Source organism: Galleria mellonella, unplaced genomic scaffold (genome assembly GCF_026898425.1).
Source record: "Galleria mellonella isolate WM207_F2 unplaced genomic scaffold, CSIRO_AGI_GalMel_v1 utg312, whole genome shotgun sequence".
Lineage (NCBI taxonomy): Eukaryota > Metazoa > Arthropoda > Insecta > Lepidoptera > Pyralidae > Galleria > Galleria mellonella.
Window position 1 is genome coordinate 8,274,213 of NW_026442074.1, and position 453,858 is coordinate 8,728,070.

Here is a 453,858-nt window from a genome sequence, read left to right on the forward strand (position 1 = left end):
GTAAGTTTTTCAATTATTTACTGTACTGATAATACCTATCGAAAACAACGCTACGGTTATCAAAGACGGATATTACCGAATAAAATAAAAGTACTGTTAGGAATATATTATAGAACTTGCGGTATATATGAGTTACTTATGTAATGTCATTTGACAAGTAAATTACCTATCGTCATCATCATATCAAGCCATGACTGTGTGGTCCCGGTGTAAAATGGACCACCCCTTCCTTTCCCGTGGGTGTCATAAAAGGCGATTTAATAGTATTTCGTGATGACTCAAGTGTTATTCCTCTGTACCCTGTAAATTCACGCCATATCCCACCCTTCAAACCGAAACACAGCCATGCAAACACAACTGCTTTATGGTTGAAACACGAATAGGACAGAGGTACCCAAGCAATGACTTTTGTACAAAGTCTCCCTCTGGTGAAGAGGGAAACTGGAGAAATAGAGAGTAGCAGCGTCCCTCTTAAAACATCTCTAAAAGCCTAATTGTGGTTGCCAATCCGCCTGCCAAGCGTGGCAACTACTGGCAAAACTCCCCTTATGGGGAAGGCTTATGTTCAGCAGCGCACAGTTAACAGCTTAAATGATGATCATTCATTATTTTTATTAGTAACCGTCGGTTAGTTTTGGTGAAGTTTTAAGATGGACGCTGCTGCTGATCCATTGACCATTTAGTTCCCTTTAGTCGATTTTTACGACAGCCACGGTAAAACAATGGGTGGCTCATTCTATGCCGGGCTCACGTGGCAAAAATTGCCTATACCCACCATAAAAATTACCAAAATAATCAATGGCCAATTTGATAGACGCTCTGAATTTTTTCGATTGAGTAATCCTCAATCGTAAAATTCAGGCCTGCGTGTTGAGCACATTTTTAATGGGATGAAACTGAAATTGTAACGCTACGGGTATATGTCGGTGGGCACTAGTGAGTGGTGATAGGTGATTAAATTAACCAAGAATTAACTACTATAGTTTCTGAAAGGACCACTTGTTGCAGAACCTAATAGGATAGTAATATGATGTAGATTACAATTTTCAATCGATTTCTTAGTTTATTTATGTTTGTTACGTCATAACTCCGTCAATTACAAATGGATTTAGAAGATCTTTTCTATTTAGAAGGATATACTTACAGAATGGTCCCATAAATATTTTATCCAAATTGGTTCAATTAATTTAGTATATTAATAATTTTAATTGATGTTGCCATAATTAAAGTCGGTTTTATTTGTGGCAAGTTCATTAAATTTATTAATAGAAAATAATAAAATTCCGTTGTAAGTATTACTTGTTCGGTTTAATTAATATTCAATTGCTTATAGTGTTTCGGCTCGATATATCCTTTAAACTGACGCTTTATAAATCCAATATAGGAAATAGCTCTTTTATTGATACCGAGTCTTGCTCTTACTGGGTCATTACCATCTCTAAACCTTAATAAAAATGTTATCTCTTAGTTATCTGGGTATCATGGCACTGTCAGTTATCACAAATATATTTATTTGTTTTGGAAGGGTTTATAATTAATTATTATTGTGACGTTAGTGATGAATAAGACAAACACATGAAGATTTTATTGTAGCTTCAAATAAGTAACATAAAAAATGTATGAAACAAAAACTGCATTATACAATTTTAATAATCTTGTTTCATATTTTAATGTTAAAAGAGAATTTTAATATATACATAATTAAAGATTGTGCCACACAAAAAAAAAAGACCGACTTTAATTGTGATAGTATTGGTCTACAAACTAAATTCTATAGTACCAATCTTTAAGTTAATTCTTTCAGATAAGAATTCTCCAAATCGGTTTAGAAATAACACTCATATTAAAAATCTCCGAAACAGTCGATTTTAATGAAATTTTGTAAATGTGTGTTGTTTGCTCTAACTTGAAAAATGAGATTTTCCCGATAGGTCGACTTGATAGAATACATTGTTAACAATGGGGTTGATAACCCCATTACTAACAATTCCTTCTCCCCTTTATGAAAGGAATTAGGTAGAAACCTATTTAACCGATTTTATTTAAGAATGTCTATTCTTATAGTAGTTATAACGCATAACGCTATTTTAAGTCGGTTAAGTTCTATATATTTTTTTATTTTTCTATTAATTGTTTACAATATTTACCTAACTACTTATATCGGCAATAGTATTTTTGTTTCTTCTATTTTATGCTTATAGTAAATGTAGTTCTATTGTGAATCAAAGATCAAAGAATTATGTTATTTATCCACCGTTAATCGTTGTAGATAGAATGGAAAATCAAAATGATTATCTAGAAATAACATACCTAACAATATCTACAATCGTATCTGGAAATCTTCCTTTAAATTATATGTCTTAACAGATAAATTGTATTCGCTTAATACATTTAATCTTTAGCTATAAGTATTATGTTATTGCTTCAATAAAATTAAATTCTATACTTAAATTTATCTAATAACATTGTTTGTCTAATAACATCTCTCGTATTAAGTATCTAGATACGATTATGTGTTAAATGCTTTAATATCAATTACGTATCTAGGTATTTATTGTAGTGAAGGATTTAATGAATCAATCAGTATACTTTATTTCCAATATACAATATCGGGAACAGGGGGCAGGATTGTTAGTTACACGGAGTACCAGTCTTATTGCTAGCAGTATATCTTGGCAGGTCGAAATCTACGTGGTCTCCCCTAGAAACCATCGTGCTGAATTCCAGGTGAATTCATCATGATGGGCTAACTGATCTGCTGTTTCATCCTCACCTATCATACCTTACTGGTGCCCCACCAGCGCATACCGTTAGCGCAGGCGGGGTTACTATTCCATAATCAACCATTAAAAAAATAAAGGGAATTAGTAGGACAACAAATGTAACGATACAGTTGTATAAGTATAGTAAGGAGGTCTTATTGCTGAAAACGATCATTTCAAAACAACCTTAGGGTAATGGACTAATTGTTGTACAAGTAAGTATGATAATATTTTATAATTAAGCAAGTTTGGAATAATAGATTTAATCGTCTAGATATAAAAAAAAAATACAAACTAACATAAGTTGAAAAAACACACAAATTAACATAAATTGAAAAACAAAATACATTTAATTATATATTTTTTTTATTTAATTATGTTTTTCTTTTTACAATTTAAATCTAAAAACATATTACACGAGTATTACGTATGTGTGTCTAACAATAAAAATTGATTATACGTGCGTATAAATTTTTACACATACTAGTAGTTAATTCTCTACTATAATTATTTTTTTATTGTATTTATTACACGTGTTGTTAAAAATATAGATACAATATCATTTTATTTTTCTAGAACAATATAATATAGCATATACTAGTTGACTCGGCAAACGTTGTTTTACCACATACATTATTTTGAGAACTATACATGAAAATTACTCGTATTACAATTATTATTTTTGACCGCCATCTTGCAACCCTTTTTCGGAATATCAAAATCACTATTAAAAAACAGTGGTTGATCGTAAAAGGGTAAAAATTTGAAGCTGGATGTATTTTTCGATGCTTAGTAATAATAAAATAAAAATAAAAAAAATATCAAAAAAATGAAAATAAAATATTTAGGGATGGGGCACCCTTATCATTGAGGGGTATGAAAAATAGATGTTGGCCGATTCTCAGACCTACCGAATATGCACACAAAATTTCATGAAAATCGGTAAAGCCGTTTCGGAGGAGTTTGGTAACAAACACCGTGACACGAGAATTTTATATATTAGATATTAAATATACTATAGCGGGTTATCAGTGGAGAATAAAAATATGAGGAAAAATTCAAGAGATCATCATATCAGCCTTTAATTGTCCACTACTGGACATATGTCTCTCCCTTGCGGGGTTTTGCCAGTAGTTGCCACACTTGGTAGGCGGATTGGCAACCGCAGTTAAACTTTGGAGATAAAGATTAAGAGGGACGCTGCTGACCATCCTTCGTCCTCACTTAGTCGCCTCTGACGACACCCACAGGAAAGAAAGGGGTGGCCTATTCTATGCCGGGACCACACGGTTTTTAATTCAATAGATATTCTGGTGTTATTGTATTTATTCACGGCAGTGCCGGCCCTAGCCCGTGATCAGGGTAGAGGGAGATTGTCTTTTGCGCCCTATATTTGATACTTTGACTTCAAGTAAATTTTGTTCCGGTTTGATGTTAAATAATAGGTAATTTTTAAATTTTCAAACATCAACTTCTATTGTAAATAGTGCTAATATTCCCGCGCCTTTGAAAAGGCGCCATCGCATTTGGCTTATTGGCGCTCATTGCCATCTAGCGCCTAGAGCAATGTGTTTCGCGCTCTACCACAAGATCTTCTAAGATATAGTAGATTTTATACCGTCAATAATGGAGTTTTTTTTTAACATAAGTAAATTTATTCTCAGATATATCTTTATCAGGCTTTACTCTTCACTAAAAGCTGTTACGTTATTATGTACAGGCTGACAACTACTAAGCCCACCTGATTTAACTATAAATAAATTATTATAAATAGCATTATGTAGGAACATCACGGCGTTTCATTCCTGGAGACTAGGATGTTTGACAAATACACTTCCATATTCCTACTCTTTAAACTGAAACAGTTTTGCAAACAAAATTGCTTGACTGTAAAAACATAATATTCAACAAAATAGATTTTTTTAATGAAATATAATGAAATGGTAACCCTGTCTGCGCTAACGATATATACTGGCGTGATACCAGTGAGGGATATTTTTTAATAAATGATAAAGGAGCGGTAATCTCGCCTATGCTAATGGTATACACTGGGGGAGCACCAGTGAATGATGATAGGTGAGATGAAAAGGCAGATCAGTTAGCCCATCTCAAGTTTCCAGGGGAGACTACGTGGAGGTCGACCTAATCAGTTACTACCAGTCCTTTTTTCCCCCGACAAAACTAGGTTAGTTGATATGTTTTATAGTTAACTTCTATTTTATACAATGTTACAGGTAAAAAATATTCAACGAATGAAAGCTTCAATGCTCGAATATATTTGTGAGTTTAACTAATATAAGCAAAAATGCTAATGCACATGAACAATGCATTAGATAGAAAAATAATCAGCAAAATAGTTACAAGTCAATTTAAAATAACTGCGAATAATTAAACCAAATACCGAAAGTTAATGAACGAAATAAAGTTTATTACACAAATAAAATTATAAGACAATGATTTATTTCTTTCTTGATTCTATAAATAAAGGTATATTATAAACTTCGTAGATGGTTTAGCGACTTGATCAATTACGAGTAGTCTCGTATGTTATTTGCTATATGTAAGACAAAGAAACCTAATTTTTCTATCTTAAAAATAGTACAATTTCCTGCAGAGATAATGGAGAAGGGGCCGATTCTTGAGGGGCCATTTCTCTCAATCTATCTTTGATGTCATAGCGAAATCTTTATTCATAGAATCAATATGGAGTAAATTTATAATTAATTGATTAGAGTCAAAATGATTATAAATTTAGTTTATTGTGATCCATAAAGCAGTAACTTCGCTAAACTATCAAATTGAAATAAGTATTTGGTTAAGAGATGAGTTTAGAGAAATGGTGCCTCAGAATCGACTCTACTTTAAGACGTTTACTTTTTTTTTTAGTACGTTTGTTCCGTTGTGGAACAGGCTAAGGTCGGAGACCATGCTGCCTTTAAGACGTTTACTTGCAAACAGTCAATTTAAAATGTCATTTGTCAATGTCAATATTAAAAAGATGACAGTTGAGTAAAATTCCAGACAAATTATCTTTTTGAAGACTAGGCAGCATGGTCTCCGACCTTAGCCTGTTCCAAACGGAACAAACGTACTAAAAAAAAAAAAAAAAGATGACAGTTGAGTAAACAGATTTTTGTTTACGTTATTATTTGATGATTAATAGGAATCAATCATCCATAAGAGGATCTGTCACTTGAAGGTGTTAGTGAATACACGTTTTTTGTTGGAATCTTTATTATTTAGTGTTATATTGTGTTGAGAATCCTTATATTTATTTCATTTTGTCCTGTGTTTGTCCTATTTTCTTAGTGGTGTGTGGTAAGTAGTTTCTTATGTGTATATTCGCTCCACCTCCGTAATTATGGAGGTGAGCGGTGATGAGGATCCTCCCGATATAGGAGGTATACCTATAGAACCTATCGATGATGGCTTGGAGCCCTCTCAATCCCTGGTAGGTAATACAAGGAAAAGACGAGCGTCTTTGGATCTTGACAATAGGGATGGGAAAAAAACTAATCCACCCTCAGAATCAATACAATTTGTTTACACCAGACCAGGTTTTGAGAGTGACTCAAAAGCAAAGTATAATCCCCAGGATGCGGCTCCTTATTCCGTACATATAACAAGAATAGAACCCGATGTTTCAACTGGATTATCAATAAAACTATTAAGATTTGCGCAGTTCTTACACAAAAATAAAATCACAGGAATCAAGAAGGGGGGTATCAAAGCATTAGGTCGTAATAGGATATCTGTTGAATTTAAAAATCATTTAGAAGCCAACAATTTTGTTGAAAATCCACTCCTTACAGATAATAAATACTCTGCTAGCATCCCAAGATTCCAAATCTCCCGAATGGGGGTTGTTCGTAATATACCTAATGACTGGTCCCTTGAGGAACTGGTCCAAAATATCGATACTCCTCCTAATTGTGGACAAGTGATAAGAGCTAGACGATTAAATGTCAAATCTCATAAACCGGACAACTCAGTCACTTGGATACCCTCATCTTCAGTTGTATTGACTTTTGAAGGGCAGGTTCTTCCAGAAAAAGTTTATTGTTTTGATACCTCTCTCCCGGTTCTGCTATATAGGTTACCTCTTATTCAATGCAGAAATTGCTGTAGGTTTGGCCATATTCGCACTCAGTGTCGATCTAAACCTAGATGTTATTATTGTGGTGCTCAACATGCAGGTGATGCATGCGATAAAAGTAAGGAACAACCACATTGCATACTCTGTGACAGTGATAATCATGCAGCTACAGAGTCGGTGTGTCCCGAACATGCAAGACAAAAAAGTATAAAAATTGTAATGGCTGAAGAAAATATAAGCCACATGGAGGCATCTGTCCGATTTCCTTCTGTAAAGCGGTCATATGCTGATGTAACATCGACTCAACAAAATTTATACCAACCTCAAACCTCTCATCCTCTAAACTATCAATTCTCAGTTACATCATCTCCATCCTCATCACCCAGAAAATCATATCGTGAAACAGTCCTTTTAACTCCCCGACCTCGTCCCCCCATGGGTAAATCGTATGACATATCTGCACATAATAATATTACTCAGACACCCAAATCCTCTCAACCTAATGGTTGTGCTGCTATAGGCCAACAAAAATATGAGGAAACAACTCCTCTCCCTACCCCAAATGACAATCTTGTGGAACTTCTTGTTTGTACCCTCATTAACATTATATCAAAATTTTCAGATGCATTACCGAACAATGTCCAACAATTACTGCAGCTCCTCCTCTCCTCCTTCTTAAAAAATGACCCTAAACCTCCTACAATGGAATACTAGGAGTATCTTAAATAAAAAACATGATCTTATATATTTACTCAATAAATTTAAACCAGTGGCATTTGCCATCTCGGAGACATGGTTAAGACCTGGCACTACATTCAGAGTGCCTGGCTACTCATGCCTCCGGGATGACAGAGCCGACGGATGGGCGGGTTCCGCTCTTCTGGTTACAAAATCTACTACATTCTCCCAAATCCCCATCCCCTCACACAGTCCAGAATTTCAAATAGTAGCAGTCAAAACCTTTGGTATTACCTTAGTCTCTATTTATATCCCTCATCCAAATCAATCCATACTCTCTGAACTTCAGTCACTCCTATCGACTCTCTGTCCTCCTTTTATTATCATGGGAGATTTTAACTGCCATCACACATTATGGGGCTCACAATCCACTGACACAGTTTCTACATACTTGTTAGATCTACTCGACGACATTGACCTCTGCGTGCTGAATGATGGATCTAGTACCCGTAGAGTATCCCCTCTTCAAAACCCCAGCTGTCCTGATTTAACACTTGCATCCCCTACCCTAGTCACTAAACTTACATGGCAAGTCCTACCTAATTCATATGGTAGTGACCATATTCCTATCTTAATTACATTCTATAATACTTATTCCAAACCTACGTCTGTCCCCAGTCCACTTCTAAAATATAAAACAGATAAAGCTGATTGGCATAAATTCTCCAGTCTTTTAGAAAATAAATTTTGTTCCCTCCCTGCCATAAGTATAAATAATTTTCATGAAACCTACAATAATTTTGTTACTTTTTTAACATCAGCAGCTAATGATTCGATCCCCCTTAAAAATTCTACTCTTAACAAAATCCCTTCCCCCCCTTGGTGGGACTCTGAGTGTACAAATAGTGTCAAGCTGCGAAAAGAGGCTGAAAGAACTTATTTATCAAACTTGACGATGGATAATTACCTCTCCTATCGTAAGATAGCTGCTCGCACAAAGAGACTACTCTCCAAGAAAAAATCTTCAGGATGGCATAGGTTTTGTGAATCCTTATCTCCAAGAGCCTCCCCCTCTCTTGTATGGAATAAAATCAATTCATTTCGCAATGGAACTATTAATCATAATTTAACATCGAATGATCCCTCGTTATGGGTAGATGCTTTTTTTGATAGGCTTGCTCCACCTTTTGTCCCCTCAGAAGATTCCCTTCCTTATGCAACTCCTCCAACTTCTAGTGGTGACAGAATGGATGAACCATTCTCGTTACCAGAATTGATTTGTGCCCTTGATCATCTCCATGACTCCTCTCCAGGAATTGACGGCATCCCATATTCTTTTATATGTAATCTACCCATGTCAGGTAAAAAATACTTTCTGGATATTATTAATTGTGTCTTCTTATCTGGAATAGTACCTGAATCTTGGAAATCCCAAATTATAGTTCCCATCTTAAAACCCCAAAAAGATCCTAACGATCCAAATTCTTACAGACCGATTGCCCTACCTTCGGCCTTGGCAAAAATTCTAGAAATTCTCATTAAACATAGACTTGAATGGATTTTAGAAAGTAAAGGTTTATTATCCAAATTACAATTTGGATTTAGACGTGGCATGGGTACTACAGATAGCCTTAGTGTCCTTATTTCGGAAATACGCCTTGCTTTCTCCTGCAATGAACACCTCATAGGAATTTTCCTTGATATCTCGTCTGCGTATGACAATGTCCAGCTTCCAATACTCAGGCAAAAGCTGCAAAATCTGAGTATTCCTGTGAGACTGACTACTATCATATGTAATCTCTTAATGGCTAGATCGATTTCCTTGCGTGTTAATGGCTCTCTTTTTCCTTCAAGACTGGTCTGGAAAGGTCTCCCACAGGGCTCTGTCCTTAGTCCCCTTTTATATAATATCTATACATCTGACCTTGAATCCTCTGTTACTTGTTTCTGCAAAATCCTACAATATGCGGATGACATTGCTATGTATATCGCCTCAGATTCCTTTTCTGACTCCTCTTCCCGCCTAAATTCCGCGTTATATTACCTCAATCAGTGGCTAGATGATCATGGGCTAACACTTTCTATACCAAAGTGCTCAGCGGTCGTTTTTAGCCGCAAGAGACAAATCCCCGTTATTGAACTCTCTCTAAATAATGAACCTATCTTAGTACAAGATAAAGTAAAATTTTTGGGTGTTATCCTGGACTCAAAATTAACAGGCCTGCATCATTTAAGCTACGTAGTAAATAAATGCGAAAGTAGTATTAATATCTTAAAAGCCCTTTCTGGTGTACGTTGGGGTTCTCATCCATATAGCCAAAAACTCTTATATAATGCTATTATCCGAAGTCACTTAGACTATGGCTCATTTCTGTTAGAACCTTGCAACAAAATTGCTCTAGCTAAATTTGACAGAGTTCAAAGTAGGTGCTTACGTATAATTATTGGTGCAATGAAGTCATCTCCAGCAAACGCTCTGCAAGTCGAATGTCTAGATCCCCCTCTCCATCTACGTAGACAATATCTCTCAGACCGCTTTTACCTCAATATTGCCCAATATAACTCCCATCCTCTCCTTCCTATCTTAGAGTCTCTCTCAGAACAAATAAGCCTATCAAGTTACTGGACCCATAAAGAACCCCCTCCCATCCTTAAGAGCTTTACCAAGTACAAAAACCCGATCTCACTTATTAAAAAAATAGACCGTAACCCTCTTTTCGAATTTGATTATGATTCTCTAATTTATCGTCCTAATGTAATTCTAGATTTTGGATTAGTAAAACATTCACCTTTTGCTAATCAAAAGTTTAACGCTATTGTCGCGGAAACATGGCACGACTGGCTTCTGATGTTTACAGATGCTTCTAAAACTGACAAATCAGATCATGTTGGAGCCGCTGTATGGATCCCAAAATATAACGTTGTCCTCAACTTCAAATGTTCTCCTTCATCCTCAACATTTACTGGTGAATCCATAGCTATTATGGAAGCAGTGTCCTATGTAGAAACACATAAATTAAACAAAACCCTCATTCTTTCGGACTCCCTAAGCTGTTTACAAGATATTTTAAAACTACCTTTTAAATCCAAAGAAAACTTTTACATAACTTTGCAAACTAAACAAATTTTACATAGGTGCTATAAGTCCGGTATTAATGTTACCATTGCGTGGATTCCTAGTCATTCAGGAATTATAGGGAATGAAACAGTAGACTCTTGGGCCAAAAATGCTATCCAACATGGTAATAATTACAATTTTTATTTCACTCGAGATCTACGTTGTCAGGCTAAACCACACATGTTAGAGGCTTGGGATAACTTGTGGCAAAAAACTAGACAATCTAAAGGCAAGTATTATGGTAATATCCAGCCCTTCATCCCTATAAAACCATGGTTTGCTACTCAACGAAACTTAGATAAGTGGGTTACATCAGTTATATGCCGCCTACGTTTGGGACATGTCTGCACACCCGTATTTTTATACAAAATCCGAATCCAAGATCACTCTCTGTGCGAATGTGGCTTAGCGGAAGGAACGTTAGAGCACCTATTTTTTGAATGCCCCAAATTGACCCTTCCCCTCTATGACCTGTTGCCTCGTACCTTTCCACGTCCTGTAAATATTCCATTCCTTCTTACCTTAGTCCACTCTCCTTTGGTTAAGGTACTGGCCAAATTTATATGTACTAATAATATAAAAATTTAAAATATAAGTATATGTCACTCTTTACACTTCTCGTCTTTTCATTCCTTCCGCGTATTGTCTTTGCTATAATACACTCATACACACATATCATATTAAATTTATTTTTCCTTTGCATGTATATAACATATTTTGTGTTGTCCTCCTTTCCAGAGAACTCAACTGAACGATCATTACTGAAAAATGTCATAATATAAAATTCACGGAGTCTTCTCTAACCCTGACATTGGCAGAAAATCACCGTTGCTTCTACGGTGGAAGCCATATTTTAAAAAAGAAGAAGAAGAAGATGATTAATAATTTTTCTTTATTTAACTTATTAATTTAAAACCTTGACACAGTTATTGTGATAAAGTGAATACTAAATACAATAAGAAATAAATATTTACCATGGAAAATTTGAAAAACATATGGAAACCAGAATGTATGTACGATGAGTGGTTTCCGTTTTTGAATTTTGGTATTCCATGAATTTAATTACTCATAATCTTTCAGTGTATCGAATTCAATTGGAAGCTCCTTTACCGAAAAGGATAATATGCGAAAATTGTCCTGACAGGCCAGAGTTCTATGGGAAAGAATATCACGGAATTGTAGGTCACAAAGAGGCTACTTTAATTTTAGAAAATGAGCCCAATGGTGCATATCTTATTAGGAAAGGAAATCAATTAAATGATTTTTATACACTCACATGGAGGTAATCATTCTGTACATATTTTAAATATTAATAATAAAATAATAATATTTACTTAATAAATATTTTCAGAGCTGTCTTTATAATATTGGTCTACTTTACCATTAGACAAAATCCGATACTGCATTTATTTTTACTGTAAATTTTGAAAAGATAATATTTTTAAATAGTTATGCATAGTTTTAATGTAACATTGCTTGAAAAACCTATTTATACAGAGTACAAGAGGTAAAAATAAATAATAAGAAGTTTGTATTTTAATATTTGTTCAGCTCCTTGTTGGTCGCTGGTTTTATTATAGTTAAATTTAGCAGTGAACTTTAAATCAGAAGAATAAAAGTAGATAAAAATAAAAACACTGTGTATAGGCTGTAATTAATAATAAGACAAAAAAAAAACATTCCATAAAAACAAAAGAAAAACCAAAAAAGTATTTTATAATTATGAAATAGTTTATATTACAATATTTTTGTTCATATTGAACAATATTTAAATATAAATTTTGTACCAAATTTGAAATTGTATTATATTACTTTAAAACATTATTTTAATATAAATAAGCAGCACCACCATACTTTGATTCCTCTTTTTGAAACTGTTAAATATCATTGTTATTAAACAATTATAACTAAAAATAGAGACTAACAAATTTGCAACACATGTATGATAACACACATCAGATAACACAGTGGACGAAGGTTTACAATGAAAATAATCGTTAACTTTTAAACTTACTTAATATAAATATTAATTTCAGGTTCAATAACAAAATCCACCATTATAAACTGTATTATGATGGGACATATTACATAAAGGATAAGCGATATGAGACCGTCCATGATCTAGTTGCCGACGGTCTCATCACTTGTCACATGGAGCTGAAGGCCCACCATATCTTGGAGATGATCAATTCGGAACAGCATCGAGCTAAATATACTGACAGTCCTTATGTCACACTCAATAAGCGAAAATTGAACACATTGTCACAAATGAAACAGTAATATTATTTCTTTATTTGTTATTAATATTTTATAAAAAAAAAAAGATATTGAATGGAAAGCATAATATTATGTAGCATTCCCTGCCAAGTAACCTTTGGGAACTCATATATATAATTTTATCTTATATTTTTGCTAAAAGGGTTTTTTGTCATTATTTTTATTGTTTATTCCATTTGTTAAAGTGTTTATCATTACACTTTCTCATTTCTGATTCTGAAAATTTTTAGTGTCAATCAAATTCAAAATTAACACTGGGTCTTATGCACTGGATATAAAGCAAAATTTTATTGTGTCAAAAGCAAATTTTGGTTCTTATAATTCATTGTTTACATAGTTATTTCTTGTTTTCTTATACATATGATGCTATAACCGCATAAGTAATTACTACAGATATAGAAGGGAATAGATGTTGCAAGTACCTGAATTTAGGTATTTAAAAATTGTTCATGTTTGCATCTTACATGAAAAAGCTTTTTTTTTTTCATAAAATTTTCCATAGAAATTACAAATTAAAATTTAGCTGAGACAATCACATCTAATTCAAGTTAAGTAAATTTTTAAATTACATTGCAACATCTATTAAAAATTAATATCTGTGATAGATATTATATGCAAATTCATTTAATTTTATATTTTCTTTTTCAGAAACTCAAACAAATCAAGTCCTGTAACAATTAAGACTGAACACCAGAATCTAGGATTGGACATAGAACCTAAGAAACCAACATTTGATCTTACACCAACTCTAGAAGATAATCCACTGTTAATAAAATACTCTAAATGTCATAGTTTTAAAGTACATACATTTAAGGGATTGAATTGGTGTGAACTTTGTGCCAATTTCTTATGGGGATTTACTGCACAGGGTGTAAAATGTGAAGGTAGTTATATATTTTTTATTTTGATGTAATCTCATCAAAAAGATTTCTGCTTCTAGAGACTTAGTTATGAAGTACAATTTTGTGTGATTTACATTTCTGCTAAATGTATTTTCAGTATCTACATTACTATATTTTATTTAGCGTCATATTTGATATCTGGTTTCTCACATACCTTTAAAATATCGATTCTAGCTGGAAAGTTAAGTAATTTATATAATTCTCGTATCTCGAGAATGCTCACAAGTGATTTATTAAGAAATTTATAACTTTTTATAATTTGTTACCTATCTCTTAATCTTACATAATAATTTCGAATTAATTTGATTTTTTTTCTACAACGTAGAATGGCAAACAAGCCGACTGCCCACCTGATGGTAGTAACTGTCGCCTATAGACATGAGCAGTACCATGGATATAACAGAGTATACTGTTTCGCCCATGCGTTGCCATTCCTGAGTACTCGGGTGTTATTCCTCTGTACCCTGTAAATTCTCTGCCATATCCCAGCCTTCAAATCGAAACACATGCAAACACAACTGCTTCACGGTAGAAACATGAATGGGACAGAGGTGCCCAAGCAAACGACTTTTGTACAAAATCTCCCTCTAGTAAGAAATTTAATTCCTATTGATCCTTAGAATAAACATTTTGCTGTGATACAAAAATGAAATTTTAATTTTAGAGATGTGACAATTATATAAGAATAAGTCGTTAATAATAATTGTCACATTTTGCGTTTTCACAGATTGCGGTTTTATAGCACATTCCAAATGTTCGGAGCGAGTGCCTAATCATTGCGTTCCTGATTTAAAAAAACTTCGAGGAGTATTTGGCATAGATCTTACAACATTATTAAATGCTCACGCCAGCATGCTTCCGTTTGTCGTGAGGAAGTGCGTACTCGAGATAGAGGCCAGGGGAATGGACTCTGAGGGTATATATCGGGTGTCGGGATTTGCAGACGAGATTGAAGCCTTGAAGATGGCATTTGATAAAGGTATATATAGTCAACTGACACAATCTATAATATTTATCAATATTTTTTAAAAAATGTTTTCATTATAATCTAAACATAAATTTCCCAATTATTCTTTACATTAAAAAATAGCTAAATTAGTCCTGTCATTCTCAAGTGATGCGGTTATCAATTTAAAAGCATTTAATTTACATATACGAGTGTGTCATAGTCGGTTGAATATTTGAAAAAAATCTTCATTTACCAGATGGCGAAGCAACAGATCTCAGTGTGTACAGCAATATAAACGTGGTAGCTGGAACACTCAAATTATATTTGCGATTGCTGCCGGTCCCCCTGATTACTTTCGAAGTGCATCCGAAGTTGGTGGAGGCAATACGTACGTATAATAATTAGATGTAAATAAAATTCCTAGTAATCCGTAGTAATAGTCTTAAATCAGCCTTTACAGGATGGGAAAAGTGGTTTTTAAGAATGGAAACATGGTCTTATTAATTGTAATTTGCCTGCGCTATCGGTATATGCTGGTGGAGCAGTGAGAGATGATACGTGAGGACGAAAGCTGGTTAATTAGCTCATCGTGATGAATTCGACAAAAATTAACCACTATGGCTTTCAGGGCGAACCGCGCGGAAGTCAACCTGAAAGTGTAAATCGCTAGCTATGGGGCTATTAAACTCCATTAGGTACTAATAATCCCTTTCCCTCTCTACAGGGTATATTGTACCCTGTAAGATTAGAGCCATCACGTATTCGACCTCCACGCGGTACCTTATGAGAATCATTAACTGTTAGTTATTGGTGACTTCGTCACGGTACTCCATTACTGTCCTCTGTCTCTGGTACAGAGTACTAGCGTATACAGACAGCGCAAGCGGAGTTACCGTTATATTAAAATGACGATTTAAAAGTGCTTGTAAATTAGTCTATTGAATAAAAATGATCAGAATTAAATATAGAGGAGGGCAGCTGGTTACTATTTTGGTCCAAAATGAAAACATTTGGATCGCAAATTACTTGTCTATGAAACCGCCTGCATTAGAACTTGCTATTAAGCAAGTTATATGTATACTTGCTTGACACTGTCGAGGTATTGGAAAAAATATATGAAAATTTTTATGTTTTATTACAGAATTAAAAACGACCGCTGCACAAATAGCGATGTTGCGAGAATGCTTAGACATGTTACCGCCAGCCCATTTCAATTGCCTTCAGTATATGGTACAACATTTATATAGGTGAATATTATAATTTTACTCTTAACGCAGGGCCAGACTTAGCCTATCACCTGCTTTTGACGGCGCCCCCTGACGACGCGAAAAAAAAGCATTCACCATGCCTTTACCGAGGTTTATAGTCACCGGACTGTCTGTGTCACCCCTCCCTTGTTCGGCCGTTGCACGCTAGTTAAAGGGTAGAAAGTGAGAATCGAGTACGTTTAATCTGTATTCTTACATTACACACATTTTTTGCTACTAAAATTCACCAGACACAGTCCATCTATAATGCACAGTGACTGATGAAGATCACATAGCGGGCAAAGCAAATAAGCTCAGAAATAGTCTAGTAAGATTGTCTAACTGTACCTAATCAAGCATTCAGCATATGTCAACCTGTTCGATTTTTGATTACTTTGAAATGATTTTATTTGCATTTAGGTAGGCAAATGTCCAAGAAATAACATATACATTTGTCTCCAGGGTCGCTCAACAATCAGAAGTGAATAAGATGAGCCCTCACAATCTGAGCACCGTGTTCGCGCCAACTCTCGTCGCAACCCCTCCAGCTATTACAGACTTGGCCTTCGAAATCCGCGCATTGCAAGCACTCATAGAGTACTGTCCACAAATCTACTATGGTAATAAGTAAGATTTTACAGTTCTCGGCAATTTTGAATAAAACCATAGACAATGAAGTCTGTGCAAAAAACGCTTTTGCATGTAAAATTGTTACTGCGCAATTGACGCAGTACAAAAGTTGTTTAATCTGTAATACTTAATAGTCTGAGCGAGAGCCGTAAATCAGAATCATATTTCGCTCTTTCATTCTACTATGTGTAATATATGGGATATTACAAACATGGGACATATTCTATAAGATATTCGGAAAATTTTAACTTTTTTTATTCATAATAGTATGAATATAAAAGACCAGATAAATGAGATAAATTTTATTTGATCATTTGAACTAAACTAAGACATGATCTCGAACTAGAACAAAATTTAAAAACAAAATTATAATATTTTTGGTCTGGTTGTCCTGAAAATAACTCAAATAATTATAAATATATCCACATTATCAATTATTTATCCTGTTTTTTTATCAGAATTTTCTGATTATATGATTATAAGTATATATACATACAAGTACGATCGATATCACGTTTTCAGGTACAATTTCACCATACATACTAGTTGCTTATTGTTTTTAATATAATAACATTATTAAGTATTCACATTAGGTTTCTTGGAAGGAATATCTTGAGACAAGCTTTATTAAGCTAGGTTTTTCCGAGTCCGAATACGGTCTAGTAACAATTTTTACGCAAAAAACAATAGGGCCATTTCTGAGGTGTTATTTCTCTAATCTCTTAACCTTACATTTTAATTTAACATTATATAAAATTACTGTTTTATAGGTCATCATACATAGATAGATAGATACTCTTTATTGTTTTTTCTGTAAGATTACATCAGTAAACTTATTATAACTACAAACAATTACAAGAAAATATTGCACTGAGAAAAGAATGGGCGGCATTATCGCTAAGAGAAATGTCTTCCAGGCAACCTTTGGAAAAAGAAAAGTAATTATAAATCAAAATTACAAAATATTGACTTAAATTTATTTGGAATAGAGTTCATATTGATTCTTATATGTAATAAAGATTTTGTTATGATATCAAATTAAAATTTATCGATAGAGAACCGTAACCGACATTAGTAAATCTAGCCTTGGAAATGGCACAATTTTATACTTTAGATCTTTGAACTAATTGGACTTAAAAACCTTTTAAAGGTGCTATTACATAACGTTTACACCAAAATTCGTAGATAAGTTCCTAATTTTATATTTTATTTTAAGAACTAAATATGACTGATTTTATATTTGCATTTTTATTCAGTTTATTAATAATTAGATTTTTATTTACATCTATTCTTATATTAGTTAATTTTAATAAGTTATTGTGAATCGACTGTGGTAATTTTTTTACACTGACTGGAATACACATAACTTATTTCTTTGTTTCACGCTGAAACTAAAACACGATTAATTCAATCTTGATTCATCTCAGTAAATGATAGATAATGGTAGATTTGAAAGTATAATGTAAGATTTTTCGGGCTGTCTGAAATGAATATTCCACTGGACATATAATAATTCCATAGGTGTCATATTCCACAAATAAATATAGATCGGTAGGTTTAAAATTAATCATTCCTGGGATTAATCAAGATCCATAACAAAATTGTTCATACAGATGTTATATCTTTAAAAATCTGTTTAACATATAAGTAAACTTAATCTCAACCATTGTCTTATATCGATTTATTAAGGTTAGTATATATATATTTTTTAAAAGTGTAAGTTAGAATAATAAAATCTCACAAAATGTATAATATTATTTTACACAATACTTTTTAGAACATAAAAATATCAATTTGTGATATTGTAATTAATTTGATCTTTCAAAAAGATTCTGTAAACCATTCCAGGTTGTATTCTTAAGTATATTTTATTTATTACAAAATTTATTAGTGCTTTCTGTTAATTTAAGAATAAGATATTTTATACTTTTGTATCAAATCAAAGAACATATTATTTTGAAAAATACATATAATCAAATTTACAACTATCACTCTGTTTTTTTTATTTTTTTCTCTTCTTCTTTAGCTGACTTTCACAGGATTCATTGCCATTATTTTGTTGGAATTTCTTCAAATCTGCACAAAATAGTACCTGTAGATTACATACAAAACAGTATGATATAACCTGAGTGTTACTGCAATGTTTACTGTTAAAATTAAAGTAGGTATATATAACTAGCTTTGACCCACAATTTCATCCGTGTGACCGGGATATGATAATTGACCTACTGAAAAAGTAGTCTATATTATTTTCCAGCCCATTTACCAAATTTCAAAGTGATTGGTTAAGCCATTAATGTGCTATAAAGTAATAAACAAACTCACTTTCATATTTATAATATTAGTAAGGATGACACTATGTATAATAATAGTATTTCTAAGTATGTTACCACAACTCTAGTCCAAAGTTGTAATTTCAATACTCTTATGTGATTGGGTGTGTTTATACTTGGACATTGATACAAGTATAATTTTCATGTTCAATACTATTCATATAATTGTTTTATTTTACCACACACTTTGAATAAAATTTTTTCATAAAAATTTAGGTATGTGGGGCATTAACTACAACAATATGCAGTTTTCTCTGCTTTTTATAAAATGCAACTTGCCTGTGAAAACTCTTAATACTTACTGTATGAGCCCATCCTGCCATATCTCCATATAATTTCCTAAAATGGTCCCCAATCTCAACATACATCTTTTCACTAATATTTTTCTTTCCTCTGAGATGAGGCAAATAATTTTGTGCAGCTATTTGATACACATGTGTGTCAACTGGAAGTGCTTCTAAATGATTAAGTGACATCAGGCATATGCAATCTGCAACCTGCAAATATTTAATTCTAAATAATAGGCAAACATGAAATGGTTCCAGTAACCATTTGATACTCAGTTGCCTAACCTGGGAGAAACTTGGTATGAAGATAAAAAAGTTTTAGGAATGTCCCTGTACAAATAAACAGTGACTCACAATCAATGAAATAATGTCTTAAAAAATGTTACAAAAAGACCTTAAGTCACTTTTTTTTCAGATAATTTTGTTTATAATACTTAGAATGGCAAACAAGCTACTGGCAGAAACATAAGTGGGACAGAGATACCCATAGAACTTTTGTACTGTCTTATTCTGGTCATAGTATAAAAATGATAATAAACCATTTTTTATGATAAGATCCTCTGCTATCTTTATAGTTTAGCTATTTATTTTTTCTTCTATACCTTGGGTCCTATTCCATATAATTTCATCAATTCTTGTCTGGCTTCTTTATATTTCATATCTTTCAAAGTTTTGAACCATTCTTCTCCACCCCATTCAACAATCTGTGTTGCCGCCTTATGTATAAATTTTGCTCTATAGCCAAAACCCAGTTTTCTTAAATTACATTCTACCTATAAAGATAAATAGAAACTATTAATTTTGTCTTATGCAATTATTAGTAAATTTTGAGTCCATTTAGGATTACATTATGTAAAATTTAACAAGTTTATATAAAGTTTTACCTCTGCTTGAGCAAGTTTTTCAACAACTGGGAAGGAATAATATGTGATTTCATTATGTGTACATATTTCTTCACCATAATGCGTACAAAGCTTTTCAACCAATGATGAAATTCTGGAAAATGTGAGGCTAACATGTTTGATAACAAGTAACAATTATAAATATCAAATTGACATTAATTACTACATTGATAGGACAATGTTAGATTTCAATTGAAAACACAATCTATATTTAATTATTTTTGCTATATGTTTAAATTTATTTTAATACTTATCATTTTAAAGAGCCAATTTTAGGTCTGTGGATACCCTTTTTTCTGTTACTTAAAACATTAAGATTCATTTCTTCTGAAGCCACTTTTAATTCAAATATGTTTCACATTTGAATTTTTAATAAAAATATGATATTTGCTTACCTCGATATATGATTGTTTTGACTACAAATAAATGAAAATAAGTTTTCTACTGGTTCTTGATTTAAAATTCTTATCCCAAAGAATTGTACACATGCCGATTTAAACAGTTCATCTTTTGAAGACCATTCTTGATAGTATTTGGCTAGGTTCAAATCAAGGCGAAAATATTTTTCTAGAAGCTCCCCAAAATTTACATTATCAATTTTTGCGTTTGCTGCCGACGGATGTAAGGTTCCAATTATTTGATAATTTAAATAATCGTCTTGTTGTTTTAATTTCCATACCGTTTTTGCAAAAACACCAATCCATTCATTGTTACTTTCGTCGTGTGTCCACCTAAGATTTAAAACACTATATAGTATATGTAAGAGTATAAAAATACAATACTAAATTAATGACATTATTGTGTACCTAAAACTTTGACCACCATTTAATGTACCAATTAATTGGAGCTCTCTAAAACTGCATGGTAATTTATGCCACTTAGACATGATTTATTTTAATAAATTCATATATTTTTATAAATATTGACCCTAAATTAACAAACTAATAAAAAAATTTACAAAACCCGCGAAACTACAAGTGACTTCAGTGACAGTTGTGGTTTATCATGATTTCATAATGACATATAACAAGTGATTGTCATAGTTTACGTAGATTAGGGATTATAGGTATGTGTAACCCTAAATAGATATATATTAAAAATTATATTTATATAAGATTTGTAATGTAAAAAATATAAAATACAGTAATACTATATTTCACTCGCGACTTCGTCCATGTGATCAAGATATGTTCATTAGCCGGGCGGCTAGAACCCTCTCTGGGGTCGCATCTATCTTTATACGATTCAGCAGTTTAGCCGTAAAAGCGTAACAAACAAACAAATTCGCTTTTACTTTTATTACTTAAGGATGTATATTAGAGCGAGATAAACAAACGAGGTTGTTCTTGTTCATGTAAACATATACGCTCGAAAGTTTCGAGTCTAAATGGATTTTGGTGAAAAAAATATTCTATGATCATAAAGTAGCTCAGTTTAGTGTCGGTGTTACATTAGTGTTACGTTAGGATTTTAGTGATTTTAGGATACTAGATTCTTAAATGATAATTAGACAATAAATAAAAAAAAACGGGTTTTATTTAATTTATATTATAATTTAAATACATGTACCTAACATTTGTATAAAAGTACCTACATTATATATAAATTGAAATGGCAGGTGGCATTGCAATTCAAGATGCCCAACGTGCTAAGATTCACAAGATTTCAATCAATATCATCAAAATTCAAGAAGAACATTCAGTACTTAATAATTGGTCTAGAAATATTATTGATTTTTTATTACTGCACTTCACTTACTTTATGCTGTAGTAATATATTGCTTCCTTATTTGAATAAAGTAGTGGTCACGTCGTAAACCTCTATTGGTAAATAAAAGGTTTCTTAAATGTCGTTGTATAGTAATAATATAAATAATATAATATAATATTTACATATTTTTTAAATGACTATTATTAAGGGTGTTTAAGAAAGAGACAGAATTTGTTTTATTTCCACCACATACGTTTGATTAAAATAATGGATTGTAAAACATTATTATGATGAAAATAAAAAACTTATTATTCACCAGAACATTTCAACGTTGCGTTCTTAGCAGGATGGGCCCTTAACACACAATTCTTAAATCGAATAATACTAATAACAATATGCCGTTATTTTGCCATAACGTTCTTTATCCATTTGAGGTATTGAGCGGCGTCGGTAAAAACAATATATTCGTTCAGGTTGCACGTATTGTCGCCGTTTTCAGGTCGCAGAGACAAGGAGACTATACCGCGGACACGCCACCGTCCACTGTCTAGAAGGTAGAGGCCACCGCCCGAGTCTCCTAAGCATGGGCCAGCACCGTTGCGGTCTCCTAAGAAAGAAAGTAATTACGAATGAATTAGTAGGTATTTAGAAAAAATGCATGACTTTTATATATACTTTTTGCATAGGAATAAATAAAGGAATAATAACTGTTTATTTGTTACGCTTGCCTTTCATAGTTCACCCACCTTAGTTTATTAATTCATTATTGGCATGTAATGATCACGCGGTTTAAGAGGCGTTTTCTTTCTCAAATACTTAGGATAGTGGAATGGGCTAAAGATGCTGATAGATAGTAGACTTACTCTAAAAAATAGATCAAGGATAGTATCTACACTCTAGAAAATACACCAATATTTTCTTAAAAAAATATTATTGTGTTTTGAGGAACTCTTCAAAATGGTATAATAAGATTTTTTAAATGTCAGCAATAAGCACATGACTTTTCTCGTAGCTTCTATAATCGTAGGTATACCATTAGACGGGCCGTAAGTTTGTTTGCTACATTTGTAGGAATAACTAATATTATAAATAGGAAAATGAGTTTGTTTATTTGTTACTTCTTATTTTTACAGTCCACTGTTTTGTCATTTTATCGTTCAACCCTACTCTTATCCTCTTTTACTGGTAAAAGGCTTTTACTCAAAGCCTAACAAGTTGGTACTTTATGCCGAATCTCCCTGTGCAGAGTATAAAACATAGTTTACCTACCCGCACATAAAGTGTTCGCCGATGTAAGTTTATGGAAATCCGGTTTGCTGGCACGGCAAGTAGCAGTGCTCACAATAGGAATCCTCACCATACGAGGTTCGCCGTGTCCACCTGGACCCAATTCGTTTGTTCCCCAGCCTGCAACCTTCGAACAAGTTTAACCAGCTAATTAGAATAGAATACCACGATTAAATAAAGGAAAATCAACTTTGATCAGTAGTGAGATGCAAAAAAGATTTAAAAGTTTTAAATTTACTTTTTTTTCATGAGTTTTAAATATTTTCATGACGTCCTCTCTTCGTCCACGAATGAGACTCGTGTTCCTGCCACAAAACAGCTGCACTTGCATGGTTGTATTTCATTTTGATGGGTGAGATATGGCAATTAAATTTCAGGGCATGAAGCACCTGTCCTAAGGAATGACAATGATCAATAACGCATAAATATTATTTTGCTCATGCCCAAGTGATTACTTGCTCTGTGCTGATGTCTATAACAGCCACTGATTTGCATCAAGTGGGCCGTAGGCTTGTTTATCATTCCAAGTTGTATAAAAACATTACTGGTAGAATCTTAACGAAATTTGAATAACAATGAATTAGAATCTGCATCAACGGACAGAATAAATTTTTATGTATAATATTCATTTAGAAAATGAATAAATTCGACATAAAAACGTTTGTGAAGAGTGTTGAGCTTGCATAAAAAGCTTATTTGGCAAAGATCATATTTAGCAAAGATTACTTACAACTCCCGAAGCTCCAACGACACGACTGAGGTCCGTATTGCCACTCCACAAGCACGCCGGCCTAATGTACGTACTGAATTCGACATTTCTTTCGAGCGTGAATACAGATATGTCATCTGTAAATCAAATACTTAATAACTACCACTACATACAAACCGAGCTTATAAAGGGGTAGAGGACAGAAGGGGAAAAATGTTGGGACGCTTGATACGACACGACGAACTTATGAACATTATAATAGAAGGTAAGATAGAAGGAAGGAGGGGGAGAGGGAGATCGAGACATAGTTACATCAGGCAGATCAAGGAAGGAGTTGGTGTCGTGTCGTATCAAGAGGTGAAGAGACTCGCTGAAAATTGTAGTGAGTGACAAGAGCTCCACTGACAAGAGCGCTGCTCTTAAATAGGATAGATAGATAGATAGAGCATACCACATCAAGCCAAAACTCAACAACAGATTTAAAAAATTTGAACAACTTTCCTCACGAAATAGCGTCAAAATCGATAATATCTTTTGAATTATTTTTTCTAATTATGCGATCATTTATTTAGTTCAAAATGTTTAAAAATTATTTTGATTTTATTTGATTGGCTTGGATGAATTTAGTAATAGAATTTAGTAAACCTAATTATACCTCAAAATTGAAAACAGGAGAAAAAAGTAAGCTAAGGATATTTCCTCTTCCATTCATTTAATTCATTTATTAATCGTTAGGGAAAGTTAAAGTAAGTTAGGGAAAGTCTTTTTTTTGTCAATTGTGAAAGTTGTTTTTGTTTCGTTTGATATTTTACTAAATCTCTAATGATTTGTATTTATAGCGTTATATTCCACTTACTGGCTAGAGTAGATACATTGTAAGACTCATGGATGTATGCAGCTTCAAGGGTTCGGGTGACGGTCACGTCATCACCCCAGTCCTCCAAATTGTAAACGCCTACTTTAACCACAATATCTTTGATTGAAGTGTAACTGTTCTTCTGGTGCATACAATGAGCAGCTGTAAGAGAAATTATTATTTTAAAAAGAAATTACCAAATAGTGGAGAACAAGCAATATAACTGCTTGTTTGAAAGCAAGCAATATTTAGAATGTGAATCTGCGAAACTAGTTATTTTAGAGTATATTGTTAAACATAGGTGCGTTTATGATTGAAGTTTCTTTTTTGTTTTTTTTTTGGTTATGGAGTTGTAGGTATATACTTGTTTGTGAAATAATATAATGATGTATTTTTACTTGTTTAAGATAAAAGATTTTTAAAAGTTAATTTTCATATCATATTAATAGTATTGTCTAATGAAAAACATCTAATTAGAACAATGATGAATTAAAGAAATTCCGAAAAAAATCGTATTTACCAGAAATAACATGTCGATCGGACACCAAAGTCCCCGAGCATATAAACGTGAGGCTGCCATCCTTCCTCCTGTATATAGCTACAAGCCAGGGCCAGTCACCGCGGGAGTAACTCTGCCCGTTATATATAAGGGGTAACCGCTCATTGCCACCAGCAATCTTTCCGCATTCCACTTGCGTAAATGTATTGCTGCTTGGTACTGGTATCCTTTCCGGTATTGATGGGCTGGAATAAGTTAAAAAAAAAGAAATGAGACTATAGTTTAGAGGAGATGTTGTTTATAATTAGTGAGTTATTGCTTCACGAAACATGGAGTTATAGAGAGTTTAGCTGAAATTTAAATCGTTGTTTTAAAAATTTTATTAAAAAAAAAGATTCTAACCATATTATTATTAATGACTTATGGTATGAGCTTTAGTTTTTTTTTTACACTGTAGTGCTTATATTGATTATCACTATTTAAATGAGTTGACATTTTTAAAATTAATTAAATACATATCACATATTAATATCATGACACGGCATTTGACGAATTCAGCACAGTAGGCATCTAAGAACTGTTTTTTTATAAACCACTCTTTTTCATTCTTCTTCGGAATAAGATATATTGAAAGATTCCGTTTTAGTCATTTGATTACGAGAAATAATTCCTAATAGGTAAAATTTTCTGGTACAAATTTTTTTTTTGAAAAATTAGTACATAAATGGTAAAATGAACCTTCGGAAAATTTTTAAAGCTACAACTTACAAAACGGGCGTTGGCTGTGGTGGGCGTGGTAACCTCGTGGGCTGGGTTACTTCAGGATAGTAGACATTGTAGTTCGTTTCTGGACGGATTGTTGGTGGGGTTTGTACCGGCGGTGGGTTTTGCTCATATTGTGGTAGTGGTGGCGGTGGCGCCGGCTCGTACTGTGGTCGAGATGGTGGCGGGGTCTGCTCAAATTGTAGTTGAGGTGGTGGTGGGGTTTGTTCGTATTGTGGCCGAAGATGTGGTGGGGTCTGCTCAAATTGTGGCCGAGGTGGCGGAGTCTGCTCATATTGTGGCCGATGTGGCGGAGTCTGCTCAAATAGTGGCGGAGGAGGCTCGGTCAGCTCATACAGTGGTCTTGTATTGTTTGGCATAAAACTTGCATTAATCACTGTAAAATGAAACAAAATATTATAAATAAATTATTAATAATATAAAAGCAATGCTCTTTACATATATAATACCTACCTAACTACTTTCATACTCATATTTCTTACTTTGTCTTGTAAGGGGTTTTATTGAGATAAATCTGTTTTATTCAAGACTAAAAATTGTAAAACAATTAAATTCCATTTGTAATTAAAATAATGGTGACCTTATATAAAGATTTATATGCGACCATTTATATACGACTCTAGCTGCTTGCAGCAGCTTTGTCTGTCCAAAATTAGTTATCTGGAATTTATTTATCATATTCTTCTCTTGAGAAATTCGAGAAATCCTTTTTCCATTTACCTGTGTATTTATAGATAAATCAGTACGTTTGTTACCTCTTGGCCCCTTAACAGATCGACCATTAATGTTTGGTATACACATATTTTTATTAGGTATTCCAGTCACGCGAATGAAGTCACGGGTAAAATGTAATTTAAATAAAAACTAACAGGTTTTTTTTTATAATAATTACGTTGCGGATTTCCCAAAGTGGTTTTCGTTCATTTGAATTCGTTTTAAAATTCCAGGAAAGCCTTTATTCATCTGGTCTTTAAGAGATTGAACCAAACTAAGTAAGTAAAAAACTTTATGATTAACTTTATTATTTATTTACTATAATAAAAAATCGGTGAATTTTTTTCTTTAACAGTGGACGCACAAGACGTAGTGAGCAAAGGAAATCAAATCAGTCGCCATTAAAACGGTTCCATTGTCATGTCATCATAAGAAAAAGTTTGAAAATAACCTACTCTCTGATTAAGCGAATTAATAAGTCAGATTAAAAACTTTTGGGCCTACAACGAACACATAACTATATAATACATAATAGCAATTACATACATAAAAAAGCAACAAATGCATATTGCTCATTTCTTTTCAGCTGAAACTGCAATTTAGGGCTGATTGAATCTTGGATTCGATTTTTTTTTTTAATTTAAGCGTGTTTATTTTCCTTACCAGAAGTCCAAGTTCCTCGGCGATCATCGTTTTCGTCGAATGCAATTATTGGATCAGCTCCCACTTCAGGGGAACTGGAAAATTCATATACTGAATTCGGTTTTGACCCTGGATCGAATTGGTATATGAAGTTGCCAGAATTTGGCCTTTGGAATATTATGTGCTGGAGACTGATTGTGCTTATGTACCGGTTGGGAACAACGACATCTGTAACCGAAATAGAAATAAATGTAAACGAAGAGATATAAGAATGCTGAGTCATCGTTTTATGAAAAATGACTTTTCTTATTTGAATCTATTTTTAAATAATGACTATTATGAATCGTACTGTATTAGTTTTTTTTTTTTAAATAAAGTAGCAGGTATATAGGTACTATTTATAGTCTCAAGGATGCATAGTCTTTAGAAATACTCTGAACTTGCTTTTTGTGAATTCTGCACACAAATATACATATATATCTCCATCTACGATTCTACAGTAGATATCTATCAATTAAATTTAATTAAATGGAATAAAAAATATGCTTTTTCGGAGAACTTGTTCAGGTAAGTATCTACTGCGAATTATTCTGCGAAATTGAACAAGAGATTCTTAATTTGATTGATTGTAGTTACTGTAAATTAGTGATACCTACTAATAGAACTCTATCTAACACATTTGCTGCTGCGAGAAAAATAGTATTTGTTGCCTTTTTTAATAATCTCCTTTTATTTTGATGCCCCTCATTCTTGCCACTTTAGGTATTTGCTTGGATTAATCCCCTATCCCTCTCTAATTACAATAGGATTAAAATACACTTCTAGAGTTTCAGTATCATAATAATAATAACAGTTCATTTAGTAAACATTGTTATACATACAAAAAAGGTTAATACAGAGGAAAATAATAATAAATACTGTAATGTTTACTGAAATGGTTCTTGCTCAGTGTTATGCCGCAGCCAAGGAGCTAAACGTTGATTTTCAGTGGGTCCCCTTAGGGTAGGCAATAATTTTACCTCAGTACGTAACAATTTTTTAATAGATAAAGATGAAGTGAAGCCCTCGTCTATCCAAATGTTACATAATGGCAGAGCACTAATGAAAGATTAATCAGAAATTAAGAAATTAACTACTACTACGGTTAGGTGCTCATCGACTAGTCGAAAATTCTGGCATCTACCCGTTAGTGGTGATGAAATTCAAAATTTTATTTATTTAAAAATACAATATTTTCTTTTATTTATTTTTTTATATTAAACATCTTATTACCTAATTCACAAGTACATTATTCTATAATTATTGTCTTTACAAAGTATCTATTAGTCATAATATAGTTCAACATTACTTTCGCAATTCTAATTTGTCTTTTAAAAATATCAAATATTTTCAAAATCTATTTCAATATATTAAAAATTATCTCTAATTTAGTTACAATTAGACAGTGATAGAAATATTCATTGGCCTACCTCCTGGTCCGTAACACAATAAGTTGCCATTGACTTGCAGCGAAGTGAGTCGCGGCAGTGGTGACGTCACTGGGAAGTGAATCCTGTACATGATGGGCGCGCCCCGGTTGTAATTTTGCAATATTTGACTGCTACCAATAGGCTCCAGCTTGCCCACGTAGGTCTGGAAACAATTGTATTATTTATCATTATTCATCATAATTGATATGATTTTGAGAGTGTAAATTTTAAATCAGAAGATCTGGTGTTAAAAATGAGTTTCTCGAGTCAGAATTCCGATTAGATTTCCTTTTATTTTTAAATTTATATAATAGACTTCGTTTATATTTATACGTGTTACTATTTGTATTTGAAAAGGTATAGAACCTATCTTTTTTTTTATTTTAAACTATATAATAACTACTTATATTGTGTTTATATTTAAACACCACCATCAAACTACATGGACGATGCAAAACAGATGATCAGAGGGGTTGCACCTTTCTTTTTTCATAAAACGAATAAATGAATTCAATTTTATTAAAATTGATTTCTCCATGATTTGTTAATGATTTTATAATTGAAAAGTAAGCGACTCTGTATAACCTTCTTATATGTAATTAATATAAACAAGAAAGAAAACTGGAAAACGTGATAGATACCTATCTCTAATATATTCTATATATTCTTTTTAATGGTTGATGGAATGGTAAGTCCGCCTGCGCTATTGGTGCACCAGAGAAAGATGATAGGTGACAATGAAAGTAGGTCAGTTAGCCTATCGTGACAAATTCTACTAGAATTAACCTCGATGGTTTCCAGGGGGAACCGCGTGGAGGTCGACCTGACAGGGTGGATTGCTAGCAATAGGTCAGTTAGACCCTATTACCAACAATCCTTTTCTCCCCTATTCTATATTATTATATTTTCATATATATTTTGACGGCGAGGGTCTTATTTTAAACTTAGCGTCGAACGACAGATTCTAAAATAGAATTTTGAGTGCAACAAGAAATATATATAAAAAAAATAGTAAACATTAAAAATATCTAATGACATAATAGTTGATACAAATTCCTTAATTGAATATCTACTTAGTTAGATGGATGTCATAAATATTTGTTATATTTATAATTTACTACAGGAACTTGTTTTTGTATCATTAAATAGGTCTAACTATTTAAGTATTTAGATTTACGACATGAAGATACGAGTACGTATGAGTATCAAATTTTTGAGTATACAGAAATATTTACTTAGGATTTTTGAATAATAAATACGTTTTCCAGTCGGTTGTACAACAACATTTAAAAGTATTATTTATTTAGCGGAACGCACGGTAACATTTACAACTGCAGTGTATAATAATTATTTTTAGTATGTAATAAATAAATAATAAATGTGAAAGTGAGTTTCTTTGTTTGTTTCCTTTTAAAGGCAAATTAGAGGATTAAACTAGTTCCTTATAATGAAATAAAATTGCACTCTATCACGTAGTCCCGAGGATATTGTAGGTACCGTCCCGAATTTAAATATTTATGTGGTACCGCATATTCCAAATAATGGACATTTCTGTTAAAAAAAGTCATTATCATTATTATATCAGCCATTAACTGTCCACTGCTGAACATAGGCCTCCCCCTATTGGGGCGTTTTTGCCAGTAGTTGCCACGCTTAGTAAGCTGGTTGGCAACAGCAGTTACATAAGGCTTTGGTGATGTTTAAAGAGGGACGCTGCTGCTCATCCCTCGACTCTTACGAGACCCACAGCAAAGGAAAGGAGGACCCATTCTACGCCAGCACTATATGACGGTAGGTAGAGCAAGTACTTCATAAACATTCCAGGAAAGCAAATACCTCTTAAAAAAATAATAAATTTGAAAATATCGCTCTTTTGAACTCAGTATAACCAATACTGAATAACTATTTACATAGTTTCAGGTTTATAGCCTAATGTACCACCAAAAAGCTTCCTTACTTATTTGTTTGGTCTTTAAAGATCCATGGTTTTACCGTTTAAGATGCGAAGTAACGGTATTAATGCACGTATAAGGAAAACATTAACTCCACATAAAGAAAGTACTGGGAAAAGCCCGTTGTGTTGTAGCATATGATTTATTACAATCCTTAGCTTGTTTGAAGACATTATAACTTTTTAAATTACCTGCCTATGTATGTAGGTCTTGGTATACCGTATTCATCATCATCATATCATATCAGCCTTCAACCGTCCACTGCTGAACATAAGCCTCCTCCTGGAGGGGGGGAGGTTGCCACTAGTTGCTATGCTTGGCAGGCGGATTGACAACCACAGTTAGGTTTTGGAAATGTTTTAAGACAGACGCTTTTGCCTATCCTTTGCCCTCCCTTAGTCGTCTCTTACGACAATCACTAGTGACTTATTCTATGCCAGGATCATACGGGATTAATATGTTACTATACCATATTAGAGAAACCTAATATATTATTATTGGGGGGAAAGGGATTGTTTGGTAATGGGGTCTAACGGACCCATTCCCAGAAATGCATCCTATCAGGTCGACCACCACACGGTTCCCTCTGGAAACCATCGTGCTGAATTCCATGTGTATTTATCACGATTTAATTCATTATAAAAATTGAGACACGGACAAGCATTTTATTAGGTCAAGAGCTGCTTAGCTTTAAGCGCAAACACTCTCTTTCATATTTATAAGTAAGGATGTAGCATACAAAAAACACAAATTAGACTTGTTAGCAAGCTCTTCTAAATTATCATTTTTCGTGATTCTACTGCTGAATTCGGAATGTTGTAGTATGCTGAGAAGAACACGAAACCCGTAGGCATATAGGCTTTAGTAGAAGTATACTCTACAGAATAGATATACCTAATCTATTTATGTACTTGACATATTAACTTATTTTAATATTTTAACTGCAAATTAAATATGCATTCCTATGACCCGCATGTTAGTAATCGTTTACTGTGTTTATGAAACCTTGATATAGTATGTTCTTTAATAAAACCTTTATAAATAAAAAACAGTACTGTTACCTATTTATTTTATATTATCATGTAATATAACAAAATGTGGATTTTATGTATTTGCGCAATTACAGGGAAGCTTTAGTGATAAATTAATTTATTCTCATAATATAAAGAGAAATATAAAACCAATTTCTTAAATGCCATCAATAAATGCCTCATCACATAGCACCATCCAGAGCAAAATAAAGCAAAGCTTTACCATGGGAACTGTAGAGGATTTATATACACAATAATTAATGTAAAAAATTGACAAATATAATGTAAAAAATATAAGGGCGATTCTAGATTACGTAAAAAAGTTAATATTTTTAATTTTATATCACAGATTATTCTTTGGACTGTATAGTAGGTTCGCAAGGAGTTTTAAGGAATTATATATTACTTATATGAAGAGTGACAGTTGTTATTCTGGCATTTTTAAAACATAAAATACTTCCATATCAATATAGAAGATGCTTAGACCAATATTAGTCCGATGACCGCAGAATGTTTGTGTTCAGAAATTTAGGCTCTAAAGTTATTTCTATTTAATATAAATCTCTTTAATATTATGTGTATTCCTTTACTGATGCTTTCCTGGGTGAGCATATTGGGAGACTGAAAAGCTTATCCAGTTAATGAAATAAATAAATATATTAATAAATCCAAATGTATGCAATTTACAAGATTCAAATCCGCAACAATTTAATTATGAGACAGCATGTTAAATTTTTACACCACCAAGACTGTACATAAAAATCACTTCAAGATTATGATAATAAAATGTCAATATATAATTCCTGTTTTATGTACACAGTGAGTAATACATAATGGAAGCTACATTATACCTATATTTATATACATGTGAAAAACTCACTTGCACTTTGTAAAGTACGAATAATTATAAGTAGATACATGAAAACAAAGATCTTAATGTGTTGGTTTGTTACAAAAATGTTGTATTCCGTTTCATAGTTGCGATATATTTCAGGCTTTTTCTGTGTGAATTAAGATAAAAAATATTCTATTATTCCTTCAGTGAAAGCTTGATTGAATACAAACCTCTGTTACCAATTTTTTTTTAAATCCGTTTTATCTAAGCAAGATAGAAAGTTAGCCTAGAAGGGCAAAAATGAGGTGTGGCATATTTTCCCGAAACTACGGAATAATAAAAATTATCCATTACGATGTACGATTTATATGACCAGGGAGTGAGATAAATCGTAAATATTTACTGTCTGACGAGATCAAGAGTTCAGAACCGAAGTACATGTATGTACTTAATTATTATAAAACGAACACCGAGGAAAACAAAATAATCATCACAATTTTAAAGTTCTAGCGATCACAGGACATATCAAATAAATAAAAAAAAAAAGGTAAATTGAGAACTTTTTTTAATGTCACTAAAAAAATTATGAAGTAAGAAAATCTTCGCGCATGGGACATAGAAGATATGTGTAAAGACAATAGACAAACAGATACGTATTTATGAATGTAGTTAACTTGGAAAAATCTTATTTAAATGCGGAAAATGATCTTACTAATAGTAAAGTACCTACTTAGTTGTGTAAATAAAACACATTTATAGTTACGTGACAAATGGATTGTATTTTGTTATCGATAATAGGTACTTAAGTACTCAGGTACTTCCTCGGGTCTCTGATTATCAAACTTGGATTATTTTTTTTTAAATGTCAAACAATTTGTAAAGTGGTAAACTGTTGCCTCTAAAGATAAACAGCAACATGGGCATTCCTACCCTTTATTCTCACCCTTAAACTTAATTGAATAATATGAATATACTATGATGTCACACCTAAGAGTGGAATTCGTTCCATGTCAACTCTATTACAATTTAGTTTGAATATAAAATTGCTTGTTCTAAGCAGAAAAATATTTAAACCTTAGATTAGTGCGTAGTACGTTATACTAAGTCTGGAAATACGTATATATTATACATAAATATAGTGTCGGGGAAGGGATTGTCAGTAATGAGAAAATTTGTCCCCATTTTTAATAATATACATGGCCAGTTCAACCTCTACGCTGTCCTACCTGGAAACTATCGTAACTACTAAGGAGTTTTTACCAGATATCAAAAAAGCACACAAAATTTTAAAAGCAGTAAGGATAGACAATACAATTACTCATCTATTAACTGGACACGGGGAAAATAGATCGTATTTGTATAGATTTAAACTAATTGATTCTTCAAATTGTACCTGTGATGGTGAAACTCCGCAAACTATTATGTATCTCTTTACAGAATGTACAAAATTTTCAAATAAAAGATTTAACTTTGAATTTAGCACAAACATTAATATAACAATATAACTTAAAGAATATATTTGAAGATGATTCCAGCAGCTTGCATTTAATAAAATTCGCTAAAATGATATTTAAAGTAATAGGAAAGGAGAATGGCACTAAATACATGGATTGATTACATAACATGGACTTTACTATAGTTAATGTACATAATGTAATATAATAAAAAAAAACTCAGTTACAATTTCACAGATATAAATACAAAAAGATTGGAAAGTTGTCGCCTCAAAGATAGCGACAGAAATTACTTATTTAAAAAAAAAAAAACTATCGTAACTAATTCCTGGTGAATTCTTCACGATAGGCCAATTGGCTTACATCCTCACCTATTATCCCTCAGTGGTGCCTCACTAGTGTATACCGTTAATTCAGGCAGGGCAACCGTTTCATTACCATCCATTAAAAAAAAAACCTAGTGTCTATTTAAACTTCAAATAAGCGTTTTATTAGTTTTATACAAATAAAAATAAAAAAGTAGTTTTTTGTGGAGCAAACATAAGGTACTTCTTGTTTAGAATAAATACACGAATATATATTTAGGTATGCGATATTTTTGCGACTGCATTCTTGGCGTAAATAATTTTGTACGTTGTTCTTGCGTTGTACTTTCAGTATAACCCCAAATGTGTAAGGAATATGCTACGAGTATTAATAATTACATATTTTTTAATAGGTGAAAATGGAAATAGATAATAATGGAATGGTTATCCCGGCTGCGCTATCGGATACGCAGGGACACCAGTGTGGAAATGATAGGTGATCGTGACAAATTCGACCAATTTCCTGAGAGAACTGCGTGGAGGACGACCTAATAGGGTTATTGCGGGGGGTGGGGGGGGGGGGGGAAGAATTGCTAGTAATGCAGATTGCCAGTTCCATGGTTTTTTTATGGGTGATAATGGCATGGTAACCCCGCATGCGCTCACGGTATACGCTGAACGAGTTCTATGGTTAGTATTTACCCTGTCAGGTCGACCTCCCCACGTTCCCCCCTGGAAACCATCGTGCTGAATTCCAGGTGTATTTATCACGATAGGCTAACTGACGTGCCTTTTCATTTACACTTATCGTCTCTCACTGGTACCCCGCCAGCGTATACGATTAGCGCAGGCGGGGTGACCATTCCATTATCATCTATTCATCCGTTAAAAAAATAGGGTTTTTTTTATGGGTGAAAATGGCATGGTAAGCCCGCCTGCGATAACGGAATACGCTGGCGGAGCACCAGTGAAGGGTGATAGATGAGAATGAAAACAGGCCAGTTAGCCCATCATGATGAATTCATCAGGAATTAACCATGATAGTTTCCAGGGAGAACCGCGAGGAGGTCGACCTGGTTGGGTATATTGCTAGCAATAGGATTCTCAGTCTCCATTACTAACAATCCCTTTCCCCCCAAAAAAATAGGGTTATTGCTAGTAATAGGATTTTTGGACTCTATTATCAACAATCCTTTTCCCTCCAGTGAGAGATGATAGGTGAGAATGCAGCAGGTCAGTAGGACCTACTGACCTGTAATAAATTTAACAATAGATAACCATAATGGTTTCCAGGGGGAACCGTGTGAAGATCAATCTCATAAGGTATATTGTTAACAATGGGACATCTGTCCCCTATAATATGTAAATATATGTATATCCTAGACCCCGATAATGTACCTTTTGTGACCTTATTATTAGGGGGGAAAGACTATTTCTAACTCATTTCTAACATACCCTGATGGGACGTGGTGCCCCCTGGAAATCGTCGTAGTTGAATCTTAAATTTATCACGATGGACTAACTTGGTTTCATCGGGTGCACTGTTACTAATTGGGCTTAACAAACTCATTGCTAGCAATACGATGTCTATTAGGTCGACCTCCACGCGGTTCCCCTTGGAAACTATCGTGATTGATTGATTGTTGAATTCGTCAGGATAGGCCTATCTACTTCATTCTCACTAATGCTCCACCAGGGTATGCCTTTAGAGCGGGCGGGGTTACCATTCCATTGTCATGTATTAGACCCTTTAGGAAAATTTTTAACATAACCAGCTCATTATTAATAACCCAGTCGGTGAATCGATTACATAGTAATTAACATTATTAAATTCCTACTATTGTAACTAATAGTAGCCCACGAACTAATACGTACCAGAGGGAGACTTTGTACAAAAGTCGATTGCTTGGGTACCTCTGTCCCATTCGTGTTTCAACCGTGAAGCAGTTGTGTTTGTATGGCTGTGTTTCGGTTTGAAGGGTGGGATATGGCGTGAATTTACTGGGTACAGAGGAATAACACCTGAGTCCTCAGGAACGTATGGGGGGTATCATGGACGAAATAGTATACTCTGTTATGTCCATGGTACTGCTTATGATTATAGCCTACCCTTACCACTTGCCATCAGGTGGGCCATTAGCTGGTTTGCCATTCTAAGTTGTATAAAAAAAATTTGTTAGTGGACTCTAAGACCGATAAGGAATTACAAATTGTTGTGTCAATAATAACAACTATTAGATGTCTATGTCGTATTAAAAATACAATAGAGATATATTTATGTCATATATATTGTGCATACTGTACGGAACTCTCGGCGTGTGGGTTCAACTCGCACCTGACCACTTTTTTTTAAATATAAAAAATGATACCTGCTCGTACATATTCTTTATCGAGTTTACCTAATATTATCTTTATGACAATATTTCTATAAAAAATGTATACTTTAGTGCTAATATTAATTAGATTGCGGAATACAAGGACGATAAGGAAAAACTACAAAATAAAACCAAAACAATAAATATTTATATTTATATTTATATTTAAATAAATTAATAATAATTTTATTGGAATATTTTGGTCTATATTTCTTTTTGTGGATTCAGGTGGCTCAGGACCGTTCCTTATGGCCGTCTATGGGAGAGTCTGGTGTTCTGAATGTTCCATTTATTGTTTTGTATTTCATGGGTGAAAATGAAATAGTAATTTCGCCTGTCCTATCGGTATACACTGGCGAAGCACCAGTGAGAAATGATAAGTAAAAATAAAAGCAGGTCAGTTAGCCCATCGTGAAGAATTTCACGAGAATTAACCACGATGGTTTCCTGAGTGAATCGGCGTGGAGGTGGAACTGAAAAAGTTAATTGCTAGCATAGTGCTTCATAAATGGGGCTATTAGACCATTTTACTAACAATACCTTCTCCCAATTCATTGTTAGGGCAGTGCTTCATATTTTAAATTTTTATGCATATTCCTTTAACTTAACGGTAGCTACATACGATCATTAATAATTACTGGGAAAAATGTATTAACGCACCCTATATTATGTGGGTACAAGTATGACTATGTGGAGTTTAGGGGGTTGTTTGTAAAGGCCCATTGATCTACGAGGTCCCGCTTGGAAGCCATCGTGATTGATTCCTGGTGAACTGTCCAACTGGGGGATTGGCCAACTGATCTGAATTCATAAAGACCTCGCAATTGCCCTACATTATCATATACTAAACAAAATTTTAACAAAATAAGTTCATTATTAATAACTCGGTCAGTGAATCGATTACATAGTAATTAACATTATTGAATTACTACAATTAGTTATCTAATAGATACAAACTACTAATTAAAGCTAGGTATTTTATTCAGAGAGATAATCGAAGAAGACAACTAACTCTGAATTCATGAATACCTTGCAATGGAGACGATTTTTATTTTCATAATAAACAATTTCAAACAATAACACTCAGGTTGTAGAATGAGCTCCCTGCCGAGGTTTTTCCAAGAGACTACAGCATGGGGTTCTTCAAAAGGTGGGTAAAGAGGTTTCTTCAGGGTCGCCAACGCACGCGTAATACTTCTGGTATTGCAGGTGTTCATAGGCTACGGTAATCACTTACCATCAGGTGGGCCGTATGCTTGTTTGCCACCTCAGTGGTATAAAAAAATAATAATAATCTATGGATATTTTTTGGTACCTGGTTAACTTCATACATACCTTACATTAACAACCCAATAAGTCCATCTGCCTATTATGTCACGTAGCTATAAATCATTTTGTGTGGTTTACCATTTAATTTAACAAGATATTTTATTTTATTCAGTATGTAGTTAAAACAAGAATACCAATTTATACCACTCGGAATTTCCATAGTAACACTAGTAGGTGACACACCTATAGTTTTTTATACAAATTCAAGTGCCTACAAGTTATTTTTTATATAGGTACCTAGTGTATATGAACAATACAATCTTTTCGAAGTCAGGTAAATTGAAATGAGGCTTTACCGAAAGGTTTTTCTATTTTTCTAAAAAACTTAAATCTTAACAAAATTAGTGTGTGAACCAAAACGGGATGAACTGTCGATTTAATTTCTCAGTGCCTGTACTATTTGGCGTAACTGGTAATAACATTACACTATTAATAAATTTAAGGAAAACAGAAGTTTTTTTTAGTTTTGGGTGCGTCATCGTATGGTACCCCGTCCTCACTATTTAATATGTGTGACAAGATATTTTTTGGAGCGCATATTTCATTAGTAGATCCAATCTGAACTAAAGTCGGTACATGAGAGGAAGATAGATTGCCGGTGATTGCAAAATATGCTGAATACATTTTATAATGCTAAGAAACTTAAAATTTAAACATTTTAAAATTCAGCAGTAGTAATTTAGATGGTTACCTATCTCGAATTATAATTCTATAGTGTTTCTAGTGTTATGGAGTGATTTGTTGCATTAAAAATTTTAGATTTTGCTGCACAAAAAACTACACTTTTAATTGTGACACAACACAGAATTAATACAATGTAAATCCTGTCGATAACAAAATTAATTGTAAAATTAAAGCCAGAGCTGGTGAATTACCTTCATACACACACAAAAAAATACACGCAAACTGAGAACCCCCTTTGATATTCGAGTAAAATTAATACCTAGTACTGAAAAATTAACACTAGTCGTAGTTAGGGATTTTATAACACTTACAGATGGAAGCCGTGCTGCGATAGTGAAGTTAACTCTTGTGGTCACAGATGATACTGGTCCACTGGGAGGCACCATGATCACCCCGTATATAACACCACCTTCATTTCGGTAGTCAAATATACCCGGACAAGGCGATTGGCAATTCACTAAAAATTCAAATAGTCCTAAAACAACCACACAGCAGCATAACCGTTTCATTTTTGTTGTTCTTTATTCAAACTTGTTTCTCGACCGTGGCACATCTTGGCTGGGCCAGTCCGACCATGACGGCGGCCAATGAAGGACTGACTAGATGACTATAAACATATATTTGTTAGGCATTATGTGACCCATTCAGTCTTCAGAACGGAATCTTGCGGTTTGTCCACTTAATGACTTACTCTTTCTTTGGCTCGTGGAAAGACCGCCGTAGAGTCACAGGTTGTGAGATATTGTCCAAGAAGCTGTGCTATTCATAAAAATAGTTACCTACTCGCAAAGTGTATATTAATAGTTGATTAAATTTTAATTTAACAGCAATGTGACTACTTATTTTAGAATATCTCTACAGTTCTAGTTATTTTTAAAAGTATTCTGACGCGCATTGGTCTTTATTATAATAAGTATCAAAAAATAAGTATGAGAACAAACTAATAATAAACCTGTTTCATAAAAAATAAATTAATATAATAAAAATTGGTTCACAATCAGCAAAAATATCGCGTAACAAAGAAAAATAAAACAATACCTAATTGAGAGCTTGCTGTCCACTAAAATCTTTTAAAAACCTATTTCTATTCATATAGTTGCTACTCAGTGATTTATGGTTGTTCTTATTGACAATTTGTTCAAATATTTTAAACTCTTAAGTATTTTTTAAAGATTTTAAAACAAATATATATCGCTCCGCAAAAAAATCAACTTCAATCAATAATACACACCCAGCGACGACCACGAGATATTTCGTAGATCTTAATATTTACATAGAAAACATTAGGTATATTTCAATTTAAAATACGGAAATGTGTGTATATACCTAAGTAAATTTCCCTGCGCAATAAATAATTTTTTACACTGTAAAAAAAAAAAGAAAATTACTTCAATCACAAAATATTATAGAATTTATAGAAAAAAGTTTTGAATACTAAATTACATTCATAATATCAAAATCTATAATCATTAAATGTTTTAGTTTATTAAACTGCAAACAAAATGTCCTTTGCACGAGAAAAAATACAAATCGATGTGTCAAATCTTACATTAATTATATTTTTTTTTCAATACTGCAAACGACAGAAACGACTTTACACAAAGTCGTCTGAATGGACAAAATGAATAGATGTAAACAACAAAGGTCTCAATACTCATATTGGTTTAATATGAAAGTTACTTTGTATGCCCCTTAACCTCTTACAATGACAATCAGACGTCAGGCTTAACTATATACACGAAGTATCTATTTGTACTAAAATAATTTTAAATTGTGTTCCGCAAAAAAAATTCTTTAATTGTGGCATAATTAGTTCTTTTGATTTTAAAACTAAACTACCGAATACATTTTGATAACATCTCTATGGAACCAATCTGTATAACATAACCTATTATAATATATATAACGTAACCTTTCAAATAAAAAAAATAATAATTTTTCAAATCGGTTTATAACTGACGGAGTTATAAGGTAACAAATATAAAAATAAAATACAACCAATTTAAAGAGGGGGGAAAGGGATTGTTAGTATTGGGGTCTAATAGCTCTATTACTGGCAATATACCCTCTCAGGTTGACCTCCACGCGGTTACCCCTGGAAACCATCATGGTTAATTCTTGTCGAAATCATCATGGTGGGCCAACTAACCTGCATTCATTCTCACCTATCATCTTTCACTGGTGCCTCGTCGGTGTATACCAATAGCGCGGGCGGGGTAACCAATACATTTTCATCCATTAAAAAAAAACAATTTAAAAAAAAAATCTTTTTGATGTCGGTTTAAAATAATTTGTACCTATCTAATTATAGCATAGACTAAGTTACTATCTTATTAAAAAATAGTTATAAATTGTAATGACTAAACCGATTTGGCTACTGCAGTTTTAATTACTAATAATTTACATAAACTTAGTAAAAAGCGATTTACGAATCAAACAACAAACATCTGAGGGCATATCTCAGTACGAGTACACGTATGCGAGACAAGTCATTAAAAATCGCTTTTCAAATTGATTCGAACAGAAATTGAACCCGGAACTCTATTTACTCAGTAAGCAGGTATCGTGCCCTATGTATAAGTATTTATAGGATTTCATTAAATCTATATCATCATTTATGTAATCACAGAATGTCACATCATCATGTCATATCAGCCATTAACCGTCCACTGCTGAACATAAGCCTTCTACATAAGAGTTTTGCCAGTAGTTGCCACGCTTGGTAGGCGGGTTGACAATCGCAATTAGACTTTTAGTGATATTTTAAGCGGAACGCTGCTGCCCATCTCTCGACCATTAAGTTCCCTTAGTTGCCTTTTATAGAATGGAATGGATTCTATCTATGCCGGGACCAAATGGAATATCACATCACTGAGAATTAATTATAAAGATAAGAATGGGACAATATTTCTTCGTAACAGCTAATTTCAAGTTTAACTTGAAGTTTTTTCTTGTTTGCGCTATGGCGCAAAAAAAAACAATTTCCTATAGAATCTCTATAGATTCTATAGGAAATTGTTTTTTTTTTGCTCCTATTTGTTGCTCCTATGAGCAAAAATAGCGAATAGTTGTTTTCACAGGTAATATACTGATCTATCCCGGCAACGAAATGAGTGGTGATTGAGACATATTACTATTATTGAATTCTATGCATTATTGTACTGTATAACGTCCCATAACCCCATAAAGTAAGATAAATGAGCGCGTATTATGAATGATACAATACAAATCATAAAAAATTCAGTATTTAGGTATTACAGCTTTTAATATAACCTGTATTTTGCCATATACAAATAGATATATACAACGGTGACTTCTAAGAAATGACAAATGAAATAGCAAGTTGATCGAATCACCAACAAAACAAACACAACACAGATCATAAAATCTCGTTTCACAGATGTGTAGTGCTTTCGTATTTTTACGCGATAAATCAATTTAGACAACGGCATCTTATTCGTATTTGATGAAACAATTTGCACCTAATAAATAGGTCTTACAATATTTATATTTATTTTTTGTCAAACGTCCAGATTTCTAGATATTACAGATATATGGTATGTACAGTCTATGACAATGACAAAATCTTAAAAAATCAACAACCTAATAAGCAAAATATTTCATCATCATGTGTTTTGCTTTTTTACCAGAAAGATAAGCATTTAGATTTTAAAATAGAGACGGATATTTACATTGATCTCATAGCCTGCACAAGAGTTTACAATTAATTAGGGGCGACTGGGGACATTTTGGAATTTTCAAAATAATACAATTACAGTTTGTTATCATAATTTTTACATTGCTGTTCCTCCAAATTAAGTGAGGCAAAGCATGTTTTGGTTGCAACATGTAGCTTGTATGATTGATTTATTTGCGAAATATTGGTAGAAAAAATTATTGGTAAATAAATTGGTAATAAAAAGTATTGGTAGCTGTGTGTGTCTAGTAATCAGGTAATGATAATTGTATAAGTAGAATAATTTCTGATTAAAAAAGCATCAACAAAATATTAATATACCTACATTCTTACAAAATGCAAATACTTTCTTTTTTATGCAACAACTCGTACAAATAATGCAGTTGACAGTAAAAAGTTACATATCTGCATCGAAAAGAGATGCGATCGAAGACGCGTTATAGAGTTCTTGAATGAGGTTCTCAATTCATATATTTTTATAAGTAAACACGTTACATAATATCTTTACTAACTCTCTTTAAATTTTGATAATTCTTTAATTAATCGATAGTTCTTCCCATATTGAATCACATCACTGTTTTTTTCAACCGACATCAAAAAGGAGGAGACTTTTCATTTATTTATTTATTTCTTTCTTCATTTCTTTGTATTTGTCTATATTTGTTACCTCAAAACTCCGTAAATTTTAAACCTATTTGATTTTTTTTATCTATAAGGATATACTTACAGATTGGTCCCATAGAAATTTTATCAAAATCGGTTCAGTAATTTTAAGATCAAAATAACTGGTTTTGACAACACAAATGATCGGTATTTTTGTGGGTCACAATCTTTAATTATTTTCGGAGTATTTCAAATTGTTATACTCGTAATGTATTGATTGACCCCGATTCACATACTTATATCAAATTAAATCAAGATCCTGTTGTCTACTGTTCCATATATACTATTCAAATATAATGACGAAATAATATTTATCATTTATTTATTTTTAATGACATAATGTTCATATAAGTAATTCCAGTTAATGATTCACGTGCTAATGATCTCTAATATTATTGATAATTAACTTGTTGAACGTTGACCATTGACAAACGAGAGCAATATAGCACGAATAATTTATAATTATTTTTTTATTATTTAATATAATAATAATTATAAACTGCTGTTAATATTATTTAAAAATATAATTATCACTTTCTAGCTTGAGTTTTTCTAAATTCTTTCGCAACACGCAGCAGTGGTATCTGCGAACAGATGTGATAATGAAACCTTTAAGAAAACGCAAAGAGCACATTCCTTCTTAAAAGGCCGGCAATACCTATAACTCTTTTTGCATTGCAGGTGCTCATGGGTGGCGATATGCACACTAACCATCAGTCGAGCTTATAAAAATTGTTCCGTAAGCCATGTATCAGACGGATTCTGGCGATTGTCACGCCCTATCAAAAATAAAATAAACAAAAATTAATTAAGCCAATAGTTACAAAATAGTGGGTATTTTTTATTTTTCTAAAAATATTTCTACTGGGATTGCATATTTTATTATTATTTAATAAAATTGCGCATTCCACAGAATTCTTTTTATGTAAAGGTGAAAACACATAATGTAACTATCCGATGAAAATGTTTGTTTAGAATTTTCCTACGATTATTTTAAAAAATAACCTTTTTGTGAAAAATTTCAACTTGAATAATTTTTAGTATGAAGTTTGAGCAAAGTCTGTCTAAAAAAAATTTACTACACAAGCTATTATTTTTCAGTTTAAAAATAACGCATTAAATGGACGCTGCATTCAATATTAATTCCTTGCTAATATTAAAAAAAAAGCACTGCACAAACAGATAGGTATTAGCTATCCTTAATCTATTACTACTCATTTCCAATTAAGACAGTGATATTGTTATAAAATGCACTGAAATGTTCTTACTCTGGTTCTTTATTATTTAATATTTAAAAAAGATAAGTCTAAAACAGCATTTCACTATCACGGTAGGTATGTTTTTGACTCATAGAAAAATCACTATTTTGAATTTTTTATTCCTCTCATGTCTACGACAATTACTTAATCTATGTACTCGTATACTTCTTTATACCAATTTTAGATGTATCTTTTGTGTGATATTGTAAGTCTTGAGTATTTTTATGTATTTTTAACAGATTTATTCAGATTACAATGTATTATGTCATCGTGTTACGCCTAATAGGGACTGTCTTTTATAAATGTTCTATACGCAATAAAAAATGCGAACCAAGTTCGCGACTGCAGACATAATTTACATAGCAACTTAATATTTATGTTACACAGATGTCAACGGGTGATATTTTGTTTTGTTATTAATTTTATCATATTTAAAATATAATAAAACATCAATAAAATGTTGTCAAGCCGGTTCGAGTACAAAATGGATTAAAACGTGAATTTTAATAAACACGTCTACATATTTATTTCTCGTAATTATATATGTAACAAACTTTATATTGTACAAATAACTAATATGTAATGTAATAGTGATGCCGTGTGCTGTGTGGGCCGTGTAGTCCTGGCATAGAATAGACCACCCCTTCCTTTCCCGTGGGTGTCGTAAGAGATGACTAAGGGAACTTAATGGTAAAGGGATGGGCAGCAGCGTCCCTCTTAAAACATCTTTAAAAGTCTGTTGCTGTTGCCAAATTGCCTGCCAAGCGTGGCAACTATTGGCAAACTCCCCTTATGGGGAAGGTTTATGCTCAGCAGTGGACAATTAACGGCTGAAATGAAAAGTAGAAAGCGAAGAATAAATTATACTCGTATATACTTAGTATTAACAATGAAAATTGGTAACTGTATGTTTGTCAACTCGACTTCATATAAAAAAAAGCTTAACAATACGAATACAGGACCAAAACGAGAGCAACCCATCTGTTATATTTTATTGAGTAAAGGAAAAAATCATCAAAATCGTTATATGCTAATCTAAAGGCGCATAGGAAACGTTTTTACGTTTCACAGTCAATTGAAATTGATTGTTTTGGCCATTTTTCCATCAGGTGTGCAGCTTGTTTGCCATTCTAAGTTGCATAAAAAAAGCTGTTACTTTAATCCCTTGTGGTTAATTCTTAGCGAATTTGTCACGACAGTCTAACTGACCTAATTACATTTTCACCTATCGGATGATAATGAAGGATCACTGGAACCCTATAGTGAACCCCATAAACCGATAGTGCATGGGGTGGTAAATTTTATTTTATCAATAAAAAAAAACTTTCATTCAACCTTTAATCAGTCACGTTAGATCATTGAACTTACAACACACAGTTTCCAACCAAACCACGTTGAATGACTAACGGGTTTACAAGTGGGGAAAATAATAAATTTTGATGTTTGTAACAAAAAGAAAAAAAAAAATAACTAGATGGATATAAACTTTCCCATACATGGTCGCACCCATCTTTTTTTAATTGGATTTTGGTATCAATTCCATTTGTAATTTGTTATACTTTTGCTTTAAAAAATCCCGGTGATTTCCCTAAAACCTCATGTACACAGAATGTTCAACTATACTTTTTAATTTTTTTTAAATATCAAACATACTGACGGTCCATATGATGGTAAGTGCTAAATGTCGCCTGCAGACACAAAGTTCAATGTCATACATTGCCATTCTCTAAGGACTAGGGTGTTATAAATGAATGAATAGATATATGTTTATATGCATTTTTTAATGGATGACAATAGAGTGGTAACCCCGCCTATATTAACGGTATACGCTGACGGGGCACCAGTGAATGATGATAGGTGAAATGAAAAGGCAGGTCAGTTAGCCCATCGTGATGAATACACTAGGAATCCAGCACGAATTCATCTCGTCGAATGATACAGAGGATTCAGAATGCGTGCTGTCGCTTTTGCTTTGTTGTTTCACCTCGTAGTCACATTACACCATATTTGAATGAAGCATCTATGTTGAACATGGACTCACGTAGACGATTGCACCTTGCTGTACTTATGTTTGATCTTCTGAAATTTAAATCCCCTGAATATCTATATAAAAAACTCAAATTTCCGACTTTCAACAATTATTATGGATGTAATGTGTCTCGATCAACGCGGCCCCCGTTGGCGGTTCATAACCATAGGACAGTCGCTTTTACCGGATGTTTTCGCCACCAGGCGACTAAATGCTGGAATAACATACCCCCTCCAATGAGACTAGCTGCATCCAAATCAATTTTTAAAAAATTGATAAAGCAACATTTATTAAATAAGCAAAAATTTGGATTAGTCGCCTGGTAGCGACTGCTTTTAACATAATTACTGTGGCGAATTATTATTTATATATGTTAAATATTATGTTTAATTAATTAATGAAATATATTATATTATTTATGCATCATCTATATAAGTATGTATCTATATAATATAATTTTACCTTTTGCTATTAAATTGGTTACACAGGTTGCACTCTGGGTTTGTTGCACGCGTCCGTGTAGCCTTGCTTCAGGTTGCAGCTGAAAATCAGTGCTTTGCTTTTAAGCAAAAGTATCACTGAGCTGTAGCCTTTTTGGGTCACTGCGACACACTTGGTGAAAACATATCTCCAATATTATTTTATGTTTTATATGTTGTTTTATATTTGAAAAATGTAAATAATCAAATTGTATCATTTTATTCATTAATTTACGTGTGTTAAATGGCTCAAATAAAGTGTTTATCTATCTATCTATCTATCTATCTATCACGATGGATTCCAGGGGGGACCACATGGAGGTCGACCTGACAAGGTATACTGCTAGCAATGGGAATGGTAGTGTCATTAATAACAATCCCTCCCCCCCCTCCCGTTTATTTGTATTATAAGAAATAAAAAAACATAAGCAACAGATATTCTAATGGTGTTATGCCTATACTTGTATGTAGTCAATTACTGCGATATGAAACAAAATAAAAAATGCAAACACACTATCCATGCAGACAAATATCAATTGCATAGATAAGACAATGAAAAGGAATTAATAATAATATGATTTTTTTTATACAATTTAGAATGGCAAACAAGCTGACGGCCCACCTGATAGAAAGTGGTAACCGTTGCCTATAGACATAAGTAGTACCATGGACATAACAGACTTTTCGTCCATGATACCCCCATGCGTTGCCATTCCTGAGGACTCAGGTGTTATTCCTCTGTACCCTGTAAATTTACGCCATATTTTACGTCCTTCAAACCGAAACACAGCCATGCAAACAACTGCTTTACGGTTGAAACATGAGTGGGACAGAGGTATCCAAGCAATCGACTTTTGTACAAAGTCTCCCTCTGGTGAATATGATACTGTATTTATACGAAATTGATTTTTTTTAATACTATAGACAATTTTGAGGTACCTATTTAATAATTAAAATTACAATAAACTATAAGAACTAAAGTCTACTATATGTACGCAGCTTTACCAGGAAAATGAGTAACACGTTTTGGAAATACCAGTTTGCGACGCGGTGTCAAGCAGGCGTTGCGTGAGACCTCTCCAACTAGATGAGAATGAAATAGCAATAGATATAGAGGTAATATAGTATCAAGTAGTGTTGTGCTAGAGTGATTCGAGTACTCGTATGACTCGAATTTCTAATGATTACTCAGATAATCGAAACTCGAATACAAAATACGGATACATGGTATTTGAACATATGTTTCGAAAACATTCGACACTCGAATATTATTGGCGTGTTTAACATAAGTTTGTTTGTTTCTATTTCGATACTTTATTAATATTATCCTGCTTACTAAAGGGAAAATTATTAAGTTATTAAACATTTAATCTTAAGTATAGTAAAACTGTAAATGGACGATGTTCATCCATCCATCCATCGATGAAAGATGTTTTAGAAAAATGAATGTAAGAAATTTAAATAGGTGCAATAGAAGTTAAAACAATATTTTTTAGAAATGTTTGCTGCTGTCTGTATGTTTGTCTCCGTATCATGCAAAAACTACTGCACTAAATTGAACGCGATTTTCTCCGTTTTTTTTTATACTACTTAGAATGGCAAACAAGCTAACGGCCCACCTGATAGAAAGTGGTAATCGTCGCCTGTCGTCGTAACATGAGCAGATTCATGGACATAACAGTACACACATACTGTTTCGCCCATGATACCCCCCATGCGTTGCCATTCCTGAGGACTCAGGTGTTATTCCTCTATACCCTGTAAATTTACGCCATATCCCACCCTTCAAACCGAAACACAGCCATGCAAACACAACTGCTTCACGGTAGAAACATGAATAAAACAGAGGTACCCAAGCAATCGATTTTTGTACAAAGTCTCCCTCTGGTGAGTGTGTTCCTGAAGATTTAACTTAAAAACTATTGTATGTTCTCTCTATCTAAATATATTATTTAGAAGTCTATTTCATTGGCTTTCCTACTTCTAAAAACCATACGTACGTAGCAGCGGGCAAAAAGTTAGTATCCTTATAAAAATACACTTCAGAAATTTGTTCAAAAGAAGAAAAATGTACTTGAGTCTGATAAAGCACTCGAATAAAGTCTTGAGTACTTGTGCGAGTCATCAGACTTGAGTCAGGATTCAATTGCTTTTTAACGACTACCAAAATAAGTATACGAATGCAAAAATGACTGAATCAGCACATCACTAGTCATGAGTCATTCGGTAGTTGCTTAAATTAATTGACTTTTAACCGTTTTACTACAAAAAAGTTAAACTTACGAAAGATAGGTGTTTACTACATGTTTAAACGTCATACTACAAAATAGTGTCTAACATTCGTGTATGTATAAACAGGTTTAATTTCAACCATTATCCGTCCACTGCTGGACATAAGCCTTCCCCATAGACTTCCATAAAGAATGCCCTGATCCACCTGCATCTACTAACTCCTTGCAATGCATTACAGGTCGTCACTGCATCTAGTGGGAGGTTGTCCTACACTGCGTTTACCCGTACGCGGTCGCCACTCAAGAACCCTTCTTTCCCATCGGTAGTCGGTTCTTTAAGCTATGTGCCGCTTCAGCTTTCTTATCCTTCGGGCTATGTCGGTTATTTTGGTTCTTTTGCAGATATCTTCGTTTTATATTCTATCACGCGAAAAACCTTCAAGCATAGCCGTTTTCATAGCCCGCTGTGTAACTTGAAGCTTTTGCATACGGGCAATCGTGTGAAACCATGTTTCGGTTTTTTTTTATGGGTGTAAATGGTATGGTAACCCCGCCTGCGCTAACGGGATACGCTGGCGGAACACCAGTGAAGGGTGATAGATGAGAATGAAAACAGGCCAGATAGCCCATCATGATGAATTCATCAGGAATTAACCATGATAGTTACCAGGGGGAACCGCGAGGAGGTCGACCTGTTTGGGTATATTGGATATATTGGGTATATCATACTACTTTGTTTGGTAGTGGGATCACGTCAGACACCTACGAGCCTTTATAAAGATGATTTAAATCCTTATAGAAAAACCTCAAACATCGCAATAATCTAAAATTATAAACTAACACTAACTGATAGCACGTACTCAACCGTTGGATTCAAAAACATATTTTTTGAGCGATTACATTAGCTATTTATAGCTTTATAAAGGTATTCTTTATACACAGAAAAATTAATATATAAAATTAGATTTTTATTTTATTGACAAAGTCCTTATTCTATGGCTACATTATCACTAGCACCGTCTTAGCCAAGGAAAAAACATGTAATGAGTTACGATAAAAGGAGTGTCTATGAATTTCATGTGATTACGGTTATATTAGTCAACATGATATAAAATTCAATAACATACTTATAGTCGTAGTATTATATATAATTAATATATTAATGTATAATAAATATGGTTAAAAAGATTTTCCTTGATTTAACATAATGATCGTTGGTATAACATGGTGGTCGAAAAAGGCGGGAAACGTTAAACTTGGCGGTATTCTGAGGAATGAAACAAATTAAAATACTTGATTCTGCCACAAATAAACGTAAAAACAAAGACCAATTACCATTTAAGAAAAGAAACAAACGTCTAATGCAAAGATTTTTAATTCCTTGTTCTTAGGTCTAATATGTAGAACTTGTCTCTTTAATCTGTGGTGTAATCTGTAATATATTTTTTGGTTTGTCCAGTCTTACCACAGATTATAGTAAATATCAAAATCAAACATGGACGTCGTTGTATATACCGAGTAGATTTCGGCGTTTTGTTGAATTATTTTATCTATAATGTGTACTTATTCAGTCTTGAAATTATTTTTTTAACTTTTTGTGAAATAGAAAATGGTAACGATTGTTGACGATTTGGATTCATTAACTTTGCACGAGCAAATATTCAAAGATGTTAAATATTACTTGTCTGGCGATGTGTCCGAAAGGGTTTGTTTATATTATTTTGTTTTATTTTTATTTACGTGTTACTTTTGAAATAACGTGTTTATTCACTTTTGTTGATTGCAGATTATGCTACTTCTTCAGTCGGGTGGTGCTGAAAACACGAAATATTTTTCTGACTATGTTACACATCTAATTTGTGGTCAGAATGCCGCTGACACGGACCTGGATGATGCACAGGACATCTACCAGATCCCTGCTGTGACAGAAAATTGGGTCCTCGCTTGCGTTCGATTGAAAAAGTTGGCCAACCCTAAGCCATATAGTCCAGTCAGGAATAAGATATTCTCGAATGTTGTTGCTTGTGTGTCAAAAGTGAGTGCTGCTGACGCTAAATCGTTGTTTGCTCTAATTACGTATCATGGTGGAAAAGTAAAGTTGTATTTAGACAGTCAGTGCTCACATCTGATTTGTGGTTCGGCATCTGGGAAGAAATACAACAGCGCTCTTACATTTCCTACTTCTAAGATTAAAATAGTTACACCTGATTGGGTATTAGAAAGCTTAAGAGCTAGGTTACAAGCTGTAGCTGAAGTGTTTCATCCAAAATTGCTGATTATACCACAACCTCCTCCGAAGCCAATGGATCGGATTAGTGCTATTACTGGATTCGATTTTGAGGAAGGTATAGCCAAAAACGAAGTTCCCACACAAAATATGACGGAAAATAAAGATGATAGTACACAGGCTCTATTAGATAAACTAAAACAAAGGATGCCTTGGAATCATCCTCCATCTAGTGCAAACTCATCATCTATAGCTACTTCTACAGTTAGTTCATTGGGTTACACCAGCACTGCATTGCCTACATCAAGCATTATGAGCAAATCAATACCTCAGGGTGTTGTTACACAAAACTTACAAATACAGCAGCCGAGCAGCCAATCAAATGCTCAGTTAATGCAGAAATTTGGACAGAATACAATTGTCTCTCAGTCTGCAATTAGTGCCCAAAATCAACAGATTAGCTTACAGCAACAACAACAACAACAGTATACCCAGGGGCAACAACAGCCCCAACAACAACCACATGGTTTGACTGCAATACAAATCCAACAACAGAAAATGCTTCAACAACATCAGCTTAAGATGCAAATATTGCAACATCAGCAACAAAATAAAATTGGCAATCAGCCTAACCAACAGGGATTCCAACAACCTAATGTTTCTGTGTCTCAAATTAATCAGGGCTTATCTGGTCAAATACAGCATGTACAAGGTGGCCAACATCATATTCAACAGAGCATACAAACCCCTAACACCTCTATGAGTTCAGCACAACAACAAATTGAAAATATAAGCCAAATGCTCAGTCAAAGTGCAAATAATATACAACAACAACAGTTGAATCAACAAAATTTAGCAATGAAACAGAATTTGAGCCTAAGTCAACAAAGCGCATCTCAAGCTGTTCAAAATATTGCACAACAGTTGGCTCAGTCCACACAAAGCTTTCAAAATGCGAAATTAAATCAAAATATTGCACAAGGTCAGGTTATTACTCAGCAGTTAATAGGGTCAGGACAACAACTATCAAATCAAAATCAAAATTTAATACAACAACAGACTGTTCAGTCTCTAACAAACCAACAACAAAACATCAATATGGGTGTGGTCAGTCAACAGGGACATGTCACATCAACACAGGGTCAACAAGGACAAGGAGTTCAGCTCAATCAACTCGTTGGAAATTCTGGACAGCAGACTGTTATTGGACAACAAATACAATCTGTCCAACAAACCATTCAGGGCCAACAGAGCAGTAGTGTGCCAGTGCAAGGAGCATGGAGACAACAGAACATTCAGATGGTCCAGGGCCAACATCAAATTATCAGGAGTCCAATGGTTCAGTCCCGTAATCCACAAAATCAAGTTATACTTCAGCAACAAATCATGCAGACCCAGCAACAAGCTTTGATTAATAATCAGCAACCACAATTAAGTCCACAGCACACTATCCAACAAACTTCTCAGCAAATTCTCCAACAGTCCATTGGGTCTCAAGGTCAGTCTATAAATCAGACCCACCATCAAATATTGGTGCAAAAGCAACAACTACTAAATAACTCGGGGCAACAACAAATAGTTCAAGCTCCTCAGCAGGTGTTGATCAATCAACACACAGGGCAGCAACAAATATTGGTGCATGGTAACCAACAAGTAACTCTACAGAGTGGCCAACAGATTGTATCTCAAAGTCAGATAGTTCACCAAGGAGGTCAAATTGTAAACCAGGGTGGGCAGCAAATAATTACTCAGGGCAACCAACAAGTTTTGTCACAGGGTGCTCAACATGTAATAACCCAACAAGGACAACAGCATCAAGTAGTGATAGCTCAATCAGCCCAACAAATTGTAACTCAATCAGGCCAACAGATAATCAGTCAACAAGTTGGGCAAACTCAGCAGGTTTTGTCTCAACTCCCTCAGTCTCCTCAGACTGGCACACAGTTGACATCAGGTGGTGGTATTCAACAAATTATCACTCATGGTGGCGGCCAGCAGATAGTATCACCCGGAGGTCAGCAAATAGTGCAGGGTGGACAGAATGTCTCATGGCAACAGCAACAATATTTGCAACAGAGGCAACAGATTGCCCAGCCAGGTGGTGTGGGACCTAGGGTGAGTTTTTACAAATATTAAACTAATCTTTATTGTCGTTTTTGCTATATTTTTCATTTACTAAATTACAAATTTTCACTTTGGAAATTAAACATCTTATTCATAATAACTAAAATCTTCTACAAGCTAAATAAATAAATTAGTTATTTTACTATTGCATATTCATACACTGTAAGTGCAGTGGTGTACAACTCCAGTAGCCTCTTGTTTATAAAGCGTGTCCAAAACTCAAGCAAGCTTCTAGATTTTTAACCCTCTTGTTTTTGGAAAAGGGATTTTAGTAATATAATCAGAGATATAATGGCCCTATTACTAGCAATCAGTAAGTTAGGTCGACCTCACAGCCCCCCTAGAAATCATACTGTTTAGTTCTTCTATTTCTTAAAGTTATTGTGATGATCTTCATCTATCATCTCTCACTGGTATCCAGCCAACTTATAAGTATCGATAGTGCAAGCAGGGTTTTTTAATGGATGATAATAGAATAGTTGCTCCGCCTGCGCTAACGGTATATGCTAGCGGGGTACCATTGAGGGTTGATACGTGAGAATAAAAAGGCAGGCCAATTAGCCCATCGTGATAAATAAATCTGGAATTCTGCACGATGGTTTTTAGGGGGAACCACATGGAGGTCGACCTGATAGGGTATATTACTAGCAACAGGGTGGTCGGCATTATTGACAAACCCTTTTCCCTGCGCAGACCTGGTTACCATTTTATTATTATTTATTGATAAAGTCTGTTGAACATTGTTTGCAGGTGTCGTGGACGGCCGGCGGCGGCGGTAGACAGCTGATCCACCTGGACGCTCAGACTCATGCGCAATTACAGCAGATGGACCCAAAACAACGGGCCATGTTCGTCGCGCAACTGCAGAAGCGGCGACAGCTCTCCATGCAGCGAGCTGCGGCGCTAGCTCAACAACAGGTCTGTGTTTAAATTGATTTAAATTATAATATTATTATTTATTTAACTCTTTATTGCACCATAAATAAAAATATATAATGACAAGTGAATAATTCAAGTGAAATACAGTAACATAAATACAGTAATAAATAATAGTAATAATAAATAATATAATTTTATGATCTTGCTGTTTGTCTAGCGCTTTAACACCACCTCAAGGGGGGAAAGGGATTGTTAGTAATAAAGTCTAATAACCTCATTACTAGCAATATACTCTCTCAAGTCGACCTCCTCGCGGTTCCCCCTAGAAACCATCATGGTTAATTCTTGTCGAAATCATCATGGTGGGCCAAATGACCTCCATTCATTCTCACCTATCATCTTCCTCTGGTGCTCCGACGGTGTATACCGATAGCGCGGATGGGGTAACCATTCCATCTTCAGCCATTAAAAAAAACACCACCTCATGCAAGGTACATGATTATAGCGGGTCCGATCCCCGCACAATACAAACATTTATAAGTGGTATTTATTTAATGGTATAGTAAAATACTTTTTTAGTTTTTAAAAGTCTCCTAAAATAAGGAGGTTCTTATTTCGTTTAAACAGTTAACACGTTGAGCGCCACGCGTATTTCTACAGCAATCCCGTTCAGGCCACGCGCGCCGCTTCGAAGCGCTGGTACTGCAGGAGCTGGTGTTTCCTATCGTAGTAGAAGGTAGTTTACGTTTGGAACGTGATTCCTATAAATTTTAAATAAATTTTCTGTAATTCCGTAAAATAGTGTAAAATTTTATAGTTCTCATGTTACACGCTGTCAGACACCGATGGCTGACGCGGCCTAAACGGAAAGTCTAGTGTCAGCCACCGATGGCTGACATGGCGCTCAACGTGTTAAATAGATACGCGTGAACTGTTCTACAAGGAAGGCAGACAGTCATAGAAAATGTACTCTTGTATAGTTGAATAAAGTTATAACTACATTAGCAACACTGCCAATATAGTTTTAAATCTGTAATTTTGGGAAGGGTGAATCTTATGTATTTATTATCTCAACTAATTACAGCAACCCGGCGTAGTGACAGGCTCGCCGGGGGCTCCGTCGCCGGCCGGCGCCCCGCAGAGTGTCACCTTTATACGCAGTCAACTGCCTGCAGGACTCACACAGCAGCAACAGGTCTCATTCTTTATATTCTCTCCATTTCACAGCATTAAACTTTTTTTTTATTCGGAATGCAAAGAAAATGACTGATGGAAAGTGGTGGAAGTGATAACAACCAGATTAACTTGTATTTTAGTCAAGAATGCTCGACTAGTTTCGGGATCATCGGGGACCCTTAGTCAAGAATGGCATAATACAGGCGCGAGTCAAACTGTGCCTTTATTGTTGATTTTTAACATAAATTTTTTTGTGATAATGAAATGATCTAAACATTCCAGATCTGTTATATTTTTAATATTTATTGTATATTATATAAGTGTGTATAAAATTAACTACAATGGTTTACAGGGGGGATCAAACGGATATTAAGCGGGAGGGAAAGGGATTGTTAGTAATGGGATCTAACTGCCTCATTGCTAGCAATACACCTTATCGGGTCGACCTCCGCGTATTTCTCCCTAGAAACCATCGTGGTTAATTCTAGTGCAATTTATTACGATGGGCTAACTGACCTGTTTTCCTCGTCACCTATCATCCCTCACTGATGCCCTGCCAGCGGATACCGTTAGCGCAGGCGGGGTGACCATTTCATTATCACTGAAAAATGTATGGAAAAAAATGGTCATTAAGCTAGTTGAGTATATTTCTAGCAATGGGACTGTTAGATCCCATTACTAGTAATCGTTTTCTTCACTAATGTTTAGTTTGATGAATTCATTTTAAGGAATAAAGCAAATAGTAACCCAATTTGTTTCTAAAGGTACAATGGCTGCAGCAGCAGGGAGCACGAGCGGCTACTATACCGGCTCCGTCGCCTGCACAACCACCCCAGTCGCCTGGTAAGTCGTAGCAGTACTCGTTTCTTAACTGGTTTGTTTTTAATAATACTAAACCAACCAAATAAGGCACAACTTAAAAATATATCCTTATTAATAAAATTATTATTTTATTTATTTATTTAATCTACTTTTGAAATAAAGTAATCAAGTCTCGTTTTGTTTTTATATCTAATGAAAAATTAACTCAGTGCTGCTAATTCTGGAGCGATTATGATGAATATTTTTCTAATCGAAATTTTTCTGTATGGTGGGTGCTCCCATATTAATTTTGTGAAAGTTGTTTTTTTTTAATTTGTTTTTACCTTTCATTCTATTTTTAAAATTAAACGGCTATTGTGGCGGACACGAGATTTCTCTAGATAAAATAATTTTATTAATATTTTATTCAGAAAAAATACAAATCACTATAAATAAGATATATAAAGAAAGCGTAATAAAAAAAAAATCATGAACACTTTAAATTATTGAAAATGTCTGTCATCAGCAGCATTAAACTTTTGATAGAATTATACTTTTTATTTTATTAATTTTAAAGTTTTCTTTAAAAAAATATAAAATACCTCAATAGATGTTTAGAATGTATAATTAAACTAAATTAAATAAATTGGACTGTCAAAATAAGACTAAAATAATTTAAATTAAAAATTTAAACCTGGTAATTTAAAATTTAGATTAAATTATCAGGTTTAAAAATAAATTCGACACGAAAATACGATAACGAATCTGGTACAAATGTAATAAATTGTTACAAAGTTACTATCTAGATTCAAACAATGGTCGAATAAAATGGTAAGACCATTTTATTTGCGAAATTCCTCTAAATGGTACTTAGATCGCTCAGATCCATAAAGCATGCTAAATTTAGATGAGTTTACCCCGTAAATTTTATAAGTACTGACGATTTTGTTCTTGAATCTTATAAATGTTCGAATCTCGAAGTGTCCTTTTAGTGACAAATCAGCTGACTGTTTGCGTAATTTATATTGACAATAACAACGGTATTAAATTCTCGAGATTATGAAATTCGTCACATTTTAATTATTTAAAAAAAGCAATATTTATAAATTTTATACTTCTGTTTGAGAGAACGGACACCAACCATCACTTTTTATACCCAACCAGGTCGACCTCCTCGCGGTTCTCTCTGGAAACTGTCATGGTTAATTCCTGATGAATTCATCGTGATGGGGCTAACTGGCCTGTTTTCATTCTCATCTATCACCCTTCACTGGTGCTCCGCCAGCATATCCCGTTAGCACAGGCGGGGTTGCCATACCATTTTCACCCATCAAAAAAAAAACATCACTTTTTTTCTTTCTACCTCCAATGTTTGATTTTTTTACTGCATACAAGAATAAAATGTTTCTATTGACTATCAAAAGTGTTGCCATTCAGTTATTACGTTCAAAAAGAACATATAACTTGATTAATTGATTTTATAATCGTGATAGTATTATTGGTAAATTTGAACCATTATTCTTATGCTCGAACATTGTACTTTGCCTCAGTGAAATCGTATGTAAATAAGTCTAGTATATTCTGAGATAATCGCCACGTTTTCGCATCTAAGGCTCCATTCACACATCGTTGATTTCTAAAGAAATGTCAATAAAATTTTTACAATAGATATTTCATAAACTTTTATATGACGAAATATGAAAGTGTTCAAAGAATATGAATCTGTGACAACGAATTCTTTTCACTTCTCACTATGTAGTCTACCGTAACGCGTCACGATACGACTTTTTCTTTTTTTAGCTTCAAATTAAGAACGATACGATTTTATCGCCACAATATAACTAATATATAAAAAATGTGTGCACTGTAAAGTTTTATAAATATGCTTTTAATTTGCCGTCAACTGGCCGGAATTATGTTTATAATTTTTTTGTGCTGTCAATCAGTAGTTTTTTAAAAGGAGTTTTTGTACAAACATCGTCTGGTTGGGCATCTCCCATTTATGTTTCTACCGCTAATTATCTACGCTTGTATCGGTTTGTGTTTCGGTTTGAAGGTTTTGATATTGCAAATTATAGAGTACAGAAGCATAACACCGTAGCCCTCAGGAATTACTATACATTAAAGCTATCCTTAAGGGTGTCACAGTATATTCTGTTATTTATATAGTGCTATTCATATCTATAGGCGACGGTTACTACTTCCCATCAAGTAGATTAGCTATTCTGTGTTTTATGAGGGCAATACGTGGAACATGTCCTATTTCGTTTGTACTCGCACCTCTGTCATAATGGTTACATAATATGTTTAGAACATTTGGTATTCTAATCCCAACTCATACATATGATTGAGATGTGACGCTTTTTATCACATATTATAATTTCAAAGTGCTATCCACGTTTGTTCTAAACATCCAGTAACCCTTCTCGCTCTTGTAATGTAACAACTGAAAAGATTCTTTAGAATTACGCTGTGTTTTATTGAATTGCTACTATATGGATTTTAAAAGTAAGATTTTATATATTCCTTTTTGTCTTGTTTATAACCGTACATAGTATCAATTAAAATTTCTTCTCAAAGTGTCTATAGTAAATAGAGCAGGCTTTGAATGGTCTCTGTGGTTGATTATGTTTTTTTTTTTTTTTTATAATACTTTTTTATCTAATGTAGGCCTTTTGTCCATGTAGTAACTTAGTAAAAATACAAAGTCATACTTTTTCATTCCCGAGAATAGTCAACTAAGGAATACAAAATAATATAAGTGCAAGTATTAGCTATACCCAAATAAAATCTTAAGATTAAAGTATACATTGTTATTTCTTTTTGCGAACATTTTGAAGGAAGGCTAGAAATAATCGATCCAATAGCCACATTCAATTTTACGCTATTTCATCATTTTTTTTTTATTCTTGAATGGATTTCGCAGAAATTTTGTGATTTTCAAATGGGTGATTTTCAGCAAGTGCGATTGTGTCAAATTTCGATGAACTTTTTTGGTCTCGAGTCTTCATAAAAGTTAATGGTCCCCCAGAAAGCATTTTATAACTAATGATTTTCTTCTGTATTTGGTCTGTGTTAATTATTAATTGAATGGTCACGATAAAATAATAAATCCCCTACAGATAAAGTCAGTGTCAAAAGGTTATATTATTATTACAAATTAAATCGATCGTCACTTAATAGTGATTACCGGGTAATCCCGGATGAGGTTATGGGCACAGCTGGCTAAAATTGTAACTCACAAGATTCTAACTGCAACTTCGTCCACGTGGCCGGGATATACGAATATTGTTGTACCGGGATAAAAAGTACACTATTTTCCGTACCAAGTACTATATGTGTATAAATATCATGATGGAGGAGAGGGGGGGGGGGGTTTGGTAATGTGGGTTACCAGTCCCATTGCTATCAATATACCTTGTCAGGTCGAACTCCACGTGGCTCCCCCTGGAAACCATCGTGCTGAATTCCAGGCGTTTTCATCACGATGGGCTAACTGACCTAATTTTCATTTGTCACCTCATCCCTCACTGGTGCCCTACCAGCGTATACAGTTATCGCAAGCAGGACTACCATTCCATTATTATCCATTAAAAAAAATATTATGACCATTTAATGACAAATTTCGTAAAAAAAACATTCAGGAATGGCAACACATGAAGGGTGCTATGAGTATCGCAGTATACAACTAGTCATCAGGTGAACCGTCAGTTTGCCATTCTAAGTATAAATTATATAATATTAGTAAAGAGTCTAAAATAACCTGTGTGTTTTAACAATCATGATTTTTTTTTTTTTGATGGGTGAAAATGGTATGCTAACGGGATACGCTGGCGGAGCACCAGAGAAGGATGATAGATGAGAATGAAAACAGGCCAGTTAGCCCATCATGATGAATTTATCAGGAATTAACCATGATAGTTTCCAGGGAGAACCGCGAGGAGGTCGACCTGGTTGGGTATATTGCTAGCAATGGGATTCTCAGTCTCCATTACTAACAATCCCTTTCTCCCCTAACAATCATGATTACTTATGAAAAATATTGTACAGTAGGTGGTGCGGCAGTTGCAAGCCCAGTGGGCGCAGGCGCGGGCGCTGGTGTACAAGCGGGCGGGGCCGGAGGTGGAACGATGGACTCTCAAGTGCAACAGATGCAGCTGCACCGGCAGCAGCAGTATCGACTGCAGCAGCTGCAGGCGCAGCGAGAGCATGTCGCTCACCACCACGCCGCGGTTAAACAGGTTGGTATATATTAAATGGGGGAGGGGGAGAGACAGTGGGGAATTTGTAATGTGGGTGTACATGTGGAGGACGGAGAGGATAATAAGATGGAATACAATCTTATGTATGTGTATGTATATGTATGTATGTGTACAAGAGATGCAGCAGTACCGATGGTAAAAACTACAAGTATGACGGAAGTATATATTACCATAAAGTGCCTATTAAACAGGTTAGCAAATAAATAGTGACTGAACGTTTTTATAGTTTTACATAGCGATTAGTATTTGTCATAAATCCGATTTTTTATTTTATTGAATCGTTCAGATCTGAAATTTAAGAAAATATTTGTATCGCTTAATATATGGTTATGCATTTGTTTGCGTACGCGCAGGTGGGCGTGGGTGTAGGCGTGGGCGCGGGCCCGCAGCTGGTGGCCGCCGTGCTGCCCGAAGCGCCGCAAGATTCCTCGCCCGAGCTGCACCAGGGTATGCGGCCCAATACAGTAGTACCTCGACTTGCGCTACCACGTCACACACGAACCCGGAAACCCATAATTTTCAAATGTCGTGGATTCTTCTTTTTTTTTTTCGAACGCCACGCAACTTGTGTTACGCAACAACAACTCAGGAAATGATTAGCTTATTATCTTTAGTCTTCAGGCTCGATTAAAATAATTTGTATATAAATACATACAAATTAATTTAATTGAAACCAAGATTCGCTAGGCAATAACTATACAACCAATTTTAAAAATTCTTTCACTTATAAAAAGCTACAATATCAGCGACTAATATAAACTATATATTATTTTTCCAAAATTTTATCTACAGTAATAAGGTAAAGTTAAAGCAGATCGTAATTAAATAAAGAAGAAACTAAATACGATTATATGTAATGCAGGAGCGAACAGCGCTTTGGTGGTTAACCCTAAAACGAAGACAGCTCTGGCTAATATGTTGAACATCCGGCTGCAGGGCGGCACGCCCGCGCAAGAACATGAACCTTCCGCCGCTGGAACGCTCAGGTTAGTGCCTCTGCATACAATATAGTTTGTAAACTCTTTAAAAATAAATATTTTTCCTGTAATATAGAATCGCAAATGTAATGAAACATAGAATAATTTTATAGTACATTACTGCAGCGGCCAGCAACTGAGGCATTGATGGACGAACGTGCTAATATAGGCGGAGGCGTAGCCGAGGCACACATACGTGATCCATTCCATATCTGGCCGTAAAACACGACAGATATGGATTTTCATACAACTTTTGCCGGCCGCTGCTCGCATGTATCTGGCCAGTACGGCAATTTTGATTTATCTCGAAGAAGATTGTCAAAATAATGCTCACATTTCCAAGCATGTTTGAGAAAAATATATTTAAAGCAAAGATTTCGCGTGACATACGCATAGTAATCTAAAATTGCCATGCCAGTATAACTGCATAGCAGCAGACATACAAGTGGGACAAAGACACACAACTAAATAAATAATATATTTACATGAAATAGGTTGATGACCGCTGCCCACGCAGTGAGGGCGCCGGCGAGACTTCTGCTCGGTCCCCAACACCATCCGCATCAAGTAAGCGCAGTGTTTCTTATCTATTCGCCATTAAGGTCCACTATTGTACATGGAAATTCTATTAATATCATAAATGCAAAAGTTTGTAAGGATGAATGGATGTTTGTGGCTTATTCACGTAAAAATTTCTCAATAGACTTGAATGAACTTTGGCATATGGGTAAGTTATATCCTAACTTAGCAGCTAGGACTTTATATACTAAATCACGCGGGCAAAGCTACAGGAAATAGCTAGTATCTAAAAAAAAGTCTTTCTCAAAGCTGTTTTGTAAGTGCCAGTAATATAGTTCATATGGGAAGTGAACGCAAGTGAAGCAAGAGGCAACTGAGTGAACATAATATTGCATATTCGACTTTCAAATCGATTTTTTCGACTGGGGTGAAAAGTACCCATGTATGTATGCTCTATGATAGAACTGATGAGTGGCCGCTAAGTTAGTAGGTTACAAATACAAATGTTTATTATATTTATTCTGATTCGATACATATTGCACGATTCAAGTGTACACACAAATCTTACACAATGTGATGGCTTAACAACTAGAACATGCTTTTGTTTTGTGAAGAAGTGTATGTTTAAATCAGTATCTAATGTACAGCAGGCAGGCGGCGTGGGCGCGGGAGGGCCCGTGGGCGTTGGGGTGGGGGTGGGCGTAGGTGTGGGCGTGGGCGTGGTGGGCAACAAAGTATACGCTGGCGCCGTGAGACCACCGCCACCGCGTGCCCAGTTCTACGGACACAACCCTAACTTAAAGCTCCCGCCGGACCTTTTCCTGCTCGGATGCGTCTTCCATATCGTAAGTATTTTACAAGACAGTATCGATAGATTAACATTACATGCAATTGTCCCACCAATAGAGTTCCGCTCTTAAGAATGCTGGATAAGCAGGCGCATAGTCCTCGCAACAATGGCAGAGTGATTTGACATGGTATAAATATGCACAGAGATACATACGCTGTGACGCAACCCAGAATCTCTTTTATAATGGAAGAAGCAATAGCAATAAACAAGCAATTGTGATTGATTACTCTATCAGTAGCAATTGTGATGCCAATAAACAAGCAATTGTGATTGATTACTCTACGACGCATGCATGTCTATTTTTTTTTTTGTTTACCGAGATCTATGATTTGGCAGAATGAAATAAAAAAAAAAAAGTTTTATAAATTTGTTCTTTTTTCTATTCTTTTTAATTTTATCCATTATTCTTCAGCAGATATTGTATTGTTTGCATTAGTATGCCATTTATTTGTGTTGCAGCGTGTAATTGCAACCTATGTGCACGTTACCAAGTTCCGCCGTTTTGTTTTGTTTCTCTGCGTTGTGAGCGTCTGAGCATACGCCAAGCCTGATGCGCAACGTTGCCCGTTGCAGGTGGAGTACCAGCAGTCGTGGGGCCAGGAGCGCGTGTCGCGGTGGGCGGAGGCCATCCAGCGGCGCGGCGGCGAGGTGGAGGCCTCGTACTGCGCCCGCGTCACGCACGTGCTCTGCGAGACGCAGAAACACGGCGTCGTCATGCAGGTACACTTCGCTGTGCCACCTACTACAAACGTGCACCATCACCTACTGTAAAATTATCAACTCTTCACATGGGTGATACTTAGAACATGGGTTCTAAGTATCTTGACATATCTAACTACTCGAAAGTCAAAATTTGTTAAAGATTAGTATAAGCATTTTAGCTGTACAGTTAATCTTGTATTTTAGACTTTATGGTTTAAAAACTATGTTTAAAGAAATTATTCATTTTACACTGTTTACATTCACACATAAATGATTGTGTTTCGGTCCTATATACTCTACCGCGTAATGTCGAGTGCCTCGATTGTTAAGAAATTTTGGTGTTACTGTAATTTCTTCTATAGCAATGATCTCAGTACTGTCTGTAGTTTCCTAATCAATATTAGCGCGAAAGTTATGGCTACTCATGATTAAGGTACTGGATAATTTCAAAACAAGTCGAGCATTGTAGACAAAAATACCAGTTATGTTTACAATAAACTGAGGTGAACTTGCATCGCGACCGACAGGCGCTGCGCGACGCGAAGCGGTGCGTGACGGCGTACTGGCTGTCGGACGCGATGGTACGGCGCAACGTGGCGCCGCCGTGGCAGGCGCTGCACCTGCCGGCCATGTACGGCGCCCGCGAGCGGCCTGCACGCCACCACCGCGCCGCGCTGTCCGGCTGGCGCGGCGACGACCGCGTGCGGCTCGCCTGCTGCGTGCGCCACGTGGGCGCGCAGGTACGCCCGCTGCCTGCTGCCTGCTGCCTGCTGTAGGTACCGCAGCGCGGCGACGACCGCGTGCGGCTCGCCTGCTGCGTGCGCCACGTGGGCGCGCAGGTACGCCCGCTGCCTGCTGCCTGCTGCCTGCTGTAGGTACCGCAGCGCGGCGACGACCGCGTGCGGCTCGCCTGCTGCGTGCGCCACGTGGGCGCGCAGGTACGCCCGCTGCCTGCTGCCTGCTGCCTGCTGTAGGTACCGCAGCGCGGCGACGACCGCGTGCGGCTCGCCTGCTGCGTGCGCCACGTGGGCGCGCAGGTACGCCCGCTGCCTGCTGCCTGCTGCCTGCTGTAGGTACCGCAGCGCGGCGACGAACGCGTGCGGCTCGCCTGCTGCGTGCGCCACGTGGGCGCGCAGGTACGCCCGCTGCCTGCTGCCTGCTGCCTGCTGTAGGTACCGCAGCGTGGCGACGACCGCGTGCGGCTCGCCTGCTGGAAGGTGGATATACGTGCATCACACACTGCGTACATGAGTACAGGAACTGGGACCACGTGCAACGACACACTCGGGCGCTTTGTACAAGAGACGAAACTGATCTAATAATTACTTCTGCGATTTGAAACTATGATATATTTATAAGCAAGTTAAATCGTGTCGTGTATGACTTGTACAAGTAACATGCTAAGTAATTGGTTCGTGTTGCGCAGCTGACGCCGTACCTGACGCGCGACAACACGGTGCTGGTGTGCAAGCGTGCGGAGGGCGCCAAGTACAGACGCGCGCGCGAGTGGGGCGTGCCCGTGGTGACGGCCGCCTGGCTCACCGACCTGCTGCTCGGCAACATGAGCGCGCTGCCGCAGGTGCGATACTATACATTTTTTTTTCTTTTACTCTTAGTGTTGGGTAAAGCAAAGGACTTTGCTTGTACAGCTATCGCTGTATCGTTACAGAGGGAGACTTTGTACAAAAGTCAATTGCTTGGGTACCTCTGTCCCATTCGTGTTTCAACCGTGAAGCAGTTGTGTTTGCATAGTTGTGTTTCGGTTTGAAGGGTGGGATATGGTGTGAATTTACTGGGTACAGAGGAATGACATCTAAGTCCTTAGGAATGGCAACGCATGGGGGGTATCATGGGCGAAACAGTATACTCTGTTATGTCCATGGTACTTGTCATGTCTATAGGCGACGGTTACCACTTTCCATCAGGTGGGCCGTCAGCTTGTTTTCCATTCTAAATTGTATAAAAAAAAAACTTATAATTTTGATGCTATATATTTTGAAATATTTTCATTATTACATTAAAATATTTATGATTTATGACATTGACATATTCATATCACTTTAATTATAATTATGAACGATATTATTTTGCAGATCGAAAATGCAAGATATCAACAGTTCAACTTGTCCAGTCCATTTAGAATGGATTACAGCTTGGTGTCACATTTAATGAGTAAGTAGACATTGTTAGTTTTTTTGCTGGTCTGAAATAATAATAAATAAATAATATTTATTTAATTAGACTACATAAGGCCCATTTTGTTAGTTACAAATTGACTTAACCTATGTTAGTAAATGAGCGGTCATAACGCTCTTACATTGATAACCTGTCCCACCCAATATTTTAGAATGGGACAGTCCATTTTATCAGCAATTGTCTTCAGGACACTGTTTGAGCTAACACGCACCCTACCCAACAGCGAAACAATTCGTTTGCGTCGTATTGCGTAAAAATCATCTGTACGCTCCCGTGCAAACATGTGTGACGCACTACAGTGACTAGGTAGCCCCAACAGTGCCCTGAAGGCATTATTGTATTGGACTCGAAGAGCATTGTAAGTTTTTTGACTATAGTTGACCCACAAGCTACTTGTGTAGAACACCTGACAAAAAGCTTTAAACAGGGTTATTTTTACTTGTTTTGTACATCTAGTAAACCTGCGGGCCAACATGTTACTTCTAACTGCCAATGCTCTTCTTTCTCGTTCTATATCCAGGTCATTTTTTAAAGTATTTGCAATAATGTGACCGAGATATTTAAAATCAGTTACCACGTCAAGTACATTTCCATTAAGTGATATAGGAGGCACATACTTCGGTTTTTTATGTCCAGATACAAATGTCATAATTACACTTTTGCTAGAATTATATACCAGACCATGGTTTTTCGCGTATGCTTCACACACAGCTAGCATTTTTCTTAAAGCTCCAATTGAGGGGCTCAGCAGTACCATGTCGTCGGCATAGCTTATGTTATTGACGCTTACTCCATCAATATAACACCCAGCATGCATTCCGCTGAGCTCCTCAATTAGGCCATTTACATACATATTAAACAAGTTGGGTGAAGTCAGCCCACCCTGCCTTACTCCGCATTTTAATCGGTATGAGTCTGATAGAGTATCATTCCACCTCACCTGATTACTTTGATTATTGTACCAATACTCAAGAACTCTAACTAACTCTGTAGGAAGCGTAGTCTTATCAAGTTTACTCCATAAAAGATCATACGATACCATATCAAAGGCTTTACTTAAATCCAAGAAACATGCATAGACTGGAGTGGATCTGTCTGTGTTACAGATGGGCAAAGCACCGGGTTTAAACCCGGTGCTTTGGTAAAAACCCAATAAACACCCATAAACTCCCATAATCACCCAAAAAAATAGGTTTTTACGTATTTTTTTGAAAATATGTAAGTAATACCAATAAATTATTTTTATAAATTGTATTGATCAATTCTACAATATTAAATAAAACGTTAACTAATAATATTTCAGGAAATTTTAAAAATCTATATATAATAAAATGAAAGTAATTAATTTTCAGTGTTTTCATGTTGCAGTTGATCAACATGTTGGCCTTTTGCTTCCCGTAGATACTTTAAAATTTCTTCATAACACCTCGTTCGCACACATGGCCGTATATATTTAAATTCTTGAGCCACTAACAGTCCGAAATACTCATTTCTTTTATCCTCTTCTCCATAAATTAAGCATTTAGAACAGTTTGTTTCTTCTTTCAGTAAATTTTCTTTTACTTTATCCTCGTTTTTTTTCTTTGTTGCGACGACGCTGGGTAAATCATCTGGACACTGGGTCTCACTATCGCCAAATATATTTGGAGATCGGCTTCGGCTACGGCTTGGCAGACATTTTTTTCTTTCTACAATTTTAAATTAAATTTATTAGAATAAATGCTTCGAACACACGCGATCTAAGTACCTTTTGTGTTTATTATACCTTACCTACCTAGGTATAAAAAGAGTACTTACGTAGATTTTCTTTTATTAACTGTTTTATACGAAGATCTTGATCTCTCAAATTAGCATCCATTTTACTTCCAGTGATTATCAACTAAATTAATAATCCACAAAGTATTAAATAACGTTTTTATGAAATATTTAGCACAAAAACAATACCCTTTAAATATCGATCGTCAGTAACTGTGGCTGACTTACCTATATTCTAGCAAGCAGGACTGCCAGATGTGAAGGGGAAATCCCCAATAAATTGTTGCATGTGACTGATGATGTGAGCATGTTCGTTTCATAATAAAAATGTTGCCAGGTAACCAAAAAGTCGTATGTTTTTGTGCGAATTACGATCATAATCTTTACGATCGTACATTAAAAAATAGACAAATAATAGTATGAGTACGATTTAAATCGTATATCTGTCAACCCTGCTAGCAAGACAGCGACAAAATCACGTTGCATAACAATGTAGCCCAAGCTTATATCTTATGAAATATACGGAAGAGATACGGACTTAGAAAAAACAGAAATGTTGTTCTTTGTGGAAGTCATTGATGAAATTCTATGTATTTTAGCCCGCAAACTTTCTTCAAACAAAAACAGCGCCATCTAGTATCGAGTTCTGTAATTATCTCTTTGTTTATGGATTTGAAGTAAGACCGCCACGCATGCAATACATTATGACTGGGGATTCCCCTATTCGTCGACGCTGAATATGAGGCGACGACAATCACTGTCAAACGTGTTCACTATTACTCTGACTCTGGTAACGTGACTTCCTGGTAACGTGTTAGGTAGGAAAAGCAGTAAAAAAGTGCATATTAAGGGAGCAGATTTGAAATAATATTTATACTTAACAAGAAATAATTAAAGGTAAGTGGATTTTTGAATGATACAATTATATCATGATCACTTAACAATTTTAACTTAAAATTAGATGTATTATTACAAGCTTTTATTTAGCTTGCGTTATGTAAATAAAAGTATGTAGGTATGTTCGTATGTTGATGCAATTATCCTCAATCCTCAACCGACTGGGATAAAATTTTCCATACACGTTTATTTTGGATGATAGTGCATAGTTAGCTGAGAGTCGTCATTGGATAATAATGGTGGATAGCCTAAGATGTGTACTAGATATTTATTTTTAACATAATATGCGTAAGTACCTAATCGAATTAAAGAAGTTGCTGAGAAAAATACAGAACAATACGATAATAAACTAGCGTCTGCGTTTAATCCTCCGAGGAGATGTAATTTTACAAAGGTTTTTTGTATTTATTTTATTATTTTTTTAATAAATTTATTGTAAATAACAAGAAATAATCATTGTAAAAAAATAGGCACTCTATTGTTGAATTTTCGTCAGACCAACTAATCATCGTTCATTTTTTTAGGTTCAATGGGGAGACCTAAAGATTTACGCATATGGGAGCACTACCGTACTTTACCAAACAAGTCTGTTTCTTGCAAGCTTTGTAATAAGGTCTACAAATTCAGTAATGCTGCCAAAATGCTTCAACATCTTATCACTTGTCCAAAATCTCCAGAAACATTAAAAGACTCTATGAAACTTATAAAAGATAGCTCGTCCAAAACCAAAATGTCTGGACTGTCAGAGATAGAGACAAATGATTCTTTTATAAGCCCCTCGTCGTCTGCTAACACTACAATAAATGCTGAGTTTCAAGACACCGATGATCATATAAAAACAGAATTAGCGAGAGCTATATTTGTAACAGGGACGCCATTATCGATGGTGCAACATCCTTTATGGATACAATTTTTCGAAAAATTGCAACCAAAATTTAAAATACCTTCACGTAAAGCTTTAGCGACAAAATACTTAGATAAAATATATAGAGAAATGCGTTTTGAGTTAAATGAGGAACTAAATGCTTGTAGTTACTTACACCTTCAGTGCGATGGCTGGTCTAATTTAAGAAATGAAGGAATAATAAACTTTCTTATATCAAAACCTCAACCTGCATACGTTAAAAGTTTGAATACAGAAAGTAATCCTCACACTAGTGAATACCTTAGCCAAGAAGTTGAAAAAGTAATGAAAGTGTATGGAGCAAATAAGTTTCTTGTACTTATTGGCGATAACGCTAGAAATATACAACACATGTTGTTCCTCTCGGTTGCTGTGCACATATCCTTAACTTGTTGTGCCAAGATATTGTAAAGATACAAGAAGTAACTGTGTTTATTATGCAAGCCATAAATATAATAAAAACTGTTAAAAGGAGTCAACGATTAAGTTCCTTGTTGATAAAATCAAGGCAGGGTGAAGATTCTACACAAACACTAAAATTGCCTTGTGCTACAAGATGGGGAAGTCATGTTACTTCGTTAAAAAGTTTGAAAGCAAATAAGATAGCTTTGCAAATATTAACAGTTAGAGAAGATGTGGTAATTTCAAGAGATATTAAAGATTTAATTCTAAGTGATGATTTCTGGACGAAGACAGGGGAATGTATAAGTATTTTGGAACCAGTCACTGAAAGCATATTTTACTTAGAGAGCGACCAGAATCGTTTGCATCGCACATACATTACATTTAGAGATGTACAAGCTAAGATACGTTTTGCATTAAATGAGATTTCGACATTGAGCGAAGAAAGCAAACAGCAGATTCTAACATCAGTATCTTCAAGATGCAATATGGCAATGAGGCCAATACATTTTGCAGCATATATTCTAGACCCCAGGACTCTAGGAGTCGAACTTACTCAAGAGGAAGAACTTAAGGGTATGGAGTTTATCTACAATTTAAGCCAACACTTAAGTTTGTCAAATGTAATGGCAGATTTGGCGTGTTATAAAGCTAAAGAAAACTTTTGGGCCAGAGGATTTGTATGGAGCTCATTAGATAGCATTGAGCCCCTAATATGGTGGAAAGGTATTTGTGGTTCCACTGAGTTAAGCAAAGTAGCGATTCGTATTCTATCAGCTCCCTGTACTTCGGCAGCCACTGAGCGTTCCTTTAGTATCCAAGGCTACATACATAATAACAAAAGAAATCGACTTACAACTGAAAGAACTGAAAAAATTTCATTCATTTGTTATAACTGGAAGCATTCATTGAGCAAGTAAATGAACATAACAGTTTAGACGAAATAGAGCCTATCGAACCTATACAATTCATCGCTTGTAATAACTCTGAATCTGACAGTGATTGACTGTAGTTTTACATTTTACTTTCATCTCTTTCTTAATAAACTCAAAATCAAATTAAAAGTTTTTTATTCTGTAGGCTGCATAATAATATTGTCTATGTCCAGTATAGTGGACGTCTTGCGGCTGAGATGACGATGATGAAGTACAAAATCATAAACACCCAAAAATTTGGGTGTTTATGGGGTTTAAACCCAATAAACCCAAAACACCCGGTTTTTACCCACCAGACTTTAAACCCACCCAGGTGGATTGCCCATCTCTAGTCTGTGTAGTATCTGACCGTATGCTTGAGACACAGAATGGCCGATTCAGTCGACACCCCCTGCCTGAAGCCAAATTGAAGGTCATGCAAGTTTAGATGTCGTCTAAGTTGCGTATCAAGTAAACCGTCAAACACCTTGGCTGTTATTGTAGCCAGTGATATAGGCCTGTAATTACCGCTGTCCGATACATCTCCCGTCCTGTTCTTAAGTATTGGTACAACAATCGTTTTCAACATATCCTCTGGTAGGTATGTATGCCCAATACAAAACGTGTATAACATTGAGAGCACCCTGGGCAAATGGTCCCCAGCTGCCTGAAAATGCTCTATACTAAGGCCATCATGCCCAGGGGACTTTCCTCTTTTCATGTTCTTTATAATAAATTCAATATCTTTACATGTAAAATTATGCATTTGACCTACTATCTTTTTACTACAAGCATTTGTAGTCGACTGTAAGTTTTGTTGACCTAAAGGAGATGTTACTCTAAAATTATTTTTAAACATATTAGCTATTTGTTTAGGACAATTAATACCATTAATATTTACAGGAAAACTAATTTTACCGTTAAGACTATTTGTCGCTCTCCAAAACCCACTAAAGTCACTTCTGGAGCGGCAAAGAGCAATTATATCCATTTTTATTTGGTCTTGGTTATTTTGACACCATTTTAGTTTACTTTTAAATCTCTTACGACTCTCATACATTTCTTTATACATAATACCCTCAGTTGGTTTACCATATAATTCCCATATCGAAAACTTTATTCTAGCCTCATTATGTGCCTCCCTTACATATTTATTCCAACCAGTTACACATCTTCGCCGCCCAACAGGCCTGTCGTGACTTCGAGCTGCAGCTTCTGCTAATGTATTTACTATATTACTGTATAATTGGTTTATTATGGTCTTATGAATAGGATCACTGCACTCTCTATCACAACAATTAGCAAGCTCAGATGGGAACTCAATTTTACTTAACTTTTTATTACAATAATTATTATATAATTGTATCTGTTCATAGTCTCTAATTCCCCACAATATTTTATTACAATGTCTTCCATTTATTGCTATTTTTGATTGCAATATATTAATGTTACATTTTATTTGAATAGGGAAATGATCAGACCAATATATATCATAAAGTATATTTATCTCTGTAATAGACTTCCAAGAAGCTTGTGTTACTAAAATATGATCTAACCAACTTTTTGTCCCATGTGCATCGCTAATAAAAGTATAATTATCCGAATTCAAACCTAATTTCTCTATATCCGCACAAATCAGCTGTTGTTCTGTACAGAAATGTAAAAGCTCCTTACCGAATTGTCCATCTGGGTGCGCATTGTAATCACCAAGAATAAATACAGTCTGCGAGTCATTATTCTCAACAATTGCACAGATCTCGCCTAAGCAGTGAATGAATTCTGTTAAATTTTCACTATCGTCTGTGGGCATGTAAACACTCATAATAACCATTTGTTTATCACTAGTCTCTGCATTAATTGCTATTATTCGCGAACTTTCACATTTAATCACCGACACTGACCTGAAAACACTTTTCCGCCACAATATTGCGACACCACCAAACGGTCTACCGTGAAGAATGCCTACTGATGTGTCCACAGCAGACTTTCCAGAATATCCAAAATCATCATGAATGCTACCTAAAATATGTATATCATGAGGTAGAAGCCAAGTTTCCTGCAATGCGACTATATCCGCCCGTTCACATAAAGATTTTATACATTCTACCGATCTTTTCATTGATTTACAATTGAAGGATATCAAAGTTAGTGTTCTATTATGCATTGTTATTTTGTATTTAAAAACTTGTCATCATTACCAGATGTCTTTTTAAAAGTAACAAACCGACGAAACGAAATTCCATCAGGCCATAGACCTGCATCCATAAATATAGATAATTTACTTTGCGGTACAAATATTTTATACGCATCATATTCCTTCTGAAATTTCATGCAAATTTTTTCTAGCGCTACAGACACCTTAGTTTTTTGCAAAATATATGAAGATATGTCCTCTATGGAAGTATTTTTATCAACTTTATTTATAAAAAGCGGTATCTTTACATCTGCTGCTCGAAATTTTTCCTCCGGTTCTGTACTTGCTTGTCCTCTTTTCCCCATAAATCTATTTCTGAGTTTCTTTCTTTGTACAACTATCCAATCTTCTGACTTTTTTCCATTTTTCCATTTTCCACCAGAAGCAATATCAGCAAATGATTTTTCCACTACTAATGGATGGGAGACTGTGTTGTGACTATTGGCTATGTTCACACCGGTCGCACTCACTTGCGTGTCCGCTGCTATGTTTTGTTTGCATTGATGTACTGTATCTTCTACCCTCGCACTTACGTTTTCTAATGTACTATTTATCAAACAATTAGATTGCGTTTTCGATGGAATATTTATGTTGCACTCGCTATTTATATTTCCATTTTTCTCTTCCTGAGAAATATGAAGCAATCCAATGGGTCCACTGTCGTAATGAAAATTATCAATAACATTTGCACACCCTCTCTTCGTGTTTATATATTGTGAGGGTTCAAAGTTATTCACAATTGAGGCTGATTTTAAGTTTGCCAACTCATTCTTTATCAACTGTAATTCTTCCGTTGTAGCGCAGGTTTCCTTTACAGTTCGAACCTCCTGTTGCAACACGAGTATATCTTTTAATAATTTGGTTACATCTACGTGATCAAAACTTATGGGGGGTAGTTTCTGTAAGTTTCTTGCGACAAAAATCGGAATTTTTTCGGGATCTATTCCTTTCAATAGTGATAAAATATCTTCTATATCCCGCTTCTCTTTACCGTCCTTTTTCCGCATAATCTTTCGTATCTTCGTATTGACTGAGTCAAATAACAAAGTCTTCGCTTCCCTGATTTCTTCACTCGAAAATGAAGTCGTAACAATACGAATGAGACTTTCCTCGTCCATAACATCACATTTATTTTGGACAAAAGATAATAGTTCACTAATTACAATATTACAATTATTGCATTTCAATATATTTGTTGCCATTATGCTAAGCGATTTATAGACAGCGCCTTTGCACATCTGTACTCAATGAAACGTACGCAACGACTAATAATGACTTCATTACTTACACAAAAAATATAAATGAATTTATGTTGTTACAAATCTTTGAAGTTTGGTTTTCCTAATATAAAACGTAATCTGAACAATGCATGAACAATATCTAACAATTTTCATTTCAGATGGCTGGAAAATGCCGATCAATATAACCCAGGAGTCGAATGAACGCGCGAAACGTAGCGCGGCGGCAGCGAACTTGTCTCCGCGGCGAGCTAAGAAGCCACGTATTGAGCCGCCGTCGAGCACCGCGCCGGCGGCCGGCGCCGCGCCGCCGGCGGGCGCGCTGCCGCCGCCCACGCCGCCGCCGCTGCACCTGGCGCCGCGCGTTCTCTTTTCAGCCGTCAACCCCACCGACCAGGACCGGCTGGCAGCCATCGTCAGGTCAGTAAACAGTACTCGGTACACTACACCTACAAGGCCGTATACGTATCATATGAGCTGGAAAATCCAATTTTACTATATGCTCAATACAATAAAAACAAAGATAATTTAAAACTGTGATCCACATCAAAAACCGACTACATTTATAGGAAAACCAATTATTTTGATTAAAAAACTAGTGAATTTATTTTGATAAAATTTCTACGAAACAAATCCTTTAAGATAAAAAAGAATATTCCAAATTGGTTTCTAATTGATGGAGTTATGAGGTATTCAAATATATATACAACTAATATTATACAACCAAATTTAGAATAGAATACCCTTTTTTAGTCGATTGAAAATACTTCTTAAGTCGCTATATATATGACAAGACTTTTATTATATCGTCATAGTCGTAGAATACTGACGGATCTGACAAAGATTACATATAAAGATCCATCAGTATTCTACGACTATGATGATATCATTTAATGTCTAACAATAGTTGTGAATATAATTTACAACAGAGATAGACCGTATGGATTATGGCATAGGCTTATTAAGATAAACCTAATTCACTCGGGTAAAATCATGAGGTACAACTAGTACGAGAATAATTTATAACCTTTCTTATTAAATTTTAAAACTCTTTTAATACTTTGCTTAATTCGTTTAATTTGCTTAATTCCGCTATTTCTCCTATTTCTTTAATTTCAGCAATAAAACAACAGATACAGATGAAAATGCAAACTATGTTCAAGATAATGAAATGGCTTGAACCATTTTTTGTTTGTAATTTTTCCTTTACTATGTAGAAATACGAATATTAAAAATTTTGTAGAAAGTATGTTGTTTTTATGTCGCTTTGTGCTGTTCTAATTTATATATTTTGCAAGCTTAACAGACTAACAGTATGTCGTAGTGAAGGAATAATCTTAGTATAACAGGTATTAGATTGAATAGGGATTATGTATTTCATTTATATGGTAGATATGGCTATGGGATATCCAATAAACAGCATGTTTTTATTATATTTTGTATTTAATTATGTTAGTTATCATGGTATTGATTCAAAAATTAAACATCATAAGAGGTTGTAATTGAACTGCATGTATAAAGTTTTTTTTATTTATAATTTACAATTCAGTTTTATGTTTAGATATCAGTATGCTAGAAATGCTGTTTTTTGGGCATCCTGGCTCGTCTTTCACATAAATTATTACAGAATACAATGTGTTAATAATTGTGAATAATTGTTAAGCTCAAGCACCACAATAATAAACATTATGTACGCATGACGTTTAAAATTTTACTATTACTATGAAGCATTGGTTTCTACAAATGCGTTTGACTGCCTCTTTAGGGATTATAGTCGTAAGCATATTCTAAATTTATAATTAAAACAAAATATGTAACCTATATTTTTTTAATAATAAATATCAACACTTATTTGCAGGCAACTAGGCGGCTCCGTAGTCACATCACCAGCCGAAGCCACGCACTTGGTTATGGAGAAACTCGTTCGCACGTGCAAGCTAGTGAGCTGCCTCGTCACTGTCAAGCATCTGATCTCCACCGAGTGGGTCCTAGACAGTCAGAGGCTGAACAAGTTTGCCGACGAAGCGAAACACGAGTTGCGAGACGAGGCCTTTAACAAGATGTTCAAATGCGACATATCTGAGGTATTACTCTGCGGGGAACAAAGGAAAAGACTGTTTGAAGGAGTCACGTTCTTCTTGACCCCATGCGTGAAGCCGTCTAGATCGGCGCTGATAGAAATGATTGAGCTGTGCGGAGGCAAGGTTGAGAAGAACCGTCGTTCCTATGTCTCTATTCAAGAGATGCACAATCAGAAACCCTACAGTTACCTCGTGCTGACTGTGCCAAATGACTTACATCTAGTGTATTATCTGCTCCAATCGGAAAAGACATTAAATGTTGTGTGCAGCACCGAGGTCGTGCTCTCAGCTATAATGAGACAAAAACTGGAAATAGAAGAGTTTCTTGTTAAAATAGATTAGTTATTTACTATAATTGTATCCTATGTACCATTGTATTGTGTAGGTTACTTGGGAATGACCAAGATAGAAATACTGGTAATCATCAATTCATAAAATATGAGGACCAGTTCATGCCTTCCCCTTAAATCGTGTATATAAGTGCCTACCTAGTCGAAATTGAATGTCGGACACCAATATTGTGGGTATCATCTCGCGTTTGCGATGCAGTAGGTAATTCAATTTGAACAAATCAAAAGAACTATTTTAAACAAAGATGTGATTAGTCAGTTTGAATTTTCTATTGGATTCAATATAATTAGTATGTTATTCTTCTGTACAAATTAATTTTTTTTAATATCTATCCCCTATAGTATTATATACTTTAAGGATAACATTATTTGATGTGAAATAGTATAATTATATTAAATAAGAAGTGTACCTACAAGATCTTTTAATTCATGTAAGAGCAATTTGAGTTAAACCCACAGAGATAATTATATTTTTTGGTATATTTACTTTTCTACAAAAGGCAACCGTCGTTCATGTTACGACTAATTTAGGTTCTTTTTTAAATAAAAAAGAACCTAAATTAGTCGTTCTTAAATAAGAACATTTTATATTTTATGAAGTATGTATTTTAAAAAATGTATTGGCTCTTGGAATCTCTTACATTTCTACATAGCAATCGCATGATGCTATGATATTTTGAAAAATATCCAAAATTGTTGGTTTGTTTGTTAAAAATTTATGAGCAGTAAATAAAACCATACATATATTAATTTTAAGCGGAACATTTGGAATTTTCTTACCAATTTGTAAATATACATTCAACTTTTAGTAAAGATTACAATGTATAATAGTTGAGTTTAATATACGAACTGTTCCTAATGTACTTCTTTTTATTTTATTTCGATTAATAGAAACAGATTACCGTTTCTATTAATTGGCATTACTCGCCTGCTCTATTGATTTACGCTGATGGTACCAGTGACAAAGAATAAGTGAAAATGAAAGGAGGAATTGCTATGGTGGGGTATGGTGTTGGCAAAGGGGTGTTAACCCCTCTTTAGGACTTTGTGGGGGGGGGGAGGATACCAGTCCAATTGCTAGCAATATACCCTATTAGGTCAACCTACACCATGATCCCCCTGGAAACCTTCGTACTGAGTCCCAGTTGTATTCATCACGATGGGCTATCTGACCTGCTTTCATCGTCACCTATCATCCCTCACTGGTGCCCCACCAGCATATACCGATAGCGTAGGCGGAGTTATCATTCTATTCCACACATTAAAAAAATTCTTTAGGGCGAAAGTGATTATTAGTAAGGGGGTCAAATTTTCCCATAATTAGCAACCTCCACACGGTTCTCCCTGGAAACTGTCGTGGTTAATTCTAGTTGCATTCATCACGATAGGCTAACCGACCTGCTTTCATTCTCTCTGGTGCCCCGTCAGCGTACAGCGTACGTAGCGTAGACGTAGTTACTATTTCAATAAAAAACCCTTTAGTAGACATTACTTCCTCTCATATATATAACTTAACACCTAGCAGCTTTAATCAGTCGACTATGAGTAGTGCAGAAAATGTCATAATTATTGCCAGATGAGCGTCACAAACTCCTTAAACATCTCCAAATGCTAAAAATCTAGACAATGCTTTTAGATTTTAATTATTTATTTAAACAATTTAGATTTTTATTATTTCAAAATGCCCAGTTTTTTTTTTTTGCAAAAGAGCGTGTAGAGGAAGAGAATGACGTTAATGCTATTACATCTAGGATGAAATTTGAGGAGGCCATTAGCTAATAGAAGACTAAAGGGACGATAATAAATACAAGTTGTCACTAGTTGTAGTAACTCGCGTTTATCCCTCGTCCTTATTGCTTTTGGTATTGTGCGTGATATAAGATAAAAAATGAGAGAAAAAAAAAACTATATTTTAACATATTTTATTAGACGCCGTATATAGCACGAATTTAGTCTCCGAACAAAATTACAAATGCAACATTATTCTATAAACTACTCGAATTAATTTCATAAACATTCATACTTAACTATTGGAATTTACAGTCGTACAAAGTCTTGTTTAATACATCACTTATGTATAGGAATACTTTAATCTCTTAGACCAACATATACATATAAATAATAAATGAGATTACGATTTGATAATCGCTTCATAAGCTTGGAAAATGCAAGTAGCGACCTCTACGGTTCGGGACTTGAGACTGAGGGTCGCTTCGGGGTTGCCAGGTTGCAGTTTTAATTCTAGAAGCACCCAGATGTTGTTAGTGAGTTTCAGAGACTGGTATAACATATCCTGGCCTTCTACGTTCCTCTTCGCGATCGTAAAGATGTTGTTGAGTGTCATTTTCTGTGCGATAGAGTCTGCGGTGCCTATCACGTTGGAGAGCGTATGTTGAACCTCGTTGGCGGCTGGGATTTCCTTCCAAGTGGAGAGGAACACCCGCTTGTCGAGCTGGCCGTCTTCGGTGAATAGAATATGGACGGGAATTAGGCACGCGAAGTAGAATACATCTACGTTGTTCTTTATTGCCACCTGGGGAAAAAATTAATGTATTTAGTCAAGATCTCATGCGTTTCACTTTACCATTATCATATGTATGGCTAAGAATGGAACTAAATGTTTCCAACCTCATAATTAGGTCTAGGCTATTCGAGGGTCCACGAGATATATCTTCGACCTTATCATAGCTTCCCATTGGAGATTGTAGTCAGTAATGTGAGGGCTTGAAAAAGGTTTTTTTTTGATGGGTGAAAATGGTATGATAACTCCGCCTGCGCTAACGGGATACGACGGCGGAGCACCAGTGATAGATGAGAATGAAAACAGATCAGTTAGCCCATCATGATGAATTCATCAAGAATTAACCATAATAGTTTTCAGGGAGAACCATGAGGAGGTCGACCTGGTTGGGTATATTGCTAGCAATGGGATTCTCAGTCTCCATTACTAACAATCCCTTTCCCCCCTGAAAAAGAGGTAGAGAGGGTACCTGTAGGTTGTTGAGCGGCTCCATCCGCTGCACGGGTCCGCTGGTGGCGAGCGACAGCGGCGCCTCCGCAGCGCCGCCCGCGCCCAGCGCGCCCACCACCAGCCCGCCCGCCGGACACACGCCGAAACTGTCGACAAGCGTACATTGCTTACTAGGGCGAAAAGTGAGGGAGAAAATCGTTAGTCACGGAGTCTAGCCGCGACCCCATTACAGACAAATTTGATAACCGCCGTGATCAATTCTTGGTTAATTTGTCACGAATCGCGACGTGTTCATTAACCTGATTTCATCTTCATTAGTATCAGGCCAGCGTTATAACGCGGATGAAACGAATTAAAGTGACTAGGTATAGAACAAACGATATACACTCTTATGTACAATAAAGTATATATAAAATAATGTAACACAGGTCTTTTTAAAAGCTACTGCAGCCACCGGTCTCTCACAAAATTGATCTCACATATAATAGTACCTAAAATTGTTACTTTTTACTACCTTTTGTGAAGAGAAAATAAAACATTCATCCATTCAATGTTGGAAAGACGATATATAAGAAGCAATCATTTTTACATTGTATTTCTTGAAGCGTATATTTTGAGTTTTTGGTCATGAACATTGCCTTACGTCACATATGATACATTAAAAATGGCGAATTTAAAATAACTTATCTCACCTGTTCTTGTTGAGCTGTATGGCGAAACCGCTCATGGGCTGCATTGCTTTGTTGGTGAATGTCATCTCCATACGCGGTTGTCCATTTTGACGGCTGAATGTGCCCCAGATCTCTAGACCTAAAAAAAAAGTATTAAAGTTGTTAAAAAAAATTCTCTTATTTCCATAATATGTAATTAAATTGGTATAGAAAATTCCAGCATAATTGATGATTTTTAGCTATAATTATTTTGTGCTCTTTGTTAACGCATGATTAGTTCCACTGATTCTCATAAGACATTAGTTTTAAATTAGGGTAGATATATTAGGCTGACGACCTCATATCTATATAATACCTACCAATAAAGAATAACAAATAAGGATAGTTGCAAGACGACCTTCATGCCTGCCCTCCCTCCCTCCCAAAAGCATTGAAAATTCCTGATGAATTTGTCAGGAAGTGGTTGATCGTACCTATCAACACTTACTGGTACTTTGTCAGCGTATACCAATATCTCAGGCAGGATTACGATTCTAGATTTACTATTTAGGTGGCGGGTTACCTTTTACTTTTTAAATATGGTGCTATAATTTTTTTCTATGCCCACCTCACAAGGAATTTAGCGTAAAGATAGATATATATGATATACCTTTCCCCTTGTCCGCGGGCAGCCAGCACTGCCGCGGCGGCGTGTAGCAGGCGGGTGCCGCCGTCACGCCGAAGATGTCTCCCAGCAGTCCTGTGGTGGTGCTTCCACCGGCCGCCTCCGTGCCTCCGCCCAACTATCGCAATGCAATGGAGGCATATATAATTAATCGCAGCATTAATTTATTGTACAAATTTTATCGTCATGATATGAATGTATGTAATCCACCTAGATAAGTGATAAATGAGTCTGTCGATAGACATGTTCACCCTACATCGTTTTTGAGTAGAACGAGACGGCTACTTAATGTATGCTGACGAAAACATATGTATAGACAAATTCGTTCGTTTGAATAGGTACGTTTACAATATCGCCATGACCACAACACTTATGAATAAAAATAAATTTAAAGTAAATGGTAATGTTATTTTTACTCTTATTTTTATTCTATATCTATTTCTAGTACTCTTTTTACAAAAACCATTTTTCCTTTATTCCTTAAACAACATTTTTTTTTATTATAAAACATAGACAAATAATGCTGCCAGTACACTAACATATAAATGTAAATGAACCCGTACACTGTCAACAGTAACAAATTTTTAATTTTTAAATTATAGATACTCACAAGAACGTCGACTCCACTGGCCAGCAAGTCAAGGTTTGAAGCAGGTGTAGGAGCTGGAGGCCCGCCTATGTCCATGGACAGGAGATCACCTATCAGCGACTCCTGAAAATTCGAATAGATATAAAGTTATATATGCTAGCAATTAAGATTTTGCTTCAATCATGTTAACAAAAAATATGAGCAACCTTTTGAGTTCTCAAGTGCCAGACACTATAAATGGAGCGATGACCTCAAAATATATATTTACACAATATAGTTATAAATACAGATCTAAATATAAAAATTATCGTGAATCTATTGCAACAGTGAAATAAGTAGATATTTATTTATTTATATAGATATCATGATACATTATTACCAGTATTTCACTTTCTTATAGTAGATAACTGTTATTGTTTACTAGTATAACATTTTTATATTAAAAAGAGTTTTAACTTGCCAAGTACTCTCAGTACTCAAGTATACTCATTCATTTATTCATACTCTCAATTATGGCAAGCAAAAATATATCGAGCAAAGCTCGCTTTGCCATAATTCAGGGAATACTAGCAGAAAAAGTATGAAATCAGAGCAAATACTGTAGAGATAAGAACTCTGAGAAATATGTGTGGTATTACATTAAAAGAATTATTAAGCAATAATATTATTAGAGACATGTGTGGACTGAAAGACGATGTAATGACAAAGATTTAAAAGGGAATGTTGCGTTTGTTTGGCCATATGGAGAGGATGGATGAAAAAAGAATTACAAAAGAGATTGCAGCCGCCCTAGACGGATGTATTTTGACCAAATAGGCGTCGTACTAAAGAAGGGCCAAATTAAAATTACCCGTAACCAGCGAGCATTTATAAAAAGGTTGATGAATGTGGGGGAAGCGAAAGAGGTTTGTTGAATCAAAGCATTTGACGTTCCATTATTTCTGCCTACACCAATGGAACAGATGTGTATGTATGTATATATAATTAAATGTGAGCTGAGGTTCGATAACATTGCTCGCGTGGGGGGAAAGGGATTGTTAGTAATGGGGTCAAATAGCCTTATTACTAGCAATATACCCTGTCAGGTCGACCTCCACGTGGTTCCCCCTGGAAACCATCGTGACTAATTCTAGTTTAATTCGTCAGGATGGGCCAACTGACCTACTTTCATCTTCATCTGTCATCCCTCACTGGTGCCCCGCCAGTGTATACCAATAGCGCAGACGGGGTTACCATATCATTATCACCCATTAAAAAAAAAAAAACATTGCTCGCGTACCTGGTTGGGTATGACGGTGGCCTGCGGCACGTGAGGCTGCGAGTCGTCGGCGGCCGCGCCGCGCGCCGGCAGCGACTTGCGGACGCCCGCGCCGCGACCTGCCGCAAGCGTAAATGTACAGTACATCGCACCAAACATATCATAGCCTATTAATAAACTAAATATTACCTATTCTTGTCCTAAAGTATACCTTTATCATAATGGCAACAAATATACTTAAATATTGTGTCAATCAGCTATTTTGATATAAAAGAACTAAATTACTGAACCGATTTTGATAAAATTTCTATTGAACCAATCTGTAAGTATATCCGTTCCAAATCGGTTTAGAAGTGGCGAAGTTATGACGTAACAAACATAAAAATACAACGAAATTGAAACCTCCTTCTTTTTGAAGATCGGTTGATAAAACAATTCTCACCTTCAACAAACGCAGTAGGCGGCTTATGGTAGACAGAGGCGAGCGAGCTGATGTGGCAGATGAGCTCGTCCAGCAGAGTGGGCTCCAGGAGGTCGGTCTCCTCGGAGATGAGGGGCTTGTCGGCGAGCACCACCTCCTTGGCGGCCGCAGGGTCCGTGGACAACAACCGCCAGTAGATGAATCCGCGGTCCCTGGATTATATCGTGAAATTCCATTGTAAGTTAGAAGGAAGCAAGCTACAAAGTCTTATTCATTCATTATCTCTTGTTTCGTTCAAAATATTTTGTTAACAGTTACGCCACTAATATGCGCGTTTGGATGTCGAAATTTCATTGCAAAAGATTTAAATGTTTTTTTTCGTAATCTGAGTAAATTCACAGGAATTTCATTGTGTATTAAGTTATAAAATGTGATATTGGAAAGACACTGAAAGGACCCTAATCATTGACAATAGTACTGAAAAGTAAAAAAATTAATGTCAATTTTATTGTCTGTCTGTAATTTCTTAAGTATCAAATTAGGAATTTGATCCTATAATGATAGTTTTATGTTTGGGATATAAATAAATTAACGCACGGTTACTTCGGGTCTTCTTTAGTACCTGCCATGTCTGCCTGGCATTTTCACATTATATATTTATTCAATGTGTACATTTGACAGACACCGGGTCGTGTTTTCTACTAGTCAACCATCGGGCAAACAGAGAAATAGGTAATTCATTAATTAATTAAGGAAACATAAACTAATACTCACACATACTTTTTTATGCAACTTAAAATGGCAAACACGCTGGTGGCCCATCTGATGGAAAGTGGTAACCGTATAGACATGAGCAGTACCGTGGACATAAGAGTATACTGTTTCGCCCATGATACCCCCCATGCGTTGCCATTCCTGATGACTCGAGTGTTATTACTCTGTACCCTGTAAATTCACTGCCATATCACTGCTTCATGGTAGAAACACGAATAGAACAGTGGTACCCAAGCAAATGACTTTTGTACAAAGTCTCCCTCTGGTAAATACATATATATATATATATATATATATATATATATGTAAATTTTTTGTCTATATGATTATATATTCTCCTGCACGGAAATATAAAAAATTTTGAGTAAACATTGTCTTCATGGAGACAGATGTACACAATGCATAGTTTCTTCTAGTCATTAAAACATTTTCACATGTGTGTATACTTAATCTTGAATGACATTGCACATACACACCTGAGGTCAGGGTTATCAGAGTCCTGCGTGGCAAGACTGAGGACGTGTTGGACGAGCTCCTGCGTGTCGGCCGGCCGCTTCAAGAATAACTTCACCACGGCGGTCAGCAGTTGCAGTTGCACCTGTTAGGTATAGATTCGTTAACATCTACTGTCCTCATATTTAATAAAAAATTGTAATGAAACTGTATAAAATATAAACTATACACTACTATACTGTATAATGTATAACTGTATAATTGTGACAAAACCAATAAAAGTTATTTTAATTTAAAAACTAAACTACTGAACAGATTTTGACAACATTTTTATGGAACTAAACTGCAAGTGCATCCTTTCAGACAAAAAATATTTTTCCAAATCAATTCAGAACTGACGGAGTGACAGACTCCTTCTTTTTAAAGTTGATTAAAAAGAAATGTCTACAATGTTATAATAATACAAACGAATGAAGTCACAAGCACAACCGCCTGCAAACCAGTTCAATTTTGATTCGTTACGTTTCGTTTATTTATTTCGTTATTTGTTCGTCCCTTTCAGCTATAAGTCGGAAATTTAAATTGATAATTGATTGGTATAATTAAGTTAATTAGTACCTGGGCGTTTTCATCGTGGAACCCTTCGAGGAAAGAGTCCAGCAGCTCGTCGGCGTTGTCGATACGTTCTGCGTACTCGCCCACGATCCATACCTGAAAACAACGACTTTAGATTTAGTTAACTGCCATATTTTTTGTAATGCAATCAATTCAAATCACATCAATCTAGTCCAGTGTTTTTCAAAGTGTGCGTCGTGACCCCTTGGGGGGTTCCCGAGCCTCTATAAGGGGGTCGCGAAAGGTCGCAAAGCAGCTAAAAATCAACAGTTCCGTAAATACATCAATCAATCAATAATACATAATGAAGTATGTAAGTAACAGACATCGATTACATATCTGTTTTAAATACTTTATTATGTATTATTTATTTTATTTTATCGATAACTAAATGTGAATATAAATACAAATGTACGAATTTCATAATTGTACTATAATATAATTCAAACACATTGGAAACCGTGGAGGGTAGGGGTCGCAAGATATTTTTACATAATAAGGGGGTCGCATCATGAAAAAGATTGGAAAACACTGATCTAGTCAAATAACTATAAAATATAATTCCATATTTATTGGCTAGCTATATAGTGACGGAGTAGGTATGTTATTATAATGTGCCACCATTCATCTTCATCTTGACTAAGAGAACAAGCAAAAAATCGACAATGAATTTTTTTTTATTTTTTCATGTAGTTTTTTTAAACATAACTTTTAACTTTTTTTAATTCTTTCTCCTATATGTTATTCTTATAGCGCCTTCTTTAAATGAAATTTCAACATAGACAATTATATTTGAAGAGATACTAAGTCTGCTAAATGAACATATAATTTTACTGTGCATTAAAGTTTATATATATAAATAAATAAATACTATGGGCATTCCAGTATATTAGTCTAGGCTATTACCACTTTCCACTAGTCGGTCGTCAATTTGTTTGCCATTTTAAGCAAAAAAATCTACCAATAATTTATTCCATTATATAAAATGAAGTAACAATGAAACTCACCATAGACGCCCTGGCTTCGGGCTCGTCGAGCGTATCGAGGTTCTCGCATAGTGTGCTGATGATGCTCTCGTACTTGTTGGGGTACTTGCGGAAGATGTCCTTGATCACAACAATAGCCTCCTGCACCACATAGTTCACCTTCGTCTGGATGAGTTCCAGCAGTGTTGACACGCAGCGTTCCGCTGACGGCTCCACCTTTGGAGTAAACTCGAATAGTTTAGTGATCAAAGGCCAGAGTCGCAAGATCTATGCCGGAACAAACATACAGACAGTTTGAATTGTTATGGCACACGCACAAAAGGAAAAATTGTACTTAGCTGTATGTATTTTTTTATCATTTCTCTTATCTCATTTTTTATGTATATCTGTATCTGTTATAATTTGTGTGCTTTAAATAATGCAAATAAATTATCTATCTGAGATGAACTGAGATTTCTAAAAACTCATTGTTTTGCCTGCTACTGTTCTTAATAAAATAATTATCTCTTACATACAAATATATTATATTGTGTATGTGTTATATAATCTGTAAGCCTATCAATATGGATACGTCTGTAATTGTTGATATACGACACTTCCCAATTTTTCACCGAAAACTTTAGTTTCTGTTTTACCAAAGTTTGACTGGGAGAGAATACTATATAAGCATTAAGTCCACCTTTAATACTAAACATTGTTTTATAATGTGATCAAATAAAGAATAAATAAATAAATTATTTAATTACAATTTTATTATATTAGTAAGATAAGAATTTTTCTGCAAAAAAAAAAATACGGTAAATATCTCGTTCATAAAAAATGTAAAGCAGAGTAGTCAAGAATGGTGGTTAGATAAACTTGGTTACCTTAATGGCGCAGCGGCCTATAGCGCGGACGGCCTTCCTGACGAAGTCTACGTCCACCTCGGTGGCGTACTCCTTCAGCTCGCCCAGCACCTGCGCGATGTTCGCCTGCGACGCTAGCCGGATCATAATATCCAGCTTCTCCAGCTTCACGTAGATCGGGTCGTTGTACTTTACGAAGAACACCTGACGGGAAATGAAGTTCTTTTTATGACAATGAAATGCTAACCCGGATGGTAGGGAGGAAAGGGATTGTTAGTAATGGAGACTGAGAATCCCATTGCTAGCAATATACCCAAAAAAAATTCTTGTAAATAAATAAATAAACCAGGTCGGTCTCCTCGCGGTTCTCCCTGGAAAGTATCATGGTTAATTCCTGATGAGTTGTTCATCATAATGGGCTAACTGGCCTGTTTTCATTCTCATCAATCACTCTTAAAAAAAAAAAACCCGGATGGTATAACTATCGGTATACGCTGGCGTGGCACCTAGTGAGAGACAATGGGTAAGAATGAATGAGGGCAGTTGTCTTATCGTGACGAATTAATTAGAAGTAACCATAACTGTTTCTAGGCGCAACCGCATGGAGGTCGATTTAGATCGTGCACTTTTTAAAATAATCAATGAGAAAAATTAAAGGTTATTATTGCCCGCGTGATTCAGTATTATGAATTACCTAATTGATATAAGTTAGAATATAACCTACCTATATAGGAAATATTCAAATCAACTGATTTGAAACAGCTGAACTGACAACAACAAACAAAAGTTTGAGTGTGATTTAATAGCAAAAATATGAACAGCCAGATGTTTGTTTGCACAAACTTTCACATTTATAACAGGATTGTTTTTGTAAATTGTCTTCAATTATTTTTGTAAATAATCAAATAATTCCATGTGAAGTCGCCACACTTCGGTATGAACGTTCTTAACAAAGAGATCTCGTGTAACATTGAATGGAAACATACAAGTAACGATAAAGTACGTACTTTCATCTCGTGCTTGAGTATCTCGGGCCGCTTCTGCACGACGAGGTTGATGTTGCGCAGCGCGACGTACTGCACCTCGGGCTCGGCGCTGAGCAGCGTCACCAGCGGCGGCGCCAGCTTGCGGGACAGCGTGCTCACCAGCTCCGTGTCCTCCGACACCATCTCCATCAGCTTCATCAGCACCTGCATTCGAACAGGACAATCAATACATATTCGCAATTTCAAGGCGAAATCTAAATCCGTAGTAATCTTTTTAAGAAGAAGATAGCAGAAAAACAAAGTTAGACAAATTATTCTAGATGGCGCTGAAATTAAGACATGTGTTTTTTGTTATTTTGTAATTATGCAGAAATTCAAGCAAAATTTCTACATAATCATTTTTAATAAGAAATAAGTCGAAACATAACATTAATATGTTTAATTTCAGTGCTGTAACTTTTTAGTCTCCAAAATCTGTGCACCTTTTGCTTAAGAAAGACTCAGTCCTTTATACCTGCTCTATTAAGAGATCACAGAAACCAAATACAAATAATACATAATACAATGTATAGACAAAAATAAATACACAAATATACTCACGACTTTATTACAATAGAGATCAGCAGTAGATTTTTAAATATTAAGTGATATAATAAAAGTAACATTAAATATCAAAGAATGTATATATTGAAGGATAGTAAGAAAAGGGTACTATGGTGGTAGGGCACCTTGACGGCGGAGAGGACGACGGCGGCGTTAGCGTGCGCGAGACGCGGCGTGATACGCTCGCAGATCGAGTGTGCCTCACGCGCGTCCCTCGGGCAGTAGTTGGACAGTGCGTCCAGAATGAACACCTGCCCCCACTCCGTGCACTCGTTTAGAGCAGTCAACAGCTTGTTGATTGTTGACGCGTTCATTTCTATGTACAAACATAACCATACAGTGCGAAAACTATGTAGTACCTACCGCTCACAAGTGGTAACTGGGAGGCGGGTAATAAATCAACTAAGTTACATGTTAATCGATATATTTATTATTCACATGTATATTAAAAGGCCTGCATTGCATAAATGTAATTCCATGTACATTAGAAAATAAACTTTTATAAATCAGTTCTGAGCTCTGCTGTAGATCGTTTAATATTACTTTATTATGATTTAATATGACCACATTTCTGATTTCCGCAATCAACTCAAGTGGCTTCCAATTCGCCTTCGCAGGAACTGGCACATCCTATCTCTTCTTTACACTATTCTTTTTCATCCTTCAACTCCCGATTACCTCAAAATGTGCTTTGAGTTTCATGTCGATTCTCAGGGTCGTACATTGCGCAGCGCGAGATCCCTTCGTTTAGTAACTCCTATTCATTCTTCTAAATTCTATTCCTATTCTTTCACTATAAAAGCTATCCGTCTCTGGAACTCCTTACCTCTTTCTATTAGATCAGCGCAATCTCTTGCCTCGTTCAAGAGGCAGGTAAAATCTCATTTCCTATCTCTCTAATTTGCTTTGACGTTTACTATGTGTGATTTATCTTGATCTATTTAGTATATTTATGTTTATGTATTATTATTTATATTATATATATGTATGTTTATGTATTATTATTTATATTATATATGTATGTTTATGTATTATTATTTTTATTATATATGTATGTTTATTTAGGTTATGTAATCTTATTTTTATATTTAGAATTTTTTGCATTTTGTCTGATTCCTTTTATGCATTTACTGTGTCTGATTTGCGCCATCTACCTTTCTCTCTGTACTTATCCATTCTTTATGCCAGGTTGTCTGTAAGAGATTGCTTGTAGCGATAAGGCTGCCTTTTGTATATGCACGTTCTGTATAAATACTCCTTGTATACATCTTTACTGTGCGCAATAAAGAGTTTATTATTATTATTATTATTATGTTTTTATACACTCAGATATTGTCTGGTTTTTCCCAACATAACACATGGTTGGGATACCATTTTAGGGATTTTTTTTGATGGGTGAAAATAGTATGGTAACCTCGCCTGCGCTAACGGGATAAGCTGGCGGAGTACCAGTGAAAGGTGATAGATGAGAATAAAAACAGGCCAGTTAGACCATCATGATGAATTCATCAGGAATTAACCATGATAGTTTCCAGGGAGAACCGCGAGGAGGTCGACCTGGTTGGGTATATTGCTAGCAATAAGATTCTTAGTCTCCATTACTAACAATCCCTTTCCTCCCTAACCATTTTAGGAATTATACATTTAGCGATTATTCAATATAAAATATCATGAATACAGAAACATAATATAAGAAGAATAAGCATAGACCCAGCTTAGGTTAATTTTCTTATACAACTTAGAATGGGATACAAGCTGACAGTCTACTTGATGGAAAGTGATAATAGACATAACAGAGTATACTGTGTCGTCCACGATACCTATCTTGCGTTGCCATTCTTGAGGACTAAGGTGTTACACCCTGTAATTTCATTGCCATATCCCACTCTACTAAACGAAACAGTCATGCAAACAAAACTGCTTCACGGCAGAACCTATTCATTTTTGATCGTCATCAAAAAACAAAAAGTAAAGTATTTATAATAAAAAAAGACACCAAAACGAAAGCTCTTGAATCCCACCTCCCGTATTGAATGCTCTATAAGAAAAATATTTAAAAAATTAAGAGATGTTTTAAAAAATATTTTATAAATAACATACCGACTAAGGGCTGTCCAGAGACACTAGCTTCATTGATTTCAGATAGAGCGGCAACTGCATTCGCTACCACCATTGGGTTGGAATCGCTGAGTAAATCCTTCAGCTGATCTAGAAAACCCTAAAATAAAATTATTCATAATTATAATGAAAAATATAGAAAATAAATTAAGATACATGTATGTCATACATTACATTATAACAGCAGTTATAGCCTAAAGGGCGCTAGTGCAAATAGGACAATAAAATTATCAGCAGTAAAAGAAATCTATGATACTAGGTATATTTTAAACTGTGCTTTTAGAAAAAAGTAAAACAGACAAATTACAGTTATGAAACTAATCATTAACAAACAAATAATTACCTCCATTTGCTAAAGTGATAAAATAAGATCAATAAAATATTAAAACAAGTAAATATATCTAATTCAATATCAAACCTCTTCAATTCATTATTATTTTATTACACAAAACGCATCAATGAGCAAAATGCTCCATAAACATATTTGATTTATAATATTTGAATTTAGAATACAGAATTAAGTATGTGTGTACAAGTAAAGATTGAAAATAATGGCTATACAGAAAAAATTTTTTATTAAAACTTAATAAAAATATAACCAAGTTTTGTTGATATTACCACTATAAACTCTCTAAATGAAACTAGTAACAAGTCGAAAAATGGAATCAATTATGTAATAGATTTTTTATTTTGTACTACTGTTGGACATAAGCAAACTGTCTTATGGTCAAGTCAAAACTTGTTTGTTTACAGTTTCATTGAATTTTATCAAAAAATACTATATTCCAAATACACAATAAGCAGTATCAAATATAAAAAGAACTGGTGATGCAACATCAACATATAAAATAATAAAAAAATGCTTCAAAAATAAAAAAAAAAAAAATATATTACCTGGTCCTCAACCATACTGGACGATATGTCGTATAGCTTCGCAACACAGACCGCAGCTGTCTTCCTCACGTATGGATCCTCATCTTTGAGGCACTTTCTCAATGGCTCACAGAGGTATTCTGTGATCTTGTCCACTCGGATGCAGCCCATCGTCCGCACCGCCAGCGCCCTTATTAGCGGGTTCGAGTCCTCGCAGTCCTGCAGGCATTCAAGAATGTTTGCATTCAGTATAAAAGAAAAAGATAAAGGCAACACACCAATAATATTAAAGCAATTTACTATTAAGCAGATATAGTTTAACCAGGGAATCTACTATTGCGGCTGTAAAAATAAATAAAATTATATAAAAATTTTTTATATTTGGAAAATTATGTAAACAACTCGGCATGTTATAGAAAAATAAAGAAGTTTATTATTTTCCAATATATTTTTTTCTTGTTATAATTTTTAAGTATCCAATTTGTAAAGAAATACGTGCTAACAAAAATTTTCAATGCCAAGAATTAAAAAAAATATATAAATATTGACACTACATACTGCCGACTGCTATACAAGCCTTTCAAAGCATGAAGTGACAAACATTTTTTACCATCACAATATGAATGTGTCAATTATTAAAATCTAGACTAGATCTTGTTTATTTTAATAAATGGGATATCAGTAGATTAATCATAAATATCAGAGTGCTATTAGAAATCTCCTATGTAATCATAAATCTTTTAAAAAGCAGACAGGCAATATGTAGTGTTCATAATACTATTTATTAGATAGTAAAATTAAGATATAAATTAAATTTTTTCAGCATAACTATAGCAAGTTCTTTACTCCTGGCTAAGCTATAATAATAGCAATTGTAGAAACCCACTAGTCTGTTTCTAGTTTAAAATGTTGTGTGCCTTAAATATTAATATTTAATAATATAAATTATAATAAAATATAATAATTTTGTAATGTTATTTTACATACACATGTTGTTACATTATTCTAAAAACTCTTACGTTTTTCGAACTTAGGGATTAAATACTTTTAAATAAGAAATATCTTAACATATTCCAGGTTTAAATGCACAAAGCATAGAATAAAAATTATTATGAAATATGGATATCTATGTATAAACTCTAATATGATTAAAATACGGTTTAGAATGTAGTGTGAGGAGAGGCAGTCAGATTAGAGAGGTTCTACAGTATGATACTAATTATAAGAGTAGCAATGTGCTTCTATTATACTGAATGAGGCATGGATTTCATAGATATTTCATATTCAAATAAAATTTTATGTAGCATTTTTATTGGTATGTAGATTTACACATCTATGACTGTGCTAGTGTGACAATAGGATTTATTTTGTAATTCTCATGCAATATTCTAAGGGCCAATTACATTATAAAATATACATGATAGTGTCTAGATTGATTTATCAAATTATGAAGCTTTTATTAATATCAATAAAATGTACTTAGGTTGAAAAATATTATTGAAAAAAGAAAGAAATATTTGTTTAGTGCTTAACTCTACACTTAATAATAACAATAAAATAAAAGTAAACGATAAGAAAAGCAATAATAATATGTAATTCTATTTGAAATATAATAACAAGCCAAGCATTATAAAATGGTAGATGGCTCAATTGGTTGAGAAATTTGTCATTTGATAGTATTTCATACATTATGTAACTGGTAATACAGTCAATTGAAGGGAAAGGGATAGTTAGTAATGGAGTCAAATAGCCTCATTACTAGCAATATACCCTATCAGGTTGACCTCCATATAGTTCCTCATGGAAACCATCATGGTTTATTCCAGTTGAATTCATCAGGATGGGCTAACTGACCTGCTTTCATTCTGACCTGTCATCTTTCACTGGTGCCCCACCAGTGTATACCGATAGCACAGGCCGGGTTACCATTCCATTATCATCCATAAAAAAATACAGTCAATTGGGAGAGTAGAGATTCATTTATTTATGGCCCTCAGAAATCATTATAATAGATTCATTGTTGAATTCATCATGATAGGCTAATTGAACTACTTTATCCTCACCTATCATCCCTCACTGGTACCATGCCAATGTATACTGATAATGCAGGTGGAATAACCATTCCATTATCATTAATTAAAAAAATATACTCAAGTGATAGCTAAGTGATGTAGGTTCAAATTCAATTTGTCAGGAGAAAAAAATTTTTCAACCCAGTACATTTTAAAATTCTCAAATATCATCAGGGTTGTCAACCCTAAAAATTATTTTCAATTACCAGTACAATATTTTACAATATTTTGTTTTACTATTTAATATTTTTGTTTCTTCTATGTATTAATGGGCTCATATCATCATGTATATTTGATAAAGTAATAAACAATAATGTTCATGCAGGATAAATATTTAAAGTAATTGGGATGTAAATTAATAGTATGGGATCACTGTCATAAATGGGGATAAATGTACTCAAATGTGTAAATCTACAGATGAATGAGCTGAGGTTTTCTGGATCGTTTGTTTACCTTAACAAGCTGGTATGTTGGTAGATCCTTCCACCCATCATAATATGGTACAGTAGACATTAAAACGATAAAAAAGACAAGTCACACACACAAATAACTACACTACTCGTAGTTATTGATTTGAAAAAAAAAAATATTATTCTCAAATTTATAAGCCATAATTGTAATATTTTTATAATCCCCATGCTCACTTGAACCAATATTTTCTATTTTACCACAGAAATCCTACCCAAAATTGTTTTAGTTAATTTTCTTTCAACATGCATTAAACTGCAAAGTCACAAAGAAAAAACAATAAAATCTAATGTAAGGCTTTTCAGTATGTTAAAAAATTGTGCATTCCTTTTTACATATTATATAATGTTTTTATTGTATATTTATCATTGTTATACATTTGACAATCAAATATCTCATAATTTAAGATATAAAAATAATGACTAATTTCTAATAAATGAATTTCTAGAAAAAAGTAATACTAAATAAACAGATGTTACTGATATTTATTTCAATGATAAAAATAATTTTCTTTTAATACATTCCTGGCAAAACAGTCTAACAAAATGTGTTTTTTCTTTTTACTAGTAGATATAAATTTCTTGCTTACTATTAATAATAATTTAAATTCATTTTTAAAAGGAAAAAAAATCAATATTCTGTAAGGTTTGGTATTAAAATTAACGCACACAAGATGACATCATTACAAAATCTATGTTAATTCTTAATCTAGAATTAAGTTAGCTGCTGAATTAACATTACTTATGTAATAGATTAATAATTAACATTACTTGTACTGAATAGCCTTACAAAATCATATACAATCATTAGGTGACAGATGCATACCTTTACAAATGTGTTGACTGCCATAATTGCCATATCAGGCTGCGATTTGGCATAATTCATAAGATACAAGTATACCAATTTCTTCAGCTCTAAATTATCTGTTTGCATGCAGTTTACAACATCTGGGAATAATGCAGAGACATCTTTGCCCACTGTCATTGAAGCAATGACCTATAAAAAAAATATGTAATATAGACACAAAATACTATATTTTTTTAAATTATAAAACTCTAAATATGATCCATCTATAAGTATAAATTATCTATATATATATATATAAAATAAATTTTAAACTATATATATATATATATATATATATATATATATATATATATATATATATATATATATATATATATATATATATATATATATATATATATACATATATACTGATTGATAAATGTTTAAGCTTAAAAATAATTGAGTCTGTGCACAATTTGGTAAAAAAAAATTAATTGTATGTAAATACTCAAAATATAGTACAATTACGGTAGTTAAGAATAATTAATTCCATCAGATGAGTTTTTAGATTGTTTGCCATTCCAATTTGCATAAAAACATAGTAACGTAAAATTTAAGAAGATATGCTTATACAATTTAAGTAAGAATATATATTAATGGAAAAAAGAATTCCAATTTATTATATATCTTTATCTACCTTTTTTACTGCCTCTTTCTTCTTCTCTTTCTTGTCACTGTTCAATTCTGATTTTAGTTCGAAAATTTCTCCTTTCTTCGTAGTAGTGAAATATTTAGAGTCCGTCATTTTGCTGGTATTTCTACTTTTTGATAAACCCTTTTAGATATCGAACAATATTTTAATTTTTACGCCCTCTCTGAAAATCGATAAAGTTTGACAGTTTGTAAAAGTGTATTTTACTGTACCGTTAAGGAACCGAAATATTAAACGTAATGCATAATTATGCAAATGAAGCACTATTATAAATAAATAAATATTACAAACTTGGAATGTAATCTTAATGTCCTAAATTCTTAAATTTCTTAAAATAAACAGAAAACTTGAAGACGAGACACTTTTTGACAAGATTTGTAGGCGTAGTACTGGGTTGCCAACATTTTAAAATGTAATTCCCTTATTTCAGCGTTATCAAATGCAATTTTATTATTTTTTCTATATCTAACATTTCTATATCTAAAATATCTAATATTTTTTTAATTGATATATTTCCTGCACTCTTACCCAAATATACACATTTATTAATTTTTACTATGTTTTAGCAACTATACTACACAGACATGACATGCATTTCTCTTCAAAAATTCTTCAATTACTCATTTCCTTTTTTCTAAAATTTTGCTTCATTTTTAAATTTTGACTTTTATTATATGCAGAAATTAAAATAACATTAGGTAAATTTATTTTTTTTTAAGATTTTTTTTCATTTTTTAGTGGTGATACGGTAAAATTTATGGGTAATATAAGAATATTATGTCCAGTGTTGCCATTCTAATATTTTTAAGTTTTATTGGGGTGAATATATACCGACCCATTGGAGTACTCCCTGTTTATATAATCTTTGCATTGGAGAGGTCGTATACATGTAAAAAAATAATTAAAAAATGTAAAAAAATATTAAAATTAAAATTTTCGAATAAGACTCATATAAGGAATTGGAAACACCAATAAGAAACTTAATTAATCTAAGTAACGGCGGTAGGCTTGCTCTTTACCAAGTAGGATTTTTATACATTGGGCGAAAGGTGGACGGGTGTTGCGTTCATCACAGCGGTAAGTCTATAAACACTTCTAACTACCCGACTAGGGATTATAGTCGTGTGCATATAACATTAGTTTCATATATTGAATGTGTCGCCATCTGGTCTCTGCAAAGAATGCGCCATTTTCTGTGGGTGTTGTAAGAGGAATTTAATACTTGAGGGATGGGCAGTAGCGTTCTTCTTGAAACATGACCAAAGCAAACTGCGGTTGCCAACTCGCCTGCAAAACATGGCAATTACTGGCAAAATCCTCCAAGAAGAGACCTATATTTAGCAGTGGACAGTTAATGAATCATTTGATGATGATTTAATTTATTTATATTAAATTGTTTCTATAGAAAATTTTAATATATTTATTCTTGTCTTAAAGTTTACTGTATTACACTTCTATATTGACTATTTAACTGTCTTGATTTTGTCATAATTATATCTAAATTTCTGGATGAAGTCGAAATAATAAACATAATATAGTGAGTTTATTAAATTTCCTCTGTTTAGTTAATATAACTTCATATTTAGGTAACTACTAAAATAAAGAGTAAAGAAAGCCTGTAAAAGAATAAAACAAAACAATACATTTCTGTTACTTTATTAAATAATTTCATTTTACAACCAGTAGGTATGCAGTAACATTTCATCACATTATCATACATTACACATAGTAAAATTTTATACTTGTGGTTACAGACACATATATATGTATATAGTATAGATTGAATGATGATTTTTAAGTAATGGAGTTACAATTACAAGGAATATATTTTATAAAGATTACAATTCCAATAATGATGTTCAGTAAAGTTACAGTTAAACAAAAGTCGAAGGTATATTATTAATTAATAAAAAAATATTACCTAACAGATATGTATGATGATCTACTATAAAGCAACAATTCACTTGTAACAAATAAATCATAGTATAACAGTCTGATCACACAAATATTACAAATTAAATAATAAACTGTATATGCCATCTAGTTATGTACAAAAGTTAGCTAACTAAATAACAAAGAACCTAATATTATTTTGTAAGTCATGTCCGCCTCGGCCGTCGAAATACTGACTGGCACGCTGTACGCAGTACAACAAAACTAACTCGTCAAAAACTTTCTACCGTTTCTACACTCTAAATAAATTAATGTCAAAGCCTACAATAAATGGTGCTAGTGAACGTGACGAAAATTAGGACACGCTTTCTAGCGAAAATACCCTCCAAATGATTTGTATATAAATGGCGCGCCTGGTAACACGCGAGCCGAATGTTATTCGTGTATACTTTGGAATGCATTCTATCTTTATTACATTATAATAATGTTCGTATGAGTACATAATCGGCTACTAATGAATATCTGTTCTTAACTAACACTCGACAACACGTACATTTTGTGATTGTAAAAGCTTATAATATCAAATATTTGAAAATATTAAAATCCGTAGCATCTATTATAAATAATGCATGTAGATAAGATTATTGAGCAGTCTAATTTTAGGAGTCATTTTTTATTCTATATTGTTCTAAAGAAGTCTTTGCTGTTCGGTGATAAATTACTTCATTTACCATTTCTATCCTATCAAGCATTCCAATCGTAATCACTTCGATGGTTTGACGTCATAAAATTCGAAATTTAAATTTCGCGCCACCGACTGACAGATGTCACATGGACACCGTCAGTCTGACGTTTATTTTTTTTCGGAGCTCACTCGAGGACTACGTGCGCGGAGTCGTGACGCTGCCGCGAGCAGAACACAGCGCAGAGGACAGGCAGTGCGCTCGTGAGGAGCCCGGCAGCGGCGGCTGGCTGTTATGCGAACGACTCCTTGGTGGGACTCAGTTGTTTAGTGCCGGAGTTGGAACTGTTGCTTGTACGGCTCTGTCTGCCTTCTGGCGTCTGGGATCTATAATAAAGATATAAATGTATTTCATTTAGCAATATGCAATAAAAGATAAATCAGTCGAACAACGTCCGAGTCCCAGCCTAAAATATTTGCATTTTCTAAATTAATATTTAAATAATTTAAATGACTGTCATTTTATCCTTCGACATAAAAACTTCGGCATAAAAACGTAAACCTATAGGAAATGTCAGAGGCTTTTTAAAATCACAAATGTGGCTTAGAAACTGTTGATATTATAGGATGCTACCCTCACTCCAGTACTAATAATAAAAAGAAAGGAAGATATTCAATCCGCATGTGGAGTCGATATTAAAATATGCAAACTAATAATTCCAAAGTAACCAAATAATTATAAATAATGTATAAGTACTTACTTTTGTAAATCGAGTTGTATACTGTTTCGTGAGGGCGCCGAGGGGCTCAGTTTGTGATTTGCCAAGAAGGTTCCGATTGACTCATCGGAACTGTAGCTGTCATTATCGCTGTAATAGATTTTCATATGTCAGAAATTGGTAATAGTGAATTGTGTAAGTTATGTATAAAAAAAGTAGGTTTTTAATGTAGTTTACAATAAAAATTTATAATAGAAAACTCTGCTGTAATATTCAAAGAGTTCAAGTAATTTATTTAAATGTTTCTCTTGATATTTTTTTAACCTACCTAGTTTACAAGCATCTTATTTAAAAACTAACTTTTGTTCTTATAGCTTTGTGCAACATATTATCAATTATAGATGATAAAAACTTTAATATTCATATATTTTCTTTAATTTTCATCTCATAGATCTTATAGAAATTTTATTAAAATGGGTTTAGTAGTTTAGTTTTTAAATAAAAATAACAGGTTTTGCCGTGACTTGGTTTTTTGTTTTTGAAACACAATTTTAATTATAAGTCATATATAGCATTGAATTGAAGTAAAAATAAAAATGGCAATAACACAATCTTTGTACCTTTTTGATATGATACCTTAAAAATATTAAAGGCTAATTACAATCACTAAAAAGCTAATTGAATGCGTACATACCTATCAGTATCCCTGGAGTCCCCGGGGCTGGAGAGGTCGCCGGCGATAGCTTCTTGTAAAGCGGTGGCTCGCCGCGCCGCCAGGCGAGCCTCGTCCCGCGCCGCGGTCGCTTCAGCCGCGGCCGCAGCCGCCGCCGCTTCCGCTGCGGTCTTCGCGCGGGCCGTTTCGCTCAGTTTCACGTTCAGATTTGAGTTTTCTTCTTTCAGTTCACTGTAATAAAATTTAAATGATAGTATTGAATGCTCTTTGGACTGACCTAATTCAATAAACTACGATTGCGATTGTATCAGCTGTCCACTGCTGAGCATAGCTTCCCCCACAAGTTTGCCGGTAGTTGCCACTCTTGGCAGGCGGCTAGCAATCGCAGTTTGGCTTTTGTTGATGTTTTAAGGGGGGACGCTGCTGCCTATCTTTCAACTATAAGCTTCCCTAGTCACCTCTTACTACTTCTTACTTTACGAGATAACTATTTGTAAAAAAAACAGAATATTTTTAAGTTGGCAACTTTACCTCTTAAGGTGGTATCCAACATACAGAGTCCACAGAGCTATTATATATTCTAGTGTATAGTGTTGGTTCCCATTTTCTAGTATGTGGGTCGGCTTATTTGTTATTTGGATGTGAATATATAAACAGCGACAGAGGCGGCCACTGACCGGAATTGCCTGGCGAGCTTGCGCAGGTCGTCGGCGGCGGCGGCGTCGCGCGCGCGCGCGGCGGCCAGCTCGGCGGCCAGCTGGTCGTGCGCGTCGCGCAGGCGCGCCAGCTGCCCCTCCACGCGCGCGCGCGCCGTCGCCTCCAGCTCCAGGCTCGACTCCAGCTCCTGCGCATGCGCACCCACACTACACCACGTGGGCCTCGCGGGACCCATCGTGGTTCATTCATTGGGAATTCTCCACGATGGCCCGACTTTGTTCTTATCTATCATTAGTCACTGGTAAATTACCAGCGCTAGTTTTGACATACTTAGAAGAAGTAAACGTCACCAGCGTTAGTTTTGATATTTGAAATATCTTCTAAGTGTACTTAGAAGAAAAATACATACTATTGCGAATAGTCAATTAATCAATGCAAATATTGTAGTTTAGTGAGTGTAACCAATAATATAAGAAAATGACCAAGGCGGCGTTGTTGACCTTTTGTTGCTGGAAGATCGGCACATGAAGAACAGTACGAAGACCGAGCAAGAGCAACTGACAACAATCCATCAACACAATGGAACAGTTCCTACGTGTATCATCACATAAGAGTTATAACTATGGGCTGAAAAGCTTTTCTGCAAAAATACCAGTATTTTTTTTTATTTATACAACTTAGTATGTCAAACAAGCTGACGGTCCACCTGATGGAAAGTGGTAACCGTCGCCTATAGACACGAGCAGTACCATGGACATAACAGAGTATACTGTTTCACCCATGATACCCCCAATACGTTGCCATTCCTGAGGACACAGGTGTTATTCCTCTGTACCCAGTAAATTCACGCCATATCCCATTCTTCAAACCGAAACACAGCCATGCAAACACAGCTGCTTCACGGTTAAACACGAATGGGACAGAGGTACACAAGCAATCGACTTCTGTACAAAGTCTTCTTCTGGAAGTGAAGTGGAAGGGTAGGGCGAAATCAATAAGACTCGTAAGGAGTGGTAGCAGGTCGTGAGCCGCCGTAACAGTGGCGGCGCGGCGCACCTTGTTCCTGCACTCGAGGCGGCGCTCGGCCTCGTGGTGGCCGTGCTCGTGGCCGGCCTCCGCGCGCGCGAGCCGCGCGGCCAGCTCGGCGAGCCGCTCGCGAGCCTGGCGCGCCTCGTCGGCCGCCGCGTCCGCGCGCGCCGCCGCCTCGCGGGCCTGCGCCTGCGCCGCGCACAGCGCGCTCGTGCTCGACCGGTACTTCTTCAGCAGCTGCAACACGCCCGCGCACGCAAACTGATACCGACACGCACTCGCAGCGGATACACTTCTAATGCGATCATCACTCCAACATTTCATATTGGAGAAACAAATTTTTATTTAGTTATAATTTTTTTATTTTATTTTTAGGTTCCCCCTATGGGGTATACTTCCCCGGATGTCAAATTCCAGACTTGTTACTGTTTTACTAAATATTATTTATACAATACAAGCTGACCCGAAAGTGTCGTTTTAACCTACTGGGTGAAAACAAGACTTTGTTTGTTGTATCACCTATTGGGCGAATTGTTTCGAACACAATTTAGGTCACAATTACCAAATTTTATTAAAATCGGTTATACGATTTCAGAGTTTCGAATAAACGAACATTGTGACACGGATTTTTCTATATAAAGAAAATAATATTTATCTCAGTGTTTCATACCTCTGCAGCCTCTTCCTCGGTGTCGTCGAGTTGTGCGCGCGCCGCGGCCGCGTCGCGGGCGGCGGCGAGCGCGCGGTCGGCTGCTTCCGCGCGGGCCCGTGTGGCTTCCTCGAGCGCTGCACTTGTTTCCGCTGCTTCTGCTTCGGCTGTCTGCTTCGCTTTGGTCGCCGCGCGGACTGCCAGCTCTAGGTCCTCCACCTGAGTATCATTTTCAATCACAAAGCATAAATAGATTATACATTGTTACAAACATATTAAGTTATTCATCGTTATTATATAAATAATTTGATCCATCGAGCCGGATTGCCAGGAATTAATACTCAATTACGTACTTGATTTTTCAGTTGTCTGATCTGCGCCTTTCCGCCACCTTCCTTTTCCTTTTGTTCAAGCATTGTCTGAGCGTCGCGGAGTAATGCTCGGTATCTCTTTAAGTCTCTGTAATAAAAATAAATAATTGATTTTAGTTTTGTTTTGAAACAATAAACTGAATTAGTTTCAGAACGTATAATTTAGTCCATAGAAATTGCAATAAAATATGAGGAAATTGATGTCGTAATAGTGCGTGCTATCAGTTAGGGGGCGGCCAGGTGCCGCTCCAGCTTGTATCATTTGTAGAAAAGCAGCAATCGCCTATCGTTTTTAGTGCGTAGTGCAATGTAAGGCGTAATGTAAGACAGGTGCAGTGTAAGACAGTACGGCGGCCGACCTCTTGAGCCGCTGCACGAGCTGCGCCTGGTCGTGCGCGTCGGCGCGCGCCGCCTCTTCGAGCGCGGCCAGGCGCCGCTCCAGCTCGTGCCGCTCGCGCAGCAGCAGCGACCGCTCCGCGTGCTCGCTCTCCAGCTGGCTCTCCAGCACTGCGCACACAAGTACAATCTTTAATAGCTTGCTTTTTACTCGAAAAGGAGTTAGAGTTATTAAATTCGAAAGCTTTTTTCACCACTGCGCCGATTCATATGACTTTGTTTGCAATAGATAATATTTACTTGTGAGTTGGTCTCATACTAATTTTGTCACATTTGCAGATACTCTTTTTTGTGAAACAAATTCTTGAATGATTAGTGTTACGATATTACAGTGCCAAAATTTTGTCGCCAGAACTGGTAGGTACAGAATACAGTATGCATCTATATCTTAGTGCCGATAATCTCCGGTATACTTGCAACTGCAACTGGTGTTAAAAATTACAGTATGTAATTAGCTTATAGCCGAGGCTGACTGCGACTTTCGTCAGGATTTTACCGCCACAAAATAAGTATTATGTAAACGCGACTGTCAGTTCTTATCATATATTATTTGACGCAATTATATTCGAAATTTAAAAAGTTCGCTTAATAAGATGAATGTGCTGGCAGTTTAAAGACTAACTTTTAAGTTTCTTGGTGGCATTGGCTCTGGTCTCCTCCATCTCGTCATCGCGCGCGGCCGCCTCCAGCCGCGCTTCCTTGCGTTGTTGTTCCAGTAACATTTCGAGACGTAATTTCGAGCTCTCCAGCAACTGTCGATAATAATGTCAACATTAAAATTTTAGTCATAGTTTGATTATTTACATACTTTGATTCTTTCTAATGTTACTACAATTTTAAATTGCCGAGGGTCGTATATGTGCGTTTCCTTTGACAAATAGGGTACTAAAAATAGGGCCGAGGGTATTGTCTCAATATAACACTGTATAGAGTAGGATATATTATATATAAAAATGAAAATAGGAGCCGTTATTATTTGTAGGGAAACTGTAGATGTTTGAAACATCTCGTCGAAAATTTACAGGTGATAGTGATTGTACGGTGAGGTTAGATTTCCCCGGCTCTGGGTCATTAAAAGTCATCCCGTAATACCCTATCCCGTAACAACCATTGTGCTGAATTCCAGGTGTATTCATCACGATGGGCTGACTGACTTGTCTTTTCATTCTCGCCTATCATTCTTCACTGGTATCTCGCCAGCGTATCGATAGTACAGGCGGGATTTCATTACCCTCATTAAAAGTCATCCCGTAATCGCGCTGTATCTGGCGGCGAGGTCGTCGAGCTCCTCCTCCTGGTCGCGCACGCGGCGCTCGAGGTCTGCGCGTGCGCGGCGCAGCGCGGCGGCCTCGTCGCCGGCCACGCCGCCGCCGCCGCGCTCTTCCAGCTCGCGTGTCGCCGCCGCCAGCCGCTCCTCCTTCAGCTCTAGTTCTAGCCGAGCTTCCTGTTATAAAAAAAAATGGATTAATACAGAAGAATGGAATCGTGGAGGAAGGCTAAGGGCATGTTCATATGACAGGTGTTAGACGCGTAGCGAGCGGTTTACAATTGACACGTCTTGAATGTTCATATATCCTATTGCCATATTAGGCCGATCTTCGGCGATGGAACGTTAATACATCAAACTATATACGATTTGCTACTCTCAGTCACACTGCACGGAAGGTCGCTGCATTATGCTGATATAATTTCGCGGTTCGCAAGTGCCCGGCATATGTCTGATTGACGGAGCGCTGATCTTCAATAGACGAAGGATAGATAACGACTTTAGATTATATAGATAAAGCATTGAAGTCTAAAACGGTCAGTATTCAGCTAATTTAACATTCGATAGACTATATATAGATTTTTTTAAATCAAACAAAACGTATTTTTTGAGTGTTGCAAGTAATTGGAATAAAAATTACCCAGACCAGGTCGATTTTTTAAGTTTAAATTTTATTTGTTCTAATATAAATAACAACATAATAGCTCCACCGACAAGAGCGCAGCTCTTAAATAGGATAGATAATATAAATATAGGTACATACGCACGTATTTGTTACAAATGAATATACAATATGTATTAATTAAAATATTGCCATTTTCAATGATTTAAAAACGATAACATATTTCAATGAAAATTATTTATATAATTGTAAACATTTTGAACGGTTTTTATTTTTCAATTTAATCTCACTATACAATTTCTCCCATATTTATATTTGGTGAAGATTTGTATGGAGACATAATCTATATAATCTAAGGTAACAACGCACTGTACGTATTCTTACATGACGCGTCACACTCGGTGGACGGTCCATGTTGACTGCTCGCGTTAGTAGATATTTAAGCGACTAAAGATACGCTGAATGTGGCGCTAGCAGTTATGGATTTTTGTAATATTTTTTTAGTTTTATTGTTATTTTTAGTATAAAATAAAAGTATACTAACAGAGAGGCTCTGCTCGAGTACGTATTTATCGGCGTGCGCCTGGTCGCGCTCGCGTGACAGCCTCTCCTTGGCTGCTCGCTCGCGTTTCAGTTCTTCCTGTGCGCCGTGCAGTTCAGCGTCGAACTTGCGCTGACGCTTCTCCAGGAGGTTGTTGCGACATGTCTGTGGAAGAGAAAATTAAAAAAAAAAATCGAATTTATTTTATCTTTGTATATTTAAAGGCTACCTATTCAATTCTCTTACATTTAAAATATGGTATAAAAACAAAGATTGAATCAATACATATAATAAAATCGTAACTGGTCGTTGTCTGCCCATGAAAGATATATAATAAAAACTATTATAGAGAGGCTTTATGAACGCAGTAGAACCCAATATACTGATTTTTAGAATTTGCTAGTTACAAATATATCTAGAATACATGGGCACATAATACCCAAGAACAGGGAGCAAGGGTTTGCTCCCTCTTCCTGGGTATACCATTTGCTCCTCTGTTTCTGCTGTGAAGTAGTTGTGCATGGCTGTTTCGGTTTGAAGGGATATGGGAGTAAAATTACAGTGTACTAGGTATAAACATTATAGTTTACAAGCAATACATAAGGGGTAGTATGGGTATCACAGTATATACTGTGAAGTTCATGAGGCCGGTGGGCTGTCAGCTTTGTTTGCTATACTATATATCATAAAAGAAAAAAAAATTGGAAGAATAGTTATTAACGACGTTATGAGATTTTTTTTAATATTAATTGCAATTTGGAATCACAGCATGTAGTTACACTAAAAAAACCTTTACACGGTTAATTTGTAATATAGATTAAATAATAAATCGATACGATTGATTAATTATATACAAATTGTCATCATAGAATCACCTGTTCGTCAAGTAGGGACCGCAGGTCGGCCATGTCGTTGGTCATCTTCTGGAGCTTGCGTTTCCATTGCGCGGCCACAGCGCGCTGTTCCTCCACCTCCTCATATGCATCTTGCACCTGAAGGCAAAAATGTAACAAATAAATGACTGGATAAAAGTTATGAAGATGGTACCTCTGTTTCAATTGAGTTTCTGCTGTTTTAAGTTTAATTTGTAGTGTTAAAATTATTTCTGCTATGTTAAGTTTATTATTTATTTATTTATTTAAATTTTAATGCACAGTGAAACTATATACATATGGCGGTCTTAACACCGTACAGTGTCCTCTACCAGTCAACCATTAGGTAAACAAAATAAGTAAATATTGTAGTGGAAAAATTGTTTCTGCTATGTTAAATTTTATATTATAGTCAGAAAATTGTTTTTGGCTATTATTACTAAAAATTTTAGCCCTCCATTTTGTATGTATGGGTTTCAGAAGTAGAAAAACCAATAAAATATAATAAATTTTAGATTATTATTATATGCGTATTACGACATATCAATACAATATAACAATAAGGACACGACTGTGAACACCGCATCCAATTTGGTGCAGTAGTTTTAACGTGATGCCGAAATAAATTTCTATTTTTTTTATAATTATTAGCTTTACTGCTCCTATTAAGACTTCTCCTATTAATTTCCTATTTCAAATATCCCTCATATATAAACATCGTTTAGTTACAATTTTATTAAACTCTTAATTTTAATATTTTTAATGTTTTTAAAAGAAAAAAAACATACTAATCAAGTTAAAAAAATAAGTAAAAAAGTTTAGAAACCATTTATTTTGATTTCTGATGGCTGTATTAAATTAACAACTACCTATAAACGTGAACAGAATAATGGACATTGACTTTTTTGAGATAACACGAGGCGAGTCGAGTGAACGTTTGCAAAGTTTACATTGTTGGTATCTAATTTAAACTTTGATCTATGTATTTGGATTTGCTGATAATGACATTTCTTCATTACGGATTAGATATGCGACTAGTTATTACAAGAGTTGGAGTGTCAATTTTGTGTATTTCTTGCCAAGAGAAACATATATAAAAAAATATTCGACTGTAGCTATTTCTATTAACTTTTTCAGAACATTATTATAATAATAAACGCCAATTAGAAAAAAAAATCAATAGATTTACAATATTGGAAAGATTGCTTAGAAGGTCTGGAAGAGATTGCTTAGCAATAAGACCGCCTTTTGTACTACACTATACGTATTGAAAATTGTTCAACAAATCCTGTAATGCTGGTGCAATAAAGTGTTAAATAAATAAAATAAATAAATAAATATTCCTGTGTAATATTTAAAAAGTCTTCCAATAGAGAATTAAAACCTGTACACCCGCATTCTGCTATAATATGCAGAATATTGCATTCGTATATAATTTCTGCATTAATTGATTTAATAGTTTTCGGCTACTATTACTTTGACCTATTTACCCAGATTATATCTCCATTCAATCCAAATGCAATATCTAAAGCAAATATATAACTATTAAGTATGTCCTGGTAAAATCCTATTGCATTATGGAGGGGGAAAGGGATTGTTAGTAATGGAGACTGAGAATCCCATTGCTAGCAATATACCCAACCAGGTCGACCTCCTCGCGGTTCTCCCTGGAAATTATCATGGTTAATTCCTGATGAATTCATCATGATGGGCTAACTGGTCTGTTTTCATTCTCATCTATCACCCTTCACTGGTGCTCCGCCAGCGTATACCGTTAGCGCAGGTGGGGTTACCATACCATTTTCACCCATAAAAAAAATCCTATAGCATTGAATTTCATTTATTAACTATAATATTAATATTAGTTAAGAAACTACAGTTACGTTTTTATGAACTCTCACTTCATTTTATTTCATTCATAAATAGATAATTAAACATAAATAAACTAATTACCAATATTATCTACACTGCATTTACCCATACGAGGTCGCCACTTAAGAACCTTTCGTTCCTACTGGTTGTCAGTACTTTGATTATCAATCATCAATAAAATAAAAGTTTAATTAGGTATTACACATTTTAAATAGACACAGGTCGACTATCGGTTATGATTCAACGTTCAATGACCAACTGCACGAGAGAAGTATCTAAACATTTCATGTTTATCGAGACACGAGAAAATAATTGAAATATTTATTATCTATATTGTAAATGAATACACAGTAGGTACTTATTGTTGATTAATTACATACCTAAGTGAAGTTTTTGATTGCATATTATTTATTGGGATAGTGAGTAGGGATGGGTAATAATATGTATAGTAACATCTATATATATAATATATTTCTATTTATTTATTTATTTATTTATACTTTTGCACACATTGAAAAATTGTGCATTCTCTACCAGTCAACCGCCACGCCAAATAGAGAGAGAAAATGGCGATGCACAGATTTAAAAAAATAGTAAATTGAATAAATATTTTAAGAGAAAACAATTTATGATAAATAAACATACAAACATATAGAATAATATACTTACAAAAAACATACACACATAAATCACATACAATACATATATAAATAACCATACATAGTATATACTAATATAGAGTAAGAAATAGTGCGATTAGAAAGAAGTGTGGACTGCAAGACGATGTAGTGACAAAAATAGAAAAGGGAATGTTGCGCTGGTTTGGCCATTTGAAGAGGATGGATGATAGAAGAATTACGAAAGAGATTTATCGAGCAAGAATGAATGGAGATGTCGGTAGGGGTCACCCTAGATGGATGCATGTTGAACAAATAGGCGACGTGCTGAAGAAGGGCCGAATTAAAAGTACCCGTAACCGGCGAGCGTGTATGAAAAGATTGATGAATGTGGAAGAAGCGAAAGAAGTCTGTTTGAATATCCATTGTTTCTGCCTACCCTAATAGAAACCGTATCTATATATTTTAATTACAATAATATATATATTGGAGCAATACTGATATTACAATCAAAATTAATTTAAATATGCGATATCGAAATTGACAATACCAATATCCAGAGAAACATAATAATATATATACATATTGGAGCGATACTGGATATTACCTATGCTTAATATTGAGTATATTATACAGTATATATACCAAAGGGAGACTTTGTACAAGTCGTTTGCTTAGGCACTTCTGTCCCATTCGCATTTCTACCGTGAAGCAGTTGTGTTTGCAAGGCTGTGTTTTGGTTTGAAGAGTGGGACATGGCGTGAATTTACTGGGTACAGAGGAATAACACCTGAGTCCTCAGGAATGGCAAAGCATGGGGGGTATCATGGGCGAAACAGTATACTCTGTTATGTGCATGGTACTGCTCATGTCTATAGGCGGTTACCACTTTCCATCAGGTGGGTCGTCAGCTTGTTTGCCATTCTAAGTTGCATAAAAAAAAGGTTTAACTTTTCATATTATAACCGTAACATATCTAGAACTATATATAAAAGTTGTTAATTATTAAATCCATACAAATTTAAACTTGTATAAGTAAATTGTTTTTTATACCTGTTATAAGAAATAAACAGCTTTTGGTATTTGTTTCTATCGTAATAAGAACATATTGAAAGATTGTCCCTCAAAAAAAAAAAAACAGTCGACTACAATTGTGACAAAACCAGTTATTTCGATTTAAAATCTACTACTACTACTGTACTACTATATAATACTACTGTACCAATTTTGATAAAATTTCTATGGGAACAATCTGTAAGTATATCCTTTGACATAAAAAAAAAATCCAAATCGATTTAGAACTGGTGGAGTTATGAGGTAACAAACATAGAAAAAATACAATCGAATGGAAAACTACTTTCTTTTTGAAGTCGGTTGAAAATAAATGGCCAAAAAAGTTTTTTATATTATTTGGTTAAATATTATTATGGACTATTATGACATCTTTATTTATTTTAAAATTATTAAATAGATTGTTTATTATATTACATTGTGACAAATATAGAAAGACAACTTTAAGTACCTATATTTGTTATAAATCATAACAAATTACATGATAAAAACCTTGTAAGTAATGCAAGTATAACAATATGTATAATCTCTGATAGTACACAAGACACCCAACTCCTCTGTCCTTCGGAATAGCAACATATAAGTGTTATGGGCAGCACAATATAATATCCCGTTGTGTTTATGGCACCAATATATTTTTATTAGGTATCCACACCGCTCTTTGTCTAATCCCGGTTAAGTAAAAAAAAAATATAAAAAAAAAATACCATCTTGTCACTTCTGTTTCGAGATAGCATAGTCACACGCGTGTCTTATAAAAACCAAGTTTGCACCAATAGTTGTACTCGTATTACAAAAACTGTACGATTCCAATAAACAAGTGGGACAGTAATCTCACAATTTGGACTTACGCCAAATAAACAAGAGACCGCTACATTAATTCCGATTAATTTATCGTTTACAATTGTCTAGTTGACACAGTGCACTCACCTCTTCGTTTACTTCTTCCATAAATATTTAAATAGCTTTAAATATTATTACAATGCCATTAGTAAATTATCACATTGCACTGAAAATTACAATATTATCGTTCTTAATTTGTTATAATTTATATACAAATAATTTATTTTTGATAAGTTAATTTATTTATTTAAATTTTAATGCACAGTGTAATTGTTTGTATATTCGGCGAACTTAATTTAATGGTGTTCTCTATCAGTTAACAAGATAGTTTATGTTTTTCTTTTAAATTTTAACTCGCGAAAATGCTGTTCTTTTTTGATAGTTATATTATTAGTTACTAGATAAAAGAGATTAATTTTATAATTATTATTATTACGATAGAATTTATATTATGTTTATATAAATAAAATTTTTAATAAATAGTTTTAAAATACACACGTACGTTTGATACTTTCGCTCGCTCGAGTAAGAATAAGCAATGATAAGAAAGATTTGAAGTATTTTATCACAGATGCTATCACGTGTAGAGTAATCATATCAAATGATCCTTGATACCAAGAGTTTGGGAAACGTTAGATAAAATATTGTTTGCATTTGTGACCTAGATGTAAACAATAGTATCACGTTTTCATCACATTATTATTCACTAGCTCTTACCCGCGACTGCGTCCGCGCAACGAGAATAGAAAGTAGCCAGTGTATTTCATAAATAATTTTTTATCATGAAAATATATGTGCGCGTAATGAGTGAACTAATGTTACAAATAAGTAAGATGAGTGGAACAACGGGAAGTATGTGTCGTCTAGCTGGAGCACATTCTTTCCTTTTTCATAAAAATTAAAACCTTGTATAGACGTATTTTAACATTGTCATGTATTAATAATTTGCCTCTACAGAAAAATTCTAATCAGTTGAGAGCTAAATTTGGTTTTAATAAGACATTTATGAATAAAAGGATTACTATAAATCACTACCATTTACCATAATTAAATTGGTGCGGAAGGAATTTGCTTTTTTATAACTAGTTGCTAACTAGTTCGTACTGTACTGGGTACAGAGGAATAACATCTGAGTCCTCAGGAATGGCAACGCATGGGGGGTATCATGGGCGAAACCGTATACTCTGTTATGTCCATGGTACTGCTCATATCTATAGGCGACGGTTACCACTCAGCCGTCAGACCATCAGCTTGTTATACTGTTTCGCCCATGATACCCCCCCTGCGTTGCCATTCCTGAGGACTCAGGGTTATTCCTCTGTACCCAGTAAATTCACGCCATATCCCACTCTTCAAACCTACTATATCTGGCATTTAGTACTTTGCAATTATTTTGTTTACCCGCAGTATCGGAATAAATAGAGAATCATACTTATAATTATAATAAAATTTTTCTTAGTACAATTTTAAAAATGTAAAATGTTGGCAAAATGCCTAATATTTATAGTGCTCTGACTAACACGAGTAAGACCGACATATAACTTGTTATTATGTAAAGTTGATTCCACTATTTCGAAAGAATTCAAAAACTAAAATATATGTTTTAGTAAATAAGTCCTCTTCTACTCGTTTAAGAGTTTCCTCTTGTCTGGGCAACTAATTTATGCATTCTCTCTTCCAGTTAGCTCTATCTTTGACGTCCCTATACGACATGACGCCTGTTTTTTCTTTACCTGTCCCATGCAGTTATTTCACGGTCTTGCTCTTTTACCCTCTATTTTTCCTTCCAATATGCTCTTTAAAAAATAGTAGAATAGAATAGAAGTTAATAGAAGAAGATATTTAAGTTTATTTATAATATGAAATATTAATGAGAGATAACACATCTAGTTATGAATTTTAAATATTACGTTAAAATCAAAAGGAGTTATAGATAGCCTTTTTATAGTGTATCATAAAATGTACAGGTTATGAAATAGTGAGAGGGATAATAATATTAGTAGTGGGGGTTGTTAATAATGGAGACTAAAGGTCCCATTGCTAGCAATATAACCAACCAGGTCGACCTCCACATGGTGCCCTCTGGAAACCATCGTGCTGCATTCCGAGTGTATTCACTACGATAGGCTAACTGACCTGTCTTTTCATCCTCACCTTTTCATACTCACTGGTGCCCCGACAGTGTATACCGATAGCGCAGGTGGGGCTATTGATCCATCATCATCCATTAAAAAAAATTGTGGGGAAATTACATACCTTTTTCTCGAGCTGTTTCTTGACTGTGACGAGTTGTTCCAGGTCGTCCTCGTGCTGCCTTCGGAGCTGTGCTCTAAGGAGTTGCAGCTCTCGGTGGGCACTCTCATATCTGAAAAATATAACAATATTTTCATGAGTCAGTGTATTGAAAAAAAAATCAATCAGGTAAATTATTTATTATTTTTTAAATTAATTATTTGATTTAGGTACTAAAGTGTTTGTAAAAATCAATGAGTGTTGTGTAAAAAAGATTAGCTGCAATAGTTGAATTGGTAGTTAAACCAACGAGACCTTACCAACAAAGATGTAAATTAAACCAATTTATCTGATTTTTTAAACTAGCTTTAACTCGCGACTTCGTCCGTGTGACCGGGATATTTTCACTGACTGAGATAAAAAGTTACTTATGTCCTTCTTCAACCATTATATCAATAACTAATAAGCAAACTCATTTTTACACTTATAAATAAGGACGTAGGAAACTTAGAATGCCAAACGTTTTATTACTTATGTATTATTATAATAGTAAATAATTACTGCGTGGTCTCGATCGAATGGTTCGTAAGAGGCGATTAAGGAAACATAATGATCGAGGGATGGATAGCAGCGTCCTTCTTAGAACGTTACCAAAGCTTAACTGCAGTGGTAACTACTGGTTAAACCTCCTGTTATGAGAGAGGCCTATGTTCAGCGGTGGACAGATAACGGCTGATATTTTTTTATTTTTTTTTATACAACTTAGAATAGCAAACAAGCTGACGGCCCACCTGATGGAAAGTGGTAACCGTCGCCTATAGAAATGAGCAGTAGCATGGACATAACAGAGTATACTGTTTCGCCCATGATACCCCCTATGCGTTGCCATTCCTGAGAACTCAGGTGTTATTCCTCCGTACCCAGTAAATTCACGCCATATCCCACCCTTCAAACCGAAACACAGCCATGCAAACACAACTGCTTCACGGTAGAAACACGAATGGGACAGAGGTAGAGGTACACAAGCAATTGACTTGTACAAACTCTCCCTCTGATGATACATACACTGTATGCTATACATATATAGTGCGTATGTGTATGTAGATATACATAATATAAATATAATTACATAATATATACAACGTCTTCACGAATATATATAGTCTTACTTCGATGCAAAGATTAGGTACGTATGTTTATAAGATGTTTGCCAGTTAAACAAGTCGAAAACTTGTGTGTTGGGATTAGTCGCAATTCTTACGAATTTAAAGTGGATTTAAAAACATTGTTTACAAATTACAGATTCGACTATATATTTTTAAACCGTGATCAGACATTTTGGTTTGAATGTCATTTTAAGCTACTTTAAAAAAGGGGCGATTCTAATTTTTACATGTATTTTAACTAGTACTATACTAGCTTTTACCCCTGACTTTGTACGCGTAGATGTTGAACCAATAAATTGGCCACTTCTATATGACGTATTAATACATAAATCGGAGTTTAAAAGTTCGACCTTAAGGAACATAACTGTTAAAATTGCATTCAATTTGGAGGGGAAGTTTTTGCGTAATGCGGACACAAATGTACAGACAGGTAAAAATTCTTAAAATGATTAAAGCTAAATTAACTTAAAATTATCGATATTTATTGCACTTATTAAAACTCCTGATATCACTTTTTCTTGATTTTATTGTCCAGTGGTAGATATTTATTATTATTCATTACTAGCCTTATTTCACGGTTTTGCCTGTGCTCGTATTGTGATGTTGAATAGCCTATAACCTTTGTAAAGAAAAGCAAAAATGAAATTTCAATTTGACTGGTAGTTACAAAGATTAATGCGTTCAAACAAGTAATTCCGCGTTCATAACATTAGTATAGATTGTATTCCATTTTTCAAACCGTAACATTTTATTTTATATTTTACAATACATGAAGCCTGTTACATACCGTCGCTTGTATTTGTCGGCGTTGGCGCCAGCCTCGGCCTCCGAGCCCTCAGAGTCCGATGGTTCAGCACCACCACTGTCTGCTGACCGCCAGTGAAGGAGCTCTAATTCTAGACGCTCTGACGCCTGTTAATAATAATATAAGAATCACTTGTGTTTTCTTGATGATTGCCTTATGTTAATGTGTATACGTATGCATAAAGTACCTATATGGTGAAATCGAAAATATTAATATTCTTATAAAAGTGTGGTTTGCCAAAAAAACCGAATGAAGACACTTGTTGAGTTAAAAAAAAGGTATAAAAAACAATGTTGGTTTAGATTTTATAGCAACATATAGCAAAGATTTCAGCCCTTGTAAATTCCGCCAGAGAACAGGTAGAATGTGAATGTGAAAAAGACTATTTTCCGCGCTTAGCCTCCTATTTGGGTCGTTGTGCGTATGAGTCGCGGCTAGTACAGCCAACCTAGCTCCGCCCAGAAGCACAGAAGCTTCCTGGGTTCTTCACAGGCCTGACGGAGCGACCTCACCGTTCCGAGAATTTCTAAACGTTGATGGGCCACAGCCTCACATTCCAGGATTACGTGAGCAGCCGTTTCTTTGGCGTCGGAAACAGCCTCGACATAGAGGGCTGTCTGTGGCTCCTATTGTGTATAAATGTTTGTTCAATGGACAATGGCCCGTTATTGTCCCTATCATTATTTTGAGGTTTTTTCTATTTAGATGTAATAATAGAGAACAGGTAGACATCAGTACCTGTTTTTGAAATATTATTTAACGAAAGGCGTGCTCTAACGAAAGGTGCATGCTGTGATGAGTGCCATAATGAATGGTTTGTATGGTTAAAACAAATATCGACTGATCGACTTTCAGTGTACGTTAGATTTCACAATATTTTTTTCCAATTTTACGTAATAACTTGTATAGTAGAAATCCTTTATAAACTAAGCTTCACTAGTAGATCAGAAGAGGCAGAAATAAATGTTACTCCGGTCATTTCGTTTTTGTATGTATCAGCTTTTACGTGCTATTGGACCACACAAACAGAATTGTAAAAATTACTGTTCTGACTTATATTGCTCTTATTAAGACCCTTAATATATATATATATATTTCTCAAACATGCTTGGAAATGTGAGCATTATTTTGACGATCTTCTTCGAGATAAATTAAAATTGCCGTACTGGCCAGATACATGCGGGCAGCGGCCGGCAAAAGTTGTATGAAAATCCATATCTGTCGTGTTTTGCGGCCAGATAAATTACTATGTAAACTCATATCTGTCTTGTAATTTAATAAAAAATGGAATGACCTCTTAAATCGAAACATGGCTACCAAGGAGGTAACTAATAAAAGGTTTTATTTAAATTTCGAACTGGCTTGCAAATAGAAACCGGTTTATTGGAAAAAAAAAACAAAAGAACATTATGGCGCGTGAAAAATTATTATTGTTCATTATTCGTCATTGAACTTAAAAAGTAAAATTGTGTTTTTGATTTTCGCGCATTGTTTGAGAAAAGTACTAACGTATGTGTGCCTCGGCTACGCCTCAGCCCACATTTGCACGTTCGTCCATCAATGCCTCAATTGCTGGCCGCTGCAGTAATGTACTATTTTTAAACATTTCTGATTCCTCATGGAGTATTGCATTTTTTATGATCACACTGTCCTTTATCGATAGGAAATTCATCCTTATGGTCATGGTGAACCTAAATGGTCACGTATAGTGCAGTTTCAAAGGAGTTTTCTTCCGCTCAGACTTTTCCTAGATACTTCAGTATGAAGTTATTTAAAAAAGGTTAATTAAGGTTTCTTCAGGGTTGACAACGCGCACGTAACATCCCTAGTGTAACATGTGTCCATAGACTATAGTGATCGTACCATCATACGGACTATACTCGTATGCTTGTTTGCCACCTTAGTTGTATATAAAAAAGTCTTTTTTTATAATTGTATTATTAAACACTTAGTTACAATTTTATTATATGTGTACAGATTACTTACTTGCTGCAAGCGCTGGTTGTTCGCAAGCAAATCTCTATTGTCACGTTCGACGCGCAGCCTTTCAGCAGCTTCAGCGTCCGCGCGTTCTGTGGCGAGAGCTGCAGCGGCTCTTTCCTCAGCGAGCTCACCGCCAACTTCGGATAGCTGAAAGTAAAATAATAATAAGTAATGTGAGTGTTTTGGTATTTTTTTTAAGTATATGTGGACAGGCTGATATGATGACGATGGTAATGTATATGTTACAGTTGAAATTTTGGAACCGATCAAAGTACGTATTACAAGAAAAACGATCAAAAAGCAATGTTGACTAAAACTGACTTGACCTAATACCGTATTATTTTTAAATCGATCTCCAACAGATTCTGTTAATTCGCATGTATTTTTCGTGCATTGCGTGATATTTCCGCTAATTTTTGCAAAGGAAAATATCGAAATACGTTTATTATTTTGTTGTATTTTTAACTCTTTACTCTCGTGTTGGTTCTGTATTAAATATGTCAAAGTAAAAAGCGTTCTTAATCTAAAATTATTGCAGTCAGAAATAATTTTGACCGAAGCGTTCTGATTATAACTTGTGTTTACTTTTAATTATTATGAATGTGATGATTGAATAATCATCATCATCATCATGTCAGCCATTAATTGTCCACTGCTGAACATAGGCCTACCCCTTTTGGGGGGCTTTGCTAGTAGTTGCCACGCTTGGCAAGCGGATTGGCTTGAAGAATATTGTTGTTTATTTTATATAAATTTACATATAATAGTAATTTCACATAGACATATATACACAAAGGATTGCAGCCTATGATTAATTTAAGAATTAAATGCCTGTATCAAAAATATTGATATTTTTATGGAAGTATTTATGTTAAACATTGGAATTCAGAAAACACAGTCATAGGCACTACAAATGTTCGAATACGAATCAACAAGTTTAAAGTTTTGTTAGCCTAGACCGAATTTATAATCATTACGGAGCTTTGACTACGCAGTATTTTATTTTCGCAAGTAACCCGTAAAATACGGGGCATCTGGCATAGTCCAAGGCACTTACACATACGTATATGTGATTGTATCTATCATTATTTTCAAAGCGATATTCATTGATGTTCTATATTTATTATAGATAAGCAATATCATTGATATTCAACTGGATTATAATAAAAAGAAAATAGTAATAACTACTTGCAAAAGATTCATACATGTGTCTGAAAAATGATCACTTTTTTAGTAATCTAAATATGTGTCTATTTTCGATGTATGTATCTAAATAATAAGTAAAAAATTACAAGACAGCATTGTGTTTGTTATTTTAAATTAATTTCTCTACCAAAACTATAGTAAAGATATTAGTATCAACTAAAGTAATATCCTAGTAACTTTACATTATTTATAAATAATATTTATTATAAATAGATGTACCAAATTAATCTACATCTTTTTATGATATTAACATACATGATAGCAATAATTGAACAGAGCGGATAATTGATGGTTATTAGATCGCTTGCCATCGTCTGCCAAGTTATGATTGAAACATCAACTACGTGGTAATATTTCAGACATAACAAGTTAAAATTGGAACGTAATGACGTATGGAACTGGTCGCCGTCCGGTGGACAACAACTGTTTTATATATTCATGCAATACAAGAAACTTATGTTGACAAAATGTCATGTCCGTTGAAAGCTAGAGTTAAAGAAAACTCCAGAATAACAAACTCCTCCCTTGACTTGACTGACAATGAAATGTAGTGATGATGGACGGCCAAGAATTTCACACATTTCTTACATCAATTGTGAGAACTCAACAATGAAAAAAATCTTTTGGCAACAGTCACCGATACGCGGCGAGTAAGCGCCACCGGCGATGTAAGCGTGTATAACTCGAAGAATCAACTGTAATTTATAATTGGGTATTATAGAACGAAATGTTTTCATTCGTTTTGTACGCCTGGAAATAAAAATGGTTGAGCAACGATGATTCACCAACCTCCTCCAATTCAGAAACTGTTGTGCGATCCTCCGATATTCCTCTTGTTGATCTGCAGACGCTACTAGCTCTACTTCCGTTACGACTGAATAATGTGAATCCTTTAATCATAATATTGGTAGCTGACTTTGATCTGCCGATTCTTCTTTTCTTACCATCATAGTACATTTCTAAATCGGGCTCATCCTTATGGCCGAGCCTACGCCATTCATCCATTACATGATCTGTCCTTTTTAAAAAGTTATCTATCTTTGAGCTTAAGTAGTTGGAAGAGGTACCTTCTTCCAGATGTGCTGCAATTGGCTTAAATCTTTGTCTTAATGGCTGTTTATTACAGCCCAGCACAAACGACAAATTAGCATCGAATATAACTGGAGCTTGTTCTTTAGATTTAAGTTCTCGTAAGTCCATACTATTCACACTGGTTTGTGGGTACATTCTTCTCGGTGTGGGTGTTCTGTTGTATAAAGTCGAGTTCGTGCTCGACGAGCGAGACAGCGGAACAAAAGTACCATTACTACTACATGTTGAATATTGGCTGGCAGAGCTTCGTACACTGCTACAGGAGAATGGGCTTGGAGATCGTGAAATTAAAATGTTGTTATTTGGATTGTGACGTCTTGCAAGTTCTGCGATTGAACCTGTTTCCACAGAGGCAGATGAATTACTTCTTTTATAAGTAGGACTAGGCGAACGAGTCACTAGGCACTTGCTATCTGGAGAATTCTGTGGAATAGTGTGAATCTCTTTCAAAGTTTTTGTGACAAAAAGTTTTTTGCCATTTAGCAGAGTTGTTGGTGTTTTCGGTGGAATTGTCTCTTCAAAATGTATCGGCAGCGTTTTAGATTTTTTCATGGGCAATATAGGACGACTCGGTGGTGGTTTTGGTGGTTTCCTCTGAGACGTATCCGGAGTCGGCGGTGATAGTAGCCCATTTGATGTTGGTGATAATGCTCCATTAGTAGGAGAAAGTATCCCGTTGGTTCCATTGGTGCAGTTGCCATTAATAGTTTGTTCCGGTATATGCAACTTTAGTTGTGAAGTGGTTGCGTTGACGGTGTCAGAAGCGACACCGTTGGGCGCGTGCGGCATGTTGTTCTAAGCTGGTGTGCGCTTACGTTTCCTGTAGTAGCGGAAGCGTCTCCCGCGGTGAAAGTCCAGTGCCATTTCACTGTTGTCCGATGCAGTATTATTGTTGCGAGCGATTTGGGATGCGTCGGAACATCAGTTGGAAATAGAACCGGCGCGAGAGGGATCCGCGGACGCACTGCGGCGGCTATCTCGGTCGCCGGGCCGACGTCGTCGTCGCTAGACTATTTTGGTTTACTTAGATGTCGAAGTGCACGCGCGAGTGACACGCATTGGACCTTCAAAATTAGTGGACATTCACGACATCATCTTTGATTCGACCGTCCTTTTCAATATCATTGTGGAGGTCGATTTAAATGGATATGAAACTGCAATAAATTTGAATTGAAATAAACACTTCTTAAATCTTATTCGTAAAACATTTAGGGTGTTATAAATCTATCAATATATCACCACATGGCAATGTGTTGTTCTGAAGTTGTATTTACGAGTTAATCTAAAATTGTGTCAGTCGATAATCATGTCAATAGATCAGGCAGTAAATGTTGCCGGCGCAGGAGCATACGAACGGAAACCATGAAGGCCGCATTTTGGTTAGTGCTTGTTTATAATTAAATTGCAAGCATTAATTTACATATAAATATTATAATATATTCGCGCAAATATCTTTCGAAAAACGTAATGTTTAGTGTGTCCGGTATACACTGTTCATATTAGTTAAATACAAAAAGTTAAATAAGACAAGAAAATAAAATACACAACTAAGCGACACAAATAAGAGGCATATGAGATCAAAAATAAAATAATAATATAATCAAGGTGATATATAATCAAAAGATGTCGGTATAGGAAGATGCCACCCTAGACGGACGTATGTCGATCCAATAGGTGACGTGTTGTAGAAAGGTGAAATTAAAAGTACTCGTTACCAGCGAACGTGTATGAAGATGAATGTAGAGGAAGCGAAAGAGATCTGTTTGAATTGAAGCATTTGGCGTTCCATTGTTTCTGCTTATCCTATATAGGTTTATGGGAGCGAGGCGTGATAAATATATAAATGTATGTATGTAATTAAAATCTCAATAACTTTGAAAATTATTAGTAACAGTATTGTATATAAAATAATATAAAGCTGTGAATTAACAAAAAAATATAAATTGCCATATTTTATGTTTTCTAATTCGATATGTACGCAGACGATTATAAAATTTTAAGTAGCCAATTGTCAATTGGTCAGTAAGGGGGCAAGAGAAGACTCAACGGAATTAGAACTACGTGGAAGAGGTCGGTTACCAAAAAGGTGGCATCAACCAACATCATTTAGAAAGACCAAGAACTTAAATAAATCCCAGACATGACAGAGGCCAAAGAAGCGTCATAAATGAAAGTTCATTTAAAAAATCGCACGCCCCTGAGGAATAACAGGAAGATGTCATTAAAGCTCAAAACATAAAAAAAACCTGATATTTTGTTCGTAATGAACGTGTTATTTTAGCGATGAAATAAAATAACTATTAACGTAAGAGTTTTACAAATAAATATAAATAACGCCGTGTTTACTGTATAACGTCGGTATATTGGGTTATTTGCATCGTTTGGCAATAACATTTGCCAAGAATCTGTAGTTAGCGGATGGAAGTAATTGGGCGGGTTTGGTATAGTGTGCAAGTGGACCGTAGCTTATGATGCAAGAATAAAGTAGCCGGCATTTGTGATATTGCAATTTAGTGACAAAATATAGTGAAGAATGGATCAATTATAAGATTGGCTTAAATCTTTTATGCGATCCCAGCCATCAACCGTGTCTTGGCTCGTGTGATTTGGGATTAAAAGTATTCGTATTCTATGTGTTAATCCACTATATGATATCTGTGTACCAAATATCATCCAAATCTGTCCAAATTCTTAAGTATAATTGGGTAATTAACAAAGGTTTTTCACAAACTTACATTCTGATATGACTAGTAGTAACACGCAGATTTTTCTATGTAAATAAAGATAAAAGTATCCTTTATTGATTTAAAATATAATTTATCATCTATATGCCAAATTTCATTAATATTTATTCGCCCGTTTAAACGTGATTGAGGAACAAACATCCAAATAACTTTAAAACCTTTCACATTTCGGTATAACCAACAGAAACCTAGCACTTTGCCTCCGTGAATTAGGACAAACAGTAACTTATAATAATCTAGTCTAGGGTATAAATTATCAGTGCAGGTAACTGTTAAATTTAAAATTATGTTGTAAATTTAATTATATTAAATTTTTAAAAATTTAGAAAGTGGAATTGCACGAAGTAGATTTTGTTCTACAAAGTAAAATAGCAGCTTTAATAATCATGATAAAATTATTAGGGAACTAACATGGGAGATAACACTATATTGACTGTAAAAAGAATTCACAAAATACCTTTAACCTACAGGACCATAAAATTCGCTAAGATATCGCGTACTTTACACACACAATAAACAGATAGATTGAAAATTTTGTGTGTTAAATAAAACAAAATTGGTAACAACATCGTTATATATGTAACAATTTCATAATTCAAAATGGAGTGCGTTTGATGTTTATTGAACATCAGCTTTATTTTGGAGACCTACTTTTCAGAATGACGCGTCACAGTTCAGTATATAGTTCATTGAAATCTAGATTTAGCTAAACCTAAATTAATCTAATATATTAGCCCGTCTGTCACTCACATTTTGAGTTTGCTTTTATTCATGCCAGAGTAATAGTTCAATGACATCTATAGAGATATAGGTAAACTTATATTCTTTTTTAGTTTTTTTTTTTTATTTTAACTGTATTATTAATATTGATTATATTATAGTTGTTATAAAGAAATAGCTATTTCAAATTATTAATGAAAAATTATTAAAAAAAGTACCAATAAAAATATTAAAAAGTATTAAATTTCATACGATGGTGGTTTCTTCTTCAGTAGTTATTCGATAGGATAATTTAAGATTGTGTTCCATAAAAAACTGACTTTCCTATGGCAAAATCAGTTTTTTTTTTATTTCAAAAATATAGTTTCGAACTATACCGATTTTGTTAAAATTTCTATTCGACTAATCTGTAAGTATACTCTTTTAAATAAAAAAAAGAATTTTCGAAATCGATTTTTTTGATCGAGTTGTGAGGTAACAAGCATAAAAAAACAAAGTATACAGAGAAATTGAGAATCTCCTTATTTTTGAAATCGGTAAGATAGAGAATAACTGTGTCATCGAATCGTTTCTACAACATGTATCTCTTATTCACTATAATGTATTGAAATCATATTCGGTTCCATTTATTTTCCAGATAGTCGTATAATTTGTCGTCCACACTCGGAACTGGATTGGAAGTAGGTGAACTAGCAAGATGCATGTTTACAAATAAAACCAAGAAATACAAAAGCGGAAGTATTTTACTATAGGTACATACTTAATTAATATAGATGAGATTTATTTATTTTTCCACAAATTTTAGAGAAAATAAATAATCATAAGTACGACATAATGTATTCAATATGAATTATGTACAGTAAAGATTTTACAATACATTTATAAAAACAAAAGAACGTTACAAAATAAAAGAAAAAAATTTGAATATTTGAATTTAGAACATGAAAAAGCCTGTCTACGTATAGATTTTATTCCGCAACAAGCAATATTTGTTCCAAAAAATTATATTGTATGGCTTCTAACATGGGAATAAACCCAATTATTAACGGAAAAGGAATTATATATTTATTTAAATTTTTTTTTCTTCTATAATGTTACTAGGTTAAACCTATAGAATAATAAACTATTTTAAATAGTGCGCAGGCAATTATTATCGCCTGTTATAAATATAAATATACACAGTAGATAGAGGGGAGACTAAATGTTAGAATCGCAATCACAGCCGGTTCCAAATCGAGAGGACTAATCCCAGTGAGCCCAGCGGACGAGACACCTCGGAAGCCCGATTGTCCAATAAGAAATAAATAACCCGCCAACGTCTGCCAATGTGACGATGCTTGATGCAATACGTGTTGCATAGATAAATTACAAGCAGTAGTTCAATTGAATAAAGGCACTTCTTCTTGATTGACAGGGATAAAAATTATTTTATGACCTTTTTCATCCTTGCGATACGTGTAATAGATGTATGACAAATTTGATAATAATTGGTTGTGGTTTTAAGCACCGAGAAACAAAGTAAAACAAAACAGTATAAAAAAAATGCGACGTTTTTAAAAATGTGTATTTGGTGAGAGCACTGTGATACAACTGATCTTAAAAGATAAATATTACTCTATTTAAAAAATGGTATATATAATATAAAACAGCTGCCAAACATTTTCATTGAAGGTTTAACGGAAACAAACAAAAACTCATATATTCATATCTTTTGTATTTTAAAGTACTATACGATATGCTGCCTACAGGCATCTTTCACCATCGTACCGCTCGCCATTGGCAGGGAATCCATTCTCACACCTTAGAACCAGAATGGTTATGCACAGTGTAGTTTCATAGGAGCTTCCACCTGCGAATATTCAGGTTGTGGAAAGATCTTCCTGCCGAGACTTTCCTTTGAGACTACAGCACGAGGTTCTTCAAAAAGGGCGTATCAAGTTTTCTTTAGGGTCGGCAACACGCGCGTGACATACCTGGTGTTACAGGCGTTCATAGGCTACGGTAACACCGTTTAGTATCAGGCGGGCCGTATGCTAGTTTGCTACTATCGTAGCATAAAAAAAATTAGATGAGCAACAGAGTCTAAAAATCCATTGCTAGCAATATACCCTGTCAGGGCGACTTCCATGCAGTTCCCTTTTTGAAATTATTGTGGTATTATTTAATTAGTCACAATAGGCTAACTGACCTGTTTTCATCCTTTATCATCTCTCACTAGTGCCCGGCAGAGTATACCGATATGATACACATTGGAACAGTGTATACAGGCAGGGTTACCAGGGTTTAGTAAAGTGAGTCTGAAGAATTTGCCGTACAAACCATGTTTCATGGGAACTCATCGGATATCAGCTTTTTATACCTTTTCCTTTTATAGTTCATCTAGGAAAACTACACAGCTATACAATATACCTGTGTGTGCCTAGGACTACTGCTTGCATTTATTTTGCTATGTACATTCGGTCAAAGACGTATATTGAACGTGCACAATGTACTTATTACGCAATCGCAAATGGTTGGATCGAGTGGCGAAATTTTTTTGACAATTGGACACTGAAAGTGATTTATCGTCGGCATACTATGGGCATTTTGGTTGCGTTCTGTTGATAGGTTAACAAAAAACTATATTCTTTAAAAAATCTAATTACCATAAGCGTTATACATAACTCATGAATATCCCATTCTATATGGTTTAGTTTTGAATTTTTCTTCTTTTGCATTGATTTATTGTGCATTATATCCTAAGTTATAAGTTGCATTTTACTAGATCTTGGGGATGATAGATACCGGTGATAAGTTGTTTTCTTACTCTGTTACCACACGAAGATATTTATTTATTTAAAAAAATAATTAATTACTTAAAGTATAAGTAAATAAAAAGTTTGTTGTGGGATGAATTAATACAACGAGGTTGTAGCGACAACACTGTATATTTCCATCTGACAAAATCAAAAGATAAAAACGACATATATGGATATTCTAAATAACAAACTAAGAAAAATATTACGACGATAAAATAGTGCGACGACATTTACGTACGTGCAGTGTTAAATTAACACTTGCAAGTCTTTTATTAGGCAACCTATTTTCTTTCTATACTGCACGTAATAACATAAATATAATGTAATCCCTCACTGGTACCTCGCCAGCGTACACCCTTAGCGCAAGCGAGATTACCATTTCATTATCATCCATTAAAAAAAAAAAAAACGGGATATAATACTGGATAAGTAATCTATGTTCTTTTCAATCCCAAATACTATGTGTACTGAATTTCATGACGATTCGTTAAGTAATTAAGCCATTCTAAGGTTCCAGAGAAACTCACTTTCATAATTATAAGTAAACATTAATTTATATTTTACATACGTGTATAACATAACACTTAAAACTCGTGATCGCTGTCGTACAAACGGAATGTATAGGGATTTTATGTCGGGGATTTTCTATATGAGACGCTAATTCAAATATAGTGCACTTTAAAATATTATTGCGCGCGCACGGATTAAATATAGTTGGCCGTTTATTTGTGTAAAATGCATCTGCGTCAAAGAAAACGACTTTAGATTACTTTATGTAAACAAGAATTTGTCAAGTGCATCTTGTTCAATTGAAGTGTCCCAGAGACGAGTCTTAAAAATGAGGAGATTCTGAAATCGGATTTTTATTCGTATGTACATTATATGATATAATTAACAATTCTGAACCGATTTTGATTATTATTTTGCAGTGTTGCTTCCATATTAATATTTTGACGACTAACATCGCAATTTTTCTTTATAGAGCAAAATACGGCTCGCTGCTTAGAAAAATATACAAGAAAACACGATTCCAGGTTCTAAATTTAAATATGTACATTAAGTCCAATAAATCTATAAAGTATTTCGTTTAACGCATAACAGCTTCAATAGTAAACCCTATTATTTACAAGAAGAATTGGCAATGTTATTGTGTAATATTATAATGTATTGTAATGTAATTTAACCTATGTTCAAAATAGATTATAACAATGTAATGATTGTGTAATAAATATATAATACGAGTATAGTCGAAAAGAAAAACATTATAAGAGAACATCTTTTCTTTGGAAGGAATTTGAAAAAAAAACTAATATGCAGATACTTATAAATACGTGAAAGAAAAATTCTGAAGGTGTACTTATTAAGTCGATTGTTATAACGTAAATAAAATCGTGTCGTATCGTGCTACGATAAATTCTAAACTAATCTATTGTTTTTAGTTTTCAATAAGAGAAACGCAACGGTTTCAAGAACAGACGTATTATTTTGAATACAAGGAATATTTCTGGAGAAGTAAATCACTAAAATTAGGCCACTCCCGACTGCGTTGAATGCTACTTCAACTCGTATAACATTCCTGCCCAATCTGCGGCCCGCAGGTCACCAAAACAACGAAGTAAAATATTTATGCATTACAGTATGAAATCGAAATTATCAGCATCATTTGAAAACTTTTTACCAGAAAAACGAAACATTGTTGTCAAAAGAGAAGAAAAATATTAACATGATTATAATACTACCATTTTATTTAAAAGAATAATATCAGGGCACGTCTGGCTATTAAGTTAGTGTTACAACAGATAATATAATAATATACTAGGTATTACTTTGACGGTGGTATAATGAAAAGGTGTGGGGAGCTGAAACATTTGTTGTTTCACTTTTACGTAGGTATATAACTTTTTTTTCATATTTTGTTAGAATAAGTGATCTCTCTGGTGTTATATGCGTCTATAAGTTACGGTAACTCCGTTTACCATCAGACGGACTGAATGTTTGTTTGCCATCACAGCAATATAGTACTTTTTATAGAAAAAAAATATGGCATATCAAAGGACAAATAGGTACAATTTAAAAATATAATCAGCCTTATGATATAATAATGATAAAATAGCTTTATTTTGCATTTGTCTTCGCATGAATTAAAACAAATCCTGTGAGTTAATCTAATCTTTTATTTAAATTCGTTTAGCCATTTAAACGTTACTGAATAACAAACAGCCAAATATCTTTTCAAATTTTAATGTGTATTATATTCAAAATATAAAAAAAAATGTTAAATCGGCAGAAGGAATTGTAATTAACAGCTATAAGCGGTCTCATTGCTAGCAAATTACCTATCATCAATCACTAGTATTTTACCAGCGTAAAGATATAATATGGGCAGGGTTACCATTCCATAATCACCCATTAAAAAAACTGTATGTCCTAGCGACCAATACAAAGGAAAATTTAAGCAACACTGATTTTGTTGTAATCAAAAATTGACGTTTCGTTACGCCGACGTCAGGTACTGACCTACAAAATTTAGTTTTATGAAAATATTCTAAAGTTTAGATTTGAATTTATCATCTTGTTATTGTACTGAAAGTTTTGTTGACGTTATAAAATGCTTTGTTTTGATATGTTTTATATTGAATTCACTAGAATTTTATCATAAATTAAGGTATTGGGTCATGTAAAGATTATTCATTACTCTTTGTTAGTTTTTCCGGCGACTTCGTATGCGTGACCGGGATTTTATTGATTAACCGGGATAAAAATAACCTGTGTTCTTCTCCATCCCAAACAGTACGTGTCATCTTCATTTCAGCCATTATCCGTCCACTGCTGGACATAAGCCTCCCCCATAGACTATGATAAATAATGGTCCTGTGTCACCTGAAACCTTGCAATGCATATATATATATATATACTCTATCAAGTGACACAATATATATATATATATATATATATATATATATATATATATATATATATATATATATATATAATTGATATATTATTAGGCGAGGGATAGGCAGCAGCATCCCTCTTAAAACATCTTCAAAGCGTAACTGGGATTATCAATCCGTATGCTAAGCATGGCAACTACTGGCAAACCCCCCCCCCCCCCCCCCCCCCCCCGGTGGAAGCTTATGTTCAGCAGTGGACAGTTAAAGGCTGATATGATGATGATGATGATGATGAAGGTAAAATTTGTTATTTTCAAACGCTGTCATAAACGCATTATATTAGATTGATTATCTAGGTTCACGTAATTCGAAAGTTCATTAAAATGAAAGTTGTCGTCATCGTAAAATGAGTCATTTCATGGAAAAAGAATCGGGCGGCCAGTACGCTATTACATAAAGAGTTTGTCATATATTTTTTCTTCGGTCAAGCACCGCGTACGACGAAATGAATTATCTACAGCTTTTTTTAACTCTAGGTCAGGCATGCGTGAAACGTACTTGGCATTAGGAATGTCGTTTGATTTTTTTAAAGCATGATTGTGACGTAATGTTGTTACATAAATCAGTATATTTTGCTCCACAAAAAAAACATAGCCTTTAATACATTGTAGCAAAATACCGAAGAAAAACGCGATTTTTTGTTGACACATTACTTCAATTAAATGGTAGCTTCAATTCGCCACTAAGTTAATACGAAATCAACACGAAAGCAAATCTTATTGATAGCAAAAATAAATATCCAAATCTGTTCAGAATTTGGCCACACAATCGTACGTTATTGCCATAAAAAAAAAACACACACACACACACACACACACGAATTATGAAAAATAAACACCCTCTTTTTGGAAATTATTTGAAAATCATTATTATTTTTATAATCCAAACGATAAAATATTTATAAAATATGAGATAAAATACATTTATTAGTTAGCTACTTACGTACAAGCATTTTAATGAATCCGATCCAAATATAAAATTATATATATCATTTTAACGTTTTCATACATCAGCACTGGCATTTTAAGTCATAAACATGCAATTTTGGAGTAATGCCATAACATTTTTACTTTTTTAAACACTTTTTTATTTTTAATATTTTTTATTTTTTAATGACTGTACTGTGGCGAAGCTAAGACAGCACTGTGACGCTGGTTGAGCAAGGATCCTTCAGCTCAAGGATAGTTAGAACAAAACTAGATTGTAGGCTGGTCGTTCCCCACGAATGCACTAGGTTTATTTAACATAAATTTGTCATACATTTGCCCAGATTGTTTACAGCGATTAAAAATCGATTGACGATTTCGTTCTGCTAATTATGCTGCGAATAGAAAACGATAGTCGGCTTTTTTTTTTATATTTTCATGTAAATGAGATCTCACTAAGATCTGAAGACAAATTTCAGGTCCGTAAATATATGTGTTAGGTAGTGACGTATTTAACCTATCATAAAGTGGGGAAAGGGATTGTTAGTAATGGAGACTGAGAATCCCATTGCTAACAACATACCCAACTAGGTCGACCTCCTCGCGGTTCTCCCTGGAAACTATCATGGTTAATGCCTGATGAATTCATCATGGTGGGCTAACCTGGCCTGTTTTCATTCTCATCGATCACCATTCACTGGCGCTCCGCCAGCGTATCCCGTTAGCGCAGGCGGGGTTACCATACCATTTTCACCCATCAAATAAAAAAAACCTATCATAAAAATTAATAATCAAACTTAACCTACAAAAGTTATGTTTTGTGTGTATTCGTCAAATAGAGACGGGCAGATCGAGTTCAATCGAAAGCAATTGTTTATAATATGGATCCTATTAATATTATAAATGCGAATGTTTGTAACGATCAACGGATTGATGGATGTTGTTACTCTCACAGAAAAACTACTTAAATGAAATTTGGTAGACATGTAGGTTAAATTCTAATTTAATACAAATTAGACTTTATGTATTGATTCACGTAACCAAAGCCATGGAATATAAAATTGTAAATTTGATTTAATTATTTGAATTTGTAACGTGAAATCGTGTCTTACAGGTAGATTTTTCTGCATAAATAAAAGCGCTTGCATTTTGATTTTATTCAAATAGTAATAGGACATTTTCAGCAAATTATTTTTATACATAAATACTTAAAAACTTGTTGCTGTAGCAGACTTTAAAAATAAATTCGATTTTGAATATAAATATGCAGATAATACCTATTTACAGGATATGCTAATGAGGACAATCACCTTATGTCTCGTGTTCGCTGTACCACACTTAATTATCCAAACCGAAAAGGATTTTTTATTGTTGCGATTCTTCGCAACAGAAGGTCCGTGTATTTTTAATAAAGTTCTAAAAGGAGCAGTTTGTCTTTGAGAAGTAAGCTCCACTTGTAGACACGATCCATGTGTCTACAAAACATCTCGTCGACCATGTTTTTTTTATACAACTTAGAATTACAAACAAGCTGACGGACGGCCCACCTGATGGAAAGTGGTAACCGTTGCCTATAGACATGAGCAGTACCATGGACATAACAGATGCGTTATCATTCCTGAGGACTCAGATGTTATTCCTCTGTACCCTGTAAATTCACGCCATATCCCACCCTTCAAACCGAAACATAGCCATGCAAACATAAACTGCTTCACGGTTGAAACAGGAATGGGACAGAGGTACCCAAGCAATCGACTTTTGTACAAAGTCTCCCTCTGGTCTGGTCTCCATGTGTTTTGTCACAATTGTTCACATTCGATGTATTTCACAAAAAAACCGACTTCAGTTGTGGGAAAATGAGTTATTTTGATTTAAAAACTAATCTACTAAATTCATTTTAATAAAATATCTATATGGGTCCAATCTGTGAATATATCCTTTCAGATAAAAAAGACTTACAAATCGGTTTACAACTGCCGCAGTGACGAGGTAACGAACATAAAAAATATATAATCAAATTGAGAATTTCTCGTGTTTTTGAAGTCAGCTAAAAAACGGGTATATTACTCTTAAAAATGTATTTACCAAGGTTAGCTCGCTTCGTGGGGTGGGCACCAGACAATTCTTGGGTGGGCACGGCCTACCTGACTCCGTCTTAAAGACGCCTATAATTTTTCAAATTGTCATGGATCGTAACAAATCAATGTGGTATCCATACGGACTAAACTCAGTCAGTTGCAATGAGAAAAAATAAATGTATACGAATTGAGAACTTTCTTTTGTTCAAAGTCGCATGTAAATAATATAATTATTTTTTTAAATCGACACTTAATTCAGACGACTTCACATTTTCGTGTGAAGGGTCTCAACATTTTTACTATTTATTGTTTTAATTACTATTTTTTCCCGCTACTTCGTATGTGTGCATTTCAGAAGTAGGAAACATCACTTTTAGATGGCGTATCCAAATAAAATATACATGAGTTTTTAAGTTAGACTTATACAGTGAAAACTACATTTAATTTGGTGCAGTAGTTTTTGGGTAATGCTAAAAGAGGCATACAGACAAAATTTCTAAAAAATGTTTTGGCTTCTACTGTTACTATTAAAACCCCTATAAATATATATATATATATATATATATATATATATATATATATATATATATATATATATATATATATATATATATATATATTTAATCTCTTCGATTTTTTTTATACAACTTAGAAAGGCAATTAAGCTGACGGCCTACTTGATGGAAAGTGGTAATGATGTACAAACATTGCCCAATAACAATTTTATTTAGTACAGGACTTTTTGGTTCAATTTCGTTTTGTGAGTTTCCCATGATCCCCGTGACAGGAAATGATTCAGTAGTGCGCGGCGTCGTCTTGTCTATGGCAAATTGTTGAATCATCGTTTAAAAAACTGGGGGTCTACCATGAAATGAAATTCCGAATTTTCGGACTCAATTTCGTGTTTTTGTTCATACCGAAATCGACCCAGTAAATGGAGCTTAACGTTTCGTTTGTCATAAATCCTACCATAAAAGTCCAAAGGAACGATACTTTAGCATTTTTAATGTTTTTAAACGGTAAGTATTATGTAATTTTAACATCAAATTTGTGTTTCGTTCGGACCTGAAATTTCGGAAAACATTTCATGGTAGGCCTTCTGATGTCGAGATTCGGTTGACAGTTGACTTGTTGCGAGATATACTCCTATCTGTTCCACGAATGCTGTCAGTTACATTGCTTATGACATATATATAAACGGACCAACCACACATTTCATTGTGTTATATGCTGACAGAGGCACGAGAGCAGGGTTCCGTATTCGCAATCCTGACTAGTCTTTAATCCTTCTTAATATTATAAATTTACATATTTGATGCGAAATGTTTGTTATCTCTTAGTATTTTAACAGAAACAAATCCTTATGAAATTTGGTATACATGTTGTATTTCGGTGAAAGACATAGATTATTTTTTAGTCTATTCACATAACTCGGTCGCGAGGAAGAAACCTATATAAATAAATAAATATAAACATATGTTGTTTTATTCATTTGTTACCTATAACGCCTTAAGAGTATAATTTATGAAACTTATAAGTATTATGAAATTTAATATTTATGTAGTATTTGGAATGAAGAGGGAGATAGGTCACAAAGACATCTTCTTTTGCTACCGTGACGTTATCTATATAACGCGATTAGGTTATGTGGATGAAGTCGCAGGTAGGTATTATATATATAAATAATTTAAGATTGTATTCCAAAATAAAAAAAACAGCTATTTAAATTGTGAATATTTTTATATAGTCCTATCATGGGATTAAATTTCCACATAAAATAATCATGCAAATCGGTTAAGAATTAGTGATAATGTTAAGTAACAGACAGACAAAAAATCAAGCGAATAGAAAGGTTGCTTTTTTGGTAGTAGTTTTTTTAAATAAATATTTACATTTGATACGAATAAACGGATAACATTTGAATCTTCTTTTGTTTCAGTTTTCTTATGCAATAGTGAACTTACCTTAGTTTCTAATTTTTCAGTTTCGTTTTTGAAGTGTGTTCGTTCGCTCTCCACCTTTTCCAGTTTGGTTCGAAGTGACTCCAACTCCTCCTGTAGGTAAAAAGAGAATTTTATAAATAAAAATATAAGTTTCAAAGTTGGATGAACTTCATTTATTTACCAATGACTATCAGACAATTCAAGTAAAATATAGTAGCATAAAGTACAGGTCAAAATATATACAAAAATGCGCCACCTACCCACTTCTAATTGTTCTCTTTTAACCAAAGAGAGAGATTATTGTCTGTAAGAGATTGACATTGGTTAAAGGAGAACAGATAGAAGTGGGTGGGTGGCGCAAGAGTGTATTAATAATTTTTACATGTATAAAATACAAAACCTATATTCCAAAAAATATCAATATATATGTATATATTATTTACTAAACTGCATTTATAACTATAATACATAATAAAATGGTCATCCAAAATCACAATGAATTAAAATCTACTACTAAAATTAATTAAAATCTACTCTATTTATGTACTATATAATATGTAATGTACGTAATAAAAAATTGCAGTATTTATGTTTTTTTTTTGGTTTAAAGTGATATCTTTATATTTAATAAAATCTATAGTGGAGGGAAAGGCATTATTGGTAATAGGGTCTCACAGCCCTATTGCTAGCAATATGTTCTGTCAAGTCAACCTCTACACGGTTCCCCCCGCAAACCATCACGGTCAGTTATTGTTGAATTCGTCATGATGGGCCAAATGACCTGCTACGTCTTCAGCTATCATTCTTTATTAGTGCGCCGTCAAAGTACCAGAGGGAGATTTTGTACAAAAGTCGATTGCTGTGTTTCGTGTTTCAACCGTGAAGCAGTTGTGTTTGCATGGCTGTGTTTCGGTTTGAAGTGTGGGATATGGCGTGAATTTACTGGGTACAGAGGAATAACACCTGAGTCCTCAGGAATGGCAACGCATGGAGGGTATCATGGGCGAAACAGTATACTCTGTTACATCCATGGTACTGCTCATGTCTATAGGCGACGGTTACCACTTTCCATCAGGTGGGCCGTCAGCTTGTTTGCCATTCTAAGTTGTATAAAAAAAAAAAAAAGTATACCGATAGTGCGGGCGGGATCACAATTTTACATTCACTCTTTAAACCTTTAAAGTGTCTTGAAAGATACAAAACTGAATTTCATAAGATTCGATTCTCGATCGAGACAATTACACTCTGCAACAACAACTTACAACCTAATACACCCAGAATCTATCTAATATAAGTAAAGGACGTTTCTATATTGGGTAGGCTCTGGATGTATTGCGTATTTGTCGTGAGGGACGCCAACTATACAGCTTTGGTACCATTATCATCATAGTTCATGAGGACTAAGGTTCTGAGAATTGTGATTCGTACCAGAAATTACTTGATATGATATGACGGTATGTTATTGTAATATTTTGTGGCGTGGGGAAATAATGTTTGTATCGGCCGTTGCTGGCTTATATTTGTTTTTTTTTTTGATGGGTGATAATGGAATGGTAACCCCGCTTGTGCTAACGGGTTACGCTGGAGAAGCACCAGTGAAGGGTGATCGATGAGAATGAAAACAGGCCAGTTAGCCCATCATGATGAATTCATCAGGAATTAACCATGATAATTTCCAAGGGGAACCACGAGGAAGTCGACCTAGTTGGGTATATTGCTAGCAACAGGATTTTTGTCTCCATTACTAACAATCCTTTTCCCCCCGGCTTATATTTGTTAGGTCCATATGCACGCTTATCTCGAAAACATTGTGGTTAATTCCTGGTGAATTCGTCACGATATGGGGTTACTAACTTTATTTTCAGCCATTATCCCTCACTATCTTTACCTACAATAATTATCATCTCGCTTCTTAAAAAAAAATGATAATTATGGATGAATGTTTAAAATAAGTTATCCAAGCATGTCAATCACAATATATTTAGTATATATGTGTGTAGATGCCCATGTGTAAAAGTCATTGACCTATCTAATATAATTTGATCTCACACTTTACGATGTTTACAAAAAATAGTAGACCGAAACCAGTAGATTAACATAATCTATCGCTGTAATGGAGAAGTCTAGACTAAACTATCTTTTTTTAGTTTAAAGTGATATGGTAATATATTATTTGACTTTGGAAGGAAATTTATTACAGTTGATATAATAAACATTATATGGGCATAGACCTCTTGTAAAAAAGCTGTTTTATGCTGTAGAAAAATAGATATATATATATATCGGTTTAGTGAGAAGCAGACTTAAACGATGCGACCGGTTGATTATACTAATTGCTTACAAAATTGCTTTCTCGATTCGTGAGATAGTCGCAAACAAATAAATGAACGGAAATGTTTCAAATTATGAGAAAAGTTCTGGTTAATAATACGTAGGGTTTAAAGAAAGAATTTAACTCAAATTGGCATTCTTTATTTAGGTATTTATTTTGTCAATTTGTTTTTATTGTGCCTGTAATTATGTATTTTTGTTTTTAGTATTAGGTACATATATAATATATATGACAGTTTGTATACTTAGGGAAGTTTGAGATAACGATTTAAAAACATTAAAAAAATAATTACAAGTACCTCTATATTAGTTAATAATTAAAGCTTGTGACCCACAAAAAAATTAACTTCAATTGAGACAAAACCATTTAGTTATTTTAATCTAAAAACTAAACAACTGAACCGATTTTGATAAAATTTCTACGGTAATAATCTGTAAGTATATCCTTTTAGATAAAAAAAAATCTGTTTAGAACTGATGTAGTTATGAGGCAACAAACAGAAAAAAAAGACAACCGTATTTAGAAATCCTTTCTTTTTGAAGACTATTGACATGTTGTATGACAAAAATAACTACACTCAACTCTATCGATTGCAAGAAGGATCATTCAAATCAAAATTCATTATTGACGAAGGTATCGTGTAACAAAACAAAAAAAAAACATAAAGATCCGAATGAGAACCATTTCCTTTTTGAAGCTGTTTATAAAGGTGTAAATTATCTGCGACAGTCCGTAGTTAATTCACACCAGTTTTAAATTAACTACAGTGTGTTAAATTATAGCTATTCACATAACCATGTTAATTAACTCGACTTTCTACGAGATCGATATTGTTATCCAACTTTATTTTCTTTCATATTTACACAATGACACGAGATAATTGACTGGCGGTAGCGAAATCAGATTGAGAAATGTTTTAGTACCAAATTTGTTTAGGGCTGACAAAAACGTTTAAGAAAAACTGGGAATTGCAATGAAATGGTTTGAAAATTAAAAATTCGTTGTAATAAATTAAAACATGAAGTTATATTAAAAAGTGTCATATATTATTGTTTAAACAAATCGTTATATATTCGTTAAAAAAATCGATTCAAAAGGGGAACTGTTGAATTTCTTGCAGGCTCAACAGATAACAACTTTCCGAACCATGCATGCGATAGATTATAAAAAATGACGACGTAAACAAGTCTTTGAATAAAGATAATTTAAATTTGAATTTATTTCCTGTAAATTAATTATTAGATTGTCAGCAAATTATCAATTAGACATGTTTCTAAATTAAAGGATACTCTTGTATATAAATATTTTTTTATTTTTTAGTTTATTTGGTTAAATTATTTGAAATATTTATTGAATTTATGATTACGTAGAATATTTAGGGAGAAATGATCAACTTACACTTACTTCTTATGCTTTAGCATAAGAATGAACTTATAAATACTACTGTGACTGAAACTACTAACGAGTGAATGAAAAATATGTATTAATAGTATTAATGATATTGTAATGAAAAACAAAACAATAAGGGAAGTTCATGCGGATGGCAACCCTAAGTGTGGTAGCTAATGTTTATGATCGAGATACCCATCGGTGCGTGTCTATGGTCGCGTGTTGTTGGCGGGAAATTGAAGTATCGCAATGTTAGAAATAGGTATTAGTATTAGTTGACTTGTTATCTATTTAGTATCTGCCTGTTTACCTTGTTAAGTGAATTTTGTGATTAACACAACAAGTGAATATCAGGTTAGTTCATGAGCCATACCTGATTATTATCACTCCTGTTTCGGTAATTTGTTGTGTATGTTTTTGTATTTTATGTAAAATATATTTCTATCTGTTCTCCTTTAACCAAAGGTTGTTTGTAAGAGATTGCCCTAGCGATAAGACCGCCTTTGGTACCTTTATGTGTATATTTCAATTTGTATTTATGTTACTGTATTTCATTTTTATACTTGTCATTGTATATTTTTATTTATGGTGCAATGGTTAAATAAATAAATAAATAAATAACTTAATAAGCCATACGACCCACCTGATGGTAAGCAGTTGTGTATAGTCTGTGATGTGAACTTTTAATTGATTTTTTCTTGAAATTGTATTTAAGACTGTTAAGCTTATCTATGTATAAAATTATTAAATGGGCAAGATTTGATTCAATTAAAACAATTTAAACAATATATTATAAACTTACAATTATAATGACTTTTGTTGTTGAATAATTAAAAAATACGTGCCCCAATAAAAACTAACTTCAATCGTGACAAAACCAGTTAATTGGATTTAAAAACTGAACCGATTTTGATAAAACGTCTATGGGATTAATCTGAAAGTATATCATTTCTGATAAAAAAAAAAATCCAAATAGTTTTATAAATGACTAAGTTATGAGGTAACAAACACAAAAAAATATAACTGAATTGGGAACATTTTCCTTTTTTGAAATCGGTTGACAATTAATATAGATGCTTAGGTATCGTTTAAAGATAATTTGATGGTCAAAGAACCAATTTATTAGTTTTGTTTTATTTTATAACGAAAGTCAATTTTACTATTGTATGTTAATAAAATTTATTATCTGATGAAGTCCCATCTGTATTATATGTAACAACATTAAAATAGTGTGTCTAATTAAAAAAAAAAATAAACGACTGTTGTCTATGCTACTTGAATGACAAATGTGCATGATGTTAGTCGATAAAAATAATAACCATTTAATTTTAAAAATAGTACATTTAAATAAAACGTGAATTTATAATACATATGTGTTAATAGAGATTTAAAAGAGTAACTGTTAAGTTTCTTGTGGGTTCTTCTCAAGAGATAATAACCTTTCAAAGTAATGCAGAGTAGATTAAAAAAAGTGCTTGTAAAGAAATCTATTTGAATAAATAAATAATAAAATAAAATCATTAAATATATTAATGAAGTAGTAAATAAATTATACAATTTTATACATTTAATATAATTTAAATTTGAATATATAATAAGACACTTAGTTCTAAGCGCCATGATTGTATAATTACTTACACTATTTTGTGGAAACAATTGTTGGTAAACCTAAATAAGTAAATAAGATAAAATAATCAGAGGCATTAGTTACGCGTATTTGTTATGCAAAACACTTTTGTACCCTCATAACAAAGCTCGTCGAATTGATAAGTCAAATTGACATTAACAAGATCGTTGGAATTGCTAGACACTGACAAAGTACTAAAATGTTATTGAACGTAAAACGTACCTATTTTATCGCGGCAAAATCTCGAGAGAACACTTCGAGAATGTTCGATAGATATAAAGCGACATCCACTGTGAACATGTCTGTCTACTTTCCTACAGTTGCAATTAAATCGGACGTGCTGTATCGATGATGGATGCGGTGTACACGGAAGTGCAACGAGACACCAATGTACTCAAAAAGCGCATTAATAGTGTTAAATAGGGTTGTCACGCATTGAAAATGTGTTATGCATTTTATTTATATAATCACAGTGCTTTCGCTAGTGCACATTTTAATCCATACTATCCTTACTAATATTGTATATGTGAAAGTTGGTTTGTTTGTTTGTTACCTTAGAGCGTTTTAAAGGCTTAATTAATCAATGACATTTAGTATACACGTACTATATTAGATGGAGAAGGATATAATAGGGTACTTCATACTCGTCATCGTAAATGCCCATTTATATATGTATATATAAATGGACGTTTGTTACTTTTTCACGCAAAAACTACAGAAGGGATTTGAACGAAATTTGGTACACGGGTTATATTCAAACTTAAAAGATAGGAAAGCAAGCGCAAGCGGAGTCAGAAGATATTGTTTGTTTGGTACCACCTATTGGGTTTTTAACAGTTCACTTAATACTCTAAAACTTAGCACATTTATAATATTGAGGATGGAAAAGGATATAGGTTACTTTATTTGCTGGTTAACCGACATATCCTGGTTATATGGACGAAGTCACAGGTAATTACTAGTGATGTATATACAAGACTAGCTATATCGGTTAATAGCGGCTATGTTCGCGTGAAGTACCTATTTTATTAAATAATAATTGACATGAGCAATACTATAATTATTTATATCGGATTTATTCACGAATTAAATTCTTTCATGGCATTGTCGTGAACTGCCCTCATGAATAAGGTCCTCTATTGAGTTTGAAATTAGGCGAGCATCCTCGACTTTAAAACGTGGATAACTTAAAATATAGGATATAACCAATATTTGTACCAAATTTTATTCAAATTTATTCATTAGTTTTTCTCTACAAGTGATTGAGAAAGAAACCGACATATAACGCCACGTCAGTTTTTGCCGACACTTAGTTAATATGAACGTCGACAACCCTAATATTAGAATCACTGACGAGATTACAACTTGTTGGAAAATATGCGATGGTTACCTGCTTCGATGGCTGGCAATTACCGCATTCATAGCATTACTGTACTGAGGTGTTTCCGTATATTTTTTCGCACTTAGTGTCTAGAAATTGGGATCGGATATAGATGTGGATATAAGAAATGTCTCCCATCAAGTAACGATTCTTAATTTGAAACACAATTCTGATAAAGTTAATTTTACACTTTCGCGTTGTTTACACATATTTAAATACGAATACACAGTCAGGATTTAACGCAATGATACATCGTGTTAAATCCCTATAGTGTATTTAAATAAATTCTGATAAATTTGAAAATTATATTTTTTTTTAATTATCAAATTTGAATAAATTGCTCTTTCTTTATAGTCAAATGATTGGAATGATTTGGACGATGGCAGAGTAACCTAAAGCACGGATATTAGAGCATGTGACCTCATCAAATATATATATAACAAAAAAGTACCTATGACAAGATAAAAAAAAATCTAATGTAAATGAAGTCCTGAAGTCGTAAAAAAGACCGCAGGTATATTCTTTAATCTATGTACGTCTTTTCTTACTTCGAAAAAGGAGTGAGAAAATATTTAAAAAAAGTTAATTTAATGTATGTTTTTAATAATGCTGCCCTTCAGCGTAGCTATATTATTCGAGTATAGTGCGATTGACAGCTGATATTTTAGTTGTTTGTACTATCAAAGAAATATACTGAGTGAGATATTGGGAGTTAGCATCAATATAATAATTTTAATTGATACTTTCTTGCGATTACTGAATACGTAAGTAAGGTTTTAGTAATTTTTGCATGGATTTAATGACTTGTCACTCGTACTATGCTACAATGGACAGAGTATCATAATTGCCCTTACATAAGACGTCTAAAGTTTCACAAAACGACTATGTTTTTTTGCATAAGGCAAAAGATATACTACCTATTCCATCACACACGCTTGTGGCTAAGTTAACCACAAGAGCCATCCGGTTACTTACGGAATTTCTACTGTGTTGTTCTTTATATATTTATAATTATTATATTTCTATAATTATTGACAAATAAATACATAATATCTAAATAAACAATAAAAATAATTACTTGATGCCTATGACGAAATCTGATATAGATGGTCAACATATAAAATGTTAAATACTAGATGGAAACTCGATAAATAATGAATAATTACTAAACTTTTTCAATTTAATATTTAAGATATAGTACAGGGTAAATATCTTAAACACTTTTTATCATGTATGATTTTTTAAATGCACAAGTCGCACAAAAGTACAAAACATTAATAATAAAATATTCTTAAATTATGATGTGCTTTTTTTAAATTTAATATTTAAAATATAGTACGGGGTAAATATTTTTAACACTTTTTAATATAGTTACTGTATTAAATTTTTTAACTGCACAGATTACACGAAACTTTAAAACTTTATAAATAAATTATTAACTTAAGATGTGCTTTTTCAAATTTAATATTTAAGATACAGTACAGGGTAAATATTTTTAACACTTTTTAACATAGTTACTGTATTAATTTTTTTAACTGCACAGGTTGCACGAAATTTTAAAACATTATAAATAAATTATTAACTTAAGATGTGCTTTTTCAAATTTAATATTTAAGATACAGTACAGGGTAAATATTTTTAACACTTTTTAACATAGTTACTGTATTAAATTTTTTAAATGCACAAGTCGTACGTGAGTACGAATCATTTTAAATAAAATATTCTTAATTTTGTTGAGCTTTTTTCAATTTAATATTTAAAAACTGTATCTTAAATATTAGACCCTATAGAATAAATATTTTAATCAGTTTTTGTCATAAATACTGAATTTAATGTTTTCTTTTTAAATGCATTAGTCGCAAGAAAGTACGAAACTTTAAAGAAAATATTGTTTACGTAATGATGTGATTAAATACCATTCATTACGTTTCGTTTGGCGTGCATTGTAAAAAAGTGTGAATGTAACCGTACCATCGCAATCGATATTGACAGCTAGAAAGTATTGACAAACGGCTTTGTATAGATAATTACTTAATAGCATGATCTTAGAAAATCATGTTTATACCAGACTAAAACAATGTTATGTTGCCACGGAGCTACAATACGAGTATATATCACCATTCTTTTTCTAAAATTTGAATTCTTTTTATGCAACTTACAATATAAGTTGTAAAGTTAAATTTTACAACTGAGATTGTAAATTATAAAAAGTAAATATTTATTCAACTTAGATTGTCAAACACGCCGACAGCTTACCTGATTGAAAGTTGTAACCATCGCTTATAGATATGAACAGAAGCATGCACATAACAGAGTATAATACGTCGCCCATGATACCCCTCATGCGTTGCCATATCAATATTGGGATATCAAGATAAAAGGGTTTTTAATTACACTAGAATAGACTAGAATTGTACAATACGAGTAGATATCGCGTGATGTTGGAACAAATATACAGGGGAGATAGACAGAATTTATAAAAAAAAATATTGTTTTAGTTTTTATTGTTTATTTAGACCTCTCATATAAATCAATCAATCTTAAATTTCTTCTATGTGCAGACATTAACAAATCACAATTTTATTATATGAGTAAAATAACTATATTCAAGCGAATATTCGTTAATTTCGCAAGCAGTGAGCTCGCCAGTTATTGCTCTCTGCTCTTAGTTCACAGCACAGTTAGTCGACTCGGCACTGATCTAATTAACTGGATCTTTATATCCTTATTGCGGGTGTTTTGAACTCGACTTGTTCAGTGTCAATTCGCTTCGTAAGGAAGTACGTATAATCGAGACATTTGAAATCAGGCGAATCGGTTGTTAGAATCCTGTTTTTTTTTTCTAAGGCATAATCGTTTATAAGATCCGTTTTGGAATATTAACCTGTATGTGCAGAGTGTATGTTTATTTTTTCAACTACTCCCAATTATTTATGTTTGGTATAATATGTTTTTCTCTTCCTTTCATCTCTATCACAATCATTAACAGACTCACTGTCATTTTTGTTCATCTTTCACACAATCTATCACCATCATTTATGTCTTTTAGGTTTCCTGTAGCCATCATATATGTACTGAATACTTTTCTTAAATCAATATTTTCATCTCTGCGTGTCACATGGCTATACCAAGACAATTGGTTACTTCTTAACCAACCGTGAAGATGTAAATACATGGCTATGTATTAATACTATCATATGTACATTTTAAGAGGCTATCAAAAGAGGTGATTTGTATGTTTTTTTAGAGCAACGATTTTACGCGATCATAAAGCCAAACCTAAATCGATTTTGATAATTCTTTTTTAAATAAATTTACGTGTATGTACTGCCTGAAATTGTTGTTTTTCTTTACGAAGCAAACCATTTGATATTAAGTAAAATCTACTAGATAGACGATTATATAGGTATGTTCTAAATACAAATATTTTTAATCTAATGTCTACAATATCTGTCGTGCATGGTAATCACATCTGAAGTCTGTTTTCTATTATATGTTTATGAGTAAAGTTAATTTATAATTTTATAGTACTGGGCCCATAACCGATGAAAGCCTAACAGGAAAGTCACGCAGACCTGTCTGCGGTGAACTCCGGCTGTATCGGCACGCGCGCACAATCAGTGCGATCGTGCGGAAATCGCTGCGATCTACACGGCCGCGATAATAATTTAGTTGACAAGAGAGTTTGTCGACGAGATATGTGGCGTTTAATACATTATTAATTGATACAGGTAATATTGGATATCTATATATTGAGTTTTTCTGAACATAGATGAGCACCCAGTGCGATATTGCTCATACCAGTCGGACCTATATTCATTACGAGCAGGTTCTTGTTTTCGATATTAATTATCATTGGATAGTTAATATATCTGTCATTGGGCTAATATATGTATAGATATTGTAACTACAATATACATATAGATATTACTATTATATTACCCACCATTAATTACTAAGTATACAATAGATATATACATTGACAATTTATTAATACGTAACGATTATGTCTCGAGCAATCAAAATATTAGCGGTAATAGTTATGTATAAAATAAAAAGAATTTGTGTTTCGGTTTGAAGGGTGGGATATGGCGTGAATTTATTGGGTACAGAGGAATAACATCTGAGTCCTCAGGAATGGCAACGCATGGGCGATCATGGGTGAAACAGTATATTCTGTTATGCCTATGGTACTGCTCATGTCTATAGGCGACGGTTACCACTTTCTATCAGGTGGGTCGTCAGCTTGTTTGCCATTCTAAGTTGTATAAAAAAAAAAAAAATATAACAGATAAAAAAAGGTTAAGTTTTTAAATATTTTACCATTGACACAATAAAAAGAATCTACTTATATTTGTCGTAATTACCTACTACTGCATAAAAAACACTGTGGCTTATAAATGCGATTTTTATGTCATCGAAACCTGCTTGTGACCTTCTAAACCTCCTATTACCAGCAACATTAATTGTTTTTTTTTTTTTTTTTTCCTTTTTGTTGTTTTAATTTCTTAGTAATGGTAATAAATGTCATCTATCTATCTATCTATCTATCTAAACCGGACTTTCGATTGATTATTTCGCTGCAGACGAGGCGACAAGGAAAAATAATCATTACATATATCGATGTCATGTGAGAGAGAGATGTCGAGAGAGATGTCGAGAGAGAGAGAGAGAGAGAGAGAGAGAGAGAGAGAGAGAGCTCAAACCACTAAATTATTAAAAATGAGACAATGGTCCCAAAATAATTTTTGAACTTTGACAATGTCGTGGGTTTAGTTCTTTCTGCCTAAGTACATATAACTGTCGAAGGCCTTAATCTATTCTTGATGATTTTATAATATTCATTTTAAATCAATAGTCTGAATGGTAATTAAATAATTATAATTTTTATATCATCATATTTGTAAAACTTTGTATTTTCTCATGTCGAATTGTATTTCTTTGACAAAATAAATATCTTAAAGCACATTAAAAAAAAAAAAAAAAAAAAAAAAAAAAAAAAAAAAAAAAAAAAAAAAAAAAAAAAAAAAAAAAAAATTCATCATGAAGTAGTTATGTATTCTATCACAGATGATATAATATATTTTTACATTTATAATAAAATATTAGTAATATTATAAATGTGAAAATGAGTTTATTTGTTTGTTACCCATCACTATGACGCTTAAACCATTCAACTAATCCTCATGAAATTTAGTATACAATACTATTTAGGACGTAAAAAAAACAAGATTTTTACTTTTTTTATATGTTGATTTACTGCAGTCAATCAACATATTTCGGTAACGTGGACGAAGTCGTGGGTAAATGCTAATATTTATATAATTAAAAGTCCATAATATAACGCAGGTCTACTTCTTTGGCGGCCGCAACGTTACTCAAATTACACTGTATGACAATGATTAATTAACCATGACTGTGTTCACATGCAATTTCATGTTCCAAATTAAAACATTTTTAATCTACATGTTCTAAATTTAAATTAAAATATTTTCTATATGTGTGCTCTATATTCAAACATTTAAAAAAATTGTGACTAAACAATGTTGCCGTGTGGTCCCGACATGGAATGGGCCACCCCTTCTTTATCCGTGGGCCGTGGGTGTTGTAACAGGCGACTTAGGGAACTTAACCCTTTCCACTCCAAAATCAATGTCGAGTGTCAATCAATGTCGAGTGACACTCGACACTGATTTTGTACCATATCAAAAGGGATTATAAAGATTAGAATTAAGAATTATAATATAGTATCCTGTAATTACTCATAAAGTTTATCATAGAAGAAAAAATCAATTTTATTTACTATCATTATATTAATATAATTTAAGTCGACTTGTCAAGTCGAATTGTCGATCCAACATCCAATTTTATCACACTGTATCCAATACAATCATTACTAGATGTGAAAAAAAGATAACGTGAAATAAATAAATAAAAAAAAATCATATTGTTTTTAATGCGACGCGGGTGGTAATATTTTTTTTTAATTACATCATTTGGAACACATGCGTGGGAGTATTATAACGCCACCCATTAGCCTATGCGTACGCGCTCCCCTAATGGAAATTGAAGTAATCCAACGGCTCAAGTTTAATGATCTTGACGATATCTAATGATTTCAATATGGTTGCACAGAATCTATTCAATAATGTTTTTATTGAGTATGGTCGGAACACGTAGTATGTTCCAACCATACTTGTTAACTACTATATTAGAATTTATGTAATATTTATAACTGAATTTGGTTTTATAACAAAAAATATAGAGCATATTCGTTTTTAAAAGGCTGGCAGCACTTGACTTTGGCGACACGATGACTTTGGTGTCGCAGGTGATCATTGGCGGCGGTGGTCACTTGCCATTAGGTAAGCAGCATGCTCGTTTGCCCTCTGTGTTATAAAAAAAGATCAAGAGGATCGGCGGTGGACAGGTAAACCCTATGACAGCAAAAATAATTATAAAAATTCATTTAAAACTAATCTAAATTTTGTGTAAGATACACAAAATAATTGAATATCTCTTTCTCATTGGCAGTCGTTTACAACTAGAGAAGTATGAACAAGAATTCGTTCACTTGATTTAAAGTCACCTTAATATCTTTTTATCGGCCTATGATTTGGCGCTTCGACTTACTGATGGTAAGCGATGGCAAGAAAAAAAACCTTAATCTCTGTGTAGTACGACTGCTATTGGGATAAACATCTAATACCTTTGGATTGGAATAATCGACTTAGAAAGCGTTGTTACGTAGTGTGTCAACGAATAGTTGAATAGAATTGGTTTGAATTCGTAAATAAATTATCGAAATCACGACATTTAATAATTAATTCGTTGTCATTGTACCCAAGCGGTCAAAAAACAATTAAGCATGTATGAAATAAGATGAAGAGTATGTACTATACCAAATCAGGCATTAACTATCCTAAACATTGGCCTCCCTCATAAATGCAGTTTTGCTAGTAGGTGCCACGTTTGGCAGGCGGGTTAGCAAACGCAGTTAGGCTTTGGTGATCTTTTAATAGGGTCTCTGCTGTCTTTCTTTCCACCGTTAAGTTGCCTTAGTCACTTAGTGTTTTACGACACACACCGGGGCCAACGCAGTAAAAGTTTACGCAATAAAACAATCCATATATGAACTCATAAATTGGTTAGTTGTTAGTTTAATTAATTCTAAGTTCGCAAATGGTACGAAAATTCATTTCATAATCTTGAATATGGGAAGCGATTATTACTCGTATATTTCAATTTACGAAAAGACCTACGAAGATACTTGAAATTTTTCTTATGTAATTAGACATTTCTTAGGAAATGATTATTAGGCGACTTTAAAAATATGGAATGAAGATTAACATTCGTGTTAAATACGCGATGATATGTTTGTTCTTTTTGAACCAATTTTTGTTTATTCTTTTTGCAATCGATATAATTCATTCCCGTGTTTCAGCTTATTTTTCTGTTACGATTCGTTGTTTTTTTTTTTCTATGAACAAAAATCAGTGAAATTTAAGTCTGTTATCAAATATATACTTTGGACATGGACCGTTCGACATAAGTTCATGTTTCTCTTATATGATACATACAAAATATTGTAACAAATAGAGGTCGACAACCTATTTCACATCGCCTACGCAGCAGGAAGCAATCAAGTGGAGAGCTCCAGAGATAACCTGTGACCGCCTTGGGACAATCGCTTGCGACATCGCCTTTGTATGTTTAATGCTAGGAATGGCGACAAATTTCTTTATACATATATGTATATTATAGGTTGCATTCGGAGCGGTATGTAAAATTAATAAACTACACATGCAACAGAACATAATTAGACAGAAATTTCGTGAGACAAAAATTCAAAAAAGAATTGAGTCTAGATATCAATTCTTGTTTCTATTTTTTAGATGGTTCTTTGTATTTCAAGAAGTATTAAACTGAGCAGTGATAGTTATGTCGGAATACCCTAAACTCCCAGACTATAGAGTCCGGGAGTCCTACACAATTCACCTGTGAATTTTTCAAATTCATGTAAAAAAATCATTGTTACTTGCTTTGTAAAGTGATCACCTAGAGAGGCACGCCAGCGGAATTTCAGAATAGTTTTCATGTACAACGAAGAAACTATTGACATGAGAGGGCGCCACCCTCACATGAATAGTAGTATAAAATATCTTTTTAATTACAATGTAACACTCTCACCTGTGCTTGTTTAAGGCGATGCTCCGTCCGATGAACAGCCAACAGCGGCGTGACGCGTACAAGGAGCCGCCACCACGGCCAGTCGCGTACCGCGAGGAAAGCGCGGACGTTCCTTTGCACGCATCTCGCCGCCGTGTGCTGCGTGCGTAGTCGCTGAGCGCGCCGCCTGGCCAGCAGCCCGCGTGCGCGCGCCTGCAAGCGCACGAGCACGCGGGCGAGCGCGGCGTCGCGGCGCGCGTCCAGCCCGCCCACGACGCCGCCGCGGAACATAATCTGTAACGAACAATATTCATATGTGAGGATTGGGCAATCTTCTTGCACATGTAAAATGTTTAAAAACTTTGCAAACTACTAAAAAAGATGGAATATCTTAATTCGCTAGTATTTTTCTTGGTCGTATTACTAATTCCTACACAGAGAAAAATAATTAACGATGATTATGCGATATCTGTATATGAATATTCTGTACCGATTTCGATAATTATTTTTGTAATTGCTAGTATTTACTCCGGTGAAATCACAATGAAGGTGAAAAATGAGTATACGACCTGCCTGATAGTAAACGACTAATAAAAATAATTCAATTATAATTTTATGGTATCATAATCTAAGATTACCAGCTTTAGTATTATTTAATACTGAATGTTTATTTTATTTCAGAAACAAGGAAAAATCAAACACCTGAATTTCGATATTACAAATTAACTATAAATAGAGGAAACTATTTGCCAGATCTAATTCTCTGAAGTAAATCAATAATAAACAATATTTTTAACCTAACTACAAAATTTTACAGATTTAATTTTGAATTCTATACACAGCGAACTAAATACTTATCTTCATACAATAAGAAATTGGTTAAAAATCATCTGAATTTCATAATCGCAATTTACCAACAATAGAAAGTGGAAGCAATGAGATTGTTGCACACTGCACAATAGGCCATCGTCCATTATCATTGTGCTATAGTAACACAAACTACCCATTTTCATCCACAATAAATATCTATTCGCACTATTGACGTACAGGTTGCGTTGTGACGTGGAACGTGTAATAAAGAAAGTAACGTGATTTATGTAACGAATACCAGTCATTATTTTCAATACACCAAGTTGGAAATAAGTGAAATCTAATTAATTTGCATATTTTATATAAAAAAAATCTATTAGCCGTGTAGTCCCGGTATAGCATAGGGAACCCCTCCCTTTCCCGTAGGTGTCGGAAGAGGCGACTAAGGGAGGGCGAAGAGGCAGTAGCGTCTCTCTTAAAAGATCTCTAAAGCCTAACTGCGGTTGATAATTCGTCTGCTAAGCATGGCAACTATTGGCATTACTATTCCCAAGGGGAAGGCTTATGTTCAGCAGTGGTCAGTTAAAGGCTGATATGATGATAAAAGAAAGATCATATGAAATTACACGAATTTAGCACACTTCTCGTATTCTACCAGAGAAAATAAAGACTTTTTCTAAAGAAATATGGGTCAAAATACGACAAGAAAATTTTAGTCTTCCATACTATCTTGACACGTGGACATTTTTTAAATATATTCTTTAATGAACTTGTAAATTACATAGATAATAATATTGCATTTATAAATATTGTGAGCAAGGGTAAGCTTATCTCTGACTTTCAGATCTCTTTCAAACATCTCAATACAGTGAAAAAGTATGTAGTTATTTTTTGTCGTTTTTTAACCCAAACTCGAAAAAAAAAATTTTTCGCTGTAAGAAGCAATAATTAACCCCCTTATTCATAAAAACTAAAACAAATCAATTTTAACTATTATACTGTTTTATTACTTTTTTTTTATAAATTGGATTTAGAGTAAAAGAAAGAGAAAAAATAGTTCAATAACTGAAATAGGTTTATGATTTAACATTTTTATGAACAAGAGGGTTACATTTTATAATAGTGACACAATTTTTATCAACAGCAAGGATATAATAAAATTAGAGAAATAAGGTGAACTATCAACATTGCAAACAAATTCTATGAGGTTTTTTTTATTTATATAGGTATTACTTATAAAACAGCCCTGTAGATAAAGCGCTACTTAGTTTCAAACTAAGCATTTACTTAATATTCGTAGTAAATAAAAAAGTTTTTATAAATTATGTAGATACGTAAAATACAGACACTTGGTGGTACTCAAGTGTGGTAACCACTGTGCCGTTAGTAGTAATTTTACAATTTAATACGATCCACAGATTAGGTATTAAATTTATCGATTATGGGTAAGCATAATCTAACATGAAGAGGTAATTTAGGTTACGTGTTAATACTTCTGGCCACTGTTGCACAATACTCGTTCTGTTTGTTTGTTACTCAACTATGATAGCAATGCGCTCATCCAAACTGAGACAATGCATGGTTGGATATAATAACATGTGTAGAATGTTTAATAGGCGCTTATAACTACGTGTTCCATGTAATTATGTATATAGTCCCTTTACGATTACACCCACACATTCAAATACGAGCATAAACTATACTCAACTCGTGGGAATAAGCAGCAGAGTAGAAAAACAAAGAAAAACAGTTTTAAGAATAGCACTTTTAGGGTAAATTTAAAAAGAGAATAGTATTCTCAATTTGAATATATTTACAATTGAAATGTATCTGCAATTTGAATGTTTCTAAATTATATGTTAGGGAATTTTAGTTATACTGTAGAGCGGAATCGAAATTTAAAATTTTTAAAAAAAGATCGTCTAAAAATGTTTAAATTTAAATTTACCTAATTAAAAATAGTTTCATTCTTACTTTCTATCTTGGTAAGTGAGTGCTCTACCAAGAAAACTGATTATTTGTATCAAAGAAACATGTGTCAAAAAAACGAGATAAAGATTTGAAGCTCTTATAATAATACGGCGCAGTTATTCAATTAATAAGGAGAACTCAACATTTTTCGTCATTTATGCATTATTCATTTATGTATACTCTGTATACTCTGTTATGTCCATGAAACTGCTCATGTCTATAGGCGACGGTTACCACTTTCCATCAGGTGGGCCGTCAGCTTGTTTGCATTTCTAAGTCGTATAAAAAAAATTTAACGTTTTTTTTCCCACATATTTTACAGTATAGACAAATCTTTATTTATGGGTACGACTAATAACTTCGATATAATTCTGTAAGTATAGTAACATGACACAATTATTGAGACATCTCTCAAGAGGTTTCAACAGACAAATTCAATAGCTTCTCAATAGCTTACAATTTCATATCCATATACGAGGTCTGTCCGGAAAGTTCGTATAAAAGTGTTCTGGAATGCGAGAAAGAGGAGTGGGGAGGCCAGGTAAGCGCAGGACCCCTTCCTTATGTCCCTAACAATGCTTCAGTTCTGGTCTGACCGCCGTGCGGTGCGAACTGGCTTGTCACGCCATCTGTGAAGTTACCTCTTAACGAAACCCCGTCGGCATGGAGCCCGCTTCCGTTGAAGAGCAGCGCGTCGTAATCAAGTTTCTCTCGAAACTCGGCAAGAATGGCCGTGAAAGCAAAGAGTGGAAGACATCCGGGGAACCACGAACAAAAAAATCAAGAAAATCCCGCTCAAATGTCAAGACAATGTTGATTGTTTTTTTCGATGTTCGGGGGATTGTCCATCAAGAATTCGTCCCTCCAGGCCAGACAGTTGATGGAAAATTCTACGTCGATGTGCTCAGATGCCTCAAAGCTCGTGTGGCACGAGTTCGTCCAGAATTGGCGCGAGAGGGGCGTTGGATTCTTCACCACGACAATGCCCCTGCCCACACCTCTCTTGTTGTCCGTGAGTTTTTGAGTAAAAATTCCATTACGGTGACCGAACACCCCCCTATTCGCCGGATTTGGCCCCGTGTGACTTCTTCTTGTTCCCCAAAACCAAATTGGTACTTCGGGGGCGGCATTTGGGGGACATAAATGAGATAAAAAAAGCTACGACGGGGCAGCTGAGAAACCTACAACCAGAGGACTTTCAAGGAGCCTTCTCACAGTGGAAACGGCGTTGGCACAAGTGCATTATGTCACAGGGGGAGTACTTTGAAGGGGATAAAATTGATTTACCTGAATAATTGTAAAATAAAATTTTTAAAAAACTTTTATACGTACTTTCCGGACAAACCTCGTATGACTTGGTACACAACAAAACTTCGACCGTAATATCCAACATTGTCCGACCACGCTAACCTGCATTGTGACGTCGAGTATAACAGTTCACAATAGTGTCCTACTTACCGTGATCAGGTTATAATACAACCTGACGCATAACGCAACAAATGCTAGTATGTCGCGCTCCATTGATCACACAGGCGACCGGATTGATATTGTAATTTACTGCATCTTTAGTGGGAAGTGACACTGTTTATAGGAGATCAGTCAGTCAATAATAATGTAGAAGAGGAAAAGTTTTTGTTGTTGGAGGATGATAATAGAATGGTGATCCTGTCAGCGCTATAGGCATGCAAAGGTGTGATACCAGAGTGATGATGGATATGAATAAAGCCAGATCAGTTTTTCTGGTGAATTTATTAGGAAATAATCACGATGGTTTCAATGAAGGACCGCATATAGATCGAACTGCTTCCTATCAACACCTATCCACTTTTTCTTATTGTAATAAAACTTTCCTATCTGTCAAATTAGACCAAATAATACACTATAGCTAAATTTCATTAAATTTTTTATATTTTTAAAGATTACCGTGACCAAACATTCATGTGATTTTTATTTATTGCTTATTAATATTTTATGTAAATGTATTTTAGGGAAATAAATATGAATGATCATTAATTCATTACTAGTCATTAATAATTTTAACGAGATTCAAGTTGTTGTTTCTTTTGCGGAGGAAATTCTTCTCATGTCATATAAAAAAAAATATTATCATTCACACAATTATAAATACAAATATAGTGCAGTAAAATATACCGGGATCGGAACAGTAAGCTGCAGTTATCCGGCGCAAGCGCAATTAGAGCGTACCGTTTGTGAGATCACGACGAAGATGCACGTGTTGTCGTGACTAAACGGCACTAATGCTTCATTGATAAATAAATATTTGTTTGTATTCAGACGAGATGGAAATTAATAAATAATTGCTAAAGTAATAATCATACCGGTTACTATTTTTGATTAGTATGAATATGCTTGAAATTTTACTTCTGATTTTAGATTAAGGGATTTCATAATCAAAGTACGAAGCTATTAATTGAAGTATTTACTTAGATTTATTTATTAGGTACTTAAAATGTATATAAACAATGTCTTAAAATGTAACTGTTTAAACGATTTAAAGATGTGACTTCATTAACAAACAACAAGCAAGATGGCGTTGTGACAGCTCCAAGTAACCCATCTAAGGTATCGATTGCTGAAGTATAAAATTGGAGAACTTATAACAAACGGAAAGGAAAATATTTATATTTTATGTTAAAGATGAAAAAGAAAATATATCTGATCATCTTAAAAAAAAAAGGAATCTAAAATCTTACCAATATAAAAAAATATATAACTAGAGATCTTCATTAATAAATTAATTATGAGGAGTCTTAATAAATCCAATAGATGCCAAAACAATGTTATTTAGAAATTGTCTGTCTATCAATTTGTTCTGGCATCACTCAAGAACTACTGCACCAAATTAAATGCAGTTTTCACAGTTGTGTTTCTGCAGGTCTAATGTAAAAATTGGTGTAGCCATCTGGTACTTTTTATAAGTTCCCACTTCTGCAATCCACACGTTCGAAATAGCGAGCAAAAAGCTAGTCTACCTATAATACCACTGTTTTATATGTATCTATAATTAAAAAAATATGACATTATTACGTTTCTTTTTACTTAATCTTTGACAAAATCCACTGTCTTTCAACTAGGAGCTAATCTTTAGAACAAGTTCACATCCGTTCAATGATAGTGGTTCAATTGAGTGTACACAGTGAGACAGCAAATTGAAAATAGCTGCAATGCCCATTATTTGATTCGAAATGATTACATTCAATGATCCGTTTATTCCCAAGGATAAAGATAGATTTTATAGATAAACTGTACAGAAATGGTTGGATGAGAAAAATGGAGGATCACTTTTGTTGGAAAGCATTGAGGAAGGCTTACGTTTAGCAGTGGATAGATACAGGCTGTAATTATGATGATTTTTTTTTTATTAAAAGTAAATTCATGTATAGCTTAATAAACGGTAGAAAATGTTATATCTTTTTTTTTTCGTACTGTTTTTGCTGTTGGCCGCAGATGGCATTTACAGCTTCACCGGGCGATGTTATATCTGAGTATAACATATAATATGTAATATGTCAAATATGGAAAAGCAGTGAAAATTTACATTCGTTTTAGCTACAGGCATTCAAAGAGAGCCAAAAATTAGAACAGACACAGTAACCATAGCCTTAGATTTGATTAATTTGGAGTTACAAAGCGCTGTGTTATTATTTTTTATAAATTATTGTCCAGGAAAAATATAGAGGTCGCGTGTTCCGTTTTTCGCCACAATCGTTAAATAAGACTTTTTTTAAGTTGATAATGGAATGGCAACCTCACCAATGCCATCGGTATACGCTGGCGGGGCAACAGTGATCGATAATAAGGTAAAGACGAAAGCAAGTTAGGCTATCGTGATGAATTCCACAAGAATTAAACCAGTTTCCAAGGGGAACCGCGTAGAGGTCGACTTGATATATATTGTATATATTGCTAACAAAGGGGCCGTTACACTCCATTACTAACAATCCATTCTCTCTGCAATGGGGCTGTTAGATTCCCATTACTAACAATCTCTTTCCCTCACCAGCGCCAATAATAGTAGTAGCTGGTGGAGCATCAGAAGTCAGAAGCAGATCAGTTGGCCCATTATGATGAATTCAGTGATAATCGAGGTCAACCTAATAGGGTATATCATATTATTATGTCCACAACAAGGCCGCAATTTTTTTTCTCCCTTACTTGCATGTATATCAGACACAGATGTGTACGTCATTATTTATTTAAACGAAAATTCACTTACCACGTAACCTCATAAAACAAGAGTTTCTCAACATGCTATGGTATAATTGAAGGCATACTTAGCTTTCTAGGCCAGGAAATGCCTGAGGCCGATTTACAACTAATAAGTGGAAAGCTGTCACATATTTAACGCATTGTTTGTCGATCACTTGTTATAATAAATGTAAATAGAATAGAAAGTTAAAAAAATTACAAATAAAGAAGTAAAGTGTGCATATGGAGCCTATCGTACTTTATTAAAAACAATTATAAGTATGGAAAATAATCGCTATTAAAAATGTTAGAGGCGTTAACATTCTGAAAGTAAACTGTTTCGATTTAAAAAAGAATCAGTAGAAGCTGTACGCAATTTTTGAAAATATGGCGCAAAATACACGCAAACAATTTAAGATTTTGTTGTATAAAACTAATTTCAGTTTTTACATAATTACAACTCAAATCAGTGTGGAAGTAACATGACAGTACCCTTTCGATTATTAAAATAATCATTTGCAATGAAAACTATTTGATGAAGATGTGAGTGTAACATACATACATACAAAGAGTATTCTATCATTCTATAAATCCCAGTTTCTGTAACAGGTTTTTCTATTATATAATATAGTTTATATCATATATGTGTAAGTATATTTGTTATTCATATATATTTATTCGTTTATATATGTAATTTTAGTATGTATGTATATCAATAATTAGTAGTACCGCATTCGAGTATTCTGACACTTCTTCCCTATGGTTGACTGGGAGAGAATGCTTTTAGCATTAAGTCCGCCATGTACACATATTTGCACTAATGAATAAATAAATAAAAATATATAAACAGTCACTTAAATTATTTATTTTTTATAATTTTTGAAATTTCTGGTAAAGCAGTTGAAGCGTTGCGGTAAACGCTATTATAACATTTTTGTGTGAATAATAGACAATGGAGCGACGCATACAAAACTACATGACAGGAAGTATTAAACTGCTGCACGACAAAACGACAGAATACCGAGTATAGTACATGGCCTTCTCAAACATATAGGAATGCATTGTTTTGTTTTCTAAGAGTCCCTTCTGAAAGAAGTATTTTCAACCGACTTTAAAAAGAAGAGGTTCTTAATTCTTTTATTTTTATATGTTACCTCATAACTCCGTCATTTGTAAACCGATTTGGAAAATTGTTTTTTATCTGAATAGATATACGTACTGGTTGGTCCCATAGAAATTTTTTCAAAATCGGTTTATTATATTTAGTTTTAATTCAAAATAAATGGTTCTATCACAATTGAAGTCGATTTTTTTGTGGGATTTATTAAACGATTTATGTGAACATAACCATTTTTAATACAACAATCTTCAAAAAAGATTTTTAAGTGACTTTCAGAAGATTCCAGCTCTCACCTATGGAATTGTAACAATTTTACGCCAAAAAACGCCACTGTGCTATTATCATTCTCTATGGTTTCTTCCAAATTGTTTGTCGCGAACTATGTTATTATCATTATCACACATTACGGTAACCATTTAAAATTCAAACGTGTTCGAATGCAATATAAAAATGTAAATTACATACAATTTCTAACCTTCTAACGCGAATAATAATTATGGAGGAATTGCTGAGAATTCAAACACATATTCAATACGTGACGTGTTGATGAATTCGTAGGAAGTATGTTTTAACATAATCGACTTGCCTTGACTCTCTCATAGGTGTAAAGTTTATAAAATTTCCGTAAGAAAGAAATACATTTTTAAAATATTTCCAATGTCAGTGAAAGTCATTCATACTAACCACTTCACTCACATTAGATCACATCTCACTGCATTAGGTTGGCTGGAAGAGATCTCTCTCAGAGATTAGCCCATCCTTGCTAACAAGTTTGAAGCAATTCGCTGTCTAATTTTTTACAAGTTCAATAAAGAACTCTATACTCGTATACTTGTACCAAAATTAGTTGCATGTTTTAAAAGAAGTAAATGGAGTATCAGCCAGATAAGCACAGCGACTATGTTTTATTACTATTTGGAGATTCTTCCACAGAATGTTTTAATTATTTATTGTAGTAACAAAAAGATTTGTAACTTGTGGTGGCCACCATAGAATGTATATTTGCTCCGTAAAAAAAAAAACAACAACAACAACAACTTTAATAGATCTATAAATAACGAAATGTTTCATAGACATTAGATGAAATGATATTTGAAGTTAGAATATGGAATTGTACTCGTAGATTGACAGGCAAATTTTGCTTCGCAATAAGCATTTTTGACTCGTAATATAAGTATAAAACCAACATGGAAGTAAACATACTCGACTGCACAAAGAATTCTCAAAATCGGGTCAGAATGGGCGAAAAAATAAATAAAACAAAAATACAAATAAATTCAGAACCTCAATCATTTGGAAATCTCTAAAAAGGGTTAAATACTAAAATCTAACTGACATACTCCGAATCATACTAAAATTGGCTGCCATACCGCGGTTTCCTGATATTCGTGAAATCTGGGTCAATATCGGAGCGAATTTTTAATTTTATTGCAATGAAGTAACATTTCTTCTGCATATAAGTTTTGAGAACACCGCAATGTTTACTTGCAATTAGTTGCGATAATAAAACTGCAGACGTATTTTTTTTACCACGCAGCAAACATTTTGGTACTTTTTAATACCATTTAACGCTTAAGCAATCAAAATAAACTCCGTGGTGCAGTGTTGTTTTGCGTAAATCAGGTCGATTCTCGGTCACGCCAATTTTAGAAAAACATTTTATGTCGAATAGGGTCTGAGAGTTTTGTGTCCGAAATGTTCACTACTTGATCAATGTAATGCTAACTTGAAAATTATAATTAATTGTTATAATTGCGTGGAACTTACTATACGCAATATGTTATATTTTAATCAATTTTATTCAATTTCCTGTTAAAGATTTCATTTTCAAAAGAATTACATAAGTAAATTTTAATATAGTCGTATAATTAATAACCTAATATCATTTCATTATTAATCATACATTTATATAACAAATTTATTAATTCATAAAGCGTAATTTAAATAAAATATGACTGTATTGCGTATACAAATGTATAAATTTATTATATTTGGAAATTATTCGACAATTTATTTTCTTTACGCATGTATAATCTCATATCTTACGTAAAACGAAACGACAATCAAACGACAAAAGGAAATTAGCACAAAACGTGTACATATTTCATGCAAAAGAAAGCAACTATAATTTCCTTCCTGTCAGTATGAATATTTATAGAACGGATATTTCCTCAGAACAGCAATGCGTGAAATGTGACAAATGCCTATATATAGACTAAGAAAAACAGCAATTGAGTTAAATGATATATAGGATATAAGGTGACGATGGATTTTTTGGTTAGATACACAGGTTTAAATTGTAAATTTATTAATTGTATTATGTTGTTATTAATGCCTGAAAACTAAATAATAATGGTAAGTGCTGCAGTCACATTAATTGTCTATTTTTCGAGCTAGGACACCCACCGTTATGAGGAATCAGACAAAGACTACCTGAGGGTACCACCCAAAATACCCAGACCAGAGTCAATTCAGGAAAGTTGCTAGCTCTAGCTAGACTTTTGTCTGACTTTACTTGCTCTCAATTTACAGAAATGCCATGGGTTTTACTGATTGCAGTTTTGGTCAATGCGAGTGTTGTTATTCCGATCTGAAGAGAAAAACTTATGAGCAATGAAATCTCTAACCCTAAAGGCATACCACATTAATCTAGATAAAAGAACTTATCAATAGATTGATAAGATACACAACAGATTAAGATAATTACAGACAGAATGAAACAAGAAGCAATCGACGTACAATTGATTAATGGAGACGAGTGAAAGCTCTTATGGAGAAATGTTACATTGCGTTTGCTCTAGATTGTTTACTATACAGTGTGAACTTAGGTTTGTTAGAAAGAGATAACGCTATTATGACGATACTTTCATTAGTTGGTACTTATCATAATCAAAACTAATCTCCTATTAAGATTCTCCATAAAATAAAAATATTATAAAAAAAGGCGCGGAAAAGATGTTAGGGTTGGCAACGCACAAGATGCACTCCTGGTATTATCGTTATCTAGTGGGTCATAATATTATGCAGAAATGGCACTATATTGAAATTAAAAAAAATATTTAATCCAACAGATCGCGTACTATTTGCAGTAGAAGTCAGAAAATGCATTAGTATGCATAAGAATAGTTATGAATGTAAATGAAGTTAGAAATGTCTTTGTACTCAGTTCTCTCGGTCTAAGTTTTATCTATACAAATTAGATAAAGCATTTCGACTAAAACAGCAAATATAAAGTAAAAGAATGCATTAAGAGTTATGAATTAGTATATATGTTTTTACTATAAAAGTGGCAAACAAGCATACAGCCCATCTGATAATAAATGGTCACAGTAGTCGCCTATAGACGCCTACAAACACCAGGGATGTCACGTGCGTATTGTTAATTCAGAAAGAACTTTAATACACCCTTTTTGAAGAATTCGAGTGATACGATATGTATAGTAGAAATAAATACAAATTCGGTTGCAGATGAATTGTACGCTAAACTTCACCTCGTCATTGCAATCAGACCGAGGTTACCGTCAAAAGCGTATTTCGTTCTTTTTGTTCCATCTTTTAACTTTAAAGTTACGTTTTGTCTTATATCTGGGTTGTAACAGCGAAAGTGTCTCATTTTTGCCCGTGAGAGTTAGTGCTTGGCTAAAATGCGGACATATTGGATTGTCGGTCGATCGGTGTATCATTACCGCCCACCTGGGGCTTGTCAATTACTCCTAGATCAGGGCTGTCACTGGTAAAACACTTTCATATCTATCCGATTGCAATAATAAGAGAAGACTGACGTTTTAATATTAATAAATTTTACAGATATTTTATTACACTGTACTGCGATGCAAGCCCGGAATTTGTTTTTTGTTTGGGCTCGGGTTTTGGTCTAGGCTTAATGTTTTAATGTTTTCAAATACAAAGATTAGGATATTTACGTTATAATAATATGTAATTATAATGGCAAAGGAATTTACTAATATTTTTTTAATTAATTATATTGAAACTGCGAGCATGACATTTAAATGGTTTCGACAATGATTGGAAAATTAATGACTTTAAAATTTACTAACAGATCCATTAAATACATAAATACTTATCAATTAAATAATATTTACACCGATATAAGTGAAAAATGAATGTACGTTATTTGTGTGGAGTAAAATAAATTCAATTCGATTGTGTAATTACCTACACGCATGCTGTGTTGAAGACAAAGTTATCATTATTTTACATCAAAATTAATATCTTCATTCATGGAGGCGAATCACATTTGCTTTTTATTTTTATATAATGTCACTTATTGCGTCATGTTAAAGTCAATAATTACATAAAAATGTAATCCATTGCAAAATTTTAATTTTGGAAAGTTTCTAACAAATAGCAACGTCATGTACGGAATTTGTTTGCAAATAGTATATAATAATGCTATTTGCATATGTGAATCATGATTTTATGGACAAGGACAAACGATTTTATGAACAAAAACAAACATTAAAGCTTTATAAAGTTTCTAGCACATTATCTTTTCTATATTAGTAGCATCGTTTACGCATTTAACTTCTTAGGGGTTAATTTTAAATAAAAATAGTTCTTGATCTGTTCAGCAGTTAAGTCGTGAAAAATAAGTCCTCGACTTTCAGAATGACAAAACAATTAATTTTTTCCCCCAATAAGAAAATCTGCGGCAAGCAAATTTAAGAATATACTTTTAAAAAATTACTTGAAAATTGTATAAACTATATAGATATTGTAAAAATGGTTTAGTTTTATTTCTTATAATAGATACTCGTAATAAAGTTAATTGATTTTAGGTTAGGTACTTCAATTTAAGCATTACGCAGCTTAATAAAATATTTTGAAGTAATTTTTCCGTCATCATTAACAAATATGGAGGTGCCAACCCTAATTGTTGTTCTACACCTACATGTGAAATTGCATGAACAATTTGCACGACGAGTTTGCTCGCAAATTGGCATCTCCGTCAAATAATTTGACAAATAACGTGCCATGTATGTCGAAACAAATACTCGTATGAAGACAATTGAGAAAGTTACATAATTATATTAACTTTTGCAGTAAAAAAGCTAGGGTCGTATCATCAGATTTATAAATTCAGTTAATTGATTAATAATGCTTTTTATTTTGTGTACTTTTGTTTTTTCATACTTATGTTTAGAAGTAGACATAGCATTAAATTTATTGGTACAAAATTGAAAAAATGTAAACTAAAAATAATAATAAAAAAAGGAAAACTTTTAACATAATATTTTTATTTAGTTCTATTTTCTGTGCTCTCAGAGAGAACTCATATATATATATATACTAGTTATAAAGATACTATATTTTGTTTCATCTGTCATTTTATGAAAATGAGTAAATTTTTTTAAAACGAGTTATGAACTTGTTTTACAAATACACATTTACCAATAGTCAGACTTTTGATATTTCCAACAGACATTATATATAGTTAAATATACGATCTATTGAATTATGGTTATTACTATTTATTATATATATAGATATATAATATATCTAGTGACCAGAATGATATAGTACTATTGACGTTTATGAGAATACGTAATTATCGTTGAAGCAAATGTGCTGACTGTACAAGTCAAATTAAATGATAGGAAGTCTGTAATACAAAGATGGACTTTCGCCTGTTCGGACAGACATTACAATAGAATTGATATAATCCATATTCATATTCAAATATACAATATCATGACTGATACATGAGAGAATCTAAAGTCACGGATATGAAATTGCATCGTAATTAATAGATATATGTAAGAATATTTGTTCTGATTTGTGGTTTAAAAGTGATAAGAATTAAGGTGATATTAAAAATTAAACACTCGTCTATTAGGCTTGATTCTAAGACCTTTATCAGTAAGTTTAGGTTGATTATTTAGAAAAAATGTTATGTTACGGACATATAATAATTAAATTAACCTTGAATCATGTTATACTGGTTCTTAGAACAATTAATTCATTGTGGCGCCTATCTGCAATGTTTGTTTTAATGATAGAGAATGGCGATTCAGAATCGATTTTAATAAATAAATTGTTGGGGTCAGAAAAATAAAATTTGAATTATCAGAATACAGATTAATTTGATTATTATTTAATTGTAATATTTAATTAAAATACAGAAAATTTATGATAAAATGATAAATTAAATAAAAATACAAATCAATTAATCATTTAAACGATACTAAGGGAAATATTTTCTAATTAAACACTACCATTGCATGATTATCGATCACTTAAGATTTAAGGATATGGGTACAGCTTTCCCCGTGGCTCCGGGGGAAAGCTGGAACGTGATGAGCATGGGCCGAAGAGTCAACGGACACCATCTGACATCTAATTTATAGTCGAAAGCAATTCTATACGAAATAGCGTACGTGACTGGCTCGATTGAAAATTCTATGACAGTCGAAGATTTAAAGTATACATTTTGCATTACTGTGAGAAGACAAGATAGGAGAAAAGGAATGTAAAGGAATGGAACAAATAAAGTTTTATTATACAGGGTGAAATCAGTAACAATTTTTGTTGGAATCATTAAGAAATTGCTGCCATGACAGAAAACATTGCGAAAAAGGGCAAAGAAACTGGCGTAGGAAGTTACTATGATTTTGAGGATTTTTTTTAAACACAATTTAGGAGTAATGTTTAGTTTTGATTTGGGCAAAATTTATATAGCTTTTCTGTTAAAAACAATCTAAATCTTTTAGATTTTTTTCGTGTAAAAATTTGTAAAAATATTTAAATATTTGTTACTTAAACATACTAAACAATCGAATAGATTTTAAACAAATTATGTTCGCAGATGAATCATTTCTTTGAATTAGTACACACAGGATAGTTTTATCTTAATTTACTTGGGCAAAGTCGCAGGTTTACTGTTTACTAATACTGATGTGTTATTGAATGAAGTAATGCAAGTACAATTAACTTTCGAGCACGTAGTATTTAGTGTTTGCATCGCAACGTGAGAAAGTCGAAACGGAAAGTGACAACATTTTTATTTGCAAAACACCACGTCGAGGGCAAAATACATGTTTAGACTTGGAAATCTATATACCTACATATTCTTACCAGGATCTATGTATATCTTGTTTCAATTATTTAACGACATCCGAAAGGTGAGATTCGTAATTCTTTTGCATTTTCTATAGCTATGTTATGCGATTAATCAAAATCGCTTTAGAATTGGAGATGTAGTTGAATGAATGATAGGGTTTTCTTGCATAGTAGTCCATATTATGAGTATTAAAATTTACATATCTGTTTGTGAATAAAAAAAATTGCTTATTGCTTTTTTTTATACAACTTAGAATGGCAAACAAGCTGACGGCCCACCTGATGGAAAGTGGTAACCGTCGCCTATAGACATGAGCAGTACCATGGACATAACAGAGTATACTGTTTCGCCTGTGATACTCCCCATGCATTGCCATTCCTGAGGACTCAGGTGTTATTCCTCTATACCCTGTAAATTAACGTCATATCCCACCTTTTAATAAAATATTACTATATATAATATACTAATATATTACGAGGTCTGTCCGGAAAGTTCGTATAAAAGTGTTCTGGAATGCGAGAAAGAGGAGTGGGGAGGCCAGGTAAGCGCAGGACCCCTTCCTTATGTCCCTAACAATGCTTCAGTTCTGGTCTGACCGCTGTGCGGTGCGAACTGGCTTGTCACGCCATCTGTGAAGTTACCTCTTAACGAAACCCCGTCGGCATGGAGCCCGCTTCCGTTGAAGAGCAGCGCGTCGTAATCAAGTTTCTCTCGAAACTCGGCAAGAATGGCCGTGAAATTTTTGCCGATCTCAGAACAGTAAAATCCCAAAGCAAAGAGTGGAAGACATCCGGGGAACCACGAACAAAAAAATCAAGAAAATCCCGCTCAAATGTCAAGACAATGTTGATTGTTTTTTTCGATGTTCGGGGGATTGTCCATCAAGAATTCGTCCCTCCAGGCCAGACAGTTGATGGAAAATTCTACGTCGATGTGCTCAGACGCCTCAAAGCTCGTGTGGCACGAGTTCGTCCAGAATTGGCGCGAGAGGGGCGTTGGATTCTTCACCACGACAATGCCCCTGCCCACACCTCTCTTGTTGTCCGTGAGTTTTTGAGTAAAAATTCCATTACGGTGACCGAACACCCCCCTATTCGCCGGATTTGGCCCCGTGTGACTTCTTCTTGTTCCCAAAAACCAAATTGGTACTTCGGGGGCGGCATTTGGGGGACATAAATGAGATAAAAAAAGCTACGACGGGGCAGCTGAGAAACCTACAACCAGAGGACTTTCAAGGAGCCTTCTCACAGTGGAAACGGCGTTGGCACAAGTGCATTATGTCACAGGGGGAGTACTTTGAAGGGGATAAAATTGATTTATGAATAATTGTAAAATAAAATTTTTAAAAAAACTTTTATATACTTTCCGGACAAACCTCGTATAATAATTTAAAATAAATATTATAATATGTTAGTATCTATATAATAGTTGCCACCTACCCTTTATCTTTTTTATCAATAACATCTATTCAAAGGTTGTCTAGAAGAGATTGCATAGCGATAAGGGCAACTTTTTGAGTAATTCACATTGAAATTTACTGTATTTATTATTTGTATAATAGGTGCAATAAACAAATAAACATGAAAAATTAAATAAAGTGTTAAATATTTTATTACGTATTACGCAAACCTATATTGAGACGTAAATTAATTGATATAACTCGTCTTTATATCGATGATGAAATTGTTAAAATCAATCGGAGAAAGTAAAAGCATAGATAAAGCTGGCCTCATATTTAACCTCTGTGAACCGACAGTTTGCGATATAAATAGCTGTATCATAGAAACTTTAGACTGCTATTAGGAAATGTGTTCATATATAATTATTATCTCACTGTGATTATTTCTTGTAATTGTTTGTATCTATAATAAGTTTACTATTGTAATCTTTTGGAGGAAACAATAAAGAGTATCTATCTATTTATAATTGAACATGACTTTATAATATCTTTTATAAATGGTACAATAAAGTGGGAATAAATAAACACAATAAAAATAATATAATAAAATTGCTAGTAGACAATATCTGTATACAATATCTGTATACAATATATGTACATGGGAGATATTTAAGATAATTTGTCATGAGAAGATTTAATAAGAGCAATAAAATTCAAAACACTACTTTTTAGGGAATTTTGCTTGTCTGTCTCTATGTCTTTTCCAGCATCCGATTGGATCCGGTTTTCACAGTTATGTTCGTTAAGGTCTAATTCAAATCAGGTATATGTTTTATCTTGATCCGCAATCTAGTAGTAGTCTATTTAATTAGTTTCCCTATTTTTGAAATCCAGGCGTACGAAGTAGCGAGCAAAAAGCTAGTTTTTTTTATACTAATGAGCAAGTTTTTTTATACAAACAAGCATATGACCCACCGGATGTTAAGCAGTTACCGTAGTCTATGAATACCTGTAATATTAGGGACATTATACTCGTACGCTCGTAGCCGACAGTGAATAAACCTCTTTATCCCTTTTTGAAGAATCTCACATGTCAAACGAAAAATTAATAAACTCACTGTGTATTTAAATGTAATAAAGTATAGGTGATAGTATTACTTTTTCTGACAAAAGAACAGGTTATTATATAACATTCGCACAATAACACTGCTTTAAAAGATTATGCAACGTAGTGTTATTTATAATCGAATGGAATAATTTGACCTCAAACTTTCTTTTAATTTTAGAACAGAGTCTGCGTTGCTTGTTTGTTACTAATTACTATTACATATTATGCTATAATGTGAAATTGAAGATAGATTTTTGTTAATATTATACATGTAAACATTTAAAATTTAATTTATATATTATTTAAATAGTTTTTATTACATTCCTGAATGAAAGTTTCTGTTATTGTTTTAAATAAGCATATGTGAAAGGTTCTTTTATGTAACTTACGAAATTATTAATTCCGATGGTGTTCTATCACCTTTACTCATGCATCATTACTCATATGCAATTTCTATATGCACGTATACCGAGTTCACAGTTCTGCATGCATACATGTTTTATTTTGAAAGACTCGTCGACTAAATAGGAAAGAGGTCTATGACCTGTTTGTGTCGTTAATATTGACACCGTGTGCGGACGGCTTTCGAGTAGATCTCGTCTGACGAGTCAGCTCGACCGGTGAATTCGATATTCTCGCGCTCGGAACGCTGTGATCTAAATTAAAGGCTGCACCTGGGAGCTGGTGTTTAGATAAATAGCACCTGCAAATTGCTGTTATCAATATGTTAACAGTGTCGCATACCTGTTCGTCCACTTTCGGAGCGTCGATGGCGCAGGTACCGCTAACGACCTCGTTGCCTCGCCCGCTGCGCCTCGCGGGCCGCACGGGACACACGCTCTTGGCATTCTCAGATAAATCTATCCCAAACTGTTTAGGATGCTCAAATAATTTACAGTCTACCTCGTCCACGCCGGTGTTTATGGCATTGTTTATATCGTGCACGTTATCAAACACCGGATCATTATCGTTGGCAGCGTCGTTGGATACGTGACCAGAGTCATCGCTGCAGTCCGAGTGCGTATCCGATATCTTTTCGTCAGTGTGTTTATGTAAAGCGAGCTTTTCAAGTTGGGAGCACGTTTTTACATCATCTCTCGACTCGATGTATTTGACTTGACGGCCGACGAGTGTGCTCAAGTGGTTGTGGAAGGTGGTACTCGCCACGCATAGCTCTTTGTGTACCGCCGGTATAACTTTACAGCTCAAGAATTGTGCTGGTTCTGATTTAGCTTCCAGCGCCGTTTTGAGCTCTAATTTTTTTACAATCGATTTGACAGGTGATAGTGTCGAATCGATTTCAACAGATTCTTTTTCATTACATTTGGACTCTGCGACTATAACGATGTCTCTTTTGTTGTTGATTTTTCTCTGTTGCAGTTTAGCGCGCACGGCGTTTATTTCTTCTGAATAATCCCTCTTTGGAGTTTTCGGTGACAATGTTTGTTTTTTGTTGTCATGCACATCTTTCTTAGTTTTATCATATTGTCGCTTTGAGTCGGCTTTTAGGTTAAGCTGAGATTTTTGCTTTATTTGTTTACTTCCATCGGATTTTTCAATACTTTTTCTTTGAATGTTTATCGTTTTCTTTTTCTGAGCACACTCTCTGGCCTGATCTACATTATTTAGATCTAGCGGAGTGGGAGAAAAAAGCGCTCTAGTACTACTAAACTTGTTAAGCGATATCTGACTCCTTATCACCGGGATCTTACTCGGAGAGCCCGCGATAGAAGTAGTTGATTTTGTTCTTTCTAAATTGGGTGATATAAATGATTCATTGCCTATTTCCCACACGCTTTTTGCTTTTTGCATTAGTGACCTGGGTATTTCTTTGCTTTCCAAACAAATTTTATTGTTGGACGATCCATTATCTGCGCTTATTTTAGGTTTTACTTTTTTTGGATCACTCAATTTTTTCTCTACTTTTTTCATCACTGGTTTTGTTTTGGGTATAACCGGAACAGGTGTCGACGGCGGATTAGATAAAGTTTTCTTTAATATTCTTGTTTTGACATCTAGTTTTTTTAAATCTTCTACTTTGAAACAGTTCGGTCGAGACGGGTTTTTCGAAGATATTTTATATGTGGCATACTTATCCGAATTAATTTTATCGTTTGGCGGCAAAGGCATTAGTGGGGCAGATAGTTCTTTTTCTTTCATATCGTCGAGATTCCACAAACTGGTTGTTTTGTCAATAGAATTATTGCGTGCTACTTTATTACGTGCCTTACTATCACTTTGAGGATCCGAATTAACTTTTTTCAATATACAACGCGACTCAATAATGCTACAAGTCTTTGATTTTTGTAACTTAGGTGGAATGAAATTAGATTTAGAAATGTTTATATCCGGAGACAATGATGTACTTGATGAGAATTCAGATAAGATTTTATCAAAAGATTCCAAAGCTTTGCTTAATTTAGATTCAGCGGATACCTCGTTTTCTGTTTTATTCGGTTTGCCGACAATAGTAATATTTTCGTAAATAGACGAGTAGCCTTTCGTTTCTTCGAGTAATTTGTCGCGCTGAAGCGTATCCTTGCCGACACTAATATTTACATTCTCGTACACATGTTGCCGCGTTTTAGAAACGTCCGATTTATTATTCACAACAGAATCACTATCGCAGAATTTCGTCAAATTTTTTTGCACTTGATCATTGTTTGGTTCACTGATTTTTTTCTCGAGGCAGGCAGCGATAGCTGTTACTTTTGAGCCTTTGTGTTCTGGCGAGGGTTCGGGAGCCACTGAGAAGGTCCTGTACAATCTTTGCATCGCCCCTTGTCGCGAGGGGGGTGCGGGTTGTTTATCGGTTGGCTTCTGCCCACCGAATATGTTAAATACTTTCACTGCGGGCATGTCGCGGGCCCGGCACGGGCGGACGCGTTCGCGGAGCGTGGATGCGCGCGCGCTTCACGGTGAGCGGCGTGCATGTGCGCCGGCGCAGCCTGACGCCTTGCGATATCAGCCGACAAAGAGAGTCAATGTCATAGGCGCCTACTAGGCCTCACAGTGCACCGATCAATGGATGATCTCTTGATATAATAATAGCTCTCTAATACGCAGTTATGTAGTTCATATCTGCATAATGAAGTCTGTATGTAATATACGACACGTATAAACATCTAAAATATTATTCTTAGACACTTTATAAACAAATTATTAAAGAAAATATTTTGGTATTTATTTAGTACCGTTTATATATAAAAAAAAATCTGTATACAGTTTAATTTTTTTACTTATTTATTTACCCTAATTAAAAATGTTCAGAATTGTATTAAAGAATTTAGAATAACTATTTACTAACTTTGTAACATAACATATAATGCATTATTTAAATAAATAATATCTACCATATACAGACAATTAAGTACGGTATGATACATAAAAATATAGGTTAAATAGATCAAAAACTGTTTATGTAATACGATACGATGTACGAGGTCTGTCCGGAAAGTTCGTATAAAAGTGTTCTGGAATGCGAGAAAGAGGAGTGGGGAGGCCAGGTAAGCGCAGGACCCCTTCCTTATGTCCCTAACAATGCTTCAGTTCTGGTCTGACCGCCGTGCGGTGCGAACTGGCTTGTCACGCCATCTGTGAAGTTACCTCTTAACGAAACCCCGTCGGCATGGAGCCCGCTTCCGTTGAAGAGCAGCGCGTCGTAATCAAGTTTCTCTCGAAACTCGGCAAGAATGGCCGTGAAAGCAAAAAGTGGAAGACATCCGGGGAACCACGAATAAAAAAATCAAGAAAATCCCGCTCAAATGTCAAGACAATGTTGACTGTTTTTTTCGATGTTCGGGGGATTGTCCATCAAGAATTCGTCCCTCCAGGCCAGACAGTTGATGGAAAATTCTACGTCGATGTGCTCAGACGCCTCAAAGCTCGTGTGGCACGAGTTCGTCCAGAATTGGCGCGAGAGGGGCGTTGGATTCTTCACCACGACAATGCCCCTGCCCACACCTCTCTTGTTGTCCGTGAGTTTTTGAGTAAAAATTCCATTACGGTGACCGAACACCCCCCTATTCGCCGGATTTGGCCCCGTGTGACTTCTTCTTGTTCCCAAAAACCAAATTGGTACTAATTTGGGGGACATAAATGAGATAAAAGCTACGACGGGGCAGCTGAGAAACCTACAACCAGAGGACTTTCAAGGAGCCTTCTCACAGTGGAAACGGCGTTGGCACAAGTGCATTATGTCACAGGGGGAGTACTTTGAAGGGGATAAAATTGATTTACCTGAATAATTGTAAAATAAAAATTTTAAAAAACTTTTATACGTACTTTCCGGACAAACCTCGTACACAACATAATATGTACACATAAACCCAATTCGGAAAATCCTGTAGTGTAATCAGGTTGTTACTAAATCGTGAATGTAATGAGGTTGCAAAAATAATGGAATTAGCGAGAAATAGATTCCATTTCGACCTAATTATATGTCAAACACGGTTATCCTGTTTCTAAACTAACATAAAGGTTAATGTGTTTCCAAAATTCAGTACGTATTTTGTTGCTCAACGTTAAACTAGATTACTTCTTAATTTTACCAGATTTCTGAAATATCTGTGTTACCGATTCATTTATTTGGTACGCATAGTACAAGTTCTACTTACTTTGGGACTATATGATACTTTGTAATTTATATTAATAAAAATCAATTGCTGAATACATATATGTAAACTTATTAGTTCATAACGGCTGCACCTATTTGTCTAATTCTTTTTTTTTGCATTTGTATTTGTCAGGACAAGGTTGGTATAAAAAAAGGTTTGAAAAATTATAGGGAAAAGTCAAACATTTCAGTCAAAAACTCTCCATATAAAGTGATAGAGAGAGTGAAGGCAATGAAACCAAATTTTCTCCCAGAGGGAAAGACTAGATTCCCATTAATACACGAAGTGAGTAGTTAGTATGGTATATATACATATATACATGTGTATTCTGATAATAATTTACTATTTTTAAATTGTTTACAAAAAGTTCTGAGATGAATGTGTTTAGAATAATTTTTAATTGACTTTCCGATGAATAAGATTATCCATTCATTTTTATTTTTTACTACATTTTACCCGCGACATTGTCCGCGTGATCAGAATACGTTTACTGGCCGGGATAAAAATAAGTCTATATCCTTCTCCATTTCATATAGTATATGTATAGTAAATGTCATGGCTATTAACTGTTAAGTCGCTATAAAGTGATTAACAAACAAACAAATTTACTTTCCAATTTATAATATTAGTAAAGATGGGTTGTGTAACTCCATTACGTCGTCAATTTTGTAATTATTTTCAAAATTTACAGAGTTTACTTTCGTGTTAATTTCTTTAGTGATGTTTTCGTAGCAAAATCTACTTGTAGAAATAATCATGCATTATAAATGATTTATTTTTAATCTAATGTTTTTTATTGTTTGTTAGTATGTTTTATAAATGATCAAAGTCGCTGTTTTGTTGTAAAGTTTGTTTAGTCGCGTTTGTTGCGAAGCAAACGAAGCTATTTACTTGTCAGAGAGATAGTTAATAATACTTGATTAACAAGTTACAAATAGTTCATTATATGTTTTAGAAAGTAGCAAGTATATATACTTAGGTATATTCTAATATTGTTATGTCATTAAAATATGTGTGTATTGATACAGATAGTTAGATAATAGACATGTTTTTCTCTTTACGTTTGTATTTTGTAGGTAAAATATCTACAAAGGTATCAATCAGTGTTACGTAAGCCCATGGAAATAATAGAAAAAAGGTACTGAATTAATTAATGAAACTTGTTTCTTATAAATATTATGTAAAAAAATATACCTTCACCTTTCTACCTTTAAACATCTGATAAGATGGCATTTACAAATATAATTCCGTTTCATCTATACTTACTGAGTACTTGCGTAACAAAGTTTAACCGTTGTAGGCGTAATTATGAAAATTGAAGTATAATTTATTAATAAAACTAGCTTTAACCCACGACTTTGTTTGCGTGACCGTGGATATTCACTGAGCTGGATAAGATTTAGTCTATGTCCTTTTTCATCACATACCTATGATACTTGTGTATCAAATTTCATAGTGATCGGTAAAGCCATTAAGACGCTAAGAGATAATAAACAAACAAATTCATTTATAATATTGTAAATTCATTTATAAAATTGTAAGGATAATTTTATGAACCTACATAATGTGTCTATTCTATTGATACTAGAGAATGTTGGCACTTCTTACAAATTGGTCTGAATAAATGTTTATATTTTGATGTGTCGATACTTCAAAAACTTTCACATTCATATTTTAGTAGGATTTAAAAAAATATTATTTTATATGAATTTAAATGTTTTTATTATATGAATATATCAAGTAAATTTTTCCTTTCTTCCATAATGAACTGCTTACGTATTTCTCGATTTGCCCAATGGTTGATTAATAGAGAAACACCATCCAGTGTTAAGTCCACCAAATGTACATATAATTTTACTGTGCATTAAAGTTTAAATAAATAAATTATTACTATCCGGTTAATTATACTATTAGGCGAATCGCATGCTCGAATACCGCTCTTTCACATTAAGAAAAATTGTATAACTTCCTAATGTTTGATAAATATAATGATTATTTAAACTTCCAATGCCGGAAATAAATATGTATATATTTCTTAACGCACAACAACTGGTACTTTCAGAGTTAAACGATTTTTACTTATGTTATTAATACGTAAGTTTGTTTTTTTAAGTGTTTATTACCTCTTGACGTTTTAGTGGCTGAACCAGTCTTCATGAAACTTAACATTACATATGTTAAGTGTAAGCGTAATGTATGGACAATAATATATGTCTACTTTTATATAAACGATCAGAACAAACATAAAATAAACTTGCCTTCATATCTTCATGCAACAACAGAAGCGTCAAACACAGGACATGCCTCTTACTGGCCGTTTAATTGTATTTACACGGTTATCGCCACACGTCAGAGTCAGTGTCAATTTAAAGAGGTTAATTAATAAATCAACTGACCATCAGATTAACCGAGAAACCGTGACAGTGACCATTTAGTGCATAGAGCATACGAAAAATAAACGTAAAGAAAAAAAAAATTACTCGTTAGTTGATAAGAATTATTTTGTTTAATTCCGCTACCGTTAGTCGCATACTAATGCGACTGCCAACACACGAAGAATGAAACAAAACTAATTCTAATTAACTAACCAATGATATGGGGACTTCTGCAAAATAACACCTAGTTCATTAAAATATTAAAAAAAAATTTGCTTTATAAATGAATTGATTATAGAATGTTTTTGCTTCATACTAGTGTATATTTTTTTCGATTTAGTTAATAAAAGAAAAATAATATTTATTTATTTTAAAAAATAAATAAATATTATTTTTAAATTTAATATTTATTTTAAAATAATATTGACCAGAGAAAAAAGGATCTGTAAAATATATGTTAAATATTTTCTGCTAGTGTGTTGCCCTTTTACCAGATACTAGCTTTTACCCGCGAATTAGTCCGCGTGACCGTGATATGTTCACTGATTGGGATAAATATCCTTCTCCATCCCATATAGTAATAGTATATCAAATTTCAATGCGATTGGTTAAGCCATACAAGACAAACAAATTCACTTTCACATTTATATTAGTAAGGATTTTAGATATTTAATGCTAGTATGTCATCCTTTAATCAGATATTTCATTGGATTTTTAAGCAATCACAAGGAAAAAGTTCTCAATTATGAGCAATTTTGTTTTTTTTTGTTTAATAAATCTATCGCTCAACTGGAATGCAATTTCAACTGAGAAGAAAGGGTAAGAAACTCAGCTGTTGCTTTTATGAAAGAAAATGTTTACAAAATTATACGGAAAAAGTACACCTGTGCGGGCAACTACGTGAAATGTAATCTGTTACCTAATATAACAAATTGCTTTAATTTCACTGTTAATGGTTCAAAATGAATTTATTTTGATACGCCCAGTAAAAATCTATATTGATACGAGTTTTTCCATAATAAGAAATTTCCCATTAACGTCGTCATAAATATATCTTACGAAACATGTGTCCACGACTTAATGGCGATATAGTTGTTCAGTTCAATAAAGGCGTGACGTGGTGGGCAGATGATTTAATTGGACTGAACCGAATAAATGAACACGTGTGGCGAATTTGAACTAATAAAGCAGTATAGGACGCTTTCACACTACCGTAGCACGGTACGATTTTATCGTTACGATATAAATAATTAATATTAACTAATATTGTATATCAGGATGTAGATAGACATATAATTTATTTGCACATAAATAACAATACAAAACATACACCACAAAAAGAGATAAAAGAATGAAAAAAAAAAACAGATTTCCTTTTTTCATGCGCATACTATGGCAGTAACACAAAATGGTTACGACTGAATTTCTTGCTTTGCTCTCAAAAAGGCAAAACATGATGTTATAGTCTATACTCGTATTTCTTTTACGCAGTATTATTTCATTAAAAACACAACCTTAGCAGAGCACTATGATTTTTAATTGACTTTATTTTATTTTTTGAACATTTATTTTTTCAATTATAAAATATAACAACTTTTTGTTTTATTTTATAGTTGAGAAGTTCTGCCTAAGAAAATACCATGTGTTTTCTATATTTCTAACATGATTACAGACATTTTAAACATAAATTAAATGTCACTGGACATAACATTAGTTATACCAGCGTGTTATTTAATTTGGGATGCATTCCATTCTATTAGTATATATATTTAATTATACGAAGACACCTACATTTCCGATAATAATATTTTGTGCAATATACACCGTATAACATATGTAAAAAATTCAAAACGTACCTTCATAGGATTGCTTAAAAAAATTTAATTTTCTATTACATCACAACGATAAAATTGTGCGATCTCATTCCGTACTACGGTAAATAATACGAATACCCATTCGCACTTCACAGTGCCGATCAGTACCATATCGTATCGTACCGTTACTAATCAGTGTGGATGGGTCTTAAATAGTATGTAAATTGAAAGACAGCTGCTATAATTGGTCCGATGGGAGTGCCAATATTCGATACTAGCGATAAATCGATATATCTATGTTTGATGATCGATTTTATAATAGCCACCGTTGATCATTTTAATTGAAACTGAGTAATAAATATTATGGTTGAACTCAAGTGAAAAGTAAAAGTGAACATTCTCTGCAACTGGTTTGTATACCTATATATGATAAGTCGTTATATTATTTATAAACAAATATCCGTGAATATACTCTTCCTCGTCATCTTTCCCCACAGTTTATACAGAGTTCTTACGTATTATTGTGGTAGTAAGTGTATATTAAAGATATGATTCACTGATAATACTATTATATAATCGGCTTACTTTATAATTATATTTGAAGAAGAATACATAATAGTATAGTATATTAATTTATAAACTAACATGTTATTTAGTATATATGAGGTATTTATTATACATTTTCTATGAAAATGAGAGGACCTCAACAACCTTAATGTTTTTCTTTTATTCAATATATATATAAAAAGTTTCATCATCATCATCTATCAGCTCTTATCTGTCCACTGCTGAATAGTTCTGAGCCACCTGCATCCACTGACTTCATAAAATGTATTTGGGGTGAGGAGGAACTAAAACGCTTAGTAGCAAATAATTTTACAGAAAAGCCCCTTGTATTTAATGTAGGTGAACGCTAAGAAAGGATTTTCGAAATTCCCACGAGAAAAAGGTTGCAGGTTCCACGTAACCGAACACGCGGTACACAGTTAGTGTTGTAATAACTTTGAACACCGTTAATTTTCAAAAGAATACGTAACAAGAGGCTCGAAGAGACGATCTGTGCAAACATTACAGTTTAAATAGGATCGTTGGCAAGTTCATTTCCTGTTCGACGTTGCTTGTTAGGTGCAATGACGACGGCATAAACAAATATTTAGTGATGGTCCAAGTTATGAGATAATACCAACAACGATAAAACTGAAAGAAACAGTAAGCCTGATGGTACGGCCATATAATGAGAACGGATAATAGCTTCTCGGTAGAAAGTGTTATGAATATCTTTAAAGAATGCCGGGGGAAAAAGACGACCTTCGAGTCGGCAATGCGCGCGATACTTCTAGTATTGCAAATATCTATAGGCTACGGTAATCGCTCACCTTCAGGTGGACCGTATGCTCGTTTGCCACCGCAGTGGTATAAAAAAAAAGACCTCTTTGTGCATGCTGGTCTAATATTGAGAAAGAGAGAAAAAGACGGAAGCTCCTATGACAACCCAGATTTGTCCTGGGTCTTAGCACCACTGTACTATAAAACCTGACCCTAGGCAGTACTGGATAAAGGATACTAGGATTAAGGGTTGGTGGTAGAAGGCCCCAGTTATGAAATAGCTTTTACTATCCACGTCCGTGTAGTTACACGAATATATACATATTTTCACTGGTTTTTGTACTATGTTAGGATATAACGTATCCGTATATCAAATTCCATTCAAAGCAGTACAATAATTTGTATATATATTCTTTATTGCACTTAATACTAGAAGATACAGATAGTTTTTGCGTGAAAAAGTAATAAACATCCATCTATCTATCCGTTCTTCGTTATAAACTTTCGCGGCTTTACCTGCGTGAATTATTATATAAAATATCTTCTGTGTTAAGGTAAAATATAACCCACCCATGTACCAAATTTCATTCATTCTATTAGGTAGTTTTTGCGTAAAAAAGTAATAAATATTCAAACATGTATCCATTGATGCATCGGTAAAATTAATTTGGTCGAGAAAAGATATTAAATGGATACAAACATCAATCTATCGCTCCAGACTTGTACCATACCTACACATTACCACTAAAACCGAGTGTCACTAGGTAGAGAGACAAATATTTGATCACTGCAACTAACGCTTGCTCAGTTGAAAGCCATGTTCAAGTCAACTCAAAATTTTAATAATAATAATTACGTACTGGCTGTTAACCGCGGCATTGTCTGCATGAAAGACGATAAGTATTCAACAACAACAAATTTATAACTATACCTTCATTTATACAAATAAATTATTGATCGATTTTTTTTAAATATTAAAATGCTGGGAGTCAGTGGCTGTAGGTGGCTCAGAACCGTTCTTTATGGCAGTCTATGATGGAAGCCTATGTTCAGCAGTGGACGGATAATGGCTGAGATGATAATAATAAAAGTAACCGGAATTACCATTTTAATAAATATTTTTGCTAACACATCTATAAATTAACGAATTTATTAAATTTATTTTTTGTAACCAAAGAAAAATAGCAATGAATTCATTATATCTTATATAAGTTGCGATTATAGCAAATACAAGTTCATTTTAAACGTTATTATCACAAACAGTTTCTCAAGATGTGTCTGTTAGAATACAAAGCGGGTTTAAATGTAATAACATCGCTACAAAGTCAGCATCTCCCATATAAATCGACGATATTACGACAAAACACCATATGAATGATAAAAAACCCGTGTGAAACCATAGCGGTATCAACTACATTTACGATCTATCGAATATGTAAACTATAGCTATCTCGCTTATTTACGCGTGGAAACAGCCTCAGAAAAATAAGCTAAATGTTGAATTTTAATTCTACATTTTATCTTTTATACTTTGTTGTAAACAAACATGGTTATTAAATATTTAATTTTAAAAGTAATGCAAGAAGGCAAGCATATCTCTATCATCATCAATGGTGATGATGATAGAGATATATTGGCTGATATGGATCAGCCATTATCTGCTGCTGAACATAGGCCTCCTCATAAGGGACGTTTTGTCAGTAGTTACCCCGGTTGGTAGGCGGATTGGCAACTGCAGTTAGGTTTTGGTAATGTTTTAAGAGGAACGCTGCTGCTCACCTCTTCAATCATTAAGTTCCCTAAGTTGCTTCTTACGGTACTCTTGTCTCTCTATATTCTATATAAAAAAAATCCAGTAAACCTTGTACATTCGTGTTTTTAAGAGTATTATCAAGGGAAAGATCTATCTCAGACATATCTTTACGAAGCTTTGCTTACATTCTGGGGTGGGCATCAGACGATTATGAGGTAGGCATGACCCACCCGGCACTTCTTTAAATACGCCGTGTTGGTTGGCTATTCTAATTTGTTTTGTTTTTTTTTTTTATTTTTATACATTATTCCAATCTGTGGCACGAAAATGTACCTGATACCTGTTTAGATTACAAACCTAACAAAATATGTTTGAGCTCTGCGCATAATTGACCTTATTTTCTTGAAATTTAATTAATTGTCATTACATAAGTACTTTATGTTAAATTCGTAAAGAACTACTAAAAAACTTAATGAATGGAGTATAGGTTACTGCTAAGACTAGGGATAATAATAAATCCATTTCAGCATTCTATATTGTGATGTCGTGTCAATCCTACTATAGGAATACGGTCCTAGGATCGTATACCTGTCTAAACTACGTACAACTAAAGTGTGTTCCTGTGATGACATCTACAAAAGTAGGCTACTTTTTCATTGGGTACTCCTAAAATAGTCTGGTAAGATATATAAGGCATTCGAGAAAATGAAGGCGATCTAAACTCTCTTTAAACCAAAGGGAGCCATTCTCATACGAACGGCATCAACGGTTCTACAATTACAAACAAATGTTAAGTTCAATGCCACGGTTTTTCATCACCCATGATCACTCTCGTCGAGTGAAAATCGTGCCCATTGTATGCGTACACTCGTAGACAAAAACATTTAATTGCTACAAAATGCGACTGATACGAATGGGAGTTAATTACAAGCAGAATATAGATGCCGTATTAAGTCATTTTCCACTGATGGCCGTTTAGAAAGTTTAGTACGACTGTATTTTGTTATGGTCTTTTGTACTACAATCATTCTAATGATAACTGCTTGTGGCAGCGACTTTTCTATATTACGCGATATTTTCGCCAATTCTATGCCGATTTTAATATTATTTTTTAGTATGGCTCTATTTTGTTATGGTCTTTTGTACTACAATCATTTTAATAATAACCACTTGTGGCAGCGACTTTTTTTGTTACGCGATATTTTCGCTAATTCTAAAGCGAATTAATTTTTTTTTTATCAATAGAGTTTACGAGTTGAAGTTAGCGTTCTTTTCTGTAGAGCAAAATTTTAAATTAGGTCAATGTTACACAGATTTGTAAAGTAGCTAACAGAACACGAAATGGAAAGCTATTTAATTACGCATAAAAACTGCATGAAATTTGATAATTTTTTTTTACATTACATTGATATAACATTCAATTTATAGTATTTGTGTTATTGAATGTCAAGCTAGAGCTGAGCGCTGTTTTACATGATTTTACAATTTATAGGGCGTAGAAGTATATTAAAGATATAATATCTCCTAAAGGAATGAAAGGATATTTTTTATATCTATTCCTTAACTAGCAGCGCCTGCGACTTCATTCGCGAGACTGAGACAAGAAGTAGCCTATGTTCTTCTCCATCCCAAATAGTACATGTATGATTTAATGCTAAAATTTCTTTCAATTAGTTCAGCCGTTAAGATGCCAAGAGGTAAGAAGCAAACAAACCAGCATTTCTATTTATAATATTAACATAGTTTAAACATTTTTTCTTACCAATGGTCCAATGAACACGTCTAGGTAGAACAATACGTCTTGAAGTGTCATGTAATTAATTGTTCGAGACGTGTCAAAGTTGTCGGAACACTAGTTGTTTATTACATAGAGATATTAGTAAACATTTTATTAAACAAATTCGTGCTAAATGTAATTACGACGACAGCTTGGACAAGTACCAGGTCGTCATGAAAAACGAGAAGATAGTGGTATCCCATTGAAACTCTAGAGGAAGCGATGTTAGGGCTTTACACACGGCCATAAATCTATCCGACAAAACAGGAACCCATTGATAGTAGATATTTATGAGCGAGGGATCTCTTTGTATTCTGGTCTGTTTGATGTTCAGCTCAAAGGCATTATAAGTAGCGGTAAAATTATGGTAATTTAATATATTTATTTTTAAGAGAAGGAGTTCCTCGATTATAAAAAAAAATATAAAGATAATACTAAAAAACATTTCCTGGATTTTCTTTAATAAGGCTAAACTAAATATATTATTAAAAACTTTGTACAAAAGTCGCTTGCTTGGGCACCTCTGTCCCATTCGTGTTTCTACCGTGAAGCAGTTGTGTTTGCATGGTTGTGTTTCATGAAGGGTAGGATATGACAGTGAATTTACACGGTACAGAGGCATAACAACTTGGTTCCCAGGAATGGCATCGCATGGGGAGTATCATGGGCGAAACAGTATACTCTGCTATGTCCGTGGTACTGTTCATATCTATAAGCGACGTTTACCATCAGGTGGGCCGTCAGCTTGTTTGCCATTTTAAGTTGCATTAAAAAATAAAAATTAATATACTCACATACTTAATCAGCCTGTATAAGTTTTTCAGATCGCTTCCATTTTATTGTAAGCAATTGAATTTTGTTATATATATGTAAATATATAGTAAACAGTTAAAATAAGCCTATCTTATACTGATGTAATAGATTTAGCTACTTTTACGTTAATTATAAATAGTTAAATTGAATAAAAATAAATGTATGATGTTAGTGTGTACACAGTGAATGTGAAATGTAAAACTGTATGTTAACAGAAAGGTGATTGTGCAGTGCCAACACAAACCCATGAACTGACTCTTGTAATAAACACATTTGCTGAGTATTTAAAACAGAAAAAATCATTTGAATATTTTTGCAACTATATTATTCGATTAAGTCGTCAATTCTGAATGGATTTTCACAATTTTTTTGCAACTGATAGATTTTATTCCAGTGCAGGTCCTATTTTAATTTTGCGATGATTTGAATCGCAGTTTTTCTTTGCGGGACAAAAGACTTATTGCGAAGTAAAATCAAACACGTAATTTACAAAATATCTTATATATACCAATTATATATTGTCTTAATTGAATAAAAATTCGTCGTAAATCACTGTAATAGCTAAAACAGGTTTCTAGAATTTTATTTACAAAGGAGTCCATTAAACGATTGACTAGGAACCCATCAATATCATCGTGGCTACTTTAAACAGTTTCAAGGCAACTTTACTAAAAGAGTCATGGCTCACAAGAGAGTTCATCGGTAATTTATTGACCTGTTTTTGGAATATGTAAGATAAAATTGACTGATCATAATTAAGCATATTCAGTTGTATGAAATCTTGTCATTACAGTTTCTGCAGTATGGGAATATTAGGGGATAAAATGTTTTCAAAAATAAGTCCATAAACTAAAACCCAACTATAGAAAAAGCCTTAAAAAGAATGAACCAAGAAAATATTATAAGATACATATTTTTATATAAAAATTATTCAATATTTATCGTCTATTAAATAAAGAATTTTCACGTAATACATTTTAGTAAATATAAACACACTAGTGTTTAATACATATTGATTGTGACGTTCAAAGAATAACCATGGTAATGTGGCGCCTACCCTAACAAAACAATATACTCTATTGATAGTAAGCAATCATTAGCTTTCGGGCAAAATTCATCACTTTGTATACATCTAAACTAATCTAGAGGATGTCATATAACCATATATATGAGACTATATGTATATATACTGGTTATTATAGTGTATGTATGTGGGTATATTCATACCAGTCAAAATCGTAACCCTTTCTTTAGATACGTCGTAGTCGGGAATAAAAGTTGACTCTTTTTGAATTGGTATATTGACACTGAATGTCAAATGATGTATTTACATAAATCATTCGATCAAATTAAACTAAATTACATATATGTATATATAAACAAATAAAATCCTAGAACACAGTTCTTTGACCATAAAAAACGTTAAATGATGTCGAATAATTATATTATTCGCCAATAATTATACTTTTTTTTCGATACACATTAGAGTATCGAAAAAAAGCCTTGAAATTGGTCCCTTAAATTGTTTTGGGAGATATGATGCCACAAGTACAGTTAATGGTCAAACTTGTTAGTTAGTTGCATCGGGGGATAAAAAGTAACTAACAAGATATTACGACACGAGACGCCAGATAGTTAAATCTGATTAAGACATCGTTAAACGACCATCGTACCGCGTCATACGTAATATGTTGCATTCACCATATTCACAGGTGGCGTAGAAAGTCGTCGCGTGTCTTTCTTTCCTTATTACGCATGCTGTGTGTAAACCTCGTAAGATTATTAGACTCCTGATCACTTCATGTAACCAGATAGTCATCGTACTGTCTGAGGAAGAAATCAAGCCTTCGTAACAGGCGCGGCGTGTGTGCATGAATCAAACCTTTGCCGTTTGCATGCAGGTACGTAATCTAATAATTGACTAATAATCTCGTAATTAAAGTTTTAAAAAATAAAATGGCATTAGAAATACCGCTATTAAAACGTCTTTTTCGAGTTTTGTACTAAAATAGTGAAAAGGAACCCTTATGGCGTGACTTCGTTTGTGCTTCTAATATATATTTAGCAACTATTTGTAATAGCAAATAATCTCATGGTTCGCGTTGTGGCAGTTGAAAATAATTATACATATAATACATGTAGTTTTAATTTATGCGGGTAAAACCACGGGATACAGTTTTAGTATTCGACTCTATTGTAGTCTTGATGCATTCACACATATTTTTTTTGTAATATTTTAATTGGCATTAATTTTAAGTCTAACTTCTTTTATGAGATTTTTACGATTTTAATACATTAAATATATTAATTATTTAATATTAAATGTAGCAATTTAATGATAATGATGATATGTGGAAACTTAACAGCGTATAAATTAAAAAATACACGGATTTTTAACTAATATCCCAAATTTAACATACAATTGTCGCGTCAACCAAACTTCATAATGTTCAAAATAAACAATAAATTTTGTGAGTTAAATAAATGGGAAAAGTGTATGAGCACCGCGATATATGCAAGACACGCGTTCTACATATGTCTAATAGAGGCTACATTATGCAGGTATGCAAGCATGCAACACATTGTGCGTGGAACGACAATGAAAACGGTCAAGTACGATTGCAACACTAGTTCGTTACAGTTTAACTGGTAACACGAATTGTATCTTATGACCAATGAGATAATATTATGCCGTTCTTCACCAGTCAACCATAACATTAAGTTGATGGTAGAATCAAAAATTAAAAGCTTAGAATTGTTCTTTACTAGTCAACCATAAAATTAAGTTGATGGTAGAATTAAAAATTAATAGGTTAGGATAGTAGGAAATGGCGTCATATCTATGTTTATGGGTGCAGTGTAGTAAAAAAAATTGTTTGTTAATTAAGACGTTTAATATTTGTTTATTTAGCATTGCAAGTACTAGATTAATGTGTTGCCCTTCCATTTATATGGCGATTTTCTTTATTTGCAATTACTGTATAGGATCATTTTAATCTATTTTTATGGTCAATCACAAGGCAGTTGTAATATACATCTCTACCTCGTTGTTTCAACTCAACTCGTATTACAGGACAATTCGACATTTTGACATTTTGTTGACTAAATAATTCAAAATTACCTTTTTGCCCACTGCTTCGTACGCGTGGTATTCAAAAGTAGGAAAACCAATAAAATAGATCACGTCTAGATGGCGTATAAAAATCAAATATAACCACCATATTTTTAATTATAATTTAGAATGCGGAATCGTGGACTTACTTGCACATACATTGTTTTGGAATAAGCAGATTTTTATTCTACAAAGAAAAACGGTAGCTTCAATCTTTATTTAAATAAAATAGTAGGTACCAACATAGAAGAAAAACTTATCGACTGCAAATACTTTATGTGTATAAAAAACAAAAAAATTCTAGTATTTACAATAAACATCATATTTTTTTTTTACTTGACATGAACATACGAGTATAAATGTCAATTTGCTAGAAAGCAGTTTTTCATGCGTTAAACGGAACTCTAAACATGTCACGATACACACCAATTTCAGTAAATAAGCTTGTTAACATCAGTCCAGCTTGAAACAATGTACAGTAGTGAACAATGTTAAGTGTACATAATTATACAAATGAGATTTTATTCATATGCGGGAATGTCACTAATACTTACTACATTTTTCTTACCTAAGGACACCATTTAGTATAATATTTGACGCTGGAGCGTCATTATATTACCTTATTATGACGCATTTGCCCAACAACTTAACATTAGTTGAGTATATTAAGAAAAAATTAAGTAGTTCAAACTGATTTTCAGTAAAATTCTTTTCATATATATTTACTAAAAGGGATGGAATTGATTATAATGATTTTTAACTATTTATAAGAAACTTACTTATATATAAGTAAAACTAATAAATATAAGTAAATATAATAAAAGTAATATAAGTAAAAAAAGTGGGAAGAAACGTAGATCTGTGCCCGGGAGTGGGCCTAGATTAATGATAAAATAAACACAGAATGCCAAATGCTTCAATTCAAACAGACCTGTTTCTATCGCTTTCTAATAGAACAGAATTGATACTGATCGATATAGGTTAAAATTGTTTTTGTTCTACAGATTTCTCACTTCGCTCTCATTATGAAATAGAAATAATTCATATGAGAATTTTACTATACTATACCATAAACAAAAAGACTCTGCAAATTATGTTTTTGCATTTAAAACAAACTCACTTTAGCAAAATATAAAATTTATATATCGCTAGTGAACTATCTAAATATAATGATCGGTTAACATTACTAAAGTACTCTAAAGTCCTTTAGAATACAGTGCTTTACTTAATAAGTGGTTACACTTATATACTTTTATTAAGGCATTATTTTATAAAAATAATTATTTTATAATAATATTTTCTTGTAATTTATAATAAGTTTGCTATATGTAATCTTATGGAGGAAACAATAAAGGGTATCTATCTATCTATTTATCTAAAATTTAAAAATTGTTTGGCACAGTCAGTAATATAAAAAATCCAAGTACCTACAATATAAAGTTGCCGATGAGAGTAAAGCAGTAGAGAGATAAGAATTGCTATAAATGCAAGCTATAAGACGGTCAAATTACTATAAAAATAACATGAACACAAAAATAAAATAAACTGTACTCGATCAAAAAAGATATTCGAGTGTTGACATTGTTTTGAGAGTTAAGTTTGGGTTGAAGTATCCGATATCGAATAAGCCGGTTAAGCAATAACTACCTCTCTTCCTGTTTACTAACAAACCACCGTCACAGATTAATAGTACTAGCTACATGATTAATAAGTGGTTACACTTATATACTTTTATTAAGGCATTATTTTATAAAAATAATAATAGTAATATAATTTATTTGCTGAAAAACACGGTATACAGATGGTAGTAATAATATGTTAGGAACAGGCGTGTTTTGCCAAAACAATGGCATGCAAAATTTTAATATTTATGGTAACTTCTTTTCAAATACTATTAACAAAATATTATTTATGTGCTTATAAAGTAGAATTATTCTTTAGTCCAACCAGTCCTTAATTGAGTAATAACATTTGTCCAAAAGCCATTTGTACAGCGTGTTCTTAAATTTTGTCAGTGTTTTTAAATTTATAATATTTATGCCAATTTATTAATAATGTAAACAGGGCCTGATACCTGGTAGAAGCTTCCAAGTAATTAGTTGTACCCAAAGTTCGTATTAGTAAAATTGTAGGCATAAAAAATAAAAGTACGTCAAGCTAGTCTTTTTAAACGCTACTTGCATTACGAAGTAATAACATTAAAGTTGATACTGGTTTATATTACTAAAACACTCACGTACGAGTGGTTTAGTAGAAGCGTGTAAACGGAAGCTTTCAAGTGACTAATATTATTAGCTGTAGTTGGATTGTATATGTAATACTTGAACGTAAGTACTGTTGTTTAAAAACTGTTAAAGCGAGTATATTAGAATCTTACGAAATGACTTAAAAGATATCGTTTACACGTTTCTATTAAATCACTTATATTTTTTATGATACTTAGAACATCAAACAAACCGATGGCCCACCTGATGAAAAGTGACAACCGTCACTGTGCTGCCTATTCAAGTTGCAATTTTTAAGGTGTTACGTTTTCCTAGCATTAAAATACACTAACATAAACACAGTCATGCAAGCACAACTGCTTCACACAGAAATACAAGTGGAACAAAGGTATTTTTTTTATACAACCTAAAATGGGCAAACAAGCTGACGGCTTACCTGATGGAAAGTTGCAACCGCCGCCTATAGACATGAGCAGTACCATGGATATAGCAGAGTACACTGTTTCGCCCATAATACCCCCAATGCGTTGTGCATGACTTTTGCATATCACACTGGTATACAGTAGTAATAGGAGTTAGCCGTATGGTCCCGGCATAGAAAAGGCCACCCCTTCCTTTTCCGTGGGTGTCTAGTGCCGACTAAGGGAGGGCGAGGGCTGGGCAGCAGCGCCTCTCTTAAAACATCTCTAAAGCCCTGACTGCGGTTGTTAATCCTCCTGCCAAGCGCGACAACTGGCGAAATCGAAAAAAGAGGCTTATTTTTAACAGCGGACAGTTAAATGCTGATATGATGATGATGATAATGATGGTAATGCAGTAGAAAAGTATAAATAGTAATAATAAAATGGTTTCGTAAGATTACTACAACAATTTTATTTAAATGTTACTAAAGCACTTGAAGCGAGTACTATAATGATGTGAACCGAGCCTGACTTCTGAATTTATTCACGAACGTATTGAGTAATGAAGGTTAAGTGGACAGCGGGCCGGCCACTATTGTCTGTACTAAACAGTGGAAATGAGACGTGATTAGCATGCACCGTGGAGATGGCATACATAATGTTACGTTCTATTGACTACTATAATAAAGAGCGCGTGCGCAATCATTACGGTGAAGTAAATAAGGTTCAATGAACTGTTGATTTAGGAATATTCTCTGCGTATAACTGTTACTTTACCTCTTATGGATACATTGCACTATCGAATAATAGAATAACAAATAAAAACATAACAATAGATGTATACATAGATGTATTCATGGGTACAGAATGTGCAATTACAAAAGGCGGTCTTATCACTAAAACAATCTCTTATAGACAACCTGACTTGTAGTAAGTAGGTAACATATAGGATTAAATGATGAAAAATAGTTATAATACTGTATAAATTACTTTTCACATTCAAAGGTTGCCTGGAAGAGATCGTTCTTAGCGATAAGGCCGCCCATTGTTTTCTTAGTGTAATATTTTCTTGTAATTTATAATAAGTTTGCTATATGTAATCTTATGGAGGAAACAATAAAGGGTATCTATCTATCTATTTATCTAAAATTTAAGAACTGTTTGGCACAGTCAGTAATATAAAAAATCCAAGTACCTACAATATAAAGTTACCGATGAGAGTAAAGCAGTAGAGAGATAAGAATTGCTATAAATACAAGCTATAAGACGGTCAAATTACTATAAAAATAACATGAATACAAAAATAAAATAAACTGTACTCGATCAAAAAAGATATTGAGTGTTGACATTGTTTTGAGAGTTAAGTTTGGGTTGAAGTATCCGATATCGAATGAGCCGGTTTAGCAATAACTACCTCTCTTACTGTTTATAAACAAACCACCATCACAGATTAATAGTGCTAGCTACCGTATGATATTTGGAAAACAAAAGAGGTTTATTGCAAACTGTTTGCAAGCAAGCGATAACAATAGCACATTTGGGATGTCCGGGTTGCGAACTCGTCGGCAGTGGATCAATTTACTTTTGACCTTGTAATTTATTATTACGATTACAAGACCAATGTTTTTTTTTACAACACAGGGGGCAAACGAGCATGCGGCTCACCTGATGGTACGTGACTACTGCCGCCCATGACCACCCACAACACCAGCGGCATTGCTGGTGTGCTGCCGGCCTTTTAAAAAAGAATATACTCTTTTCTTGAAGGTTATGTTGTCGTATCGGTTCGGAAATACTGCTGCTGGAAGTTGATTCCAAAGAATGGTTGTGCGTGGAAGAAAGTGCCTTGAAAAACGGACCAATGGAGCAAAATGCATGTTTCAGAAACTGTTCTGAAAAAAACATTTGCATTTTGCTCCATAAAAAAATCAGGATCTTAAAAAACACGGAATTGTATATTAAAAAGTTTTGATTTAATAAGCAGTTAAATAGTTATAAAAAAAAAACCGTTGTACCAATGTTAAAAAATTAACATGCAATTAACATAGTACTCCCATGTTGATTGCATATTAATTTTCTAACATTATTTTAAATTAGACATATAGAGAATTGTAAAAATCAGTCGAAAATAAAATAATAAGAATAAACTTTAAAAAAGAAATATCAACAACGGCATTTTATACAACTGCGACCTAAGTTTAAAAATAACATTTTATGTTTTATAAATAAAAAATTTAAGAAAATTTATGGAAATATATACCTACAATACAAAAGTTAACGCCGCTACGGAGGGAGTGGCACAGCGCACCATCTTCTTAGAAAGGAAATACCATCCCGATTATTCATGGACTTTCTAGAGATCTCTAGGGCCGGTAAGCACTATTCATTGGCTGGTTACTAAGCTTATATTAATAAGAACCGTACGTACACTGTATGATAGTACTGTGGCTGATACGATGTGTTGAAAAGATGTAATGTTTACTCAATGTCAATTAATTACGCTTAACCAATTAAGTATATATATATATATATATATATATATATATATATATATATATATATATATATATATATATATATATATATATATATATATATATCCCAATGAGGGTTGACGTGAGGCAGGCAGCCGGTCGTAAAACTAAAAGCCAAATCTTTTTGTAATATGGATAAAAACATATTACGCCGACCCCAAATCATAATTGGGATTAGGGTAGGAAGATGATATATATATATATATATATATATATATATATATATATATATATATATATATATATATATATATATATATATTATAATAATTTGACAGCTGAAAAGTCAAAATTTATTACCGTCTTTCGCTCATGTTTCTTTGAGGAAAGATGTGCAGTTTTATTATTACCAGGATACTCCCTTAAAAGTATATAATACAAAATTAAACAACTAATCCAAATATTATGAATTTATGATATAATGCATCACCAACCCACTCATCTTCGCCTACGCAAACCTTATTAATTTAACCTTATTGATTTAAAAACAGGTTCTGTCACTTTCCAATATTATAAGTATTAACATAATAATTAGTATGTCAAGTACCTAATGGAATATGCAAATATGGTTTATTTCAATAGAAATGAATGAAAATGTTAACGAATAATTGACTGGAACATAAGATAGTTTGTTGATGTCTAATTATAGTCTAAAAATAGATTGTTTGTATGTTTTATTATTTATTTTATTTAGAGAATATTGCTGTCCTAATTTAAAAATAAATTAATAATACTAATACTATACTAATAAAAAAAAACAGTTAATTTATTTCCCCCCCTTCTGTGTACAAATATGATACAAATCCTATAGATTATCAAAATAATAATTAAAATCGGTTCAAAATTTGGCCCACATATCGAATACCATAATAAATAACACAACAAATGCAGAAAAATTGAAAATGATATTCTTTTGAAAATTGTTTAAAAATGCAAAATAAACAATTCATAAATCACTATCAACATGTTGTTATCCATTATTGAAGTAGAATAAGCAAGAAATATATACATCAAATTATATTTCGCGTATTATAAAAACAAAATATATTACAGTTCCAAGACATGTGTATAGCTGTTCGTCGCTATCATGCGACTGAGATTGGGTAGACAACGCTAACGGGCACGGCTTACTATCGCTCTTGGTGATCGCCGATAGCTACAGCATGATGTTTTATTTTTATGGTTGGTATAATCCGGACAAATGAAGTAGGTCATTAATAGGTATTAAAAAAATTACACTGATTTTACTTGTGTTTAACTAAGTGTTCTATATTTATTATTTCAATTTGGAATAAATTCCCATTTAAATGGTAAAGTTTTTTATAATTATGTATAATTTATTCGTGAATGTTTCACAAAATGCGCATATAAAATAAATGCATACAATTTTATTCGACATGTTTAGCCTATACGGCATAGAAAAATATGTTAATGAACGATATCATAATTAAATAATGTTTATAAGTATAAATAAATATTAATTTTGTTAAATTTTATCATTTAAGAATTCATATACACAGTAATGGCATTTATAAATTAAGATCCTTTAAAATTTATATTTTATTATATTAATTGCAGATTTTTTTTATAGATTATTACTTTATTATAGATTTTTGGTGCCATACATAATATATTGAAGTTTTGCACAAAATTTTTTAGATATAACTTATCACAATTACGTCGATTACGTTTGATAATTTCAGAAATACATGGTTTTTTTAATTCAACAATGCACATCGTAAATATCAAATATTACAGTGTTATTATATCTACGACGAAATATACATTTTTTGTAGCTATTTTTATATACTTTTTTTTTAAATAATGAAGTTACAGATAAAACACCATAAAACAGTTATATATAGTTGACATTCGCTTTAATATAGTTACATTTTAATAATGTTTGGTTACTGCCAATGTCAATTTCAATATAAAGAACATTTGAAATATTGTTTGTTCGAATCCTAAAATGACTTTTTATTATGTAGAAATATTTTATTATTTTTGCCATTTTTCTTAGCAATGAATCCTTTTAAAGGATATTTTAAATACTATGAATTTAGTGCAAGCAATTTTATATGATTATGTTGGCAGTGCTATGTACATACATGTCGTTCATGTTGATTGCGATGAAACACTGCTTCTCCGTCTGCCAAAGATGAGCCATAACAGGAAGAGTGCTGCGGCGAGATAGTGTGCCCATTCTGGTATTGACAGGTCCACAGCAGCAGTGGTGCATCTGTGCAATGGGTGGTTTTTGGAGACGCGCTGGCAGACGACTGCTAATAATGGTATCACAGATGGTAGACGCAGAGTAGGTAATATTTTTTTAACTATTTATATAAAAGCAATAAAATAGCTTGAATAATAAAGATACTTATCTGAGACATATTGAATCAATAATAGTGTATACTTATCTCATTTACTTTGTAGACAAATAATACCACGTTTAAATAAAACTTTAAAAAGCATAATAATAATAAAAATTTCATTATCATCTTAGGTGATGGCCAATATAAGATTTACTTCACTAATTGTAACATCGAAGTCATAATAAATATTTAGATTGGAAACAATTAAAGAAAAATTGTACACAACTTCCAATTTGTAGTATGTTTCAGTAGAACTTAATAAAATTGTAAATAAACAAATAACGAGCTGACCATAAGACAGTCTACTAACGTCCAATAGTAGTATAAATCAAAAATAGATAAACTGATTGAATGTTACAATTTATTAGAAATGCCATTTAGATAGTTCAACAAAACTTGCGTTAACTTTTCATTAATTGCAATTCAGATATTAGTAGTAAATTCCAGAGCGGCCTTCTAAAATTAGTCGGTTAATATGCACGCCTACTGAATAAACAACAACCTGTATATTGCTCGACAGTACAGGTGTGAGTGGTGGGAAGTTACGTTCACTCAGAGAGTGGGAGGGAGACATAAACAACGGTTACGTTAAACATAACACGCCGGTTCCGCGAATGGTCGTCTTATCACTACCTTCTTCAGATAAACGTCGAGTTTTATAAAAGGGTATGCTGCGACTATGTAATGTACTTTGCGTGTCAATTCTTAACCTCAAATTAGGGTCAAAAGAGCATAATTGTATCGAGCAAATTTTCCTTTCTGATTCAAAACGTTTATGGAGAAAATTTATTTACTATAATATTTATGCATATTTTCTTTGGTTTTGGAAAGAGTTTTACACTAAGCAGTAAGTTGCTAATATTTGATAGCAATTAATAGTTTTTGTAAATTAAAGATTGTAAATTAAAAAATAGTTTAGAATTATGACGAAATAGTTTAGATGCTTACGGTTTTAGTACAAAACATATTTTAAACACCCTTTACCAAAATAGTGTTTAATAAAACACTGCTATAATGAATAAATACTGTTTAGTCATTATAATTTTTATAATATTATGTACTAAAATCTATAAATTATTATAATTTATTTCTTTAAACACTTTTAATTTTTAATAACACAGGTATGTTTTGTCAGAAAACTTCTTAAGATGTACTAAACACTTGTGTATTATAATAAAATCTTAACTGATCGCTGTCTGTACCTGGAAATATATATAAGAAAAATATTATAGGTAGGTTTTGTAAAAGCAGTAGAACCCAAAACAATGATTTTTTAATTTCTGGGCGTTTGTCTATATGTCTGTACGTTTGTGTATGCTAATCTCAGAAACAGCTTAACCAATTTGAAAGCGGTTTTCACTAATATGTTGCGGTTTGTTCCACTTAACATTTAGTGATTGTTTTATTTCAATTAGTTCATAAATAAAAAAAAAAAAAATACCAATCCTAAGAATTACATATAAAATGCTATAAAATAACCTATCAGTTGAATTGGCTGAAACTTTTTTTTATTATACGAGTATGTATTGATTTTCAAAAATTCTGTTACCTACCCTTATCCATATTATTATTTAGTGTTAGCATAATATGTTTATATCCATATTACAAAAAGATTTGGCTTATAGTTTTACGACCGGCCGCCTGCCTGACATCAACTCTCTTTGGAAATGCATTTGTGGGTGGTTTCCACTACCTACGGTATGGATGAAAGGATTGAGGAAAAAAGGAAGGGATCGCTGGAAATGCACAAAGGAAATTGGTAAATGAGAGGAATAAGGATTTATGTGAGAAAGGAAAAGGGGGGACACTGCAGTTGTGGAAAGGACTGGGACACTGCAGTGGCTCGGGAGGCCGGGGTCACATACCCCGATAGTAAAATTTATTATTTGACAAAAACTCAAAATTATAATCACAAGATACGATGGGCCCCGCACTAGGCGAACCTGTATCGGGGGCACCCCACAAAAATTAACAATTCAAAATCTGTTACAATAAAAAGTACATACTAGACAGGTATTAATATAAAGGAAAGAAATATAAAATTGACATAATCATTTGCAGGTCAGGCAATCCCGAGTTACATATATATATGGGTAATAAAGTTTTGATTTTTAGTTATTTAGACGTCACGACAACCATTTCCAAAATAAACGGTAGTAACGGGAGTGAGTGGACTAATGTTTTATACTTTCTAGTGTTTAATGGACGATAAAAGAATGGTAACTCCCTTTGCGCTATCGGTATGCGCTCGTGAGACAACAGTGAGGGATGATAAGTGAAGATGAAAGAGCAGGTCAGTTAGCCCATAGTGATAAATACATCTGGAATTCAGCACGATGGTTTCCAGGGGGCACCACGTAAAGGTCGACCTGTCAGGGTATATTGCTAGCAATGGAACTCGCAACTAACAACCCATTACTAACAACCCACTACATACCATTATCATCCATTAAAAAAAAACACATTGGCAGCAATCTATCAAGTCGACCCCCATGCGGTCCTCATTGGAAACCATCGTCGTTAATTCCTCACGACCGGCTAACTGGGCTAACTTCATTCTTACCTGTCATCACTCATTGATGCTCCGCCAGCATATACCAATATAGCAGGCCGTATTACAATCCTATCATCATCCATTAAAAAAAACCCCTTCAGATTATAGTAATTATTATTAACCCGTCATGACACGGTTTTCAGAAACCATATCTTTCTTTTAATATAGATTAAAGCTATGTTATTATCAGTCAAATGGTTTGATACATAGAATATATCAAATGATATTATACTCGTATGTCAAATGTTTGTCACAAATGGAATGGACTATTGTTTTACGCTGACGTGGTACTGGTGAAGAATAAGGTGAGAATGAAATCAGGTTAGTCGGTTCATAATAGATTTCAGGGAAAGCATTACAACCTATGTTAATAGGTTATTGGGTTATTACCTAATAACCTCTTATTGGTAATAGTACAGTCCCCTTATTGGGTACCGATTTCTCCCTATAAAAGGAAATAGCCTATTATCATTTCAAGTGAGTTTTTTTATGTAGGTACTAACTTTTACCTGTGACATTATACTCGTGTATTTTGGAAGAAGGCTACATAGTATAGTAGCCTAAATATAAAATAATAATATTAATAAATATAAATTTTACTATTTATTTTCATAAAACACTATTTTCCGTAAGAAAAAAAAAATCAATGAAACAGACCATTTCTTGAAGGGATGAAAATAGAAAAAAAATGTTTAATTTCAAGTTAAAACTTTAAAAATACAATTGTGAAAACTGAATCTAATTTAGTGCAGTAGTTTTTGATGATGCCAGAACAAACATACAGACAGACAATATTTCTTAAAAATATATTATTTTGGATTCTGTTGCTCTCATTAATACCCTTAATAACAATTTTTAAATGTCTTCTCTATACAGATATTGTTTAAATACAATTTCATTACAATACAGATATATAGACTAGTGTATGATACATATTGGACTCTTACTTCATCATCATACGATCGAGTGTCCACTGACCCATTAATTCAAATGTTCAAATAATAAAACGAATGCAGCAAAAAGTGGTACTAAGCCGGCAGCTCTCTACAAATATGTGCACTGGCGATATCGTGATCCACGAAAAAATTTTGTTGGAAATACAAACCTACTAGTGAACTCGGATAAAGTACGGTTTTTTATGATACTTAGAATGACAAACAAGCTGACGGCCCACTCGATCGAAAGTGGCAGCGGTCAACTATGTGTATAAGCTCATGTGTATGAATAGCAAACATGGATCACAGAGAGCACCATGATACCTGTGGTACTCTTCACGTGTTGCTATGGTATGGTATTCTAGTATTTAAAACGTCTTTAGACCTCACTGTTCGGGACTTATAACAAAATATTGACAGATTGACAGTCAATTAGACCATATGTCATATCTATATTGCCATTCTTGATTAATCTACACCATTACTAAAATAAGAAAAGATTTGTAAGTACGTATGTAATGAATAAACTCAAAAACTACGTATATGATATACAGCCATCTTACTTTGGAATTACTAGGTACTTAACAGGACATCTTGAAGTTTGTTTGCGTGAAAGAATCTGAAATAAGGATAACCGCAGAAGAACGAAAGTGACCAATAGCCTGGAGTATAAGTAACCTGAACTGGCAGTGGCCTGATCAAATAGTTTGAAAAACCAATAAACGAAAGGAAAGAAAGGTTTTGAGTAGCGACATATAGGCAAACGCAAGGTAGCTGTATTGATCGAACCTGTGAACATCGAAAGGTGAGGCGGTGTTTTTAACTTTTACACCACTATTTTAACAGAGTTATATGAATATTTCGAAACCAACCTGAATATCAAAAAATTCTCTATTATGTAAACAGATGGCTGATGAAAAAGGGCACCTTTTTCATACAGAATGTTTAAATATTTTTCATATTGTTTTTGTGTAGCCTTAGAAATTGACTCTATCTAGATGTTATTGATCTATGTATATTACCTTTTTTTTTGTAATAAGTAAATAAATACATAGTAGTTTAATTTTAACAATATCTAACCTACCGTAGTTTAATAGTAGCATAGTACAAGTAATAGTGTTATTACATAGGTGGTACTTGTAAATACATTCACAATTTCATAGCGGAACAAAACGAAAGTAGTGTTGATCACATATAAATGTTAAATGCTACAAATTGAAAAACCACATAAAATAACTTTCTTTACTTGCTAACGGTAATGTGAAATAAGCTATGTAAAAAAAAAATTAGATATATCTATTTCAATATGAGATGAGATATATGTTTCTGACCTCAATAAAGATGTACTTTGTTATCCATACAGATTATTACACAGGACACTTATTATACCATTACTTGTTTTTACCAGAGGGAGACTTTGTACAAAAGTCGTTTGCTTGGGCACCTCTGTCCCATTCGTGTTTCAACCGTAAATCAGTTGTGTTTGCATGGCTGTGTTTCGGTTTGAAGGGTAGGATATGGCGTGAATTTACAGGGTACAGAGAGAGAGAGAATTGAGAGGGATAAAACTTCGAGTCCTCAGGAATGGCAACGCATGGGGGTATCATGGGCGAAATAGTGTATTCTGTTATGTCTATGGTACTGCTCATGTCTATAGGCGGCGGTTGCCATTTTCCATCAGGTGGGCCGTCAGATTGTTTGTCATTCAAAATTGTATAAAAAAGACTTGTTTTTACCCGCTACTTCGTCTGCGTGACTGGAAATGGAGCAGCATTTCTCCTTACCTAAATATTACGTATATAAAAAATATCACGACGAATTGGTCGAGTCGTTGATAATAAGATTAGAAAGGATTTATCTTAAGAAAATTCTCAACATGGTATCAATTATTGTAACATATATTTATACTACAAGAAAAATTAAGTGGAAATTTTTACTTATAACAATATGTAGTTATTTAGGAGTAAAGGGATTGTTAGTAATGGAGACTGAGAATCCCTTTGCTAGCAATATACTCAACAGGTCGACCTCCTCGCGGTTCCCCCTGGAAACTATCATGATTAATTCCTGAAGAATTTATCACGATGGGCTAACTGACCTGTTTTCATTCTCATCTATCACCCTTCACTGGTGCTCCGCCAGCGTATCCCGTTAGCGCAGGCGGAGTTACCATATCATTTTCATCCATAAAAAAAATGTAGTTATTAAATGATTCATAGAGTATCATCATATCACCTGTTGTCTTCTGCTGAACATAGATTGTCATAAGGTCCTGAGCCACCCACACATACTGACTCCCTTCAACAGATTTGAGGTCGTCACTCCATCTAGTGGGGGGCGTCCTACCCTGCGTTTACCCGTACTACGTCGCCACTCAAGAACCTATCGTCCCTATCGGTTGTCAGTTCATCGAGCTATGTGACTAATCCATTGCCAACTTCAGCCTTTTTTGTTTGTTTTGGAGGCAAACGAGGAGACGGCTTGCTTATCAGAGAATATGACATTATGTACGTAATATCATCGTAAATCATTAATCTTAGCAACATTAATTTATAAATATGAAAGTCAATTCACTTGTTTGTTTGTTACTTATAGGGTAGAGAAAGACATAAGCTTTTTTTTTATCATGGCCTCACGGACTAAGTTCCGAGCAAAAACTAGTTTCCAGGTATAAGTTGAACACGCATTAAAATATAAAGATCACTTAATCTTATAAATGTTATTGAAATAGCATAGAATGAGGTCTCATTGCAAATAATCCTTAGGTGGCATTTTTAATGTAAACACTGTTAATGTAAAAAGTATTAAGTGTAAAGGCAAATATCATCGAATAGCTAGTTTGGAGAAAACTATAAACTATACATAGCAATGTACATATATAATATACTCGTACCAAATATTAAACTTTTGTATTTGAATCAAATGTTCGAAGTGACAATGTTGTTACTATTATTATATATTACTTCTACTCAACGGAATTTATTTTTTAAAGTACCACTTCCTGAGTGTAGTAGGTTATGTATGAAGCATGAACAAACGTACAAAAACTCCAAAAATAATTGTTTTAACTTTGATTGCTCTTCTTAACACCCTGATATATTATTTTCTTAAATATCTCTCAAATACAGACACCATCTAGTTACAATTTTAACAGTAAGATTTAAAACGAGTTAAATGCATTGACGGTTGACGTGATATTTAATAGCCATTAATGCTGAGTAAGAGCTGAAAATTTACAGGAATAACGCCTGAGTCCTCAGGAATGGCGATGCATAGGGGATATCATGGGTGAAACAGTACAGTCTGTTATGTCCATGGTACTGCTCATGTCTATAGGCGACGGTTACCACTTTCCATCAGGTCGTCAGCTTGTTTGCCATTCTAAGTTGCATAAAAAAGAGCTCTTTTAGTTACTATAATTTTTATTGTTAGTTGCTATAATGGATACATATGTCACAAAAAATATTTTTCTTTCTTTCTTTCCATTAGACAAAAAAATCCGAACACGAATATATCTTATATTTACTATACTTTATAATAAGTAAAACAATTCTTATTATATTTGTACATGTATAACAAACTTAATTAGCTTTGTACAGTACTCAAATTCAGCAAACATAGCACTAAGATCGCAAGGAAGTAATGATCTAGCAGAACAAGTAGGCAACATATTTTAGAATTTCTAGTCGGACTCGGAGTTTGGTTTGGAAATTTGTTGAATGTACTTTATTTTCATTGCCGCTTTTATCATCTGATTCTATATGAATATATTGGGTTGTTTCGTATTATGGTTTATTACACAGTATTTTTATTCCTACTTTATTCAAATAAAGATAATTATAAAATAGTTGACCGCAGAAAGACGAATTTTTTTATAGCACTTAGAACGTTTAATAAACTGATAGATCGCCTGATGGAGAGTGGTAACCACAAGTCATCACCTGATGGAGAGTGGTAAACAAAAAGTCACAAATTATATTGTAAAGACCACGGTATCCCTAATACGTTGCCATTCTTGATAACTAGGATTTTTTTAATGGATGATAATGAAATGGTAACCCCGCCCGCGATATCGGTATACACTGGCGGGGCACCAATGGGGACCACAGGTGAGGATGAAGTCAGGTCAGTTGGCCCATCACGACGAATTTGACAATCACAATTGTTTCCAGGATGAACCGTGTGGAGGCGTGTACTTTTAGATCTGCTTGATAGCAAATACTCCAGTGGGACAGAGACACCTGCATGGTGGTCCCTCTATATCTTATATACCGCTTGCTCTCACATAATAAACTATACTTATAACAGAAAAATATTCGATTAAATTTCAATTAGTAATAAATTTAAAAACGACAGATTTATCACCATTCATAAGAAAACGAGTTTTCAAAAACGTTTTGGGTAGCAATAAATCTAAAAGGGAATATAAATGGCGTTTAAAAATTAAATGCGTATAATTAAAAGGGTTTATACAGGTGGAATCAAAATTATTAGCTTAGCTAGCTAGGTACTTAATAATATTAATAAATATAATAATAGATTACTTATATAAATAATGTTTCTAGTATTTGAGTGAAACTAAAGATTTTTCTTAAAGAAATATCCAAGAGAGAGTCCATAAATGATGAAAATGAGAAAATGGAGTTAAAGTTAAGGGAAGCTTCAATTTTTTTATTCTAAACTATTCGACTTTATATTTTAGGAAAGTGTTTAAATTCCCCGATAGAACATTGGAGTGCTAATGATTTCGATTACACCCCAGGTAGCAATTATTCGTCATATTGACGTCAATTTTCAGTTACCGACCCCAAAATGATTTAAAACTAACGTCTTATTTGAGTCCTGGAACCCTGTATTAAGAAAAGAAGGACATAATCTATTATTTCATAATTTCAATTTACTTTAGAATAATAGTGCTAATAACATGTGCTCGCTTGAAAAAAAAAAAAAACTCTTATACAATTACAATAGAAAAATTATTACTACACTTGATTTTTACCCACAACTTCGTTTGCACGACCGGGATATTAATTGACCCGATAAAAAGTAGTTTACATTCGTTTCCATGGCAAATATGGGCTATGCTAAAAGTACATCTAAATTCCTAAATTTGGAATTAAGACAAAGAGGTAACAAACATACACAATCTAAAATGTTAATAAGGATAAGAAATATTTACCTGTAAAATTATATTATGGAAACAAGCAGTATAATAATAACTTTTAAAACTGTACACTGTAAGTACTCGTGCATGTACAATTTAAAAAAAAAAAAACTTCGCGCATTAAAATAAGTATATAAACACGGTTTGTATGAAAAACATATACAAGTGAAAGCAATTGTCACTCATATGCCAATTGCTATGAAAATAACATTAATTTACAAATGTTAAACATATTACAACTCGTAGCATATTACTAACATTTAATTACTTGTAATGAATCAGGTGTTCACGAGCCGATAAGTCACGACTACGACATGTTTATGTGAAAATTATCTAAAATTAACCTTGACCTTAGATGGGAAAAGGGCTTTATATATTTTTTTATGACATCTCGACGTGAGCGTCTACTAAATGTAAGTGGATACAAAATTATATGAGTTTAGTGAACCTAATTAGCCGTTTGACCCTGCTATACAAAATTTATACAAGTGATTATTACGAATCGTTTATTACACATTGATTTATTTCTTTGTAATATTTATAGATGGATACTCTTTATTGTTTCCTCCAAAAGATTACAATAGTAAACTTCTTATAGATACAAACAATTAAAAGAACTGGTCACACTAAGAAAATAAGAAGCGACTTTATCGCTAAAAGCGATCTGTTCCAGGCGACCTTTGGATGGAGAGGAGTGGTTACAATTTGATCGAAAGCACAATGAAAATTGTCATTAAATACATTATTTTTAATACGTAACATAAAGAGATGTAATACATATATGTAATAATGTAAAGATATACTAACTTTTAACTTAGACTTCGTCTGCATTAACAGGATAGATCAATTTACCGGAATAAAAAGTAGCCAATGTCCTTCATCGTCCCAAATACTACGTAGTATTTGTATAATATGGATTTCATGAAAATTGGTTTAGCCTTTAAAGCATTATGAGATAACCAACTAACAAAATCAATTTTACATTTTATAACACTAACTGTATCCTGCGGCATACGAAGTATCTTATATGTAAAACATAACTTATTTGTGTCCCAAATTTCATTCAAATCCGTTCAGTAATTTTTGCGTGACAGAGTAACATTCATCCATCCATATAAACATCATCATATATTTTCACATTTATAATAGTATTAGGAAGTAGGATTACATGATGTTTAGATTTAGCATTAATCAATCTTATTAGATAATATTCTTGAGAGCAAGTTTATTGCGGCCAATAAAAAATATCCAGTTGATAAACTGGTTTAAAATATTAGTAAACAAACAGTACGATGTGGAACAATTATGTATGGGAAAATTTCTTTATGACCAAGTAATGTTTCAACCAATTAGCCGAGTTACGAACTCGGAACTCTCTGTAACATTATCATATAGATCTTGAGAATGAGGCAATGAAAGATAACTCTATTTTTCGTGAACATATGCACGAACTTCCTAACAAAGCTTTCTCTAGAGATGCATGTAGTTCTTCAAGAGCATAATAAGGTTTATTGAGAGATACCATTTACCAGAGAGAGACTTTGTACAAAAGTCGATTGCTTGGGTACCTCTGTCCCATTCGTGTTTCAACCGTGAAGCAGTTGTGTTTGCATAGCTGTGTTTCGGTTTGAAGGGTGGGATATGGCGTGAATTTGCTGGGTACGGAGGAATAACACCTGAGTCCTCAGGAATGTCAATGCATGGGGGGTATCATGGGCGAAACAGTATACTCTGTTATGTCCATGGTACTGCTCATGTCTATAGGCGACGGTTACCACTTTCCATTTGGTGGACCGTCAGCTTGTTTGCCATTCTGAGTTGTATAAAAAAAAAAGAGATTGAAAAGGGACACCCCTAGCATTTCAGCCATCTATAGGTTTCGATCATTTTTCATTATCAGATGGGCTACATATTGTTTAATACGATCCTAATTAATAATGTAAATTTATTTGTTACTGATCAGTACCTTAAAAGCTTAACTAATGATTATGAAATTTGGTATACACATACTGTATGGAATATATACGGACAAATTTCTTTTTATTCCAGCCAGTGAATATATCACGGTCACGGGGACAAAGTTGCAGGAAAAAGCTAGCAGTACTATAAAAAATTACTCAAATCAAATATTAATAAAATTAATAGTTTATTTTTATGCAACTTAGAATAGCAAACAAGCTGACGGCCCACTTGATGAAAAGTGGTAACCGTCATCTATAAATAAGAGCAGTACCATGGACATAACAGAGTATACTGTCTCGCCTATGAGACCTTTGCCATTCCTGAAGACTCAGGTGTTATTCCTTTGTACCCTGTAAATTCACTGCCATACAAAACGACTGCTTTATGGTAGAAACTCGAATTGCACAGAAGTACTCAAGCAAACGACTTTTGTATAAAGTCTCCCTCTGGTAAACAATGTAATTTAATGCAGACGATATTTGGCTTTTAAGAAAGACCTAAGCTCTACAGGCCCAAGAAGTAAGACCAGATAGAGTGGAAAAACAGGAAAGCTGACCATGACTTTTAATAACCAATGTTCAACTGCAAAGAACCGGTGTCAAAGATTATTAGTAGTAGATGGGTTATTAAAAAAAAACAGAACAAAAATTGATAATCTAATGTATATATATATATATATATATATATATATATATATATATATATATATATATATATATATATATATATATATATATATATATATATATATATAATGTAAATATACAATCATACAATAATATATTAGTTAAAAAAGGTTAATTCTTAATTAAATTCTACACTGAACCGTTTGGCCTTAATATCCATATCCATTGGAGTCTTAATATCCATTGATATCCTCTATGAGCGGAGACTCGTGCTTTGGATTGTTACGGATTACAGTTTAAATAAATAAAAAAATAAACTAGGGAAACTTTCTAATTAGACATGCTAAGTATATACTTAAAACATGACTGTACGTTAAGTCAATGAGGCATCTAAGGTGGAACATTGCTGAAACATGTAGGTATGCTAAGTAGCGTTTCACAACAAACGAGGTGAAGTTCAAATTGGTAGTTGACCTCTAAAATGATAAATTACCGTGGAAAGCACACAAACAACTGAGTTACGCTTCATTTGCACTTTTTTTTACTAGCCACTGCAAGTAAATATTATGCATTAATTTGAAGTCACTGCTAAAATTCGTATATTTCTATTATTAACACTTCCACTTATGGGGAGATCCGTGTACTGTAGTAGCATATGAATGAAACTAATTTAACTTTTGTTAGGCTAAACATCATCATCATCATTTCAGGGATTATCCGTCCACTGCTGGGTATAGGCTTCCCCCATAGACTGCCATAAGGAACGGTCCTGAGGTATCTACATCCATTGACTCTGCAATGCATTTAAGATCGTCACTCCATCTAGTAGGGGGTCGTCCTACATTTCGTTTGCCCGTATTTATTTAAACTATAAAAAAATAAAAGTAAATAAAAACCTTCATACCTCCATAACGTTTATATAAGACAATTTGGTCGATTTCAAAGTAAATTACAATATTATTTCAAAATAATTGACATATGGTTCCGTGGGTGTCGTAAAAGACGATTTAGGGAATTTAAGGGACGAGGGATGGGCAACAGCCTTCCTATTAAAACATCACCAAAGCCTGTGACTATCAACCCGCCTGCCAAGTTTGGCAACGACTGTCAAAACCCCCCTTATGGGAGAGGCCTATATTTAGCAGTGAACAGTAAGTATTTAATTGAACCCATGTGGAGCCGAGGCGGGTAGCTTATAATACTTTGCAATATTCAAAATTAGCGGAGATATCGCGTAACATACATGTACACAAAAAACACAGGCAACTGGAGGACCTCATTTTAAAAACCGCTAAAAAAGTAGGCACATAAGCATATCTAATTATAAATATCATAATTATCTATTCGTATTTGAACATGACAAATAGCTTTTGTTAAACAAAAGATTATTTATGACGGGCAGTATCTAAACAATGTTAAAAATAAATTATCCGACATTAAGATCTATAAATAGCAAGCAACGAAACAAAACAAATGCAAAAATGTATGTAAATAACTTATATACATTCAGACTTTAGAAACAGGGAATAAAAAAAAACAATATGCAAACACCTAGTGTTCACATGCATCTAGATGAAGAATAGAGTGTTAAAAAACCTCCTAGTAATGCGTCACTTTTTGATATTGAATGTTTAACATATTATATATATATATATATATATATATATATATATATATATATATATATATATATATATATATATATATATATATATATATATATATACAGAAATATATATATTATACAGAAAGTATATCTTTATATATTACCATACAGAGATTGTTCCTTATGGCAGTCTACGGGGGAGGCCTATGTTCAACAATGGACGGTTAACGACTGACATAATGATGTTGATGATTCTAAAAATTCATATATAGTGGCCCTTAGAAAATATTCTTATGTTATAAAACGTTTAAGAAAAAAGAAATGTAATGCTTTATAATGTTTTGAAAATAATAACAGTTACAAAATGTATTGATTAATATTTACACATTCTTTTGTATCATTCTTAAATAGAGACAGTAATTTGAAAACGTTATCAAGCAATTTGTTACTTACGTATATGGGAAACATACGATAAATAAATATATGTGAAGTATTACAACTCATTACATTATGGTCATTAAATATCGATATTTTATTATTTACTTTATAATATGGCATTATGTTTTGACACTTATAGATAAATATGTTACATAATGGACAAAAAGTATCTAATAATTATATTCTAAAAAAAAAAATATATACTCTATCAGGGCGACCTCCACGTGGTCCTCTCCTGAAAATTTTTTAACGATTGATATGATGAATCATCCTCATATCAATCGTTAATGATCCACTATCAGTTTCGTATCAACTAAAGTTTACCGAAGTATGGCGACATCGGATTCTATAAATTTTTAGAAGCAATTGAAATTTTTTAATGTTTCTGATTGATTTAAGATTGATAATTGACTAAATGCTCTGAGTAAAATACAGTTAAAATTGTTGAACTCACTTCACATTTTGCGTCTGAAGTTTTAAAATTTTCATTGGAAACTTAATAAGATTTTTATTGCATGATTATTGCATGATTATTACATATAATTGCAAAAAAATAATTACATAATGACATTTTCTTTCTCTTGTATTCGTTCGTATTTCTTCGACGTTGTTGCTTTCGAGAACTACGAGATTGGTAAATGGCAAAGATTAATTGTAATGTAGTGATAACATATGTAAGTAATTTAAGACTATATCCCACAGAAAAAAAACCGACGTCAATCATGGCAAAACTAGTTGTTTTGGTTTGAAAACTGAATTATTTATACGATTTTTATAAAATTTCTACAGGACTGATCTAAAAATATATCTTTTCACATAAAAAAATGTTCGAAATTCTTTTTAATTCGGTTGAAAAAAGCTGTCTTTCTATTTTTAAGCTTATTTTTATATTACGTAATTAATTTTGGTAAGAATTTGAGGATTATTTAGATACTATTTTCAGTTAAATTAAAAAAGAACGAAATTCTCAATTTACTTGTATTTTTTTGTTTGTTACCTCAATTTATTTTTGGATGTATAAAAATGGAATGGCCATTTTCATCCATACAAAAAAAACTTATCTACTGACTCTAGATCAGCCCTAATACAGTTGTTATAGGGACCTGGTACGTTCCCTTCTGTTTGGCTCTACCATGGCAAATCTTCCAAATTCAAACTGTTAGTATTATAATGGCCGTTTTATTATATAAGTAGGAAAGCGAGACTAACTTGTTCGTTACAGTTTCACGGTTTGCTGCTTACGTAACAAACAGTTATGATTTAGATGAAATTGCACCCTACCCCGCAAGGGATTTGGCGTGAAGATAAATAAAAATTGATAATGTCAAAGATATATGAAAAATGACGTCATTTAAAAATATGTAGTTCTCTCCCACAACCGCTCAGGCTGTGGAATGAGCCCCCACCTGAGGTTTTCCCTAGAGACTATAGTATAGTGTTCTTCAGAAAAGATTTATTAAGGTTTTTTCAGGGTCGTCAACGCGCACGTGGCACCCCTAGTGTTACAGGTGTCCATAGGCCATTAAAAAAAATTATCAAATGGACGTAATAAACCGATGTTTTTTTTTTTAAATTTAAACTACCCAACCCTTCGCGCTCTGCTACCGTAACTTGAATATTAGAGCAAATAGTTAATAAAGATTTTGTTCAACAATTCTAGTTGTTGGTATAGTTAGAGATAAAATAGACACAAAAAGAAGCCTACCCCCTTTAAGGAGTAATTTAAAAAAGAAATACGTATACTTTAATTATGAATTATAAGCAATAATTCTGCAAAACATCGGACAAGACAATAAAGAGTTTTTACAAAAATTACCTCTCCTTCACTCCAGCCCCTATAAATTTTACGCAAAAAGTAGTCTACAATCGTCTCCAGGGTCACATTTATTTCTATACCAAAATTTATCATAATCGATTCAGCGAGGCATAAAAGCGTAACAACCACACAAACAAACTTACTTTCCTATTTATAATATTAGAATCACTGTGCATTACATAACGCTGTTAGACTTGATTCTTCATAAATAATTATATACAAACATAGCTTGTATTTTAGACTGGCATCCGAGACATAAATGATATAATAGTTATTACGGTTGAGAGTCAAAATTAAATGGCAGTTATATAATACAGTAGTGGACTTGAATGACCGCTGTTACTACTACATATGAGTTTCGATACATCTAGCTGAGTAAAATTGGCACTGACGTAATTTAATCCTTACTAATATAATAAATTTGAAAGTCAGTTTGTTCTCCCTTGATGCTGAACCGATCGTATCATAATTTGGTATATATTTGGGATGGAGAGAGATGCTTTTTATCTTGGACAATTAACGTACTCTGGTCGCGTATAAAAATTATTCAATATTCATTCCCATAGAGTACGTGTTATATAACAAATTTCATAAGGATCTGTTAATGAACATGTATTTCTATTTGCAGAGTTTATAAAGATATCTCATATTATAAAACAAAAAAGAAGCTAATTGAGAACCTCTTTCTTAAAACTGGTTAAATTTTTTTTTTAATAATTCAAGGCGATGGTACAAATTTAAGTTTATTATATACACAATGTGCTACTTGAAGGCTATGCATACAAATTGTTCAAATAATTTATAAATGTAGAAACACAGTGACAAATACCTTTACACAACCTTGAATAAATAATTTGAATAGTACAAAAAATCAGTTAAGAGCGAGTTGGGTATACATGAATTAGATTTTACATTTAGGCTTTTTTAGGAGAGAATTTAGAAAAATAAAAAAGATACTATACCGTTAAATATGATCTCCTTCTCTTTTTGAAATTCATATCACGGTGATAAAGCACTTCAATAAACAAATTCATTTCATTGTTACTTCTCCTATGTAATAATCAGATACGACATATCCGATTAGATTGAAAAAGGTTCCTAAAATTTGTAAAAATCTGAATATTTTTTAGGCCAAATCTTATTAAAATTATAGATGCGAAAGTTTGTAAGGACAGATAAATGAATGTTTGTTACTCTTTCAAACAAAAACTATTGGACTAATTACAATAAAATTTGGTACACGTGTAGGTTATTTTCTAACTTAACATACGAGATATTTTATATACTAATTCGCGGAGAAAAGGGAAAGGGGAAGCCGAGGGATATACGAGTAGTTAGTAAATATCTAACACTGCAGTTTCTGGCCAGTATCCCCTCCAATATTGTAGAAACCTCTTTCCCTTTTACGAATAAATCCCTTATTCCTTTTTTATCAATTCCCTTTACTCACTCCCAACATTTCCTTCTCTTCCCTGATTCCTTTCCTCCATACCGTAGGTGGGGGATACATAACACCAACAAATAAATTTTCAAGATGGGTTGATGTCAGGCAGGCGGCTTATCGTAAAATCAAAAGCCATATAAAATCATCATAATTATAAAATCATATAAAATCATATTAAGCCGACTCCGAATAATAGAGGTATGGGTAGAAAGATGATAACGAAGTATATATTCAGGGGTTCGGTATAAAAAAAATACTATTGTTTCTTTACACCTTCTTTTGAAGGTGTAATAAAGTTCAGCTTAAAAAAACAAGTTAGTTACAAAAAACAAAAACATGTTGCAAGTTAAACAGGTAACAAAAAATGCTAATCAGGTAACTTTACGAGTATTCTTGTTCTTCAATGCCCTCTACCCAAACGTAGTCTGAAAAACATTCTTTAGAGGTAAGACTCTTTTTGCATCACTTCATCAGATTATTTTTGTAACTTGTGGAATAAAGCACAAAAAAGTAACCAGTGTTATGGACTACCCCAAAATAGTACCAATAAACATATGCGTTCCATTTATTACTGTATGGCTACGTGGAAAAATATGTTGTTTGGTCCTTCGAACCGGATATACACCGGTTTTTACATCTTGATGATAAATGATAAAGTGATGACATGTAAGAATGATTAAGTGATGTTTGATTGATAGACAGTAAGATATAATGATTCGACCAATTTGGATGAATTATTTGTATACGAGTAGGTACGAACATTATTCATACAAGTCACGTGACCGGATTACACAGAATGAACAGCCTATCTCCTTTACAACTGCCCTCCTAACACTAGACATCATATCAGTCGCTATCTGTCCACTCAATATTGGCCTCCTCCATATGGTCATAAGAAACGGGGTCGTTAGGGGGATTTTGTCAATAGTTGCTACGTTTGGCAGGCGGATTAGCAACCGCCGTTAGCCTATTTTTTGATGTTTTAAGAGGGACACTGCTGCCTATCCCTCGACCATTAAGTTCCCTTAGTCGCCTCTTACGACACCCACGGGAAAGGACGCCCCATTCTATGCCGGGATCAAACGGCAACACACACATACTAGTTATATGATATATAAATCCATTACGATTGGTTTTGTCGTTAAGACGTCAAGATTTAACAAACAAACTCGTTCCTACATTCATAACGCTAGCTGTTTCCCGCGGTTTTTCGCACGTACATTAGTAATAAAGTATCCCATATGACAATATACCATATCCGTGTACTAAATCTCATTCAAATCCATATAACCGTTTAAGCGTGCTTGAGTAACAAACATACAAATATTTTTACAAATTTGCACATTTATAAGTAGGATTAAGGGACGAACGTGCGATGACTTCGTGTATACGGAATTGGTGAAATTCCGTTTCACAGTCGTAAAGAAAACTTGATATAGAATAAGGGGTAGCAGTTGACAAAATTCTTGTAGGTATTTAAAAAGTCTTTCATTACGTACACATGCATGTACATGTTTAAGAGCCTGTGCAAGTATGTCGTGAAAAGCAATGCACATAATTCACTTAATTAAGTCAGGTGTTCGTTTGCGGGCATTCATTATACTGGGTGTTAATTTTTAATGAAAAGAATTAACAATCATTGTATGCTATTTATTTGCATCCTTATAGTCAACAAGTATTTTATAGAGTCCGCTATAAATACTTGTGTGGGTGACGTGTTGAATAAAGGATTGTGTAAAAGGACGATCTTTCCCAGAATTACAACTACATAATGAATTGTATGATACAAACGTGAAAGTTTGTGTACATGTTTTGACATTTGTTAATTAATCATGCATACACCGCTGGAAGGATTTGAATGAAATTTGGTATACAATCGTATCTTATACAAAATTAATATTTATTTACTCTTTATTGCACCACTTAAAGAATAATACAAAGATAAATATATATTACACTTATGGAGTACAAAAGGCGGTCTAATATTGTGATTTTTATACATATTTATACAAGCAAAACCGCGGGTTAGAGTTTATTGTTATTACTCATAAAAATACTGGTATTTATCTACATTACCAAAAAAACTAGGAATATATTGTCTCAACATCACTACTATTAGTAAAATTAATACATAAAGATTTTTTTCATAGTTTTACTACATAAAACCTTTTTCATAAAAATCAACAACTTAGGATTCTTTCAAATAAAAGTGTATTTTACTGTATACACATATTATTTTTTATTATTAACTGAAATAAAAAAAAATCTTGGCTATTAAATTACATTTCAAATGTAAGGACCTCTAACTGAATATGTCGGTTCACGGTTATTTCAATTTTAGCTAAATCTCGACCTTGGAAATAGTACTTAAAATTATCTATTCGATTATGATTAAATTTAATTCTGAAAGTTAATGATCTAAAACTTACATTCACAGTTCTTCGAGGTTACTTTTGCTCTAGGTTGATATAGGTATATAGGTTGACTAGTTTTGATATATGTTAACTTTCAATTTCTTAGTACTTGTCTCACAATACTTTAATATTAATTAAAATTATATAAGTAATACTTATTTTTAAAATCCTTATTAGTGTGAAAATGAGTTTGTTTGTTACCTCTAAGCGCCTTAAGGGTAGAAGGGTATAGTCATAATAGTCTTGGAATTTGGTATACAAGTAATAATTGGAATGCAGAAAGATTATGTTACTCTCTATCCTAGATATGCAAAGAAATATGAAACGTTCAAACTAATCATAAAATTCTAAAGAATCTGTACAAAACCCATCAACATATCCCGCTAGTGTTTCTGCCGTGAACCAATGTAGTTGCACGGCTGTGTCTCAGTTTGAAGGTTGGGATATGGCAGTGAAATTACAGGATATGGAGGCATAAGATTTTAGTCATCAGGAAATTGTCTTTTTTTCTAAAAACACCTCACGTAATTAATTAATCTCTTAACTTTATCTTTTTTCTCAATGTCCTCTACCCAAAGGTTGTCTGGAAGAAATTGCTTAGAGAGATATAAGGCCGCCTTTTGTATCACTTCTCATTAAAATATACTGCATTTATTATTCTTAATTGGTGCAATAAAGTGTCAATAAATGTCAACACATTAAGGATATCATGGTTCTTACATGTATTATGTCATGATCATTTTGCGGTCACTATTCATTAATAGACAAAGATGTTATAATTCCGTAAACTCTGTAATTTTCCTCTTGCATGTGAATAGGTTTTTTTAATCTTTATAATCTATCATTCAAACCAGCGAATGGTTTTATAAAACTTTCATGAATAATTCATTGTTATGAATGAGAGGCTGTTGAACACTAACGTGTTATACAACCTAATGAATAGATAAGAGTGTAATCCTTACTAATGACATAAAGGTGAAACAGAGTTTTTTATTTGTTACCTCAATTCCAATTAATTTTTCTGCCTACTCCAATAGGAAACAGACATGACGTTCTTATGTTTGCTTTATTATTATTACTTACATTTAATAATAAGTAGGTATTTTATATTTTTTATATCATTGGGGTGGCAAACAAGCATACGGCCCAACTGTTAGTAAGCGGTTACCGTAGCCTATGAACGCTTGCAATGCCAGGGGTGCTACGCGCGCGTTGCTGACCCTGAAGAAACCTCTTTACCCCCCTTTCGAAGAAGCGCGTACTTGAGCGTTCTTTGGAGAAAACATGTCTGAAATCGCGTTGTACACGACCATTTAAGCTCCAAGGTATTTGAGGGTGTTATGTTTGTTATTTCTAGATACTTTAAAAGCACAACAGATCATCGCAAAGTTTACACACACACACTATATATATATATATATATATATATATATATATATATATATATATATATATATAGCGTGTGTGTGTGTGAGAAGGACATAGACTACTTTTTACTTTGATCAATTAATATATTCCAATCAAGCGGACAAAGTCGCGAGATTATTATTTTTATAATTGCGATGTAGAGATTTTTTAATGAGTGAAATATGAGGAAGACCTACTCAATAGTGGACGACAAGTCGATGTATTTAATCAGAAGTTAGTCGACAAAACTTAGTTATAATATAATTAAAAAATAAGATAATAAAATTAATTAGATATGTATAATTTGTAAAATCATTTTACAACATCAAAGGATCATCAAATGAAATAGCCACACCGCCTGTGCTATCAGTATAAACTAGCGGAGCACCACCGAGGGATGATAGGTGTGGATGAAGCAGACCAGTTGGTTTATCGTGAGTAATTTAATAGTAATTAACCACAGTGGTTTCCATGGGAAACCGCATGGAGATCGACCGAATAGTTAAGTGCTAGCAACGGGCTTTTAAACTCCATTATTAACAATCCATTTCCCCCAGATCTAAAAAGTTATGATTAAGGGCATGCTACGTAGATTTGGGCATGTGAATGTTAAATGAACGGTTGATGAAATAAATATAAAATGCGGAAATGCTTGCATGTAGATATGTAGAGAAACTAGACTAGCCTATCACGCTCAGATAGACCGTGTTCTATCTAAATTAGGAGTTCGGAACCGGCGAGCACGCATGAGACGTGATCTGAAAGTGGATTAAGCAAGAGAGGTAAGAATAGAGGCCTCTCGGTTCTCATCTGCATATTTCACAAAGGCCTTGTTAGGTTAAAGTGATGTTTGAGTCCACTTTTCACTTATATGATGATAGATTAATATAATGTATAATCATTCCTTTCATCATCACAATGCCTAAAAAGCAACTAAAATGTACAATACTGTAAGAGAAGAAAAACGTGGAAAAAATGCTATACTAAGATAATGATATACTAAGCCTGGCTAGCGTGTTAGTAGGCTAATATATTCACCTCATATATAAAGACCCGTGTACAATAATGGGACCTTAATGGGCCATAATGAGTTCATTTGTACCTTTACAGCTCCTAAATGACCAATTATATCTTGACAAATAAGGATTAGTTTAAGTTATAAGAGATAGGATTTCATTCATTTGCTAATTATATTTGTATGAAGAAAAAATGACATATGAAGTTTGATCAGAAACTTATAAAATTTAGACGTTTCCTGTAGAAGGATTTTAATAATTAGTAAACGAAGCCGCGGGAGAAAGAGTATAACGTTGGCAGGGGTGAATCTACCGTTACCATTTGGATACACTTTTTGTTATCTTCCATCTCTGAAGAGTCAGTTATTAATTACTACTAATGACGTGACAGTGGCATCCCACTTGTATCAAGAGTTTTTAGCCCGCCTTTGCTTATAGGTACATGAAATTTTTGGTTTACTTGCCTTCCGAAATATAAGCTTATTCAGTCATTAACTGATTTATTCATAAAAAAAAATTCAAATCAGCAAATTTTATTTATAAGACAGTTATGATATTATATTTGATGTTATTTGCAACACTACAAACAATTTCAAAACTGTTTCGTTTTTATGATTACTAAGCGAATGTGTTTATTTTTCATTACTTATGCACTTGACGTGTTAGTACATTATTTGTTAATAAGTACATATGTTTCTTGTTCAGCTGTAAATATTAGGTCTAAGATACAAGATCCAAGGGATTTTAGTTCAATTTCCGAGTTGGGCGTAGTTTTGTGTGATTAGCCCGTGAGTAGGTAGTAACCTTAATTTTGCATCTACATAGGTAACGCACCTATCACGTTTTGTTTAAATGAAGTCCTGTTTCGATTTTCGGTCGGGCACATTTTGGAAATGAAGTTTTGAATTTTGGTACCTTAAATTGGGGATCATTCATATGGTGTAATTTTTTGTATGACTTTTACTATGGTTCTGATATTTATGGATCACATATATGTGACATAATTTTCACATTACGCATAAAATAATTGCTACTTTATTTACTTGCAAGCAAACCTTATTGTGTTTCATTATTATTGTCTCATGTGAAGGATAATAATTAGTACTCAATCACGCAACTAAATTAAATAAATAATAAGTTAAATATAGCTTGTTTATAAATTATTTAGTTATAAAGGGATAAATCTTTCAGTATATTATACTGAATAAGAAATAAGGGGGTGTAATAAACAACACCTATGTTGTTTTACAGGATGTATATAAAAACAATGATAACTTATAGTCCTCGTAGCATTTTTTGTCTATCAAAATAGTACAAATAGACGCGCACGAGTCACGAAGGACTAAAAGTACCCTGTTCTCTCTACTCTTAAAGATGCATCGTTTGTACGCGCCCTTATTGATAACAAGAAAAATGCATTATGCTTATATGGCCATCACCCTTGTAAATATCACTTTACTCCATCGTCTACCACATGTGATACGAAGAAATGGAAAAATCATTACTTTCTTGTGTAGCACTCGTTTGCCAGTGCCCTTCCACTTTGCCGGGACACATTTAAGGCGAATCGTACACCAATGAACGCAAGGATCACCAACATAGTCCGTCACTTCACTGTATTCCAAGCTCAAAAGCTGTGCTGCAAGTGTCTAGTGGTGTTTTAGCAAAAGGGACGAACCACGGACGCAGTTACGAAGTAGGAAGTCCGTCGCGGAAGCGCGGTGCTCGAGAGCGAAAGTGCGGGCAAACCGCGTGCGTTGCGATACAAGACTGCGCGCGCGCAGGCTCTATCTACGGTTACGGCTGCATAACATTTCGGCGCCTTTCGTTCACGTAATACTATTTTTAAATGACTCCAAAAAGGTTTACAATTTGCTTGATTTTTTATACGATGTTACGTGATGTCTACGTCAATTATGAACAGATTTTTATAATTATTTTTATAATCGCCAAGATTTGCTCACGTGTTGATCTTAAATGCATTTTCTTACGATTGTATTAACTGTTTTTCTGGAGCAAAATCTTTGATTATTATTATTTAATAATGAATTATTCATTTTGTGATGTTGCACTTGTTAACATATTTTGAAAATTTTGATTGTTTATAATATTTTTTTAGTGAATAATCCTAGGCCTTAACACACATACCTACTAACATACGGCCGCTAACTAGCTGCTACTTAGTTATTTAACTTAGCTATAAAATTCATTAATATCTATCTTCAAGCTATCCTCCACTAACCAAAGGTTGTCTGTAAGAGATTGTCTTAGGAATAAAACCATCTTTTGTTTTATATCCATAATTTGGTTTGTACTCTATCCTACTGTATTTTAATTGAATTTTCTAATTGTCATTGTATATTTTTGTATATTAGATGCAATAAAGCATACAATACGATTTACCACCCATAAAGTGTAAAAATATAGATAAAAATACTAGACTAAGTTGGTCTTAGAACTTAGTCGTCAGCAAAACTCTTATATGAAATTTCTTCATTACGGAACCCTAAAAAAATACTATCCTACCTACAGTATACAATAATTTGATATATGCATACCGAATAGTAATTGGCTTCTATGTATATTCAAAGGCAACTTGCAAGGTTTAGTGCTTTGACCTACACGATTTCATGGTCAGATGCGCAAAAATCGACTGTTACTATTTCTGTAAGCCGCGACAAGGTTATTTGGACTTTGATTAGTTTATGGTAGTCTGAAAATTGTAGGCTGTATTATTTTTTCTTTTTTTTTATACAACTTAGAATGACAAACAAGCTGACGGCCCACCTGATGGAAAGTGATAACCGTCGCCTATAGACATGAGCAGTACTATGGACATAACAGAGTATACTGTTTCACCCATGATACCCCCCATGCGTTGCCATTGCTGAGGACTCAGGTGTTATTCCTCTGTACCCAGTAAATTCACGCCATATCCCACCCTTCAAACCGAAACACAGTTGCTTCACGGTAGAAACACGAATGGGACAGAGGTACCCAAGCAATCGACTTTTGTACAAAGTCTTCCTCTGGTAAATTATTTGAAACCTTCGCATTAGTAATTCACCATCTTGTTTATGAAGAATGTCAAACATTTATTAAATCTATATGGCTATTGTAAATCTTCCTTTCTCTTTTTGGTTAAATTTTCAATTTAAAAAAAGCACTAAAACAGTCTATGCTCCTTTTCTTTACGCAACACTTTAACTCTTTTTAGTGGTGGTCTTATTAGTGGTCAATTTAGCCAGTGTCAAGTTTAGATTTTTCCGATTTCAATTGAGTAATCCCCAATTTTGTATTCGGTTATGTAAAGCACTCAAGATACACTACAACCATTTTTATATAATGTAATATTAAACTAAGTTATAGGTTGTATTTTATTACCCGTATTTTTTATTGGATTTTGATAATTCTTTTTGAAATCGACAGGGCAAGTAAAGTCGCGGTTTCTTTATAGTAATATTATATCTTAAAAATTACTGAATCGATTTTAAAATTCATTTATATAAAAAAAGCTACATTATTAACAAACAATAGATATTTTCGAAAATTTTATCTAACCGTGTCAAGCTGGGCCTAGTATAAATATAATATTTACCTTAATTGATTATGCGGAAGTGTTAATTATGCTATATAAGTTATGCTATAGAAGCTACGATGTAGCGAGTTTAATTTGAAAGGATTTCCGGTTTAGCGTCCTAGACGGATAGTGATGGAGGATAAAAGCACTATATGCTCACCATTTATCTAAGTACTGTAACATAATATTTCTATATTTTTCCTCTTATGTTTATTCAATTTTATCACAAAATCTGTTTTTTTTTTTTAAACTACTTTGTGGATATATTCCACAATTAAAGAACAGATTTGTCAGGTCAATGTTATTATGTGAAAGAAATATACACTGACATTCCCAACATTTATTGACCGATTTTAAATTTGACTTGTTCAAGAACTCTGTATCTCCTGAGTCGGCTGATTTACACTTATCCCATGCTACCAAACTATGCTATTTTATATTTTGTATCATTTTAATAAATTTCATTAAAAAAAAGCAGAAAATCCACAAAGAATAACTACATATTTTATTGTAAGATAGCCATATAAGGAATAAGTAAAAAGTAACGCATGTGCACAAGCACATCAACTGTTACAAATACACGTGCGATCATGTTGATAACAAAAGAAAACTTTCTCGAGGTTCCTCTTTAAAATATCTCACTTTTAAACAGTCTTTTGCACTTATGGCCTCACAATAATTTAAACTGATCGAAGCTGAATGTGAAATATTTTTTGTCATTTCCTTGTTTTTAATATATTTTACACGAATCCCTGTTTAGCGCAATACTAATACGAAAAAAGTAGATTTTTTTTACTGCGAGCACAAATGTAGTAATAAAAGAATTATTAAAGAAAAAATAACGCATTCCGCCTCAAGCGGCGGTCGTTTAGAATGCAATTCTGGCCGAGCTTCATTTTGATTGGATATTTAATTTTATGTGAAGTTATTATCTAGATATGTTAATAATAAATATTACGACGGCCGAGTTACGCTCAATTTCAAGCAACTTCAAAGAGAACTGTATTTTTGGGTACATGTCATGTGATATCTTCACCAATTCTGAATTTATTTGTATAAATGGTTTTTCCAATTAATAGGGTTCGTTCCCGTGTTGGGTCCATATAATTTTGATAGCATGAAATCACTATATTTTTACTGGGATATTTCATAAAAGTGTTTTCTATATTATTAGAAAAATAAAAATAGAATGAAAAGGTGTAGGTAGAATTCATTTATAAATATAAATGTATGAAATTACTAAGTATGTGCACATTGTATTTATTTGTATATATTAATTAATATTCAGCACGAACTTTGTCTACCAACATTTAAGTACTAACATGACTATTTATAGCACAGAAACCAAATATATTTATTGTAAGAATTAGTATTTTTCAAATAAATATACATAAATTACTAACTATTGGGTTAACCATCATAGCAATTTTAATAATTTTTGAAATTCAATTAAATATTTGGCGACGTGGGTTCCGGGCATAGAATGACCTTTCTTTCCCATGGGTGTGTCGCTATTTAAATGTAACCAAAGCCTCTTTAATTAACCATACTGTACAATTAATTTCGAGGTACAAAATACCGCCTACAGACAACGTGTTTGTTATTTTCAATCGTTTCCCTCCATAGAGAAGTTTTCTTCAGGTTAAAATAGACATAATTTTTTTTAATAATATGTAAAAAATATTTACAGGTATTTTTAAAAAAATCTCGTTGATAACCGGATCCGTGTCGAGTTTTTCGACCATACCCTCCCAATTCAATATATCATACAAGATCGAAGTTTATAATAATTATTTTTATGTACCATGTTGAAATAAACAGATAATATTTTCTGCAGTTGTAAGGATACAATTTAAACCAGATTCGGTACAAAATGTGGCATTTTGAGGTGACGGAAAGCCGGTTATTTAGGCCGGTTTTATTTAAGTATCACAAAATATAATGACTTTCTTTTAAAGTGAACTTATTCGTTAAATACCAGCATTCACTCAGATCTCAAAAGTACAGAGAGAAATGTAACCCAACTATAAAGATAACAGTCAATTTACAATTTATTAAGAAATTGCGAACTGCCTTGGCACGGGTACATAGATAGTATTTCATATTAGCTTTAACAGGCAAATTGTTGATACCTCGGGTTTGATACATTATTGTAATTATCGTAAGGATCTCATTTTTAAAATAATATATAGGCTATATTACTTGGCGACAGTGTAACTTTCAATAAGTGAAAGAATTTTTAAAATCTGTTGAGTAATTTTTAAGTTTATCCATTACAAATAAACTTACATAAAACAAAATATTTTCTCTTTCTTTTCTTCTTTCTTTCTAATATTATAGAATAGATAAGAATAATTTTTTTTTTGAACATAAGTGCCCCTCATATACGCCTTAAAGTACGACACTGCACCACCTGTATCCAACAACTTACTGCAACACTCTTGAGATCGTCACTACATACCGCAGGGGGTCGTTACAAGGATAACTTCAATGCCTTAAAATTACTTATAAAGATAAGGTACATTGTATTGGTTCTTATGTATACGTTTGTTGGCATTGTGATCTTGTAAAGTGTCAGTTGTAGTATGCTGAAAAAAATTTTGTGTGTACCTTTTCAACAGAGAATTGATTTATTTCAAAAACATTTTGAAATTTTTTATCAATACTAAAATTTTCCTTATTTGAAAAATAATTAAATACTTTTTTTAATAAAAAACAAATTTTCTAGATTCTAATTTCTGTCCGTGGCGTACCGTAGAAAATGAGAGTTCAAGTCCCGCCAATTTTGAATTTTTTCAATTATTTAATCATTACTATATTTCAGTAATTATTTTTATATTTTTTATTTATTTTTAAGATTAAGATATTTATTTCTTTATGTTTAAAAAAAAACTGAAAAAAAAAACTTTCTAATCACGTCGATTTTTCATCACAAATACAAACACAATATAATTTTTGTTAATACAGACATACGGAAAGATGAAAGCTTAAAACCGACACCTGCCTATATTGAGCAATGGTCGCAGTAATAATCTGTACATATAATAGAGTCTGTTAAAGAAAATCATACAAGAGTCCAATTTGAAAGAAACCAAACAGAATGTCTGCTTGTCAAACGAACATATTTAACACTAATATAAAAAAAAAACAAGCAAATTGAGAACCTCCTGTTTGCAAAGAAATTTTTTTTGCAACAAATTCAGGTTAACAACATTTACAACTATTCTAAATTTAAAATCGACAGCAATAGAGTTATAGTAATTATGAATAGTCGCTGAGATACAGCGCTGTGATAGATGGGCGTACAATCGCACCATTCTTTTAACAACCTTGGTGCGGAACCTTAAAAGCGACTGCTTTTGATTTCTGTTCAGTCCAGGCTCACAGGTAAAATTACATTATGAAATAAAATGACATGAAACTTGATCTTCATTATAACAGTCGCAAAATAATAAACTATCTGTTTGTATGTATAAAAAGTTTATTATTGTAATCTTTTAGAGGAAGCAATAAAGAGTATCTATCTATCTATCTGTATTTACCACGTAGTGTTATTTATTTTCGATACATGATTAATTGCTTTCTGTCTAAAAAAAAATATGTTCGATTGAACTATTCGTGCTAATGTTGTTTATTTTTTTTTTATGGTACATAGGCGGCAAACAAGCATGCGGCTCGCTTGATACTTTTAATACTGGACACTGTAAATATAGTATAATACAATTGTTCGTTTTCTCCATTGTAAATATTTTTTTTATCATTTTAATACCTGCGCGTACAATTGAGCCCTTAAATAAACAGACCGAAAAGTATCGTGTTTGTATAATATTAATTTAATGAATAATTATGATTTTTAAAATGAATCCGTTGATGAATTAAGCAATGCATACGCGTTGTCCGCTAAATATTCCGGAATATATGAATATTATTACATAAAAAAAGTATATTAGAGAAAATAGAAAATAATCAGATAGCGCTTTTTTTATTCATTTGTTCTAAATTCCGGGAAAGTACAGTTTAGTTTTTGAATAGAAATTTCTTTGAAAAACTAAATGCACTTGAAGTTCATCAAACTAATTATCAAGGACCTCCAATGTATTTGTTATTTTTTGCTAAAACGACCTTGTATAGGACTGTTACAGGAAGCGTTAATGTATCTAACTAAATAACATTAGAAATTATCAATGCCTATGAAAATTGTTAGTTTTGCAAATATAGTTTTATCATTTTATATTGCGTGCTTTAAAGCCCTAAATCCTTTAAATAGACTGACAAGACCATTGTTTGATATCAAGAATTTATTGATAGATAGATAAATAATTTATTTGCTTTACTAAGTAAATAAAAAGGCCGCAAATAATTAACATAGATAATATAACAGATATGGATAGACCCACCCAAAAGAAAAGAGATAAAAGAAAATTATATACTAGATATATTACTACTTTGATTAATATTCTAGTGAAAAAAAGGAGATAAGATAAAGGAGAGAAAATAAAGGAGGTAAGAGAAGGAGAAAGGAAAACAAAACAGGAAAAGACATGAGTACTACAAGAAGAGGTGACAAGTAAACAATATCTTCAGAACATTCTCCTATTTGGAAGGAAACCGACTATGATAACTTTCTTAAGCATCTAATTGACGCATGGTGAAGTATATCGTGTCATCGAAGCAAATAATAGCGACTACTAAATAATTTAATCTAAAAAGATGGCTACATATACCTAATAGTAGAATATTTAAAAAAAAAATGATGCGAAGCAATTTGTGGTCTTTGGAGACAAGTAACGCAGAGCTGTGACGTGTTCCGATAAACGCTTCATCAACAATTTGTCGACATCTGCATGAGACATTAATACGCACAGTGTAATATGACGTTTCACTATCCGATGACACGGTGTTAACTGTGACTAACACCGATTCGTTTTAGGTTAATAACCCGACCGCTGCTTAAAGACTTGCAACTATACTATTATCGTCAGGTGCAGCAAGATGATTTTTGACACAATCGATCTGTGATAAAATAGAAATCATAAGGGAAGGGGCTATTAGTAACGGAGAAAGGTGACCGCATTGCTAGCAATATACTCTATTAGATTAATACAGAATATAATTCAAAAATATATGGATTATTACGAGGTTGTGGGCAAAAGCTACATGTAAAGTCTACGTCTACGCAAACGTAAGTCATTTTGTGTTTCCCTTACGAATGACCTAAGTGACAACCTGAGACGTGCGCTATTGAGGTCGTAAAACAACAGAAAAAAAGACGAAACTGCGTGTATGGTTACATACCATTAAATATCATTATAGTAAATTTTAGAACTTAATTTGACAGAGCATTAGATAATTTTCCATTAGACCTACTTTCTGAACAATGATATTTTAATACTGTTATTGTACCTGTTGTTATGTTTGTTATCAACTTCGGTAATATTTGGAAATTTATAGTCATTTCTAGTCATCAGTTACTGATGGATAAATACCATGCAGTACCATGGACATAACAGAGTAGACTGTTTCGCCCATGATACCTCCCATGCGTTGCCATTCCTGAGGACTCAAATGTTATTCCTCTGTACCCTGTAAATTCACGTCATATCCCACCCTTCAAACCGAAACACAGCTATGCAAACACAACTGCTTCACGGTAGAAACACGAATGGGACAGAGATATCCAAGTAATCGACTTTTGTACAAAGTCTCCCTCTGGTAATCTTTCAACAGTCATATATCTAGCTGCCTAATATTTAGTTTAAGTATATGCGTTATTAGCTATTTATAGTACATACGATGCAAATATTATGCACAAACTATGTATATGTATGTATGAGTATTGGTTGCATAAAATTTACCGTATTGAAAATAAAATTAGGAATTCTCACGAAAATCGTCGCCAATCGCTGCTCAAAGAATACAAGCCTTAAAATCAAGGCAATTTTATTTTGGGGTCGTGTATCATTATCATCACAACACAATTGGTTTCTGTTGGTGAACATTAGTTTATTTAATGTCTTCCAATTTGGCATTTTTCAATCTCTCGAAACCACTGCTTTCCCGATAACTTCATATCGATTATCGGACCATCGTGCTTTTGGTCTGATTTTCATGGATTTTACTCTTTGAAATTGCTGTATCAGTTTTATCTGAATTTTGGTTTTAATTATAAAAATTATAATATTAACAATTCTTAAGATATACGGTGTACTACATTTCCCTAACACCGTTCTAAACTGATAACTTAATTGTTTAGATATTATTATTGTTATGTGTTACGTAGAATATTTAAATACGGTAAGAAATGTGCTAACGAGTGCCCAAATTTAAATCTAAATTTTTATATGCATACAACTGAAAGAAACCTTAAGTGTAGTGATATAGAGTTTAATTTAGTTAATTTTATATTAATAATAAAATTGTACTACGTTACTTCGCGCCCACATCCGTTTATTAATGGGCAATTACTAGATATGTTTATAGAGTAATTGCTATCTTGTAAATTTCATAAATTTTTTAGAAAACATGCCTAATAAATTTTCATATGTATAAAACGTTTATACTTTCACCACATAAAATTTTTCATTAAATATTTATAATTTTTTATTGATGTATCGATACATATTATAATTATTTTTAATTTATTTCGAAAATCCGGTCCGAATTTCCCGTTGGGCACAATACAAATGTTGTAAAAACTGATGTTCATTTTTCAAATTATTATTATAGGAATAAATGAAGTGTATTTATTTTTAATAGAGAATCAATATATAAATTATTAGAATCTGTTAACAATAAATGAATATAGATATCTGACTGGTATGGGTGATATCTAACATGAATTAAATGTGATGCCTTTTTTTTGCCACCAATGCCCAGAAAAACCCAATATATAAATATCGAGGATAGCGATATTACCCACGTCTATAGTAAACCGAAGGAATAGTGATGATAAACAGCTGTTAACTATCTATTGTTGAACATAGACCTCCCCTTGGGGGGTTTTACCAGTAGTTGCCACGTTTGGCAGGCGAGTTCACAGTTAACTTTCGGATATATTTCAAGACAGACACTACAGCCCATCCATCGACCATTTAGTTCCCTTAGTGGCCTCTTACAACACCCACGGGACAGGAAGGGGTGGCCTATTCTATACCAGGATTAAACAGCGGGAAAGAACAGTGCTCGCCGCGTATTATATTATATTGTAAATAAAATGACATCAAAACTTTCTAGGTTTCAGTGAAACCACAATTTCGGCAATTTAATGTTAGCGGTTAGTATGTAATAATGACATAATAATTTAACTTTCAATTCTCTGTATAATTAACTAGTGAAAGATGTTCTTTTCATGATACTGTTGAATTACATTACGTCAGCCATACTAGATTATCGTAGACAATTCATTTGGGATTAAGCAATACATTCAAAAATATATACGAGTACATTTTAATCGATAAACTAAAAAAACACGATTGCCCTGCTAAGTAATTATATAACAAAGTAAAAAAAATATAAATTGAATATAAAAACCATAGTTATTGTCACTCCGGATGATATAAGGATTACAACGACACCCCATACATCCAAATTTGTTGAATCATTTAGAAGTTATGGTGGAATAAACACATATACATAATACACGAACCCTGACAATATTACTGTGTATTGTACACCTTTTTTGACCAAACGTATAGTAATATAGGTAGATGTTGTTAACACATTAAAATTTTTAAGGATAACTTGTATATTAATTGAGAATATGGCCTATCTGTGTATCAAATTGTATAAAAATCGGTTCAGATATTTAAGCGTGATTGAGTAATTAAACATACAGGTATATTTATAAACTATCTCATTTCGCACTAATATTGTCAGTAGTATTAGGAAGTGAAGTCGAAGGGGTGGCCGTGTGGTCCCAGCATAGAATAGGCCACCCCTTCCTTTCCCGTAAGTATCGTAAGAAGCGACTAAGAGAATTTAATGATCGAAGGATGTGCAGCAGCGTCCACCTTAAAATATCTCTTAAGCCAGTTTTTTTATGGACTTATATACCTATGGTACTGACAATCTAGTTTTTTTATTCAACTTAGAATGGCAAACAAGCTGACGGCCCACCTGATGGAAAGTCATAACCGTCGCCTATAAACGCAAACAGTACCATATATATAACAGAGTATACTGTATAACCCATGATACCCTAGTTACCACTTTCCATTTAATGTTCGATTTCGAGCTTGCTTTTCAATCTAAGTTTAAAAAAAAAACATCTTTATGACATTAAATTATACAAGTTAGTGTCATAAATTTAGTAGTCATACAAGTCCCTACACTCACATACATTTCCGTAACGACCGGTTGTGTATTTATTGAAAACTTTTATTACTTTGCACTTAAGTTTTAAGTTATTGTCGGGTCACATCATCTTTACGACTTGAGCCCTATCATTACCAACATTTTGTATTGATTTACATTCTAAGCGGTTGGCTTTCCACGGCTTGAAGAAAGTATGTTTTATTACTTAAATATAGTGTTTACATGTTTAATTGTTCATGCCAATTGTTCAGTTTGTTAAATCAATAAAATCAACGTCTTTATTTAAAACAATAATAACCGAATAATAACAAACAAGCACGGAACACGCGAGGGATCAAAGTTCCTCTTAAAACTTTACCAAAGGCTAACAACTGCGTTTATCAATCCGCCTGCCAAGCGTGGCTCCTACTGGCAAAACCCCTCTTATAGAGGAGGCCTATGTTCAGCGGTGGACAGTTAATGGCTGATACATGATGAGGGACTTCCACATGATGAAGAAGAAATCTTAATATGATAATTCTAATGATTCTGATACCAGCTTATACAGCACTAGTTGTATCCCGTGACTTTGTTCGCGTAGATTAGGATAAAAGCTATCCTGTATTAATCCCATCTATTTATCTACTTGTATCCTTACTCATATTATAAATGTAAAAGTGGTTTTGTTTGTTTACCTTATAGCACTGTAACGGTTTAAACAATCGCTATGAAATTTGGTATACACGTACTCTACATGGATTTGAGAACGATATAGGCTACTTTTTATTCCAGTTAGTAAACATCCACATGTATATGTAAATGTGACATATTAACAGACATAATATAAAATAAAAGTTAAACATCAAGACCAAAAAGTGACTAATCCATTTAAAAACTTTTATTTTACTTATATTCATTACTAACGTTTGCTCGCAATTTCTATTACGTGTATTTTGGACGATTTTATATTCGACATTTAGAAATAATTGAGTGAATAGCAAAAATTTTATTCAATAGCTTTTGCATGATACCAGAATAAATATACAGAGAGATAAAATTCTATAATTTTAAAGGAAATTAGAATTTTTAATTTAAATTTTAGAGACGCCGACACAAATAAATTTGTAGTGGCGTTCGAAAAAATTATTAATAGGCAGTAAAATTACTGGGTACTGAATGTGAACGAGCGCCACTGGAGAATTTGCCCCTTCGTGTACAATGAAATGATATCGTGTTTCAATTCGACTGCAGCGCCATCTAGTTAATTTTCAGTACTAACTTTAAATTTATTCAATGACAACTTGTATTTGCCTAGTTGAATTAATACTGCGATTTAGATATTTCTACTAATTATCTACACTTGCGTTATTTTAGTTTTTTAATATTTAAATATTTTTAACCGACTTCGAAAAAAGGAGGAAGTTCACAATTCATTTGTTGGTTGTTTTCATTTACGTTTGTTACCTCAGAAAACCGTCGTTTATAAACCGATTTGGAAAATTGTTTTTATTTGAAAAAATATACCAATTCACACAGAAATTTTATAAAAATCGGTTTAGTAGTTTAGTTTTTAAATCAGAGTAACTGGTTTTACCAGATTGAAGGTGAAGGCGATATTTATTTGTTTCGTGAAACAAAATGTAATACATATCATTACCTGTTTTATAAATTCTATTTAATCTACATCTATATTTTAAAAATAACTATTGATTTAATATATATTTTTAAAGAAAACATATATAATTATTTATTTATAGTAATATTTATATTTGATAGATTGTAAGGTAATAAATAAATTCCTGGTGTTAAATGCTAACCTACTAAAAGCAAACCGTACTTTGTTTAACTTCATTGATTGACATTAATGAAAACAATTTAATTGCTAGTATTTCGTATAATTTAGTTATAACTAGGCATGAGTAATATGGATACCGATCTAATATCCATATATTGGGGGGAAAGGGATTGTTAGTAATGGGGGTCTAACACCTCCATTGCTAGCAATGTACCCTATCAGGTCGACCTCCACGCGGTTCCCCCTGGAAACCATCGTGATTAATTCTAGTGGAATTCTTCACAATGGGCTAACTGACGGATGGTGGTAAAAAGGTCATCACCTATTTGGATATCGCCCATATCGGTCGGATATCTATTTTCGATCATGTTCAAGTCTGTTATCTATTATTATTTTTTGTATAACAGACTTTTAACATATTCACTGTTAGACCAGTATATAGATATTGTAACTGAAATATATAGATATTGCTATATATTACCCATGCGTAGATATAACCTAAAAATCGTTACGTCAACTAAGTACATTTTTTCCAAGACACTTTCAAGTGAGAGTATTGCAAAAAAACGGCGATAGCATTCGTACAATCACACGATAGATTATGCAATGCAAAATAAGACTATCTTGATCGATCGACGGCCGTGTACCGCGCTTTAGTAGTGGATTGAATTCAAGAATAAGGAATTACATAGAAGGAATGATAAAATAAAAATTGCAAATCACATGATTGCCTCCTTTCTTTTTATGCAAATATAATTAGTCAAAAGAGGTCGAAACATACTATATCAGTTGCTATTTTTGTCAATTCAAAGCAGGCTACTGTATAGAAAATGTATACGGCCGTATAACCCTACCAAATTCAGATACAACCTGTTTGCATACTTTCTACATAAACTGTGTCGAATATATAATCTAGTAATGTAAAATTTGTCATTGACATATCAAACATTTTCTATGGAATTGAGAAAAATAGTAACTTATGGTGTATCTTACGTCCTCTTTTTACTAATTATATTTGCATAAGAAGAAAGGAGGCAACCATATGATTGACAGTTTTTATTTTATCATACCTTGTATGTAATTCCTTGTTCTTAGATTGAATTTGGCTGCGGCGAGAACGTATTGGGGCCAAACCGAGCGTTACTTCTCTCGTATCAAACGTTACAAACTCGGAAGTAACGTCTGGTGACGTAACGCGTTACGTAACCCACTTCGAGTTTGTATTGCAGATTTGTTTGATCATGTTTTTTAGTTGCATTTAATAGTTTAGTATCTTTCGTCTTTATCACGTTTTTACACGACTATTGGTGTGCGAGAAGGATAGTGTATAAACGTATGTACAATAATATATTTTTATTATTAATTTCTTTACGCTCAAAAAGATTATATCTTTATGTTAATATTATTATTATATAATTTATGTAACTACTGGAAAGTAGCTGTTTTGTATGTTACTTGAATGTAGACCTACGCAGTTATTCATTAAAACTAAACCCTCCTACAGTCCTACTTTAACTATTACACTGCTTTGTCACTTTTATTCAAACTGAGAATTTAGCATAAAAGAAAGAGACAAAACAATTCAATAGCTAATATAGGTTTATGGACAGGTTTGACGTTTTTATAAAAAGAGTAACTGTTTAAATTTGAATAAGAAGCCTTTATTGTTTAAATAGAAATAATAAATAATACGTCATCATGATGAGATAATCACACTATAAAGATATTAATTATTACGCAAAGAAATAAGTTTATAATTTACTTTATTATATTCTTTTTGTTATACCACTGAGGTGGCAAACAAGCACACGGCCCACTTGATGGTAAGCGGTTACCGTAGCCTATGAACGCCTGCAATACCAGAGGTATTACGCGCGCGTTGCCGACCCTGAAGAAACCTCTTTACCCCCTTTTGAAGAACCCCATGCTGTAGTCTTCACTATCTGTAGATATTTATACATGAATATCTGTCCATTTTGAAAAATATAAAGATTTATTCTATTATCCTATGAATATTAAAAAGGCGAAAACTTGTAAGGAAGGATGGATGAATATTTGTTACTCTGATGATGGGTGAATGTTTGATACGCAAAAAAAAACTGAACGGATTTCAATAAAATTTAGTTATATCCTAACTTAGCACATAGGATAGTTTATGTAACGATTCACGCGGGTTAAGTCGCGGTGTACAGGTAGTTACAAATAACATGGATCCACATGTTGCCTTTAGTTTAAGTTTTACTTTCTCATTAACAAACAAACAAATAAACCTTTACCAGAGGGGGGAGACTTTATACAAAAGTCGTTTGCTTGGGCACCTCTGTCCCATTCGTGTTTCTACAGTGAAGCAGCTGTATTTGCTTGGCTGTATTTGGATTTAAAAGATATGGCAGTGAATTTACAGGGTAACAAAGAAATAATACCTAAATCCTCAGGAATGGCAACGCAAGGGTGGTATCATGGGCGAAACAGTATACTCTCTTATGTCATATGTATGGTACTGCTCATGTCTATAGGCGACGGTTACCACTTTCCATCAGGTAGACTGTGAGCTTGTTTACCATTCTAAGTTGCAAAAAATCTCTTTAAAATATTAGTATTAATTACATTGTTATAAATATACATATAATAATAAAGCAGTTGACTAAATTGTTAATTTTTCCCGTTGTGCAACTCTCTAATCACGTTTCCACTCTTCGCAACTAACATATGGACATGACATCGTGACTGATCAAGATGTAGCAAACGAGGGCAGTAATCTTGTACGTATCTGAGTCGCTGTGACGCGGTCGCGGCACATACATACGTCGATACAGTAATGGATCGGAAGTCACAGTAATGATGTAACAGTTACGTTATATAGCTTGTATTGTTTAACATATTTTGGTACTTTATAATTTCTTTTTTCTTTAATGTGATTTTTAATGTAATTGTAAATATTTATAAGAGTTAGTGTCCTGTTACTTAATGGGAACGTCCCCATTAAGTAACAGGACACTAGTGTCACAATATCTAGACTTACTAAACAGACAATTTCCAAATTGGATTTTCTTAAAAAAATATCAACAAAGAGTTTCTTAATTAGGAGATAGAAAAAATATTTTTTATTGTATTACTCTTTAAAACGTAGAATTATTAATACCCATTGCTTTTGGTCACTAGTGGACTCAAATTCTTTTGTTTTTACAATTAGTCTTCTAAAAGAGAATGTTAGAAAGTATTAAGACTTATAAATTAGTGAATCACAATTTATACATTTTCAATTAAAGTAATATACCTATAAAGCTGCTTTTCTTTCCATATGCGTACTCGTATAAAAAACTTTTCATAATGCACTAAATTAAAATCTTTTGAAATTACTTTTTATTTAAACAATACCAACTTTAATAGAAATAAATATATAACTTTTACATTCACATATTTAATTATTCATTAATTACTCCAACAGTATAATTTCTTATCGAATTATTAAATAATGTAATAGGTATTTTGTAATACTCATTGTTTTAACACGATGAGTGTGAAAAATAAAATTATTTATTGACATGGAGCGTCCGTTACATGTATCAAGATCTCGCGATAGCAGTACAAGTCAAGAGATAAAATTGCATAACACACTTTCACCAACATCGTTTATATTGTTCACATCGTCGTTCGTGGTTCACATTTTATTTCAACAAAGGCGAGCCTTTCATACTATTGTTGCTATTTTTTATAGGTTATATTCTAAATTTAAATTTGTGAATGAACGAACGAATGAATGATAACTTTATTTGTTTGAATACAGGTTATTAGACGTATTTAATGTTAAAAACAGTATCTCTTATTCAACGGTGTGATGTGCAAATATTTAATTTGGAACTTGTCCTTAAAATTTTACATTAAAATCGTCTTCATCGTCGTGTTTGTGCTTTACGACAATATTTTATTGTTTTTAGGAAATTCAGACAAAAGAAAAAGACTGTCATTTTAGTAATTTGTTAGTAACGCTTCGCTAAAAACTGTCAACTTTTATATTCATGGATGAGTAAATTTGTATCACAGGCCGCACAAGACTCACGTGTTTCGTCAGTGTGTGTGTGTGTGTGTGTGTGTGTATGTGTAAATAAGAACAGTGAAATACCATAGTTTTTACAACATTGAAAAATAGCGCGTTCCGTTTCTTTAACAAATAAAACTCCAACCGTCGGTTGACGACCTTTTTCGGAACTTATTCGACACTCGACGCATCTAGAGGTATACGATATGATAAGTATATAATTAAAAAAAAAACCGTTTTTTACCATTTGTTATTTCGTGTTACCATTCTATTATCATCAGATAGAAGAAACCCGAGCTTGAGTGGTACGTAGCGTCTGTATTGTTATTGAGTAATAGACTTTGTCAGGTAGAAAAATCGGTAATACTGCGACCTCTGTAATCTATTGTATCCGCTTATTTTAAAGTTCACTGCAATTCCTGTCAGTGATAGGAATTTTAAAATGTTTTAGTAGCGATGTTTTTATCTCCTCAGCATATAAAGTGTATTTTCCAAAGTGTATTTTCCAGTGTATTTACTAGAGGGAGACTTTGTACAAAAGTCGATTGCTTGGGTACCTCTGTCCCATTCGTGTTTCTACCGTGAAGCAGTTGTGTTGGCATGGCTGTGTTTCGGTTTGAAGGGTGGGATATGGCGTGAATTTACTAGGTACAGAGGAATAACACCTGAGTTCTCAGGAATGGTAACGCATGGAGGGTATCATGAACGAAACAGTATACTCTGTTATGTCCATGGTGCTGCTCATGTCTATAGGCGACGGTTATCACTTTCCATCGGGTGAGCCGCCAGCTTGTTTGCCATTCTAAGTTGTATAAAAAAAATCCAAAGGGGATATTTCGGGTATGTATGAGTGGGCGGGCTGCAGCCATAAATTCGGGAGTTAGTAAACTAACACTTGTTATATAGCAGTAAATAAAAAAGAAACTGCATTTTGAAGTCCATTAAAAATCTTCAAAATGTAAAATCAAATATTAAAAGAAAAAAGATTCGGGTGCCTATTGAAGAAAAGCATGGTAACTCGTTATCATAGTAAAATTTTCCATTCGACAGCCACGCGATCCTACCAAGCAAAACCTATTAAGTTATTTACTCGTGATTGTCGAATTTCTACCGCTTACAGTTAAGTACCGAAATGATTTACCGGATGAAAGTTAAGTGCCCCCACCAGGGGGGCTATAAATAAACTGCCTATAATAGTGTTATTTTTAAACCATTGCCATAATAGACGCATATGCATACTATTATCTACCTACACGTATCACTACATAGTAAGGCCACTTCCACATTTGACGACACGGTACCTACCGTATCGGTAATAATAATACCTAATCTAACCTAACCGATCCGATACAAGTTTCGAGTACTAAGTTACTAAATATTAATTATTTGTTAACATATACCCATTTAGTAACTCTCTCTCTCTCTCTCTCTCTCTCTCTCTATATATATATATATATATATATATATATATATATATATATATATATATATATATATATATATATATATATATATATATATATATAACGTATAACATTTCAAGAAAAAGATATACATTCCATAAAACTATCAAATTCTGTGTTATTATACTAGCCATGTCCCACGACTTTGCCGTAGTTGTGTCGTGGTATTGAATAGCATAATTATAGCCTTCCTTCCTCAAGATCAAAACAAGCTTTCAAATGTAAAAAGATTTTTTCAAATCTGACTAGTAGTTGAGATTAGCGCATTCAAACAAATAAATAAACCACTAGCTTTTACCCGCGATTTCGTCCGGTCGTATAAAAAGTAGTCTATATCTTTTTCCATACCAAATTTCATAGTGAAATAAATAAACAAACAAATTCACTATCACATTTATAATATTAGTAAGGATAATAAGGTACCACGTATACAATATTTACTTGTGCTTTGTTCTATAGTTTTAAATATCAAATCTATTTTCATTAGTTATACATGCAACCGGTTTTGAAACTTCATCCTCACGCTAGTTATACAAATTATGTATACAATTGGCATATGCAACACGTATCTATAACGATTTTTATATGAGGAAATTAATATTCATTATGAAATCTAAAAGCAATTTCTATACATAAACTGGCAGTGAAATTACAGAGTATAGGCGCATATTCTCAAGAAATGGCTACGCACGAAGATTACCATGGACGCTAGAGTAAGTTCCAATGGTGCTTCATGTCTACCATATAGGCGACTATTACCACTTTCTATTATCTAATTAAGTAGCATAAAAAAAATTAAACGATACCCTGCCGTCAAATCTGTAAGAGGCCTAAGTCGAGGCGAGTCGTGCCGTGGATACACTGAATAATGAATGTACAAATCAAATTGTTAATATTTAAATATATGACGGTTGATATGAATGTCTATGATTTTTCACTAGCCTACAGCTAAAACACCGTGACCCAGTGGTTTATTACGCCAAGTACACGACCCCGTAGGTCGTGCGTGAGATAGAATCTCGCCGGCATAGAATACTACGACAATTTACAACTTTTCTAATAATTGGACGATGGACATTTTGCCTGCGGACTTTCCTTTTGGGTATACGGTATATTTGGACAATATGTGTGCATTGTAGCACTCATACTAGTATTACAATTGTTGAAGTAATTCTGCTGTCTGTCTGTTACATTTTCACACATGAATCAATCAATCATTTGTCAAGGAGGGGATATAAAACTCGGTTGTATTAATTTCGTTGGGAAATTCGTAGTTTGGGTGACGAATGGTTAACATTAGGCTACGAGCAATGATCTACTAATTCGCCTGAAGATACTTCAATTAGAGATGAAACACGTATTGAAAAACTAGCGTAAACAAAATGGCAGACAGAGATAAATAGATGGTTAATTTGGAAGGTTTTGGAATTTCTCGTTGTAATAATTATAGTCAATCTTTGAGTCACACATATGCTAATGGTAGTATGGAATCAAACAAAACAATACTAATCTAATAATCAGAAACACCGTTAAAGTTAACTAAGGTTACCCCATTACCAAGAGATATGGCACAAAAGCCATTGTTGAAATTTAAAAGGTCTTATTTTTTGTTAAACAATTTGTTACTGTATTAATAAGTACAAGACAAAGGAAATTTTATGTTTTAAGTTAGTAGCATTTAAAATATTATATACCTAACTACGAGTACACTAGTAATAATATACATAAAATAGAATTATGTAAATGACGAGTTCAATGGAAACTGTTCATATGACAAATACAGAATTTGAACTTGAATCATGCAATTTTTAAAGAATTATTATGACTAGATTAAAAGTTTTGTCTAGAGTTGTGTCTCGTTGGACTTGAAGGTCTGAAGAGACGAGGCAAACACAAGAGGAATTTTATACGCGGATAAAATATCCCTAATTTAGTAAAAAACAAAAACAAATTAGAGGCGATGTTCCACACACAGTTATGCTATATTCAAATATTTTGAAAGAAATGCGGACAATGAAGTTTTACGTACGAATAGCTAAATAAATAAAGCATAAAAGTTCGAAACAATAAACAAGTGTAGCAGTTTGGTCATGTGCAATTTAAATATTTGGCAAATATTTCTCGTTGTAATTCTAAACGTTGAAAACTTTCCTGCTGTTGTAACTACTTACCTGATGGAGTCCAAGCTTGTACTCCTAATCATCTGGCAAACATTTTCCATTATACCCTAATTGCAAATTAGTTGGTCCAAATATTTGAAGACATTTCCTGCATATGTTCCATTTACCTGAGTCCAAACTTGTATTTCTAACTAATCATCTGGTAAATATTTTCCGTATATAACCTAATTGCAAATTAGTTAATTCAAACATTTGAATACACTTTTACTACCTGAGTGATCGCAAGCTTGTATTTCTAATTATCTGGCAAATATTTTCCGTTATAATCTGATTGCAAATTAATTGCTTCAATCATTTGAAAACACTTCCAACTATTGAAATAATTTATCTAAGTGAACCTAAGCATGTAACTTATCATCTTGTAATTCCAAATTGTTGGGTCAAACATTGTTTCCTGCAATTGTAACCACTTACCTGAGTGAGCCCAAGTCTGTAACTGGTTACGTCAAGGTCCAGCGCCAGGAGCATGTCATCGACGATCTGGCGGTCTGATAAAGATGTCTGCTGGTTGTTCTCAGCGGTTTCGTTCTCTGATGTGGCCAGTAGACGATACCTGCGATCGGTTATTATTAATATAGTATTTGTTACCAGAGGGAAGTTTTGTACAAAAGTTATTTGTATTCTTGGTAGAAACATAAGTGGGACAAAGATTGAACCTGTGGTGTGAGTTGTAGGCGATATATGAGGCCTATAAAATCAAAAGCAGTTGTACGCCATAAAATCGATTTCATTTTTACTCTGTATTCAAATATAAAGAAAGTTCTATTAATTCAAATTCAAATTATTACTAATATTCTAATTTTATTCAATCTGAATTAAAATATAGAATATCCTTCCATATCCTTGACAAAGTATTAGTTTTTATAGTTCCCTGAACATTTAGTTATCTTTGATTTTATAGGCCTTATATATCATAATTTTATAGTTATTCAAGTAATTTTATAGTCAAACATTAAATATATTATATTACAATCAATATTAACGCACATGCCTTTTAAAGGTGTTCACAGCATTTTCTTTAACATAATTATACAATACGAGGAAATGAAGTAACAATTATAAGGAATTAAATAACACTAGACTATATATTTACTATATATATTAAATACACTATTATTGATTATTGTATTATATTATCATGCATTCCAAATTTGCAATATCCCTTAAAAGGATTATAATTTGGCTCTAATGTAATATATAATAAAATATATTTAATTATACAAAACAGCAATATACCCAACCAGGTCGACCTCCTCGCGGTTCTCCCTGGAAACTATCATGGTTAATTCTTGATGAATTCATTATGATGGGCTAACTGGCCTGTTTTCATTCTCATCTATCACCCTTCACTGGTGCTCCGCCAGCGTATCCCGTTAGCGCAGGCGGGGTTACCATACCATTTTCATCCATCAAAAAAAAAAAAATTATACAAAACAAGTTACCTTCTGGCAAATTCGGATAGTGGCATATGCTCAGGGAATCCTTGCTTGTACAGTCTAGCAGCTTCAAGAAGTTGAAAACCGCGGAACTGAGAAAAAAATATATTCTTTTATACCCTTATTTTATATAAATCACTACGAGATACAAGGTACAAATAAAGGAACGCAGTTATACTGTAATATACTATAGTACTTCTAATGCATAACCTTAAGGGCTCAACTAATGTCACCATATTTAGTATATATGTAGCATTAGCGATCCGCCCCGGCTTCCCACGGATAGATAGGATGTATATTGCTAGCAAATGACCTGCCAGTTCCCAATATTAACAATCCCTCCCATGCCCCCTTAAATCGTTGTTTAAAAAATGGATTTTTGTTTGTAATGGATAAATATTTTAAAGGCCGGCAACGCTCAAGCAACTACTCTCGTGTTGCAGATGTTAATGGGTGACGGTAGCCACTTTCCGTCAGGTGGATCGTCTGCTCGTTTGCCTTCCCAAGAATAATAAAAAAAAACTTAAAAAATATTTAATGGATTTTAAAAAATATTTTACATATCAAAAACAAACGTCGAGTCACATCGAGCTGTATTTTATCTAAAAAAAAAAAACTTAGGAACGTTTGTAAACAAACAAATCCTTACCTGTGACCTCAACAAGGGTACATTGACGTCATCGGCGACGTCGGCGGCCTGGTTGGTGAGTAGGCAACACACGAAGTGTACGCCGCCGGCGCCGCATCGCCGCAGCGTGTCTACCACGCCATCCGCTACGAATTTCGCTTGAAGCGCTGTCGAGCGTCGCTTCATGCCCGCGGTACCTGTTTACATAGATAATAGGTAATATTGCAATAACTTAACAATGGCTATATTAAATATAGGTGATCTATATATAATATCGAAATAAATATAGATATTCGATTGGTATGGGCGATATCAAAATGGATCCACCACAATATCCAAAGAAACTCAATATATAGATATCTGAGCGATACTGATATTACCCACGTCTGTTGAGAAATGCCTTCGCTGGCATCTCAGCCGTAAAACGATTAACTGTGGTTCGGGATCACTACAAGTAAATCCCAGCCTTAACTTCTGAGAATATTGAACTTGGCAACTGTTACCATCTTCCATCGTTCGTCTGATGGAAATTAGTCGTGTTTGTTATTTTAGCTTTCATAAGCGTGAAAGTTACTGATAATATTGATAATAATGATGATATCGGCGATGATGAATGATGAAGTATAGCGTAGTAGTGACCTGTGGTGAGCGTGCGGCGTATGGAGGAGGCCCGACGCAGCGTACTGGCGTCACCGGCTGCGGCCCAGCCCGCGCCGCCGCCCGCCGCGCCTCGCGCCATGCACGACAGCCGGATTATCTCCTCGCTGTCACATTACAACATTATTAGAGATTGCAAATCGATGCTATATATGATAGTACAAAAATACTACATTATTACGTAGGGAAGGAAATTGCCGATTATCAAAATTCTTTTTTTTTTTACATTAAATGTATTTAGTTCATTATTAAAACTTACTTTTGACTTTCTTTGTACTTTGTTGTTGAATTCAAATATAGAAATTAATTTTTTTTTGTCATTGAACGGGGCGATTATATTTCTAAATGTATTTGTTCATTATTAAAACACTTTTGACTTTCTCGGCTCGCTTTAACCCAGCCAGTGACGTCATACAACACCGGATTGGTACCCTAAAATGGAAATAAAAACAATGATAGAAGTTAATTATAATGAGTCTCAATGTCAAATGATGCCCTTGTAACTCTCAAAGATCATGGGTACAAATAAGGGCGACACAATTATGAATAAACTAAACTGTATTCCCTATTCTAAAAAGTTAATAAAAAGATAGAGAAAGTACATATGCATTAATTTGGTCCTTCGAGCCAGATATTAGTGACTTGAGACAAAAAATAGTTCGATGCTTTTATTTCAATATAACCTGTGCCAATTAGGATTCATTATATCTAACTGAAAACTAAATTGGCACGTGACATGAATGCAGTTAATAATAAGTACCACACAATCACACCAATTGCTTAATCTGCAAGCTAAAATACTCTGTGTTATGAAGAAATAGGCAAACCTACCTATTACCTTAGCACCCAGACCCGAAACAATAAAAAAAAATGGCTCGACAGTGAATCGAATCCATAATCTCATATCTATGATTAAACAATTCTAAAAAGTTCTTTTCGTAAATTGGCTTGTCCGGGAATCGAACCTGTGACCTTCAATATATGGTCGAAAACCTTACCTGCAGGTGTTGGAGGACAAACTGTCGCGCGTGCGGCGCCTTCTTGATGAGGTAGTGCGTATGGTGCGGCGCGCCGTAGTGCGTCATCACTCGCTCCAAGAACGTGTCGTCTGAAGAGCCCGGGTACATTGATTCCTCGTCCAGGAGCCTGTCGAATTATAGTAACTAGTTATTACCAGATAGCACAAAGCTATAAGATCTAGATGGAGTGTCTCCATACAAAAATAGCTCACTTTTTTAATTACACACTTTTAAAACCTGTAAGCTGAAGTGGCAGTAGGCCAGATGGGCCGGATGGGCCAGATGGGCCGACGATCTTCACAAGAGAAGAAGAAAATGGATGCAAAAAGCAGAGTACAGCTTTGATTGGAAGGCATTGAGAGAGGTCTATATTCAGCAGTGGATTGGAAAAAGCTGGTAATAAAATAGTAGAGGGAAACTTTGTGCAAAAGTCATTTGCTTGAGTAGCTCTGTCCCATCTGGTTTCTGTCGTGAAGCGGTTGTGGTTGTATGGCTGTATTTCGGTTTGAAGGGTGAGATATGACAGTGAAATTATAGGGTACAGGGGAATAACATCTTAGTCCTCAGGTAACGCATGAGGGGTAATCACTTTCCATCAGGTAGGCCGTCAACTTGTTTGCCATTCTAAATTGCATAAAAAAAAACTAAAAAGTTGTTTTTTTTTTGTATATGTATGTTGTCATTTGTGTACTGTAAATAAGTAATGCAAATAAATTATCTATCTATCTATCTATCTACCATAGAAGACCACGACGATCGCACTCCCGTAAATCTGTCTGCGAGCTTCGTACGATTGTGTTTTGTGGCGATTTGTCGAGCAGCTCCACCATCGGTCCGGGGTTCACGGTCTCCGACAACCAATCTGAAACAATAATCGTATAAGTATTAAATATTACAAAAGAAGAGTGTCTATGAATAGATGGACTGTCTCTACATAAAATTCGGAAAGCGACAACGTTCGATTTCACAGATTCGGAAATATGTCTAGGAACATTCGAGATGTGTTATTAGTCGTAAGAATTATCTTATTATGTACTTTACATTATATTAATATTATAAACGTGTAACGACAGATGAATGTTTGTAACTCTCTCTCTCGAAAAAAAAAACACTGTAATGTTTTGAACAAAAATTGACACACTGTTCTTTTTTTAAATGGATGATAATGCAATGGTAACTTCTTCTCCGGTTTAGCTTTTATGGTGGCCAGATTCAGCTTTCTTGGTATTTCTTTTATACTTTGCCCAACATTATGTATCCATCTTAGTACTTATTGTTATTATATGAGCCTTTAACCGTCCACTGCTGAACATAAGCCTCTCCCATAAGGGTGGGATTTGCCAATAGTTGCCACGCTTAGCAGGCGGTTTGGCAACCGCAGTTAGGCTTTGCTAGTCTATGTGTGTAATAATTTAAATCAAATCCGTTCAAATGTGACTCAGTAATTAAATGTTTAAAAATATTCACATTTAGTTAATAGTAAATCATAAACTATATTGCTTTATAATTATAAGAATTAAATTTGAGTTGAATTACATTAACTATCCGATACATACCTTCCTCTGCGCCATCGTCAAGTGTGATCCCTTCTTGCGAGTAGCGCTCCCGCGGTGCAACCAACATCGCTTCATGAAAGACCGCTTGCAGTCGTTCCTGTATCAGTTATCAAGTTCAGATATCAATAAGAAAATAACTAAACTGAGGCAAGAAAGAAAATGCTTTTTTAAACAATATCGTCTGCAAAAGACAGTAGCTTGATAAGGGTCAACCACCTCTATCAGATCCAAAAGCAAAAAAATAATTACAATATTTATGGAGGGATCGCCGAGGCTTCATTCATTATGAGCGTTTGAGATCAAATTTAAAGATTACTGCGAATAGATACACCCAGCAGGTGCAAAAAGTGCAAGAAAAAAATGCTTTCACCTATAGAAAGCTGTATTTTCAATAAATAACAAGAGCTATATTTTATTTAAAAATAACCGTTAATTAAAGAATATCCGTCCGAAGGTTATTTTTAAATAAAATATAAGGCAAATTATCTAGTAACCTGTAAGTAGTTGGAGAGCAGCTTGGACAGAGGGGCGCCGCTTTGCTGTCCGGCACACATAGGGTTGTCAGCGCCGGGCGCGTCAAGCAGTAGCAGCGATGCGGACGTCCGGCTCGACGTCGACACGCTCCTACCCGTCGCAACATATTAAGATTATTGTTAAAAATTTCGTAAATACACACACACACACACACACACACACACACACACACACACACACACACACACACACACACACACACACACACACACACACACATATATATATATATATATATATATATATATATATATATATATATATATATATATATATATATATATATATATATATATATGTGTGTATAACTATCGGTTTAACTTAAGTGTAATTTGGTCGAGAAAGCTCGACTCGTTTCGTAAACTATCCGGTTCCCTTAGTCTTGAGCAGCTGTGACGCGAACGCTTTAGTTAAACCCGTATTTTTTACATTAAAATATTTAGTAATGTTAGTAGAGTTACATTAATTTTGACATCTTAGATTGTAGTTAGAATATCGAGTGTCCAAAACAGGTCAAAATTAAGGCAGCCACACGATACTTCAGCTGACTCAATTTTGACAGATGTACTTTTTAAACCAAAACAAAGCGCAGCACAAACTTTTTTAGCGATTTAGAGTACCTTTGTCCCATTCGTGTTTCAACCGTGAAGCAGTAGTGTTTGCATGACTGTGTTTCGGTTTGAAGGGTGAGATATGGCGTGAATTTACTGGATACAGAGGAATAACAGCCGAGTCCTCAGGAATGACAACGCATGGGGGGTATCATGGGCAAAACAGTATACTCTGTTATGTCCATGGTACTGCTCGTCTCTATAGGCGACGGTTACCACTTTCTATCAGGTGGGTCGTCAGCTTCTAAGTTGTATAAAAAAAAAGATCTACCACAAGCAAATTGTCATTCAAACATACACTACCTTATTTTTATTTAGAATCCATAGAATTGTTATCGGTTTAGATACTTTGCTTTGTCTTATGTTAGTGTTTCTATAGTTTTTCGTATATATATATATATATATATATATATATATATATATATATATATATATATATATATATATATATATATATATATATATATATATATATATATATATACATATATACATATATATATATACATACGTACCATACGATGTTAAGTCCGCCATTTAAACTTTTTAGGTGTATTAAAGTTTATTAAATAAATTAAGATACATAGTGTAATGGCCTTACCTATTGACAAGCGAGACAATAATGTTAAACGTCTCGTTGTAGAGGCCAGTGACGAACGCGTCGAGTGCTTCCGTGCCTGACACTTCCCTTTCGTTTGATGGCGATGGCGTTCTGAAAATAAATTAAATATAATTAAAAACAGAGTTATCCTTACTAATGTTATAAATGTAATAGTATGTTTGTTTGGTACATATTAGCGTCTTAATGACTTAGCCAATCAGTATGATATATGATATAAAGCTACTACATAGGATGGAAAAATTTAAAAGCGAACACAATCGAAGTTAAAAGCTGGTCGACGACATTTTATGGAAAAATGATAATTAAATATTGTGCTCAAGAAAATAAAAAAAAATATAATTGTGGTAAAATCAGGTATTTTGAATTAAAAATTAAACTACTAAACCAATTCGGAAAAAAATATAGGAACAATCTGTAAGTATATCCTTTAAGATAAAAAAAAAAGAATTGTCTAAATCGGTTTACAACTCCGTCGAGTTGAGGTAATAAACATAAAATAATACAACCGAATTAAGACCCTCCTTTATTTTGAAGTCGGTTGAAAATGGTATTTTATTTTTTCTGTGAACTAAACAGCTTGTATCCTAAAGTCTATAAATTATCTCCATTAGGGTCATTTGTAAGCGACTTCTAAAAAGAAAAGGTTTTAATGAGTTAGGTTTAGTTCGTCTTTTTTTCTTATGCCTGCATTGCTTCGCTAATTCTGAATGGATTTTAATAATTACTATGGTATTTTATACATCTTTGTTGCAAAGCATAATGGTGTATGTATGTATATATATAAACACATGTGCGTGCATGCGTGCGTGCGTACGTGCGTGCATGCATGTGTGCGTGTGTGTTGCCATTTATAGACACGAACAACAGCGTGAAAAAAAAACCACAGGAATATACTGTGATATTCATTGTACCCATAACGACACTTAATGGTTTAATGATCGTATAAAATAATAAAAAAAAAATAGAAATTTGCGAAAACCAGGGGACGGCAGATAGTCGAGAGCCTATGCCCAGCAGTATACAGGCGCAGGTTGCAATAATTCAGATGTGCAGTACCAACCTCAATGTGGAATTGTTCTGCGGCGAGGAGGGCACGGCACCCGCGAATATAGCACGAGCGAGCTCGTCCGCGCCCACGGACAGCAGCCGCGCCGCACGCTGCCCGCAACCGGTACTTGCGAACTGGTACCGCGAGCTTGCTCCCGTGCTCGCTGGGGGAACATCATGGGGTTTTATTATACAGGGTGCAATCATATAAAGAAAAACATATTTTTATTCAATTAAACTTAGATCTAAGCATTTTTAAATAGTCATTTTTTTCCTTATCGTACATACGGAACGCAAATTTAGCTAAGAAGAACGGACAAGAAACTCAACTGTTGCTATTTTTAAAAAGCACTAGTAAACTCTCTAATTGTGAAAGTGAACATTAATTTGAAATAAACATTACGAAAAAAGGTATTTGCCACTTAAGAGCGATTTGTTTTTTATTTTTACTTTTTTTTTACGAGTATATCACAAAAGTGGTAAGCAAACAAATCATACAGCCTATCTGATGGTAAACGGTCACTGTAGCCTATGGATGCCTGCAACACTATGAATATCACGTGTGCGTTGCCGACCTTAAAGAAACTTTAATATGAACTATGTAAATAAAATTTTGTACATACATGAACTATATTCACCACATATAGTACTTTTTACAGTAATCCATGTGAGCAAAGCCACGTATTAGGGGGGAGGGATTGTTAGCAATGGAGTTTGACAGCCTTATTGCTAGCAATATGCCCTATCAGGTCAACCTCCGCGTGGTTCCCCCTGGAAACCATCGTGAACAATTCTCGTTGAATTCATCACGATGGGCTAACTGACCTGTTTCATCTCATCTATCATCCTTCACTGGTGCCCTATCAGCGTAAACCGATAGCGCGGGTGGGGTCACTATTTCATTATCACATATAAAAAAGCCACGTATTATAGCTAGTATTAAACAATTATATATGTTGTTAGAGGAATAATAAATAACCATCCTTAATCAAGAGATAAAAAAGGTTATGGATTAATATAATATTATCTATCAACACGTGAAATCCCGTAGTGGGTAAGCAGAGAAAACTATGTTAATTATTAATTTAATTTAATAAAAAATTGTTACTAGTAATTGCAACAAAAACTATATTATAAAATGTCGATCTATGTTGTAATCTATCTGTGTAGCAAATTTAATTCATATCCGTCCAGCTATTTATGTGCCATTGAGTAAAAAATATCTAAACACAACTTTAAGCACATATTTAAACATTTATTTTTATATGGCTACATTGTTTAATTTAAATAAACTACATTCTATTATTAGAATACCTTTCACTGCACCGGCCCATCCCAAATGACAAATGACGGCCAATATCTTCCACACCGCCATCTCTTCTTGCTCGGTGATATTCAGTAATTGCATCGCTTCTTTCAACGCTGAGAACTCAGTGGGTGCGTCTGCTTTATCGCTAAAGCTGATGAATGGGTTCGGAGCGTTGACTGGTGCTTGGTCGAGCAGCAACTCGCGGCGGAGGCGACCGTCGCAGCCGTGGAATAATCTAGAAAAGTTATAGTATTTAATAAATAAATTATTTACATAAATTATTAGGCACCTAAATTAGATTAATTACTAAATTATGCAAATAGATATATTATTTTTACTTGGCATATTTTGTAAACAATCTTAGTACGTTTTTTTAACAAACTTAGGTATTTAAAAATATAAGAAGACAAAAAGTAACAATAAGCAATAATAATGACCTATTTGCAGAAATGGCAACTGTATGAATGAATGAATGAGTATACTTTATTTGCATTGTACAATATAGGGAATAAGCAAGACAATTAATAAATGTAACGATACTATTGTATAAGTACAGTAAGGCGGTCTTATTGCTGAAAGCAATCTTTTCAAGACAACCTTACGGTAGTGAACTAATTGTTAACAAGTAGGTATGATAATATTATATAAATAAGAAAGTAAAACATGAAGGAAAATAATTACAAGTACCTATTATGAAATTTAAAAAATAAATCTGCACTCAATAATTTAAAATTAAATTCATAACCAAACGATTTTTTCATGTTCTCTTACAGAATTCGGAATAGCAATGAATTTGACGGCTCACCTGGTATAAAATGATGTAAACACGAATTATAGATGTAAACAGTTTAAAATATACTGTGATGCCTATAGTATGCTTTATACGATGCTATTCTAGAGGATAGATACTCTTTATTGTTCCCTCCAAAAGATTAAAGTTCACACATAAAATAAAAAAAAAAAGCAATGAAAAACTTAGGATTTATGTTTTATGCCTGTGTACCCTTTAGTACCCTGTAGACTGCCTTTTGTACCTTTATGTGCATATTTTAATCTGTATTTATGTTACTGTATTTCACTTGAATTATTCACTTGTCATTGTATATTTTTATTTATGGTGCAATAAAGAGTTAAATAAATAAATATCCTTTAATTTCAATTTCATGTCCCACTTTTCAAACCAAAACAACTGTATACACAACTTTATAGCAGAAACATGAATGGGACAGTTGCATTCAAACAAAAGATGGATACTAACGTGTGTAGCGCTCTTAGCGGAGCTTGTCCCGGCCTAAGATCCGGCAGCAGCGTCTGTACGGATGCGGAGACGAGCGCACCGCCGCCGTCAAAGTCGAGTGACGTCAGCGAGACGAAGCGGGACGCATGGGTATTCGAGCCCGTGCTGGAATAGTTGAATCGAGAATTTTTATTAATTAATAATACTAAAGGCATATTTTCAATACACTTATTATATAACATTACTGATATCTTACTAATTATAATAAAATTATAATTAAACCATGACTGGACATGGGAGATATTTAATTACATTATTATATTAAATAACATTAGGGGTCTTAATAAAACTAATAGATAATATAAGAATATTTTTTTTTAGAAATTTTGTCTGTCTGCCTGAATGTTCGCTCCCGTATCACACAGACTATTACAGAAATTGGATTCGGTTTTGAGAACTGTGTTTCTGAATAAGTAACTTAAAATCTAGTATATGTAATACGTAAGTTACTTAAAATCATATGTAATTTAAAATGTTATATATATTTTACACGCACGAAGTAGCAAGCAAAAGACACAGCAATAAATATGTTTATTTATTTATTTAAGGCAAACAGATAACTAGAATAATACATAATTACACACTTAAATAGTAATTTGACGGCCACTAAAGTTTGCACCAATGTAATACGAGTGAAGGAAATACAAAATTAAACAATACTATTGAAAACTACAGCAACACTGTCAACAGATAATGCTCAGATGTTAACAAAGCCATCCATTTTTTTCAGAACAAGACATTATTTGAGAATAATACCTTTATAATCATTAAAAAAAGTTTACAATATTTAAACAGAATAGGTACAGTGCTACGAGTGAGCTTAAGGTAGTGGGGAGATGGGGGTAATAAGATGATAACGTTGGGAAAATTGGATATAAATAAAGTAGCACACAATTAAACCAATCCTCAAGCTAGGATATCCTGTGTTATTAGAAAAAAGTCCATTTTCTAAATAGACGACTGGAAATCGAACCCGGATGATGCCTACCGCTGCGTGAGGGAGGTCGTCGTAGGAAATGAAGTCGGGGACATAGATACTTGGGTTTTGGACTAATTTTTATTGTTTGAGAACAATTTTCATTTGATATGAATACTAATGATTGCAATTTCGCCTCTATACGAAAGAATGACGCAAATATATATATATATATATATAAACTGGAAAATTTGTATGTATATGCTAACTGTAATAAGAAGTTGTTTATTTCCCAAATTAAAATAAAAAACAAAATACTGACCGAGAGGATCCAAAGGTATGGAGCACATCGAACGCCGCGTCGAATCGTTCGGGCGTGAGCTTGGAGCCCTGAGCTGGATACGTGCTTGCCAGGTACCAAACGCAGTGACGCATTGCCGACGTCTTACCAGAACCAGACCTGAAAATACAATAGAAAACGTTGGCCTTTAAAACAAAAGAAAAAAAAAACAATTATTTTTTTAATTAGAGTACGACATGTGAAGGAAGAGTCCATAAAAAAATGAATGCATGACGAAGAATAACTCAAGATCGCATTGAATTAAATCTCTTCTATTTCCAGCTACATTTTTCCATTTTCATCCTGTTTTAGTCATGATACTTAGAATGGCAAACAAGCTGACGGTCCACCTGATTGAAAGTGGTAACCGTCGCCTTTGTCACCATAGACATACTATCTTACCACAAGAAAATGAAATTTGCGAAAAACAGGTACTCAACACTTGTTGAGACGATGTACTATAAAAGCTTGTCTAACATTTGTTAATGTCTAAACAAAAGAAAGCTTGTATTATTGTAAAAAAAAAAAAATGTTCAGTCACAAAACTATTAAAAATTATATTTATATTACAATAGATATTTTGACCTATAAATTTACAAATTAAGAGAATTACACCGACTAAATTCTGCTTGCCACATGGTTGACTGGTAGAGAACGCCATTAGATGTTAAGTCCGCCATATGCACACTTACTTATATTATATAATTGTGCATTGAAGTTTAAATAAATAAATTAATTAGTTAATTATACATAATCACTTTTTTATACAACTTAGAATGTCAAACAAGCTGACGGCCACCTGATGAAAAGTGGTAACCGTAACCTATAAACAAGAGCAGTACTATGGACATAACAGAGTATACTGTTTCGCCCATGATACTACCCATGCGTTGCCATTTCTGAGGACAAAGGTGTTATACCACTGTACCCTGTAAATTCACTGTCATATCCCACCTTTCAAACCGAAACACAGTCAAACTTAGATAGGGGTTTGTTAAATTCTGTTTAGATTGAAAATGTTTTAAATTATTTTTGTGGTAAGACTGACAGTATACACTGCATGGTTAACGCATTGACAGGGGGGAAAAGGGATTGTTAGTAATGGAGACTGAGAATCCCATTTCTAGCAATATACTCAACCAGGTCGACCTCCTCGCGGTTCTCCCTGGAAACTATCATGATTAATTCCTGATGAACTAATCATGATGGGCTAACTGGCCTGTTTTCATCCTCATCGATCACCCTTCACTGGTGCCCCATCAGTGTATCCCATTAGCGCAGACGGGGTTACCACTCCATTTTCATCCAATAAAAAAAATGCATTGACAATTAATTCCATTTTCGATACAATTAATTAATATCATCGTTAGACATTCCTGAACACAGTATCTTTATATACCCGGCCACTTCGTTTTCTTGCTCTCATTTCCTTACAGTTGTTGATAATATCAATTCCTTTATTCATGAGCACAACCTTAAACGGTTCCCAATCGATACGCTATACGCAAACTATATCTATCGACGCGATCTATTCTCTCCGTAACAATCTATTAAAATTGTTCCGCTAATAAGCGACTTTGCAGTAAATTGCTTCGTATCTTGTACATTGGCTAATTTAAAGGAAAATCACTTTTGTGTCTTTCGTAATAAGAATTACACAGTTGCACTATTCTTAATAACCATAGCCTTGGCCATCAATGTATTCATAGCCGTGTAATTATTAAAATACAAGGTGTATGCAGTTAAATTAATAGTGGACAGTGGATAGTTAAAGGCTGATAGGATGATGATGCAGTTAAATTATTTATCATCGTCATCATGTGAGCTCTTAACCGTCCACTGCTGAACAAACCTTTTTTTATACAACTTAGAATGGCAAACAAGCTGACGGCCCACCTGATGGAAAGTGGTAACCGTCGCCTATAGATATGAGCAGTACTGTGGACATAACAGAGTATACTGTTTCGCCCATGATACGCCCCATGCGTTGTCGTTCCTGAGGACTCAGGTGTTATTCCTCTGTACCCTGTAAATTCACGCCATATCCCCCCCTTCAAACCGAAACACAGCCATCCAAACACAACTGCTTCACGGTAGAAAGACGAATGGGACAGAGGTACCTAAGCAATCGACTTTTGTACAAAGTCTCGGCCTACCCCTTGGGGGGATTTTACCAGTAGTTGCCACGCTTGGCAGGCGGATTGGCAACTGCAGTCAAGCTTTAAAGATGGTTTAAGAGGGCCGCTGATAGCCATCCCTCGCCGTCCCTTAGTCGTCTTTTACGACACCCACGGGAAAAGAAGGAATGGCCTATTTTATGCCGGGACTATACGGTCAAATTATTTATGTTCAATTTGAGTTCAATCGTGGAAAAATCAATTATTTTGAATTAAAAACTAAACTACTGTACCAATTTTAATAAATTGTCTATAGAACAACACCGAAACTATATTTTCTTGCAGAAAAAAAAAAAGAATTTTCGAAATCGATTTATAACTAACGTAGTTATGAGGGTAACAAATAATAAAAAATACCAATAAAAATATATAAACTTTCGCCTTTTTTTAAGTCGATTGAAAATGGATTAACAAATAAGTTGTCGATCGCGCATCGTGTCTTTTAATGTCTCTTAATGTTTGAATTACGCATTACAGATTATGCGATGTTATATAATGTATTTACTGGTTCACTTAGACGTTCTTGTTCACTTAGCGTTATTTTAAAATAACAGTGTTAATGTTTATAGATCGTGTGTAAATATATGTAAATTTATACATAATCCATGACTGTGTTCCTAAGAAAAGGCTGATAAAGCATCATTATCGCTAAAGTCGAGTCTGAGTTCCGTGTGCGTTGCATTTAAAGCATTTATAAACGCATTTAAAGTCTCTCTTTCATCCTAAGTTGGTTGAAAAAGGGGGAGGTCAGAAATATAACAGAAGAATGACACAATATCTACATGATACTATGTCAAACTTAAAAAAATTGGTTGACAATTAAGACAATTGGTGTGAGATATATAGACTAGATAGATATACAATCTATCTAGTCTATATGTCTACTAACTATATCCATAAATAAAATAAACATCTTATATTGGATCTATAAACATCCAATATAGGATGTTTATAGACATATAAAAACCAGAGGGAGACTTTGTACAAAAGTCGATTGCTTGGGTACCTCTGTCCCATTCGTGTTTCTACCGTGAGGCAGTTGTGTTTGCATGGCTGTGTTACGGTTTGAAGGGTGGGATATGGCGTGAATTTACAGGGTACAGAGGAATAACACCTGAGTCCTCAGGAATGGCAACGTATGGGGGGTATCATGGGCGAAACAGTATACTCTGTTATGTCCATGGTACTGCTCATGTCTATAGGCGACGGTTACCACTTTCTATCAGATGGACCCTCAGCTTGTTTGCCATTCTAAGTTGTATAAAAAAGAACTTACAGGCTGGTCCCATAGAAATTTTTACAAATGTGGCTCAGTACTAAAGTTTTTAAATCAAAATAACCGATTAAGTCACAACTGAAGTAAGTTTTTTTTTTTTGATCCACAATTTTAATTGTTAAGATAGAGCGACTCAAATATCGATTATAAAATTGAACAGAATATTTGTTGTTCTCTCTGTAAGTGTGGTTCTTTTTGGAAAATCATTTCTTAAACCAGTGTGGTTTACCTTTTTTTTCGACATCGTCACACAAATTAAAACGTATTCTGAAAGTCGATTTTCTCATGAATCAATTTTAGATCTCTTAATTTTACAAAAGGAAACTTTTGTCCATAATCGAAAACTATAGAATTGACCCTTACCTTCCGAGAAAAACGATGGCCCTGTCGCGTCGTGAAGCGAGCATGCAGCGGTGAGCCGACTGCGCAGCGGCGAACACGTGAGGCGGCATGTCGTCTGCGCGACATCCACGGAACATCGCAGCCACCTGAAATATACGGTATATTTTATCATACATTTGATAGTTGTTGTTATTGTATCAACCATTAACTGTCCACTGCTGAACATAGCCTTCCCCATATAGGAGAGCTTTACTAGTAGTTGCCATGCTTAGTAGGCGGGTTGGCAACCGCAGTTTGGCTTTTGGTAATGTTTCAAGAGGGATACAGTTGCCTATCCCTCCACCATAAGCTCCCTTAATCGCCTCTTACAACACCCACGGGAAAGGAAGGGGTGGCCTATTCTACGCTGGAACCTACACGGCCATTTGACAATTACTGCCATAATTTTATGTTAGTTGTTAAATAAGAACCAGTGCGAGGCTAACTTTTGGGAAACGATGGAATGGATTTTGAAAAAGTAATGAGAACCTAAGTCTTAATGCTAGCAATATACGCTAGCATTAAGACTTAGGGATACGGTTGTCATCTATGCGGTTCCCCAGAAAGCCATCTTAGTTAATTCTTGTGTCGTCATTATGGGCTAGCGGACTTGCTTTCATCCTAACCTATCATCTCTCACTGGTGACTCACCATTGTAAGGAATAAATAATAGAATAAAATAATATATTTTGCTGGGAAATTTTATTTATTTTCAAATTCTTACGAGTTCTTAGTAACATTACAAAGGTGAAAGAGAGTTTGTTATCTTATGGCATACACATTAACGGTTCAGGTAATCGTCAAGAAATTTAGGACGCAATAGAATATGCACTTTATATTACTTAATGAAACATTTTCATATTAAACAGGCGGGCAGTTTTAAATTCCAAAAAAAGTACGTTCCAGTTCCAGTTTATCTTCTGCTCTAATTCTGTTCTTCTGTTCACATTTGCTCTAATAGGCATAATACCTATTAGAGCAAATGTTAATTGCGAACGAATATAGATTTTTTGTCAAATCTTACCTTAAAAAATAAAATTAAAAAAATAACCTGTAACAACTTGATCCGTTAGGATTCGAACCCACATCTCTCTGCTATTTGATCTGAGCATGTTCTTAGTTACATAACGTCGAGTTCAATCAGTAAATGTTGAACCATTTTTTCAAATGTCAGGAGTCATGGGAAAGTACTTATAAATATTTTAAAATCTAACCTTTTCAGTATAAATAGGTGCGGTGCGCTTCGGTGGTCCCAGTACCAAGAGCGCGTGGCCTGCGCGAGCATGCGGTAGACCGGCAGCATACCGAGAACGAAGTACGTTGAGGGCACCGCACTCGTTCAGGCAACGAAGAGAAGCTATGTCCTCGCACATCTCCAGCTGAGGCGGGTTCGCCTGAAAATGTCAAATCTATGTATTAGAATCGTTCTAATAATGTGTTTTATTAATATTCTTTCTGTTCTCAATACTAAACAATTGAGGTAAGAAATAAATTCAGTAATGATATCGGTTTTGGTGGTGGTTATAAACTGGTAGGGCACAAGTAAGGAATGACTGATGGGGAACAAAGCAGGTAAGTTAGCTAAGTTTTTCAAGAAAAATTGCATAAATAATAGTAAGATTCTTTGCATGGTCATGGATCCCGCACAATACAAACATTTGTATACATTAATATATACGCATTTGTATTGGTCTGGGTGCTTTTTGTATGTTATATGCATTTTTTTTTTTAAATGATAAGAGAATTTTAACCTCGCCTGCGCTATCGCAGTATATACAGGCGGAACACCAGTAAGGGGTGATAGGTGAGGATAAAAAGATAGGTCGATTAGCTCATCGTAATGAATGCACCTGGATTTCAACACGATAGTTTCCAGGGAGGACCACGGGGAAGTCGACCTGACTATTGCCTGTATTGCTAGAAATGGGGCTAGTAGCCCTCATGACTAACAATGCCTTCACCCCTTGTATAATATTATTATTATACAATTAATTATTTACCACCAAAGAAATTAAGTATGCTTTATCATCATCATTTCGGCCATTGTCTGTTCACTGCTGAACATATGTCATCTCCATAGACTGCCATAAAGAACTGTCTTGAGCCACCTGCATCCACAGACTCCTTGTAATGATTGAGAATTTGAGGTCGTCAATCCACCTAGTGAGTGGTCGTCGTACACTGCGTTTGCCCGTCCGAAGTCGCCACTCAAAAATGTCTATCAGTTGTCTATTACCCATGAAATAAACCCTGCTTAGTTTAGGACTAGATGGCGTTGTGTAATATATTTATATTTATACTTATTTATTAAACCAGTAGTATTTATTAATTAAACTTACCTTTTCCAAATCATCTTCATCAACGGTGATCACCTCGCCAGTCTGGATTACTCGAACTTTCGCCCTGCCGGCGTCTGCGTCGCCTTCTCTGACCACAGCCGTGAAGCCACCTCGGTGTGCCAACCACATGTGTCCAGTTTGAAGCCATTCTTTCTCGCATGCCAATTGCTCTTCAGACTTCGCCTGTAAAAGAAGATTGTTTATTAGTAAATTGTGGTATAGCTGTTGCAATTGGATGAGAAAGAGCTATACCACAATTTACTATTAGCTATATTCTTTCTGAGATGAAGGTGTATAGATCATAGCAAAAAGATCTGTTGTGATTATTTAAGATTTAATTCCACAAAAAAACCCCAATTTTAATCACGGCAAAACCAGTTCTTTTGATTTAAAAACTGAAGTACTGAACCGATTTGATGTTGATTTTGATTTGATTTGATAACACTTCTATGGAACGAATCTGAATGATAAAAATAGAATTTTTCAAATTGGTTAATAAATGATGGGGATCTGAGGTAACAAACAAAAAATACAACCGAGAGATCACAATTGAGAAGCTCGTTCTTTTTTAAAGTCAACTAAAAAAGGACGAGAACAGAAGAATGACATAATATCTACATGATACTATGTCAAAATTAAAATTTAGGATTAATAAGATTAGGGATTTGAGTTGAAAAGGATTACATAAATCATGGTGATAATTGATGATTTACATGATATTATAATACAGTGCTAAGATTATTGTCTATGCTCATAATTAATGGATGATGATGACGATACAGACACATGTGAATCAGATAAAATATATATAAAATAGAATATATTTTGTTCAAATAGAATTTTCATTATATTTTACTGTTCATGTCTATATGTTCATGGCGACATTTAACACTTTCCACCAGGTGCGTCGTCAGCTTGTTTGCGATATATATATATATATATATATATATATATATATATATAGTTTACATAAAAATATGTTTTTTTAGCATTTTCATAACTCTTAATAGAACCATTAAAAGGAAATATGTATAAATAAAATAAAGATATTAGTATTTAATTGATAGATATGTGTCTTTTTAAACACATTGACATAGAAAACTTTAAAGATTTAAAAACAAGCATCATATAATAAGCATTTATAGAGAAACACACGATTCTGTGAAGGTATTTTACAACGAGTCATGCACAATCAATTATTGATCCATCAACAACGGTTTTTAATACAAATTACGTTAAAGGTCCCCAGTAATAATGGTATAACGTCGTCTACAACCTATTATGTTGACGGAGCGTTTATGAGAAAGCTTTGACATTCTTGTAAGAAATACGGATGATTTTGTAATCATTTGGCCAAGACGGTACCTTGAAAATTTTATTTCACGTTTGTTTTTCTATCCATATGTAAAAATATCCTTGGAGATATCACTAAATAAGTAAAAGTAATAGATATAAAAAATATCGATATATAAAACAAGATTTACATTCTCATAAAATTGTTTCGAATTTAAATAAAAAAAAAAAATAATTATAAAAGGATGAGGCATGACTATCATAAAATCTATGAATAATTGCCCTAAATAGGGACCAACATATCGTGATAGTGTATTTAAAAAAAAATGTAAAATTTGTGGTATAATTTTCGCACATTTGATTACAAATATCACAAGATATTTAGAACTGAATGCAAAATTTGGTTATATGCACTATTTTTGTCTTTGAGTATGTATCTAGTTTTTTTTTTTTTTTAATACATATATCTATGAGGACATATTAAAGCTAGTTAATGTGACCACTTTCAATTATCAATTTCTTTCTCTTATTATGGTATGAAAGTAAATTTTACTGGAAGCTACGCGTCGTTTTTATATCGACGCTGGAAAGGCAATATCTATTAGGTACCATTTAGTGAATTTTACAGTAAAGTAAAAAAATAAATTATGAAATGAGTGATAATTATAGTAAGCTAATGCAGTAAAATATTTAAAACAATATCTATGTATTTTTGACATTTTTAAAATCAATAAAAAATAGAGACTAATCAACAGTTGTGAAGTGAAAAAAAAAGTTATAGTTGGCCATTTTGTGTACTGGTTAAATGAACACCAAAAATTTTTATTACTTTATTAATTATATACTATTCGACGTAGGAAAAAAAACTGAATTCAATGATATACAAGTATAAGTCAATATAGTTCAAAGTGACGTTCTATACACTTTGGCTTTCTAACGTTGATATTATGTCCTTACTATTTTAAACTGTATAATATTTCTCCATCTAGAAACAATATTACTGGACGGTTTCTAACGCCGAGATTAGATACGGTCATTTGTAGAGTTTCACTACATTACATGTCCGCCACATTGTGTTACAAAATAAGTAAAGACGTATATTTTGTCATAATAGAACTTTCACGGATTCGCCATCTTTATGAAAATCTATTACATGTAGAATTTTTTACCACGACGAATACAAGAAGTTACACCCATAAGTGGGGTTTTATTAGTTGTTGCCAAATTTGGCGGGTGGGTTAGCAATCGCAGTTAGGCTTTGGTGATGTTTTAAGAGGGACGCTACTGCTTATCCCGCCACCATTAAGTTCCCTTAGTCCCCTAATGAATTATATTGTCGTATCACTTTTTTATTTCTGTTGATCTGTTGCAAAAATAAATATATGTATATAAAACCTAGTATATGAATAGCAAAAGTGTACTTACTGAATAAAAGAACACCGGTAGCAAAAATAACACTACTCAAAATTACAATTCAATGGAATTATTTGTTTATAAAAATCAACATTACAAAACCTACACAAAAACCTTTGCCGGTATTTCGTCCCTCACACATTCACGTGCATTATTAGGTATATGTACGTAATAATAGCTACAACCACATTATGATAGTTACCTATGTAGGCACGAATCAGGAAGAGACGGGTCGTCCTACGCCACGATTTTACAATTATTGTACGAGTATTTATTTCCGTAATTGGATTAATTGTTGCAATTCAATAAAATCTACTTAAGTCCGGAATGAACAATAAACAAATTTAAAAATCTAAATATATAATTATTCGAATTCTTGGCATGCTTTTAAAAGACTGACAATTTGTGATTTTTTTTCGTATGGAGATATATATCTAAAACTGTTATTAATACATTAGCTGAAGTCTGGATACGCCCAAGGTATGGCCCAATGGTATGGCATGTCCAAGTTTTTTTATCATTTTTTTTTTTATTTTCGTTATTTTTGTAAAATATATTTAGCTTAACTACACTCTAAATAAAGGGATAAAACTGATTGATTCATAGTCGAAAATTTTGTTAAAAAAGGATGTAAAAATATAAAATTCTATTTTTTTTTATTAATATTATAATTACATAAGTTTGTAACGACGGATAGATGGAGAGATGAATGTTTGTTACTCTTTCACGCAAAAGCTTCTGAATGTATTTGAACAAAACTTGGCACATTGGTAGGTGATATCCTAAATTAGTATATAGTATATTATACATACAGATTCACACGAGTGAAGCCACGCGATACAGCTAATTTTACATATAAGACATAAGCAAAATTTTATGTTTATATAACCTTATATAACCTTATAAAACATAGAACATTAAGAAGGATTTTAGTTATTTCCCACGGGAATGTCAGATAACGGGCTCCGCAAAACAGCTAGTCTGTTAAAAGTAATAAGCTGTCAGGCAATTTGTCTCCATTTTATATATGAGATCAAATATGATAGACAGTAAAACAGATATTGTAAGATATCTATCAACCATAAACATAGATGTATGTAGTTTTCTTGCCAATTTTTAGTCAATTTAAATTAGGCTCAAATAGCTCAAGTGTCTAGAGTTCTCATTACACAACAGTTATATTCAAAAAGTTTATAGGATAAAAACCGTGGTATAGATGTTAATTTCAATAAGTTTCGTGCTTTAGGTTTAGTAATATTAGGAGAAAAATATTAATAATGACATGTTTGGAAATAAAAAAAAAAAAACATTACTCGTGAAATTTGCAATCTATTGTGTCCAATTAATCATTAATACCAAAAAGGTTATGCTAATAATTATAATTTTCCTGCCCTTAGATATCCCAATTATTTGAAGTCGCCGTACAATGTTTTTATTCATATTATACAGGTTTTGGTTTCGCGACCGGCCGCTTAACTGACGTCAACCCTCCCTGGGAATGGAAGCTAATGCTAATCAATAATGTACAATATCATTGGCGTTAGTACATCTGTACAAACTAATTCCAAGACACTTAAACATATATCAATCTTCTCTTAGTAATGAAACACGGAAAATACATAAACAATACCAGCAGCGTAAAATACGGTCTTTGACAAGCCTGTCTGGTGTCCTGCAGAGATAGCTTCGACGGTAGAAATTGTTAGAACATAAACAACGTTGTTATGATAAGGGAGTAATGTAAATTTAGCAATATAGTGTTCATTACAATATTAAAATATATTTTGCTCCACAAAAAATAATAAATTAAATTATAAACATGTAGAAGAACGACAAGATGTTCATTAGACATATTAGGAGGAGAATAGTTTAATTTAGAATGTGAAATTCTGGATCGCATGTATCGGATTTTTGTTTCGCAGAAAAAACGAAAGCTTCAATGAGGCTAACATAAGAGTATACTCTATCGATTGCATAATGAATTATCTAAATCGAATTGTAAATTGCTTAAAAAATGAAAACTCAGTTAAATTTAAAAGAGGATTTAATATTATTTAGCATTATGCCCACTGTTTACATCACATAACTTCCTGTAAGTAGTCAATAAAGTTCTTTTTTTTTGGTGGATGAAAATGGTATGGCAACCCCGCCTGCGCTAACGGGATACGCTGGCGGAGCACCAGTGAAGGGTGATCAATGTGAATGAAAACAGGCCAGTTAGCCCATCATGATAAATTCATCAGGAATTAACCATGATAGTTTACAAGGGGAACCACGAGAAGGTCGATCTGGTTGGGTATATTGCTAGCAATAGGATCTTTAGTCTCTAATACTAACAATCCCTTTCCCTCCCAATAAAGTTATTATAAATAAATATATCTATTTTCCCACGAGTGCTTCGACCACCGAGGTAAAAACCATAGATTTTAACATACAGAAAAGCTTTTAAATGCTGGCGAAACAACCCATTAGAATCCCAAATGGCATATCGGCCTATACCGCTATATTTCCCATATAAGAAGCTACAAACTACGACACGGTTCTTGGATACAGCGGCACCGTATCTGTGCGTTGATAAATCCACTCCTGTTGATACTTTGTCAAAGTGATTTGTTATTTTTTCTTGTGTGTTCTGGGACGCTTCCATTATACCGTAGTAGTCTATTGCCGGACGAGACTGAGTGATAGGGTATCATATCTATTTATGTACTTAGTTTAATGGCGAACCTGAATACAGTTATTGATTTTTGAAAATATATAAAGAAACAAAAACATTGTTTCCTTGCAGCGAGAAAGAAAAGTTTCGTGTTTTACTAAATATGGAAATATATAACAATGAGTAATAAAGTTAATAAATAGTTTAACCAGAGGGAAACTTTATACATAAGTCGTTTGCTTGGGTACTTCTGTCACATTCGTGTTTCTACCATGAAGCAATTGTGTTTGCATGGCTGTTACGGTTTGAAGGGTGTTGACAATAAAATTATAGTGTACAGAGGTATAACACATTAGTCCTCAGGATTGGCAAGGCATGGGGGGTATCATGGGCGAAACAATGTACTCTGTTATGTCCATGGTAGTGTTTCTGTCTATAGGTGACGGTTATCTCTTTCCATAAGGTGGGTGGTCAGCTTATTTGTCATTCTAAGTAATATAATATGACCATTCAATAAGGCAAATGATTCAATAATAAACAGATTAAAATCTAAATTATAATATATAATAGCTTAATTCTTAGGAATGCCAGGAGTGTATGATGGTTGACATAAGTATCATAGTGTATTCCATAAAATTAATGTTGATATTCAAGCCTATATCCGATGATTACAGGTGTAGAATAACAAAATAACTACATAAACATATGCGATATACTAATCACCTATTATTATATCTGCTAAAAATAAACATTCCTGAATTTAACGTTTACGCCATTAACTGCAAGTACAAACATAGCAAAGGAGGCTATGTTAAATTTATCCCCCGGAAGCGAATGCAGTCCAGTTACAAAATGATGCATGTTTGGTACAATCGCCCACGCAGCGTCAGTTTACAACACGGTTTTATTACTTCACAGGTGTCTTGTAGGCTCAACAGTGGGTTCGTAATCGGTGGATCTAATAGCCAGAGCTAACTTGTTCCTATAGGAATGTATCCTATTCAGTTTGGACTCCTGCTATGCGTACGTTCGCTTGATTAAAATAAAATTAATTATCAATTATACATTGTGTCTATTGGGAGCTTTTTTTACTCATCGTGGTACGGCACGATTTTATCGAAATAGTACAATAAGTACAATATAATAAATCAAAATGTATTTAATTGGAGAAAGAGTAAATAAAAATTGTATTCCTCAAAAAAATAACCGTCTTCAATCATGACAAAGCCAGTTATTTTTATCTAAAAAATTACCTGAACTCATTTTGGTAAAATTTCTATGGGACCAATCTGTAAGTATATCTTTTGCGATAAAAAAGAATTTTCCAAATCGGTTTATAACCAACGGAGTAATGGCGTAACAAACACAAAAAAAATACAATCGAATCAAGAATCTCCTTCTTTTTGAAGATTGAAAATGTATGTTCACGACATTATCGTATCGTGGAAATCGTGGTAGAAAATTAATAAAATCTCCAAATAATTGCGTAAATTTTGCGTTCCTATTATATTTTCACGACAAAATCGTGTCGTGTCGTGATTGAGCAAATTACATAAACGATTATTGGAAATAATAAATGTAAGAAAGACTACAGTATGGGATTCTCCAAATCGAAGTTTCTTATACTCTTATACTTTCATCTTCGAGACGATAAACAAACTGTAACATTTGTAACATTGCAGCTTACCGAATGTCGTATAATTTACAGTTTACATCATTATCACTTCATTTCACATTCATAACCGTAACATAGTCGTATCGTTTGCTGAGTATATTTACATATATTGTCGACGGGCGCTGACCGTACAATATTGGGTTACGTGACAATCTGATTTTGACTACAGTTGTAAGTAATATTTCGTATCCACTATAATTATCATGCAAATTCGCGTATACAAAAACTCTACTTTTGTTACTCTTCGAGCCATGAAGAAAACTATACTCGGAGTTTCTTTGCCTGACAGAATCCGAAATGAGGATATCCACAGAAGAACCAAAGTGATTGCGTAGCTCGAAGGATAAGTTGAAGTGGCAATGGGTTGATCATATAGCTCGAAGAACCGGCAATGAGGAAGAGAGGTTATTGAATGGCGACTCTACGGGCAAATGTAGTGTACTATGACGACGATGACATTACCATGACTAAAAGAGGTAGTTTTCAATACTAACTAAAATAGCAGATTCACTATTCCAGTATACTCGGGGGGCCTGCAATGCCTTGCGTATCCAATTTAATAATAGTTTCAGGTTACTGTTGCGGCTTCCGCGCTTCTGTAGCGCCTCAGCGATGTTTGCCGACGCTCGCACAGATAGTTTTGACGCAGTCTGGCGAAAAAAGACAGCTTCGTTTTTACGTCGAATACGCGGGAGTAGCAACAGTATCCTGAACATGTTTGTTAATAAATTGGATAGTCCTCTCGTGAAAATGCTCTCCGAGAGGACTAGATCATTATTAGTAATTAAGTATTAACATAGTTTTTAAGTACACTTACTAACAAGAATGGATCCCAGTTGTCTGGAAATAAATAAATAAATAAATAAAATAAATAAATAAATTACGCTCGCATTTACCAATTTTGTCACTTGTTATACGAGTGACAAAATTGTAATTACTCCTAATTACCGTAATTACTCGTAGTAAAATGTGGTAATGTACAGATAAACGTAATTCCAAATGTCCAATAAGGTTGGTACCATACGTGATCTTTGAGCGTGGGCGACTATATTACGGGTCGACCTTTTGCGGAGTTGACGCTAATTTTGTAATGCAGGTGTGAAGTCAGGCCAGTGAATTTCAAAGATACAGTATTAAGCGAACTTACTGCCGTATGCAAGTAACTTGATAAAATCTTTCTCGTTATAACTGTAATTTTGTTTTGTTTTTGGCTTTATTAAGTATTAAAGAAAAATATTTTATTGGTAAGAACGCTCCATCTTAGATTTTATCATCACATATCATCAGGTAATATATATATAATATCAGGTATACGCATGCGCATACGCAAATCCATTTTCTAATAAACAACAAGATTTTAAAAATAGAATACATAATACAAAAAAAAAGAGTTAAGAAAATTTGTACAGAATTAGTGACGATATTGCTGCATATACACGCAAACAATTCACTGGCGGGTTACCAGTAGAGGATAATAGGTGGTGATAAAATCAGGTCGTCCGTCCATCGGCCCATCTTGACGTCAATGATAGATTTTTTATGAATGATAATGGAATTGTTGTCGATATACACTGGCGGGCACCAGTCAGGATAAAAACAGGTCAGTTAGCCCATCGTGACGAATAGTGTACTATATTTTCTAGGGGGAACGGCGAGGAGGTTGACCTGTCAAGGTATATTGTTAGCAATAAAATACCCATTACCGACAATTCCGTTTCCCTCCAATGACAGAATTTTTATCAGTTATTTCATTATCATATCAGTCACTATCTGTCCACTGCTGAACATAAGTCTCCCTCATAGACTGCCAAAAGGAATGGTCCTGAACCATCAGCATTCACTGATTTCCTACAATACATTTGAGGTCATCACGCCATCTAGTGGAGGATCGTCACTGCCTTTGTCAGTACTTGTTTGCCACATGAAAACCTCGGTTTTTCGAACTATGGGACATTTAGTATGGTTATTTGCTATATGTTATTTATTTGCCCGTTACCATAATCGAATGCGCATACGCAAAACCGTGGGGACTGGTACTGAAATATTACAATAACGCAGAACAGTGTTGGTGGTATAAATATATTATTATATTCTATATGATTGGTTTAGAGCACATGTCATATATAAATCAGTCAACGCTTTCACAATAAATAATCCGTAGGAATTCATATTACAACAGAGCTACAGGACTGCCTAATTTAGTGTTCATTCTGACAATAGATACAAAATGTTATCAACTAAGCTGCATAAGTCATGCCTCTAGAACCGGATTCGTGCATTTACACTACCCGACCTATTTTATATTGTTAGAACGGTTTGTCAACTAGAATGGACTTGTGAGTAAGGATGAGACGATTTGAATAGACCAATCAGACTGTTTAAATCTCACTGCTTGTTTTGCCTAATACAAATGAAACTAGTCTTCACTCGCGACTCTCTTCGCATAGCCGGGGTATTTTGATTGACTGGAATAAAAAGTAACCTATCTCTACCATATAGTGCGTGTACACTAAAATTCAAAATCAAGCCGTTAAGGCGTTAAGTGATAACAAACAAATTCACATTCTTACTAATATTATAAATGTGATAGGGAGTTTGTCTGTCACCTTATAGCGCTTTATTGGCTAAACCGATCAATATGAAATTTGGTATATACATATATATATATATATATATATATATAATGTTTATTTACTTGCGTTTCCTATTTCTGAATTCACGTGCACTAAGTAGCGGGCTAAAAAATAGTTATTAAAAACATTAGGGAAATAGATAAACACAATTGTCTAAAGGATAAAGTCAATATTTTAAGATAATGTTCCTTCACACGTTGTCACAGGAACCGAGACAGTAATTATCTTGTCAGTCGGTTTGTTATTTCATCGCATGCCACTAACAGTTTACGAGAACTGGGTTAGATGTAAATGCATCCTGCCTCAGCGTATTATTAATCTCATGTCTCAAGAGTAAAATACAACTCAGAATTGCAATGTCAGCCATTAATCATCTATTTATAAAAACATTGTACTGAATATGCAATTATCAATTCAGAAAAAAAATATTTTGTGATATAAAAAGTTATTTTTCTATATCGACGACTCGATCCGGTAGGATTCAAACCGACATCTCTGTGCTATCCTAGCTTAGTGTGTGTTCCCAGCTACACTTCGGAAGGTAAGTCGTCTACCAGTTGGTAAATTTTGAACCAGTTTTTTTCTTTCTTGGCGTAATAATGTTTAGAAAAATGATTGAAAATTTAACTTCCAATAAAAAAAAAGTTGAAATTATTTCAAATTATTTCTAATTTATTTTTAATCAATAATAGCGTGAATGCCTAATAGAAATGTTTATAGCAAATTATAAAAGAAAAATCTTTGAGATTTTATTTGTACTACAAAAAAAAAACAAAAACATAGAGCCGTACATAAAATCGTTAATAATAATTAAATCGTTAATACGTTTTGACGTCAGTTAAAAAAGGGTAATGTTTTATACAACTGTATCTTTTGCACATCGTCGTGTGGTCCCAGCACCCCTTCCTTTTACGTGGGGCTCGTAAGAGACAACTAAGGGAGGGCGAGGGATGAACAGCAGCGTCCCTCTTAAAACATTTCTAAAGGCCTAACTGCGGTTGCTAACCCGTCTGCTTAAGCGTGGCTCCTATAGGCAAAACTCCCCTCATTGGGAAAGCACACGTTGTGCGAAAGCTTTATTATTATTAATTCAGTCATTATCTGTCCATTGCTGAACGTAGGCCTCCCCCATAGACTGCCATAAGGAACAGTCCTGAGCCACCTGCATCCACCGACTCCCTGGCATTTGGCTTTAATTAAGTTTAATAGTTTAACAGTCGAGTTTATTGTCTGTTTGTCACTTATACATTAGAAGGTCATTCCAGATCCCATTAGATAAATACAGAGAGACACAAATATTTTGTTATGATGAAAGTGTTAGATTCCAACCAGTGAAATATCTATTTCATAAGTGTAAATATGTTTATTGCTTCATTATTAACGTAATGTCTAAATTGCATGTTGTAGTCGAAGCGAACGTTTAGTTAGCATATTTATGTTATTTATTTATGTTTCTTATTGAGCTCATGAATATTACGTTATTGTATGACTATAAAATCATTCAGCTTCTAAATAATATTATTCATCTTGTTAAATAATTTCCAAAGTGTATTAAATTTTTTAGTTTTTTTTTGTATTGCAATTTTACGGGGTTATGTCGGCAAATCTTAACCGACTTTTATGATTTTTTTTTTCAATATCTAGGGCAGCGAGTGGATGTAAGTGATGCATCCACTGACCGTTTGACCGTTGACTTTGGGCCGTTTCTTACGGCAGTCTGTGGCGGAGGCCTATGTTCAGCAATGGACAGATAATGGCTGAGATGACGATGATGATGAAATAAGGTATTAATTTAATATAAATTTTGCGAAAATTGAAGCCGCTGTTTTACTTCTTAGAGCAAAAAACACAGTCTTGTCTTCAAGAATGCATGCCCACACTGAGAGGTACCATGGACGTCCCAGTATATTCATGTTTATCTGCGTTCAGAGACAAATCAGTGTGTTCATATTTTCTTTTTTTATGCAACTTCGAATGACAAAACAAACTGATAGCCACCTAAAGGAAAGTGATAGCCGTCGCGTATAGACATGAATAGTATAATGGACATAACAGAGCATACTTTGTCACCCATGATACCGTCTGTTGAAACGGCACCGCATAAAAGGCATGCATTGCCATTCCTGAGGAATGTATGAATTTACAGTGCACCCATCATTTTCCATTCAAGTCTTATACAAAACAAAAGAGATTCACATTACAGATACTTTAACGGTCGCTCTACAATTTAAAACACTTACGGTGGGGCGAATTGCATAATCTACAGCCTACATCGACACTAACGGAATGGGCGCGGTGTCATCGATTACACACGATTTACGGCTGGCGAATCGTTAACGACTGGGAACGGTTTTGGGTTAACTCTGTAGGCTGAGGTCTCGCGATTTAAAATATTCGTTATGTTCTTTTATTCCCTACGTTGTAAACTGTCACTGTGTGGTTCCGGTATAAAATGGGCCGCTCCTTCATTTTCCATGGGTGCCGTAAATGGCGATTAAAATTTGGGGGAAAGGGATTGCTAGTAATGGAGACTGAAAATCTCATTGCTAGCAATATACTCAACCAGGTCGACCTCCTCGCGGTTCCCCCTGGAAACTATCATGGTTAATTCCTGATGAATTCATCATGATGGGCTAACTGGCCTGTTTTCATTCTCATCGATCACCCTTCACTGGTGCTCCGCCAGCGTATCCCGTTAGCGCAGGCGGGGTTACCATACCATTTTCACCCATCAAAAAAAAAAGAGGCGATTAAAGAAATATAATGGTTGAGAAATAGATAGCAGCGCCCCTCTTAAAACATCACCAAAGCCTAAATACTGACAAAATCCCCCAATAGGGGGAGGTCTGTCTGAACATAGACTTCCCCCTATTAATTACATAGAATTTACAATAAAATAGTACTTAATAAGTACATACCATTTTATTGTATCTACCCAATTTATGTCTTGAGTGCTCCGACTACAGCAGACTGCATTATGTAGATCGATGAAGGAACAAAATGCATATTGGAGTTTCTGTTTATTTCATGTTTTGTACTGAAATACTTTCAATGGGGACATTAGAATGATGGAATGTAATTTATAATAATATCTAGTACCTATACTGTTTTGTATTATTATATTATATATTTATTTATAAAAATTGCATAGATTAATTCACAACATATAGCTCACAATCCAATATATAAAATTCTCGTGTCGCGGTGTTTGTTACCAAACTCCTCCAAAACGGCTTTACAGATTTTTATGAAATTTTGTGTGCATATCGGGTAAGTCTAAACATCGGTCAACATCTATTTTTCATACCATTCAATGATAAGGGAGACCCACCCCTAAATTTTTTTTTTTTTGAAAAAAAAATTATTTTTATTTTATTATGATTTAGCATTGAAAAGTGCATACAAATTCAAATTTTCACGCTTTTACGATTAACCCCTGTTTTTTAATCGCGATTTTTATATGCCGCAATAAGGTTGCAAGATGACAATCGAATATAATAATTGTAGTACGATAAATTTTCATGTCTAGAAATAATGTATATGGTAAAACAACGTTTGCCGAGTTAGCTAGTAAATATATAATAGAATACATTAGTAAATATATAATAGTAAACATACAATTCTACACAATACATAATTAATTTAGTACAATAAAGATTTTACAATAACACCTAAACATATTATTAATAAATGTGAATTATGAGCTTATTTACTTACATAATCTATAATATATATATATAAAACTAATATATTTCATAAAAGCCAAAAAAAAAAAAATTAAAGATCATTTATATTATATTATATTGATCAATTATATTATATAGTAATAGGTTTTTGCCCATTACTTCGCACGCGTGGATTTCAGAAGTAAGAAAACTAATGAAATCACTTCTACATGTCGTATTAAGATAAATCGTACACCAGATTTTAAGTTAAATCTTCAGGAATACGACTAAATCGCATCGTAGCCGATTTGGTGCAGTAGTTTTTGCGTGACGACTATGTGAACAAATATGTAGACAGAAGGATAAAATTTAAAAAAAAATGTCTTACGACCATATGCATGACCATTTCTTTTAAAAATCTCACATGTATATACATCGTCTAGGTACAATTTTTTTTTATATATTAATGAGAATAGGGAACTCTTTTTAATAAAAAATAAATATGATATCGTCAGGATTTATTCATCTATTTTCCACATATGTTACTAGAGGGGGACTTTATACAAAAATCGATTTCTTGGGCACTCTCTGTCCCATTCGTCGTATTATATTATCCGCTCGGCAAGGAACCCAGTCTTGCACCTTAAAACAAAAATATTCACACAGTACGGTTTCAGAGGAGCTTCTGAATCAATCAGGTTGTGGAATGATTTCCTGCCGAGGCTTTCCCTAGAGATTACAGCATGGGTTTTTTTTTATACAACTTAGAACGGCAAACAAGCTGACGGCCCACCTGATGGAAAGTGGTAACCGTCGCCTATAGACATGAGCAGTACATGGACATAACAGAGTATACCGTTTCGCTCATGATACTCCCCATTCTTAAAAAAGGGCGTGTAAGGATTCTTAAAAAAGGGCGTGTTAAGGTTTCTGAAGGGTCAGCAACGTACACATGACATTTCTGGTGTTACATATGTCCACTGGCTATAATAACCCCGTTTACCAACAGACGGGCAGTATGATTGTTTGCTACCATAGTTGTATAAAATATATTTTGTATTATTTTCTTTTTCTTTTTTAACAGAAAAGCCAATGTTACACTTGTATTTAGTGAGTAGGTGCTCTCTTTTATAAAATTAATTTAAAATTATTTTGTAATTTACCACATTCGTCAACTATGCCGTCTATTTTCAGATATGTTTGCCGCTGTTGCTGCACAGTGTAGGTACATAAACCCTATACTAGTCAGTAAAGAATCCCCGCTGACATATTACAACATACTAGATTATAATGGCTTATTTATAATCCTTAGCGGACAACTGGCAATCAATCACAGAATAAATCTAGAGATTTATGAAATACCGCCATATGTACAGATGGGCAAAGCACCGGGTTTAAACCCGGTGCTTTGGTAAAAACCCAATAAACACCCATAAACTCCCATAATCACCCAAAAAAATAGGTTTTTACGTATTTTTTTGAAAATATGTAAGTAATACCAATAAATTATTTTTATAAATTGTATTGATCAATTCTACAATATTAAATAAAACGTTAACTAATAATATTTCAGGAAATTTTAAAAATCTATATATAATAAAATGAAAGTAATTAATTTTCAGTGTTTTCATGTTGCAGTTGATCAACATGTTGGCCTTTTGCTTCCCGTAGATACTTTAAAATTTCTTCATAACACCTCGTTCGCACACATGGCCGTATATATTTAAATTCTTGAGCCACTAACAGTCCGAAATACTCATTTCTTTTATCCTCTTCTCCATAAATTAAGCATTTAGAACAGTTTGTTTCTTCTTTCAGTAAATTTTCTTTTACTTTATCCTCGTTTTTTTCTTTGTTGCGACGACGCTGGGTAAATCATCTGGACACTGGGTCTCACTATCGCCAAATATATTTGGAGATCGGCTTCGGCTACGGCTTGGCAGACATTTTTTTCTTTCTACAATTTTAAATTAAATTTATTAGAATAAATGCATCGAACACACGCGATCTAAGTACCTTTTGTGTTTATTATACCTTACCTACCTAGGTATAAAAAGAGTACTTACGTAGATTTTCTTTTATTAACTGTTTTATACGAAGATCTTGATCTCTCAAATTAGCATCCATTTTACTTCCAGTGATTATCAACTAAATTAATAATCCACAAAGTATTAAATAACGTTTTTATGAAATATTTAGCACAAAAACAATACCCTTTAAATATCGATCGTCAGTAACTGTGGCTGACTTACCTATATTCTAGCAAGCAGGACTGCCAGATGTGAAGGGGAAATCCCCAATAAATTGTTGCATGTGACTGATGATGTGAGCATGTTCGTTTCATAATAAAAATGTTGCCAGGTAACCAAAAAGTCGTATGTTTTTGTGCGAATTACGATCATAATCTTTACGATCGTACATTAAAAAATAGACAAATAATAGTATGAGTACGATTTAAATCGTATATCTGTCAACCCTGCTAGCAAGACAGCGACAAAATCACGTTGCATAACAATGTAGCCCAAGCTTATATCTTATGAAATATACGGAAGAGATACGGACTTAGAAAAAACAGAAATGTTGTTCTTTGTGGAAGTCATTGATGAAATTCTATGTATTTTAGCCCGCAAACTTTCTTCAAACAAAAACAGCGCCATCTAGTATCGAGTTCTGTAATTATCTCTTTGTTTATGGATTTGAAGTAAGACCGCCACGCATGCAATACATTATGATTGGGGATTCCCCTATTCGTCGACGCTGAATATGAGGCGACGACAATCACTGTCAAACGTGTTCACTATTACTCTGACTCTGGTAACGTGACTTCCTGGTAACGTGTTAGGTAGGAAAAGCAGTAAAAAAGTGCATATTAAGGGAGCAGATTTGAAATAATATTTATACTTAACAAGAAATAATTAAAGGTAAGTGGATTTTTGAATGATACAATTATATCATGATCACTTAACAATTTTAACTTAAAATTAGATGTATTATTACAAGCTTTTATTTAGCTTGCGTTATGTAAATAAAAGTATGTAGGTATGTTCGTATGTTGATGCAATTATCCTCAATCCTCAACCGACTGGGATAAAATTTTCCATACACGTTTATTTTGGATGATAGTGCATAGTTAGCTGAGAGTCGTCATTGGATAATAATGGTGGATAGCCTAAGATGTGTACTAGATATTTATTTTTAACATAATATGCGTAAGTACCTAATCGAATTAAAGAAGTTGCTGAGAAAAATACAGAACAATACGATAATAAACTAGCGTCTGCGTTTAATCCTCCGAGGAGATGTAATTTTACAAAGGTTTTTTGTATTTATTTTATTATTTTTTTAATAAATTTATTGTAAATAACAAGAAATAATCATTGTAAAAAAATAGGCACTCTATTGTTGAATTTTCGTCAGACCAACTAATCATCGTTCATTTTTTTAGGTTCAATGGGGAGACCTAAAGATTTACGCATATGGGAGCACTACCGTACTTTACCAAACAAGTCTGTTTCTTGCAAGCTTTGTAATAAGGTCTACAAATTCAGTAATGCTGCCAAAATGCTTCAACATCTTATCACTTGTCCAAAATCTCCAGAAACATTAAAAGACTCTATGAAACTTATAAAAGATAGCTCGTCCAAAACCAAAATGTCTGGACTGTCAGAGATAGAGACAAATGATTCTTTTATAAGCCCCTCGTCGTCTGCTAACACTACAATAAATGCTGAGTTTCAAGACACCGATGATCATATAAAAACAGAATTAGCGAGAGCTATATTTGTAACAGGGACGCCATTATCGATGGTGCAACATCCTTTATGGATACAATTTTTCGAAAAATTGCAACCAAAATTTAAAATACCTTCACGTAAAGCTTTAGCGACAAAATACTTAGATAAAATATATAGAGAAATGCGTTTTGAGTTAAATGAGGAACTAAATGCTTGTAGTTACTTACACCTTCAGTGCGATGGCTGGTCTAATTTAAGAAATGAAGGAATAATAAACTTTCTTATATCAAAACCTCAACCTGCATACGTTAAAAGTTTGAATACAGAAAGTAATCCTCACACTAGTGAATACCTTAGCCAAGAAGTTGAAAAAGTAATGAAAGTGTATGGAGCAAATAAGTTTCTTGTACTTATTGGCGATAACGCTAGAAATATACAAAAGGCATTCGAATTAACAAAACTCAAATATCCACATGTTGTTCCTCTCGGTTGCTGTGCACATATCCTTAACTTGTTGTGCCAAGATATTGTAAAGATACAAGAAGTAACTGTGTTTATTATGCAAGCCATAAATATAATAAAAACTGTTAAAAGGAGTCAACGATTAAGTTCCTTGTTGATAAAATCAAGGCAGGGTGAAGATTCTACACAAACACTAAAATTGCCTTGTGCTACAAGATGGGGAAGTCATGTTACTTCGTTAAAAAGTTTGAAAGCAAATAAGATAGCTTTGCAAATATTAACAGTTAGAGAAGATGTGGTAATTTCAAGAGATATTAAAGATTTAATTCTAAGTGATGATTTCTGGACGAAGACAGGGGAATGTATAAGTATTTTGGAACCAGTCACTGAAAGCATATTTTACTTAGAGAGCGACCAGAATCGTTTGCATCGCACATACATTACATTTAGAGATGTACAAGCTAAGATACGTTTTGCATTAAATGAGATTTCGACATTGAGCGAAGAAAGCAAACAGCAGATTCTAACATCAGTATCTTCAAGATGCAATATGGCAATGAGGCCAATACATTTTGCAGCATATATTCTAGACCCCAGGACTCTAGGAGTCGAACTTACTCAAGAGGAAGAACTTAAGGGTATGGAGTTTATCTACAATTTAAGCCAACACTTAAGTTTGTCAAATGTAATGGCAGATTTGGCGTGTTATAAAGCTAAAGAAAACTTTTGGGCCAGAGGATTTGTATGGAGCTCATTAGATAGCATTGAGCCCCTGATATGGTGGAAAGGTATTTGTGGTTCCACTGAGTTAAGCAAAGTAGCGATTCGTATTCTATCAGCTCCCTGTACTTCGGCAGCCACTGAGCGTTCCTTTAGTATCCAAGGCTACATACATAATAACAAAAGAAATCGACTTACAACTGAAAGAACTGAAAAAATTTCATTCATTTGTTATAACTGGAATCTTAAACATAAAGCTGAATGCGAGGACATTCAGTTTAATGAAGAAAATACCTTAGAAGCTTTCATTGAGCAAGTAAATGAACATAACAGTTTAGACGAAATAGAGCCTATCGAACCTATACAATTCATCGCTTGTAATAACTCTGAATCTGACAGTGATTGACTGTAGTTTTACATTTTACTTTCATCTCTTTCTTAATAAACTCAAAATCAAATTAAAAGTTTTTTATTCTGTAGGCTGCATAATAATATTGTCTATGTCCAGTATAGTGGACGTCTTGCGGCTGAGATGACGATGATGAAGTACAAAATCATAAACACCCAAAAATTTGGGTGTTTATGGGGTTTAAACCCAATAAACCCAAAACACCCGGTTTTTACCCACCAGACTTTAAACCCACCCAGGTGGATTGCCCATCTCTAGCCATATGGCATTAAATTTTTATATTTAGTTTATAAATCCGATTGTTTTATACACCTATAAAAATACATCTAAAAGTTTTTATCTATTAATAGTGGTAATTGTTGACATTTTGGTGAAACTTTGTACACATTGTTACAAAAATATATTAAAAATCTCCATGTTCATGCTAGTTCATACTTCTTACGAAAAGAAAGAGAGCCTTGGGTCTCTAAATACTAATGTACGAGAACAGGAAGGAGAAGATTTTATTCCTAATGTTTTATGTAGTAGCATAATAGATCTTTTAATTAGTTAAGTAAGTTATTTTCGTTATTTAACTAAATGAGCGCAAAACTCGGGATTTTTTGGAACAATTTGGCAATTTTTTTAAGTAATCTCCCAAGACACAACACTGAGGCAGCATATCGAAGATACTGGCAGCATTACGTCTGTGAATTGCTAAACTTGTTTTTTGCGTAAAGTTGCCAGCTCTTTGGTCATCAATAACCTCTAATATATATATTTATAATTTCGAGGATACTTAACCTGAACATACATATATATTTTTTTAAATACTTTGCAGTCCGAGAAAAATTCTTATAAAGAAAAAAAGTGGAATAATTACTCTGTAAAAAAACGCTTGTCGGGTAAGCTTAGAATAGCTTCTACACTATCTACACTAATAATATAAAGAGGAAAAACTTGATTATTTGTTTATTTTTAATAGATAAACTCAAAAATTACTTAACCGATTTTAAAAATATAATCACCTATAGAAATCTATATTATCAGCGTATAACATAAGCTTATATATAACTAATACAATTATCGAAAGAAAAAAGAAGACGTACCGTGCGAAGACGGACCTTATCACTAATATAAAATATTATATTTACCTAATGTCTTAATATCAAGTCATAAAAAAATAAAATGTCATTCCACGACTAAAAAAACTTCGAAGCAGGCGGGATTCGAGTTCACACATTCATTGAAATACCTGGGCGAGTAAAAATTAGAATAGAAATAAACTATTTAAATAGAATTGTTTACAAGTACCGAGTAATACACTGTACTTCATTCATACATGTTATATTCAAACAACACAGCTTGCATATGAATGAGGCTGATAATCACTATTGATTTGTCCTCTATTCTTTCAGAATCGTAATCATTATAATGTGCAAATTGTAAGAAAAATCACCTGTGTACATAAATGAGAAAAAAAAAAAGAAATAGTTGACATAATTAACATATTTTATAAAGACAATATCGGGATTTAACGTGATGCGTTTTTTTTTTAATAGGTGATAATGGTATGATTACCCCGCGTGCCCTATCGGTATACACTGGCGGGGCACCAGTGAAGATGATGCTGAGGATGAAAGCAGGCCAGTTAGCCCATCTTAACGAATTCAACTAGAGTTCACCAAGATGGTTTCCAGGAGGAACCACGTGGAGGTCGACCTGACAGGGTATATTGCTAGTAATTGGGGCTATTTGACCTCATTACTAACAATCCTTTTCCCTCCAGAGCAATGCGATTGTAGGTAAACAGGAGGTCTACCATGAAATGGAATTCCGAATTTTCGGACTCAATTTCGTGTTTTCGTTCATACCCAAATCGGCCTAGCAAATGGAACTTAACATTTCGTTCGTCACAAATCCTACCATAATAGTCCAAAAAACGATGTTTTAAAATTGTTAATAATTTTAAACGGTACGGTATTCTGTGATACCATCGATAATGTGCAACATACAGTGTTAGAGTGTCGTATAAAATCGATGGAAAGAGAAGAATTCACACGACACTTTAACTAAAATAAATTAAATATTGGTGTCATTCAATTTATATTAGCTGAATCCAAATCAAAAATTTTTAAATTCTTTGTAAACTACTGATATTTATTAATTCCTCTCTTTCCGTGATTAGGGAAAATAGAAAAAATTTTATTTGAGAAATCAATTCAGAGTATGATACCTAAAGAAGGTAAAATTCCTTAAATAAAATCAATTATTTATTGCGTTTATCTATTACAAATTACATTACAAGTTTATAGACGACGGTTACCACTTTCCATAAGGTGGGTCATCTGCTTGTTTGCCATTCTAAGTTGCATAAAAAAAATTAAAAAAATCAAATCTTTCCTCTTCATATCATAGTTTAGATAATATAGTAGTACTCAATCCCACGTCAAACGATGATATTCACGGCTAGAATACAAATGACGTGTGCGCAGGAAGCAAAAACGTGCTAGCAGCATTCCATATTATTATTATAGTGTGGTGGAGAGGTACCGCCATTTATAGAAGGAAGCGAACTGGTATAAATAGATCCCTTTGGGAGTACAGATGGATGTGTATGTATAAGTGTCATAATAACCTTAGGTTATTAATATAATATTATAAATTTGAAAGTGTGTTTGTTTGTAACCTTTTAGCCCTTACCAACACAAACAACCGTCATGTTCAGAGCAACTTTCCTGAGATTTATGAGTCAATTAAAATGCAAATTCTTTAATGCACTAAAACATACAGTAACAAATTTGTAACAAAGTAAAGGTAAACTTATCTCTAAAAGACATTTCTTCCCGTCAACCTGATACAATGGAATAGGAAGTAGTGAGTGGACAGTAGTAGTGCCAAACAGAAACTAAATAATACTATTTACATAATTTACAAATCGAAAGATACAATATTATATATATATATATATATATATATATATATATATATATATATATATATATATATATATATATATATATATATATATATATATATATATATATATATATATATATATATATATATATATATATATATATATATATATATATATATATATATATATATATATATATATATATATATATATATATATATATATATATATATATATATATTTGAAAAATTTATTCATAACTAGCTTCTAGTCCTCTACTTATGCATCTATTTTTGAAGTAGGAAAACCAATGAAATAGACCATTTCTAAATGGTGTAGGTATCAGAATAGAATATACACCAGTTTTTAAGTTAGGTCATTAAGAACAATAGTTAAATCCGATTTGGTGTATTTGTTGCGTAAAGCTGAATAAAAATATAGACAGATAAAAATTTTAAAATTTATAATTATGATTTCTATTGCTCTTATTAAGACCCCTTCATATAATTTCTTAAATATCTCCCATGTAGAGACATTGTTAAGTTATTAAGATAAGTACTCATTGTAAAATATATTACGGTGATATATGAATAAATTATTAATAGTTGACGTTCCATTGTTTCTGCCTACCCTAATGGGAGACAGGCGATCATGCCTGATATACACATCTATCAAGATGTGTATATGTATGTATATATGTAAAATATCAATTAAATGATATTATATGTACTTAGTAGTGTAGATCCCGGCAGAGAATAGACCACCCATCCCTTTCCCGTGAGTGTTGTAAACAACAGATAACAACAACGTCATCAAAAGCCAAACTGTGGTTGCCAAACTGCCTGCCAAGTGTAGTAACTACTGACAAAACCCTCCTAATTGGGGGGCTATATTCAAAGGTGGGACAGTTAACGGGTGATACAATACAATACATTTATATGAAATTATTATGCACCTATTATTTTTATTTTATTACTGATAACGATAAAATTGTATATAATTGAAAATAATTTATTAAATTACAAAAATATTTAGTAAACAAACACTGCATCTTACAAAAAAAAAATAACCAAATCCGTCCTTCCCAAACTCGTTAACGATACTTTATGACTCCACTCACGTAGGGTATTCTATATTATTGTTTACGTTAATTGTTCATCAATTTTCAATTTTAACCCCATAGTTATAAGGCGAAGGTATTTTCGTGGAATGCAGTGGATCGGAAATGGTTACCGAGCCGTAACACCGGAACCCTGATGCGTGAGGATTTTTATAAATACTTTACGGTATTAATAAATATCAATGTCTTTATCACCCGTCTCTGTCTCTATTCACATAATCCTAACTAAGAATAGGTATAATTGTGTAAGATTGGAAAAATATGAATGAATGAATAAATGAGTATACTTTATTTGCATTATACAATATAGGAAATAAGCAAGGCAATTTACAAACACAACGATACAATTGTATAAGTCAGTAAGGCGGTCTTATTTAAACTTTTGACAACCTTAAGGTAATGGATAACTGTTGTACAAGTAGTAGTACAAAAATATTTGTATGTTTATTACTCAATCACGTTTAAACTTTTAACGTTTAAACTTTTGTTAGTGGCCGAGTTTAGCGACCCCATTGCTAGCAATATATACTGTAAGAATTTTTCCCTGAAAACAATCGTCTTTAATTCCAGATGAATTCATTATGATGAACTAACCGACTTACCTTGAGGGGAAGGCATTGTTAGTAATAGGGTCTAATAGCCCCATTGCTAGCAATATACCCTATCAGGTCGACCTCCACACGGTTTCTCGGGAAACAATTGTGAATAAGTCTTGTTTGATTTGTCACGATGGCACAAATAACCTGCCTTCATACGCACATGTCATCTCTCTGTTGCCCCGCCAGTGTATCTCTCTTCCATTTTCATCTCTCTCTATCATCTCTCACTGGTACTCAGTTATAAATATATAGAGCGCAGACGGGGTTACCATTCCATTATCATCCATTAAGAAGACAACCCCCCAAACCAAAACATAGCCTCACAAACACAACTGTTTCGCGGCAGAAGATAAAGTGTTACAGACGTATTCGCAACACCTCAAGCAGACGACTTTTTTACAGAATACCTCTGGTGAAGTAATAGCTATAATGTAGCAGTTTAGTAAACTAATTACTTCTTTTTTTTACGTTTGATTTATTTCTTCGACGAGATATCTCGAAAGCGGTTCTCATCCTAAATGGGCAGTAAACATCCAAACTGGATTTTGTGATTCATCTTGCATTTATCTACCCACACCGCACCACTTGCTGTTCTCAATGAACGTTCTTTTTCAATCAATTTGTAATGAATGAGTAAGGAACAAATGTCTGTGGCAGTCACAAAAAAAACCAATTGATTAAAGAAAAATTGATCGCTCTATAGTACAGTTTGTTTCAATGGAACTTAATAACTTACCAGAGGGAGATTTTGAATAAAAGTCAATTGCTTGGGTACCTCTGTCCCATTCGTGTTTCAATCGTAAAACAGTTGCGTTTGCATGGCTGTGCATCGGTTTGAAGGGTGGGATATGGCGTGAATTTACTGGGTACAGAGGAATAACACTTGAGTCTTGAGGAATGGCAACGCATGGGGGTATCATGGGCGAAACAGTATACTCTGTTATGTCCATGGTACTGCTCATGTCTATAGGCGACGGTTACCACTTTCCATCAGGTGGGCCGTCAGCTTGTTTGCCATTAGTATAAACAAAAAAAAAAGATGTAATCAAAGAAATAATAGACCCGACCACAAGACAGTTTTCTGATGTCCAATAATAATACAAATAAAAAATTGAATTATTGATTGAGTTTTGCGATCTGTTAATAATTTCTTACAGAGAGCGTTTCCACAATATCGTTCTATCAAAACAGATACCTAGTGGTTGCCGGTGTATACTCTATTAGAATATTATAAATGCCAAGTTTGTAAGAATGGACGGATGGATGTTTATTGCACTTTCATGCGGAAACTAGTGAATGGAATGAAATAAAACGCACGAGTAGGTTATATCCGAACTTAGCACATAGGACCCCTCATGTAGACACAACATCTTCATATTAATAGTGTTAAGTTTTTTTTTAATGGGTGAAAATGGTATGGTAACCCCGCCTGCGCCAACGGGATACGCTGGCGGAGCACCAGTGAAGGGTGATAGATGAGAATGAAAACAGGCCAGTTAGCCCATCATGATGAATTCATCAGGAATTAACCATGATAGTTCCAATAGTGTTGTTACATATTATTGTTATATATATATATATATATATATATATATATATATATATATATATATATATATATATATATATATATATATATATATATATATATATATAATCGTTATTAATATTATAAATTGAAAGCGCCTTAACGGCTAAAACACACTATGGATTGCACGCGAACGAAGTCGCCAATAAAAGTTAGTGTTGAATACGAGTATTATAATTGTAGTACTAATACAAGTATTATAATGTAGAATTATTTTTTAATATATTTTATGTATAATAGACAGCGCTGCATGATCCATTCGCTTTTATACATTATTCAGTGTCAGCAACAACGTGTTTTGTTAGTAAACACTATTCTACTAGTGAACAACTGAATATAAATGAGACAACGAGATATCTAACACCCGCATCTCGTTCGCACAATATTTCGCAATAAACCTTTATATGCGTTCTATAGGTAAAATACCTAGCCATTAATATGTACGTCAAACGCTGCGTACACAAAGGGATAAAGTCGATATCAAACAAATAATAGAAATATAGACAAGACATTTAATTAAAAAACTCAACTATTTTGCGGAACGAAAAATATCAACTTCACATTTGAATCCTGACAAAATTAAAATAGAACTAACACGAGACTAAATTTACATTTAAAAGTAAGAAGCATTATCAAAATATGTTTAGAATTTGCAAAGATATCGCATTATTGAGAATAATATATTATAAGAAAGAAAACACACAAAGAATTCACAAGTGTTCCACAAAAAAGCCTACTCAAATTGTAGCAAAATCACTTATTTAAATGCTATATTACTGAACCGATTTTGATAATTTTCTACGAAACCAATCCGTATATACTTTTAGAAAAAAAAATCAATTCTGTTTACAACTGACGGAGTTATGAGCTAACAAAACAAACATTAAAAACATACAACCGAATGAGAATCTCCTTCTTTTTAAAGTTGGTTGAAAATAGAGAACATAGAGACCTCATTTTAGAAGTAATTAAAAAAGGGTTTGAATATTACCAATATATTGATTATATCAGATTTATGTTAGAGAAGGAATCTCTTCAAAAATGCAATGTTCTAAAAACACAACATAATGAAGCACAAAGAAATTGCTTCATTTGATCATAAAATAACATTTTTGAAAACCAATAAGAAGGCAATGCAAAACAGCAAGAATATAATCGTTCTTATAATTACTCGAACACGAGTATCTAAAAGGATAGAAACACTTGAAGGAAAAGCTCAAAATAAACAAGACATACGAGTTAATAATCATACCTTTATAAATCCACAATGCAATCGAGTTCAATAAACACAAGAGATTCGTCTGAATTGATGCATCACTGTTTTATTAGTAGGTTTTAAATTGTGATAGAATGATAATAACCCAAGTTGATTATTATGATCGGGTTACGATGTAATTATAGTGTATATAGTAGGTACCTAATAAAAAATTACAAAGATATTGTAATACACTGTATGGGTATTATATCCTTGTAATATTTATCAGGTATGTAAGTGTGTATGTAAATGACATAACGTACTTTGTGTCAATTTTTGGCCCTAATCGTGCTTAAATGAGCCTACTAAAACTATAGTTTATTTTAACTATTAAATAATTACTCTGTGCTTGACTGTAGCTAAATGTCGCATCCTTAGTTTCAAGCAGTCTTGTCAGATTGGATATTTTTTCGTAATTTTGGATAATAATTTTATTGTTCGCGAAATTTTGGAGAAATTATTGAGAAATCTGGATACATACTAATGAAGGTAGCAAAACAGTGTGTAAGAGAAGTAAATCGTAAGAAAGGTTTTTTTTTTCTCGTTCGCTTTGTAGTTTAATAAGCAAAACGTGATCAAAATCTACACAAATTTATGATTGGGTAAAAGTAAAAAAATTTATCAATTTGAAGAGAAACATATTTGAGATTTGTGTAAATATGTAAAGTAGCATCTGGCAACACTCAAAATACAATTTATATTGAAATGTGTTTAGAGGATTAATAAAACAGTATTATATTTATATGATGAAAGATGTCAAGAAGCCAGAGGCGTTCTTATACAGGGAAGACCCTTATAAAAGTCAGAGGAGTAAGTATACTAGTAAAGGCAAAATTTGCATACTTTAATAAGTCTAATGTACGATAAATGAATTCATTGAATGGTTTCATTATTAATAGCACAGTATTAGTAATTTATTTATTTAACTCTTTATTTTTATATATTATAAACAATTTAACTGAAGTATAGGTTAAACAATACATATAAAAAGTCCAAAAGGCGGTCTTTTCGCTAGGGCAATCTCCTAGAGACAACCTTTGGTTAAAGGAGAACATATAAAAGTAATAGTTTAAAATATATCAAACAAAAATATTCATGATTTATTCTAGTTTGGGAAATATAAAGGACGTAAACAATAATCATTCCACGAAGCCTCCGTGCGTTGTCATCGTGAGTGATCGACAAATCGACCACTACACCACAGTGTATATAAATAACAATAGATCAATAAAAAACTGAACAAATATTGTAATATGAGCTAAAACTTTTGATATGGTACAAATAATCGTAAAAATACATTTCCGACTATAGGTCACATTAATGGATTAAATATTAACGCAGTAAAATTATTAATATTACTTCTATTTTTTTTTATGCTTCACGGTAGAAAAACGAATGGGACAGAGGTGCTAAAGCAAACGACTTTTGTATAAAGTCTCCCTCTGGTACTAAGTCCGAGTAATTGATGAATAGAAATTATTCAGATCCTACGGTGCATTGCATATATGCACTGATTAAACTGCAAGGTGTGACAAACGTGGCAACTACTGGTAAAATCCTCCATTAAAGGACGTCTATGTTCAGCAGTGGACAGTTAAAAGCTGATATAATGATGTTGATGACGAAATTGTAAGGTATCTACAATTTTCAGTTTAAAAAGAAGCTGACTGAGCAAAGCCACCTGAAAGTGGCGACATTAGAAACGTGAGTGAGCATTAATTAACTTAATTAAAAAAAGTACATTTTCATATATGAATTTGATTTTTTTATACAATTAGAATGACAATCAAGGCTATAGTCATGAACAATATCATGGACATAACACGGTATACTGTGTTGCCCATAATATTATTATTAATACGAGTATTATGTTGTATTTGTAAAATTGTAGTTGCTCAGATGAGAGTAGTTATTCCAGTGTCAAATATACTCGTATGCATTAAATATTTCTTAGTCACTCGTCCTGTCTAAACAAGACTCCGTTGGTCTACTATATTATTTCCACTGTGGCAGTGATCAACATTGAACGTTGCGGTTTCAAAACGAACGCGTGGGTGGTTATTACCTGTCATAAGTTTGCCGGGTTAAGTTGCTGCATGTTTTATTAATAGTCATATCCATTTATTATTGGTAGGTGCACACTGAGATTAAATAGGTCAAGAAGTTAATTCTTTTACAACGATTATTAGCAGACATGAAGCATACAATACACCTGATAATAAGGGTAACTATATCTAACTAGCATGAGTTTTTTCTAAACCAAAAACATAATTTATATCTATTTTGTCCTCGCACTATGGTAATTTCGAATGTCAAAAAGCAGATGGCCCGCCTGATGGAAAGTGATAAGCGTCGTCTATGCAAACGTAGTTATGAACATCATCATGGACATCACAAAATATATTGTGACGCCCACCATATCTTTCTTGTGGTATCTAACGTGACATTTAACACTAAAGTGCAGGTGCATGTTCACCGTAACACTGTTTGTTATATTACATGAACAAATTCGTCATTAATATTCCCCCATAAATTATACTTAATATTAAGTACCTAAAGGATGAAGATGAAATAAATAGAGAGTGATTAATATTGTCATGTTAAATGTTATTATTTTGTCGTCATCTAATTATACATTAATCCCATAATTGACACCACAACATTCAATTTGACGTGGTCCATCCACAACCGATTCTGTTTCCTGTCCGATAATCGACGAGACGATAACTGGACATAATGATATGATTACACCACGGTAATTACACATGTATCTCATAATGACACGGTTGTCATGTCTCACTATGATATTCTTAACGAGACAGAATACCTTCGTGGCGGAAGCCAGTACGTTGTCCCGTATCCAAAGAGGAATGAGACTAAAATAACAAGGTAAGATTAGACTAAAAGTATAACTTGAGAACAACACAAAATTCTTTGCCAATGTAGTTTAATGCCAAGGACTACAAATTAATGCTCTCGGTATTAAGAATAAAAGAACAACAGAACAGTACAGAACTAGAACGGAGTAAATACTAGAACATAGAAACAGAAAAGAACTATGTAGAAACAAAAACAACATTGTTAACCAGTGTGAAGAATGCTCTTAAATTAATCAAAGCAAGTTTAAATGAGAAATTAGCAAGTAGAATGGAATTCTTGATAGATCAAGCAAGCGAATACTCGTTCTAGTATGAATAAATGCTTACAAATGCTTGTCATCTCAACGTTCATATTTATGCCATAGTATCCTTATTCTTACCAATAAACGCCAGCGTGAATTGTTGGAACAGTACGCGGAACTTACCTGTAACAATAAGATTAAATTAATATTTAATACAAATGTATAAAACATTAATGTAAGAAGTGTACATAATAAATAATAGAAAAAAAACACTATCTTATTATTAGTATAGTATTACATAATCTGTACTATTATAAATTAACAATCAATAACAATACAATTTATAATTTTTATGCATAATATGGTTATTATATTTTATAAATTAAAATCTTAAAAAGCATAAATTCCGAAAAAATAAAAACAAAATATTAATAGAAAACGATTTTAACATAATTCCAGAATAATATATTCTGAATAATATCCTAAAATCTCCTAATAAGCTATTAAATTACTCCACTACATATTTAAAAAGGCCAAGAAAACTTTGCAACTTTCTTCGACAATCAGATGCATTTAGAATTTTTATAAGTTCTTAAATGAAAGAAGACCGCCATGATAAGATCTTGATGACACCAGAATAGGTATACGCATATTATTTGATGAAAGTCATCAAATAAAATGTGATAACCTTGTTAGCAACAATATCTGTTGAATCCGTGATGAGATAAAATTACAAATTAACAGCTATAGAAAAGATGAAACAAACCGACTCTATCCTATCTTCCGTTGCAATCGAGCGAGGAATTTCAGAAGTAAAGATCGATGATTAAACTGCTCACCTGGACTATGTTGTTTGAGATGCGAGAATTAGTACTGATGTTATCTAATATAATAAAATTATAACTGGTCGATATCTGTTCATGGAAAATATAAAAAAAAATTGTCTTAATATAATAGAAGTCCAATAGAAGCTAAAACAATATTTTTTGGACATTTTGTACCACGCAACAACTACCGCACTAAATTGAATGTGGTTCACAGTAGTATTTCTAAAGGTCTAATTTAAAATCTGGTAGGTATATGTTTTATCCCAATACGACGACCTAGAAATGGTGTTTTGTTCATTAGTTTTCTTCCTTCCAAAATCCACGCATACGAAAGTGCGGGCAAAAACCTATAGATGTTAATATTACTAACTCTTATACGCACCTTCGTATACATGGATTTTGGAAGTAGGTGACCATTGGAGTACGCAGAAACAAAGGAAAACCAAATGCTCCGATTCAAACAGATCTGTTTCTCTTCCTCTACACTCATCGATCTATTTTACATGCTCGCCGATTACGGGTATTTTTAACATAAATTTTACTCGATAAAATTTTTTCTTTAATCTCATATACGGACATAGTCTGGTATTATTTGGAGTCAAAACAAAAATCTGATGATCCATCATCAGATTTTTTTAAAGACCAAAAGAACTATCCGCTTTTATTTTAAATATTTAGATTTTTACGAGTCAAGACTTTTCCTGTAATTGCTTCATCTGTAATTTTTGCTTCTGCAAAATTTTCTGCTATATTTTTTTGTAAAGAAATAAACGAAAATAAAGATAAGCTTTTTAAATATTGAAATGTTTTGTTTACTGCTTGTGTCTGAAGTGGAAGATGGTGAGAAGCAAAATTATTTTGGGCGAATGATGTATTTGTGTAGACACGAAGATGGCATTGATGGATGATTACCATTTCAGTAAAGTGAAGATGAAGTGTAAGGTACTTACTCAATGCAAACATTGTTTTAAATCTTGATATCCTGTTTAGAGTTTGAGTCAGCTAATTTTATATATGGTTTCCTCATATTTATATTTATTTGCAAAGAACACTTTAAATCCCAAAATTGTAAAAAATTATTGTATGATTAACGTTATTTCCCAATATATATATATATATATATATATATATATATATCTTATTTATTCTAAAGCCGAAAATGAGAACAATTATAGTAAAAAAATTAAAAATGTCGATTTTTTACAATGATAACAAAATTAGAGCATAAAAAAAAAACTTTTAAAAATAACCGACAAGTAATGTTTCACACTATGTCGATCACAAATAAAATGAAGCTCTAGGTGAAACATAACACTTTGAACAGTAGCATCAAACGGGTTTATGTATTAATAATATGCAATTTATTTTTAGTGAATTGCTTGCGATCATTTAAATCGTAATTAAAAATCATAGGAAAAAACTGAATTCTTTTTTTTTATACCACTGAGATGGCAAACAAGCATACGGCCTACCTGATGGTAAGTGGTTACCGTAGCCTATGAGCACCTGCAATACCAGAGGTATTACGCGCTTTACCCCCTTTTGAAGAACCCCATGCTGTAGTCTCTTGGGAAAACCTCGGCAGGGAGCTCATTCCACAACCTGAGTGTTCCTGGGAGGAAACTTCTCTGAAACCGCGCAGTACGGACCATTGAGGCTGTAGGACATGAGGATGAACTCCCTGTCGATGGCGAGCCATACGATGGTGGAGTTTATGCTGTATATTGATTTACAGCAGCAATATCAATACACAGCGTAATAAATATTAAAGATTTTTAAATATTTACCAGATTGTTTTGCTTATTATAAAGAAATGAAAATGGCGGATATCCGTCAACTAATAATAGATGAAGATATGTTGCATTTACGCAATTATAATATAAGATCATAAATTTAATGTTAGTATGCAGTTAATGTTAAACAGTAATTTACGATTACCAATTAAAGTCGGTGCTTACAAATTAATATAATATAACGACTAATAAATAAAAATGTGGATAGAATATTTTCTGTAACTGTATACATCATATGGCAGCGTATACAGGATGCATGGGTTTCTATGCGATGATCGAAACAATATATTCCATGAATATCTATATACCATAAGTACAAAAAGTAAAGCCAATCTACAACATTTCCCTTCTGTAAAGACGTTTAAAAAGAAAGACTATCAAATGTTACTGTTTGTTCATCAAATCCGGTTATCTTATTAACAGACACTTTCTTTTCTAAATTAAAACGGAGATGGGCTACTGTTAATTGCAATTCAACACGTAAAGTAAAGAAAATCGTGTCAATAAACCGGTGTCATTCATATAAAAAGCCCTTGTCGGCTCTAGTGATAGATTGTGGTTCTCATTTCTGAAATAATTACCTTGTATCATTAACCAAAATGGTGTTATCTATGCAGATACAATTATAACTTCATATCTGTATTGATGATCAATATGGAAACTATAGTATATAACTACTCACAATAACTTGCCGAAATAAATATGGTATTATAAATAAAGATAGATTTGTAACTAACAACGATACTGTTATAATTAAATTCATAAACAATTGTATTCAAATATACATAGAGGGACAAATAGATACCAACGAAAAATATTTGAGATCCGAACTTATGATTACTATAATACATTGAATATATAACACAAAAACCTTGACCCACCTTCGGTAGTTTGCAGTGAGACAAAACTTATTTTTTTCAATAATTAGCTATTTTGGTTAGTTACTTATTTGTTGATTGAAAGGGCCTATTAAAATTATTTATTTGTTTCATAGTAAGACTTAAGATAAAATTAGTAAAACGTTTAAAATATTGCAATAAGTATAGAGCTATATACGATTTATCAACAGAAGTCACCGTCATTAGAAGCATTACATGCCATCGCATCTTAGATAAAGTCACACTACCTTGAATACCGGTATGAGAATGTCAAAATCAAACTTCAATTAAACAATGAACATAATTTCGGGCATGCAGAACAATTATTGTATTTCTCAATCGGCATTTGTGTAGGAGACAAATTATGCGTGACATTAATCACGCCCTTGATGTTCATGTTAACCATATCTCCATTCTAATGCTTCTTGGGAACATATCAGTACGCTAACTAATTAAACTCATTTACTGTAACATCTCTATTTTGTTTCTGAACTGTTTTAAGTTTAAATAAATCTTTGAAGACAATGTAATTTAGAAATGTTAAAAAATTACTTTTGTTTAGCAATTAGTATCATTGTCAAGATTTATTTTAATTACGTACTCATTTAAACTTTATTGCCCAATAAAATTAGGTACAAAAGGCGGATTTAATGGCTTATAGACGGTCGTGATTGCATAAATTATGGTTTGAATTTTTTAAAGTTTCGGAGATTAGTTTTATTGCTATTAGGAAGAAACTCTACGGGGCTACCCATAAAACCTTAAAACCTCATTGTAAAAATTTTCAAAAAATACTTCTTAGTAAAGTTCTACATTCACATGAAAACAAGTGAATTAGTGGACTAGACCACGACTAAGGCTAGGCTTTCTAGAAATAATGAGAACGGTTTGTTAAAATCAAACTAAATATAAACAATAGAAACCAAAATAGTAACGTGCAATAAACATAATGGTTTAAAAGTAACTATAGATAATATCTACCTATATGTATACTCAATTACTAATATAGAAAAATCCCTATAATTAATCTACAAGAAAAGTCTAACATTTTGAATTATTTGCTGCAGCAATTACAATTACAAATAGTAACTGTAAAACAAACAAATAAATATAAATAGTCCGTAACTCCAGTTTTGCAATAATTCGTTATCAATAAGTTACACTGACTTGATAAGAAATGCAAATAGTTTTCAAACATCCAGACTAACATATTACACAATGACTATTTAGAGAGTGTAGGAGACAAATTATACGGTAGATTAGCGATGAATTTAGCAACATTGCAACACAACCATTGTTTGCTGATTTCGGTATACCTTGATTAACATGCCGCTTTCGTAGCCATGACGTTTTATTAAATAAACATATATGTAACGCGTCATAATCATAAGTAATTGAGATTCGATAAAGATTTGTTCGCCTGCTATAAGAAATGACGTATAAATTTTCAAATAATTGGTAGCATGTAAAGCAGACAGCACTGAATTGCGTATCATATCCGACGTATCGTCAAATTTTAATCCAGTCGTAGGCGCTAATCTAATAAACACCACGAGTTATCAAGCTCGCTTAATATGTGTTGAAATCAGAAATTTATAACCTCGGTTGGTACTGACATATGAACATGGTAATCAATTTATATTGTTTTGTTCAATGAAAACGAATAACAATCAATTTTTTCGCTGACTTATAAAATTGCTGAAAATAACAAATGACAATTTACAATATCGAACAAAAGATAGGCTTAAAATTGTCCCCATAAAAAAAATTTTAGTTAGATACCTAGTGGAGATGAGTGTTAAGAAATTCACTTTATCCTTATTAATATTATACACATAAAAATGGATTTGTTACCTTATGGTGCTTTAACGAAGCAATGGTTATAAAATTTGGTATACACTTACTATATGAGATGGAGAAGGACTTGGGCTAATTCTTATTCCGGCTAGTAAATTAATCTTGGTCACGGGGTCGAAGTCGCGGGTAAAAGTTAGTATAATATAGTTATAATAAACATGCAGTACATTAGCATGTTTGATCAACAAATCATTTGTATGCATCTTGTCTCTATTGTTGCGCAAGAGCATTGACGCTCGTGAATTTATTTGACAAGATTTTGCATTTATTGTATTTAAATGACTCATAACATGACCTACAAGCTTAAAATTCTGAATATTCATAAATTGGTGAAATAAAACGAAAAACATTCACGTTCAAGACCTAAATTTAGAGATATGTCTAAACATATCCTCATGATTGTAATCGCAGGTTGGGTAGTGAGAGGTCAATGATTACTGTACTGTTGTTCTTAATTTACATAATTATATTTCGAAGTACATTTGAATTTAACATATAAGATAGCAAATGAATTAAAAGAAAAAAGGTACCTATTGTTGTTAATATTTATAAACTGCAGAAATTACTATAAGGTGATCCTAAGTGAGTTCACATAAAAAAATTGTTATTTCTACTTACTTTAATTTAAGAACAGCATTTTATAACCGAATAATTTAAACGAACATTTAAAGACTTCTTTCAGTCCAGCAAAGTACGAAACTCACGACCTTTTCAGATTATAAACTACCAGGTCATGTTCTTCTACACAAGGGTCTTCACTTATTCAGTAAAACCTTCAATCTTCGACCATTGTTAGTTGTTACCACAGACGGTACACTGCAATCGGGATATCGTAACAGCTTCTGTGATCACTGGCCGCGGGCTTAGAATCATTATGTTACCACATATGGACTACAAATATCAAATAGAGCATTTGGACCACAGGTAATAGTAAAAATGACGCGCCAAAGTACCATACAATCGAAGACATCGTGATTCGAAAACTGAAAGTGTTCCTTATTTCACATCGCCGTAGGTGTATCTACTGTGGGAAAAGGATTAAGAAATATTATTCAATATGATGAAGAGTAACCCAATATTTCGGAGCCTTCAAAAAGGACGAGGAATTGTATGGTAATGATATGTTTGCTAGTTTTGAAGTTTTTTTTTTTTCTATTGATTCAATGTATTCAAATGTTAGTTTTATATAAATTTTGTTAATACTGAATGTTATTTTAAATAAAATTACTTATTATAAGACTGTTTGTATGCTTGTTTACCATATAAATTTTGTTCGAGAGTTTTTATAATTTATTGCCATATAAGCGTTCAACAAGTTATGTAAATCTTTTATATGTAATTGTCAATATATTGTACAGAATTGTAACATAAATGGTAGAATTATTTTAACAATAACACATAAAAAAACACGAAACCTTACAGAAGATAACGTTGCGATTCTTATATGGAAGGGTGTTCTAAGTGGAACCTCATTTATCTCTTAATTTGGTAAATATGAAGAGACCATTTACAACCATTATCTGTATCTCTTAGCAAACACGGACATGATACTTTGTGAGGTGACTGAGATAAGATTAAAAGTAAAATCTCGGTTGACCATTGTCTGTATTACATGGTATATAGATACTATGATATTTTTGACATTATATTGGTTGTCCGCCTCTATAAGAATGACATTCTAATTCGTGAGATCACCATTGATAAAGAGGCATTGCTGTAATCAAACGCTGCCAAATACGCGTAATATTAAAGTGCACATAGTGCCCCCGGGAGTATGATTGACGGCTAACTTACCGTGAAAAATGGCGGTTGTTGTGAAGACGAAAACTCTTTCCATGGTCTCAGCAGGGCTCGTTCACTATCCGCACCGACACTGGCAAAGCTCACTCCACACTTTCTCCAAAGCGAAAGTTCATAGAGCTTCCGCCAGGGCACTCCGTCATTTTTTGTAGTTTTCTTCCTAATACTGCCTCGTAGAGACGGAGTACGTACAAATGGTTCCGATGAAATACCATTTTTGCTTGCACCTCTCCATGGAGGTTTTGTACCATTAGTCTTTCCATTAGTAATCGAACCAACAGTCGAACCTTTGCGTTGAATGCCTGGTTTGTTAGGTGTTGCTTTCTGTTTCTCCTCAAACAGCACACCATTTGCTAACTCTTCGTCTTTATTACAAGCGTCTGATTTTACTTCTTCGATAGTAACAACACCAGATTTCCTTTCTCTGTAGCTAGATCTTAACGGAGTTCGACTGAAATTTTGTTTAGATTTATCGCCATCAACATCATCACACAAAGCTGATATGACACTATCGTCAGCATATCGCATACGAGCTGTTTTCATTAATGAAGCTTTGGTGTTTTGTGCAAATAAACGTTCACAGGGATCAGCTACTTTGTTTAAATCTGACCGGGTTTTAGATGTACTCTCAGAATCTGTATCGCTGTGGCCTTCGTAAGAACTTGTGCTATTACTAAAACTTTTAGTGAACGCTGCATCGTGATTTTTAATAGGACTTGTTTGTATTTTATCTGCTTCTTTTATCTCTATAAAGCATTCTCCCCGAAAGGATCTTCTCGACTGAAGACTTGTGTTCGAGTCCGATTTTGAAAGTGGGTTATGTTTATGATCAATGCATCCATTAGCATGGGCTTTTCCCGTACAATGCTTATGTATCTTAGCTAATGCGGCTAATGTCTTATTGCCACTAGGTGATATTTCATCGCCGCATCGCAGCGACTGCTCAAACGAGCCTTGGACGTGGAACATTCTTCATCTATTGTTCGGTGTTATCACGTAGACTGGTTGCCACAGTTGGCATTTTCTGGGATCAAAGTTTAAGTTTTATTGATCGGATCATATCGTATGTCACTACACAATAAGAGCATTTACTCGAGTTATGAGTTTTATGGTGCAGATCGGGCGCGATAACATCAATCGTATAGGACTGTGAGTATATGAAATCGTGATTGACTTGATAGCAGAAATGTTATGTTCATTTATATACTTAATAATGAATTAAATGTCAGATTATATAACATAGATAGGGAATTTTACAGCTAATTGAGTTTAAACCCTTCACTTGCCAGAGAGGGCTGAAGCGTGACCTCATGATAATAACAATCATGTACAGTTTCCCGCCACGCGTGTTATTTCTGCACGCATAGTTTGCAACATATTATAGAAAATTATCTCGGCTAAGTACTGATATTATAATGCATTCAAGTGAGAAACAAGTAAACTGAGCAGATTATTGATCTGACGTTATCTCTAGAATAATTATCAATGTCTAATATTTATATAACATATAATCAGTGTAACTAAGCAACTACTTAAGATATCAATATTTGGCTCTTTGATCCTGGTTAAGGGAAAGAACGTTTTGGATTTTTGAACCCGATCAGAGAAAATGAAATCGATCTTTGCTTGTCTATTTCATGTCTTATTATTATTATTATTATTGAAAGATGGTTTTTTTCAGGCAGAAAAAACCTTTAACACTGCGACGTTAGATTATACAGATAAAGCATCGAGCCTTAAAAATGGGTCAACTTCTTGTCAGCTAATTGTCAAATTAGCTGACTCGTTTTTTTATCTGTATTCTATTTATTTACGTATAAAATGTATCTTGACGTATTATTAATAAATAAGCATTCACGCATAAAAAGTTGCAGAATTTATAAGACAAAATAAATATAGAAGTTATAAAGGAACTACTCATAACTATTTATCACACAAAATTGTATGAAAAAGTTAACCCATTTTTCTCGAAACATTTCTATGGAGACACCATCTATATAATCTAAGACTGCGACCTTCTTATGATCTTTTGTGTTCGCTTTTTTTACTCTTTAATAAAAATATTTTTTATCCGATAGCAAAATATGATCAGATACATAATGATAATGAAAGCATTAAATTTAAGTAATATCAAAATTAATAAAAATTGTAATAATTACTTGTATTTACTTTGCGTACTAGCAAGTAGTAAATTTGTAACAGTATCACAATTTGCATTATAAATACATTATTCAAACAGCTGTATTATTTATCATCGCCTACTGATACGATTTTAAAATTGTTTTATAAAACGATGCCATTTATTTCTGTGGAGCAATAAAAACCTATATAATTATTGATGTTGCAAGAACCTGAAGGTCAATTTTAGATAAATGATCAAGTGAATAGTGCTAATAGATTTTTCTAGAAAGTCAATAATTCACAGTAGATATTATTCGCATTGACTTATTGTCGATTATATAAATTTATAATAAATGTATGTCAACGTCGGATTAAGTGCAACTACTACGCGTACGCAACATTGGCGACTGCTCTACAAGAGAAAGGAACTGAACTATAAAGGGATTCGGATGTATAGAGTTACCTAATTTATATTTAGATTTCTATGCAAGCCAAAATGTTAATTGTATTTTGAGGATAAATTACGCAAATGTTATTTATTGTAAGCAAGTATAATATATTTAGTTTCCTTATGACTAAATAAATTGTTATAGCAATTTTAGGTAACCTTAGTACCTACGATAAGATATTAAAAAATCTTTTTAAAAATGTCTTCATATTTGTTGTGATTCTCTTTAGGCTCTTCGATTAGACTCTGATCATCATTGATCAGCCAACAACATCCAAACAAATTGATTAAACTCGATGTGCCAATATATAAGGTCTGATTATAGACGTCGTACCGATAAAGTTAATAAAAGCTTGTAAACGGCGTCGTGACCTAGTTCTGTCTCTCAAAATTGAGATCCTAAATTCTACTGTAAGCAACAATACGTCTCTATCAGTCACATGGTTGCTTTTTCTTTATTTTTGAATTTTCAATTCACTCACTCTCCAATGATGCAACCATAGATTTCGAGCAACGTTGATACTGTATGTAGTACATTTGCCCTTTACATTGACATATACGAATGAGCTAGTGAAACTACAGAGATAATGAAATAATAAACAGTTCAATAACTTTTCAAAAAACTAAAACTTTTAGCATTCGGTTACCTTTGCCTATTTATTAAGGAATATAAGTGTTGACAGGAAGATGCTACATTTCCTCAAAAGATTTTACAACAGAGATAAAACGACATGATTTTATTATGAGGTGCTCATTCATAGACGCTATGAAGTGAATGTCTTTCGCTGTATGCGATTTGTAAATGCGTCCTACGCTCAAATCTTTGTTAATTCAGTTATCGTACTATGTCAATACAGGCGATTATACTATCTTCTTTGATCGTGGGAATGAGGCCTCACCTACAGTGTATCACTATTGTAAATGTTTTATTTAAATCAAAAATGTTATTAAGAAATTTGTTTTGGAGTGGAGAATCCGCGACCTATAAATTTTATGTTTTATTTTTATTGTCATTTTTTTTCAGAAATTTTTTCAAAATTATTATTTAAGAAATATACTGAAATTATATGGAAAAGTATTATATATATATATATATATATATATATAGCAATTCACAGTATCGTCAGTAGAGTATGCTAAAATCTAAATCGTCAAAATCTAATCAATCTATAACAAATAATCAATAATCTTCATCTTAACAAACGTTCATTATTATAATATTAATAATGAGTTTACGTTCTAGCTTTTTATCTAAAAAAAGGTTTGAAGAATAACAAAAAATGGAATACCCAACGCGAGTTGAGGGATTACATAATTTTTTATCTAAAACGGACACACCTTTTCATCTTGTTAGGACGCAACCTGTACTAAGAAAACAAACGTGATTATTGATATAGTAAAACGCTACAACGGAACGCACTCAATGGAGGCATTCGAAGGTAAAACGGGTTCGAGACGATCAAGCAGTTTAAATTAAGCACGTACACTTTAGGTCTAGTAAAATTGCTCAATCTCTAGATAAACTTCTAAATAAACACTTCGTTTTTGAAAATAAATAAGAAGTATCACACAATCACACCACTCCTCTGGTCCTCAAATGTAGGTATAAATATAAGTGTATATTAAATCATTTAATGTATTCAGTATGAATTAGGTACAATAAAGATTTTACAATACAATATGAGGAGTCAGGCAATAAAGATCTTGGGACACAACTCAAAACATTAATGATATGTATTTTTTTCTGTTCGACCCAGACGTTATTTGCAAGTATTAATGATAAATATTTTCAGGAGATCAAGCCTTAGCGACAAGCAAAAAATATAATTGTGTATCAAGAGTTGATTCTATTATCAAGAAAAATTTTAAGACTAATCATGCTTGTCTCAAGCTGCTTTGTGGTCTCGGAACCTCTTCACGTGTGTGCGTGCGCAATATCTTTCGACGTTTCATGCAAATTTGAAGCAGCTATTCGGTAATATACAAACTCGTTGCATAACTGTTAGGGTTACAATGTCATACGTTAGTTGATTTTTTTAATTAATAAATACAACTCTAAGAAAATTCTGATAAGGATTAGTTTTGGATTGTTGCAAAATAGCGTGTCATGTCGTAATTCGGAAGGAATAAAGTATATTCAAAAAACAGAAAAATCTCGAGACTTTGGAAACCTTTAAATTCGTATGTAATGTGTGTATATTACTATCCTAGTATGATCCTTTTTAATCCTGTACTGGTCCCATTCCTATTTTGTTACGACAGAAATCGCTTTTTTTTTTTTTTGTATAAACAACATTAGAACAAAATCTTACATTTTATACACGTAACTTTTAAATTTTCTTAAAACTCCTAATATCTAGTGTAACAAATGTCGCAAAAATTGTGTTGTATGTGTAAACACTTTACAGCCTTTTAAACGGCACACGTGCATATAAATACGCATTTTAACTTTTAATTCGATTAACACCGATACTGATAAGTTGGGAAACTCGTTATAATGTGGTGGAACTTACCTCATGTGTAATATACAATCGAGGATAAGCAACCTTTATGTCGTGACTAATGTTCTCGTAAAAATCAGCTGTTGCTTATATCTGATTGCGAAAAGAAAGAAGTGTTAAATCCGTTTAAATTTTTTTGTCAAATCTGAACTGATTTTGATTATATTTGTAGTTGATAGTTTTTAGTAGAAATTTTCTCATAGTTCAATTAGGTGTTCTTAAATTTTACGATCGGAATTTAACGCGATACGATTACAAGTAAATAGCTACCTACTTACATACCTGATTTTAATTGCTTTAGATGTTCTTATTAAATGAAGTAAAAGCTATTTATTTCTGTTTGTTAAATCAGATTGTTTGGTTAGTTTTTTTGAGATTAACCTTGTAATAGTAGCACTAGTAAAGTAACCAGACAGAGAAAATCATGAAAAAATACCTATATATTCTATCACACTGACTACGAAAATAACGCTTTGTAAGTTCTTGGATTTGTTACGGTTTTCGCCATCATTCAGATAATTTATCACTGAAAAGTACTATTCTTTATAACTACTGACGCAGCCCGGTTTTGCACGCGTAGATAGAATTTTTGAAAATAATATATAGTGTACATATGTAACTCGCTGATAATGTAACTTTCTTTAGGTGAAACAAATTTTAAAATCGGTTGAGTAGTTTTTGAATTTATCCATTACAAATAAACAATCAAATTCTTTAAAAACTCTTTATAATATTAGTACAGAATAATAGATGCTTCCTACAAAATAAATTATATCAACAATTTCCAAGATCAAGGTGTCATACCTTTGACAACAAACTATTTTAGTAAATAATTTACGTAATACTAACGGACATATGTTTGTATACAGGTGTAAGTATATGACTATCTTATCAGTTTATCACGACATTTACGTTGTCTAATGGGGTCTACAAATTCTTTGGCGAGTTGGGAAATGTATATATTAAGTAGGCGAGTACTAGATAACAGTCGCGACTTACTTCCCATTAAATTTTGGGCAACACTACATGATCATCTATCAGTCAAACTAAACATATTTCCAAAAAATCTAGGGTTGAAAGACGATAAAAATTGTTGTCTCTCATACTAAACAACCAGCTGATTGTGAACTGTATTGTGGAGGAATATGGAGGCTTAAAGTTTTTTTCTTTTCCATTTGAAATTGAAAGTTCTTTCTTGGAGAATAACATCCAATTTTCAGCTGGCTTCAAAAAGAAGGCGGTTCCTAATTCGGTTATATTTTTTTTATGGTTGTTATCTCATAACTCGTCAGTTATAAACCGATTCTGAGTTTTTTTACCTGAAAGGATTATTTATAGATATGGGACACGAAATATTATAGGACATGGAAATTTTATAAAAATCAGTTCAGTTAGTCTGGTTTTCAAATCAAAATAATTGGTTTTTAAGTTGTTACTTCATATCGTGGATCACAATTTTAATTTTACTTGTAGAGTACTTAAAATCCTTTAAAAAGATGCTTATAATTTCTATTTCTGTATCGCATAAAAACAGTCTAGAATCCAAAATCATATGTCTTAATATTGGACCTGCAAGAATAAAGTCTTTTTTTGGAAATCCAGACTATTTCAAAAAAATCGATCTAGATAGGTTATTCGCATTCAAAATAGTGTGGTTTAAAGTCGTCGAATGGATTATATGGGCCAAATATAATACAAAACAGGTCGTTTAATTTATTCAACGGTTCGATAAGTTTCCAAGAACATCAATAGGTATGTCATATTAGAATTCTTAAAGTACGATATACTACAGGACACATATGCCATAAATTACTTTAACAGCGTATTGTAGTGTGATTATTATTTATTACTAATTCTATCTCATGAATTCTTTTTTTTTATCCGCATGACTAAGTACATAAAATATCCTTTATACTAAGTTAGGATATATATTAATTGACCGAGATAAAAAGTAACCGAGTTAAATGGAGAAGGAGATATCCTTCTTCTCTAATACTACGTGTATGTCAATTTCATTTACGGTGCCTAGATGTAACAAACAAATTCACGTTTATAACATTAGTAAATTTACTAAAATAAAAAAAGCTGGTAAAGACTAGAATTTGTCCTAATATAATAAAAATAAAGGGTTTGTAACGATGGATGGTTGTTTATTACTCTTCCACGAAAAATATTAAATGGATTTGAATTAAATTTGGTACACGGACAGGTTATATCCTAACTGACCACATAGGATATTTTATGTACTGATTCACGCAGGCGGAGTCGTGGTATTCTATTCATGCCATAATAGCTGTATCTAGTTAGTAAATTAAATATATTTAATATGCTCAAAGCTCATCTGTCGTTACAAACTTTAATTCAAAATTATGTAGGCAAGAGAATTTGTTAAATCAATTTCAAGCGGTAATTTTTCGTATATGTCATACCATATCTGGCCAATTGTGAACCAATTTCAACGCATCTTTTTAAGGATTTTTATTCTCGTGTTAATTTTATATTAATTTTGTCAAGATGTAAGATTATTTTTATCTTAATTTATGTGATGAACGTAATATGCAAATTGCGAACATTTCGCCGAATAAATTGGAATCCAAGGAATCTGCTACACACTGTCGTGTCTTGAATTAATTAGGCTTGGTAGTTGTGCTTAGTATCACCAGAGATATGGTTTTGAATAGAAAGTTAAATAAACACGTCAATTTCGGTCTCCTAAAATTCAAACACAAAATCATAAAAATCTTAGAAGAACCAATACCTAGATAATGTTTCAGTGTTTTAAATCACAACGCTCTCATTTGACGTTCATTATAATCTGTTAACATTATGAATTTTAATTCAACAGCGTAATAGGAACCAGTTACCTCTTATTTTAAATAGATTAATAAAGCTTAAAAACTTTTTAGTCGACACTTATAAAAACATTTTCGTTGCATCCCGTCTGGGTGTCGTCGTCTTATTGTGATATAAGCAAATTAAAAAAAAAAAAACAACGAAACAAAGACGAGACGACAGAGCGAATGAAGTGTAGACAACGTTTTTGCTTACATTAGTTGATATATTTTTAATACCACTGTGATGACAAATAAACTGACAGCACACTCGATGGAAACTGGTATTGTTTATAGACATTTGATTTACACTTGATAAAACTTTGAATCCGAATAAGAAAGAGGAAAGATTTAATTTATCAATGTCTATTGGTAAAAACTATTTCATTTTTATTGTTATTATCTTGTAATTATTTTTTATGTAAGCAATCTGGTTTCCCTTTTACAAATAAATAAATTAAATTGAAACCTGAATTGATTTGTTAGGGAATTTAGTGCATTGATGTTCTGTTCACCCCATTTCATGAAAATGGTTATTAGAAAATAAACGATCATTTATCGCTATTATATTACTCTATTTATTGCAGCATAATGCAAAAAGTTAAGCTATTCCCGTGACCTGTTCCTTTCATCCTAAAACCTCGGATCCTTCAAACCTAGAGTGAAACAGTACTAAGTGATAGTGCGGCCGACAGTTTGCTAAGGATATTGTGACATTGAATCAATTCTTTCTTATAGATTAATAAATGATTGGTTTCCTGTATTGAGAGAGCAATCATTAATCTACGTTCTTTGTATTTTTTGAACACAATTGAAAATCGTGACAAAAGTAATATGGAAGAAATGTTATCGATGTAAGAAATCCAAATCGATTTCGATTCGAGAATCTGTGAATATTTCGCATAATATACGCATATAAAAAATAAAAAGCTGATTTTTGAAATTTAAAGTCGCTTAATAAATAAAAATATTTTTTATTCAAGTGAAATTAATTTTAAGTATTTTTAAATAGTCATTTTTATAATTTAACCGTCTAAATCAATGTAAAGAAACATATAATTAGGTGCTTATTAAAATAGACAGATTGTAGACATTACACCATACGTCTAGAAGTTATTTTGTAACTTTTAAAATATCTATTTGCATGCGAACCGTGCAATACTGCATGCATATGCAAGTTTATGGTCATTTATGATAATTACTCCGCTACACCTGACGCATTTGCATACAGCATTCAACATTACAATTGTTGGCACACAAATGTAAAATCAATGCAGTACCTATCAGTTAATAAGTACAGTCGTCAAAATGTACCTTAGCCCGTTTCAATAGAATTAAATAAAAATGTAAATAAACGAACAAAACAATTTACGAAGAAAGGGTCTTGAGTGGCATGATATAAACAAACGAATATTCGATCCTACCCTAAGAACGCTGACATACAACCGTTTCAAAGGAATTTTCTCCCGCGAACGTGTAGGCTGTATAATGAGTTCACTGCTGAGGTTTTCCCTAAAAACTACAGTATGGGGTTCCTTAAAAGTGTATATTAAAGTTTCTTCAGGGTCGACGACGAGTAAGTGACACCCTTAGTTTCAGAAGTCTATAGGCTACAGTCTTTCATACACGTCTTATGCTTGTTTGCCACCTTTGTAGTATAAAAAAAATAAATAAAAAACGATCGATTGAATATTTTGATTTGTTACTGAGAATTCTGAAATCACATATTAATGCAAGGTTAATTTTTTTTTAAATCCATAGTTTTTACTGTAATTTACTAATTAGTTCATGTATGTATACAATGACAAATATATCATTGTGGCAATATAAACCTTCTTATATCTTTAATGTCTTAATAGACGTAATATACGTAATTATTAATACTGTAATGTAGGTATAAATAATGCACGCTGTTTGTGTGGATACATACATACTACAATCATCACTTTAAGTGGCTGTCCTTCGCAAGAGACCACGGGGGGGCGCGCGAATGTCAAATGTCTAGATGTTATTGCGACGGTAAATACTACAAATGGTATTTTCTTGAAGACATTTAAAAAAAATAGAGGCAAAAAATCATTATAAATTTAGATAACTTCAAAAAAAAAGAGAGAAAAAATTTTGAAAATTGAACTTCTGGAATTTCCGGACAAAATACGCTGTTATTCATGAAAATGTCAAACGGCTCATAAACCTATTTTAAGCTATTGAAATGTTTCGTCTCTTTCTTTTATGCTACATTTCCAATTTGAAAGAAAGTGACAAAATAGTTCAATAGCTAAAATAGGTTTGCAGTAGGTTTTAGCTTTTATGAATAAGGAGGAATAGATTCACTACTTGTCGTATAATAGTAAATAACATGGTGTCGCATAACTGATATCATTCTTTTATTGTTACCATCCGATTGCTATCACAGACTTAAGTCTGAAGATAAAAAAAAAAAAACTTTAATCTTGATCTTTCTTTGTACAAACAACGAGACGTTTTGTACATACATAAAAAATGTTTTACCACAAAGGTGGCAATCAAACAATTGCACTTTGGGTGTCTCGTGCGCGTTGTCGACCCTGAAGAAACCTTAATATATCTTTTTTGAAGAACTCCATACTGTAATCTCTAGAGAAAACCTAATTAAAAATATTTGCATATTATACGTGGCATCAAATACAAATAAATTTTGTGACACCCAGTAAAATGGCTATTCAATCTGTGGTTATTGAATAGCGATAGTGATATCATGAGTAAAATGGGAACGATATGAGAGTAAATTCTCTTAATCGTGAAAAGAATTAATAAATCGATTCATAATTGGAGAACATATCGAAAAACATACAAGAAAAGTATAATCGATTAGAAAATTTCCATCTTTTGAAGTTCTAAAACTCTAAACGGCCTCTTTGATATTCAGTGGCGACATCTATTTAAATGTACGCCTGTGACAGTAACATTACGTATAAGGTTACTAATGGCTCCTGTTCATAATACATCTAAGCAATAACAATTCCAATAAATTATGGTCAACAACTCTTATAGAAAACCTACACATAATAGCAATGACGTATTAAAATGATGTCGAAGATTTGCATGAAAATCAACTTCAGCACATGTTTTGCAACTGACTGACTAATCAGCCACGAAGAGCGTTGCGTGTCAATTTTGTTATGGTAGTTCAAACATTGTTAACGTAACCGGTGTATCCGGAAAATTGTGTAATGTGTTTAGAAATATTCGATATGGTTTGGATTTTCTTATGGTTTATACGAAACACATTCATATTGCATCATATGAAAATTACAACTATATTTTCAAGCGATTTATACTATATTTACATATATTACTAACAATCATACATACATAACATACGAACTGATTTTGATCATTAATTTTTACAAGGTTTTCTCACGTATTGGTATTAATCTCATATTAATTTTGTGATCACTGAAGTCGTATTTGTCATGCGGTACAAAATCGAATATATCCAGTTACGAGTATTTTTTTTTTATCATACTATCGGCTTTTATTAAAAATTGCCATGACATATAGCAACTCATTTATTAAACATCAACGCAATTTTTAATTTAGAAAGTTATAGGTAAACGTGTGAAACCTTAGCTTGACACATTATGAAGATCAATTTTTAAATAAACAAACATAATTCGATAAAGATTAACATAATAAAATAAACCTAATACAGACGTATCTACCGGATATCGATCCGAATCATCGTTTAATCGATGAAGATATCGAGACAGTATAAAATTATGTTCAAGATGAAAACAATAACGCCCTCGCACTTTCGCTGACACATGACATATTTCACGAAAGCAGTCAGTAAAATTGAAGTCCGTGAAAGTATAATTGTGAAATTTAGAACTAAATACACAAAAGGTACGTGGGATACGGACATTAAACATAAAATTCGTCATAAAATTAATCAAATGAGCTACAGATAATGCAGATACTTTTGTAGATGGTGTAGGAAGATAACCAGTGCATTCTCGAAGACATAAATAATACACACCTTAGCCAACACCTCAGTCTATAGGGGAGTAGCAATGTATGAGGTGCTATGACTGGTAGAGTCTGTAAATAAATGACTGTAGTCCAAAATGAGATAGAGGAATTTAGAATAAATAATGTTAATGTGTAAATAACTGTTAATGTAAATAGAAAAGTAAAATTCAACTTGCCCCAATTATCCTAAGGATTATTAATTTTTAACAAGATCAGGAAGAAAAACTATTAATGTACTATTAGTACAAATGAAATCTATATACTTTATGTGTCTATTAAACAAATTCGACCATTACCAAATTCCCAACCGTTAAGATCTTTTGGGTTGAGGTAATCAAGTTCTAGGACGCGCTTTTCAAATTTTAGAAAACTTGCGAATAAACGATAAATTTCTATAAGGACAAACAAGCAAACATATTAGGAAGTAACATCTCTTTAACTATGCTTCACGTCGATCAAAAATGGAGTAACAAGCGGAACGAATGTTATTAATAACGCATACCATAAATATGTACGTTTTCAAATAAATTTCCATCAAGCTAATCTCATCAAAGCACAAACATCAATGGAAATAACAAAATTGACAGCTAAAAGCCGATATAACATATCAAAGCTTCCATTTCCGAAACGACAGGCGAACATAAAAATGTCGAAACGCGATCGCTACCAGCAGACTAGTAGCTTAGCATTAGCGGAAACTCGTTTGTTTGTTACTGGGGTCATACCTACAATGTGCAGTTGGACTAATAGTGACAGCTGTACAGGCAACTGCGACATTAAGAGAAGTAAAAGAAATTAAAAATAAAAAGACACTACTTTTTGTTCTAGTTTTATTAAATGTAGTTAATTAAAGATGTAAAGGGTAGTATCGTATTTCCTGCAGTGAAAAATTTTTTTCTACAAATTGAAATGGCAGACATTACAACTAATAAACTACATTACATAACATAACAAACTACATAAATAGTACTATAGACAACACAAAATAAACTTTGATGCCTGGGGTGCTATTGAGACGTTGCCATTCTTAAGGGCAAGAATGTTATATTTGTGTACTAAGTCTAACCTTATGAGTAACGAATAAACGGACAGAGCAAAATATTAATTATTTCATTACGCCTAAGTGGAATATGTACAGCTGTCATTCCAGTTCTATCATAATAATAAAAGAAACTTAAGCAGTATCAAACAAGCGTTTTGAAAATTGTAAACAAATATGTATATCAAAAGATGTGCAATTTTTCTGTCATTGGCAACTTACTACGAGTATTTGTTTATTAAAGATCTCTAGACCATTTGTAGTGTCAGAAAATATATAACTATAGATATATCAAAGTAGGAGTTGATATATCTATAATATATAAATTATTATTACAATGCGGATATTGGCTTATATCCCATAAGCTACCAAAGCCAAATTGCCAATTCAAATGCATAAACTGCTTATAAGAATTCGCTTTATTTATGTCGCGTTAAATAGACATGAAATTTCTGATGGAGCAATAATAAATAGATTTGGTGCTTGAACTTGCTTATAAGTAATCCAAAAATAATCCGTTATGTCGCAACCAAATAGTGAACACTATCCATTAGCTCGACAAGGTGTCTTGAGTAACGTTTCATAAAAATATACTGAGCCTATATTAAACACTAGAAATTCAGTGAGGATGCGATCCGGTGTCAAGCTTTGTTACCGTCTGATTATAAGAGAGCCCTACACTATAAATGACGATCTTGTTAAGAGATTTGTAGAACTGACGATCTTAAAATTTGTTATAAGTAGCAAAGGCTTTGATACAGATACTGAGCTGTTAATTGCTCTTGATTGAGTAAACGTTACACTCGCTGCAGTCCACAATTAATTTGAAATTACAGGGTATAGAGACATAACATGAAAGTTCTCAGAAATAGCAATGCATGAATGGTATAATGGGTATTACAGTGTGTTTTGTGATATTCATATTATTGTCCATGTTTATAGGCGACGATTACCATTTTCTTTCAAGTGAATCATCTTCTTTGACAATCTTTGGCAAAGTTTGTCTTATAATTTATTGTATACATTTTACTGTAGACGAATGTACCAGTCGAAGGCGCGTGGGAGCTCTCGAGTGCGGTGAAATTTTTGAATAAACATCGCCGTCGCTTGTATACCTATGTAATATAACATATTCAATGAAACTTGAACTCTGAAGACTTGAGGTGCTCTCTAACCTTTCCCGGTAGCTTCTAAATTTAGAAACTAAAGCGCTTTCTATCTTAATTTGATAACACTAAAACATACATGTGAATGAGCTATGATATAGTGGAGAATATTGTAAGTAACGATCCTTGTCTAATCCTTACAAATACCTACTATAAATGAGAGTTTACTTATTTGTTATTACAAACAGTCTTTACAGTTCCTTCATTGCTAATAGTATTTAGTATATTTAGACATAGTATTGGTCATAAAGATGGACTTTGGCTATTTGATGTTCCAGTTTAGTTTTAGCCAACAATTCTTTTACCTATGTTCTTATTTCGCTCAAATTCTTATTAGCCTTTTCTTCTTTATTAATCTAATATAAACTAACGTCGTTAGCCATGGTAAACTAAAAATCTACTGTGCTATAAAATATATTGGGACAGAAAATTTGTACCTATACTAACTTAACTGCTAGACGAATTAGAACGAGAGCTTCAAAATTTTTTATGATTTTGAAATTTAGATTGACGAAATTTCTGTCCTATTACATTCTGTAACATAGGTAGATTCACTTATTGGTTTATTGATCCTTGTTCCTTTGGAAAAAAAAAATTTAGTTCAGCTGATAAAAACATTGTTTAAAAAGGATGTTAATAATTTATATCTACCAATTATTTTACAATTGAAATGGCTGTTTTTGCGCAGCAAAGTTTATATTGATCATCAATTTCTTAAACCATTGAATATCTGGATAAGGCGCTATATCACAACGCTCCGTTCGTCCGTCCGACATACTAAAATAGGTTGGCCACGCGCCGCGTCTACTAATTCCAATACCTTATTTAGATGCACAGTTACATTCTGGGCATACCGATGGGGGATCTAGACTTAACACAATTGGACTATTGAGATACATTCCAGTGATTAATGCTTCTTTTTTGTGTTGATTATAGCAAGCGAACTAGTGGTCCACTTCGTGGAAAATCGTCACGTACAGACAGACATAAACAATTATAGACATAGGTATAGAGAACGTAAGTACGTTATTATATAATGAATACTAAGCATACCATATATCATAGTAATCATATATATAACGGCCATTTTCTATAATTACGTCAATGGTGTCCTAACGTGTCGCTTGTGCACGTTTACTCATAAGATTTGCTACTGTGGTCATCTAAAGGCACAAAATTGGGCAAATCATCATAGCCTTCCACAATTTTCTAGCAGTCGCTGTAGTCGAAATTGACTGGAAATGTGTATGTATGTATATATACATGGACTAAATATCAACCCAATGTACCAAAAAACAAATGTAATATTTTTCAGGCTCATATAGGTAGGCCAATTTCTTTATTTCATCATAAGTTCTAATTCCTTGAATCATATTTTAGAGTCCTTACATCATCCCCAGTGACACTCACTGTGATTTGAAAATAGTTCGCTTTTTGGCAGGTATGTAATTTGGGATTAAAAAAAATTCTATTTGTCAAAATAAAATATTTTATGTTCTACTCGTATTATAAATATTGTTTATATTTTACGTATCAATTCCCAAGCGAACTTTTGCAAATCTTGTCGGGATTTACTTCTTGTATTAATTTTGGAATAAGGCTGCAATTTACGGTGCAAAAAAATGCTCAAGAAAAATCGAAAACTTTGCTTGGCACAAAATTTTCTGTAGACACACACATTCCGTGTTTTAAATATAAATATTTTCAATTTAATGCATCTACGATACAGCGATGTTTTTTTTATATGATATCAGTCGCTATTTTTTTTTTGTGGAACCATACTATTATTTACTAATTGAGTTATTATTAAATACTTATCGTATTTAATAATAACTCAATTTAACTAAAATTTTACCGACTTCAAAACAAAATGAGGTTCTCATTCAGTTGTATTCTTTAAGTTTGTTACATCAGAACTCCGTTATTTATTAACCATTTTGGAAAATTCTGTTTTACCTTTCAGATTGGTCCTGCACAAAATTTATCAAAATCGGTTCAATAACTTGGTTTATAAATAAAAAATAACTGGATTTGCCACGGTTCAAGTCTAGTATTTTGTTTTTGTGGAACAAAATCTATTATTTGCATGCAGTAGTTCTATCGTTTGTTTTATTACAAACTCGACCGTGACCACAACGGTGCGAATTGCACATCGCATAATAGTTTCTTGTGGTTAAACCATTAAATGGGAAACAAATATGTGTATGGAATAGATAATTGAGTTCACACAAATGTTTACATGTACAAGGATTGCGGCGGTTCATATATTGTCACTTACAGACACTAAGAAATAGGATTTAGTAGGGGTGAATAATATATAGCAATACCTATATATTGAAGTTACAATATCTATATAATTACATTCAGTTTATTCATAATTACATTTTATTTAATGTAAAACATCGAAAAGAAGGACTCGATCTCAATATATACATTTATATATTGTATATTATACAGGGTGGCCCATAAGTCCTTAGTAATGAAAAAAATTAATTAAATTAATATTACCGACCAATAAGTGTGATAAAGAAATAGGAAATGAATTTTTTCTGCCATCAATATCCAGGAGATATTACCCATGCCTAGGATTCAGTATAATAGGGTATATTTGCTAAGAATATACTTTGTTGGATCGACCTCCACACGGTTCTCCTTGGAAACCATTTTGGTTAATTCTTGTAGAATTCGTGACGATGGACTAATCGACTTGTTTTTATCCTTACGTATCACCTTCACTGGTGCCCCGCCAGCCGTATACTGGATAGCCTAATTATCATTTCATTATCACCTATTATAATCCTTACTAACGGGGGAGAGGGGGGTTGTAGGTAATGGAGCAATCTTATTGTTAGCAATATACCACACCAGGTTGACCTGCGCGTAGTTCCCCTTAGAAAACATCGTGATTTTTTCTTGTTGGGTCAACTGACCTACTTGCTCATCTATCATATCACCCTTATCTATCACCCCGGGTTTTTCGCTAATGTATACCGATAATATAAGCAAGGTTACCATACCATTATCACCTATTAAATAAAGTACTTTAGTACTTTTTTAATATTATATTTATATCATAAGTATGACCTGATATAAAATTTTTATTAAAATTCTTGACTTCTTAAAAAATTTAATCGAGTTATTGCATACATTAAAAAAATTAGTTGTAACTCGTATACCTAATACTGTATATAGAATACATTTTTAAACTTTAAAAAAAAAATTGCGTAATTTTTGCATAAACAGGATTCGAACTTTACTACCTACTTGTCGGCCTTAAAATCGTGTTAGGTAGTATATTTTACGACACAGATTAAGATATGTAAGTAAGAACGAGTATAACTTGAGCTCATCCAGATTGCAGCCAGAAGACCGGCTCGTTGCTCAACCAATTAGGTACAAATTTAAATAAGTGTCAACTTAGATTTGTGTAACAATGTGGTAGTGGTAATTGACATAACAATCGTGTCGCAGAGTCGTTCAGACGTCAGATACTCAACAATCCAACTGTCAAATTTCAAATATCGAAGTATGGCATCTCTAGTTGTTAAATGCAATCGTCACGCCGATTTGCACCAATATTCTTATAATCACAACTTCCAATTTAAAAAATCACCTCACTTAATCACCTGGTTAAATAAAAAAAATAACCAATTTTGGATTCCGAGCACAAAGGTCTTTATTCTATTTCAGGATAACGGACAGAAATTCTAAATTCGAACGTATCTCTCGCGGTCGTTGGTGCGACGAAACGGCGCGTGCGCAAGGTTCGCGGCGCGGATTTTAACTGCCGCGCTTAGACACGGAATGTGTCTCTAATGTTTATCCGCGGGGATGTAAGAAAAAACAATGTCTATCGCTGTTTTAAATCGAACTATATTGTAATATTTACTTATAACTAAAAATAACATAGCATTATAATTATAGTAGAATATCTTTTAAATCAACTACGACATGTTTGTATCACTAAAAAATATATAACGATTTTGTTTAAAATTGGACTTATAAAATATAACTATTGCCTTAAAAACTATAACGCACCTCACCCTAGGTATGATTGATCCATAATGTTACTACTATTAAATAACCTGGAACGCGCACTGGAAATATAGAAATAATTGAATACAAACTAACTTCGCTCCACGGCATGGCACAAGAGTAATAAAAAATCTTCAACTCATTAAAATCTTTAAATTATTATAATTTTGCCTGGATTCCAGAAAGATAAACTGATCTACATTACTGATACCACAGAACCCTTGCTAAGTAAACGAGCATCACACTTGTCAACTTTTAATCTATTATACCATAAATAAAAATTACGCTACAGTAAGCACAAAACGGATTCACACTTCATCAGTCGCTACCCCACCTGTCCTACGTGTTCACATGAAGGGCAACATTTTGTTATTAACAAAGTACCTTAGTAGATACGTATACGATACATGGGCGTACAATGGAATAAATGTAAACATCGCTACAATATCTATCTATATGATATAAAATATCTAGTGAGTATATAGTATATAGCAATACCTATATATTTTAGTAAAAATATCTATATTTTGGTCCAATAACAAAAACGTTAAATGTCTGTTATCCTAAATTAATATTGAATAATAGAATTTTAACATATTCAAAAATAGATATCCGACCGATATGGGCGATATCGAAATGGGTGATGACCTTTTTTTCCCCATCGATGTCTAGAAAAACCCAATATATAGATATCAGATCTGTATCCATATTACCCGTACCCAGTAATTGCACGGTATCACAATTATAAAAGAATAATCTGAAAACAAAGTCTACTTTTTAATTTATTAAATAAATCTAACTAGTGCAATTAATAAATCTTTTATTAGTAGAATTGTTAATATTGATACGGTCAGTATAAATATTGATAGGTTATTTATTAAATAACAATATATAACATCAGAATATAGATAACTAATAGAGAAAGATAATAGATAGTATTGTGTGAAATTAATTAGGTAATTTATGGACATTGTTTAGTGTTGGAGTCTTTGCATATGCGAAGCCTTATATATATATATATATATATATATATATATAGATATATATATATATATATATATATGATTCTCGATATTTAAGCTTTTGAACAAATGCATCCATAGACATTTAAATAGCTGACTTGGTTTTATATGAGATCTCACATCTTTTGTAGCGGAAAAACTGAGTTGCATTTATAAAAAAAAAACATCAATTGAAGCAAAATTAGTATGGAATCATTTTAAATGTAAGCAAACTGAGTAAATGCTTACGATAAAAAAAGAAACAAATAATTATTAGAAATAATTTAAAAGTATTTTTTTTTTTTTTTTTTTTTTTTACAACACAGGGGGCAAACGAGCATGCGGCTCACCTGATGGTAAGTGACTACCGCCGCCCATGATCACCCACAACACCTACGGCATTGCAGGTGTGCTGCCGGCCTTTTAAAAAGGAATATGCTCTTTTCTTGAAGGTTATGTTGTCGTATCGGTTCGGAAATACTGCTGCTGGAAGTTGATTCCAAAGAGTGGTTGTGCGTGGGAGAAAGTGCCTTGAAAAACGCACGGTGGAGGACCGCCACTTGTCCAGATGGTTGGGATGAAATTTTAGTTTATGGCGGGTTGTACGATGGTGAAAATCTGCAGCAGGTATCAATCCGAACAATTCTTCAGAGCACTCCCCATGATAAATTCGGTAGAAAATGCACAGAGATGCAACATCTCTACGCAGTTCCAGTGGGTCGAGCCGGACAGTAAGACGCCGATCGTCAACAATTCGAGCTGCCCGACTTTGAATGCGGTCTAACGGAAGGAGTTGGTACTGTGGCGCTCCTGCCCACAGGTGAGAACAGTATTCCATGTGTGGCCTCACTTGAGCTTTATACAGTTTCAGGCGGTTTTCTGGCGTGAAATACCGTCTCACCCTATTGAGCACCCCCAACTTTTTGGAAGCTATCTTAGCTTTTTCCTCCAGATGACCGCAAAACTGGACGTCGCTAGATATATCGACGCCAAGAATCCCCAGACTCGACTTATTATCGAGGGAAGTGCCCCGAAAGTAAGGAGATACGACAAACGGTGTCTTTTTTGCGGTGAACGCGCAGACTTGTGTCTTCTTAGGGTTAAAGTGAACAAGATTGCGTTCACCCCAGATCGAAACTTTGTCGAGCGAAGTTTCGATTTCAGACACAAGTCTGTTCCGGAGCTCATCGGTATGTGCCCGCGAGATCTTTGCATGACCGGTGTATAATGCATCTCCTGTACTGTCGTCTGCATAACAATGAATATCACTGATCTGTAACATATCATTGATATGCAGAAGAAACAGTGTCGGAGATAGTACACAGCCTTGCGGGACACCAGCATTCACAGGTTTTAAGTCAGAGCATGCTCCGTCGACTGCGACCTTAATGCTACGTTCCTTAAGAAAACTGGCGACCCAACTGCACAATCTCGCAGGCAACCCAAACGAAGGTAGTTTTGAGATTAGTGCCCTATGCCACACCCGATCAAAGGCTTTCGCAATATCCAGACTAACAGCTAAGGCCTCTCCCTTATTCTCGATTGCCACCGCCCATCGGTGTGTTAAATAAACTAAAAGATCACCAGCCGAGCGCCCCCGTCGAAAGCCGTACTGGCGATCTGAGATCAGCTGGCGATCCTCTAGGTACCGGAGCAGTTGATGGTTAACAACTGATTCCATGACTTTCGAGAATAAGGAGGTGATAGTTATGGGCCTATAGTTAGCTGGATCTGAGCGGTCTCCTTTTTTAGGGATCGGATGCACCAAAGCAGTCTTCCAAAACTTTGGGACTATACCTGATGAGTAACAGAGCCGAAAAAGACGCGTAAGAACCGGAGCCAACTCTGGTGCGCACGTCCTAAGCACAATTGGAGGAATGCCATCGGGCCCACTCGACTTATGGATTTCAAGGGAGAGAAGTGCTCTACGCACTGATCTTTGCGTGAATTTAACATCCGGCATAGAGCTCTTACAACGCGGGATGGTCGGCGGTGGTTTCTCCCCGTCATCCAACGTCGAGTTCGATGCAAAGAGAGATCCAAGGAGATCAGCCTTCTCTTTGGCGTTCAGAGCCAATGAGTTATCCTCCCTGCGCAATGGTGGAAAAGATGACTGACAGAAATTCCCTTGTGCAGCTTTGGCAAGAGACCAGAAAGCTCGAGACCCCGAAGGTAAACTAGCCAATCTCTTGCCAATTCTACCAATATGCTCTGACTTCGCTGTGGCCAAAACTCTTTTGAAGGACCTAGAGGCAAAGTTATACTTCTTTTTAAGGGCACTGATGTTAGGATCTCGCGACGCCACACCTTTGGCCCAGGCTAGGAAGCACTCCTGTTTCAGGCGAGATGCTATTCTACAAGAGGCTCCATACCAGGGCTGGGATTTCCCACCGACAGGTACCACAGAGTTAGGAATAAATAATTCCATTCCCTGAAGCACCACATCGGCGATGGAATTGGCGATGGCGTCGGGGTCCCTTAGTGCGAAGCAAACCTGCCTCCATGGGTAAGATGCGAAAAAAATCCGCATCTCATCCCAGTCTGCCGACCTATAGTGCCAAACACGACGTCTACCCGTGGAACGTGGTGGAATCGGACTCATGAGAGGCACCTCGCTCCGCACCAGACAGTGATCCGACGATCCAAGCGGAGCTTCGACGGAAATCACATAGTTGTCTGGGTGGGTGGTCAGCAGAAGGTCCAACAGTGAAGGTGAATGGTCCAACACATCAGGTATTCGCGTAGGCGAGGAAACAAGCTGCGTCAGACCATAAGCCAAAGCAAAGTCATGAACAGATCTTCCCGCATAGTCGGTTGTACGTGAACCAAGCCATTCGGTATGGTGGGCATTAAAATCGCCAAGAATCACGACTTCAGCGGAAGGAATCTGTTCGAGCAGGGAATCTGTAGTCCTTTGGACGTGCTCAATGAGTTGGTCGGTTTCGATGTTACCGCTGTGGGACCTGTATAGGCATGCATAGACGCGAGGATGGTCATTGCAGTCTACGCGCAGCCATAAAATAGACAGGTCCGCACCTTCAAGAATTCCAAGGCGGCGACAGCAGATATCCTCTCTGACATACGCGCATACACCGGCACGCGAAACAAAACAATGTTCAAGTTTATATCCCGGGTACGTTAGGTATGAAGTTTCGTTTGGAGAGGATATCTGTGTCTCCGTTAGAAAGAGCAATGCCGGCCGCGCCGTTTCTAGGTGGTGGTGAACAGCGTTTAAGTTAGAATGTAATCCCCTGATATTGCAGAAGCTCACATTGAGCGAAGGGGATGCCGTAGAAATCTTGCTTCGTTTGCCCTTGGTTCCAAAGAGCGGAATTTTGCCCCCCCAGAATACGCAGGGCAGCCCGAGCGTGGTTGCTCGAGAGAGGATTCTCCAGCAACATGGTTACTGGTACCTCCCTGGGGTATGTTATTTTTTTTTAATTCCACTGCCATGGTTGCGTGTTGTAAGATAGGGGGACGGGGTTGGGGAAAGGATTTTAGGAATAGGAAAGGGATGGGTATGGGATGGGTATGGGATGGGCCTCCGGACTCCCTCACTCACCATACGGAATGTGATCGCACTAAAAGTGCAACCACTTAGCGTCGGTATTCTGTGAGGGTGTGGTACTTCCCCGGTCGAGCCGGCCCATTCATGCTGCAATACCATATAGGATTACAGCGTGGCTCTACCACAAAAAAAGTATATACCTCTTTAGATTTTTATGCATATAAAATAAGAAGCCTACTCCGAAATTACAAGCCCAAATATTCTGAATATATGACCGATACTCAATCAAAATTCGCGTGATATGTAAAGCCTTACTTTAAAAAAATTATTAAACATTAAAATTTATGAGTGAATAGAAATTATTTTCTATGTTCAAAAATATTTCTATGTCGAAAATCGAAAGATACTTTGGATTTTGTATTATTAAATTCAAAATTCAAAATTCAAAAATCATTTATTCATGTAGGACATTTTAGCCGCTTATGAACGTCAAATTTTTACATTATAATTTTATATTTACCCTACCGTCCAGTTCGGTATATAGATCCAATTGAGAAGAACTGGCAAGAAACTCAATTGAATTTTTTAAAGCCAAATTACATTAGTACATCCTCTGCTCTAATATTTGTTTACTGTTACATGCAATATTGCTGACAGAAGGTATATTTTATCACAACATCCCATCAGGGAGTCGACTGCTAACTCCGCATCGAGACAGGCCATAAACAAAGCCCACGCGTGCCACTTGCATTTCAACTGTTAAGGCATTAGAACAATAATGACTTCATGACGAGGCATTGCCTACTTATTGCACAGAGCTGTGAATTTTTTTATACAACTTTGTACGGAAAGCAAGCTGACGACCCACCCGCTGGTAAATGATAACGATGCCGCTAAATATGAGAATCGAATCACTAAGTATATATGTACAGCATAGGAAAATAAATGGTCATTTATAAATACTATTCTGTCGATAACTGAAATGGGAACCGCAACTTCGTAATTCGTATCAATATAATGAAGTAGTGAACAAAGACAAATTAAGAAAACACTTTCTTTTTTTAATGGATGATAATGGAATGGTAAATGGAGGCATGACAGGTGACGATGAAAGCAGGTCATCCTGACGAATTCCACTAGAATTAACCACGACGGTTTCCAGGGGGAACCACGAGGAGATCGACCTGTCAGGGTATATTGCACGCAATGGGGCTACTAATCCCCATTACTAACAATCCCTTCTCTCCCCAATAAAATACGTTGTGAATGATATTTTATTTAATAGATATAAAATACAAACGTATTAACAAGTCAGTTGCAGAGAAAAACTATCATTGTAAAACAAAAAGGAAAACACATATAAATTATAAATTCCAAAATATTTTTTTTTTTTTAGTGATCTGAGTGTTATGTTGCGGAAATCCATATCACAGATTAGTTGACCAAATTAATTTTGTTTAATTCCGCTGCTATTAATTCTCGTATGCATGCGAAAATTACAGAATATGAAAAGTGTTCGTATCGGCTAGTCGCCAATTATAGTATTCTGATGGACGACTGATTACTGGCTGATATATGTCTTTGTTTTTAATGTTAGGTATTTTAGTCGCAATAAAGAATACAATAAATAAATGCACTTTTATATGAGCGGGTAGTCTGTAAAACGACAACATAAAAATCTCATTTCTACTTGCTAGTAATATTATGTGACAGTGAGTTTGTTAGTTTGTCGTCTCTCGATGCCTTAATGGCTCAACTAATCATTATAAAATTTAGTATTTGGAATAAAAAGACAAGAGTTATTTTTTTTCAGGTCAATCAACATATCCCGATCACGCGAACGAAGTAGCGGGTAAAAACTAGTAGGTTTAAATGTAATAGCTAAAGAATAAATACTTGTTATATTTCCGAACAATCCTGATAAGACTTGATGAATGCTTTCTTAAAACTATTTGGACTACAAAGAAGAGATCCGAACGGTGATGCGTGCTCCGTATACTCATTAGTTGGAAGTGTATTCAGTGTATAAGCTCTTATTTATGATGCGATCACAAGCGGCGCTGTTTTGGATGCTGTTTTAGGCCATTGACTAATCAAAATAGATGAATCCAGAACTGAGAAGCATGTGCTTATGTCTAGAGATATTTAAGCTAGAATATCAAAGAGAATAGAACGAGAAGTTGAAAAAAGCCATACATATAACCTACTATATCGCAAAATATCAATATTAACATAAAATACGAATAGCCAGTTAAAAAAAAGACTATTTAAAAAAAAAAATTATATCCAATATCACTCAGGATTGTGTTAGGATTCTAACGACACCATACATCTAAATCTGTTTAGATTGTTTAAAAACTATGGCAGAATCAAGAAACTCACATACGTAAAATCTAAAAATATTATAAATATTAAATTTGTTATTGAAATGATCCTTGATGTAGTAGTAGTTATAAAAATAAAACTATGTGGTGGTGTTGGATTTCCAAACAAAGAAATAGACAGGTCAAAAAACACAAGTCTGAATCAACGCGATGGTCACACATGCAAAACTCTGAACTCTAAAATTTTCTTAACGGAAATAAAAGTTTGAAAATAATACGATTACTATTTTATATTATTGATAATTATTTATGTTACGTTTAATAAATATATATAGGTTATTATTTCAATAATTTTGCATCGCGATCGCGGTTCCCTGTTCATCCTATAATAGTGACTGGTAAAGAATGCTACTCTAGCACTAAGTCTGTCTTTTGTCCATATTTTCGTTCATAATTAAAAAGAAGATAATATACCTATTTACTGAACGACACGTCTATAACCGAACCTGATATTGAACGGGTAAAGAAATAGAATAAAGTAGCTGGAGCTAAAGAACGAAAAAAAGTGAATCGTGAATTGTGAAGATGACAGAGGGGAAATATGGTGTCACATTGAGTAAATTTATGACTTATTCAGAGTTGATACATATAAATAAAAGTAACAATTATAATGATATAATATATAAATATATAGAAGAAAATATACCTATCGATTGAATAACGTATCTAATTCTGAACCTGATATTGAATGTAAGAGAGAATAATAATAATAAAATACGGATACACAATTTAGTTATAAGTGATTACTATTCTAAGCTCGCAGGCCTTTTCGTAGTAATCGGTAAGTGACTAGTAAAATTAGTACATTTTTTTTTAATCTACGTTTAATTTGGGATTTTTGTTTTTTAACATGTCAATCCCATAAAATCTATTATTATATACTATTATAATTATGAATAAACAATACTACTTACTAATTAACTTAAACACAAAGCAATTTTGGTAGTAGGAGCATGCATTATGTTCTGAACAATCCCCACATCAAATTTATTAATATTAAATGTTTTTAAAAATGTTTCCCTTTCCCTTCGGTTCCTATAACCTTCCATCAATAGGTGCTGTACATCTTCAACTTTTCCACAGACAATGCAATTTGGTGAATTTTCTTTTTTTCAAAATTAGTACATATTTATTGCCTTTACGGTCCTGTTTTAGAATAGAGTGGCTAAATCTAAAGAACGAATCAAAGCGAACCCTGAATTGTGAAGCTGACAGAGGAGAAACACGGTGGCATATTGAGTAAATTTATGACTTATTCAGAGTCGATGCATATTTTACAAATATTAAATATTTGATAGAAACTGCCAATCTTCTCGAACAATCAAATCGCCTAGGTGCATGTTATGAACTTACCGAAACAAACAACGTGTAAGAGGCCAAGCTTACCGCTATCTTTTGGATAAATTATGTTTGCTTCAAGCATTTACCTACGCGGTTGTTTACCACGTTGCTGACGGCTGGAAAATACATTTGACAATACAGGGAATGTCATGGTGTTGCCGAACTTTTAGCAGTTTATTACATGTAATGACTGTGTAGTTTGTTTGTTATAATTATGTCACATACGGAAAAACTCCCATACATTTTAGACATAGGTGTGGTCCAAAAACTTTGAACTTATCTGCACTTTCTGCTGCTTCTAACAAGGACGTGTTAGGAGTTAAAGGCATTCAAATGTCGATGAAAAAAAGCCAAAAGAATTTATTCCAAATATTTTTTTTTTCTATGTGATATTTTTTTTACAACACAGGGGTTAAACGAGCATGCAGCTCACCTGATGGTAAGTGATTACTGCCCCCATGATCACCCACAACACCAGCGGCATTGCAGGTGTGCTGCCGGCCTTTAATATTTGATAACAGGAGATATGTAATTTAGAATAAATCTGATTATTTTTTTAGTAGTCTTGAAGTTTCATCGTCATAGCCTGGGCACCACAACTTTTTTTATTGTCAAGACTTATTAGTCTTGATAAGTCCTAGTCTAAACACAATGTATTGTAGTTCACGAGTTCCTATGGCTACTTTCCATTTTTATCATCAGACCAATTCGACTATACCATAATACGGTATTGTCACCAACATTACACAAGTATGCCAAATTTTAGCATAACGGACGCCAGGAAGTAGTTAAAAAATAGATTACAAATTTTGTACTGGAATACGTGTATAAGTACTACATAAAAGCAAATTAAATAAAAGCTTGTAAAAAATTTTACAACCACTAATGTCAGTTAGGAGGTTTTGATAGTTAAAGATCGTTAGGATGCGTAAAAGCTTCAAGTTATCGTTATAATCTCTGTCAAAGCTCGCGCCCGCGGCTTGGTACTAACTAATCTAATGCGTTTGTTTGGTCTGCATTATCTGTGTGCACCGATTAGATAATGTAGAGATTCCTCCATCACTATGAATGGTGCCAGTGTAAGATGTTGCTGCATAATACTACAGGCTCCGGGTCTCTTTCCGTAAAAAGTAGATATCTACCGTCGTCCGTAACAAAAAGTTAAACGTGCGATGAACAGATGTTCAATACATGTTTAGTACAAAAGCGTATCTAACAACTGTTTATTTCTAAACAAAATAATGTCTGCCTTTAAAGTAAATTTTATTACAGTACTTCATAGATTTTGACCATAGATTATATAAATATAGCGTCGAGTCTCAAAAACGAGTCAACGTTTTGTCAGCTAATTGTCAAATTAGCTGACTCGTTTTTTTAATCAGTGTTCTATATACTTATGCACACAATATATTTTGACGTATTATTTAATAAATAAAATGAATATTTACGCATTAAAAAGATGCAGAAATTATAAAACAAAATAAATATAGAACTTGCAAAGAGTCACTCTTAACTTCTTATCACACGAATTTGTATGAAAAAGTTGATCCGCTTTTTTCGAAGCATTTGTATGGAGACACTCTATCTACGTATATAATCTAAGATTTTAACATAAAAAATTTGAAGCAAAAATTATTATATAGACTAAACAATATTTAATCATTTCAACTGAGATTTCCTAAATGCTGTGACATAACAGACAATGTTTCAAAGTATTTTTTGTTAAGTCGACCTCTATAGAATAATAATAAATTTATTATTATTTATTTTACATTTTATTGCGCAATTTATAAAAATTAAAAATACAGTATTTTTTTAATATGAAGTAATACAAAAAGCGGCTTTACCGCTAAACAATCTCTTCCAAACAATCTTTGTGTAAAGGACATAGAAAAAAAACACATATATATATAATTATTATTATTACGATGGCCAAGCAGGTAGTGATAGTTTTTTTTTTATAGTTGGCAAATTAAGTAAACGATCTTGGATTATTTTTAAATAACAGTGTATAAAATAAACAAACATCTACGTTAACATTTATAAAGCCCGTGTCATTAACTCACAATATTCATTCATGCTATTCTTAGAAACCGCTGATTTTAACGGAACTTTGTAAATGTTTATTGTTTGCTCAGGTTTTTTTTTTATGGATGATAATAGAATGATAGCCGCGTCTCCGCTATCGGTATACAATAACAGAGCGCCAGTGATAGATGATAGATGAAGATGAGAGCCGGTCAGTTAGTCCATCGTGGCGAATTCCATAGGAAGTAATCATGATGATTTCCAGGGGAAACCGCGTGGAGGTCGACCTGATAGACTACAATATATTAGTAACAAGGCTCTTAGATCCCATTACTAACAATTCCTTGCCTCCAATGCCTGCTCAAATTAATTCTTTTTTGTTTTTCAATGGATGATAATGAAATAGCAAACCCGCCTACGCTAATGGTATTATACACTGGCGGGGCTCTAATGACGGATGATAGGTGAGGATGAAAGAGCAGGTAGTCCAGATCAGTTATCCCACCGTAATGAATACACCAGGAATTCAGCACGATGGTTTCCAGGGAGGACCACGTGGAGCTCGCCCTGATACGGTATATTACTAGCAACGGGACTGACAGTCCGCATTACTAACAATCCCTTCCCCCCTCCCCCTCAGGTTAGATTAGGTTGTTTTGTATCGCATCGCACGAATCTTTTTGGCCCTCGAATTAGCGCCTCGAGACGTGCCTCTTTGCTCCAGCTTCATCTCATCTCTGGTCTTTGGCTTCATTACCTCTTTTTGAATTAGCATCTCGTGCAAATTAGGTCTTGAAAAATGAGGAGCTGGATCCTCTTCATTTATTCTGATAATAAATAATTAAAATTATATAAAATAAAACTTCTATGGGACCAATTTGTAACTATTATTCAGATACAAAAAAAATTTCAAATCGATTAACTGACAAAGTTATGAGGTAACAAACATAAAAAACACATTCGAGTTGACGACATGATTCTTTTTGAAGTCGGTTGAAAATGTCGTCACCTCTATGGCAAATTTACGAATCTGCAGTTTTTTAAAATTTGACATTTCTTTAAAAATCTACATTTTGCTCCATACTAATTATTGTGGCTTATTTTCAAATTTCTATCTCTAACGGTTAAAGAAATCGAGTAGCTCGAATCTCCATATTTTTGTGATATACCCAAACTTACTTAGCATATTTTTATAGTATTTTCTATAATAAACACTTTAATTTGAAAATTTCAATAATTATTTTATCAATTTTTCAATCCTAATTTAGTTATTTTACATGAATGGTTGCTATAACGTTGTTATTTAAACTGGAGTTTTCTCTAAAACTCCATATCTAGGAACTCTCATGTATGAAGGTGCAAAGTAACGAATATGCATTTATTTCTGATACTTGTAATATAATAATAATTAATTCAATAAAAAACTGGATTTTAAAACTAAAATGTTAGCATGATTTTTTACAGTAGTCTTCTATCAAAAGTTATTTACATTCTAATGTTTCAAAAAGTTCCCCTGTAAAATGTATCTTTTTCAGTTTCGTAATTTTACCATAAAGGTGACGATGTATCCGGATCAAAACAATATGTAGTAGGGTAATCAGTATACGTAAATAGTATGGATGTATGTGTGCGGAAATATGACGTAATTTTAATTTCGATCATTATTACTAAGATGCCATAAATTACAATCAACCACAATTTTTTTTATTCACATTACCAACCTGCGGTAAATTGTAATCAAGCACAACAACAATAAACTTAAAATGGCGGTATTTTTATTGTCTATAGTAATTTCCGTTTTAATTAATTTGTATTGTTGTTAATAATTTACCATTTGACCATCAATTTTTTTTCTGAAGCTTTTTTTATTAATATTTATGACAATTTTAATATCTGAGATCATGGTCCATCTATACCAGTGTTTCCACGCACTGACAACATATATATATATATATATATATATATATATATATATATATATATATATATATATATATATATATATATATATATATATATATATATATATATATATATATATATATATATCACGAAGTAACAAATAACATAAAGGTTCTAGAATACAACCCAGCCTGCAATATTTGTGAGAAAAGGTCTGACCCTGTAATTCTGGGGTGGACATGACGACCCCTCCCCCCCTTATTCAGGATCAATACAGTCATCTTGATATTGCAGGCGTGTACAGGCTCTGTACAAGGGTGAAAGGTTTGTTAGCAATTGGGCTACATAATTTTTTTTGATGGATGATAATGCAATGGTACCCCGCCTGCGGTATCGGTATACACTGATGGGGCACCAGTAAGGGATGATAGGTGAGGATGAAAAGGCAGGCCAGTTACTCCATCGTGACGAATTCAACGATAAATTTGTCACGATGGTTTTCAGGTGAAACCGCGTGGAGGTCGATTTGATAAGGTATATTAATAACAGCTCTATTGGAAGCCATATACCCTTTCGATCTTCACAGGGTTCCACCTAGAAACCATCGTGGTTGATTCTTGTGGGATTGGTCACGATGGGCTAAGACCTGCCTTCATCCTCACCCACCATCTCTCACTGGTGACTCAGCAGTGTATATCGATAGCGCAGGCGAGGTTGCCATTCTATTTTTCACTAATAAAACTAAAAGAAAGGGTCTGATAAAATAGGAAGGATCGAAATTATATGCATATGTTTTTATTTCGGAAAAATTGGTTTCGGTTTTTTTTTTTTTTTTTTTTTTTTTTTTTTTTTTTTTTTTTTTATGGAACATAGAATGGCAAACAAGCTGACGGCCCACCTGATGGAAAGTGGTAACCGTCGCCTATAGACATGAGCAGTACCATGGACATAACAGAGTATACTGTTTCGCCCATGATACCCCCCATGCGTTGCCATTCCTGAGGACTCAGGTGTTATTCCTCTGTACCCAGTAAATTCACGCCATATCCCACCCTTCAAACCGAAACACAGCCATGCAAACACAACTGCTTCACGGTTGAAACACGAATGGGACAGAGGTACCCAAGCAATCGACTTTTGTACAAAGTCTCCCTCTCGGTATCGAGAAATTAATAAAAAAAACCTAAAACAGTAATTTTTAAAATTCATGTAGGTAGGTAGGTCTTGGGATAGGCCAACACGAAAAAAATTATGAATATGAATCAATTTTACACCAAGTTCTAGTTTATCAAAAAATCCGCTAGATGCTGTTAATAAAACTATCACATCGGACGAGAATTCTGAAGCATCATTCTTCATTTCTAAAATAAAGAATGTAATTTGATATTACAACGGAAATATTATTCTACGGATGGTATATATTACATTTTTATGAGTTTTCTTATACATTTAATTGTCGATGGTCAATACCATAACAGTTTTGCTAACGTAACTTGTAATTAAAATTATAATTTTAGAAATAATCGACCCCAATATATATTTTGTTTGTAGAAGCTAAGAGGTACTAATTTTATATCTTTTGTTTTGTTACTAAATCTCAATTAAGAAGACTTATGAAACAAATGTTTTAACGTTCTCTGTTATTTATATTGTAAAATAATGTTACAATGAAACATTGTAATACATCTATTAGACGCTAGAGGGCAATATGAAAGATATTAGCTATTTACTGATAGAGGGCGCTATTTCAGAAAGTTCCTACAAATTCAACAACCAATCAGAACAAAGAATGCAGTAAAACATTGACGGCAAAATGTGACATTTTCTGCGCAGGCCGTCTATTTCCGTTCGCTGATAGGACAGCCGACATTTTGTTCCAAAGTGATGACGCACGCGGAATCGAGCATTAGCTTGGGCCTTTGTACGCGATTGGTTGGACTAGACAAGAAGACGAAAAACTCGCTGCATTGGTGGAATCGCATAATTTTTTGTGAAGTGTATGATTTTTTCAAAAAAAAATATTTATCTTTTAAATCTATTTACATGGCAAGAAATAGAGTAGGAGTTTTCCAAGCCAGGTAAGCGATTTAAAAAAATATGACATTCGCTGCTTTGTATGGCTGGAACCTGGAATGCTTTACTTTTAGGTATATGGAACAGAATTCACGAATTTCGGATTCACGTAGTGTTAGTGGACGTTAGGTGAGTGACCTTTTTTATTTACAAACAAAAATCTGCAATACATATCGGTTTTATTTTTGTAAATGAGTAACATTATACTTTACACACGTATGTAGTTAGATAATACTGGAGTGCTTAAATAGGCTCATTGATATAAAAAATTGTTGAAAGATTTCGTTTTCACTGTATAATTTTTATAATTTCTAGGTTATTAAAATTATTTATATAATTTGACACTCCAGCTGACACCGAGATTATACAGAGCACTTATCCCTGTGAGAACTGAGTACCAGTTTTTCATTCTTTACATACATCTGTAGGTTTTACCATTTTCACACATATATTGTCACTGCTTATGTAATTAAGCACTTTGTCTTTTGAACAGGTTTTAGAAAGTATATATTAGTGGGATAGACAATTGCAAATGTCCCAAAAAAACTGAAGATACCCAGTCACCAACTGGTATTTTTTTTAATGGATGATAATAGAATGATAACTCCACATTTGCTAATGGTATACACTGATGGGGTAACAATACCTATGATGGTAGGTGAGAATGAAAAGACAAGTTAGCCCATTGTGATGAATACACTTGGAATTGTGCATTATGGTTTCTGGGAGGAACCGTGGGGAGGCCAACCTGATAGAGGATATATTTTATCATATTTGTCTTCAACTAACTAACAAAACTTTCTTCCCAACTAATGGGTATTAGATGTAGTTAACTATAAAATTAAATACCAATCAATAGCAATGAGCACCTGGTGATTGCTACTGATTATCTACCAATAGTATAAGGCTTCATAATTTTTTTTATTTTTCACTCCCATTAATAAAATCCAACCCAAAAGTGACGGGAAAGGGATTGTTAGTTATGGGGTTTATCAGCCCCACTGCTAATAATATACCCCATTAAGTCGATCTCCACACGGTTCCTCCTGGAAACTATCATGATTAATTCGTGTTGAATTTGTAAACAGTTCCATTACTTTTTAATTAAAGTTTACCCTAATAGTGTAGACATATGTCTTTATCGACTATTATCATTGTGGTGAGCACTAGACATGTCCACATTCCACTGAGCTCAGTATCCAATAAACACTAATTAAAATTTTTTTTTTATTAGTATGAAAGTTTTCCATTTTTAGTAAAATTCAATATTCTGTACTGATCCTGATTAAATGATACTTTCCAGTTGAAGAATGCAAGAGACACTGGTGTGGTCTCAAAAATGGCTGTATAAAGAGCAAACACATGGGTACAATGAACAAACCCACGGTAGAAGTGTTCAAGAAACTTCAATTTCTTGATGAGACTATTTTGGACACTGAAGAAATACTGGATCATACAATGGAAGTGATTGATGATGAAGGGAAGTCACAATCCCTGGTGGGCATCGAGCAGCAAGTTATTACAGATAACCAGGAATACTATGAGGTAATAATATAAAATATAATATTTATTCAAGAAAGATACAGTTGCAGAGGGAGACTTTGTACAAAGTCGATTGCTTGGGTACCTCTGTCCCATTTGTGTTTCAACCGTGAAGCAGTTGTGTTTCGGTTTGAAGGGTGGGATATGGTGTGAATTTACTGGGTACAGAGGAATAACACCTGAGCCCTCAGGAATGGCAACGCATGGGGGGTATCATGGGCGAAACAGTATACTCTGTTATGTCCATGGTACTGCTCATGTCTATAGGTGATAGTTACCACTTTCCATCAGGTGGGCCGCTTGCCATTCTAAGTTGTATAAAAAAAAGTTGCATAAGGTACAATTTACAATTTTTACAATTTATATTCAACGAGGAAATATCTGCATTACCATCAGTCCCCAAACTAGGTCAGACCTGTATCTTGGGGATGAAAAGGTATTGAATAATATTATAAATGTTAAAATGAGTTTGTTGGTTACCTTTTAGCATTTTAACGGCTTAACTAATCCCTATAAAATTTGATATACACATGTTGTATGTAGGAGTTGGAGAAGAACATAGTATACTTTTTTATTTATTTTATTTTTCGTGTCCCTGGACAAATTTCGATTGTACATCGGGAGATTATTTCACCTGTAGGAGACTTTGTACAAAAATACAAATGGGACAGAGGTACCCAATTAAAAAGACTACTTGGGCACCTTTGTCGCATTTGTGTTTTACCGTGAAACAGTTGTGCTTGCCTGGCTGTTTTGCGGCAATCAACTCAGTGCAGAGGAATAACACCTTAGGCCTCAAGAATGACAATACATGGGGGGGGGAGGAATCTTAGACGCAACAATATACTCTGTTATGTCAGTGGTACAGCACATGTCTATAGGCAATGGTTACCACTATCCACCAGGTGGGCTGCCAACCTGTTAGTCATTCTAAGATGCATAAAATTAAGTGTTTTGTCACTTTCTTTTACACTATTAATGCAAACATTCCATTTTTGATTAGTCCAAACATTATTATGAATTTACTAAAAATCTTATTAATATCTAGACCGCCAGATGGCGACACTCGCAGTGCAGTACTTGACATTGTAACTTAATCTGATGGGAAATGAAAGTGGAAAATATATAAACATAATCTTTTTGTCACATTTCAGATCACTGTCGTCGACGGCCCACAGGAAACACATGTAAAACCGTTTATTAAAATAATGCCAAAAATAGAAACGAAAGTGGACCCGCCAAAGAAAATAAAAAGAAATGTCGGAAGGAAAAAGTCGATGCCGATGCCCAAGAATATACCTCCGATTAAAATTCTGCCAAAACCCATACTCCTGAATCAGCCAAAAGTACTCAGATACGTAGAAGACTCAAAGACACCCGAACAGAGATCACAGGTCATAGACAAACTAATAGAGAAAATTCTAAAAGAGAACACAAACGAAATTGACGTATTCTTTAGAAGTATGGCAGCCAGTGTGAAAAAATTACAACCAAATCTCATACCTAAAGTTAAAATGGAAGTGTGCAATGTTATAGCCAAATATGAAATGCAGAGTTTTGACAAGAACGCACAGAATTTCTAATCTGTGACTTTATAAGTTATGTGAAATGGACCTGATGGGTAAACAGTACAGAGTAACGTATGTTACGGTATCTTGAGTGATTGCAAGGTATTTGTTAAGATGTATATAAATCTAGTTAGAATTAAATTAATGTTCCCTAAATAACGATGACTTTTATTATGAACTAGATAACTCGGGACGTCATTTTGTCAAGAGCTATTGAAGTGTTTGAATTAAGAGCTAGGAACAGTTTGTTTATTCCACAAAAAAAAAATAGATTAAAATTTTGACAAAATCAGCCAGTTTGATTCAAAAACTAAAGTACTGAAACGATTTTGGTAAAGTTTCTATGGAACCAATCTTTACAGATAAATCTTACGATAAATACTCTTTCAGATGAAAACAGGATTTTACAAATTGGTTTATAACAGACAGACCTATGAGGTAACAATCATAAAGAAAATAACCATTCTTTTTTAATTTGATTGATTGGTTTTTACATTTGGATGGTACAAACTTCAACAAATATTTGAAAAAACAATTGCTGAGTAAGTCCAGCACATTCTCCAGTCTTGCATTACATTCAGTAATTAATTTTTATTTTTAATAAAGTTAACAAAAGCAACCTTTGCAATAATATAGATTTTTGTAAATTCAAAATGAATATTAAAATTATCAAGCATGTACTTAATATTTATTATAACTATTATTAAGACGTATTTTTTAAATTCTCAATTCACCTGTTTCTTTTCAACCAACTTCAAAAAGAAGGAAGTTCTCAATACGTTGTATTTTTTTTTATGTTTGTTATCTCGTAATTTTGTTAGTTATAAACCAATATGGGAAATTCTTTTTATCTGAAAAGATTGGTCATATAGAAATTTTATCGAAATCAATTCGGTAATTTAGTTTGTACATCAAAATAGCTGGTTATACCACAACTGAAGTCAGTTTCTTGTGGAACACAATTATTGTTTGTGTACGTTGCGGAATATCTTTACGAATTTTGAAACGGTTTTGATAATTTTTCTTGCCATCGGGTTTCCTGTGTCTTAGATAGGTAATTCTTAAAAAAAAAAAAAACTACATGATATTTTACTTTTATATTGGAAGCGAATAAATTAATGTATATTGACGATTTGCTTAAGAGATCTATTTGTTACATCTCTAAATCAGTATATTGTATATCTATATCAAAGAAAATATACGTTATTTTTTACATTTAACTATATTATTTGAAAAAAAAAAATAGTAAACGAACCTGCACCTCAGTTTTGCTGGTTTTTAAAAAATACTTATTACTAGAACAAATTGAAATAAAATTTACTATATTTAGCAATTGTCTAGTAAAGGCAAGTGCAGGCATAGAGGGCGTTCTGTGTGTACAGTGGTATTTATTTAAATTTTTAATTTACCAAATCACAACGTAAAACAAGTGACCTTTTTAATTATTAAAATCGTTCTACACGCAATGTTCAGGATTTTTAATGACGTGTCTGCTGTGTGCATTTCATTATACGTAGGGGAGAGAATTAATGCTAATTAAAATTGATTGTTCCCCATATTTTAGTGGACAACGGTCAGTGTTGTGCATTGTTAATATGTAAACACATGTGATATGTGGGTAACTGTTTAATTGCAGACTAAATGGTCACATAGTTTTATAAATGTTATGTAATTATTTGTAATTTTCTTTTTAATCAACTTAGAATTTGCAAACAAGCTGACGGCCCACCTGATGGAAAGTGGTAACCGTCACTTATAGACATGAACAGTACCATGGGTATCACACAGCACATATCGTGCGTTTGTGTGTAGTATTCATTGTCAATTTCATTCATTCATTTCACATTTTCGAAATATATTTCATGTACAGAATTGACCTCTCACTACACATTTATTATAAGTATAGATGTAAGGATAATGTACAGACAAATGACTGCACAGAATCATGGCAAAATTATAAATAAAGGTTCTTTTTCAACCATTTTCCTATAAAACACTAAAAATGTTACCAGTGGAATCAAAAGCACTTATCTAGTCGTAAGTGCGTTAACGCCCGGTACTCAGACAGAGCTGTAGACTGTAACGAGTGCGCAGGTTGCAGCTCATTTAAGTTCCTGCTAACGAGGTGCCGTACTTCTACACACAATCTATTCTCGGGGGCGAGCAAGCTTGTTTTGTTCACACCAGAGTTGCAAATTATAAAGTTTTTTTTGCGTCAGCTGTTAACTATTCACTGCTGAAAATATCTCTCGCATAAGAGGGATTTTGCCAGTAGTTGCCACGCTTGGCAGGCGGGTTGGCAACCGCAATTAGGCTTTGGTGATGTTTTAAGAGGGGCGCTGCTGGCCATCCTTCGACGAAGTTCCCTTAGTCGTCTTTTACGACAACCACGTAAATCCTTATTAGCTTTTTTTATAGTTAGGGAAGCAAACGAGCAGACAGGCCATCTGATGAAAAACGGCTACCGAATCCCATGAACTGTGAATACAACATTCAATTCGGATTTTAATTAATCTTTTGTGATTCGATTTGTGACATGTATGTACATGTATGCATCTATATTCATTAGGTATACGGCTCGATATATAATCAACGGCCGCCGCAGCTCATCAAGCATTTATTATATTTAACAATTATAGTTAATTATTTATGCACTATATGTTGCAGTGTGGTCCCGGCATAGAATAGGCCACTTCTTTTCCTGTTGGCGTCGTAAGAAGTGACTTGGAAACTTAATGGTCGAGAGACAGGCAGCAGCGTCCCTCTTAAAATATCTTTAACGATTAACTGAGGTTTCAGGGATGGCAAAACTCCCCTTATGGGGAACTATAGGTTCATATCCAAAGGGATATGCCAAATATTTGTTTTGCACATATTAAACATTTTGTGCTGATCTATTTTATATATGGTGCTTATTGTAGTATATTTGTTGTTTAAGTACTATATTATAATTTCTTTGAAAGAATATTGTAATCAATTTTCTACCTGGAAAGGAAGGGGTGGCCCATTCTAAGCCGTGTGGTCCCGACCTAGAATGAGCCACCCTTTTTCTCGTGTAGAGGCAACTAAGGAAATTCAATGGTCAAGGGATAGGTAGCAGCGTTTTTTAAAACATCATCAAAGCCTAACTGCGGAGGGTGGGGGGCAGATTGTTAGTAATGCGGACTACGAGTTCCATTGCTAGAAATAATCCCTCCTGGAAACAGCCGTGCTGAATGGAATTCACCTGGAGGGTATATTCATCACGATGGGCCTACTGACCTGCCTTATCATTCTTGCTTATCATTCTTCACTGGTGCTCTGCCAGCGTATACCGTTAGCGCAGGCGGAGTTACCGTTCCAGTATCATCCATTAAAAAATATAGTAAATTTACTGTTGGAATTTTTTGGAGGAAAATAAAATAAAACCGGGGGTTACAGCAAGTTCTCTATAAAATTATCGACAACCGCATTGTGGACATATTGTCTTTTCGCCCATGCATAGTTCAAGGATTGGAGAAAAAATAAGGGTGGGATGTTGCTTTTGATGGTGGCAATAAATCTCAAGGGCTGAGCGTATCGAATAAATAATATATTAGATACGGGGCAAACTTGCTGCATTTGTATAAATTTCCGTTCAATATGTTAGGGAAAAAAACATCTTTGTATTGAATAATCTATACTAATATAATAAAGAGGAAAGATTTCATTATATGTCTGTAATGGCATATAGTATTATATTATCTGTGGTAATGGATAAATTCAAAAACTTCCCGACCAAATTTATCAACATTTACATTATCTGCGAGAAACATAGGCTAAATATTTAAGAAACATCTAACCATGCGAAGGCAGGCCGAATCGCTAGTATTGAAGAAGTTTTTTTTTTTTTTTTTAAATTTTATTCTTGCTCGTATTCAAGTAAAATTGTCAATGAGTTATTATAACTGCTTCAATCCTACATAAAATGGAAAACAGTAAAAATACCAAATAATTTATTTTATTTTACACTTTATTGCACCAAATAAAATAATAATAAATATAGTAAATATTAATGAGAAGTGATACAAAAGGCGGCCTTATCGCTAAGCAATCTAAACAACCTTTAAGAAATAATCAACATTTTGTTAGGATTACGTTGTATTTATTAATATAGAAAAAAAAAACAATATTGTTTCCAATAATAACATCAGTATTCATATTTTAAAATAAAGAAAAGGGCGCCGATCAGCGACAAGAAGCTTCATAGACACATTATATTTTTAAAATATTAGAATTTGCCACAAAATTAATATCGAACAAATAAGCCTCATAGATTAAAAAAATGCCAAAATTTGTCTAGTACTGACAAAGATATAGCGTATCATTTTCACAAAAATAGCTGACGACTTCAGATTTCAGAGATCATATTTATTACTTCATTCATTTTTTGTAAAATACTCGCAGAGCGCAAGGCGGGGCGTCTAGACAAGCTGCCGCGGTTCACTGGCCGACAATCTGCGCACAGTTAGGCGGAATCAGTAATCTCCGTTTTCGGGAAAATCGATAAAATTTTAGTTAATAATTGAATAACTGAAATGGAATAGGGATACAAGATAACATTAAAAAGTTATCAAGTTCTTTTGCAATACTTTACGTGTAAAATTTATACGAATTATATTATTTTCCATTTTGGCCGATGACCTTTTGTAATCGATAGAGAGTGATCTCGTATTCTGAGATCTTATTTCAATTAATTTTGAAAAAAAAAAAGAGGTCACTGATAAATATAATAGCCATCTCTTAATCGCATTATTATTAAATTAAGTATTTATCAAAATCATGAAATTAATAAATTAAAAAAAAAAAATAGTTTTTTTTTTATCAAAGGCAAATGCGTGCACTTCAGACTTCTATGCAGACATATACTTTGTTATGTATCTTGTCACTAGTTTAAACATTCACAGTCTATTCACCATCAAGTGTAGGTGGAGCGTATGAGTACCTAGTTGAGGTATTGTGTAGTTGGTCTTTGATGTCTGAATTGTAGTGTCTATTACAAAGTATATATTTTTATATCTTACTAGTTGTTACCCGCGGATTTACTCGAGCTGAAACCCCTCTTTTCTCGTTCTTGTTGTACTCTTTTACGTTTTCATGATAATATTAAAAGACAGTGGGTGAACAAAACTACATATTTAGGCATGTAGCAAACATGTCTATTATGAGATACGTTTTCTTAGCGTATGTATATAAAAGAAACAAGATGCCAGACGTTGCTGTCTCGTCCTACCTTACGCACGCGGTAGCGATAACATACCTATCATTAGATACGTTTGATTTTGAGTACATCAAGTACCTACTTCAGCATGTTTAGCAATATTCAGAAAAACTATATTCCCTAACTTCTCCTTTCCCGTTTCCATACTGTATCACGAGAATAAGCCAGCTGCAACTCTATACGTTGAATTACATATATATATACTTAGCGTTCGTGGACACTCCCTTTTTTTGCTAATTGAAATGGCAAACAAACAAATTAACTATTTTTTATACAACTTAGAATGGCAAACAAACTGACGGCCCACCTGATGGAAAGTGATAACCGTCGCCTATAGACACGAGCAGTACCATGGACATAACAGAGTATACTGTTTCACCCATGATACCCCCCATGCGTTGCCATTCCTGAGGACCCAGGTGTTATTCCTCTGTACCCTGTAAATTCACGCCATATCCCACCCTTCAAACCAAAACACAGCCATGCAAACACTGCTTCACGGTAGAAACACGAATGGGACAGAAGTACCCAAGCAATCGACTTTGTGCAAAGTCTCCCTCTGGTATCATCATTATCTTTCTGCCCTTATCCAATTATTTGGGATCTGCGTAATACAATTTTATTCATATTGCCCAAGGTTATAAGAGAACAAGATAAAAGTTATTAAAAGGTTAAATAGCTTTTGATTTTACGACTGGTCGCCTGCCAGGCGTTAATCCTCCTTGGGAATGGATTATCATCATCTAATAGTATATTTATCGTCTATAAGTTACACATATAGATATATCATTTAATATAACTGTCATGGGGGAAAGGGATTGTTAGCAATGGAGTTTGACAGCCCCATTGCTAGCAATATGCCCTATTAGGTCGACCTCCACGTGGTTCCCCCTGGAAACCATCGTGAACAATTCTTGTTGAATTCGTCACGATGGACTAACTGACCTACTTCATCCTCATCTATCATCCTTCACTGGTACCCCGCCGGCGTATACCGATAGCGCGGGTGGGGTTACCATTCCATTATCATCCATTAAAAAAAATATGTATAACTGTCAGAGCTTGTTCATGTCTGTGTGATTATATTCTGAGCTATTATAAAAAGAAAAAAAAAGATCTTCCACAATCTTTTTTGACCTTAAAATGTAGAATATAATAAATGTTAGGCACTACAAAATGCAGGATTCGCTTGACTGACTAATCTTTAGTACCATATCGTTACCTACCCATATCTACTAGCCTAATCAAGTACTGTTCCACCTATATTTACTTCTTTATCGCTCGTCTACGCGTTATCGTAATGTCCTTTAGGTAATTATCAAGTGTTTAGTTTATTTTTTTTTTTTTTTGTTTAATATGACAATGTACAAAAATGAATGTTTCCAACCAACTTCAAATAACAGAAAGGTTCGAAATTCGAATGTATTTTTCGTGTGAATACTGACGTCCAAACCGATTTTTTACCGACTTCGAAAAGGAGATTCTCAATTCGGTTGTATTTTATTTTATGCTACTCGTAGTTACCCTTAGAACTCCGTTAGTTGTAAACCAATTTGAAAAATTCTATTACCTGAAAGGACATATTTATAGATTGATCACATAAAAATTTTATGAAAATCGACTCAGTAATTTTCTTTTCTCAACGTCCTCTACCCAAAGATTGTTTGGAAGAGATTGCTTAGAGATAAGGCCGCCTTTTGTATAATTTCTTATTACAGTTAAATGTATTTACTATTTTATAAATGGTGCAATAAAGTGTAAATAAATAAATAGTTTAATGTTTAAATCAAAATAACTAGTTTTGCCACAACTGAAATAGATTTTTGTATGGAACAAAATCTCATGATAATTAGTTTTTGCAATCGATAGGATTTTTTCCCGTGTTGATCCTATATTAGTGTTGCCAATACTAATGTGACTGTAAATTGCGAATTATTAGATTTAATCAATCAAAACCTTTCGCATTTTTCTAAATTTCTCTAATCCCATCAGCCGTTAACTGTCCGTTGCTGAACATAGGCCTCCTCCAAAAGGGGATTTTGCCTGTAGTCTTAATAAAAGCATTAGAAGTATAATACAATAATTTATATAATTATTGTGTGTTTGTTTGTACGATTGTTCCGGCAGCAGCAAAAAATACTGTATCAATTTGAATGCAATCTTCACAGTTCCTGAAAGTCTCTGATAGCTATATGTTTTATCTTGATACGCCAACTAGAAGTAAGTTCTACGTAAACTACGTATTGGCTTCTATATGTAAACCACGCATACAAAGGGGGAGAAGGGACTGTTAATATTAGGGGTTAGTAGCCCCCCATTACTAACAATACAATATAGGTGTCAGGTCGACCTGCTCGTGGTTCCTCTATTAGAAACCATCGTATTCAATGCCAAGTGAATTCATCACGATGGGCTAACTGACCTGTCTTTTTATTCTTATCTTATTAGTAAGGGATAATAATCCCTTACTAGTGCCTCGTCAATGTAATACCGTTAGCGCCAGTGCCCAGGGCGGAAAGGGATTGTTAGTAATGGAGACAGAGAATCCCATTGCTAGCAATATACCCACCAACCTTTTTCATTCTTATCTATTATCCCTTACTAGTGCCTAGTTAATGTAATACCGTTAGCGCCAGCGCCCAGGGCGGAAAGGGATTGTTAGTAATGGAGACTGAGAATCCCATTGCTAGCAATATACCCAACCAGGTCCACCTCCTCGTGGTTCTCCCTGGAAACTATCATGGTTAATTCCTGATAAATTCATCATGATGGGCTAACTGATCTGTTTTCATTCTCATCTATCACCCTTCACTGGTGCTCCGCCAGCGTATTCCGTTAGCGTAGGCAGGGTTACCACACCATTTTCACCCATCAAAAAAAAAAAAAACGATACCGCAACAGGGTTACCATTCGATTATCATTCTTTTAAAAAAATTCACGGTTACTAAGCTGTGGATAAAAACCAGTGATATATAAAAACATAAAGTGCGTCAATAACCTTAAACAACATCAAACCATGTGGCGGGTATTCAATCAATGGTCCCCCAAGCGTGAGTCACTGATCAGTTTGCTGTTACGGCATTAGAGGGTCGTAGACGGAGCTGTCTTGATACAGGGGGGTCAATACATCTCAATTTACACTTTCTGTCGTATTTAATAACGTACACACGAGACACGCCCTCACATAAAGCATCCACACACGCCAAAGCGATGCGATGTTAAAGCAAAAATCGGTTTGCCTTGTTCCTTGTGATATACAATTAAATAAAAAAAAAAATGGTAGCTAAACAATTAGTAACCTCCTCCCTCCCTCACGAATTTAGTAATGCTGCACATAATTAGTAAATTATAAAATAGATGTATATATTTAAATATCTTTTTTTTTTGTTTGTTTCGTATAATTGGTACCAGTGATGTGGTTGTGTCAATGTTATTTATAATTTAACTTAATGAATAGGTATAATGGTCAGCTCCACTTCTCGGCAATATTTGCATGTTTATATACTTTCTTTCTTTATATAGCAATCTGTAGTTAACGTTGTTGGTAGTACTATTATTTATTAATTTAAATGTAATCTTATTATAATTATATATTGTATTACTGTTTGTTAACTTTAATTAAATAAAAAAAAATACCATTCCAGCTAATGCAGCTCGAAATGGTAAATATACTGAATACTATATATTGAGTTATAATTTAAGATTATGCTTCACAAAAAAAAAAATTATTGTGACAAAACCATTTATTTTGATTTAAAGGGAAACTACTGATTTTGATAAAATATCTATAGGATCAATCTGTATATTTTTAAGATAAAAATATTGCCAAAAATTTTACCAGAGGGAGACTTTGTATAAAGTCGATTGCTTGGGTACCTCTGTCCCATTCGTGTTTCAACCGTGAAGCAGTTGTGTTTGCATGGCTGTGTTTCGGTTTGAAGGGTGGGATATGGCGTCAATTTACTGGATACAGAGGAATAACACCTGAGTCCTCAGGAATGGCAACGCATGGGGGGTATCATGGGCAAAACAGTATACTCTGTTATGTCCATGGTACTGCTCATGTCTATAGGCGACGGTTACCACTTTCCATCAGGTGGGCCGTCAGCTTGTTTGCCATTCTAAGTTGTATAAAAAAAAATTGCATACGAAGTTGCGGGCAAAAGCTTGTATTAGATACGATCTCAATTCGGTGCCAAACAGACGTGTGGTCTGATTATCCTGACAAGACCACTGCGTTACATCGATACGATAATGTCACGCTGCGGTTTCTGTAGTCTGTACCAATATAACTTAATGAGAAGTTAATAAATAGTTTTGTTAAAATTTGAAATTTTTGGTATCAACTTTCAGCAGCAGTACTTCCTAACCGATACGACATCATAACCTTCAAGAAAAGAGCATATCTCTTTTTAAAAGGCCGGCAGCACACCTGCAAAGCCGTTGGTGTTGTGGGTGATCATGGACGGCGGTAGTTACTTACCATCAGGTGCAGCCGCATGTTCATTAGTGTTGTAAAAAAAATGTTACAGAGATACTCTCTAAAGAAAATTTATAACAAAACGAAACATTCAATCATTCTATACAGAACCCTACTGTACCAAAAAGGTATAAGAGAACTTATAGTGCGCCGTTGTTCGTCGGCACGTCTGTCCGTTTGTCACAGTGTTATATCTAAGCAATTATTAATGTAATTTTAGTATGTATGTATATCAATACATAGTAGTACCGCATTCGAGTATTCTGACACTGCCCTATGGTTGACTGGGAGAGAATACTTTTAGCATTAAGTCCGCCATGTACACATATTTGTACTAATGAATAAATAAATAAATGCTATCGATTTGAAATTTGGAATAGTTTTACATATCAGCCCACATATACTGCAATGGAAATAATTGAAATAGTATATTTATTTTCTTTGCTAGCGGGTCCGAAACGGATACTCAAAATTTGCCCAGGTGGGGTATAGTGCAAGTAGAGTAGTATAGTCCAAGCGGGGTATTATATGAATGGGCTGAAAAATATTGCCAGCAAAATGTACTTTTTTTTTCTTTTTATTGTTGTTTATTTTAACTATAATTATTATTATTGTTGATTGTAAGGAATCTAATTATCTGAATAAAAACATCCCCCTCTAAGTTTCTTAAGCAAAAATCTGAATATAAATAAATAATTAGTTTTTAGAAATTATTAAAAAGCCTCCAAAAATAAACTTAGTTATGCGGTCAAGTTTTAAAACACAAAACTATAACCCAAAATAAGAAATCACGAGTTGTAGTATTAATGGTATCAATATTATCTATTTCGTAGGATAAATACAATAAAGGTAATTTTATGTCATATTATATATATCATGTACGAAACCCTGGCCATGTGAGTTCAATTCGCGCTTGACCGGATTTTTTGTATTTGTATTACAGAACATTAGCTATGTTTGGATTATTCTATGTTTGCATTAGTCTATGGTTGGATTATAATAAAGGTCTATTTCCACTGGTCACCATTAGTTTTACTATTTCGGAAACTCACGCACAAAGTAGAAGGTAAAAAGCTAATATTCAATATAAATCCCATAATAGTAACTACATCGAAGTAAAATCACTGCGGACCATGGGAACAGGGCTCAAAATTTGGCCTGCAATATGCAACATGTTTAGTCATTACATTTTTTAAATAAATATTTAAATTGATTTAATAAAGTAAGTTAAATTTCAATGTATCGCTATAACAACGACATAAGATTCATTATTGTATTTAAATTAGGATAAAACAGAGACCGTCTTAATAAAAACTTCACGGCTGATTGCTATATAACAGAAAAAGTAAATATTCGTCTGAGTAATAAACACTTACACTTGAATATATCACAAACGCAATAAACATAAATATTCCGTTTTTTGCATCCCAAGAGAGCAATATTGAATATTTACTTTAGCGTGAAATTATTGGAAATGCAAAAGAGTAAGAGAACTAGTAACAGTGGTAGGTAATCATGCAATAGACATGTTTATCATTATTTTTTTCTAGTTTCATAAAAAGCTATATATTAGTTTCTTTTTTTTTTTTTGTTTATAAAGTTTAGAATAACAAACAAGGTGATAGAAATGCTTTATTCCAGTATTTATTGAAAGGTATTCGTAGATTTTTATAGATGAAGATGGAGCGATGCATCCACCTTCGCTAATCGTATATAATAGCAGAATCTCAATGTATGAAACGATGTGTATGAAGTCAGGTCACGGTAGTTTCTAGAAGGACAACTCTATCTGGAGGTCAGCCTCATCTAATATACCTTATTTTTAGCAATAAGAATTAGCATCCCTATTTCTAAGAATACCTGTCTTTTATATATGTTACAAACGGATTCGAAATTTAAAATAAAAATTCTTAATATTTTAATTACTAGCAATCCCTTTCCTCTGTGAGACTACTTAAATGCGTTCGAAGTTCTGAATAATAATAAAAAAAATTAACATCTTCATTGTTAACAGTCCCTTCCCTCAGAGACTGTTCAAAAGCATTCGAATAAAAATAAAAGAAAATATAAATACCTGAGTGGATGTGAACCGCCGACTGCCAGAACGGCTTAGAGTGCCTCCTCGAACGTTGCTGTCGGAGAGTTCCACGTCGCCACCACCGTCGGCAGCACGCCTGCGCGATAACTCGCACAACTCCGCTATTGGTTGCACCTGTTATTATATAGGCATTTAATATAATAAAATAATTAGAGACAGAAAAATAGGACAGAAAACCGACATAGGAGTACACCCTTTCGGTGGCAAAGAAATAATTATATCGGCTCAAAATTCGCAAAGATATCATGTAACATAAAAAAAAAATGTGAATTAATAATCTCTGCTTTTCAACGACTACAAAAAAGGTTCTCAATTCGGTTATATTTTTTATGTTTGTTTCCTCAGTGCTCCATCATTTATAAACCTATTTGAAAGATTCTTTTTTATCTGAAAGTGTACTCTTAGATTAAACCTATAAAAACTTCATCAAAATCAGTTTAGTAGTTTAGTTTTTAAAATAAAATAACTAGTTTTACTACGACTTAAGTCGGCATTTTTTTATAAAGTACAATTTATTATTAGAAGATATTTAAATATTTAAAAAGTAGAGATTAATTCAAATACTTGATATCAATTAATTGATCAATGTAATAATATATTAAGAACATACGTGTTTTGTCAAAACAATGGCATGCTAAATTTTAGTATTTATAGTAATTGTTTCAAATACTAACGAAAAAAGATATCATGTTATGAATGTGTTTATAAAAAGGATTTTTTTTCTAGTCTATCAAGTTCTTTAATGAATAATAACTCTTGTCCAAAAGCCATTTGTACAGTGTGATCTTAAATTGTCTCAGTATCTTTATATTTATGTTTTCTGGAGTATTTTTTTTTGACAAATCCTAGTCCTAGGAATTAATAGAAATTTATAAAAAAACAGTATACTCTGTTATGTCCACGGTACTGCTCATGTTTATAGGCGAAGGTTACCACTTTTCAACAAGTGGGCTGTCACCTTGTTTGCCATTCTAAGTTGCATAAAAAAACATGCTTTCACCAATGGTTAAGATATCGGCGTTTGTTAATGACATACAATAATTACACAAATGACGGTCATTCGAGGTGCACGGAGTGAGGTTAACGGAAAAATGCACCCAGTAAAAGTTTTAAGTGGACAGGATACCATAACGAAAGTGGTTTCGCACTGGTCTTGTAAACAGTGTAGGGGAAAGTCATAAATCCACATGTCAATATTTTTCCAATCTATAAATATTCCATATGGATTTATAGAAAAAAAGATTAAATGTACCGTAAACTGACAGATGAAAGAGGACTTTATACAACTGAGACGCGAATGTTGAGATGGATGTGTGGTGTATCAAGAATAGATAAGATCAAGAATGAGGTATACCATATAAGAGGAAGTTCGAAAGTAGAGCCAGTAATGGAAAAAGTTGAGAAGTAGTCGTTTGTCGTGGTATGGGCATGTCATGCACAGGGAAGAACCACATATGAATGTGGACAATTAGGTATAAGTCAGAAGAACGACCCAGAAAGAGATGGATGGACTGTACGAAAGATGACATGGCCAGGAAGGAAGTGAGTAGTGAAATGACAGCAAATAAAGACGAATGGAAGAAGAAAACATTACGCTGACCTCAAATATATATGGGAAAAGATCAGGAAGACAAAAAAAAAGGATTTATAGAAAAAGGCATTTTGTGGTGTTTATCAATACACCTATATCAGAAAGAGACTATAAACACCATTTGTTTGGGTACATCACATACACACATATTTCTACCATGAAGCAGTTTCGCTTTCTTTCATAGCTGTGTTTCATTTTAAAGGGTGGAATATAGTAGTTAAGGATACGGAGGCATAACTCCATAGTCCTCAAGACTTACATGTTTTTGTGTACTTTTTATGTGTACTTGCTTAAAATTGGCCGCTTGTTTGCCATTCGAAGTTTCATAAGAAAACATATTAAAATAATAGTTACACACCTAACTAATTCATTCGTATGATTAAAAACAAATCTTATAATGAAGCGACAGAAGTTTCAATGTAGGAACCATCAAATGCAATATCATGATAAATGATCATTAACGAGATGTTAGTGTTATGTCTGACAGTTGAACAATGTGCTTAAACGTTTAAATAAAATTAATGTTAGTTTCATTTAAATAATTTCACAGAAAACGTTGGTGGTCACGCGATGGGATCAGAGTAATGCCGGTATACTGTTAGTAACGGTTCAACAAATTGTGCTTATTATATAAACTGTGGACTCACAACTTCTCAAAGATGTCAGATGAAAACGGTATAAGTCTTTTGGAAAAGTAGAAATAAACATAATTATAACATATATTGGGTTTGCTGGAAAAGAATTCTTGTATAGTAGAGTCTTTGTACATTTGCTTAAATCTATTATATTTTTATGTATCATAAGTGTGTACAATAAAGTATAAATAAAATAATTTAAAAAAAATCAACTAACATTATATAGTGATTCACGAATAACAATTTGACTATCAAACTGGTCTTACAAGACAAGGAATATTTAAAAAAAAACATTTTGTCAAAATGATAAAGAAAAATAAAATATAAATAGTCAATAATCATTAAATGGATACTATTAAATTTAACATTTAATTAATTTATATTTATGAAATTTATTTTCAATAATATATAACCTTACTAGTGTACTTCTATTATGTATCAATTATCTCTCTGTATAATTTACAATAAAGACTTTTAAACAAACAGACCTTGAACACACTTGAGCACAGTAGCCGAAAAGCAATGTCAAGTAAATAACGTTATTTATCCTTTTGCTTTCGTATTACGTTTATAAGTACATTTATTTACGAATGAGAACAACAGTAATTGTGTTAGTAGTTATATTAAATGGAGTTATGTACAAAACACTTACGTGACGCTGTTTCTTCAAAAAACGCGAAATTTTCATTCGAGGGAAACAATTTTCGCTCATAATCATAATTAATTTTAGACACTTAACTGACAGGTCTTAGAATCAAAGTCGAATACTCGCAACAGAGCTACTGTTTCTTTAAACAGATTAAAAATATTTTGTATTATACTTTCTTTTTAAGGCATGTCTAAAAAAAAACATTCATTAAAATTAATTACCATTTAATTAACATTGTAATATACTGACCTTGATGGTTACTGAATCTTGACTACTCTTGATAAGGTCGATAACCTCTTCTCTGCTCTTTCCTTCTACGTTGACATCATTTACTTCCAATAATCTATCACCGGGAAGCAGTCCAGTCTCACTGGCTCCAGGATATGAACCTGGTTCCGCCAGTATCACAGCTTTGTGTGTCAATTTACTTATAAATCCATTAGTAATGTTACCATTGTATTTATTCTCACCATTGGTCAGACCATTCTCTTCGTGACCATTAAGTTCTTTCGTCTCTCCAATAAATATTCTCTCTTGCACCATTGCTCGTCTAAGACTAAATCCAAAATCATTTCTTGGAGCTTTCTGCCTTTGAATTGTAAGAATTCTGGGTTTTGGTAGTTTCAATGAAGTCAGTGGCGGGAGAGGCAAATAAACATCTTCAAAATTACTTGTCCTAGACCATCTATGGAATCCCTGTGATTCGCCAACAGGTGAGGTAGAAAATGGTGGAGTAGCAAATGAAGAATTTGTAGTAGTGTCGGTTAAGGAATCGGCACTAGGAGACGTAGATGTAACCCCAAGGTAGCTGTTTCCATTTGTTTTAGGCACTTCATCAACATCCTGTGTGACGATGGAAGGATTGCTAGAATTATTTTTATAGTTTTTATATTGGTTTTCCACAGGGCTATGAATAACCTTTTTGGTAAAATTCTGTAATTGTTGCATATCATCGCTAGATGAAGTGCTTTTTGACGGTGGGATGCCATATGAAATTAGTTCATTTTGCTGCGTGTTTCGTGCCAATAAATTTGGATCTTGGCCATTTATGTAATCTACTGTATCAGCATTTTGAACATTGCTTTCTTGAGAATTAGAACTAGTATTGCTCAAACGAGGTCCTTTAAGGATACCTCGTTTAGGCGGTCGCGGCGGTATTGGAGGTAGACTTGGTGGTTGTCGAGGACTGGTGTTCGCGTTATTTGGATTATTCAAGGAATTTAAAGATGTTTCGGAACTGTCTGATTGTAATATTGTATCTTTCTTATTCCAGTTGTGTGTAGCAGGATATCCGGGTGACAAGTGGTTGTTTTCATCGCTAAGGTTGGAATTTGATCCAGAGGTAGGTATCAGTGGGTAATTTGAATAATTGGAGTCTTGTTCTAGATGAGCAAACAATGATGCAGTGTAATCAGCTGTAATGCCGGAGGGTAGTTTCTCCTTTTCTTTACGTCTACCCCGTAATTTCAGCGAGCGTCGCACCTGTGAACAACAAAAACTATTGAACAAATTGTACAGGTAATATTGATTAGAGACACGGTTGAACGAACAAGAAGGCAATATAAACTGTTAAATGGAAAAAATCTGTTGGTCATGTTTTGAAGTAATACAAATGGAAACGTTTAAAAACATTTTCATCTGCAATTAGCAAGTCATCGAGTAGCTATCCGATCGTATGAATAGAACAAAATGTTATGAGAGTAATTTGTCAAACAGGTGACACCTGTTTCTTCTTTGTTAATAGTGAACGGTGCTTCAAACAATGGTAGACTTTATTATTTAAAGCAAAAGACAGAAATTAAATTATATGACGTTGGGTTTCTTAGTTCTGCGGCAAGAGACAAATAAGAATAACGGTGATGAAACATGGCAAGTTTTTTCAATTGCAAAAACCGCATACCAATGGTCGTGTGCCGGTGCATATCGTAAACGTAACCGAAAGTGTATCAAACCGGTTCGTGATTTAAACTCTCTGTTTTATATACGAAAATAGCTTTTTTACGAGTGCAATTATTAATAAAGATTGGAGATGATGTTTATGAACTTTTAATGAAATAATCTAAAAGATAGCTATTATATTTTTAAATTTAAATAATTCATACAGTGTTATAAGCAAGCTGAAATGGCAGACAATGGGGATGAAAGGTTCTTGAGTGGCGACCTTCTACGGGCAAATGCAGTGTAGGACGACCCCTCACTAGATCAAGTGACCACTTCAAATGCATTGCAGGAAGTCAATGGATGCAGGTGGTGGTGGACCATTCCTTATGGCAGTCTATAAGGGAGGCCTATGATTAGCAGTGACTATAATAACTGAGATGATGCACTATTATGAAAATGAATATGCTATAATCATTAATAAAATTAATGCTAATAAGAAATATTACATTATAATTTATTATTATTACGTTATTACGTACAATTTATTACTTATAATTTATTATTATTAAGTTTAAATACTTCATAATAACATTTAAAAAACTAGTAATTTACTTGAAATAAACAAGTATATACACATTTTTTTTTATCGCATAATAAAATCATAAATACTCGTAAAGGTGTTCATTTCTAATGGTTTAGGGCTTTGAATGATACTGTATACGTACTTTCTATAATAGGATAAAGCACAGAAGACCTATAAAGGCTGAAATAGTTTTATCTTTTCTAGACAGTGATAATTGTAGTGATAATTTGTAGGTTACAAATATATTTCTCGCTCTGTTTAATTCAAACAAAGTGTTTAAAATCCGTAAGTGAAAGGAGGGCATTTAAAATTGTATTTTATGAGAATTTCTTTACTGAACAGTAGTAACTTAATCAAAATCAACGGAACAAATTGTTTTCACATTCTATACATTCAATTATTTTTGGGAATAAAATGTTATAATTTAGTATAATTATCTTGAAAAAGATTTTCAAATTAAAATTAAAATAGTTATTTATTGCATGAATATGGGTACAATACAGTCCGACAATCTGGACAAATAATATAAAATAAACTCTTTTGATTGATAAACAATCATGAAAATTCCATTCGCAAATAGCGAAGATACCATATAATATATACAAGAAAAAATCTTGATTTGTTCTAGACAAAAATGAGTCATTAAAACATATTACCGAAGTATTCGAAATCAACTTAAACAACTTGAAGTTCCGCAACTCGGTACTGTAGAGTTTTTCCATTGTGTCATCGTATCACATACCACACATGACCGAGCAACAAAGCACGAATGATTGAGGACAATCAATCAATAGTTTGTTTATAATCAACAATGAGAACAATTAAGTACAAACAAATAGATCGGAATAATTGCTATATTCATTAACTATTAGATTTAGAACGAAGCATACTTATATGAAGTATGTTCATAAAGTTTAGATCTGAAATTTAAGTAATATTTATAGAAAGTTGAAGAAAATTAAATGTTTAGCAACTTTTTTTTTTACAACACTGGGGGCAAACGAGCATGCGGCTCACCTGATGGTAAGTGACTACCGCCGCCCATGATCACCAACGGCATTGCAGATGTGCTGCTGGCCTTTTAAAAAGGAATATACTCTTTTCTTGAAGGTTATGTTGTCGTATCGGTTCGGAAATACTGCTGCTGGAAGTTGATTCCAAAGAATGGTTGTGCGTGGAAGAAAGTGCCTTGAAAAACGCACGGCGGAAGACCGCCACTCGTCCAGATGATTGGGATGAAACTAGTTTGTGGCGGGTTGTACGGTGGTGAAAATCAGCAGCAGGTATCAATCCGAACAATTCCTCAGAACACTCCCCATGATAAATTCGGTAGAAGATAGATTGAAAATATAGACATTATTGGAAGAATATATTTTTTGACAAACGAACAAAACATCGTGTGCTGCCTTGTGGTCCCGGAATAGAATAAGCCACCCCTTCCTTTCCAGTAGGTGTCGTAAGGGACGACTAAGGGAGGGCGAGGGATGGGCAGCAGCGGCCCTCTTAAAAATCACTAAAGCCTAACTGCGGTTGCCAATCCGCCTGCCAAGCGTGACAAATACTGGCAAAAACTCCCAACAGGGAGGCTCATGTTCAGCAGTGGACAGTTACAGACTGATATGATGATGATGATGAAAAAAACAGACATTGGAAAAGCAATCTATAGAAAATTAAAACATTCATTAAAATGAACATTCATTCATTCAATAATTATATTATTGTATTACGCAAGATTTGTTTACGTTCTAGTTACCTTAAAATTTATTCTATTATAATATATTCTTCTTATTATAAAGGTTTTCATCGAAACAGTAGGAAACAGAAAAAAATCTTACATATTTCCTATTCCATTGTGTGACCTGTTCCGGTTATAGAGAGTCACCGGATCTGCGTGCGTTGACCGTGACATGGGGATACGAACTATGTTTGTGAACACATTAGATAGAAATACATAGATTTGTATTTAGTCCACATTGTGTTCAATATTTTACAGTGGTTTTATAGTCAGTTTAAATAGTTCCATAACTTTTGCAAATTATTTAGTTTTTAGCATCGTCCATTTTCAGTGTTCTATATGTTAAACGTACAGTTTAGAAAATTGATTTAGTATTAAAATGATCGTCGTTTCGTTTATCAGAATTGACTATCGCAGTCATATTTCAGGCTGTGATCTGATTATGTGTTAACATATATAGAAAATTGCCGACGTTTGCTCAAAATTAATATAAAGTGAAACCTATGTTGAGAAATATTAGACTCATATTGTATTTATTGGCTGGTATTAAATCAAAATCAATTCAATCGAAATATACTTTAATAATGTTATCAAAATTTATATCTGTCTATAAAATCTAGATATACGAGTATATTAAAAAATGAAAGGAATACGACGATAATAAAAATACAATCGTTAAATCGCAACTAAAGCTTATCAAAATTATAATATAATCGTCTGTATTATCGATCGATATTAGATTATTCAATACTCATCTCGATAAGATATCCATATATCTATACATCAACAAATAACTTTATTAGTAAATAATATATTTGTCTTTGCGTTCTTATTCATCCCCTTAAATGGAATATTAACGCCATTGGTTTACAGGATACATCAAAACAGAAAACGAAGTCAACAATCTCTAATTTTACGTTTACATTTCTTTTGTTTGTTATTTCTGTCTACTTTTTTCTTTTACGTCTTTTGCATCCATTATCGTTCTGGAGTCTTGAGATCTTCCCAGAATGGGCTATGAAACAATATTATATTTTATATTCATGTGTATAGTCATTAAACGTCTGTATACGTTTATAATAGAGTCAAACTTAGTAACTTTAGTTTAGTATAAAAGCAAACGAGACAAACCATCTGATTAAACAGAGAGCACAAATTACAAAAGACCATAATTTCCAAATTCAAGGAGTCACAAATGAATCGAACGTTGAATGCCAGCCGATGGTGCAAGCGCACAAGCACCTGACCTATTGCCACAGTGACAAAGTACCTATAGAGAGATAATATCTTGTTCATGCAAAGAATGAAATTCATGACAGTTTGCTATAAAAAGATCGAGAAATTTGGTTCAAGGGAAGGGAAGGAGTGAAACTGGAATGTCAATAGGGCGTCGTGCTAACTTGATCTGATTTCTAAGAATAAGAACTAAGTTTAATATCTGACTGGAATTATCTTGAGTTGGCATCTCACGTCAATTCCTTATTAGGTAGGTAAACAATAGATATAGTGTACAAAATATTACTTCAGTTTGTATTTTTTTTTTTTTTTTTGTTTAATAATAGGACTTCTTGTCACTCTTTCCTAAATCATAATTTTTAAACCAAAAAAGAGACCAGTTAACTTTTAATTTTGATAAAATTGCCGAAACAATTTTAACTAACTTAAAATGCTTGCTATCGCTTACGATCTATGGCCAATCACTTTGATTTGCATTCAGACCATAATATACATGCTACATAAAACGCAATTGTCTGTTTGTGAAATAATCGCTACGTTTTGTAACCAACTGCACTAAAATCAAGACAATGTTACGTCACATACTGTACACTTGTTGAATATACAAGAAAGTATGAACAATGTAAATAATGTAAGTCACATAATGATTAATAATTATTTAATATGGGATTATATCAGGTAATAAGACTGTAATAACTTGCGAGTGCATAAATTACCATGTGGTCCCGGCATAAAATAGGCCACCCCTTCCATTCCCGTGGTTGTTGTAAGAGGTGACTAAGGAGAGCGAGGGATGGGCATCAGTTTCGCTCTTAAAATATTTCCAAAGCCTAACTACGGTTGCCAATCCGCTTGCCAAACGTGGCAACTACTGGCAAAACCCCCAAGAGGGAGGCTTATGTTCAGCAATGGACAAATAAAAGCAATTAAAACAAAATTGAAGATATAAATGGATAAAGGTAATGTGCTGTATTTTCGGATTTTCGCTATTCTATGAATAGTAGAAGGTATTAAGAAGTGCAGTTGCATAATAACATAATTTATACTTACACTCGATTACTATAACTTATAGTTCTTGGTATGCACATAATCCTCTATCTATGCGCATAATAGCAAAAATCCTAAAATACGACATTTTATCACCTTCGTCCATTCATGTCTTCAAATTTAATATCTAATGTATGCAAAAATATTCAAAAAGAATCCACAACACATAATAGTTTATTATGTGTTGTGTGTCATTCGATCGAACGATATTAGCGTAATGGGATTAAAAAACAAAACCAGAATATCCAGTTTCATTAATATTTCGTGATATTTGTACCCGCACTCCATTCTGATTCATAGAACTCGTTCAACTTAGAGACGTAAAAACTGTCGTTTTCATATTTACAGTTACAACAACTGTGAAGCTGTCGGTCTAGATTGAAAAAAATATGTAGTCATGATACGCTTTATCACTCCAACTGTCTAATTGATCTCACGTTAATTTTTTTAAAACACATCAATATCTATCGTCGTTCTATTCGAATAATCACTAAGTATAATGTAATCTTCTGGAATATAGTTTTGGATGAGAATTTTGTAGTGTATTTACTTATTTACAAAGAACATTTTATGGACACAGATTTTGTTAACGGCTTCACGTGTGAAACACATGACGTTGGATTGTAAATTTTTCTACATCGGAAACCTATTCGCATAATAAAAATCTTTTATATTTTAAGCCAATAAGTGCATTGTCATGTTGCTCCGGCATAGAAGTAACAATTTAAATGCTTTTAGCACTCATTACTGTTTTGAGATATTCTTCTAATGATGCCCAAAATAACATGTATTGAACAATATTTATTTAAAAGGATTGTATTCATTCCAAGATTAGAAATTATATCCTGAGCATATAATTGTTTTTATTCAGCCGTTTATATACATTATATGGATGATACAAAACTTACCCAGTCAACTTCATTTAGTACATAACGTTAACACAGTCTAAGAAACAATCAGTTGTTCAAAACGACTATATTACAAGTTGAAATCAACTGTTTTGTTTAGACGTATCGATTGAACAACTGTAAGAAAAAATTCTATAAACTATGATGTTAGTGTAAAAGTACTTTTACCTCTTCAAGCCTTAACGGCTCCTCCAACCCGGCTGCAATGCGTTCTCTTTTCTCCCTCTCTTTTCGTTCCTTTTTCTCTCTTTTTCTCCGCTCTTTCTCTCCATCCCGCTCTTCGCAATTGCCAGTATCTCCAACGGCTAGACCTGTCGTTTTCTTCATAAAATTGAACATGGCCGCTGGAAACTGCAACAAGCAATGATACTGGTTAGAAATCTTAATTGTAAACTACACAATATACATAAACTGACCCCCTTATTCATAAAAACTAAAACGTTTTACAAACCTACTTTATCTATTAAGATGTTTTGTCACTGTCGTTTAAGCTGAGAAATTACAAAAGAAAAGTACAAAACACTTCAATAGTTAAAATAGGTTTTTGTGATATTTGACATTGTTATAAGGGGGTAAATATGCATGGAAAATTTCAAATTATCGAATCCTTATTAGATATATAGGGATATGAGTAAATGATATATTATTATGTACACCAAAAATTTCACATTAAACATAATCTTTGTTTGTAAACATTTTTCGAGTATTTTACTGAACTTGGCGTATTTTGCGATAAATATTTATCAGACAAATAATAATTTAATTTCTTTTTTTGTTGTTGAAATTTTTGATGTTTTTCGTAATCAATATTTTAATGACGATAAATAAAAGATATATTGGACTCAATAAGGATAAACATATATAAAATATATTTTTTTACCTTTAGATTATTTGATAATGCAATCACAAATAATAAAACAGAAATCAAACCTAAATTTTCTAAAACTTTCTTAAAATTTTTAAAAGACAAGTTATGGAAATGACGCCAATTCATATGTAATTGCCCTCAGTTCCGTCTATAAAATACCATTAACCTTTTAGAAAACGTCCGATGATTTGGTTTTTAGAAGCTTTTTTTTTCCTAAAGATTAAAAAAAAAATAAAGACGTGTTCGCGTAAGTGTTTTAAAGATAACGCCTGTTTAGTTCTGCTGTCATGATTAATCAATAAACTAAGTGTTGTACAGTTTCCCAATATGCTAGCAAAATACATGTATGCATGAAAATTATAATACAAATAAAAAACAATGAACTAAATGCTAAACAATATAATATTATTGGTAAATTATTAAGATATACATAATACTAGCTGAAATAACAAACGTTATATTATCCCCTCTTACAACTTACCAAGTCCATTTTTCATATCTGGGTAAAAACTATGCTATCTCTCAAGTTGGAGCAGAACATGAAGAAACATCGTAATACAAGCATATGGCTCAACTAGGCTTATGCCCAAAAAGTATTTGCAGATTTTGTCACAATGAGAAAGAAACGTCGCAGCACTTTAATTTGTGGTTGCAACCCACTCTTACATAAACGATATAATTTCCTTTGGTAAACACATTTTATATCCTTAGGAACTAAAAAACATCGTATCAAAAAAACATTTTAAAATTCCTATCATTGATAGGAATTAGCAGTGAACTATAAAAAAGGGGCGAGTTCAAAAGATCATGGAAAGGTCGCAGTGTTATAGTTTCTGCCTGAAATAGCCCATTTTTTAATAATAATAATACCATGGTGACAAGGTTTTTTTATATATTAAGAAGATATAGGAAGCACTGTACAAAACGCTTGCCCAAGATTAAGTCATTCAAAAACAGTATATTCAAAATTGCTACTCCGGTGTTTGAAAACATCAGTGTAACTTCAAATTCATGTACTGTACGTTTAGAGAATACAGAATGCAATGTTTAGAAGAAGCCGCAAGCAATAAGCTATGCAAATGTTAGACAGTAACACCTGTGGAATGGGCATTTAAAGATCCATCATCCTGATTTATACTGATCCATTTGTGCTCTTATGCGTATTCACTTTGACGATATCGGCGTCCGACCCGTTAAACTGATTTAAAGCGCAATTTCAATAAGTGCTTTTACAAATATAATGCATAAACATGAATAATTCTTACCAACATATATATACTAATAAATTAAAAACTAACTTTGTATTTGTTTATAACCTTTTTTTTTTACATTAACGGTGCAACCAATAATAAAGAAATTGAAAGAGATTTGAAAAGCAAGAAAAATTAACAAACTTTTGTTAAAATTATTACAGAAACTCTCTCGGTGACGAGGTAATGAATTGAAATATTCGACCATTTAATCGATTTATTCTTTTATATTACTATTGAACATCAACAGACTGTTTTATGATTAGGTCAATTATTTATTTGTTTATATATTTTTATTACGTTCTATTGAGAAAGTCTTTACTATTTGAAATGAAGACGGACGTAGGTTACTTTTATCTCGATTACGCAGACGAAGTCGCAGATAAAGATTAGTAAATATAATTGACCGACAAGCAAATATTTTATTGAACTTGATTGACAGTTGTGTTGGTAATAAATGGCACAGTATATCTCCTGTCCTGATTAATTATAATGGTAAAGATCAATATATGTGAGTATAATCGATGCATTAACACTTCCCGAAGGTTGACTAGTTAATAAATCAAATCAACATTTAATCACAGATAAATAGAATTTCTCGTAACTGTACATGTACTTGAATTATACTCTCTTAGTTTTTTTCAATTCGGAATGCAAACAATCCCACCTGATGGAAAATGGTAACTGTCGGCTATAAACATGAACAGCACATTTCTGAGTTTACTTTGACGCCTATGGTATCCTTCATGCCAATCCTAGGGATTAAAGAATTATACCTTCGAACTTTGTAATTTTACTTCCATATCCCATGTTTCAAAGCGAAACAGCAAGCATAGCTACTTCCTGGCAAAAACACTTAGCGGGAAATTAGTATGCACCTTGAGAGAACTTTAGGCAGAGAAGAATCCTAATTTTAAGTCTCTTAAAGGGAGAATTTCTTAATTAGTTCTTAAGGAAGAACGCAATATAGAATCGATAGGGTTTACTAGTGCGTCGGTCAGGATCGAAGCAAATTTTTTGTGGAACAAACTCAACTCGTCGCCAAATAAAACATAACACCGCAGATTCGTAACAAAGGGCGTATCCTGTCAATGTGCCATACAGTTACTATCATGAATCGATAGTAATACCATCGGAATAACTGTCAACACATTGTGTTCTGAATTAAGCGAGTGAGCGTGCATACAAATTGCTAAACGATCGTGTCACAATGGAAAACGAACGTACATCGCATCTCATTTGTGCATATCTTTCTTCTGACGTCGGAGAAGACATCGTTTGCAATTGTGAATTGTTCAGTCAAGTATGGGCATGTGAGACCTACATTCTACGCTGTTAAATATATTATGCCATCATTGTCATCCTGACCTTATTTCGTATCATATGGGTTCGACATATTGTTTTCCTCTTTCCATTTCCATTCTTCTCCATTTGCAGTCATCTCACTAGTCACTTCTTTTCTGGCTATGTCATCCTTTCACACAGTCCATCCATCTCTTTCTGGGTCTTTCTCTACACATAACAATTTTCATCCATACATAACAATTTTCTTATAATTAAATTTAAATTATTAAATGTAATGTTTCATAAAATCGGGAGTAAATTTTATCAATTGCAAAAGGATTTATCACTGTCGATCCAATATAGTCGAATTTGAACCTTCGTCATATTTGAAGTTGGTTGAAAACATATGCTTAGTTATGTAGATTGTCATAATAAACAAGGAAAATAAACACTTATATATAAGGACATTACGATAACTTGTGGACAAGTCATAAAGAAGTAAATATAGGTGGAATAGATTAATTTTTTTTAAATCCTCTTTCACACAATCCATCCTTCTCTTTTTAAGTCTTCCTCTACCTTTAAATATATAAAGTATAGTTACTTTAATATTGAGTTCTCATAGTCTTGTTTTTATTCTACGTATATATATTTTGTCGCTGTTCCATTTGATCCTGTCAGCATTAATTCTCGAATTTAATATTCTTCTATTTATATTAATACTAAAGAATTATTAATAATGAAAGGCGAATAAAATCCCATGTCGATTACGTGTCGTGTATATTAATTAGGGAATATACGAGTACACTATTAAGTAGGCCGGCCTGAATAATAGACGGGACTAGTGATGTGCCGAGCTGGTCTTTGGCATTCGAGTATTTCACTATTAATTAAAAAAGAATCAAAGAGAAAGATTATCACTAGTGTTGATGCCAGTTGGGTTTTTTAGTATTACAATATTTTTGGCTCTCTTTAATAAAAAAATAATAATTCCTGACTTGAGTCTGAGTACTCAGACTTGTACGAGTACTTAAGGAGAAGTACTTATACAAGTATTCGACTACTTTATCAGACCCCAGTATTTTTTCAAATGATTTCTAAAGTTTATCTTTATGAAAACAATAAATGTTCATAATAATTTTTCCTTTAATAAATTAATAAAATATTGATAAAATACCGAAACAAAAACAGAAAATTATGATAAATATACGAATAGTAGTCGAGTACCATGAATAATAAACTATAAACTGTATTCGAATTCTGTGTATCCGAATTCTACAAGTATATATTGAGTACTGGAGTACCTGAATACTTAGTAGATATTCGAGTCAGTTCGCCTCGACACATCACTAAACGGGACGATGACCGTTCCAGACCATGTGACGCCACGTGCAATCGATTGGGACCTTGCTGCGTCTGACCAAGTTATGATATCGGTTACTTCCTCGTTATTACTTGTGAACTACATTCCGTTTGTGTATTTCCTATTATTGTACATTTTTAAGTGTTCTACGAGTGCCTCAGGGGAAAAAGGATTGTTAGTAACGGAGACTGCCTGCATCATTGTTAGTAGTATACCCTGTTAGGTCGACCTCCACGTGGTTCCCCTTCGTCACGATGGACTAACTGATCTGCTTTCATTCTCACCAATCATCTCATTGATATCTCGTCAGCATATACCGATAGCGCAGGTGGGGTTATCATTGCATTTTTTGCATCTTAAAACTTTAAAGTAAAAATAATATTTATACAAATCTAAATTACGAATATTTATTAATAAATTAATTTTCAACAAAGAAAATTTTAATCAATATATTATGGACTTGAATATTAACTAGCTTTTACTTCCGACTTTGACTACGTAACTGAGATATGTTTATTGACCGAAATATATTATATATATATATATATATATATATATATATATATATATATATATATATATATATATATATATATATAAATTTGATTCGAATCCGATCAGTAGTTTTTGCGTGATAACAAACAAACAAACATTCATCCATCCATTCATCAAACCTTAATAGTTTCCATTTATTTATTTGAAGCTTTTAATTGACTTACTGTTGTCAAATATATATTTAATTAAGTTTTATTTATCTATTCTTTATTGACCATATTACAAAAAAAAATCTGGTACAAAAGGCGGACTTAATACTATATAGCAAAGTTATTATAACTATAAGCTTCCCTCAAAATATTAACAGGATATCAGTAAGGATCTCAAAATATTTTAATTATATTTATTTAATTTAATTTAATTAATTATATTTAATTAATATGAGATGAGAGATGTTCCCACTGAAAAGCTGTTTCTCATATCTTAGTATATTATAGCTGCTAATGTAATTATTGCCAGTACGCTGTAAAGCGTTCAATAAAATACGACGCCAGCGTCGATATGGCAATTGAATTAGATCGTAAGAAATGCGTCAGCACGAGCTAATGGCCGCTCTAATGGAATTAAGTGTGGGAGATAAACTGTAACATGCAATAGATACGTAAGTATTAAGGGTATAGCAGTATCTATATATACGAGTAGTAATTATATTATGTACACATATATTGGTCCAGGACGCAGTTTAGGACGACCCACCACTAGATGAAATGACGACCTGAAATGCATAGCAGGGAGTCAGTGGATGCAAGTGGATCAGGACCGTTCTTTATGGCTGTGCATCTTCTATCGAATTTATCATGGGGGGTGCTCTGAGGAATTGTTCGGATTGATACCTGCTGCTGATTTTCACCATCGCCATAAATTAAAATTTCATCCCAACCATCTAGACGACTGGCGGTCCTCCACCGTGCGTTTTTCAAGGCACTTTCTTCCACGCACAACCACTCTTTGGAATCAACTTCCAGCAGCAGTATTTCCGAACCGATACGACAACATAACCTTCAAGAAAAGAGCATATTCCTTTTTAAAAGGCCGGCAGCACGCCTGCAATGCCGTTAGTGGTGTGGGTGATCATGGGCGGCGGTAGTCATTTACCAGGTGAGCCGCATGCTCGTTTGCTCCCTGTGTTGTAAAAAAAGTCTACGGGGGAGGCTTATGTACAGCAGTGGACCGATAGTGGCTGAAATGAAAATATTCGTCCAAAAACAGATATATTAACATTGGTTATCCAATATATAATATTGAAAAGAAGAAACCGTTCATAGTGAATATATCGGATATTGTTCGCCTTTAGCAAGTATTTATATTGTTAATAACAACCTATATTTGTTTCAGGCTTCGATTCTCGGTCAGGCTAATTTACGACGGACATTGAATTTGTAAGTTTTCAGTCAATCTTTACTTAATATTCTAGAATCACGAAAGTGAATCTGTTTACGAATATTCTAACTTAGCTAAGTCACTTAGCAAATTTTCATTAAAATGAGATAATTATATAAAGTCTCAATTCTTTTAACATCAAATTACGATCCCTTTTATTGGAAAAATGTTATTTCTCCGTTCAAGACTTCTGTACTGGTGATTAATATATAAATTAAATTAAAAATAAATTTGACATACATATAATATTACGGATAAAGTTGACATTGTTTATTGTAAAATATATTTATTATTATTTATTCGATGGTTGTAATATTTAATTTATAGTAATTATTTATATGATTATTCCTTATTCCAGACACAATGTACATTGTTTTTTGAATAAATGACTAATACTGTTAATAAAATAATAAATGCGAAAATTTGTAATGACAAATAGACAGATGAATGTTTGTTTCTCTTTCACGTAAAAATTATAAAACGGATTTAAATTTTGTTTAAATAAAATAATTTAATTCAATTTTTGTGCTAAATTAAGATATATCTTAACTTGGTACATAGACTGAATATATAGTATAGGTACTCCTACTAGTAGGATGTATTTTTGATTCACGCGAACGAAGCCGTGGAATACAGCTAATGTACAATATTGAACACATCTTATGGGATGCCATTCGAAAATTAAACTTAAAAGTTTGGCATTACTTTTTATATTTATTATCCTAAAAATATAAATTAAAAAGTGAAAGTTCAAAAGTATATCGTTTGGATGTTTGTTCATTACGCTTAAACAGTTTTGACTGAAATAGGATAGTTTTATTAGGATACCTAATTCACTCAGGCACAGTCACGATTTACAAGCTAGTCGATATTTACACTAATATTACAAAGAGCAAATAATTGTTTTTTTTTTTTTTGTATATTTATTTGTAGTAGATAAACTCAAAAACGAGTAGTTTTTGAGTTAACCCATTTTAAAAATTCTTTTACCTATAGAAAGCGATATTATCACCAAGTAATATAGGCTATATATATTCTATTATAATAATTACAATAATGTAATTCAGAGTATCAGTATAAAATATTAATTTATCTTTCTATCTATCCGTGCGAAGCCGAGGCTGATAAAATTATAAATAAAACATACTTTACCTAAGTCGAACCCAGTGTCGAATCCAAATGGAAAAAGTCATTAACGTTCAATTATTAGAGATAACGAAATTAATATTTTGATTTGCATTTAAATTAAAAAAAAAATCATTTAACGGATTTTTAGGCAAGCCGTAATAACTTGATTACTTCCGTAAAAAGAAACCGTATTCTGGCAAATAAATTGCCGACTTTACTAACTGAATAACCTTTTGATATCGTGTTTTACAAGTTTCTATAGCTAACAGTACAATAATCGTGCGCGTACGCATACACGCACAGACGAGCCCGTTAATCCACGTGATCAGAATTAAATTTCATTTAGAATTCCTTTTCTGTTTTGTTAATAAAACACGTGCTAATATTTTACAGTTCGATGACGACGATATTCAATATTAATCTTTATTGAAAACGTTTTAAAGAATATTATTTTTTTTTTATGGAATTAAAATATGGCAATAAATCTGACGCCCTATCTGATAGAAAATGGCAACCGTCGCCTATGTACATATATAAACAGTTCCATGGACATAACAAAGTATACTATATTGTCACTAAGGCGTTATGCTTTTGTATCTTGTAATTACACAGCTATAACCCATCCTTCAATTCGAAACACAGCCATGTAAACACAACTGAATAATTTTTGATTATTTTTTTTTATTTTTAATGGTAAAAATGGATTGGTAAACTCTATCTGCGATATTGACATAGGTAGGTACGTAGGAATGATATGTGAAATGAAATTATTCCCAGGTGGTAATGCTTATTTTGTTAAAGATTATTTTTTTTATATAAAAACGTCAAAATATATATCAAAACCCTAAAAACGTCAAACCTCTCATAAACCCACTTTAGCTATTGAACTGTTTTGTCTTTTTCTTTAGTGATAAATTTCTAATTTGAAAGAAAGTGACAAAACAGTGTAATAGTTAAAATAGATTTGTAGATTATAGTTTTTATGAATAACTATATCTATTCATAATAAGGTTCTATAATATAATATAACAATTCTATAATATTCTAATAAGGTTCTTTTTACACCGAAAAATCTTTAAAAGTACCGATACATAAAACTACACGAGTCCTAAATTTTTTCGCCGCCAAAACTTAACGTAACAGTTAGAAACGTAACACAATACGTTATGTTAAAATGTTTGAACATCGCACTTTTGAACATAACAAATGGTTTGTTTTGTTAGCTGTCAAACTAGTCCAACTAATCATAGGGTTGTCAGATTGAAATTTAAAACTGTGTATTACAAATTATTATTAATACATCGATTAAAAGGGAATTTAGGGACATTAAAGCACAGGAAAACGCTCCGTCCATATGGGCCGGCCTCCGCACGAGAGCGGGAAGAAAATAGAGGCAAAAAGTATAGGATTTTTTTGGTTGGAAAATACTGACGGGAATCCACCAGCAGTGGATCGGAATAGAATAATAATGATCATAGTTTTTTTTTACTAATAATTTAGATATCATTACCACATCTGATCGAGTGTTAATTCCAACCAGCTTAGCAAGGGGACTGGTTTCCTTCGAGACAACTGTCCACAGTCCTTAGAAAAAAAAACGCATGAGAGGCATCATAGGCATCACAGTGTATTCTGCTATACCCATAGTCCTGTTAATCTCTACAGACGACGGGCGCCGTTTCCAACAGATGAACCGTTCGTTTTTTTTGCCATTCTAAGTATAATAACAAAAACAATAGGAACATAAGCAAAAATCAAAACTTTTTCGGATTTTCCGGCAGCTGACAACCCTAATTAAACATCGACACACACCGTTGGTGACACAAAAGGAACATGCGCACGCGCGGGCGCCGCCGTGTAACAATAGCACGGAATGTCGTCGAGTCTTTAATTACAATTTCACACCAATAAACATGTGTAATTATGCAAGTATTATGCATAATAATGCAAGTGTTGTGTCACGTGTGATCAATGATTTTTTTAGCAAAAAGATATTTGCTTAGAAAGCAATTGAAAAAAAATGTTCCAAATAAAGCAACAGCACACAGAGGCATTTCCAAACATTAATGTACTGATATGTCATGTCAAATAATAATTAAAAAGGGATGGAGTGAATACAATAATAACAATATAGAATACAATAATAACAATATAATATACAATAAGAACAAATAAGATGACTAGCGTTAATAATTTGCATGGAAGTATGGTGATAGTTAACATCATCATAAGAATAATTAAAGAGTGTGTCCTACAAAAAACCGATTTCAATTGTGACAAAAACAGTTATTTTGATTTACAAACTAAAGTACTGAACCGATTTAGATAAAATTTCTATAGAATCAAGATGGAAATATATCCTTTCAGATTAAAAAGAAATTTCCGAATCGGTTCACAACTGACAGAGTTATGAGCTAGTAAACATAAAAAATATACAACCGAATCGAGAAACTCTTTCTTTTTGAAGAACCTTTAACTATTTTATAACAATATAATTTGCATGTGATAGCTACCGTTGTTCAAGTACAGTAAATTTATAGGAGGTTAGCAATGTTTTTAGCGATCTAGATACTTCGCCTTTAAGGCATAAATATTTTTATGCTTTATACGGCTCTTTATAATAATTGCCCATATTAACTCGCAGTGAACTCATTTTGCTGTATAGTAGTTGAGTTATCAAAGTTTACCCGAATATGTGTACATCATAGTAGTTTTAAGCTAATATAGAACTTACTTACTTGATTATATTGCGCCAATTATGTCTGTTTGTCATGAGTCTCTAGGTTCTAAACGGAATGAGATAAGCACTTGAAATGTAATCTAATATGTAAAATACGGGTTGAAATTAAAGAAAGCAGTAAAACTTTATAAAAAGTCCCATCGCCTATTTCCAAAAAGCACGATAGATTTTATCTAACTGAAAATGGCAAACAAGCCGATGAAAAATGATAATCGTCACCTACAGACATGAACAGCACTACGGATATCAGTTCACATTTTTTTTATACTATAGTGATGGTAAACAAGCATAAGGCCCGCATGGTGTTAAACGGTTATCGTAACGTATGCTTGGATCACCACTCATGCATTGCCGATTTGCTACAGACATGAACAGCATCAAGGATATCATTCAAGATTTTTTATATTACCGTAATGGTAAACAAGCATAAGGCCCGCTTGATGGTAAACGATTGCTGTAACTTATGCCTGCATCACCACATATGCGTTGCCGATTTGTAACATATTATTTACAATGACATTTCAATAGGTATTTACATTCATCTAATATCAGCGAGGTCATTGCCAGGGGCCTCTTATTTTTAGCAGTAAGCCTAATACATTCGGTTTACGTTGTGATCAGGCAAAAATAGCTAACAAATAAAATTTACGAGTTTTCATTCATAAATAACGAATGGACTCGTCACAATTTGGCTCAAGACCAGATTAAATAATGAGCCAATGCTATTCGCCTACTTTCGTTACGATAATGATGTGATCACAGTCATAATATTTATAGATAATCGTAATATCTTGACCTAGATAAATAATACAGTATCGTCAGTACATGAATATAATACATATAAATTTATACAAAGCTTTAGGAAAACGTTTAAAAAATTAAACTAAATAGATAACTATGAGTAACAATTAAAACTGAGTATTGAGTATTTTTTTATGGGTGATAATGGAATTGTAACCCCACCCGCGCTATCAGTATACACCAGCGAGGCACCAATGAAGAATGATAGGTGAGGATGAAAGCAGGTCAGTTAGCCCATCGTGACGAATTCAACAAGAATTGTTTACGATGATTTCCAGGGGGAACCACGTGGAGGTCGACCTAACAGGGCATATTGCTAGCAATGGAGCTGTCAAACTCCATTGTTAACAATCCCTTTTCCCCGAGTATTGAGTATTGATCTATGTATGAGAAAAAAAAAAGTTTTTTTTTTTAATTGGAAGAATTTGTAAAGATTTGTAAAACAAAGAGGTAAACTTACTAGGTATTGATTCCCAAATGCAGGGCTTTTTAAGAATGAAAATGAAATGTATTACATTTACGTTGATACCAGTTGGGGATATTTTTTTGTGGATGATAATGGAATGGTAACTCTGCCTGTGTTAACGGTATACGGTGGCAGAGCACTAGTGAAGGATGATAGGTGAGGATGAAAAGGCAGGTCAGTTATCGTGATGAATACATTTGGAATTTAACACGATGGTATCCAGAGCGGATTACGAGGAGGTAGTCAGGGATGATAGGCGAGGATAAAGTCAGATCAGTTGACTCGGTCTGATGAAATCACTAGGAATAAGGAACGCTGAAGTTCAATCTGATAGAACATATTTGTAGCAATGGCTTTTTTTTTATACAACTTAGAATGGCAAACAAGCTGACGGCCCACCTGATGTAAAGTGGTAACCGTCGCCTATAGACATGAGCAGTACCATGGACATAACAGAGTATACTGTTTCGCCCATGATACCCCCCATGCGTTGCCATTCCTGAGGACTCAGGTGTTATGCCTCTGTACCCAGTAAATTCACGCCATACAACTGCTTCACGGTTGAAACATGAATGGGACAGAGGTACCCAAGCAATCGACTTTTGTACAAAGTCTCCCTCTGGTGGCTTTTCTGCTAATCCCTGCTAGTAACAATCCCTCCTCAATCACAGGGTTAGCATTAAAAAACCTGTATTACGTCATATTCATTTGAAATCCACGTTTCTAAATAAGCAATTCCACATGTTAATAGTAACTTCAATATTTAACACGTGCTAAATCAACAGGCATACATGACGTGGCAGAGGTACCGATAGCCTGATATTCTCTTTGTAATGGTACCTCTAACATCAAACAATTCGATTCGCACGCACAACATTGAATACGCAACTTAAGGTTCAATCACCCGATTACGCAATCGCTTCACGGTGGTTTTTCATCTTCGCCTATATGTTAAGCAAATGAGAGCATTGCTGTATACGAATGTAAATTCACTAAAATAACTTGTTTAGTTTAAAAAAGACCTTAATGGAAAGGTAACCAAGTTTTGGCGAAATTATTTATTTATTTGGAAAACAACAGATAAGAATCGAAAATACATAGTTAATTATAGATATGCAAGACATAAGACATGATTGATATTCTAAAACATGTTAACACAACATGAATGATTATATTTAATTATTACATTAAAAATATAATGTGTGTTTACGAAAGTTTTAACAATAAAACAACACGAATAAGATGCAGTTTAATTAAAGTTACAGTGATAACTATTATAAATTACTAAAATCATTGAACGTGAAATTTATATTAATATATTTTTATTTTTAATTAAAAGAAAGATATGGACCTCTATAAAGATACAAGCGGCATTAAATAGTTTTATTATAACAGTACTTTTTTTATCTTTATTTATTTAGGGACTTTTGTCCTTTTAGGCACGTCAGTCCCATCGTACCTTAATTAATTTTAGGACATCATTGTATATATTTTAACAATCAAAAGTTTACAATTTTACAAAATTTTAATATTTAAGATCATGATTAGCATGATTATTTAAGATAACTTGTGCCCATAAATTTTTTTTAATAATAATGTTAATTCGTTTATTATAAAGGTACAGATGATCTGGAGTCGAAATTACCTAGCACCAACCCGGCTTCAGATTTGTTTGGGAGAGGAAGCTGGTTGTACAGATTACACATCCTAAGCAAGGGCTGACAGTGTGATGTACAAATATTTTGAGCTGGTAAAATAAATGTCTTTGGATTACGTAAATTATATGATAAATAATAATAATTACAGAGACACTCTCGAGATGCCTCAAGAGATCAATATACCTTATCAGGTCGAGATCGATCTAATAAGATATATTGCTAGAAATAGAGCTATTAAACCCTATTATCAACAATCCTTTCCATCTGTCTGTGTACTCGTATTTGCTTCGGAGTCAAAATGATGTTGTGCTGCGCACATGTCGTGCTATTATTAAAAAAAATATGTTTCTGTTTTTTGCCCTGCAAAATTATACCGGATATATATCCGGTAATAATACATTTTCATAATAAAATTGTGAATTATACTGACTAACTGACGAAACTATTTTCATAATAATAGTATTGTGAAAGCTTCCTATTACAGTTTCTTAGTAAAGAAGCTAACTATCGCCGGAAATCTGATTTCCCACAACGCCATCGAATTAACGACTGATTGACGGGTCAGAGCCGCAGTGACACAATCTAGGAAATGTGTAACCGTATATGTGTGTGCTACTTCTTCCGCGGCGCCACTGCCGCGTGCCAGCGATCTGCTCAACTCTAACACGTATAATAAAAAAACAATGACGGCATCCTAAAAACAAAACAGAAATCCTAAAAACTAATTTACCAGAGAGAGACTTTGTACAAAAGTCATCTGTATGATTACCTCTGACCATTAGTGTTTCTGTTAAGAAGCAGCTATATTTACATGTTTATGCTTTGGTTTGAAGGGGATACCTGATTGAAACTGACAATAGACACCTATACATACGCAGCACCATGGACACCACAGAAAACGTGCTCATACGTTGCCATTCTTGAGAACTAAGATGTAATGCCTCTATATACTGTAAGTTCAATGTTCTATACCATCTGTACATGAATATCCTTACGCATGTCATGAAAATAGTAACGTCATAAAATACCTCGGTACTACGACATCAAGAAATAAATTTTAAGTATATTTAGCGCAAATTTTTTTCATTTTAAAGATAATATTAACACCAGCATTATATCTATAGATATATATTTCATTACAAATTGACTTTATTAAGCCAATGCATTATTTTTTATTCTGTTTAGCATAACGGTTGACTGGTAGACAATGTCATCAGGCATTAAGTCCGCCCTGTAATACATATTTTAATGCGTGTAAAGGAACAAATACGTATTCGAGCTAAGTTTAACGCATTGCGAACTCTTGCGAATTTGCAAGACATTCTTTTCAGATTATAGACAATGAGATCTACTTTTTAAGTGAACTATTGTAAGAAAAGCGATCTGCACCTATAACGTATACGAGCTAAATTGACATCTCAATTACATTAAAAAAACTATGAAACAATTATAAAATATACAATATGGATACGTCTTATGCTATTACTACATGCTTCTAAAATCTCATCTCTATCCGACCTACAGTAGATCTTCTGACTTTATCCCAAATTTCCCTAAGATGACTGTAATGATGAGGGGGGAAAGGGATCGTTAGTGATGAAGACTGAGAATCCCATTGCTAGCAATATACCCAACCAGGTCGACCTCCTCGCGGTTCCCCCTGGAAACTATCATGGTTAATTCCTGATGAATTCATCATGATGGGCTAACTGGCCTGTTTTCATTCTCACCTATCACCCTTCACTGGTGCTCCACCAGCGTATCCCGTTAGCGCAGGCGGGGTTACCATACCATTTTCACTCATCAGATATATATATACAGAACTCTGAACATAAGGATTAAGGAAAGAACAAAAAATTGAAATTGATATACTAGAATTAGCATCGACCACCGACTCTCACAAACACTTTTGTTACGATACATGAAAACAAAAAAATGTATTAGCGTGACTTCACCCATGTGACAGGGATATGTTCACTGATCGGAATAAAAGGAGCCTATTTCGTTCTCTATCTCCATCTCACGATTTCGATATAAAACAATCTTAGAACGCAGAAACGTTATGATAAGTTAAACCGTGTTCTATCTCAAGGCAGAGTCAAGAGTCTTCAAATGACGCGCGCGAAGCAAGAAATATATATTTCTGTGCTCATCCTATGAAGGACATAGCGTAAAGCAGTTGTGTTTGCATGGCTGTGTTTCGGTTTGAAGGGTGGGATATGGCAATGAATTTACAGGGTACAGAGGAATAACACCTTAGTCCTCAGGAATGGCAACGCATGGAGGGTATCATGGGCGAAACAGTATACTCTGTTATGATCATGGTACTGCTCATGTCTATAGGCGACAGTTACGACTTTTCATCAGGTAAACCATCAGCTTGATTGACATTCTAAGTCGTATAAAAAAAAATGTGTTAACAAATACATAGATTCTGATCCGCAACAAAAAGAATTTTACTGCGTAAAGACAAATCGTATGTATGTACGTAAAAATATAAATCTTTTTAAAAATAACAGTGACATACATAATTTCAATACAAGAAATAAAAACAAATTGAATGTTCCTTGTTATCGCCTTAGAAAAGTCAGTACATCTTTCATGGGGAACTGTATACGTTTTTATAACAAACTTCCAGATGACGTTTTACATTTAAATGAAAGAAAATTTAAGACATATATAAAAAGGACTCTCTGTACAAAAGCATATTATAAATTAAATGACTATCTAAATGACAAAACTGCATGGATTTAAATTTTGTATTAATGTGAATTGTATTGTAAATGTAATTATTGTATTTTTTCTTAAATCAATATTATTTTATATAGTAATTATTATAATTATAGATTGACGTATCATAAGTATCTGTAACAGATGTATATGAATAAAGATGATTGATTGATTGATTGATCGTAAAGAAATTAAAACGATAGCAACACTGGGACCAATATTTTTTCAAATGCCAAAATTTGTCAAGGTACATACGAATACATCCATTTCCACACGCAATACGCTCATCTGCTGGACACAGATACAGCAACCCCGTTACTTATCTGTGCTCATCCGTTCATTGCCAATACATCATTCGGGTCATTGTACTCCCGCGGAAGAGAGGAAGTCACCATGAGGAAATTGTTTACAATCCGACCAAATATAGTATGCAAGGTACGGTATGGAATTGGGATGTATATTTTTTCTCAATACTCGTATTGCACAGCTGTCATTATTAACATAATAACTGCGTTCGAATTTTGAATTACGATGTAGTTTTTACGATTCGTAATCAAATGTTCTATTTTTTTAAGTACACATTCCATTGCCTTTAACGTAAATAAAGGTACTTAAAAGCTATATTTATCTGCATGCCATGAATAGTTTTTTTTTTAATTACGTAGAAAGAAATGTATCGACGACCCCTACCTAAATGTGTTTTATTATCACTACACTTTAGTCGTGCTTGCATTAATTAGGAACCGTTCAAAAATTAAGTGAAAAGTGAAATTTTCTTCCACGAACACTCAGATTATGGAATGAGCTCCCTGCCGAGGTTTTCTCAAGAGACTACAGCATTCGGTTCTTCAAAAGAGGAGTAAAGAGATATCTTCAGGATCGGCAACGCGCGCGTAATACCCCTGCTTATCTCAGGCGTTCGTAGGCTACGGTAATCGCTTACTATCAGGTGGGTTCTATGCTTGTTTGCCACCTCAGTGGTATAAAAAAAAAAAAGTAAAATTGATACAACAGTGGCGACTTCTCCATCCAATAGTAAATCTAAATTAGAAAAAAGTACTGAACGGATTTGAATGAATATTGGTATACGGATAGATTATACTTTAACTTAACATACGTATAAGATATGTACTTTATATATTGCTTCACGTAGGCAAATCCGTGGCATACAGTTAAATTATAAATACGTATTTAGAGTTCTGGTACAAAATAAAGGACCCTGAAATGGAACATAATATATGTATTAGATCATTCAACATATCTGTTTCAAACTATGGTCTCATTGAAACAACAGTCTATTGATTTCGCAACATCAATTCAACACGGGTATTATCAAATACAAACTAGTAGTGAATGCTATTTCAAGAGAAGGTCAATGTCTGTGTCCAAAGGCACTTATATACACGAATACAAAACACAAGGAGTACAAATAAAACGTATGACTCACTGTAGACAAATAGTACGCCGGCTTTAATTGTGCAAAATTAAACAATTACAGAAAAGTATTGAAGACACGAATACATTTTGATGTGAAAAAGTGTTACCTACTTCGATCGTGAACACACACACATGAATGACGAGTTTTTTTTTTATGGGTGATAATAGAATTATAACCCCGCCTGCGCTATAGGTATACACTGGCGGGGCATCAGTGAAAGACCATTATAATGTGTAAATTATAAGAAAAATCATCTGTGTACATAAATGAGAAAAAAAAAAATAGTTAACATAATTAATGCGACTTTTTTAATGGGTGACAATGGTATGATAACTCTGCTTGCGCTATCGATATACACTGGCGGAGTACCAGTGAGTATGACATGGATAATGATGAGAATGAAAGTAGGTCAGTTAGCCCATCCTGACGAACGACTAGAGCTTACCAAGATGGTTTCCAGTAGGAACCACGTGGAGGTCGATTTGACAGGGTATATTGCTAGCAATGGAGCTGTCAAACCCAATTACTAACAATCACTTTCCTCTTATTAATGACGAGTTATAGACACATAATTCCAAATTTGAATTTTTATTTCATTTGAAAATATTGTAATAATTTGTATTGAAATCTAACAAAATTTCCAAGACAGTCCCCACATAAAATTTGTAACAAAAGGTGCTTTTTATTTCGGGACCAAATCCCTGGTTATTACGTAGTAAAACTAGTTGATAAGATGTTCCAAATTAAAATATTTTAAACGCAGATAATCCAACAATAAAAAAAACCGCTGTGACTTATTACAATTCATTCATAATCGGTCATAGTGATGTCGCGTAATACGATGCGCCTAATTAATACGTTTGCGGTTGCTGATAATTTGACACCATCAATCGGGACGGGCGGTCGTTCAACTAATTCGACACAGCACCGGCGGTCACAACTAGTGATGTACCGAGGCTTTTCTTTTTTTTTATACAACTTATAATGGCAAACAAGCTGACGGCCCACCTGATGAAAAGTGGTAACCGTCGCCTATAGACATGAGCAGTACCATGGACATAACAGAGTATACTGTTTCGCCCATGATACCCCCCATGCGTTGCCATTCCTGAGGACTCAGGTGTTATTCCTTTGTACCCAGTAAATTCACGCCATATTCCACCCTTCAAACCGAAACACAGCCATGCAAACCCAACTACTTCACGGTAGAAACACGAATGGAACAGAGGTACCAAGGCAATCGACTTTTGTACAGTCTCCCTCTGGTGGAGGTAAACTGACTAATGTACTTACTCAAATGCTTAAAGTGTCTATACTTAGATACACTCAATATACGGAATTCGTATATATTATATTCGATTATATGTTTTGAGTGCCTAGGATACTCGAATACAAGTTTTGTATTTATTGTAAATTTTGTTTCTATTTCAACATTATTTCCTTATCAAATTAAAAATTATTAAATTACTACTATTACTGAATCTTTAGTATTAATTTCTGAAGGTCAATTAATTTTATATTAAAATCAATTGAACGATTACTCAAGTCTAATAAAGTACTCGAAATCACATACGAGTACTTGTCTGAATTCTCAGACTCGAAATAGGAATCGCTTCTTTTTTTAAACCGGAACTAAAATACTCGAATACAAAAATTCCAACTCGATATATCACTAGAGACAACCGTGCCACCTAATTACATAGTTCCTGTTCAATTACGGACAGTCAATATTCGCAAAATGGTAACACAGAAACGACCCATTTTTCCTGTTGGAAAACGGAAATTGTGAATATGGAAAGTTAAAACTGTATGGCGCGTAAAGTGTATTAAATAATTTATTATTGGCAGGATGATTACATGATTAAATGTGAGATCATGAAGACCAGTTTAGATCTTCCAATCACGTATTGTAAAACCGTATAAACTGAATGAAATTTGGCATAAAGTCTATACTCTTGGTTGGACAAAAAAAGGAGAAAGAAAAGTAATTCGTGGCATTATAGCAACTAACAGTAAAAAAACAAATTCTAATCACCTTAATCAAGTAATAATACTCTTTCTCGCTTTGGTTCTTCGTATATGTTCCTAGTTATCGGAAGAAATTGAACTCCCATTTGTAACGTTTGGTTAAGTGTCTTGTCTATAAATACATTATAAAAGAGATGGAGCTTACAGGATTCAAGTTTGACATTAATTATTCTATGGTTTTGGCATCAAAATTTGTAAGAAACTAGAATATAAACAACATGAAAACCGCTGGTCGCGTTCATAAGGAAGGGCTCATATTGAGTTTGAAACTAGTCGGGCATATTCAAATTTTAATACACGAGTGAAGGCAACATACGTAAATACAACATATAAATCCTATAAAGATAACTCTGAGCATAGATAAAATACGTTTTTACTGTAAAAAAAAATGTCAAAAGTTCACGGCTTTTGAGAAATAACGAAATGTATCATTATCTACAAATCAACGTCTTTGTATAAGAGTAGATGGTAAATAAATGTATGTATAAATAACAAATGGATAACAGAATTCAATTTGAATGTAACTCATTACTCTTAATATTTAATGTACAAAAGTTTAAGACTAGCTGACCCAACAAATGTTTAACTCCCCACCAATGCCTACCGGGTTAATTACTACCGATTAGGATAAAACTATCCTATCTTATATTAAAATATATAATTAAAATCTGTTTAGTGGTTACGGAGATTAGCATGAAAGAACATCGGAATGGAATTTTTATAGAGGTAAAGATTAAATATTTACCTTTATATAGGTAAAGAATTATTTGCTCTTTGACATTTTTTTTTTATATTGACATTATAAATAATTTAATTAATATAATATATAAGATGATCATTAGTATATTCTAATGGTGACCATGAGTTAGTTTGTGACTGTTGATTGACGTGCTTTATTTTATTTTCATTTTTATTGGCGATTATAAAATAATATAGTATGATTGTAAAATAATTAATGTTATGTAATTAATTGTATTGTATGACCGTTGCCCGTATAGGTAGGCTGTATTTTCCTTTAAGACGTTAATAACATCTTACGAAAAATTGTAATGTAAAGCTCACGATAAATATTTATTCTATTCTATTTAACTTGTTTACAGTTAGATAGATAGTTTACAGCCAAAAACTATATTCAGTCCTAAGTATGTACCAAACATGCAGTTATAGATTAGGTACAATTAGATACCTGTAGCTATTCTGGTAAAAAAGATCTTAATGCACAGAGACTAACAGAAAATGGAGAACAAAGTGATCCTAAAAGACTTATGACTACATTTTGATGTAGGGAACCTATAACAGAACGCTATGTTTGCCGGACACGAATTCAAAGAATCAACGAAGTTATTATGTAAAAATGTAGATATATAAAAAAATGCATTAAAAAGAACATAATATTGCAACCAACATCGTCAATCGAACATTATTAAACGAAAGAAATAAGCAGCTCTTAAATTTGATATTGAGAAAGCCATTTCTTACATTAAAATTGCATATTATAATGATCACTATTCGTTTAAATCTATCATGGTCACTTACCAATAAAACTCTTTTTTGTTTTTTTGACATTATCAATAATATTTAACACTGCACCACTCCGATGGAATGCACTTGCGAGGTAAAATGTACGATAAACTAGACTAACAGACTCAATCTACAGTAACACCAGTAATCGACAATGTAATTAATTCCCACTTATATGACACATCCAAGTTGTGTTCGTCAAGTATGAGTAGAGGCTTCTTATCTAAGGTGATAAAACGGCATATTACAGTCCAGTTCAGGATTACACATGGACGCTATCGGTACTGCTTCAATATTAATATTAGGTTTCTCTGACCATTTATGGTGGGAATTATTGCCATTCAGTATTTTTACCAAAGAACGTTGAAAGGTTAGTTGAACAACATTTGACTGCGGTCCTATACTCTGGCGGTCCCAAGACCGAACTTCAGGCTATACCTGTGAATTTTTGAATTCTTGTTTGTGCTTAAAATTTTAAATCTATCAAACTAACTTAACGCGACGAAATATAAAATTATTAGTGGATCCAAATTTTGTTACGATATACCATAATAAATAATTCATAACAAATAATGACCTTATACAAAATTATTTTTTAAACTTTTAAAAATTTAGTTACTAATGTATATATATAACGGAATTCGAGTAAATCCCGAAGTCTTTTCCAGACAACTTCGTACAAGTTTAGACAAATCAATATTGTTAAATAGTTTTATTCAATCATTCGTTATTCACTAACTGGTCTGGATGATTAGCGGATCGTTTCATCAGCATCGTCATTGGATGACGGCACGACATCTGAACAATTTGATTTCAATGTTGTTTGAATGTGTAACTGAAAACTAAACTAGTAAGACAAATTAATCACGCTCTCCTGTCCAAAAGAATGTTATTGTTTTCTTTTTTATTGAGTGAAAATGGAATAGATACCTCGCCTACGATATTACGAGTAGTATACGATGGCGAGGTACCAGCGAGAAATTATGGGCCAGGATTAAAGCAGGCCCTTTAGCCTATGCTGACAAGTTCTACAACAGTTAACCAGGGTGATTTTAATACGGAACAGGGGGGTTAAAAAGACCACCTTGAATCAATCATCATAGAATCCGCTTTGCATAACCCACCGAGTTGAATAGGTCTCCCGTGTTGAGGTAATGTTATGGATTTTTTTAATGGATGATAACGAAATGGTAATCCTGCCTGCGCTATCGGAATACACTGGCGGAGCACAAGTGAGTGATGATAAGTGAGGATGAAGTAGGTCAGTTGGCCATCATGACGAATTGATGAAAAATTTACTAGGATGGTTTCCAGGGAGAATTTCGTGGAGGTCGATCTGATAGGGTATATTGCTAGCAATGGGGCAGTCAGACCCCATCACTAACAATCCCTAAATTTATTTACTCCCGTGTTGGCTCCATATTAATGTGACGAATGAACCTGCCGTAGTCTTTATATAGCAATATCCTGCTTATTCCAAAGCAAATTGTATACTTACAACTATAAATACAGGATTCCAAATTAAAATTATTTTAATGTAAAGTGAAGGTGTAAAATACATCGTATTCAATAGGCATGTTTTATTTGTTTTAAAATTTAAAAAAAGGATGGCTAAATTACTGATCAAAATTATTTCTTCCACATTTTTTTACTGGTGAAAATTATTTATTAGTATTATTACAATAATGGCAACGCATGGGGGGTATCATGGGCGAAACAGTATACTCTGTTATGTCCATGGTACTGCTTATGTCTATAGGCGACGGTTACCACTTTCCATCAGGTGGGCCGTCAGCTTGTTTGCTATTGTAAGTTGTATAAAAAAAAAACATTGGATGTCTATGTTCAGTACTGGTCAGATAATGGCTGAAATAAAGATGATGCTTGCAACAAAAATACGTATATAATGCGTACTTATGAAACTTAACAATAAAACAATTAACATTTTAAAACTGATATAAATAGGACAACGAGAAAATTAAATGCTAGTTCACGTAGTTAGCTATTGTTTAAACTAATATTATAAAGAGGAAAGATGTTATTTTCTTTGCAATGTATAAAATACTTGATGCAGTATAAAAATTATTCTAACGGTGAGAAGCAAGATATTTTATTAAAAAAAAAAACTTAAGATCTCCTACCTATATACCCGTACAAAGCCGGGACTGATCCCTAGTCGAAACGGGCAAATTAAGGACTAATTCAAATAGGTACATACATTATAAATGATGAATAGTGGATCTTTACAGTGCATGTATCGTACATCGTATGACGTCAATGGAAACCGGTCTGCAGTAATATGCAGCGCACATGCGGTGACTGGATGACATTGAGCTAAATGCGACAGGGCGTTGATAATCTTATCATTGGGACAAATTAGAGTTTTTATAATCATCAATCCATTTTCAATACGGGTTCCTTTTTTATAATAGCACTGCACGTGATCATTCCAACACAGGATTAATATAGTCCATGAATGCGATCAACCGAACTACTCTACTACTACTCCCAACGGTTGGTCGCGCCAAGCCGACTTATTAAGTGCTTTTTCACGATATGTTTAAAGAAGTTTCTTTTTTTTTATGGGTGAAAATGGTATGGTAACCCCGCCTGCGCTAACGGGATTCGCTGGCGGTGCACCAGTGAAGGGTGATAGATGAGAATGAAAACAGGCCAGTTAGCCCATCATGATGAATTCATCAGGAATTAACCATGATAGTTTCCAGGGGGAACTGCGAGGAGGTCGACCTGGTTGGGTATATTGCTAGCAATGGGATTCTTAGTCTCCATTACTAACAATCCCTTTCCTCCCTGTTTGAAGAAGTTTTTAGGGTGAAAGGAACACGTCAAAAGGCTTGTTCCACAGTGCTATGTTATGGTTTACATAGTCCGTACTATTTGTATACGCTGACGGGATATCTTTTTCAATGGATGATAATGGAATGGTAACCCCGCCTGTGTTTACGGTATACGCTGGCGAGGCACCAGTGAGGGGTAATAGGTGAAGATGAAAGGGCAGATGAGTTAGCCCATCGTGATGAATACATCAGGATTGTTAGTAATGCGGATTACCAGTCCTAGTGCTAGCAATATATCCTGTCAGGCCGACCCCCACGTGGTCCCTCACTGGAAACCATCGTGCTGAATTCCAGTTCTATTCATCACGATAGGCTAACTGCCTTTTGTTCTTACCTGTGATCCCTCACTGGTGCCCCACCAGCGTATACCGTTAGAGCTGGCGGGGTTACCATTCCATTATCATCCATTAAAAAAATCCTTATAAGTATTTATTAATATTTAAAAATCAATTAAATTAAAAAAATTAAGACTGGATTTTAAATATTAATCATATTTTTAAAATGTTACTCATTTGCGAAATATTATGTTTGTTACACATCCTATTCCGTATTATTTGTTTTATTAAGAATGCACCTGTTTCTTAAGATAATATTTAAATTTAGTTTTATTACTGTAAGGCCACCACTCCCGAATGTTTCATCATCATCATCATATCAGCTGTTAACTGTCCACTGCAGGACATAAACCTCCCCATTGGGGAGTTTTGCCAGTAGATGCTGCGCTTGGCAACCGCAGGCTTTAGAGATTTTTTTAAGAGGGCCGCTGCTGTTATCCCTCGACCATTAAATTCTCTTAGTCGTCTTGAGAAATGGGAACGGAAAATTTGGCCTATTCTATGCCGGGACCAGACGGAGGGAGTCCATCCAATATTTCTGTAGTTTATTTCGTAATGTCATAACAAACATGCAGGTAAACTGACAAATATAAAAAAAAATATTGTTTTGACTTATATTGTTTTAATTAAAATCTCTCACATCAATTTTTCTTAAATAACTCTTCAGTACAGACGTCACCTAATTACATATTTTATTTACATACTGTCGTATATTTATTCTATATCTTTTGTGTAATAACGACTTAAAATGCCCACTAATTTTTAATCTTATAGTCCCGTACAATCGTTTATTATTATAATCTTCTTTCTATTATGTAAATTACTATGAGTGGCATGAAATATTACCTATAGTATTATAGACGCGATTTGAAGGCCACTTAGCTTACCTTGTCCGGCATTTGGCTAGTTGCTTTCCATTCTTGTTGACATTAAACACGCCTGACATTTATCACATTGTGAATAATTTTAAAATCTCTATTAGAGAACAATTTGTATGATCTTATGAACTCAAATTTGTCTAGTTCTTTTGTTTGAAAATTGTCACAATAATGTACATCGCTCTACTCGCTGACAATGATGTTCCTTTCCACTTTGGGTTTGATGAAAGAGAGTTCTTTTAAAGTTAAGCTCGCCTTTTACATTTGCTTACCTGTCATTTTTTCTATATAGTATTACTATGTATAGTACAGTATAAATAAATAATAAAAATGTAAAGAACCCAAAACTTGATAAGATAGTCTGCTGATGTCCAATAGTGTAAATACTTTTTTACAATTAAGTACATTTGTGTCAAAATCAGTTATTTTGATTTAAAAACTAAACTACTAAACCGATTTTTATAGTTACTATAGGGCCTGTAATCTTTTCTATAATTCCTGGGAGTCTATAAGCTTTTTTTTATCCTTTCGGATAAAGATAAGATTTTTCAAATCGGATATCAACTGACCGGAGTTATGAGGTAACAAATATATGAAAGAAAAATACAACCCAATTGAGAACCTCGTTCTTTTTGAAGTCGGTCGAAAAATAGATCGATTCATTAAATGTATTAATTTGTTACGTATTTTATTTGGAGAGTGTTAATTTGTAATATATTTCAACAATACTTGACGTACGTTGTAAAACTATCAACGAATAAAAACTGCACATTCTACCCACAGGAATATTTCTCCGCGCCGTTTCAAACATTAAATTTATTTGACGACACAATCATACGCAAGGCCCCTATTTATGGAAGGTTGTTTGGCTAACGGCATTTTTCCGTTCAGTACTCCTAACCACGACAGACTCGCCCACATGTCATTGGATTAGCTGTTAAATAATTATGAATAGATATCTAGTAGGTTGATGCTTGATGATATGTGACTCCGCCCGCACAAACCCGTTATATACTATGGGAAAGTAGGGATTCCAAGTTAACGGGCAATATTGAGCCCCTTAGTTTAAGGCGAGAATTTGCTTTTCTTTGCGTCTTCTACCACGTATATATTGGATTTTGTTCTGATGAACTCTTCGATATGTTGCGCACGCCCACCTTTCGCTATCGTACCGCTCGTCATCGGCTAGGAATCTATCCTCACACCTTAGAACCAATGTGACCGCACACAGTGACATTTCAAAGGAGCTTCCTTCCGTGAACACTCAGATAATGGGATGATCTTCCTGTCAAGGCTTTCCCTAGAGACTACAGAATGGGGTTCTTCAAAAAGGGCGTATTAGGGTTTCTCAAGGGTTAGCAACACACGCGTGACATGACTGGTGTTACAGGCGTCCATAGGTTACGGTAACTCAATTTACCATCAAACGCTTACAGTATGCTTGTTTGCTATCATAGTAGTATAAAGAAAAAAAAAGGGGATTGTCAGTATCAGAGACTTGCAGCTCCATTGTTGTCAAGCTATATACATTGTCAAGTCAAAGGGAAAGAGATTAATAACAGGGTCTAACACGTGGTTCCCCTTGGAAACCACCGTGTGACATTCTCATGGAATTCGTCGCGATTGGCTAATCGACCTACTTTCATCCTCACCCATCATCTATTACTGGTGCCCCGATAGCGTATACCGTCAGTGCAGGCACGGTTACCATTCCTTTTCACCCATTAAACAAAACCCTACCAGGTTGATCACCACGCTGTACCACTAGAAAGCATTTTAGTAAATTTCTGGTGAATTAATCACGATGAGTCAACGAACCTACTTTCATATTCACTTATCATCTCTCACTGGTGCCCCTCCATCCATTGATCACACGGAAAAGGTGACTACTGACTATTGCTTTCGTGTACAAACCGCAACTTGTCGCTTTTGCTGCTGCAATGTAATGGAACAAAATTTTGTGGTTTCATTCAAATAACCGTTTTAAATATTATTTTAATTGTTAAATACTATCTTTGTAATTCATCGCGCTGTGTACGACTTCTTGATAAAATACCATTATAACTATTTAGTTAATTAAAATAAATTAAAAATTAATAAAAAATTACAATAAAAGTTACAATGGACGCAAATAGAATTAAAACTCAGTCTGCGCTAGTGGTATAAGTTCATGGGTCTGTCAGCGTAAACTGTTAGTTTATCCCCCCTCACTGATTCCCACCAGTGACGAAGGATAGGTGAGGATGATGTCGTATCAATTGGTCCATCGTGACGAATAAACGACATTACTTTTTTTAAAAATATACAGTACGGTTTCAAAGGAATTTGCTCCCTGTCGAGGTTTTCACTGGAGACTACAGTATGGGGTTCTTTAAAAAGAGCATATTAAGGTTTCTTCAGAATCGACAACGAGCACGTGACATCCCTAGAGTTGCAGGCGTCCATAGGCTACAGTGACCATTTACAATTAGACGGGCTTTATTTTTGTTTGCCACCTTTGGTGTATAAAAAAACTACCTATTCAATTAATGTGGTAAACAGATTACCTACACGTATTATTAGCTATTATTATTCAAGTGATTGAAAAAAATCGCTTCAGTCAAAAGCAACATTCTGACACGCTAAGTTAGTTTATTAACTATTTCGACAATCTCGCGAAACAACCAACCTAGTATAACTGAGCTCTTCAAGGTATTTCGTAATAAGAAACATTCTCCATAAGTCAGGTTGCATGGCCGACACAGCTGACGGGGTCGCGAGAATGCTATCGATTGTTGAGTTTCCCCTCGAGCGAGTCTAAGCGCCCTAACATATTTTAGGCGGCTCCCGTGAATTATTTAATGGCTTAGGTCAGAGTAGATTAAATGTAGATATTTGCGGCCAATTTACATGTTTCCTTTATTGTTTTATGTGATGTAAACAGGAAACGGTCCATAAGGAAATTTGCGACACATCTTATTAGTACAGATTTTGTTATTTATTATTTACAATAAATAAATACGTGAGCGAATGTAATGCAGTAATCTGTTTTAATAGAACACAATAAAAATGTAATTAAACGAATTATTGATCTGATCACGAAACAGTCTGCGAAAAAATTAATACAAAAAAACTAGTACAAATAAAAATCGATTATTTTATTGTAAGTTTGGATATGTTAAGAATTTTATTTAGAGGATGTTTCTGCAATAATTTCAACAAAATTTGGATAATTTTTCATTAACTTCTATTACAGATATATACTTATTTTTATACTTATACAAGGATTTTTTTATATATTTTTTATTGCACTAAGACATACAGTAATAATAACAATTAGTATTAATGTAAGCAAAGGTGAACTTATCTCTAAAAGAGATCTCTTCCAATCAACCTAACAAATTGGCATAAGAAGTAGTGAGTGGGCAGCAGTAGTGCAAAACATAAATCAAAACAATAATAATAAATATTTACATAATTTACAAATCATTATATATATATATATATATATATATATATATATATATATATATATATATATATATATATATATATATATATATATATATATATATTATGAAGAATGTTGCATGGATCTATATTAATTCATAGTTATTATTTTTAACAGTATTCATAGTCACTGGAGAGTTAGTAAAAAATTTACATACCTTAGAAATGAAATCACTGGGGTTTTAATGTCTAGTAGGTAAGAAACTAATAGACTATGCACATCTCTCTCTTGTAGTAATAAGATAGATATCTATATTTTTTAATTGAATTTAGTCATTTAAAAATAAAACAAATAAAAAATTACTAATAAATACAATGACCTGACAAAAATCTTTTTATTTATGCACTAATAGTTCTATAAAAAGACATGCCAAGGTTGTATGCAAATAATATCAATTATAGGTGAAACACAACCTTGCAAGCACAACTGCTTAGTGGCAGAAACATGAGTGGAACAGAGATACCCATGATGACTTCTGTACAATATCTATCTCTAATGGTTTAGTATAATTCAATAAGTGATAGATTATAATATGAACTCTGTGCTATTAGTATTCACCGATGATGATGAAGGTGAGGATGAAGTCAGAACAGTTGGCCTAGTGTAAGAAAGGCAGAAAATAACCACTACGGTTTCCAGGGAAGACCACATGAAGGTCAACCTGTTGATATATTGTTAGTAATGAAGCTGTTAGACCCTAAAGGAACTGTTATTTGTTACTAACAGTCCTATTTCCTCCCTAGCATAGATACTGCATCCTCTACTTAAGTACCTAATAATTCATAAACAATTTCAATTGCCATATAATTGTGCTGAGAGGAAGGATATTCAAAAATAACTTATAAAATATAACTAGTTGTTAAAAATACCAATTACATCATGATGTAAGTAGCTAAATAAATCTTAAACTAGCAATCTCCGCAGTTTTTAATAAAATACAGCTCATGTTGCTTATTGATCATGTAAATTTCTATAGATGAATGATGAAGAATTTTTAAGATTGGTAAGAATTTTTCAAGATTATACATTACACAAAGATAAAAATCAAATCTTAACTCTTTTCAATATTAGTTTACCTTTACATAATGGGGACTAATTAATAACATGAACCTAATCTTTTCTATGTCTATACTAAGTTAAACTCTGTTCTCTCAATTTGCTGATACTACTATCAGAATTATTTGTTAGTAAATATTTATTGCTTAATTAAAACTTCATTGAAAATCAGAATCCTTTAGTTATGGGGAAAGATCTGTGTATATTAATGGATTGTTAAAGTATAGAGTAAAATAAAAACCCAGAGGGAACTTTGTACAAAGGTCTTCTGCATGGGTAACTCTGGCCCACTCATGTTTTTACCATGAATCAGCTGTGCTTGCTTGGCAGTTTCACATTGAAGGGTGGGATATTGCAATAAAATTATAAGAGTATGGAAGCTTAACATCTTACTCCTCAAGGATGGCAAACCCAAGCGAGGTACTATGACCATTATATTGTATCTTGAGATGCCCTTGCCTTGGTGCTGTTCATGCCTGTAGGTGACAGTTAATACTTTCAAAAAGAGAGCCTCTAGGATGTAGATAATATGTCTGTAGGCAGATTAGAGTATGAGCAGAACAGATGGTCAAATCTTTACTATATAGAATATGTACCCAACACACCAACTATGATGTTACCAACAGGTTAGCCACTGAACAAAGACTGGCCTAATCATAATAAATTAAATTGAATCCATTAAATCCTCTTATAAATACTTTCAATGTATTTTTTTAATTCTAGTTTATAAAATGCATCTTGACATTAAATTTTATGTTTAATTGATTAATAATAATAATATCAGTCACTGAATCTAACAAAAAGTAAAGAATTACATATATATTTATACTATAACTATAGTTAATTATTGTTATGTCAAAAAAGAAATTGTCTTTATATGCTCAAATATAATAGAAAAAGTGTGAGAAATAAAACAATAAGATTCTAGCCAGATGTAAGTAGACAATACTTAAATAATTAAGTATTAAGTAATTAACAGTTGTCCATGAGACTGGGAATATTAGAATGGAGTTTAGTGGATTTGTAATTAAAAAAATGTACAAACCCATATGGTAATTTTTTTTGATTAAATTAAATTTTCTATCTCATGTCAGTTGTGATTAATAATACTGATAATTTACAGGTAGCATTAAATTATAATAATTATATAAAAAATCTTATAATCTCATTGTATATTAATTTAGCTAACTAAGGATTAAATAAAAAATAGAATGAAAGTTTAATGGTGTAAATATATCTTAGTTAAACTTATAAATATTATCTTCTAAATGCTTACATAAATATTATGAAGATACTGTTTGGTCTCTTATCAACAAGCTCTTTGTATATATACTTGTACTATGTAACTAATTTTTTTAAATTTATAAATGAAAAATTAGGTATTTACATAAAAATACAAAGAATTCAGGCTGGCTGAATTTACAATTTCTCAAATCTATGAATGAAGTAAATACATACTAAGTTTCTATTTATGCTAAGTAGATGGTAGGTAGCAAACGAACCTGATAATTCTAACGAATTGACCAACTTAAAACACATGTGTATGGTTAACGTAAATATTTACTTACTTGTACGTATTTATAATCCAAAGAGAACGCCTAATCCTCACAAAACGGCACTGCGGCCAGTCACACACAAAACACAACACCACCACAAATTCCAGGCATTATATCCACTTATCTCACAAAAGGTAATGGGGTAATACTTCGTTATACCGGCACCATAATTTTAAACACGATTATTAAATTAATAAGAATATATCGCATTTATAGGCACTGTAATCGGAATATTTATTTGACAGATGTCGATAAAATCGTACGATAACGTTCTGAAATAAACGTATCCACTAGAGTAACGATTCGTTAATACTGAACATAATAAATACAATAGTAGCGGAGCGGGGCCGGGCGCTGCGCAACGAAAGGCGGTACGGTGCTACAAAGTTCGAATTCGAGCGAAGACCAAGCACAAGCGAAGTAAAGCAACGCTTGCTTTATAGACTCAAGCGACTCGTTTTCTATTTACACGAAAGTCAACAATCGGAATCGGTAACCTCGAGTCGGTCGGTGTTCATCTTGGTCTGTCAGTGAACTGTCAATGTCACATGTTAAATTGATAGTGTCGTTTCGATATTTCAAATTTGTTCTATACAAAAGTTTTAATAAAAAATATTTTAAATATAGTTATATAATGAAAAGATAGATACTATTTGCATATCATTGATATATTTATATATTTCCCTAAAATGCTTGAGATTCGATGCCGTGTATTTTGCTCGTGTTAAAAATTGCATATTTTATATTATGGCACACTGCCATCTATTGTCGAGTAGTAAAATTAAAATAATTTGTATATTTAATGTAACGTAATACTTGCTTTATGGTGTAAACTAGATGGCAATGTTAGTAAGATTTATAACTAATGAAACTCTAAATTTTAATTTTTTAAGTTACATCTGCAACTAAATTTCAATTGCAATGAATTTAAATGATCTTAGGTTTTTATTATGGCTTCCAACATATTTCAAAAAAGTACGTTAAATATTGTCTTCGTAAAGACGAGATAAAACCTACCTATATGCAGTGACTGTGACGGACCCGTATATAATTTTATTTATAGACCCGTTAATAATTTTACTTATTTTTGGTCTAATCTCTGTGTAAATCATAAAAGTTATAAGAAGGACAAAATTAAATAGAAAAAAAATATATTTAAAACTAAGTTCCTTTTAGGTCTAAAATAGTTAACTTGAAGGAGGTTGAATCAGTCATACTTTTAGGTGCTAGCTGGATTTGAACTTACGCCATGATCTTTATCTGAAGTATTTTTTTTAGTGGGTATTTATTGTATGAAAATGGAGTGGTAACCCCGTCTGCGCTAATGAGATACGCTGGCGGGGCACCAGTGAAGGGTGATCGATGAGGATGAAAACAGGCCAGTTAGCCCATCATGATGAATTCATCTGGAATTAATTATGATAGTTTCCAGGGGGAGCCGCGAGGAGGTCGAACTGGTTGGATATATTGCTAGCAATGGGATTCTTAGTCTCCATTACTAACAATCTTTTCCCCCTTTTTTTAGTGGGTAAAAATGAAATGGTAACCCCACCTGCGCTATCGGTATACTCTGGTGGTACCACTGAGAGATAATAGGTGAAGGTGAAAGCAGGTCAGTTGGCCCATCGTCACGTTATACGTAAAATAAAAAAGTTATGGTTACCTGAACTAACTTTACTTCGAAACAGGGACAGGTGGCAGATACTGCAGACGGGGTTACCATTCCATTATCACCCATAAAAAAAAAAAAAAAACTATTGGACAACGACGATTATTCTTATTTAATAATCTTTGAGAGTGGCGACAGTAATTTGTTAGCTACGGAGACTAACGGCCCCATTGCTAGCAATACACCCTGTTAGGTCGACCTTCTCGTGGTTCCCCCTGGAAACCATTGTCACTGATTTATTGCCGAATTTGTCACATCAAGCCAACTATTCTGTTTCATCCTCGCCTATCACTGGTGCCCCGCCAGCCTCTACCAATAGCACAGGCGAGGTTACCATTACAATTTCACGCATTAATAAATACCCAAAAACATTTTTCGAATCGTAACCATGTAGGCAGTTACTATTGTACTATAATGAACAAATGTATCTACAATATTCTGAGTACCTTGTGAGTTTACATCGCGTTCACTACATACAGAAATTTCATTTTCCGAAAGTATTATAGAGGTGCAATTTAGTTTTCAAACTGATCGTAAACACTTAAATCTTTGTGCCCTTACACTATACACTCTGATATTTTTCTTTTGAGTCTATGGCAAAACAATAATTGTCTATAGATAGTAACTCGGATGCATTATTTCAGCCGTGTTTCGGTTTGAAGGGTGGGATATGGCGTGAATTTACTGGGTACAGAGGAATAACACCTGAGTCGAAACAGTATACTCTGTTATGTCTATGGTATTACTCATGTCTATAGGCGACGGTTACCACTTTCCATCAGGTGGGCCGTCGGCTTGTTTGCCATTCTAAGTTGTATAAAAAAAAATACAGACCTGTCCCATAGACATTATATAGAACTATTCTTGAGCTACCTGCATCTTATCTTGTTATGCGTCAAAAATATTATTGGTCAATAAAACGAATTTATAATACAAAAACGATTTATTTAAATATGCACTGAAAAAGTTATACAACAGTATTACAAGATGTTACACTTTTTATTTTTGATACTATTAACTTTGGCAAATTACAAAATACAGAGGGAACGTACAAAAATAATATACTATCCTTTTGATAAGGAACAAAACCAAAGTTAATCCTAGGTACTAAATAAAAATAATTTTAAACATAATTTAACGAAATAGTTTGTGCTAGGATAAAGTAGGATAATATAATATAGGAGCCCTGCCCGCAGTCTTATGTTCTTTATTGCACCTTGTAGACTCTGGTGCAGGTTACGTCTTTAGCTGTCATTACCTGAAAATAACAGAGAATATTAATATAAAATATTAAAATACTATATTTTAATACTGATATTAGGCAGTATGACTTATGGTCCTAGCCTGTATGAAAAACCAATTTGAAACAAAAAAATGTGATATGAAAATCCTTGTGTTCTCTCATAATTTTTTACTGTGTGACGTGGGTACTTCAAGAATAGCTTGTTTGACAGCGGTTGCATATTTGTATGTCGACCTTTCGACTAGCTGGATATTATTCATAAACATTTGGAAATCAACCAAACATTTATTTACTGGTGTTCCATCTATAAGAAACAAAGCCCACTGCGTCCTTTTTAAACTTATCAAGTTAATTTTAAACCTGTCAAGTAAGATTCTTCAATATATAAAAAAGGCACTTCCATCAGTTCATTTGTAACTTGATTTGGCTCTTTTTTTATGCTACTTAGAATGGCAAACAAGCTGACGGCCCACCTGGTCGAAAGTGGTAATCGTCGCCTATAGACATGAACAATACCATGGACATAACAGAGTGTACTGTTTCGCCCATCATACCCCCCATGTGTTGCCATTCCTGAGGACTTAGGTGTTATTCTTAATAATTGAAATAACTCTTATGCCGTTTGCTAGTCTGTATTAGAATTTACACAATTTTTGTTGAAAAAAAAAAACAGTTGAGTTTCTTGCCCGTTTTTCTTAGATGAAATTACATTCCGAATGGGCGAAAGAATAATTAAGAAAACGACTATTCAAAATGAAAAATCTTTTAATTAGTTCGGTTCTGAGCTGTGTCCTCACATTTTCGTGGCGTGACTCCTTTAATACAGGGTATCCTAGTTGGAGGACGCCTTACCTTCCTAGTGTTTGGTATGGTTACGTCGCACTTATTTTAACACGATTGAAGTTGGTTTTTTTAGAAATTTTTTAATGACACAATTACTTCAACTGCTATCATATCAGCCGTGAACTGTCCACTGCGAAACATAGATCTCCTCCAAATACTGCCAATTGGGGAGTTTTTCCAGTAGTTTCCACGCTTGGCAGGCGGTTTGGCAACTGCATATAGACTTGGGTGATGTTTTAACAGGGACGCTGCTGTGTACCTCTCGACCATTAAGTTCCCTTGGTCCCCTCTTACGACACTCACGGGAAAAGAAGGGGTAACCCATTCTATACCGGGGCTATAAGGCGATGGGTATAATGTAATGCAAAAAATACGTACAGCCTTCATCTCCTCAGGTCCAAATTCCCTGACGTAGGTGACCTCTAAGCCGTCATTTCCCTTCTGTACCTGCTTCAGCTTGTTGCCTTCGAATGTGCAGACTGACTTCACCTGTAAAGTTAAATACAATATTATCACTATGCGAAATGTAAACTGTTGCCTCATTGTTTATAATAATATTATTTAGAATCCTTGTACTTAATTGCAGAGTATTCAATAGTCAAATTTATTATTATTTATTTAAGTGACCGGTTTGGATGAGTGTTGACCAATCTTTACTAGCTGTTTCCCGTGACTTTGCCTGTGTCAATCAGAACAAAGTAACTTATGTGTTAAGTTAAAGAATAAAGTAATACAAAAACTACTATTTTGATTATTACATAAATCTAAACCGTGCATTTAAAAATAAAGTAGGTATATTATTAATAGAATATGTTGTTACCCAATTATATTATAGCAGGATACGACTTGAAATGGTAAACATGAGCTACGAACGCTCTAAACGATAAAAATTTGTAATCGTTGTCTATCGATATGGAATCAAACTGCACAATGCTCATATTTGATTCCCAGTCGGGTCAATTTAGGAAACAAAGTTTTTCTAATTGACTCAAGTCTGGGTGTAAAATAAACTGATGGTCCACCTGATTAAAGGTGGTAATCTTCGCCTATAGACATGAACAGCACCATGGACATAACAGAGTATATTGAGTCGTCCATGGTAACGCATGAAGAGCGTTGCCATTCCGTAGGACTAAGGTGTTATGCCTCTGTACCCTATAACTTCATTGTCATATCTCATCTTGAAACCGATACACGAATGGGATAAAGGAACCCAAGTAGACAACTTTCGTATAAAGTAAGTAAAGACATAAAATATAAACAATATATAAATATAACTAATATAATACAATCATCATTATCATCATTTCAGTCTTTAACTATTCACTGCTGAACATAAGCCTCCCCTTGGGGGGCTTTGCCACTAATCGCCACGCTTGGCAGGCGGATTGGCAACCGCAGTCTATCCATCCTTAGCCCTCCCTTAGTCAGCTTTTACGACACCCACGGGAATGGAAGGGGTGGCCTATTCTATGCCGGGATCAGACAGCCAATATAATACAAAAATAAGATAAACTTAGGAGACATAAGAAAAAATTGTTATAACTACATTAGATGTATGTTTCGCCCAGATGAAACTGTAATACAGCGTCTCTCATGTTACGTACCTACTATCGTATATAACATATGTATACCTTACTTAACCGCACTGCGATACCTATAGAAGAGTATTCAATGACATGAAATGTAACTTATCTCGTCACATTACATATTAATGCGAACAGATATTTTTGTTGATCGTTAAGATATTTTATAGATCATTAGCTTTACCCTGCGACTTCGTCCGCATGATTGGAATAAGTGGGGTTACTCTTGAAATAAATTCCAATAGATCTATATTGGATATTGAGACATTTTGCACTCACAAACTGCAAAAATTTTAAGGGTTCGTATCGTATGAAGATCGAACCCATTAGGAAGGCGAGACAACCAAGGTTATCTTACTGAAATAAAGGTCCAAGCATCTTAACTTTTGGGACTTAGGATTAAGGGTGTTATGGGCAGTACAGTATATTCGGTGTGCGTTATGTAAAATACAATGTTGACCATGCAGGTGCAATTGTTTAACACACCGCGTCGGGGAAAGGGATTCGATTGTAATGAAGGTCTAAAAACCCCATTGCTAGCAATATGGGTGTATTATCTATCAGGTTCACTTCCATGTGGTTCCCTCTGGAAGTTATAGTGATTAGTTCTCGTGGAATTCGTCGCGATGGGCTAACTGACCTGTTTTCATCCTCGCCTATTATCTCTCACTGGCGCCCCGCCAGCATATAGCGATAACGGAGTTATCTTACCATCCCATTTTCACCCTTTAAAAAACACACCGTATCACCTTCCGATAGTCGAACCATTTATTATGTTTATAAATATGCATATTCTTCTTATTTATTAATTATATTGATTTTAAATAAAAATACCGTGTGTTAAGGTGTTGTATTATTTTTTTTTTGGTATTATTTTTAAAATATTTTTAAAAATAAATATAATCGTCAGTACATAAAAGGGTTCATTTTTATGTACTGACAATCATAGTGAATTTATTCGCATCCATTTTTATCCATTAACACACCGTGTCACCATCCGATGATCGTGGGTTCGATTCCCACATAATACAAACTTTTCTATTTATTACTATGTCTGTATTGGTCTGAGTGTTTCCTGAGTCAAGGTGTGTATGTATAATAAAAATATATTTAAGAGAAAAAGTATATAAGTACCTATGTTAGTTATCAAGTATTCACAGTACAAGCTCTGCTTTATTTAGCACTAGATGGCGCGCTTCGTACTTTTGTCAAATGATAATAATTTATAAAAAAAAAGGGGTCAATTCTTACCTTCGCACCATCAGCGCGTTCCTCGTCAAACTCTTGTCCGGGAACGAACTTCACCTCCGTTGTCTTGAAGGTGGACGATGTGACCAGCACGAAGTTGTCGCCGTCTTTACGAAGCTCTACCGTGGGTGTCACGGCATTAGCCGCTTTACGGGTGATGAGGCCCACGCCTGAAATAAGAAAATTGTTACTGGATGATTCCTGCGACTTCATCCCCGCGACCGGAACGGGTTGATTTACAGGGATGAATATCTTTGCGATTGGGATAAATATTATCTATCCAAACACTATAGGTATAATAAATTTCATGACGACTGTTTAAGTCATTAAGACGCCAAGAGGTAACGGAGAAACAAACGAACAGATTCGTTTTCTCATTTATAATATTAGTAATGTTTAATAATAAAGTAATGAACGTATGAATTATTGAAAAAAAAATTACAATCTGACAGCCCAGATTGTAAAATTTTTTCAATCAAAAATATCAGGGGGACTACCATGAAATGAAATTCCGAAATTTCGGACTCAATTTCGTGTTTTCGTTTATACCTAAATCGGCCCAGTAAATAGAGCTTAACATTTCGTTCGTCATAAATCCTACCATAAAAGTCCAAAGGAATAATATTTTAATATTTTTAATGTTTTTATGTAATTTTAAAATCAAATTTGTGTATCGTTCGGTTTCGAAATTTCGGAATACATTTCATGGTAGGCCCTCTGGAATAAAATATGTCGACCGGTTTGTATTTAAAACTACGTAGGTATTTCATTTTTAGTGATTACCTACATAAATACTCGTGTACTTTAAAATTGCATTAGCTATCCGGTAATTAGCGTAAGACACAGTAAATTGCATTTTAGTCAAGCTTAATGGCGTTCGAAACGAGGCTGAAAATTTTAGTGTTTATTTACGATTCTGGCAATGGTAACCAACCATATAAAATTTTTAAACCACCAGTAAGTATATCTTACTATCGTCCATGCGTAATTTTATTATATGGCCGAAACAGTTAAGAGATGCGGGTTCCAATCAGTCATCGTATATCAATGTTCTTCAATAATTGACAAGTATTTATAATAAAATTTTGTCTGACAGATTTATTAGTAAGGGATACCTATTGTACCCATAGTTTTGTCCATATAGTCACTAGTACATATCCGGATCGAAGGGCCACAATTATTGGCGAAAGAATATGAATGTGTTAGGAAGGTATTTTATTAGTCATGATTTAAAAGTCGTATCGTCGTAGTTGTAGAATACTGACGGATCTTTATATGTAATATTTGTCAGATCCGTCAGTATTCTACGACTATGACGATATAGTCACTAGTACATATCCGGATCGATGGACCACAATATTTGGCAAAGAAATATTAATGTGTTAAGAAGGAATTTTATTATATTGTCAGAAAAGTTATTCAAAAATGCATTTATTTAATACCTATAACATTTCTATTTTAAAAAAGCAAAGAATATACAACAATCTAGTAAAATACACCTTCATATACTTAATCTGGTCTGTTTAAAATATTGTATACTGGCCATCACAAATAATGATTATTTATCTGTTTTTAATTACAGCCATTTGCAGATTTTTAAGGTATTTTTTTTTTTGTTTTGTTTATCCTAAGGGGAAACGCTAAGGGCTCTGCCCATATAGCTTACATCAATTATAATATTCTTTTAAAATTATTAAATTTTCTTCGCTTGAATTGTTGAAAATATATTCATAAAGAGCAAAAAAGGTACTTGAATCTTTTAAAAGCTCTTGAAGCGAGCGAGGAACATTCATTACTGATGATTGTCATTATTTTTGTCAATATTTACATTTACGGAGCGTAGAAAATGATGACAATATTATGACACAGTATTGATCAATATGCCAGTATTATTTACCAGAAGCATTGGATACTTGAATAATTTACCTGGTATTTGATAATGAAATTCAATACGGTTTGATAATGAAATAAATTACCAAGTTCTAACCTACCTAATATTTTCATTAAATCATCGAAGTTTTCAGACGAAACGAGCTTGTATTTCTTGCTTTCCCACGTGTGCTTAGCGATAGAACGAACCGTTTTAAGAGGTTAATTTAATATTAGAAATTTAACTACCGCAGTGCAGTTGGCTTCCCACAAAATTAGTTCTACAGAAATGGCGTTCGTTTGACGGCAATTTCTCTATGATGTGTAGTTATTTTTGATATTCTCTCTATGGAGTATTAAGTCGCATTTCGTAGGTTATATTATTTAGCTTTATTTATCTGAATTTGTACACTTATTTATTTATTTAGTCTTACTGTAACTATTGAAAAATAATATAAAATATATATATGGTACAGTATTAAAGTACAAAAAGCGGTCTTGTCTTATTGCTAAAGCAATATCTTTCAGACAACCTTTGTGTTTGGACAAAAAAAAACAAAGATCATATATGTTTATTTCTTCAATCTATGAAGTGTCACAATGACATAAGAATAAGTAGTCTTTATTTTTATATAATAATAGCATAGAATATGTTTTAGTTTTTAATATAATAGGTATGAAACTTTGTCGCTACAGTTAACAAAAATATTGGAATAACCTCGAAACCCATAGCAATAACTCAAATATTTGATTACTTATTGGTACCGTATTTCTGCGAAGGCCTCGTCCAAGCCTGTAACGTGATATTCCCATCGGTCTACCTCGTCTGACGAATATGGTCACACCGATCGTATATGGCTAGCTTGAGGATTAACGTGGCAAACGATTTCCGATGCAGTGACTAATACTCTAAAGTAAGTAGCTTTATATTTATTTTACAAAGAATATTAGATTAGTGTCAGATTTAAAATAAATTTTATTTAAATAGACTTATATAACAGATCCTTCAAATGGTCTGTTTTTGTGAATCGACTATAGTCTCGAAAAATTATCTAATAATAAGGAATTCTAAGAAACTTCAATTATATGTATTTATTTCATTGTATTTTTTATTAATTACTATTAGCACTACATAAATACATAAAAAAAAAACAAAAATGACTACTGGCTGTATATAATTGTTTTAGTATTAATCTAAGAACTAGGAATTAGAAGGATTGATAAAATAAAAACTGTAAATCATATGATTGCCTCCTTTCTTTTTAGACAAATATAATTAATGAAAAGAAGGCGAGATACACCATAAGTTGTTATATTTCTCAATTTTTGGCAACAGTATTCTGAACATATTTGTTAATAAATTAGATAGTCCTCTCGTGAGAATGCTTGCCGAGAGGACTTGATCATTATTAGTAAATAAGTATTAACACAGTTTTTAAGTATATTTACAAAAATGAACCCAAGTTGTCTGAAATAAACAAATAAATAAAAGAATCAATCCAAAATGAAATGAAATAAATAAAGAAAAGAAAATAAAAGAAATGAAATAGAGAAATAAATAAAAAAAATAATATTATTTTATTTTATACTCTACAATGAGTGAAATGGTGTTCTTATTTTAATTTAAGGGTGTTAAATTTCATTTAAATCATGAGTAATAAACATACAAATATCATTACAAACATGTATCCATCCACCCACCTATCCGGAGACTTTTTTCTTTCTTTTTATTTTGCAGAGCAACAACTCAGGCTATTAATAGCAGCGTACCTTGTGCAATATGAATGAACATTGAACTGCAATGGGCCAGTTTGCAAACTTGCACTGCCGCATTTCTATGCACCGCGTCGGTACCTACCCCATAGAGACCGTTCACCTTTCATAGACACTGCTACTGTTATTCATGTTTTATTTAACACCACTCATTAATTGGAGGGATCACATCCGTTGGACTAATTAATATGGATCACAGTACAAAGAACTAGGCATGGGTAATATTGGTTTCACTCCGATATCTATATATTGCGTCCCTGAACATTGATGGGGGAAAAAGGATTATCACATCAACCATTCCGAAATCGCCCATACACGATGGATATCTATTTACAGTTGCCTTAAATGGATACATTATATTTGCATGATGAAAGAATACGCAGAGCTTCGTGTATATAAATAGTTTTAATAGATTTTTTTTTATAGTTATAATATATGATGGGTCTACAAAAGAGTAATTTTATGAAAATATTAAATTAAATTCATAGGTCAAGAAAAAAGTTTAGAAAACTGACACCTTACAATTGGCCCTAGTGAAGAATATGTAATAGAACACTCAAAAGAAACATGGCTATTCTATAAATAACCAAAACTTTTGGTCTTTTTCTAAAAATTTGCACAATAACAAATTCGCGCGGACCATGGTAAACAACTAGTCTTATTATAAGTATCTACTATCTGTATGTTAGGCATAATCTTATTTAACAATAAAAAATATAGATTATATATAACTATAGCCAATTATTTATAGCTACATATCTTACAATATATTGTTAGCAAGATAAATACTTAATACCTACATTAGTAATATTTACAGGATTATTATTATTTATATGATAATATGATGTAGATAGGTATATTGAACTATGGTACTTACATAGCGCGAGTTATCATCACTGACCTTCAGTTTTTCTGTTCACTAGGTAACTATACTGTAGTAATTATTTAGGTAGGATTAAAGGTAAAGCTACAAAAGTAGGTATTTAGATAATAAAGTCATATTTTTTGCTTGTATCTATGCCTATAATAAAACCTTTTTACAACTGTTTATGACAGTTTATGCTGTCCGTTAAGATTACCTACCTATGCCAATTCCAAATCGTTTTTAATAATTATTTTTTATTAAAAACTTTATGGAGGGAAAACCTAAAATTACTACCATGCGGCTTGAAGTACGTTAAATAGATAAAATCATAATAAAACATATTTATAAATTTCTGTAGATTTTTAGTTAATAAACATAGTTTTTATGTATGTTTTAGTGTATATCCGTTTTATTTTTTAAATAACAAGAATTATTTTCAGTCTGATTATATTATATGAATATTCTACAATATATAAATATATTTATATTCATATATAAATATATTTTTAACTTATTATTTACCAGAGCAAATAAATATACTTATTCGTATATTTTTACATAACTTTTATGTTTTGTTTATTTACTAGTTGAAGAATAATATAAAAACAATATTCAAAAAATTTCAAAAGTCAAAAATTGATAGATAATAAAAATTACTTTTAATAGAACAACTAAACAAATATTGGTAAAATTAGTAGGTATTCGAAAAATCGAATACTCGGCGTAGATTAAAATCTTTTGCGGAAATTACAGCTATTGCAATTGTAAATTTACCGCAAATTTTGAGCTGGGAAAAGACTGCAGTATTTAATACATAGTCCCAACCCTAATAATGATAATAAAGAGATACCCCATCTCCTGCCATCTATCGTTTAGAACACCGATACTTATCCATCCAATTATCTATGAATATATCCTCCACACTATTAAAACACTAATTACATCAAGATACGGATTCAAATACATATAAATTTTTCAAAAAGAATATTCACTACTATAAAAGATATTAAAGACGGGCTAAAAGGAAACATACAAAGACGTAAAACTATTTAAAAAATATATCTTGCCTTTGTAATAAAGGTTATTATTATTTTTTGGGTGCATTCTATTAATTGTGTAATCTCTATCATTTTTTTTGGAGGGAACAATAAAGAGTTTTCATTCATTCATCACTTTTATATACAAACTATGCAGAAACTTTCTTACTTGGTACTCTGCTATGTATTTTTTATATGTTTATTGTGTATAAAACTGATACAGTGAGTTAATAAAGCAAATGGGCGAGAGTCCTTACTGTACCTACGAGTAACTACTCGCCTGTTGCATTAATAGGTTTCCATGCGGGACCATTATCAATCTCATCATAAGAGGAAGACCCCACGCGCAACGAGATGAATCAGATAAAATCGATAGAATGGAATCTGTGCTCCCATTGGTGGTTCGCGAGGCACGTCGCGCCGTCATTGGCCGAATTAACATGGTGTGATGTCAAGGCCAATGACCTCTCGATTGGCGCAATTTTTCAATTTAGAATGCATTAAGCGAGGGAACTTTTGTCAAATGATATTTATAGAGTCGTATCATTTTGGTTTGATTTGAAATGGATTATTTAGAAAGATAAGATATTGAGAGTATGCTATAATGTCACCGTTTTTTTTTTTAATTCTGTGTGTTTATTTCATTGTCAAGACATTAGAGATGCTAGAAATGTAAATTAAACTTAATTTTTTTTTAATAAAAAGCTCGGAATTTTAAACAAGCGGTTAGCGTACCTGTAGACTGTAAACGATAAACGTCCCGTGTACCTAGACATTATTTATGTACTATTTTTGTTATTATAATACCAGACGTTAACTGTCCAATGCTGAATAAAGGCTTTCCCCATAAGATCAGTTTTGTCAGTAATCGCCACGCCTGGCAAACAAACTATGGATATTTTGCTAATAATTAAATAATTAATTTGCAATCTCTTGGCACTTTACATATAAATAGAATGGAGAAAACAAGCCACTTTTATTTCGATCACGTAGACGGAGTCGCGAGGAAACACTAGTAGTAAGATATAGGATAAAATAAACATGTTATAACATAGTGACGTCAAACTTTATCGTATAAAGCTTGTTACAGTACCTACTAACGTCGATGTAGGTAAATCTAGAATCTAGGTCGACATAACTAGGGGTGAGGGGTGACTCACTACGGATTACTCCACCCTTATTCGCAAATTATTACCTCCTTTGAGCAGCTGCAATTTGTGTTCATTACAAAGATAAGACTTAGATACTTGTTGAAGCATTTATCCTTGTTGCTAATAGACTAGCTGTGTCCCGTTGCTTTGCACGCGTGTGTTTTTTTCAATATTTTGCATTTTTAATAATATTTCATATATGTTAAAATATCCTATGTATTATGTTTTTGATGGGTGAAAATGGAATGGTAGCCCCACCTGTGCTATCGGGATACGCTGGCGGAGCACCAGTGAAGGGTGATAGATGAAAATGAAAACAGGCCAGTTAGCCCATCATGATGAATTCATCAGGAATTAATTATGATAGTTTTCAGGGGAAACCGCGAGGAGGTCGACCTGTTTGGGTATATTGCTAGCAATGAGATTCTCAGTCTCCATTACTAACAATCCCTTTCCCCCCCTATGTGTTATGTTAAGATATACTAAGTAGTCTACCTTTGTAATTACACCTATCCCTCGATTTACACGGTACTTGTTTTACACGTTTTCGCTTTTACACGGTTTTCCAAATAAGTTTTTTTTTTGTTTTTATCGCATTCTACTAAATGCTACTTACTGTGTTTGAACAAATTAATTAATTTTTTAGTTTAATGTATTGTAATTAAATAAAAAAACAGTGTTTCCGTAATATATTACATATTTTAACCTGTCAATGCATTTTATTTTTATTTCTGTGTACACCTAAAAATATTGAAAAAAATCACAACTATTAAATAGCAAAATTATGCATTTTCTGCAAGCTTTTCGATTTACACGGTTTTGACTTGAAAATTTTTAATTTTCGATTTACACGTTTTTCTCAGGAACGTATCTACCGTGTAAATCGGGGGATAGGTGTAATTCCCTTAAAATTAACTCACATATTTAAGCGTGACTGAATAATTAATAACCAAGTATCTTTACAAACTTTCACATCATCATCATCATACCAATCTTCAACTATCCACTGCTGAAAATAGGCCTCGCCCATAAAGGGACGCTTTACCAGTAGTTGTCACGCTTGGTAGGCGGAATGGCAACCCCAGTTAGTCTTTGTTGATGCATTAAAAGGAACGCTACTGTCCACCCCCAGACTGTTAAGTTCCTATTGTCGCCTTTTACGCCACCCACGGGAAAGGAACACGATTTTAATATTTTAATCCTTACTAATATAATACCAATAAAATTGTAACTAGATTAGACAATGTCTGTATATGGGAGATATTTAAGAAAAATAATATGAGGAGTTTTTATATTAGACCAATGGATGTCAAAACAATAATTTTGACATCCATTAGTCTAAATTAAAAAAAAAAAATTGAAATCGGTCCACAGTTGACGGACAAAAATAAAAAAAAAAAACATAATTGAGCATATAACCTCCTTCTTTTTTCAAGTTGGTTAAATATAAGATGTCACCTCATAAAATGTGTGATAGTGCGTAAGTGTATTCCAGCACAACATGTTTTTATATGTAAGTACACAAATTTTAATGCGTCACCTTATCAACAAATATGGCTACAAAATAACACGATAAACTAAAAGTGTGTAGGTAGGTTCTAATGAATTTATAAATATGTATATTTTTCCAGAACTTTGTAGTCAACATGTATCCAGTATCCAAATAATTGTAAACATCTCAGCTCCCATGGACAAGTGGCAAATAATTCTATCGATAGATACATTATCGCTACCTTATGCATGAAATGAAACAGCGACGTCCCGTGTCCTATTGTTTCTCATTAGTGTTTTTTGCTTGTATATAACCGTTACAGAAAATGTGACTAACATGGAAATAAACCATCGATTATAAAGCGATTTCGAATGAATCGAGAAAAGTAGATATAAAAAAACAGATGAATTAAGAACGGATTTTGAAACTTGCTCATAATAAAAAAATAAATAATTAAAAATTTGTAATACAAATTTTATATTCTTACTTACAAAAGCCTAGTTCAAACTGTTTTAGTATCTTAGTAGAGTGGTTATTAATTTAGTAGAAAAAGTACCTACTCTGCTTGAATAAACATAACTTACAATTGTATGGAGCATGTGCTTAAGTCACTGTACATTTGTTTGACTTTGATTGAAGAGATAATATAATTTTAAAGATTTTGAATTATCTATAAAACTTTGAGATTTTCTATTTGCATTGATTCTGATTACAAATTCATGTTCATGTTTTATGCAACTTATTAAAATAACATTTCAATTTCTAATTTCTCTGCAATTTAGTAATTAATACAAGAGACACAAATGAACAGTTTATTTTAGAGACGGAAATAAAATTACAATCAGACGCAAATAAGTTTCAGTTCTGAGTTTACCTTATTTATTTTTTAAATATATGAAATTATGACTGTCTTAACAAACATGAAAAAAGACGTATTTGTATAAATAAGTTATTAAATTAATTTTATCAAATTTTTTCGATAATATATGAAACATCTCTGGTTATCCACATACTAAATTACTGGCTACTAAACCAAACGTCGTCCGAATTACTCTGTGAAAAAAAAAATAGTGCAATGTAAATCGGGCTTTTGATAATAACATTGCATAACTTTTATATAAACAGATCATAGAGTAGTGTATACTGAATTGTTTGTCGTTGACGTCTAATAATAGAGGTTCAACGTCCACCGCGCACTGTCATTATCACACACAAGTAGGTAGATACGTGACGATGCCAAAACATAGTTTTTCCTCAGGTTTTTGTGCATGTTTTTGATAGATTTTAAATAAGAGTGAGGTTATCAATTCGTCTATGTATTTTTTACTATTGTGATTATATAATAGAATTGTGGAAATATTAAATTTGTAGATGTTAGCGTGAAGATTAATTTGTACTTAAAATATTATTTGGTTGACTGGTAGAGAACACTGTCCGGTGTTAAGTCTGCCAAATGTACATAGAATTTCACTGTTAAATTAAAAAAAAAAATATGTTTAAATCTAAATATTTGAACTTTAATGCACATTTATTAGTTTATACATATATATATACAGATATAATTTGTTGCGATACAAAATATTTTTGTACGACCATCATTTAAGTCAAGATTGTAAAGCATGCTACTATTTTTTTATGTTCTTACGTAGATCGTAGAACATAGATAGATAGTCTACAAACTCAGTTTATATTTTAACAAATTTCAATTTGTATTACTAGGTGCAAGCCTATACATAAGTACTATACTATATAAAAATACATGCATAATTTCAATTTTATAAATAATATCAGTAGTGTCTTTACGTCAATACACCTATAATATACATACCTAATAGGTTTAGATATACAAAACATAATAATTGCGGTGGATCAACATTAAACACTGATTATATATCCGAGGCAAGTTCAAAATTCAATCATATTTTGTTTTACTTATACCGAAGTTATCACAAGGTTATCACTGCACCTAAGTAAATATTACGTGCATAAATATCTGTTATAAATAAAACAAGGCGACGATGTATTATATTTATCATACATATATAACTAGTTGCTACAGGCAAAGCGCATAGGCCGCCAACAACATCCGCGACTAATATATCACGTAATCTACATACATAAACAAATACAATATCTGTATATTATGCACTTATAAAAATCACGCTATCCGATAATCGCATAATTATTTGATAAAATAATATGGAGGTTCCACAAGGCACAATATTGGGTCCTATCTTATTTCTACTGGTTTTATTCTTAAACGACATAGATTTTATTGCTAACAGTTTCATAAGTATATAGCTTCATATATATATTTTGTTACTGTTAAAAATATACGGAAGTATGTATAACTAAAACTAATTTCGAGGCCCGTTCAGAGTCGTCGTTTATGAGTTGTTTTTACAATTAAAATGTACCAGACACTTCAAAAAGAAAAAAAGTCAAAGACAATGCATTTTTCTCGTCGTGATATTTTTATGATAGTTCATTTAATTAAACTGACAAGATATAATTATGAGAATGACCTTAATGAGTCAATGGATGTAATAAGGAAATAGAAAATAAATCAATTTCCCTAATAAACATTCAGCAAATTAAAAAGAAAATGAGCTCATTCATACAAACAACAGGATTTGTTCATGTATGAAAAATATTGTTCTCTATGTTTTAAGTGTTAAAGTATAAAAATATTTACCAAAAAATAATATTTGCCAAAAAAAATTATTTTTTTTTTTTTTTTTATGCAACTTAGAATGGCAAACAAGCTGACGGCCCACCTGATGGAAAGTGGTAGCCGTCGCCTATAGACATGAGCAGTACCATGGACATAACAGAGTATACTGTTTCGCTCATGATACCCCCCAATCGTTGCCATTCCTGAGGACTCAGGTGTTATTCCTCTGTACCCAGTATATGTTAGATGAATGATCCAAAGCACGCGATGAACATTCGAGATACTTAGATATAAGATATGATTGTGTGGAGTCTTAAATTGAAAATAATGCAAAAAAGGTACATTACTTAAATGTTACTTTGCAGCCCGTGGGGATGAGATCAGACTTGGAAAATCCATATTCATGCAATTATTCAATACAAGTAGGTACGTAATACGTATACTGCCACCTAATATGGACATTTTGGACTATATTGCTTGTTTTTGACCTTTTTTCAGTCTTTTACTAAAGGTCATTAAATGACATTATTAAAAGTAAATATTGAAAAAGTGAAAATATAATACGTATAAATTCTTCAATAAAATTTAAAAATTCATCATTATCATACCTAGGGAAAAATCACTCGTACACTTAGTCTAAATTTATCTATTAAAGACATTTATCTGTTATTTTTCTATTAGGAGACATCGACATAAATAAGTATTCACGTGTATTTGACAAGAAAGAAATAACATAATATTTAAACAAGTTATTAACAACTTGAAGTGTTGTTTACGACAACATCTCAATCTTGACGTTTTAGATAATGTTTATGTAGTCGTACTTTGCAGTCTCTGTAATGTAAAAGGCTGTTTACGCCATTTATTATAGTAATAATTCTTATTTTTTTCAATTTCACATATTTACGTGAGCTAATAAGGTCAAATGTTTAATTTTCCGTTGGCCAATTTAATAGTACATCTTTTTTAAATTCATTTAGATCTTGGCGTTCTGCGTTTTGTTTACAGACCAGATGTTGTTTTTTTTTTTTTATTTTCTAAAAACATTTAATTTATTCAGTTTTAAGTTCTCTTTTCTTGTGAGCATCTTAAAAAGGCAATAGTGTTCCCTGATATTCCTTAACATTTTAAGCTATAGATACTCCGGTTTTCCCTTTTTAATACGTAAAATTATCTAAGTTTTGAGAGCAAACTAGTCCTAGATCACGGCGTTACCATTATTGCTTACATAATAAGGCTCGGTCATTTTCTATACAATTCTCTATAGATTGATATAGGAAGCATGGCGAATGATGGCCTATGTTCAACAGTAGACAAAGGCTAAGATCATATCGAAAAAAAAATTTAAAATGGTTTATCTCCACAAGAATCCAACAAATCTGTTGCCGAGAACTTCTCAAATTAAACTACATAGAAACCGGAATAAGGCTAGTCTGAACAGTAACCGCTGTCGCGCGTCTTATTGACGACAATTGCGTTTGATTGTTGGTCATTTTACGTCAATTGATGGCTTGGCCAATGGAGCTTGATCGTGTAGGATATTCACATGCGATCTTCCTAATTAATTGAAAGGATACATCGCGGTGGGTCTTTGATGTCGATAGTTTGAGCTATTCAAAGCTTGAATGAGTGTGACATAACGCTTATATGCAATGTATGTCAGAGATAAAGAAATAATCCTTACAATGAAATCGGTCAAGTCTGTTCCATATATTAATAGGAGATTCCACAGGGTAATATATATCTCTACTAGCTTTTACCCGCGGTCGTTATTAATTTTGTTCATTTTTGATATAGGTAGAGATAAAATAGTTTTAAACACACCCCCTTTAAAAAGTAGTTTGAAAAAATAAATAATTCCGCAAAGATGAAGCAAATCGGAGGATGCAGTAAAATGATGAGCAGGCTGATAATGGAATGGTAACCCCACCCGCGCTATCGGTATACACCGGCGGGGCACCAGTGAAGGATGATAGGTGAGGATGAAGTAGGTCAGTTAGCCCATCGCGACGAATTAAACAAGAATTGTTCCCGATGCTTTCCAGGGGGAACCCCGTGGAGGTCGATCTAATAAGGTATATTGCTAGCAATGGGGCTGTCAAACTCCATCGCTAACAATCCTTTTCCCCCTTAAACAGTCATATTAGTATAGATAATTATATATATGGCATGACAACTTTATGAATCATAAATGAGAAACTAAGTCACGTCATATACTGATCAAGGTTAGGTAAGTATAATCTAAATAAAGCTCGTCAGACAAAGGATAATGCAATTTATGAATTTTTAAATTAGGAGGTATAAGTCACGTATAATATAAAATCGGTAGGTATGTTTCCAATATGTCTATTAATTGCTAATCTAGCCATGATTAGCGCCGATTAGAACGATCACTGCGCTATCTCATATTGGATCCCCACTTCCAAGTACAATCGTTGAAACGTTGTGATAGGTAAATTATAACCCAATTGAATTAAGAGTTTCTGAATGATCTGTTAATTTTTAAAATTGTACTTATGTATTATACTTAGAATAATTCCATAATAGTAGGCAAGCTTATTAAGAAAAAATATAAAATTATTTTCTGGATAAAGATATTGCACCTTATATTTTAAAAAATGTAAAATAATATTTATTTATTAGTCCTAAAGATTGAGATGTTATATTTCTTATGTCAGATGTCACAGAGAGATAAAGACAGTGCTGTTATCCAATGAAATCACTCACCTGAGTAAGAACTTAGGCTATTTTTCAATTTATTACATACTACTAATTCTACAGGATCAAAGTCGCCGTTAAAAGCTAGTATTAGACACAATCTAATCAATGAATTATCTATAAAAGTAAGTATTTATTTAGACACTGTTTGTTACACGATAGTTATCGATATTTGGCTTTATCCTGTTTTAACAGGTATTAACACTTAGATAAAGCCAATCTGTCAATATCTACATGAAGAGCTGATAGGTATTGCAAATATACTGCAATTGAAGCTTCACTGAAGTGAATTATGTAAAGATAAAAATAAATATTTTGTAATAAAAGAAATTGACAGAATATAACATATCTAGAGTAAGTAGTAAATGCAAGTACACAGGTAGATATATTATACTACATGGATATCTACACCATTACCAGAGGGGAGACTGTACAAAAGTAGTTTTCTTTCAACTTTCTAAAGGTCTGTCAAGTAAGAGATCCTTTTATGGGATAAGTCCGCCATTGTATATTATAAATCTCTAGATGTATCCAATATTAATTATATACAATAAAGATTTTACAATACAATAGTATAGTCTACGACTCAAATTATAGGCATTCACCTAGGTATGTGATATTCGATACATAATGATAATTTTATTTAGACTATTTAGCGTTCATTATCCTTGCCGTGAGGTTCCGCTGTAACTCAATGTTAATTTTCAGTAATATAATGACGCAAGACTCATTAGTATGCAAAATTTGCGTGATGTACATATCAAAACCCCCAATGTGCCAATAAAAATCGATGGAAAATTAAAACATTCAAATAAGCATTTATTGGTCAGAAGGCTGTAGTCTGATATAAATTAATATAGGTTCACAATTTTCAAAAAACATAAATAATCTACAAAAAAAAAGTGACTTCATAACAAAATTAAATACGTTATGGGCCCAATTACAATTGACGAATTGGGTTTAGAATTGCAGAAGATACATAAAAAAGAAACAGTCTAATTTTGTATTTCCTTTTTGAAGTGTTTATAAAATTATTAAAATCTATTGAAATTTTACATAATTTATGAGAATATTACGTTTATTCACGCTATTTCTTACGCGTGCATTTCAGAAGTAGGAAAAACCAATGAATCATACCACTTCTAAATAGGATATCAAGATAAGGTACACTTACACCCAATTTTATTTAGAACTTTAGAAACAATGATGAAAACCGTATCCAATTTAGTGCAAAAGCTTTTGCGAGGTGCCAGAACAAACTTATAGATATACAGATAAATAATAAATATAAAAATCATTGTTTTGGCATCTGTTAGTCTTATTAAGACCCCAGATATTATTTTTTCTTAAATATCTCCCATGTACAGACATAATTTTTTCACTATTCTATTATTATAAGTTTAGTAAGATTCCACACGTAACGTTAGAAAAGAGTGTAGGTAAAATTAACTTGGTTAAATTCAAAGCCAATTTTTAGTATCGATTGAACATCTTGGATTTCTGTATATCAAAGGCACCGATCAATATTATGAAAGCCCGTACTGTAATAAACGAAGCGAGATTGTTTGAAATAATAACGTTGTGTATAAAACTGTTTTCCGTCCATTCATGTTTTGGTAAACAAGAATACAAACACACTACCCCGTTGGCACGCATCCGAGTCGAAAATTTTTGAGTACCAAGTCCAAGGTGCATACAAAATTATGTACATATCAAATTGGCAGCAAAATACGCTTTCAAACGCTGGAAAATTGGCACATGTGTTGTTTAGTTTCCAAAGGAAATGACTAGCCACATCAACAACTTAAACCAGTAAAAAAATGTACATAAGTACCTACTGAATATAACAATTGCGTTAAAAACGTGTCATGCTCGGCTGCGTCGTAGACATGCATATGAATAATGTCAAAGGCCACTTTTTGTCAACTCACAGCAGACTCTATTATGTGCTGTTAAATTTTCAGTTGATTTAGTATTGTCTCAACTAGTTATACCGGCGGAATTGTCCGCGTTAATTTCGATTACCGAAAAAAGCAGGATCTGTCCTAATGTCTTTATATTTTTTTTTTACGCATTTCCAACGTTCCCTTCCTTTTTTCCTCAATCCTTTCCTCCATACCGTTGGTGGCGGAAACCACCAACAAATGCATTCCCAAAAAGGGTTGACGTCAGGCAGGTGGCCGATCGTAAAACTAAAAACTAAATCTTTTTGTAATATGGATAAAATCATATTACGCCGACCCCAAATGATTGGGATAAGAGTAGGAAGATGATGATTGTTTGTATGTATCTTTGTTGCCATATCATGCAAATATTATTGCACTAAATTGAAAGCTGTTACCACAGCTGTATTCCTAAAGGTGTAACTTAAAATTTGTTGTTTTATTTAGATAAATCAACTAGAAGTAGTATCGTATTTGTAAAATCCACGCGTACGAAGCTGCGGGCTTAAGCTAGTCTATACTTATAATAAATCTGTAGAGGTCAATTCTGTACATGAAATATATTACCAATATAACTATCAGGGGGTGATTAGTGATCGATACTGATGCCAAAAATGCAATCAGTAAAGTTTTTGTCTGTCCGTCTGTATGTTCGTTATAGAAATAAAAACTACTCGACGGATTTTAACGAAACTTGGTACAATTATTCTTCACACACCTGGGAAGGTTATAGTATACTTTTCATCACGCTACGATCGACAGGAGCAGAGCAGTGAAGGGTCTGTTACATCAAAACCACTGAACCGTGAGGAAGGACAGGCTACTTATTTTATGAAAAACGACGGAAACGAGAACGAAGTCGCTGGCAACAGCTAGTTTACAATAAAAATTATGATGTTATCTTTGATTTTTAATTGAGATCCCGACTCTTTTGTTACCGTTTTAAAATACTCTTTAAATAAGATATACGTACTTTCTTAGACCTCAATAGACATTGATATAAATGAGAATGTATCATTTGTTCGTAGCAATATCAGTGCATCTTTGAACAGTGAATGCAATCATCAAAGGAATGTAAAGTCATAAAGAGCGATTCATTCATTAGATCATTGATCATCGAACAAGGAAACTTTGTTTCCACTATTGACTCACTTTCTCGCTAAATAACTAGTCACACTGTTATTTCAAAATTGATAAAATTTATGACTCTACCGTTATCTAAACAGTTTTTTTTTATCTGTAGGTCAGTTGGTTATAAAACTTATTGATAATGTTTTAAATATTTTTTTATAGGGATTATACGTAATCTATCGTGGTTTTACAATTGATCAAAGTACATTGTTAAAAATTAGGTATTTTATTAAGTAATTTAAGGTGTTATTGCCACAACGAAATTTTATCTGTTATGTAACTCGAGTCGAGAATAATATAAATTAGTTTTTGTACGCGACTTTCCTTGTGATTTGTCCAGAGTAGGTGCTAGTATAAAAGAATTGTAACTAGGCGACGTTCGTACATGAAAGATGTTCAATAAAAATTAGTATAAGCAATCTTTTTTTTTTCAATAATTTTTAGAAATGTTGTCTGTGTGTCTGTGTTGTTATGTGTGTTCCATCATCAGATAAAAGCTACTGTACAATATCGGATACGATTTCCAGTTGTGTACCGAAGTTCTGACTTACATAAGACCTAGATCAACCATCTAGAACTGGTCTATTTCATGGGTTTTCCTACTTTTGAAATCTACGGGTACGAATTAGAGGGAAAAACGTTAGTAATAAAAATTAAACCATCATCATAATATCAACCATTATCCATCCACTGCTGAACATAAGCCTCCTCCATAGACTGCCATAGGAACGGTTCCAGTCCTTATGGCAGTTTACCATTGGGGAGATTTTGCCAATAGTTACCATACTTGGCAGGCGGATAGAAATAATACAGAATCAATATGGACGTAAATACCACAAATTGCAACAAGAATTTTCAAAAACAGAACAAAATTTGCGATGATATGGCAGACCTACAGACAAAGAAGGACTACGTTTTACTCGTAAAATTAATTTAAAAATAGAAAGTTACTCTGTACGTGAGGCGTATAATTTAAGGTGAGGCGTTAATTGATCACCGGTTTTTAGTGTTTTATTCGAACATCTAGCCGGTTTTGTTGATCGAGGTTTATTTTTAACATTTTTTAACGATATCTCTTTTCTTTTAATAAATAAACATGGCAGGACTGTTTTGAAATATTACATGTAATATAATAGAGAGTAAATAATATTTATCGATGTTATTTACATATTATTGTTGTATTTATCGCACTGTGTGATGAATTGCACAATATTAACAATGAAAAAGGGCGCCGCTTGCGCACAAAATATTTTTGATAAAAATAATATCTTGTTTTTAATGTGAGTTATAAATACATTATATAAATAGACTGATAATGGCGAAATTAATATGTTAATATATACATAATAATTATATTATAAAAATAACAATTGTAGTTTTGTTATAATTGTTATCGTTGTCATACGTATTAAGTTATTACTATTATTACAGAGTCCTCAGGAATGGCACCGCATGAGGGGTATCATGGGCGAAACTTGTCAGCTTGTTTGGCATTCTAAATTGCATAAAAAAACAGTAATATATAAACTATGTTAACGTTTAACAATATGTTCAATAGTGGACAGATAATGGCCAAGATGATGTTGATAATGACGAATATAAAAACTACTCATACAAAAAATTGTCATAAAGAATCTCTGACGAGTAAATGGTAAAAGTGGTAAATGTACATTATTTCAAGAATTTCACATGCTAAAAGTTTTAAAATTCGAATTCGAACCGATGATGAAGATGATATAGAGTTTAAAAAACAAATAAAAAAAAAAGCTGAATTCATAACCCAATTCTTTTTTGGAACCGGTTATAAATATAAAACGTTCGTTCCATTGCGACGTTTTGTAACACTGACATTCGTTTAGTCTGAATATATCTAATTTTTATATAGGCAGTTGTCTAGTCTAGTGATCCAGCCCGGCTTCAAATTGCCAGATAGAAATTTTGAAAATAATATTTATATAACCTATGTTACTCGCTGATGATGTAGCTTTCTACAGGTGAAAGAATTTTTAAAATCGGTTCAGCGGTTGGTTTGAGTTCATCTATTACAAATAAACAAACTAAATTACTTTCCTCTTTATAATATTAGTATAGTTAATGAAAATGACAACTGATATTCAAGTAAAATCCGTCTGGCCTGATGGCCAGCGATTAATATAAACTACGTATCCATCATATCAGCCTTCAACTGTCTACTGCTGAACATAAACCTCTCCCTTGGGGGGTTTTGCCAGTAGTTGCCATGCTTGGCAGGCGGATTGGCAACCACAATTAGGATTTGGAGATGTTTTAAGAGGGATGCTGCTGTCCATCCCTCGCCCTCTCTTAGTCACCTCTTACAACACTTACGTGAAAGGAAGGTATGGCTTATTCTATGCCGGAACCACAGGAGAATGTATAGATATACATCAGATTATCATGTGCTTTATTAATACTAAAATATAAAGGTTTTTAACGTTGTTAACGAAGAATTCCACGCTTTAGTCTTTTGGGAAACATTGGCAGAGAGCTCATTCCTTAACAGTTGTTATTGATATGAATTGAAAAAGTAATAGATAAATTAGTTATTCAAAGAGGCAGACAGCGCTGATTGATTTTATTGCCGTGTCAACGTACATTAAATGATATTGTTTATATTAATGTACTGTAGGAAGCCAGCAATGGAAAAAAGTAAAGCGGCGGACGCAGGGAAGGGTTATCGCTGTGACATCTGCAAGGGCATATGCACATTCAGAGCAAGTGTTAACATGAGCGAGTCATAATGAGAGTGATTATTTAATAATTAGTTTAACAACCGACTTCAAAAAAGGAGGTTCTAATATCAAAAAATAACGAAAAATGACTATTCAAAAATACTTGAATGTAAACGTAAGAGGCGACTGAGGGACGGCAAGGGATAGGCAGCAATGTCCTTTTTAAAACATTTCCAAAGCCTAACATTGGAGGGATTGTTAGTAATGTGAACTACCAGTCCCATTGCTAGCAATATACCCTGTCAGGTCGACCTGCATGTGGTCCCCCTGGTAACCATCATGCTGAATTCTAGATACATACTTCACAATGGGCCAACTGACCTGCCATTTCATTCTTGCCTATTATCCCTCACTGGTGCCCCGCCCGCGTATACCGCTAGCGCAGGCGGGATTACCATTCCATTATCATCCATTAAAAAAATACTAACTGCGGTTGCCAATCCGCCTGCAAAGTGTGGCAACTACTGAAAAACCCCCTAGGGACAGACTTATGTTTAGCAGTGGATTACATATATAACATTAATATTGCTGATACGAGAGGATTAAATAATATTAGTGGTAAATATAAGATACGATGTGTACTATAAAAAATAATGCCGATTTTGTTAGATACAGAATTGAGATATCAGTAATACGAACTATTGATTATTATTGAAAGAATTATTCTATTAGAAATTTTTAAACGACTTCTAAAAAGGTTTTCCAAATAGATTATTTTATAACAATCCCCTATTATAATTCCACTATTGGGCAAGGGTTTTTCCTAGTAAGAGAATATTTTTCACACTACTGCACGAAAAAAGGTTTTTTTTTTATTTTTTTTATACAACTTAGAATTTCTGTACCCTGCAAATTTACTGACATATCTCACCCTTCAAACCGGGGGAGGGGGGGGGGGGATTGTTAGCAATGGAGTTTGACAGCCCCATTGCTAGCAATGCACCTTATTAGATCGACCTCCACGTGGTTCCCCTGGAAACCATCGTGAATAATTCTTGTTGAATTCGTCACGATAGGCTAACTGGCCTGCTTCATCCTCACTTATCATCCTTCACCGGTGCCCTGCCGGTATATACCGATAGCGCGTGTGGGGTTACCATTCCATTATCACCCATTATAAGAAAAAAAGCCTTTCTAACCGAAACACAGGCATGCAAACAACTGTTTCATGGTAGAACACGAATGAAACAGAGGTGTCCAAACAAATGACTTTTGTACAAAGTCACCCTATGGTATACCTAATTAATTTTATATTTACTTATAGACTTCTATAAACTCCGCCATATTTGGATAAATCTAAATGTAGGTAGTCAGTGGGTGGTAATAAAATAAATGTATCTACCTCTCACTTAAAGAATTATATAAAAAAAATCAATTTCATAAATGTAGGTAGAAGTATTTTTTTACTAAGCATGTGTGAGTGGAATGTAAAATAGATTTGTTGTAATAGGTTATAAATTGCTTTAAATAATTAACAATAACTACTTTATATGATGCAATAAAACATTTTAAACAAAAAAAAAAAAAAACATTTAATTGACATTGATTGGTACTACCTACTACCCTACTAAAAAAAATGAACCGCATAAAACAAGTATTCATTTTTTTTCAAACTATAAATAATTACCTAAGTATTTAAGTAACAAAGAAAACGATTTGTCTGTCTTGCAGATACATAAACACATTCTTTTACGTAGGTAAACCATAATGAGTACCGTTATCAACATGAGTTTCAAAATATGTAGAAATGTGGCTAATGTAACTATTAAGCAAAGTGTACAATTATCTAAAATACAATTTTCTAAACAGCTTCCTTTATTATTTTTTTGTTTAAACAGATCTACATGTTTATCGAATACGTACGAATAACAAACCGGCAGCGTGGTGGATAACCGGCCGGCATTTTTTCTACGAAATTATTATAACGTTTAACTAAGAATAAAGACATAAATAACTCACCAAGCGTCTTCATGAACTCATCAAAATTTTCAGATGACACCATTTTGTATTTCTTACCGACGAATTCCATTTTTTATATATGAATAAAATATACTATTTACGTAAAAAATATACGTCTAATAAGAACGTCGGCTATAACTAGAATGACTTCAGTGCAGACTCTGACAACGTCGTGAGTTAACTTCCCGCCGAAATGCTTTCAACGCATGCGTGAATGACCGGTTTTATAATGAACAGATTACAAAGAACGAATGATACTATGCACCTAGTGATGTGATTAGACTTATCGTCATGGTACTCGATATGTACGTGTATTCAGTCCATACCATGTATAGTCTGTTTGAATGGAAATTAATAAAAATATAAACAAATAAATAAATAAACCGATTTTAAGACAGTTTTCTGACGTTTAAAAGTAGTATAAAAAAAAACAGAAAGTGTTTCCGTGGTAATTTCTATAAAACTTGGTTACATTTTAATTAGTTTAATCGAAAGAAAATATGTTTAGTATTTAATAACTTTTATATACTTAATTTTAGTATAATGAATTGATCAAAACTATAAGTATTACTTTTTCTATATTTTACTTGTACGCTTAAAGTGATACGATCATTTTCATGACTGACTAGATGTTGCAGAATTATAAAGTTAATAAAGATAAAACGAAATTGCCGTCACCTTCATTAAAAAAAAAGTACCTGAAAAGGTTCAAAGTGCTTGCTTTCATTTATACCGTATTAAGTACATTAATATTATTTAATTTTATCTACTAACTTCTTTCATACTTTATTTCTTGGTTATGACCAAGAGAAAGAATACAGACAAGTGTATGTGCATCTAAACATTACAGCAATAATTAATTGAATATTAATGACATATTCATGTGTATTTCTTAACTAATTTCGATAGCAACCTAAACGTCTAAGTTTTTATTCGAATAGTATCTTAATAAAAAAATTCTTAATCTTCTGTATGTATTTTTTTTCCTGATAGGTGTAAATTCACCTTCTTGCATCTTTTTATCAGCACTTAATTTCGTGATTGAATCGAGATTTGTCCTCTTTGAAGTTGTTGATACTAGTCATATAGTTATGCATTACATGCAGCGGTTCTCCATCACTATATCAAAATACGTACTTTCCCTAAAAGTAACAGCTCTTGCGATATTCGTTATACGACGAACTAACATCACATCACTAACTGTCGTTATCTCACTCTATGCTACGAAAAACCGTAGTTCTTTCTCTCTCTATGATGCTATTCACAACTGCCCTCATGAACATGAGATCAGAGGGCAATACAAACCGGACGACAGAAGAAATGCGGTTTATTATCATATTAATTTAGAAATCAAATTAGACATTTTTTATTTCTATTTATATTAAGTAAATCAAAATCCATTATAATATGAAAACGACATTTAGTATGAAAAAAAAAAAAACTTTTTTTTCATTCAATAAGAGTCAAAGTTAATAATAAAATGAAGAAATGAAGACAAGTCAATATCCTTCTTAAGTGTTATATTATTTTAAATACATACATGATAATTTATCTTAATTCACACGATATAAGTGTGTGTAGGATATAGTTTTTTTTTTTTTTTTTATGGGTGTAAATGGTATGGTATCCCCGCCTGCGCTAACGGGATACGCTGGCGGAGCACCAGTGAAGGGGGATAGATGAGAATGAAAACAGACCAGTTAGCTTATCATGATAAATTCATCACTTAACCATGATAATTTCCAGGGGGGACCGCGAGGAGGTCGTTCCTACCTGGTTCGGTATATTGCTAGCAATGGGATTCTCAGTCTCCATTACTAACAAGCTTTATTTGTCCACTGCTGAATATAAGATTGTGCCGTAGTTGCCACGCTTGACAGGCGGATTCGCAACCGCAGTTAGGCTTTGGAGATGTCGTAAAAAGGACGCTGTTGCCCATTTCCTCGCCCTGGCTTAGTCGCTTCTTATGACACCCACGGGAAAGGAAGGGATGGCCTATTGTATGTCGGTGCCACACCGCACAACTATTAAAATACTAAAGGTTATTATATAAACCTATTTAGAAGCCCAGTTCTAAAACCACAAATACTGTACCCATTTAAAATTATAAATTAATATTTGTATTGTAACTTATTTAAATAACAGTTATGTTTTTACGAATAAATTTCAAATTATTTAATTTTATATCAATTAAGTATCAAAAATAAACAATTTTTATAGAGTTTTGTTTAGAGTAAGTTGATTATTTATTTAATAGAAAAGTTTTCTCTTTGTGATATTTGATAATTATTATCCTTATTATTATCATACAAACACAGTATTTTTATCGAAGTGTGGCAATGTATACATTATTTGTCAATTTTCAAAATTAAATACTTAAAAAAAATGTAAGTGGTTCATGCCTTGACAGTAAATTATTTGTTTAAATTATTTACAGATAAAATACTTTGTATACTTTTATTATCATTATATATTTATACGGAACTAAATTGTTATCGAATAGAAATGAATAATTTATAAAAAAAAAAGTAATTGATTCTATTTTTAAATCACCTCTTTAACTAAAGAATATGATTGACAACTCTATGAAATCATTTGCGGCGCCAGCGTCTCTGTAGCCGTAGTGTGACGACCCTGTTATAATGTATGACGTGTCCTTGAATGTAAGTAAGCGCCGAATATAATGTTTCTCGCAACTGCTTGGAATAATTTTGTGTAAAAGGTTTATCGACTGTTAACCATCGATGGTATTGATTCTTAGGAACAATTTCTCTAAACCTTTATTCAAAATTAAAAGTACAATTTAATATCATAAAAAAATTGTATTCTAAGGACCAATATGAAATAAATTAATAAAATAATAAATTCGAATATACTTATGTCAAAATTATTAAATAAATTTTGTTTACGATGGCCTAAAAAACAGTAATTCCGCGAAACTATCCTTTGACAATAACTTTCAGTAAGGACTACCATAATCGAATCCAGTATCTTCTAACTTGGATAAAATTTTACAAGAGATATAAAAAGCATATTTAGATATAGCTTCCCATTCTTGCACCATCGTGTTTTATAATGCGGTTCGTGATATAATGCTGTGCTCTTTGATTTTTCCTTTCAGAAAACCCCAAAGATGTTCGATGGGGTTTAGTTCTGGGGACTGAGCAAGCCAATTCAACAAATTGTTGATTCACTAAAGCAGCGCATTATAGTCGATGATTTATGACACGAAGCATTGTCTTCTTGAAATATGATTCCATCTAAGTTGGTGTAGCCGAAAATACGAGTTAATGAAGGCATTAGCGCAGTTTTTAGCTCATCTATGTACTTCCACTGTTCATGCGGCCTTCGCAAAAGGACATTTCGCCGACACCATCAGCAGCCATGTAGCCTCAGATCATTATACTGCCTTCTGCGTGTTTAACAGTCAGTACAACGCAGTTGGTATTCTGCACCCAAGCGTCGCCTCACGAAGGTCACACCTGGTGTTCCAAATACCTGCAAAAAAAGACAAAAAATACATATTTTTTAAATCATTATAATTTAGAAGATTGAAATATGGTATAGAGGAAATTGTTTTAATTGTTGATAACATTGATAAAATAAACTTACCTCAAAGTTGGATTCGTCAGATCAGACCATATTAGACCAATCTTTCTCCGTAAAGTGTTATAATTATTACCATTCTATCTACCCGTGCAAAGGTTGGGTAGATCACTAGTATAGGTATAAAGTGGAAGAGTTGATTTGTTTGAACGCGACAATTTCTGGAACTACCAGTCGGATTAGAAAAATCTTTCTGAATTTGATAGCTCTTTGAAAAAGGTTCTAGGCTATTCAACATCACAATACGACCGCGTTCAGAGCCGCGGGATACAGTAAGTTAAATTATTTCCGTATGTAACATTCTAATAAGAGTTATTGCCATACAATTAACTTTTTTTTATGCAACTTAGAATGGCAAACAAGCTGACGGCCCACCTGATGGTAAGTGGTAACCGTCGCCTATAGATATGAGCAGTACCATGGAAATAATAGAGTGTACTGTTTCGCCCATGCGTTGCCATTCCTGAGGACTCAGGTGTTATTCCTCTGTACCCAGTAAATTCACGCCATATCCCACCCTTCAAACCGAAACACAGCCATGCAAACACAACTGCTTTACGGTAGAAACAAGAATGGGACAGAGGTACCCAAGCAATCGACTTATGTACAAAGCCTCCTTGTTGTGTATTCTTAATATACTGTGCCGAGTGTATATTAATAAAAAAAAAATTATCTTTAAATTTACATTTACTATAATCAATTCCTATAGAAGGGAATGGCATTGTTAGTATTGGGAATCTAACAGCCCTATTGCCAGCAATATACCCCATTAGGTCGACCTCCTCGCGGTTCCGGCTAGAAATCATCTTGATTAAATCTTTATGAATTCATCCCTACGGGCCAACTGATTTGTTTGATCCTCACCTATCATTTATCACTGGTGCCCTGCCAGTAAGATGGGTTACCATTACATAGTCATCCATTAAAAAAAACAATCCCTATTGATTAAATTACATTAAAGCGTAAATGTTATAATAAACTTCCCCTGAAACTTGAAATCTCTTCATAATTAACATGCATTCATTCTTCAACGCTTTCTATTCATAATATATTCCATTTGCATGAAAATTACATGTAAACGTGGCCGTAGCTAGGCAGGGAGGGGGGCATATTGGGGCTCCTTAAAAGGTCTAATGAAAGACCCTTAAAATGAAAGACTCCAAGAAAATTAGATTCGCTTTTTCGAAGTCACATAATCATGGCTTCTGTCTTACCAAAAAGTTCTCTTGCCTTACCTTATATTTATTACGTCATCATTATATCGATTTTTAACTGCCCACTGCTGAACATAACAACGCCTTGGGGAGTTTTGCCAATAGTTGCCACGTTTATCAGGTGAATTAGCAATCGCAGTCAGGCTTTAGAGATGTTTTAAGAGGGACGCTGCTGCCCATCCTTCGCCCTCTCTTAGTCGGCTCTTACGACACCTACGGGAAAGGAAGGGGTGGCCTATTCTAAGTCGGGCCCACACGGCCAAATTTATCACGTCTCATTTTAATTTCGTTGGGATTGAAATAGTTTTTTATTTTTATTTTCACATATGACGTAGACCCTAATTTATACATCCAACATAACCAAAATCTAGATCGCAGGCAATTTATAAACTGGTCAGAATTATGTTAGGCACCTATTTTAGTATTTCGTTGTTCGAGGAAGATAAATCTTTTAAAACTTTGGATAAATACTCGTATTTTGTAAATTAGATAAATATTGATACTACTACTGCTACTCTTGTGAGAGTAGTGCCCTCTTATGTTAGAAGTTTAAGGCCGTCTGCTTTTTGAACTAGGGGTGAATAATTTTTTTTTTTTACAACACAGGGGGCAAACGAGCATGCGGCTCACCTGGTGATAAGTGACTACCGCCACCCATGATCACCCACAACACTAAAGGCATTGCTGGTGTGCTGCCGGCCTTTTAAAAAGGAACATGCTCTTTTCTTGAAAGTTATGTTGTCGTATCGGTTTGAAAATACTGCTGCTGGAAGTTGATTCAAAAGAGTGGTTGTGCGTGGAAGAAAGTGTAAAAGAAAGTTTATTGCCAACAGCGATTAGATTCTTCAAGGACCTTAAGTATATTACAGTCTTAAACAGTAAAGTTTCTGATGTGTAGGTATATACGTTTCGATACAAGCAGTCCAATAATAGAAGACATGTCGCGTGTGTCAACCCTTGTGACATACAGTTCCCGAGTCACAGTATTCAGTAATTTCATTGCCCTCACTCATACTTACTTGAACACACCTAGCAACAAGTGACTTATTATTTAGAGAAGAAAGGATTGGTGGTAATGGGGACGAGCTGCCTAATAGCTTGCTAGCAATATACTCTATCAGGTCGACCTCCATGCGGTTACCCTAGGAAACTATCGTGATCTGCTTTCAATCTCACCTATCATTATTCACTGGTGCCTGCGTATACCAATAGCGCAGGCACCGTTATCATTCCATTTATTAAAAAAACATTCTATCAGGTCGACATCGATGAAGTTCGCCTTGGAAACTATCTTGGTAAATGCTTTATGAATTTATCACAATTGGCCAACTGACCTGTTTCATCTTTCTTTCTTTCTCTGATATCTCGCTAGCGTATACCCAAAACGTAGATGAAGTTACCGTTCCATTATTACCCATTAAAAAAAAGTAAATTATTTGGCGGCAAGTAACTCAACTTTGTACCACAGATAATTATTATTCTATATCCTTATAATCAAGATTATTAATTGTGTATATCGCTCTCTAGTACTAAGAGTTTCTAGACTGTTATCATTATTTACTAAGCCCTCTGTCTGATATGGTTTACTGGATGACGGCTTTATGCCCTCTGAAGTACAAAATAAGTGACAATAATTTTTCAACCAACTTCAAAAAGAAGGTCTCAATTTAGTTTTTTTTTATGTTTCTTATTGTTTATCACAACTCCATCAGTAGTTATTTTTTTATCTTAAAGAATATATTTACAGATTGGTCCTTTAGAAATTTTATCAAAAACGGTTTAATATTTTAGTTTTTAAATCAAAATACTCGTAACTGGTTTATTCCACAATTAAAGTAGTTTGTTTATTATAAAACACAATGTTAACCCAAACATGAATTTGAAAATTCGTTTAGACTGGGATTCGATCTTGCCACCTCCAAACCGCAATCATGTGTTGTCTGAGCCGAAACCCACTTTACTAATCAATGATTCACTAGTAAAGAAAAAGTAAAAATATTTTATTTAAGTAAAACAAGCATTACACTCGTACAGATTGACTTTTACGTAAAACAGCGCAAACTGAAACAAAATAATCCACATTTATACTTGTTTATATTAGAATTTTGTATGTGCTCCCCCAAGTACGTCTGTTTGAATCTCTTACAGTACATAGCTATACATATAATGTACATGTTTTGCTTACACATTGTATTTAAGCTCTATTTAATATGCGTCTTCCTTAATACGACCATCAGTAATATAAAAATAACGACGACGCGTCTAACGCACAGTCCACTGCTCGAGTTCCATACCATAAGAATATATAGGTTCGGTCCTTATTCTTATGCCCATAGCTCACCCATAGCACACCCATAGCAACATAATATTTTCAGCTATTATTATAAATGTAAGAGTTTATTTATTTATTAGGTACTTCATACCGCCTTAACAGTTTAACCAATCACTATGAAATTTGGCATATACATTCTATGTGGGATGGAGATTGGAGAAGTAGTTTGTAGTTAAGGTAAAATACATTTTATGTTTTTTTTTTTTATGCCATGAAGGTTGCAAACAAGCATATAGTCCGTCTGATAATAAATGGTCGCTGTAGCTTATGGACGCTTGTTGGCGTGTCCATAAGCTACAGTGACCTACATGCAAGTAGACTACATGCAGTAAACATGCAAGATAGTAAGTACTATCTTGCATGTTTCCGACCCTGAAGAAACCTTAATACGTCCATTTAGAAGAACCCTATACTGAAGTCTCTAGAGAAAATCTCGGTACTGCAAAGATACCAAAATAATAACTTAATTATTAATAACTGAATTATCGTATTATTGTTGAAAATAAAAAAGTTTATTTTTTATTTTTAAAGAAATAATCAATCATATTTTGTTCTCCAAGTTTTCAAAAAGGCTGAGATTTACATTTAGGGATTTCTCTTTTTTATTTTTAGATATTAATGGGATTTCATAAATTTTACAAAAATTTAAGTCGGTCATTTTCGTTTCCGTAAAAATATCTAATTACTTTTATTCTCCATAATGTAAAATAATCGTCCCATCGGAAATCCACTTTAACAACGTAGACGTAGTGCGCAAGCGTGTTACTGCCGTCATTCCATTCCAGCATCCTTTCAGTTCGCATCCGAGCACCACCGCCATCGCCCACCACCACCGCGACCCACCTAGTGTTCGTTGTTATAACCCTACCAAGGTAAGAATACAAACAAATATCCAAATAATTTATGATTCGTTCTTATTGCGAGAAGAGAAATAAATCATTTGAAATTAAAAATAATAAAAATCCGTTCACAATCGGCAATGATAGCGCGTAACACACATATAAAAAAAATCTCGTGTTTGAAGTAGCATGATATAAAAGTATTAGAATAAATTTTGATTTGTTGTCATATAATCTTTTACTGAACTATTTATATACATAATAGCCAAATTGGTATAGCTGTTCTCAAATGATGCATTAGGATAAACGATTATTTTTTTTTAATTCATATACTAAAAAATTCGATTATGAAGCTTTATTACTTTTTACGTTTGACAGATTAGTTGCATTACAATAATAAAAAGGGTTACTCTCAATTAATTCTTAAAATTATTTCTTTAAGGGTTGTATATTTAAAAAAAATGTACTATTTTTTTTTATTTACTGGTAATGTGAGGGGCATTGCGAGTTCTTATTGCGTTGGTCGCTGATTTTTTATAAGAACAAATTTTAAATGATTTCAAAAAGGCTGTTTTGAAATCCACTATATTTTTTATATGTATGTTACGTGATATACTTATACCACGTAAATAGTAAAAGCTGCCGATTTGGACCACTTTCAATGATTGCGTTTTACAATCAACATATTTATTCCCGCGTTGGTGCGATTTTTATAATTTCGTCAGGATCAAAATAGTAAGAAGAAGTAGTCAATGGTCTTTTGTAAAACGATAATGGGACATTGTAGAATTGAATGACGTCTCATATCTGATATCTGGAGGCCTGGACTGGCCTGTAGTCCATACTTTTTCGGTGCGTGCAGTATAAAAGTATGGGGGGGTTAAAATGCAATGGTAACCCCTATGGTCTGCACTATCGATATATGCTAGCGAGGCAGCAAGGAGAGATGATAGATGAGGATGTAGTCAGGTCAATTGGTCCGTAGTAGTGAATTTACTAGAAATTAATTACGTTGCTTTTTGTTCATTCCAGTCAATTTATCTTTACGCGGATGAGGTACGACTAAAAACAAGAAAAATACCAATTTTGAGTTTGATTGATTGACACATTTCTCATCTCTAATTCTTGGAAATGGGAGTAAAAAATTTTTGTCATTTGTTGTTTTGAGACCCATCTGTTCCTTTGGGATAAACGTCCAGTTCCACTGGAATACTTCTTTAAGACATTATCTTCAAAAACATTTGAATAATAATAATTTTAATTTCTAAAATAGAGTAATTATTATTCTATTAATATGTACCTTACTTTCTACTTCCTTATTCTCCATTAAGTTCTCTTTTTTCTTACAATGTTTAAACAGTTGATAATTTTTGTATGTATTTATTTGAATATAAATATAATCTTGTATATATTTATGTAAAGTTGTTTACAATTCTATTTATTTATTTATATATATATATATTATACTACATATTTTATATTAGGTTTTATATAGTTTCCTTATTATTTTAAAGTACCGCCTTCAAACGTCTCGTAACCCTTAAAATCAACATAATTACGTTATACCCTCTTATTCATAAAAATTAAAACCTCCTACTAACCTACTTTAACTGTTACACTGTTTTGTCACTTTCATTCAAACTGAGAATTTATCATAAAAGAAAGAGACAAAACAGTTCAATAGCTAAAATAGATTTCTGAATTTTGACGTTTTTATGAATAAGGGGGTAAATCTGATTTGCCCCATGGTTGACTGGTATAGAACGCTATTAGGTATTATATCCGCCATGTCTACCTTTGTCATGTATATGAAAGTTAAATAAATAAATAAATAATTGTATTAAACAGAACAGAAGATATATAGACAGAAGATAGATCTATTTATTATCCAATGATAACCGTCATTTTATCACGCGAAAACAAACTAATAGCTAAATAAGATTTGTTAATGAAAGCTATTAATATTGCGTTTCCGGAGATTGATTATTAACTCAATTATAATAAAATGCAGAAGCTTTTGTGAAAATTAATCATAATTTTGTTAATTGCGGGATAATAAACAGCTGTGTTCGCATGGATGGGTTTCGGTTAGAATGGCATAGATAGTGATAAATGACGTAGATAGAAGTGGATATGATAGTGAAATTGCATGGTACGCAATCATAAGACCATTATTGTAATTTTTTTATGCAACTTAGAATGGCAAACAAGCTGACGGCCCACCTGATGGAAAGTGGTAACCGTCGCCTATACACATAAGCAGTACTGTGGACATAACACAGTATACTGTTTCGCTCATGATACCCCCCATGCGTTGCTATTCCTGAGAATTCAGGTGTTATTCCTCTGTACCCTGTAAATATCAGCATAATCATATCAGCCGTTGACTGTACATTGCTGAACGTAGACCTTCTCCTATTGAAGGGTTTTAAGAGTAGTTACCACGCTTGGTAGGCGAGTTAGCAACCGCAGTTAGGTTTTGGCAGTAATGTTTTTATAGGGACGCTACTGCTCATTTCTCAATAATTACTAAGTTCCCTTAGTCGCCATTTTTTGATATTTTTTTATGGAATATTTATATATATATATATATATGTACAATTTATACTCGTGCAAAGCATGAGTGGCTCGCTAGTTGATGCTTATATCCAATTCTTGTAAAGTGGAACAATAATGGATTATTTATATAAATTATGGATTTATGTAATAACGAAAGGTTTATTTTCTTAAAAAAACCACTTAAATGTATTAGACGTAATCGATTCCTTTATGAGTAATAAAAAAGAAAGATTTGTTCGTCTTTAAATTTTTTCATGTGAGTTAGTTAAGCTGAAGTTATTTTGAAAAGAATTAAGATTGCGTTAAAAAAATCGACTTCAACTCAGGCAAAAGTAGTTATTTTGACTTAAAAACTAAACTGATTTTGATAAAGTTCCTATCGGATCAACTTGTACTTAGTATATCTGAAAGGATATTTCAGATAAAAAAAATAGTTTTCCAAAACTATTTAGATTTGATGGAGTTATGAAGTAATAAACAAAAAATAATATTACCGAATTAAGAACCTCGTCCCATTGATATCCATGGTGTTGTTCGTTTCTAGATCCATATGCGTTGCCATTGTTTTTTTTTTATTTTATTTTATACAAAAATCCATAGCTATTAAAAAATAACTTAACATGCTAAGTCTCTTATGAATATAGCCAATAACGGATTTTATTTATACAAACAAAAATTTTGATTCCAATGCGAGGTAGGCAAGTTAGAGTGGGTGTATGCAAGTAATATAAGTTTTAATGGGTGATAATGGAATGGTAACCCCGCCTGCGCTATCGGGATACGCTGGCGGGGCACCAGTGAAGGATGATAGGTGAGAATGAAGCAGGTCAGTTGGCCCATCGTGACGAATTCAACAAGAATTGTTCACGATGGTTTCCAGGGGGAACCATGTGAAGGTCGACTTAATAGGGCATATTGCTAGCAATGGGGCTGTCAAACTCCATTGCTAACAATCCCTTTCCCCCAGCGTTGCCATTGTTAAGAACTATGGTGTTATGCCTTCAAACTCTGTAATTTCACTGCTACAGAACTTTTTGAAACAAAATATAAATTTTAAATTCAAATATCGAACATACCTAGCTAGTTTTTGAAGACGTTCAAAAATAGAATTAGAATCGCCGAATATATAGTGTAACAGATGCAAAAACAAAAACAATCAAGGTAATTCGCAATTATTGTGGTAATCTACAAAATCTCTGTTGATACAGAAATAGCTGAATTACCGCAAACATAGTTCTTATCCGAAAATACGTATATTCAAAACATTTTCCAAATTTGTTTACGTTACATAGTCCACCCGCAACAAACCATAAGACTGGTTGACGCCAGATTTATTTATTATTGTAAACTTTGCGCGATTCTAATACAATTTAATCGTGGGAATGGGTTGCAAAATAAATATTGAACATGCAGATTCGGCTTTGTGATAAATTAGATATTGAGCGTAAAACAGAAACCTTCAGCTAGGTATATTTATGTTTTCGCATTTTGTAAATACTCGGTTATATATAGGTATGTTTGTATCATCTAGTTTTAACCCCAAGAATACGGACTTAATTCTTATACCAGAGAGAGTATGAAAAGATGTAATAGTCAGTGGTCCATCTAGAGATATTACATTATTAATGCAAATGTGAAAATTTATAAGTGTATGTTTATTACTGAATGAGTTTAATGAAATTTGGTACTTAACATATACTATATGTTATACTGATTCACGCGGGCAAAGCTGTGGGAAACAACAAGTATAGTAATTTATATGAAGGTCCTTTTTTATAATTTGTTTCGCTGATTTTTTTACTTTTATTTGTAGTGCAAACTTGTGTTAGTCCATAGCATTTAATATCTCGCGAAATGGCGCAGGGTCGTAACATTTTTTTTTCAACCGATTATAAAAAGATTTCCAATTTGGCTGTTCCCAATTTCCCGATTAATTTCGAGATTATCTTTTTAGTTATGGTAAGTTTATTTGGATTGTGGATGGCGATTTAAAAAATAATTCATTTTAAAAACATGGCATTAACTCTAAATTCGAAAATGACACCATGTTTTTTAATCAGTGACTACCAATTATAAAAAAAGATTAAATTTAATACTGATAAAAACGAGAAAAGATGGGAATATTAATATTTTTTTTTTTTTTTAATTTTCGTTTTCATAACCGTTTTCGAGTAATTTCATGCGAAATCGAATATATAGAATATTTTAAGACAAAAAGATGACGGGTATAAAAATATTGTTCTAAAAGTACACCGTCTATTTAATAAATGCCGGGTCGAGCCGTTTTGATTTACAAATGCTGTTTCATCCTTCATTCAAAGGCCTCACTGGTTTAAAGAGAATGTTTTATGCTCATTATTTAAAGGGATATACAGCGTTAAGCTGGAAACATCTGATTCCCTTTCATCAAGAATAATGGTTCAAACAAAAAACATGCAAATTTGAATCATTACTCAGTACATATACGTGCTATAATTAAATATAATATAATATAATATAATATAATATAATATAAGCCCCTCATAAGTCTAACTCTACGTCCGGCTACACATCTTGGCCACGTGAGGGGTGGAACATCACAGCTGTAAGCGAAAACAGTGATGGCTAACAGAGCACTAGCAATACCTTCAATATGGAGAGACAATTCAGTGATTCACGTATAGGGCCGCTTCCCGAGGGTGATCGTCGGGGCACGTCTGGAGCTGACGCTGGACGTGACAGCATGCGAACCGTCAGTGGCTCTCTGCTGAGCAGGCGGGCGAGAGTCGGGGGTACCGAAGATATTACAGCCGACCAACGGGGCGGAGAGGGGGCAGATGATGTTTTGCAGAGTGTGTCTATGGCTACAAACTCTGTCGGCTCATCTGTTACGACCACGAATAATATAGTAAATGATGACAGAAGAAGAAAGTGGTCAACAGAAGAATTAGAAGAACTAATGTTTTGTTTCTTTAAAGCAAGATCAGGAGGACCAGGCTACATAAGCAGACTATACGAACTTTTTACGGAAAGAAATCCTAATAACCCAAAAATACACAAGTTTAATGGTAATACCCTATCGAATCAAGCACGTAGAATTATAAAACAAAATGTAATATCACAAGAAGTACTGAATCGAATAGAACAACAAGCAGTACAAGGAACTGATTTCATAGAAAACTCTGAACCAATAGAACCTAACATACAACAACATGCGATAACAGTCTCAATAGCAAACACCATAAATATACAAAACACAATATTACAAAATATACAAAACATGCAACACACTGAACTCACAGTAGAACAAGCAAATGCAATAGATCAATTGACGCAAAATGTAAATATAAATGAAGATCAGGATCCACTAATTTTAAATTTTCTTCAAATACTGGCTGAAACGCGAGAAACTCCGATTGAAGAACGCTTACTACTGCCTAAAGCTAAAATAAATAAGAGATTCCTAGGAAACCTGCATACACTGAATAAATACTTGCCAAGTCTATTAGTGACTAATAACTCTTTAAAAGAAATAAACGACATTATTTATGCAACTGCAAAAACATTAATAATTAATAATAACCAGAATCCATATACATCAAAAATTACTATAAAAAAGAAATCGGAACCACCGTGGAAAAAAAGGATACAAATAAAAATCGATAGACTCAGAAAAGAACTAGGGCAGTTAATAGAAATAGAAAAAGGAATTAATACGCGTAGGATGATAAAAATTAAAGACATGTTATACAGGAAATACAACATATATAATAAAAACGATCATAATAATATGATAGAAACAATTAAACAAAAAATTAAAGCTTTAGCAGGCAGAATAAAGAGATATGAAGACATGAATACTAGAAAAGAACAGAATAAATTATTTAAAGAGCATGAACACAGATTATATACAAGTTTAGGAAGCAATAATACTAAAGAAGTCAATGTACCTAACAAAGAAAGAGTAGAAGAATTTTGGTCGTGCATATTGTCAAATACCTACAATAATCAGGCTAAATGGATAAAGGAATTAGAAGAGTCATCAAAAAATCTAGAAGCAAGAGATACAGGTGAAATTACTGAACATCAAGTAAAATTTAGCATAAATAAACTACTGAACTGGAAATCGCCAGGTATAGATAAAATTCAAAATTATTATTTAAAACACCTTACCAGTGTGCATAGTTATTTAGCCACATTATTCACTAAAATAATAGCTGGTACAGAAGCGTTAGAGGATTGGTTCACTACAGGTCAAGTTATATTAATACCCAAAAATGAGCATACTGATGATCCAAAAAATTGGAGGCCCATAGCATGTTTAACAACAATGTACAAATTACTAACGAGCGTATTAGCCAATATACTATATGATCACTGTCACGAGAATAACATAATGGCGTTAGAGCAACGGAGGTGTCGCAGGTATGCCAGGGGCTGTAAAGACCACCTCATGGTCAATAAAGCAATATTAGAGGATGCACACCAATCTCAAAAGAACTTGAGCATGGCATGGATAGATTATCAAAAAGCCTTTGATAGTGTATCACATGAATGGCTTCTCAAAGTACTAGATATTTATAAATGCCCGCCTATCATCAAAAGATTCCTTCAGTTGACTATGCCTTCTTGGAGAGTGATCATGACAGCTCGTGGCTCCCAAAACTCAATAACAACCGAACCGATCTATGTAAGACGCGGAATATTTCAGGGCGACTCTCTCTCACCACTTCTGTTTTGTCTAGCAATAAATCCCCTCTCATTCGTACTAAACAAATATAAAATTAAAGGATATAAACTTAAAGACAGTTATTGGATCAATCATTTGATATATATGGATGACCTTAAAGTTTATGCAAACAATAGGACTAATTTAAAGGTGTTATTAGATAGCGTAGAAATATTTACAAGTGACATAGGAATGAGATTTGGTTTAGATAAATGCAATGTAATACATATTAGTTCAGGATATAGAAGCAACGCTATGGGAGAAGGTCATATACTAGTAAGCGGAGAAATGTTTAAGCACCTAGCCATAGGAGATAGGTACAAATATTTGGGAGTGCATGAGTCAGGAAAAATTGAACATAGTATAATTAGAGATCAAATAACTAAAGAGTATTTTAAAAGAATAAAAAAACTACTGAATACAAGTCTCAACTCGCGTAATCTAATTAAGGGAATAAATACATATGCTTTACCGGTTTTACTCTACTCATTTGGTGTAATAAACTACAAAAATAATGATTTAAAGAAAATAGATGTTAAAACAAGAAAACTGTTAGCTATAAAAAAAGCACATCAACAGAAAGCAGCAACAGAACGATTATACTTACCAGTGACACAGGGACCCCCCTGTGGTTAGTGTTATGTGTATATATGTATATGTTAGTGGTATTATGTGTTTAGAGGTATGTTAAATGTAAAATATGTATACAAAACCCAAATAGTCAAATATAAACAGTATCTAAAAACAGAAAGTGATTATTTAATCAAAACAATAGTTCAACACGACATATGCAAGGACAAGTATTCAATAATAAAGGAAGCACAAGAGATAGAACTAGAACTGCATTTACTACAAGGAAACACACATACTGATAAAGAGATAAAAGAAGCAATAGTAAAAAATTATAATAAAACATGGAGACATAAACAACTACATGGTCAGTTCCCTAAAGACGTACTAGATAGGGCCAACGTAGACGGTGAACTTTCATTTAACTGGATTAAAAAACAGCAAATATGCCCAAGTATAGAGTCGTCAATATTTGCCATACAAGACCAAGTCGTAATGACACGACAACATCAACGTGACATACTAAAACAACCAGTAGACGGAAAGTGTCGCTTATGTGTTCATAAAGATGAAACAACACAACACATCATATCGGGGTGCGAGAAATTGGCGGGGACCTATTATGTCAAAAGACACAATAACCTTGTTCAGTATATCTACTGGTGTCTGGCAAAAAAACACAATATACAGGTCTCTGATCTCTGGTGGAAAGAAACTCTCACCCAACCCCATGTTAAAGAAAACGAATCTGTTAAGATCCTGTGGGAAATGCCCGTTCAAACTGATGTCACCGTTACACACAATAGACCAGATTTAATATATATAGATAAAAATAATAATAAAACATACTTAATAGATATAACTGTACCATCTGATTACAATATAGGAGCTAAGGAAATTGAAAAGCTAAGTAAATACCACCTTCTCAAAACTGAAGTCAGTCGTTTGTGGAACACACAAACGATTATCATCCCGATAGTAATAGGCGCAACAGGAATAGTAGCTAAAAATATTATAAACTACATAAATAAGCTAAATGCCAAAATTGACATCACAATCTTGCAAAAACAAGCAGCCATTCACACATCAAGCATACTCAGCAAAGTATTGGGAGATACCGTATTTGTACAAAACACACAAAATCATCACACTCAAGACACACACCGGTCACCAACCATCCAACAGGCAACTAACACACAACACTCAACAAACACACCAGATTCATACAACACAATTCATACACCAAACACACAATCACTCACAAATTCAGTATACACTCTAAAGAGAAGGCGAGGTAGAAGACGGACATAAAAAAAAATAAAACTGGGGCATACGTACCTTTTTTCCTGTGGGTTACAGGACGGGGTATGTTTTTAAGCCGACATAAGTTGAGAAGGTGAAAACCAATTAAACCTCAATAATATAATATAATATAATTACACGTACATACAGTGAATTATGTTTACATCATTGTATTAAAATACCTTTTACATATTCTTCTAATTAATAAAATGGATATGGACGTTTCAAAAGTAAGTTTTTAATACTTTGATACAAAATTAACATTCGTGCCCCATATAGATAATGTAGTTAAAAAAGCTAACATGATATGCATCCCAGTGCATCTTCTACCGAATTTATCATGGGGAGTGCACTGAAGAGTTGTTCGGATTGATACCTGCTGCTGATTTTCACCACCGTACAACCCGCCATATACTAAAATTTCATCCCAACCATCTGGACCAGTGGCGGTCCTCCACCGTGCGTTTTTCAAGGCACTTTCTCCCGCGCACAACCACTCTTTGGAATCTACTTCCAGCAGCAGTATTTCCAAACCGATACGACAACATAATCTTCAAGAAAAGAGCATATTCCCTTTTAAAAGGCCAGCAACACACCTGCAATGCCGTTGGTGTTGTGGGTGACCATGGGCGGCGGTAGTCACTTACCATCAGGTGAGCCGCATGCTCGTTTGCCCCGTGTTGTAAAAAAAAAATCAATTTTTAGGAGTATAAGAAATACAAAAGATTTCTGTAGTAGTCTAACCAAAATTATATTGTAGGTATAACAGTCTTCTCCGCAATGGAGTACTGTAGCGTAGTCTGGCGTCCACATGTTTTACGCATTGAACGTAACCAAAGGCGATTTTTAAGACACCTCTCGACTCTAAACAACAAAGGAATAAAAACACCTCCTATGTTGACAAGCTGACAAGAAAAAGCTGAGATTTTATTGACGTTTGTATTTAAAATACTATACTAGTATAGTATTATATTATCTGTGCTCATGTTATAGATTGTCCATGAATGCTTTAATTGTTTAACCTGCGAGTTCCGACTAAAATACCTCAAAAACAGATAACACTTTTATGATTTCCGTTAAAAAGAAAACGATGTTAGGAGCCATCTCGTCTATACCCAGATTATGTAGGATTCTAAACGCTCACTGCGATCTGATTAACATCAATTTCGGACCCATTAACAGCAGATTATAACTTATTAAAGAACATTTTAAGCTCTTAAACTGTTTATTGTTAGGATATCTGTCATTGTTAATAATAGATAGATAGATAGATAACCTTTATTACCAGTATTAAGAAAATAAAAAATTAAAACAATAAAAAGAAAAAAAAAAAAACAATTTTGCTGGTAATAGTGCATGTGGTGTTGGCCTGTAAATGATTTTTGCAAAGTTTATTTTTATGTTATTGATGTAAAATGTAAAAAGTTGTAGGTGAACCTTATTAAATAAATAAATAAACACTCAGATTGTAGAATAATCTTCCTGTCGAGGGTTTCCCTAGAGACTACAACATGGGGTTCTTCAAAAAGGGCGTATTTTGAAAAAGGGTATTTTGTTATAATAAAGAAAAATTAAAATAACCTTTTTAAAAAACTTAAAAATTTAAAAAAACCAAGAAGTGAAGCTTTTGTTTTATTGATTAAGACATCGGCTATTATTATATGTGAAAAATATGCCTAATAATAATATTAATATATTAATATGAGTAAATAACGATCTATCTGTCTAATCTATAAATGTATATAAATAAAAATAAATCGCTAAATGTGTTACTTAGCATGAAATTTGAGAACGATTTCGATCAAGTCGGCTATTTATTTTTCTGAGATATTGATTTAAGTTCGATAAAAGTTCTTGTAGAGAGAAAAAGTCGAAAAATGGTCCGGAAAAATGTAACAATTTAATTTTTTCCACACAAACTGTTCCTAATAGCTCTTGTCAGAACGAAACGTCAGAATATAATAAAATTCATCAAAAATATAAATGTGAAAAAGGGAGCCAATTCGATATTAAGGATATGCGTGGTTGTCGATTTCGACGGCAAAAGAATTGAGATCTAAATAGGTGCCAATTCCGCAGATAATCCTGAAATTTATTTATAAGAATTTACCACTTCCTCACAGATAATATAATAGATGTACTAGCTAATATCATAAACGTAAAAGTGAGTTTTTTGTTATCTTATAGCCTTAACTGCATAACTAATAACTATGAAATTTAGTATACACGTACTATATAGAATGAAGAAGGTTATAGGTTACCTTTTATCCTGGTCAGTAAACGTATCCTGATCACACGGACGAAATCACGGGTAAAAGTTAGTAATTAAATAAATTTAAAACAATTACTTTGCTTTTTTCTGGTACAACAAGGTTTTTTATTTAGAAATATAACTTCTTAAATTTGGATAGTCGAATTATTTACTTTTATAAAGTAAATAACTTAGGATAGCAAACGATTTTTTTTTTAAGTATAAAAATAGTAACTTTATGCAAGTGCCTAATGTTATGCGCAAAGGAATTAAATTGATTAGCCAAAGATAAGATAACTTGTATGCGAAAACAAGCGGCTGCTGCGTCGCTAGTTCTTGACTTGACGCGCATTTAGATATCAATGATTAATACCATAGATTTAGTATATGCTTCATAATCTAAGATTAATACATAATTGTTTATTTATATGAAGCAATTGGCGGGCGTGGGAACGCCTGCCGCCGCGCGACGAGCAAACGCGCAAACATATTCTCCGCGGTGAACAACTTCTTCGCTGATTCGCCGCTGGTGAATCAGCTCAAGGGTATCATGGTAAGATTACTAAATTTTTATTTTCTTAGTAATTAAATGATATCGTACAGACCGTAAACTCTCCTTATGGGGAGGCCTATATTTAGCAGTGGATGGTTAACGGCTGATGATGATGTACAGACATCATGTACCATCGATGTATCAAGGGCGTTCCTTACTTATATTGTAAATTGAGTTTGGTTGTTCTTAGCGCTTTAACAGCTTAACCAATCGCTTCAATATCAGTATATACGTACTATTTGGGATGTAGAAAGATATAGACTAATTTTAATCTCTGTCAATCAGCATATTCCGATCACGCTTTGGGTGGAAAGGAATTGTTAGTAATGGAGACTAAGAATCCCGTTGCTAGCAATATACCCAACCAGGTCGACCTCCTCGCGGTTCCCCCTGGGAACTATCATGGTTAATTCCTGATAATGCTAACGCCCATCATGATGAATTCATCAGGAATGATCATCATGAAAACAGGCCAGTTATAGCCTGTTTTCATTCTCATCGATCACCCTTCACGGGTGCTCTGCCAGCGTATCCCGTTAGCGCAGGCGGGGTTACCATACCATTTTCACCCATCAAAAAAAAATCCTGATCACGCTTATGAAGTCACGGGTAAAAGGTAGTAGAAAATATTTAAGAAAAACAATGCATGAGGGGTTTTACTAAGAGTAATAAAAATTAAAACAATATTTTTAAAAATTGTTGTGTCTATCTTTATATTTGTTGCGGGATCACGCAAAATCTGTTGCCCAAGATTGAATTTTGTTTTCACATATGTATACTTAAAGGTCTATCTTAAAAAATAAAAAGTATTTTTTTTAACTTAATACGTCATCTAAAAGTGGTTATACACTTCCAAAATCCGCACGTACAAAGTTGTGGGCAAAAGTTTCTTATAAAATAAACAGAGGCAGATTTCAATATGTCAGTAACTTAGTGTAATTTGGCAGATGATGTGGTGCAGCGTTGAGCACATTGTTTTGCATAATGAGGAGATGATTAACCCAAAAGGGTTCGATTCTGGGTCGTGTCAATTTATTGGGTATTCTATATGTTTGTTGTCTTGTTTCTCCTTACATATAGGGTATCCTAATTTGATGACCAGGCTAATGATATGACTTATTAGTCATATAGTTTGACTAGTGACTGACTTCGTATAAATGTCTTTACAAGTATTTCTCTCATTTTTAATTATATATTAAAACGCAGTTGAGTATGGATGTTGTCTTTAAAAGGAAGATATAACTATCTATTTCTTATTTTTATATCATTACGACGATTGGCAGATGGATTATATACTATTTTATTTTGTTTTATCCAACTCTTGCACTCGAATATTGTGTTAAATTTATTGTTAGTTCTTACATCTTGAACATATGCATCTAGTATCCAAGATCTGCGCTGTTCACTCGAAAATTTTAACGCCTGTCTTACATTATGACATCCTATTTGAACCTAACGTTTAACGACACTAAGGGCTGCGATCGTGTGCCCTCCCCTCTCTTATGGTCTTTCTTGATCTTGAAGATGAAAAGGAACGGTATTATTTTGTATACTCTATCGCCACACGGAATTTAATTCGGAAGCCTTAAATTATAATAAAAGCTATTAGAATATAATTCGAAAACTAGATGTTTGTTTAATTTGTTTACTGTTTTGTGTTGCCAGACTCGACAAACAAGCAGCGGGGGCGAGCCAGGCCCCCCCGACGAGGCCTCCCGCCCTGAAAGCAGGGAGCCACCATCTTTGGCCATCAGCCCTTCAGAGAGGTGAGTTAATTGTGTAATATTCTTAAAAACTAAAACAGAAGAGGATAGACATAATCTTATTTTAATGTAGACCTTTTAAATTTAAAGCTATTTTTTTAGACTTGGAGGTTAAAAAGTCCACTTTACAATAATCATATTATATAAGATTTGTTTGAATAAAGTCGAGTGGGGGGAGAAGAGATTGTTAGTAGTCGGGGCTAGCCGCATTATTCCTAGCAATATAGCATCGACCTGACAGGGTCGACCTCTACGCGACCTTCTCTGGAAATTATCATGGTTAATTCTTTGAAGAATTCGTCATGATGGACCAACTAGCATGTTTTTTAATGGATGACAATGGAATGGTGATGGATGATAGGTGAGAATGAAAGGGCAGGTCTTTTTTTAATACGTTACGATGGAATGGTAACCTCGCCTGCGCTATAACTCGCTGTAACACTGGCGGGACACTTAGCACGGGCGGGGTTGCCATTTCAATATCATCCATTATAAAAAAATAGGTCTTACATCGGCGGGTAATTCAAGTATTACTATGATCCATGTAATGTGGGCTTTTAAAGTCTCTCTCCCTCTTCTTCGTGTCTAAAGGAGACCTTTATTACATTCTGAGTTGCATTGAAAAAAAACCTACGCTATAGTAAATGCTTGCACAATAAATTTATACTCAGTAGCTTATCGAATTTGACGTATGTTAATGTATGTATGAAAATGTATATTCTCACCAATTCGACTCGAACGAAAGATAAAATACATTCAATTAACTTGCCAAGTCATTGAAGTATGAAACTTCCTAAAAGACCCTTTAATATAATGTTATTGAATATTTCCGAACGATGAAACTGTGTAAATATTCAATAGCTATCGTCCAATTCGCCTTCGCCTTTGGCCTTTTCGCGCATTATGCATCATTGGGGAATAGGAATGATTGGTTTGCTCTTTTGTTCGCTATATTGTAGTCACAGAGTATCGTGGAAGTAATAGTTTCACTTGCGACGTATAATGTCTTACCCCTCCCCTTTCGGACGGTAGCGACTAACGTCCATCACACCACCCTTCCCCATTCTTATTTGAAAACCATCGAGATGTAATTTCTAGTGAATTAAAAAAAACCATGTCATGTGTAAATCGTAACACATACTCGAATACACAAACAAAAATCCGTTTTATACACGTGTCATGACGTTTTTTTTTTTGATAGGTGAAAATGGTATGGTAACCCCGCCTGCGCTAACGGGATACGCTGACGGAGCACCAGTGAAAGGTGATAGATGAGAATGAAAACAGGCCAGTTAGCCCATCAAATATGAATTCATCAGGAATTAACCATGATAGTTTCCAGGGAGAACCGAGAGGAGGTGACCTGGTTGGATATATTGCTAGCAATGGGATTCTCAGTCTCCATTACTAATAACTCCCTTTCCCCCCTGCCATGATGTTTATAAAGCCTTATAGATTATATTGTGAGGCCGGTGATATTCTTCGAGTCTCTAGTATTGTCTTTTTTGAAGGGTGGAAAATTATATCTCACCCCTCAAATCAAAACACGAGCATGCAAGTATAGGTGCTGGGCGGTAAAAACACAAGTGGGACACAATACCCATGTAGACAACTTTTGTACAAACCCCAAAATTTTAACCTAATTTAGGGAACGAAACAATATATCTTAGCAGCAAATTATTACCACATAATATTGAAAATAAAAACGTCAAATAATTCTAATTTTAGTTACAAAATTGTATTGAACCATAGAGAACTAACGATAAAGCTTTTGATTAATTGAAGTTGGAAAATCAGTCGTAACTGTAGTAACTCGTAACAGTTCAAATTAAATTTAGTTCTAATTAAAATTATACAACTAACAGTTGAGTTTTGGGTTAAATGTAGAAGGGTCAACTTTGTGTTGTAAACTATCAGAATTGGACTTATGTATATTATCTATTTATAAGATTATTTACAAATCAAATATTGTAAACTAGCTTATTGCCCGCTACATCGTCTTTTATACATCTAGATGATATATAAAGATAAAACATACATCAGTTTTTAAATTAGACCTTCATGACTATAACTGAAAAAAACCGCATCCAATTTGGTGCAATAGTTTGCAGGAAAATTACTACTCTCATTTTAAGGGGGGGGGGGGGGGAAGAGGTTGTTAGTAATGGAGTCTAATTTCCCCATAACTAGGAACCCTTGGCAGGTCGGTTGGCAACCATAGTTTAATTTTTAGCAATGTTTTAAGAGGGACATTGCTGTTCATCCCTCTACTATAAGCTCTCTTAGTCGCCTCTTACGACACCCATGGGAAAGGAAGGGATGGCCTGTTCTATGCCGGGATTTACACCTGCAATGCCGCTGGTGTTGTGGGTGATTATGGGCGGCGGTAGTCGCTTACCATCAGGTGAGCCGCATGCTCGTTTGCCCCCTGTGTTGTAAATAAAAACACTGTTAAAATCTGGTGTGTATGTTTTCATGAATTGTCGTCAAGAATGAAATAGTCTATTTCATCGAGTTTTTTATTTATGATATCCACACATACTAAGTAGCGGCCGATAAGATAGTAAACAATAAAATATTGTTAACACCTCACTTATTTCATTTGCATGCATTACATATTCGATTGATGGGAATTTTTTTGTTATTTTATATCTACTCGGATAGTTCAATAAAACTTATACTAAAGTAACAAATAGAAAAATAGATTTCATACTTATACCAACACGTATTTCATGTGTATATTATACGTATTATAATTGAACACACTTATGTGTACTACCTATACACATACATGAGTACTAGTATAGTAATATATTATCTGCGGTACTACATAAATGTTTTTTTATTTCTATTTCCGAATAAATAGGGTAAACGCCCTTATATTGATCACGTTAGAAGTTTCATATGGCATTCTGAGAATTCGGAGTATTTTATTACAACCCGGCGCTATCGATGGGTATCCACTATATGTCATTGTCTCGTTACGTTTGGACTTACTGTGTTATTCTGAAAAACTCGAATGGGATTCACAAATCACCGGAGACTTATTTAATATAATAAAATTGTAACTATACAATGCTTGTACTAAAGGTATTTGAAAGAAATTTATATGAGGGGTCCTGTTCAGAGCAATATATGTCAAAATTATAATTTTTAGAAATCTTGGCTGCCTGTCTGTCTCTCTGTGTGTTTGTGTCGGCATCATGTAAAAACTACTGCACCAAAAAGGATGATAGGTGAGGATGAAGCAGGTCAGTTGGCCCATCGTGATGATTTTAACAAGAATTGTTCATGATGGTTTTCCAGGGGGGAACCACGTGAAGGACGACCTAATAAGGCATATTGCTAGCAATGGGGCTGTCAAACTCCATTGCTAACAATCCCTTTCCCCCCAATTTGTATATATTTGAGTTGAGATCAAATTGAAATCAAACGTCAAAATAAGATACCATATACTATTGAGGGAATAACAATCTCTCCCCTGTGGGACTGTTTGACCTCTAATACGAACAAGTAATTGGGGTTTAACAGTCCCATTACTAGCGGTATACCTTACCCGGTCGATTTCCACGCGGTTATTCTTGGGAATCATCGTGTTTAATTCTTGTTGAATTCGTAATGGTGGATGAACTGACCTACTTTTATCCTCACCTATCACCCTTCACTGGTGTCCCTCCAGCGTATACCGATAGCATAAGCGGGGTTAATATTCGATTTAAATCAATTAAAAAAAAATCATATACTATTGGACATCTTTTCGATATCGTTTTAATTTAACCCCAATCCGATTGCTATCAATATTTCCTTGTTGTTGCTTACTAATTGATCAAGCGCAGAACCTCTTGCGCTGGTATACTATTCCTTAGTTATCCTGGTGACAAAAAAAAAAAGGCGAGTCGATATTTTACATTTTTACTCTTTAAATACAAAAAGACCAGACCTTTGTATTATTTTTATCCAATGCTCAAATATAAATGCAAATACCTACTTAAGTACTTTTGCTTTAAAAAGATTCTGCGTATTATAAAGTTTTAATCCGTCTAGCGGTCGAGATTTTCAACTGGAAGTCGGAGTGAATCTGCGCCTTAAAAACCGACTTTGTCAGAAATGAGTTCCATTAAATAATATTTAATACAGTATTCCTTTGATGCGATCCTGTGGTTTAATCAACAAAAATATATTTGTAGTCTAAATACATTTTGCTCTGCAAAATTCTAGTATATTTTTCTCCGCAAAATTTTCATTTCTCATAAAATAAATCGTAAAAGAATAAAATGTTTCGTAGCTAGACATTTGAATTTTCAACAAGCATTGGGGTTTTTCAATAAAGTGGTAAAGAGGTCTGAAGACACCTCAAAAGGTTGGCAATGCGCGCGTAATGCCCCTGGTATTGCAAGCGTTCATAGACTACAGTAATCGCTTACCATCAGGTAGGCCGTATGATTGTTCACCATTTCAGTGGTCTAAAAAAAGCTAGACATATTAGACAGAAAATATTTTAATTAAGAACACGTAATCAGGTGTTTATAAATAGTTTTCTCTCTATAAATAAAAAATACATTAAAATTGTGATTATATTTTTTTTGTATATTGGCAGCCTACTCTCAGATCGGTCGGCGACTTCGTCACGGCAACCACAGAGGCAGGTGACATTCTTGAAGCCGGCTGCTGACACGAATCTGGACAGGAAAGCATCTATCGTCGACGAAACTACTGGAATCACCAGGACCCAAATGAAAGGTACCTGTCTACAGAAACATAGATGATCTGCAAAGTATTTTCTTTTGTGCACGTATACATATGGTCACATAGTTCGAAGAACCGACAATTGATGGGGAAGACAGGTTCTTTAGTGACGACTCCGTACAGGCAAACGCAATGTAGGACGATTACCCACTAGCGACGACCACAAATGCGTTGTAGAAAGTTAGTGGATGGTGGCTCGGGACTGTTCCTTACGAAGGTTTTTTACATCTAAATTTTAATTCGATATTCTTAGCTATACTTACACAATATTATTGAATGTCGAAAAATAGTTTTGAAAATAAACAAGAACAGTATTATAAATTGCACTTTTAGAAGGGTTATTGAAAACGAGGGTGAGGTTTTGTGCCTATTTCAGTCTTGAATGAGTAACATGTGTTGCTATCTTAAAGCGATTCGACCAAAAATATAATTGTAAAGCATTTATACCAAGTTTTGAATAATGTAGTAATACATGTAGAATAAATATAATTTATTTTTTACTTATTTAGATGTCTCAATGACTATTTCCACCAAAATACTTATTATGTTTAATAAAATACATATGCAAATAAAATACAATACATACTTGACTACAAAATCGCAAACATAACTGCATGTTGCAAAAATAAAATATTTTTGTGATACGCAGTTGTGTTAGAAAAAGAGGTAATATTTTTAAATCATTAAGATGAAATAGTGGATCCGTCTATGCTAATGGTATATTATAATTATAAATTAGGAAAATAGAAGATAAATACGGTAGGTTGAAAAGAGATAAAAATAGCATAGTTTCAGAGATGTTATGGAATTAGCTCTCTGTCGAAGTTTTCCCAAAAGACTCCAGTATGAGGTTCTTCAAAAATAGGATAAAGAGGTTAATTCAGACAATGCACGTAATACCCCTGGTATTGAAGGCGTTCATAGGATATGATACACCTGATGATAACTATTTATAATCAGATGGGCTATATGCCTGATTGCCATCTTAGTGGTATACAAAATTGGTCAAATATGAGTTATAAGTTATGAGATAAGTATGATTAAAGTGAAGGGTACATATATCATTGATTCATTTTGTAAACTAAAGCTTATTGTACTATTATACAGAGTTCCGTGAAGCGTTCCGCTTGTTCGACAAGGACGGTGATGGCACCATCACTAAAGAGGAACTGGGACGGGTGATGCGCAGTCTTGGACAGTTCGCGAGAGTTGAAGAGCTCCAAGATATGCTGCAGGAGGTAGATAGGGATGGTATGTAGTTGAAATTAATTCTAAATGTGAATTTGGACTCCTTCTTCTGCACTTTATCATCAGCCAGGCTGTGTGCTTGTTTGTAATATAAAAAAGAATCTGCATTTATGTCTATTATTTGGGCCGATGTATGTGTGAACCATGGCTAATGTAGTCAGCCAAGTCCGGCCCAAATTAATTGAAATAAACATAGGAAAATACTTCATGGAGATGCTTGTTCCGTGGATACGAGTGGATACACACGGTTGTTGTGAAGCCAGGATCACTTATATTCTGCTGCAATATCATCAACTTCATTTTTGTTGTGTGTAATTTGTTGGAAACACTAAATTTAATATTATACTATAGCAACCCTAAAATTGTCTTCGCTCTTTTCCGTTACAACAATCGTCCAATGTGCAAGTCTTTGTGTAAAATATGATTAACATAAATATATTGTGAAATTAAAAGGTGGTTTTGCAATATAAAGTACATTTTCCAACATAATTAAATAACCGAAAAGAGATACCTATAGCAACCTGTAGTTAAGAATAAACAGCACAAGTCAGCTTTCTTCATCATTTATTTTCTTCCTTCATTTATTCAATAATGGTATTTCTCTGTTAAAATTTGGTAACATTCATTCACTTCCTTACTTGAGATTTCATATTATTAAATTTAATTTACAACGTTGGTGTACCAAAAGAATAGAAAGCTGAAGTAAGGCTAATCTAATATAATATGATACTTTGGTTTAGCACAATTTCACTAAAAATTATTTATTATGATTAATTTAAATTTTACTAAACTATTTTTTTAATCAGTTAGATCGGGCTCCATATGGTTTCCAACCAACTGGAAACAATTGTGGTTAATTCCTGGTGTATTTGTCATGATAGACTAAGTGACCTGACTTCATCCTCACCTATTGTCAATAATTGGTACCCCGCTAGCGTATACCGATAGAGAAGGTGGAGTTACCGTTTAATTTTCACTCCATACAAAAATCCTACTTCTCATATTGAGCTCGCTTAACTAACATACAGGAAAATGTAGATTATAGCTATATAATGCTTTCACTCAACCTCTCCTTTATTATGTACTTTAGGGGACGGGAACGTAAGTTTCGAAGAATTCGTAAGCATCCTCTCCAAGTCTATGTCTGGCACTGGTAGCGGTCCTAGCTCGGCTGAGCAGGAGGAGCGCGAACTGAGAGACGCCTTCCGTGTGTTTGACAAACACAACAGAGGTTACATATGCGCATCGGATTTGAGGGCTGTACTGCAGTGTTTGGGAGAGGATCTCTCGGAAGAAGAGAGTGAGTATACAGCTGTTGTAATTGTTAATTTTGAACTTTTACCTTATTTACACATATTTTAAATTCACTATCTGTACTAATGCAACGCATGGTTGCAAAAAGACGTTGTTCACGAGGATTTAGTCACGACAAGACTTCAATCCTGTCGTGACTAAATTTAAAGTATAGTTGTTGTAATGTTTTAAAGGCTAGTAGTAGTAGACGCTAAATATAAGCTTCAGCAGTTATTCTATGAATATAATAAAAATAAAATTCTCACTTAATACTACCTTAATGGCTCAAACGGTCCAATCTCTTCGGTTGCTATGCATGTAGGTAGGAATGTAGAAGGGCATAAACTGCCTGGGGTCAATAGTGTTTTTTTTTATACAACTTAGAATGGCAAACAAGCTGACAGTCCACCTGATGGAATGTGGTAACCGTCGCCTACAGACATGAGCAGTACCATGGATATAACAGAGTATACTGTTTCGCCCATGATACCCCCCCTGCGTTGCCATTTCTGAGGACTCAGGTGTTATTCCTCTGTACCCAGTAAATTCTACCTATATACCTCGGTCGCGCGGACGAAGACGAGGGTAACGATTAGTATAACATCTTTAATTGTAATCGCTTGTAGTGTGTAAGAGTGAATTAGAAGAATATTTGATATCCAAATATCATCTTTTGTTTGATTTTAAGGATTCTCTTTAAAATTAGTGGGGTTTATTTTCGCCTTGGTTCTATATTAGTTTCTTAACGATTGACGTAGCTGTTAGTTTTTTTTTTTTTTTGTGAAATAAAATAATCATTACCTTATCTTATTATAATTGATTTTTATTTTCAGTTGAAGATATGATAAAAGAAGTGGATTCAGACGGTGATGGCCGTATAGACTTTTTGGGTGAGTACCAAAAAAATTGAAATTGTTTGTTCACGTAAATTTTAAATATTTTTAATCTTTTTCTAAAAGTTTTATTTGGACTGCTAGCAGCATTTAAAAAAATGATAAATTGATCCAATTGTTTTCAAGTGATGCATTTTTTTTGATGGGTGAAAATGGTATGGCAACCCCGCCTGCGCTAACGGGATACGTTGGCGGAGCACCAGTAAAGGGTGATAAATGAGAATGAAAACAGGCCAGTTAGCCCATCATGATGAATTCATCAGGAATTAACCATGATAGTTTCCAGGGGGAACCACGTATAGATCGACCTGGTTGGGTATATTGCTAGCAATGGGATTCTCAGTCTCCATTACTAACAATCCCTTTCCCCCCAATCAAGTGATGCATTTACTGATGAATATCACAATAACGCCCACCCATGTACTTATTATACATATATATATATATCTTGTCCTTATCCCAGTTATTTAGGGTCAACGTAATATATATATTTTGGGATAAAGGGAACTGTTATTAACGAGGTTCAACAGCCCCATTGCCAACAATATAGGGTATATTGCTGACAATGGGGCTGTTGGGGGGAAGGGATTGTTAGTAATATTATTATTATTTATATTTATTAGTATTAGATAAGAGACTAACGGCCCCATTGCTAGTAATATACCTAACCAGGTCGACCTCCACGTGGTCCCCCTTGGAAATCATCGTGCTGAATTCCAAGTGGTATTCATCACGATGGGCTAACTGGCATTTTTATTCTCACCATTATCCCTCACTGGTGCCCCGCCAATGTATACCGTTAGCGCAAGCGGGGTTACCATTCCATTATCATTAAAAAAAAAAGCAAAATACCCTATCAAATCGACCTCTACGCGGTACACGTTGGACGAGACAAATTCAACAATAATAAACAACGGTAGTTCGCCGTGAAAACCATCGTTGTTAATTATTGTTTTTTTTTTTTTATTTTTTTTATACGACTTATGATGGAAAGTGGTAACCGTCGCCTATAGACATGAGCAGTTACCATAGACATAACAGTACACACACATACTGTTTCGCCCATGATACCCCCCATGCGTTGCCATTCCTGAGGACTCAGGTGTTATTCCTCTGTACCCAGTAAATTCAAGCCATATCTTACCCTTCAAACCAAAACACAGTCATGCAAACACAACTACTTCACGGTAGAAACGATATTTTATTTATTTATATATTTTATTTATTTATTTTTAACTATAACATTTAAGTCGATTGGTACACATGTATGACTGTAACTACTAATGAACTGTCACTTTTCTCATAAGGGTAATTCTTATTGGGTTTGCTGGAAGAAATCTCTATTGGAGATAAGCTCGCCCTTGTGCACTATTATGTTTGTTTTTACATTTCAATAACCTTTTGTGTACAATAAAGAAGAAAGAATAGAAACATGAATGGGACAGAGGTACCCAAGCAATCGACTTTTGTACAAAGTCTCCCTTTGGTTGAATTCGTCACGATGGGTCAACTGACCTGCTTCACCCTCATCTATTATCCTGCGGCATCACTATTTCATTTTATCCATTAGAAAAAAAATATATATATATATCTGCAGTATATGTACTACCTACTATTCAGTGTTCGTAGCAACACATACTATTTTTAGCTTCCTTTCTTTTTTTTCCAGTTTCTCTCATTTGATAATAATATATTTACAGAATTCGTAAGGGCGCTGGGCGAGCCTGAAGACGCTTGCGACGACGAAGACGACGAGGAGCAAACCGACGGCGCGGAGGTCCCGCTGCAGAGACCTATCACCGCTAATTAACTGATGTTCACGATTGCTTGACGAGAAAAATACGCAATGAACACGTAATAAACGCACACTTAACTGACGAGTTCGTATCACGATTATTTATTTACGCGTAAAGAACGATAATATGCATACTTAGCTGACAAGTTTGTACCATGTTTATTTTTTACCACGTAACGAACGGTAATATGCAAAATTAATTGACGGGTTGTACTACGATTTTTTACGCATAATGGACGGTAATATGCATACGTAATCGACAGGTTCGTAGCTATTAATTATTTTTTACGCGTAATAACGGTAATATGCATACTTAATTGATGGGTTATTACCACATTTATGCATAATGTAAGGTATTAATGCATGTTTAACAGACAGTTTCCTACCACGATTGAAGAAAAAAATATCAATGCGAGTGTATTAGTCACATATTTGATCAATTTAGATTTTAATTCGAACGACTGGTAAATTACACCAAATTGTTGGATTTTTCAGTAAATCCACAGAAGTAGATAATTATTATATAGGAAAAATACATTGCATTTGATAGGTTCAGTCTAAGAAATAAAGTTATTAATGCCATATCATCATCATCTTCATCACACTCATTATCTAAACCATTTAAAATATTATTATAATAAGAAAAAAATAATATAACAATAAAAATAATCATTGATACGTCAATTATTTATTTGTATTGAGCTTGAAAATTAAAAAGGAAGCAATTTGAATGATTAAAAAGCATCTTACAATTTGTTGTGATTTAAAATTAGAAATCTTACACAGTAATTAATTTAATTAATTGAAATATTTTTTACACCCATATTATAATTGCCCATATATAATTTAAATTATATTCGTATTTTTCTCGTCAATTATAAATTGTACTTATTAAAATTAACTTGCAAACTATAATATAAGTACGTACTTTTCCTAACAAACTATAAGGGTACGTATAAACGCTTACTATCGCTTACGTAACACCACGACATAAACGAATGGTAAATAAGGTCCGCACAAATGAGGGGATAATAAGAGTCCTTACTTACGAGAATTACCCCAAATGTAGTCCGGGGTACTTTTTGTCTGACAAAGAATTGAAAATATTTTCGTGAAATCTATAATATAGGTTCCTAGAATATTTGTAAATGTTCTAGGAACCTATATTATAGATATACTCTATAGTCATTAGCGTATTTAAGATTATTTTTCAAGGGAGGCCTGGCCTTTTTTTTAAGGGGTACAGCCGCACACTTATTACACATGTCCTTGCCCACAGCTGAAAGTTCTCTTCATTCTGAGATGGGTTCCACAAAACTCTGGGGTAGGCATGGTCCACACCCCTATGCCCCTTAAATACGCCTATTTCTATAGCTGAGAGTTAATATAGATTGAAGTTACTTATACTCTACCAATTAGAAGAAAATTAGGAATGAATTGATTTTTAATATACCTACAGCTAATCCTATGTCGGGAGACAGGACGAAAGTTTATATGAGTCTATAGATAAAATTATTGTCATGAGACTTGTTTCAAGCCATTAGTTTCAAAATGTAAATTAGGTTTAAGAATTTGCTTTGTAATGCATGACATAACACATACGAGTATGACGGACTTATATAAACCAGGTTATTGCGTACTCTCTTTATTACAATGTCGACATAAAAAAGGTGGGTAAAAAGCATACAATTCGTCTGATTATAAATGGTCACACGCCTGCAACATATATAAGGTTATAGGTATTTAAGAGAGTTCCTTGTGTGCGCGGGCCCTAATTTTGTGCCATTGCTTATATCTCATAACAATGCTAGTATATTTATATATTTATAAGAACTAAATTAAAATAAATACTTATTAATAGTAGGTAGATACTTTCAACCTACACTTCAAAATAACATCATAATGAAAATTTATTGTATTAATTTAAATTTCATAAAGTATTTATCTACATTAATAAATAAAATATAACGTGATTATATAGATGTGACGTTGTATTTTTTTAAATATAGGCGCCAAACCTTTTCGTGTAGGCAGTTCTATATTTTATTTCAAAATGTAGGTATATAGTATTAAGCTTCGAATGGGACATGTGCATTGTATATTTACCATGCTTGAAATCCTGTCACTATTATAGTAAATATCATTCTAGGAAAACACTAATATTGAAAGTTACAGAAATATTATACATAAATCCAGTGTAAAAATATTTTTTTCTCTTGTTTGAATTTAGGGCTTGAATTTAGTACAACGAAGGCCACGAGGGGTAATTCTCGGGGCACTTTTAACGCAGGTTCCTTTTTGCTATCGAAAATAAGATGTGTAGGAATTTACCCTCTGCATTGGTACAAATCTCTATAAATGAAGTTAGAAATACAAAAATAGAGGATATTTGTATTTCTGTATAACAAGCTTCAAATAATAATAAGAGGCAAAGTGTGTAAGTTAATGGACTAACAATATTTTGGTCGTCTATTTTAATTACTATCTCCGACACTGTTTCTTCTGCATATCAATGATATGTTACAGATCAGTGATATTCATTGTTATGCAGACGACAGTACAGGAGATGCATTATACACCGGTCATGCAAAGATCTCGCGGGCACATACCGATGAGCTCCGGAACAGACTTGTGTCTGAAATCGAAACTTCGCTCGACAAAGTTTCGATCTGGGGTGAACGCAATCTTGTTCACTTTAACCCTAAGAAGACACAAGTCTGCGCGTTCACCGCAAAAAAGACACCGTTTGTCGTATCTCCTTACTTTCGGGGCACTTCCCTCGATAATAAGTCGAGTCTGGGGATTCTTGGCGTCGATATATCTAGCGACGTCCAGTTTTGCGGTCATCTGGAGGAAAAAGCTAAGATAGCTTCCAAAAAGTTGGGGGTGCTCAATAGGGTGAGACGGTATTTCACGCCAGAAAACCGCCTGAAACTATATAAAGCTCAAGTGAGGCCACACATGGAATACTGTTCTCACCTGTGGGCAGGAGCGCCACAGTACCAACTCCTTCCGTTAGACCGCATTCAAAGTCGGGCAGCTCGAATTGTTGACGATCGGCGTCTTACTGTCCGGCTCGACCCACTGGAACTGCGTAGAGATGTTGCATCTCTGTGCATTTTCTACCGAATTTATCATGGGGAGTGCTCTGAAGAATTGTTCGGATTGATACCTGCTGCAGATTTTCACCATCGTACAACCCGCCATAAACTAAAATTTCATCCCAACCATCTGGACAAGTGGCGGTCCTCCACCGTGCGTTTTTCAAGGCACTTTCTCCCACGCACAACCACTCTTTGGAATCAACTTCCAGCAGCAGTATTTCCGAACCGATACGACAACATAACCTTCAAGAAAAGAGCATATTCCTTTTTAAAAGGCCGGCAGCACACCTGCAATGCCGTAGGTGTTGTGGGTGATCATGGGCGGCGGTAGTCACTTACCATCAGGTGAGCCGCATGCTCGTTTGCCCCCTGTGTTGTAAAAAAAAAAAAAAAAAAAATTGATAAAAAGTACCCCCGAGGATGAGTATACCCTCGTTTGTGTCGGCCCTTATTTTTATTACAACATAAGAATTAAAACTTTATTGAAAAAGAAGGAAATAAGTAAATTGTTAAACTTAAGACCCAACGGTGCATAACTGCATATTGAAAATTACTATTACATCCCTGTCATTTCTTCTTCAACAATTGTACCTCGCCTTTTCATAACCTACACATATCTTATAGAGAATTTAAAATAATATAATAAATTTACCTTTGACAATCTTAATTAATTGCATGAATGAATATATTTCCTTATCGATTTAATCCTAGATGTTGTAAAATAAACAAGTACAGACCAATATACAATTAAATATATTCAGAACTGTAAAAATCTTTTATTTTTAACCCTTAAAAATATGTTAGATTTCGTTCCTAAGTAAAAAACTGGCTTTTTGGAAGCGATTTTGATAAAATGTAGAATTAAAAACTTGTAAATAGGGTGAGTAAAAAACAAAAATTATCTGTAGGCATTTTTTATTAACATATCAAAATATATACTTACAGATTATTTTATATACATGATGAGGATTTATAATAACACTTTTCGAGAGGTAAAGCGGTAATAAATGATAATATTTTAAGTACATAATAAAAAGATTACAAGTTCCTATATAGGTATTGTGTAATATTTATTATTGGACTGATACATACAGTGAAAAAAATTTACATTAGACTTTCGAGTATATTATAATCATTTTAGCATGCAATAAAAAATACAAACAGTTAAAAATCAATGTCATTAACATATTGTTTTTAATAATATTTTAAATATTTTTCTTTTCAAGAAACCTATTTTTGCCAAAAAAAAAAATTGGAATTATGTAATATTATTTATTTATTTTACACTATTTATAAAAACAATCAATATACAATCAACAAATTAAACAATCAGACAATCAGTGTGAATATTCGAGAAATATTTTACATATTATGAAAAAAGTAATAATGATTCAATATTAAAATAAATAAAATTATTTTATCACTTATCAAATCTTTAATTAAAAAAGAATTGGCACGTAGATTAAGTAAATATCATTAATACTACAAAATAAATATACATAAAAAAAAAAAAAATGCAAAAAGACACACTCTATTCCAAAATCAAACATTTGTTCATGTTTAAAATTTAACCCTTATTACAACGGCATTAAGCTGAGTTTCAATTTATTTGTATCTATATTATCTATCAAAAGGAATTTCATATTTAGAAAAGGATACTATAATTTTTTTGTAACGCGCTACAGAATGGCACTATTGTGTTCGTCACAATACAATAGGTTAAGCAATATATTTGACAATAAAAGATCCAATATGGTATGTTATATAGGTCACACCTGAACAATTTTTTCGGCAAGGAAATTCAACGATTGGTTCTTTTATGTATATTATTATACAGGATAATATCGAAATTGTTAGCATCCTTTTAAAATAATGTTATTTTAATGAATCTAAATAATTCTCACATAGTAACATATGTTGATAAGATTTTGAGCCTCCCATACTAACACTTAGTATGGGGATAAAAACTTATTCGACGTTTTTGAATTTTTGAGTTTTTGTCCTAATAATGTTCCACATTTTAATGTAATAACTACTTGTTCAACGTACATGTAATTTGGTCGTAAAAGCTCGAATAGTTTGGAGATTTTTAGTCCTGAGCGACTGTAACGCGAGCGCAAGCCTCATTGCGCGCCATGACTAAACTAGTCGAGATTTCTCGACTAAATTACACGTAAGTGAAAGCGGTATTTATTACATCCAAATGTAATGTGTTTTCAAGAATCTTTTAATAATAAAATGTTCTACATGTGTACATTATCAGTTTTACATACGGCGTGCAGCTAACAACTGGGATTTCACCCTGTATAACTTTGTAAAGGCAGACAAATGCGTTTCAACTTCCCATAACTCAATATAACAACCCATACGTCCACTGCTGGGACAGATTACCCCATAAGAGGGTAATAACTTATAGCTGGACAGGCGCATACGCAACCATACAAAAAGCGAATCCTGTATTTTCCATCACAGCCACAAGAGCTCCAATTCTTCATACTTTCAGCAGATTTCTTTTACATTCAAGTCACTGTGTGGTTCATAATTCCTGCCGACATGTTACTGCAGTTGTAATTGTTTAATTATTAGGGACGAGTAATATCGGTACCGATTTGATATCTATATATTGGATTTCTCTGATGGCGAAAAAAAGGTCATCACCTAATGCCAGCACTAGTTGGATACTATATACATTTTGATCAGGTTCTTTTTTTTTATACAACTTAGAATGGCAAACAAGCTGACGGCCCACCTGATGGAAAGTGGTAACCGTCGCCTATAGACATGAGCAGTACCATGGACATAACAGAGTATACTGTTTCGCCCATGATACCCCCCATGCGTTGCCATTCCTGAGGACTCAGATGTTATTCCTCTATACCCAGTAAATTCTCGCCATATCCTATCCTTCAAACTGAAACACAGCCATGCAAACACAACTGCTTCACGATAGAAACAAGAATGGGACAGAGGTACCCAAGCAATCGGCTTTTGTACAAAGTCTCAAATGATATTATGTATTGGACATCCGAAATTTAATATATCCATCATTGGTCAATATACAGATATATAGATAACTATAATACGAGTATATAGATACTGCTATATATTATTCACCCCTAAAGCAATTTTGCATTTACCTATTGATATTAAATATTTTATATTGATATTGTAACTACTTCGTTGAGATGACATACTTAAAAGGACAAGGAAATATCCGTGCTAACGAACGTTTTTTTTTTTTTTTTTTTTTTTTTTTTTTTTTTTTTTTTTTTTTTTTTTATAGAACTTAGAATGGCAAACAAGCTGACGGCCCACCTGATGGAAAGTGGTAACCGTCGCCTATACACATGAGCAGTACCGTGGACATAACAGAGTATACTGTTTCGCCCATGATACCCCCCATGCGTTGCCATTCCTGAGGACTTAGGTGTTATTCCTCTGTACCCAGTAAATTCACGCCATATCCCACCCTTCAAACCGAAACACAGCCATGCAAACACAACTGCTTCACGGTTGAAACACGAATGGGACAGAGGTACCCAAGCAATCGACTTTTGTACAAAGTCTCCCTCTGGTAAACGTCATAGGTCAGTTCAGTGACGTCACATCCAATTCGGTCATACTTTTCAATCGTCTCAAAATAAATTCTTAACTCAACCGATTACATTATTTTTATATATTTATCACAACCGTCATGACCCTTAGTCGTCCTAAAGCAACATTTTTTATAACACTTACAAAAAAAAATATTACAAATGATAAGCGGGCGAATAATAAAGATCAAATCATTATTGTCGGACGAGTAAGGAATAAGAATGGGTCAAGTTAGGAAAAATATTTGTCGTATCACAACATAATCGGAGCACAATTCAAGTATTTCTCTTTATGTTAAATTTATACATAGCATATGAAGTTAATCTTGACAAGTTTCATTATCGAAATAAATTTAGGTACATACTTAAATAAAAAACATGAATATTTAATACTTTTTTTTTGCATTCCATAAAGTTCTCAAAACCATTGATCATATTTTTGATCACTTAGACGTTCTCTCTGACCTGGTGGCACTATCTAAAGCACCCAGTCAATTCAGAAAAGATAATTTCCGGGAATCGAACCCGTGACCTCATCTTACATGTTAATTGACACTTTTGTAATAATTACCATTATGGAGTCTATTGGGAGCTGCAGATATTCATTTACTAAAATTCCGAAATAAAGACTTATTATGATTGTTCACCAAATATGCCATGTATAAAGATATACAATGCTAACCATGGCATCTAACACCGGGAGTGTCACTTAAAATCAGAGAAATAAGGATGTGAGGAGATATATTTAAAGTTACATTTTTACATAATTATAATACACTCCGTTTAGCTTATAATACGCATTATTATCAAATTATATTTGATTAATTTGGCCTTTAGGACTACTCTACAACGACCAGAGCCTATAATTATATTTCAACAAAGACTGAGAATTTTCTATTCGTCCAATTTCAATGAAACATACTTGAATTTTTAGTCGAAAGACTAAAGTTTAGTAAAGACTTTGTTTATAAGAACTATACTTCCTTCAAATCTATTTTAAGTAATGCAATGTTTTGTTACTTTCTCTCAAATTGAAAATTTAGCTGCAATAATGAAAAAGACAAAACACTTCAATTACTAAAAATTGGTTTTTGAAACGTTTTTATGAATAAAAGGGGGAAAAAATTATAAACTATTTTTAAGCACAACAAACGTCCACAAAGAAATGTTTAGAATCTATTACCAGTTTACTAGATACCCATTCTGATCTTATAGATAAATGAAATTAGCGTTAGATACGATTTCGTTAATGCACACACATGAGAAAAAGCCAGATAATGAATTACGGTATCGTTCTCTCATGCACGCGGTAGCGAGTACTGGCTGATTTACGAAATTAGGAATTATTTTGGGAAAGTTAATCTACACTATACTAATTGCCTATTGTTTCATATTATTTCGTTTAATTCTCCTATAATGAATTCCATTCAGGGTCGGATTAACCACGTTGGCGCCCTTAGGCTATTGGCAACACTGCCTAATGGATAATCCAGTCATAATTCTATTGGTACTGAAGGTTGATCACCAGTAACAATGGTTTTAAAATTGATAAATTTTATTCTTACTAGTAATGCTGTTCTCATAATGTTGAAATATAATTATGCTATGGCCATTTCAGTGACAACAATGAAACAGGTTGGAACGGCTATTTTGCAGACTTCATAAAATTGTTCATTTCATATAACCCGAAACGAGAATTAGTGCCACACCAATTTTCTAATCCTCAAGCTAAGACACTCTGAGGAACTAGTCAACTAATATCTAGAGGCATAACCTAGTTCACCCAGACACGAGGCAATTGCCTCTGCCGAGAATTAAACCAGGGACCTCATTGATGCAAAGTAACATGTCTCTGAGCTGCAGAGGTCGTCGATGAGACTGCAATGGTGCGTTCATATTCGTTTTCTCGTATTAAGCATGAGATGCAATCGTTAAATTTTATATATGGTTATACGAAATGAACCATAATATGTTACGCATATAGTCGCTATTACAACGCCCGTTCTACATTAGCATGCTAACCGCTTTACCGGCTGGTGATATACTTGGGCTCCATGTGGCCGGTGTCGCCGAGGACTCGGAGGACCACGTTCCCGTTGGGTAGAATCGACACCCACGTTATTGAACCGTGGTTCAGTGATATCCGGAGCCAGCCCTCGGGAGGGAACTGAAGGGCTCTGGAACGAAATTTAGTAAATTGTGATGTAAATTTAACTACTAATAATATAAATGTTGAAGTTTCTAAATATGTTTGTATGTTTTTTTCTCAATTAATGTTTGAATGGATTGGATATAAATTTGATACATGAGTAGACTTTATATCCTAACTTATAATATATATGATGCTTTATATATTGTTGTATGTGGGTAAAGCCGCGGGAATTAGCTAAGTATATAGATAGATAGGTACTCTTTACTGTTTCCTCCAAAAGATTACAATAGTAAACTTATTGCATATACAAACAATTACAAGAAACTATGACCGTAAGAAAACAATGGGCGGCCTTATCGCTAAGAGCGATGTCTTCTAAGCAACCTTTGGATGGAGAAGAGTAATTATAAACAGTTTGACCGGAGACACGAAAATGATATTTTTTTTAAATACTACTAAAGATATCTCCTACAATAATGTGAATATATAAATGTACATTTTAACTTAATAATAAATACGTAAATAAATACATATACACACATGTTTGTAATAGGTGTTACTGGTTTGTCTCGTTACATACGTGTAAATGTACGATTCAGCTAATAGTTCTCGTCATAAAGGCTAGCGCCACTTGGCTAATATAATAGTAAATATTATCATTATCATTTCAGCCTTTAACTGTCCACTGCTGAACAGAAGCCTCCTTCTTGGAAGTTTTGCCAGTAGTTGCCACGTTTATCAGGTCGATTGGCAACCGCTATTAGGCTTTGGAGATGTTTTAAGAGGGATGCTGCTGCTCATCCCTCGCCTTCTTTCAGTCGCTTCTTACGATACCCACGGGAAAGGAAGGGGTGACCTATTCTATGCCGGGACCACATGGTGATAAATGTTATACTCACTTGCAAACAAAATATCTGATGACATTCGCGTGGCAGACCAGTATCGTGTAGGTGTCGTTGGTCTGCTCAGGTGGCGCCCTGTAGAAATATCTCCGGAACGCGGCCTCTATCCGAGCACTGTCCTGGAAAAACTGCTAAGGATGCCAAACCATACTGCATTACTATACTGGCCAGTATTGCAATAACAAGATATGGAACTACTACAAAAAACTATTATTGCTTTAAATTGAAAATTAAATATACAAAGCAAAAAATATAAATTAATTAGAATGAGCTCTAGATAGTTCCATATTTAAATAAAAAAAAAAGGAAATAAGTACTATAATAACAAATTAGAAATGTAGCTTATTTCTAATCTTAATATGTGAGAATTTAATTGAGTATTATATTAGTTTGTCACTGTATTGTCAGAGAGCAAGTATAGTATATGGAACTTATATAAAGTCTTTTAAAACAAGTTTGGGATACCTGTATGTTAGATCTATATTTAGTAGTAGACAATGAATAACTGAAATTATAAAGTTTAAAATGGTTACGTCAACTGATGATGATGATGATATGTTTATAACACTATGTGTATTTATTTAAATGTACTATGTCAAAAAATGTACATATGTACACAGTTGTTAAAAGTCATGATCAGCTAACACCATGCACATTTGATATTCAAGTAATTGTTTAGTGTAATTAATTTTGTTAGATTTTTTTTAACATTTTACTTTTTAATTTGTCCTCAAGAATCCCAATGCATTACAATAGGCATCATGATATATTTAGTGATATCCTTAGTAATGTTAAGACAATGATTAGGCAATGATCTATAATAGTGTCACCATCAGTACACCATTCTCAGTGTAATTTATTTTTATAAAATATTCTAATAAATGTATTTATGACAAATTAGTTTGACAAAGCTTGTATGGAGACATTCCCTATAAGGCTGGTATAGTCACTCAGGTGTACTGATGCCCCAACAAAAATTAAAACAAAAAATTATGCTTAATTATATTATAAGAATTCTACTGTTATATAATACACAATATTTTCCAGAATGTATAAAATTTTTTAACATGCCTTAATAACTTACTTTTGCTTCTGGTCTCCAATGCCCTACTGGTGGTTCAGGGGGTATTGGAGCACCCTCTTCAATTAATTGACAGTCTTTAATCTCTAAATTTTTGTCTAAATGCTTGGCAATAATGGCCGCCGTCTCCTGCGCCCGAGTCATTGTGGATTGGACCAATAAATCCCATTTGATGTCGAGACAGGCAAGCCTTTGTCCTGTCAGGTCGGCTTGTGTTCTACCTGAAATTATTTAAATTTGAAGCAAGGAATGTGGATAACAATAAGCAACAGATCATTTATGTAATTGAGAATGAAATATGGTAAATATTTTTATTTGCTTTTATGCAAAAGTACATAATAGTAGGCTATTTATTAAAGGTAATTCTTTATTGTACACAAAATATAATGTTAACCACAAATAATTTGAAACATAGTGTACAAAGTGGAGCTTATCTCTAATAAAAGATTTCTTCCAGCAAACCATTTCTATATAGGTAGATCTTTTTTTTATACCATGAAGGTAGCAAATAAGTATACAGCCCATTTGATGGTGAACAGTCACTGTAGCCTATGGAAGCCTGCACTACTAGTCACATGCATATCGTTGACCTTGTAGAAACCTTAATATACCCTTTTTGAAGAATATCTATGGGCAAGGCAATAATTTGTTTTCAATTACTTTTATAGAGAAAACATAGACAATTGTTTTCTTAATTACTATAGAAAAATATTTTCCACTATCTTAAAAATACATATAAAATCATAAATGGAAATGGTTTTAGGCAGTTCAAACCATGGAAAACAAATCTAGCAAACAGTATAAGCAGATAAAGTAATTTTGTTTAAAACCTTTGCTGATATTTAAATCTATATATAGTTACAAATATTGTAACATTTAATTACTTAAATTGTGGGAACATTAAATAATTCGTGTACAAATCCTTACCCAAGTCAGTAAGTGTTCTTTCTTTATCTGTGACCCCTTCTATATTGTATTGTCCATGTCTGATAAGAAACAAATGACGAACAGCTTTGCTCTTTTTCGCCTTTTCAATTTGTTCATTGTATCTATTCTCCTCTTCTGGCTTGTCATTTTTTTTGGGCTTTACTATTGATTCTGGTTCCCGGCTGTGGCAAACAAATTAGTTAATTTAATATATTCTAATTAGATACTTAAAATATTATTATAAGATATAATTAGATAATTATAAATAATAAATATATAGCATCTAATGTTTTACCCAGCTAGGTATTATTTTAAGGAAGCCCATATCACTGGTTAGTTCACTAATTTTGTTTAATTCTGCTACCATTAGTTTAGTGTCAAATGGCTATCACTAGGCTCTGGGCAGTGACCTCTTAATTTGCCTAAAAGTGCCTCATGTAGAATTAAAATATGTGTTGTAAAATGTGTGTTAACGGAATGCCAGTCAGATTGTAGAACCTCTGGTCATAACAATAGTAGTTAGTTATTGAGTGTTGGCATTCACACACATACTAATGGAAGTGGAATTAAATAAAAAAATTATAATCAACTAACCAGTATATAATTATATATTAAGAAGGTACCAGTATATATTAAAAGGAATTAATAATAAAAAAAAGGTAGTGGGTAAGAAACTTAAAAAAAGAAATTGTAAAAATTTTACTTCAAATGACAATAATGCCATCAAAACAACAAAACACATCACTTATACAGAACATAGGGTCCTTGGCTAACATTAAAGGCAGTTATAGTTTTGAATTTTTAGTTGAGTTTGGTGTTTATGACTTCAGAGTTTTTTTTTCATTGTTGTTTTTATATGTTAGGCAGTAAATCAATAAAAATGACCCACTTCTTAATTATATACATAAAAAGGGGTAAATAAATTACTGTATAGAACATTTTTTTTAATATATTGAATTATAACCTAATAACCTAATTAAACATATGGATGGCCTCCTTTTATATTTAAATGTTGCGTACTACTTACTGGTCCCAATTCTTCTCCCATTTAACACTTGGTGTAAAATTAGTAGTCCACGAATTGTGCACGTCGAATTTTCTCTCATTTCTTCCGCTATTTACATGATAATATGCTAAACCGCCACCAACAGCACCTAAACTCAATAAAGCAATTTTGTTGAAACGGGAAAACGACGCCATTATTTAACAAATGAAAATAGTCCAGTCGGAAAATGAATACATTTACATACAAAGGGTTCTTTATAAATCGAAAATATGAAAGAAAATCTATTATTAAAAAGAATAAAACATAACCTCTCAATAAGTAAGGTACAATAAGATTTGACAGTTAATTCTATGATACTGACAGTAGTTACAGGTGACAGTGACAGCTAGTTTAAAAAAGAACGTGCTAAGTAAGACTGATTCGAATACTTAGTCTAATAGTGAAAGAAAGTTTTTTTTTAATAAAATAGAATGATGACCACGCTTGTGCAGGGGAAAAAGATTGTTTGTAATGGGATCTAACAGCCACATTGCTAGCAATATATCCTAATAGGTTGACCTCCATGCGATTCTTCCTGGAAACCATCATGGTTAATTGTCGATGAATTCGTTATGATGGGCCAACTGACCTGTCCTTTCATTCTCACCTATCATCCCTAATTGATATTCTACTAGCGTATACCGTATAGATGAATACACTTGGAATTCACCTCTATGGTTTCCAGGGGGAAGTTGACTTGATGTATACTGGGTATATTGTAAGCAAAGGGTCTGGTAGTCCGCATTACTAGCAAAATCCCTTCTCCACGGAGGGAAAAGTAAGGAGAAATTATATAAGGAAACAGTAGCAAGTGTCCAGCTAAGCTGTAAATAATAGTTCTAAATCCCTTCAGAATAGCGCTAGAGTATCAAGACTGAATTAAATTAATTTACCAGGTTTTGATGTAATGAAGTGCACTAGTTGAAAATTTAATATTTACTATTAGATTTACTATTTAGATTATTTATTTTAGTCGCGATTTCGTCTACGTGGCCGGGATATGTTTACTGAGCGGGATAAAAAGTAGCCTATACCTATTCTTCTCTATTTAAATAATATGTACGTACCAAACTTCCTTAAATTTCATTGTGATTAAATAAACCGTTAAGGTGTTATAAAGTAATAAACAAACTCAAATGCACATTTATAATATGAGTATTTTTTTTAATTAGAATGGCGACACAGTGCGATTTCAGAAGAGTTTCCTCCCGCAAACACAGCTTGTGGAATGGTCTTCCTACCGAGGCTTTCCCTAGAGACTATAGCATGGGGTTCTTCAAAAAGGGAGTATTAAGATTTCTTAAGGGTCGCCAACGTGTGCGTAACATCTCTGGTGTTACAGGCGTCCATAGGCTACGGTAACTCCGTATACCATCAGACGGGCCGTATGCTTGTTTGCTACTATAGTCGTATAAAAATATGTTAATAATTGATGCATATTTAATTTGCTTATAATCACTTGGTACATTTGATTGAACAGTGAAACTGCGTGCTTTATTTTGCGCCCTTTGTATTTTTATTGTTCAAATTCATCGCCAATCTCCATTGAAATTATTCATGTTTATTAACAACAGCTACCATTTCTATCAAATAAATATAATTCCAAATTATATATATATATATATATATATATATATATATATATATATATATATATATATATATATATATATATATATATATATATATATATATATATATATATATATATATACAAATAAATATAAGTTCATAAAGATAAAAGATGCTCCTTAAGTCTATTTTTAAAAATATTTTAACGGGTTAAAAATGTCATGTATTTGTCATCATTTCGTGATGACCTACTTCCACCTTTATTTTTCTATCATACATACATTTGTACTTAAATATTCAAATCGTTTTTCTACATGTGTGACAAAATATGTACATACTTATCATAAAACATTTGTTGATCATATTTTTAGGGTTCCGTAACAAAATACTTAACATTATATTGTTTTATGAGTAACTGATCCTGGAAATTTTGGATTCCTATATTTCGTATCCATTTTTTTAATCGGGATAAAACTGTCTTATCTCCCTGCCAAAGTTTTTTGAATAAATTTGTACAGCTCATTACCTTAATTATAATAATAGTTTTTATATTATGCGATAGTAGTTGAATAAAGCATCTGTCATACAATTGTTACAATAACATATATAACAATAACTAAGTTACTTTCTATAAGTGAAAGTTTAAAGTAAATTTTTAAAATTGGTTAAGTTTCTTTTTTGAGTACATCTAGTAAAAAAAAAAAAAATATACGGGCAATTAAAAAAACAAAAACAAGCTTTGGTTTTGTTTTTATAAAAAATCTACTGAACCATACACCATATTTTATGCATCGTACTATGAGCTTGTTTTTTTTTATTTTTTGGTATTGCGACAAAATAGTTTTTAAAACAAGATTGTTCACTTAGTGATATTCGTTGTGTCTTTAGCTACAGTAGGTAACCTTCTATATTTCATCACATTAATAATAATTTATGCAGATTGCTGCTAAACAATTTAGATTTATTTGTGCTTAAGTTAATAAAAATTGTGGGTTTTAATTAAAAAAAAAATAATAAACTAGATAATTAATAAGAAATGTGAATATAGGTAAGTAAAGATATTTATTATTATTATAGACTACCGGTATCCCGTGGCTTTACCCTCGTGTACAAAATATCCTGTGTATTAAGTTAGAATTTTAATTAGAATATAACGTATTCGTGTAACAAATTTAATTCAAATCCATTCAGCACGTCCACTATATATTATCTCAATTATTATTTTATTATATTATTAGGTTATGGAATCCATCATTAACCGTCAACTGCTCCGGTACCTAGAAGAGCACCAGCTGATCTGTGATCGCCAGTACGGCTTTCGACAGGGACGTTCGGCCGGTGATCTTTTAGCTTACTTAACACACCGATGGGCAGTGGCAATCGAGAGTAAGGGAGAGGCCTTAGCAGTTAGTCTGGATATCGCGAAGGCCTTTGATCGGGTGTGGCATAGAGCGCTGCTTTCAAAGCTACCTTCATTTGGGTTGCCTGCGAGACTGTGCATTTGGGTCGCCAGTTTTCTCAAGGAACGTAGCATTAAGGTCGTAGTCGACGGAGCATGCTCTGATTTAAAACCTTTGAATGCTGGTGTCCCGCAAGGCTGTGTACTATCTCCGACTCTGTTTCTTCTGCATATCAATGATATGTTACAGATAAGTAATATTCATTGCTATGCAGACGACAGTACAGGAGATACATTATATACCGGTCATGCAAAGATCTCGCGGGCACATACCGATGAGTGTCGGAATAGACTTGTGTCTGAAATCGAAACTTCACTCCATCAAGTTTCGATCTGGGGTGAACAAAATCTTGTCCAATTTAACCCCAAAAAGACACAAGTCTGCGCGTTTACCGCAAAAAAGACGCCGTTTGTCGTATCTCCTCACTTTCAGGGCACTTCCCTTGATAAAAAGTCGAGTCTAGGAATTCTGGGCGTTGATATATCTTGCGACGTCCAGTTTTGCGGTCATCTGGAGGAGAAGGCTAAGATAGCTTCCAAAAAGTTAGGAGTGCTCAATAGGGTGAGACGATATTTCATGCCAGAACACCGCCTGAAATTATATAAAGCCCAAGTCAGGCCGCATATGGAATACTGTTCTCACCTGTGGGCAGGAGCGCCACAGTACCAACTCCTTCCGTTAGACCGCATTCAAAGTCGGGCGGCTCGAATTATCGATAGTCAACGCCTTACTGTCCGACTTGATCCACTGAAACTGCGCAGGGATGTTGCATCTCTGTGCATCTTCTACCGAATTTATCATGGGGAGTGTTCTGAGGAATTGTTCGGATTGATACCTGCTGCTGATTTTCACCACCGTACAACCCGCCACAAACTAAAGTTTCATCCCAATCATCTGGACGAGTGGCGGTCTTCCACCGTGCGTTTTTCCACGCACAACCATTCTTTGGAATCAACTTCCAGCAGCAGTATTTCCGAACCGATACGACAACATAACCTTCAAGAAAAGAGTATATTCCTTTTTAAAAGGCCGGCAGCACACCTGCAATGCCGCTGGTGTTGTGGGTGATCATGGGCGGCGGTAGTCACTTACCATCAGGTGAGCCGCATGCTCGTTTGCCCCCTGTGTTGTAAAAAAAAAAAAATATTATATTTAAACATTTAATGGACCAAAAATTTCCAAAATAAAAATTATTATTATTATTATAACACGTAATACAATATGTTTTTATATTTATCCATATTACAAAAAGTTTTGGCTTATAATTTTACGACCGGCCGCCTGCCTGACATCAACCCTCTTTGGGAGGTTTTTTATATATTAATTTTCTTAATTTAAGTATATATCTTTCTTCTTTTTCTAACATGCCACTTTTTCTGTTGCTCCTTCTCTTATTGTTAGTCTTACTTTTCTATAATATACTGCAGCTGTCCAATGCTTTATTTTCTAACTTTACATCAAATGATGTTAATATTGGTAGAACAAATAGAATACAGGTGGGCCGTATGCTTGTTTGTTACCTCAGTGGTATAAAA

At 33.5% G+C, this 453,858-nt stretch overlaps 12 protein-coding genes across 18 annotated transcripts; 6 read left to right on the top strand and 6 right to left on the bottom strand.

The window, feature by feature from the left end:
- Nucleotides 1-5,866: 5,866 nt before the first annotated feature.
- Nucleotides 5,867-18,650, top strand: LOC113514969 (beta-chimaerin). Of its 2 annotated transcripts, none has more exons than XM_052895912.1 (9): nucleotides 5,867-5,913; nucleotides 11,528-11,663; nucleotides 11,735-11,936; nucleotides 12,691-12,930; nucleotides 13,580-13,815; nucleotides 14,561-14,812; nucleotides 15,039-15,170; nucleotides 15,924-16,029; nucleotides 16,492-18,650. In XM_052895912.1, exons 2-9 carry the CDS (start codon nucleotides 11,630-11,632, stop codon nucleotides 16,658-16,660), a joined length of 1,371 nt encoding a protein of 456 aa, XP_052751872.1. In that variant the 5' UTR covers nucleotides 5,867-5,913; nucleotides 11,528-11,629; the 3' UTR covers nucleotides 16,661-18,650. The 2 variants fall into 2 exon arrangements, with proteins under 2 accessions (XP_052751872.1, XP_052751871.1); XM_052895911.1 differs by lacking the exon at nucleotides 5,867-5,913 and adding an exon at nucleotides 5,944-6,080 and having other exon boundaries at nucleotides 11,393-11,663.
- On the bottom strand, nucleotides 18,593-21,166 carry LOC113514970 (N-glycosylase/DNA lyase). Of its 2 annotated transcripts, none has more exons than XM_026899073.3 (6): nucleotides 20,988-21,166; nucleotides 20,577-20,912; nucleotides 20,164-20,275; nucleotides 19,882-20,052; nucleotides 19,295-19,489; nucleotides 18,593-18,751 (listed from the first exon to the last, which is right to left on the bottom strand). In XM_026899073.3, exons 1-6 carry the CDS (start codon nucleotides 21,065-21,067, stop codon nucleotides 18,662-18,664), a joined length of 984 nt encoding a protein of 327 aa, XP_026754874.2. In that variant the 5' UTR covers nucleotides 21,068-21,166; the 3' UTR covers nucleotides 18,593-18,661. The 2 variants fall into 2 exon arrangements, with proteins under 2 accessions (XP_026754874.2, XP_031764391.2); XM_031908531.2 differs by having other exon boundaries at nucleotides 18,657-18,735.
- A 937-nt stretch (nucleotides 21,167-22,103) lies between these two features.
- On the bottom strand, nucleotides 22,104-39,423 carry LOC113514009 (serine protease gd-like). Its single transcript, XM_052895910.1, has 9 exons — nucleotides 39,127-39,423; nucleotides 28,851-29,013; nucleotides 27,403-27,609; nucleotides 26,011-26,401; nucleotides 25,264-25,487; nucleotides 24,744-24,905; nucleotides 23,909-24,024; nucleotides 23,161-23,305; nucleotides 22,104-22,498 (listed from the first exon to the last, which is right to left on the bottom strand). The coding sequence occupies exons 1-9, from the start codon at nucleotides 39,322-39,324 to the stop codon at nucleotides 22,293-22,295; spliced, it is 1,812 nt and encodes a 603-aa protein (XP_052751870.1). The 5' UTR covers nucleotides 39,325-39,423; the 3' UTR covers nucleotides 22,104-22,292.
- An 11,232-nt stretch (nucleotides 39,424-50,655) lies between these two features.
- LOC113520177 (PAX-interacting protein 1) lies at nucleotides 50,656-76,643 on the top strand. 2 transcript variants are annotated; one of them, XM_052895787.1, is made up of 16 exons: nucleotides 50,656-50,878; nucleotides 50,960-53,515; nucleotides 54,275-54,442; nucleotides 55,488-55,598; nucleotides 56,344-56,422; nucleotides 60,431-60,621; nucleotides 60,996-61,089; nucleotides 61,505-61,628; nucleotides 62,114-62,186; nucleotides 62,786-62,983; nucleotides 63,562-63,708; nucleotides 64,218-64,430; nucleotides 65,117-65,269; nucleotides 65,784-65,862; nucleotides 74,352-74,610; nucleotides 76,049-76,643. In XM_052895787.1, exons 1-16 carry the CDS (start codon nucleotides 50,783-50,785, stop codon nucleotides 76,611-76,613), a joined length of 5,106 nt encoding a protein of 1,701 aa, XP_052751747.1. In that variant the 5' UTR covers nucleotides 50,656-50,782; the 3' UTR covers nucleotides 76,614-76,643. The 2 variants fall into 2 exon arrangements, with proteins under 2 accessions (XP_052751747.1, XP_052751748.1); XM_052895788.1 differs by having other exon boundaries at nucleotides 62,789-62,983.
- Nucleotides 67,001-70,740, top strand: LOC128200907 (uncharacterized). The gene is made up of 2 exons (XM_052895790.1): nucleotides 67,001-68,538; nucleotides 69,063-70,740. The coding sequence occupies exon 2, from the start codon at nucleotides 69,068-69,070 to the stop codon at nucleotides 69,851-69,853; it is 786 nt and encodes a 261-aa protein (XP_052751750.1). The 5' UTR covers nucleotides 67,001-68,538; nucleotides 69,063-69,067; the 3' UTR covers nucleotides 69,854-70,740.
- A 1,884-nt stretch (nucleotides 76,644-78,527) lies between the features above and the next one.
- LOC113514159 (AP-1 complex subunit beta-1) lies at nucleotides 78,528-95,903 on the bottom strand. The gene is made up of 18 exons (XM_052895789.1): nucleotides 95,781-95,903; nucleotides 95,475-95,652; nucleotides 94,814-94,984; nucleotides 91,470-91,667; nucleotides 90,558-90,675; nucleotides 88,583-88,773; nucleotides 87,876-88,058; nucleotides 86,890-87,072; nucleotides 86,045-86,239; nucleotides 85,041-85,133; nucleotides 84,446-84,567; nucleotides 83,217-83,407; nucleotides 82,796-82,893; nucleotides 81,538-81,639; nucleotides 80,913-81,045; nucleotides 80,285-80,402; nucleotides 79,612-79,738; nucleotides 78,528-79,154 (listed from the first exon to the last, which is right to left on the bottom strand). Exons 2-18 carry the CDS (start codon nucleotides 95,580-95,582, stop codon nucleotides 78,753-78,755), a joined length of 2,733 nt encoding a protein of 910 aa, XP_052751749.1. The 5' UTR covers nucleotides 95,583-95,652; nucleotides 95,781-95,903; the 3' UTR covers nucleotides 78,528-78,752.
- Nucleotides 95,904-97,129: 1,226 nt separating this feature from the next.
- On the bottom strand, nucleotides 97,130-366,807 carry LOC113516494 (unconventional myosin-XVIIIa). The gene is made up of 38 exons (XM_052895899.1): nucleotides 366,707-366,807; nucleotides 345,650-345,832; nucleotides 338,341-339,573; nucleotides 335,193-335,330; nucleotides 251,501-251,683; nucleotides 250,376-250,555; nucleotides 249,144-249,268; nucleotides 245,310-245,447; nucleotides 244,033-244,176; nucleotides 242,780-243,009; nucleotides 241,479-241,629; nucleotides 240,398-240,508; nucleotides 239,146-239,275; nucleotides 238,652-238,748; nucleotides 237,834-237,957; nucleotides 237,075-237,222; nucleotides 236,454-236,508; nucleotides 236,059-236,193; nucleotides 235,441-235,616; nucleotides 234,798-234,883; nucleotides 233,770-233,908; nucleotides 147,830-148,102; nucleotides 132,932-133,021; nucleotides 116,453-116,596; nucleotides 114,449-114,573; nucleotides 112,520-112,628; nucleotides 105,864-105,980; nucleotides 104,992-105,153; nucleotides 103,817-104,002; nucleotides 103,181-103,310; nucleotides 102,522-102,669; nucleotides 102,145-102,250; nucleotides 101,813-102,010; nucleotides 101,170-101,379; nucleotides 100,134-100,300; nucleotides 99,478-99,687; nucleotides 98,826-98,933; nucleotides 97,130-98,451 (listed from the first exon to the last, which is right to left on the bottom strand). Exons 1-38 carry the CDS (start codon nucleotides 366,734-366,736, stop codon nucleotides 98,358-98,360), a joined length of 6,513 nt encoding a protein of 2,170 aa, XP_052751859.1. The 5' UTR covers nucleotides 366,737-366,807; the 3' UTR covers nucleotides 97,130-98,357.
- LOC128200926 (uncharacterized) lies at nucleotides 266,833-270,414 on the top strand. The gene is made up of 2 exons (XM_052895900.1): nucleotides 266,833-267,756; nucleotides 268,281-270,414. Exon 2 carries the CDS (start codon nucleotides 268,286-268,288, stop codon nucleotides 270,155-270,157), a length of 1,872 nt encoding a protein of 623 aa, XP_052751860.1. The 5' UTR covers nucleotides 266,833-267,756; nucleotides 268,281-268,285; the 3' UTR covers nucleotides 270,158-270,414.
- Nucleotides 320,062-323,558, top strand: LOC113515911 (uncharacterized). 2 transcript variants are annotated; one of them, XM_052895902.1, is made up of 4 exons: nucleotides 320,062-320,294; nucleotides 320,364-320,418; nucleotides 321,593-321,834; nucleotides 322,986-323,558. In XM_052895902.1, exons 3-4 carry the CDS (start codon nucleotides 321,652-321,654, stop codon nucleotides 323,412-323,414), a joined length of 612 nt encoding a protein of 203 aa, XP_052751862.1. In that variant the 5' UTR covers nucleotides 320,062-320,294; nucleotides 320,364-320,418; nucleotides 321,593-321,651; the 3' UTR covers nucleotides 323,415-323,558. The 2 variants fall into 2 exon arrangements, with proteins under 2 accessions (XP_052751862.1, XP_052751861.1); XM_052895901.1 differs by lacking the exon at nucleotides 320,364-320,418 and having other exon boundaries at nucleotides 320,063-320,294.
- Nucleotides 366,808-379,457: 12,650 nt separating the features above from the next.
- On the bottom strand, nucleotides 379,458-405,014 carry LOC113514945 (sodium/calcium exchanger regulatory protein 1). Its single transcript, XM_026899041.3, has 4 exons — nucleotides 404,816-405,014; nucleotides 383,457-383,623; nucleotides 380,998-381,108; nucleotides 379,458-379,791 (listed from the first exon to the last, which is right to left on the bottom strand). Exons 1-4 carry the CDS (start codon nucleotides 404,883-404,885, stop codon nucleotides 379,741-379,743), a joined length of 399 nt encoding a protein of 132 aa, XP_026754842.1. The 5' UTR covers nucleotides 404,886-405,014; the 3' UTR covers nucleotides 379,458-379,740.
- Nucleotides 405,015-412,749: 7,735 nt separating this feature from the next.
- LOC113520045 (neo-calmodulin-like) lies at nucleotides 412,750-440,363 on the top strand. Its single transcript, XM_052895810.1, has 8 exons — nucleotides 412,750-412,839; nucleotides 424,631-424,749; nucleotides 426,415-426,515; nucleotides 431,110-431,252; nucleotides 432,366-432,509; nucleotides 433,597-433,806; nucleotides 434,633-434,689; nucleotides 436,393-440,363. Exons 2-8 carry the CDS (start codon nucleotides 424,747-424,749, stop codon nucleotides 436,500-436,502), a joined length of 768 nt encoding a protein of 255 aa, XP_052751770.1. The 5' UTR covers nucleotides 412,750-412,839; nucleotides 424,631-424,746; the 3' UTR covers nucleotides 436,503-440,363.
- A 515-nt stretch (nucleotides 440,364-440,878) lies between these two features.
- LOC113522062 (serine/threonine-protein phosphatase Pgam5, mitochondrial) lies at nucleotides 440,879-449,593 on the bottom strand. 3 transcript variants are annotated; one of them, XM_026907743.3, is made up of 5 exons: nucleotides 449,274-449,593; nucleotides 448,247-448,428; nucleotides 447,323-447,540; nucleotides 446,236-446,357; nucleotides 440,879-445,361 (listed from the first exon to the last, which is right to left on the bottom strand). In XM_026907743.3, exons 1-5 carry the CDS (start codon nucleotides 449,444-449,446, stop codon nucleotides 445,211-445,213), a joined length of 846 nt encoding a protein of 281 aa, XP_026763544.2. In that variant the 5' UTR covers nucleotides 449,447-449,593; the 3' UTR covers nucleotides 440,879-445,210. The 3 variants fall into 3 exon arrangements, with proteins under 3 accessions (XP_026763544.2, XP_026763542.2, XP_026763541.2); XM_026907741.3 differs by having other exon boundaries at nucleotides 446,236-446,366; XM_026907740.3 differs by having other exon boundaries at nucleotides 446,236-446,369.
- Nucleotides 449,594-453,858: the final 4,265 nt, after the last annotated feature.

Excerpts from the sequence above, each read along its gene's own strand:
- LOC113520177 (XM_052895787.1), top strand. The coding sequence starts at position 50,783 with ATGGTAACGATTGTTGACGATTTGGATTCATTAACTTTGCACGAGCAA. Across the intron at positions 60,622-60,995 it reads ACCACGCCGCGGTTAAACAG|GTGGGCGTGGGTGTAGGCGT; the intron begins GTTGGTATATAT and ends GCGTACGCGCAG. Across the intron at positions 61,629-62,113 it reads TCCGCCGCTGGAACGCTCAG|GTTGATGACCGCTGCCCACG; the intron begins GTTAGTGCCTCT and ends TACATGAAATAG.
- LOC113515911 (XM_052895902.1), top strand. The coding sequence starts at position 321,652 with ATGGGTACAATGAACAAACCCACGGTAGAAGTGTTCAAGAAACTTCAA. Across the intron at positions 321,835-322,985 it reads ATAACCAGGAATACTATGAG|ATCACTGTCGTCGACGGCCC; the intron begins GTAATAATATAA and ends GTCACATTTCAG.
- LOC113520045 (XM_052895810.1), top strand. Across the intron at positions 426,516-431,109 it reads GCCATCAGCCCTTCAGAGAG|CCTACTCTCAGATCGGTCGG; the intron begins GTGAGTTAATTG and ends GTATATTGGCAG. Across the intron at positions 433,807-434,632 it reads GGATCTCTCGGAAGAAGAGA|TTGAAGATATGATAAAAGAA; the intron begins GTGAGTATACAG and ends TTTTATTTTCAG.
- LOC128200907 (XM_052895790.1), top strand. The coding sequence starts at position 69,068 with ATGGGGAGACCTAAAGATTTACGCATATGGGAGCACTACCGTACTTTA.
- LOC113514159 (XM_052895789.1), bottom strand. The coding sequence starts at position 95,582 with ATGACGGACTCTAAATATTTCACTACTACGAAGAAAGGAGAAATTTTC. Across the intron at positions 88,774-90,557 it reads CTCTGGACAGCCCTTAGTCG|AAATGAACGCGTCAACAATC; the intron begins GTATGTTATTTA and ends GTTTGTACATAG. Across the intron at positions 80,403-80,912 it reads GCCCGCGGACAAGGGGAAAG|GTCTAGAGATCTGGGGCACA; the intron begins GTATATCATATA and ends CTTTTTTTTTAG.
- LOC128200926 (XM_052895900.1), top strand. The coding sequence starts at position 268,286 with ATGGGGAGACCTAAAGATTTACGCATATGGGAGCACTACCGTACTTTA.
- LOC113514970 (XM_026899073.3), bottom strand. The coding sequence starts at position 21,067 with ATGTCTAAGTGGCATAAATTACCATGCAGTTTTAGAGAGCTCCAATTA. Across the intron at positions 20,913-20,987 it reads AATGGTGGTCAAAGTTTTAG|GTGGACACACGACGAAAGTA; the intron begins GTACACAATAAT and ends TTTAAATCTTAG. Across the intron at positions 19,490-19,881 it reads TATATGGAATAGGACCCAAG|GTTGCAGATTGCATATGCCT; the intron begins GTATAGAAGAAA and ends AAATATTTGCAG.
- LOC113514945 (XM_026899041.3), bottom strand. The coding sequence starts at position 404,885 with ATGGAATTCGTCGGTAAGAAATACAAAATGGTGTCATCTGAAAATTTT. Across the intron at positions 383,624-404,815 it reads TGAGTTCATGAAGACGCTTG|GCGTGGGCCTCATCACCCGT; the intron begins GTGAGTTATTTA and ends TTCTTATTTCAG. Across the intron at positions 379,792-380,997 it reads GACCTGAGGAGATGAAGGCT|GTAATGACAGCTAAAGACGT; the intron begins GTACGTATTTTT and ends TGTTATTTTCAG.
- LOC113514969 (XM_052895912.1), top strand. The coding sequence starts at position 11,630 with ATGGAAAATTTGAAAAACATATGGAAACCAGAAT. Across the intron at positions 12,931-13,579 it reads ACATTGTCACAAATGAAACA|AAACTCAAACAAATCAAGTC; the intron begins GTAATATTATTT and ends TTTCTTTTTCAG. Across the intron at positions 15,171-15,923 it reads GAAGTTGGTGGAGGCAATAC|AATTAAAAACGACCGCTGCA; the intron begins GTACGTATAATA and ends GTTTTATTACAG.
- LOC113516494 (XM_052895899.1), bottom strand. The coding sequence starts at position 366,736 with ATGTCAAAAAAACAAAAAAGAGTTTTATTG. Across the intron at positions 237,958-238,651 it reads TGACGATGGCGCAGAGGAAG|ATTGGTTGTCGGAGACCGTG; the intron begins GTATGTATCGGA and ends TTATTGTTTCAG. Across the intron at positions 102,670-103,180 it reads TGCCACCAAGAAACTTAAAA|TGCTGGAGAGCCAGCTGGAG; the intron begins GTTAGTCTTTAA and ends TTGTGTGCGCAG.
- LOC113522062 (XM_026907740.3), bottom strand. The coding sequence starts at position 449,446 with ATGGCGTCGTTTTCCCGTTTCAACAAAATTGCTTTATTGAGTTTAGGT. Across the intron at positions 448,429-449,273 it reads TGGGAGAAGAATTGGGACCA|CCGGGAACCAGAATCAATAG; the intron begins GTAAGTAGTACG and ends TGTTTGCCACAG. Across the intron at positions 446,370-447,322 it reads ATTGGAGACCAGAAGCAAAA|CAGTTTTTCCAGGACAGTGC; the intron begins GTAAGTTATTAA and ends TGGCATCCTTAG.
- LOC113514009 (XM_052895910.1), bottom strand. The coding sequence starts at position 39,324 with ATGAAACGGTTATGCTGCTGTGTGGTTGTTTTAGGACTATTTGAATTT. Across the intron at positions 29,014-39,126 it reads TCGCAGCACGGCTTCCATCT|ACCTACGTGGGCAAGCTGGA; the intron begins GTAAGTGTTATA and ends AATTGTTTCCAG. Across the intron at positions 27,610-28,850 it reads ATTGTGTTACGGACCAGGAG|ATGTCGTTGTTCCCAACCGG; the intron begins GTAGGCCAATGA and ends TTTCGGTTACAG.